This window comes from Trachypithecus francoisi, unplaced genomic scaffold, assembly GCF_009764315.1.
Source record: "Trachypithecus francoisi isolate TF-2019V2 unplaced genomic scaffold, Tfra_2.0 Contig01461, whole genome shotgun sequence".
In the NCBI taxonomy this organism is placed as follows: Eukaryota; Metazoa; Chordata; class Mammalia; order Primates; family Cercopithecidae; genus Trachypithecus; species Trachypithecus francoisi.
Window position 1 is genome coordinate 1,556,102 of NW_022681433.1, and position 576,716 is coordinate 2,132,817.

Sequence of the window (576,716 nt, forward strand, 5' to 3'; positions counted from 1 at the left end):
CATAATGTGGCTGATGGCAGAGCTCTTACTAGAAAGTCATTTCTTACCATTTCATATTCCCTTGGCTTGCATTATTGGTATCATCTTCAATCAGGAGCTTCTTTGCAGAGATATTTAAAAATCACTTGTTTTTTGTTTGAGGATTAGTTTATTTAAAACTAGAAATTTTAAGTCATAAACCCATGGAAACTGCAGTATGTGGCATTACGCTACAAGCAAGTGAATGAATGAGATCATAGAGGTCAACAAGATCATTATGCAATGCTCAGTCTTCCCCCAGGACATCTTGTGTACCTGATGTGGCACAGACGGGATGGGAGCAACAATGTCATTCTATATATAAATATTAGTCAAGCCTTCCAAGTGGATTTCCAAATGTTAGGAAAATGTAATTTCTTTCTCATGTTAAGATTTTAAAAAATATAAATAGGATTTCAGTTATATTCTTCCTGTACCCCAGCAGCTTGTCTTCCAGAACCCTGGAGAAGTGAGTCCTCACTTTGGAGACCATGACTTAAAAGCAGTAGTTCTTAAGCTTTAGAGTTTCTAAGAATCTCTCTGAGGTTATTTATTTATGTGTTTATTTATAGTTAGGTTTACTGAGAAATAACTTCTATATAGTAAAATTTACCTTTTGGGGTATATAGTTTCATGAGATTGGCCATTGTATGTGTAACCACCATCACAATCAATATTTAAAATATTTTCCTCACTCCCCTCAAATCACCTTGTGATCTTTTGCATTCCATTCCCTCCTCCTAACTGCAGCCTCTGGCGATGTAATTTCTGTCCCTCCAGTTTTAATTTTTTAATTGAGATAAATTCAAAAAACATAAAATTGACCATTTTAACCAAATCATTTCAGTGGTTTTTAATATATTCACAATGTTGTGAAGCTATCACCTCTATCTAATTCCAGAAGATTTTCATCATCTGCAAAATAAACCCTTTACCCACTAAAGCAGTTGAAAACTTTTACTTTAAAAGCTGGCTAAACATGTAAGCTTTGAAAAACTTATTAAACAAACATGCAGATACCCAGAGATTCTGGTTCAGTAAGCACGAGATGAGGCTCTAGAATCTGCAACTTTAACAAATTCTCAGGTGTTCCTGATGCAGGTAGTCCCCAAATCACATTTTGAGAAACCCTCTTCTAAAGAAAAAGCTGTTTTAATAGAGCACAGTAAAGTCTAATTTTAGAAGAGACACACGTGGTCATTGGAGTGATTCCTTATAAATATAACCTAGATCTCCTTGAGACCTCACCATCATCTTCTAGCAAAGGATGTCTCATTGACATTAATAACTACACATTTTTCTCTTAACCCTGCTGCCCATTCAGGACCCTGTCTCTTTGGCAAAAACTGTTTAGATGTTTCTGACCATCTGTGAGGGATGTATCACACCTCTTTGTCCCTGTCTTCTCATTACAAAGTCACTTGGAGACTCCTTTTAGTGTCACAACTCATGATGCCAATACCAAGAATGAATATCAAGAACATCAAAGTCCACAGAACGGTTGTGTCTTCCAACTATCCCTGTCTTGAACTGGATTCCTTGAAAACAGACTTTGAGTTGGAGAGCCGTGTGTAGAAGGTTCTTTGGGGAATGCTCCTAGGAGATACACCTGTCAGAAAGGAAGGAAAGAAGACAGACTGAGCACAGAGAGACAGAGGCCAAGGGCCCAAGTAGTCCTGTGGCCAAATGAAGATGAATGGCCTTCCAGTGTTGTCCCCTATGGAGGCAAGCTGGCTGGGCCTTTGTATCCTTGCAGGAGCCAGTCATTGCCACAGGGTGTTCTCCAGAAGAGGGAACAGTTCCCTGTGGTGGAGGGCATTTTCCCATGAGGGACACAGCTCTGAGCCATCAGCAGTTGATATTCCCAGCATCTGAGGTATGGTGTTTAGGTCCTGAAGAGACTACCTGAGCAGAATACTACAGTATCTACCACAGTCAACTCTGCACCGGTCATATCCATGTACCTTTTCATAGTAAGTTTACTTCATCCCCAGGATTCTGGTTGGTCTTGTTTCCTATGGAACTTGGTTTTTTCTGTTTTTTTTTTTTTTTTTTTTTTTTTTGAGGTGAAGTCTTGCTCTGGCGCCCAGGCTGGATTGCAATGGCATGATCTCGGCTCACTGCAACCTCCACCTACCGGGTTCAAGCGATTCTCCTGCTTCAGCCTCTCGAGTAGCTGGGATTACAGGCCCCCATCCCATGCCTGGCTAATTTTTGTATTTTTAGTAGAGAGAGAGCTTCACCTTGTTGCCTAGGCTGGTGTTGAACTCCTGACCTCAGGTGATTCACCCACCTTGGCCTCCCACAGTGCTGGGATTACAGGTGTGAGCCACCGTGCCCAGCCTCCTGTGGAACTTATAAGAGAAGGTAACTGGGAAGAGCTAAATTTAGCCCCTACTGCTGCAGTTGATTAGAGGCTGTAACTGATACTCAATATCCACCTCTTCCTTTACCCATTTTTGTAGATTCCCTTTAACCTCAGCTAGGACCTATGCTAGTCTAGGTGGCTTGTCTAGTACGGTGACCCAGAAGCTCATTCCTGTGGGGTTGGAGCCCTTGGCTACCATGATCCTGCAGCTTCTGTAGTTGTTGATTTACCATTAAAACCGAGCAACTGAGAAAACAAGAGATGCTCCCATGGATTACCCATGCACCAAACATTCTATGCCACCCCCAATGTGCAGCAGAAACTCTGACTCCTCCTGATGATTGGGGTCAATTACTCCTCCACTTGAGGGGAGGATTTTGACAGAAGCTCTCATAGCATTCCTCAAGCTAGTGGAACTTTAAGAGACTGTGCAGTGCCTTTAAGATGTTATAATGTGTAATTTGTTTACTACAAAAAAAGTTCATGTAAAAAAGAAATAATTTGGTGAAATATTTCTGAGCTGCCCTGTCGTGAAACCCCAAGCCTTTTCCATCAGAAACCAAAATACTTCACTGACCTGAATCCTTGTCTCGCCACTCCCTGCCTCTTTTCTTTCACAGCCGAATCCTCAAAAAGTAGTCTCTACCTGCATTTTCCAAATCATCTGAGGAATAATAGTGCCATGATATAAAAAAGCAATTTTATGGTAATTGCATTTGTGAATTTTTGTTATAAATAATAGTTAAGATTTGCTAATAGCTTATTGCAAATCATTATTATCTTATTTATTTTATTCAGGCATTCACTCATTCAACTAAGATTTACTGAGTTCCTACTAGGCACCAGTCACTGTGGTTGGTTCTGGGAATGTAGTGTAATACAACTTCAAGAATGTAGTCCCTACGCTCATGGAGTTCATACTTCAGACTTTCGTGGAGAGACAGATATTAATCAAATAACCACACAAACAAATGTGAAATTGATGTGGTGCTTAATGCTGTAAAGGAGAAATAGATGCTCCTGTAAGATAACTGGGAAATTGACTTAGTCAGAAAAGTCATGAACAACTTCCCTAAAGAAATGAATATTGGGCTGGAATTAGAATAATGAATAAGAGACATATATATGCTTGTATATATTTATATTCACGTACCAAAAATTTTCCACATTTGATTTTTTAATAAAACAATCCACAGACCCGGAATTTCAGCAAACTCTAAGCAGAACAAATACAAAGAAAAACATACCTAGTAACATTATGGCCAAAATTCTGAAAACCAAAGATAAAGAGAACAATCTTAAAAGCAACTAAAAGAAAAAAGACATTATCTCTCTCTCTCTCTCTCATACACACACACACACACACACACACAATTATATGAATAAATGTATTCCAGAATATAGTAGGATGACACCCTTTAAAGGGCTAAAAGAAAAAAAATTCAACTAGAATTCTCCATTCACTGAAAATGTTCTTCAGAAAGGAAGAAGGCATGAAAACATTTCAGCTATATAAGAATTGAGAGTCATTGCCAGCAGACTTGCTGTTTCATAAATGCTAAATGAAGTTCTTCATGCTGAAGGAAAATATTGCCAGATGGAAATTCAGATCTATAGGATGGAATGGTACATATTGAGAATGGTAAACATGTGGGTAAACATAAACAAGTATTTTCATTTCTTAAAATTTTTAAGGGGATGTATGCTGAATTGTGTGTGGCCAGTATGGGACCCCCACTCCTTTTGGAGGCTGTATTTTCTGGAATTCTTTTCAATATGGTTCTAGGTTAGAATTAACCAAAATAAAAACTTGCCTGAGATCTGGAAAGCAGAAATAAAGCAGAAGCCATTACTCTTGAAAGGCTGTGATCAGACATGCTGTGTTAACTAGCAAGTTTCACTTTGTTCTCATTCTCCTGTTCTGTGTCCAGCTAATCTTCCCAACTGCTGGTCCTACTGACCAGTAATGACCCCAAATCCAGCACCAAGTTCTTGACTTGCCCACAGAGCATTAAAATTACTCTATTCAAGGCTGCAACCAGCTACCGTGTTTTCTGATATGTTGTACTATTTTTAGTTTTCATCTTAGCTGACTTCTGTTTGAGGTGTTTGATGATCCTGTTTTCCTGAAGATGATCTGCTCAACTCTTGGCTTTGTTGACACTATGATCTCCTGAGTTTTGCATCGCTCACTGCTTTCTAGTCTCCTGAGTTCGTCTGCCTATCCTAACGTGTGCTGTCCAGGATTCTGTCCTAGGTTCTCTGCTCTCACTCCTGCACATTGCAGAGTGATCACACACTGAGGAAGTCAGAGTGTCTCCTTCATTAGTTCGACAAAACGAATTTGGAATTTTGCTAGCTACTGGGGTTGAGGGGGAGGAGGTGCGGTCCAGAGATAAAGACACTGATCCTGCCCTCAGGGTGCCCATAGTCTACTGAGGGAGACACAACCTTAAGATTGTTGAAAGTATAGCAGTGACTGGTGGGAGAAGGTTGGATCATAAAGGGGCTTAGCAGATTGGTGAGGAGTTTTGAATTAATCTTGAGAGCAAAGGAAAATCAGTCAAAAATTTTATGTAATGAAGTGACACAGTTAGATTTGCATTTTAGAAAGATCATCCTGGAAATGATGGGGAGGAGATTAGAGAGTGATAAGATTGGAGAGAGAAAATTAGTGGGAAGTTCCTGCAGCAAACCAACAAGTTATGATTTAGGTCTGAAAAAGGGCAATGGCAGAAAGAGCTCGAGATGAGGCAAAGGATTAGATGGATAAGCAGTGGCTCACTCCTGTAATTCCAGTGATGCAGGAGAATCTCTTAAACCTAAGAGTATGAGGGAGCAGTGAGACTGGGTGGTGGAGTGAGACCTTGTCTCTCTTTCTTTAAAAAAAAAAAAAAAAAAAGAGTGAGACAGAGGTCAATTTATTGGGATTTGGTTCTCATTTGAATATGAGAAGTAAAGCTATGAGAAAGAGGAGAAACAAGTTTTAAGGGAAAAAGGATGAGTTCAGTTTTGAGTTTAAGGTATCTGTGAATCCTTTAGAGTAGGATTATTCAATTTAGGCACTATTGACATTTTGCGCCAGATCATTCTTTGTTGCAAGGGGTTGTCTTGTTCATTGCAGAATGTTTAGCGGCAGCCCTGGCCTCGACCCAGTACGTGCCAGTAGTACCCTACCCCCAGTTATAAAAATACAAAATGTCTCCCTCCAGACATTGCCAACTGTTCCCTGGGGGACAAAATCACTTCCAGTTGAGAATCAGTGATTTAGATAGAGGTTGCTCCCATGGCTTCAGCTACCACGCATATGCTAATGATACTCGTATTTGCATCTCAGCCCACACCTTCTCCTGAGCTCTAGACTCGTGTAATAAACAGCTTACCAGACATTTCCAGATTGGCTGGACAGGATGAGGGCCAATTCAGTTCAGGGTGATATTTACATTCCATCTGTACGAATTCTATTCAGAATCCCATTCAAGGTGCCAGTTCTTTAAATCCATAAGCAGTACAAACTGTTGTCAAATTCCTATATGTATAGAGAAGTTTCTCTTTAAGAACAACAACAAAAAAAAAAGATGAGAAAAAAATATTTTATTTTTATTTTGGGGATTTCTTTTTTTCCTGGGAGTAATGGCTCCTTTGTAGTTAAATGGGTACGTATTTCAGGACCATAGGGAAATCTATGAATTCAGAAATGGACCATTCAATTACATGACATTAGTCAGATAATAGGTTGTCCTAAATTTATGGATTTAAATGTGTCAAGGAGAATTCATTCTCTCTGTGGAGGACAAAGCTAATGTTTTTTCCCTTTGTTTTACTTCTCCCAATGATAAGATGAACATATGTTTATAATAGAAATTTCTGAAACATAAAAAGGATAAATAAAAATTTATAATTATTTTTGAATTAATCATTCAAATGTAATCTATAGTTTTGTATATTTATTATCTATTTGTTATAAATTAGAATCATGTTGGATATATAGTTTTGTTTCCTAGCTTTTAAAATATTATGTTACAAAGATTTTACAACTGCATAAATTATAATTATAGTTAGCCATTCTTATTGAATAGTTTTCAGTATCTCAGTAGTATTAATAATACTGCACAAAACATCCTCATACCAAATCTTTGATAACATCTCTGTTTATTTCCTCAAGCTGGAGTCCTAGAGGGGTAGAAAATGTTTCTAGCTCCCTGACATGTTGTCATATTGCATCCCAGAATAACTGTACCACTTTACACACCCACAGGAATATATAAGAGGATTTTCCTACCCCATTCTTATTTATGATTTCTTACTCTGTTACTCCATTCTTTTCTTTATCATGAAGGGCTTTTTTTGTTGTTGTTTTTTAAAAAAAATCATTGCCTATCTGACATGCATAATTTTTTTTTTCACCTTAAGTTGAGCAATAAGGTTTGTACTATTAGGTATTTTTTTTTCTTTTTTCCTTTTTTTTTTTTTTTTTCTTGTTTTTGAGACAGAGCCTCACTCTGTCATCAGGCTGGAGTGCAGTGGCCTGATCTTGGCTCACTGCAACCTCCGCCTCCTGGGTTCAAGTGATTCTCCTGCCTCAGCCTCCCAAGTAGCTGGGATTGCAGGCACACACCACCTCACTTAGCTAATTTTTGTATTTTAGTAGCGACAGGGTTTCACCATGTTGGCCAGGATGGTCTCGATCTCCTGACCTTGTGATCTGCCCGCCTCGGCCTCCCAAAGTGCTGGGATTACAGGCATGAGCCACCACGCCCAGCAGCTATTAGGCATTTTTAAGGGGTGCACTGTGCATCATTACAGAGGGAAGGAAAGCACTCAGGCTGAATTGCTACTCAGGGAAGCCCAGACCTGGTCACCTTGGGGAAGGCTGTGAAGGGGGTTCCCAGCACCCCCTCCCTTATACCTGGTTGCCTCCCATAACCATCCTGCCTTGGGGGCCCCAGCTCTTTTATGCTTTTTACTCTCGATCCTATTTTGCTCTCATGAAAGGATTGAATAGATATGGGTAAGGCTAAATTCCTTAACCATTGATGCACATTTAAATTTTGGTTTTGTTTGTTTTACTTACAAATACAATGATATGTTTCTTCTACCATACAGGGTCCTGCAGATCTTTGAGCATTAAGACAAAACCTCTGTCCTGAAAGACTTCGTGAGCCAGTCCTGAGAGACTGTGGCCAATGCCGGTGTGTTATCAATTTCTGAAATCCGAACTTCAGAATGAAGGGAAGGGGGTCAAAAGCCTGCCTCAGGGTGTCAGGCAAACCTGTACATGAGAGTTGCGAGTTTGTTTTGTTGATTAGTTGATTGGGGCTGTGGTTGTGGGCATGGTGGTGTAACACATTCTTTCTTCTGGTCAACCTTTGCTCCCTTCCCTTCCTAAGTTACAGAAATAATACATGCTTGTTTGAACGTGCATTTGCTACAACAAGCATGTGGTTTTTTTGTATCTTAAAATAATACCAAAGGAAATAAAAGTTTTTCCCTTACCCCATCATTATCCCTCCAAGGTAACCATGTTAACAGACTGGTATGTGACCCTCCACACCTTTTCTCACACTTAACACAACACATACCAACAAAAGTACATAGCTGGGGCTGGGCGTGGTGGGTCACGCCTGTAATCCCACCACTTTGGGAGGCCAAGATGGGCAGATTAGGAGGTCAGGACACTGAGACCATCCTGGCCAACATGGTGAAACCCCATCTCTATTAAAAATACAAAAAACTTGTATTTTTTGTATTTTGTATTTGTGGTGGTGCACACTTGTATTCCCAGCTACTTGGGAGGCTAAGGAAGGAGAATCTGTTTAACCTGGGAGGCAGAGGTTGCAGTGAGCCAAGATCACTCTGCACTCTAACCTGGGTGACCTGGCAAGACTCCGTCTCAAAAGAAAAAAAAAAAGTATGTAGCTGGAACTCTGCATTCACTTTCCTTTTACTATTATGCTTATTGTGATTGCTGTGATTACTATTATGCTTATTACTCTCCAGCTTGTTTTGCTAACTTAACAATACATCATGTACATCATTTTAAGTCAATGCACACAGACTTATTCCTCCTCCCTCCTAAAAATAACAACTCTTAATTGAATAAAGTAATAAATGCACATGATACAAAGTCAAACACTACAAGAGAATACAGTGAAATATTTGTTTGCCTCCCAACCCAGACTCTCAGTACCCTCCCCAAAGGGAACTCGACTAAGACGTGAAGAAGGATTTTTTCCTTTCTCCCTGGAAGTGGAAAATAGGGCCCAGTGCTAAGGACGGAGAGGCACAATGACTTTGCATTCTAAAGAGTCCTGCCAACATTTGGGACTGGACACCTTCCCCAGAGTTTAGTAAATCAGGCAGAATTGCCTTCCTACCACTAGTAAGCACCCCATCTAAAACTCCGTAGTATATAAGGACCCTTCTCCTTAAATACTCCTTATATGCTACGTAGTATATAAGGAGCCTGGGGAGGTGAGAGAGGAAACGAGCCCATTACTTTGATTGTAGGTCTCAAGAGGAGAGAAAAGACATTTTTCTCATGCATGCTACCCCTCTCATCCCCAAAGCCAAGTGAAGGGGGACGGTCCCAAGGGAAGCACAGGACTTGGATCTAGCAGTGGCACAGTCATTTCCCCAAGCTCGGCAAGGTGCTCCAGTTCCCTGTTGGTCAGGCATATTCTGTTGCATGCAGGCAAACTAGAGTCCTGTAGCTGTTCCCTCTGGAGGGCAACCCCAGCAGCAAAGGCTGTGGGATGTGCCACAGGAGGCAGGAGCAGGGCAGCGAAAAGAGGGCCAGCAAGAGCCGGGTGGTCCACTCAGGAAACTGCGCAGAGAAGGGCCTCTGACAAACTTGGGCCTACAGCCCTTGTGGAGCTCACATTTGCACAATGGCCACACAGAGAGTAGTGAGGACTATAATTTAGCTGTTAGGTTGGTGCCAAAGTAATTGTGGTTTTGTCATTGCTTTCAATAAATAGCAAAAACCTCAATTACATTTGCACCAACCTAATAGAAATTGTGACAAGTAACCGGAAAGGGAAAGAATTGTAATTGTGCCTGGGTAAATAAGGAGACTTTTGTTCTTTGCCCCAAACATTCTCTCTGTACCCAGCAAGGAGGCTCTGGGGCAAAAGCTCTCAGGTGGAATAGTACCAGGGGCTACCGTGAAGTTGGGAAATCTGGTGGTGGGGGTGTCACAGTGACAGGGTACCATTCCTAGCGTTTAATGGTCAGGCACCAGGGATAATAGACAACCTTCAGTGCCTAAGTGAACCCTCATTATAAAACTTGTCCTACACAGTTATTCGGTGTTCTTGTGCACAGTCATGTGAGGGAGAAACCTGCACATTATCATCTGAGCGTAGGACCTATGTTTTAAGTAGAAATGTGTTTTTATTTTATTTTATATATTTTATAATTGCATTTTAATATTTATGTGTGTATAAATATTAAATATACCTACAAAAATTGTTTGCAATGTTCTAATATGCACTGAATTTTATTCTGCAGTGGTTATGGGTTGTGATTTAACATGACCCTTTTCGGGCAACCCTCGACTTTTAGCTAGGGGGTATGAAACACGTCATGGCATGTCTGTCATATTTTTGGGATTTCACTGGATTTGTGAAAGGGTCTCAATAAGTCGTGTAGATTTTGAACAGGCAGGTATGGTTGAGTCTCTGTTTTGGGTCACAGATCGTATTTCTTCCTGCTCTAATGGTGCATTCTAAGGAGAAGGAAAGGGAGTCATTGCTTGTGAGGAACCTGAAATATGTCAAAGATGATGCTGGGCAGCTAGCTTGGAGTCCTTATGATTGCTAGTTGTCTGAGCTAGATGTCGTTATCCATATTTGATTGGCATTAAAACAATAAAACTAAGGAAACGAAGGCTTTCACTAACATTAAACTAACCTTGCTGGCTTATACTTCTTTTCTTACTCCTGCTTTTCCACTCACATTTTAAACTTCAAATGTTTTTGTTTTCTTTTTACGTAAAGTCACCACTTTTTCTCAGAATGGCATCCCTTGTCTTTTGTGGTTACCTGTATCTCTAAAATCTGGTTTCCTTTGTCACAATCTTACTTTAGCTTTGGACGTCTTTCTCTTTTGATTTTCACATGTAATTAGCCACTTGATAATTATTCCACAATGGCTCTTGAATTTAACCTTCTCTTCACAACAATCAAGTCCCTAGTTACTTTACATGTATATATGGGTAGGTTATTTATGCCCTGTAAGCCTAGGTGTTCCCATTTGTAAAACAGAAATAACAGTTCTTATACTTAGTAATCACCCAACAAAGGCTACCCAGGAGGCCATTATGGAGAACAGAATTTACAACTAGTATGAAACTTTTTTCCCAATCCCCTCCTTTGCAGCCACTGAAGAAAGGGCTCTATTCTGACATCAGCTGGTATACTGCATATTCCAATTCTGGCACTAACCTCCTGGAGTTGGCGCAGACCCCACCAGTGAAAGGGCATTGGTTCAAAGCAAAACAGCCCTCACTTCAGACTGTCTACAAATCCAGAGGGTGGCAGGTCTCACAATAATCCACTAAAATGACTCATGTAACTCAGGAAAGTGCAGGAACAGCCCAATGAGGAGACACATAGGGTGACGTCTTGGAGGGTTGCAAATGTAGAGATTCTACACTCACTGCCACTCTGCATTCTGGTGTGTTCAGGTGTTCATCAACCAGGAAGTTCCACCGAGCTTTGGCATCCAGAGTATTTTGGGGTTTTGGCCACATGAGTGAGATCCATTTCCAGTCCCCCTCCCCTTCCTGAAGGTCAGGAGGCTGCGCTGATATCATATGGTTCAAAGCCTCAACTCTTTAATCACATGGTTGATCTTTCTAGAATTATCAGCATCCATCCTGAAGCTATCTAGGGTTCCACCATGAATCACCTCATTAGCACAAACTGAAGAGTGTCCTCAAAGGCTCATGAATAATAAAGAGATTCCTATTTGTGCCAGGAACCCAGGACAAAGACCAGACAAATTATTGATTATATGACAGGCTTCAAAGCAGAGTTTGAAAACCACTGACCAGTAGGGCAAACTCAAATTTCTAAATATAAAACAGACTAAATGGATTCTAAGTTCCACAGGAAACTGTCTTATTTACTATGATTGTCCCAGTGAATAGTGCAGTACAGGGCACATAGCAGGCACTCAATAATATTGTATGGAACAATTTCCTTAAATTCAATCATATGTTGTCTAGGACCCTTTCCTAGTTACTGTGAGCACCAATACCTGTTTTCTCTTCCCTATATCTAATCTAGGCTCCTGGAGGCCTCTGTATATTCTGACTAAAGATTTGGTAAATGCCCATAAACAAAGTAATCCTTCTTTATGAATAATCACAATGCATGATGCCCAAAGAATGATTTACTTAACATGTTGCAGTAGTTTGAAAGAAAACAGATATCACACACAATTTGGTCATAACACAAATAGTTCACAATGACGAATTTAGAAAATCATTTATCATTAAATTTTAGGGTCCCTTGTGTCATAGAAAAAAGGCTATAAAGGTTGAGTGTGTATAGAATCAGTAGTTTAGAAAAACAGTTAAGAGTCATCTGTGTTCTCAGAGGTAGATTTACGTTTTAATACTAGATACATTTGCTAACATTTCTATTTCTCCAGTGATGGTCACTATGTTTGGCATGAAGTCATATTAGATAATAAGGAACCACACTCTTTCTTTTCTTCCCTCTTGCCTCCCACTCTCAACTAAAAATATAAATGACTGTTTATTACAACCATTTGGTTCTAAGAAAAAGATCTCTTCGTAGCATACTGCCCACATCCATGACTATTTCCTCTTTGCCACCTATTTTGGTTCTGTTTTTGCCCGGGTCTACCACTTCCTATTTCTTCTCTAATCTCTATTTACCATATTGTGTTTTGAAAATTACCACTAATTAGTACTAATAGTTACCTACTGTATCAAGCATCATCTCTAACACCTGGTTCTATAGTCCTAAAGTAAGTGACAAGCCTAGTACGTGATAAAAAATGGACAGAAAGTGACAGAAAATGACTAAAATTTAAGTACAAAAGAAACTAATAACCACCTCATACGCATTAGGAAAGGCTGCTATTAAAAAAAAAAAAACAGAAAATAACAAATGTTGGTGAGGATGTGGAGAAATTAGAACCCGTGTACACTGATGGTAGGAATGTAAAATGGTGCAGCTGCTATGAAAAACAGTATGGTGCGTTCCTAAAAAAGTTAAAAATAGTATTACCATATGATACAGCAATTCTACTTCTGGGTATATACCCAAAAGAATTAAAAGCAGAAGCTAAAAGAGATATTTGTACACCCATGTTCATAGCAGCATTAACACAATAGCCAAAACGTTTGTAACCCAAGTGTCCATCAACATATGAATGGATAAACAAATTGCGGTGTGCACATAAATGAAATATTATTCAGCCTCAAAAAGGAAGGAAATTCTGACATGTGCTACAACATGGAATAATCTTGAGGACACTATGTTAAGTGAAATAAGCCAGTCACAAAAGGACAAATGCTGTATGATTTAATTTATATGATGGGATGGTCAATTTTATGTGTCAAGGTGACTGGGCTATGGGGCACCCACATATTTGGTCAAACGTTATTCTAGGTGTGCCTGTGTGGATGTTTTTGGATGAGATTAACATGTGAATCCGCAGAATGAGTAAAGCAGATGGCTGTTCCTAATGTGGGTGGGCCTCATCCACTCAGCTGAAGGCCTGAATAGAACAGAAAGGCTCACTCTCCCTCCAGTAAGAGGAAGCTTCTCCTGCCTGGCTGCTTCAGCTGGGACAGCACATTTTTCCTGCCTTCAGATTTGAAGGAGTCTCGAGCCTACTGACTTTCAGAGTGGAACTTACAACACTGGCTTTCTTGGGTCTCCAGTTTGTTAAGTGCAGATCTCAGAACTTGTCAGCCTCCATAACTGTGTGAGCCAATACTTTCTAAGTCTCTCTCTCTCTCTCTCTGAAATCACATTCTGTTGATTCTGTTTCTCTGGAGAACCCTGACTCTGGAGAAACCCTGTTTCTCTGGAGAGCCCAAAAATATTTGAGTAATCAGAGTAATCAAATTTGTAAAGACAAATTGTAGAATGGTGGAGGGCAGGGGCTGGGAGTGGGATGAATGGGGAATTATTATTTAATAGGCACAGAGCTTCTGTTTTGCAAGATGAAAAGAGTTCTCTGGTTGGAGGGTAGTACGGTAGCACAACAATGTGTAAACACTTAATGCCACTAAACTGTACATTTGAAAATGGTTAAGGTAGTAATTTTTATATTGTATGTACTGTACCATAATTTTTTAAAAATATAAAAACAACTATCTTACATATTAAACATACCAAAGTTAGCTGTGATGACAATAACCAAATGTAACAGCATAACTGTCTTTGTATTATCCATCAACCTCATTATCTATGATTTGTGTTAAGAAAGATGGTACTGGTGGGAGTAATGGTGGTCATCATCACCCCCCTTTGCTAATTTCTCAAGGTTTTTTTAAGAATGTAGAAAAAAAGAAATTCGTTTAAGAAATAATGAGTACTTACTCTGCCAGGCAGTGTGTGAGGCACTCTGGATACAGTGCTCAGCGAGACCATCCTTCTAAAGCTTAGGCTCCACTGAATAGGACAGACAATAAAAGGTAAACCCAAAGTACTTATAGATTGTGACAAGGGAAATACTGAGGTATGACACTGAGAAAGAATCAGTTATGGAAGTATTAGGAAAAGACCATTTCAAGCAGAGGGAACAGCAAGGATAATAGTACCATAATCCCTGAACTACTTAAGAAAGTGATACTTACATGAGGTTGCAGACTTTGAAGTGTGCCGAGTGAAGGGAATTTCCTCAAGCTTACAGAGTAATGAAATAGGAGATGCCATGTTTCCATCTATAAAATAAGAGGCTAATATTTGACAATAACCAGATCCTTTTTAACAATTATTTTGAGGATAAATACATGGATCAAGGAAAATAATTCCTAAAATAAATAGATTACTTATTGAAGACTTGAACATGAGTTTTTATCAATATATATTTTTACCAAATATACTATGGCTTGACAGTTTTAATGGAATCTTACAGATCATTCTTTTTTAAAAAAGGAATTTCCAGGCCAGGCGCAGTGGCTCACTCCTGTAATCCCAGCACTTTGGGAGGCCGAGGCAGGCAGATCACCTGAGGTCAGGAGTTCGAGACCAGCCTGGCCAACATAGTGAAGCCCTGTCTCTACTAAAAATACAAAAACTAGCCGGGTGTGGTGGCAGGCACCTTTAGCCCCAGCTACTTGGGAGGCTGAGGCAGGAGAATTGCTTGAACCTGGCAGGCAGAGGTTGCAGTGAGCCAAGATCATGCCACTGCATTCCAGCCTGGGTGACAGAGTAAGACTCCATCTCAAAAATAAATAAATAAAATAAATAAATAAATAAATAAATAAATAAATATAAAAAAGGAATTTCTAAAAAGCCTCTAAATTATCTTCTTGAAAACTCATATGTGGTGAGATGGATTTGTTGTTGTGGTCCTCAGACCAAACTCAGTATTAGAACAATTAACATAACAGGTATTATATCAGAATTAAAAGGTGGCCCTGGGAAAATGGGTCCCAGAATGCTGGAGAGCATGAACCAGAGACACCCAGGCCAACTCTGTTCTCCTTTGCTGGCCTTTGCTGATGCAGGAGTGAAGCCAAAGATCCAAAGAGTCTGATATTATAAATATTTCTTCCTAAATAATAACACAGGCCTTGAAAATTATATAATGCAAATTATAATGCTACAAGAATTGAGCTTTCCTTGCTAGGTAAGACCATACCTTGAGTGGACGGTAGTGCTGGAAGCACGTGTTCCCATTAAGGACTTAGCAAAGAGGGTAAGGGAAATACACGTGTGACCACCTTGCTTCCACCAAGATTTTTTCTTCTTTGTGAATAAGTTGGGAACTTGCTGTAACTTACAGCTATAATCTACAGCCCACCCTATTTTTACATATATAAAGAGGCATTATGAAGTGATCAATACCAAGGACAGCCATATCTCTGAGTCAAGCAACTCCTACCAAGGCTTCATGGGTAAGGGATGGCATCAGTCAGAATTCCTGGAATTATGAGCAACAGAAAGTTATGATAAACTTACTTGTATACATTAAGTCAGGATTTATTTACTCACGATGTCCACAGCAATGTTTCAGATTGGGATGATTCACAGTTCAAAGTATAGCACCAGGACATTTTGTTTCCCTTGATCTCAATCATTTGTTTCGCCTTTCTCTTGTCTCAGTCAAGCTTTTCTCAAATTAAAGCCAAGATGGCCCTGGCAGTTCTGGACTTATGTAGGGGCTATAAGCACCCATAACCTTAGTAAGAAAGAGTCCCTCCACCAGGAATTTCCATGCCAGGTGCAGTGGCTCACTCCTGTAATCCCAGCACTTTGGGAGGCCGAGGCAGGCAGATCATCTGAGGTCAGGAGTTCGAGCCTGGCCAACATAGTGAAGCCCTGTCTCTACTAAAAATACAAAAACCATGTCCATCTCTGACAAAGCTTTCTGATTGGCGCTGGGTCAAGCACTGTGAGGCCAATCACATGCTGAACCTGTGTGCCTGGTGAGGTGGAGTTAGGTGATGGACAGCCTCACTTGGTATGCAATATACAGGTGTTACTTGCATCAGAGAAGGAGAAGGAGTGGTCTGGCAGACAGATATGACAGAATATCTAGCAAAGAGAGAAACATAGACATTGCTCCTTTGGAGGTAAAGGGACGGAATACCAATGTGCACTTTTATACACTTCTTCATATGTAATGAAAAATGCTTATCAAGGCTTCTAAACATCTCTCAAACACTGAATTTACATTTAATGCCCATTCAAAATATTTTAAATTATGGAGTTGCCTAACTTCTAAAGATTGGTTACTCGAATTGTGAACATTTCCTGAATACCTACTGTGGGCCAGGTGTTTTGCTAGACACTTTACATCTGTTATTGAAGGCTCGCAACACTCTATTGAGTACTATCATATCTGTTTTTTTTTTTTTTTTGAGACAGAGTCTCACTCTGTTGCCAGGCAGGAGTGTGGTGGAGCGATCTTGGCTCACTGCAACCTCGACTCCCTGGTTCAAGTGATTCTCCTGCCTCAGCCTCCCGTGTAGCTGGGATTACAGGTATGCGCCACCATGCCCAGCTAATTTTTGTATTTTTAGTAGAGACAGGGTTTCACCATGTTGGCCAGGATGGTCTCAATCTCCTGACTTCGTGATCCACCCGCCTCGGCCTCCCAAAGTGCTGGGATTACGGGAGTGAGCCACCGAGCCTGTCCATATCTGTTTTACAGATAAAAATATTGAGGTGCAGAAAAGGTAGCAATTTGGCTAATGTCATACAACTAGAAGTGATGAAGTATGATTGAAGCCCGGATTTGCCTGGTTTAAAAGCCCATAGTCTTCTTCGTATTTCTTCCTTACTTAAATCCATTTGCTTGCATGGATTTGAGCTGCCTATGCATGGTGGAGGGGAAAAGTAATGTAAGTTGGCAACCTACTAGAAAGTGTCAATATTCTTAGTATGCAGAAAGCTCTTAAAATTAGTTAGAAAGATATTTTAGGCCGGGCGCGGTGGCTCAAGCCTGTAATCCCAGCACTTTGGGAGGCTGAGACGGGCGGATCACGAGGTCAGGAGTTTGAGACCATCCTGGCTAACACGGTGAAACCCCGTCTCTACTAAAAAATACAAAAAGCTAGCTGGGCGAGGTGGTGGGTGCCTGTAGTCCCAGCTACTCGGGAGGCTGAGGCAGGAGAATGGCGTAAACCCGGGAGGCGGAGCTTGCAGTCAGCCGAGATCCGGCCACTGCACTCCAGCCTGGGCGACAGAGCGAGACTCCGTCTCAAAAAAAAAAAAAAGAAAGATATTTTAAAAATACACAAAGGAGAATTAGATAAATAATAACTAAAAATACAAATTACTTTTAAACTTATGAAAAAATGTTTATCCTTACTGGTAATCAAAGGGATAAAAATAAAAACACCCATCTATCTGGTCAGCCCTTTCTCTCTCTCCAAACCAGTCCCCCTAGCCCCTGTCTCCCACCTGTCTTCTCCAGCTCTGCAGCAGGCATACATCAAATGAAAGAGACTGGGAATGGTGGCTCATGCCTGTAATCCCAGCACTTTGGGAGGCAGAGGCAGGGAGATCACTTGAGCCCAGGAGTTTAAGACCAGCCTGGGAAACATAGTGAAACCTTGTCACTACAAAAAACACAAAAATTAGCTAGGCATGGTGGTACATGCCTGTAGTCCCAGCTACTAGGGAGGCTGAGGTAGGAGGATCGCTTGAGCCTAGGAGGTAGTGGCTGCAATGAGCTGTAATCATGCTACTGCACTCCAGCCTGGGCGACAGAGCTGGATCCTGTCTCAAAAAAAAAATGGAAAAAAGAGCAATAAGAGGTCAATCTTGGAGTACCAAAGAAACAATGATTTTCATTTTTTTTGTTTTTTGAGACAGAGTTTTACTCTTGTTGCCCAAGTTGGAGTGCAATGGGGCAATGTCAGATCACTGCAATCTCAGGCTCCTGGGTTCAAGCAATTCTCCTCCCTCAGCCTCCCAAGTAGCTGGGATTACAGGTGCACACCACCACACCAGGCTAATTTTTTGTATTTTTAGTAGAAATGGGGTTTCTCCATGTTAGTCAGGCTGGTCTTGAACTCCTGACCTCAGGTGATCTGCCTGCCTCGGCCTCCCAAAGTGCTGGGATTACAGGCGTGAGTCACTGTGCCTGGCCGTGATTTTCCTTTTTCCCTCCCTCCCTATAAAGAACAGTTGTCCAGCTTCGTGACTGAAATGTGTGGCACATGGGTGATTTCATATAGGTATTACTAAAGATGAATATTCTTGGGCCCTTTCAGACCTATTGGCTCAGAATCTCTGGGTGGAGGGAGGAACGAAACCCTATAATCTGCATTTTAATAAGTTCTGCAGGTAATTGGGATGCACACAAAAGTCTGGGAACTCCTGGTATGAACCTTTGATTTCTTAGCTGGTGTAGACAGTGGAGGAGTGGAGCACCCACCTTTTTTTCAGTCAGACATAGCATGGAAGGATTATTAGTTGCATTTTTCATCAAGTTACATTAATGTGGTATGTAAAAAATACTCTTTCCAAACTCTGGAAAGAGCTTGACAGTCGATACTAGCTTTTGGTAGTGTGATTTTCTTTTTTTTTTTGAGACAGAGTCTCACTCTGTTGCCCAGGCTGGAATGCAGTGGCGTGATCTCAGCTCACTGCAACCTCTGCCTCCCGGGTTCAAGCGATTCTCCTGCCCCTGCCTCCTGAGTAGCTGGGATTACAGGCACCCACCATCATGCCTGGCTAATTTTTGTATTTTTAGTAGAGACAGGGCTTCACCATGTTGGTCAGGCTGGTCTCAAACTCCTGACCTCAGGTGATCCACCCGTCTCGGCCTCCCAAAGTGCTGGGATTATAGGTGTGAGCCACTGTGCCCTCCTGGTAGCTTATTTTTTTAATAAGCATGTGATCAGATATTTTAGTAAGAGTTTGAGAGATTTTACACAGATTATGATGAACATCTTTTAAAACAAAACACCTTTGGTTCATCTTTAAAAACATTGTGAAGGTCCATTCTTTCCCATTCAGTCTCATTGCCATCAGCACTGTTCATCATTTCAAGTAGAGACTATTTTTACTGCCACATAGCTAGCACTTGATGCTTCCTGTCTTCCTGATTCAATTCACAGTATGTCACCACCTAAAACACAATCAAAAGTCCTGTAGCTGCCCAGTTTGCTCATCGGATGAAGTCCAACTTCATCCAGCTACTCAAGATTCTTCACTCTGTAACCTTTTCCTCCTGCTCTGCCAACACCTTCTACTACTTTCTAAAGATTAACCTCCTCATCCGGCTGGTCTCATGGCCCCTGTAACTTAACTCTGTCAGGACTCCAAGTCTCTCCTTAGGCTCTATTCCCCTCTTCTGTGTTTATCCAGTCCTAAATAGCATTCTCACAATTAAGCTCAGGTGCTGCCTTTCCTTGGGCTCAAAGTTTTCCTCCCTATTGTAGCTTTGTCACTAAAAAACCTTCATATTTCCTGGAGGTTAATGTGCAAACTTCTTGTCTTGGCATACAACATGGCCCCAGATTCTCTTTCTGGTCTTATTCTTTCCTCCCCATTGTAGCTTTGTCGCTCTAAAAAGCCTTCCATTTCCTGGAGGTTAATGCGCAAACTCCTTCTCTTGGCATACAACATGGCCCCAGATTCTCTTTCTGGTCTTATTCTTACAAACTGTTATATATACTTGACCTCTAGACACACTGAATCACTCTCTGGTTCTCAGTCATGCCCTGTACTTTCAGCTGTTTCTTTCTCTCTCTCTCTACATGATCTGTCTGCCAGATTTGACTTGTCTCAGCCTGACAAACTCTTGTATAATATATCCTACAAAAACCATTTCAAATACTACCTTCTCTGTGAAGACTCGCTGATCTCCATTCCAGGTGCAGCAATCCACTCCACAGTATGTTGAACCTAAATCTCTGACACATGCCTCACTGTATTGCAATTCTTTATTTGTATATTTATCATCAATACCTAATGTAAGCCCATTGATTCACAGTATCTAGCAGGGTACTGTTTATACAGCAGTTACTCAATAAATGTTGTTTTTGGGAGGCTGAGGCAGGAGGATCCCTTGAGGCCAGGAGCTTGAGACCAGTCTGGGCAACATAACAAGACTCCACTGCTACAAAAACAAAAACACAAAAATTAGCCAGGCACAGTGGTGCGTAACTAGTCTTAGCTACTAGGGAGGCTGAAGCAGGAGGATCACTTGAGCCCAGGAGTTTTCGAGGTTGCAGTGTGCTATAATATTGCCACTGCACGCCAGCCTGGGCAACAGAGTGATACTTTGTCTCTAAAAAAATAAAACTAAGCAAAAAATGTTGTTGAATGCTCTAACTTGTGTGGATCTCTCCATTGTCTTAACTCCAAGAGCTCTTAGTGCTTATATCAATCATTTTGCAAAATCGCCTTAGGTTGTTCTCCCATTCTTTCAGGTGTCTACTGAGTTCCAGCGAGATTAAATGGAGATATCTTGACCAAGGTATTTAATTCTTCCAGCCTCAGTTTCTTCATCTGTAAAATGGAGAATAATAGTACCTCAATCAAAGCATTTTTATGTGAAATGAGGTAATTCATTAAAATCTTGATGCATAGGATGTGCTCAAAGTAGGAAAAGCATTTGATAAACTTACATCCTAAATTTATGTCTTAGGGTTGCTATGAGGATTAAATGAGAAGATACACATGAAACGATGTCATAATATATTGTGTAACTATTTATTACTTTTATTTTCACTGTCTCCTCATCTAGGTTCGAAGCCTGGTTCAGCCTTCATTCCTCAAGTCCAAGATCTTCCACTGGATGCCCAAAGCCTTCCTTACCTAGCCTTGTTTGACTTTTACAGCCTCCACTCTATTCCCCTCTTCTCAGCACTCATCACAGGGTTAGGCGCAGGGTAGGTGCTATGTATTTAGACAGTGGCAGCTCTAGAATTAGCAAGGTCTTTAGCTGAAAGTGAGGTCTTCTGACTTCTTTTTGATGTTTGTTTGTATAACTTGTCTCACATTTTGCCTTTGTCAATTCACTGTGACATTTTGGGGATGCAGTCTAATTACATTAGGCTTAGTTTGCTTTGTGGTAGGGCCGTTTCCGATGTTGGAATGTACGAGAGGGAGGCAGCCTTAGCCAGTGTCCTACTTTTTCCTTTACTAAAGACATAAATTATCTTTATATAACTCTTGTATTACAGCATGACTGGAAAAGTGCTTGATCTGGATCCTTTCTGATATTTGAGTAATTTCTACCTATCATTAAGATGTGAATTTTTTTCCTTAGAATTTAGGAAGCGGTAATAAAACACAGAAACCACCACCACGAAAGGGACAAAAGGTAACGCTTTCACGTAAGGTTTGGAAACACTAGTGTGGTTACAATGAATCAAGACAGTTATGAAAGTTCCCATCATGTGCATGTTTTCTCAGTTTCCGAAATCTGAAGCCGAGTACATGGAAAGCTCCCTATACTTAACTAAGAAATGAAGACTTGGTGCAAGCATCTGAAGAGCCTCACCGACAAATGCTCCTAAAACCCTTGGCCTTCCCTGAACTCCTGAGATTCTGTGGGATCGCAGGGAAAAGGCGGGGTGAAGGCCTGGTGCATCCAGGTGAACAGACAGTCTCAGGGACTGCGAGGCGCGCGCCAGACCCTAGCGCCGGAGCTCGGAGTACCCCGCGGCTCGGGCCGTCTCGGGACGGTGCCGGCTCTTTGACTGACGCTCCGCAGGCTCTTTCAGCCCGCGTGAGCCATGCAGGGCCGAGCTGGGCCGGGCCGAGTCTACTGAGCCGGCCGCGCCGAGGGGGAAGGAGTTTCCGGCGGACTCGGATAGGTGCCGCTTCCTGTCTGCTTTTCTGCGCCGCCTCACGCTGCTTGCTCGGGACGCACCTCGACCCCCGGGCCCCCTCGCCGTCCCCGGCAGCGCCCCCGGCCCCATGCAGTCCCGGCTCCTACTCCTCGGGGCACCCGGAGGCCACAGCGGCCCGGCCTCGCGGCGCCTGCGGCTGCTCCTGCAGCAGGTGGTGCAGCGCAGACCGGGTGGCGACAGGCAGTGGCCAGAGGTCAGACTGCTGCACGCCGGCTCGGGGGCCGACACAGGTAACTCGGGGTGCGCTCCTGTCCTCCCTGATGCCCCTGCGCTCTGTGAGGGGCCCCCGCGCGCCGTCGCCTCTCCTCTCTGTTGCTTCGCTGCACTTGGAAGGACCGTTTGCTGATCGGGGAGCTCAAAGATCGAGGTTCTTGTCCCGACCTCGGCGCTAACTGCTGTGTATCGTGGCAAGGCGGTCGCACTCTCTGTGCCTATGCAACCGGAGGGGTCTGAACTAAGGTTTCTGATGACCTATAGTAGTGATTTCTCCTTCCCCTGCCGCTGCCTTTACCCCCAGAATTCTTAGATTATAATACTCGTAGAGGTTAATGCCTCAGCCCTATGGAATTATTGAAAGCTGGATTTGACCTTGCTCTCTAAGCCTCAAGGACCTGGAAACCAGTCTGTGTCATGGTCTAGCCAGGGCTTCGGGCGGCTTAGAAGGGAACATTCTCGCCAAAGAACCCATAGTTCACGGTGTTTTAAATGCATCCTGGAGCATTTCCAAGTTTTACAGGAGTTTTCTTTATAAAGTTTCACATAATTCTTAGAGCTGACAGTTACACCTTAATTTAGTTAAAACACTTGCCTCTACAATTGAGGTAATTGAAACCCAGAAGGGAAAAGTGATTCGCTGGAGAACACACAACTAATGACTATGCTAGAATCACATGCTTTGATTTCTAGGCTCAGTATTTTTTGGCTCTACTTGAGCTGGTTTTAGGAATTCTTTTTCTTGTGCGTTCGTGGAGTTAGAGTTACTGTGATGGTTAAGGAAAGGATGCCTGTTGTTGCTACCCTTTAATGGTGAAGTGATTCTAGACAAGATTTTGTCAATGTCAGTGCTGCCTGGAATAACAGGTTTTCACTGTGAAATTGTAGGTTTCGTTGTCCTCTTGCATTCTTCCCCAACCCTCAGTTTTCCTTGCTAAGAAATGAACATACGGGCCGGGCGCGGTGGCTCACGCCTGTAATCCCAGCACTTTGGGAGGCCGAGGCGGGCGGATCACGGGGTCAGGAGATCGAGACCATCTTGGCTAACACGGTAAAACCCCGTCCCTAGTAAAAACAAATATAAAAAAATTAGCTGGGCGTGGTGGCGGGCGCCTGAAATCCCAGCTACTGGGGAGGCTGAGGCAGAAGAATGGCGCCGCTACACTCCAGCCTGGGCGACAGAACAAGACTCCGTCTCAAAAAAAAAAAAAAGAAAAGAAAAAAGCATATTTAGGTCCCATGCATTTTATTTTATTCATTCAAGACATACACCCCCCCATCCCCCACCATAGTGTTGCAATTTCAAATTTTGCTTTTTTTTTTTTTGCTTTTTCTCAATTACTCTCACTTCTAGGCTGTTTATTCATTTGTTTTTTAACTTTTTTGTGTGTTCTTTGTTTTTTGCTCCTTTGCCCTAGAAGGCAGAGGTCAAAGGTGGAAGTGTAGCATAAACTGTAGGTTGGGTTTTGGAGTTAAGCAGTCTGGGTTGGAATCCACTTATGCGCTATCTAACCATGGGTCGTTGAGGGTAGATTACTTTGTGTCCCAGTTTTCTTAACTGCAAAAGGATAAGAAGAATATATCTATTATGGTTGTTGTGAGGATTTATTAATATAATCTGTGGCACATATTAATGCTCAATAAAAGTTAGCTTTTTTATTCTCAGTATGTACAGTTTTAGCTATTTGAGAATTATTCTGTTTCCTTGCCTTTCTCTAGAAGACATGAAACCAAGTTTTTTTTAGATTCAGGACTGTCCAGACTATCTGGGTAGGCAGATTTAGCAGACTGAATTGACCTGAACTTTTTAAAAACAATTGTTCTTTGTACATGGATAATACATGTTGATTGTAAAAACATTAGAAACACATATGAGTGTGAGTTTTTAAAGTCTGTATTATATACGTATTGGTAGATTAGTTGTAAATGTTCTCAAATTTTGTTATAGCCAGTAAATCAAAGTATAGGCTTTGCTTCAAATGTGAGAGTCATGGACATATTACAGAGAACATATTATCTTCTTTAAATCAGTCATTCACTCTGGCAGGATCAGACCACAAGAAGTATATTTTGAAGGTGTGAGTACTGTGGCTGAATGAAGCTGGGAACCCACCAGTGATCTGGACTCGAGTAAGAGCAATTGTGAGCCAGGTAAATGGACAGCACACTTTTGACTACTCTGAGGCCTGAGAGTAAGGCCATCAAGATGGGAGTGTCCCATTTTGAATCAGAGATCATACACGGACAAGTGTAAAACTACAAATAGCAATAGGCCATAATGGATTACATCTTATGTTGGGAAGATACTCTCAGCTGCATTCATACATGTGACCAGTAACTGATTATCTCCTCTCTGTGTAATTGACATTGTTTCCTAATAGTTTGAAAAGAAAAATAAAGTTCATAAATAATAGATTTAAGTTATATACTGGTGTTATTTCTCCTGGAGTATTTGTTTTATTTTTCTATATATTCCTTTTTTTTTTTTTTTTTTTTTTTTTGAGATGGAGTCTCCCTCTGTTGCCCAGGCTGAAGTGCAGTGGCCAGATCTCAGCTCACTGCCAGCTCCGCCTCCCGGGTTTACGCCATTCCCCTGCCTCAGCCTCCCGAGTAGCTGGGACTACAGGCTCCCGCCACCTCCCCCGGCTAGTTTTTTGTATTTTTTTTTAGTAGAGATGGGGTTTCACGGTGTTAGCCAGGATGGTCTCGATCTCCTGACCTCGTGATCCGCCTGTCTCGGCCTCCCAAAGTGCTGGGATTACAGGCTTGAGCCACCGCGCCCGGCCCTATTTTTCTATATATTCCTTTGGTGCCTGCCCACACTTTGTACCTAATAAGCATTCAGTGGCTTATTATGTGAAAGTTCATACAGAGAAGGAGCAGGAGAGGCTGGAATTGCCTTGTTTGCTCTCAAGAGAGGACCTTTGTTAAGCCTGATAAGCAGACGGAAAATAGGTCACTTATATTAAAAACAAAATAAACAAACAAACTCAACCCAAACCCACTGCTTTTTATCCGTTGCTGTCAGATAGTTTAAGTATCTATAATTGTAAATTCTTTATATCTCTTTATACTTCCATTAAAATTACTATCTCTTGGTTTTTAAGAGCAAAGAGGTTAACAAGGTCAACAAGGATATCTACTGCAGAGAGTTTTCAATAAAGATTATTGTAGTGTTTTTACAGATGGAGCCAAGCAAGTTGTTTCAGTGGGACTCTGATGTTAAATGCATTCAAATATACTATAGATCAAATGATAAACCTAGAAACATAACTGTATAAATATATCATGACATTTTGGTGCTCTCCTTTAACACCATTATTATTAAAGGGATTGACAGTTTTTTCTTTATGACCCTTGTATCTGAAGTAAATTTGTTTATAGAAATACTCTAAATACTTTTACACAGCCATCTATGTTTATTGTATAAGAGTGATAAATACAAATTCCCTAAAACATAATCCTCCCACCCAAATTTATAATTATCAACTTTTTAGCATTAATCCTATCAGATTACATATATATGTATAATTATTTATTTATTTATTTTTGAGATGGAGTCTTGCTCTGTCACCCAGGCTGGAGTGCAGTGGCGCGGTCTTGGTTCACTGCAACCTCCATCTCCTGGGTTTGAGTGACTCTCCTGCCTCAGCCTCCCAAGTAGCTGGGACTACAGGTGTGCACCTGTATTAGTCTGTTCTCATACTGCTATAAGGACATGCCAGAGACTGGGTAATTTATGAAGAAAAAAAGATTTCATGGGCTCACATGGTTTCACATGGCTGGGGAGGCCTCACAATTATGGTGGAAGGTGAAGGAGGAGAAAAGTCATGTCTTACATAGCGGCAAGCAAGGGAGCTTGTGTACGGAAACTCCTCTTTATAAAACCATCAGACCTCGTGAGACTTATTCACTACCACGAGAACAGCACAGGAAAAGCCTGCCCCCATGATTCAGTTACCTCCCACTGGGTCCCTCCCATGACATGGGAATTATGGGAGCTACAATTCAAGATAAGATTTGGGTGGAGACACAGGCAAACCATATGAACCACCCCAGCTAATTTTTGTATATTTGGTAGAGATGGGGTTTCACCATGTTGGCCAGGCTGGTCTCGAACTCCTGACCTCAAGTGATCTGCCTACCTTTGCCTCCCAAAGTGCTGGGATTACAGATGTGAGCCACTGTGCCTGGATGATATGTATATTTATACAGATACATGTTTTTTTAAATAAATGGGATCATGTATGTTTTATAATTATTATATCCATTATTGTGAACATATTAACATGGTAATAAATATTGTACATGATTGTTTAAAATAGTTACTAAGTTTATATTTCCATATAATTTATTTTATTAATGTCTCATTCTTGGACATTCACATTGTCTAAAATATATAAACACTGCAATAAACATCCATCTACATGAATTTTTGTTATTTTAACATTATATCCTTGGGCTACAATAGGAGTAGATAGTAACACCTTTGAGGAGGGAAAATATAGAACTGTAGCTTCAACTGAGAGATACAGTGTAAAGAGGAAAGAACTATACTATGGTTTTGGTCTAAGCTTTGTATTTATCAGGTATTGAACCTTGGGGAAATTATTAACTACTTTGAACCTGCAGTAGGTTATTTTGACCCTGAGGATATTCTGACCCCCTTGTATATTCAAGAATTTAACAGAAAGGCTCAGAACAATGGTAAGCTTATAAATCATTAGGCAGATCCGCATTAGGGGCCCATAGACTAGTGTGGGAATTGCTGATATATTTAGTTTTCTCTTGGGTCTAAGTTTAGTATATATAAAAATGATGACACTAACCCAGTTGTTCTCAACCCAAGATGATTTCCCCCCATCGGGGACATTTGGCAATGTCTGGAGATGTTTCTTTTTGGTTGTCAGAACCAGGAGGGAGGGGTGCTACTGGCATCTAGTGGATAGAGGCCAGTGATGCTGCTAAACAGTCCATGACACACAGGACAGCCCCTCACAACAAAAAATTATCCGGCCTAAAATGTTCATAGTGCCACTGTTGAAAAACCCTCATGAAACCAACTTTGTCAAAGCTACGGTTAGAAACTTTAGACTCACTAAACTTAACAAAATTTAAGCGCAGAACAATTTGTGATTTGGGCAGTCCTCAGAACCAGAATAAGCTCAGAGAGCTCCATTCTGCAACGTGAACAGGCAGCATTTATGGACAGAAAGTGGAAGTAAGGTACAGAAACAGCCTACTTGGCTATAACTCAGTGTTTGCCTTACTTGAACACGGTCTCATCAGTTGGCAGCCTGTGGTTGACCAAAGCTCAGCCGCTCAGATTGGCTAAGACTCATCTGTTTGTTACCAAAGTATACTCCTAAGTTCTGGTTTCAGTTAATTTACATACAAAGTTATGTTGCAATTCATTACATAAGGACTCCAAGTACAGAGGCATCCTTAGACCAAATTTGGTTTAATTTAACAATTTGCCCCTTTTGGTTAGCTTCTTAATTTTGAGAGATTCACCAAAACTTTGGGCGTTGTTGCTACTCTTTGTCACCAACTTAATGGACTTACTTGGTCTCAGTATGGAATTTACAAGCCATGATATTACATCAGTTGAATAATTCTTTCTGTTCTTGCTGTTCTGGTCAAAGTGAGACCATTGAATGCTCAATGAATGGCTGCATACAAACATTTAAGACTTGAGAGGATATGGTGCACCAGAAGGGCCATTATGAAGATTCTCAGGAGAATAATAAAGACTGAAGTGTACTTCTTAACAGCCCCTATGAACTGAACCAACCAGAAATCCAACAAGGTTCAGGCACTGTAGGCACTTCAATAGTATTTGAGTCTAGTTCAAGTAAACCCACAGTTTACTTGAAGAAAGGCATACATTAGCTTCTTTTGCCTAAATTATGTTACCTGCTGTCTTGTGAATATTCTTATTCCCCTTTAGAGAGTATTTAAACTATCTCACTTAAATAAATCATTACAAATGGCTTGACTTATAAGCACATTAGTAGATGGGATGTTCTCAAATAGAAAATCATTAGAGCTTAAAAGCAATACTTAAGAAAATATTTAATTTAAAATTATAATTATTCATTTGTCAAACATTCATTGAATATCTGTTAGGTTTCAGGTATTACGGATAAAATTATGATTAAAACTTAGGCCTTGTACCAAGAAAAAAATAGTCTTGTAGACTAAACAGTAGTCTTCAAAACTTTTTCTTATTTATCTGTTAGGAGGATTTTAAAAATATGTATCCCTTTAAACATTTTTAGGTTGATAGCTAAAGTTTTCCTGGTAAGTTTAAATAGTTGCAAAGGATGACATTTCCAGTGTGTTGTAAATATTGGCATTTAAAAGAAAAAATATTATAAATTCCGAGTGTATCTTTTAAGCGGAAACAGAATATTCTAGCAATTTAGTGCAAATTCTGAGTGTACTAAATACTCAGTATTTAGTGGAAATAGAATATCCTATCTCTATTTTGGAAGTAGATAAAAAGCTCTTCTTTAATTGTTAGAAAATGTCTCTTATCTCCTTGAATTTGTATTTCCATTATAAAAGCATAAGTCAGAGCCTGTGCTAGCAGAAAGACCAATGGCGTGATCAATTTGTGCTAGAGGAAAAGTTCGGGAAGGTTCAATGGGGAGATGAAGATATTTCAGGAGTAGTTGTGTAGAGGGCAAGTGGTGTGAGAGAGATGTGGAAGGCCTTCTAGGCTGAGGAGATAAAGTGTTAGTCACCGAGATAGGAATACAAGAGGTGGATCTGGTTAGAGGTGGTTGGGCGCACACAATGGATAATATAGAATTCTGTTTCTGTATGTTTGTTGAGTTGTCTCTGGAATATCTAGGTAAAGTGTCCAGTAGGCTACTGGCAGGTATGAAACTCAGGAGAGAGATCTGAGCCAAAATAGACATTAAAGAGTTAGTTGTATATGGTGTTTGAAGAGTACCCTTAACTGGAAAAAAAAAAGGTTGTATAGAGGTCAGAGTTGGGACATTGGTGTGGATTAAATGACTGATGAAAGAATAGGGTGGTAACAGAAAATGGCCACGAACATCAATGTTTAAGGCAGGGATGGCAGATGCCTGGTCCATATGAATGTCATAACTTTTCCCTTTTGTCTATAGCAGATGTGCCTCATTGATCACCACCCTGTTTCCCAATGAGTCCAATTCCCATTGTGATCCACTACCTGGCCAGTTCTTGGCATTTATGCCACTGGGGCTTTATTCCTTTTATGCACTTAGAAATATTGAAGTTTGAGGATATGGTGCTGGATAATTTGAAATTGTATGTAGTGAAAATAAGGGTGTACAAATATATATAAAAAGGTTCAGGATGTGTGTTAAAGATAACACCCTATGGGATGGGCGTGGAAGCTCATGCCTGTAATCCTGGCACTTTGGGAGGCCAAGGTGGGCGGATCACTTGAGGTCAGGAGTTTGAGACCAGCCTGGCCAACATGGGGAAACCTCATCTCTACTAAAAATACAAAAATTAGCCGGTGTGGTGGCACACGCCTGTAATCCCAGCTACTTGGGAGGCTGAGGCAGGAGAATCACTTGAACCCAGTAGGCAGAAGTTGCAGTGAGCCAAGATCACATCACTGCACTCCAGCCTGGGGGGCAGAATGAGAGTCCCTCTTAAAAAAAAAAAAAAAAAAAAGGCCAGGTGCAGTGGCTCACGCCTGTAATCCCAGCACTTTGGGAGGCCGTGGCGGGCAGATCAGGAGATCAGGAGATCGAGACCATCCTGGCTAACATGATGAAACCCTGTCTCTACTAAAAATACAAAAAATTAGCCGGGTGTGGTGGCAGGTGCCTATAATCCCAGCTACTTGGGAGGCTGAGGTGGGAGAATGGTGTGAACCCAGGAGGCGGAGCTTGTAGTGAGCTGAGATTGCTGCTACTGCACCCCAGCCTGGGCGACAGAGTGAGACTCCGTCTCAATAAAAAAAAAACAAAACGGATTTTACTCTGTGGATGCTTTGAATGATCTTAAAAAAAAAATACATTCTTCTGTATTGTTTTTGCTTATATTAATTAATGTTGCTATTCATGAAATAAAGCTTGTTGATGTATTTTATCATGATTTTTGTTTGTTTGCTAACATAGCATTTAAAATGTGAATTTCACTGATGCCTCACTTCTCCTTTATACATATATACTTTGAATAGAAGTTTTAGAGCATAGCGCTTGAAATATAGACAGCTGTGTAGTACATTTCTGTAACATCCCTCCCTGTAGGTCAGGACAAGCATTCTAGCATAGTCTATGGTTTTCTCGTTTGTCTCTTATAATTATTCTGTTTTTAAATTCTCTTTTTAGGTGATACAGTTAATATTGGAGATGTATCCTACAAATTGAAAATTCCTAAGAATCCAGAACTTGTGCCACAGAACTACAGTAAGAAATATTTATTAATATGTGAATGAATAACTTTTACCTTTTCATTATGGGAATTATCAGAGTTGCATAAAGCTAGAGAGAATAGTATAAACCTAATGTTTTTATCATCCAGCTTCAACATTTATCAATATTATGCCAGTCTGCTTTTAACTGATTTTTGTTCTGGAGTATTTAAAACAGTAGAAACATTTATTTTTCTCATATCCTACTGTTTCTTTTTTACCTGGAATAAGATTTACTTATAATGCACAGAACTTTTTTTTTTTTTTAATTATACTTCAAGCTCTGGGATACATGTGCAGTACGTGCAGGTTTGTTACATAGGTATACACGTGCCATGGTGGTTTGCAGCACGCATCAATCTGTCATCTACATTAGGTATTTCTCCTAATGCTATTCCTCCCCTAGACTGCCACTCCCTGACAGGCTCCAGTGTGTGATGTTCCCCTCCCTATGTCCATGCATTCTCATTGTTCAACTCCCAATTATGAGTGAGAACATGCGGTGTTTGGTTTCCTGTTCCTGGGTTAGTTTTCTGAGAATGGTGGTTTCTAGTTTCATCCATGTCCCTGCAAAGGACATGAACTCATCATTTTTTATGGCTGCATAGTATTCCATGATGTATATGTGCCACATTTTCTTTATCCAGTCTATCATTGATGGGCATTTGGGTTGGTTCCAAGTCTTTGCTATTGTGAACAGATGCACAGATCTTAAGTATTTATTTTAGTTGGTTTTGACAATTTTATAAACCTGTATAACCACCAATATTACATTAATCATCCCAAATGTTCTCTTGTGTTCCTACCCCTTTACCCTGCCCTGGAAATCACTGTTCTTTTTTTAATTTTTTTATTTTTTTTAATGATGGTAGATTAGTTTTGCTTATTCTTTAGCTATATATAAATAGAATCACATAGTATGGTTATATGTGTGTATGTATTTTTTTTCTCATGAAGCGCCTTAATTTGAGATTCATCTATGTTGCTATACCTATCAGTTTGTTTTCAATTCCTGAATAATGTTCCATTGTGTAAAGATACCACAGTTTGTTTATCCATTATCCTATTGATAGACATTTGGATGGCTTTCATTTTAAGCCTGCTGTGAACATTCCTATACAATTCTCGTAGTTATCAGCTTTTTTTTTTATTATACTTTAAGTTCTAGGGTACATGTGCACAATGTGCAGGTTTGTTGCATATGTATACTTGTGCCATGTTGGTGTGCTGTACCCATCAACTCGTCATTTACATCAGGTATAACTCTTGAGTAAGAAAACTAGGAGTTGAATTGATATGTCATACTATAGATGCCTGTTTAACTTTTTAACACACTGCCGAAGAATTCTCCAAAGCAGTTGTACCATTTTACCTTTGACCGACAGTGACGTTCTACATCCTTGTCAACAGTCTTTTTAATCTTAGTCTACTAGGTGTGAAAAAGTGACTCATCATGGTTTTTGGTTTAAAGCAGCTTTGTTGAGATAAAATTCATATACCGTAAAATTCACCTTTCTATATTGTACAATTCATTAATTTTAGTTTATTCAGAGTTGTGCAACCATACTGTTATCTAACATTTTCATCGCTCCATGAAGACACTTTATACTCATTAATAGTCATTTCCCATTTTCTTTCTTCTCTCTCCCCCGCCACCTTCCCAGCCTTTAGCAATCACTAATATACTTTCTGTTTCTATAGATTTGTCTATTTTGGACATTTTATATAAATAGGATCATATAATATGTGGCCATTGTATCTTGCTTATCTTAGCATAATGTTTTCAAGGTTTATTGATGCTGTAGTTCATTGCTTTTTATGGCTAAATTATATTCCATTGTGTGGATATTCCACATTTTGCTCATCGCTTCATCAGTCAATGGACATTTAGATTGTTTCCACTTTGGGACTATTGTGAATAATGCCACTCCAAGCATCCATATACACGTTTTTATATGGACACATTTTCAACGTTCTTGGGTTTTACCTAGAAGAGAAATTGCTAGGTCACGTGGTAACTCTATGTTTAACATTTCAAGGAATTGCCAAAGTTATTTATTTTTTTTTTTTGAGACAGGGTCTCACTCTGTGGCCCAGGCTGGGGTGCAGTGGCGCAATGTCGGCTCACTGCAACCTCCCCCTCCCAGGTTCAACCTCCAGGTCCTTAACCTCTCCAGCAGCTGGGACCATAGGTGCAGGCTACCACACCCAGCAATTTTTGTATTTTTTGGTAGAGATGGGGTTTCACCACGTTGATCAGGCTGGTCTCAAACTCCTGTTCTCAGGTGATCCGCCCACCTCAGCCTCCCAAAGTGCTGGGTTTACTGTCGTGAGCCACCACGCCTGACCACCAATATGGTTTTCAAATCACCTACACCATGTTACATTCTAACTGGCAATGTGTGAGGATTCCAGTTTTTCCACATCCTCACTAAAGCTTGTTATTGTTTGTCTTTTTTATCACAGCCATCATCAGACATGTGAAGTGACATCTCATTGTGGTTCTGATTTGCATTTCCCTAATGACTTACAATGATTATTTGCCCCAAATCATGTCCCTTCTTTTCTCAAAATTCTTTAAATGAGTTTTTAGTATTTTGGGAATAAAGGTCCATCCTTAGCTATTAATTTCTTGATCTAGTCTTAGCCTCATCTCATGCCACTCGCCTCTCCTATTCTTTGTTCCAGTCATTGGTCATGATATAGAATAGCTTTTTGTTCACTCTTCAGATTCTTCCACTAGACTATGTGCTCTGTTAAAGAAAAAATAAATCAATGATATGTGTTAAAGCTGGGTAAGGAAGACTTTATTCAGGACTGTCACTATGAGTCTTGGATGGAGGGAGAGAGATCAGGCTCAACTCCCAATGCAGCATGGGCAAGTGGTAATTTATAGCCAAGGAACGGTGTGGGAGTTGGTGGATAGAAAATTATTAAGAGGAAATATCAGGGTTAAGGGAGATTCTGGCTAAGTCAACCTAACAGAATTCTTGCTGATGACAGGCTGGGGTGATCAGACATCACCTGGGGGATGGTGGAAGATGAGGACTCTGATCAGATATCAAGGGTGATTAGATTATGAGGATGGGCGGGTTCTGGATAAATTGTTTCAATGGCGTTCTTTTGCTAAAACTGGATTTTACAAGGAAGTACACAGGTGTGTCTAGGGAGAATATCTCACTTTAATCTAACCCAAGGTTCCATTGACTCTACCCTCTAAATGCCTCTGCAATCTGTCCTTTACACTCTGGCCCACTGGGTTTTTTGTTTGTTTGTTTTTTCTTTGAATTATTTTATTAGTGGTCATCCTGGGGATTGTAATTAACACTTTAACCTAAAACAATCTTGTTTAGATTAATGGTAACTTAGTTTCAATAGTATATAAACTACTCCAATGTAGCTCTGTTCCCTTCCATCTCCTTTGTGTTATTATTGTCATACAAATTATATCTTTATACATTAAAAGTTTATCAGCACAGTTTTATAATTATTGCTTTATGAAGTTTTTAAAATCAGGCAGAAGAAGAGTTAGAAACAAAAATATGCTTACATTGTCATTATTTTTTCTATGTAGTTCTCTTTACTGATAATCTTTATTTCTTCATGTGGATTTGAGTTACTGTCTAGTGTGCTTTCATTTCAGCTTAAAGGAAGGATTCCCTTTAGTAAGTATCTTCTATATGACAGGTCTGCTAGTGGTGAATTATCACTTTTTTTTTTTCAATTTGGAAATGTCTTCATTTCTCCTGTGTATTTTGAAGGATAATTTTATTGGAAATAGAATTCTCAGTCAACAGTTTTTTTTCAGCACTTTGAATATGTCTTCTTACTGTTTGTGGACTTCCTAGTTTTTGAAAAGCAGTCAGTTATCAGTCTTAGCAAGGATCCTTTTTATATGATGAATCAGTTTTTCTCTGCTATCAAGATTCTCTCTTCAGCTTTTTGATAGTTTGACTGTGGGTGTATCTAAGCATAGATTTCTTTGAATTTACCCTGTTTTGAGTTTGTTGAGCTTCTTGGATGGGATGTGCAAATTAATGTTTTTCATGAAAGTTGGCAAGATTTTGGCTATTATTTTTCATTATTTTTTATTTATTCCCTTTTCTCTCTCTCTCCTTGTAGGACTTCCATTATATTTGATAGATTTGATGGTGCCTTACAAGTCTGTGAGAATCAGTTCATTTTTCTTTCTAATTTCTTCTTTCTGTTCCTTAGATTGGATTATCTCAATTGACTAATCTTCAAGTTTGGTGATTCTTTCCTCTGCCTCCTCACATCTATTGTTGAGCCCCTCTGGTTAATTTTATCAGAGTTTTCAAGTTCAGCATTTTTATATGGATCTTGTTTTATAATTTCTCTTTATTGGTACTCTCTTTCATGAGACATTGTTGTCGTACTTTACTTCTTTAGACATGATTTCTTTTAATTCTTTGAATGTATTTATGATAGTTTATTTAAAGTGTTTTTCTACTTAGTCAAATGTCTGGCATACTCAGAGATAGTTTTTATTGACTCCTTTTTTTTCTGTATGTATGAGCCATACTCTCCTATTTCTTTATTTCTTATAATTTTGTTCTTATTGAAAGTGGACATTTTAAATAGTATAATCTCTCCTTCCCAGGCTTTGTGGTTGCTCCTTGTGTTGCTGCTTTTTGTTTAGTGATGTTCCTACTCTATTTCCTTAAAGTCTGTATTCTTTGACCTGTCTTCTTAGCTTAGTGGTCAGCTAATGTTTGGACAGAGATTTCTTTAATGCCTTGAATCAATAAGTCTCTTGGCTTTTGCTGAGAGTCTGTGTGTGCAAGTTGGGCATGGTTTTAGTGCTCCATCGGTAGCTTACAATTGTGTCTCAACCTTTTCTTTCTGCTTGTGTGGACCCTCAAGGTTAGCTGAAGGTGAGAGATTAGGTCCTTCTCAGGATTTTCCTGAATATATGCATGGCCTTTCAGATTCCTAGGCATACACTGAAGCTTTTCAGAGCCTTCTATGAACATCTCATTTTCAGTTTTTGTTTTTGTTTTTGAAGTTTTTTGGTTGTCCTCTTGTTAGCTCCAAATGTTTTTGCTACCTCAGGCAGCTGTGATGTTAAACAATTGTTGATTTTTTTTGACAAATGCCCGGGGTTAGTGCTGTTTGCATACAGTAGCTCTGAGTACATCAAATAAAGACAAATTCTAAAAATGGATCATTTCAGGGAGCTGCCAGACAGGTCAAGTAGGGATAATTTTCTGGGGATGAGAATTTTGAGGAGCTTCTGAATAGTTCTGTTCACTTCAGTGACTTTCAGGCTGCTGGTTTCACCATGATTGTGGGCAGTTGGTTGTAAAACAATTGGGCTCACGTCTGTAATCCTAGCACTTTGGGAGGCTAAGGTGGGATGATCGCTTGAGGCCAGGAGTTCGAGACCACCTTGGGCAACATAGTGAGACACTAAGACCCTGTTTCTACAAAAAATAAAAATAAAATATTGTTTTTTATTGTGGTTGAGGCTGCAGTGAGCCATGATTGTGCCACTGCAAGCCTCCTGCCTGAGCAACAGAGTGAGACCCTGTCTCAAAAAAAGAAAAAAGAAAAGAAAAACGAAGATAATCACAGAGCTGGGGACATGGGGATGGGGTCAGGGCAAATTAACCCCTTTTCTTAGATAAATGCATATGAGATTGTTGAAAACTTTTTGATTTCTGGAGTTCAGAAGAAGTTGAGTTTGACAATTTATGCCATTATTATTGGTTTTTTAAGAAGGAATAAACTTTCAGAGGTCCTTACTCTATTCCAATAATGCCTGTCTTTTCACTGTGGTTTATTTATTATTATTATTACTACTACTACTACTACTACTACTACTACTACTACTACTATTGAGACAGAGTCTTGCTCTGTCACCCAGGCTGGAGTGCAGTGGCGCAATCTCGACTCACTGCAGCCTCTGCCTCCCAGGTTCAAGTTATTCTCCTACCTCAGCCTCCCGAGTAGCTGGGATTACAGGCTCATGCCACATTGCTTAGTTAATTTTTGTATTTTTTAAAATAGAGTCAGGGTTTTACCCTGTTGGCCCAGGGTGGTCTTGAACTCCTTCAGGTGATCCACCTGCCTTGGCCTCCCCAAGTGCTGGGATTACGGGCATGAGCCACTGCACCCAGCCTCACTGTGGTTTAACTTTGCATTTTTCTGATGAACAATGATGTTCAAGATATTTTTCTGAGCTTATTGGCCATTTGTATATCTACTTTTAAGTATCTGTTAAAGTCATTTGCCCACTAAAAAAAACCCTCAATTTTTAAAAAATTTATTATTGAGTTGCAAAAGTTTTTTATATATTATGGATCCAAGTACTTTGTCGTGTATAAGTATTATGAATACTTTTTCTCAATCTATTTGCTTAGTCATTTTCTCATTGATATCTTTTGGTTGGCAGAAAGTTTGATTACACACAATTTATTGATAGTTGTTTTTTAAAGTTAGTGCTCATTGTGTCAGAAATCTTGGCCTACACCAAGATTGTAAAGACATTCTGTGTTTTTTCCTAAGAATTTTATAGTTCTGCTTTATTTTAAAAGGTTAGGTCTATTACATCTCTGCTTCTAAATTCATTGGCACCATTTTTTCATAATACAGCCTTTATTTGTTAAATATCTGAGAATCTGTAGTGATTAGTGATATCTGTAGAATCTATAGTGATAATTCTCTATTTTGTTCCTGATACTGGAAATTTGTATTTGTGTTTTTTCCTTTTCTTTTTAATTAGTCTTACTACGGGTTTATGAATGCTAATAATTTTTCAAGGAAACAGCTTTTGACTATTGATTTTTTTTTTTCTGTTGCTTGTCCATTTGTTATTTCATTGCTTTCCAAGCTTTAATATTTCTTTATTTTTATTTTAGTTCCTCTTCTAATGCCAGCTTCACAAACTATGGCAAGCCTGGGGCCAAAGAGGTTTGTGAAAATCTCTGCTGTGTAGCTGCCAGATTTTTGGAATGCTGGGGAATTCTCTTTGCTATTCAGTCTTGTAGTCTGCTTGTTGCAACTCAGCTGTCTCTTGTCTTGTTGTACTGCCCTCAGCCTCCAGAGGCCACTTCTTGAAGGCCAAGAGTGCCTCTGAGGGATTTATCTCAGCTATCTGGCCCCAGTACCATGCTTAAGGAACTGCTCTCTTGCACTGGATAAAGACCTGGAGTGCCTAGGAGGAATCTCTGTCTCCTCTTCTCTCCTACCGCTGGCCTTTTAGTGGGCTGTTGCCTTGCACTAGGGAAAGGTCCAGCATGCTTCAGGAAGAATATGTCTCAGCTCTTTCCCTTTATTTGGTCTGTAGTGTACATCCCTGTGTACTTGTAAGGACTGTTGGGAAAGAGTAGGTGGGTGGATGCAGGTTTTCTCTGTGGCTCGGACTTCTCAGTACATTATGTCTGCCTGTGTGTGGCCATTATAAGTTTGCTGAAAGTTCAGTTTGTTTCTTCTGACATATCTATGGCAGATTGTTTTTCCTCCTGCCATTCTACCAGGGGTGAAAGTTAGCTGAGGGTCTATTCTTTCCTTGAAAAGGCTCAGTCTTTTCTAGAATTTGGTTCATGTAGGCTTTGTTTTCTTAGCTGTGTGATGAGTTTTAGGAAACTGTGATTTTTATAGATTAGCTGGTTTATTCTGTTGGTTAGTTTGGAAATAAAATTCTCTTGCAACTCATTTCATCCTAACTAGAAGTGAGAGTTGGGAATATTTATTGTTAATATTCATTATTTAATGGTTATGCCTAAGTGTATTATTTTTAGTAGGTTTTCTTTTCCAGAGGTGAGACTAATGACATAAATCCTTCAATAAGTTGTTACACTTGTCTGGAGAAAAATGAACACAATAGATGTATAATACCTTATGTGGCATGGGCACATGATAATTGGGGAAAAAGGGCACTTTTCCTGCTTTCTGGGTCTTCTCTTATTATGAGTGTAGCTAATGTTTTATAGTAAACTTGAGAGGCAAGGGATAATATCCAGTCTTGACAATGGGAAAACTTTTATGTAATTTGAGTTCTGTAGGAAAATGATTCCTGGGGTGGAAATTATGTTTAAAATGTTGGCTGTACTGCTTTCTAGCAATGCCAATTTCTGCAGGTTATTTCACAGCTCTGAGCCTCCTTGACTATATACGGGTGATTGTTTCAACTTCACGGATGTATTATAATGATGAAATCAAATAGCATATGTGAAATGTGTAGGATAGTACCTGGTGCTTAGTGCTCAATAAATGTGGTTGTCCACACAGTCACTCTTCCAGTCTCCTGATTCTTGTTCCTTTTCGTTTTCCATTATTCCATGCCTGTGACACTGTTGAATATGAGGATTACTAAGGGCTGCTATGATTGTGCTTAAGAGATATGCTAAAAATATTTTAGTGTTCATTTAGTCTTGTTCTTAATAAATTAATTCTGTATACATTTCATCTAAATTTGATTTTTAATTTGCCCTCAGTTAGGTTGTTTGCATGATTACAAATGGCTGTAAGATTTCAAATAAGCTTCAGTTTCCTTCAGAGATCAAATGTACTGTGTTTGCAGCGTAGCAAGAATGTTGGCATTTTCAGTCGCACCTAGACGTGAGGCATTGTCATTGTCTGATAGCATTCAACAGAGGATAGCATTAGCTATTCCTTCTTTTCACTTCTGAGGTGCTGTATTATATCTGGGGTCAGCTGAAGTGCTTGTCATAGTCACAAATGCTTAATTATATTGGGAATCTTCTTAAGTGAGAGAATTCACAAGATTATCTATATTAGTTTTAAGGATTTAATAGATCCTAGCAATAATACACACTTTAAAAGCATAGACTTTAAATATATTTTAGTATTTTGCAAATGACTGAGGGGCAATACAGTGGCTGACTGAGAGCAAGTCACCAAAAAACCTCCAAAAATCACCACATTTTCTTGTTTACATACTTTTATTATAGTTTTCATTCATCCTTTATGTAATCAAAACTTTTTGTGTTTTGTTATTAGTAGCTTGCTCTTTGAAATTTACTTGAAGAGTTAATATTGAAAGTGGTTGGATAGCCTGTAGACCCAATTTGTATTTTCTATTCTTGCTATTCATTCATCATTATTCCTACCATAATCACAATATAAGTATTCCTCCTCTATTATCCTTTGTACATCAGGATGATGGTGGTACCATATGTTTTATCCAGTAGTAAATTGTTGCATTGTTTCTACTAATCTTATTATGAGCAACTCTGTCCATTTGTAAGAAAAAAAGTCAGCTAGGGGTTTGATGAACTTGAAATAAGAGAAGTGACTGAGCTACATCAACCAAAATCTTAAGTAGCTACATATGCATTATGTGGTTGCTACATATTGATTAGACAGATAAATTGTCCTGCATAATACAACATGTTTTTGTGCATTCATTTACTGCATTGTGTTCCAATATTGTATTTGTTGAACTTTTTCTTCCTCTCTTGGGGACTGTTTCCAAAAGGAGTGAATTATAGTTCTTTGGCTTCACTGTGGCTGTTACTTGATTGATTAGAGATTATGGCTTTGGATTATGAGAGAATTTTGATGGACTTTTTTTTTTTTTTTTCTGTTTTGGAGTTTAAAAAGTATTTTAAAATACTTTGGCAATGGTGTTTTGTTGAAGTTTGATACCCTCTTACTTTTCTTCCTGTATTTATGCTTTGATTTACCTAATTCTAAAAAGATTTTTGCTTTTTAGATATTTAACATTTTTAAGTGAAACATAAAATGATAGACTTTTGTTGAAGAAACGGACTCGAGCAATTATTATCCTCTCTGAAACTTTGATTTCATAGCCAGGAAAGTAGGACCAGAGAAGGAGGTCAGAAGACTGATTAATTAGTAGCAAAACCCAGATTTCCTGACTTCAGTTTGGTTTTCCTTTTACAGTCTGCCACAGTGTCTCTAGTTATTTACTAGCTACTCTTGATTTTCCTGAGAATAAGTCCTGGAATGAGAAGAACAGTATGTTAGAAAATTGTTTTGGAATTTAAAAATGTGAAAGCTTATTAAAAATACTGAATTACTTGAGGCGTGACAGTGCTATTTTATTTCTATCTTTATCAAATTTATTGTTTAGAGCACTGAGAGTCACTATTATCTTACAGTAATGAAGGAATAATAAAAATCACAATGTCGAAATATGAACCTTGATATTCATATTTAAAATTTAATAGAATGGTAGAAATCCTGCTAAGTGGCTGATGCTTAAGACTAGAAATATTCTCAGCTGGAAATCTAAACTTCAGTGCAAAACTACACAAAAACAGTATTATCTCATCAAAGTAAAATTTCTTAATTCATTGACCACCTGAAATAATAAATATGTATAGTCTACAGTCAGCTATCAACTTCTCTTTTGAATTGCTTCTGTCTTCACAGCATTGGGCACAGCAGGACATCTTCCCCACTGCAGCATCTAACCTGGCACATCATAGACATGAGAGTTGGATTACTCTTCAGTTTTTTTTTTTTTTTTTTATGATCTAGGTCTTGTTACCTCCCGCCTTGATCATTATAACTTCCATTTATCATCTTAGTCCCGAGTCTCTCACCTGTAAGTGTTGAAGTGGATAAATGCTTTTTTACTTTTCTCTGTGGAAACGGAATCTTAAGGCTTAGATGAATTTGGCAGTTTTCAAAAAGGAATTCTTTCATGCTTTTGTGCTTGAAGTTAAACTATATTGTATCAAAAATGGTATTTCTTCCAGGGTTTGCCTTATGAGGTTGTGCTCCAGCATAGCAGGTTTTCAATAGATAACTTTCAACCTGACCTCAGAGTTATATTTCTGCTTGCTTACATAATCTTGTTGCAGTTGGTAGACCAATTATATATGAGGTCATTTAAGGTTTACTGGACACACTGAACTCTTATCCAAGCAATTAGGGCCCACAAAGATTTCTGTAAGAATTACAGCATTGTGCTTTATTTAAAATGGTGAGTTTTGACATAAAATCCACAGGAAGAGAGAATTTTTTCCTTTAGTTTGTAAATAATTTTGAGGTTTGAGAAATTCATCAGTATCATAAATGATAGCATGGTTTTTGTGTAAATATAGATAATAAAGAACAATCATTGCAGCTATATGTCAAGCTTAATGAATTAGTGACAAAAATTACACAAAACTTCACTGGGAAAGTGTTACCTAAGAGTCCCTTACTTAATAGAGTTAGAGCTTGGGAAAAAAATCAAAGATGCAGGGCTGCCACTACTTAAGATCTGCCTTATTTTCAATAGTTGGACTAATTGCCTCTCATTATATAAGAATTTTCTTTGAGAAAAGGATTACCTTTGAGATTTCTTTAGTTTTTTTTTTGAGACAGAGTCTCACTCTGTCACTCAGGCTGGAGTGCAGTGGCACAATCTCGGCTCACTGCAACCTCTGCCTCCCAGGTTCACACCTTTCTCCTGCCTCAGCCTCCTGAGTAGCTGGGCCTACAGGTGCCTGCCACTACGCCTGGCTAATTTTTGTATTTGTAGTAGAGATGGGGTTTTATCATGTTGGCCAGGCTGGTCTCAAACTCCTGACCTTGTGATCCGCCCGCCTCGGCCTCCCAAAGTGATAGGATTACAGGCGTGAGCCACCGCACCTGGCCTAGATGTGTTTTTAAGAATAGAGTCCTTAAAAGGAAGAGTCTCATCAACTTTTAAAGTCCTTGAACGTGTTCTTAAGTATCCTGTAGAGTCTCTATAGCAATCTTTATCCAATGTGCTTACTTTTTCTTTTGCCTTCTTTCCCCAGGCACCATGTTCAAGAAGGATTCAATATTTTTGATGCATTTTATTACCTTTTTTTTTTAAAGAGACCGAGTCTCACCCTATCACCCAGGCTGGAGTGCAGTGGCGATCTCAGCTCACTGCAACCTCTGCCTCTCAGGTTCAAGTGCCTCAGCCTCCCCAGTAGCTGGGATTACAGGCGGGTGCCACCATGTCCAGCTCGTTTTTGTATTTTTAGTGGAGTCAGGGTTTCACTGTATTGGCCAGGCTGGTCTCAAACTCGTGACCTCAGGTGATCTGCCCCCCTCATTGTCCCAAAGTGCTGGGATTACAGGCATGAGCCACCATGCCTGGCTGCATTTTATTACTCTTTATTTTCTGCTTAATTCCTCTTGTTGCTTTCTGCAACTTTCATTGCAGATGTATACTTTTAAAAATTAATTTATTTTTTAATTGACAAAAATTGTATATACAGTTATGTGTTATTTAACGACAGGGTTGTCTTCTGAGAAATGCATCATTAAGTGATTTCGTTGATCATTGTTAACATCACAGTGTGTACTTACACAAACCTACATGGTATAGCTCAGGGGTCCAGTACTGGTCTATGGCCTGTTAGAAACAAGGCTGCACAACAGGACATGAGCAGCAGGCAAGCGAGCAAAGCTTCATCTATGTTTACAGCTGCCTCTTCTTGCTTGCATTACCACCTGAGATCTGCCTCCTGTCAGATCAGTGGTGACATTAGATTCTTATAGGAGGACAAACCCTACTGGGAACTGTGCATGCAGTGGATCTAGGTTGTGCGCTCCTTATGAGAACATAAAGCCTGATGATCTCTCAGTGTCTCCCATCACCCCTAGGTGGGATTGTCTAGTTGCAACAAAACAAGCTCAGAGCTCCCACTGATTCTATGTTATGATGAGTTGCGTAATTATGTAATTATATATTACAATGTAATAATAAGAGAAATAAAGTGCACAATAAATGTAATGCATTTGAATCATCCTAAAACCATTCCCCTCCCCCCAGTCTGTGGAAAAATTATCTTCCCTGGTATCAAAAAGGTTGGTGACTGCTGGTATAGCCTACTAAACACTTAGGCTCTATGGTACAGCCTATTGTTCCAAGGGTACAAACCTATATAGCATGTTACTGTACTGAGTACTGTAGACTATTGTAACACAATTGTTACACAATGGTAGGTATTTGTGTATTGAAACATTGAAAAGGTAATGCATTAACTACAGTGTTATGACACTGTGACATCACTAGGTGATAGGAATTTTTCTTTTTTTTTTTTTGCCCAATCTTTTTTTTAATTTTTTTTAATTTTATTTATTTATTTTTTTATTATACTTTAAGTTCTAGGGTACATGTGCATAACGTGCAGGTTTGTTACATATGTATACTTGTGCCATGTTGGTGTGCTGCACCCATCAACCTCAGCACACCATCAATTCGTCATTTATATCAGGTATAACTCCCAATGCAGTCCGTCCCCCCTCCCCCCTCCCCATGATAGGCCCCGATGTGTGATGTTCCCCTTCCCGAGTCCAAGTGATCTCATTGTTCAGTTCCCACCTATGAGTGAGAACATGCGGTGTTTGGTTTTCTGTTCTTGTGATAGTTTGCTAAGAATGATGGTTTCCAGCTGCATCCATGTCCCTACAAAGGACGCAAACTCATCCTTTTTTATGGCTGCATAATATTCCATGGTGTATATGTGCCACATTTTCTTAATCCAGTCTGTCACAGATGGACATTTGGGTTGATTCCAAGTCTTTGCTATCGTGAATAGTGCCGCAATAAACATACGTGTGCATGTGTCTTTATAGCAGCATGATTCATAATCCTTTGGGTATATACCCAGTAGTGGGATGGCTGGGTCATATGGTACATCTAGTTCTTGATCCTTGAGGAATTGCCATACTGTTTTCCATAATGGTTGAACTAGTTTACAATCTCACCAACAGTGTAAAAGTGTTCCTATTTCTCCACATCCTCTCCAGCACCTGTTGTTTCCTGACTTTTTAATGATTGCCATTCTAACTGGTGTGAGATGGTATCTCATTGTGGTTTTGATTTGCATTTCTCTGATGGCGAGTGATGATGAGCATTTTTTCATGTGTCTGTTGGCTGTATGAATGTCTTCTTTTGAGAAATGTCTGTTCATATCCTTTGCCCACTTTTTGATGGAGTTGTTTGTTTTTTTCTTGTAAACTTGTTTAAGTTCTTTGTAGATTCTGGATATTAGCCCTTTGTCAGATGAGTAGATTGCAAAAATTTTCTCCCATTCTGTAGGTTGCTTGTTCACTCTGATGGTAGTTTCTTTTGCTGTGCAGAAACTCTTTAGTTTAATGAGATCCCATTTGTCAATTTTTGCTTTTGCTGCCATTGCTTTTGGTGTTTTAGACATGAAGTCCTTGCCCATGCCTATGTCCTGAATGGTACTACCTAGGTTTTCTTCTAGGGTTTTTATGGTATTAGGTCTAACATTTAAGTCTCTAATCCATCTTGAATTAATTTTCGTATAAGGAGTAAGGAAAGGATCCAGTTTCAGCTTTCTACTTATGGCTAGCCAATTTTCCCAGCACCATTTATTAAATAGGGAATCCTTTCCCCATTTCTTGTTTCTCTCAGGTTTGTCAAAGATCAGATGGCTGTAGATGTGTGGTATTATTTCTGAGGACTCTTCTGTTCCATTGGTCTATATCTCTGTTTTGGTACCAGTACCATGCTGTTTTGGTTACTGTAGCCTTGTAGTATAGTTTGAAGTCAGGTAGCGTGATGCCTCCAGCTTTGTTCTTATGACTTAGGATTGTCTTGGCAATGCGGGCTCTTTTTTGGTTCCATATGAACTTTAAAGCCGTTTTTTCCAATTCTGTGAAGAAAGTCATTGGTAGCTTAATGGGGATGGCATTGAATCTATATATAACCTTGGGCAGTATGGCCATTTTCACGATATTGATTATTCCTATCCATGAGCATGGTATGTTCTTCCATTTGTTTGTGTCCTCTTTGATTTCACTGAGCAGTGGTTTGTAGTTCTCCTTGAAGAGGTCCTTCACATCCCTTGTAAGCTGGATTCCTAGGTATTTTATTCTCTTTGAAGCAATTGTGAATGGAAGTTCATTCCTGATTTGGCTCTCTGTTTGTCTGTTACTGGTGTATAAGAATGCCTGTGATTTTTGCACATTAATTTTGTATCCTGAGACTTTGCTGAAGTTGCTTATCAGCTTAAGGAGATTTTGGGCTGAGACGATGGGGTTCTCTAAATATACAATCATGTCATCTGCAAACAGGGACAATTTGACTTCTTCTTTTCCTAACTGGATACCCTTGATTTCTTTCTCTTGCCTGATTGCCCTAGCCAGAACTTCCAACACTATGTTGAATAGGAGTGGTGAGAGAGGGCATCCCTGTCTTGTGCCAGTTTTCAAAGGGAATTTTTCCAGTTTTTGCCCATTCAGTATGATATTGGCTGTGGGTTTGTCATAAATAGCTCTTATTATTTTGAGGTACTTCCATCAATACCGAATTTATTGAGCGTTTTTAGCATGAAGGGCTGTTGAATTTTGTCAAAAGCCTTTTCTGCATCTATTGAGATAATCATGTGGTTCTTGTCTTTGGTTCTGTTTATATGCTGGATTACGTTTATTGATTTGCGAATGTTGAACCAGCCTTGCATCCCAGGGATGAAGCCCAATAGATCATGGTGGATAAGCTTCTTGATGTGCTGCTGAATCCGTTTTGCCAGTATTTTATTGAGGATTTTTGCATCGATGTTCATCAGGGATATTGGTCTAAAATTTTCTTTATTTGTTGTGTCTCTGCCAGGCTTTGGTATCAGGATGATGTTGGCCTCATAAAATGAGTTAGGGAGGATTCCCTCTTTTTCAATTGATTGGAATAGTTTCAGAAGGACTGGTACCAACTCCTCCTTGTACCTCTGGTAGAATTTAGCTGTGAATCCATCTGATCCTGGACTTTTTTTGGTTGGTAGACTATTAATTATTGCCTCAATTTCAGAGCCTGCTATTGGTCTATTCAGGGATTCAACTTCTTCCTGGTTTAGTCTTGGAAGAGTGTAAGTGTCCAGGAAATTATCCATTTCTTCTAGATTTTCTAGTTGATTTGCGTAGAGGTGTTTTAGTATTCTCTGATGGTAGTTTGTATTTCTGTGGGGTCAGTGGTGATATCCCCTTTATCATTTTTTATTGCATCTATTTGATTCTTCTCTCTTTTCTTCTTTATTAGTCTTGCTAGCAGTCTGTCAATTTTGTTGATCTTTTCAAAAAACCACCTCCTGGATTCATTGATTTTTTGGAGGGTTTTTTGTGTCTCTATCTCCTTCAGTTCTGCTCTGATCTTAGTTATTTCTTGCCTTCTGCTAGCTTTTGAATGTGTTTGCTCTTGCTTCTCCAGTTCTTTTAATTGTGATGTTAGAGTGTCAATTTTAGATCTTTCCTGCTTTCTCTTGTGGGCATTTAGTGCTATAAATTTCCCTCTACACACTGCTTTCAATGTGTCCCAGAGATTCTGGTATGTTTTATCTTTATTCTCATTGGTTTCAAAGAACATCTTTATTTCTGCCTTCATTTCGTTATGTACCCAGTAGTCATTCAGGAGCAGTTGTTCAGTTTCCATGTAGTTGAGCAGTTTTGATTGAGTTTCTTAGTCCTGAGTTCTAGTTTGATTGCACTGTGGTCTGAGAGACAGTTTGTTATAATTTCTGTTCTTTGACATTTGCTGAGGAGTGCTTTACTTCCAATTATGTGGACAATTTTGGAGTAAGTGCGATGTGGTGCTGAGAAGACTGTATATTCTGTTGATTTGGGGTGGAGAGTTCTATAGATGTCTATTAGGTCCGCTTGGTGCAGAGCTGAGTTCAATTCCTGGATATCCTTGTTAACTTTCTGTCTCGTTGATCTGTCTAATGTTGACAGTGGAGTGTTGAAGTCTCCCATTATTATTGTATGGGAGTCTAAGTCTCTTTGTAAGTCTCTAAGGACTTGCTTTACGAATTTGGGTGCTCCTGTATTGGGTGCATATATATTTAGGATAGTTAGCTCTTCCTGCTGAATTGATCCCTTTACCATTATGTAATGGCCTTCTTTGATGGTTTAAAGTCTATTTTATCAGAGACTAGGATTGCAACCCCTGCTTTTTTTTGTTCTCCATTTGCTTGGTAGATCTTCCTCCATCCCTTTATTTTGAGCCTATGTATGTCTCTGCATGTGAGATGGGTCTCCTGAATACAGCAGACTGATGGGTCTTGACTCTTTATCCAAGTTGCCAGTCTGTGTCTTTTAATTGGAGCATTTAGTCCATTAACATTTAAGGTTAATATGGTTATGTGTGAACTTGATCCTGTCATTATGATATTAACTGGTTATTTTGCTCGTTAGTTGATGCAGTTTCTTCCTAGCCTCGATGGTCTTTACATTTTGGCATGTTTTTGCAATGGCTGGTACCGGTTGTTCCTTTCCATGTTTAGGGCTTCTTTCAGGGTCTCTTGTAAGGCAGGCCTGGTGGTGACAAAATCTCTAAGCATTTGCTTATCTGTAAAGGATTTTATTTCTCCTTCACTGATGAAACTTAGTTTGGCTGGATATGAAATTCTGGGTTGAAAATTCTTTTCTTTAAGAACGTTGAATATTGGCCCCCACTCTCTTCTGGCTTGTAGAGTTTCTGCCGAGAGATCTGCTGTTAGCCTGATGGGCTTCCCTTTGTGGGTAACCCTACCTTTCTCTCTGCCCCTTAAGATTTTTTCCTTCATTTCAACTTTGGTGAATCTGGCAATTACGTGTCTTGGAGTTGCTCTTCTGGAGGAGTATCTTTGTGGCGTTCTCTGTATTTCCTGAATTTGAATGTTGGCCTGCCCTACTAGGTTGGGGAAGTTCTCCTGGATGATATCCTGAAGAGTGTTTTTCAACTTGGTTCCATTTTTCCCCTCACTTTCAGGCACCCCAATCAGACGTAGATTTGGTCTTTTTACATAATCCCATACTTCTTGCAGGCTTTGTTCATTTCTTTTTCTTCTTTTTTCTTTTGGTTTCTCTTCTCGCTTCGCTTCATTCATTATCTGATCCTCAATCGCTGATACTATTTCTTCCAGTTGATCGAGTTGGTTACTGAAGCTTGTGGATTTGTCACGTATTTCTCGTGTCATGGTTTTCTTCTCTGTCATTTCATTTATGACCTTCTCTGCATTAATTATTCTAGCTATCAATTCTTCCACTCTTTTTTCAAGATTTTTAGTTTCTTTGCGCTGGGTACGTAATTCCTCCTTTAGCTCTGAGAAGTTTGATGGACTGAAGCCTTCTCTCATTTCGTCAAAGTCATTCTCTGACCAGCTTTGATCCGTTGCTGGCGATGAGCTGCTCTCCTTTGCAGGGGGAGATGCGCTCTTATTTCTTGAATTTCCAGCTTTTCTGCCCTGCTTCTTCCCCATGTTCGTGGTTTTATCTGCCTCTGGTCTTTGATGATGGTGACGTACTGATGGGGTTTTGGTATAGGTGTTCTTCCTGTTTGATAGTTTTCCTTCTAATAGTCAGGATCCTCAGCTGTAGGTCAGTTGGAGATTGCTTGATGTCCACTCCAGACCCTGTTTGCCTGGGTATCAGCAGCAGAGGTTGTAGAAGATAGAATATTGCTGAACAGCGAGTGTACCTGTCTGATTCTTCCTTTGGAAGCTTCCTCTCAGGGGTGTACTCCACCCTGTGAGGTGTGGGGTGTCAGACTGCCCCTAGTGGAGGATGTCTCCCAGTTAGGCTACTCAGGGGTCAGGGACCCACTTGAGCAGGCAGTCTGTCCGTTCTCAGATCTCAACCTCCGTGTTGGGAGATCCACTGCTCTCTTCAAAGCTGTCAGACAGAGTCGTTCGCGTCTGCACAGGCCTCTGCTGCTTCCCCTGTTGTTGTTTAGCTGGGCCCTGTCCCCGCAGTGAGTCTACAGAGACAGGCAGGTTTCCTTGAGCTGCTGTGAGCTCCACCCAGTTCGAGCTTCCCAGCAGCTTGTTTACCTACTTAAGCCTCAGCAATGGCGGGCGCCCCTCCCCCAGCCTTGCTGCTGCCTTTTCGGTTAGTTGGCAGACTGCTGTGCTAGCAATGAGGGAGGCTCCATGGCCGTGGGACCCTCCCGGCCAGGTGTGGGTATAATCTCCTGGTGTGCCCGTTTGCTTAAAGCACAGTATTGGGGTGGGAATTACCCGATTTTCCAGGTGTTGTGTGACTCAGTTCGCCTGGCTAGGAAAAGGGATTCCCTTCCCCCTTGCGCTTCCCAGGTGAGGCAATGCCTCGCCCTGCTTCAGCTCTCGCTGGTCAGGCTGCAGCAGCTGACCAGCACCAATGTCCCGCACTCCCCAGTGAGATGACCCCAGTACCTCAGTTGAAAATGCAGAAATCACAGGTCTTCTGTGTCACTCGCGCTGGGAGTTGGAGACTGGAGCTGTTCCTATTCGGCCATCTTGCTCCACCCCAGGAATTTTTCAATTCCAGTATTATCTTATGGGACCATCATCTAATACGCAATCCATCATTGCCTGGAATGTCATTATGTGGTGCATGACTGTATTTTATGGCGTACAACATGTTTTGATATATGTATATATTTTGGAAGGGCTAAATCAAGCTAATTAACATATCTATTACCTCACATAGTTATCTTTTTTGTGGTGAGAACATTTAAAATCTATTCTCTTAGCCATTTTCAAGTATGCAATACATTGTTAATAACTATAGTCACCATATTGTACAGTAGATCTTCTGAAGTTTTTTCTCCTAACTGAAATTTTCAACCAACATCTCCCCAATGCCCTCTACTCCCAGATGTACAATTTTCAAGCTATGTAATGTGCTAAACAAATAGGCTTCTGTGGATCCATGTGGCAATTTAGTCACCATTAAAGACATTGTTTAAATGAGAAAATGAATTCAAATAGTAAACCCATAACTTAAAAATCACATTTTTAATGCTTATATAACACAAATGATAGAGAAATAACACACGTAACATACAAATATCTCTTGTAAATTGATGAGAAAAACCATGTGATCCAATAGAAAATAAATGAAGGATTTAAACAGGCACAACTTAAAAGAGGAAATTCAGATGACCAATAAACATGTGAATGTGTGTTCTAACCCTCTTTAATAGCTAGAGAGATGGAAATTATATAGCAAGATAGCAAACTTTCATACATCACTTGGGCCAAAATGGAAAAATACTGTAATGTCCAGTATCTACATAGTTTCAGGGAAATGGCATTTTCATACCTTGCTGGGAGAAATATGAGCTCATATGACTTCTTTAGAAAGTAATATTGGAGTAGCAATTAAAATAAAAAGTACATCTTCTGACATTTCTTTTTTATGCTCTATCCATTAAGAAAAAGCAGCACCTAAAAAGGGATAAATATACACATTATATATTACAGCATTTTGGTGTTTGTGGTAGAGACAAAAACTAGAAGCAACCTGAGTCTATCAATAGAGGAACCGTTGAATAAATTATTGTATACCCACATTATGGAATCTTCTGTGGCTGTTAAAAAAGAATAAATTAGACTTACATCTTTGTACCTAGAGAGTGTTATAGTTAAGCAAAATAGTACAGATTTCGGAGTGGCATGTAAGATACGATGCCACTATTGTTTACAAAAGAAAAACCTTAAACAATTTGAAACACCTTTTACAGGTTTATTATATGTCTGTCTGTGTTTAGAGAAAAGTGTGGGAGGAGCACTGCAGGCTCTTAACTTTGACTTCCTTGTGGGGCATTGGGTTAGGAGTGGGGCTTGAAAAAGACCATTTATATATTTTTCTTTTTACATTTTTGAATTTTTAAAATTATAGTAAGCATGTATTACATTTGTAATTTTTAAAATAGCTAATAAAAAAGTTCAAGTTTAAATGCAACTTTTATTCAGATGAAGAATACATCTATTCTGAGTTCTAACTGCTTTTTCTATGACCTGACCCACAAAATAAGTTCATGCTTTCTGTTTAAGAAATTTGGACTAAAAATAATTTCATGCTTCATGTTTAAGAAATTTGGACTCATTATACAGGACCTGAAAATTGTTGGTTCTTTCGAGATGTGCTCATAACAAAAGGTCATTCCTTGGTTTTATTTTATGTTTGTGGTTGTCATTGTCATAAATATGACTAGCTATACTAAGACTAATAAAGATGCCTTCGGCAAATTATAATTTAGCAATGCCTAATACATCAGCTTTAGGAGGCTGAGCTGCAAGTTGAACTTTGGATATTAAATTGTGATCTATTGGCCAGCCACACTATCCTGCGGTATGTCACACATCATATTGCTCCTTTCTATGCGTGTCAGTTCTTTACTTCCAGTATGGCTGTTATTACTTTGCAGTATGGTTTTTCAAAATGTAAGAAATATAACTTTTTGTTCCTATTACAAATATAAAACATAGTCAACATAAAAAACTTGGAAAACATTGAAAAACACAAAAGATAAAACCAAAATTGTCCATAAGCCTAAATAGACACTATTAATATTTTAATATATATAATTCTAATTTTTAAAAACATTATTAGGTATAACTGACATGCAGTACACTGCACATATTTAGAATGTATAATTTGGTAAGTTTTTACATACGTATATAACCAGGAAACATTACTGTAATCAAAATACTGATCAAATAAATTTATGTCCCCCAAAAGCTTACTTGTGCCTCTTTATAACATTTCCTGGTTCATCCATTGCCTAGGAATCATTAATCTGCTTTGTAGATTTATTTGGATTTTCTAGAATTTTATATAAATGGAGTCATGCAACATATATACTTTTCTGTCTAGCTTTTATCACTCAACTTAATTATTTTGAGTTTTTTCTGTCTGAGGGGTATTTCATGGTATGGATATATTACAATTTGTTTCTATACACACATGTTGGTAGACATTTGGGTTGTTATAGGCTCTCAGAAATAAAGCTGCACTCGGCCGGGCACGTGGTGGCTCACGTCTGTAATCCCAGCACTTTGGGAGGCCGAGTCGGGCAGATCACGAGGTCAGGAGATCGAGACCATTCCTGTGTAACGCGGTGAAACCCCATCTCTACTAAAAATACAAAAAAATTAGCCGGGCGTAGTTGTGGGCGCCTGTAGTCCCAGCTACTCGGGAGGCTGAGGCAGGAGAATGGCGTAAACCCCGGAGGCGGAGCTTGCAGTGAGCTGAGATCACGCCATTGCACTCCAGCCTGGGCTACAGAGCGAGACTCCATCTCAAAAAAAAAAAAAAAAAAAGAAAAGAAAAGAAAGCTGTTCTCAACATTGATGTACAAGTCTTTGTATGGACATAGGCTTTCTTTTTTCTTGTGTAAATACCTGCATCACATGGTAGATGTTTAACTTTTTAAGAATTCTGTTTTCCACAGTGGTTGTATCATTTTACATTTCCACTAGCAGTGTATCAGAGTTCCAGTTCCTCCATATTCTTGCCAGCTCTTGGTGTGGTCAGACTTTTGAATTTTAACCATTAAAATAGTTATGTAGTAGTATCTGACAGTGATTTTAAATTGCATTTCCTAGTGACTAAAGATGTTAATCTTCTTGTGCAAGATGCATCTGTGTGTTTATTATCTTTATATATTTGGTAAAGTGTCTGGTCAAATCTTTGCCTACATTTTGGATGGGCTGTTTTTTTTTTTTTTTTTTTTTGAGTTGCTTTTTCTTTATATATTCTGGATACAAGAACTTTATCAAATATAAGATTTGCCAATATTTTATTGTAGTCTATGGCTTATCTTTTTATTCTCTTAATAGTGTTCTCTGAAGGAGTTTTAAATTTTAATGAAGTCCAGCTTATTAAATTTTTACTTTTACGGATTGCACTTTTGGTGTCAACTAAGAAATCCTAAAAATCTTTGTCTAACTGAGGGTCACAAAGATTTCTTTTCTCATTTTTTTCGAGATGTTTTTGTACTTGTGGATTTTACATTTGTATCCGTCATCCTTTTTTGAGTTAATTCTTGTATATGACATAAGGTATGGGTCAAAGTTTGTTTTTTGCATGTGGATATCTAGTTGTTTCAGCTCCATTTGCTGATAAGACTGTCCTTTCTTCACTGAATTGCCTTTGTAGTTCTGTCAGAAGTCTGATGTCTGTGTATATTGTGAGTCTGTTTCTAGACTGTTCTGTTCCATCGATGTATTTTTCTCTCTTGACATCAGTGCCTCACTGTTTTGACTACTGTAGCTTTACAATTAGTCTGGAAATCAGATAATGTTAATTCTCCATCTTTGTTCTTTTAAAAAGTTGTTTTGGTTATTCTAAGTTCTTTGCATCTATATGTGATTTATAATCAACTTGTCAATTTATAAAACAAAAAAGCCTGCTGGGATTTTTAATGGGGATTGCATTAAATCTGTAGATCATTTTGGAGATAATTGCTATCTTAATATTATTGAAACTTCCAACTCACGAACAAGATATATTTCTCTATTTAGATCTTTACTTTCTCTCAGCAATGTTGTATTGTTTTCAGTGTACAGGTCTTGCATATGTTTTGTCAGCTTTATCCTTTGAGTATTTCATACTTTTTGATGTTATTGTAAATGGTATTGTCTTTTTGACTTACACATAGAAGTACAGTTGATTTTTATATACTGATCTTGAATCTTGAGGCTGTGCAAAACTCACTTATTAGTTCTAGAGCTTGTTTTTGTAGATTGCATCACTTTTTCTGTATAAACAATCATGTCTATAAATAAAGACAGCTCTACTTTTTCCTTTCCAATCTGGATGCCTCTGATTTCTTATATGTGTTTACCTTATTGCACTTGCTAAAATCTCTTTAATATGTAATTTATTATGTAAAACATTAAAATATGTTAAATAGAAGTTACGAGAGAGAATATCTTATTCCGGAAGTTGGGGAAAAGGATCTTTAGTCTTTGATTTTTAAGTAGATTAGGTAAAGGTTTTTCATAGATGTTCTTTATCAAGTTAAGGAAGTTTTCTTCTGTTCATAGTTTGCTTAGAGTTTTTAATCTGGAAGAGATGTTGAATGTCATCAAGTGCTTTTTCCGTGTCTTTTGATATGATCTTGTGTGTTTTTTTTTTCTTTTTCTTTCTTGTTTATTAATGTGAATTACATTGATTGATTTTCAGATGTTAAGCTAACTTTTCAACTTCTCATTCCTGGGATAAGACCCTCTTGGTAACAATGTGTGAGTCTTTTAATATATTATTGTGTGTGAACATTTTGTGTGTGAACATTTTGTTTAGGATTTGTGTGAACATTTTGTTTAGGATTTGTACATCTATATGAGGGATATTGATCTGCAGCTTTCCTTACTTGTCATGTCTTTGTCAGATTTTGATATGAGGGTAATACTGACCTCATAGAATGAATTGGGAAGAATTTCTTACCCTTCAATTTTCTGAATGAATTTGTATACAATTGATATTTTTTCTTAAATGTTTGGTGGAATTCATCAGTGAAGCCATCTTGGCACAGAGTTTTCTTTTCGGGAGGTTATTAACTGTAAATTCAATTTCTTTCACAGATATAGTTATTCAAGTTATCTCTAATTGTGTCAACTAAAAAAGGAGCTGACTCTTTTAAGGACTTTGTTTCTTCTAAGTTGTGGAATACGTTAGCATAAGTTTTTTTTTTTTTTTTTTAACAATATCCACTTATTATCCTTTTAATATCTGAAGTATCTGTATTTTCTGTCTGTCTGTCTCTCTCTGTCTCTCATTCCTGATGTTGGCAAATTGTGTCTTCTCTCTCTTAATAGTCTGACCAGAGGTTTGTCAATTTTATTGTTAGTCTCAAAGAACAAGATTTTGGTTTCATTCATTTTTCTTTGTGTTTTTGTTTTCTATTGCATTGATTTTTAAGCTATGATGAATATTTTTTCTTTCTTTGGATCTCATTTTCTCTTCTTTTTCTAGTCTCTTAAGGCAGAAGCTGAAGCCATTAATTGGAAACACTTCAGTTTTCTCAGGATAGGCAATTAGGGCTGTAAAATTTTCCCTAAGTACAGCTTTAGTGGAATGCTAAAATTTTTGATACATTGTTTTTTCTTTCATTCAGTTCAAAAAGCTTTGTAATTTTCCTTTTAATTTCTTCTTTGCCCGTGTGTTAGTTTTTTTTTTTTTTAATTTTGTATATGTAACATATAACATGATGTTATGGGATATATATAGATAGTAACATGGTTACTATAGTGAAGCAAATTAACATATCCATCATCTCACATAGTTACCCATTTTTTTTTGGTATGGCAAAAGCAGCTAAAAACTACTCAGTTAGCAGGAATTTCAGTACAATTTCACAGTAGAATTTTATTACTTATAGTCCTCATATTGTACATTAGATCTCTAGACTTGGTCATCTTACATATCTGCTACTTAAATACTCTGACCTGTATCTCCCTATTTCCTACCAACCCCTACCCCTGGTAACGAATGTTTTTCTTCTATATCTCTGTATTTTTGACTACCCCCGCTCCCCACTGCCCTAACCAGATTCCACATGTAAGTGAGCTCATGTAGGGTTTCTTTTTTTTTTTTTTCACCCTGGGTCTGATTTATTTCTCTTAGCATGACGTCCTCCAACTTCATCCATGTTGTGGCAGGTGGTAAGATTTCCTCCTTTTTAAAGGCTCAATAATGTATATTCTTCTTTCTTTCCCCCTGAGACGGAGTCTTGCTCTGTCGCCCAGGCTGGAGTGCAGTGGCGCAATCTCGGCTCACTGCAACCTTCGCCTCCCGGATTGAAGCGATTCTCCTGCCTCAGCCTCCGGAGTAGCTGGAACTACAGGCGTGCACCACCTCACCCATCTAATTTTTGTATTTTTAGTAGAGACGAGGTTTCACTATGTTGGCCAGGATGGTCTCAATCTCTTGACCTCGTGATCCGCCCACCTCAGCCTCTCAAAGTGCTGGGATTACAGGCGTGAGCCACCACGCCTGGCCTAATATTCTATTGTATAGATATACAAACTGGCCATCCTTTGTCTGAAATGCTTGGGACCATAGTTATTTTGGATTTCAGATTTTAAAAAGTTTTTGAATATTTGCTTATACATAATGAGACATTGCAGGGATGGGAACCCAACTCAAACACGAAGTCCAGTTGTGTTTAATGTATATCTTATACGCGTAGCCTGAAGGTAGTTCTATTTTTCCCTTGGGGATGCTGAGTAAATTGGGTGTTGAATGCCTGCTTTTTGACTGCGACCTCTCACATGCAGTCAAATGTGTGGAATTTTTCACTTGTGGTGTCATGTTCATATTCTTCACCCACTTTTTGATGAGGTTGTTTGATTATTTTCCTGTAAATTTGTTTAAGTTCTTTGTAGATTCTGGATATTAGCTGTTTGTCAAATGGGTAGATTGTAAAAATTTTCTCCCATTCTGTAGGTTGCCTTTTGACTCTGATGATAGTTTCTTTTGCTGCACAGAAGCTCTTTAGTTTAATTAGATCCCATTTGTCAATTTTGGCTTTTGTTGCCATTGCTTTTGGTGTTTTAGTCATGAAGTCCTTGTCCATGCCTATGACCTGAATGATATTGCCTACTTTTTCTTCTCGGGTTTTCATGGTTTTATGTCTAACATTTTAAGTCTCTCATCCATCTTGAATTAATTTTTGTATTAATTAATTTTTGTATAAGGTGAATTAATTTTTGTATAAGGAGTTCAGTTTCAGCTTTCTACATATGACTAGCCAGTTTTCTCAGCACCATTTATTAAATAGAGAATCCTTTCCCCATTTCTTGTTCTTGTCAGGTTTGTCAAAGATCAGATAGTTATAGATGTGTGGTATTCTGAGGACTCTGTTCTGTTCCAATGGTCTATATCTCTGTTTTGGTACAAGTACCATGCTGTTTTGGTTACCGTAGCCTTGTAGTATAGTTTGAAGTCAGGTAGCGTGATGCCTCCAGCTTTGTTCTTTTGGCTTAGGATTGTCTGGGCAATGTGGGCTCTTTTTTGGTTCCATATGAACTTTAAAGTAGTTTTTTCCAATTCTGTGAAGAAAGTCATTGGTAGCTTGATGGGGATGGCATTGAATCTATAAATTACCTTGGGCAGTATGGCCATTTTCACGATATTGATTCTTCCTATCCATGAGCATGGAATGTTCTTCCATTTGTTTGGTTCCTCTTTTATTTTGTTGAGCAGTGGTTTGTAATTCTCCTTGAAGAATTCCTTCACATCCCTTGTAAGTTGGATTCCTAGGTGTTTTATTCTCTTTGAAGCAATTGTGAATGGGAGTTCACTCATGATTTGGCTCTCTGTTTGTCTGTTACTGGTGTATAAGAATGCCTGTGATTTTTGCACATTGATTTTGTATCCTGAGACTTTGCTGAAGTTGCTTATCAGCTTAAGGAGATTTTGGGCTGAGACAAGTGGGATTTTCTAAATATACAGTCATGTCATCTGCAAACAGGGACAAGTTGACATCCTCTTTTCTTAATTGAATACCCTTTGTTTCTTTCTCCTGCCTGATTGCCCTGGCCAGAACTTGCAACACTATGTTGAATAGGAGTGATGAGAGAGGGCATCTCTGTCTTGTGCCAGTTTTCAAAGGGAATGTTTCCAGTTTTTGCCCATTCAGTATGATATTGGCAATGGGCTTGTCATAAATAGCTCTTATTATTTTGAGATACGTCCCATCAATACCTAGTTTATGGAGAGTTTTTAGCGTGAAGGGTTATTGACCCTTGTTGAAGGACTTTTCTGTATCTATCGAGATAATCATATGGTTTTTGTCTTTGGTTCTGTTTATGTGATGGATTACATTTATTCATTTGCATATGGTGAACCAGCCTTGCATCCCAAGGATGAAGCCAACTGGATCGTGGTGGATAAGCTTTTTGATGTGCTGCTGGATTCGGTTTGCCAGTGTTTTATTGAGGATTTTTGCATCGATGTTCATCAGGGATGTTGGTCTAAAATGATCTTTTTTTGTTGTGTCTCTGCCAGGCTTGCTGGCCTCATAAAGTGAGTTAGGGAGGATTCCCTCTTTTTCTATTGTTTGGAATAATTTCAGAAGGAATGTACCAGCTCCTCTTTTTACCTCTGGTAGAAATCGGCTGTGAATCTGTCTGGTCCTGGACTTTTTTTTGGTTGGTAGGCTATTAATTATTGCCTCAATTTCAGAGCCTGTTATTGGTCTATTCAGAGATTCAGCTTCTTCCTTGTTTAGTTTTGGGAGGGGGTATGTGTCCAGGAATTTATCCATTTCTTCTAGGTTTTCTAGTTTATTTGTGCAGAGTTGTTTATAGTATTCTCTGATGGTAGTTTGTATTTCTGTGGGATTGGTGGTAATATCTCCTTTGTCATTTTTTATTGTGTTTACTTGATTCTTCTCTCTTTTCTTCTTTATTAGTCTTGCTAGTGGTCTATCAATTTTGTTGATCTTTTCAAAAAACCAGCTCCTGGATTCATTGATTTTTTGAAGGGTTTTTTGTGTCTCTATCTCCTTCAGTTCTGCTCTGATCTTAGTTATTTCTTGCCTTCTGCTAGGTTTTGAATGTGTTTGCTCTTGACCCTGAACCGCTTTCTAACAGCTTGCACCCAGGGGACAGGGATATAGCTGTGGCTCTGACCCTGGAGGGCAGGGTGCAGAACTGGCATGGCTCCATGGAAGAAGGGGAACCCCAAAGGTTCAGGCCCCAGGGAATAGGGCACAGCTGCAATTTGGGACCTAGAATCAACAGGACACAGTGGTAACGTCAGCCCTGGGAGATGAGATGTCACACACTAGGTACTCTTGATGCTGGGACTGTGACACTCAGCAATAGCCCAGGTTCTGTGCAGCCAGGTGCAGCACTGTCAAGAACCCAGAAATGGCAAGGCACAGATATGGCCCAGGGGACAGGGAGCAGTACAGCGTCACTCTACTGCCTGGGGAGGTGAGGCTTCTCAGCAGCTCAGATTCTGAGTTCCTAGCCTGTTCTAGGGAGGAAAGGCCCTGTGGCCATTTGACCTGTAGGAGAGAGGCACAGCTCATCCAAGGCTTGGATTACCTGGAAGTAAGATACTGTATCAGCTTGACCCTAAAATATACAGCTACATGGGTTGGATGAGGTGCTAGTTCCCTGAGAGGCAGGGTACAGTGTCGGCTATGGCACTGGGTAGGACATCTGCTCTAGTGTGCCAGAGGGTTGGGCTATCCAGGAGGACAGGATGTTGCATTAATGTGGTGTCTGGGAGTAGTTTGATGCTGTGGGTCCCCAGTGAGAGAATCACTTCAGCCCAGGCTTTGAAGGGCAGGATACACCAAAGTCTGGGATGCAGGGGATGGAGCAGCTTCAGGGTAACTTGGAGCATAGCACTAGCTAAATTCAGGGATTGGGGGCTACCAGGTAGCTGTGCTGCAGTGATGGCAAAGCCTCCAGGATGGAGGGGTGCAATGACTACCCATCCCTGGAACAGGATGCACAGTAGCTCTGGTTGCAACACAGTAGCAGCTCAGGCAGGGGACTGGGGTAAGGCACAGTGTCAGTTTCTTCTCTGGGAGTAGCACAGAATGTGTACTCTGGGGAGCTCCCTCAGCTGGGCTCAGAGCCTGTGAGGACTGCAGGAATCTCTAGTAGCAAAGACTACAGGTATCCATAGTAGTGATGGGAGCTGTTAGTGTCCTTCTGCTTACCTTTTTCCTGCAGAGAGAAATACCTCCTGGGTCCAGGCTGATCCCCAAATAGGGGCTGAGATCATCCTTGGCAGAGGCAAAGTTTCCTTTTCTTCTCTTTGTGGCCACCCTGGGTTTCTGTGCTCTACAGGATTTCTCCTACTCCTTTGCAGTTCTCCAGGGCTCTCTTTTATTTATTTTGGTTGAAATGTGTTTTTTTCATTTGTTTGGCTTGGTTTTTTTTATGGAGGAGAAGACTGCTAGGAACTTCTAATCAGCCATTTTAGCAATGATCCCATGTGCTATGTAGAATTATGTTATTTAGTCTCTAAATATTTGAAGATTTTCCAAAGATCTTTCTGTTACTAATTTCTAATTTAATTTAATTTTGGTCAGAGAATACACTTTGCATGGCTTGAATCGTTGTAAAATGTATCTAATATTTTAAAAAATGACTATGTATATGTGTATCATTTAAGAAAACAATAGTATGTACTGTATATACTATTTTGTATATACAGAATATTTTCTTACCTTTTTTAATTTACAGACCATACTTTTATATGTACAGACCATTTTCATAAAGCAATATATTGTGGACATTTTCTTATGTAAAATATTTTCTAAAGCATGACTTTGAAAAAATAACTTTTTTGCAGAACTAATATATTTTTGTGGTTCAGAAATCAAAACAATATAAAAAGATATACATTGAGAAATTTTGTATTCACCCCTATTCTCATTCATGTTAATTCTCACAGTATTAGTTTCAGGGGTATCTGTCTTGCATTTTTCTATATAAACACAAGCAAATTTACTCTTATTTTTGTACCCTTACACAAAAAGTGAACAACATGACACTTAGTCATTGAATATGGATATGTATAATTATTTAATACATATTGATGAATTTTTCCAATTTTAAGAAAAGCTGAATATCTTCTCTGTGCTGAGCACTGTGCTGGCCAATGCTGTAGGTATTATTTAGTTTTGATAACAGCTATATTGTATCATAGAAACATCAACTCACTTTATAAATGATTGACTTTATATAAGCTGTATAAGCTGATGTTTTATATATGTGTTATTTCTTTTGATGTCTCAAAGAACCTTATTTTATTCATCTTTGTATTCTTGGTACTGAGCGTATAGTAGATCCTTAATAAATATAGCTGTGTGAATAAATTAATTTTTTAGTTCAGTTAGTTTGTGTTGTAAATAATGAGGACTTTGAGGCTAAATGTTTTTACCCTTCCTGTCCATTATATCTAACTACAGAATGTTACAAGGTAAATAGGGGAAAGTTCAGCAGGTGAGCACGTAGTTGCAGTGAGGAAGTTAGTCACGCTTCTTTTGAAATCTCGCGTTGTGATGTGGTAGAAAAATCAAATTCAGGGAAGTGTTATGGGCCTAGGTGTAGATTCTCTCTGAGCTGTTTTGTGGGGTGATGAAATGGTAATGAAATGTCAAGTGAAAGTACTCTAACATAGGCTTTACCAGTGAGGATGTGATAAGCACTGGGTTCCTTTCTCCCTTATTTCTTCAGATTTGGCTCTAGGCCCAGCACGTAATTTGAATGTAAACTCAGGAGCCTATTCATATCCACCAAGTCAGCACTATACAGCCTGGTGTCCAGGGTACACAACAGAGATAGGAGTTTGCAGGTGAGGATGAGACTTGAATAATTCTCCCATAACTGGTTCTCATTGGCTGAGGAACTGGGCACGGTGCTTTACCTGTAATCCTCACAAACCATTACTCAATACGTATTATTATCTTTGTTTTGAAAATAAGGAAACTACAAATCTGCATGTTCGGCACATGTATCTCAGAACTTAAAGTATAATAAAAAAATTTAGAAAAGAAAATAAGGAAACAGATCCGAAAGAGTCAAAATGCTTGTCTGAGGACGTGGATGAAAGACAGGATGAAAAAATCGCAATAGGTCTGTCTGGCTTCAAAGGCTTTTTTTTTTTTCCCCCTCCATTATATTATGTTGCTTTTTGGGATACTAAGAAAATATCAACAGTTTTGAAGGATTTATTATAATAGAATCTGACCTATGCTTAATTTTCTAGAATTTTAATTTTAACTTAAATGAAAATTTGAGTTCATGAAGGGAGAAAATTATAATTTAGGTAACTGTGATAAAATTACTTTAAAGCCTTTGAATATGGCCGGGCAAAAAATAGTACATATTTTTTGAAAACAAATATTGGTTAGGAATTGAGTCCGGGATTTAGGCCAACATGAACTACATGTTTTTATCTTTACATAGAAAAGGAATCTTAGAATATAGGATCAAGCTCTTTGGGATTGTTTTGACATCAGTGTATTATTACGTGGACTCCTGGAAGGTAGCATCTTGTGCCTGAAAACATTGAAGCTGGGGATGTCTCGCGTGTACTCTGCTATGTTTATATTAGGTTATGTATGGCAGTTTGGCACTTTGTTTTGCAGATGTTCGTAATGTACAGTCTTAAATCTTGTTTCTATTTCTGGCATGCTTTTAAGTATGACTCATGTTTTCTTGAGGCCATTCTAAAAATACAGCTAGTTTTAAGCATTAATGTAAAGTATACCACAGATACTACATAGCACTGCATGATGCTTGCTTTCAGTAGTTTAATGCAATTTCCTGACACATTAAATACAGACATGCCTTTTGACAAAATACACTATACTAAAACATGAATAAGTGAAAGTTGGATTTTCTTTGAGAAGTAGATCCTCTGATAACAATATTCATTACAAAATAAATTTGAAATTTTAATAAAAGGAATAAAACATATCATTGATACCACCAAAAAGAGGTAGAGCTATTGGCCGGAACAGCAAGTCCACTAAATTTGATGTAGCCCTGAGAGGTCCACACTTATAGGGAAAGTCTTGCACCTGAAGCTGGACACCTGTTGAAAAGCTTTTGATGGGTCTGTAGAATATAATGACTGAAATACAAGTTTTGGACTTAAACAACTTAGGTGTAAATCTTGGTTTATGGACTTACCAACTATAGACAAATGATACTACATTTCCAATTTTGATTTTCTTATTGTAAAATGGGATTAATGAGTATTTAACAAACACACCATTTACTATTATTAGACAGTGTTCTAAGTGCTTAATATAATCCTCATAACAACTTCATAAGTAAGTACAATTATATCTATTATACAGATGAGGAAACTGAGCAGAGAGGTTAAGTAACTTGATTAAGGTTACATAGCTAGTAAATAGTAGAGTTGGAATTTGAACCCAGCCAGTCTGTCTTGAATCTGTGTCCTTATACAGTAGGTCTGCTGCTTTCTAGAATTGTTATGAGATCCTATATGAAAAATCATTTGTATGTTTACCTGTTAATTGATAGGAATGCAATAAATTATGACCATTATTAGTATTGTTATTGGGGGAGAATAAAAGCAGGGAAAATATATGTTCTTTGTGAAGGTATGCCATAGACTACAAGGCCAGCCATGGGATTCAGAAGTAGCTTATATGTATTAAGAAACTTATGTAAAATTGGAATGTGATGATGAGAGCCTTAGATATCCTGACAACTCCTACAGGCTTAATCTAAAGGTATAACTTATTCTCTACTGATTTCCTCCCTAAAAGTTTTATCTTTCAAAAGGTAAAGGAAACAGAGAGAAACTCTTTCTCTGGGCTTAATTGTGACAAACTCATTAGTGGTGTGCAGGCAACAGAGGCCTTGAGAAAAAATAATGACTACACAGTATTTATCAGCTATGCTGCCATTGACATACTGGGCAGGATGAGACTGTCTTGGTCATTGCATTTACCATCACAAAATAGCAGTGAGGTATCAAATTATTTCTCATTCCCCAAAGCTTTGCAACAACTCAGAGTACTCCCAGACATTTTCCAAATGCCTCCTGACAGGTCTAGAATGGTAGCAGTATGGTCGCCAGTTGAGAACCACTGTTGAGTGGTAAGAATAAAGGAAGGACTGAGACTAGGCCGATATGCCTTAGGGCCGTGTTTCTCAGTACATGTGCATCATGCTGAAGTGGAAGACACTCCCATGAGCATAAACAAGATTATGCATAATTCCCACGGCTCTAGCTTTAAATAATTCCATGCTTTTCTCTTCTATTTAAGAAAGTACTCTGGCGTATAAATGGCTCTATTATTATGGCTATAACTTCACTTCCGCTCCAGTTTGCTTCAAAAAATGAAAAGATAAGTTATTCCTAAACATCGGCACTTTATTATACAGAAAATTTATGAGGGGCGGGCCTCACATTTGATTAGGAACTGCTACCTTAAATTTTAAAAAATCTTGAAAATGAATATGGTTCCAAGGTCAAAACATTCAAAACGAACTGGAAGTATAGAACTAAATTGAGACTCCATAATTATAAATAGTTACCAATAGTTATAAATAATAAAAGGTGGGAGGAAGTTAAAGAAACCAACTTGGCTTTACCTTCTAGAACTTTACAAATTTTGGATTTTAAATTATCAAGTCCAGGTAATGGAAGGTCAGGCACATTGCCAAAGTTGAATACAAAGTGACACAAAACTGTGAGAGTACTATAGAGAATGCCTGTGGCCAAATTATGCTGAGATTTATGAAAATGTAAAGAAAAAACCCGAAGTATTTAAGTTTTTTATTGTATGTTTGATATCAGAGTAGGAAGAGGTAATAGGTTTGCAGCATGGGGAACATTGTGTAGTTTTACTAATAAAGAAGTTAAGGCGTCTTAACTCTTATTTTGTTTCATCCTTAAGCAGCAAGGAGGCTGACTTGTCTTGAAGCAAGAAATAATAGACTGTATATTATAAAGATTGATTTAAGCTTCAAGCAGAAAAGAAAATAGATAAAAGGGCATGTGATAGTTATAAATAAGATTAACTCTCTAGACTCAGGCCAGTTGCATGCTAGCATCATGAAACTACCTAATAGATTGCTCAAAAGTATAGGTCTTAGAGCAGTATTTTTCAATCTGTTTTTCTTTATTACTCTCCTGTGGGTGTTTTCTTCCTATCATTATTCCTTCTTAACCCCATGAAATTTGAATACTATAGATATGTTATATATCTGTTTATGTACTGTGCCCTTTTAGAGATGGAGTCTCACTCTGTCGCCCAGGCTGGAGTACAGTGGCGTGATCTTGGCTCACTGCAACCTCCGCCTCTTGGGGTCAAGTGATTCTTCAGCCTCAGCCTCCCGAGTAGCTGGGACTACAGGCTTCCTCATGTTGGCCAGGCTGGTCTTGAACTCCTGACCTCAGGTGATCCACCTGCCTCGGCATCCCAAAGTGCTGGGATTACAGGTGTGAGCCACCATGCCTGGCCGAGGACCACAAACTATTGTAACATCTAAACGTTTTTTTCAAGTCCCCCTTCCAGGAACCAACTTTTATCCCACGAGGGATGCATGTCTTAGGGATTTTATCCCGCTAGGGATGCATGTCTTAGAGGATTTGTAAAAACAAGAGAGAAACCAAACAGTTCTACTGAGTAATTAGTCTCAGACATATGGGCATTTGTTCTGGGGAGATTATAATATGCTTTAGTATGACCCCAGTGACATGATAAACCAAATAATTTGCCCAAAACCTTGTCCTTGATCTTCCTACCAGGATAATGAAAATCAGAAAATTATCTTTTCCAATGATTAAATGTTTGCTTTCTTTGGGGTAGGGGAGTACGGGAGAGACTACCCTAACAATATTGTGCTGTCAGGGGAGGAGAAGCACTAGATATTTAGTCCTAGGCTTTCTTAGTTGGATCTTGGAACTAATCTGTGACCTCAGTGGGTAATAAAACAAAGTTTAAGACATATGGAGTATTTACTACATACAAAAGACGTTATGTAATATAGATGTCTGTGTCTGTCTGTATAAAATGCAACATAATAAAACAAACACTGTAACCCACATCTAATGTAAGAACTACAATATTACCAATATCCTTGAAGCTATACATGAGAATTTCTTTGATTCCATGGCCACTCCTTACACCCAGGTATCCAGTTACCGTCAACTTACCATTCCCTTGCCATTTTGCTTTTTCAAGTACTGTTTTATCACATATGTATCTATTTCTAAAGAATTCATTTGCTAGTTTACTGAGATTTATCAAAATGGTATTGTATTATACATGATTTATTCTTTTTTTTCATTCAATATTACACCTTTAAGCATTAAACATATCATTGGAAGTGGGGGTCTTTTATTCTCTTTTTGTTGCGTATAATATTCCATTCTGTGTATTTATTCATTGTCCTCTCTCCAGTTTTATTTTGGACCATTCTGCTCTGAGCATTCTACATGTCTCCTGATGTACAAGGTTATGAGTTTTTCTTTTATACCCAGGAATGGACTCACTGAGTGATTTACATATGAGCAAAAACAAACTAATTATATTAATTTAAACATTTTAGAAAATGCTTAGTTAGAAGATGAGCACACTGATGGGGTGATTTAATAGTAGACTTGGAAGGGCATTGCATGGGGTGGTCTTCTATTCACAAAAGAGTTTGGTATAAAATAGACTTAAATAGTTAATTCTAAGGAAGTAGTTTTAAGTCTACATCAAATTTTCTAACCATGATCTTACAACCCATTACCAACTTAAGTTGTAGTATGCTTTCCTCAGATTTTCTAAGACTATAATAATCATTAACTATCTGGGATGATTTGGTCTTATCTCTCTTTTAGAACAAAAAGATTGGACTATAAAATTGTGATTGAAGTAATCAAACCAGTTCCTCAAATCATCCTTGACAATAACTTTTATTTCTTTAGGAACAGTTATAGGTTATTATTCAAATATTATGGAAAGCTTTCAAGTAAGAAATATGTAAATCTTTGTGATATCATAAACTTAATCTTGTTTTAGCATCTACAATAATGGTTTTATTGTAAACTATGTGAAAATTCACCAGGTGTCTATATGTTTGTCCAGATAAACATATGTATATGTTTATATATATTATATACATATGTTTATAAACACATACACAGATAAACATATATTTTATATACGTTTATATATATATGTCCACATTACTTGGAGATTTATATTATAAGTAATACTTAAATTTGCACTTCATTTTCTCTTTTTTCTTTATAGTTTCAGACTCCCTGGCTCAATCTGTAGTTCAGCATCTAAGATGGATAATGCAGAAGGATCTTTTGGGGCAAGATGTCTTTCTAATAGGACCTCCTGGGCCTCTTCGACGCTCTATTGCTATGCAGTACTTGGTGAGCAGTTAATTCTGGTCAATTTCTAAGGGTCTTAACTTTGTAAGCTATGAAATAAAATAAGATTAAGAATTTATAAAAAATATCAGAATTAGTCATTATTTGAAACAAATGCTGACATCAAAGAGTTATTTGTTTATAAAGTGTTTGGCATAAGTTATTTGGGAGTCAAATGTATATTTACCTTTCATAGCTTTAGCAAATTTTTACTGTGACTAGAAAGTCCCCCACTTCCAGTAGAAAAGAGATATAAATTCAGGCAATGAGTAGCAGATAGAATCAGCAAGTCTGAAGTTAACAAAACAAAAGTTGGTATTATACTGTTTAGTGAATATTCCCTTATCTCAGGCTCACATTTTAAAACGCCAGACAATTCCCTTGACTTTTGGAAGTTATGCAGTCTTTAAAGGAAGCCTAAGGTCTGTAGAGTATCTCTTCTGTGTTACGTATCTCTTTGTGTTTTCTTTAAATAGATGAGAAAACAAGTTCACAGAGGTTAAATAACTCACTCAAGCTTTATCCAGCTGGTAAATAATAGAGCTAAAGTTGAAATCCCATGTTTCCCCTTTGTGACATATTATCCTCTTAAACATTTACAGTTCTTTGAGAACTGTTGTTAAGTGAATTGAAGCTGAAATCTCAACCCAAATAAGAAAATTTGCAAATCGTGGCCAGGCAAAGTGGTTCATACCTGTAATCCCAGCACTTTGGGAGCCCGAGGTGGGTGGATCACCTGAGGTCAGGAGTTTGAGACTAGCCTGGCCAACATCGTGAAACCTCAGCTCTACTAAAAATATAAAAATTAGCAGGTCATGGTGCTGGGTGCCTGTAATTCCAGCTACTCAGGAGGCTGAGACAGGAGAATTACTTGAAGTTAGGAGGTGGACGTTGCACTGAGCCAAGATCGTGCCACTGCACTTCAACCTGGGCGACAGAGTGAGACTCCATCTCAAAAAACAAATAAACAAACAAACAACAAAAAAAGAAAATTTACAAGTGTTTTCCACTATTTTGTCAGAATTAGTAGGCATTACCCTAATGATTAATGGAAGAATGACACCAGATGAAGCTGTGTTCTGAAGACGTTTTTTAGGATGAAGAGAAAAACCTTATTTAAACTTAAGTTCCTTGTATTATTTGCTATGAAATGATTGATTTCTATGCTACTGAAATCTACCTTGTACACTCTTTTATTTCAGTGGTGTATCTTCTTTGGTACTTCAAAAATCATGTGGGGCAGAAATAATAAATACATGAGTAGATCAGAACCTAACTTGCACTAGCTCATTGCTTTCTTATCTTTTATTTATCCCTAGAACTAGTTTGTGAGGTAAAACGTGCTACTGTAGAGCCATCCTCACTTTATTAATATATAAGATAAAAGTGTCTTATCTAAGAATGCTGAGTCAGGTACTGAGAATTACAGATCTAGAGCCTTTTTTTTTTTTTTTTGAGCTGGGGTCTCGCTCTGTCACCTAGGCTGCAGTGCAGTGGCTTGATCTTGGCTCACTGCAACCTTTCCCTCCTGGGTTCAAGTGATTCTCCTGCCTCAGCTTCCCAAGTAGCTGGGACTACTGGCGTGTGCCACCATACGTGGTTAATTTTTCATGTTTTTAGTAGAAATGGGTTTCACCATTTTGGGCAGGCTGGTCTCCAACTCCTGACCTCATGATCTGCCTGCCTCCGCCTCCCAGAGCGCTGGGATTAGAGCCACTGTGCCCAGCCAAGCCTTTTTAATTTTAAGATGTGCACTTGCTACCTTGCTTATTTCAAAGACCACAATATCTCACTGAGATTTTGTTTTTGGCAAGGCTTTGAGCTTATTGAGAATGTGAAATGAGAGGGACTAAGAGATTATGAGAAGCCTGGTTGGTTAAAAAATGCAACATAAGTTTGTAAGTGTGAAACATGTGTCTTTAAAAAAGAAACCAACAACACTCTCACTTTAAATTGTGGAATGGAGCTGAGGCAACCTTAAGCTGTGGATACACATAAGAAAACTTAATACTAGCCTACGCCACCTTGCACACTGCAGTGAGTACTTTTGCCCCTAAGAATAACAGCCTATGTATAGTGATAGCCAGAGTGGATGAGATCTTTAAAGGCAGAAAATTTGGCGCAAGCATGTTAAACCATGAGAAAATAAATAGGAATAATTTCATGGTTGTGTTTATTTTATACTTAACTCATATAAAAGGACTTTGGTAGTTTGTTCAAAAAAATCATACCACTCCTCCCTCCTCCATCTGCTGCTCCTGGGGCTGTTTGTGAATGTACTCGTGCCTCTTTTGTGAATCAGCACCTGGGGAGACTTTGGTGCTTGTCATGGCTGATGAAGAGCAAAGGAAGCTGAGGATAATGATCATGTAACAGTTCAGGGTGTAACTCTGTGCAATTTAACAGTAAGAGACATATGTAACTTTGTCAACCAGTGGAAGCCTATTGTAAATGAGAGGGGTTTTCTTTGAGGTAGATCACATCCAGTCAGTCATGAAGCAGACGTGAAGATACTAGTGATGTGTTCCAGGAGCAAGAAGTAAATAACTGCCAACAAGAGACATTGCTACTCTACTCCAAAATTGTGCTCTCTCAGCCAATTCATTTGTTTTTAGGGAAACATCCTTTGATATCACCACGTCTTTGCCACTGCTCTGCATTTTCTCCATTTAAAAATGTTTCCTCCTTTTAGGCTGGGTGCAGTGGCTCATGCCTGTGATCCCAACACTTTCGGAGGCCGAGGTGGGCAGATCACTTGAGGTCAGGAGTTCGAGATCAGTCTGGCCAACATGGTGAAATCCCGTCTGTACTAAAAAATACAAAAATTAGCCAGGCATGGTGGCACATGCCTGTAGTCCCAGCCCCTCTGGAGGCTGAGGCACGAGAATTGCTTGAACCTGGGAAGCGGAGGTTGCAGTGAGCTGAGATCACACCACTGCACAACAGTCTGGGTGACAGAGTAAGACTGTCTCAAAAAAAAAAAAAAAAGAAAGAATTTTTTTTTCCTCCTTTACATACGTAAAGTTATGTAACATGGGGACAAGCACATTAAAGAAGACGTAAATTACAACAATATGTTTTTATTAGTAGCATATGGAGATAGGATGGAGAAAAAAATCCCCTTGTATGGCAATATCCCTTTTTGCCATTAATGGCATGTTCATTCCCATTTTCCGTTACGCTTCAGTAAATCAGTTTGTTTCCCATGTTTAGTAAAAACTTATTGTGTGCCTTATTTGATTAGAGAATGTCATTGTTTTTACTTCAACATTGTAAAACCAAAGATAACATTAAAAGCTTTTTGTACATGATTATAGGGCAAAAGACTTTTAAGGATGGATAAATTATCTTGAAACAGAAGAATTCTGCATAGTTTCCCCTTCAAATCTCATGATTTTTTTGATTTTTTTTCTCCTCCTCGTGCTCCTTCTCCTCCTTCCTTTTCCTCCTGCTTTTTCTTCACCTCCTTCCTCTCCTTTTTTTAAATCCTCGTTTTACTTCTCTTACAACTATGCATGTGTGTTTACCTTCTGTTTACCTGATTATTGTTTTTTGTTTTTGTTTTTGTTTCTTTCTTGACATTGAGTCTGCTTTGTTGCCCAGACTGGAATACAGTGGTGTGATCTCAGCTTACTGCAACCTCAACCTCCACCTCCTGGGTTCAAGCAATTCTCCTGCTTCAGCCTCTCGAGTAGCGGGGACTACAGGCATGCACCACCATACCTGGCTAATTTTTGAATTTTTAGTAGAGACAGGGTTTCACCATGTTGGCCAGGCTGGTCTCGAACTTCTGACCTCAAGTGATCCGCCCATTTCAGCCTCCCAAAGTGCTGGAATTACAGGTGTGAGCCACCACGCCCAGCTGATTATTGGTATTTTTGCCTTGTTATCACATTTGGTAAAGTACCTGACATACTGTATACACTTGGCAAACATTGATCCATGGAATAAATTAATCTATATCACCCCTTTAAAAAAGATGAACATTACTTATAGAAATGGCTATAGTTTGTGGGCAAACAAAATAGTAATACTGTCAAATTATTGCTCATTATATTTGGAAATAATTCTACAGGAAAAATTAAGGTTTGTAAAATTGAATTTTGATTATTATTGCTTAAGTAGTAGGATTGAGTGCCATAGAAGAAGAGCTCTGAGGAGAATATATAGATATTTTGATTAATGTTCAATTTATTTATTTTTTCTCAAAGCTTAGACTCAACAAGTTTCAATCCAGAATTAGGTTTAAAAATGCACTTCTCAAGGGCAGTGGCATTGTCAGATAACTTGTTCCAAATCATATGCTGGACATTTCATTTTATTTTTGGAATAATTTCGTTCTCTTCTCTACAGGAGCTGACCAAACGGGAGGTCGAATACATTGCCCTGTCAAGGGACACCACTGAAACTGATCTCAAACAGCGACGAGAGATCCGTGCAGGCACAGCTTTTTACATTGATCAGGCAAGTTTTATCACACTCTAGCCCGTGACTGTGTACTCCAGGTATATACAGATTGACTTTTTAAGTAGAAAGAGAGTAGCTCGTATAACAGTAAAAGATGTACTGTGCTCTCTCTAGACAGATTTAATTTAGATTTTTAGTTTCACTGTTCTTGGAAATGTCTTCTTGGTTTCGTACTAAATGAGAAATCCTAGATGAATTAATGGTTCTAAAATGTTAAAGATCAATATGCTGATTTCATAATTTTAAATTGTTTCCTACTACTTGCCTATAGAAATTTGATTTCTTAAAAAATGAATTAAGGAGATTTGATATAGGAAATTCTCTAGCACATTTATGAAAGTATATTCAATCTACAGGTCACTTGAGTAAAGGGGTATTAAAGGTAGTGAAAGTGTACACTCACAGAAACTATACATTTTTCTCTGATGGGAGAGTGTCTTAGGTAGAAATTACCAACTAACAATGTTTTATGAATATTATAATGAAACTTGTTTTACACTTCTTCAAATACATGGTTTAAAATATTGTTCTTAGGAATAGTTAATAGAAAAAGGATAGAGCCTATAAATAAACAATTCATAAAGTATTTCAAATATTCAATAATTTCATGAAAAGATGGTTGACTTTCTTATTTACAAAAATAAAAATTAAAAGACTGTGAGCTGCTATTTTTCTTTTACCTCTCAGATTGGCAAAGATTAAAGAATTTGCTAATGTCCAGTGTTGATGAGGAAGAAGAGATGAGGAAACAGCATTGCTGTTGATGGCAGCAGAAATTAATGCAATTTAAAAAGAAAGTTTGGCAGTATTTATCAAAAGAAAAGAAATTACACATGCATTTGGACCCAGCAGTTATGTTTCTAGAACTTTTACTCAAGTGTATTCACATAAAACATGAACAGTTATATGTACAAGGATGTTTAATGTAACATTGTTGGAAATTGTATAAAACTGTGAACGAACAGAGTGATGTATACTTGAAGAGATTAATGAAATAATGGTAAGTAGGATACTCTTTAGTTACTAAAAAGAATGAGATGAATGTGTACCTACTGATAGGAAAGACGTGCAGGATATATTAAGTGAAAAAAAAGTTATAAGACAATATATGTACTGTGATCCCATTTGTGGTAAAAAGAAGACAAGAAATGCATATATGTTTGTTTATACATTGAAAACTTCCAGAAGGATGCACAAGGAGTGGTTAACACAGTGTACGTAAAGTATGTTACAAAAGTGTGAGTTGGAGTCTGGAGTAGGATAAGGAAGAGACTTTCGTAGTTCTTTAAATTTGAGGCTCTAGCGTGGGCACACAATTACGTTATAATTAAAAGACTGTAATTGTAAAAAAACACTGAGTGGAAAGTTTTTGAGGAACAGGATATTCACATGGCCTCATGTGTTGCTTATTGATTACAAAAGAAAAAAATGCACTTAAAATGGAGAGATTTGGCAGACACTACCTTAAATGATGGCCTTCAAAAAAATTTAGCATCGTCTAGTGGGAATGTCTCAGAAGTTCAGATTTCCCATGATTAAAAAGTAATCCTTCTCAGACAAAGCACATAAACAAATTTTAAAGGAACCCATTTTGTTTACCTAATGCCAAAGGTTCACTTCATAGATTAATTCTGGTTACAAATGGGAAAAAATAATGTACCTTTACAATGATGAGATCTGGCATTTGCTCCATTAACCAACTCATACAACATAATTATCAATAGTGGGAGGAGCTTACATGATGTGAATGCTGATGTGATTCAATGAGGGTTTACCTCTGCAGGGTAAGAGTACTACAACAGGTTTGCTAAGAGTACTACAGCATTACCAATGTAGTACCCTTACTAAAAACGTTTAACATTAGCAATCAGACTCATCTAGAATGTGTGATATTCTGTAAGACAACTACTTGGACTCCTAAAAAATGTTCAATGTCCTAAAAGTCAAAACAGGCAAGGAATGGTTCCAGATTAAAAGGTTGGGGAGGGAAGATGATTTAGTTTCTTTATTGCACAGTAGTATAGATAGTATAGATAGCCATTTTTGTGTTTGTCTTTTAGATTCAAAGTTCTTATATTAAAATGTAAAGTAAAAATTTTAAATTATAGTCAAATTTTAAAACAAAGATAATTTTACCAGGGAATTTTTAAAGAACTGTTTGTGCAAATAGAGCCCTCGGAAATAATACCAGACATCTACAACCATCTGATCTTTGACAAATCTGACAAAAACAAGAAATGGAGAAAGGATTCCCTATTTAATAAATGTTGCTGGGAAAACTGGCTAGCCATATGTAGAAAGCTGAAACTGGATCCCTTCCTTACACTTTATACAAAAATTAATTCAAGATGGATTAATGACTTAAATGTTAGACCTAAAACCATGAAAACCCTAGAAGAAAACCTAGGCAATACCATTCAGGACATAAGCATGGGCAAGGATTTCATGACTAAAACACCAAAAGCAATGGCAACAGAAGCCAAAATTAATAAATTGGATCTAATTAAACTAAAGAGTGTCTGCACAGCAAAAGAAACTACCATCAGAGTGAACAGGCAACCTACAGAATGGGGGAAACTTTTTACAATCTACCCATCTGACAAAGGGCTAATATCCAGAATCTACAAAGAACTTAAACAAGTTTACAAGAAAAAATCAAACAACCCCATCAAAAAGTGGGTGAAGGATATGAACAGACACTTCTCAAAAGAAGACATTTATGCAGCCAACAGACACACAAAAAAATGCTCATCATCACTGGCCATCAGAGAAATGTAAATTAAAACCACAATGAGATACCATCTCACAGGAATTAGAATGGTAATCATTAAAAAGACAGGAAACAACAGGTGCTGGAGAGGATGTGGAGAAATAGGAACACTTTTACACTGTTGGTGGGACTGTAAACTAGTTCAACCATTGTGGAAGGCAGTGTGGTGATTCTTCAAGGATCTAGAACTAGAAATACTTTTTGACCCAGCCATCCCATTACTGGGCATATACCCAAAGGATTATAAATCATGCTGCTATAAAGACACATGCACACGTATGTTTATTGCAGCATTATTCACAATAGCAAAGACTTGGAACCAACCCAAATGTCCATCGGTGATAGACTGGATTGAGAAAGGTGGCACATATACACCATGGAATACTATGCCTTCATAAAAAAGGAAGAGTTTGTGTCCTTTGTAGGGACATGGATGAAGCTAGAAACCATCATTCTGAGCAAACTGTTGCAAGGATAGAAAACCAAACACCGCATGTTCTCACTCATAGGTGGGAATTGAACAATGAGAACACTTGGGCACAGGGTGGGGAACATCACACACTGGGGCCTGTCGCGGGGTGGGGGTAGTGGGGAGGGATAGCATTAGGAGATATACCTAATGTAAATGAAGAGTTAATGTGTGCAGCACACCAACGTGGCACATGTATACATATGTAACCTGTACACTGTGCACATGTACCCTAGAACTTAAAAGTATAATAATAATAATAAAATATGTATTAAAAGAAAAGGTGGAAAGAGTGAGGAATGGGAATTTTAAATTCTAATTTAAAAACAGCTGTTTGTGCTCATGTACATTACCTATAAATGGTAATAGGTTAACAACCATTACTAATAATTTTGTATCTAACGTTCCAGTTTTGTAATGGAAAATTCTCTCTTGTAGCCAAGAGGTTCTTGTATTCATCATTTTAAACATTTTTAAGACCCCTCCTGTGTTTTCTTTGTGAAGAAGTCCCTTAAAAAAATGGAATGCTTTATGAATTTGCATGTCATCCTTGAGCAGGGGTCATGCTAATCTTTGTATCATTCCAGTTTTAGTATATGTGCTGCTGAAGCAAGCACTAAGTGCCTTTTGAAATATGAATTTGGATTTATATTTCTATCGTGTTGACTTTGACTCTCCATTTAATGGTATTTATTCCAAACCTGGTGATTCACATAATATCCATATTATAAAAATATATTCAAAAGCTTATATTTATTTTTAGAATGAACAATCTGCATTTTTCACGTGGTAAGAAAGGTAACAGGAAAGTCCTAATTTCTTTTTCCAGTTGGTTATCTTTTAGAAAGGGTAAATATTAATTCACAGGATCATTTCCACTGAATTTCTTTGTAAGCAGTTTGGAATAGTGGATAGAATTATTTGATTAAGGGTGTTTAATTTTTTAAATTTCATATTGGGTTCATTTTCTAAAATATATGGTCTTATAATCCCTAAATTTTTAATACATTTAAAACTTATATGAAAATTTAGGCTACTAAACAGTAAATCTGGAATACTGCAGTTAATACAAATAATAAAATTTAAAATTCAGGGTTTTTTTAAAGCATACAACTTTTGATTGCTTACATTTCTGCTCCCATGGTAGTTACACATAAGAGTGCTGTAAACCCCACACCACCCCCAACTGACAAGGTTTTAAAAAATTTGCCTGATTTTCCATACTCAGAGAAGATAAGAGTGAGGTATGGGATTTGAGTTGGAATAGTGAGGAGCTGGATAAAGGGATTAGAAGTTGAAACAATGGCCTAAGTAGAGGTGAGGAGGTAGGAATATATTTAAGTGATGGTGAAGGAACTGGCTTTGTTTCGTAGAGTATGGATTTAAAAATATATTTTTAAAATGAATTTTATAACTGGCAAATAGTAAGGAAGAGAACATGGATTTTTAAATGTGTTTCTTATTTTAAGGAGAGCTTAACACTTCCGCTTTTTAGAAATTGAATTGTTTTAGGAAACTAAATTTGATTATCTAAAAATTTATTTGTTGGACCATTATAGTAAATTATTTAGATGAAACTTTTGGAAATTATACAGTCCTTTGGCCATTCTAAAAAGAATATTTTTAGATGATATATATTTTACAGTTTATAAAGTTTATAAAATATTTTAAGTGTCTTATCATGGCAGCATTTTGTACTCTTAGGTTTTGTTGGTGAATCCTACTCATTCTGATGAGCATCAGTTATTTACTGTGCTCTAATCCCACTGATAGCTTTGGGGCCTGTGATTGAGATGCAGGAATGTTAGTCCTTTCTTTAAATTGCTTCAGATGACTTTTTGAGGTTTTATCTGATTTTCATATTTTTATTTTATCTTATTTTCTTGCAGTTAGTGTTCCTTACTGTGCTGTTCATAATCAGAGCCTATCAGTTCCTTGCTGCTTAAAGCCATGCAGTAATGTCCTATTACACCCAGCATAAGATCCAAACCCTGTAATATGACCTACGTCATTCTGTAGGATCGAATATTTGTCTACCACCTTTCCTTTTACTCCTTGCCTTACAGGCTGCAGCTGCAGTTGCCTTCTTTTGTACTTGGTGTTTCCTCTGCTTGGTGTGAGTTTCTCTTTGTACTTTATATTCTTGCCTCCTTGTAATTCAGGTGATAAATTTCTTAGCTAAAGTAGCCACTGGCCGTGCCTACCCCTTTTCCAAATACACCATGCTGCAGCAGGCTGTCATCGTACATGATATAATCTCCAGAGCACTTAGCACTCTCTGAACTTAACTGTTTCCCTGCTTCCATGTTTGTTGCCTCTCCTCCCCTGCTAGAATATAGCTATCTTGCTCATCTCAGACACCTAAAAACTGTCTGGAACATAAGTGACATATGTATTGATGGTAGATTTCATCTTTGGGTAATCAACTTTATTACAATTTTAACTAAATTAAGAATAAATAGGCTCTGGCCTTAATTTATTCATAAAAACCCCAGGTGGCTTTTCTATGGATATTTGCCTTTTTGACATCTATTTTGAGTCATCACAATGGATAATTTCCATTTGAATTCTAGATAGATGAACTTGCCAGTTGACTACCAGCTAGACATATATTTGTTATACGGAAAGACCTTTACATTTATTTTGTTTAAAAATTCCTTTTTACTTATTTAATATTCTTAACCATTGAATTTGATGTTTGGGCTGAAAGGACGGACAGTATTTTTATTCACTGTTAGGTGATCCCTCTAACCTAGGTGACCCAATATAGGTGGAAAAATACCTGTGGCTCTCTGGTGGGTATTGGGAGAAAGTTTGGGATTTTCAGTATCGTTCACATTGTATGCACCTATGACTGATATCCAAGTTATTACGAATTGACGTATCAGCTGGAAACTCCCAAATCCTGAGTTGTTGGTCATGGCCATTGAGCTCTTCACTAATTCTCACACAGGATAAGGATAATTGATGATAAAGCAAGAGGTTAAACTGAACTGCTACCTTTGAAGGCTAGAATTAGGTTAATAATAATATGTAATAGGGAATTTGTATTGTTTTCAAAGTAAAATTTATTTTTTCTGATTATGCAAGTCATAAATGCTCATTTGATAGATATAAATGCATATATGTGTTTGTATTTATTAACAAATATGTCTTGAATGATTGATATGTACAAGGCACTGTCCAGATGCAGTGAACAAAAAAATAACCCCAAAATCTCTGTTGTTATAGAGCTTATGTTTTAGTTGGGGAAACCAAACAGTAAAGAAGGATAGCATAATAGAGTAAATGCTGAAAAGCATAGGAAAGAATTGAAAAATTACTTGCTGTATTCCTCTTCAAGACCGGCAGTATGAATATTTTCTGTATTTCTTTCTGTCTATGTGCATATCTGTTTATAATGTATAATGTATAATTTTTACAAAAATGGTATACCATGTATATAAGGTTTATGGTGTTTTTTTAAAACCTGGCATTTTATCAGATGCGTCTCCTTGTGACATTAGATATTCCTCAGAGATATGATTTTTAGTATCCGTACAATATTTCATCAGATAGGTGTGCTGTTATTTATTTAACATTCCTATTTTTTCTACCTTTTTATATTATTGGCCATTCAGGTTCTTTCTCACTTTTCACTAGTACAAATAACCACATCATTATTTAGAAATACATCCTAATTTGCACTTGGACAGTCGGGGAAGATCTCTCTGTTTACTGTGGCCTCTGTGTTAGAACTCAAGTCTTTGCTCCTTATTATGTTGCTGTCGTACTCGGAACAACTCTTTTCTACTTTTTTTTTTTTTTTTTTTGAGATGGAGTCTTGTTCTGCCACCCAGGCTGGAGTGCAGTGGCATGATCTCGGCTCACTGCAACCTCTGCCTCCTGGGTACAAGCAATTCTCGTATCTCAGCCTCCCGAGTAGCTGGGACTACAGGTGCACACCACCACGTTTGGGTAATTTTTGTATTTTTTCATGGAGATATGGTTTTGCCATGTTGGCCAGGCTGGTTTCGAACTGACCTCAGGTGATCCGCCTACCTCGGCCTCCCGATGTGCTGGGATTACAGGCGTCAGCCACTGCAGCCAGCCTGCTTGTATAATGTTAACTGTTTGACAGATGCATGTAATTTGCTTTGAAAAAAAAAAAAGAGAGATGAAAAAGAAACTTTTATTGGGAGACCTATGTTGTGCTAGGTGCTTCGTATTATTGCATTTAATTCTCAGAACATCCTTAGGAGGAAGGTGACTCTTCCATCTTACAGATTAAGTAACAGGGGCTTAGAAGGTGATGGTTGTACAACTGATAAATAGCAGAGGTAAAATTTGAACCAGACTCTGTCCAATTACAAAGCTCAGGTTCTTTTACCATATCATGCTCTTCCCTACAAAAATGATAACGAGTTGAGTGCAGTGGCTCATGCCTGTAATTCTAACACTTGAGGAGGTCAGGTGGGTGGATCACTTGAGGCCAGGAGTCCAAAGTTACAGTGAGCTATGATTAAGTCGTTGCAATCCAGCCTGGGTAACAAAGTGAGACTCTGCTTATAAAAAAAAAAAAAAAGTGATGATGATCATGATGACAGTGATAATAATGATCATATTCATAACAGTAACAGCAACTAATTGTTTTTTAAGGTTTATTGTGTGCCCGAAGTTATCTGATTTAATCTGCAACACAGTCTGCGAGATAAGCACCAAAATGAGCCTAGTTTTAGACAGAAATAGAGGCTCAGTGAGTCATCTAAGTCACCCATAATAAGTAAATGGTAGAGCAACCAAAAATCAATCCGATTCTATTCTGATATGTTAAAATGAAGAACTTGAAATGTAATTAAAAAAATGTTTCTTTAGCTTCCTTAGTACTTTTACACTGTAGCTATTTTGAGTAAATTTGAAGCTTTATGGACTCTATTTTTATTTAATGTCTACATTAATAGTTTATGTTTTATTAGATTCAGTTACTTTAAATTTTTTTTCCAGCACTGCTTTGACTCTTAAACTGGTACACTGTCTAATACCCCTTGAGGATATTCTTATTTAGTAAATGAGGACACAGATATCCAGATTAATTGTTTGCCTAAGGTCTTATATCAAATCAGAAGCAAATCGAGAACAGGGACTTCGATACTTTTTGATTTTAGGTCACACACCTACTTTTATCTTGAAATCTTTCATGTCCATGTGTTGAGTGGTTAAAGCTGTGATGTGAGATGGCTGGGCCAGAAGGATCTTGCTGCATTTTTTTTCTGAATTCTATTTGAGAAAATTAGGTCTCTGGAAGTTCTGTAGCTTGAGGACAAGAAGAGCTCCTTATAGTTGGTCTAATTTCTACTTTGAGGAATGATTACAACTAGTCATTCCACATTAAAAAAAAATACGTGTATTGCTTCTTTTTAAAAAAGACTTCAAAAAAAGATACTACAATTTTTTTATGTTACAACCTGTATAGAAAAATCTTCCAACTATCTAGCCTAAATCTCGCATGCTGATAGTTAAACTTGTTCTATTCTGTTTTCATAACAAGTGTAGGCATAGATAACTATCATCCTTCCTACAAAAATTCTTCCTAACCTTACATAACAGCATCTTTTAACTGAGTGGTTGCATGTTTATTCCATAAATGCTAATAGCCTGCTGTGAGCCAGTTTTGTACCAGTATGCCATAAAATACAGGGTTCTCATCCTTTGTAGAGCTAAGAATCCACTGGGGAGATGAAACATAGGTATGAGAGAACAAGAGTACTTTGAGGTTGTACCCCTACACTTACATGCTATGCAAATGAGGCAAAGTGGGTATTGATGTAAGGAGGTTAAGATGCTTGAGCCCCTATTGGGCAGAAAACTTGTAACATTTACTTTTTTCTTTCCAGTTGAGTCTGAGATATATGGAATGGCACAGTATATTGTTGCTGTATTACTTAATGGACTTGCCATTTGTTCTATTCAGTTGCTTATTTTTAAACTTTATTCTTTACAAATGTAGTCATATTTTTAAAGTTTGATAGTACATTTTGATAGTACTGATTAAGTATTTTAATGATTTTATAGGCTGTTTTAAGGAAGAATCAGGAAGCAAAGTGATACTGAAATAGTAACTAACTAGTATTAGTTTGAAAATTGAGCGTTTCAAATTTTGTTACCAAAGAGCATCTTCTCAAGATTTTCTCCTTTTGGCTAGTATTCTTATTTCTATTTTTAAAGTTTAATTTTCATATGTTCTGGGTCTACAACTATGTAACCAAAGGGCATATAGGGAGAAGATTTTAAAATCTTGGGCAATTCATTTTTGTCTATTAATTTGTTTTCTAAAAATTATACTATCCTTACCCATTTGCAATCCTCTTATAATATTCTTGCCTTTGGATTCATTTGCACTGTAAAACATCCATTCTTGTTGCCATTTAGATAGTGTGTAAAATTAATAAATAATTTATATTGAATTAATAAGAAAGGTTGGGAAGATTTTTCATTTTTTCATTTATTAATTTTTCTTTTTAGTTGACAATAGTCCATTTTCACGGGATATAGAGTGATACTTTAATACATGTATTCAGTCCATATATTGTGGGATCATATGATAGCTCCACTTTTAAACTTTTGAAGAACCTCCATATTGTTTTTTATAATGGCTGTACTAATTTACATTCCATCAACAGTGTGTAAAACTTCTCTTTTCTCTACATCCTCATCGACATCTGTTACTTTTTGTCTTTTTCACAATAGCCATTCTAACTGGGGTGAGAGAGGTCTCATTGTGGTTTTCATTGCATTTCTCTGGTGATTAGTTGAGCATTTACTTACTGGCCATTTGTATGTCTTCTTTTGAGAAATATCTGTTCAGATCCTTTGCCCATTTTTAAATCTTATCTTTTTTTTTTTTTTGCCATTGAGTTGTTTGAGCTCCTTGTATATTCTCAGTATTTGTCTCTTTATCCATTTGTTGTTGAATGATGCATTTGAAAATATTTTCTTCCATTCTACAGGTTTTCTCTTCACTCTGTTGATTTGTTTCCTTTTCTGTGCAGAAGCCTTTTCGTTTGTTATAGCCGCATTTATCTATTTTTGCCTTTCTTATTTGTGCTTTATCAAATGCTTTTTCTGCATCTATTGAGATGGCCATGTGGTTTTTGTCCTTTATTCTGTTGATGTAATGTATCAGATTTATTGATTTGTGATTTTGAATCGTCCTTGCCTGTCTGGGATAAATCCCACCTGATCGTGGTGTGTTATATTTTTGATATACTGTTGGATTTGGTTTGCTAGTATTTTGTTCAGGATTTTTGCACCTTCGTTTATCCGGGATATTGGGCTGTCGTTTTCTTTATTTGTGTGCTCTTGTCCAGTTTTGGTATCAAATGCTGGCTTCATAGAATGAGTTTGGAAGAATTTGTTCCCAGTGCTGGAGCTAGTGGAGTTACTGGTGGTGGCAGCAGGTCTGAGGTGGGTGGCTCTCAGACTCTGGGAAGCACATGCATTGGCTCCGTTTGTCCTGGGGCAGCCTCCTTGCTGTGCTAGATTGCCTGTTTCCCAGGGTGCAAGGCTCTGTGTGGGCTCAGGTGCTGAGGTCATGGCTCCACTGGTGGGTACATCTGGTGTTATGATGCTACAGACCTCTTGAGTGGATGTGGTTGGATGTTGGCAAAGCCCTAGGGATGTGGAGATGCAGGGGCTGTTGGGCTCTAGAGGAGGATATATTCTGGTGGTGACTTTGCTCTCAAAATCACATTTTTCATTTTGATTTAAAAAATATTCTTAATAAAGTTTAGGTAAGTCAAACAATCATGAAATTATTGCTCAAAGAGACTCTACAAATGGCTTGATTCAGTCTCCGTTTTCCTGCCAGTAAAATATCATTATCTTGAGGACAACTGAAGACTAAAAATATTGAGTAATGGTGCCTGGCTCAATTAGCTCTTTAGGTAGAAAAGCAGGGAGTTAATGAAGGCTCTCAGTGGTGGTGGTAGCAGTGGAAATGGAAGGTTGGTGACGGATGCGTAACATATTTAGAGGTCACACATACTGTGTGAGGAATCAGAAAAAATAAACTCTTTGGGAGGCTGAGGTGGGTCGATCACATGAGGTCAGGAGTTCAAAACCAGCCTGGCCAACATGGTGCAACCCTATCTCTACTAAAAATACAAAAACTAGCCAGGTATGATGGCTCATGCCTATAATCCCAGCTACTTGGGAGGCTGAGGCAGGAGAATTGCTTGAACCTCGGAGGTGGAGGATACAGTGAGCCGAGATCATGCCACTGCGCTCCCATCTGGGGGACACAGACAGACTCTGTCTCAAAAAAACACACACACACACACACACACTCCGTAATAAACCCTAGGTTGAAGGGAGAATGAATGAAACTTCAATTGAAATAGACATCAGAAAGAGGATTTGGTTTAGAGAAGAAGTTGCTGAGCTTGATTTCATTAAGCATGTTGAGTTTGAACATCTATATGAAGAGATTAAAGAGGCATTAGAGATGCCTATGGAGCTCAGAGACATGTTAGTCCATACAGTGTGTTCCTCAACAATAATGAAATAAAGAAAATAAAAAAGCTTTGCTGTTGTTGTAATTAATATAGCATATAACAGCCGCTGCCATATAATGGGTACTCAATGAAAGAATGAGGATTTGTGAGAATAGGTTAGATCTTTGCCAATGAAATAACAAGTGAGAAGAGAGGATGGGAAAAGGTTAAGGACAGCACCTTGAGAAGTGCTTACATTTTAGAGAACAGGAGGCAGAGGAAGGGCTAAGGAAGGATGGGGGAGAATCAGCATGATAATGTTAATTGAAGATAAAGTACATGAGAAGATCAAGGGAAGAGACTCGAAGAAAAGAAGAACATGAAGATCAAGAAAAAGCCATAATTTTGGGCAGTTCAGTTATTGCTGCTTTCAAGTGAGTAGTTTCGGTAAAATAAGAACAGTGGAAGTTTATTAGAGGCAGTGAGTATGTGCATTTTTAAAAAAAGAGGCTTGAAGATAAGGAAAGGATAAAGAGAGAATATTAAGAGGTATCGGCACTGTAGCTTTTCTGAAAGTATGGAGATGTTTGTGGAAGAGAAGTGACTTGGAAATACAAGTAGGAAGTGATATATTTGATGGAAGAAAGTTTTGGAGGATGTGGGAGGGGATGCTGCTAAGCTCAAAGTAGAAAGGGCTAGTCCTGGAGGTGTGGGAGGAGTGATACTTTCTCAAAGATAGAAGTCATAGTACAGTGGAAAGATGCAGACACAGAGGGACTGACTATGAAATGAAGTGGAGGAGAGTCATAGAATCTCAATTCATGTGACTTTAGTCATAGTAAAGTACTGAGCAGGGTCATTTGAAAGAGGTGAAGAAAGACATTGGAGGCTTGGCTTGGCAATAACTTACAAGAAATAAAGGAAATAATGTTTGAATAGTAATGAGGGTTGAGCTGAAGTTGAACAATGTGAATTTGTGGTAGCCTATCCTTATGTCTCATCACAGATTAATCTAGATTGTAGTAGAGCTAATGGGAGGAGAAAATGTCCCATCTCTAGGGTATTTTCATTGTCTTCCTCAACTCATCCCATAGGCTTATAAATTAAGTACTTTTTACAACAGTGCTCTTAATAGCAGACTCATATTTTATTTGGGTTTCAGAAATCAGGCAAGAAATGGGATGGTCCTCTTACTCTCTTTCCTTATTCCCTTAGTCCTGGAAAGGGAGTTACAGCTTTTTGAGTAAGAAACATATTGTGGACCTTTTCACAGTTAAAGATGGAGCTATATCATTCTTTTTAATATCTGTGTAGAAGTCCATCATATTAAATTACCACAGTTTTTTTGCTATTCCTCCACAGATTGGCATTTGAGGTTTTTTGGTTCATTTGTAATTATAAAACAGTGTTTTGATGACTGGATAATACACATCATTGTACACTAATCTTATCATTTCCTTTAGATAAATTTATTGAAGTAGAATTTCTGGATTAATAACATAGCCATTTCCATTTTTATATATGTTTCTAAATTACTGTCCATAAGCTTATCATTTTGTACTTTGACCAACCATGAATGAGAGTTCTGGTTTCATCTTAACCTTACTGACACTGGATATTATCATTCTTTTTTAATCCTTGCCAATTTGAAAGTCTAAAAATATCACGTTGTACCTTTAGCTCTCTAATAACCAGTGAAGTTGAAGATATATTTTTGTGGTGCTAATTTGTGTTTTATAAGAGTAGTGTTAATTTTTAAAATAATCTATAAAAATTCAATTTATACTAAAGATATTTATGTGGTCTTTATTGTATACATTACAAACATATCTTCCAACTTTTCAGTCTTTTAGTTTGAGATATTTTTTGCTGTATGGACAAATTTGAATGTAGTCATATCTATTAATTTTTTTCTTAATGGTATCTGCCTTTGAGTTACTGGTAAGATATTCCTCAATTCAAGATTATTTTCAAAAAGTAACTTATATGATTATTCAGTAATTACATGATTTTACTTTTATCATTAAATGTTTAAATTCATTTGGATTTCTTTTCCAAATTCCTAATTTCTACTAATTTGAAGTGTACTTTTCTTATATTTTAAAATGTTTAATCATTTTTATTAGCTAGTTTCCTTATATGGAAAAGGTAATACATGTAGTAATGGCAAAAAAAAATTTTTTTTCCAACAGTGCAAGAGGGTTATTTCAAATCTCTCTGACCCCTTTTAGTTACAAGAGTTTCTTGTTCATACAGTACATTTCTAGAGAGACTAGCATACCTTCTTAAATTCTGTTTTATTGATTTGCCTATCTAGTCATGGTTCTTTCTATTCCTAAATTAAACTCGCTCCTAATTGCTTTTCTTTTACAGAATTTTCCTGGCAGTTTGTCTAATGGATTATTAAGGGAAAGTTAGAGACATTTAGAAGCCACTGTCAGAAACTGAATCTTTGCGTAATTGGTTTTTCTTACATTAAGATTTTTTAGGAGAAAGAAAGAAAGAGCTTTGGTAAATGTTTTTGTAAGAAAAACTAAAAAAAAACAATAATAAATTTGCAGGTAAAGCAAATGAAAAGAGAGGCTTAAACTGAGGTTTGTTATATCTTGAAAACAATTTAGCAAACAGGAAGTTTCACAGTTCTTAATTAAGTCGCATGAGGATAACAGCACAATTAGTGGGTTAGGTTGATTTAAAAGACTAATGAAGCTTTTCTGTTAACTACCTCTCTTTTCAGATATTTTTAGGCAGGTGGTTAGTTTCATTTCTGCTTGGTTCTAGAGATTTCACTGAGTTGATGATGATTTGAAAAACAATGTTGGGGAAATGTGATTGTAGTTATCTCTAGAAGACTTTGAGGTCGATTGCACTGCTGTATGACCATGTATGCTCTATGTTGAACTGAGTATTTTGTGTGTGTAGAAATGTTTTGTGTGTGTTTGGTTTTGTTTCTCTACATAGATAACACAGCAAATTCCTATGCCTAGTAAAACCAGACTCTCTGAGATTACTAATAACCTCTAGTTGTGATTATTTACTGACTTTTTTTAGTTCTTCATCTACTCGTCTTCTCTCAGTTTAAGGACAGGCTAAAATTTTAGCCATGCAATTTTCAGATTATATAACCTCTCTTCCAATAAATTGGGTAAAATATTGTGTACCTCAGAGGACTGTCATAGGGTTAAATTAAATAGTATACTTGGAAGCGCCTGATACGTATCAGTTATAAACTTGTAGGCCCTACCATGTTCCCACTCACTAAATAGACCAGACTATCTTCAACATCTAGTAGCAACTCTTTTAGTTTTACGTCAATAATTATACTTTCTCTTTTCTGTACTCCTCTACTAGCTCCTCTTCATCATCATTTAAACATGCTTGAGTTTTTTAATCATTTAAAAAAAAAAAAAAAGACTGCTATCTCCCACACTGTTCCCAACCAAGTCCCTGCAACAGGCATCTCCTTTTTCCTCCTCATGGCCAATTATTTTGCAAAATGTTACTCAGTTTAGGTTTGTCTGATGTTTCCTTATGATTTGATTGAAATGATGCATTTTTAGCAAGATTAATATAAAAGTGATGTTGTGCCCATCTCAGGGTATCATATTAGAAGTCTGGTATGTGAGATTGATATAGCTCATTACTGGTCACATCGACTTTGATCACTTGGTTAATTAAGGTGGTATCTGCTAGGTTTCTGCAGTGTTGTATTATTTTTCACTTTGTCATTTTAAAATACTTTGTAAGGAGATACTTTGAGTATATACAAATGTCCTGTTTCTCATCATACACTTACCCACTAATTTACCATCCGTTTTGGATTCTTGACTATGACAGTTATTACTATGGTGTTTGTGAAATTGATGATTTTCTATTTCTATCATTCTTTAGTAGTAGAGATTCTTAAATTGAGGTCTCTGCTCTATACATACATCTGTATGCATCTGATTGTGGAGAAAAGTTGCAGCATTGACCAGATTTTCAAGAGATCATCAAATGGTGTTATCTTTTTTCCATCTATCCCTACTTTTTCAACTTTGTGGTCACAGTATTGCCATTGGAGTAGATGGAAAGAAAACCTTGTGTATTTGGCTTCTGTTTTTGATCTGTCTACATAGCTGATTTTGAATTCCTTTGAAGAGATTCGGTTGACAGCAGACCACAGTATACCTGAGGTGAATGAAAGTGGAACTGCAGTGTTTGTTGTTGTCCTGTGTTGTCAAGACTTTGCTTTTTGTGGCCCATAGGTGGTGAACCATTACATTTTGATCTATATATTTCTAGTTTTACCTCAAAGAATGTGTGTTTTCATCCCTATGGAGTTTTTAAAAAGTCAAATACAGTATTTAGTCTGTCTGATAAGTAAGATTGCTAAAAGTTTTAGATTTTTTAAAATAATATTACCTTAGGTTATGATAACAATTTCTTTTTTGTTCTGAGCTATGCTTTCTTGAAGTAAATATATTCTTGTGAACAAAAGCTTAATGGAAACCTTAACTGAAACATGAATTTTTATAAGAAGTAGTTTATATTCTTGCTTTGTCGCCCAGGCTGGAGTGAAGGGGGTTGATCTTGGCTCATTGAAACCTCTGTCTCCCGGGTTCCAGTGATTCTCCTGCCTCAGCCTCCCACGTAGCTAGGATTACAGGCGCCTGCCACCACAGCCGGCTAATTTTTGTAATTTTAGTAGAGACGGAGTTTCACCATGTTGACCAGGCTGGTCTTGAACTCCTGACCTTGTGATCCACCCTCCTTGGCCTTCCAAAATGCTGAGATTACAGGCGTGAGCCACCAAGCCCAGCCAATATTTTGACTTTTAATATCCTAGAAACTATATCTATGGCTTTGTCCTTTATACAGCTAGCAAAAATGAGATTCTTTTTTGTTGTTGTTGTTCTTTAGGAACTACTAAGTCACTTCTACCTATGCTTTTTTTTAAAAAATCTTCTAGAACAAGATGGCTGCTCTGGTAAAAGAGAATTAAAATATTGCAGTAGTGATATATTTGAAGGATTATTCATGAATTGATCTTATTCTTGAAATGGATGATTCTCTTGAGTCTAATATAGCTTCCATGAAGTTTATCATTTTACAACATTATGTAGACACTTGAAATCAACTAAGCTCTACTATACAGTGCAAAATTCAACAGTTTATTAAAATAGGATAGTATGCAAGCTTGATTAAGCATTGCCTCTTTTCTACACTTGGAAAATCAGTACATTGCTACTCCAGAAATTTATTTGGATATTAGGTCTTAAAAAAATAGAGATACGTTTCCCCCTCATCAAACATTTAGATCTTTTTTTGGATAATTACTATAGGGAAAATTAAATTTTAAGTGAGGAGTCAGTATAAGTAAAGACACAGAGATTGTCTGGTAAAGCAGTATGGTGTGTACATGTGTAGAAGGAGATAGCCAGTTTATTGTCACAGAAATACCGCATGTGAGGCAACTAATGTCAGGAGATGGTGTTGGAGAGATAGGTAGATGCCGCATTGTGATAGGCTAATATGCCAAATTAAGGAGCTTGGACTATTTGGAGGCGATCTGAGAGGTAAGGAGAGCCTGAACTAGGGAAGGGGTAGAAAGGGATAAGTTCAAGAAACATCGAAGGCTCTGGCATGGGTCAATGGTGCTCACACCCCAGATAGAAAATAAAGAAGAGAAGCAGGTTTGGAGAAAATAACTTTCAGTGTTGTACGAGGGACCTGAGGTACTTATGGGGTCTGAGGGACCCCATATGAGGTACTAATGAGACTACATGATTCTGAAACTTAGGGGAGTGTCAGAACCCCAAGATTCTGGGGGGTCATTAGCATAAAGGTGGTAGTTGGAACTATGTGATTGAGTAAGATTTTTAGGGAGGTCCTAATAGGGTAAGAAGAGCTGTGTGTTAAGGGTGTAATTCTGGGCATCACCCACATTTAATGGACAGGCAGAGAAGACAAAACAGTTTTCCTAGGACAATGCAGTGCCATGGAGACTAATGAAGGCGATTTTTAAGGGGGGGAATAACAATATACATTTAGCACCATTAATCCTCTGTCTGTGGTTGAATGTGCAGAAGAAACATGACTGAGGTTTTCCTTTTTTAGCAGAACATGAAGGATTTTGACGAAAAGTAGTTTTCTATGTTACTAAGGACCTACAGTTTAAGGAAAATATTTTTTTCATATCTATAGTAATTTTTTTATTACAGTTTACTTTATTTCCTACTTTTCTCCGTTACTAATTTTCTTAAAATTTATTGGAAGACCTAAGTCAGTTTGCTATTGGCCAATGTAAAATCTGACTCTTTTTCTGTTTCTAAGTGTGTAATGTTGTCAGCATCGAGCATCACACTAAACCTCTATTTTGATGATGACTTATGTTTACAAATGTTACAGTCTCCAAGCCTTCTCACCTAGCTTTTTGATCCTCACAAGAAGCTTGTGGGATAGGTACGACAGATATCTTCATTTTTCTTTTCCAGTTGTGGAATCTGTGCCCTTGTTTAATTATGTTCTTTGTTCATAGATAGCTGTTAGTTTTTTATTTCATTGGGTATATAATCTAAAATGTTAAGGCTGAAAGGAACTTCAGAGATCCTCTTTTTCAATATCTTTATTTTAAAAATGAATAAACAGGCCCAAAGAGGTAAAATCACTTTCCTAAGATCATCTAGGCAGAAAAAGCAAAACAAGATCTGGAACTCAGCTTTATTGATTTCTGGTCCCTATAACAAGAACTGCAATTTAAATTTGCTTTACAAGTAATGTTAGGCCAAGCTCTGCAACTTCAGTATTCTCATTTTGCTTTTATGTTTCTTGGAAATAGTGTGCAGTTCGTGCAGCCACAGAAGGCAGAACTCTCATTTTGGAAGGTTTGGAAAAGGCAGAGAGGAATGTTTTGCCTGTTTTGAACAACTTGCTGGAAAACAGAGAGATGCAGCTTGAAGATGGACGCTTCCTGATGTCTGCTGAGCGTTACGACAAGCTTCTCCAAGTAAGAGAAGAAAATCCCACTGCTTTGACTTTGCTGTCAAGCTGTGGGCAGTGCCATTTTATTGTATAGGACATGGCCCTATTGGAATCAGGACAGATGTTCAGATGACCCTTATCTTGGGTAAATTGCTGAAGTCATGAGTTTACAGTTTTACAATGCTCTTCTGTTTGTAGACTTTGTCAAAAGACCCCCCAGATTTTTACTGTTTTTTTTTTTTCTGGTTAGTCTAATAACTATTCTCTTTTCCTTTTTTTTTTTCCTATTTTTTCTTCTTCTCTTTCTTCCTCTTTTCCCATCTCCTTTTTTCCCCCTTCTTTCTTTCTCTTAACAACTATTTAATAAAAGGCTAATGACTTCTAGATAGTGCTAGTCACCAGATACAAAGCTGAAGAAAGTCCAGTTCTTAGCTTCAGGAAGCTCAAGGTCCAGTAGGTATTGATAGAAATGAATAAAATAGTTAAAGGATATCCTGTTCTGATGACCCAAGCCACCAGCATCACATGCTGGGGTTGCTGTAGAACCTCCTAACTGTACTCCCTGCTTCCATCCTTCCTTCCTGACACTGTTCTCAACACAGCAGTCAGTGATTGCCTTAACAATGCATCCATTTGGGGACATTCCTATACTCTAACCCTGATGGCTTCTTGTTCCACTCAGAGTAAAATTCAAAGTTTTTACAATGCAGTACAGTACCCTTTGTTGTCTGCTTCCCTCTGCTAGAATATAAGTTTCACAAGGGCAGGGATTTTTGTAACTGGTATTATCTCAAGTTCCTAGATCAATGCCTGGCACATGGTAGTTGCTCAATAACTATTTGTTGAATGAATGGATAAGTACCATGGAATGATTACATGCTGTGATAAACATGCATATAAAGAGTACAACAACTGGGGAATGTGGGGGCTCTTCAAAGGCTTGGGAGATGGATTCATGTAATGTCACAAATGACAAGAAGGCATTTAGCCCTTGTTCATCCAACTCAAGCTGTTACGCTGGATCTCTGTGTGGTTAACCCAGCCTTCTATGACTGACTGCTCTGCCTGTACATTCTAGGACCTAGAGTCTCTCTCATACCTGTTCTGTACATATGTGCTACCTTACTACCCCAGGTTGATTGCAGATTGATCAGGAGCAGGATCTGTGTCTCATACTTCTTGATCTTGCTCCCAGGGTGCTAATATGAGCCCAGAACACACTAGGCCCTAAATAATGAATGTCAATGCCAGAGGGTTTGATTGCACTGATGCTGCATGGCTGGCAGGGCCAGAAGCAGTCTGTTTCTTTACTATTTGTGGGAGTTTCTAGATGATGCTTTCTTGTGAAGTACAGTCATTTTCCTCTGGATCTATTCATGGAGCATCTCGTTCTGATATAATCAGAAGGAGATAATCAAGGATTTAATCAAGTAGAAAAAGTTAAATTCATTTATTCATACTGTTAATTTACCAAAATGAAAGCTTTTTAATTTATTTTTTAAAAGGCTGTTATGCAGAACGTTTTCTCTTTAGATGCTTTCTAATTACAAAATAACTACTTGCTACTAGAGATTATATTAGTGTTCACCATTTTTAGTAAATAATTTGGAAAAAAAATACTCAGAATATGGAATTTTTTTAAAGTATAGGAGTTACTTCACAACAAAAAGTTTGATATGTTCTTTATTCTTATAGTAGATTCTGTGCAAAGTTATTGAACATATTACTTTGGATAGAAATTCTCGATATGTGAGTCAAAAGAGGTTTAGTGACTGGGTGCGGTAGCTCACGCCTCTGACCCTAGCACTTTGGGAGGCTAAGGCGGGCAGATCACCTGAGGTCAGGAGTTCAAGATCAGCCTGGTCAACATGGTAAAACCTTGTCTCTACTAAAAATAGAAAAATTAGCTGGGTGTGGTGGCATGCACCTGTAATCCCAGCTACTTAGGAGGCTGAGGCAGGAGAATCACTTGAACCCGGGAGGCTGAGGTTGTGGTAAGCCAAGATTGCACCACTGCACCTCAGCCTGGGTGAGGGAGCGAGACTCTGTCAAAAAAAAAAAAAAAAAAGAGGTTTAGTATGCAAAGAATGCTTATTATTAAGTGAGAAGGGTCTACTACATTTTTCTCCCAAAGTAAATATCAGTATAAACACATAATTTTTTATCGGTAAATGTTATTTCTGTGTTAATAGAATCTGTCTCATAAGAACCTCACAGCAGATAGGGAAGATCCCTTCAAAAAGCACTATCATCTTATGACAACTTTTATGCTAAAAAGATTCTAACACCATAACGTAAGCCCCATTTATTTCTAGGTAGCTTTGATATTCTAAATTTAATATCTCAAAAATGTTATTGGTTTCATAAAGGTGTTTATAGTAGAATTCTGTTATTATGGAAAGAGATACAAAGTTCAGTTTGTATGAACTTTATATTTTATTTAACATTTTTGGGTAAATGAAAAAGAAATATTTAGTCAGCTCTCTGAAGTTTCTACTTTTGGTTTCTCAGACAGGGCTAGATCTAGACTCTCACTTTCTAGTGTCTATGACATAGTGTCAGTGTATTAATTAGATGTATGATTGCTGATTTTGATTCATACCAAATGATTGAAATAATTATTTATTATTTTTAAAATTAATTCATGCAGTCAGTCAACAGACATTTGTCCTGTTATACACTAGAGGTAATAAGTCCTCTCAAGAGTGTGGAGCTAGCATGAGACAGTCATATATAGAAGCAAATGCACAAATAAATAATGATAGAAGCTTGCATAAGATAAAGTAAAAGGGTACACAAATGGTTCTGATGAGGGAAGGGGATCTGAGTTTTATGAAGATGTTTTTTGTGTTGAGCTTTGACTGACCCTTGTGTTTATGCTGTGCAAAGTGAAAAGGGTGTTGTTCCAAGAAGATGGAGTCGTGTTGGTGAAGCAGCCTCATGTGTTTGGAGAGCTGCAGTTGGGAGACAGATTGGAGCACAGGATCGTGGAAGGAAGGTCAAGGGGATGGGCGTGCACTGGTTGCTGAGACTGAGAGAATCAGAGCTTCTGCCAGGAAAGGCCTTGAGCGCCTTCTTAAGAGTTTCTATATTGTCATTTGGGCTGTGAAGAGTTGCTGAAAGATGTGGACGCTTCTCTCAGAATGTACAAATGTGCATTTGTACAAACTTAGTCAATACCGTAGATCCTGCTGCTGAAGAATGTGAAGAGCCATTGATAGAGTTAGGCAGAGAAGGAAGGAAATGAGATTTAACAGGTGCCTGCTATGGGCCACTTGTTTGCACACACATTTTCACATTTAGTTTTCCTAGCAGTCACAATAATGTAGATGGTATTTTTCCTACTGAGAAGGCTAAGGTTCCAAAGGTATAATGACATGCATGTGCTAACATTTAGTAAAAGTATACATCAAGCAGTTGAGCCAGGATTTGTGACTCCAAAACCCGTACTGTTTCTGTTCTCTAAGCTCCACTGTATACTAGTTACAGGACCATGGGACAAGTTATATAACTCCTTTGAACTTTAGTTCATTCATTCATGTAAAAAGGAGATTGTCTATATTGGATTCTGGTGAAAGTTAAATGAGAAAAATCCATGGAACGTGCTTACCACATAGTAAGTTTCCAAAACATGTTATTACGAGTAATATGCCTTGCTAGGAATACCCATAAACATAATTATGTATTTAAGGTCCACTGGTAATCAATCACAGCTCTGCTGGTGACCTGCCTATTGGGGACTACCTTTGTTACAACCTCTAGTCATGTCTTTTCCTTACCCCCGACTCTTTCCCTCTGTGTTACTGACTAAAGCTTGGAGATCTGACCCAAGTCTCCGTTATTCCTTGGTGTGTTAACTGTTTTCCCTTTCAAACACCCCAGTCTTCATGTTGTGAGACTGCCCTGGCATCCTGAACCTGATTTCACTTCGCTGCCTTCCTTGACAGTTTGGTTTCGAGAGTGTTCTCCAATACAGTTTTCTCAACAGTCAAGTCCTAAGTCCCTGGACTTGGCAGCTCTTATAGTTATGATCTGTATCATTTATGCTATAGCTTCTGGATCTCTTACTTTTATAGGATCATACCAAAAAAGAATTGGATTCTTGGAACATTGTCCGAGTTAGTGAAAATTTCCGAGTGATCGCCTTGGGCTTGCCAGTGCCAAGGTATTCTGGGAATCCATTAGATCCCCCTCTTCGTTCTCGATTTCAAGCCAGGGATATTTATTATTTACCCTTCAAGGTAAGTATGACCAAGGATAATTTATTTTTTAAACAGTTTTTCTATGTATAACAAGAAATTCAATGCTATAAAAATGTTACTGCATTTTTAAATGTCTTCCTCAGTAGGTCATGGAAAGATATGAGAATAAAGAGTAAAGAAAATCTCTGGAAACTAGGAAGAAAAATTATTATGGCATTATTTGAAGGATTTTTTAAAAGGCTGGCTTTTCTTTTAGAAAATGAAATGTATCAATAAATGATTTTTTGTTATTAAATATTTAGTGTCTGCTTAATTAAAAGGTTGATTGTGTCTATAAAACATTTGCACTTAATCCGTTACATTTCTTTTTAATTAATTTAATATGTTTCTATATTACTTTAGGACCAACTTAAGTTGTTATATTCAATTGGAGCCAATGTTTCTGCTGAGAAGTAAGTATATTTTTATAAATATCTGGACACTGAATATTGAATTTGTTTTGTCTGTTCATTGATTGATTGATTCATTCATTCAACAACTGGAATTCTTATAAGAATTTTTCAGTATTAGAATGTTTGGTGATAAAATTAATAAGATATCTTTGGCGAGAAACTCAAGATCTAATAGAGTTGAAAGATATGTGAATAGCTTTGGTTAACATGGTATAGTAAGTGCCATAATTTCAAAATATTGAGGGTATTAGTTGAGATTTTATAAGGGCTTCACAAAAGCATTGGAGTTTGAAATGGGTCCTAAATAATGAGCAAGTTTTTGCCAGATAGAGAATGGAATCAAGGAATTTGAACAGAATAAGTTTGTTTTTTTTTTTAAGCATGAAATGTGAGAGTTTATGCCTTATTCTTAGGGCCATAAAAAAACTCTTGAAAAGCTAGAGTTTAGGTTTGGGATTATGAAATGTGAGAGATGAGGCTGTCAGGGTAGATTTGGACCAGGTGGTGAGAAACCTCAAATATTGTGATAAATTTAGGAATATATTTGCATCTAATCAACTTCTGAGTTTTAAGTAGGATATTATGATGCGGAGCCATTGCCCCTTAAGAATTAATATTAGGGATCATCTTTTTAGATTAATTAAATTGGCTACTGTATTTTATATTTAACAGACTTACGCATTTTATATTTTAAAACTATTAAAATTTAATATCATTTTTCCTCTAGAGTTTCTCAGCTCTTGTCCTTTGCCACAACTCTGTGTTCCCAAGAATCTTCTACTCTTGGACTTCCAGATTTTCCTTTAGACAGTTTAGCAGCTGCAGTACAAATCTTGGTAAGTAAAATAAATTAACGACTGGCATACCCAAATATGTTAAAAATTTTGAAAGTTAATCATCAGGGATTAATGACTTCAGTTTGCTTTTGTCATACTCTTCTATAAATATTGTAAAACCTGAGATTAATTTGTTGTGCAGTGCAGTAAACTGTACAGAGACCAAGGACATGTTCTGAGCCCCTGAAGAGCTTTCAGCTTTGGAGTGGGAGCTAGACATGCAATCTCAGTGAAGTCCTACAGAGGAAAGGAAGGCTTTAGCCTGGTCAAGTAAAAGGTGTGCTGCAGTGTAAGTTAGGCCTCAGAGCTGTCCTTACCTGAGTTAGGGGAGCTAGGGCTTTCACACTGCTCTAGCATGGTTGTCTCAGGGACACAAATTTCTGGATGCTAACTGCTCTCCCAGCATGTGTGCAAGTGTGGCTTCAAGAGCCCAAGGATGTCTTCTTAGAAAGACCTACAGCAGTTGCTGTTGGAAGAGGAAGCTAGGAGGCACAAGAGAGAATACAAACAGATCTGAGGGGATCTGATAGAGTACCGACATTGTCCACTACAGTTTCACAAAGGGCATGGCGGTCATGTCTGGAGTGATAGAAATGCCTTCCAGGCAAGAAGTCAAAGCACAGGCAAATGTGTTTAATCACAAAAGGGCCTAGTATCTTTGGAGAATGAGAATAAGTTGTATCCCTAAAGCAAGTATGTGTGGTAGAGGGAGAAGTTAGAACACTATTGTGAAATGTTTTGTATGATGAATGAAGTTTCCTGGATTTTATGATGTGGAAAAAGTGGCTTATCAGAGAATATTAAGTAGGTGGGCTATGAAGGTGACCAGACTTATGTTGGAGGAAGACACCTTTGTTGGCAGTGAGGGAATGACTAGGAAGCTTTTTTAACACTCAGTGAGACCCTGTGGAAGAGGGCACCATCCAAGATAGTGGGGATACTATCTTAGGCAAGAGACTTATATTTACACTTTAATTGTATGTATGTATGTATGTATGTATATATGTATGTTTCCTGTGAGTCAGGGAGCCTAGGTATTGTTGACATTGTTCTTTACATCCAGAACAGAATTTCTCCTCCTGTTTATTAAATCTTACACTTTTATCGAATCTTTTTGTTTTTGCTTAGAACATTTTATTTTGAAAATTCTCAAATGTAAAAAAAGTTGAAAAATAGTAATTTCATAATCCCCTCACCTACAATCACCAATTATTAATATATTGGTACATTTGTTTGCATGTGCTTTTTTCTTTTTTTTTTTTTTCCTGAACCATTGGAAGTAAATTGCAGTCAGTACTCTTAAATACTTTAGTATATGTATTAGTTTGTTCTCCCGCTGCTATGAAGAAATACCTGAGACTGGGTGATTTATAAAGGAAAGAGGTTTTACTGACTCACAGTTCCACAAGGCTGTGGAGGCCTCAGGAAACTTACAATCACGGTGGAAGGGGAAGCAAACACGTCCTTCTTCACATGGTGGCAGGAGAGAAAAGTGCCGAGTGAAGGAGAGGAAAAGCCCTTTATAAAGCCATCAGATCTCATGAGAACTCACTATCATGAGAACAGCATGGAGGTTAACTGCCCCCATGATTCATTCATCTCCCACCGGTCCTATGGGAGCTACAATTCAGGATGAGATTTGGGTGGACACAACCAAACCATATCAGTATGCAGCTTCTAAGAATTAGGACATTCTTCTCCATAACCAGAACAACATTATCACACTTCATATCATGTTAACAGTAATCCATAATATCATCTAATAGATAGTTCATATTGAAATTTCACTAATCGTTCTTATCAATAGACTCTTTTAAAGTGAGGTGAACAGAATTGACAGTGCAAATAATGTGAGGAAAGACTTGAGGATAATGAATAGTTTCTAATTTTGTAGTTGTAACTGTGAAGCTAAGTGAATGTGGGTGAGATTAATCTAGGAATAAAAGGGGATCAGGTACTTTGGGATGAATAAGGTACAGACATGTATTCTGTTTCAAATGGGGGTCTATGGGATATTCATATAGTCATATGTAATAAACAATTGAGGGCTCAGGTTTAGAGCTCAAGAAAGAAGTCAGGACCAGACATAGAAGTGTGGGAGCCATCAATACATAGAAGATAGATGAAAGATGGAAATGGGTAAGCTTACCCAGGGAAAGGGCAAGGAATGAGAAGAGAAAATAATGAATATTTGCTTTTGTAGACTTATAGAAAATACCAGACACCTATTGATTACTTTTACAAGTCAATTTTAATGTATGTACATTTCAGATGTTTTCTGTGATTATTTTGAATTTTGCTCATTCCTACATATTTTTACTCCTACATAGGATTCCTTTCCTATGATGCCAATCAAACATGCAATCCAGTGGCTTTATCCGTATAGTATTTTACTAGGTCACGAAGGGAAGATGGCTGTAGAAGGTGTTTTAAAGGTGAGTATCTGCTTCCATTTCTTTCCTTTCTTTTCCCATTTTCCCTTCTCTTGCCTTTTCCCATCTTGCCCTCACTCCTTTCCCCACGTTTCCTATTTTTCTCTCCCCATCCTTATTTCTTCCCTTTCTCTTCCCCTCCATTCTTTACTAGGCATGGAGGCATCGGCATTCCAACAAGAAGACAGCTGTGATAAATAGGGCAGCAAACACAGAGTGGGTGATGTGGTTGGGAGATTTGTTGTGTTGAGCAAAGAAGTAAATAGATTGAACAAATGAGTGAATATATTGAGGATAATAAGAGCTATGCTTCTCACTGTTGAATAAGGGATTTATAACTATGGAAAAGGGGAAGGCAAGAAAAAACTCTTAAGGTGTTGGATTGGAATTGGTGTTATTATGAATCATGGGTTTTTTTAAAACCATATATATGAGCAGATAGTTACAGATAGAGATAGTATGTGTATATGTATAAATACACATATTGTCTAGCTGTCTCCTGAGAGAGCCTAAAAACTATGATGTTCTAGTAGCAGTGATCACACCAAGTACCTGGACATTGGTTTCTAAATACCATGTTCTCTCAAAGGATCAGGTTAGGGAATGTAGAAGATGAGCCTGGACCATCTTTTTGTGCCAGAGAGTAAGGAGATATTCAACAAGTGATGTTGATATGTCAAAATGATGGAGTTCCCAGGTTGAAGTGGCTGAAATCTGGGACAATTTGAGCATAAAAATAAATGATGATGGTAATTGGTTTTAACCTGTTGCATAAAATAGGAATCCATGAATCCATACTGATATAAATGAACAAAAAATATGGAGATGGGCATTCTCTTTTACAGTGTAAAATGCCTACTTGTGAATCTAGAAGGGATTACATAAATAGAAAAAACACCATTTGGCAACCATCAGAGTGGCAGTTAATTTAGACAGGAGTCATCAAAGGGTGTTAAAGCTGGCAGGTGGAGCTTCTGTGAGGCACAGGGTGTTGGTATAATCTCTGAATATCTCCCTCCAAAAGACTCAGTTGACTACCAAACCAAGAAAGTGGTATTTTTACAGTAAACTTCAACTTGACCAGGTGGGACAAATTGTCCTTGTATGCCTCCCAAATTCCCCATTTCTGGGGAATTTTTGCTGAGAGTTCATGATGTATGTTTGGCTATGAGGAAATATTGTAGAGTTCTAGATTGAGGGCCATTATATAGAACATAGGCCTCTATTCTTTAAAACTGTTCAGACATGAAAGACAGGGAAAAACATAGAAATGTTTCAGGCTAAAGGAGACTGAAGAGATTGGATAGCTAAATGCATCATTTGTTCCTGAATTAAATCCCGGACCATTAGAAACAAGTGACAATATTGGCACTGTTCGTAAAACTTGAATAGGGTCTGTGGATTGGATAATAGTGTTATATTAAGTGGATTTCCTCATTTGGAGGCTTATGTGGCAATTACACTGGCCACAGTTGTTGTTTTCAGGAAATATCAACTGAAGTGTTTAGGGGTATGGGGACATCATATCGGCAGCTTGTTCTCAAATTGTTCACATAAAGATCACTGATAAAGTAGGCAGGGGGAGTAGGAGGGAGAGGGAGATGTGCTTTAAAAATGTTAACCATTGAGGAAACTGGTTGAAGGTTATTAACTTGAAAAGCGAGCATTTTATATAAAACTATGGAACTTGCTATCGAGCTTTCATTTAAACTAATGAAGGCCTCATTTTTTGTCATAAGTGGTTTATAGTACGTGGGGCATGGGGGCATGGTTTTCTTTCAAAATACGTGTGGCGTAATTTCCTCTTTGTATCATTAACAGTGGTGTTTTCCAAAAGACCAATCACACTCTAAAATGTCTTATAACTGTATTTTTAAAGTATTGACCCTTGGTAGAGACTTACTGACTCACCAAAATTAACTCCTCCTTATGAAAGATGGTTTTTGCTTTTCTTACATGGTTTGGCTCGAGGTGCAGATTTCTAAGAAATAGAATGTGAACACTAAGCTGTGTGGCTTTCTATATAGAAGGTTCAGTTTCTGGAGGCCAGGATTTGACAACTTGAAGCATATGGAATGGTATTTCTCTCTCCCTTATCCTCAAATCTACCCAGAATCTTTGGGATACAGAACATCCTCTGTGTATGTATTAATAATGAGAGGACCTTAGAAGAGTGGAACATTGGATTCTAATTACATAAGTGGGATCTTTTTCAGAGCAGTTAGCCAAAGAACCCAAAGAAACAGTATTTTCATTGACTGGTTATGTCAGTAATAATAATAAAATTATTATACAGCTGTTCCTAATAGATAATGAGAAGAGGGGTATAGTTAGAGACAGAATCTAAAAGAGAAGCAAAAAGAAGCAAGGGGAAAATGATGGTTAATAAAGAGACAAAGGAGGGAAGAGACAGCAGAGAATGGAAGCAGTGAAATAACCAATGATGAAAGAGAAGAAAGGTAGGGGTGTGTGTGTGTGTGTGTGTGTGTGTGTGTGTGTGTATGAGAGAGAGAGAGAGAGAGAGAGAGAAAGGGGAAGTAGGAGGAGAAGGAGGAGGAGGAACAGCAGCAGAAATAGGAGGGTGGATATTAAGAACCATTTGGAAATGGGGAGATTAATTCACAGGCTCAAGGAGTCAGGAAATTCCCATCTTCTGACAATATAGTTCACTGCAAGGCTTATTCCAGGTGCTGGGGGAAAAGAGAACTCAAACTTATCTTTGATCTAATCAGCCTCTAAGCTAAATTGGCCATTGGTCATTGAAGTAGAGTACCTAGTGTTTAAGATCAAAGGCCGTGACTCCAGATGAACTTTAATGCCCCTCAGCCCAATGCGCAGTGCCTTGGAAACAAGGGCACATCCTCAGGGAGGAAGAAACTCATAAGAAGTTCTGATAAAATGAAGTTTTTTTGTGAAAAAACTGAGAGAAGATATTCAGTGTCTAAAAAAGTCAGTTACGAACAAAGGTCTTTACCTTTACCAGGAAACCACTTTGATGTGTTTTTTGGTCTGTAATTTCAAAACTAGTCATACAAATTTATTATAAAGTTATAGCATATCTTTAAAGAGTTGAATTTTCTTAAGAAAGTAGCTAGTGTTGCTTCATTTTTTGGTCTTTTAACCATAATTAAGGGGAATGTAGAAAAATGATTGAGTTTATATTGGAACAGAAATGATTTCAAATTTGAATGTGAGTGTTTTGAAAAGGAAAAAGGGATTGGTATTAATTAGATAAGAGGAGAAAGAGTATGGCTGCCTTCTCACCTTAATTATGTGAAGAGCTAGTTAATGGACATTTGTAACTCAGTAAACTGTCAAGTGGGAGGGCTTAAGTTCATTTGTCTGATCTTAATGAAGTACTTTCTTTTTGTAAGATCATTACACAGTGATATATACAACCAGATTAGCATCTTAAATAGCTTTTCCTAAGAGTGGAAGAGTCAAAAAAAAAAAAAAAAAAAGGAGTGGAAGAGTCTATTTATTGATACAATTCTTTGTGATCTGTTCTGGGAAGTCTGTGTGGCCTGTTATTGTAAGTTTCTGCATTTACCTCAAAGCATTATTTTAAGCAAATATTTATAGATGGGTGAAATATTACATGTGCTCAAATAGTTTTGAATTAGAAGAGGTAAAAATTAATAAAATATTGTTAAATTTGGAAAAAATGTTTGCATAAGAAATAGAAGTATGTATTATAATGGTAAATTAAGAAGGTATGTATATATACACATTCTATACGCAAATTATGTGCGTATAGAAATCTAGTGATACAGAAATGGATACAATCTGATTTCAGCTCCTGAGGAAGTGACAATATTAATGTCTGAGGAGCATCAGATATTTCAATAAATAACTATTTTAATATGGTGGATTTTTTTGTTTGTTTTTTTAAGCAGTGTAGCATAATGATGACATAGGCCAGTGAAATAGGAATTAAGCGAATATGAGAAACGTTTCAGAGGAAGGATGATACATATTACTAACTGATGAAATATGAGGTAGGTTAATGGAGCTATGAGAGAAAGTGAGAAACCAAAAATGTCCATAAATCCTACCTCGGACATGTGAGTAGAGTTGCTGTTAATTAATATGATAAAGTGTGAGAAGGAACATGTTTGTGGTGGGGGCTAAATAATTCCATATACTAGAACCCTTTTCAATTTGGGGTTTTTCTGGTGGTTTTATCTAGCAGACTTGAAAATATGGACCTGGGCTGGGCGCGGTGGCTCAAGCCTGTAATCCCAGCACTTTGGGAGGCCGAGACGGGCGGATCACAAGGTCAGGAGATCGAGACCGTCCTGGCTAACATGGTGAAACCCCGTCTCTACTAAAAAATACAAAAAACTAGCCGGGCGAGGTGGCGGGCGCCTGTAGTCCCAGCTACTGGGGAGGCTGAGGCAGGAGAATGGCGTGAATCCGGGAGGCGGAGCTTGCAGTGAGCTGAGATCCGGCCACTGCACTCCAGCCAGGGCGACAGAGCGAGACTCCGTCTCAAAAAAAAAAAAGAAAATATGGACCTGGTTCTAGAGGTGTTTTGATATTAAAGATAAATACTTGGAACCCATTGATGTGTGGGTGTTAGTTGAATTCATGGGTATGGATGTAACAACTTAAGGAATGCAAGTATACTGAGAGGAAAAATCTGTCTGCAGATTGAACATTTCAGGATTGGATCAGTAGGGAAGGAACCTTCAAATTGGGCAGAGGAAGAGTGGTTAGAGATAGAAGCAGAATGGTGGAGAGCATTCTTAGGGAGCACTGGGAGCAACTGTTTCAAGAAGAAAGTAATAGCAACAGTTTCAAATGCTGCAAAGATCCCTTGTTGAATGAAGACTTAACATTCACTCAAAGATTATTCATTCCGTCCATCCTTCCATCCAATCAATTAGCCAGGCACTATTGTGCTGGAGATGTACGCAACACGGAAGTTTCTGCCTTCATGGAGCTTATTTTTCTGTGAAGAGCGACTATCAGTCAAGTAAGTAAGTATATAATATGTCAGTTGAGGAATGGATGCTATCACTGAGAAGATGACATTTGAATAAAGATCTGAAGGAGAGAAGTCCTGTGGGTAAAAAGTATTTCAGACAGAAGGGATAACCAGTATAAAAATGCTGAGGCAGGAGCACACCTGGAAACTGTAGGAACAGTAAAGGACAGTGTATTGGGGCAGAGTGAGTGAAGGAGAGGTGATTAGGAGAGAAATCAGAAGGTAAATAAAGTCAGATCGTGTAGGGCTCTGTAATCCATGGAAAAGACTTCTGCTTTCAGTCTGAGTGAAGTGGAACACCATTTGAGGGTTTTGAGGAATGTGTTATATGAGTAATCATTTTAACAGGTTGGTTGCTGAGTAGTGAATAGACTGTGGAGGGTATGAATGAAAACAGGGAAAAAACAGTTGGTAGACTCTTGTAATAATCCAGTTGAGACAGTATTGTACCTTTGACCAGCTGTGATGTTGGTAAGAAGTAGTTGGATTTGGGTTATGTTTTGAAGGTAGAATCATTATGATTTGCTGAAGGGTTGGATGTAGGGTTGATACAGAGTTAAGGATGATTTCAAGCTTTTGGACTGAGAAACGTGAATGAAGTTGGAGATAGAGAATATGGAGGTGGAGGGAATATCAGACCAGAGTATTGGACATATTTGATTTAACATGCCTATTAGCCAAAGGGAAATGTCAGAGGCAGTTGCATATATAAGTCAAGATTTCAGGAGAGAGATCTGGATCAGAGAGAGAAAATTGGGATCGTGATGGTTTGTAAAGTCATGCAAGTGATGAGCTTATTTAAAAAGTGAATGTAGATAGAAAACAAAAAGTTCCACTCCTGAAGTACCTTACTGTGTACTGGTCAAGAAGGTGAAGAAGAACCTGCAAAAGAGACTGAGAAGGAAACAGCAAAATAGGAAGAAAACTAATTTATTTAATTTGGTAAAGTGGATATCATTGATGAACTCACCAAGATCAGTGTTAGTAGAGTGATGGGAATGTAAGCCAAAAATCAAGGGGCTTACATTTTAAATTGGAGATGAAACTGAACCAGTGATTATGTATTCATATGTATCAACCAAGTTTGATGGTGAACAAAAGCCAAAAGATGATAGATCACTTAAGGATGAGGTATAATTAAGAAATGACTGTTTCTTGAAATGGGGGAGGCAAACATTTTTATAGGCAGAAGGGACAAAAAATGTGGAGTACATGAAAAATGTGGCCTAGCTAAGGTTGGAAAAGGACATTTTCAGAGCACCCTTGTGTGTTGGTTTGAAATGATGGAAGAACATGCTTTCCACTCAGGAACTGGAATGATGGAGCTGCCATAATCTGACGTAGAAAGATTTCTAGGAGTTTCTGTCTACTCATAGTTAAAGCAGAAGTCCTTTCTACTGAAACAGTGGGTACAATAACAAGAATTGATTAAAACATCAATGATTTTGAGGATGAAGGAAACATAATTTTGTTTGTTCATTTAACAAGCCGTTATTGACCATTGACTATGTCCCATGTGTGATTCTAGGTTCTGGAAATTTGGAGTGAGCCAAATAGATACATTTAATACTGCCCTAATGGGGCTTATGTTCTAGTAAAGTATGGAGGAGTATGCGTCTGAAAGCTCTGTTCTGAGTGGAGGAGGCAGCTAGATTGCCTCGTGACAGGGTGATAAATGGGCTCAGATTGACTTCTGAGGAGAGTAGTAATGGTTTGTATTTGTTGATGAGGGGCTATGAGAAAAGAACCCAGGAGAGACTGTGGCCACATATTTGTTCAGGCAATATGGTTTGCAGAATTTCACTTTCAGTGCTTAACAATCTAGAAAAAGGTATGAAAAAAGTAGATGGCCTGATGGGACAGGATTGGGAATTGTAAGGATGAATATGGAAGCCCGACAGACCAGTATCCAATGTGATTTATATTTCATTTTATTTAATTATAATTCACAGTTTAAATAACCTAATTCTAAAGAAAGTGTATTAGAAATGTTAGTACTGTTTAATTGAAATTCAAGAATTCATAGGAAATACTCATAAAGTGGTAAGTTAACAAACTCTTATTTTCTACCTCTTGCTAGGAAGTAACCTGAAATAATTAGGTTACTTGTCTATTGTCCTTCTGACCAGCTGTGATGTTGATAAGAAGTAGTTGGATTTGAAGGTAGAATCATTATGATTCGCTGAAAGGTTGGATGCAGGGTTGAGGCAGAGTTAAGGGTGATGATTTCAGGCTTTTGGACTGAGAAACTTAAATGATGAAGTTGGAGATAGAGAATATGGGGGTACCTTTCTGATTAATACCTTTCTGATTAACAATCCTCTAAATTTTCTATGCCAGAAAATGATAATTCACCTTGCAATTTGAAGTTTTTACTATCTTAGTGTATTCTGGCCTACTATTTTTATTTTACTGAAATATTTTAGCTTGAATTATTTATGAGGACATAACCAGTATAGCAAGTGGCTCAGGACATTAGTGTTTATTTCTGGAATATGAGTCCTCTGACATCAATCCTACTCTATTAGATTGACACTACTCTAGCTGTGGTAAAAACATACATTTAAGCTCATTTATTTGTTTTCCTAGAATTTAATGATTCTTTGTTCTACATTTTTTTTTCCTTTTTTTTTTTTTGAGACAGAGTCTCGCTCTGTCACCAAGCAGAGTACAGTGGCACGTCTTGGCTCACTGCAACCTCCTCTTCCCGTGTTCAAGCAATTCTCCTGACCCAGTCTCCTGAGTAGCTGGGACTACAGGTGTGCACCACCACGCCTGGCTAATTTTTGTATTTTTAGTAGAGACGGGGTTTCACCATGTTGGCCAGGCTGGTCTTGAACTCCTGACCTCAAGTGATCCACCCATCTCTGCCTCCCAAAGTGCTGGGATTACAGGCATGAGCCTTTGCGCCCAGCCATTTGTTCTACATTCTAATGAATTTAATTACTTGAATAGGTCTTGCTCCTTTCCTATTGCGTCCTCCTTAAAATACAGTGAAACTTTTTTTTTTCCATGAAATTAAGGTGTCAATAATTGTTATTTGTTTACAACATGGAAGCAATTCTTGTCAAATTATGTGATACTGTGGGGATTTGCATATATAAATTGTATGAAATGTGGAGCTTTTTAATGGTAGTACAAATATACAGTTTTTTTTTTTAGGTTTGGGGAAAGGAGTTAGTGATTGTCTTGAATACTTACGACATCAAAATGAACACTTGAACTGGGCTGTTATGTTTAGAATGTTGAGGTTAAACATGATTTCCTTCCTCCCAAATCTATTTTCTGGAGTTCTTTCATTCTGCTGAATACATGAGGATCTGTTGTTTCACTGAGTTTCAACTCTTTCACTATAGTAATAACGTTCCAAAACTAGTGTAGAATTTTGGGGGTTAATTTCTGCCTATTTAATAGTAAAAATAAATTGAGTTTTTTATACTGAGCATGCTGTTATAAGTAGGGCATCGAACTTAATTTTCTACTTATTTTCATCTTTCACGTATTTATCTGTATTCTTTCTGTGCAGTTTTGATATAACTAGCTGGAATGAAGTGGTGTAGTCCGTGTTAGAACATTGGTAATTGGGCCGTATCAAGAATCAATGGTTCTAGCCTTTTTTGTTTGTTTGTTTGTTTGTTTGTTTGTGACGGAGTTTTTGCTCTGTTGCCCAGGCTGGAGTGCAGTGGCACAATCTCAGCTCACTGCAACCTCTGTCTCTGGGTTCAAGGGATTCTCGTGCCTCAGCCTCCCAAGTCGCTGGGACTACAGGTGTGCACCACCATGCCCGGCTAATTTTTGTATTTTTAGTAGACAGGGTTTCACCATGTTGGCCAGGCTCATCCTGACCTCAGGCGATCCGCTTGCCTTGGCGTCCCAGAGTGCTGGGATTACAGGCATGAGCCACTGTGCCTGGTGGTTCTAGCCTTTTAAATCCAGTTCAACAAATATTGAGACCCCACCGTGTAGAAAGCACCGTACCATATGCTGTGGAAAATTGTTATAATAATTTTAGTTAAGCTGTTCACATAGCTGACAGCAGAATGATGTCCAAGAAGTTCTGTTTTCTTGGATTTCAGGTAACACATTAACTTTGATTGATTTAAAGAACAAACCAATATGGGCCTTGTTTTATTTCAGCATGTTTTGAAGGGTCTTATCATCTTTTTCTAGGAAGTTGATTATCAAGAGATGTAAGCTATGAACTTTCACCAGGAATTCAGTGATTCCGTTTCTTGTCATATAGTAAATTTTAGGGACTATTTTTATATCATCTTTAATAATTGTTGTAAGTAGAATGGTATTAGTAGGAATAGAAAAGAGTTCTCATTAACTTTTTTTAGCCTCTACTTTTATATAAAAATATAAAATGGATTTCGGTTGTAATTAAGGTATAATCTTTCAGATAGCCAACGTTAATGCTACAGTGAAAAGTAAATTGCATGATTTTCTTGTAATTTTACAGCGCTTTGAACTTCAAGATTCAGGGAGCTCTCTGCTTCCTAAAGAGATTGTAAGAGTAGAGAAGATGACGGAAAACCATGTGTCCCAAGCTTCTGTGACCATCCGGATTGCAGATAAAGAGGTGACCATTAAGGTAATTAATCACAGGTTTATTCTTTCTAAGATATACCTTATTCTGCCTGTTTTTATGACCTAAATTAGGTTTATGATCTCCTTATAAGTCTTTCTTGATAGTACTGCTTCTGTCTGTATCTATATATCTATGTCTCCAGAGTCATGTGTGCTTACAAACTGGAAAAATTCAGGAGAAACAGGGAAAGACTTTCATCAAAAATTCAAAGTTGACCTCTGGGAAAATCAAGTCGTGGGTTGATTATTGACAGCATTTTGTACTGTGAGTCCTTGGTAAGAAACAGTGTTTTCAAACATTTGAGCTGCTCAGAGCCCTGTTGTCGAGTAAACTCTTTCTTAGCTATGTGAAACAGTTGAAAAAGGATCTGCTCAGTTGCATGGCTTTTAGAAGAGGGAAATAATATTTGGTCATAGAGCTCCATCTGCATGTATATATGTTATATATCTATCAACTCCTTCTATATATATCTCTATGTATATATATACACATATTTTATGGAGTCTTACTATATTGCCCAGGCTTGTTTTGAATTCCTGAGCTCAAACAATACTCCTGCCTTAGCCTCCTGAGTAGCTGGGACTACAGGCACATGCCACTGTGCCCAGCTCATGATAAACTTTTTTGTTTTAATATTTGATATTATTAATATTAATTCATGTTACTGTACTTATTCATTGAACTGAATATTGATTACATCTACCATGAGCTGGGTTCCATATTATGAGTTTACTGTATACTAGTTACTGTATTTGTCTCTTTGCATACATTATGCGATTTAAATCCCCCAAGATCCATTAAGGTACGTTTTATTATCTCCATTTTGTAGATTAGAAAACTGAGATGTAAAGAGATTAATTGATTCACCCAGAGACACCAGCTAGGAGATAGCACAGCTGGGATTTCTAGACAGGGAGAGTTGCCCACTATACTCTCTGTTTTCTTCAGATGAATGGCTCATCTAGCTGATAGTTTAGGTTAGAGGCAGATGAGTTAAGACTGCATTGGAATGACTGGGGATATGGAGAAGGAAGTAATACTGGGATTCAGGAGACGGAATAGGGAAAGCTTCAGAGCGAAGGTGAAGCTTGAGCTAAGTGTACAAGAATAACACAGGATTTTTCCAGTGGCTCAGGAGTGGATAGGACATTTTTGGCAGTTTAAACAATATGTTCAGAAGCATGAGATATGAAAAAGACTTCATTATTTGCTTCCCTTTGGTTGTGGCTTTTTAACCTCATTGCCTCTAGTCTCTTCCAGTTAGCTTTCCGTGTTGATACCAGGATAAATTCTTAAATGCAAATCTGATCCTGTCGCTTCCAAACTTACAATTCTTTGGTTCATGTAGTATATAATATGATCCAACCCAGAGTCCTCAGCAGAGCATGGCTCCTCGGGAACTAATAGGCAGGATAAAAAAAAAGGGGGGGAAAGACAAAAAATAAAAGGAGAAGTAGGTGTAAAAGATGGGAAGAGATACTCTGAACAGATGTCTCTCAGTAGTAAACTAAGATAAATCTGAAAAGGATTTGTGGACTTGACTTTTAGAAATCAGGAGGTCATTGGTGACTTTAGAGATTCCAGTGGACTAACGTTAATTCTGTGCTTACAACTAGAATTTAGGGAAAAATTTATTCTCCAGTAGTAACATCTTTACTGTAAGTTATAAACAGCATCAAGATGACATGATTTTTATGAATATGTCTGACAGTGTGGGACTTTAATTTTAGAGAAATAATTGATTTGGAAGTTTTGTAATAATCATCAGATCTGTTAAATGAAAAAATAGTTGCTGCTCTATTGAAATATCAAAAACAGTAAAGAACTAAATTGAGCAAGCTATTAGTTGGAGGCTTTTAAGCGGCAGTTATATACTTTAAGTTACTGATATTTTGAGAAAAACATATGCATGTTTTACACACAGATACACACACACACAAATATATATACATATATATATATACTCACACAAACACACACACATATATATATATATTTTTTTGTTTTTTGTTTTTTGAGACAGAGTCTCACTCTGTTGCCCACGCTGGAGTGCAGTGGTGCAATCTCGGCTCACTGCAACCTCTGCTTCCTGGGTTCAAGCGATTCTCCTACCTCAGCCCCATGAGTAGTTGGGATCACAGGTGCGTGCCACCATGCCCAGCTAATTTTTTTTATATTTTGGTAGAGATGGGGTTTCCCCATATTGGCCAAGCTGGTCTCGAACTACTGACCTCAAGTGATCCGCCTGCCTTGGCCTCCCAAAGTGTTGGGATTACAGGCATGAGACACCATGCCCGGCCATGTTACATTGACCTCTCTTTAATTATAGGTGCCAGCTGGGACCAGGCCATTAAGTCAACCTTGTGCATCAGACCGTTTCATACAGACTTTGAGCCATAAGCAGCTACAGGCTGAAATGATGCAGTCTCACATGGTTAAGGATATATGTTTAATTGGAGGAAAGGTAAGAATGACAGTCTCACTGCAGACTTTTAGTTTCCTGGCTTTTGGTTATTTTGAGTTACCCCTTGAATAATTGTGTTTCCATTTGTAGGGTTGTGGAAAAACAGTGATCGCCAAGAACTTTGCTGATACCTTAGGATACAACATAGAACCTATTATGCTCTATCAGGTACAGTGTTCATTTTTAGCTGCACTTGGACTATAAGCATATATCCTCAGCCCATCATCAGAATTTATGGATATCTTCTTGTTATGGCTCTTTTTTTTTATGTAGGTAAAGAACCAAAATAGTAATCAAATTATTCCAATTAAAGTGCAATTATAATTATTTGGAGCTTTTGAAAGTACATTCTAGGATATCTGATATGCACAACATATCAGGGGCTGTTTTTCAGAGAGATTTATTTTCCAGAGGCCTGGAAGGGTAGGGGGAAAGGAGGAGTGAAGAGAGGTTGATTAATAGTTATAAAAATACAGGTAGGTGGGAGAAAGAAGACCTAGTGTTTGATAAATAAGTAGAACGACTATAGTAGACAATAATCTATTGTATATTTTAAAATAGCTAGTAGTTAATAATTCAGATGTTCCAGCATAAAGAAAAGATAAATGTGTGAGGTAATCGACACCTTAATTACCCTAATTTTTTATTTCACATTATATGAATGTGTCAAAATATCGCATATACTCTGAAAATATGTACATATATTGTGTCAATTAAAAAGTGAGATTCATTTTATATGCATGTCCCCACACAGAATACATTTACTGGTAATTTGGAAATCGAAACAAAATAGGTTTCAGCTGCAGTGGGAGCTAAATATGTATTCACTGAATAGATTATTTTTTAAATAGTGACAAAATATGTATAACATAAAGTTTACTACATTAGCCTTTTTTTTTTTTTTGAGACGGAGTTTTGCCCTTTTGCCCAAGCTGGAGTGCAATGGCACAATCTCGGCCCTCTGCACTCTCCGCCCACCCCGGTTTCAAGCGATTCTCCTCCTGCCTCAGCCTCCTGAGTAGCTGGGATTACAGGCACCCGCCACCATGACTGGCTAATTTTTTTTGTATTTTAATAGAGACAGGGTTTCGCCATGTACAAATTCACTGGCAGTAAGTACCTTCACAATGTTGTGTAACCATTACCACTTCCTTTTTCCAGAACTTTTTCATTATCCTAAACAAAAACTCTGTACTCGTTAAACAGTAGCTCTCAGTTTTTCTTTCCCTCTCAGACCCTGGTAAACTCTACTTTCTGTCCCTGTAAATTTGCCTTTTCTAGGTACCTCATATAAATGGAATCATAATTTTTGTCCTTCTTGTTTAGTTTATTTTACTTACCATAATGTTTTCAAGGTTTATCGGTGTTGTTGCGTATATCAGAATTTCATCCCTTATTAGGGCAGAGCCATATTCTGTTTTATGTCTGTACCATTCTTTGTTTCTCCGTTGGTCTGTTGATGGACACTTGGGGTTGTTTCCTTTGCACTATTGTAACCTTTTGGCTATAGTAAGTAATTCTGCTGTGAACAGTGGTGTACAAGTAGGTATTTGAGTCCCTGCTTTCAGTTATTTAAGGTATATACCTAGGAATGGAATTATTGGATCATATGATAATTCTGTGTTTAATTTTTTCAGGAGCCAATAAACTATTTTCCATAGCAGTTGCACCATTTTCATTCCCACCAACAATGCACAATGGTTCCAGTTATTCTACATTCTCCCTGACAGTTTTCTTTCTTTTTTCCTTTTTTTTTTTCGTAGTCATTATCCTAATGGCTGTGAAGTGGTAATTCACTGTAGTTTTGATTTGCAGCTCTCTAATGACTACTGATGCTAAGCATCTTTTTCATGTACTTACTGGCTATTTGTATATCTTCTTTGGAGAAATACCTATTTGAAACTCTTACCCATGTCTAACTTATTTATTTTTTTTCTCTTGATTTTTATTTTAGATTTGGGGGTACATGTGCAGGTCACAATTTACATGGGTAAATTGTATGTCACTGACGTTTGGTGTATAAATGATCCCGTCACCCAGGCAGTGAGCATAGTATCTGATAGTTTTTCAATGCACAGCCCCCTCTCAAGTAGTCCCTGTTGGCTGTTGTTCCCATCTTTATGTCCGTGTGTACTCAATGTTTAGCTCCCACTTATGAGAACATGCAGCTTTGACTTTCTGTTCCTGTGTTAGTTCACATAGGATAATGTCTTCTAGCTACTTCCACGTTGCTGCAAAGGACAGGATTTTGTTCCTTTTTATGGCTGCGTGGTTTTCCATGGTGTATCTATGCCACATTTTCTTCATCTAGTCCACTGTTGGTGGGCACCTAGGCTGATTCCATGTCTTTGCTGTTGTGTATAGTGTTTGTATTAGTCAGAGTTCCCTAGAGGGACAGAATAGGATACACACACACACACACACACACACACAAATAGGAGATATATATATATATATATATATATATATATATATATATATATAATAAAAGTGGCGATATATATACACACTAATAGATACACACACACATATATATATATAATATATATACATATAATCATATAATCTGTGAATACATATATATATATGAAGAGGAGTTTATTAAGTACTAACCATTACAAGGTCCCACAATAGGCTGTCTGCAAGCTTGAGGAGCAAGGAGAGCCAGTCTGAGTCTCAAAACTGAAGAATTTGGACTCCGATGTTTGAGGGCAGGAAGCATCCAGCTCGCAAGAAAGATGTAGGCTGGGAGGCTAGACCCGTCTTGCCTTTTCATGTTTTCTGCCTGCTTTATATTCACTGGCAGCTGATTAGATGGTGCACATCAGATTAAGGGTGGGTCTGCCTTCCCCAGCCCACTGACTCAAATGTTAATCTCCTTTGGTAACACCCTCACAGACACACCCAGGATCGATACTTTGCATCCTTCAATCTAATCAAGTTGACACTCAGTATTAACCATCACAGTGCTGCAATTAACATATATGTAGAACAATTTATTTTCATTTGAGTGTGTACTCAGTAAGGGGATTGCTAGGTCAAATGGTCGTTCTGTTTTAAGTTCTTTGAGGAGTCTCCAAACTGCTTTCCACAGTGGCTGAACTAATTTACATAGCTGCCAGCATTGGGTGAGTGTTCCCTTTTCTCCACAACCTCGCCAATATCTGTTATTTTTTGACTTTTTAATAATAGCCGTTCTGACTGGTGTGAGATGGTATTCATTGTGATTTTGATTTGCATTTCTCTAATGATAGTGTTGATGAGTCTTTTTAAAATATATTTTGGCTACATGTATGTCTTCTTTTGAGAAATGTCTGTTCTTGCCCTTTGCCAATTTTTTAAATGGGGTTGTTTTTTCTTTGTTGAATTGCTCTTTTTGTTATTAGACCCTTGTCATATGCATGTTTGTGAATATTTTCTCCCATTCTGGAGGTTGTCTGCTTACTTTGCTGATAGTTTCTTTTGCTGTACAGAAGCTTTTTAGTTTAATTAGGTCTCACTTGTCAATTTTTGGTTTTGTTGCAAGTTCTTTTGTGGTCTTAGCCATAAATTCTTTGCCAAGGCCCATATTCAGAATAGTATGTCAGAATAGGTTTTCTTCTAGGTTTTTATAGTTTTAGGTCTTAGATTTAAGTCTTTAACCTGTTTTGAAGTAATTTTTGTATATGGTGAAAGGATCGGGTCCAGTTTCAATCCTGTGCCTGTGGCTAGCCAGTTATCCCAGCACCATTTATTGAATAAGGAGTCCTTGCCCTGTTGTGTGTTCTTGTTGACTCTGTCAAAGATCTGGTGGTTGTAGCTATGTGGCTTTATTTCTGGGTTCCCCTTCCCATTTCATTGGTCTAGGTATCTGTTTTCATACCAGTATCATGCTGTTTTGGTTACTGTGGCTTTGTAGTATAGTTTGAAGGCAGGTAGCATGATGCCTCAGGTTTTGTTGTTTTTGCTAAGGATTGCATTGGCGATTTAGGCTGTTTTTTGAATCTATGTGAATTTTAGAATAGTTTTTTCTAATTCTGTGAAAAATGATGTTGGTAGTTTGATAGGAATAGCATTTAATCCATAAATTGCTTTGGGCAGTATGGCCATTTTAACAATTGAAATTCTCAGGAGCACAGCATGTTTTTTTTTTTCACTTGTTTGTTTAATCTCTGATTTCTTTCAGCAGTGTTTTGTAATTCTTGTTGTAGAGAAAAGATCTTTTACTTTCTTGGGTAGCTGTATTCCTAGGTATTTTATTCTTTCTGTGGCTGTTGTAAATGGGATTGTGTTCTTGATTTGGCTTTCAGTTTGGATGTTATTGGTGTATACAAATGCTACTGATTTTTGTACCTTGACTTTGTATCCTGAAACTTTACTGTAGTCACTTAGCACTTTTAGGAGCCTTTTGGTGGAGTCTATAGGGCTTTTTAGGCATAGAATCATATAATCTGTGAAGAGAGATAGCTTGACTTCCCCTTTTCCTATTTTTATTTCTTGGTCTTGCCTGATTGCTCTGGCTAGGAGTTCTAGTACTATGTTGAATAGGAATGGTGAGAGTGGACATCCTTGTCTTATTCCAGTTGTTAAAGAGAATGCTTCTAGCGTTTTCCTGTTCAGTACAATGTTGGCTGTGGTCCTTACCCATGTTTTAATTAATTTTTTATTTTTTTTAATGGACTTTTTGTTGTTGAGTTGTAGGAGTGTTTTAATGTATTCTGGGTATAGAATTCATTCTCCACATATATGATTTTCTTTTTTTGAGATGGAGTCTCGCACTGTCACCTGGGCTGGAGTGCAATGGCACAGTCTCGGCTCACTGCAACCTCCGCCTCCCAAGTTCATGTGATTCTCCTGCCTCAGCCTCCTGAGTAGCTGGGATTACAATTGCACATCACCACACCTGGCTAATTTTTTGTATTTGTAGCAGAGACAGGGTTTCACTGTGGTAGCCAGGCTTGTCTCGAACTCCTGACCTTGTGATCCGCCCCCCTTGGCCTCCCAAAATGCTGGGATTACAGGCGTGAACCACCCCACCCAGCCATGATTTTCAAACATTTTAATTCATTCTGTGGGTTTTCTTTTTACTATTTTAATAATAGGATTTTATACATCTTTTGATGTACAAAATGTTTAAATTTTGTTGAAGTCCAATTTATCATTTTTCTTTTGTTACCTGTTGTTGGTGTTATAATTAAGGAATCATCGTAACATCCAATGTCATGAATTTCCCCCTATGTTTTCTTCTAAGAATTTTACAGTTTTAGGTCTTACTTTTAGGTGTCTAATTCTTTCTGAATTAATTTTTGTACATAATGTAAGGTAAGGGTCCAGCTTCAACTTTTGCATGTGAATATCCAGTTTTCCCAGCACCAATGTTGAAAAGATTGTACTTTCCCCATTGGATGGACTTAGTACTCTTATTAAGAATCGTTTGACCATATCTGCAAGGATTTACTTCTGGGCTCTCTGTTCTATTCTATTGGCCCATGTGTGTGTCCTTATGCAAGTATTATACTGTTTTGATCATGGTCGTTTTATAGTAAATTTTGGAATCAGTAAGTATATGGCTTCCAAATTTGTTTTTCCTTGCCAGGATTATTTTCAGTATTCAGAGTCCCTTGAGATTCCATATGAATTTTAGGATGGATTTTTCTATTTCTTCAGGAAAAAAAAATGCCATTGAGATTTTTATTGAAATTGTATTTAATCTGTAGATCACTTTGAGTAGTACTGTTATCTTAATAAGCATAAATCTTCCAATCCATGAACATGAATGTTTTTTCATTTATTTATGTCTTCTTTAATTTCTTTCTGTAATGTTTTATAGTTTTCGATGTACAAGTCTTTTGTCTCTCTACTTGTTTTTGAATAGATTATTTTGGTGGGTTTACGTATATAATATGGTAATAAGAGAAACTTACAGCTAGTGTTCTTACAGAATTAATTTTTCTGTCTTTTTTAAATAATCTCATCTGAGACATTTTTATCATGCTAATTTAAAAAATTCTGTATGTCAGTATTTGCCTGCTTATGATAGCTTATTATAGCAAAAGAGTCTCTTTATTGTTCGAATGACTTTGGAAGTAAATGTGATACTGTCTACTTACATTTTAGGATAACTTTTGTGTTTTTAGTTTGGTTTTTTGGTTCCACGTTTTTATTGTTTCTGACACTAAATATATTTATATTTAAAATGTTCTTTTATTCTGAAAAATGACATTTAAACCAGTTAGTTGTTGTGACCTTAGATCATAGAAAATTTTGCTAGGTGCTCATATTTCAAATGATTCTTTTTTTTTTTGAGACGGAGTATTGCTCTGCCGCCCAGGCTGGAGTGCAGTGGCCGGCTCTCAGCTCACTGCAAGCTCCGCCTCCCGCGTTCACGCCATTCTCCTGTCTCAGCCTCCCGAGTAGCTGGGACTACAGGCGCCCGCCTCGTCGCCCGGCTAGTTTTTTGTATTTTTTAGTAGAGACGGGGTTTCGCCGTATTAGCCAGGATGGTCTCGATCTCCTGACCTCGTGATCCGCCCGTCTCGGCCTCCCAAAGTGCTGGGATTACAGGCTTGAGCCACCGCGCGCGGCCATCAAATGATTCTATCAGGATTCCTTCCCTGCTGCTTTAAGGTATTTTGTGCCTATTGATTGAATTGGCCAGAGTTTGGAAGGAAGTGCAACTATATGTTACCAGTAACTTTTGGGCTACAAGTAGAAGAGTCTACTGTAAATGTATACATGAGAATTCTCCCCGAAATTGACTTTTTTTTTTCTTTTTTTGGGGTAATTTAATTCATTCAGAGCACCAAGGTACCATTTAGGATTTTGAGTTGCTTGAAAATAGTTTTGGAAGCAAAAGAGAAAATATCCCATCTTCGTATAAAACTATGGTGGATTTATATCTCTATTATTTTGTATAGTTTTCATTGTCATATTTCAAGAAAGACAGGTAAAGGTAGGTAAGAAAGGAGATAAAGGTAGTTAAAATAATTAACTGATTAAAGGACTTAAAAGGTTCAAATATTTACTAAGACTCTCTATTATCTTAAAAGATGAACTCTATGAAGGAGCGTATGATCCAAGTTTATGAAATTGTAAAGGATATGAGTTAAAGTGAAGAGATTTAGATTAGTAGAGATATCCTGATTCTTGAAAGAGAAACATGTAGGGAACAGAAAATAAATTTCTACATTTTATAGCAGGTGGCACATTTTAGAACCCACAGAAAATAAATTTTGAAATGAGTTCTTATAAATTGATTCTGGGCCTACTAGATTTTTTAAGGGAAATAATAGTATTTGTGAGGATATATCTATCTCTAACTAAATTTATGGAAGATACCATGGAGGACACCCTGCCTTCCACATAATCACTTCTCTTGGTGTCTTTGTCAGAGATCAAAAGATAGATGGTAGGCTCAGTATGCTCGTTCATGTGTCCATACGTTTCCATAGCTCACAGCAGAAATTATCTGAGTATGGCAGTTTATCGCCATCAACCTTCTGATTTCCAATGAAAATGCTTTGCTACCAACAATAGGGGATGCCTCCCTCCAGAATTATTAATGTATTTTGCAAAACAAGTTAATGTTTATTCTAAATATCTTACGTTTCCACTTGGAGATCATAAGCATAATTTACCTTTTCATGTGCCATTGTTTTGAAATCATATGGAGAAGATCTTGAAGAAAAAATATTAATTTCCTTTTTGATTCCATCTTCATTTGCTATTATGTATATAATTATGTATAACATGAATATTTTCTTCACATTGAAATAAAAAATCTCATTCTAATGAAAACTGGAAATAATTTATTTGTCATCAATTTTTCCAGACAGTACTGTTTCTGTATCAGGTTTTTGTAGTTTTATACTGTATGTCTGAGCTATGAAATTTATGTTCACTTTATGCTGCTGTTCTTTAAAAGATTAACCAAACGAAAGAGTATGTGTATATCTAATAATTCAGATCTCGTAGCTACACTGGAAGGCCTCCCAAAGTATCCTGCCATTGAGGATGCTATCTTGATATGTAAAAGAATTAGTTTAAGAGTCTGAGAACAGATTTTCTCCTGTATTTCTAGAGAGTGACAATAAACTCACCAAAACATTATTTTATTTTAATGTTTTTTGGTTTCCTGTTCAGTTTATTAATGTATGGATGAATAAGGGTAGGAAGATGCTACAGTTAAAGCTGATGGCAGGCCTTTCTATTTCCTGATACACTTTTGAGTTACAGACTCAATGTCTTCTAGTTTCTGTCACAGAATAAGGTCATTTAGTCATGTCTTATCAATCCTCTCTCTGAAAAATACAGATGATGATAATCGAAAGGCACATAAGTTTCCTGTAAAAACATTTACCCATCCTTTGTACATATCCTGTCAACCTTTTAGATGTCCTGCAAAGATTGGGAAATAGTAGAGATAAGCAAACCAGGCACATTTTCTGAAAACTCCTTTTCTTTTTTCCCATTTTGCTTTTCTGCTCATTAATTTCTAGAGAAAATGTTTAGAGAAAAGAGTTTCCTAGAAGTATAGACTTCGGAAAGGGATAGAGAAATATAATAACTGTAATATGTTTTGGAGGTGAATTTGTTTCTTTTGCTATATAGCTTCTTTCCATGTAAATAATCAGTTGCTTTTTGTTATAGAAACCAAGCCCCTGAGATCAAATATAAGACTCCTCTGTGGGACACAGGAATTAGTAAACTTAAAGAATGAATTTGGTTTGTATAATAATATAGTGCACATTGATGAAAAAGTTCCAGAGGTTTGATACAACATAGAGAATTTAGTGGGAAAAAGTAGATACATCATCTGTTTTCCTAGAAGATGTGGAGACTTCCCTGTTATTTGTACATGTATAAAGCTACACTTAATCTGTGGTTTTTGCCTTATTTTTAGACTTGATTATTTTTAGAACTGCATTTCATATGAAGTAAAAGGAAAACAGAGCTTTAACACAGATTTGAGGCAGTACATAAAGTAAGTTTTATAATAGACTATAAAAATCATAAATCATTTGGCTCAAGTGTTAGGTCAGATTCTTTTAACTGATTTTTTTTTTTTAAGGGTTGAACCAGTGATTTCATAGTGTTGAAGAAGTACAAGTTATTCTTTTCCTTCACAACCAGATAAGGGCATATTTCCAGATATCTTTCTACATCATCATAAATACACTAGATCTGAGATCTTTTCCTTCTGATCAAGTGCTAGTTAGATTAAACACCAAGTCAAATTTAATCGAAAATTTAAGTGCGCATAAGTTTATGGGACTTTTAGTGAAAATAATTATGGTTTAAAATATGTTGAAATCTTAGGATCATCATTGACTCCTTAGCTAAGTTTTTCTTTCTATAGCTAAACTCAGACCAAATCCTTTCCCTTCTCTTCCATCTAATCTACAATCCCCACTTCTTGTTTATCCAAATATGGTGGAAATATTTTTATTCTTTTATTCTCTCTCCTTTGTTTTTATTGCTCTATGTCTTGGATTCATTGCTGTGTCCCTTACCTTTGCCTTGACTTTGTGTTTTTCTCTTATGAAGATTTCAAGACATTTGTATTTATGTAAGTGTTCTTTATTCAACGTTGGACCTTGGAGGCTGACTTTTTTGAGGCATGTTTTTGCTCTGTCCACCAGACGGGTGCAGTGGCACAGTCACAGCTCACTGCAGCTTCAGACATATGTTCTTAAGTCATCCTCCCACCTCGGCCTCCTGAAGCTCTGGAATTACAAGTGTGAAGCACCCTGCCCAGCCGGGGCTGATTTTTCACGTGATTCTGTAGCTCATCTTGTTTTCTTGCTTTTTTATTTTACTACAATCTGTCATCCATCCTGTCTTCTTAGTTTTTTTTTTTTTCCACAAAGAATAGCTCTTACCATGCTAAGAATTTATTTACTTCAACTCCTTCGGATTTCTTTTATTATAAAGTTTATTTTTCAAGAACCATGTATACTGTTGATCACATCAGAACTTTAAAATGGTTAACTCTGGCAATCCTTTTCAAATCCCAGGCTTACCAAGGCTTCTGTTTTTGTTTTGTGTGTGTGTGTGTGTGTGTGTGTGTGTTTTATTTTATTTTTTTTTGGAGACGGAGTCTCACTCCATCGCCCAGACTGAAGTTCAGTGGCACAATCTTGGTTAACTGCAACCTCTGCCTCCCGAGTTCAAGTGATTCTCCTGCCTCAGCCTCCTGAGTAGCTGGATTATAGGCCCACACCACCACACCTGGCTAATTTTTGTATTTTTTTTTTTTTTTTTTTTGAGACGGAGCCTGGCTCTGTCGCCCAGGCTGGAGTGCAGTGGCCGGATCTCAGCTCACTGCAAGCTCCGCCTTCCAGGTTTACACCATTCTCCTGCCTCCACCTCCCAAGTAGCTGGGACTACAGGTGCCCGCCTCGTCGCCCGGCTAGTTTTTTGTATTCTTTAGTAGAGACGGGGTTTCACCGTATTAGCCAGGGTGGTCTTGATATCCTGACCTCGTGATCCGCCCGTCTCGGCCTCCCAAAGTGCTAGGATTACAGGCTTGAGCCACCGCGCCCGGCCTAATTTTTGTATTTTTAGTAGAGACAGGGTTTCGCCATGTTGGCCAGGCTGGTCTTGAACTCCTGACCTGAGGTGATCCCCTCCCTACCTCAGCCTCTCAAAGTGGTGGGATTACAGGCATGAGCCACTGCTCCTGGCCCAGTTTCTCTTTAATAATCATATTGCTTTGTCTCCTGCCTCTTTTATGTAGAATATTTTAAATTTAAAATACATTCTAACCTATCAGACTATAAACTTTAGTGCCTATATTAGTTAGGATTTCCTAGAGAAACAGAACCTATAGAGATTTATTGTAAGAAATTGGTGTGTGAGATTATGGAGGCTAAGAACTCCCATGATCTACCATCTGCAAGCTGGAGAGCCAGGAAAGTGGTGGTGTGGTGGTGTAGTTCTAAGAGGAGCCTGAAGGGCTGAGAACCAAGAGAGCCAATGGTGTATGTTCCAGTCTGAGTAAGGAAGACTAATATCCCAGCTCAATAACACATAGAGAAAGCAAATACTGCCTCCCAAAGTGCTGAGATTATAGGCATGAGCCATTATGCCTGGCCAACAAGTAAGATTTTTGAATGAGAACGAAACAAATTGATAATATTACCATATATCAGGGTTGACAAACTTTTTCTGTAAAGTGCCAGATAGAAAATATTTTTAGGCTTTGTGGATCATGAAGTCTTTGTTAAAACTTCTCAACTCTGCTATTATAGTAGAAAAGCAGACAAAAGCAGTACATCAGTGTATGAGTGTGGCTGTGTTCCATCTTGTCACATTTTTGGTGGGATTTTTAAAGTCACGTTTACTGAGGTATGATTCATACATAGTTAAATTCAGTCCATTTTGACAAACACATTTGGTAGTAGGGCCAGTACCACAATTGAGAGATAGGGCATTTCTATCACCTTGAACAATTCCCTTGTTCCCTTGTGTAGTCCACCCCAAACCCAGCCCGTGGCAACCACTGTTTTCTATCCATTAGTCTTGCTTTTCCAGAATGTCATATTAATGGGATTATACACTATGTGCTTTTCACATCTGGTTTCTTTCACTTACATAATACATTTGAGAGTCATCTATGTTGTTGCATGTATCAGTAGTTTGTTCCTTTTAATTGCTGAGTACCTTATCACATTTTAATTTGTGTTTATATCAGTATTTCTATTTCTTCTACAGTAACTTTCTTTTTTCTTTTACTTCCTCTTCTTTATACACACACACACACACACACACATACACACACACACATACATACACACACACACACACATATATATATATATTTCAACCTGTGGTGGGCCATTGGGTGGGTTGGTGGGTTCCTTGCTGCTGCCAACAGCCAAGCCATGGGCTATAGTAGCTTTATTTCTGGTGCTCAGCCCTTCTCACTGAGTTTGTCAACACTAGCTTTCTAAGCTTTCCACTCGTTTCCAGGTTGGGATCTGCCCATTCCATCCTTAAAATACTGATTTTTGTTCTAATTTTCCCCCTGCTTTACATTTTTAAATCACGACTCACAGTTTGCTAGATAATATTGAAGTTATGCTGTTTAGCACACAGTGCTCTTTTTTATCTGGCCCCTGTAAGACCTCAACTGTGCAACTAACATTTACCTTATAACTCCAGCCTTAAGGGATGACTTGCAGTTTCCCCAGCATGACTTGCTGCCTACCACTCCATGCTTTCTTGCACTGTTCATGCTGCCTGAACCACCCCTCGGAGCTTGTGGGCCAATTTGCTCTTTAAAACTTAGCTCCACTGCCTGCTCTGAATTTCTGTAAATCTTAAATTTTATATGTACTCCTTCTTTGTTTCAGCATCACTTAATGGCCTTTTTCATGGCACTTATCATTTCTGTACTATAATACCTACTGTATTCCATTAGCTGCAAGATGCACTCAATTGTAAGATGCACAACTAAGAGAAAAAGTACTTCAAATTAAATTACGATATAAGACTTTATCACTTAGAATTTTCATAGTTTTCTTAAAGACCTCTTCCAGAGTTAATTTAGATTATATATCTCCTGTGCATGCAGAAAAAGGAAAATATGAATATAATAGGAAAAAATATATAAAATAAAAAAATAATTTATAAATAAATATAAAAATATAAATATCTAAAGAAGAACTAAAACCAAAACTTTTCAAACTCTAAAAAATTGAAAAAGAGGGAATACTTTCAGACTTATTTTGTGAATCCGTTATTATTACCCTGATACCAAAGCCAGACAAGCACACTACAGGAAAAGAAAATTACAGACCAATATCCCTGATGACCACAGATGCAAAACATAATAAAGGCCATATATGACAAGGCCACAGCTAACATTATGCTCAATGGTAAAAAGCTGAAAGCTTTTCCTCTAAGATCAGGAACAAGTCAAGGATGCCCATCACTGTCACCACTCTATTCAATGTACTATTAAAAGTCCCAGCTAAAGCAATTAGGCAAGAAAAATAAATAAAATGTACCCATATCAGAAAAGATGGAGTAAAATTTTTTTCTATTTCCAAATGGCATGATCTTATATGCAGAAAACACTAAAGATACCACCCAAAGCAATATACAAATTCAATGCAATCAATCTCTACCAAATTCCAATGACATTTTTCACAAAAATGGAAAAAATACTAAAATTCATATGGAACCCCAAAATACCTCAAATAGCCAAAGCAATCTTGAGAAACAACATTGGAGTACCACAGCACCTGGTTTCAAAATATTCTACAAAGGAATAGTAATCAAAATAACATAGTAGTGGCATTAAAAACAAACATATAGATGAATGGAACCAGAATAGAGAGCCCAGAAATAATATACTATTAATGGTCAATTAATTTTCAACAAAAGAGCCAGAAAACACAATGGGAAAAGGATAGTCTTTTCAATAAATGGTAGTGGGAAAATTGTATATCCATATGCAGAACAATGATATTAGACCTTTATCTCATACCATATACAAAAATCAACTAAGAATGTATTAAATACATAAATGTAAGACTGAAACTATAAAACTACTAGAAGAAAAGATGAGGCAAAAGCTTGCAGATATTGGTCTGGGTAACAATATTTTGGGATGATACCAAAAGCAAAAATGGATAAATGAGATTGCATCAAACTTAAAAAGCTCTGTACAGCGAAGGAAACAGTCAACAGAGTAAAGAGTCAATCTACAAAATAGGAGAAAATATTTGCAAACCATAGCTGACAAGGAGTTAATTTCTAAACTGTAAAAGGAACTCAACTTAGTAGCACTAAAACAACCCAGTTTGAAATGGGCAAAGAACCTGAATAGACATTTCCCAGGCATTTTAAAATATACTTCTTGGACATACAAATGGCCAACAGGTATATATAAAAAATGGTCAACATCACTAATCATCAGATAAATGCAAATTAAAACCACAATTAAATATTGTTTTACACCTGTTAGAGTGGCTAATATCAAAAAGATAAAAGGTAATAAATGTTGGTGAACATGTGGAGAAGAAATGCTTGTACGTTGTTGGTGAGAATGTAAATTAGTACATACATTATAGAAAATAATATGGAGGGTCCTCAAAAATTAAAAACTACCACATGATCCAGCAGTCCCTCTTCTGGGTATATATACAAAGGAAATAAAGTTAGTATCTTGAACAGTATCTATGCTCCCATGTTTATTGTAGCATATTCATAATAGCCAAGATAGGTAATTAGTATGTGTTCATTAACAAATGAATAAAGAAAATATGCAGTATATATGGAATGAATTATTATTCAGCCTTTAAAAAGAAGGAAATCCTGTCTGTATTAATCTGTTTTCACACTGCTGATAAAGACACACCCGAGACTGGGAAGAAAAAGGTTTAATTGTGCAGTTCCACATGACTGGGGGAGCTTCAGAATCATGGCGGGAGGCGAAAGGCACTTCTTACATTACCGCAGCAAGAGAAAATGAGGAAGCAGCAAAAGTGGAAACCTCTGATAAACCCATCAGATCTCATGAGACTTGTTCACTACCACAAGAACAGCACGAGAAAGACCAAGCTCTATGATTCATTTACTTCCCCGTGGGTCCCTCCCACAACACATGGGAATTCTGGGAGATACAATTCAAGTTGAGATTTTAATGGGCACACAGCCAAACCATATCTCTGTCATTTGCAACAATGTGAATAAACCTGGAGGACATTATGCTAAGTGAAATAAGCCACTGAAAAGCAAACATTACATTATCTCACTTATATGTGAAATCTCAAAAATCAAACTCATAGAATCTAGTGGGGTCTTTCATTTGGCTTGCTGCTGGAGTCCTTAGGTGGACTGGCCTGGTGCCTGACTCTGCAGAGAGTAGAGTGGTGGTTGTCAGGGACTGGGGAATGGGAAAAAGGGGAAAGCGTTTATCAAAGGGTACAAAGTTTCAGTTAGGCAGAATGAATAAGTTCTCAAGATCTAATGTACATCATAATGATTATAGGTGATAATGCTGTATTGTATACTTAAAAATTCCTAAGACAGTAGACCTGAAATGTTCTTACCACAAAAAATATGTAACTATGGTTTCTCTTTGTTGAACTTTTCACTTTGTTTATATATTGTTTTCCTGATATCATTTAGTAGCCTGTGTTGTCTTTAGCTCACTGTTTCTTTAAGACCATCATTTTGAATACTTTGTCAGGTAGTTCATAGGTCTCTATTCATTTAGTGTCAGTTTCTGGTGCTTTATTTTGTTCTTCTGGTAGTTTTGGTGCCCTGATTGTTAATGGTCCTCATGGGCTTGCATTGGTGTCTGTGCATTTGAAGAAGTGGACATCCAGTCTTTATAGACTGGCCTTGATAGAGAAAGCTTTTTACCAGCCACTCCAGCCAGACATTCTGGGCAGACCATCTGGTGGGGTCTTTCGTTTGACTTGCTGCTGGAGTCCTTAGGTGGACTGCCCTGGTGCCTGACTCTGCAGGTGAGTGGGCCTACCAACTAAGTCTCTGAGGGTGGCTCTGAAGCCTGAGTTCATGGAGAACAGCCTGAACTTGGGTTGGTGGGACCTAACATGGTGCTATGGCAGAGCTTGAGGCTGAGTCTTCAGGGTCCAGCGTGGCACTGTGGTGGTCCCGGAACCAGGGTACATGGGTATGAGCTGGGTCTTGGTCCCTGAGTCTAGGGGACTGCCTGATACCAGTGCCTGTTGGGCTGGGCCTGGTGACTGGGTCCACAGGCAACTACATTATAGTATGTACTTGGCTCCTTATTTAATTAAAGTGTACTTTTTTAGTAATGGATAACATCTTTTGTGTTAACAAACTTAATTATCATGAGGTATTTATTAGATTTATAAAAACACAGTAGGAGGCCTTTGGGCATGTGTATAAAAATAAACATTACACTAGAGCCAAATCCATTAGTCCAAGAAAGAAAACAAAAGTAAAGTGACCCAGGGAATCCCACCAAATAAGGAACTCCAGTCTGAAAGGTATTTCTTTTACTATTCTTGATGATCATGAAGTTGAAGAGGATAGAAACTTCAAATTTGGGAACTCTGCGTGGAGTAACTCCAGACATAAGGACATTATGTAATGAAGTCATAGTCCTGTTGGTAGCAACACATTGTTGTGTTTGATCATCTCCTTTAGGCAGCACTTCTGTTTTCTTTTTTTCTTTCTTTCTTTCTTTTTTTTTTTTTTTTTTTTTTTTTTTTTTTTGAGACAGAGTCTCACTCTGTCACCCAGGCTGGAGTACAGTGGTACGATCTTGGCTCACTGCAACCTCTGCCCCCCAGGTTCAAGTGATTCTCCTGCCTCAGCCTCCCGAGTAGCTGGGATTACAGGCATCTGCCACCGCGCCTGGCTAATTTTTGTATTTTTAGTAGACCCTATTGGTCAGGCTGGTTTTGAACTCCTGACCTCATGATCCACCTGCCTTGGCCTCCCAAAGTGCTGGGATTACAGGCGTGAGCCACCGCGCCTGATCTATGCACTTCTGTTTGCAATGTACTTTACAGTAATTTTGATTAGGAGTCTTAGGGAAATCTTTTAAGGGTCCCCAGGATTTTATAGTCATTGAAGACCACTGCAAATGTCAGGAGTTTGCCAAAGGTTAGTGACGTTAGTGATGAAGTTACATATCTTATAGATGTATCTATATATCCTTATGATCCATCCTTGTGGGAAATATATTGAAAAAGAAAATAATGAAGGGTATAACTTTGATTTGATTTTAAAATTTATAAATATTTGCAAGTAGAATATATTTTGTGAACTTATTCTTTTTTCCTGGAAATGAAAAGTAAATATATGGTTTTCAGTTTTATGACCTAGTTGCCTTTTATGATTCTTAAATGCTTAGTTTTGTGTTCTTCCCCTGTTAAAGAAAACCCTAGTTATTCAGGATCCACATTACTTTCTGAATGCATAGAACTTTATTGCTGATTTTAAAGCCAGTCTCATAGTAGAAACAAGGCTGTTTGAAGTGGAAGCCATTAGGCAGAACCGTAGAGATAGAGCCAAAAATAACAGAGAAGGAAAAGGCAATGTTTAACAGAGCTCAACTCATGCCTCCAGGAATGTGGAGTTGAAGTATCTTGGGATTTGAGTTGGTAGAAGCTGCTAAAATCCTGATTTTATACTCTATTGACTGCTGTTAAAAGGTTAACAATTTAAAGAGGGGCCTTAGCCAGCCCAGCTCCTCTGATGCTTCATGTTTATTTCTAGTAACTCCCGTAAGCTCTCCCAGATTTAGGTAGCTGCAGGCAGGGAGCCTCTGCAGGAGAGGAATGATAGTCACTATGCTATCACATAGGTGGGAAGGTTGCCCTGTGTATTGCTTTCACACTACTATGAAGAAATACCCAAGACTAGTTAATTTTAAAGGAAAGATGTTTAATTGACTCACAGATCTGCATTGCTGGGGAAGCCTCAGGAAACTTACAATCATGGCGGAAGGAAAGGAGAAGCAGGCACCTTCTTCACTGGGTGGCAGGAGGGAGTTGAGTGCAAGCAGGGGAAATGCCAGATGCTTATGAAGCCATCAGATCTCATGAGAACTCACTCAGTATCACAAGAACAGCATAGGGGAAACCACCCCCATGATCCAGTCATCTCCATCTGGTTCCACCCGTGACACGTGGGGATTATGGGGATGATAATTCTCAGTGAGATGCGGATGGGGACACAGCCAAGCCATATCACCCTGAGAGTTCAACCAGCACATTTCTTTAATCTTAGCAAGCCTTTTTCTATGTTGCTTCAAGTGGGAGACTCTTGATTTCTTCTTAGTAACTCTCCCTGAATCCATTGGATTATTTTCTATTTCCCAGCTAGTGAACAAATGTTTGGCTTCCTGCTGCACAGTATCTCCCATGGAGTAGCAATTCAGAAAAGGCAGCTTTAGTTTAGTGAGGAAGGTGCCAAAAAGGATACATTGTCAATCAGGAGAGTAAGTACTGGAACATGGCACGTTTCTTAGCCTTCTCCCCGTCACTCTCACCCCTCATAGCCAGTTGTTAATATTCCATCATTTGCTTTTTGCAGGATCTACTGTAACCATGGACATTTCCAAAAATTCTAACCCACTATCCTTGGGCCCATTATTGAGCGTTTGGTGGAAAATGCATTTGGCGTATGGAGTTTTACTTTACAGAGTTTTTAAGAACACATCAGTTTTGTCATTTGAACATTTGTAGATATGTAGTTAGAGTATGTTGCATTCCATATTCTATTCACTGAAGTTGTAGAGTGATCTTTTAAGAATGTAAATCAGATCTTTTCATTTCCCTGCTTAGAATCTGTCAGTGGCCTCCCATCATACTTAGAATAAAATAAAAACACTTTACCTTGGCATATGAGTCTTCCATTAACAAGGTTACCCATTAGAACCACTCAAGGATCTTTGAAAAACTTCCGGTGTCCAGGCTCTACCACCAGAGAGTCTAAAATAATTGGTGGGAGTAGAACCAGTATTTTTCAATTATAATCAACATCCAGGGTTGAGAACCACTGCATTATGTGACCCAATCCATACCTGCCTCTTAAACCTTCTCCCTTCCTGCTTGACCCTCTACTGATTATGTTTCAGTCTCATTGGGTACTTTTAATCCCCTAAATCTGTCTGGCTTCTTTCTGCTATGGGGCATTTTCACAGGCTGTGTCGTCAGACTGGAATATTCTTCCCTGATCGTCATGTGGCCTCTTGACATTGAAATCTCAAATATCTGAAGAGAAAGCGTTTTTGATGCACTGAGTCATTTGCTATCATATTACCTGATATTTTCTGTGTAGTACCAACTACTATGTGGTATTTTCTTATTTGTGTCCTTCTCTTCCTTCCTTCTCCTCCTGTCTCCTTTCCTTTATCTATTTTTGTTCCTTCCCAGTGTCATGTAAGATCCATGTTTATTTTTTTCACTATTGAATCCTCAGCACCTGAAACAGTGATTTGGAAGCATAGGCTGGTTCTCTCTCTCTCTCTCTCTTCATGTATATATTCAATATATATTTGAATGAATAAGTAAATTGTGGAAATTTTAGATTATTAATTTTTTGAGACAGAATCTTGCTGTGTCAACTAGGCTGGAGTGCAGTGGCATGATCTCGGCTCACTGCAACCTCTGCCTGCAGAGTTCAGGCAATTCTCCTGCCTCAGCCTCCCGAGTAGCTGGGATTACAGGTGTGCACCACCATACCTGGTTCATTTTTGTATTTTTAGTAGAAACAGGGTTTCACCATGTTGGCCAGGCTGGTCTTGAACTCCTGGCCTCAGGTGATCCACCCGCCTTGGCCTCCCAAAGTGCTGGGATTACAGGCGTGAGCCACCATGCCTGGCCTGAAAATTTTAGATTATTTTTAAATGACCGCTGTTGTCAGCTTTTTTTAACTGTTTTTACCTGCTTCAATATTAACTTTACTTTAAATTCTAAGATAGGAATTTTCTGTCATTTAATTGTGTGCAGCATTGTCATATCACTTCCATTACTGTGCTGAATTGTGAACTGAGACTTACTGTTATATTTAAAATTTAACATATTTATAGTTTGTTTCTTCACATGATTCAGATTCAGCCATCATTTATTAAATACCCATTAGGTGCCAGGCATTATCTCATTTAATTCTAAAGATATTTTACTCATTTCACTCATTTATCACATAATAAGGAAGTCACAGAAGTAGAATTGAATAACCCAGCCTTCCTCGTTTTGTACCCATCCTTTCACAAGTGCTACCCCTCATGTGGCTGACTAACAGGGATTTGAGTGGTGTTAAGGGTGGTCAAATGCAGTATCTACTCCAGGTGTCTTTATTGAATACCAAACAGATAATTCATAATTATTCTAATCTTGATTTCATATCTTGTTACTTGTTTTTAGAAACTAATTTATTATAAGCTTGGCACAGTGGCACACACCTGTATTCCCACCTACTTGGGTGGATGGATCACTTGAGCTCAGGAATTCAACACTGTGATACACTATGATTGCACTTATGAATAGTCAGCCTGGACAATATAGGGAGACCTGTCTCTTAAAAAAAAAAAAAAAAAGAACTAAAAAGCTTATTATAAGCCAAATATTATTGCAGATATTTATTTTATTTTTAATTTCAACTTTTATTTTAGATTCAGGAGGTACATGTGCAAGTTTGTTACATGGGTATATTGTGTTATGCTGTGGTTTGGGGTGTGAATGGTCTTATCACCCAGGTAGCATAGTATCCAACAGTTATTTTTCAGCCCTCACCCTTCACTTCTTCCCTCCCACTCAGTAGTCCCCATTGTCTATTGTTCCCATCTCTATGTCTGTGTGTACTCGATGTTTAGATCCCACTTATGAGTGAGACCATGTGGTATTTGGTTTTCTGTTTCTACATTAGTTTGCTTATAATGTCCTCCAGCTCCATCCATGTTGTTGCAGAGGATGTGATTTCATTCTATTTTATGGCTGTATATTATTTAATGGTGTATATATATATATATATTACATTTTTTTAATCCAGTTCACCATTGATGTTTACCTAGTTTGCTTCCATGTCTTTGCTGTTGTGAATAGTACTGCAGTAAACATACACGTGCATGTGTCTTTTTGGTGGAACTATTTGTTTTCCTTTGGGCATATACCCAGTAATAGGATTGCTGGGTCAAATGATAATAGTTCTAAGTTCTTTGAGAAATCTCCAGACTGCTTTCCACAGTGGCTGAACTAACATTCCCACAAACAGTGTATAAGTGTTCCCTTTTTTCCACAATCTTGCCAGTGTTTGTTTTTTGACTTTTTCATAATAGCCATTCTAATTGATGTAAAGGGTATCTCATTGTTTTGATTTGCATTTCTCTAATGATTAGTGATGTTGAGCACTTTTCATATTTTTTTTGATTTGCATTCCTCTAATGATTAGTGATGTTGAGCATTTTTTCATATATTTTTTGGCCACTTGTATGTCTTTTCATGAAGTCATGTAATGTGATGCCTCTGGCTTTTGTTCTTTTTGCTTAGGATTGCTGTGGCTGTTTGGGCCTTTTTTGGTTCCATATGAATTTTAAAATAATTTTTTCTATTTGTGTGGTAAATGACATTGAGCGTTTGATAGGAATAGTGTTGAGTCTGTAAATTGCTTTGGGCAGTACGGCCATTTTAGCAATTTTTGTTTTCTAATCCAGGAGCATGGAATGCTTTTCCATTAGTTTGTGTCATCTATGATTTTTTTCAGCAGTGTTTTATAGTTCTCCTTGTAGAGATCTTTCACCCCCTTGGTTACATGTATTCCTAGGTATTTTATTTAACTTTTTTTTTTTTTTTTTTGCAGCTATTGTAAATGGAAATGTGCTTCTGACACATTCAGCTTGAATGTATTGGTATATACATTAAAGGTTGAATGTTATTGGTGTATCCATTTAATGTTAAATATTATTGGTAATGCTACTGATTTTTGTTCATTGGATTTGTATCCTGAAATTTTACTGATATCTGTTCTAGAAGCCTTTTGAGGGAGTCTGTGGGGTTTTCTAGGTATAGAATGTGGGAAGAGAATTAGTTTGACTTCCTTTCTTCCTATTTGAATTCCTTTTATTTCTTTGTCTTGCCTGATTGCTCTGGCTAGGACTTCTAGTACTATACTGAATAGGAGTTATGAGAGTGGGCATCCTTGTCTTGTTCAGTTGTTAAGGGGAATGCTTTCAGCTTTTGCCCATTCAGTGTGATGTCGCCTGTGGGTTTGTCATAGATGGCTCTTATTATATTATTTTGAGGTATATTCCTTCAGTGTCTAGGTTGTTGAGGGTTTTTATCATAAATGGATGTTAGATTTTATTGAAAGCTTTTTCTGTGTCTACTGAGATGATCAAATGGCTTTTGCTTTTAATTCTGTTTATGTGGTGATCATATTTATTGATTTGCATATGTTGAACCCACTCTGTGTCCCAGGAATAAAGCCTGCTTGACTGTGGTGAACTAACTTTTATTTGCTACCGGATATGTTTCCCTAGTATTTTCTTGAGGATTTTTGTGTCCATGTTCATCAAGGGTATTGGCCTATAGTTACCTTTCTTTCTTGTGTCTTTGCCAGATTTGGGTATCAGAATGATGCTAGCTTTGTAGAACGAGTTAGAGAGGAGTCCTTATTCCTCAGTTGTTTTGAATAGTTTCAGTAGAATTGGTACCAGCTCTTTTTTGATGCCTGGTAGAATTCAGCTATGAATCCATCTGGTCCAGGGTTGTGTTTGTTGGTAAGTTTTTTATTACTGATTCAATTTCAGAACTTGATATTGGTGTGTTTCGGGTTTCAGTTCCTTCCCAATTCAGTCTTGGGAGGTTGTGTGTTTCCAGGAATTTGTCCCATTTCCTCTAGATTTTCTAGTTGTGTGCAGAGACATGTTTATAATAGTCATTAATGATCTGTATTTCTGTAGGATTGGGTGTAATGTTACCCTTGTCATTTCTGATTGTGCTTATTTGGATCTTCTCTCTTTTTTTGTTAATTTAGCTAGTGGTCTATCTTGTTTATTCTTTCAGATAACCAAATTTTGGGTTAGTTGATCCTTTGTATGGATTTTTCAGTCTCAGTTTTATTCAGTTCTGCTCTGATTTTAGTTATTTCTTTTCTTCTGCTAGCTTTGAGGTTAGGTTATTCTTGTTTTTTCTGGTTCCTCTAGCTGTGATGTTAGATTGTTGATTTGAAGTTTTTCTAACTTCTTGATTTAGGTGTTTAGCTTATTGCAGATACTTAAACTAGAATTTGTTGGTACTTTCACACCTGTTTTTCTAAGGGAGTCTAACATTTGTGATAAAATGCAACAAACTTTGTAGTACTATTTGAATAAAATATGATTCTTTAGTTTGTACATGCTGGGGTTTTAATCTGTTACATCTCTGCTTCTTGCCTTGTGAAACTCTTCTTATCCTTCTTAATGTACTTAGTTGTCTGTCAGCATTTTCTTTACAATCTTTAACAAGTCGATTTACTTTTTAAATATCATCATCCTTAAGTTCTGGCTTTCTGGTGAACAATAGTACCCAGTCTCTAAAATGAAAAGATATTATTTACAGAGTGTTAGCTAATTTACAAAATTTCTGGGAGAAACAGAGAATGCAATTTACATTTTACCCAGTAAGGAGTGGTAGTACCAGGAGGAATTTAGCTATTGATGCCCTGGAAGAGCAGTTTTCTTTGTGCTGGCTGCTCCCTTACTCCCATTGTTCACTGCCATTTTCCCAGTCTCTTGTACATGAGAATGCTTGGTGGAACTTGGTTCATGCATAGAACTCGAGCTGCACAGACTTTAAAAAATGATGTTTCTAGTTTTCTAGCCTTTGTAGTATAGGAAGGATAATATGAGGGTATTTGGTTGTGTATCTTGATTGAGTACATAACTGTATTATCTGCACCTATACTGACCTTACGTTTATATTTAATTTTGCATCTTTATTAAGATGTCTTTTAGTTGAATCAGTTGTTAGTAACATAGTAGGTTTGACTTCTGATTATCTTCAATGAGAGAAATTTATTCTGTATTCATTGTATAAATCTTTAACTACAATAGATTATCTTGCAGTAGATTCCAGTGCTTACTATGCATACAACTGCAAAATCAACTTTTCCCCCATTGACAGCAGAGTAACTGAAGTCAATCATAGTAGGCTTGTAACGTCAACATCTCGTCCTGTACATAAAAGGGAGTTGATTTTATGTGCTACAGGTTAAAAATAGTTCTTCAAAAGAGGAACTTGAGGGAGAAGGATGAAAGAGTTTACAAATAATTTTACAATATATGTAAAATGAGAGGCCTTTTTGAGATCAAACATAAATGACACTGAGGAATGTTGGCAGCATGCCTGTGTTCTGTTCACTGAGCATGCTTCGATTCCGGAAATAATGGCTTCATTTCTATTTCAGGACCTAAAAATTATTAACATTATATGTTTATACAATATTTATGTAGTATTCCACTGCCACGAATAGGTGTGGGCATAGTTAATACTGTATTGCACAGTCGATGGCTTATTCTTGATATATTCTTTTATTCATGTAAGTCCCAGGTTTTCTTCTTGTTTATACTACTGGTATGGTATTTTCCTGGCATAATAAGTTTTGCTTAAGTAAAACTCATTTGAGGTTGACCTGAAAAGCCTACAGAAATTCAGCTGGTTTCCTTTGGAAAACAAAATCATTATTAGTGCTTATTTACCGTAACTGAAAAAATATTAAATGCCTATTGTTTCTATTTTTAATTCAGAAATGAGAATGAAAAGTCATATCTACTTAGAGATGTACTTACTTTTAACTAAAGCATTTTTATTTCAATTGTTTTTATATGTTTTGAAAGAAGTTTTAAAACAGCAATGAAGACTAGCTGTATTTGAGGTCTGTTAGGGGAGTGGTTAGCATAATAGTCACACTTTTTAACTCTTGTCAAAGAAGAAGATTGAGACTTATTAGAAGTTAATTTGTGAAGCTAGCCTTAGAGGTGTGTTATTGGTACACTCCTATATTAACTCTACAATCTACTCATGGGTTGATTAATCCAATCCAGCTCTTTCCTTATGGAATTTCTTTTAGTGAAATTTGTGCTCTGTTCATTGTAGTAATATACTTGAGGACAGTCTGGCTCCTCTGCCTGCTAGCTGTGTGTACTTGATTGGGTAAATTGTTTAACCTTTTCGTACCTCAGTTTTCTTCTCTGTAAAGTGAAGATTATAATTGTACATGGCTTTTCAGGTTATAAGGATTATATGAGTTAACATATGCAAAGTACCTGACACTTGTTAGGCTTTCCATAAAGATTAGCTGCAATAATTATTGTTACTTCTATTTTTAACTCTTTAACATGTTGTTCTCTATAGGATGACCTGACCCATGAGACAAATTTTTCTCAGTTTTATTATCAAGAATTGTGCTGCTGCTTCTGATTTGGTGTTGATGTTGTGAGCGTTATGACTTATATAACTTTTTTTTTTTTTTCAAGACAGGGTCTCACTTTGTCACCCAGGCTAGAGTGCAGTGGTGCAATCTTGGCTCACTGCAACCTCCACCTCCCGGCCTCAAGTGATCCTTGTGCCTCAGCCCTCCAAGTAGCTGGGACTACAGGTGTGCACCACCATGCCTGGCAATTTTTTTGTAGTTTTTGTAGAGATGGGGTTTCGCCATGTTGCCCAGGCTGGTCTTGAACTCCTGAGCTCAAGCAATCAGCCCACTTTAGCCTCCCAAAGTGCTAGAATTACAAGCATGAGCTACTACCTGTAACTTTTTTTTTTTTTTTTTAAATACTTTAAGTTCTGGGATACATGTGCAGAATGTGCAGGTTTGTTACATAGGTGTACACGTACCATGGTGGTTTGCTGCACCCATCAACCTGTTGCCTACATTAGATAACTTTCCTAATGCTATCCCTCCTCTAGCCCCTCCATCCCCAGACAGGCCCCAGTGTGTGATGTTCCCCTCCCTATGTCCATGTGGTCTCATTCAGCTCCCACTTATGAGTGAGAACATGCAGCATTTGGGATACCAAGTCAATGTGCAGAAATCACAAGCATTTCTATACACCAATAATAGACAAACAGAGAGCCAAAACATGAGTGAGCTCCCATTCACAATTACTACAAAGATAATAAAATACTTAGGAATACAACTTACAAAGGATGTGAAGTACCTGTTCAAGGAGAACTACAAACCACTGCTCAAGGAAATCAGAGAGGACACAAACAAATGGAAAAACATCCCATGCTCATGGATAGGAAAAATCAGTATAATGAAAATGGTCATATTGCCCAAAGTAATTTATAGATTCAATGCTATCCCCATCAAGCTACCACTGACTTTCTTCACAGAATTAGAAAAAACTACTTTAAATTTCATATGGAACCAAAAAAGAGCCCGTATAGCCAAGACAATCCTGAGCAAAATGAACAAAGCTGGAGGCATCATGCTACCTGACTTCAAACTGTACTACAAGGCTGCAGTAACCAAAACAGCATGGTACTGGTACCAGAACAGATATACAGACTAATGGAACAGAACAGATGCCTCAGATATAACATCACACATGTACAACCATCTGATCTTTGACAAACCTGACAAAAACAATAGGGAAAGGATTTCCTATTTAATAAATGGTGTTAGGAAAACTAGAAACTGAAACCCTAGAAGAAAACCTAGGCAATACCATTCAGGACATAGGTATGGGCAAAGACTTCATGTCCAAAACACCAAAAGGAATGGCAACAAAAGCCAAAATTGACAAATGGGATCTAATTAAACTAAAGAGCTTCTGCACAGCAAAAGAAACTATCATTAGAGTGAACAGACAACCTATGGAATGGGAGAAAATTTTTGCAATCTATCCATCTGACAAAGAGCTAATATCTAGAATCTACAAGGAACTTAAACAAATGTACAAGAAAAAAACAACCCCATCAAAAAGTGGGCAAAGGATATGAGCAGACACTTCTCAAAAGAAGACATTTATGCAGCCAAAAGACACATGAAAAAATGCTCATCATCACTCGCCATCAGAGAAATGCAAATCAAAACCGCAATGAGATACCATCTCACGCCAGTAAGAATGGCAATCATTAAAAAGTCAGGAAACAACAGATGCTAGAGAGGATGTGGGGAAATGGGAACGCTTTTAAACTGTTGGTGGGAGTGTAAATTAGTTCAACCATTGTGGAAGACAGTGTGGCAATTCCTCAAGGGTCTAGTACCAGAAATACCATTTGACCAAGCAATCGCATTACTGTGTCTATACCCAAAGGGTTGTAAATCATTCTATTTTTTTTTTTTTTTTGAGGCGGAGTCTCGCTCTGTCGCCCGGACTGGAGTGCAGTGGCCGGATCTCAGCTCACTGCAAGCTCCGCCTCCCGGGTTTTACACCATTCTCCTGCCTCAGCCTCCCGAGTAGCTGGGACTACAGGCGCCCGCCACCTCGCCCGGCTAGTTTTTTGTATTTTTAGTAGAGACGGGGTTTCACCGTGTTAGCCAGGATGGTCTCGATCTCCTGACCTCGTGATCCGCCCGTCTCGGCCTCCCAAAGTGCTGGGATTACAGGCTTGAGCCACCGCGCCCGGCCTGTAAATCATTCTATAAAGACACATGCACACGTGTGTTTATTGCGGCACTATTTGCAATAGCAAAGACTTGGAAGCAACCCAAATGCCCATCAATGAGAGACTGGATAAAGAAAATGTGGCACATATACATCATGGAATACTATGCAGCCATAAAAAGGATGAGTTCATGTCCTTTACAGGGAAATGGATGAAGCTGGAAACCATCATTCTCAGCAAACTAATACATGCGCACCTGTAACTTTTTTTTAATATGTCACTCTTTATGTTGGATATTAGATTAGATTCAAATTTGAGACTGTTCAGATATATTTTATATATTATTTTTTCCTCTTAGTTTCACCTTTCCTTGTTTAGTTTTCCTTGTCCACTTATGTTTAATTTTATAATACATTATATGAAGCATATTTTTGCAAGCCAACTTAAATACTTTCTGAAACTCTTGGGTTTATATATGTGGTAGAAATGTATGTTTTTAAAACCTGGTTGAAGTCATACTCTATATGTACTTGGATATTCTACTTTTGCTACAATCATTTTAATTTCCTGTAAGACAGTTATATGTGCATTATAATGTAAAATTTTACTTTAGTATTAGTAAGAAGACAGGTAGCTCAAATTTCTTTATACACTAAAAATGTACTATATTTTCAGATTTTTTTCTGAATGACATTATGCCTTGGAAAAATAATTCTAATGTTATTCTAGATACTATATACACAACCACTTTGTACAGTTATTTTATTGAGCTATTGACTATATCTGGATTTCTCAAAGGAATTCTAAAAAAAATTAGCTTAGATCATTTAAAGGTACTAAAAACATTTAAGGCAAATAATTGCTTTAAGGTTCAAATTTATATTCTCTGATGCATTTCTTGAGTTATGCTTCTCATATTAACAGGACATTTTTATTTTCAGTAGAGGTTCTCTGTTACAAATCAAAACAACATAATTCCAATTGACATGGAATAGTAAGAGATATATGGATGTTTTCCAGGGATCTGAATGAAAGTGAGGTGTTAAGGTTAGACAATGGTAGATCTAAAGGAATTGAATTTCATGTCCTGTTATTTTAAAAATGTTAAGGAAATGCAGAAAGAGGAAGTGGATCAGGCTCTATGATAGCATTAGTGCTATTTTTATTCTCTTAAGTTCAAGAGCTTCAGGATAAGAAAAAGATATGCAAAAACGAGGACCTTGATTTTTTCTTGATTTTTATTAGGGTGTTTACCAAATGCCCGTATGGAATAAGCACACTTGTAAAAAGAAATTTGCATTTCTACTTGCTGATAGTGATGTGCATGTAGATGGGAAGAATGAGGAAATGATATATATTTTTCACAACTCAATGATGCAGTGTCTGTTAAAGATATTAAAACAATAATTTCATGGTACTACAAACCAAATATTGTATAGACAGAAACCCTTGAAAATGATGTTACTTTGTTTTAAACATTAGCTTATTACCTGAAATTAGTTCATATCACTTCCCCATTCAGCCTATGCTGAAAAAGTTTTATTAATTAGATTTGATTAGATTCCGTTGTTCTGTGAAAGTTTAGTTTTACTTTGGTGTCCTCGCACACAATTGAAAATAGCTTCTGATAATAACTAATACTGGGGAAAGTAGGGCCAACTATCTCTTTAAGGAAAAGCTGAAATGTTTGTCTTTCAATAGAAGTTCTTAATTATGAAAACCAATAGCTTATATTAAAGGGAGTGCTTTTCTTTCTCTTAGGAAGGTTTTTATTTTGATGCAAAGGTTTATTAGAAATTGGCAGTGGCTCATGCCTGTAATCTTGCCACTTTGGGAGGCTGAAGTGTGAGGATTGCTGGAGGCCAGGAGTTCAAGATCAGCCTGGACAACAGAGTGAGAACTTGTCTCTACAAAATACTTTTTAAAAATCTCTCTCTGTCTGTCTGTCTGTCTATGTATTTATCTATCTATCTATCTATCTATCTATCTATCGATCATCCATTTGTCTATCTGCACGTGTGTGTTTATTAGAAATGAAGAATGGCTCTTTCTAATGTGATGGTATACAGAGTTTAGGTGATAAAATTTAACTGAGCTAGTCTTCTAAGAAATGGAGATTGAAAAGAGGAAGAACATTTCTGGTCTATAGCTTTGTTTGGCATTTACAGCACTGAGCTATATTGTTCTGCTGCTGCATATTGTATAGCAACAAATAATCATTCATTTTACTTTAGCAAATGTAAGCGAGTCTCCAACTACTAGACTAGAAAAGAAGAGCCCTATGTACTTAGTTGTCTTTCTCATCATCTCTATTAGTAAATGTTTACTTACTTGAATAAGGTAAACACTGTATACATCCTGTGAATTAATAAGGTATAAAAATACTTTGGAATCATGACCAAATGAAATAGTGCTTTTTAATATCATGCACAGAATGGTGATTCAGATATGTTGGTATGAGAATGAGGAATTCTTTCTATTGAAATTTTTTTAAAAATGGTACCAGTTTTTAGCCTCAGCTCTTTAGGAGTCTGAGCCTCTTATGTCTGCTAAAGTCACAACATTCCTCATCTTATGCTGGACCCAAGCGAAAGACTCCTGACCTTTATTGGCCCAGGATATCAGCTGTTTTCAGTCTGAAGCTGTGATTTTCAAAATTAACATCCATTAGTTTCTTTGAAAATATAATATTAATTGAATGCCTTCATCTCTCCTCTCTGAATTCCAATAGGAATGCTTAAAATAGACAAAGCTTACTCTTTCCCTTATTTTTAAACTTTACTTTTAATTTATGTTATTTTGTTGTGCATTTTGTATATCTTTTTGCAGTCTCACATCATATTAGAACAAGGAAGGGTATAAATAAGTGAATTTTAATTTAATGTCTTTTAAAGCAGCGTTTCCCACCTGGGAGGCATATCAGAATCATCTATGTAATGTTTAATAAAAAACAGATGGTAGGCCCCATGTTGGCCCTGATGAATCAGAATCGTCAGGGTGGTGGAGCTTAAGTTTATAGATGTTTCAAAAGTTCCCCAGCTGTTTCTGATAATGTATCTTTAATTTTGAACCACCGGGCTAAACTGTGTTTTCTGTTTCTTTGTTTACTTTTCCAAGGTAATGTGTGATGTGACTCTATGGCAAATATTTTTCTGGAATAATTCATACCAAGAGTTTTCTTTAAATTTATCTGTTTTAATGTTTACTTAAAAAAATTCTGTGTGTGTATATATTTGTATACATACATATATACACACACATATATATTTATATGCATATGTATATACATATATAATATTGGATTTTTGTTATAGTTTGACTGTAAAAATGACCCACAGACACTTATTTTGATTTTATCCTGTTCTCCTTGAGAGTGATCCCTTTGGTTTTCTGTAGCATGAACATGAGTGGGAATGAATCTTTTGCTTGGGCCCAGGAAAAGATGAGGAATGTCGTGACTGGCTCAGTAAACACGGATGATGGTGATCAATTTAGTCTTGGTTGTTGTAACTGTCATTGGCAGCAAGAGAGTGATATTGCGCATATAGTTTGCATAGAATTTATAATTCATAGTTGAAGAATTAAAGTTATTTAAAAAGGACAAATTTTGACAATGTGTCAAAACCAGCCTTTTAAGGTTACGGGAACTTGCTGAGTTTGAATGTTACTGTTTTTCGAAGGTCTTTATGATTCAAAATGAGCCTATTCATACTTCCTCAGTCAGTACTTTCTTTTTTTAAAATTTCCAACTTTTAAGTTCAGGGGTACATGTGCAGGATGTGCAGGTTTGTTACATAGGTGAACGTGTGCCGTGGTGGTTTGCTGCACAGATCATCCCATCACCTAGGTATTAAGCCCAGCATACATTAGCTATTCTTCCTGATGCTCTCCCTCCTCCCTCCACTCACCCTCTGACAGGCTCCAGTGTGTGTTGTTCCCCACCATGTGTGCATGTGTTCTCATCATTCAGCTTCCACTTAAAAGTGAGAACGTGTGGTATTTGGTTTTCTGTTCCTGCGTTAGTTTGCTAAGAATAATGGCCTCCAGCTCCATCCATGTCCCTGCAAAGGACATGATCTAGTTCCTTTTTATGGCTTCATAGTGTTCTGTGGTGTATATTTACCACATTTTCTTTATCCAGTCTGTCATTGATGGGCATTTAGGTTGATTCCATGTCTTTGCTCTTGTGAATAGTGCTGCAGTAAACATATGCATGCTTGTGTCTTTAAAATAGAATGATTTATATCCCTTTGGGTATATACTCAGTAATGGGATTGCTGGGTTGAATGGTATTTCTGCCTCTAGGTCTTTGAGGAATAGCCACACTGTCTTCCACAATGGTTGAACTAATTTACACTCCCACCAACAGTGTAAAAATGTTCGTTTTTCTACAGAACCTTGACAGCATCTGTTTTTTAAATTTTTAATAATAGCCATTTAGTCAGTACTTTCTTGATAGTGAGAAGGTTGAAATAATTAAGACTTAAATTTTAATCTTGGTTTCAATACAGATTCATTGCCATTATGAATATAAAGCAAATTCATTAGTTTTCTATCTGTTGAAAGTTGGGAGTATGTAGCCAAGAATTTACAGAAGACTTTAAATATTTGGATAAAAGTGACTGTAAATGTGTTTAACTTTTGTTTGCTATAAGTCGCACAAAATGTATCTGAAGGTGGTAGAAAAGAAACTATCCACATTAATGCATGTAAGAAAAAATTGCTCATATTATATAGCTCCAGTTTTTTTTACAGTAGATAAACTTTTATATGCCACAACTATTAATAGTTTGCTTAAGTCTGTTACACTATTTTATTGTTAGCACATTGTGTGTGTGCTCTTAAAAATTGCTTGTAAGTGCTATGCTATTGTTTCCCAATTCCTGTGCCTCATCTGATGACTGTCCTCAATTTCCTCCATTATGAAGTCTCTTTAAATAACATGAGTCCCCGTGATGGTCCTAGCATAGCTTCTCAGGGAAACTCATCAACTGCAAGAAAATGCACATTATTGATAAACGTCTCTGCATGTTGGGTTTGCATGATTTTTCATTTTATTTTATTTTATTTTTTATTATTATACTTTAAGTTCTAGGGTACATGTGCATAACGTGCAAGTTTGTTGCATATGTATACTTGTGCCATGTTGGTGTGCTGCACCCATCAACTCGTCAGCACCCATCAACTCGTCATTTACATCAGGTATAACTCCCAATGCAATCCCTTCCCCCTCCCCCTCCCCATAATAGGCCCCAGTGTGTGATGTTCCCCTTCCTGAGTCCAAGTGATCTCATTGTTCAGTTCCCACCTATGAGTGAGAACATGCGGTGTTTGGTTTTCTTTTCTTGCGATAGTTTGCTAAGAATGATGGTTTCCAGCTGCATCCATGTCCCTACAAAGGACACAAACTCATCCTTTTTTATGGCTGCGTAGTATTCCATGGTGTATATGTGCCACATTTTCTTAATCTAGTCTGTCACTGATGGACATTTGGGTTGATTCCAAGTCTTTGCTATTGTGAATAGTGCCGCCATGAACATACGTGTGCATGTGTCTTTGTAGCAGCATGATTTATAATCCTTTGGGTATATACCCGGTAATAGGATGGCTGGGTCATATGGTACTTCTAGTTCCCAGGATACAAAATTAATGTGCAAAAATCACAAGCATTCTTATACACCAGTAACAGAGAGAGAGCCAAATCATGAATGAACTTCCATTCACAATTGCCTCAAAGAGAATAAAATACCTAGGAATCCAACTTACAAGGGATGTGAAGGATCTCTTCAAGGAGAACTACAAACCACTGCTCAGTGAAATCAAAGAGGACACAAACAAATGGAAGAACATACCATGCTCATGGATAGGAAGAATCAATATCGTGAAAATGGCCATACTGCCCAAGGTAATTTATAGATTCAGTGCCATCCCCATCAAGCTACCAATGAGTTTCTTCACAGAATTGGAAAAAACTGCTTTAAAGTTCATATGGAACCAAAAAAGAGCCTGCATTGCGAAGACAATCCTAAGTCAAAAGAACAAAGCTGGAGGCATCACGCTACCCGACTTCAAACTATACTACAAGATTCTTCATTTTAAAATTGAGTCAACACATGGATGATTAGGTCACCATAAGAGTTGGCATACGAAAACACAGGAATAGAGCTGATTGAGTTAAATTCTGTTATTCAGGTAGAAATTACTGTCATTATATAAACTTACATTTTAAAAGCGGAAGAAAATGCTAAATATAAAGAAGGGAAAAAAACCTCTCACTCTCACTATATTATGTAATAAGTAATGGAAAAAATTCTTAAAATGACCAAAAAAAGACTTTCTGAAGAGCTTTCTTTTTGGGGATTGGAGAAGATGACTTCTCTGTTGTTATATGGAATGTTAAGTTCAGACAGTGGTGACTCTATAAAGCCATGTGAGCTGCCTTGCATGTCTTAAAAATTAATTTATCGTGTTCTTTGGTGGGTGGTGGGGATTTGTTTTAGGATATGACAGCACGTGATCTGCTACAGCAGAGATACACCCTTCCAAATGGAGACACTGCCTGGCGGTCCTCACCCCTTGTGAATGCTGCTCTGGAAGGCAAGCTGGTCCTGTTGGATGGCATTCACCGGGTGAATGCAGGCACACTCGCTGTATTGCAAAGGTGAGTAGGCGTCACAAAAATCCCCCAAACACACATACACACACACCCCAACTACTCTGACTTAAGCAGTAAAGATGGAACTATCTCATTCTTTCTCTTTTTTTTTAAACTGGGTTGTGTAGATCCTGAAAAATCATGATTCTATACCAAGTAGAGTGGCACTTTTTTATTGTTATAAACACAATGCAGTAAAACTCCAAATAATGAACATTTTTGGGAAAAACCACTGCCATAGCAAAATTCCGTGTGTAGGTGCTGCAAAAAGAAAGCGCTTCAGTACTAAGTTTGAAAGACTTTACATATACAGGTATATATATGCAGCATGTCACATTGCTGAAGTTTCTATAATTTGTCAGAGTCACAGCTTCAGTATTTACAAACTCCTTATGAATCATAGATCTTAATTATTGGTTGGTCTTGTTGAAATCTTTTTTGAGAGAGAGAGAAAATTAGTTTTGTATATAAAATATATAATACCTTTAAATTATGTTTTATATAGACTAAAAAAGCTCACTTTGTTGGTTGTAAACTTGAACATTTCTGTAACTGTTGTTTTCTTATTTTGGGTTTAGTTGGGAAAAATTTCCACACATTCTTAAAACTTCTCTAGAATTTAATGTTAAGAGAAGCCTCTTCATGTGTAACTTTTGTAGAAAATATTCCCATCCTGTATCATTTTAGGAAATTAATGATACTGATTTTTTAAAATTTATTTTGGTTCTCTAATTTGTAGACATTTGATTTTTAACTTTGACTCATTAGAAAAGATTAAATAAGTAGAATAAGCCGTTATCCCAACTAACTACTCAGAGTTTTTTTTTTTTCTTAACGTGATGCAGATACTGAATGTAATTAAAAATTCTAAAAACATTATGTTAATCCTGATTAGATTTTAGAACGTTTAAAAATAGTCACAAACTTTCAGTGATTTACCATAAACATTCCATAGATTTACAATATTTTTTTCTCCCAAACAGACAACTGCAGACACGATAATAGTCCCATTTTATTAGTTATCTTTTGCATGTTGGCAAGTAGTAATAATAGAAGCAGCTACTACCATTAATTGAGTACCTACTTAGCATTATGCTAAGCCAGTGCTTCTCAGGTTCTCAACCTTGGAGTCACCTTGCAGGATGGGAATTAAAAAATACTGATGCCAGCCAGGTGCAGTCGCTCACACCTATAATCCCAGTGCTTTGGGAGGCCAAGGTGGGCAGATCACAAGGTCAAGAGATTGAGACCATGCTGGCCAAGATGGTGAAACTTTTTCTCTACTAAAAATACAAAAATTAGCTGGGCGTAGTGGCACGTGCCTGTAGTCCCAGCTACTCAGGAGGCTTGAGGCAGAAGAATTGCTTGAACCTGGGAGGTGGAGGTTACAGTGAGCTGACATCCCACCACGGCACTCCAGACTGGGTGACAGAGCAAGACTCTGTCTCAAAAAAAACAAAACAAAACAAAACAAAAGTGCTGATGTGGGCCAGGCGCAGTAGCTCACACCTGTAATCCCAGAACTTTGGGAGGTCGAGGTGGGCGGATCACCTGAGGTCAGAAGTTTGAGACCAGCCTGGCCAACATGGCAAAACCCCATCTCTATTAAAATAAGGTACAAAAATTATCTGGGCATGGTGGTGTGTGCCTGTAATCCCAGCTACTCAGGAGGCTAAGACAGGAGAATAGCTTGAACCCGGGAGGTGGAGGTTGCAGTGGGCCTAGATCACACCACTGCACTCCAGCCTAGGTGACAAGAGCGAGACTCTGTCTCAAAAAAAAAAAAAAAACAAACAAACCTCATGCCTGGGCTTCGCCATCGGAATTTTCTGATGTAATTGGTCTAGGCCAAGGTCAGAACATTGGTATTTTTAAACACTTCCCAGAAGATTCTAATGTACAGTCAAGATTGAGAACAACTGTATTAAGCATCCATTTTACATTAGCTGTTTAGTTTTCACATTAATATTGTGAAGTTGTGACTGCCTTAACATTATTGAAGATGAATTTAGAGAGACAGAGTTGTTCTCCCTCTCCCCACTCATTCAGCTAGTAAGGTGCACAGCTGGAGTTGAACCCAGGTCTGATTGGTTCCACCGCCCACACTCCTACCCGCTGCATTTATATAGCCTCCCCTCCCTTCATTGCTTATAGAATGGAGGCTATGTAGGCTAATTCTATTGTGGACAATAGGAGACTTAGGGGTTGGTGTGAGATATAGAACAGTGCTTTTCAGCCATTGCAACATTTGGAAGACTATGCTGTGTGTGATGTGGATGTTTAGGTCACCATCAGAGTTGCCATATGTAAAGCAATGTAGTTATTTCATTATAAAGATTTTTGGTATTTTTAAATATTGTAATTCCAAAGATAGAAATATTTTTGTGCCAACCCTTACGGAGTTACTTTAGACTGAAGAGAGTAAGTGCCACCTGCCTTGTTTATTAATATGTACCTTGTGGTTATCTTGAGACACTCATTCAGCTGTTTCTTTTGCTCTCCCTCCTCCTCCTTTCTTTTTTTCCTCCTCCCCCTCTTTCATATCCCTATCAGGTGTTTATGACTGCTGCCCTCTGGTACAGAAACCAACGGTTTTGCCAAGTATAACAGCACTAGCCAATTTGAAATTTTGAAAGGTCCATCTAACAAAATTATTAGACTCAATTGCCAGCAATAATAGAATGTTGGCTGACTGATTCTGCCTCTAAAAACTTCAGTGTTCAAAACAGATTAATTTATTTTCAGACTTTTTTCTTATCTTGTTAGGTTAATCCATGATCGAGAGCTAAGCCTCTATGATGGTTCTAGGCTGCTGAGAGAAGACAGGTATATGCGTTTAAAAGAGGAGCTGCAACTGTCTGATGAACAGCTACAGAAGAGGTAATTTGGGGTCCATTATTCCTATTGTTAGTTTATTGTTAAGTGAAAAATAATACGTTTTATGATTTTTCCAAACCTAGAATAATGCCAAGATAACTTTGAACAGTTTAATAATTTGGTGTCCTGGATATGCCACTACTTTGGCATTTCTTAAAATTTGAGGTTGCTCTCCAAGGTGTACCCTGTACTCTCAGCCTTACTTTTTTTTTTTTTTTAACCTAGTGTCAGCTGTTTTATTTGCTTTTTTGTTGTTAATGTGACAGTAATTTATTTATTTATGTAGTTATTTATTTTTTGAGATGTAGTCTTGCTCTGTCGCCCAGGCTGGAGTGCAGTGGCACAATCTCGGCTTACTGCAAGCTCCGCTTCCCAGGTCCATGCCATTCTTCTGCCTCAGCCTCCCGAGTAGCCGGGACCACAGGTGCCTGCCACCATGCCCGGCTAATTTTTTGTATTTTTTAGTAGAGATGGGGTTTCACTGTGTTAACCAGGATGGTCTCTATCTCCTGACTTTGTGATCCACCTGCCTCGGCCTCCCAAAGTGCTGGGATTACAGGCGTGAGCCACCGTTCCCAGCCAACAGTGATTTAAAAAAAAAAATTTTTTTTTTTATTTCAATAGTTTCTGGGGCATAGATGGTTTGTGGTTACATGGGTAAGTTCTTTAGTGGTGATTTCTGAGATTTTGGTATACCCGTCACCTGAGCAGTGTACCCTATATGTAGTCTTTTATCCCTCACCGCCCCCCTCCAAGCTTCCCTGCCCCTGAGTTCCAAAAGTCCATTATATCTTTTTTATGCCTTTGTGTCCTCATAGCTTAGCTCTGACTTGTAAGTGATGACATGCGAAATTTGGTTTTCCATTCATGAGTTACTTCGCTTAGAATAATGACCTCCAGCTCCATCCAAGTTCCTGCAAAAGATATTATTTCATTCCTTTTTATGGCTGAGTAGTAGTATTCCATGGTGTGTGTGTGTGTGTGTGTGTATCACATTTCCTTTATCCACTCGTTGATTGCTAGGCACTTCATATCTTTGCAACTGCAAATTCTGTTGCTATAAACATGCATTTGCATGTATCTTTTTCATATAATGACATCGTTTTTGGGGGGTAGATACCCAGTAGTGGGATTGCTGGATCAAATAGTAGTCTACTTTCAGTTCTTTGAGGACGCTCCGTACTGTTTTCCATAGTGGTTGTACCAATTTACATTCCCACTAGCAGTGTAAAAGTGTTACTTCTTCACCGCATGCATGTCAACATCTATTATTTTTTGACTTTTTAATTGTGGCCATTCTTGCAGGAGTAAGGTGGTACCTCATTGTGGTTTTACTTTTCAGCCTTACTTTTAAATAATAAATGCTTTATAAGAACATTGGTTTTAAGAAGGTTATCTTTCCTCTGTTGCCCTGTCAGTTCAGTTTTGACCTCATATTTTGTATTCTCTCAACAAAACTAAAGCTGGGCCCACAATTAACTGGGCTTATCCTCCAAGGAGGTCATCAGTATTGTTGGAGTATGCCATCTGATATCAGATTACCCATTGTAGCTTATTTAAACATTTCTTATGGAGATGTAACAACCACATGCAATGGTGAGACTTGACTGGGTCCTGGAGGAGAAAACAAAATAAAAACGGCTATTAAATGATTAGAAAAGTTTAAATATGGACTATATTATATGATATTGAATTACTAATTTCCTTAAGTATGATAGTGATATTGTGGTTATGAAGGAGAATATTCCTATTCTTACGATATGCATGTTGAGATACTTAAGAGATAAAGTAAAAAAAAAAGTATACAACTTCCAAGTATTTCAGAAAAAAGACATGTATGTGTGTGTACAAACAGACATACCACAGAGAAAGAGAGATAAATATCGAGTCAGAGTGAGAACACAAATGTGGTAAAATCTTAACAGTTAGCAATATCTAGGTGAATGATATATGGGTATTTGTAGTCTATTTTTGACATTTTCTATGAGTTAAAAAAATTTTCAAAACAAAAAGTTTGAAGGAAAATATTTCTTTCAGCTGCATACTATATAGAATAAAGTTTGACAAATATGTTATTTTCTATCTTGCTACATTTCCACGGATATTTTAACAGAATTAGAGACTGGTATACAGAGGAACTCCTCATCACTTAATCTGTCTCTGTTTAATTGAAGCTGTCTTACCACTCAAAGGGTTTACTGCCATATTTAAAACATCTAAATCCCGTAAAAGATAATTAAGTGTATTTATTATTGTTTGTATTTTAAGAATAAATTGATTTAAAAATTTCTTGGAATTTTTTCCAATAGGAGAAATGTTAAATTCCTCCCTATCTCTGTGCAAGTCAGTAAAAATTCACTTGATTACATAGCTGCTTTTACTTCAGAGGTGTACATTATCAAATTCTTCTAGACTGGCAAAACCATTTGCCAGTCTAGAAGAATTTGATAATGGTTGAGTGTTTAGGGAGGCAAGTTAGAGATCCTTCGCATATCATAACTTTGGTTTACAGCAGTCAGCTTTGGCACATTATTTGCATGTGAATCACGGGTCATGGAACAGTTTATATTTTCAGAGGGATGAATCAAAGCAGTTTTGCAATAGCTCACAGCATGCCTGCCTGGCAGTTTCTCTTAGGACATCAGAAGCATTGTACTTGTCTCCAAATGTCCGGGAAATGACAACCCTTTTCTATGAAAAGTACCCAAGTTCTCTAATGGTCACGGGCAGTTTTACAAATGAAAATACTTTCAGGAACTGGGTGGCCCTGAGCATCATGTTCAGGGTTTGGCTCAGAGTGGTTAATAGTACTTTCTTCTCAAAGTTTTCCGCCTTCATCGCTATGGATTTATGTCTCCCTCGTGAATACAAACTAGGCTTAGCTCTATTTCCAGAGGTCACTGGGAGAAAGTGGAGAGAGATCATAGCAATGCCTTCTTTCATTTGCTTTTTAAAATTTTTCATTTGAATTTTTACCACTGTTAAACATGCATGGAACTTGAGCCAGATAGTTTTTCAAAGTATTTTATGAAAAATACCATCCCCTGTCATAGGTTGATTGGTTGACAGTCTCCCATTTCCCACATCCTACTCCCCAGGGGCTACTACTTTCAACCTTTAGGTCTTTCTTTTGATATTAACTTCTATGTCACTAAACAATATACTTTCATTGATATTTCTTGATTTATTTTTAGTGTTAGGAATAATCTGTTGATTTCTACATGGACAATTAATGTTTAGCTCTTTACTACCTCTTGCCTCATTACACATGCACACTTCTATCCCTCATTCTTCCTAGTTATGTAATAATTTTGTTTAGAACTTTATTCAATGCTTACATTATTATGACAACCTAAGAGCTGTACCCACTTAAGCAGTTTACTATACAACAATCATTTTCCTTTCTTGTGTAATCTTATTTTTTCCTGAAGTTAATTACTACATATGAAGAGAGACAGATGTAAATCAGTAATTACAATGTAATTTTAAGTGTTAGAATAAAGGTATGTATAATACTGTATGGGAGCATTGAGGAGAAAGTGACTGTTTCTATGTATATATTGCCATATTTTTCATCCCAAACACTTCTCTTATTGTCTAAATCTCCCCTCAGCACATTCAGGCACACTTGATATTTATCAATTCCATCTTCTATCAATTTCTTTTTTTCTTTTCTGTCTTTTTTTGAGACAGGGTCATGTTCTGACAACCAGACTTGAGTGCAGTGACACGATCTCAGCTCACTGCAGCCTTGAACTCCTGAGCTCAAACCATCCTCCCGCCTTAGCCTCCCAAGTAGCTGGGACTACTGTTGCACATCGCCACACCTGTTTTGTTTTGTTTTTGTTTTTGTTTTTCTCATTTTTTTTTTGGAGCGGTCTCACTGTGTTGCTGAGGCATGTCTTAAACTGCTGACCTCAAGGGATCTTCCTGCCTTGGCCTTCCAAAGTGCTGATAATATAGGTATGAGCCACCACTCTTGGCCTTTCTGTCAGTTTCATGTTTCTCCCGTGGTATATTCTGATGAACTCTAATCTGGGCTTGTGGCTTTTTATACTTGTAGCTCCTACATCATCTTAGATCTCTCTCCACTCCTACTTACTCAGTTTCCTGTGTTCTTTTTTCTTGTACCTTTTATTATTTAGATGTATGTTGAGCTTCCTGGGCAGAACTTCTAATTTTATTTTATTTTCTCTATTATGTTCTGTCAGTATCTTGGTCCGTCCTTAACTTTTCAGAGGTGAGATGTCCTAACAATGATTCTTCTTTGTTGTCTGAATATTTCTAACAGTTGAAAGCCGAATCCCTTTCCTTATCAGTAGTTTTTCTTTTACCTGAGAAACACACCATTTTCTTAATTTTGTTGTTAAACACAGTCATGTTACAGAATCTGCTTCTTTCTGATAGTATGGATTGTTGGTAAATTTTTTTACCTTTGCTTAGCCTTAATTTAATTTTGTGACTTATTTTTGTCTTCCGGAGAATAAATATGTTCTTTTTTAGGGTTATAATAGGTTAGATTCTTCGCTTAAGCTGCTTGACAGTACTTCTTTCAGGACTGTGTTTATTGAGTAGAAAACTGACAGCTTGACTAAAAGACACAGCACAGTGCAAAAGCAGCAAATTTGTACTCAGTGAGGAAATTACTTTATTTCATGAGTTGTTCTTATAAGTAATATGACCCATTATCTAGCATGTGTTGATCCCATATGCTGGTCATAGCTAATATATCACTTTTGGCAGTAGCATTTGAATTCCACATTAGAAACTTATGACCCACATTGTCTGTCCTTTCATTTCTGTACTTAATCACAGAACTGAATTTTAGCAAAGGGATTATTTCTAATAGTCTTTAAAGAAACTCAGCTTTTATTTTATTTACTTATATTAATGCTTTTTTGTGGGAGATTTTGAGAGAGAGAAAGGTCAAAGGTAGAATGACAGGGAAGGTTTTTGTTTTCCTTTTTAAGAGGAACCGTTGTGGAGGCTGGGGATGGTCAGTGCTCAGAGGTGGTGTGTCAGTTGCAGCTGCCTAACAGAAAGAACAGCTTCTACAGTCTTGTACAAATAAATAAATCTACCTCCAGGGGATCAGTACTCTTCAGACAACTTCTACTAATTTGTAGAATAATGCTTCCTGAGAGTTGGCTTTAAAGCTCTTGTTCCAACTGTAGCAACTGGATGATGTTTTTGAACATGAATGTTATCATGGTAATCCATGGAGTCATTCACTCTCTAGGCTCCCAGAATGGTACCCAGATGATCTTATCTATAGACTGATGATTGGAGATAACGGATTTGGCGAGTGTAACTATTTGTTATTGAGTGTTAGCATTGCTTCATTCTTTCCTTCAGATTAAATGTTTATTGAGGATCAGCTCTAAGATGACACACTTGCTGCCATCTGTGGTGTACCACACATGAGGACAGATATATAAATAAACACAAGGCAGTTTTTTAGTGTTAGACTGCAGGTCTGTATAAAATGCTGTGGGAACACAGAAGACAAATTGACTAGTAACTGTGCCTTGAGAGGTTGGAAAAAGTTTCAAATACTGTTTAAACTGGTAGCTCCCAGGGTTTTCTCCTTGACCTTTTCTTTTCCTTGGGCAATGTCAGTCACTCTTATATCCTTATCTGTCATTGATATACTGAGCATTCTTTTTTTTTCTTCTCTCTCTTTTCACTCCCCTCCCCCTCTCCTCCCCGCCCCTTCTCTCCTCTCCCTTTTCCCTCTTTTGTTTTGTTTTGTTTTCTTTTCTTTTTTCTTTTCGATAGGGTCTCACTCTTTCACCCAGGCTGAGGTGCAGTGGTGCTATCATAGTTGACTGCAACCTCAAACTCCTGGTTTCAAGCTTTCCTTGTGAATAGCTGGAACTACAGGTGCACACCACCACACTAGACTAATTAAAAATTTATTTTTGTAGAGATGGGGTCTCTCTATGTTGCCCAGGCTGCTCTTGAACTTCTAGCCCCAAGCAGTCCTCCCTCCTCACCCTCCCAAAGTGCTGGGATTACAGGCATGAGACACTGCACCCAGCCAATAGACTGAGCATTCTTTAAAAGCACTTTCCAATTTAGTTTTCTCTCCTAAGTGCTATCTGACTGCTAGATGTCTCTCCTTAATGTGTCTTAAGAGACACTTTGAACTCATTTCTACAAACCCGCTTTTCCTTTTAAGTACCTTAACTTAGTGAATGAAACCCCTTCCTCTCCACACACATAGGATACAAGTTTAAAGTGTCTGATCTGTAAATTTGATCACATCACTGTTTAAGTCCTTCAGTGGTTTCCGTCGCCTACAGTGTTTAGGGCCAGTATCTACACATGCCTGCCTTGTCAGCCTCGTCTTTCACCTCTCAGGACCAGCACAGCAAACTTGTGCTATTCCTTTAAGAGTGATGTCCTCTGTGAAACCTTCTCTGACATTCCTCTAGCCCTTTCCAAGGCCAAGACAGATTTAAGAGCTTCTTTGCTTGTAGACCCAGTTGGTAAATTTAGATACCTCTTCTACTTTCAGAGAGGAAACTCAGGTAAAGGTAACTCTATTAATCCAGTTTTAGTTGACCTTCTGAGCTAGCAATGTTTCCTTATGTGAACCTAGTAATTAGGAATATTTTAATGCCTTTTAATGCAAAGTCTATTAACTGAGGGTCTCAAAATTGACACCTTCTAGCAGTGGATTACTAACCCTTTCAGCTTTATAGTATGAAACCCAGTTTCTAAACAATTATATTTGACTCCTTTGCCAACCTTCATTGTGTAGTAATTCTCACCAAGACTATACATCTTGGTCATCTCTGGAGTTTTTATATTCTCTGCAGGTAATCACATGCCTAACATGCCCTTAGAAGGGTTAGGGTCTTCTTTTTTCATATTACAAGACACCAGGAATGCTGTGGACGTGGTGGTTAGATATAGTGTGATGGCCACAGACACCAGATACTATGCCTGTATTTCTCTCAGGAAATAGAGACCAAAATAGAACTCCTTCCTTTGATGAGAAAAACTTCTTTAGGGAAAGGGGGAGTATAAATACTATAGGATGCTAAATATGTCTTTTCCTGCTGTTGGCCAGACCATAAATGAGGGGGTTGAGAGTTTCTGTTATTAACAGTTCATATTGCCAAGAAAGGGCTTCTGGTTGTCTGGGGGAAACAATAAAGATCAGTGGCCTAGTCTTAGATGTACTTATATATGCTCCAGTGTTTTGCCTTTTTCTTAAATATTTCCTTTATATGTGTTGCTGTTGAACACTGGAAACAGTTTATAATCTCTCAGTCTTAGTGGTGAACATAACTGGACATTTGAGCACAATCCTTGATCGGTTATATTCTCTCAACCCTTTTACTGTTACCCATATTTGAAGACTGAATCCAAGCACTATCTCCTGGCTTCCTAGAAACCTTATTATTTCTTTGCAAGCAAATCAGACCATATAAATTAAAAAAAAATAATTCTAGATAGATGCAGGATTTTATGCCCAAGTCTTTGTGTTTGATTTTCAAAACAAAAAGCCTTAAGGAAATTCTGATTTTGAAAATAATTTTCTCTGAACATTTTTGTGGTCAAGGAACCATTTGAAACCCTTTGCCTGTAAATGATATAATCATTTGTTATTTTATGGTTTGAGTTTGCCCTGATTGAGAGAATGTACTTCTTACATATTTATTCAGGACCAAGTTTGACTAGCTTTTGGCTGGGACACCATAAGTTCAGTTCTTATTACTTATCTTTGTTTGTGCTTCCCACCAAAGATCTTCAAAAAGTTAATAGCACTGATGGTCATTAACAATAGCAATATACATTTCTTTATTTAGCATCTGCTCTCTTCCCCAAGTATTACACTATACCCTCGGTGGTATAAAGATGCATAAGGAATGTATTCATGCAATTTACTACACTGCACAGGAAAAAGGGGAAATAAGGTCTGTGTACAGAACTGTATAACTCTAAGTTCTAAATTGAAACAGTAGTATGGAAAACTAATGATGAAATCTGTTCTAGCTCATGATTGAGGTCTTTACAGAAACCTTCCGGATTATTCTTTCAGGTTCCCCAATATACAAATTCAGTGAAAATGTACCATAGGATTCACTTTAAAAACTGGAGATTTTTGAAGTCTTTTTTTATTTTATTAAAAGCTCCATTGAAGTATGATTGACATACAATAAACTATGCATATTTAAAGTGCACCATTTGATAATTTTTAATATTTATAAATACCCATGAAACCATCACCAATATCAAGATAATGAATGTATCTATAATCCTCAAAGTGTCCTCAGACCCCTTTGTTATCCCTGACTCCTGCCCCTTTTACCCTCCTGTCTCGTCCCCAGGGTTCTGCTTCTGGTCATTATGTAGAGCTCACATTTTCTAGAGTTTTATATAAATGGAGTCACACAGTGTGTGCTCTTTTTTGTCTGGCTTCTTTCATATAGCTGAAGTGTTTTGAGATCATCCATGTTGTTTGTACATTGATAGTTTGTTCCTTTTTACTGCTGAGAAGCATCAGAAAGCACTTTACAAAAACTCATACTTATGCCCACAAACATATTGACCTTAATATTTTTATTTTAAAAATCGTTTTAAACGATTTTTTTGCTCTCTAAATCTGTAATCTTTAGGAAATAATGTCTTTTTATCTGAAATTAAGCCATATCTGTAGTTTCGTTTATTTTTTTGTTGTTGCTAAAATTTTAGTAAAATGAAACCTAACCTTAATTTTAAATTGTAGTGGCACTTATCTCATAATTTTTTCATTATCTATCACTTCTTCGGTCTTTGTATTATCCACCAGTTTATCACATCCCCTTAAGTATACAGCAGATCCTCTGCTCTCTAACTTTCAGGCTTGCGGAACCTAGCTAGCATCACCAGGAAATGACTTCCCGTGTAACCTATTTGTACGTAAGGAAGCCTTTGGGGAGAACGTAGCAAACAAAAAGGCCCTCCTCATCCTGTTATTCAGTAGTTTGGTGACTGTTTTTATAATCATTCTACACACTTCTCTGCCTAACCTATCAGCTCTCTTAGAAACTGTCTTCTTCAAATTTGGCCAGCTTACTCAAGTGCCCTGCTGGAATCAATACTAAAAAGCAAGCTATTGACAATATATGTGCCAGCAAATGACCATCACCTTTAAATGTAAACCATTTAGCATGCTCTCATTTTAGTTGCTCTTTTAGTCCTAATTTTACAGCTCCACTGTGGTACCTGGCTTCCTGATCTGCTGGTTTAAAGATATAAATTAGACTTCCCCTTTTGGCTTGCCTGTTGTATTTTGACTTTGTTTATTCCCTGATTTGGTATCCTTCACTATCTTAAGTGAGAAACTACATCTGCAGCTTTAATTTTGGGTAGCCAAACCACGCTCTTTCTCTCCTACCTTTTTTTGGTCCTAACTAGGAGAGAGGAGGATCAAGGATACATCCAGCATCTGTTGCTGGGCTTTATGGCAGTTTTCTGGATTACAGCAAACCACTTAGCAGAAGTGAAAAATGGAAAAACCTCCCTCTCTGGCTTTCCCTCACAGGATTTTCTGTGTCCAGTTTCTGTCACGTGGCTGTCTAATTACTAGCAATCTTGAGCGATTGTGCTATCCTCTGGACTTTCAGGCACTGTCCATGTTGTTATCTTCCCCCTTTTTCCAGAACAACACTTTTGCACAGATCACTCCCCCAGACCCTGCTAAAACATCTGCAAATAAACCTTTTTCTTTCTACCTAGAGAATTGAAATGATATCTGGTAACTTTTGTGAATTCATTTCATCTAGGTCTTTCATGTGACCAATTTCTAAAAATTGGTTTTCTCTTGTTTTCAAATGATGATATGGCGTCTAAAATTACAAATCACGCCGTCAGGGACTTGGTAGACCTGCCTGTTGTATTGTTGGTACTTGGTCTTAACTCTTCAGAGTACTCATCTGATTCTTTCCGATTGTGTCCTACCTCCTGGTATTCTAGTTGCTTAGTCACTTAACTTTTGGGCTCTAATATAATGTTATAGTTAATGGTGAAATGCTAGTTATGTACCTATATTTTTGTTTCTCTGAAGCTCTTGGCAAGTGTTTATATTTTATCTCTCCTTTCTCTTAGCAAGAACTGTATTACCCTCAAAAAGCATATTTCTGCTGGGTTTTTGAGTAGAATTGATAAAAATGGACAATATTACCCACATGATTAAGATTCTGATACAGGGTTTCTAGTTTTTCCAAAAGTAACTCAAGTCATTTCACAAACCAAAGGAAATCTTATCTTACTCCTCTGTGTGTCCTAGAAAATTTACATGCTTCCTCAGTTTCCCTGCCACAGAATTTTAAAAGAGATCACTTTAAAATCGTAACTTTCCTATAAAAATCACAAAAGAGTGCATTCTATAAAGGTTTTATTTTCTCTGCCTTTTTAAGGCTTAAGTGTTCTTATTCCCAATCTAAATTTTAAATTCAATCTAACCCTTTATGTTTCTTACATTTTCTGTACTATAAAGTCTCCTTGTCCTGAATTGTGCTTCTTGGTCTTTCTGATGGACATAGAGTGGGTTCCTTGTGAGACAGGAGATTCTGAAGGGCTTTTAAATGAATAAAGATGGTCTATATAATGAATGTGAACCGGGTGGGATTTTATTTCAAGACACTATGGAGAAAATATGTTGTAGGCATAACAGTATATCAAAAGCAGTGGTTTGTGCCAGGGCTGGAGTTTCATGAGTGGTTATTGTACAACATTTACTAGCAGTAGGTGATTTTTGTTTGTTTTGATCTTAGGTTCGTAGAATGTCCTGACTTTTTTTTTTTCAAAGCTAACTCTTTGAATAATAACATTGACATTATTAACAGCATGGTAGCCCTAACATTGCCTGGACTTTAGTTACCATGATCTAATTTCTTACATGAAAGATATGTTATGTTTTTTTATTTTTTATTTTTCCTATTTTAGATCCATTTTCCCTATCCATCCCTCCTTCAGAATCATCGCCTTGGCAGAACCCCCTGTTATCGGAAGCACAACACACCAGTGGCTGGGACCAGAATTCTTAACCATGTTCTTTTTCCATCACGTGAAACCACTTGTGAAAAGTGAAGAAATCGAAGTGATTAAGGAAAAGGTAAGAAGAAAGCCAATCTCAGTCTATTTTCTACAGCTGATCTCTTTTTAAGGCACTCTGATACAGGCCGAAGTAGAGTTAGACATTTTTAGCTTTTTCTTCCCATGTACTCCCAAATTTCCTTATATAGTGGTGAAGGTCAGTGGTTCTTAAACTTCCACATTTTTCAGCATCATCTGGAGGACTTGGTAGAACACAGGTTTCTGGGCTCTATCTCCATAGTTTTTGAGCCAGTAGATCTGGGATGGTATATTAAACTTTTTATTTCTAACAAGTTCTCAGGTGATACTGATGCTGCTGGTCTGGGAACCACACTCTAAGAACCACAGATGTGGCCTGTCTCACCTCTTTCCTCAGGTGGAGGCCAGTTTAGAATCCCTTTTATTTTTCTATTTAGTCAAAGGTGACTATTTTAAGTCCCTATTATAAAGGGAGACAAGACACATAAGTAGTAAGTAGTCCTGGTCTCTCAAGACTGTAATGTATCCTGTACTTGCCTGATTAGTACTTTGATGACTTCTCATGTGTGTAATCCATTATTTCAATGTGTGCCTTAATCAAGCATTGTGGTTAGCACTTTTAGAGTTTTAGAACTGCGCTCTTCAATGCAGTAGCGCTAGACATGTTAAATTATTATTATTATTATTATTATTACTATTTGTTTGAGACTAAGTCTTGCTCTGTTGCCCAGGCTGGAGTGGTGTGATCTCGGCTCACTGCAACCTCTGCCTCCTGGGTTCAAGGCTCCCGCCTCAGCCTCTCAAGTAGCTGGGCCTACAGGTACACACCACCACACCTGGCTAATTTTTCTGTTTTTAGTAGAGACAGGGTTTCACCATGTTGGCCTGGCTGGTCTTGAACTCCTGGCCTCAGTTGATCTGCCCACCTCGGCCTCCCAAAGTGCTAGGATTATAGGCGTGAGCCACCACGCCTGACCATGTTAAATTAATTTTTAAAAAATTTGGCCAGGTGTGGTGGCTCACACCTGTAATCCCAGCACTTTGGGAGGCCAAAGCAGGAGGATCACCTGAGCTTAGGAGTTCGAGACCAGCCTGGCCAACATGGTGAAACCTTGTCTCTGCTAAAATACAAAAAATTAGCCAGGCGTGGTGGTGTGCACCTGTAATCCCAGCTACTCAGGAGGGTGACACAGGAGAATTGCTTGAACCTGGGAGGTGGAGGTTGCAGTGAGCCGAGATCACACCACTGCACTCCAGCCTGAGTGACAGAATGAGACCCTGTCTCAAAAAAAAAAAAAAAAAAAATCTGTTTCTCAGTCACTTTTCAAGTACTCAGTATCCACATGGGAGCTTTTGGCTACCATATTAAACAGCGTAAATATAATGCTCATCATCATAGAAGGTTCTATTGGACAGTACTTTTCTAGATCACTAATTATTAACTTTCTATTTAAATACATTTATTCCCTTTGAAACATCTGAATGATCTTATTAATTGTAGGTCTTGTAAGCATGGTTGTAAATAAAGGCATAGGTTTTAGAGTTTAACTACTTGGCTCTCAATGTGAAATCCACTACTTATTAGCTTCCAGATCTTGGGTAAATTACTTAGTCATAGTTTCCTCATCTAAAAATGGGGATAATACTATTTATTACATCATAGGATTGATTTAAAGAATAAATGAAAGAAAGTATATGTGGACTAGGACTTAGCATTTAAAAAAATTCTAATTACTTATATGACCAATGAAACCCTAAGCAGTATTCTTCTAAAATTGTCACACTGTCCTAGTCATTGTTTTAATATCTTTTTTTGATCTTTTAAAATTAAAACCTTAAATTTGTTATTCCTTAAACAAAAATTGCTTATAGCCTAATGAAGTACTTAATTGAAGTTTATTATAGTTAAAAGCAATTGATAAGTGTTATTTGGGCAGTTGCTCTTCCAAGTTCATTGATATGTTGATCATAGCCCTCAAGTATGTGTTTTACATGTTTTTGGAAAAATGGACACCTTGAGTATCCATTCTTTCAATAAATGTACCTTATGTCACTTAGATATGTAAGTAAGATTGCTGCTAAATAAAGGAACTTGGTTTCAGTAAGAAAACACCTAATTAGTACTTAAAATACCATGCTGAAGTTAACAAAATAGGAAATGATGATACATGAAAAGTTCTTTATGGGTACAGTATGGGCCAGTTTTAAATTGTGTTAAAGGCTCCCTTCAGTTTTATCTTGGTGATAGAATTGTATATGGAGAAGAGTGTCTTGGTTTAAATTACCTGATTTTTTTTTTTTTTTTTTTTTGAGGCGGAGTCTCGCTCTGTCGCCCGGACTGGAGTGCAGTGGCCAGATCTCAGCTCACTGCAAGCTCCGCCTCCCGGGTTTACGCCATTCTTCTGCCTCAGCCTCCTGAGTAGCTGGGACTACAGGCGCCCGCCACCTCGCCCGGCTCATTTTTGTATTTTTAGTAGAGATGGGGTTTCACCATGTTAGCCAGGATGGTCTCGATCTCCTGACCTCGTGATCCGCCCATCTCGGCCTCCCAAAGTGCTGGGATTACAGGCTTGAGCCACCGCGCCTGGCCTAAATTACCTGATTCTTAAAGAGAAAGCAGGGGTTTCAGTGTTTCCTAAGAGGTTGAATAAGCAACTTTATCTATAAGTTAAATATGTAACCAACAACGAATGGCTTTTCTAAACATGTAATTCTAATAGTATTTGCTAAGTAGTCATAATTTCTGATTGATTGATCACATATCCCAATTTATTTCTTCTGTTTGTCCTCAACTCTCTCAAAAAATAGGTCCCAAATGTACCTCCGGAAACTCTGGATAAATTATTATCATTTACACACAAACTCAGAGAAACACAAGATCCAACGGTAAGTCTAGGCTTTTTCCACAGGATTTCTGTTGTTGACATGCTGCTGGTTTTCTTAGAATTCAGTGCTTAAAATCTGTTTTTTAAGCTGATATTTTATTTTTCAGAATCCCTTATGCTATGCTTTTGTTTTATGCATGTGGTTTACTCCAGTTTCCGTGATTTTAACATTTCTTCCAGCTGCTCCTCGCTGATGTTGTAGAAAGAAACTTGTAGCTGCAGAGTACTTCATGTTCATGGGGGTTCTTCTCTGTCACCTCTGTCTCCTACGCTGAGCAGTGTTATCTATTCTAATAGCTTCAAGTACCTACCACAAGTTAATGCCTACATCTTTAACTTCAGCTTCTAACTTCTCATTTCTGATTGACTTGTATCTCCATTCCCAGATGGCATGTTAGAAACATAAAGGGCTGTCACTGTTGAACTCTGTGAGTCTCAGTGTTCTCATCTGTAAAATGGGAACAGTACCATCTACCTCATAAAATGGTCTCAATGATTAAACATAAAAACGTGTGTAAAGAATCTACTTCTTAGTAACTGCTTACTAAACGTTAATTTCTTTCACTTTTCCTCTGGATACACTGAGATCATTGTAAATTCACATATCTTATACAACTAAACTGTCTTTCCACTTTAAATCTATTCCTATTCTTAATTTAATTTCCTGACTTTGTTAATAATCTAACTGCCAAATTAACTACCTTGACATCATTGTTGATTCCTTGCTTTCCTGCTGTCTTCACTTAATCTGAAAACAGCTCTCACCAGTTTAGCATCTTGATGTCTCATCTGTTCTCTTATCTATTGTCAGTAACTGTCCTAGTAGTGGATTTCATAATCTTTCTCCTGGAATATTATATCCTCTTGACTGCCTTCTTTATCAATAATTCATTCATCATATGACTCTCTAGTAATTTCCTTTTGTTGTAACAAGTTACCATAAATTGATGGCTTAAGATAATAGATATTTTCTCTTTGTCTGGACAACAAAAGTCTGAAATCAGTTTGACTGAGCTGGAATCAAAGTGTCAGCAGGACTGCACTCCATCGGAGGCTCCAGGGGACAATCTGTTCCTTGCCTCTTCTGGGTTTTGGTGGCTGCCAGCATTCCTTGACTATTGGACTCACCATATCAATCCTGCCTTCATCTTGACTTTACCTTCTCTCCTGTGTTTGTGTCAAATCTCCCTCTTTCTCCCTCCTTCAAGCGTATATAAGACTGCATTTAGGGTCCACATACATAGTGCAACATAGTCTCCACATCTCAAAATCCTTATCTTAATTTTATTTGCAAAGTCAATTTTGCCATAGAAAGTAACATTGACAGTTTCCAGAGATCAGGATGTGGATTTTTGGGGGGATAAGGGTGGTCACTTTCTGGTTGTCACAGGTCCCCTGTTAATTCTCCCTCTGGGGCCTCATTCCAAATACTTTCTCCTTTACCCATTGTTTTTAGCTACACTGGTGTCTTTGTTGTTCCTTGAACTTACTAGTGCCTGCCCCAAGGCCTTTGCCACTTGGTGTTTCCTCTGCCTAGATTATTCTTCCCTGGATAGCTGCATGTTTATTCACTTTCCTTTTTGGGATTTGCTCAGGTGCTCACCTTTTCTGTGAGGCCTTCCTGAAGCACACTAAAATCAAATTTCTATTCCATTTTATTTCTATCCCTCTTTCTGCTTTAAGGTTCTTTATAGGGCTTCTGACTCTTTGACAGAATGTATGTTTTACTCACTAATTTTTTGTTGTCTATCTTCCTTCACTCAAATTTCAGTTCCAGGATTGCAGGGGGTTTTTCTTTGTTCCCTGTAGTCTCCCCAGCATCTGGAACTTTGCACAGTAACTATTCCTGATTTGCACAGTGTTGCTGCTGCGCAAAGTTCCAGAGGCTGGCAGTACTACAGAGAACACAGTTAGAGATTAGTAATGTATTCCACAAGTATCTGTTAAATAAATGGATGGATGAGTCTTCCATATTGTCCCTGGAATGATCTTTCCCAAGTCCATTTCCTAAGTTCTTCCCCTTGTTTAAAACCATTAAGAGATTGACTCTCTTTGCCTGTAGACTGAAGACAGCCTGCTAAACATGCCTGCTGAGTTCTCTCTAATCCTAAGCTGCTCATTAAGCCTCAGTTTCTACAAACTCTCTTGAAGCTTCCTCAGCTCTTCCCACACTTAGCTTCTTCCTATTTTCTAATCCCATCTATACCTCAAATGTCTCTGCCTTAGATAACGCCTAGAATGTGCTTTCCCTCCGTCCAGTTGTCCCTTTGTTTCTCTCTTAAGTCTCTCTCAGCCTCCTTAGGCAGCAGTAACTAATATCTCCAATCTGCTTTCATGACACTTGACATAAATTTCTGATGTTGACCTATCGCAGTTGTATTATAATTTACTTTTATTTCCCCAGTTGCTATTTGAACTCCTTGAGACTGTCTTATTTGTTCTTTTATTCCAATTTCCCATCCTGCTGCCTGGCACATAATAGACACTTAAATCTTTGGTGAATTAATGAATAAATTGATTAATTAAAATTTTATTAACAGATTGTCCCTAGAGTTTTCTCTTCTTTAGAACATGCTACATTTTCATTCTTTTATAAAAATGAAGAATAGAAAAATAATGTTTAATAATTTCTGATGAGAACCTTTATGTTTTTAAGCTGAAGTATTTCTAATCATGCTAATATGAACAAACCCTTTGAGGTGTACTCTTAAACTGTATAACCATGGTAACTAGGGAAATGTGCTTCATATCTTCACCCCCCCCCCACTGTTTTTTTGCAAGATAAAACTGCAGTTAGAAATTTGATATTATAACTGTTAAATACATTAGGAATTTTTAAAGTATACTCTCGATTTTTAATTGATAATAATGTGAAAGCAGAGATTACCAAACCCTTTATTCAACACTTAAATGGCTCAACACAAAGCTTATCTCTCATTTTCTCAACCCTGGTTATTATTGCAAAGCATTTTGGTGCTTTCAACTAGAAGAACTGGAGAATTGGTGTTCAAATATATGCGCATTCCTTATTGATCACTGGAATGAAATGTGAAACCTGAATTCGGTGTCATGCTTAGAATGAGATTAGAATGTTATACCCTAAAAAATTACCCTATGGTTTAACAGGACTCTTATAAGAATCCTCTGGTTGGAGTTACTTGTCAAATATTTTTTATGATTAATATAGGAATTTTTCATGGTCCTAGGTATTAAAAATGGGAATTTCTGAGTTATATTTGACTTTTGATATCAATCGTATTGCCTGAATTTTATCCTCAATACATCTTTCTTTCCCATAGCAAGTCAGTTGCCAAGTTTGTTGTATCCTACCTCTCCATTCTTGTTGCCATAACCTTACTGGCAGACTTTTTCCTTTTATAGGCTGATTATTGAAGTAGCTTTCTGTTTCCTGTCTCAATTCTGTCTGTCCTTCAACTACTTTCTATACTGCTGCTAATTTAAATTAGGAAGTAGGCTAGTAATAACCTGATTCTAAAATCATGTTTTGACTTTACACATAGCAGAATCCTAGTGCCTTTAAGAATAAAGCCCAGCCTGTAATCCCAGCACTTTGGGAGGCCGAGACTGGCGGATCACGAGGTCAGGAGATCGAGACCATCCTGGCTAACATGGTGAAACCCCGTCTCTACTAAAAATACAAAAACTAGCCGGGCGAGGTGGCGGGCGCCTGCAGTCCCAGCTACTGGGGAGGCTGAGGCAGGAGAATGGCGTAAACCCGGGAGGCGGAGCTTGCAGTGAGCTGAGATCTGGCCACTGCACTCCAGTCCGGGCGACAGAGCGAGACTCCGCCTCAAAAAAAAAAAAAGAATAAAGCCAAACCCCTCAGAGTGTCATTCATAGGTCTTTGTTGTTTGAGAGCAAGCCTTCCAGCAGGACCTTCTAGTAAAGCTGGCCTGATTCCTCATGTTCTACTTGTGGTTCCATTCCTTTTGCTTTCATGCCTTTGATCAGAGGATTTCTTGTGCCTATTTGAATATTTTAACTGCCTATAACAGCTGTCTACTGTTCCACTTATTTTAGCATTGAAGTATATACTATTTTGAATTTGTAATTTATGATTTATTATATTTGAATATTATCTCGATGTCTGGAATGCAAATTAATTGAAAACAAGAATGGACCTAATGTTTGCTTGTAAATGAGTTCTTTGAAACTTAGAATGTGTTTTTTAATAGAAGAAAGGATATGTGGTGGTCATTCTTCCAACCTAATTCCCAAAGGAAATATAATACTAATGTTGTAGCTGAAGTAGAATACTAACAGCAGACCAGTATCTCATGGAGATGTGAAATACACAAGGAAGGATAAATTAATTTTTTTCATCTTTGGGACATACCGAGATGACCTTAGGTGGAACATTAAAACAAGCAAATGTGCAGTGTGTCTTTGACATTCTCCCCTCATCCATTCTGAACCCTTTGTGAATTTCATAGAGTCCCCTTCTCCAGGCCCTTGAGTGCTCAGGGCCACTTTACTGCCCTTATCACCCTCTGTGACATTTCATACTGACCTGCCTTGCCCTCCCAAAGGTCCAGTTGCTTCAAAAGTGCTTCTGTCCTCTGGTTTTCAGTGAAAATCACTGTCTTCTAATACTGCTGATCTAAGTTAGGAATTAGGCCAGTAATAATCTTGTTTACTAAATATATGCTAATATGTAGGTCCCATCACCTTTCTCTGCTGGTTTTTTTTTGTTTTCATTTTGAAGAGGCTGACTTTTTAAATAACAGTTGTTGCCATTTGTTGAGCACCCATATGTGTGTGACATGTGCTAAGAACTTTAGAATCATTTTCTAATTTAACCTTCATAACAACCTTAACGGTGAGGGCATTACTATTGTCATTTTAAAGGTGAGGGAACTGAGGCTTGGAAAGGTTAAGTAATTTGCCAAGGTCACACAGCTAATAAATAGGATACCGACTTACCTGATTCCAGAGCCTATAAACTTTACCATTATATTATGCTGCCTGCCAAAAGGATTTCAACAAATATTTATTGAGTACTTACCATGTCCTGAGTTCTATACTAGCAACTCTATTCATGGGATTTTGGGAAATGTAAGATAACAAAGTGAAATTATTCTGACAGCATAGGGGAAGGATTCAAAACAGCAAGCTGCAACACAAGTGACAAATTGGTTGACACCTCTGTGGTCAACAGCCTAAATTGCTTACAACTCTTTTTGGCTATTTTTAGACACCACAGATTTGCTTAAAGCTTTAAGCATTTTCATGGTATCTTAACACCTTGGCTCTGTGTAAGCAGAAAAAGTGAATAGTCAGTCGTACTGCTTAAGTCCAGTGTGACCTTTGTTATGTAACATCCTTCCCCCATTGCCCCTCCGGCCTCCAACTTAGCACAATTAAAATACATTAATTAAATTTCATTAATAAATACTTTAAACAGATTTTTTAAAAACTATCTTCAAAGATGTTTTAAGTGTAAATTGGTTTCTGTTTATTTTTGTTTGTAATTAATTAACAGCACATGCTTTAACTTTGGCCTTACCCCTTCAGGAATAATGAATTCTGCTGTAATATCCATCTAAAGGGACTTTAGCAAGTTGAAACAAGACTCTTAAGACAATACATTTGTCTTTTGATAGGCACAATCATTAGCGGCCTCACTTTCTACCAGACAACTATTGCGAATTTCTCGTCGGCTGTCACAGTATCCTAATGAAAATCTTCACAGTGCTGTTACTAAAGCCTGCCTTTCTAGGTAAGTATATTCTTCTTTCTCACTGCATGTTAAGTTTCTGGATCTTCACTAAAACTGTAACGTAAGTTTAACTGATGGTGTATATTCCCAATTCTTCAAAATATATTGGTCTAAATATAGAGCTATTTCATCCTTGCCATCACTGATTAGAACTTATTTAGTACAACATATTATCTTTTAAAATTAATTTTTGGTGCCAGCATCACCAGAAGCAAATGCTGGTACTATGCTTCCTGTACAGCCTGCAGAACCATGAGCCAAAATAAAACCTCTTTTATTTATTAAAAAAAAGATACAATAAAATTAATTTTTATCCTTAACTTGTATGGGTACACAGTCAGTGTGTATGTGTATCAGGTACATGAGATACTTTGATACAGGCATACAATATATAATAATCACAAGGTGAATGTCATGTCCATCATCCCAAGCATTTATCATTTCTTTGCATTATGAACATTCCAATTATACTTTTAGTTACTTAAAAATGAACAGTAAATTATTGTTGACTATCGTCACCTTGTTGTGCTATCAAATACTGGATCTTCATTCTATCTAACTATGTTTTTGTACCCATTAACCATTCCCTTCCACACTTCCCACTACCCTTCCCAGCCTCTGGTAACCATCCTTCTACTCTCTCTTTATGGATTTTATTGTTTTAATTTTTAGCTTTTAGAAATGAGTGAAAACATGGGAAGTTTGTCTTTCTATGCATGGCTTATTTCACTTTAAATAATGTGGTGTAGTTCCATCCATGTTGTTGCAAATGACAGAACTTCATTCATTCTTTTTTACGGCTGAACAGTACTCTCTTGTGTGTGTACAGCATTATCTTTATCCAGTTGTCTATTGATGAACACTTAGGTTGCCTCCAAATCTTAGCTATTGTGAATAGTGCTGCAGTAAACATGGTAGTGCAGACATCTCTTCAGTATATGGATTTTCTTTCTTCTGGGCATATACCTAGCATATACCTAGGATTGGTGTGTCATGTGGTTGTTCTAGTTATTGTTTGTTTGTTTGTTTGTTTTTTGAGAGGAACTCCATACAGTTCTCTATAGTGGTTATACCAGTTTACATTTCCACCCACAGTGTACAAGGGTTCCCTTTTCTCCACTTACTTGTTGGTATTATTGCCTATCTTTTGGATAAAAGCCATTTTAACTGGGGTGAGGTGATACCTTGTTATAGTTTTGATTTGCATTTCTCTAATCATCAGTGATGTTGAATACCTTTTCGTATACCTGTGTGCCATTTGTATCTCTTCTTTTGAGAAATGTCTATTCAGATCTTTCATGCATTTTATAATCAGATTATTAGACTTTTTCCTACTGAGTTGTTTGAATTAATATATTTTATCAATTCCTTGTCAGATGGGTGATTTGCAAATATTTTTTCCCATTCTGTGAGTTGTCTCTTCACTTCATTGACAATTTCCTTTGCTGCAGAAGAAGCTTTTTAACTCTATGTGATCCTATTTGTCCCATTTTTGCTTTGGTTGCCTGTGCTTCTGGGGAATTACTTAAGAAATATTTGTCCTGACCAACGTCTTAGAGAGTTTTTCCAATGCTTTTTTTTTTTTAGTAGTTTCATAGTTTGAGGTCTTAGATTTAATTCTTAATCCATTTTGATTTGATTTTTGTATATGGCAAGAGATAGGGGCCTACTTTCATTCTCCTGCATATGGATATCCAGTTTTCCCAGCACCATTTATTGAAGAGATTGTCCTTTCCCCAGTGTATGGTCTTGACACGTTTGTCAAAAATGAGTTCACTGTAAATGTATGAATTTGTTTCTGGATTCTCTATTCAGTTCCATTGGTCTGTGTATCTGTTATGCTAGTAACATGCTGTTTTGGTTTCATAGCTCTGTAGTATAATTTGAAGTCAGGTAATGTGATTGCTTCAGTTTTGTTCTTTTTGCTCAGGATGGCTTTAGCTATTCTGGGTCTTTGTAGTTTCATACAAATTTTAGGATTATTTTTCTATTTCTGTAAAAATGTCATTGATATTTTGACAGGGATTACATTTAATCTTTAGATTGTTTGCAGTAGTATGGACATTTTAACAGCATTGATTGTTCTAATCCATAAACATGGAATATCTTTCCATTTTCTGATGTCCTCTTCAATTTCCTGCATCAGTGTTTTATAGTTTTCATTGTAGAGATCTTTCCCTTCTTTGGTTAAGATTATTCCTATATATATTATTTTATTTGTAACTGTTGTAAATTGGATTACTTTTTAAAATTTCTTTTTCAGATTGTTCACTGTTGACATACAGAAATGCTACTGATTTTTGTATGTTGATTTTGTGTCCTGGAACTTTACTGAATTTGTTGATCAGTTCTAATAGGTTTCCGTTAAAGTCTTTGGGGTTTTTTTTTCAGGTGTAAGCTCATATCATCTGCAAACAAGGATAATGTAATTTCTTCCTTTCCAATTTGAATACTGTTCATTTCTCTCTCTTATCCGATTGCTGTAGGGAGGCTTTCCACTACTGTGTTGGATAACAGAGGTGAAAGTGTGTATCCTTGCCTTGCTTCAGATCTTAGAGGAAAGGCTTTCAGTTTCCCCATTCAGTATTGATATGGGTTGGATCTGTGTCCCTGCCCAAATCTCGTGTCTAATTCTAATCCCCAGTGTTGGAGGTGGGACCTGGTGGGAGATGACTGGATCGTGGCGGTGGATTTCCCCCGTGGTGATGGCCTCATGACAGTGAGTGAGTTCTCATGAGATCTGGTTGTTTAAAAGTTTGTGGCACCTCCCTGCCTCTCTTTCTCCTGCTCTGACAATGTGAAGTGCTTGCTCCCCCGTTGCCTTCTGCCATGATTTTAAGTTTCCTGAAGCCTCCCCGTAAGGCAAGAAAATGCCAGCATCATGCATCCTGTAAATCACCATGAGCCAATTAAAATTCTTTTCTTTATAAATTACTCAGTCTCAGATATTTCTTTATAGTAGTACAAAAACGGACTAATACAAGTATGATACTAGCTGTAAGTCTGTAATATATGGCTTTTATTGTGTTGATTATTGTGTTGAGGTATGTTCCTTCTATACTCAGTGTTTTTTTAAAAAAGTTTGTTTATTTTTATTTTATTAGTTATTTTAAATATGTAGTCTCACGTTGTTGCCAGGCTGTATAGTTTTTGTCTTGAAGTCTATTTTGTCTGGTATAAGTATAGTGACTCCTGTTTTTTGTTTGTTTGTTTGTTTCATTTGACATGGAATATTTTTTTCTATCCCTTTATTTTCAGCCTGTGTATCATCATATGTGAAGTGTGCTTATTGTAGACAACAGATCATAGTGCAGTGGCTATTTACAGGTGCAATCTCCTTGCTGATCAACATGGGAGTTTTGACTGGCTCTTTTTCCAACCTGGGCCAGTTCACTCCTCCTTAGGCAACCTGGTGGTTCCCCGCTCCTGGGAGATTACCATATTGATGCTGAACTTAGTGTGAATACCGAGTCAGTATAGTGCGTTAACAACCGAGAACGCCTGGGCTCAGCTATTCTCTTGCCTCAATCTCCTGAGTAACTGGGACTACAGTGGTGCCCAGCTATCCTCATCATTTTGAGGGTTTTCATCATGAAGGGATGTTGAATTTTACAAAATTCTTTTTCAGCATCAATTGAAACAATCATTTGGTTTTTGCTTTTCATTTTATTGATATGATGTATCACACTGACTGATATGCATGTGTTTATCCATGCTTGCATCCCTGGCACAAATCCTGCTTGGTCATGATGAATGATCTTTGTAATGTGTTATTGAGTTTGGCTTGCTGCTATTTTGTTAAGGACTTTTTCATCAACATTTGTCAAGGATATTGGCCTGTAGTTTTCTTATTTTGATGTGTCTTTCTCTGGTTTTGGTATCAGGGTAATAGTGGCCTTGTAGAACCAGTTTGGAAATATTCCCTCCTCCTCTATTTTTCAGAATGGTTTCAGTAGGACTGGTATTAGTTCTTCTCTAAATTTTTGGTCAAATTCAGCAGGCAAGCGATCAGGGCCCAGACTTTGCTTTGCTGAAGACTTTTTATTATGGTGTCAATCTCGTTACTTGTTATTGGTTTGTTCACATTTTGTATTTCTTCATAGTTCAGTCTTGGGAGGTTGTGTGTGTTTAAGAATTTCTCCATTTCTTCTTGGTGTTCCAGTGTATTGGCGTATAGTTGTTCATGGTAGCGTCTAATGATCCTTTGTATTTCTGTGGTAACAGTTCTAATGTCTCTTTTTTCATCTCTGATTTTATTTATTTGAATCTTCCTTTTTTCTTAGTTGGGGTAAAGGTTTGTCAATTTTATTTTTGCAAAAAACTAACTTTTCATTTCATTCATCTCTTGCTTTTTTTTTTTTTTTTTTGAGATGGAGTCTCACTCTGTCGCCAGACTGGAGTGCAGTGCATGATCTCCGCTCACTGCAATCTCCGCTCCTGGGTTCAAGCAATTCTGCCTCTGCCTCCCGAGTAGCTGGGATTACAGGCACATGCCACCACACTCAGCTAATTTTTGTAATTTTTTTTTTTTTTTTTTTTTCCTGAGACAGAGTCTTGCTATGTTGCCCAGGCTGGAGTGCAGTGGTGCGATCTTGGCTCACTGTAACCTCTGCCTCCCGGGTTCAAACTATTCTTCTGCCTTAGCCTCCCGAGTAGCTGGGACTACAGGCACACACCACCATGCCTGGCTAATTTTTTCATTTTTAGTAGAGATGGAGTTTCACCATATTGGCCAGGATGATCTCGATCTCCTGACCTTGTGATCCACTGGCCTCGGCCTCCCAAAGTGCTGGGATTATATGCGTAAGCCACCATCCCCAGCCTATCTTTTGCATGTTTTAATTTAAATTTCATTTGTTTCTGCTCTGATATTTATTATCTCTTTTCTTGTACTAATTTTGGGTTTGGTTTGCTCCTGCATTTCTAGTTCTCCAAAATACATTGTTAGGTTGTTTGAAGTTTTTCTACTTTTTTGATGTAGGCTCTTATGCTATAGACTTTTCTTTTATACTGCTTTCGCTATATCCTATAGGTTTTGGTGTGTTTCCATTTTCATTTGATTCAAGAATTTTTTTAGTTTTCTTCTTAATTTTTTCATTGACTTACTGGTCATTCAAGAGCCTATTGCTTAATTTGCATGTATTTGTGTAGTTTCCAAAATTCCTCTAGTTATTGATTTCTAGTTTTATTCCATTGTGGTCAGGGAAGATACTTGACATCATTTCTTTCTTTCTTTCTCTTTTTTTTTTTTTTTTGAATTTTTAAGACATTTTTTGTGGCCTAATATATGGTTTCTCCTTGAGAATGATCCATGTGCTGAGAAGAATGTGTATTCTGCAGCCATTGGATCACATGTTCTGTAAATATCTGTGAGGTCCGTTTTGTCTGTAGTGCAGATTAAGTCCAACATTTCTTTTTTCCTTTTTTCTTTTCCTTTCTTCTTCTTTTTTTTTTTTTTTTTGAGACGGAGTCTCGCTCTGTCGCCCAGGCTGGAGTGCAGTGGCCGGATCTCAGCTCGCTGCAAGCTCCGCCTCCCGGGTTTACGCCATTCTCCCGCCTCAGCCTCCCGAGTAGCTGGGACTACAGGCGCCCGCCACCTCGCCCGGCTAGTTTTTTGTATTTTTTTTAGTAGAGACGGGGTTTCACCATGTTAGCCAGGATGGTCTCGATCTCCTGACCTCGTGATCCGCCCGTCTCGGCCTCCCAAAGTGCTGGGATTACAGGCTTGAGCCACCGCGCCCGGCCTCTTTTTTTTTTTGAGATGAAGTTTCACTCTTTGACCAGGCTGGAATGCAATGGCACAATCTTGGCTCACCATAACCTCCGCCTTCCAGGTTCAAATGATTCTCCTGCCTCTGCCTCCTGAGTAGCTGGGATTACAGGCATGCGCCACCATGCCTGGCTCATTTTTGTATTTTTAGTAGAGATGGGGTTTCTCCATGTTGGTCAGACTGGTCTCGAACTCGCAACCTTAGGTGATCCGCCCATCTCGGCCTCCCAAAGTGCTGGGTTTATAGGTGTGAGCCACCGCGCCCAGCCAAGTCCAGCATTTCTTTATTGATTTTCTGTCTGAGTGATCTGTCCAATGTTGAAGTCTCCAGCTATTATTGTATTGGGGTCTATGTCTCTCTTTTGCTCTAAAAATATTTGCTTTATGTATTTGGGTGCTCTAGTTTTGGGTGCATATATATTTAAAATCATTATATGCTGTTGCTGAATTGACCCCTTTATCAATGTATAGCAGCAATCTTTGTCTCTTCTTACAGTTTTTCTCTTGAAATCTATTTTGTGTGATATAAGTATAGTGACTCCTGGTTTTTCTTTTGTTTGTTTCATTTGGCATGGAATATTTTTTTCTGTCCCTTTCTTTTCAGTCTGTGTATCTTCCTATGTGAAGTGTGTTTCTTATAGACAACAGATCATTGAGTCTCATTCTTTAAAATCCATTTTGCTACTCTGTCTTTTGATTGGAAAGTTTAGTCCATTACATTCCATGTTACTGTTGAGTAAGGAATAACTCTTGCCATTTTGTTGTTTGTTTTTGGGTTGTTTTATGGTCTTTCTTCTTGCCTTACTTTCTGTCTTCCTTTAGTGAAGGTGATTTTCTCAGGTGGTGTGTTTTAATTTCTTGCTTTTCATTTGCTGTGTATTTGAATTTTTTGGTTTGAGGTTACCATGAGACTTGCATATAATGCCTTATAACTCATTATTTTAAACTGATGACAACTTAATACTGATTACATAAGCAAACAAAGAGAAAACTAATAAAAACTCTACACTCTTTGTCCACCCACTTTTTCACTTTTTGTTTTTACTGTTTATATCTTATTGTATTATCTATGTCTTGAAAAGTTGTTGTAGTTATTATTTTTGTTCAGTCATCTTTTAGTCTTTATACGCGTTATAAGTAGTTTACATACCACAAAAAAAATTATAATTTTCTGTCTTTTTCTGTGTACTTATTATTACAATGAATTTTGAGGCTTCAGATATTTCTTATTGCTCATTAATTTTTTTTTATTTTTTAAATTAATCTTTAAATTCCTTTTTTTTCCTTTGTAGGACAAGTGTGACATTTATTAAATTCCTCCACTTTTGTTTGTCTGGAAAAGTCTGTATTTCTCCTTCATGTTTCAAGGATATTTTTCCTGGTTATTCTATTTTAGGATAAAAGCTTTTTCCTTTAGCACTTTAAATGTATCATGCTACTCTCTACTGGCCTGTGAAGTTTCCACTCAGAAGTCAGCTGCCAGACCTAGTGAAGCTCCATTATATGTTATTGTTTCTTTTCTCTTTCTGTTTTTAGGTGCCTCAGATGTCTTGGGGTTGTCTTTTTTTAGTTAAATTTGCCTGGTGTTCTGGAACTTTGTTGTACTGGAATATTGATATCTTTCTCTAGGTTTGGGAAGTTCTCTGTTATTATGCCTTCGAATAAATCTTCTACCCTGATCTCTCTCTACCTCCTCTTTAAGGCCATTTACTGTTAGATTTGCCCTTTTTAGGCCATTTTCTAGATCTTGTAGGCATGTTTTATTCTTTTTGATTCTTTCATTCTTTTGTCTCCTCTGACTCTGTGTTTTCAAATAGCCTGTCTTCAAGCTTACTAGTTCTTTCTTTTGCTTGACCAGTTTTGCTGTTGACAGACTCTGATGTATTCTTCAGTATTTCAACTGAATTTTTCAGCTCCAGAATTTTGACTTGATTTTTAAAAATTATTTCAATTTCTTTGTTGCATTTATCTGATAGAATTCTGAATTCCTTCTCTGTGTTATCTTGAATTTCATTGAGCTTCTTCAAAACAGCTGTTTTCAATTCTCTTTCTTTAAGGTCACTGATATGGTTTGGCTGTGTCCCCACCCAAATCTCATCTTGAATTATAGCTTCCCTAATTCCCACATATTATGGGAGAGACCTGGTGAGAGATAATTAATTATGGGGGTGGATCTTTCCCATGCAATTCTTTTAATAGTGAATAAGTCTTACAGAACTAGTGGTTTTATAAAGGGGAGTTTCCCTGCACAAGTTCTCTTCTTTTGCCTGACACCATGTGAGATGTGCTTTCACCTTCTGCCATGATTGTGAGGCCTCCCCAGCCACATGGAACTGTGAGTCCATTAAACCTCTTTCTTTTGTAAATTGCCAGGTCTCAGGTATGTCTTTATCAGCAGTGTGAAAACGGACTAATACAGTCATATATCTCTGTCTCTCTGAGATTGGTCACTGATGCCTTATTTGATTGTTTGGTAAGGTCATGTTTTCCTGGATGGTCTTGATGCCTGTGAATGTTCGTTGGTGTCTGGGCATTGAAGAGTTAAGTATTTATTGTAGTCTTCCTTGCCTGGACTGGGTTGTACATGTCCTTCTTGGGAAACCTTTCCAAGTATTCAAAGAGAATTGAGTGTGTGATCTAATTCTGGTCACTGCAACCATACCTGCGTTAGGGAACACTCCATGCCCTGTAATGCTGTGGTTCTTACAGCCTCATATAGATACCACATTGGTGGTCTTGGGTAAGATCCAGGAGAATTCCTTGGACTCCTTGAGAGAGACTCTTGCTCTCTTCACTTACTTTCCCTCAAACAAATGGAATCTCTCTCACCATGCTCATTTGTCTGGAGTTGGGAGAGGGATGACCACCACCACTGGGACTGTGTTGGGTCAGACCTGAGACCAGCACAGTGCTGGGTCTCGCCCAAGGCTTGTGGTGACTATTGTCTGGCTACCACTTATGTTTATTCAAGGCCCAAATGTTCTTTAGTCAGGTTGTGATTCATCCTGCTAGGTCTAGGAATCTCCCTTCAGGGCAGTGGGTTCCCTTCTGGCCCAGGGTGGGTGTCAAAATGTCATCCAGGAGCTAAGCCCCAAAATTGAGGACTTTAGCAATCTGCTTAGTGCTTTATTTTACTTTGGCTGAGCTGGTACCCAAATTATAAGACGAAGTCCTCTTTACTCTCCCCTCTCCTTTCCTCCAGTGGAAGGAATCTCTGCCAAAGCTATAAGCTGTGCTGCCTGGAGTTGAGGAAGGGACTATGCAAGCACTGCCTTGGCTGTCCGTGCTGGTGTCTGACTGGGTCACATGCACCCCAACTGTACTGATTCTGAGCATAGCACCAGGACTTGCCCAGGAATTGTATTCCTGTGGCCTAGACAGCCTTTCAAGTTTATTTAGAACACCAGAGCACTTTAGCCTGTGGTGATGGGGCTAGTTAGAATTCAGGTTCTGACCACTGGGATGAATGATTCTTCCCCTCTAGCTAGGGCTGGTCAAAATGCTCCCTCCATGGGCATCGGCTGAATGCCGCACTGTTGCTCTCCACAGTGACAGGGTAGCACTGAATTCCAATGCAAAATACCACAATCAGTGTGCTCTTTCTCCCCCAAGGACACAGATTCTTTCTCCAAGCTATGTAGCACCACTAGGGGATGGGGAAGAGGTGGTACAGGCAATTCAAGACTGTCTTTCCTACCCTCTTCAGTACCTCCTTCCTTCATATGATGTTAAAACCAGGTACTGTGATTGCTCACCTGGTTTTTGGGTCTTAGGAAGGTGCTTTCTTATGTAGATAGTTGTTAATTTGGTGTTCCTGTGAAAGGGATGACAATTGCTGGAGGGTTCTATTCAGCCATCTTGGTCTACCTTCATTCCATTAATATATTATCTTATTTAGACATTCAATAATTTTCAGAGGTATTTTATAAATGAGAAAATTGTGTAAGTCACTCAAGTCATGTAATTATAAATAGTGGGTTTGGGATCTGAATGCTGGTTCATACGTCTTCTGAGCTGGGCTCTTTAGCATTATTACACTTACTGCCTCTAAAATTTGCATTGGAACTTTTCGTTTTTGACAGTTCTGCTCAGTATCTAAATTCAACAAAACTAACATTTTTTCAGTCTGTACTAATTGTTTTCATACTAGTTGGTTAGTGATTATAAAACATTGGCTTATAGCATTTTCTTACAGAATTAAATTTACATGAAGCTATTTTAAAAGGATAGTAAGAAAAGATTAAGAACAATTTCCAGTAAGCCCAAAGATTTAGTCTCTTTTCATATGATCTAGTAATTATTTTTATGGTGACTATGCTTTTTGTCCATTCATTTCTTGATAAAAGGAATTAAAGGAGAATCTATTTTCAGTTTAGCAAAATATTTATTGCCCTCTGGAATCCCTTAGTTTAGTGGACAGTTTTTCTTATAGTTAAATTAAGATCCTTGTGTTGCAACTTGAATTTGTTCTTCTTGTGTGTATCCAGCTAAAATGAAATTCGTCTTCACTGTCTTCAGAGTTATTATTTGAAGAATGAATAAGTATAGGAAATAACAATATTGACTCTCTTATTAAATATAAAAATTTTGGACTTTCAAAGCTTTCTGCAGACTATTAAATATGCCCTGGTAGTTGAATCAACTTTTAATTTCCTTTATTTAAAACAAAACGAATAAAAATAAATTGAAAAAGTAAATCAATAAGAGTTGAACTAAGAAATTAAAAATATCAAAGTCTGGAGAAATGTAAAACATATGAGAATATTGAAAGCTAGCAGTGTTTATTAGCAATTCAGTTACAATTTATTACTAATTCAGTCTACAAACATGAGAACATTTTTAATAAAGGTCAGAAAAATTAAGGTACGCATTTCTGTCACATATTTTATTATTGCCCTAAGATAGATTTTCAAAACAGTATTGACAAGAAATAATTGTTGTGTGATTTTTTATATTTCCTCTGCTGTTTGGAGTGGGAAATTTAATGGGTTTCTTGTAAAATAATATTTTTTTTTTTTTTGAGACAGAGTCTTGCTCTGCCGCCCAGCCTGGAGTGCAGTAGTGCAATCTCGACTCACTACAAGCTCTGCCTCCCGGGTTCACGCCATTCTCCTGCCTCAACCTCCCAAGTAGCTGAGACTACAACCACCTGCCACCACACCCAGCTAATTTTTTTTTTTTTTTTTTTTTTGCATTTTTAGTAGAGATGGTGTTTCATCACATTAGCCAAGATGGTCTTGATCTCCTGACCTCATGATCCTCCTTGGCCTCCCAAAGTGCTGGGATTACAGGCGTGAGCCACCATTCCCAGCCACAGATATTTTTTAAATGTGTGAAAGGCCATAGAAAATCTAGTGATATACATGAACAAAATAGAATAAGCTAGATGTCCTTCCCATACATTACTCAACCTGGAAATTCTGAATAAAATATAATAAGTAATTGTTAATTCTTATCCATACTCAAAAGAAAGAGAATATCAGAGGTATCAGAAATGAAATAGGACTAAGGTTACAGTTCTGCTCCTCGGAATCTATTCAAGGGAAACAAAAACATGTCCACACAAAAACTTCTACGTGGATGTTCTTAGCAATATTATTCATAAGAGTGAAAAAGTGGAAACAACTCAAATGACTATCAGCTACTCAACAGATAAATAAAATGTGTTTTATCCATACAGTGAAGTGTTATTTAGCAACAAAAAGAAATGAAGTACTGATACATGTTACAACGTGGATGAACCTGAAAATATGTTAAGTGAAAGAAGCCAGATACATAGGACCACATATTGTTTGGCTCTGTTTACATGAAATGTCCAAAATAGGGCAAATCCATGGAGATGGAAAGCAGATTGGTAGTAGCCTGAAGCCAGATAGACTTGGGGGTAGAAATGGAGGGTGACTGCTAGTGGGTACAGGGGATCTTTTTTAGGTGAGAAAAATGTTCTAAAATTGTTTGCAGTAATGGTTGCACAACTCCATGAATATACTAGAAACCATTGAATTGTATACTTTAAATAGGTGAATTATGTGATATTTGAATTATATCTCAATAGAGCTAATACTAAAAAAGAAGAAGAAATGAAGTTAAAAAGCAATTCCAGAATAAGGAGAATGATCATGATATCATGGCTACCAAAGAGGCTTTCGAATAGGAATAGGGCTTAGTGGTCTACTGCTGGATTTTAATATCTGTTTGGGGACAATGGATGTGGCTGCAGGCATATGTGAGGTGGAGAGGTTATAATTAAGATTCCTGCATGAATAATAGAGTCTGAAAGTGCTGCTTGTTCCCATAGACTAAAAAGTGTTTGCCCACAAGCCTAGAGAAATGATGAGAAAGCTTACCCTCTATCTCCCTGGAATTTGGGATGGGAAATAAACTGTCATCATGAGGAATCAAATGTCCCACATTGCTCAGGTGCAGGTGTGAGGGCCCATGTTGATGCTGTCTGTAAAGGTAGTAACCAAAAAGTACTAAGTTAACATAAAAAACTTATCCAGGATCATTTAATTACTTGGAGGCTTAGTAGAAAACACCAACCCTGAAAACCAATCTGTGGCAAACACTTTTACAAGGTCAGGAGACTAAATATCTCATCTGAATATTTGGTCATTGTACAAAGTAATAAACCATATTTAGGAAAAAAAAAAACATACGAGAGATTTGGCAGATACAACATTTTGAAGAAATAGAACTTCAATATCTCAAAATAATAGAACAATTTGAGACTATCAAATAACTATGTTTAAGATTATTAAAACTTAGGAGGAATTAAAAACTGGATGACTAGGATAGAGGAGAAAAGGAACTGATAGATCTGAAAGAAAAATCAAACAAATAGAACTTTTTGAATTGATGAATATAGTCAATGAAAGAAAACAAACAAATGGACAAACCATCAAACACAATTCAATAAGCACTTAATTAGTAAATTAGACTATTGAAGAGAGAATAAAGTGGAGGGGAAATAGCCTGGGATGCAGCATAGCAAAGTGAAGAGATAGAAAACCTGAAAGAGTTGTTAATAGACATGTAGAGTAAAATCAGAAAGTCCAACATATGTCTAATAGGAATTTCAGAAGAGAAAATAAAGAGACTGAGAGAGAATAATTGTTCAAAGAGGCAATGGTTAGGAGTGTTCCAGAACAGAAAGCAGAAAGACATGTGTCTACATATTGAAGAAGTATATCAGTTCCCAAGTAGGACAAATAAAAGTAAATCAGCACCTACATACATTGTGATGATACTGCACAGCATTAAAGACAAAGAGAAAAACTTATAATGGAAAAAGATACAAGAGAAAAAATATCAAGCTGACAACTTTACATCAGCAGTAGTAGATTCCAGGATTTGATAGTATCCTGAAATGGTTGTATTGGGGGAACCAGCCCCCAATATTTCAATGTAGGTTCTTTTTTGTTTTCCCTAAGTGTCAGCCAGTCTGAGAAATAAAGAGAAAGAGTACAAAGAGAGAAATTTTACAGCTGGGCCTCCAGAGGTGACATCACATATTGATAGGACCGTGATGATGACCCCAAGCCACAAAACCAGCAAGTTTTTATTAGGGATTTTAAAAGGGGAGGGGGTGTACAAACGGAGTAGGTCACAAAGATCACATGCTTCAAAAGGCGATAAGATCACAAGGCAAGGCAAAATTAGAATTACTGATGAGGGTCTATGCCCCACTGTGCACGCATTGTCTTGATAAACATCTTAACAGGAAACAGGGTTTTCTACTTAACAGGAAACAGGTTTTCCTGTTAAGAGCAGAGAACCAGCCTGACTAGAATTTACCAGCCTGGAATTTCCCAATCCTAGTAAGCCTGAGGGTACTGCAGGAGACCAGGGCGTACTTCAGTCCTTATCTCAACTGCATAAGACAGACACTCCCAGAGGGGCCATTCATAGACCTCCCCCCAGGAATGCATTCCTTCCCCAGGGTTATTCCTTGCTGGGAAAATAATTCAGCAATATTTCTCCTACTTGCACATCCATTTATAGGCTTTCTGCAAGAAGAAAAATATGGCTGTATTCTACCCCGACCCCACAGGCAGTCAGACCTTATAGTTATCTTCCCTTGTTCCCTGAAAATCGCCATTATTCTGTTCTTTTTCAGAGTGCACTAATTTCATATGGTTCAAACACACATGTTTTATAATCAGATTTCATATTGTTCAAACACACATGTTCTACAATCAATTTGTACAATAGTGGTCCTGAGGTGACGTACGTTCTCAGCTTACGAAAATAACAAGATTAAGAGATTAAAGACAGGCATAAGAAATTATTATTATTATTATTACTTTAAAGAAATTGTAAGAGTATTATTTGGGAAGTGATAAATGTCCATGAAGTCTTCACAATTTATGTTCAGAGATTGCAGTAAAGACAGTTGTAAGAAATTATAAAAGTATTAATTTTGGGAACTGAAAAATGTCCATGAATTTGTGTTCTTCTGCCTTGGCTCCAACCAGTCCCTCCGTTCGGGGTCCCTGACTTCCTACAACAGTGCTGAGAGAAAATAACTATCAATGCCAGAAGTCTTTGCCTAGCAGAATACATTTCAGCTAAAGACTGAGCTTACTACATTTAGCAGTTTTTTCAGCACTACTGAAAACTACTAAAGGATATATTTCAGCAAGCAGGATACTGAATACAGAGAAAAAGACTGGCCTGCAGGAAACTATGGTGAGGAAGTAGGCAAATATATTGTTAAATTTAAATGTATTTTGAAAAATAAAGTAATAAAAATGAATACCAATATAGGGAAATATTTAACAACAGGGTGAAACTAAAAACTTATAGAAACTGGAAAAAGAGATTAATGCATTCTTAGATTCTTCTGTTGGTTAAGAAGATAATAGAAATATTGAATAATTTTAGACTTCATTAGTTCAAATATGTGTGTGTAAATTTTGGTTAACCACAAATGAAAAAGGAAATAAATCCAGTGGTGGCAGAAATAAGCAAATAGGAATGTTATACCTGTCAACACAACATAGGTAGAAATGAAAGAAAAAGAGTAAACATGAAATAATGTTAGAAGTGAGCACAAATATTACACAAGATTAAACTTTCCAGATAAAAGTTAGAGATTCTGATTAAGATTTTAAAAGACAAAGACCAATTATATGGTGCTACAAGAGTCATAGTTAAAAGATAATAAGAAAGATCAGAGGTGAAGATGTAAGAACAGGCAAATACTAATTAAAAGGGAAGAAATATATTATTATTAATATACTTCAAGGCCAAAAGCATGATTGGGGATGAAGAAGGTGAACAAAAAATTCATTTAGTAGATTTAATATTCCTTAGCCATTTATACCTAAGAAGGAGCACTGTATGAGAGAAACAATCAGAATTGAAGACAGGATAAATTGACAAATCAGCAGTTAAAATGGGAGTTTTCACTTCTTTCAGAAACTGACAGATCATGTATTCTAAGAGTTAGTAAAGCTATTTACCAAAACAATTAGCAAACTTGATGTAATGGACTTTGTACCCAGTGGACAATGAATATACATGCTTTTCAAGCACACGTGAGACATTTGTACCATGTATCAAAAACTAACCATAAACTAGAAAAACTAACCATAACCATAAAAAATCAGTTTTGACTGGGCGTGGTGGCTTACACCTGTAATCCCAGCACTTTGGGAGATCTAGGTGGGTGGATCATGAGGTCAGGAGTTCAAGACCAGCCTGGCCAAGATGGTGAAACCCTGTGTCTACTAAAAATACAAAAAAAAGAAAAAAAAAAAAATTTGACTGGATGTGGTGGCATGTGCCTGTAATCCCAGCTACTTGGGAGGCTGATGCAGGAGAATCACTTGAACCTGGGAGGCAGAGATTGCAGTGAGCCAAGATCACGCCACTGTACTCCAGCCTGGGTGACAGAGCAAGACTGTCTCAATAAATAAATAAATAAATAAATAAATAAATAAAATTGGTTTTTCAGTAAATAGCAAAAAATATTTGTCATGGACCAAAAAACAACAGAATTCATAACAATAACAAAAAACACACTTAAAAGCCCATTTAATTGGAAAATTAAAATCAGACATCAAAAGAAGAAATTAGAATGAAAATTATGAAATATGTACAACTCTATGACCAAAACTGAATTTCAATACTTGAATGATACACGTAAGGTAACTTTGTTTTTTAAGTTTTAAACTCACATACTTGAAAATAATAGAGAAAGAAAATGTGTGAGCCAGGCATTCAACTTAAGTTAGTAAAAAGTTACGGACTAAACCCAAAGAAAGCAGATGGAATGGAATAATGAAGTTAAGGGCATAAATTAATGAACTAAAAAACAAAATAATCCTAGAAAAGATTAGTCCAACCAAAAGTTGGTTCTTTGAAAATATTAATAGATAAAGCCTTGGTAAATTTAATTAATGTAAAAGAGAGGAAGAACAAATAAGTAATTTAGTAATTTTGGAAAGGAGAAAGCATAACTGAAGATGAAGTCAATATTTATAAAAACCATACTAAAAAAAAAATTTTTCTGGAATCATGTGTATTACCTAAATTGGTCAAGAATGTATAGAAAATTCAAATCGACCCATAACCATTAAAGAAATAAAGTTGGTAGTTAAAAAATTTCCTTTAAAAAAGACTATTCCTGAGTGGTTTTATTGTCAAATTTTACCAAATTTTCAAGGAATTTAGAATCCCTGCCTTAAATAAACTTCCAGAAAATAGAGAAATGGTGAAAGCATAGAAATTCACTTTGAGTCTAGTATAACCTAGACTCCGAAAGCAGATAAGAATAACTTATGAAAGGAAAATTATAAATCATTGAATAGTAAATGCTCATGGAATGGATGCAAAAATTCTAAGTAAAATATTAACAAATCATGAGCAATTATGAGTAATTTCAAATTATGAACAATTTCATAGTAATCATACCTTTTACTATCAAGGTAACATTATTAAGATCCTAGAATGAATCATTTTTAGATGCATTTTATTTAGTTTTTTCTTTATTTTTCTTTCCATCAACTTTTAAGTTCTGGGGTACATGTGCAGCAGGTGCAGGTTTGTTACATAGGAGTGCCATTTGCTGCACAAATCAACCCAGTGCCTAGGTATTAAGCCCAGGATCTGTTAGCTCTTCTTCCTGATGCTCTCCCTCCCCTCATCCCCCTCAACAGGCTCCAGTGTGTGTTACTCCCCATTATGTGTCCATGTGTTCCCATCATTCAGCTCCCACTTATAAGTGAGAACATGTGGTGTTTGGATTTCTGTTCCTGTGTTATTTTGCAGAGGATAACGGCTTCCAGTTCCATCCATGTCCCTGCAAAGGACATTATCTCGTTCCTTTATAGCTACATAGTATTCTATGGTGTATATGTACCACATTTTCTTTGTCTAGTTTATCACTGATGGGCATTTGGGTTGATTCCATGTCTTTGCTATTGTGAATAGTGCTGTAACGAACATAAGCATGCCTGTATCTTTATAACAGAATGATTTATATTCCTTTGGGCATATAGCCAATAATGGGATTGCTGGGTAAAATAGTATTTCTGCCTCTAGATCTTTGAGGAATCGTCACATTGTCTTCCACAATGGTTAAACTAATTTACACTCCACCCAACAGGGTAAAAGCATTCCTGTTTCTCCACAGCCTAGCCAGCATGTGTTGTTTATTGACTTCTTGCTAATTGCTATTTTTCTGGCATGAGATGGTACCTCATTGTGGTTTTGATTTGCATTTCTCTAATGATCAGTGATGTTGAGCTTTTTTTTAATGTTCGTTGGCTGCATAGATGTCTTATTTTGAAAAGTGTCTGTTCATGTTCTTTGCTCATTTTTTAATGGGGTGGTTTTTTTCTTGTATATTTGTTTAAGTTGCTTGTGGATTCTGGATATTAGACTTTTGTCAGATGGATAGATTGCAAAAATTTTTTCCCATTCTGGATGTTATTTGTTCATTCTGATGATAGTTTCTTTTGCTGTGCAGAAGCTCTTTAGTTTAATTAGATCTGTTAATTTTTTTATTTTGATGCAATTGCTTTTGGGTTTCCTCATGAAGTCTTTGCCTGTACGTGTGTCCTGAGTGGTACTGCCTAGATTTTCTTCCAGGGTTTCTATGGTTTTGGGTTTTACATTTAAGTTCTTAATCCATCTTGAGTTAATTTTTGTATAAGGTATAAGGATGGGATCTACAGCCAATATCATACTGAATGGGCAAAATCTGGAAGCATTCCCCGTGAAAACCGGTACAAGACAAGGATGCCCTCTTTCACCACTTTTATTCAACATAGTATTGGAAATTCTGGCCAGGGCAATCAGGCAAGAGAAAGAAATAAAGCACATCCAAATAGGAAGAGAGAAAGTCAAATTAGCTTTGTTTACAGATGACATGATCCTATTTCTAGAAAATCCCATTGTCTCAGCCCAAAAGTTTCTTAAGCTGATAAGCAACTTCAGCAAAGTCTCAGGATACAAAATCAATGTGTAAAAATCACTAGCATTTCTATACACCAACAACAGGCATGCAGCGAGCCAAGTCATGAATGAACTCTCATTCACAATTGCTACAAAGAGAACAAAACACCCAGGAATACAGCTAACAAGGGAACTGAGGGACCTCTATAAGGACATCTACAAACCACTGCTCATGGAAATTAGAGGGGAAACAAGCAAATAGAAAAACATTCCATGCTCATAAATAGGAAGAATCAATATCATGAAAATGGCCGTACTTCCCAAAGTAATTTATAGATTCAATGCCATTCCTATTAAACTACCATTGACTTTCTTCACAGAATTAGGAAAAACTATCCAAAAGAGAGCCTGTATAGCCAAGACAATCTTAAGGAAAAAACAACAACAACAACAATAACCAAAAAAACCACAAAGCTGGAGACAACACACTACCTGACTTCAAACTATATGACAAGATGACAGTAACCAAAACATCATGGTGCTAGTACAAGAACAGACACGTAGACCAATGGAACAGAATAGATAACTCAGAAATTCTAAGACCACACATCTACAGCCACCTGATCTTTGACAAACCTGACAAAAACAATCAATGGGGAAAGGATTCCCCATTTAATAAATGGTACTGGGAGAACTGGCTAGCCACATACAGCAAATATTCTTTTCAATTTATTTTTTATTTTAATTTTAATTTTTATTTTTTGTTGAGACAGAGTCTCGCTCTATCTCCAGGCTGGAGTGCAATGGCATGATTGGCTCACTGCTACCTCCACCTCCCGGGTTCAAGCGAGTCTCCTGCCTCAGCCTCCTGAGTAGCTGGGACTATAGGCGTGCACCACCATGCCCAGCTAATTTTTGTATTTTCAGTAGAGATAGGGTTTCACCATGATGGCCAGGGTGGTCTCGATCTCTTGACCTTGTGATCCGTCCACCGCGACCTCCCAAAGTGCTGGGATTACAGGTGTGAGCCACTGTGTCTGACCTAAATTGGTATTTTTAATTGACAATTTTACTATAGGCAAAAGGATTTCAACCTGTGAATCTTAGGTAGGACACAATCAATCAGAAAAAGGTAATGTTATTTCTGATATTTCCTCTTTTCACTTCAGTCTATTAAAATTATCTTTCTTATTTATCTCAGATATAGGTGTATTATATTTAAAGATTCATGAGCAATTTGGAATTACCTCAAGAATGTCAAGGTTTGATATTCTATTTTTTAATTCACCATCTTATTAGTTGAGGAAAAAATATTCTAATAAATGGAGAAAAAGTATTTGATACAACTCAATAGACAGCCAAGGCAAAAACAAATATAACTTAGTAAATCAGGAATATTCTTAGTAAACTATGAGCAGAAAGGAAATTCTTGAGTCTGATAAAGAATATCTACCACAAATTTACAGTAAATATTCTTAAGGCAAAATGCTTGTCACATTTTCTTTAGAGTTAGGAACAAAACAAGAACAGTCTTTCAGCACTTTTAGCAAGTACATTTGCCCTAGGTTATATGATTAGCTACATTAAAAATACAAGAGAAAATACAAATAAATTATTTAGAACAAATAGAGTTTAGTGAGGTTACTTTATACTCCCAAATCAATGACATTCCTATACTCCAGTAACAATCAATGAGGAAATACAATTTTTTAAAAATTCCATTCAAAATAATAGTAGAAAGCTTTGCACACCTAAGAATAATCTAATAAATGACATGTAATGCTTTAATGGAGAAAAATATACATCTTTATTCAAAGTTATAAAAGAAGACAAATACATGGAAGATTTAGAATTGTAAAACTGTTTCGCCCCAAGTTGATATGTAGATATAATTAGTCAAAATCCCACAAGATTATAGTGAATTTGACAAGCTGATCTCAAAATTGTCATGGAAGTGTAATAGGCTACTAATAGTCAAGAAATTTTGAATAAGATTAATGAGGGTATACTTAACCTATCAGATATCAGTATTAATTCTAATCTGTGTTCATTATAATAGTATGGTGTTGGTACAGGGAAGAACAAATAGACTATTAGAATAGATACAGAGCACAGAAACAAACCCACAGGTTTGTGAGAACACAGTATATAAGATGTAGCATTGCAAATCAGTTTTGGAATGGATGGGCTTGTCAATACATGGTTATAAATAAAGATTTTCCACTTTATCCCACACAAAAAGGTAAAATCCATGACACTATAAAGTACTTTATAAGTTATGAGCCACAAACTAGGAAAGATGTTTTGCGTGACTTTTGATTAAGAAAGGAGTGGCATTCAGGGACTACAAATTAATAAGGAAAAAGACTTAACTCCAAATGAGCAAAGGATGAATAGATATTTATGCAAAGGTTAAATAATTCAAATGACCAATAAACATTTGAAAAGATGCTCAGCCTCAATAATCAGTGAAATGAAATTTAAAATAATAATCAGCTATCGTTTTATACTTTAAATTTTTTACTTATAGTAACATTTTTTGTGAATGGAGAGAAATGTAATTTCGTCACTGCTATTGGGATGGAAGTTTCATCACTTTTTTTTGCCTAAATATATTATTACTCTATAATTTGACAATTCCACTTACGATATCTGCTTTAAAGATAGACTTACATGTGTATATAAGGAAGTATATACAAGAATGTTCACTGTATCATTGTAGTAATGAAGCACTGGAAACAACCCATCTGTCCATCAGTAGGAGATGAATATATAAATGGATATATTTGTATGGTAAAATAATGTACAACAGTTAAAATGAAGTAAATTGCATATATTTACAGTTACATACCATAACACCTTAATATTGAGTAGAAAAAAGTTTCAAAAGAAGATTCAGTGTATGATGTGATTTGTGTTTGTAAAAAATGTTAAATGTGATAAACAGTACAACATATTTTTTAGTCATACATACTTACATAGCAAAATATAAAAATATGGACAACAAATACACACCAGTTTCAAGGTTAGAGTTCTGTCTAGAGATGGAGAGAGAGGAACAGAATGCTTAATAGTCTTTGTAATTTTCTATAATATTCTCTTTAATTTTCTGAAATGCTGAAATATTTCATAGTTTAAAAAACTGAAAAACAAAAATTGGTTACTTTTCATTCTCATGCATATTCACTGTATCGAATAGTTGACTAATTTTTCCAGTGTTATTAGCTGACCACAAAAAACTCTATTATGTAACCACTCCATGACCCTTTCAACTAGAAATGAATAGAAAACAGCTATTTTGTTTATGCACCATCTGTTGAGTTTAGCAAGGCTGCAGACTCAAAAGCCTTCTTACTAACTTTCTCTTTAGAATAGCACAGTGGCAGGAAGGAACCCAAAATTATTGATTCATAAAATATTTTATTGTTTTTTTTTTAAAAAAAAACTCATTTTATATTGAATCAGTGAAAAGGAATTGAATTTTGTGGAAAATTTTGAAACGAAGATTGATATAACTTATTTTCACAAAGTACTTTATGAAGCAGACAAAAATCAAAAGAAATTATCTAACCTAAATTTATTAAACATTGAATAAATAAATAAGCAAAGTGAATAACATCTGTATAAAATTTTCACTGTTTAAGCTGTTAGTAATTAATTTAAAAAATCACAAGTCTAATCGAACTAATCATACACTGTTAAATTTAGAATCATAAATGTTGATGTGAATTTTTTGTTGTCTGGAAGAATGGTTTTGCTTGCAGGAAAGACTATTTGGGGATTTATTTTTGGTTTTAGAAACTGGCATTCAGTTTTATAGTGCTATAATTTTAAAAATTGAGACCTTCTTTAGGCTTTTCTGTTCATTCAATTAACTCTATAAGTCTAGCAGATATTAACAATCACTTTGAAAAACCTTTGAAAAATGTCCAGTTCCATTTATAAAACTCAGCTAAATAAAATATCTTCAAACATTTGAAATGGTTAATAAATTTTATATATTCTGTTTCCTTTTAAATACTTTGGATGTCTCAATTAACAAAACCTTCCTGAGTAATTAATGCACAAATATAACCAACTAAATTTATAAATAGGCTGTACCATAAATTATCTTAAATATTTCAATACTATTTGGAAATTTAAGATTTAAAATCACAGGTACAAATTATTCAATTATATTCTGAATAGAAGTCAAAGCCTGCCTAGTATCCACAGAGCCCCTCAGTCTTTTTCTTTCACTCTTATAAGTAATACCCCTCCTTCCTAGCGCTGGTGATTTGAGTATACCCCGATCCTTAACAGACTTCTATGCTACCATCCTGAGAAGTCCTATCTTATTCCTTAATCTAAAGATCCTATCCCACTCCTGTGACAAAGACAGTTATACGAGTTAGCTTAGCGTAACTACTATACTTCTCTTTCTGACTTTCCCAGAGTGTAGCTGAATCTTTCTTCAGTTTTTCTTATAACCAAGACCTAATGAGACTAGAGCCTTTCCAATTATTTGTTGATAAAATGAATAAATATGATAAATGTAATAATTATTTTTAAAAGACACCAGGCTATTCATAAGAGTGATAAATACACTTGGAAAATTTGCAACAGGATATGCGCTTGCTTTGGTTTTGGGAAGCTAGGATAGTAAAGATTAATATTTCATTCATTCATTTATTTGCTTATTTTACCAAGGCCAAGGGAGGAGAGGATAAAAATAAGTAGAAAATATCAGTGAGCAATGGGAAAGGAAACAGTTAACAAATCCCTTAAAATCTCGGAAAAAAATTAGGATTGGCCTCACACCACCTGATATGTTCCATTCTCCTCATTTGTTGGATGGGCCAATATCTTAGAATGTTCTAGATGTAAATATATTTCAACTTCTTTGGTACCTTGATTGATAATGCTGTCTGGGTGCTAGATTGAGAATAATGGTGAAGTGTGTTCAATCTCAGCAGGAAAGAATGCCCTATTAGCAAGCAATGCCTGCCAATACTGATGAAGGGAAGGCACCCTTGTAATATTTGCTATCCTCTGCAGGCTTTGGAGTGTAATATAGAAATGTTTCCACACAGGGCCAACATTAAGATGTGTTGATAGGCAGACTATATACACGTTGGGGATGCCTGGGAGTAGCAAACAAGTCTAAGCCTGAAAATAGTCAATGCCAGTCAGGGTGTTCTGATAGGAAGTAAAGGGGATGCAGCTCAGGGCCTAATGTTACCAAGCCAGCCTCTAGTTTGTGGGATAATGGTAAGAGAATGTTAAGCAGGGTGCCAAGACAAGGGCTCAGGAAACAGGACAAAAGCCCAGCTATTGGACTGGGAGATAAGGTGAGGGCTTGGTTTTTGAACGAGGCAATGATCTAAGAACTATGATGAAAGTTCAGAGATGAGCAGCAAAATCTGACTTGATGCTGAACTGAGGAGTTACTAGCATAGAGCTATGTAATTTCCTCTATCATAGCCTGGCCCAAAATGAGGCAGGAGGTAAGAGATAATGTCAGATATGTAGACTGGGATTTTATAGGGACAGGAAACCTGACAGTTATTTACATGCTTCTCTATTTGCTGCCTCACGCTCTCCAGCCTTACCACTATTAGAGATTATACTCAAGACTGTAGGAACCACCACCAAAGATTTAGAGCTGTGAAAAACCCAAATTGTTTAAAAGTGGCATGTTCTTAGTATGTTTATTTGGAATATTGTATCACATAGAGGTTAATCTAAGTGGTGTAGTTAAACCATGGATTAAAAATCATATCCGTTAGCTCACTTGGGACCATAAATTCTAGCTATAACTTTATTTGTGTGGGTGGGAAACTGTGTTTCATGCTTCAAGCACATGATGATCATAATCTGTTTGAAGAGTAACTGTCACTCACTAGATTGTTGTTTTGACAACATATATGTAGAATAGATAAGCAGATACATTTTTTGATAGAAGGAAGAACCAAACTAGATAATCTTAAATTCATTCAGAAATTTATGTTAGAAAGTAAAGAAAATCTCATTAATCCGTCTCCACTGATTTGAATTTATGATTGCCAGCCTAGAACAGCCAAGTGTTGTTTAATCTACCTAAGAAAATTTGATAAGCCAGTGTACTAATTTTACTTAAGAAAGCATATTATTTTAAATTTTGTTTCATGCTTCAAGCACATGATGCTCATAATCTGTTTGAAGAGTAACTGTCACTCACTAGATTGTTGTTTTGACAACATATATGTAGAATAGATAAGCAGATACGTTTTTTTAATAGAAGAACCAAGCTAGATAATCTTAAATTCATTCAGAAATTTATGTTAGAAAGTAAAGAAAATCTCATTAATCCATCTCCACTGGTTTGGATTTATGATTGCCAACCTAGAACAGCCAAGTGTTGTTGTTTAATCTAAGAAAATTTGATAAGCCAGTATACTAATTCTACTTAAGAAAGCATATTATTTTAAATTTTATTTTGCAAAGTGTTGTACATAAATCAGTACTGCTAATTACAAATAAGTTTTACTTATTAAAGGAGATTCTACAAACATATAATTCACACATACTTAAAGTTTATATATATTCTAAAATTTTGTTTAAGATTTTACAGATCCAGACTGATCTTCCTTAATTGGTTGTAATTAGTACGGTGTGTGTGTGTGTGTGTATGTATTTAAGAATCGCAGAAAGCTTTGACTTTATGCATTTCCCCCTTCCTCCCTCTTCACCCTCCAGGTTTTTACCCAGTCTTGCTAGGTCAGCATTAGAAAAAAATCTGGCAGATGCTACAATAGAAATAAATACTGATGACAATTTGGAGCCAGAACTGAAGGATTACAAATGTAAGTATTTGATTTGGTTCTTTTTTTTTTAAGTGAAATAATAATTAGCAAACATTTGATGCTATTTATTTTAATTCCAGTTAAAAATGTTTTTGGTTTTCATCTACTTTGATTTATATATTAGTTTGAAGAAATGAATCTGATTTTTTTTAAGTTTGAAAAACACAAGTAAAATCTTAGAATATTTACTTCATTTCAGTACATACTAGATACAATTCCCCTGACCCTTAAGACTCACAAGTGATGCTAATTGATACTCTGAGAATTCCTGCTGTAAATTAACGTGTCTAATTTTGACAAATGTACTTTTTCCAAATGTATTTCACCAGTGAATCTAGAATGCTGTTTTCTTTGCACATTTACATTTTGAGAGTCAGCGATGTCCAATATGTTGGAGAAACTTTCCTAGGTTGATACAAACTAAAATAATAATCAAAATATGCATGTCATCTTATTCCTTCCATTTCCACCTGTATTGTCTTTTATGGTACTTTTTCTTCTGGATAGCCATAAATATAATTTTGAGTTCTGGGGAGATTTAGTTCTTCATTTAAAAGCTTTCTATTCTTCAATTAGAACACAATGAAAGATTTTCAATTTTTTAAAAATGTAAATACCTATTTTATTGAAGCAGCCAATGTGTGACCACTCTTTAAAAGGGACTATTGTGGTTTTCTTTGTAGCACATGCTTTTAATCATTGGGGCTGCACTGAGACAAGAATTTGGTATTGAGAAAATAAGATGACTTTTTTAGAGTCAAATTATAAACTCAGCATACTGAGGGATCTGAATACAGATATGCAGAGTCAACTCAAAGAAAAGGAATAATATTGTATTCTCAATATTATTTGAGTGAGTCTATTAAATATCCAAAGAACGACTGTCATTCAGACTGCCGATTGTTTGGTCTTGGTTACTGGCTAGTGTTAGCAGTGCCCATCTAAGCCTCGTGTAGGGGATAAGGAGCCTAAGTGAAGAGACTTCTTACTTGTCTGGTTCCATTCATCTTTAAGGCCATCTCTCTTGTGAAGAATTCATTTAATTAACTCTCCATGTTCATATAACAACCTTCTGATGAGGAATTGACTTTCCACGCAGGTTCCCTCCAATTAATATGCTGGTTATGGCAACCAACATATCATAGTCCATGTGAAAGTTACAATTGCCACATAATATTTTGCAATTCTGATTTTACATCAGAATATATATAGAGAGAAATCAGAATATATATCTTTAATATTCTCCTGAAAGTTAGATTTGCCCTCAGTTATGATGACAAAATCAGGTTTACAGTCTACTAGGCTGAAAAACCTTGACAAATTTACCAAAATAATCCCATTCTGTGGGTTTCTTAGAAGATAGCTAGCCAACTTTCTCCCACAGAAATGCTAACATCACCATTCTCTGAGTGCATTTCCCTTTTTGAGGTTGATGTTTTAACAATAAACATTGGTTGAGTGAATAAACTTGTCCTTAAGCCATAAATCTACTGAGTGGATGTATTCCATAAACTAAACCATAGATAGCATCAGATGCTGTTTGAATCTGAAATTATGTGCACCATCTCAACATACAACTAGATAGTAGATTCACTGCCATATCCCTGCTCTTTCTTTCCCTTTACAGTTTTATACTGGGTCTATTTCAGAGACCTAATGGTAGTAAATAAATAGTAAACTCTCAGTGTTACAGCTCATGGTTTTCGTTCCCTGTAGAACTTGTAAATAAAAGGAAAATGGCAAGGATCTATTGAAGGGCGAAGTTACTGTTAAGATCTACTCAAAAAAAAAAAAAAAAAGATCTACTGTGCTGTGTCAAATGTGTAGCACTCCGCAGTGATTAAACAGGGTGACGATTATTTTTAGCTCAGACTTGTTCACAGTACTCCATAGAAGCAAACATTGCTTTTCTCCATTGTTTTTCAAAACGCTTAGCACAAAAGTCACATTCTAGTGGAGAAACAAACTGTAATTTTTTTATTTGAAGTAGAAAAAAAAAAAGATGGGTGAATTGTTTAAGGCATTGTGTATTTGCTTGCTAAAGTATTTCCACAGGTTGGAATGTTATTTGGAGTAAAATATTAAATATATCCCATGTGGTAGAAAGAATGTCAGACTAGACTAAATTCTGTTTTAAGCTCTACTCATATTAGCTGGGTGATTTTGAGAAAATTACGTAGTGTCTGTTTTTAGTATTCTCATTATTCTTTCCTCTTTGAATTACATGAAATCATATGAGAAAAAAATGAGGTGAAGCTTTAGCTAGGGATCTGGCACATAGAAGGTCCTTAATAAATGATAGCTTCTATCATTGTAATGATTAGTATTACTAAAATACCTGCTACTATTAATGTTATTAATATTATTATTGAACTTGAAACATGTCAGTGAACATGTCATGCGTATCTGGTTACTGTAGGGAATACGTAGCAGATATGTTCCCTGAATTCAAGAGGTTTTTTACTTAGTTTTCTGGCTTCCAGGAACTCATAATCTATTCTAGGTCAACCTATTTAAAGCAAATAAGGAATAATATAATAATTATTACAAAATAATTGCATAAGACAGAGGTTCCCAATCTAGCTGGATATGAAAATCACCTGGGTGATTATTTGAAAATATAGGCCTCCTGCACCAACCTTGCAAATAGTAATTTAAAATATTCATTTTGTTATGTTTATTTGTAGTGTGTATATACATATATATATCTCTCACAATTTAAGTGATTTATCCAATAAATTTATCCAAAGTGATTTATAAATAGCTGAGACTAGAGGCATGCGCCACCATGCCCTGCTAATTTTTGTATACACACACACACACACACACACACACACACACACACATATATATGTATAAAGAAAGAGAGAGACAGACAAGGTTGCACTGTTATCCAGGCTGGAGTACAGTGGTGCAATCATGGCTCACTGTAGCCTCAACCTCCCGGGCTCAAGCAATCTTCTTGACTCAGCCTCCTGAGTAGCTGGGACTACAGGCATGTGCCATCAGGCCTGGCTAATTTTTAAAATTTTTTGTAGAGACAGAGTCTGTCTGTGTTGCCCAGGCTGGTTTTGAACCCCTAGAGTCAAGTGATCCTTCTGCCTTGGCCTCCTAAAGTGCTGATGACAGGCATGTGCCACTGCACTTGGCTGAAAATAGTAATTTAAGAGTTCTGTGGTAGGTTAGTTCATCTGTACTTTTTACTAGAGCTATAGGAGATTATCTTAAGGGGTTTCTGAATTGGTGCACACTAAAAAATAATATTCAAGGTACTTTGGAGCTTTTGAATTTAGGTGATTTAACTTATGTATGTGTTATAGTCTCTGACCAAACAAGCTTATGAAGGTGGCTTGACTGTATTCTGGTTTTGTTTTGTTTTGTTTTAGTTTCTCACAATTATATATATACTGTTTTCTATCTACATTGTTTTAAAGAAAATTTGTTACCTTTTGGAGCATTTTGTATCTAGAGCTGTAGTGTTTTATTACTACTCTCAAGCTTATTTCTTTAGATGTTAAATTAAAATCCACAGATATTACTGAAGCTGTATTGCGTTCTATGTTGGGTGGCTTGGCATCTCTGAGGACAGTGCTATGAATAATTATCTGTCCTGTGTGAAATGTTTAGGTGAAGTAACATCTGGAGCTCTGAGGATTGGTGCTGTTAGTGCTCCGATCTATAATGCGCACGAGAAAATGAAAGTGCCTGATGTTCTTTTCTATGACAACATTCAGGTAAGAGTATTGCTTTGTATTCTTGGGTAAATCACTTAGATTATGGTAGTAAACTCCAATTCAAGTGAAATTGACATGTAATTATTTTTGTGATTTCCTAAATTTAATTTAGATGATGCAGAATGAAGTGTTGAACATTTTGTGTGTGTGTGTGTGTGTGAGAGAGAGATGGAGTCTCACTCTGTCACCTAGGCTGGAGTGCAGTAGCACGATCTCGGCTCCACCTCCCAGGTTCAAGCGATTCTTCTGCCTCAGCCTCCTGAGTAGCTAAGACTAGAGGCATGCGCCACCATGCCCTGCTAATTTTTGTATATTTAGTAGAGACAGGGTTTCACCATATTGGCCAGGCTGGCCTCGAACTCCTGATCTCATGATCCGCCTGCCTCGGCCTCCCAAACTGCTAGTATTACAGGCATGAGCCACCACGCCTGGCCGAACATCTTTTATTAAGACATAAGACAGAAAACAGAAAATTTTTTCCAAAGATACTTAAAAATTGGAGGAATTGTTGCTATGATTAGGGTAATAAAGTGTATATATATATATTTACACACACACACAATTATATATGTAATTTTATATACAATTTTTAAATTAAAATAAACATTTTAAAATTAAACACAAAACAGAGCTATCATCCTCTCTTTTACTTGCTTGTTAAAAGATTTCAGTAGTTCAGAGGGATATGTCCTATGCATCCTTTTTCTCATACTCTTCTTTTTCCTGCAAGTTCCTGGTATTTTTCTTTTATTTCCTTTTCTTTGTTAAAGGAGGACAGTAGAGGCTCTCCTTGTAAACCAGCCAATAGTTATGGACCTTCCACTAAAACGTAGAAGTTTGTATCTAGAAAACTTTATTGTAGATGTTTACTTTAATAAGAATTTTTTTTAGAGAAAATTACCTATAATATAAAAACTTTTTCTTTTCCAACTTTTCTGTCAAGTGGCTATGTATTTTATAGTAAAACACCTACTTAAAATTTTCTATAATACATTTTAGGTTATATTAACTTTATAGGTATCTAGACATATTATTCTTTTTTTTTTTTTTTTGAGACGGAGTCTCGCTCTGTCGCCCGGGCTGGAGTGCAGTAGCCGGATCTCAGCTCACTGCAAGCTCCGCCTCCCGGGTTCACGCCATTCTCCTGCCTCAGCCTCCCGAGTAGCTGGGACTACAGGCGCCCGCCACCTCGCCCGGCTAGTTTTTTGTATTTTTTTAGTAGAGACGGGGTTTCACAGTGTTAGCCAGGATGGTCTCGATCTCCTGACCTCGTGATCCGCCCGTCTCGGCCTCCCAAAGTGCTGGGATTACAGGCTTGAGCCACCGCGCCCGGCCGACATATTATTCTTTATAAAAATCTTGGTTAAAAATTCTGAAATCTGTCAAAACTATAATAATTTTGTATGGCATAGAAAAGAGTATAACCTTGATTTGATTTTTATCCATTCTATAGCCAATTAACTAATGTTTTATTTTTCTTCTGGGGCATTAATGCTCTTGCACAATCAGTAGACAAATGAACAGAAAATAAAGTTACTTATAAGATACAGAAGTAGAAAAAAATCTTGCCTGTCAGAGACAAAAACATGATTATGAGGAAAACTGATTTCCTCATAATAAGCACTGATAGTATTACACTGTATTCACATAGTGGAAAGGAACAAAGAGACAAAGAACCAGGAAACTTATAAATGACAATTTGAAAAACTCCTTGGTGGCAAAGATTGAAAAGACTTCACAGGATGTAAGAATGTAGGAAATTCAGTAGCAGCAAAGACCATTGTGCCCTTGAACACAATGTCTGTTGCCATGGTGTTTGTGACATGGACATTTAGGATGCAGGGCTGCCATGAACTTTACAGAGTGGCCCTGAAGGACTTTTCGTAAGCTATCTCCAAACATACCTTCTCTTCTTAAAGCATTATGAATTAGCCATTAATGAAAACTTTTTAGCTGCACCAATTCAATGGACAGTAGCTTGATTAAATTTGCTTCCATTGTGTATATTATTACTTCCTTTTATGCTGTACTTCATCTTTGAAGCAGTAGTCAGTGTCTCTTGCAGACTGAGGTGCTTCTGTATCATCCTGTTGTTCTCTGCCCTGTTGTCTCCTTACCACATTGTGTTGAAATGGACTTTTGAAATGTGTTTTTCCATATCACTAAGGCACAGTCCTATTTTCTTTATTTAATATTTCCAGCAAATAGTAAAGTGCCTGGCACGTAGTAACTGCCAAGTAAATATGTGTTGAGTGGATTAATAAAATAATGAGTAAGATTTTGAATGTTCTTGATAAAGGGTATTACTTCATTAAACCTTCCATTAAGGAATATTACACTGGCAGCAGTAAGGAGAAGTTGGAGGAAAGAGAAATTAATAGCCTCTTAATAAGCCTAAGGAGTTTTAGATGGGTAAGAATTTAAAAATGCCCTTTATGAGTCTGGCCTTGTCCTAAGGTATTGGGATACAGAGATCAAAATGCACACACAAGTGTATGTAGCTCTAGGGCTCAAGTTGTTCTTAATGTGCAGGAAGGTACACACAGTTACTACACAGTGTGGTGGAAGTATGTGCAGTTTACTTATGGTAGCCTTGGTGGGATTGATTGACCCAGATTGGAATGATCATAGAAAATTGGTCAACCAGACCCAGTTAGGAGAGTCTCTCAGGCAACGAGACCAGCATTAGCAGAGACTTAGTTATATGAGAGAGTAGCTTATTTAGGGAGCTATATATAAATTGCTGTCACTGGTATGAAGCTGAGGTTGCAGGTGGAAGAGTGTCAGGAGAAGAGGCTGGTGAATGAGGAAAGAGTGAGATCTTTTCAGTCCTGGTAGTTAAGGAATTTGGATTCTATTTAGAAGAGTGAGGAAGTTATTGAAAGATTTTAAGCACATTTGTACTTTGGCTAACTTTGCTTTTACTCTTTATTGTTGTCTAGGAGTTAGAACCAAGGCAAAGAGAAACTAGTTAAGTGGTGATTGCAGTAGTCCAGATGAAATTTATGAAGGATCTGAACTAAAGAGGTGACAGTGGGGACAGAGCAGAGAGGACACATTGCAGGGCTGTTTAGGAGATCAAGTCAGTGGAACTTTGTGTTAGATGAAAGGCAGAGATTGTTTCTTAGGGAGCACAATGTCTGGTGAAAAAGTATACAGAAGAGTAAGCAGAACATTATTCTAAATCATGCCCGTGGTTGGAAACACAGTATAGAAGGAGAGTGGAGATGAGGAGACTAGACCACGAATGTAAGGAATGACCTTTGTTCCTGAAGTATTAGGAGTCATTTAAGGAATTTTGAGAAATGAGTTGACAAGATTTTGAACAAAGAAGTGCCAGGACTGTAAGAACACATTGGCTTAAGGAGAGACTGAAGTTAGAGAAGCTAATTAGCTGATAGGAATCTAGGCCAGAGATGATAAAAACCTTAAAACTGTGGGGATGGAAAAGAAAGGGTAGATGCAGTCGATTTTTGGTGGCTTAACAACTCAGGTGCTGTTTAGTTGGATCTTGGTGAGAGAGGAATCAGGAGGGCAGGGTGCTGATGATAGAAGTTTGGTCAGCTGGTAGAAAATGATGCCATTAACTGGAGAAAAAGATGCAGGATAAAGAACGAAGTTCAGGAGAAAGTAATAAGTTGAGTTTTGGATGTGTTGAATTTAGGTGCCAGGGCAATAACAAAGTGGTTTGATCATTCAGAAATAGAGGGCTGTAGTTAAGGAGGAAAGTTTTGCTGTTGAAGATTGGTGTAGAGTTGGTAACTGAAGCCATGAGCTAGATGAGCGGATTTAAGGAGAGCAGGGTCAGAGGTAGGTCTTTGAATGCTGACATGTGGGTATCCAACTCTGCACACAGCCCTCCCTCAACCCTCAGGTGGGTGCCTGGGTACAAGTAGTCACAACCTGCCCCATACCATGAATACAAAGGGAAGCATGTAAGAAGGTAGAAAGACGGAATTGCTACAAGAAAATCCAGCTCAGAAAACTATGGGAGAAATTGTTAGGGAGGTAGGAAGGAATCAGGGGAAATGGATAACTGGGAGAGGTGACTTTTAAGAAATTGTCTGCAGTACTAAGTGGGTCAAGAGGCTAAGAGGAGAATTGTGTTGGCGGTGACTTTAGCCTTAGCTAAGGTTTGTTGATTTGAATAATCGAGTTATTTGAATAATGAGGACATGAAGTGGGAGGACATGAGAATTGTAAAGAAGAACACAAATATAGTTTGGATTATTTTTCAATATTTACATTGCTTTCTTCTTTGGCTATTCAGGTTCTTACTCCAACTTTTCAACATAGATTAGCCCATTTATTACTGGAAGAACTTAGTGTTTTCTGGAATTGGCACAGACTTTTCATCTTAGTGAAAAGGAAGAGGTCTCCATACTATATTCCCACCAGAACTCAGCTTAAAATGATGTATATCTTGGTTTGCTTAACATAGTTTCTGCTTATACTTGTTGTCCCAGCATAATTATTAATAGTGTCTCTTTTTATTCTTAAAAGCATAATAGTTATATACTCACCTCACTTCAAGCCTTATTAAAACTCTAGCTCCATGGCGTATCTGAAAGCATTTTTGAAATTAAAAATGACCAAGATAAATATCAGGGAATACTCATTTGTTCCTGAAGGAGATAAAGCACTTTCTCAGTGGTTCTTCTAAGAAACTCTGAAAGAAAATACTATTAAATTTGACAAATAAAAAGAAAAATTTCTGTGTATATGTGTCTATGTATTATATATTATCTATATTTTATATCTATATATTATATATAATTTGTATATTATACTATATATAATTTATATGTATATTATATAATATATATAAAGCACCATAAATGAAATTGAAAAAACAAAGCAAGTGACGTACTAGAAAAATATCTGCAGCATGTATTAGATGCAAAAGGTTAATTTGACTGTTTACAAATAGGGAACTTCAATAACTTTAGTACTTACAAAGCTGCTATTGATTTGATACAGAAAACCAAGAGAAAGTAATAGGAATATTAATTGTACTGGAGTGTAGATCTCTTCCCAGCCCCAAAGAACCCGCATGACCTACTTACAGTTACCTTATTTTTCAAGATACAAAAGAGCAATGTAATTTCCTCTGTGGCTATTGTGAACAACCTTAATCTTGTTCTTTTATTATATTGTGTCATAATTCAGATTAAAAAATGTGAAAGGTAAATAGTATATTTTTAATTCTGAAGCTATCCATAGCTTTAAAGGTAATGGTTAAGAAGAAGTCAATGGAAAATGTTCCCTAGAAGTGTATAGGTATTTTAGGAAGCCTTTGTATATTTACATTAGCAAGTGTCGATTTAAATATTATATTAAATTATAAGCCAACTCTACATAGTATAATAGATAAAAAGTATTTGAGTTGAATTATTAAAAACTCTGAAATATTAGTCAGTTGCTTAGTTTTGCTCAGGTGAACTATTTCAAGTTTTCAATATCAGTGACCTAAATGGTTATATAATTTACTTATAACCACAGATTTAATTTTGGGTTACATCAAATCGCTTGATTATTATTTATTATAATAGATATTTATATTCTATAAAGATATCTTTATAGTTAACTTTCTTGTTTCACCTTGATTGTACAAAACACAGTTAACCCCAGTTCCTTTTTCTCTAGCACATGATAGTGATGGAAGACATGCTGAAAGACTTTCTCCTTGGAGAACACTTATTATTGGTTGGCAACCAGGTGAGTTATGGCTAAAATCTAGGTACCAATGAAAAAATGATAGTAACAATTTAAAAGCAGTAAGTTTCTTCTTGTTGGAATCAGTTGTTTTCCCCACCCCCCCCTATTAAATGACTGATTTAATTAAAGGATGAGACTCTGCTATCTTCCAAACTTCAAAATTACCTCAAGGTTTAAATCATCCTCCATTCTATCTCTCATCAAGTTCTGTCCATTCTGTCTTATAAGTATGTACTCTTCTTGTCCACATCTGTCACTCTAGCCCCAGTGATCTTCACCTGCCACTTGGATTACAGCAATAGTTTCCTATGATAGCTCCATCCCCACCTTATGCCCATTCTTATCTGCTGTCCATTCTGTAGTATCTGTAGTCAGATTGATACTTGTAAAACTGAAATCTGATTGAGTCTCTCTCTTTTTGCTGAAATTGGCTCCCCATTGCTGTTAGGTATAGTCTGAGTCTTCAGTATGGTATACAGTCCTACAGGATTCAGTCTCTGCCCACCCCTCTAGTCCTAAGCCATGGCCCCTTCCTTCTGTCTCTGTGTTGGTTTGAGGCACTCTGCAGTTTCTCATCTATTCAGTTACTTATCTCTGCTCTGGTCCTTTGTACATGCTCTTCCTTCTGCACAGAGAACTTCCTGTCGCCTTCCCGTATACCCTCCCTTTAACCCGTGGAAGAGAGACCTTCCCTTGTCCCTGGCTGAATAGGTTTTTCCTGCTTCTACTCCCTTTTTTCTCCTTTTTATCATACAAGTCATACCATATGACTATCTTTGCAACTTGTCTATGTGTCCCTTGAGAGCAGGGACCGTGTTTTTCTTATTTATCTCTGTCCTCAGCTCCTAGCATGGTACCTTTTGCCTTTTACATAGTAGGCACTCAATGTATGTTTATGGAGGAACTTATGAAAATTTTAGGTTTACGGGGTGCTGATAATTTTCCTCTATTGAATTTTCAGGCTCACAGTGAACAGCACTTTTGGTTTTTTAAATTGGTCTTAAATTAAGGGTAACCAGGTTTCTGAAGTTTGGTTTCTATTTTTTCTTCTTCTTTTGTACTTACAAAAATGATACATATTCTTTATATATTTAGCCTCTCAAACTTATCATTTTAAAGTACTGATTAAAAAAATAATAAAAATGGGCCAGTTGGGTGGTTTATTGATTTGAGTGCATAGGCTTGGAAGTTAGATGACTAGATGCTCAACAGCAACTAGATGCTCTTCCACATGTGGTTGTGTGACTTTGGGCAAATTGCGTATCTTACTGAGGCTCAGTTTCCTGATGTCTGCTCTGGGAATAAAAATAGTGTGGTCTCTTTGGGCTAATGTAAGGATGTCATGAGATAATGCGTGGGAAGTACTTCGCACAGTGCTCAGTTCTGTCAGCTCAATACCTGTGTATCACTGTATAGTTTTAAAAGTAATATTCTGTTGTTTCATTTTTTAAAATAAGAATTAAAAGCAGAACAATAAATTATTTATGACCCTTTAATTCCCACTATTTGAAAAGTCCCACCTATTTTTCTTCCCTGAACAGTAAAAGATGAGCCTATATACCAGAGTGCGAAGGTGAAGATCAGTTAACAGTCAGAATTTGGCTCTTGATATTGAAACCTAGGAAGTCACATTCTCATCGCACTTTGAAAAACAATGGCTCTGTGGACATTCAGGTTGTATATAGCCCAAAGTACTTTGTAAATTTTTTATAAGAGTTTCACAAACTCTTTATAAGTTAAACCTTGGTGCACTCAGTGTGTCCTTTTCAGAACTTCTGCCATCCCCTGAATGGCCTGCCAAGACTATACAGAACTGGGGCTTGAGGAATGATTTTTCTAAGGTGCAGGTTTTCAAAAGGAAGATTCCTAGAGGTCAAGGTATGGTGTCCAAGTGGTTTTGAAATCTCTCTTATGGTATTGCTATCCTAAGGGTTTGGAGGGTTGGATGCAGTTGGTCTCTTGGCAAAGGTAGCACTTGCAATTGGGCAGGTAATAGATTATAGTTTCAGGAGGGTCTTCTAGGTTAAAAGGTTGAAGTTAATGCCTCGCCAGTAACTAGAGAGACAGGAAGCATGTTCTAACCTCTGGAGGATTGGGGAGAGCTATTCAGAGTGAAGGGTGAAGTAGAACAGAGATTTACTTCTGCTTTATGATGAATGAAGCAGAGACTGTGAAAGTGTTTTGGAATTGTCCTAGGGTGCTGTACACACCTTGGCATAAAATCTGATATTCTATCTCTCATTTGTTTCCAGTCCTAAAGAAAGGAGCAAGGTATTAGAGCAAAGAACTAGGCAGTGGGGTGGAGGGTAGGGCAGCTACAGCTCCATAGGTAAATGGTTGGACTTCAGTATCTGGTAAGGATGGACAAGTACACCGATTTTCAAGCCTGTCTAGGACTGGTTCAGGATTCAGCTAGATAGAGCCTTCACGCTGAAGATCCCCAGGAAGAACAAGGCAGGAGCCATGGGTTGGCACAAACTTTTACTTACCAGTTCTTTTGCAAAAGCCATCTGTGGTCAGCAGATCACATTGTCTTGCCATCTTGTACCCCTATCCTGCCACTCTCCACTTTGGAGAAAGAAGAAATTACAAAGGGAGATTGTATTCAGTATAATTTTCTATGTTTAACTGCCCCTTTTCATATCAAAAGAGTTTTCTGTTCTTTCATTATAAACCTCTAAGACCATCAGTGTTATATTATAATACCAATGTTGAAGGAACATTTTTTTTGATAAGTAAATTCTGCTACACCTGTGTTCATTATATTATATAGTGGAAAAGTCTAGCTCTCTTAGACTGTCATTTGATGTCCTCCATGATCTAATCCTACTCTGCTTTCAGCCTGGTGTCTGGTTTCTCCCCGTAAATGCTTGTCCTGAGACAAATTAAATACTCTGTTTCCCAAACATACTTTCTTTTCAGTGTTATATTTCAACCTCTAATCTTTGCCTATTCACATTCTCTTAGCTTCAGAGTGGCAATGCGGCATCATGGAAAAGGAATAAGCTGGGTACCCAAAGACCTACCTTCTTTTTCAGATTTTTTAACTCTCTGTGATAGTTGAGTAAATTGTTATTGAGTAAATTGATGTGTGTGATATCAACTGATATGTGATACTGAGTAAATAGTTATTCCTTCTAATTAGGGGCTTTCTTTTTTCTTATCTATAAAATTATAGACTTGGCACAGATATTTTCTAGGGTCTCTCTGGCTGTAATATTCTACAATATACTTCTTTAATGAAGTCCTCGTGAACACTATGGCTTGAAGGCTTGACTCCACTCTCTGAACTGTGATAGGTCACTTACAGATTTCTTTTGGGATTTAGTTAGATTTATGCACTTACCCACCATCTCTGTGAAAGAGAGATAAAGAGTCTTCATTATTTTTGTGTCTCCCAGATGCTTTGCATACTGTAGACATTCAACAAATACTTGCTAAGTTAATTAGTAGATTTTAGAGGACTATCTGAAATAAATTCCTGGCTGGGCGCAGTGGCTCATGCCTATAATCCTAGCACTTTGGGAGGCTGAGGTGGGTGGATCACTTGAAGCCTGGAGTTTGAGACCAGCCTGTCCAACATGGCAAAGCCCTGTCTCTGCTTTAAAAAATACAAAAATTAGCCAGGTGCAGTGGCATGTGCTTGTAGTCCCATCTACTTGGGAGGCTGAGACAGGAGAATCACTCGAACCTGGGAGGCAGAGGCTGCAGTGAGCTGAGATCACATCACCACACTCCAGCCTGGGAGACAGAGAAAGACTCTGTCTCAAAAAAAAAAAATTAATTAATTAATTAATTAATTAAATTCCTAATGAGTAGCCAAAATGACTTAGAAGTAATATGAATTTAAAATTTAGGCTCAGTTGGATTGTTTTCAGGGGGTTATAAGACAAATTGAAATTTCTTCTTCGCTGAGCTTGCAGCTGTTTTAAGTGAAGGAGACAAATTAATTAGATAAAATCTAGGGACTACCTACTCAAGAGAGTAAATAGTTAAGTAGTCCATTCAATTGGATATAGTTCTATAATGACAGGATCAGAGACTGGCAGCCTTATCACTAAGACAGAATAATGAAATGCTAATTATTTTTAAATTTCTAATAATAAAGTGCTGATTGGTATTTAGCTAATTAAATTATACATAACTTTGCCTGTGCTTGCATTTACCAGGTCAAGGGGTGGAAATTGGACCAAGGTGGCTGGTTAAAATCTAAATAGAACTTCTTGAATCCTTTAGCGAACTTCAATTCCTTTCTAATGTGTTTTCATAAGGTAACATCTTTTCTAAGATTTGAGTAATATTCTATGGTTAGACTCTTAGCTGCTTCTGTTTGGTGGGTACAAGGGAGTAGAGAGCCACCTGTAGCATTCCTTGGCTAATGCAGTACCCCACAGAGCTGTGCTTTGCTGGGAACTGGCATAGAGTTCATGTGTTCTCTTTCTCTGTGCTGTTCTGAGTGCTGATCATCTAGGAGAGTTATTTATTTTGGGAATGTGTATTTTTGCAGTGATAGTAACTCAGGTCCTTCTTCAGTAGCTGTAAAAATGCCTTGCTTCATTGGTCAATGGTATTTCATGCTTTTCTTCATATTCCATGCACCTGCTCACCTTCACCCTTATTTCTGTCTTCTGAAACAAGACAATCAAATAAGATAAAGACAGGCAAGTGAAGGTGCAGATAAAAGGTGGAGGAGAATTGACTCTGAGCTCTCCTGGGGTAGTATCAATGGTGTTTTCAGTCAAATGCAAAGTGACAGCCCCCTGTGAAAATGTCTATTTTTAATCACATAATCTATTTTTAAAGTAAATGAATCATGTGTAGCAATTGATCAGGCTCCTTTCTTTCTCCTTCTAATGCATTGTCTATAGATATATGCAGTCTACACAGCCTTCTGTTTGCAAACTAGAAACTGGCTGAACTCTATGAAAGAAATGTTTCAACACTTGAAATTATATCTAGAGATGTTTTACAAGAGTGCTCTGTTACCAGTGGCAACTTTTACAATGAGGAAATTAAAGAGAATGGGTGCTGATTTTGAGGTATCTGAAAGTTTATCATCTTTATTAAACCCAGTCTCACCTTTTTCTTGCAGATACTATCTTTTCTAAGAATCTATGATACTAGAAAGATTTTCCATCTGTTGAAAAGCTAAAAACAGCTCCACAAGCACCACTTGTCATAGTAAAATAAAGTAGCCTGCCCATTATTTATAACAAAATTGATTTTTAAAAATCCTTTCTATTTTCTGTGTGAGATTTTATGCCACAGCACATAGTCTTTCCAGTAAGTACAGCAGAATTGCTGCCTTTCTGCCTAGTGGGATAGGGTACCATGAAAATATACATGTTTGAGGGTCACTTAGGGTATAATGCTGTATATTACAGAACCACTTTAGCATGCTGTAACATGCATTACTTTCTACCTACTGTAGTTATAACATTATATGTACCTTTTGTACTATTAGGAGCTTCATGCTAGTCCTTTTGGGAGGGGGAGGTGGGGTCATAGTATGACTTTCTAATTAACAAAAAGAGAGATGGCTTTTTATTTTCTAGCCAATGATGTTTTTTCTATGCCAGCTGTAGCCCAAGAATAAGTTTCCTGACTTCCCCACCTTCGCATACCTGGTTTTCTTTTGATGTATAGTGTCATATTCAATTTGATATACAAAATATTTATTGTGAAAATTTGGGGCTATAGAATCAGCCATAAGTGCCATATTTCTTTTTGTTTAAAAAAGTCCCTGCCGGGTGCAGTGGCTCATGCCTGTAATCCCAGCATTTTGGGAGGCCAAGGTGGGTGGATTGCTTGAGTCCAGGAGTTTGAGACCAGCGCAGGCAATATGGCAAAACCCCATCTCTACAAAAATTACAAAAGCTAGCCAGGTATGGTGGCAGGCACCTGTAGTCCCAGCTACTCAGGATACTTAGGCAGAAGGATTGCTTGAGTCTGGGAGACAGAGGTTACAATGAACTGAGATTGTGCCATTTCACTCCAGCCTAGGTGACAGAGCAAGACCCTGTCTCAAAAATAAAAATAACGATAATAAGAAGTCCCTAAGACTAAGTCACTGTTTTTGTATAAGAATACATGTGTTTTGAGAGACAGTTGCTCTTTATCAGATATTTGAAGGCAAAACATATTTTAGGAATGTTGTGTTCTGAAATGTTCAAGTACCCTTACATAAGAATTATTTTTTAGGCTGGTCGCGGTGGCTCAGGCCTGTAATCCCAGCCCTTTGGGAGGCCAAAGGCAGGCGGATCACCTGAGGTCAGGAGTTTGGGACCAGCCTGGCCAATATGGTGAAACCCTGTCTCTACTAAAAATACAAAAATTAGCCAGATGTGGTGGTACACGCCTGTAATCCCAGCTACTTGGGAAGCTGAGGTGGGAGAAATGTTTGAACCTGGGAGGGGGAGGTTGCAGTGAGCTGAGATCGCAGCACTGTACTCCAGCCTGGGCAATAGAGTGAGACTCCATCTCAAAAAAAAAAAAAAGGAATTATTTTTAAGTATTCAGTGTTTTGTTTTTAGAAATAAAAATTTGATCTACATATCATAACATCACTTGGTTTCTGATATTAGACAAAATTTCAAAGTAAGTCATCAAAGGTTAATTTATATTTAATGAGACATAATTAATAATTCACAATCATTTCTACATAAATATTGTCTAATAAAATAACTTCCCAGGGTTTGTCAACTTATTTTTTTATTATTTTAAGTCAGCTTTTTTTTTTTTTTTTTTTTTTTTTTTGAGACGGAGTCTCGCTCTGTCACCCAAGCTGGAGTGCACTGGCCAGATCTCAGCTCACTGCAAGCTCCGCCTCCTGGGTTCACACCATTCTCCTGCCTCAGCCTCCCGAGTAGCTGGGACTACAGGCGCCCGCCACCTCGCCCGGCTAGTTTTTTGTATTTTTTAGTAGAGACGGGGTTTCACCGTGTTAGCCAGGATGGTCTCGATCTCCTGACCTTGTGATCCGCCCGCCTCGGCCTCCCAAAGTGCTGGGATTACAGGCTTGAGCCACCGCGCCCGGCCTTAAGTCAGCTTTTTATATCACTTTACCAAATAACAGTCTGGTAAAATTTTTATACTTAAGCTTTTCTTGTGTTCCCATCCATATTTTTTGCCCTTACTAAAACTCCAATACATTATATATTTCTTATAAACTAAAAGTCAATTTTGGCTGATTTTCATATAGGATGCCTTCTCTATCCCTTATTTTCATTTTCTTCATGTTTTTACATTACTGAGTCTGTAGGTACTCATTTCAATTCTGTGACACCTTCTGATCTGTCAGCAGTGAGGGATATCCTAGAAAGAATCTCTTAATGTTATTTCTGCTAAAAGTTGAAAGTGGCTCTATCTTGTCTACCAGATAAAATCCCCTTCATAGAGAGACACTCAAAACCACCCACAATCTGGCTCCAAACTCCTTTTATAGTTCTAGTTCTTTCAAACTACAGTTTCTTACTCTTCCTGAGTGCAATATCCCCTTCCCCTCCCCAGCCATTTTTCATGTTGTTTGCCTCATATGGTGCCTCTTACTCTCATCTTGGCCTGTGAAAATCTGCCCACTTTCAAGAGCTCAGATGTTTTTCCACTATGAGACTTTCTTTGTCTCTCCCAAATAGAAGTCATCTTATTTTCTTCTGAGCTTTATAGCATTTTCTCACTATGTTGATTCAGTTGTCTTTTAAAGGTGTTGCGATCCGTGTTTGATTTCATCCATAATTGATCCGTGTTTGATTTCATCCATAATTGGTTAAAAGTTTCTTATGAACTAAGATTGAGAATAGTAGTTCTTTGTATGTCTTGCAGTTTTCAATGTGCTTTTATACTATTTCATTTAGTTCTACATCAACCTTTGAGGTAAAAATTTTTATTTTCCACCTTTCACAAATAAGCAGACCAGTTCAAAAAGATAAAAATATTTGCTCAAAATCACATAGCTAGTTAATGTCAGAGTTAGGTATTAGATTTACAAAGCTCATGCTTTTTTCCATCATACCACACTAATTCCTGTACTAGGCAGAACAACAACAACAACAATAATATAATAACTAACTTTTGTTAAGTGCTTATAATGGGCCAGAGACTACACTTTATATACAAAGTAAAGGACATTTAAAAATTTTCTGTTGTGAGAAATTTTTTATATATTCCACAAAAAGTAGAGTATGTAATGAACCCCCTTGTATTCATCACTCAACCTCAATGATTAATAAGCATTTTGTCCATCCCTTTACCAATTCTCCCAACACTTTTTTGTATATCATCTTTTAATATGTTGTTCTTTTGCATATATTTCTTATAGCTATTTCACCATTTATCTCTAATATGACCACAATTTTATTATTACACCTAACAAATTAACAATAATCCTTTCATATAATCTGATGCTCTGTTTTCACTTTTCCCTAGTTATCTCGAAAGTGTTATTTTGACTGAGTACAATGGCTCTCACCTGTAACCCCAGCACTTCGGGAGGCTAAGGTAGGCAGATGCCTTGATCCCGGAAGTTCCAGACCAGCCTGAGCAATATAGTAAAATCCTGTCTCTACAGAAAATACCAAAATTAATTATCTGGGCATGGTGGCATGCACCTGTAGTCCCAGCTACTCAGGAGGCTGAGGTGGGAGGATCACCTGAACCCAGGAGGTGCAGGTTGCAGTGAGCCAAGGTTAGGCCACTACACTCCAGCTTGGGTAGTAGAGCAAGATTCTGCCTAAAAAACAACAACAACAACAACAACAACAAAAAAAACAGTTTTGTTTTATAGTTGATTTATTCTAATCAGCATCAAAACAAAGCCTGATCATTGAATTTAGTTGATGTGCCTACTAAGTCTCTTTGAAAGAGGAAAGAGGTACTCTCCTATCATGTTTATCCTAAGAAGTATAGACCCATTTTTATGAATATAAACATTTTATTCAGAATTATACCAATATTGATGAATTTCCACTGAGGAAATATTATAAAAGTAACTTTCACTGGGCCAATTTAATTTTTTGATTAATTTATACAATGAAATTATGCCATATCAATTTTTTCCAGGATAGAAATGATTCATTCTTTTCTAAGTTTTCATAGCATTTGATTTTTTAACTTTTATACACTCTGAAAATCAATAAACCTATATTTAATGCCAACTAAGCGAGACTCTATGAATATTTTAAGTGTATAATTCTTTGTATCTCATTCTGTCTATTAATTACAAACTTAATGTGATTAGAAATTCTGTTTTTCTCCCGATAGAGGTTTAGTAAATGTTGAGTTATTTAACATTGAGATACTGTGAATATTTTATTGCTAAAATTAAAGAATGTGTAAATTTTGCTAATTAATAATTTGAACTAAGCCCTGGCAGATGGCTACTGTGCACCATCAGAAATATACCATGTTGCTATGACAGCATAATTGTTTAATATCTGTAGAGGCACTGAACAGTTTGTCCAGAAATTTCTTGCCTGTGTCTCCCAGCTGGTAGTGGCAGCAAGGATTTGATAACTTAGTGTCTAATAGCTCCAGCAGCCTGGGGACCCCAAGGCTATGAAACACTTGTTTCCTCAAATACAGTGGCACTCATTTTCATTTTAAATTATTTTTTGTTCCTTCTCAAACCCCTTAGTTAATGAAGTTGCCTGAATTACAACGTGGAAATTCATTGGCATTCCGCCACATTCTTTCTGCCAATTTAGTTGGTCTATCCATTGTTTCTTAGTGAATATTTTTTCTTGTATTTATTTTGAATCTGTATTTTGTTCCTGCAGACACACTGATTTTCGCACCCTGCAATATCTGTCATGACTGCTTTGGTTATACCTAATGGCTGACCACACTACCCAAAAGTGTATCTTTGCCATTTATAGCAACACAGTATTTCAAAAGGAAAATGCAGGGATGTAGATTTTATTATTTTCATGTGAAAAGGAGGTTATGACGTTGATAGGGAGGTTTATAAGGACTGTGTTTTAGAGTCATACAAACTAGTAATGTAATTGAAATGTATGTTTTCTAATCTGACTTCTGACTACTATTTGTTGACTGGTACAAGGAACCCATTTGTATGACTGTTTAGGATTATTTACTATTCAGTTTTAATAATTTTTTTATTACACTTTTAAGTTTTAGGGTACATGTGCACAACCTGCAAGTTTGTTACATATGTATACATGTGCCATGTTGGTGTGCTGCACCCATTAACTCATCATTTACATTAAGTATATCTCCTAATGCTATCTCCCCCCCTCCCCCCACCCCACGACGGGCCCTGGTGTGTGATGTTCCCCACCCTGTGTCCAAGTGTTCTTATTGTTCAGTTCCCACCTATGAGTGAGAACATGCGGTGTTTGGTTTTCTGTCCTTGCCATAGTTTGCTCAGAATGATAGTTTCCAGTTTCATCCATGTCCCTTCAAAGGACATGAACTCATCCTTTTTTATGACTGTATAGTATTCCATGGTGTATATGTGCCACATTTTCTTAATCCGGTGTATCAGTGATGGACATTGGGTTGGTTCCAAGTCTTTGCTATTGTGAATAGTGCTGCAATAAACATACGTGTGCGTGTGTCTTTATAGCAGCATGATTTGTAATCCTTTCAGTATGTACCCAGTAATGGGATCACTAGGTCAAATGGTATTTCTAGTTCTAGATCCATGAGGAATTGCTACACTGTCTTCCACAATGGTTGAACTAGTTTACAGTCCCACCAACAGTGTAGAAGTGTTCCTATTTCTCCACATCCTCTCCAGCACCTGTTGTTTCCTGACTTTTTAATGATCACCATTCTAACTGCTGTGAGATGGTATCTCATTATGGTTTTGATTTGCATTTCTCCGATGACCAGTGATAATGACCATTTTTTCATGTGTCTGTTGGCTACAAAAACGTCTTCTTTTGAGAAGTGTCTGTTCATATCCTTCACCCACTTTTTGATGGGGTTTGATTTTTTCTTGTAAATTTTTTTAAGTTCTTTGTAGATTCTGGGTATTAGCCCTTTGTCAGATGGGTAGATTGTAAAACTTTTCTCCCATTCTGTAGGTTGCCTGTTCACTCTGATGGTAGTTTCTTTTGCATTGCAGAAGCTCTTTAGTTTATTTAGATCCCATTTGTCTCTTTTGGCTTTTGTTGCCATTGCTTTTGGTATTTTCGTCATGAAGTCCTTGCTCATGCCTGTGTCCTGAATGGTATTGCCTAGCTTTTATTCTAGGATTTTTGTGGTTTTAGGTCTAACGTTTAAGTTTTTTTTTTTTTTTTTTGAGACGGAGTCTTGCTCTATGGCCCAGGCTGGACTGCAGTGGCCGGATCTCAGCTCACTGCAAGCTCCACCTCCCGGGTTCACGCCATTCTCCTGCCTCAGCCTCCCGAGTAGCTGGGACTACAGGTGCCCGCCACTTCGCTCGGCTAGTTTTTTTGTATTTTTTGGTAGAGACAGGGTTTCACCGTGTTAGCCAGGGTGGTCTCGATCTCCTGCCTGTCTCGGCCTCTCAAAGTGCTGGGATTACAGGCTTGAGCCACCGCGCCCGGCCACGTTTAAGTTTTTAATCCATCTTGAATTAATTTTTGTATGTGGTGTAAGGAAGGGATCCAGTTTCAGCTCTCTACATATGGCTAGCCAGTTTTCCCAGCACCATTGCTTAAATAGGGAATCCTTTCCCCATTTCTTGTTTTGTCAGGTTTGTCAAAGATCAGATGGTTGTAGATGTGTGGTATTATTTCTGAGGGCTCTGTTGTGTTCCATTGGTCTATATCTCTGTTTTGGTACCAGTACCGTGCTGTTTTGGTTACTGTAGCCTTGTAGTATAGTTTGAAGTCAGGTAGTGTGATGCCTCCAGCTTTGTTCTTTTGGCTTAGGATTGTCTTGGCAATGCGGGGTCTTTTTTGGTTCCATATGAACTTTAAAGTAGTTTTTTCCAATTCTGTGGAGAAAGTCATTGGTAGCTTGCTGGGGATGGCATTGAATCGATAAATTACTGTGGGCAGTATGGCCATTTTCACAATATTGATTCTTTCTGTCCATGAGCATGGGATGCTCTTCCATTTGTTTGTGTCCTCTTTTATTTCGTTGAGCAGTGGTTTGTAATTCTCCTTGCAGAGATCCTTCACATCCCTTGTAAGTTGGATTCCTAGGTATTTAATTCTCTTTGAAGCACTTGTGAATGGGAGTTCACTCATGATTTGGCTCTCTGTTTGTCTATTATTGGTGTATAGGAATGCTTGTGATTTTTGCACATTGATTTTATATACTGAGACTTTGCTGAAGTTGTTTATCAGCTTAAGGAGATTTTGGGCTGAGACGAGTGGGGTTTTCTAAATACCCAATCATGTCATCTGCAAACAGGGACAATTTGACTTCCTCTTTTCCTAATTGAATACCCTTGATTTCTTTCTCCTGCCTGATTGCCCTGGCCAGAACTTCCAACACTATGTTGAATAGGAGTGGCGAGAAAGGGCATCCCTGTTTTGTGTCAGTTTTCAGAGGGAATGCTTCCAGTTTTTGCCCATTCAGTGTGATATTGGCTGTGGGTTTGTCATAAATAGCTCTTATTATTTTGAGATATGTTCCATCAGTACCTAATTTTTTTGAGAATTTTTATCATGAAGGGCTATTGAATTTTGTCAAAGGTCTTTTCTGCATCTATTGAGATAATCATGTGGTTTTTGTCTTTGGTTCTGTTTATGTGTTATGTTTATTGATTTGTGTATGTTGAACCCACTTTGCATCCCAGGGATGAAGCCCACTTGAGCATGGTGGATAAGCTTTTTGATGTGCTGTTGGATTCGGTTTGCCAGTATTTTATTGAGGATTTTCACATCGATGTTCATCAGAGATATTGATCTGAAATTCTCTTTTTTTGTTGTGTCTCTGCCAGGCTTTGGTATCAGGATGATGCTGGCCTCGTAAAATGAGTTAGGGAGGATTCCCTCTTTTTCTATTGATTGAAATAGTTTCAGAAGGAATGGTACCAGCTCCTCTTTTTACCTGTGGTAGAATTTGTCTGTGAATCTGTCTGGTCGTGGACTTTTTTTGGTTGGTAGGCTGTTAATTATTGCCTCAACTTCAGAGCCTGTTATTGGTCTATTCAGGGGTTCACCTTCTTCTTGGTTTAGTCTTGGGAGGGTGTATGTGTCCAGGTTTATCCATTTCTTCTAGATTTTCTAGTTTCTTTGCACAGAGGTGTTTATAGTATCTCTGATGGTAGTTTCTATTTCTGTGGTGTCGGTGGTGATATCTCCTTTATCATTTTTTATTGCATTGATTTGATTCTTCTCTCTTTTCTTCTTTATTAGTCTTGCTAGCAGTCTATCAATTTTGTTGATCTTTTCAAAAAACCAGCTCCTGGATTTATTGATTTTTTTTGAAGGATTTTCTATCTCCTTCAGTTCTGCTCTGATCTTAGTTATGTCTTGCCTTCTGCTAGCTTTTGAATGTATTTGCTCTTGCTTCTCTAGTTCTTTTAATTGTGATGTTAGGGAGTCAATTTTAGATCTTTCCTGCTTTCTCTTATGGGCATTTAGTGCTATAAATTTCCCTCTACACACTGCTTTAAACGTGTCCCAGAGATTCTGGTATGTTGTATCTTTGTTCTCATTGGTTTCAAAGAACATCTTTTTTTCTGCCTTCATTTCGTTATGTACCCAGTAGTCATTCAGGAGCAGGTTGTTCAGTTTCCATGTAGTTGAGCAGTTTTGAGTGAGTTTCTTAATCCTGAGTTCTAGTTTGATTGCACTGTGGTCTGAGAGACAGTTTGTTGTAATTTCTGTTCTTGTACATTTGCTGAGGAGTGCTTTAATTCCAACTCTGTGGTCAGTTTTGGAATAAGTGTGATGTGGTGCTAAGAAGAATGTATATTCTGTTGATTTGGGGTGGAGAGTTCTGTAGATGTCTATTAGGTCCGCAGGGTGCAGAGCTGAGTTCAATTCCTGGATATCCTTGTTAACTTTCTGTCTCGTTGATCTGTCTAATGTTGACAGTGGGGTGTTAAAGTCTCCCATTATTATTTTGTGGGAGTCTAAGTCTCTTTGTAGGTCTCTAAGCACTTGCTTTATGAATCTGGGTTCTCCTGTATTGGGTTCATATATATTTAGGATAGTTAGCTGTTCTTGTTGAATTGATCCCTTTACCATTATGTAATGGCCTTCTTTGTCTCTTCTGATCTGTTAGTTTAAAGTCTGTTTTGTCAGAGACTAGGATTGCAACCCCTGCTTTTTTTTGTTTTCCATTTGCTTGGTAGATTTTCCTCCATCCCTTTATTTTGAGCCTATGTGGGTCTCCTGAATACAGCAAACTGATGGGTCTTGACCTTTATCCATTTTGCCAGTCTGTGTCTTTTAATTGGATCATTTAGCCCATTTACATTTAAGGTTAATATTGTTATGTGTGAATTTGATCCTGTCATTATGATGTTAGCTGGTTATTTTGCTCATTAGTTGATGTAGTTTCTTCCTAGCATCAACGGTCTTTACGATTTGGCATGTTTTTGCAATGGCTGGTACCTGTTGTTCCTTTCCAGGTTTAGTGCTTCTTTCAGGATCTCTTGTAGGGCCGGCCTGGTGGTGACAGAATCTCTAAGCATTTGCTTGTCTGTAAAGGATTTTATTTCTCCTTCACTTATGAAACTTAGTTTGGCTGGATATGAAATTCTGGGTTGAAAATTCTTTTCTTTAAGAATGTTGAATATTGGCCCCCATTTTCTTCTGGCTTGTAGAGTTTCTGCCGAGATATCTGCTGTTAGTCTGATGGGCTTCCCTTTGTGGGTAACCTGGCCTTTCTCTCTGGCTGCCCTTAACACTTTTTCCTTCATTTCAACTTTGTTGAATCTGACAATTGTGTGTCTTGGAGTTGCTCTTCTCAAGGAGTATCTTTTTGGCATTCTTTGTATTTTCTGAATTTGAATGTTGGCCTGCCTTGCTAGGTTGGGGAAGTTCTCCTGGATAACATCCTGAAGAGTGTTTTCTGACTTGGTTCCATTCTCCTCTTCACTTTCAGGTACACCAATCAGATGTATATTTAGTCTTTTCACATAGTCCCATATTTCTTGGAGGTTTTGTTCATTTCTTTTTCCTTTTCTTTTTCCTCTACACTTCTCTTCTCACTTCATTTCATTAATTTGATCTTCAATCACTGATACCCTTTCTTCCAGTTGATCAAATCAGCTACTGAAGCTTATGCATGCATCACGTAGTTCTTGTGCCATGGTTTTCAGCTCCATCCGGTCATTTAAGGTCTTCTCTACACTGTTTATTCTAGTTAGCCATTTGTGTAATCTTTTTTCAAGGTTTTTAACTTCTTTGTGATAGGTTCAAACATCCTCCTTTATCTTGGAGAAGTTTGTTATTACCAGTCTTCTGAAGCCTTCTTCTCTCAACTCGTCAAAGTCATTCTACGTCCTGCTTTGTTCTGTTGCTGGCAAGGAGCTGCGTTCCTTTGGAGGAGAAGAGGCGCTCTGATTTTTAGAATTTTCAGTTTTTCTGCTCTGGTTTTTCCCCATCTTTGTGGTTTTATCTACCTTTGGTCTTTGTTGATGGTGACATACAGATGGGGTTTTGGTGTGGATGTCCTTTCTGTTAGTTTTCCTTCTAACAGTCAGGACCTTCAGCTGCAGATCTGTTGGAGTTTGCTGGAGGTCCACTCCAGACCTTGTATTCCTGGGTATCACCAGTGGAGGCTGCAGAACCGCAAATATTGCAGAATGGCAAATGTTGCTGCCTGATCCTTCCTCTGGAAGCTTCGTGTCAGAGGGGCACCCAGCCATATGAGGTGTCACTTGGCCCCTTCTGGGAGTTGCCTCCCGGTTAGGCTACTCAGGGTTCAGGGACCCACTTGAGGAGGCAGTCTGTCCGTTCTCAGATCTCAAACTCTGTGCTGAGAGAACCACTACTTTCTTCAAAGCTGTCAGACTGGGACTTTAAGTCTGCAGAAGTTCCTGTTGCCTTTTGTTCAGCTATGCCCTGCCCTCAGAGGTGGAATCTACAGAGGCAGGCGGGCCCCCTTAAGCTGTGGTGGGCTCCACCCAGTTCGAGCTTCCTGGCCTCTTTGTTTACCTACTCAAGGCTCAGCAATGGCGGGCGCCCCTCCCCCAGCCTCATTGCTGCCTAGTGGTTTGATCTCAGACTGCTGTGCTAGAAGTGAGCAAGTCTCTATGGGCGTGGGACCCTCCGAGCCAGGCACGGGATAGAATCTCCTGGTGTGCCATTTGCTAAGACCATTGGAAAAGCGCAATATTATTAGGGTGGGAGTGACCCAATTTTCCAGGTGCCGTCTGTCATGGCTTCCCTTGGCTAGTAAAGGGAACTCCTCGACCGCTTGTGCTTCCGGGGTGAGGCAGTGCCTCGCCCTGCTTCGGCTCACAGTCCGCGAGCTGCACCCACTGTCCTATACCCACTGTCCGACAAGCCCCAGTGAGATGAACCTGGTACCTCAGTTGAAAATGCAGAAATCACCCATCTTCTGCATCGCTCACGCTGTGAGCTGTAGACTGGAGCTGTTCCAGTTTGGCCATCTTGGACCCTCCCTCATAATTTTTTTCTGATTACCAAAGTAATGTATATGTATTGAGAGAATTTGGAAAATAAGAAATTTCTGGTGATCATTAGCAGTGATATCTTATTTTGTTATAAGACCAAAGAATATCTTTGTAAAATAGTATTTAGAGATTAGCTTGTCTAAACCCTCTCTACTCAAATAAGCAAATCTAAGCTCAGATGGTGGTAAAAATTCCCACATGAGAGGGATAGCACAGTGTATTTTTAGGCATTTAAGCAAAGAATTAGAAGGTTCAACATTAGATGGGATTTTTTTAAAGCAATTAAAATTTATTTCTTGGTTTACTATAATGTTAGTTTATTTTATTTTTTATTGTAATTGGTATTTGTTAATGACATTAATGTGGTGACTTTTCTAGCAAAGAAATTAGTGCCTTATGCAAAGAACATCTCTATTATACAAACTGAACTAACTTTATGAAAATTATTAAAGAATTGGAGGGAACTAAAAGAAGGCCCACAGTTAACAAGTTTCAGAGAACATGCAAAAACGCTGAACATTGGCAGTGGCAAATACTCACCTGGAGTCCATTTTTTAAAATTGCTGAAGAAAAGATCTGGATTTGCTTCCTCACTGTTCTCCCTTCTGAACCTTAGATAACATGCAGGGAGCTCCCAGACATGTGTTGTAGGTGATTTTACAACCTTAAACTGACTGATCTTTGACTCCATCACATTTAGAGACCTGAATAGGGGGATGATCCTGGCCTCAAGAAGCAAGGCTATCTACCGGCCAAGGACCTGGCACATTGCTAGAGTATCCTGGTGAGAGAGAGTGGTTTAGGAACCCAAAGGAGGAAATCATTCTCGTGCTGAGAGTTAAAGGAGAGAAAACAATGGGACAGATAGGCAAAGCTTTGGAGAAGTTGGGACATTTCATCAGAACGCTAGGTGGGGGTAATGGAAGATGACAGACAGATAGGCAAGGATGAGCTATTATAGTCAAAAGAAACCACATACGCAAAGACATGGATGTGGAAGGGTATTTTTTAGGAGACAGTGGCTGAAAGGAACTTGTTTGAGTGAGTCACAAAGGGTTGATGAGCATGCTTGTGAGTTTATCTGCTGTTGCAGGGATCCCTCAAGGCCTATCACAAACCCTTCAGCCTTCAAGTCCCAACATTTGGTCCAAACCCCATTCCTAGACTAATTTTCTCTTGGCCTGTTTTTCATTCCTTTTTAGCTTTTTTCTCCTACTCCATTTCTTTCTTTCTGTCCTCCTTTGATGGAACATGGATAGAGTTTTGTATATTCTTTTTTTTTTTTTTTTTTGAGACTGAGTCTCGCCCTGTCACCCAGGCTGGAGTGCAGTGGCCAGATCTCAGCTCACTGCAAGCTCCGCCTCCCGGGTTCACGCCATTCTCCTGCCTCAGCCTCCCGAGTAGCTGGGACTACAGGCGCCGCCACCTCGCCCGGCTAGTTTTTTTATATTTTTAGTAGAGACGGGGTTTCACCATGTTAGCCAGGATGGTCTCGATCTCCTGACCTTGTGATCCGCCCGTCTCGGCCTCCCAAAGTGCTGGGATTACAGGCTTGAGCCACTGCGCCCAGCCGAGTTTTGTATATTCTTTATTTTTTTCTTGTCCAGGAAGAAAAGCCCCAAAGTCCCTTTGCTGTAAAGAATTTTATTGCTAATCTCTCTGAGGAAACGGGGTAACTAAAATAATAAACCTGAGGAAGTTATAAGAGTCCCAGAATCCCTCAGAGTTCTTAAAGTCAAGGTCCTTGAGCTTTTCTCTCAGAAACTGGACGCATGCTTACTTCCTCTCCTTGGTTTGACTCCTGTCTGTGGGGCTTCACGTAATTCCTGCTTCTCCTAACCTGGTAGTGAAAGGGCCGCCCGACTCTTGCTTCTGCGAAAAGCCTTCTGGCCAGTACGTTGTCATGAAAAGCACAGTCCGGCAGAACAGAATGATAAATGTTAGCGTCATTCTCATGAGATTATTTTTATTTTTTAGGATCTCTTATTCCACAAGTTTCTTCTCCCATTTCAAATTTTCACTTACTAAATATTATTCTCAATAAGAGTTAATGATATAAAAATTTATCTATTTCATGTTGATTTTTACTGAAGGATACAAATTACACATATATTAAGGGAATTTTTACTAGTAAGTAAACATAAATATGTATAGGAACAAAATGAAAATGTTAGCAGATTTTTTAAGGAGTTGGACATTGGCTGATTATTGTTTTCTGAGTCTCCCAGTGAGAAAAATGAGCATGTGTAACTTTATAATGGAAAAATAAGGCACTATTTATGTATTTATTCAATTAAAATAATCCAGAGAATTTTCTATTCTAGGCAAAAACTGTGATTAGAAGGAACAAGTCATTATAACTGTTTCATTTTGCTCAGGATATTTACAGAAATTCTTTCCTAGATGATGCTTTCAGCATTTCCTCAAAGGAATTATCAGAGCTTCTTAAATGAAGTAGTAAGCAACTTGATGAGATCTCTGTTTTAGAAAAATAACTAAACAAATTGGGGATTGTCTTGTTGTAAATCTGGAGGTGGGAAACCAAACCAAATTAGGCCCTTTCCGGTAGTCTGGGGAGGGGATGAGCTACCCTTGAACTGAGACAGTGAATTGGAGAGGAAGGAGCAGATATGGGAAGCAGACACTTCAAAGTAAACATATCCAAAATTAAACTGCCTTTTATAGCTAGACTTCCTTTCACCACCCAGCTAATTCAGTTCTTCTCCCCTATTTCTTCTGTGACCTGCCATTCTATTGCCCAAGACAGAAATTTTGACTTCGTCATCTCCTCATCCTTAACTGCAGGCCCTCACTAAGTCCTGTTGGTTCCTTTTCCTAAATATCTCTTAAATCTATTCATTTCTGTCTATCCCGTAGTTTAGACCACCATCATCTCCTGCTTGAATTTTAAAGGAATTTCAGACTGCTTTCTTGCTTTCTCTTCTGCTCTCTACCAGACTCCACCGTACCATTCCGTCAGAGCAATTTTCTAAAACTGAAAATCTGATCCTATTATTCCTTTACTTCAGTGGCTTCTTGGTGCTTTGAGGAAACAGTTCTAACTCTTTTAAGTGGCTTCCAGGGCTTTGCCAGACTTAAACCCCACCTACCTTTCTAGCCTGGTTTCTTACCACTCCCTTTCTCACTTTTCTCTAGCTTCTGACTTCTTGCAGACCTGTCCAGCTCTCCAGCTGACTGTTACCCACGAGTCTTGACACATACTGTTCTACCTGTAACACTCCCCTTTTTCATCTTTCCCTGTACCTCTTTAATTCCTTGATATCTCAATCTAAACATAACTGTGCAGTCGGCCTTCCTGAGCCCTTAGGTTAAATCTTCAAGCATCTTGGATTGTCGTATGAGGACACTATCTATTATATGTGTTGTCTGTGTTCCCTACTAGACTGTAAGCTGTGAATATTGTGAGAGGCTGTAGCTGTTTTCTTTACTATTATAGCCAGCTCAGCTAGTACAGTGCTGTAATATTAGGTGCTCAAATAATTGATGAGTTAGGCAAGGAAGTGAGAGAGGGAGAAAAAAAGGGGGGGAGGGAGAAAATGTTAGAAGGGAAAGAGGAATGAAGGAAACAGAAGGAATGGAGGGAAAGAATAAAACTAAAAGTTTTGCAGGTAGGGACTGCAGAGATCCTAATGACATTTTGCATGAGGTCAGAGGGGGAAAAATGAAGCCATCAAAAATATTCTAGCATTCTTTTGAGCAGCTGAGTATGTGGCAATACTGTTATATGGGGGTTGAAAAGAGACAAAAGTAGGTTTGGGTGGAAGGATAATAAGCATCTGTTTCAGAAGTTCAGTTGATGGTTAAGAATAGGGGATATTGAATGAAGCTTCGAAAAGAAGTGTGAGCTGTATGTGATGACTGAGGTCATGGTAGTGGGTAGTATTTCCCAGAGAGAGAGCATATGGAGCAAGACAGCTGAGGTTGGGGTTCTGGAGACTCCAACATTTAAAGAGACACAGCAAAAGAGCTCCTTAGTGGCAGCTGGGACTCAAACTACATTTATGGGACTTGTGACTCCTAAATCATGCCTTGCTCCGAAGGAATTGGAATAAGCATGGCTATTTAATAACTTCAGTGGGGAGGGAGGAGGAACTCCTTGATAGCACATTTTCATGACATTTTCTTCCAGGAAATCCTTTGTATTTCTGACATTGTAATGCATTTAGGATGTCTGCTTTTTCTAGGATTGCTGAATTTAACAGAACGAATATATTAACACAGACATTTTACTCATCTGAATTTATCCATTTAGAAATTTATATTTATGGTCACATGCCATTTAAAGTTTCACATACCGGTTGTAATTTACATACAAATATGCAAATGTGATTTTCCTCCTTTGTGCTTCTATGCTAGGCTTGAAACTATTTTGGGTGAAATCCAATTAGATACTGAAAAGATTCCTAGAAGACGAAATTATCCATTGTTCTAACTTTAGTGAATTTGTCAATTTGACATTCAGCTCCGATAACCTTGAATCTTTTGTAGGTGAAATAATTCACTTTTAAAATTTGTCCCACTTTATTTATTTATTTATTTATTTATTTATTTATTTTTACAGGTGGAGTCTTGCTCCATCACCAGGCTGTAATGTAGTGGTGTGATCATGGCTCACTGTAGCCTCAAATTCCTAGGTTCAAGAGATCTTTCCACCTCAGCCTCCCAAGTAGCTAGGACTACAGGCATGTGCCACCATGCCTGGCTAATTTTTGTTTGTTTGTTTGTTTGTTTGTTTTTGTTTTTATAGAGATGGGGCCTCACTGTGTTGCCCAGGCTGATCTGGGACTTCTGGGCTCAAGTGATCCTCCCACTTAAGCCACCCAAATCTCTGGGATTGCTGATGTGAGTCATGCCCCTGGCCCGTTCTTCTTTTATAAGTCCATAATTTCAGCATCCTTATTAATATGGTCACCACTTATATTTTACCAGAATCTTCACTCCTTTTCCAGTACTTTGAAACTCCCTATATTTGTTTATTCACTTGACAAATATTTATTGAACGCACTCTCAGGCACTGTGCTGAGCTCTGGGGATATAGTGATAAGTAAAACAGACATGGTTTCTACCCCCTGTGGCACTCAGTCATACCATTTCAATTGATTTGAATGTCTATCCTTGATGCTTGTAGAATGCTTTTCTTCATAAGATGTTTGAGTATATAGTAAAAATACCAATAAAAATGCCTGCTTCCCTATTGGGCTTCTGCTATTGGTGCTGCCTACCATACATTGCCCCAGTCTGCCTAATAATTTCTTTAGGATGGACCTAGAATTGAGGAAGGAGATAACTTAAGGCCCAGATTAGCAAAATCAGTTTCAAACTGAAAGAAAGATATTCCATAATGCAGGGACTATAATTATGAGCATCAGAATCATATAGACCTGGATGTGAGTCCTGGTTTCACTAGAATTACCTGTGTGTGACTGTGTGCACAGTGCTTACCTCTGAGCCTTGGTTTCTTGATTTGTGAGGTTGAAATAATTTTAACCCCTACCTCATGGGACTGTTGTGATGATGAAATGAAATAACCCATGAAAATATTTACCCTACAGCCTGGCATAGTATAGGTTAAGGGCTTGGGACCAGAAGCATTTCACATTTTAGAATATTTGCATATACATACCAGTTGAGCATCCCTAATCTAAAAATCCAAAATCTGAAGTGCTCCAATGAGCATTTCTATTGAGCATGACCTTTGAGCATCTTGTTGGTGCTCAAAAAGTTTCAGAATTTGGAGCATTTTGGGTTTCAGATTTTTGGATTAGTGATGCTCAACCCATATAAGAATCAGTAAGAGTTATTTTTGCTAGCATGTATGATATGAAGTCAGCTTTTAAACTATAACTCTTTCCACACAACCTACTTGTTAAAAGATTTACACCCCATTAATTGTATTTCACCTCTAAGTGAAAACTTTGAAATAGGGAAATAGCATGGGGGTGGATTCCATTTTTAACAGTCTGTCTTCTACAAAGGGATAGCAACTCTCAGCACCAGTAAGTGGTAAGGAAATGAGGGCATTTCTAGGAAGAGTACATATAGTTGAGTTTTATTAATACACTAGGTTTCCAAGGTTTTAAAGGACTTTAAAATAGGATAAAAGGAAAAGAAATGAGTGTTTGATTCTAATAGAAAAAGTACAGTATTATATTTACCTTTCTGTAGCTGAAAATCGTAATTCTGAAGAACTGATTAGAGAAACCATTGTTTTATACTTACTTGATCACCTTTGATGACATCCTTCAAATCTGAAATGGTTAATACTGTAGGCATCTGCTGTGATGCCTAGACTTCAGTGTAAATTTACAGAACAGAAAAATCAATATGTAGGAGGCTAATTTATGGATTTCCTTTCAAATAAGAATGGCTTAGGACTAGTATGTTTAGAAATAAATTTTTTAAACCCTCATGTCGTAGGAGATATTCTGTATATGTTTGCCAGTTTGATTTTCATGAATGATAAACTAAAACAGTAAAAAGGTGAGAAAGCAGGTTTTGGTAAAAGACTTTTCTGGTTTGACATAAGCTTATCTCCAGAAAATAGCCTCTTTTTGTTTAATGTTTTCTGTGTAATTACAGGGTGTAGGAAAAAACAAGATTGTTGACAGATTCCTTCACCTGCTCAACAGACCCCGAGAATATATTCAGCTACACAGGTAAGACTATTAGACCCACAGCCTCTTAAAAATCTCATTTAATCATTTGTTTCCCTCCTGGTACAATTTAAAAATACTTTCTTAAAGACCCATTTTATAAACCAGTTTTATTTCTGTTCTTCTTGCTCTTTTCTCTCCTTTAAAGGTAGTAAAACCATGCAAAATTTATTTTTAAAGTGACTAATGCTTTATAAACATGAATTAATAGATATTCTGTGGACGGAAAGTGATGAACATTACATTCTAGGAACAGATCTCATCAACATAAAGGCTCTTAAGTTAGAAGAAAAACATGTAGGATCTAAGCCTGTTCTCTCACAAGCAGCTAAAATAGCTCACAAGGAGAAATAATAAACTATGTGAATCTCAGGTATGAGATAAGGAACCCAGAAATCTGGAAGAAGTATGTTATTAGTTGTCTCTTTGCCTTCCTTAAAGTTACTTTTTGGGTAATTTTATATGATTAGAATGCTGGTTCAGCTTTTAATCAAACAGTTTTTCTCAATATGGGTCATTTTTAGCTTTATGAATGAACCTGTTCTAATTTTTAAAAAATAAAGTATAAATGACAGATCCACTAAAAACAAAACAGAAAGGTAAGTCGAGAAATATATCAAGTAACGAACAACTTAAAGCTAACTTAGATTGTTAGTGTTTTAATCCCAAGAAGTAAAAAATACATAGTATAATAGAGCATTGAATTGAGTTATAAGAGTTAGTTTCTGGTTTGGGTCTTTTCACTAAGTGATTATCAGTTCTTGAGAGAGAATTGTAGGAGAATAAAGGGCAGAGTTAATGGGTCAAAGGAGAAAGAAGAAAGGACCCAGGAAAAGCTGAGATATGGTGAAAAACTGCCTTTTGGGATTTATACCTCTGACCATGACGGTAGTGGTACCAGATTGGCCCTACCACAATAAAAACTGTAAAACTGAACAAAATTCACAAACACTAGGAAAAGAAGAACTACTAGGGATCTTTGATGTGAACAACTACCAGAGCTCCTACATGACCAGGAGCCTTCATTAAATACCCCTGGTATTCAGAAGGGTATTTATCTTTTAAAGTCTATGTTTAGAAGTAGGACTGATCGGCCGGGCGCGGTGGCTCAAGCCTGTAATCCCAGCACTTTGGGAGGCCGAGACGGGCGGATCACGAGGTCAGGAGATCGAGACCATCCTGGCTAACATGGTGAAACCCCGTCTCTACTAAAAATACAAAAAAAAATTAGCCGGGCGAGGTGGCGGGCGCCTGTAGTCCCAGCTACTCGGGAGGCTGAGGCAGGAGAATGGCGTAAACCCGGGAGGCGGAGCTTGCAGTGAGCTGAGATCCGGCCACTGCACTCCAGTCCGGGCGACAGAGCGAGACTCCGCCTCAAAAAAAAAAAAAAAAAAAAAAAAAAAAAAAGAAGTAGGACTGATCTATCCTTAAAGTAAGAGTTACTCCATACCTATCCTTACAAATTTTAAAACTAAGCCCTGATAAAGAAGGATACTTGCTATTTAATATTATTTTGAAAGTTTTGTCTCATACAAAGTGGCTTTAAAAATAAAAATAATGGGTATTTGGGGAGGTAGGTAGGAATACATTGAAAAAATCAAGGTGATTCAACAGTAAATTGACTTCATACCTGAACAAAACTTAACACTCAACCAAGAAGACCACAAAATCCAAACACTCAGCAACATAGCATTCATTGAGTCAAGCATTCAACAGGAAATTACTAGACATACGAAAAAGCAGAAATATTGGTCAATAGAAATAGGCTAAAAATGACAGGATGATGGAATTAGCAGACAAGGACTATAAAACAGTTGTCATAAATAGATTCAAACATTTAAAGGGAGAAAAATGTGAACATAATGACAATAATTGGAAATTCTTAGTGTAAAAATGACAACCCTAAAAAAGCAGCTTCACATACACACAATTGTAGTCTCAAAAGAGAGGAGAAAAAAATGGGACAGAAAAATATTTGAAGAGATAATGGTAGGAAAATTCTCAAATTTGATAAAAAAGATAATGTCACCAATCCAGGAAGCTCAATGAACTTCAAGCAGAATAAACAAAAAAACACTACATGGCATGTAATCAAATTGCTAAAAACTAAGAGAAAAATCTTTAAAATTACCAGAGGAAAAAAGACATATTACCTATAGGGGAACAATGATAAAAATGCTGACTTCTCCTGAGAAATAAATATGAACCACAATTCAATTGAAGTGCTGAAAGAAAAAAAGATCAGTATAGATTAGTATATTTGACAAAAATATTCTTCAGAAGGAAAAATAATGACATTTTCAGACAAAAACTGAGAGTGTTTTTTATCAGCAGACCTGTATAATACAAAAAAATAAAATTACAATTCAGAAGTTCCTTTGAACATAGATGCAAAAATTTTTAACAAGTGTTAACAAATCAAATTCAACAATATATAAAAAGGATGATATGTCATAACTAAGGAGATTTTATCTCAGGAATGTAAGGCTGGCTGAACATTTAAAAATCAAATAATATAACACATTTACAGAATAAATAAAAAACCATATGATCCTCTAATTGCCGCCAGAAAAATCATTTGAGAAAATTCAATATCCATCCATGATGAAACATCACATAAACTAAAAATATCAGGAAACTTCCGCAATCAAATAAGAGGCATCTATAAAAAGCCTATAGCTAACTTCATATTTAAAAATGAAAAACTAATGTTTTTCTCATGATTAGGAGAAAAGACAAGAATATTAACTACTCATATTATGCTGGAGGTGCCAGCTAGCACAATAAAGCCAGAAACCTTAATAAATTGGCATGCATGTTATTTATAGATGACACAATTGCATGAATGTGTATATAAAAAATCTTAAGAAACGTATAAAAAAGGTGTTACAACTAACAACCAAGTTAAGCAAGGTCATAAGATACAAGGAAAATGTACAAAAATCAATTGTATTCCATATATATATATATATGCTAGTATATACAGCAATGGGAAAAAATTTAAAAATACTGTTTACAATAGTGTAACAAATATATTTAGGAATAAATTAATTTAACATAATATATGCAAAATTTAAATTTGCTATTGTTACTAGTGTATAACAAGGTCAACAGACACCATTATTTCTTCAGATGCTTCTAACTTGCTGATGGCTGTTTGAAATGGAACTGAAGGTTATCTGTTTCATACTCATGAGATGATGAGCTTCTGTCATAGTAAATTATTCCCCTTATCTTCATCTACCTCAACATCCCCCTCAATATCCTCAGTATCTCTGCCATATAGTGTTCATTCTACATTATTTGGAAATAGAAGGTATTCTTCTTTGTTGTTTACAATACATTTTTAATCCTGATTTTCTGCTACCATCATTTCTGCCAGTATTAGAGAATTCTAGTTACAAAGCTAGATCCATGAATTTGCCAAGCTAAATATAATTCTTCTCAATATGTTAGGCATTAAATGTTAAGAATTTGTTCCCTAGAAAGTCCTCTTCTCATTGTCATATTACTTGTCCCCCACATTCCCACTCATAACTTTCCATGTTTCTTTCTCCTATCACCCATCATTTCATTTCCCAAATTTTATATAGGTCAACTACATATTTCAGAAAATTTCTAGCCTTTTCAAGTGCTTTAAGAATATAGGTTTTTACATGTTCTCTTTTATAAGTGGGAGCTAAACACTGAGTATTCACGGACATAAAGATGGCAACAATAGATAGTGGGGACTGCTAAATGGCAGAGAGGAGGAGGGGAGCAAGGACTGAAAACTAACATTGGTTACTATGTTTACTATGTAGGTGGCAGGATCAGTCATACCCTAAACCTCAGGATCACACGATATAGCCATGTAACAAACCTGCACATGTACCCCCTAAATCTAAAATAAAGGTTGTAATTATTTTTTAAAAGAAGACTAATACTGGTTTTTTAATTCAGCTTCATCCAAATTTTTACCACACTATTTTTATATCTTCTCATGGCTCTTTGTATGAAGGATGAATTATATAAACTTAGAACTTTCAACTCAAAAAATTTTTAAATATTTGTCATATTAAAACTACAGGGCTGTGTATTATAGGAGATATAGGAAGAAATAAGAAACATAATCCTACAGGAGCTGTAATTACTTGTAATTATTTCGATCTCCTATGTTCCCCTGAAACATTCTCTTTTTTTCCCTTGTCCTTTAAGCTATTCAATTAGTTTTTCCTCTCACATGGATAAAGTTGGAAATATAATGAAAGAATCAGAATTTTCAACTAGTTTGCTAGTTCTTGCTTGAATAATTTCTATTCGTAACATATCATAGTTCCAATTTTTGAGTTACAGGGCACCTAACAAGACCAGTATTTTGTATTTAAGGATGATAAGTGAGCATTGCAGTTCATTCTTAGCAGAATTTGTGCTGTTTTGGTTGCATAGTGTTTACCTCCTACTGTAGACTGAGGGTTCCTTTAAAAAATGTTATTACTTGACAGTTTTAATGTATATACAGATGCTACTTAAGTGTATAGTATCAATTTAGAGCAAAACAAATGAATTTAAATTTAATATTTTAAAATAATCAAGGAAAAAATCTTTTATTCTTAAAGATGGCTTCAAAAGTTGAAATTGTCATTGAAATTTATACTCAGAAAAGAGGAAGTCACTTTTTATGAGAATCACTTCACCATGGAGATGTATATACAGATGCCATATAAGTATATACTATCAATTTAAAGTGAAAACAAGTGAATTTAAATTTAATATTTTACAATAATCAAGCAGAAAACCGATTATTTTCTTAAGGATGGCTTTAGAAATTAAACTCAGCTCCCAATATAATACCCTAGGAGAAAGAAAGTCATTTTACATGAGACTTTCTTCATATCGTGAGGGCAGTTTCTCCATTCCTTTATTTTGAACAACAAAATATATGTTTAGAAAGATATATTAGGCTGAACTGCCTCAGTCAATTCTAATTTTAGATTATGGTCGTTTCTTAACACAACCAGCAAAAAAGGAGACAATGAAATATAACAAGTATTAGTGATTATTTCTAGGTGTATGTTACCACCATTATCTTTATAAGCAGGCCTTTTAGTTGCGGATTCATTATGTTTATTAGCCATACGAAGTTCTGATAAATGTTGTTTTAGGATCTGTTCCCTCTAATTATTGGCATAAAGTTATTTAAAATATCATCTTATGATATTTTAATGTCCTTAGGCTCAGTATTGATATTCCCATTTTTATGCCTGGTATTGGCTATTTGCCTTCGCAATCAGTTTTGCCAGGAGTTTATCAATATTATTGGTCAAAGAACTAACTTTTGGCATTGTTGAAACTCTCTTTTGTATGTTTTGTTTCTATTTCAGTAATTTCTGATTTTATCTTTATTATACCCTTCGTTTTGTTTTTGTTGGATTTCACATGTTCTTTTTTAAAACTTTTTGATGTGAATGCCTAAATTATTGATTTTCAATCTTTAATTTATAATATGCTCATTTGAAGCTATATATTTTTGAGCCTTTCTTTGGGTCTCAGTTCTTTCATCTCTGACTAAGAGGAGCAGTTGGGGTCATTTATATAAGAATATCTTTCTTAGCTTTGTATTTGAATATCTTTCATTGGGCAAAAAGAAGACAGTATTCACCATGCTTTTAAAAGTTAAAAGGATTAGAGATACCATGCCTTACTTTCTGCCTAGAATGTCTATAATACTAACCATTTGTTACAAAATAAGAAATGATCCATAAATTGTAAAGAGTTGCATGCTGCTAATTTATATTCTATAGTAATTCTGACATTGGCTAGATAAAAGTGTAGATATGTTATCTATGAAAATAAATCATAAATTGAAAATATAATAAAAAATTCAAAGCTAAATATTTATATTTTATAGTACCCATTACTATATTATTGATTAATAATAGTATTACAAGTAAAATATCTATTCATTTTAATAAGGGCCCTAAGTATCTCCAACAATATTGGTTATTTACTATATAAAGTTGGAAGTGAAATGTCTCGATTTCTGTTTAAAATACGTACATTACCCAGTTAAAATGGCTTTTATCCAAAAGTCAGTTAATAGCAAATGCTGGTGAAGATGTGGAGAAAAGGGAACCCTTGTATGCTGTTAGTGGAAATGTCTCACATGGTGGCAGACAAGAGGAGAGAGCTTGTGCAGGGAAACTCCCCTTTGTAAAACCATCAGATCTTGTGAGACTTACTGTCACGAGAACAGCACAGGAAAGACCTGCCCCTATGATTCCATTAGTTCCCACTGGGTCCCTCCCACAACATGTGAGAATTCAAGATGGGATTTGCGTGGGTTCACAGCCAAACCATATCAGCACCTGCAAAAATTTAAAATTAAAAAAAAAAAACATACATTAAAGATTTTTTACTAACTAGACTGACAATCCTACTAATTTCAGTGTGGGAAATTTATTATTTATTATATACAGCTTTAGGGCTACATTTGCTATAACATTTCAGCTCATAAAATTGCTTTAAGAGAAACATATGTTTAAAAGACCTAAAAAAGGCAGTCTATAAAGAATGTTTAAGACTTCTCTAATCTATGAGATAATCCACTTAAGGTCTTTACTTTGTTTATTTTATATTCCTTTCAATGGAGTTGTGATGTTACCATCTAAATAATTAGTCACACTTAGTTTATGAATGTCATTTGAACAAATTAGTTATAAAAGCCATTCAAAACATAATCTTGATAAGTAAAACTGTCAGCAAACATACACAAATAAAACACAACCAGTATACTTTTAAATATGGCCATGTTATGTTTTGATAATCAGATTTCATAAAGCCAGCAAGCTGGGCAATTCATGTATTTAGTTAAAATCAAGATGTCTGAAGAGTATGATATAGGTAATTTAAAAGATTAATGAAAGTAATTACTTTTGTAAGTATACATTTACGGAAAGGAATATATGACTCCCATTTGTGAAGTGAATCTATTTACTTGATTTTCTATGATGTTATGTTAATTTGACATTAAGAGGACACTTGAATATGTTAACTTCTGTAGCTGTATTTCCTCCCTGGTTAAAAATACATGTCTATATTAAAATCAGACTTATTTTAGGGCTCTGAAATACTTATACTGCCAGAGTTTTTTTCATTTGCTATCCTCCATAATTGAAGAGGACAGCACAGGTCCAATCATTAACATGACCTATGCTCTTGGTTATTTTTCTAATAGCGGTGCTTAGACTGGGAGATCCCAGGTCTCCCAGGATAGCCCCAACTTTCTCTTTCAGTGAGACTTTCTGCAGATATTCTCAATTTACTCCAGACTATTTAGCGTCCTACTCACAAGTTTTGAATTTGTAGCATGCCTGCTTTATTCCTCCATCTAAAATGTAGCTCCTTTCTCCCCCAGCCCTTCAAGGTTTGGTCCACTGTAACTTCTACATAAAACCTTTTGTGATTTTTTTTCATTCTGGGTGTAACTGTTTGTTCCCTCCTCTGACACTCCACAGAATTGAATTTGTATCATTGTGATAGAAAGGGCATGGGTTTTAGAGATCAAATCCAGTCTTTACTAACTTTTCTGAGCCCTCAACTCCTTGAGTCTTAATTTCCCTGCCTATCAAATTGAAATAATAATACCTTGCAGGGTTGTTGTGAGGAATAAATGAGAGAATGTGTGCGATAGGCCAACCACAGTATCTGGCACCTTTAGGTGCCTAAACATTTAGGCAACATAGTAACTGTTAGCTTCTTGCCATATACCCTGCTTTCTTATCAAACATTGGTTTGCACTGTAGTAGTTTCTGTATCTTATTTCCATCCCCTCCCCTTTGCCCAATCATGCCTTTCCAACTAAATAGGGAACTTTTTGAGGGCAAGAACCTGGTTTATTCACTATATGTTAATTCATTCACCTAATATCTATTCATTTTGTTTGGCAGTGTCTGTTTTAGGCACTGGATGACGTATAGATGATGATATCCATCTTGACCTGGTACAGCTTGCTTGTCAGTGGTGAAAATGCATCAACATTTATGGTACAGTTATTGTATATAAGCTATGATAGAGCATGTGCAGGTGCCATGGGATCCTTGAGGAGGCTCAACTCTCAGAATACATGTCTGTGGTATGGTAGAAGGTGATAGGGAGAAGGTAGCACTCAAACTGAGTCTTAAGGGATAAGTAGGAGTTTTCTAAGTGGAGCACAGAGAAAGCAGCATTATGGTTATTAAAAACAGGCAGGACTTGAATCACAGAAAACACTAGGAAGTGATCCAGATCATATTGTTGGTGCTGAGCAAACATATTAACAATGAGAGTGGAAAGAAGGGACATATTGAAATAGGTTTACAGGGCTAATTTTAGCCTTTATAACCATGCAGAGGGTGAGGGGAAAGAGAAGTTAACGATAACTCCTGTGTGTGATCTACCAATCATGAGGCAGGTACTTGGTGTGGTTCTTAATTCACAGCAGATATCCAGTAAGTCTTTGTTTAAATGGCTTGGTATGTGCTAATTTCATCTGAAACTTCCAGGTCAAGCTCCCCTGTGGTCAGCCGTGCCTACTGAGGAGCACTAATGCTTGTTTTAGAATTCAGTAAGGTTAATTCTACATACATAATAGATCTTTAACTGTCATATAAGTGCTCTAACCAACTCAGGTCATTAAAATATTGTATCATGGATGGTTATTGTTAAAACACTTACTTTTCTTCTGTCATAGTTTTATACTTTTTTTTGTGAAACCAAATGAAGTAAACCATTTAGCAAATTCCGCCCTCTTAAAATCAAATATCCTGGAGTAAATGATGACATGCTTTACAAAGCACAGCATAATTCAACATATGAGGCTCCCTTCAAGCTGAAGAAAACTGAATGTGACAGTATAAATTTTGAAATTCACAAAGTTCTGGAGGGCACATAGAAATACTGGCAGAAAATAGAAAAAGTAAAAGCTTTCTGAAGTCTCCTGGAAAAAATGATTATTGAGTCATCACAACATTCTTAGCACTGATAAGAACGCTGGAGAACTCGAGCCCTGTCCAATGTCAGCTACTGCACAGAACAGCCAGGGTGCTCCCTCTTTCTCATCTTCCCCATTAAAAATTTGAAAAGGCTGTTTTGGAAACGTTTTTATTAGCAATTGAGCAGTAGTTTCCATTTTAAGAATGGCTTCTATTGCCTCCCCCTTTTTAATTTTTTACAAATTATGCCAGTGCCTCTACTTTTCCATGTAGATCTTTAGGTTTGTAACAGTTTTTGATTCCTCTAGATGATCTCCAAATTGATGTATTTTTTTAAAATTATACTTTAAGTTCTAGGGTACATGTGCACAGTGTGCAAGTTTGTTACATATGTATACATGTTGGTGTGCTGCACCCATTAACTCGTCATTTACATTAAGTATATCTCCTATTGCTATCCCTCCCCGCTCCCCCCTCCCCACAATAGGCCCCAGTGTGTGATGTTCCCCTTCCTGTGTCCAAGTGATGTCATTGTTCAATTCCCACCTATGAGTGAGAACATGCAGTGTTTGGTTTTCTGTTCTTGCAATAATTTGCTGAGAATGATGGTTTCCAGCTGCATCCATGTCCCTACAAAGGGGACGAACTCATCCTTTTTTATGGCTGCATAGTATTCCATGGTGTATATGTGCCACATTTTCTTAATCCAGTCTGTCACTGATGGACATTTGGGTTGATTCCAAGTCTTTGCTATTGTGAATAGTGCCGTAATAAACATACGTGTGCATGTGTGGTTTATAGCAGCATGATTTAGAATCCTTTGGGTATATCCCCAGTAATGGGATGGCTGGGTCAAATGATATTTCTAGTTCTAGATCCTTGAGGAATCACCACACTGTTTTCCACAATGGTTGAACTAGTTTACAGTCCCACCAACAGTGTAGAAGTGTTCCTATTTCTCCACATCCTCTCCAGCACCTGTTGTTTCCTGATCTTTTAATGATTGCCATTCTAACTGGTGTGAGATGGTATCTCATTGTGGTTTTGATTTGCATTTCTCTGATGGCAAGTGATGATGAGCATTTTTTCATGTGTCTGTTGGCTGTATGAATGTCTTCTTTTCCATGGGGTTGTTTTTTTCTTGTAAATTTGTTTGAGTTCTTTATAGGTTCTGGATATTAGCCCTTTGTCAGCTGAGTAGATTGCAAAACTTTTCTCCCATTCTGTAGGTTGCCTGTTCACTCTGATGGTAGTTTCTTTTGCTGTGCAGAAGCTCTTTAGTTTAATTAGATCCCATTTGTCAATTTTGGCTTTTGTTACCGTTGCTTTTGGTGTTTTAGACATGAAGTCCTTGCCCATACCTATGTCCTGAATGGTACTACCTAGGTTTTCTTTATTTTTTTTTTTAATTTAACATTTGCATAGCAGCTACTTTGTGCCAGGTACTGTTCTAGGCTGTTTTCAAACTGTAACTTGTTACTGCTCACTACAGCTCTATAATATCAATAATATTATTATCCCTGTCTTGCAAATGAGGCTACTGAGGCACAGAGAGGTTAAACAATTTGGCCAAGGTCACATAGCTGGCTTCATACATTCTGGCTGCAGCCCTGTGTTCTAACCACTGTACTGTACTGCTGCTTAAGTTTATTGTGCTGAACCCATTGTATTTTAGTGAGGATAGTACTGCAGTAAGTATGTCACTAAAGTATTATCCATGTGATAGGACTGTGGGTCAACCAATTGTTACAGTCTACACTTTAGCCTATGTATAATATAGTACTTGATTTTTAAAATTCTAGCATCATATTCCTAATCCTTGCTCAGCTTGATCCCAAGTATTTTCCACATTTTTTTTGGCCAGTTATTCCATATTATTCCATTTTTATCAATAATGATAACCTTATTAAATTTCACTTCACCAGATTATTACACTTACATTGATGCTCAATCACATCTCATTTGAGGATTGTCATCAGTAAATTTAATAGCCCTGTTTTCTGTTCCGTCACCTGGACGATTCATGAAAACGTTTACCAAATTAATTCCTGTGGTCTTTTAGACGATGTTCCTCCCCGGCTGGGTACTTCAGTAATATCGTTTGTTTCAATGTACCCATCAAGTGGTTACATTATCCTGGCATCTAATTTGTGGGTTATGGAGTTGATGAGTCAGAGCTACAGACTCCTGAAGCTGGAGATACCAGCAAGTGGTGTGCTCAGGGCTGTTTTGGAAAAGAAGACTGGAGACAGGATTCTATGGGTTTCTTCATCTTTATTTTCTAAATCACAAGCTTAAGGAGCTTGAGAACCACTGAGATGCAATGTGTATTTTCTACTTAGTTTTGTTATGTCCCTTGCCACTACAGAACATCTACATTCCTTTCAAGTGTTATTTACTTTTTTAGTTTGAGAAAAACGTTAAAAATCCAAAAAATGTAAATACAAATATATAACACATATCCAAATTTATCACCCAGATTTAACAACTGTTCATATTTTTCCAAATTTGACTACTCTTCCTTGTGCAGAAATAAAACACTGTAATTATGACTGAGGTCTCCTTTGGCCACCACTTCCAGTCTGGTCTCCCCTTCCTCAAGTCAATCACTATTATAAATTTAGTTTATAATTTTTTAATCCTTTTTTAATTGTAAAGCATAATTTTATTATGAAAATCATTATTTCCATGATAAAATCAGAGATATTCTGATGGAAGAGGAATTTTTAAAAATTTAGTCCTTATTTGTAATAAAAATAAAAACAACTCTGGGTCAAATGGTATTTCTAGTTCTAGATCCTTGAGGAATCGCCACACTGTCTTCCACAATGATTGAACTAGTTTACACTCCCACCAACAGTGTAAAAGTGTTCCTATTTCTCCACATCCTCGCCATCACCTGCTGTTTCCTGACTTTTTAATGATTGCCATTCTAACTGGTGTGAGATGGTATCTCATTGTGGTTTTGATTTACATTTCTCTGATGACCAGGGATGATGAGCATTTTTTCATGTGTCTGTTGGCTGCATAAATGTCTTCTTTTGAGAAGTGTCTGTTCATATCCTTTGCCCACTTTTTGATGGGGTTGTTTGATTTTTTTCTTGTAAATTTGTTTAAGTTCTTTGTAGATTCTGCATATTAGCCCTATGTCAGATTGGGTAGATTGCAAAAATTTTCTCCCATTCTGTAGGTGAGCAAAGTATCACAAGGACAGAAAACCAAACACCGCAAGTTCTCACTCATAGGTGGAAATTGAACAATGAGAACGCTTGGACACAGGGCCGGGAACATCACACACCGGGGCCTGTCGTGGGGTGGGGGCATGGGGGAGGGATAGCATTAGGAGAAATACCTAACGTAAATGACGAGTTAATGGGTGCAGCACAGCAACATGGCACATGTATACATATGTAACAAACCTGCATGTTGTGCACAAGTACCCTAGAACTGAAAGTATAATAATAATGATAAGAATAATAAACAGGCCAGGCGCAGTGGTTCATGCCTGTAATCCCAGCGCTTTGGAAGGCCAAGGCAGGTGAATCACGAGGTCAGGAGATAAGACCATCCTGGCTCACACAGTGAAACCCCGTCTCTACTAAAAAATACAAAAAAAAATTAGCCGGGCCTGGTGGCGGTCACCTGTAGTCCCAGCTACTCGGGAAGCTGAGGCAGGAGAATGGCATGAACCCGGGAAGTGGAGCTTGCAGTGAGCTAAGATCACACCACTGCACTCCAGCCTGGGCGACAGAGCGAGACTCCGTCTCAAAATAAATAAATAAATAAATAAAACAACTCAATATTAAAACTGTTTCAATCGTATATTATCTTAACATGTTTAACATCATGTCCTAACCACTGAAACCTGCTCACCTCTCTCTGGACCTTTCTAGTCAGCACCCGCTGCAGGTTTCTTACAGGGTTGTTATAAGCAGACAAAGTGAAGAAGATACCTCCCAACTTTCTTCTTATTCAATTAGATTTAAAATGGTGTTTTGTTTTGTTTTAGTTTTATAAAATACCATTCCTTATTGTTTTAGCCAGAATCTTCAGATGAGGGCAACAGTGACAAATGAGCAGAAGAGGATGGGATGAGGGACTTAAACTAGTAGTAAATTTATGTATTTATGGGTGGCTCAGTTCACAACTTTGTTAGCTAATTTTTGTTAACTGAGGTGTATCTATGATGTTTTATGCAGGAAGAATTAAAAGTATTGCTAGAAGATCTAAGAATTATTTCTACATTTTTCTTTTTTTTTTTTTTTGAGGCGGAGTCTCGCTCTGTCGCCCGGACTGGAGTGCAGTGGCCAGATCTCAGCTCACTGCAAGCTCCGCCTCCCGGGTTTACGCCATTCTCCTGCCTCAGCCTCCCGAGTAGCTGGGACTACAGGCGCCCGCCACCTCGCCCGGCTAATTTTTGTATTTTTAGTAGAGACGGGGTTTCACCGTGTTAGCCAGGATGGTCTCGATCTCCTGACCTCGTGATCCGCCCGTCTCGGCCTCCCAAAGTGCTGGGATTACAGGCTTGATTCTACATTTTTCTTCATTCATTCAAACAGTCAACAGATACCTTAGGTTGGGTTCCCTAGCAGCAGAACCAGAGATGTAAATGTTTGTGGAAATGATTTGGAGGGACAGCTTCTAGGTGAAATCTGTAAGCAAGTGAAGGACTCAGGATAAGGCCAATGAAAAGAGGTGGTTTAGCTAAAGGCTGGCCTCAGCCTCTTCATAAGGAGTTCTGGAGCATGAATGTTACTACTCAGTTACCCCACCTGAAGGCAAGAGCACCAGCCTTTGTCACCCTCATATCTCTAAGTCATTGATTTAGGGCTGCCCTGAGGGAGAAAGGGAGGCAGGCATGTGTGACCTCCCAAGCATTTCTGGGTGAGGTAACCTCCATTAGTAGAAGAAAATTCTCTAGAGAAAAGTTTAGCTTTGAGCTTTCAGAAGTCAGTGCTGCAGTAGCTGAGGTATAGTTGCATTTGGTAGTAAAGGAGATCTACTGCAACAAACCTTTACTGAGTTCCTCTTACGTCCATAGTACTGTTCTTGAGAATACAACAGTGAACAGAATGACAGACAAGGTCACTGCTATCATGAAGCTTTCTTTCTAGTGGTGAGAAGATAGGCAATGAACAAATAATTTAATAAACAGGAAAATACCAATTCTATTAATAAAGTGAAAATGACATAAACATTTTTAAAGGGTAATGTGGTAAGGAACAAATGGGAGACTACTTGAGGAGAGCTCAAACATTGATATGTTTGGCAGCAATTATAATTTTCATAATTGTAGTTTATTTGTGGTGAGACATTCTGGCATTTCAGCAACTTTGTCTGTTCTGGAGAGTCGGTAGATGAATTGACCCAATGCAGATTTGATCTGTAAGCAAAGTAATAGCCAGCCTTTCACATTTACAGCAATTAGAGGATTGTAAGAATTTTATCAAGTGACAGTTAGGAATAGGACTGCAGCCAACAGCTAACGGCACCAAGCCAAGTTAAGGTCTCTCACTAGGGAAGTAGAATCATTCGTGTCAGCATGCTTGTAGCAGTGAGAACCAGTCCATTGCTCATCTTTTCTTGCCTGAACTATTGCAGTAGCCTCCTGGTTAAGAACTCAACCTCTAATCTCTCCTTTCCGTGCCTCACATGTTTCTACCACTAAAACTGATTACTTACTCTTCTGCTCAGAACCCTGCAATGACTCCCGTTGCCACTATCTGTTTCACTTGTCTTACTTCCACCTACCTTTCTCTCCCACGTATGCATAAGCCATATGAGCTGCCTGTGGTTCCCAGGTGTCACATACTGTATCTGTTACTCCCCAACTTGTTCCGTGCAGCTCTTATTGCCTGGAATTCCCTGTCAAGTCTACCCAGAAAACTCATACTTTATCTTCAAAATGAAAATCAAAGTGTTTTCCTGTAGAAAATATCGTAGATCCTTCCCTCTTCTTCTCCACAAGCAGATGTTGGTTCCTTTCTTTGTGCCACCATAAGCATAGGGGTGCAAAAGAGCCTATGTTTGATAAATGAGATTGAAAAATGCGTGTTGAACTACACGGAATGCAATCAGTATTGCACTTCTTCCATTTGGATCCCCTGTCTTTGTGAGTTCTTTTTCAGAGATGATAGGCATTGAAACAAAGTAGCAAAGTAAACTGAAGTTAGGAGGAGACCCTTAAATCACACAATAATAAAGTGTATCGATAACATTGCTCTTCCCAAAATATCCTTCTTTAATTTTTAATCAGAACAAAAAGGGTTTTTCTTTATTAACCAATAAAATCCAAGAGTGTTTTTAAGGTGTTGTTTTTCACCTTTAGCTCATTGTTTTTTGTTTCTATTTTTGTATGTTTTGGAATGTGTCTTCTTAAAAACTTTCGTTGATGGTTAAGTTTCGAGCCACTGACCTAGAACAGGCTCTGGTATTGTACCTGTCATTTTTTATAACAATTACATATTCCCATCTCTGTCTCCTCTGCTAAACAGAGAGATCTTCTTAAGAGCAGGTATATATCTTTGAACTTCCTACTTCCAGCATAATGCCTGGAGTATAGTGGATGTTTGATAAACATTTGTTAAACAAATGAATGAATGTAATGTCTCTTCCCTTCCATCCATCTTTGAAACATCCATTTAGAGAATCTCTCCAATCCTGTCTCTGAAATGGATAAATGATTGGTTCTCTGATGGCTTCATATTTTCCATGAAATGAAGGTCAGACTCTTCAGAATGGCAATGAAGACTGTACACTCTGGACCTAGCCTGCCTGTCTAGCTCTGTGTCCTTCCATGCGACTATATCCTAGACGTGCTGGATAACTAAGTGTAGCCTTAAACTTCTCTTGCATCCCCCAACTTCTACATGCTTATTCCTCTGCCTAGACATACTTTCTACTCATTCCTGCCAGTTAAAATCAAATTTCATAGTCAGGACTCTGTTCTTTTCCATCAGGATTAATTGCCTTCTCTTCTGTATCCCCACTGCACTTTGTTTTGTTTTCTGTTACAGACCTTGTCATCTTTTGACATGAATTTAATTTAATTGCCTTATATCTATCACTCTGTCATGTGAGCTCCCCGAGATTGGGGTCTGTGAACTATTCATTCTATAAACCTTCATGCCTAATTACCTGCTTTGCACACTGGAAATGTATAAATATAATTCATTTTATAATTAGTATTTAATACACTCATGTGTTTATTCTTTGGCTAACCATTTTTTGCATGCCTACAATGTTGAAGGCATAATGATAGACACTAGGTATGTGTAAAAAAATGTTATACCCTTGTCTATAGGCAGTATATGTCCTGTGAGGGAGATACTCAGGTGAACAACCGAAAAGTTTCTTTTTTTTTTTTTTTTTTTGTTGAGACGGAGTCTCGCTCTGTCGTCCGGGCTGGAGTGCAGTGGCCGGATCTCAGCTCGCTGCAAGCTCCGCCTCCCGGGTTCACGCCATTCTCCTGCCTCAGCCTCCTGAGTAGCTGGGACTACAGGCGCCCGCCACCTCGCCCAGCTAGTTTTTTGTATTTTTTTTTTTTAGTAGAGACGGGGTTTCACAGTGTTAGCCAGGATAGTCTCGATCTCCTGACCTCGTGATCCACCCGTCTCGGCCTCCCAAAGTGCTGGGATTACAGGCTTGAGCCACCGCGCCTGGCAAGTTTCTTAAGTATAAAGTGCTTCCTATAGAACAGTAGTTCAGCGGGGAGGATAACAGTGAGAAATAAGGAATGCTTCTAAGAGGAGGTGACATTTGAGCTGAGTGTTTAAGGAATGGGGCTTAACCTTTTGTCACAAAAAGCAGGGGAAAGGGAAGAGAAAACTTTCCAGAAAGGAGAAAAGGTGCACACAAATAAACCCGGTGTGTAAGGAACTTCTAATAGCTCAGTATGGCCTCACGGTACATGATTGAAGTATCTGAAATGCATCCATCTCAGCAAGCATTGAGAACACCTACTACATGCTGGTTACTTTTCTAAATGTGAGTGATAACATCAGTGAACAAGTACTAAAAAGGCCAGTCTTCATGTTTATCTATAGTTGCTGGTGAGAGGGAGAATGAGATCATTAAAATATGTAGTACATCAGATAGTGATAAGTGTTATGGGGGAAAATAAAGCAGGGAAGGGGGCCAGAGCAGAGATTACAGTTTTAATAGGTTGATCAGGCAAGGCCTCGCTGGGAAGGTTGACATTTGAGTAGCACTGGACAGTAGCCTATTTCCAGTGTTTTGCCTCTGTAAACATGCCTATTTTTTTAATAATTTGACCCACGTATTAAGTATTTTGTTTTGGTGTGGTTTTGAAGATGTTTTGGCTAATCTTAAATAAATTGCAGTGATACCTAAACTCGGATCAGAAAACGGGACAAATGAACCACATCCTCGTGTTCATCCTGAAAGAGTAGAAGAGATTTCCTAGGAGATGAGGAACTTTTTGGTCCCACATGATGTAAGCTGTGTGATATCTTTAAAAGGTGCCATTGTTGAAATGCTTACCAGCAGGAGTCAGAAAATGCTGCACATAGCTCCTTCTTGGCATCATTCTGGAGGCTCTAGATGGTGATCACTCTGATACAGGGCATACATTGAAAAAACTGATTGCATTTATACCCAGATATGATGAGGTCCAAGATATAATGTGGTTGATACTAGAACAGAAAAATGTGTGCGGATGCTGAACTTGCTCTGCAGCGTCAGCCATCTTCAGTTCAACCCAGTTTCCTGAAAGTGTTGGCTCAGGACAACAGCTCCTTGCTGCTATTTTCCTAATGATGGCTTAAATATTTTTGTATTGAAAGAAACTAGGTTTATTATGGAATAGCTTCAAAATCTATATCACTGTGACATAGGGCTAGAGAGTAAAAGAAGTTTTAAATCTTGAAAACATCTACATCAAATTTTAAGGTAAAACATAAGATGACAAGAAAATATGTTTAGAGAGTTGCTTCAGTCTTCTGCCCTCTGATTCTTCAGAGGTTCTGAGGTTCCTTTTCCTCTGCCTTTAAAATGACACTGGGGGCCGGGTGCAGTGGCTCACGCCTGTAATCCCAGCACTTTGGGAGGCCGAGGCGGGCGGATCACGAGGTCAGGAGATAGAGACCATCCTGGCTAACACAGTGAAACCTCATCTCTACTAAAAAAAAAAAAAAAACCAAAAAATTAGCTTGGCGTGGTGGCAGGTGCCTGTAGTCCCAGCTACTCGGGAGGCTGAGTCAGGAGAATGGCGTGAACCTGGGAGGCAGAGCTTGCAGTGAGCCCAGATCGTGCCACTGCACTCCAGCCTGGGCGACAGAGCGAGACTCCGTCTCAAAAAAAAAAAAAAAATTACACTAGATGATAGGCAGGGGTTGAAATGAATTGTTTAACTTCTGTTGCTAAAAATGCAAAATATATTGTTTTTCCTATGATGCAATTGTGTCTTCCTTTATGAATATCTATCATAAAAACTCAATAAAACAGGTAAATGATTGAAAACGTAAACACAGATTTTCTTTAAGGTAAGAGTTTTCCAAACATAGTGCTTATTTATATACTATTTTTTGTTTGACCTGGGTGGTTAAAGTCTGATAAACATAAAACTAGAGAATTGGGAATTTTTTCTAGTTGATGAACAACCAAAATGAGAATAAAATAATTCATGGATTAGAGTGTGTCAAATAATATTATGCTATATACAAAATGCAACTTATATAGTAAGTTTTAGATAACATGTATTATGTGAAGATGTATTTTGGGTTATTAACCAAAAGAGACATACCTAACCAACTTCATAGAGAACCTGATTCCTCTGGTAGGTTTAAACTGTACCAGACTAGTTTGTTATTTGTCTTGATGATCAAAAATACTCATTTTAACTTTATTTCTTTGAATTGCCTCTGACAAAATATCTTTTGATATTTAATCTCATGCAAAATTGAGTACTGTACTAAAGATGGTACATTATTAGTATGGTAAGATAAGTTCCCTTAAGTGTAGTATGAATTTGAAGTCTTCAAGAAAAGGAATTTTTACCTGTTTTGTTCACAGATACTCCTCCAATCTCTAAAGAAGTACTCACTGGTATTCAATAAATATTTGTTGAATAAAAGATCATAGAAAGTCCTAACATGAAAAAGTGGTCAGTCACTAATTTGGTGTTTTTATCACACTTTTATGTTGTTACTTAATTGATAAAGTATTTTTAAAAAGGTAATATATACTGTATTTACTGCTAAAGATTTATGTGATGGGTACAGTGTTCATCAGCCACACCTGCTGGTCGCATCTGTGTGTGCTGCTTTGTACACTCATTCAACTTTGTATTTTTATCCTTATTTCATTCCTCTATTTTTTTTTCAAAAAACAATTAGAAAATATGTTTTTCTGTTCAAATAAGGGACCTGCACACTGTCTTTCTTTTTTGTCAGGAAAAAAGGAAAATGATGTTCCTGCAAAGAAATTAGGTCATGTTGAATGCCTAAAATTTACCAAGCTGGAAAGCTAGTTTTCAGAGTGCAGAAAAAATATCCATTTTTCTATATACTATTTTAGTAGATTTGTTTTTATTTCTAAACAGTGGACAACTTAGAAATTTTTCAGTTAGTTAAAATACTTGATTATCAGCATGGCTTTGACTTTGAAAGAATTTCTTTTTAAATAGTGTTAATGTAGTAGTAGGAGACGTGGTAGAGGTAAGTAGATTTTGTAAACACATTTTGAAATGTTTAGTTTCCATCAGGTGACTGTTTTGCTGTGGCTTTTTGCTACCAGCTGTTCCCAGCAGACCCTACCTCTGAAGAGCAAAGTGTTGCATCACAGATAATATTCTATGAATATTATCCCCCTAATGTCTTCCTTCCTTTTATAGTTAGGATTTTTTGCATCTGAGCATATTAGTGATGAGTGATTGACTACTAAATAAAGTGCGCTACAAAATAACCATTTTAAAATATAGAGTCTTCAGCAGCTTTGGCAGAAATATTTTACTTATACTAAAAGGACTTTTCCCTCAAAGCGTTCAAAATATTCAAAAGACTGTATAATAATATTTTGTCTCTGTCTCCTGCTCTTTTGTCTTCCTTACTTTTTACACTATCACATGAATTCCTTCTGTAGAGATGAATAATCTTGGGCTTCAGGAGGTTAGGAGATTGACCAAACTAGGAAAAGACCTCAGATTTAGTCTGGTGCTGGTTTTCAACACTGCAATAGTCATAGCTCATTTTGTCTTCTTCTTTTTCTTTTTCTTTTTTAATTGTACATTGACAGTTTATAATTGTATAAACTTATGGGTTCTGTGAAGAGGGAGTTGTGTGGGGAAAAAAATTTAGAGTCCAAAATGATATTATACCTTACGAATACAATGCGAAATAATTAAATCAAGCTAATTAACATATCCATCACCTCAAATAGTTAACGTTATTTATGATGAGAACATTTGAAATTTACTTAGCAATTTTGAAATAGGCAACACTGTTATTAACTAGAAATATTCACCATGTTGTACAATAGAAATCAAAAAGAAGAAGAAAACATGTTCTTCCTGTTCAAAATTCTATACTCTCCTATTGTTGTATTGGATAGCAACACTGCTTTTAACGGTGACTGTTTTTGTTTGAGGGGCTAAGGAAGTTTCTTGCCTAATATGGCAAAGTGAATTTGTCTTTTATAGATAGGGGTAGGGTATGGGATGCCACTACTCTGCGGAGAGCTCAGACTGTAAACATCAAGGGATTCTTAAACTTGTTTACATCACCTTTTTCTAAGTAGCACTCTATTTTATTAGTGATAATTCTGTTTAGTCTTCTTTATCTTTATTTCTTTACTCATTTTAAAGTAAGTCTTGTGAAAGTTATATTCTTGATACCAAGAACTCATCTTCACTTGAAAAATATCTTTTGATAGTGTTTACTTCTCTCAATCAATGATGTTAGGCTTATGTCTTACTGGTGAAAATTGCCATTTAATTCTCTTTTCATAATTAAACTTCTGTTTGAAATGATGAGCAGATGGGCATCGTGGCTCACTCCTTTAATTCCAGCATTTTGGGAGGCCGAGGTGGGCAGATCACCTGAGGTTGGGAGTTCAAGACCACTCTGGCCAACATGATGAACCACCATCTCTACCAAAAATACAAAAATCAGCCAAGTGTGGTGGTGCATGCCTGTAATCCCACCTCTTCTGGAGGCTGAGGCAGGAGAATCACTTGAACCTGGGAAGCGGAGGTTGCAGCGAGCCAAGATCATGCAATTGCACTCCAGCCTAGGCGACAAAGTGAGACTCTGTCAAAAAAAAAAAAAAGGAGAAATATTGAGCAAACATTTTTTCAGTGCTGCCTTTGTTCCATATTCTGTCTTTCCTTTCTCATGTTTGAGTCATATTATTGCGTGGACCATTCCTATAGGCATTTCTATTTTAATGAACTATAAAGACAGAGAAGATTTTCATCAGCTCTTTGAAACTCTTGTGTGTCTTCTTTCTTCCTTCACTCTTATGTTTAACTATTATTAATTTTCTAAAATCAATCTAACTATAAATCAGTTAAGATACAAGTTATTAAAATATCATCCTTAAAGTAAACATCACTATTTTTAGATATTGTGCTCCTCAATAAATTAGAAGATACTAACTTAATGTACTTTTATAAACAATCTTTCAGAACAGATTGTGCTTGCTCTCTCTTTCCTTATTTTGACAAAAACTTGGTCTTTACACAATTTAATTGCTTTTATTACATGTGGAATAATTTTAAATTACTATTGAAATATTAATAACTAATTTTTTTAAAAGACTTTAAAGTGCCAAAGTTAAGAATAGAGTTTAGTACAGTATTTCTTTGAGCAGCCCCTTTATTGACACAGGCTTTAGTTGATAGATGCTGTAGTTTGTAAGATAGTCAAAAGTGAGAACAGTGATAACAAATGTCAACACTTAGCTGAACATTCTAATTAATTCATCAAGTATTACTGATAAATGTTTTGTACTGGAAAGACATCTCTTTTTTAAGCTTTAGGCTAAGAACATGTAACTAAAATGTATTTTAAGTTTTCTTCTCCCTAGTATTGTTATGACACTAAATTTTCATTAGCTTTTATTTCAAAGCTGTTTTTGAGAGGAACAATTCACAAGAGGATTGAAGTTGCAGGAAATAAAATATTCTCTTAGGGTCATTGTTTGTGTGGAGAATTAATCTTTTTATCCAAGTTGCTCATAAATGCAGAGTAATGATTTTAATCAAGCACCCTCTGAAAAAGAAATACTATATTGTCTTTAAGAGTCAGTTTATGCTGCCTGTAACAACAGTAGTCACCTTATTACTTACTAAGTTAAAGTTTGTAATTTTATAGTATATCTTGGAAATCAAGCCTTTTTTCTTATTGTATTAAGTCTTATGCAGACAATAGTGGATTGTTTCCCACTTACATAATGAGGGTAACTTACTGAAACATAAACCTACTAATTTCTTAAGTTCATTATTATTTTACATATTTTACTAACCTTTGCTTTTTTTTATGTACTAGATGAAGGGACTTATTATAAGAGCAGAACAAAACCACCTTTATCCTATAAATTTCTCTTTCTCGCGTACTACTCCACTAAAAGTCACATTTCCCATTTGCATTTATTCTCATTTTAGTCTCCTTTGGAAATCATCTGATTTGTGCTTGTTTTCTCAAACCTGTGATTTTTATTTCTAGCACAAAAGTCTTTTGAGAAATCTAATTTGACACATTGTATGCTATCAGAATTCGAGTGTTACAGAGCAACTTCATTTTCTTTTTAAAATTAGAATTCAGGTTGAATTTACTTTTCTTAATCTGCTATGAAGCTCAATAATTATTAAGGTAACAACTGAATTTCCTTTCTAATAATGATGCAAGAGTTCCTTTTTCTATTTGGTGCTGGAAGATGACATGTTGTTGCCCATTAAATATGTGAAAGCTGAGGTGAGAAATTCGTTATATTACTATAAAAATCTGTGTGAACACATCTATTTCCCTTCCTCATCCACTCCCTTCTCTATTGCTAGAATATTAACAATAAGTAAGTATAACTAAACTTTGTTCTTGATTTGTTTAAAACTTTAACGATTAATTTGCTAGCAAAAAAAAATATATATATGTCCTGCAGTAAGTTTATAAAACCCATAAATGCAGAAAATTGATATATGACAATCCATTTGTTATATAGGGAACATTTTATTCATACTGAAGGTTTATAATCACCAATAACTTGCCACAATGTATTTTTCATTTTCCCTATCATCTCACAGGGCTTTATTTTTAGACATAATTTAATTTGTTTTTTAGAGAAGATAAACAAAATTAGATTCTTTGTAAAGTGTAGTGCTAGGGCCATAAGAAGCAGTAGATTATGGGGGAGGTGCCAGGCCCAGGAGGGCCAGGATTATGGTGATGGGAATTAGATAGGAATCAGGAACAGCAATATGCCAGAATCCCAGAGAATTAACCGAAGAAAGTTAGAAGGAGAAGGAGAACCCTTCCAAGTTAGATACAAATAAGGCAAGCAGTCTAAAAATTGTAATTGTCAATAATTGTATTGCCAGCGTACCTGTTCAAGCTCCATAAATGAGGAATCTGATGAGGAAGGTTCCCACTGCAACCATAAGTTCCATTTCAACTCCATCTTGGACATAAACCATCAACTCCTCGGTCCCTTGACTAGTCAATCCCATACATACCTTTTCAACATGACTATACTTTCTAATACAGACCTACAGATGCTTTCCTTAGAATGCACCATTTCTCTTTTTTTTTTTTTTTTTTTTTTGAGGTGGAGTCTTGCTGTGTCACCCAGGCTGGAGTGCTGTGGTGCTATCTCAGCTCACTGCAACCTCTGCCTCCTGGGTTCAGGCTTTTCTCCTGCCTCAGCCTCCTGAGTAGCTGGGATTACAGGCATGTGCCACCATTCTGGGCTAATTTTTATATTTTTAGTAGAGATGGGGTATCACCATGCTGGTCAAGCTGGTCGCAAACTTCTGACCTTGTGATCCGCCCGCCTCAACCTCCCAAAGTGCCAGGATTACAGGCTTCAGCCACCGCACCTGGCCAGAATGTACCATTTCTTACCCCTAAGAGAATTAGCCTTACTCTAACCCAACATTTACTAGAGTAGGTTCCAGATTCTCTGTTTAAAAACAAAATCCAATGATCTAATAAATTTGGAAGTCTGTATATTTTATCCTGCACTATAAACTACATCATTGACTTTTACTTTTTCATATTTTTTGTTTATTTCATTCATTCAACTTATATTTATTGAATTCCTCTAGTGAGCCAGACATCTAGATGGGGGACAGAATGAGGGACAGTGTGGACATGTTCTATACTCTTAGATCTTACAGTCTGTGTGGGAAGGTAGTAAAACAAGTACTTACAGTATAGTGTGTGAAGGGCTGAATTAGGGGATATATGGGTCACAAGGGGATCACATAGCAGGGGCACCTAAGCTTGTCTACAAAAGGTCAGGGAAGGGATTTTTCAAGAAGTACCATCTATGCTAAAAAACTGAAGATCAAGTGAAAGGTAGGCAGGCAAGGAACTTTCAGGCACAACAACAACAATAATGATAACAAATATCTAAAGCTGATATGTAATTACACCCCTGCTATCTGCCAGATATGGTGTTAGACACTTTCCAAGTGTTCTATCAGCAATCCTTTTGAGTGGGCTTTATTAGTTACCCAAAATCACATGGCTAATAAGGGGCAAAACAAGAATTTGAATCCTGATTGATCTGACTCCAAGGTCTTCTTTGCACTACTCCACAGCTGCCTCTCAAAGCAATAATAAAAACTGATTTTTATTATATTTGTTCTGCTAAAAGAAAAACAGTTATTTGAGGACATGTTAAGTTTATCTTGTTTTTTATTGTCAAGTGCTATTTATTACTTTTTAAAAAACAGATACACATTTTACAATTTTAATAGATTATAGTAAAGTTTGGCATTTGGGTGTATGTTTCACAAGTATAACATCAAGGTCTGAAGTTCACTGTCCAGTAGTGTCTTATACATAGTGGATAGTCAAAACAACACAATTGCAACTTCATGCTTTACTTTGAATAAGAAGTAGGGTAGTTTGAAAAAATAACTTTGAACTCTTCAAAGACGCTACTCATATTTTTAAAGTAGTTCTAATTCTCTGTGGGAAATAATCTTAGCTAGAAGGCAGAGATACAAAACTGATCCCCTTAAAAATACCTGACCCTACCTATCATCTGCAACTTCCTTACACACATTTTGGCAAGAATATCCATACTTGATGTGAATGTTATATCTCATCATGTGAGGAGGCTCTTAACATCAGGACAGTCAACTGTTAATATTTTTGAAGATCCTGATCTAAAGGAGGGTCAAGTAAATAGTAAAAGTAGATTTAAGAAATATAATGGATTGCCTTAATCCTAACAGAAATGTTCAAAATCCTATGACGTAGTTCTTTTTTTTTTTTTTTTTTTTCCGGAGACAGAGTCTTACATTGTCACCCAGGCTGGAGTGCAGTGGCGTGGTCTCTGCTCACTGCAAGCTCCGCCTCCTGGGTTCACGCCATTCCCCTGCCTCAGCCTCCTGAGTAACTGGGACTGCAGGCATCTGCCACCACACCCAGCCAATTTTTTTGTATCTCTAGTAAAGATGGGGTTTCACCATGTTGGCCAGGATGGTCTCGATCTCCTGACCTCGTGATCTGCCCCACTCGGCCTCCCAAAGCACTGGGATTACAGGCGTGAGCCACCACACCCGGCCCCATAAAGTAATTCTTGAGTATTCTTGGCATGTGGTATGGTAGTCTGGCTTTGGCACCTAGTGATGGCAGTTTGGGCCTGAATGTGTAATTCCTAGATTTGCTTTGTCTGTCAGCATACCAATCATTACCAAACTTGCCATCAAAATTATATTTAAACAACATAAATGTTATATTTTATATATAAATATATAAAATTTATTTTAGTTTCTCCTCTTCACCCTCAGGAGGTAATTTTGAGGTGTGAGGTGGTTACAAGAGATATTACCAGAAAGAAAAAGAGAAGTGAACAGCCTGGATAATCTATAAGTCTGGATTAATTCTCAAATTCTTTGTAATTTATACTGTATTAAATTACAAATTACTGTATTAAACTACAGAGTATTGTTACTGAAATAAACTTCACTTGCTGTTTTTTTTTTGGTGGGGGGGAGGGGAAGCAGGATGATGAACAAAAATCTTTTAAAAAATGCACCTGTGCTATATTTTTATTCATAATCAATCATCAGCTTATTTCCTTACTAACTATAGAATGTGTTGGTTTTACTTTAGGGATACAACAGTACAAACTCTTACGCTTCAGCCTTCGGTTAAAGACGGACTTATTGTATATGAAGACTCACCTTTGGTTAGTAATCTAATCATAGAAATGTTTTCAAGTGTATTTTTGTTTCGCAGTTGTGTTTCAGTTTTTGGAGGATGGATCTCTCATGGATTATGTATTAGTCTGTTTTCATGCTGCTTATAAAGACATATCTGAGACTGGGTAATTTATAAAGGAAAAAAGGTTTAATGGACTCACAGTTCCACGTGACTCTGAAGGCCTCACAATCATGGTGGAAGGTGAAAAGCATGTCTCACATGGCAGCAGTCAAGAGAGAATGAGAACCAAGAAAAGAGATTTGCCCTTGTAAAACCATCCGATCTTGTGAGAGTTCCTCACTACCACAAGAACAGTGTGGGGGAAACTGCCCCCATGATTCAGTTATCTCCCACCAGGTCCCTCCCACTGGGTCCCTCTTTTGAATTATGGGAGCTACAATTCAAGATGAGATTTGGGTGGGGACACAGCCAAACCGTATCAGATTCTAGTACATTTCAGCCTAACTGGAAAGCGTTCATTCATGTTCATTTTAGGAGAGGATATTTATACGCAAATTATTGGGGAGATAACATGTTTTCCTATTTTGTTCTTCTGTCTTTAGAGTGAGAGATTTAGAGAATGACAGAAATCCTCTATTGATTTCTTTTCTATTCCAGATTTTTTTTTAAAGTTTACTGTCATTTTCAAATGTATACAGTTTGAAAATAGGTAAGGTTTCTAGAAAAAGTTCTGTTTAATAAAATATTAGCCCAGTGTTTTAGACAGCTGGGAAGATCCAGTCTTCAACTTCCTACACAAGACCTAAAGAAATCTCAGCCTGCCAGGCATGTCCCTCTGTGCACGTGACACCTTCGCAGTAATGGCACAAATAAGTCATCATGGGAACCACTGTGGTCCAGACCCCAGGGAGTGGAGTCTTTAGGATCTCCTGCCTGAGTTCTCCCAGATTGGGCCTGACTTTCCCTGAACAAAGACCGGGTTGAGCATAGAAGCTACATGTTTTCTTTTTTTAAATTCAGTTATTTTTTTATCCTAAAATTTAAAAAAGAAATTTCTTGTAAGTTTTTTAAAAATATGCTTTAAAATAATTGTGGTAGAAGGAATGCTCATTTCTTAATCTGTATTTTCTTAAAATATACCATCCTACGAGAAAAATTAGGATATGGTCCACTTTACGTTATATTTCTTACTTTTTTTTTTTAATCTTGAGATTTTTCACTTAAATTCATTGGATATCTTCTTTTATCCACCCCTCAAAAATGTTTTTAAGACTTTTCTCTAGCTTTCATCTTTCTTTTCATGATGTCACCATCAACCCAGTCACCTCAAATCTAAGACTTTTATTTTTCCTTTCTCCTCTTCCCACCCAAGCAACTGCCAAGACTATAGATTCTGCCTCTACAAAACCTTCAAATCAGTCTAATGCCTTTTATTTCCATTTTTTTAATACCTCCCTCAAATCAGGTTCCCAAACCACTTTTTAGCCAAACTATTCTGCATATTGTCGCCAGATTAAATATCCTAAAGTGTAGCTCCAAGCTCCACTTCTATCATGTGTCAACTCATAACCATTAAATTGCATCCCATTACTTAACGAGGAAGTACCTATTTCTTGGTCTGGCAGTTAAACCCTTAGCAGTAGACACCCAGTCTACCCTTCTAGTCCCTTTTCTCACATTTAACTTCTACTTCAGCCAGCATAGATGGTTCGTAGTCACTCATTTCTAGATTTGCCCCAGGATTTCTTGAGTTTGACCATTGATTCTCTTTGTCTTGAGTAGCCACCTCTTCTGCCCTATCCATTTTGGGTCTATTACAATTGTATACTCTTTTAAGAGCTTTAACAAATTCAGTGTTCTAATGTCCACAATGATTGTAATGTCTCACCCTTCATGACTCCCATGGCACTTTCTCTATTTGTTATACTTGTTTTAAATCTCTCCTACTCTTGGGTGTGAGATGTTGTTGGGTATCACTACCATGGGAATAATTTTAATACTAAAATGAAATAAAAAGATTACTGTAGAGTTGGCAGTTTAATAACTACATGAAGCTTTTGGTAGAAATCACAAAATTTTGTTTCCAGCTCTGCTATAGATGTGTGTGTATGTGTGTGTGTGTGTATTCTCATAACTTAAATAAAGCCAGCTGTTATAAATTCAAAGCAGTAAGTAATGAAGTTTTAATAATGGCTGTCTTCATTTAATTGTTTATGATAAATTTTCTGTCTTCAAAGGTTAAAGCAGTAAAGTTGGGTCACATTCTGGTAGTAGATGAAGCAGACAAAGCTCCAACAAATGTCACGTGTATTTTAAAAACTCTAGTAGAAAATGGAGAAATGATTCTAGCAGATGGAAGACGCATTGTTGCAAGTGAGTATTCTAAAAAGCAATGTTTCCTTTAATACATACAATGTTTATATCTCGGTATCAAACCACAAACTTGGCTGGGTACTTATTTACAAATAATAAGCATAAGTTCAATATAACTTAAGTTGCCTGTATTGACAATCATTTATAAAAATTAATACATCTGAATCTAGCTTTGTCAGTTTTACTTTTACAGCCAGCAAGCATCTTTGAAATTTTTAGTAGTAGTATTAGTACAAATCAACTTTGTATTTTTCTACCCTGACAATACCAACATGTAACCCTTGTACTCATCTCTCAATTATTTGTGTGTGATTTTTTTTCAATTTGCTCATTATAATAAAAAATACTGGACTTTTTATTTTATAGGTACAGATATATGTGATGAACACATGTATATATAAAGACATATATATTACACACACACTCCTACCTTAGGAAGAAGTTATCCTCTGTTTTTTATTATCTCCTGCCTCCCTCCCACACACACCCTTTTGTTGTTATTGTTAGGAAAAAAAATGAAGATAGATTAATCTTGTCAGTGTATTTAAACTACAAGGAGCAATTAAGTTTGTCTGATGCGATGTGAGACCATTTTCTAAATTTAAAATTTAAAATGTTTGTGTCCTGAAAGAACTTGAAAATCTGTTAACTAGCCATTGAAAATATATAGCCAACCAGAGTAACCAAACAAGTTGAGACTAATAACTAAAATCTTCAGTACTGAAAGAGAGTATGTAAGGAAAACTCCATTAAAAAGGTACAAGTGCATCACCACAGAGATATTCTGGGACAGCATCATTGCAAGATTGCCATTTTTGAGCCTGAACTTAGCACTAACAAAAGCATTCTAATATTTCAGTTTCACAATGATTTTATGTGAAAAATTAGAATTTGAGTTACCCTGAATACTTTCTGTTAAAAAAAAGATCATTCAGACTGTCAGAATTCTGCCTGCCCTTATGAAGCATTATGAGGACAGTGAAATGGAACAGAAGAAGGAATTGCTGAAACACAATTGTAGTTTAAGAAATAATTATCTGCTGGCAACCCTCAACATTCTCTGATATATTTTTGAGGAATAGTCATTATAATTTTAAACTCAAGTATGATTGTAGCTGACGTTTTGAACAAGAGCACTTGAAGCTCTTTTGAATGTAGTTTCATGAACCATCACTTGTAGGGTTACGTTTTTCATTTTCTTTACTTTTTAAAATTTTCATTTTTATTGTCATTTTTGTTTTGATTAACTGATTACATTTTGCCTGTAGCCACATACCCTTGTTATTTTCCACTACTAAGATTAATAGGGATCAGAGTTAAAACTATTGGTTGTATTGGTGTACATGAATATGTACATGCTGAAAGATTACTTTTTGGTATCATAAAAAAATGAGAGTAGGTTCTTCCAGACTCATCTCAAATAAAGCTGTAGGTACTTCACAACTATCATTTTTTAAAGATGGGCAACCTAAGGGTAGGGTTTAATAAATTAAGATAGCAAGTGGTTCTTCCTGAAATAACCATAATGAAACTTTTACTATCTTAAATTATTTTCTGGACTTCCAATTCTATCTGAAATGTACACTAGCCAGTAGAAATACCTTTCACATTTACACAAAGAAAGCCCCAGTCAACTTAATATCACTTATTTTAAGAACTATAGTACAATCCCATGATTGGAAATAAATCAACATTGTACTAATGAGTTTGACGAGGTTTTTAAGACCTTTATTCTATTAACATGTATTTAGGTTGCAGAGTGCATGATCTAAACAGGAATAACTCCTTCGCTGCATAATGGCAGGCTCTATGCAAAAGGATGTAGTTACTGATTTGATAAAAACTAAAGAAAGTTTGGATTATCCTTTAGCTATTCCTATTCCTTGAATTCTCTCTTATTATGGATTACTTTTTTTTTTTTTTTTGAAACGGAGTCTCGCTCTGTCACCCAGGCTGGAATGCAGTGCTGTGATCTCGACTGACTGCAAGCTCCACCTCCTGGGTTCACGCATTCTGCTGCCTCAGCCTCGCGAGTAGCTGGGACTACAGGCACCCGCCACCACACCCGGCTAATTTTTTGTATTTTTAGTAGAGACACGATTTCAACGTGTTGGCCAGGGTGGTCTTGATCTCCTGACCTCGTGATCTGCCCACCTCTGCCTCCCAAAGTGCTGAGATTACAGGCGTGAGCCACCACACCTGGCCTCCCTTATTATGGATTTCTATCTTTAATTTTTTTAAGGACTAACAACATCTCAAGCCAGGCTTAAGTACCGTAAGTCTACATTTGGACAAGGTTGCTTTTTTTTAGATGTACACTGAATGTAGATAAGAGTGCAAGTTCCTGTATAATTTAGTATATGCTTTATCAGTGTTTGGTTCTTGAGCAAATTTTTTTCAAGAAAGTTTTTGTTTCTGCAACCAAGTTATCACAGCCAAATATCTTAGAGCTTTTTATAATTGAACAGTATAACTATTTATGTTATCTTCAAGAGTGTTGCTTGATATTTTTAAGAATTATTAAATATTGATAAAGAATAAATAGAAATTTTGTTTTTCAGATTCTGCTAATGTGAATGGAAGAGAAAATGTTGTTGTGATTCATCCTGATTTTAGGATGATTGTTCTGGCAAACAGACCTGGATTTCCTTTCCTAGGCAATGATTTCTTCGGTACCTTAGGTAAAAACTGTAATGATAATAGCAATACCAATAAAAACACTGCTGTGATGGCTGTCATTTAATGCTTATCATGTGCTATGCCACCATCATTATTACCTTGTGAAAATACTTATTATCCTCTTTTAGTGAAGAAAAATATCTGATATTCAGAGAGGTTTTTGTTTTGTTTTGTTTTTTTCCAGGATGGAGTCTTGCTCTGTCACCCAGGCTAGAGTGCAGTGGCATGATCTTGGCCCACTACGACCTCCGCCCCCTGGGTTCAAGCAATTCTTCTGCCTCAGCCTCCCCAGTAGCAGGGATTACAGGCATGTGCCACTGGGCCTGGTTAATTTTTGTATTTTCAATAGAGATGAGGTTTCACCATGTTGGCCAGGCTGGTCTCAAACTCCTGACTTCATGTGATCCGCCTGCGTCGGCCTCCCAAAGTGATGAGATTGCAGATGTGAGCCACCCTGCCCGGCCCAGAGAGATTATTTTTTGATAGTGTCTGGGATAATGAGTGGTGGACTTGGGCTTCATATCTAAGTCTATCTGATCCCAGAGTCTTTTTTCTTAAACCATTACACTATACTTTGTTGTTTAGGAACTCTTGGAATAAAACACAAAATGAGAAATGGTTTTACTTTTGTCACATCCCCCTAACCATGAAAAAGACTGAGGTCAGCTCTGAGAAGACTGATTCACATTGATCGGAGAGGCCCTGGGATAAACTTACTCATCAAAAGTCTTTAAGAAGGACTTCTCTTCTCTGTAGCAAGTATATAATTCTGGACTCTCACACTCAGTGTGAAGCAGGCCCAGTCTCTGAGTGAGATCTTTGATCTAGCAATTACCCATAAAGGAGTTTATCCAAGGAATTTACCTATTCAATGTTTAAGTACAAGGATAGGCACTATAGCATTGTTTATAGTAGAAAGTATGCAAACAACCCTAATGTCCATCTAAATGGGACTGGATAAAGAAATTCTTTTGTATCCACACAGTAGAATGCTATGCAGCTGTTTAAAAACAGAGAATAAGTTTACTGACACTGCTATAAAAAAATCAGTACTCAAAATAGTAATTGAAACAATAAGTCAGTAAAGTGGATATAGTAGTTTACCCGTTCCTGTGTTTTGGAAAAGGCAGGAGGGATGGATACATGCATATGCTTGTATATGCATAGAATTTCTCCAGAAAGGTCCACAAGAATCTGATAAGGCGTTGTTTGCAATGGAAGTTAGGGATGGGAATATAAAATACTCAGTTATACTGTTTTGTAGTTTTTATTATATACAGATATTACCTTAAAAGTTACTAACAATTCGTAGATTACTGATACACTTAGAAATGTAATAATGTAAACACACCAAAGAAAAGTTGTTTCTAATTGTAAAGAGGTTTGAGTTCTTTTATTGTTTATAGGTCACCCCTTATACCCCAAGTCACTCCTAATGCCTGTAAGAGTACTCTCTGTTCTGTCTCCATCTTCCATCCACCTCCAAATCCTCATACTGTGCCATCTGCTCTTGTTTCTATTATCTACCCCTATTCATCCTAGTCACTTCTTATTGATCTTTAGCCCTTTGCTCACTTTCATTCTCTGTAACCCTACTCTTCTTTTGGAGTGATTGCAATATATACATATGTGACCCATCCAACTCTCTGGCCTCTTGGCTCCTTGGATGTTTTTATTCCAGCGGTCTTATACCATATCTTAGCCATTCATGACTAGTTTCTATAACTGACACTTCTATAACTTCTGTTTCCTATTCCTATTCTGTCTTCATTTGTCCTTGGGATTTTTATCTCATCCATGCATTCACCACCTCCAGTCTTTCCAGCTACTCCCTCTACTACACCAAATCCAACAACTCTTCAAATGTATGAGAAGCTTAAATCCATTAATCCTACCACCTTTTCACTTACCCATCTTAATATATTTTCTTCTCCTTTACCTAGGCTTTTTTTTTTCTTACCTAGCTTCAATTCCATGATCTTTCACATTTATGGCTCCCTTACATATATTCTTCAGCTTCCCTGTTCCTCTCTTAGCTTGTCCTGTGCACTTGCAAGAACCCCTCTGCCCTGGTTACTGCCAACTCTCTGACAACATTGAACCTACACATGTACAGCTGAATGTGGTTAGAAAAAGCCCAAAACTGACCAATCTCATTTCACATTCTTTTTTTTTTTTTTTTTTTTATACTTTAAGTTCTAGGGTACATGTGCATAACGTTTATATCATGTATAACTCCCCAATGCAATCTCTCCCTCCTCCCCCCTCCCCATGATAGGCCCCGGTGTGTGATGTTCCCCTTCCCGAGTCCAAGTGATCTCATTGTTCAGTTCCCACCTATGAGTGAGAACATGCGGTGTTTGGTTTTCTGTTCTTGTGATAGTTTGCTAAGAATGATGGTTTCCAGCTGCATCCATGTCCCTACAAAGGACGCAAACTCATCCTTTTTTATGGCTGCATAGTATTCCATGGTGTATATGTGCCACATTTTCTTAATCCAGTCTGTCACAGATGGACATTTGGGTTGATTCCAAGTCTTTGCTATTGTGAATAGTGCCGCATCTGACAAAGGGCTAATATCCAGAATCTACAAAGAACTCAAACAAATATACAAGAAAAAAACAAACAACCCCATCAAAAAGTGGGGAAAGGATATGAACAGACATTTCTCAAATGAAGACATCCATACAGCCAACAGACACATGAAAAAATGCTCGTCATCACTCGCCATCAGAGAAATGCAAATCAAAACCACAATGAGATACCATCTCACACCAGTTAGAATGGCAATCATTAAGAAGTCAGGAAACAATAGATGTTGGAGAGGATGTGGAGAAATAGGAACACTTTTACACTGTTGGTGGGATTGTAAACTAGTTCAACCATTATGGAAAACAGTATGGCGATTCCTCAAGGATCTAGAACTAGATGTACCATATGACCCAGCCATCCCACTACTGGGTATATACCCAAAGGATTATAAATTACTCTACTACAAAGACACATGCACACGTATGTTTATTGCGGCACTATTCATTTCACATTCTTAACAGTGGGCCTCAAGTGTCCCTAAATGCAATCACACTGTGCTTCGCTAGACCTTTCACTTTCCTCTTCTCATATGATAATTCTTATCTTCTCTCTCCTCGCAGCTCCAACACTGCTGCATGAATTGTTTTAAAATTATACAATACTTGAACATTCAATTACTGCAAGAGATTGAAATATAGAAGGGCTTATGGAGGGGAAAGGGAAATTCTCCTTCATTTTCCCACCAGTCTCATTCCTTTCCCATTGCTAACCAGGATTCAGTTTACTGACTTTCTTTTAGATTTCTGTTACTTTCTCCTGTCTTCCTACTGCACTGAGAAAAATGAAAGCAATTAAAAACGAATGTCCACAGACTCCTACAACCAAGTCTTCCACCTATGATGTTCTGCTTTCCCACTTGTTGCAGGTCAACTGTTCACATTCCCATCTAGAGGGAGTGCCTCCAGATGAGCACCAGATCCCACCTTCTGAAGGTTGCTGCTCTAGCAGTTCTGCCCTCCCTCTTCTGTATCGGCAACTTCCCTACATTATTCCCATCTGCAAACAATCAAGCTATTTCCTTCATCTTCAAAACACACACACACACACACACACACCTCTTAATCTTACTCTTTTTGCCACCTATTGCTACTTTTTTTCCTTCTCCTTTGTAACAAAATTCCTCGCAGTCGTTTGTACTCAAAAGAGTTGTCTACACTTGCAATTTCCATTTCTTCTGCACCATCCTCACTTAAATTCATTCTAATCAGATTTTTGCTCCCATTACTCCACAGAAACCGTTCTTATCTAGGTTATTAGTGACTTTCCTTAGCTAAATCCAGTGGTTGATTCTTAGTCCTCGTTATACTGAATCTACCAGCAGTATTTAATATATTATATCGTTGATACAGTTAGTCACTTTCTTCTCCTTGATGCATTTTCCTTCACTTGACTTCCAATACTTCTTCAAGTATGTTCTTGGTTTCTTACCTTAATAACTATTCCTGCTCAGCCTTATTTGTTGGAGCTTGTTAGAATGTCCCAAGGCTCAGGCCCTGGTCCTCTTACCTATCTATATTCATTCCTTTAATAAAATCAGAATGCCTCATGTTTTAGACTACCAATTATATGCCAGTTATTGCCAAATATTCATCTCCAGCCCAGACCTTCCTCCTGAACTTCACATTCATATCCAGTTTCCAGTTCAATAGCTCCTATCTTGAATTTAACATGTCCATGATGAACTTACTTTTTTTTTCTTAAACCTAATTTATAGTCTTTTGTAAATCTCTCTTAATGACAACTCCAAATTCATTTTTTGTTTCTCTCTTTCTCTTATGCTCTTTTCCATATATCCTGCAATCTTATTGTCTATACCCTCGAAATATATTCAGAATTATCCTGCTTTCCCCATCACCTCCATTTGCTGCCATTCTGATCTGAGCCACCATCATCTCTTACCTGGATTACTTCAAGTAGTCCCCTAATGGGTCACCCTGCTTCCAGCCTTATTCTTGAACTGTGAAATATCTAAGGGTTTACTCTACTTTTAAGCTAAGAAGTTAGCTTGCCACAGAAGGCTTTCATGGAAGAAGACACTAGACTCCTGAGTCAGAGACAAAAGAGGAATGAGTCTTCAGCAAAAGCAGTAGTCAAAGTATCAGCATTTGTGCTGCTTCCTCAAGCCCCAGTTCCCACAGGACAACAGAAAGAGGGCCAAATGATAGCTGCACTTATAGTGAGATGCCTTATAGAAGAAGAATCCTGAGCTTAGGTAACCCAAATTACCTTGAGAGAGAGAGAGAGAGAGAGAGAATGAGAATGAGAGAATATATATCTTCCAAGGCTGCACTGTGTGCTCTACAAATATTTTTGGAAATATAGTCAATGTGGTCAGTGCCTCTGCTCACAAGGTATTTATCTTCCTATGCCCTTTTATGGCACAGTAGTCCACGCCTCAGCTAAAATTCTCCATGGCTTCCCATTGTATTCTGAGTAGAGGTACAAGTATTTACAACAGTATTCAGTGTCCTACACAGTATGTCTCCCACATCCTTCTATGTCTGTAACCACATGTCCTGTACTGCTTGGTGCTGCTCTATCCACTTCCTCTATTCCATCTACTTTGCTCTCCTGCCTCGTCCTTCCACATGCCAGGTATGCCTGCCTTAAGGTCTTTGGATTAGCTGTACCAGCTGCCTGTATTGCTCTTCCCCCAGGTATCAACATTTGCTCAGATGTTACCTTCTCATGAGGTTTACCTGACTGACCTCCCCCGGCATCACCATTTCTACTGTCCTCATTAATCATGATTTGATGAGTGAATGAATGAGGGGTCAATTATCTTTTTATATAAGTTAGTGATAAGTTTTATTTTCAGCAAAAAAGGCAAAAGCCATTCTTCACCTTTGTATTTGAAAAACTTTAGTATATGAGAAAATTTTGAAGGTATCATGGCTTTCATTTTATTCAATTGCTTTTAAATACACACATACAAAATAATTGTTCAAATGGTTCCTAAATCAAAGTAAGATCTTATTGCTACCTTACTAGATATTGTCATTTTCTGAAATGAACATATTAAATAATGTAAGTCTATTGACTTTTACTTCCTTTGATCCCTGGTCTCTTAGATTATGAATCATAGAATTATTTTTCCAGTACATTCTCTTTTCCCTAAATTACAGATGAAATATTATGTTTCTATATTCTTTTTCTTGATTTTAATTTAGACAATATCTCTACAGGTTTACTTTACCAAAACTAACCTCTAAAGTATATTCTATAAATCTGCACAAGATACAGATTGTTTAGAGAGTGATGCTACTAATTCTCCCTTTTTTAGTGCATAAAGAAGCATTTTTATGAGATAGATGTATATAATTTTTGAAGATACTCAACATCTGTTGAAGTTGAAAAGGCTGTCTCAGAACCATTTGAAGACTATATTCCTACTAATAGAAAAGGAATAAATTATCTAAACTCTGTGCATGTGCATTTTTTTTAAGAAGTACTAATACAGGTCTGGAAAAATACACTGAACATTAAGACTCAGTGCTTTTGGGGGAGGGAGTGGCATTGGCAGAGGCTTAAAGGAGAATTTTTTTCTCCTCTTTGTATTGGAATATCTTCCCATGAACATGTATTCAAGTATTACGTAAATTTTTTAACAAAAATAAATTCATGGAGATAAACCATTCATCACCCAGTTTTCTTTTGCTTCAGTCATTTGCTTTCTTCTGTGTACCATCCTATTGTTGGATGGGCATTATATGCTTTGATGAGCAACCAATGGCTCTTTAAACAACATTCAGTTTTTTCCTGTGACATCGTAATGGATTCATTGCATGCTGAATGTGAGTCTTTTCTCTCCTTTAGGTGATATTTTTAGCTGCCATGCAGTTGATAACCCCAAACCCCACTCGGAGCTCGAGATGCTCAGACAGTATGGACCAAATGTGCCTGAGCCCATCCTTCAGAAGCTTGTGGCTGCCTTTGGAGAGCTGAGGAGTTTGGCTGACCAAGGGGTTATTAACTATCCTTATTCTACCAGAGAAGTTGTCAACATAGTGAAACATTTACAGGTAGGTATGGCACACACCTGTACATAAGAGCCATCACTCTCTTCTTTATTCTTTATTTTTTCAGACTGTATAGTTTGTACCAGAGTTTTTAATTTCCATAAATATAATAATGAGTCAGATTACATAATTTGGAATGTTTATAATCTAAGTTATAAATATAGTAGGCCAATGAACGTTATTATCTGTTCAGCTTTTAAATTAACTTTGGCAAAGTCTTCAGTCATTACCGAAGAGTTAGGATATTTGGTGGAAGGCCGTTGTTAGAGGGCAGGTGAGGCAAGAGAGTGAGTCAGTGGGGAAACCTTCCTGTTCTGTTGTTAGGCTTTTTACAACAAGCATGTGGTATGTGAGTAAAAAATGTTTTTATTTTGAAACAAATCACATGGAGACAACAGCAAACAGAGTAGGAACTAACAGTACTGATTAAATACCTGTAAATACTGCAAGAAAATTTTATGAGATAGAGTAGGCAGGAGAATGAAATTTCCTGCAACAATGTACAATGTGTTCTCCACCTTAGTAAATAAAACAAACAAATACAAAATGGTATAAATCTTACTTACAAAACAAATAAGGGTCTCCAAGCTAACAGTCACAACCCAACAACTCTTGACTTCCGCCCTATCCCCAACCCTCCCAGAAAACCCTAGAAAGAAAAGTAGAAAGGTGGGGTGGGGAGAGTACACACAGGGGAAGATGTTGATCCAAGGATACAAAGTTCCAGTTAGATAGGAGAAATAAATTTTTGAGATCTATTGCACGGCATGGTAACTGTAGTTAATAACAATGTAATGTATATTTTGAAATTGCTGAGAAAGTAGATTTTAAGTAATGGTTATACCATAAAGTGTGTTAAATGATGGCTATATTAGTGTGATTTAACCATTCTGTAAGGCATACATACATTGGAATATCACATTGTACCCCATAAATATATACAGTTATTATTTGTCAGTTAAAAACATGGAAAAAACAAGATTAAAAATAAAAGCTTTGTTCTGCCTATAAAACCATAAGTCCAATTCAGCTAGCTCAGAACCTATCACCTAAAGAAAAGCAAAGCAGACCCAGGAAAGGACTCAGAGGACATGAGCAGTGTAAATTCAGTTGTAGTCATACTTGTTTTCTTGCCCTCTACTGCTCCCTGTTCCTCTGTTGTTTGTACTTTTTAATGTTCTTTCCTTCTTTTCTTGTTGCTTTATCTTCTTCATTTATTCACAGACCGACTTTTCTGAAAACTTCTGTATAGATATTTAACACGCTCCTTTACTTAACTAGCATTTTTTAACTGTTCGATCTGGTACTCATATTAAAGGCAGGAGATTTCAGAAAGCAGTGACAATCACTGACACCAGGATCTAGGCACTGCTCTAACATTTGAGAGTAGGAACTGTTTCCCCTCAAATTCTGGCATTTATTTAAAAAGGAAAATATTGTTAAGTCATCTGAGCAAACATTAAAAGAGAAAAATGTCTACATTCCTACTACCTGCTTATCTGACGAGGCCAGTAAATTTCTGCTATAGTTCATTTGATCATTATTGTCCTATCCATTTCATAAATCTTTATAATGTTGTATATTTTATCACATGCATAATAAGGGAATTTTTTTTTAATACAGAAATTTCCCACTGAAGGTCTCTCCAGTGTAGTTCGAAATGTGTTTGACTTTGATTCCTACAACAACGACATGAGGGAGATATTGATTAACACATTACACAAATACGGGATACCTATTGGAGCAAAGCCTACCAGTGTGCAACTGGCAAAGGAGTAAGGCAAATTCACTATTGATCAATATTCTTCTGATTCTTAAATGCTGATAGTTCTTGATTTACCATTGCATTCTACAAAACTGATTTGCTATAGAAATTACTTTTATGAGTAAGCTTTCAAATATATGTATATGTTGCTATTTGCTGGCTGCTTTTCAGTTAAATAGCATTATTATAGGCCTGTAAATTGAAAATTTTGATTATTATGTATGTCCCATGAGTAGAGGTAGTACAGTCAAATAAAGGGAAATATTTGTTTCTTTAACAGTCTCAGTCCTTTTGTTGAATTATTATGAATATTACTATTTCATAATCCAGTGCACACCATTGTACAAACATGAAAACCACATAAAGAGGTAATGTACATTTAGTTGATATGTTCTTATTTCTGTTACTATATAGTTTTCTTTATGATAATTTTCCAAATTTATGATCATGTTAACTAGAGAGATTTTTGGTTACTTATGTCAGCTTCATAGATGAAAGAGGTAGTAAGAACTGGTGGGTTTATTTCATGCGAACTAGTTGCCTACCCTTTATTTTACAATCATAGGCTGCTACTTAATGTTAGTTAAGAATCTTGCACATATGGTGTTGACCAGAAAAGTAATTGACAGAGTTTTTCAGTAGAGTAATTAAGTCAGCAAAAATTCACTAGAAAATAGTTTTCAATATGCCTAACTTACGGATAATGCATCTAATACCATCTTTGTCTATAAAAATAGTTAATTATAAATTCATAGGGGATAATAATCACTTTTAAATTACTGTTCAATTTTAGCCCCAAATAGGAGACACTATCTTTCTGTAGACAAAATGTGTTAAATGTAAATATAAATCACTGATTATATATAAATATAAATCAGTGATTAGCAAAAAAAAAGGTGTGTGTGTGTATATATATATATATATTTTTTTTTTTAATAAAATCTCCAAGGTGTATACTCATCCACATTTATTGATTCTTTGAAGTCATTATAAAAACTTGTCAGGATATATGCCAATAGACATAAATTATTAAAGTATCAGGAACTTCTAAAAGAGAAACAAATATTTCCCTTCTGTGTTAAAAGAACAAGATGGACTTATCTTAGAAATTATATTATCCGTGCATTGGTTTATATTATTAATGAATAAGTAAATTATTTTCCAGAAAAATGACCGGGTGGCAATTGCAAATGCACACATCTTTTTGGCACAATGCTATTTTACTGATTGATTAGCAGTCCTAATGGGCATTTGAAACTAGGTCAGTAATTTAATGGGTATAACATATTGTCTGTATAAGAGAGTTCAAGAAATTCTCTTTCATATGCAAGATTTCTATTAGAAATTTTCTTTAATATGCAAACTTAAGTTATTTACTTTTTGTAAACTCTCTTTATTTTTAGCTGGAAATAAGATGGCTTTTATTACCATTAACAAATTTATATAATTAGAGTACTGACTTTATGGGAACTAAGCTCATGATTTTAAAACGATTTCTTTTTCTACTCTTGTACAACTATAAATAAAAATTAAAATACATATTAATTGGTAAGGTTAATCATGAGAAAATTTTTACTTCGAAAGCAATTTTAGTTTCTAAGGAAGAAACTAAAAATGGTTTAACTTATTCATTGTCATCCTCAGTTCTAAACAGAAAAATTCTTGCTATGGCAAGTTAATTCTAACTCTAGTACTTATGAGTAGAAGCAAAAGTACTTTGAGCCTGGAAACAAGTTGGTGACACTCTTGCATTACAAGGGGATGGAAACAACTAGTTGTCCCCCAGCCGCATATAGCTGGAAATAGACTTAAGCAGATGTGAAGGAAGAGTGAATTTTCCTTTTAGAAGGAGCTCATAGTAGGTTATAATTTCCACAGTCATTCAGAGCAATTTTTTCCTCGTATGTTAATTGCAATAAGTTAGGCAACTCAAAAGTAGTGTTCTTTTATCGCCCTTCATGGAATTCACAGGTTCCATAGCAATTTCTATCAAATTATCAGCCTTGTACTTAGAGAGAGTAGGATGACGAAGTGAACAAAGTAATGGCCTGGGAATTTAGCAGTTAGTCATATGTTCACCTGTCTAGCCAGATCAGACATGGAAAAACAGGTGAAAAGAGCCCTCAAAGAGCTCACCATTCTGTTTTGGTCATTTGAATTTAGAGAAGTTACTTAACTAATTCTCTATTGGTATAGAGGGCCTTTTCTTATAAATAGCATATCTATTTGATTTTTTTAAATATTTTAAAAATATTTTTAAATATTTTAATATTTTTAAAAATTTTTAAATATTTTAATATTTTAAAAATATTTTTAAATATTTTAATATTTTAAAATATTAAGTACACTGGGAGAAATTATTTTTAAAAATATTTGATTTACCATCTAAATCAGGACATTTTTGAAAAAGGCAGGGGAAGCTGTTGACAATAATTCTATAAAAAGAGTTAAAATAAGACTGCCCTGGCCAAGCCAGAATATGTGATTATCTTCATTGTAGATCATCAGTAAAGTTCCTTTCTATTCTAACATCTTTTGAATTTTAATGTGTTCTTAATGTTTATCTCATCTGTAAAAACAAACTTAAAAATATGTGATACTAATACTTTTCATTCCCCCTCTCCGCCCCTGCCCCCCAAGTAGTGTACTGTTGATGGTAATCACACAGACCACTGAGAAGTTAGTCTTCCCCATGCAGTCTTTGATTTCACTTTGACTTTTCTAGACCTTTTGCTAAACCAGTTCTTCTAGGCTGCTTCTACCCAGATCTGCAGGTGCTGTTAGTGGGGAAGATACACATTGGATTTCAGTTCCTAAGGAAGAAGGATAAAATGGTTTAGAACTATTAGTATCTTTTTGCCCTGAATGAACAGTTCTCACTACAACTTAATTTTCATGTTCTCTAATCCAACTGCAATGCTTATTGATGGGAGTAAAGTTACACTGAAACTAGAACAAGATGATCATACCCACACTTAGGGTGGGGATGGAAAGATAATTGGCCACCCACTACATATAGCTAAAAACAGATATAAGGCAGATGTTTTAGAAGGGGGAATTTTTTTACATGGGCCGAGATAATACTAAACCACTGTTTGTGTAGTTGTCTATAGCACCTTCTTCCTCAACTGAAATCAGAATATACTTGTCTGTTCAGTAGTGGTGATGTTATTTTTGTGTTCTTTTGCAAAATTCCCAAAAAGAGAGACGCTGTCACTTTCCCTTTTGTTCTCCTAAAGAGTGCAGTGATGTTATCTATGTCACAGGTCTCTGCACATTTTTTAAAAGCCCAATGTGATAAGGTGAATTTAACTGGTCTTCTTTAATAAACTTTTGCTAAACCTGGTATTTTTAGACTGAGTCTTATTGGGTGGTTATTTTATTTTACTCAATCCTGCAATAATGGAGCTCTTCTTCCTTATCTACAAATATATTCCCAGACCTTAGTACCAGGATCAGAATTGGCTACCTAGACCCCACCTACCAAGTGCATTTGCCCCTTTTCACTAGTACTTCCTGAGGTTTGTTATTGCTCCTCTTTTAAGTTTCTAATATATGGGAAAGGACATGCCAAGAGAAGGCAAACATAACTAAATAAGGAAGTACACTGGGAGAAATTATTTTTAAAAATACGAATAGTATGCTTTATATGGGGGTTGAATTTAATTCTGTGACATTTGTCCCGTAGAGAAACAACTGTATGCCATCTATGAATCAAGAAGAGATGATCATCCTCACACTCAAAATGGGATTTGTCCTATAGAGAAACAAGACAATTGATGTTGTATGTGTGTGTTGCGTGTATTAATGTCATTTTGTCAGTATTGTAGGGAGAGATAGGAGGATTTACGTTAAAATTGAAACTCTTGAATTTTAAACGTTATTATTGGAAATATCTTTGTAACATATATATTTTAAGAGAATTAGGTCCAAACATCCAACCAAAGCCATAGATAATCTGCTATACTTAAATATAGACAACTATAAATATAAACTTTAAAGCAAAGTTTGCCTGTTTTTTCCTCAAGTGGACTTTTATGTCTGAACTTTCTTTTATTAGGGAATAAACATACTGCTAGCACATTAGCACTTCCAAATTAAAAAGTGTGTTTCAGAATAATTTATGAAATCTGCTATACCGGGAAAACATTTGTTTTAAAGAAAGAAAAAAAAATGCTGTCTTTTTCACCAAATTTCCATTTTAAGAAACTTATACACTATTTTATCTTAAATTTGTATGTCACTCTTACTTTACAGTTCTTAAGATGGGAAAATTGTCATTTCATAGATCAACAATGAAATGTAAATACTCTACTTCTAAATATAATTATAACAACAACAATGTTATGATTATATTTCATAATAATGGTAATAATGATGGTAGTACAATAATATTGATGATGGTAGTAGGAACATTTATAGATAACTAAGTACTAGACATATTTCCAAGCACTTTCTTTACATAAATTTATATAATCCTCACAGTGGACCGATGGCATATATATAATATTATTGCATCTTGTAGATGAGGAATTTGAGGCACAGAGAATTTACATAGCTTGCTGGAGGTTAGAAAGCAGGGGTAGAGCTGGGCTATATGTAATATTAATTCCAATTCTAAGGATGATATAAACAGATTGATATGTAGATGGTCGGGAATTTCTAAATCAGTTTAGTTATTTACATATTGAAAATTATCAATAGTTTTGGCTTAAAAGGACTTTGGGATTTTAAGTAACCAACTTGGAACTCATCATTGACCATGATGTCATGTACATATAATTTACAAATTCTTATTCTTCAAGGAGTTATAACAGATTCAGATGCTTCGATTTTAGCCATAGTTCAAAATGAAGAGTAACCACAAAGCAGATAAATAGAGACTTTTGGCACAACAGAGATCATTTTGGAGACCTCTTCATTCTCATTTAATTTTTCTTTTCTTGTGACATATGGTGGATCAAGAAATAAAACACAAGGTGCTTCACTTAGAAAAATAAAAACCTTAGAAACTTTTGTATGACCACCATATATAAGAAGTATACTAGCCATCATTTCTTCTTGATTTGGAACACAAATTTATAGACTCTTCTCAAAGATTGTTGTAATTTTAAGAATAAGCATACAGAGAAATTGTCTCTATCCTCTGAAGTTACCTTCATGTGTTTTTCTCTCCCTGTCTTCTCCAGGAGACACACATTCTATAAAATATTTAAATATTCATTCTCTGTGCCCCCAAGTTCTTTGCCCTCAATTCCATTGATATTTTAGTATTACCCCTGATTAAAGTAGCTGAGATTGTGTTTTCATTTGTGTGTACTGCAGTGTGTGTTACAGGATTGTACTTAGTATTTATCTTTTCAGAGCAGTGCCAGATGTGCATATTTGCAGACAGAAAGCTTCATCTCTTTTGAATTTGTCCTTGAAAGGATATCTGCCTAGAATTGGTTTTCTGATTTAAAGGTTTACATAGTTGTGCCATCAATAGCAGCTGCTACTTCTCTAACAGAGAACAACTATGGAGTCTTCAAAGTATCAGAGGCATCAAAAAGAACACCCCCTGCCAGGGCCTCTCTTTGGAATAATTTTATTAGATTTCTCTTTGAAAGTCAGAATGATTATCAATTTACTGTTTATCATACTAACATGAAATATTCTTTGTTTAAAGTTGTGTGCCTTTCTTTCATTTTCCCAAACTATTATATGCCGTAATTTTCCTTTTGTAATCATAGTTTTTTTCAAATAAGTTCATGATGTTGATCGTGGAGTTCTAAGGTGTACAATTCCACTCTGAATGACTATTGAATTTCATTTCGGAAAAGAGCTGTTAGTTTCAAAAATGATAAGGTCTACTTAATGGCACCTCAAAAGTGTCATAAGCAGAAGAGTGATGATGGGTTTTATATTGTCATAGTCTTTGCCTTCTATTCTCTTGGCATATCATGAAGTAGCTTCACAGCTCTTCCATTTGCTTTTAGCTCATTTATGGGGATACAAAAAGTAAGAAAATATCAAATCTACGTAGAAACTTTCAAGATCTGTGAATTTTCTCTCATGCATGCAGTAGCACAGAATGATTCTTGATCCCTTAAGCATTTAAAAGTGATGTTTTATGAAAGCCTGTCTCCTAGCTGAATAGAAATCACCAATCCCCACCTGTAGCTATCATTTCTAAATAAACCTGCAAAGTAGAGTGCATCATTCGTTGAGGCTTGTAAGTGAAGGAGATGGTCGACATGTAATCAGAATGCAAAGCGAAAATTTACCATAGTAGTTTGCAAATTGCCATTGAGATGAAAAACAAGTAGGTCAAAATGTTGGCAGTTATAATATAACCAAACATTCTTTCATTTAGCAGATACTTACTTAGTGGTAAACAGCATATAGGGAGTATGAATTACAAAGGTGACGAAGACTTATCATCTGCCTTCGAAGCCATCACAATTAACTGGGAAAGCTGTCAAGTGAAAGACTGACTTGTAGCCAGGAGTGGTGGTGCATGCCTGTAGTCCCAGCTACTCAGGAGGCTGAGGCAGGAGGATTCCTTGAGCCCATAAGTTCAAGGCTGTGGAGCAAGATGATTGCACCTGTGAATAGCCAATGCACTCCAGCTGGGCAACATAGCTAGACCCTGTTTCCTTAAAAAAAAAAGAGAGAGAGAGAGAGAGACAGAGTGACTCATGTGAAGTTGGAGCCCCACAAGAGGGAACCAAGACTCAGGATTGCAGCCATCTGCCCTAGGGAAGAGTCAGGGAAGAGAGAGAGGCTGAATCATTAAAGTATTCTCCAGGCAAATAAAGAAGGGAAGAACACTGAAGACATTTTAAGAAAACATGGTGCATTTTGGAAACTAAAGACTGTTTGGCAACTAACTTGGGGTTAAGTGAGAGCATGCTGAGTGGTGAGGCTGAAAGAAAGAGATCAGTGTTTCAATCAGAGAACAACATGGTTACCTTTCTAATTTAAAAAGACTCCTCCTTTTTGGTTTTCTAAAGGTAATAAACTGAAAGGTGGTGAACCTAAAGGCAGGAAGACCTGTTGCAAAGCAGTTGCAGTAACCCAGGTGATGAAGAATGAGGCCCACATTGTGGCGGTGGCAATGAAATAGAAGTACAACAGCAAGAGAGGATTAGGTGGCAGAACTGATGGATTCTGAGTACTAGAGATCCAAATGAGTAAGATGTAAGGCTTACTCTCGATGCATTAACACACTAGTAAGGAAAACATGTAAAACTACGAACCTTATTATGCAATGTTATATTCAAAGTGCTATATTCACAGTAGAGTTTTCATCCTGTGAGTCCTTCTTGTGAGAAATACAGGAAATTTTTCTCTGGGAAAGTTTTCAACAACTGGGAGAGTTTCAGTCCCAGTTATCTTGTTGTGGATGATTAGAAAAGGAAAGAACGTAAGATTAGAAAATACTAAGATGCAGCTGATAAAGCAGATGGCAGAAAGAGAGAAGACATTTTTTCAGTGAAACGTGAAGAAAGATTAAGGAAAGGAAACCCTGGCCCCAAAACTGTAGTCTGGCAACTTCTGTGAGGAGGAAGAGAGCCAGAGATGTGTGGAGCAAGCTGACAACATCTGCATTGGCACTGAGTGACGCTGGGCAACAGCACTAAACTACAGTGTCATTCTGGGTATCGGGGAGTATATTTGAGAAGTGCCTGCCAAGAATAGCAAATTTCCCAAAATCTTCCATCTCATAAATCTAGATTACTCTGCATTTCTGTGATCTCTTCTGGACCTCGGTGGCAGAGGTATACAAGTCTAAGTTATGAAGTGGAAGCCCTGATTTCTAAATGCAGAACCAAGCACAGAAAGGGAAAATATGTACAAATACTCACATATTCATCATTTGTAGCAAAGCAAAATTGACTTACCAACATCCTGTGAGACGGTAGAGAAGTGACATTCTGAAGTTTCTAGCAAATAAAGGAACATATTACTGGGAATTGATAATGGTATCCATTGTTACCAAAGTATGTAAAGGGGCATTTGTATTATCTCTCGGCAATGTGCTGGCTTTTTCTTTTAGTACATATGAAAATAGTTTAAGGGATTTCTTAGTTCTGACCTGCTCTTTAAATTTTTTTCTCTCTCAGGTCTTTAATGTGAAAATTACAGATTCCATAGAACTTTATTCTAAGAGTTTCTAGGAGTTTTGTATGTATAAATTTATGTGGAAACCCAGAAGTGTAAGGAATTCATTTTTCCCAGAAAGGAATATAGAGGAGTGGGGAGTAATGCAAGTGGGAGTAACATTTGAATGGGCACTTGGGAATAAGAAGGATTTCACCAAGGAGGCTGGAGCAGAAAGGAATTCTAAGTGGAGGTAATGGCCTCCTGGAAGCATGAAAATGCATAGCATGTTCAGGAATAGCAAGTAAGAGTTTGAGGTAGCTGAGACTGAGAGGAAGGGATAAGCACAAAGCCAGAATTATTAGTCAGGGCTATTCCATGAAAGGCTCCAGTGAACTTTGTTGGACAACCCAACTTAATTTTTGCCGGAAGTTAGATTTAAAACATCAGGAATGAGTGAGGCCTGCTAAAATTGGAGTTGTTATTTTTCTTCTCAAAGATGGTAGTAATTGTTGAATTTTTGAAATTTGGTGGAACAGCCCTGAAGGGTTCCATTATTCCCATGAAAATTAGTAGTTCTTGTGGTAAGGAAATGTTTTAGGAATTGTTGATAATAGGTATGTCAACAACTTCCAATTGCATAATGCCCCTAGAAAGATCCAAATCTTTTTCATGTGTTTTCTTTCATATTCCAAAAATAGTGTTGGCAAATGTTCAGAGAAGGCAGAAATTTGCCAGAACATACTCTTTAAAACCCAGCTCACCAATTTATGGAAGCAATCTTAGACAAATCTCTTGCATGTCATTCAGACTATAGTACTTGACTTTGGTATCCATATGCATCATGTTATGAATTGTATGTGTGTTTTAAAACAAAAGAAAACCTTTTTTGTTCTTTCTGTAACTTGCTCAAGTACTATAATTTGACCTGAGTCATAATTGCGATACTCACCTTTCTTTTAGTCCAAACTTTTACTTCCAGATCCTTATTATCATTTCCACAAGGGATTAAGGAACACCAAACATAGGAACTAAAATACTTCACTGTTTTAAAAAAACATAAATTCATGAATGACATTGAAGATAAAAAACAGTGCTATTTATGGGCCTTAAGTTCCTCCTCCTTCCCCATGAAATCAAATTCACACATCATTCTAGCTGGGACTTTAACAAAGTTAAACAATACAAGTGACAAAGTCTTAAAGCCATGGAAAATGCCATTATTGTTTTAATCAAATCAGATATTAAAACTTAAGTCTGGTCAGAGTTGGATGACATAGTTCACTAAGAGAATAGAGGGGCTTTTGCTAACTGGTTATTTAGAGTTTCCCCTAAATTAATGTTGATTATGTTTCAAATTTCAAAGCTTGCTCATGCACCGAAATATAATATAATGCTTCCGCTTTCCCCTAACTACTAACTTACCAAGGGAGAGAAAGTTAGTAATGGTCAAATTTTCCCACAGCTTATTCGGAGGTCTTAGTAGTAGAAAATAAATGAAGGGCTTGGGTTTACCTCAGTTTGGCCAGCCTAGAGCCTACAGGAATAGTCCAGAAACAGTAATACCCCATGTTACCAAAGGACAGAATGGTGTCGGTTTGATTGTGTAACTCCAGGACACCCTGTGTTATGTGTCTTTCAGTTTAGTTATTACTGCCAAGAGCATCATGTTATGTGGTTCTGGAATAGATTCTATATAGGGTACCTGAAGGTCCTTCCCATACCCTGCCAACCAAACAGCCAGTGCTATTTTTATATAGAGCCAGGCAACGTATAATTTCCATGACTGTTACTTAGAATGAGTTGGCAAGTTCAAACCAGATTTTATGAACATGCCTGGCATTGTCAGTAAAACCTGAAAGTGGAGCAAAGTTACTTTTTCTCAAATGGATGAAGGTTTTTTTTTTTTAAGCATTTGTATGATAGTTTTGTAAGATTTATGAAAGAATATATTAGATCAATTTTTTAGGCTACGTATCAACCAAAGATCATTTAATTAATGATCTCCCCTGAATTAAATTAAATTTCAAGATGTGAAACTGTTTCTGTTGTCTTCAAAGAACCAATTTGGGATGTATCCAGAGTTTGTTTTTATATGCTTTATTAAAGCATGTATATCTATCAGGGGATCTGTCCTGTTGGTAAGTATAGATATTTTCATTCTGATTATTTTCACTTCAGAGTATCAAGACAATGCAAGACTATAAAACTTACCAGTGACACTTCTCTCTACTCTCTTCCTTGATCATCACAGACTCCCCAAGCTGGAAGGAACTTTACAGATCATTCCCTTCATTTCACAAATGAAATTAATATCAAGCAAAGTCAAAAAGGCAAAAAAAGAAAGAAATTAATACTTAGAGAAAACGATGGACTTTCCCCTTCCCAAGTTTATATAGTAGGTTAATAAAAGAACTAGAACTAAAACCCAAATCCCTTGCAGTCTGTTACATTATGTCTTCTATGCTGGCAGATTATTAAGTGTATCTCTTTCTTTTATTTTCCTGTTTCTACATTTGGAGCCCCAATTCTCCTTCGGTGAACTGCTGAAAGCAAGTGTAAAAGAGAGTTTATTCCCTAAACTAAAAGAGAGATCCCAGTCTATGTTTTCAAGATCTGGCCTGTTAACACAGAAATGTATTTTTATTACATTCAAAAGAAAGAAAACAGTAATCGTAAGACCCCGTTATTCCCCTAATTCAGTACCCTCCTCCTGAGCCTCTGCACACACACATTCTTTCCTGGTGAAAAGTTGGAAGTAAGTGGGTCACCAATTGAGATAATTGTCCAGATACTTAAAATATATTTTAGACGATAGATTCAAAAGTGTGTGTGTGTGCTTTTGAGAGATTTATGTCATATGATTTAGAAGAATTTCAATGTTAGTTTCTTTTTCTTTCCTCTTGTGATAAACATTAGCATTCAAAAGGGACGAAAAGCATATTCTACTAGAATGTTTGCTTCCATTATTTTATGCAAAAAAAATCTTAGCCTTACATGATCTTATTAAGCATTTGGAAATATTATGTCAGACTACTTTTTTACTGTAAATAAAATAATTTCTAAATATAAGCATGTGTTCTTTTAATGATCATCAAACTCATTCCAAGGATACATTTCAATTTGTAACCATGTGCATTTTATTTTTAGAGAGCTTTTAACTCTGAATCACTAAATTTCTAATGCATTAAGTGACAAATCAATGGTTCCTATTTTAAAGACTCAAATAAAAGATAGTATGATTAAAAAGTGAAGACTTGGCTCACACTTGTAATCCCAGCACTTTTGGAGGCTGAAGCAGGAGGATCACCTGAGTCCAGGAGTTTGAGACCAGCCTGGGCAACACAGCAAGACCCTGCTTCTACTACTGAAAATTAAAAATACAAAAATTAGCCACGCATAGTTTTGCATGCCTATAGTTCCTGCTACTCAGGAGGATGAGGTAGGAGGATCATGAGTCCAGAAATTCAAGGATGCAGTGAGCTGTGATTGCACTACTGCCTGGGTGACAGAGTGAGACCCTGTCTCAAAGAAAAAAAAATGAAGACTTAAAAAAAATTATCTGCTGTTTTATACTTTAGTATTGCCATGTTGGTTTTGGCAAGTCACCTTATTTGAAAGTCATTTTAAATAAAAGGGAATCTAAATACAGAATGATGGCATTAGAAATCAGCATATAGCTCCTTTGGTGGGTTAGTGCTGAAAGTGGCCCCACAGGTGCCTCTGGATTCCAGTAATGCTCTACCTCTTTGGGTACTGGTTACACATGCGTGCAGAGCTGACATATTTATCTGAACATTTTCGTATGTACTTTATGTTTTAATTCAAAGTAAAAAAATTAAGATGCCCAAAGAAAGTCTATGAAGCTTGCCGTATACAACATACAAAGTGGGACTAGTAGTATCGTGTACTCTTGGTTATTTGATTCCAAATTTAGAAGAATAGGCTGGGCATGGTGGCTCATGCCTGTAATCCCAGCACTTTGGGAGGCCAAGGCAGGCAGATCACCTGAGGTCGAGACCAGCCTGACCAACATGGAGAAACCCCACCTCTATAAAAATAAAAAATTAGCCAGGTGTGGTGGCGCATGCCTGTAATCCCAGCTACTCAGGAAGGCTAAAACAAAAGAATTGCTTGAACCCAAGAGGCGGAGGTTGCAGTGAGCCGATACCGCACAATTGCACTCCAGCCTGGGCAACAAGAGTGAAACTCCGTCTCAAAAAAAAGAATAGACTGAGAAAATTGATAGATTGCTCCAATCTTTTAAAAAAAGTTTTCCTATACTCTACCAGAAATGTAGATGTTAAATTACTGCAATTCAAAGGAGTATGTATGTAAATCAATTATATTTGTCATTAAGGTAGAAACAGGACCTTGCCTTACCTTCTGAGTTTCTGAAATGTGGGATCCTTTTTGTCTTAAAGTATATTTTAAACATGATTTTATACACTGTCTTTTAATGAAATGAAGTATAACTCACTTCTAAGTAAAGCGTTCTTCAAATTTATTTGTGTGGTTGGTAATAGATGGCTTGTTATTTTTTTCTATGACTTGGATACAATAAGAAATATTTACTTTGCAAATCATCCGTAACAGGTTGCCTCTGCCAGAACAGACGTTCATGGGCTACTGGACAATTGGTCAGGCAAGAAGTGGGATGCAAAAACTCTTGTGTCCAGTGGAAACTCATCATATAGACATAAAGGTTAATATCATCATTATTTTCTCTTAAAATATTGAACCTTATAAATTTTGCTGTATCTTCCCTGGAGATAATCCAAACAATCTCAGAAATGGTTTGTTCTGATGTTATTTTAGCTTCTGCTCTAACTTTCTAATCAGGCTGGCCTCTCAGTAGACAATTCCTAAAGGCTAGCTAGAATATCTAAAGAGCTAATTGGATGATGAGAGTCTGGTATGTTACATATTTTCCTAGGAAAGTTGCTCTGTGATATTTGTCTTATGCTAATAGGATTAAAACTTTGTGCTTTTTGATTTTGGGTCTCTTTTTAGCCACACATTGTTGCCAGGTTCAGTCTTCATGTGAAAGTAAAGGAAAGAACTATCAGTCACTAGTTGCAATAGAAGTCCCTCTAGGCATTTCAAGCAGAAAGGAATTTACTGTGAGAAATTAGATGCTTGTAAAATCATTAGAAAGGGCAGCAGGAACAGAAGTTGAGGGGCAACACTGGACTTGTAATTTCAAGATCAGTATTTCTGCTTCTGCTGTCATCGCTGCTGCTGAGGGCAGCACAGTAGAGCAACGTCAGCAAACATTTTCTCTAAAGGACCACAGAGTCAATATTTTAGGCTTTGTAACCGTACAGATTCTGTTGCAACCACTCAACTCTGCCATATAGTACAAAAGCAGCCTTGGCAGTACATAAACAAGTGGAAGTGGCTGTGTTTCACTAAAATTTTATTTACAAAAAAAACAAGCTGTGGGTCAGACCTGGCCTGCAGGCCATAGTTTGTCAACCCTTACAGTAAGACAAAGGGAAACACACCCAGACATGTGCTAATCTGACTGTTCATTTTTGTCAGAGCCTCCTTGTCTGCTATCACTGCAGGAAGATGGCCACTACCTCTTTTCTGCCTTCCAGATCTCATTCAAGTGCATTTAATTGGCAAAACCTAAATCATTTCAAGAACGCTTTGTATTTATTATTATTGTTTTTTTTTTTTTTGAGACGGAGTCTTGTTCTGTCACCCAGGCTGGAGTGCAGTGGCGTGATCCCGGCTCACTGCAAGCTCCACCTCCCGGATTCACGCCATTCTCCTGCCTCAGCCTCCCGAGTAGCCGGGACTACAGGTGCCCTCCACCACGCCCAGCTAATGTTGTGTGTTTTTAGTAGAGACGGGGTTTCACCGTGTTAGCCGGAGTGGTCTCGATCTCCTGACCTTGTGATCCACCCGCCTCAGCCTCCCAAAGTGCTGGGATTACAGGCGTGAGCCATTGTGCGTGGCCACCAGGACCCTTTCTAAAGGGAGTATGAGAAATGCAGTTTCTTACTCCCCTAGCCCCTGAGATATAGACTACATAGAAGAGGGGTGGTGGGCAGGGGACATGCATGCCAATATCTAGTCCAAATATTTTTGATTAAGGACTGTAGGGCATACAAATCACTGGAATTTTGCTTACATCTCTAGTGTTCTTTCAAGAAGTCATATCTAAGTACCCAACTAATATTCTTAACATTATTAAATTAGGCACTCTGCTTATATTTATATTGAATAATTATCACCATGTGTGAAATACTCTTTCATAAGTAACACTAGTGATTATCAGTAAGTTTGGTTTTGTAAAAAATTTCAAATGCCACATGTTTTGCATTTAATTTAAAATACCCAGTGTGTAAAGACATAAAAATCCTTCTTCACAATGGAAATGTATCAGGCTCTGGCTCATTCATTTGCAAATTATTCTCCTGGTTTGGACAGCTCTGGGTCCTGATACTTGGAGTTCAAAACTGGCTGTCACCTTAGGAAGGAATGAAGAAATGGAAATGCTATAGGATTTTACATCTGGTATATTTTGTGAGTAAAAAGAATAAGTGAGAAATAAGACAGCACATATGAAAGCATTTATAAATGCAAGTGTATGATTATTATTATTATGAGTACTAAGCCTATCAATAAATTGAAAAAAGAGATAGCAGGATATTAAATACTTGAATTTAAAGTTTATATTTTGGAAGAACTTTAGCTTTTCTACATTTTGGTGACAACCAAAATGTCTTAACTGAGAAAACTGCTTTATTATAGGGTCCAGCACTTATAAATATACAGGAGTATCCAATAGAAAGACATGAAGAAAGATCCCTAAACTTTACTGAAGAATGTGCCTCCTGGAGAATACCGCTGAATGAAGTTAATATAATCTGTGACATTGCTACATCACATGGTATGTCCGCTTATTCTTTTGATCTTTCCTTACTGCATATGTTTTTTTAAAAAAGGAATTAAAATAATCTCTAGACATCAAAAAAGTTTATGATAGACTTGGTGTCTGTCATTCTTGGATTGGATAGCAATTATATGTAATTTAGAACTAATTTCCTCTAACAACCTAACAAAATGCTATTGTGGAGTCCACATAAGCACTGCTGAGTTTGTATGCATATGTCTGTTTCTCATTACAATTGTAGCACAAAGTTAAACACACCCAGGCATGTGCTAAAAATAGAAGGGAAAAATAAAAAGGAGAAACATTGGGATTTTTGGCTGGGATTCCAGTTTGGTGATTACATGAACCATGAAAGTAGGGCTGGAGTGATTTGCAGTCATTAAACTTCTAATTGTAAAGGATGGCAAATAAAGAATGTGAATTTTTGGCATCCACACTTCTGGACTGTTGCCATTACCTACTGATTCATGCAGTGGGCCCTGGGTACATTTTGGCAGAAGTTCCTCAACTGCTGTCAGTTACTAAGGTGATATAAACAGAAGTGGTGGCTAGGGGAAGGGAGAGAGTCTCTAACTTGATAAGATGAGAATTGTTGAGGCAAAAATTGGTATCTTGTTTTTTTGCCTATAAGTTCTATTGATATAGTTTATTCTACAAATCTGCCATTTTAAATAAAAATATGTGCTTTTAAAAATATACAGTTTTTTAAAATTGGTAAAAGATAAATATCAATCTTGTATCTGTATGTTTAAGACAAAGACTGAACTGCATTTAATGCCTGCAAAAAGAGAAAATAGTTAATGAGTTTATTAAGTACATTTCTGTTAACACTTTTACTATATTCCCAGTGCCCTATATTATGCAGGAAGGTGCTCAATAACTGTTGACTAGAACTTATTTGTGTTGATAATGGAAGCATTATAAAAGATCCATAAATTATAAATTCTTTGGTTCTGATAATTGACACTGTAACATCTACAGTTTGCATCGTCTACTAAAGAAGTGTGTCTTTTTCAGAGCTTCTGTTGACTTGTGTTTCTTATCAGTTAGCTTATTTATTTAAATTTACTGTATCTTTATATATAATGTGTGTGATATGTATAATATATCATTATATATAATATATAGATATGGTACACATGCATACATACAGACACACACATGTGTTCCAGATTTTTCAGGGTAGTCCCAATTTTTTTTTTTTTTTTGAGATAGAGTCTGCCTCTGTAGCCCAGGATGGAGTGCAGTGGCGCAATCTCGGCTCACTGCAAGCGCCACCTCCCAGGTTCACGCCATTCTCCTGCCTCAACCTCCTGAGTAGCTGGGATTACAAGCGCCCGCCACCACGCCCGGCTAATTTTTTTGTATTTTTAGTAGAGATGGGGTTTCACTGTGTTAGCCAGGATGGTCTCTATCTCCTGACCTCGTGATCCACCCACCTCGGCCTCCCAAAGTGCTGGGATTGCAGGTGTGAGGTAGTCCCAAATTTAAATGACGTATCTTATTGTCGTATCTCATGTCTTAATTTGGGGTTTGGAAAATATGACCGCTGTAAAATAGATACCTGGGTGATAGGTGATGCTGATACCGTTTATTATGCAAAAGTAGCTTAATCCCTTGCTTCAACGGTGCCCATATTAGAGATTATGAGAAACTTAGTCCAGAGCGTGGCTCCTCAAAAGGGAGGACCTCAAACCAGCAGCATTAGCCTCTCCTGGGAGTTTGTTGGAAAGGCAGAATGTGAAACCCCACCCCAAACCTCCTGAAGTCTGCAGTTTTATTAGATCCCCAGGTGATTCATAGGCACTTGAAATTTGAAGAAGCACTGACTTCTTCAAATGGAAGGAAGTGGACTTAGGTACCCAGATTGAAAAGACAGAGATCTTACAGTAAGAAATACTCAAATATGAACAAAACTTTGAAAAATAAGATCCATAGAGCTAAGATTTTTTAAATGGAATTACTTATTTACAGCAAGAAAATCTTAAAGAGCTAGTAACTGTCCGGAAAATGCAAGATTAGCAGATAGAAGATGTTGACCAACTGGTGTCCATCTGAACCAACAAGAGAACAGACCTTCACTGTAGCACTAAGCATGTTACTGTCATACAAGGAAGAATTTCCTGACATTTAGGATTGTTTAATATTTAATGGTTTTATCACAAGATATTATGACATTCTTTGGGGAACAAATAATCCATTTTTTTCAGATAGATAGTTGTGACCCTATCTACATTTAGGGTCGAAACTAAGTTGCTTGTCATGGTCTTTTCAGCCTAATCAACCCATGATACAAATCATCTGCTGAGTTCCAACTCCGTGTTCCAGCTGTGTATTCGTGATTCAGTTTTCGTTAGACCTCTTGGCCAATTAGAAAATTGGTTGCCAGCCACAAAATTAACACCTTTTTGTCATTTCAGAAAATGAGCAAAATACTCTCTATGTAGTTACATGCAATCCTGCTTCCCTGTACTTTATGAATATGACTGGGGAAAGTGGCTTCTTTGTGGACCTTTTTGATATCTTCCCAAGAACAGCCAGTGGCGTTTGGCACCCTTTTATGACAGTGGCACCGCTGGGAAGTCCTCTGAAAGGTCAAGTGGTTCTCCATGAGCAGCAGGTAATGCACACCAGGCTACAATGATGTGAAGAATGACTTACATGTTTGGCAAGGGTGATTAGAAACCTATAACTGAAAAGATGTGCTTTCATGATGATCAAGGAGAGGAGCTGGAGGGGATGGGTCAGGAGTTGCATTTTATCAGTACCACAAAGGCAGGCTAATATCTTGCTTTCTCTAGAGACTTCAACATGACCTATAAATCTGGAAACAGGTAAGTCAGGGTTTTTCAACCTCGACACTATTGACATCTGAGGTCAGATGATTCTTTGTTATGAAGCTTCCACTCACTTTGGGGAGATAGACAAGTAAACCAACAAATGAACATGCCAGTTTCAGGTAATGATAATTGTTACATATAGAAACAGAGTAATGTCCAAGGGAGTGATGGGAATGGGGTAGGAGGAATTGAGAAGGTGAATGGTATTAAAAAGAGTGCTGAGATATCACCTTTTAGGAGATGACATTTTATCTAAGACCTGAATGGTGTTTTTTGGTAGAGACAGCCGTGTAAATACACCAAATGGAATACAGTAAGATCCATCAGTATCTAATGATGCTGAAGTTCTATCCATCATTACTATGGATTAGTGCACTAAGATTGTATTAGTGACAAGCACAGATGCCCGGAGTCAGGCTAAAAATAACTCCAAACAAAACATATAGATCAGAAGACAGATTGCATTTCAATTAGTGAGAATTCTAAAGGTCTAAGTTAATCTATACAATACCAATAGAAAGGAGCGTAATGTTTTTGTATACCTATTATCTATCTAGTATATACCAAGTGCTACGCTAAGCGTATTATTCATTCAACAAATATATATCATGTGCCTCCTATTGGGGATACTGCAGTGACCAAAATTACCCAAAAACTCTTGTCCTCAAAAGCTTGCATTCTGATGTAGGAAGATAGACAGTAAGCAAAATAAGTAATTATATCTTAAATTCGAAGATGAGAAACAACAGAGAATAAGATTGCAATTTAAAATAAGGCAGGCAGGGATTGCCTAATTGAAAGGGGGATATTTAAACAAAGATTTTAGAGAAGTGAAGAGGAGAATGGGTATCTGGAAGAAGAGAGTTCTAGACAAAAGGAATAGTAGGTTTAAAGGCCCAGAGGCTAGAAATATGCCTCTTCAACTTTAAAGAAGTGTAATGTGGAAGATTGAATAAAAGGGAAGCAGGAGGAGGTGAGATAAAGAAGTTACACTGTGGGTTGGAGTAGGGGCAAAGTGAAGGGGGTGGTGAGAAGCAGGCTGTGTAGAGCAGGGGTCCCTAACCCCCAGGCCACAGACCAGTATTGCCTCCTGGCCTGTTAGGAACTGGGTCACACAGCAGGAGGTAAGTGGTGGGCAAGGAAGCGTTGCTGCCTGAGCTCCACCTCCTGTCAGATCAGCCACAGCATTGCATTTTCATAGATGCGTGAGCCCAACTGCACATGCAAGATATCTAGGTTGCACTCCTTGAAGAATCTAATGCCTGGCCGGGCGCGGTGGCTCAAGCCTGTAATCCCAGCACTTTGGGAGGCTGAGACAGGCGGATCGGGTGGATCACGAGGTCAAGAGATCGAGACCATCCTGGCTAACATGGTGAAACCCCGTCTCTACTAAAAAAAAAATACAAAAAACTAGCCAGGCGAGGTGGCGGGCACCTGTAGTCGCAGCTATTCAGGAGGCTGAGGCAGGAGAATGGCATAAACCCGGGAGGCAGAGCTTGCAGTGAGCTGAGATCTGGCCACCGCACTCCAGCCTGGGCGACAGAGCGAGACTCCGTCTCAAAAAAAAAAAAAAAAAGAATCTAATGCCTGATGATCTTAGATAGAACAATTTCATCCTGAAACCACCCCACACCCCCACACAGCCCCCACCCCACCTCTCCAGTCAGTGGGACAATTGTCTACGAAACTGGTCCCTGGTGCCAAAAAGGCTGGGCACCACTGGTGTAGAGTCTTGTAGGCCGTTGAAGTTTCTGGGTCCTGACTATGAGTAAAAGGGGAAGACAGGAGGAGGTTTTGAGCAGGGAGCTAGCATGATTAAAGGATTTCTCTGGGTGCTCTGTGTGAATAGTCTATAGGTGCTCAGGCACAATGAGGGAGACTAAGAGATATGGTGGTTTGGAGGAGGATGGGGCTCATAAGCAATGACAGATTCTAGAAATATTTTGAAGGTAGAACCAACAGGATTTCCTAACAATTCCAATATATGGGGTCAGAGAGAGAGTAAAGGACAACCGTAAGATTTAGGGACTGAGCAACTTGAAGTTGCCATTGACTAAGATGGGGAAGGAATCAGTTTGGGAGGGAAGCTCAGATGATATTAGATTCAGTTTGAGATGTCCATTAAATATCCACATAGATGATAAGACTGGAGTTCAATGGAGAACTCCTACCAGGATAGACAAGCTTAGGATTCATTAACAAATAAATGTTCTTTAAAGCCATGAGACTGAAAGAACTCACCAAGGGAATGAATATAAATAGAGAACAGAAGTTCAAACACTAAGCCTTGGGGCAGTAAAATATTAAGAAATCAAGGAAATGAGGAAGAATCAATGATGGAGTTTGAAAATGAATGAGCAGTAGAGTAGATGGATAAACTGAGGAGCGTGTTATCCAGGAATGCAAGTGATGAATGTCTCAAAGATAAGGATCAATTGTTAAATGCTGACAACATAACATGTAAGAGATTGCTTACTTACTCATGTTATTCTTCCGACTGCCCATTGAGGGTAGCTCTTAGCCACATTTACATATGAGAGGACTGAGGCTCAGACTTCAAATAACTTGTCTAGCAAGCACATAGTAGAACTGAGATTCACAGCATATTGGATTGACCCTACCAGAGTTAAACATCACCTACTCTGTCACTCACTACAGATTTGGGGAAAAAGATTAGTTTGAAAACTTAACAAGTACTTATAATAGGAAAATATTTTTTAAATGCAGTGTTGTTACTTATGAATATTTAAAGAGCAGAGTGCTACCAAGAAATAATACTTTCTCTAATCAAGAGAAAAGTATTGCATAATATGTCAGTAGTTCATGGAGGAAATAAGTCAACTTTAACTTTAGTCTGTGCCTCCAGAAATTATCATAAATTCTGAGTTATAAGTATTTTTCTGATTTTGTTTTTACTTTTTTATTTTTACTTTTACTTTCTCCTAGGAGCAGAATTTATAAATATCCAGATATTGTTTATAAAAGTTTATGTCCTGAAAATTGGAATGAGGGTTTTACTTTATAGATTTTCAACAAAGTATCGATGCCATTGAATTTAACCCTGTAGCCAAAACAATCTGTCATAAAAGGTACATGATATCTTGGTGGTTTGCAATTTAGTAAGTCAGTCAAATTTGGGTGAGACTATATATGGAATATTTATTTAAACAGTCCTGCCACATTTTCAACTGTCAAGTTAACTGTCAAATTTACATACACAAATTTTTTAATAAAAGTGCCAGATTTGTAGGTTCTCAGCAAGAGTTTTATTTTCTCAAAAGATCCAATTATTTGGTAACAGTGCTGATTAATACTCTGTTTAATTTCAATTACTTTCATGAAAGAAAGTCTGATTTTCATTGTGAAGCTGTGCTTGACTCCCATAGCCAGCACCTTGCCTCTTTATATGCTGCCTTACTTACCCCTTGGCCACAGTTTCAAGTTTTCCAGAAAACTACTTCGGAACCCTGAGCAGACCTGCACACCTTGTCTGTGTACTTCCTCTCTACCTGTCCTCTAAACTGCCTTCTCTTTTCCCAGAGAGGGTATCTTAACTATTTTATGATCTACCCCTGTCAAGATGTCAGACCTATACAATTCCATGTGAACAGTACAGAGCTGTGAAATTTAACAACTGATAAATAATTCTAGTGGAATGAAAAATAAGTAGACTGCCATCAATTCCTTCTTCTTCATTCTACCCTAACTGAAAATGAAGCAAAAATATTTTAGAGAAGTACTTCATGAATTCGGCTATTCCTTGTCTTTTTAACATAAAGCTTTGCTACAGATGCATGTTCCTGGTTAGTTTAAGAAGTTGTTCAAAAATTCCTTACTAAAATAAAATCTTAAGTAAGGAAAGGGAAACTTTGCCTTGCCTAAAAATAAAGACCGTCCCCTTCCCCCACTCCCCATGAGATTATTTATTACATCTGTAGAAAGTTTAGAATTTCAGATTTAGGGACATTGAGGTCATCCAGAGGTTACTTTTCTCCCAGTCAAATACAAACATAATAAAATTGCTCACTTGCGTCTCCTCCCTGCCCCCGTTAAAGGAGTGCCAAAGCCACAGTTACATGTACTCATGTGTGACGCAAAATTCTATTTTTAAACCCAGACAGAATCTATCATTAGTCATTTACAGAAGGAAACCATTAACATCTAAAAGGATGGAGCAACAGAACTCCTTCATGTTGCCAATTGCTTATAAACTAATTCTAAATACAGCAGTGGCTGGAAATATATGTTTTCTGTCACTTAGAAAGATACAGTTTTTCAGTTCACTTATGCCATGTTATGAATACATGTATTAGACCCTAAAAAGGTAGAAAAATGGAAGACGATACTAACTTATTTTTATGCTTGATCATATTTGTTTAATCAACTGCTTATTCTTATGCTTACTCATTTTTAGGCATGAAACATTTTTAGGACTTCCTTTTGCTTACAAAGGCTAATATTATTCCGAATTGCTTAAGTGCTAAGAATTCATTTTAATGTTGTACATATTTATTATACAAGAAAGATTTTTTCCATCAAAAAATACTTATTCAAAAAATATTTAATCTAGAATGGAGATTGTAAATTTTTCACTTAATTTTATTTTTTTCTTAAGGAAAACTCTAAGGTATCATTACCATTTTCAAAACTGTCAAGTAGTGGTGAATGATACTTGTTATACGTTAATTTTTAAAAGAATATTTCTAACACATTCTTAATGGAGAATTATATCTTATACAGAATGATGCATTCTAAGGGTGATGTTTATGAAAGAAATTAAAGCTTTGTTAACATGCTCAGTAAAATTTTTTAATACATCTAAAAATCAGAGTATATGATGTGAAGTGAGTTATATGGTGCAAATACTATTTTAATTCTTGAGCACTTCCATAAAATTAGCTTGTAAAATAAAATTAAAACCACACTGAGATGCTAGATTTGCAGATGAATCATTCATTTTTTAACATTTCTTCTTATTTCTTTAACTAAATTATATGACAGAAGGCAAGGGTCATGATTAATTCATTGTTGTATTCTTTATATATTAAATATAAGTTCCTCAATAAATATTATGGAATAAATGAACAAACACTTCACACTTTATTGTTTTCTATATTTTTCAGGGTTTTTATTAATTATTCATGTGCTTTGTGACTTTATCTTCTCCAAAAGAAATTCTTCTTGAAATTAAAAGTTCACAAGAGTTAGGATAACTGGAGGAGCCCCAAATATAAAATAAAATAAAACAAAGAAAGAAAAGACACCTGCATAACAATGAGGTCTGACAAATAACTTGCAGGTACCTTTTTGCAAACCTGTTAGTCTAATCTTCAAACCTCTTTATATTTTAACTAAAAAGCCAACTTCTTTGCATCCCTTTAAAATATTTAATTTTTTCTGACTTTCTCAATGTTAAGTTTTTATTTCATGCATTTCAGTTCATATATTTCAACACATAAGGTTTATTTATTTTCTTAAAAAACATATCCTAATTACTGAAAGATTACATCATTGCATAGCTATGATTAATAATGCTGCAGAAATCTGTTGTTTGTACTTTATTATAGCACCAGTTACAAAGGTCCTTCAAGCTTGGTGAATTTCTAAATGAAGGAACACTGATTACTAGCTAGTTTCTTGGAGTCCTGCATATTTCTTGCCAACTCATCTTTATATCTATTTTATACCTATTTTCTAAATTGAACCTGGATTTGTGAAAAAGATAAATAAGATTTAATTATGCACAATATAAGAGAGCTTTCAACAGAGCATTCTCTAAGTATAATTTTGGTACAGGTAGATGAACTTCTTAAAATCATCAGTCTTTGTAATTTCCTTATTACTAGATAATAAAACAGAATCATGGTTCAACTAGCTTATATTTCAAAGGGAATGGTTTTTACATAAAAATATTTAAAGAGAATACCTTCTGCATCACATATTTAGAAATGTCTTCATAAAACCACCAAAAATTTTAAATTCTTCGTTAAGAAAAATCATTTAATGTCTTTGTGATATTTCTGAAGTATTACAATATTGTCTTTGTTTTGATTTATCACTGTAACCGTCACTGTCAGGTTGCCAAGAGGTTGCCGCTTTAAAAAAAAAAAAAAAAACAAATCTTGAGCTTTTCACTGTTTGTATCATTTGCAGAGTGATGTTATCCTGTTGTTAGATACCACTGGCCGGGCCCTTCGTCGCCTCATCCTCCCGTCAGAGAAACTTACATCTAAGAAACCTTTCTGGTGGAACAAAGAAGAATCTGTAAGAAACACCACATTTGTCCAGCAAATTGCCAAGGATTTCTATAGCTTTCTAACCAGAAAGATTCATGCATGCCCATCCCTTTAAGTACCTTTGGTTTGTTGTAATGCACAAGAGAATTTCCTGTTACACACATATAGATTTTAACATGATGTATATCACCATAGATATGTGTGTAATTAAATATCAATAACTTCTTTTTATGATATTATACTTGCATGATTTGCCAGGACTGGACTAACAAGAGAAAATTAACAAGTATTTGAATATGATATTTTAAACAAATTTCTGATCATGAAGTCAGTTTAACCTGTTTTCGAGTTATGTAGTTATGTTTTGGATTTATATGATAAAACTGTGAGTATGCTACCTAATTTCCTCTACTAGACAAATATGTGTTTTAGTTTATTAACTAAATTAAACTAGTAAGTAAATAGTTTAGGCCAACACAAGAGAATTTATTCTGCCATTCAGAAAAAAATAATGGTTTTTAAAATAAGGTTTACCCTCTGCCCTACAAGTCAACATCCTTAGGTCTTAAAAGACTATGAAAAAAGTTATTTTTTAAAATGTCATAAATGTTTCCTAATATAAGAAACAAAGTGTTTCCCATGTGTTTATTTTATGGTGTAAATTCCATGGTTAATCATCAGATAGCCTGTTATTTCTTAACAATGTTTGGTGTTGTTTTTTAAAATTTATTCTGAAGAGGTTTTAGTACATAGTTCACAGCAAATTTTGATATATAGTTTAATCCATTTTACCGTAAAAGTCTTAGAGTAGATAAATAGATAGCTTGTTTGAGACTTACATGTTTTACAAGTTGAAGAACTTTATTTTATTTAAGGGGAAGTAGCTAAAGAGAGACATGACTGTATCTGACACATTTAATGTGAATATCTTGTTTTGTTTTGTCTTTAGGAAACTTATAAAATGTGTAAAGAATTTTCACACAAAAACTGGCTGGTATTCTACAAAGAAACAGGGTGAGCTCTTTGTTATAGAAGATTTAAACTGAAGTTCTTATTTGGCCCATTCCATTTCCTGTTTTGATTATACTTGTTTATTATAAAGTGAATGTAACCAAATTATGAATGTTGTAATATAAAAGTAACTTTGCCCACATTGCAGAATACTGAGAAACAGACATAAGACATAGCCACTACTAACATGGCAATGGTCACTACTTTCCATTATTTTTACTTATACACACCCTGACATAGTTTAGAATTTCGCATATCTGTTTTTTCTCAATTAACATTTTTCTACATTATTACTCAGTCTTAAAAACATGCTATTTATGGGTTGCATAATGTATCATGAAATGATTATGCCAGATTACTCAACCATTATCCTCACCATTTCCTTTCAGATACAGTTTTCTTTTCCTTTTCCAGGAACAGCCTGACTGTGCTGGATGTTCTAGAAGGGCGAACTCACACCATCTCACTTCCCATCAACCTCAAGACAGTTTTCCTTGTAGCAGAGGACAAATGGCTTCTGGTGGAGAGCAAAACAAATCAGTGAGTGGCTTTATATAGTGTATCATGGAGTATGTTGTAGCTCAATCTTATTTATCAATTATCTATCATCTTTACTGTTCTGTCTTTCCTGTGTCTGTCTTTTAGCAATTTCTGTGTTTGGCAGAATCTCTATATATGGGACTTATAAGAAGTGAGGAAGGGAGAAAAAATAAATGTCACTCCTCAGAAAATGGCATTGAAATTAACAGTTAAAAAATCATGACTCTTTCATATGATCCATATTTATTTGGGCTTTTTCCTATTTGTACATTGAGAATTCACTGTATTCTTGCCAAACTGGAGATACTTCAAAGTAGATTTTCCCTTCAAAGAGCCACAGTCTCCATTCTTAGAGCTGTTGCCTTTTGGAATTCACAGAGTTCACACCTTAGAAGTTTCTTTCTCTTTTTATCTTGTGTATTCTGGTTTGGATGTGGTTATGTTTATGTTTTTGTTATCTGACCCATCGGACTGTGCAGTTCTTGATGAAAGGCAGTGTCAACTTTGAGCACCTTCCCTCATGCACAACTCCACTAGCTAAGTGCAGACTCTTTCTGCCCCTCTGCTGACAAGCAGAAGTAGCTCATTGCAGAGGATTTCTGCCTATATATACATCCATATTTTAGAAATGTTAAAAATAAGTAGATCAAGGAGATTACAGTTGTGAGGGCATCTGTCTCTTAGCTGATCACAAATCAGAAGTCATGCCCCCCTTCCTGGCTGATCAAAGAGTTTTATCAAGAGAGGGCTACATGATAATAAGAGTGTACCCCATTTGAGTTGCTTTCCTTGCCCCCACCATAACCCTTTCTCTTATAGGAAGCACTGGATTTTTGCTTCACATTCATTACTGTATTGCTGTTGTGCACTGCTCTTTAACACAGTGTTGAGAAGTTATTTGTTAATTCATGATGAAACTCTAAAACTTCAAATTATACTGGAACTATAAAGAAGAGGCTGAAGAGAATCTAATTTTTCTTAGTCTGGCCTTATGACTATTAGAAAAAGAAAAATTTCACTTAAGCTAGATGTTTTGTTTGTTTGCAGGAAATATCTTTTAACTAAGCCTGCACACATCGAGTCTGAGGGTAGTGGGGTTTGCCAGTTATATGTGCTGAAAGAGGAGCCGCCCAGCACGGGGTTTGGAGTTACACAAGGTAAATACTATGCTATGTCATCTGTGTTTATGACTGTGGAAGTGCATGCTTGTACACATACTGTCCTCTAGAATCATTAAAGAACAAAACACCAGCCTATGTTAAGTTTACACCAAAAGAAAAAACTTAGTCACTACACCAGAAATAGCAAATAAGAATCTACTATCTCAAATTGTCATAAGGAAGTTTCACTGTTGTAAGCTCTGTCCTTGAATTTTTTTAACTGACAGATCAGTATTTTTATATACATTTAGATTGCAAGTCTAATTTAGGATAACATCTTTTTTTCTACAGACCATTGGGATTTCTGCTTAATTTATCACAGTTTTGGGGGATGAATAGTACTTATGAAAAAAATCTAAAACATACCATTGCCAACACTTGGTTGGGTCAGTTTTCACATCTTTTCTACAGGGAACTATTAATTATAGTATTTATTCCTAATAAAATTTTGAATTCTATAAATACTTGAAATCACTTTGGGAAGATGTCTTGGTTATAAAAACAGCATTTTTTCAAACAAAAGCCCATGAATGTAATTTAAAGTGTTTCCTCTTTTTTAACTTGTTCTTTTCCATTTGACTTGTTGAGAATAAAATCTTGCAAAAAATTAATTCCTGGAGCATTTCCGGAGCATATGGTGTCTAATGTTTGTCTGATGCTTTTCAGAAACAGAGTTCAGCATACCTCATAAAATTTCCAGTGATCAACTATCATCTGAACATCTAAGTTCAGCTGTGGAACAAAAGATTGCCTCTCCCAACAGAATTCTCTCAGATGAGAACAATTATGCTACAATAGTTGTTGGTTTTCCAGATCTCATGGTAAGCACCCATTTTTTTTTTTATTTTTTATTTTTATTATACTTCAAGTTCTAGGGTACATGTGCATAACGTGCAGGTTTGTTACATATGTATACTTGTGCAGTGTTGGTGTGCTGCACCCGTCAACTCGTCAGCACCCATCAATTCATCATTTATATCATGTATAACTCCCAATGCAATCCCTCCCCCCTCCCCCCTCCCCATGATAGGCCCCAGTGGGTAAGCACCCATTTTTTAAATTATTGGATAAATATTTCTTTCCCTCAATTTGACCTATTTGTAAGCCTGTTTGAAGGGTAATTAAAAACATGATTTCCTGGTAAACATGTTGGATCAAGTCTGCCTTCCAAATCAGTCAGTAGAAAATATGTTATAGCTAAATAGTTTCATTACACTTTAAAAATTAACATTGAAAGTGTAATGCAATGATAGAATTTGGTAGGGGGAAACGAATATTCTCCATATGTGGGAGTTCATGTAATACAGTTAAAATGCTTAACCTTCCGATGGTAATTTTCTATCATGTCTTCTAGAATTTTTTAAAGTTAATTATTTTTCTATCTACACATTTTATTTATTTATTTATATATTAACTTTTATTTTAGGTTCAAGTGTACGTGTGCAGGTTTGTTATATAAGTAAATTGCATGTCACGGGGGTTTGTCATACAGATGGTTTGGTCATCCAGGTAATAAGCATAGTACCTGATAGGTCGTTTTTTGATCCTCACCCTCCTCCCACCCTCCACCCTCAAGTAGGTGTCAGTGTCTGTTGTTCCCTTTGTGTCCATATGTCCTCGGTGTTTCGCTCCCACTTGTAAGTGAGAACATGTGATATTTGGTTTTTTTGTTCCTGTGTAAAGTTAAATTTGTTGAGTTGTCATTATTGTAGATTAAAATTTTCAACAGTCATGAAGATAGATTTATTTTTCCATTGAGTTTTGCTCCGATTTATCATATCTTTGCAGCATCCAGGTTATAGAGTAATGGCTAATTGTCTCAACTGATTTTTCTCTTAGATGGGCCCTTCTGTTATCTACTGTTACCTATAAAGAAGAAGCTATTTGAATTGACTTTAGGTGAAACTGGGCAACATCTTCCTCTGATGGAAATGTGGGGAAATAATATAAAAGTTATTTCAGTCCAAGTTGCCATGTAATAACCTTAGATGTAGCTCCATGTGTTTTGACTAACCATTTAATTTTTATAATTTCCTTTGTAGCTTTTAGATGGGATGATAGAATTATTTAAAGGTAAAAACATGGGCTGTACTTGACAGTACTCTAATTTTGTATGCCTCAAAATTTTAATATAGTTAATGAATGCTGGGTACTTCAGGATATAAGATTTGAAATCTAAAACTCAATGGATAATATGTGGCTTAGGACTCTGATGTATGTTTTCGTAATTATCAAGTAAAAAGCGTCTGCTATCATATAATTCAAAATGAAATGTTATTGAAATACAGTGTTTACAGCAGCCTTGATATAAAAGAGATGTGTTTTATATGCTTTCTACAATGTTTGCTGCTATAAAAAACTTGGAACTTTTTCTGGAGGTAAAACTATTTTAAAAATTGGTCTTCTAATTACCTTTTATGATTGAAGAAATCAATATAGAAGTATAATGTTATTATAAAAAGTTAGAAAATAAAAGCTAAGTTAAGGCACTGTTTGTATTAACCTTGTAGAAATTCTTACAGCCTGTAAGACTAGTGACCTTGTTAAATTAAAAGCTATATCCCTGCTTCTTTGTGTGGTACCTACCACATAGGAGGTATTTAATGAGTATTTGTTAAATAGAAGGTTAGAGTCAGCTAGACAGCCTTTAAGATGACAATAATATTTTTAGGCCACAACACAATAGGCAGTGTGCTACTCTAAGCCCTTTCATACATGATAGTTAATTTTTACAACAATTCTATGAGGTTTTACAAATGAAAAAACAGAAACAGAGAGAGCTTATATCCCCTAGGCCACAAAGACTCTAAGCAATGGGATTTGAGCTCAAGTGTGACTAGCCAGCCCTCTAACACACATCCTTTTTACCACATCACTCTGCCTTCTTGCTTTATGTGAACTTCTTTGGATTCTCTATTAAACTATTGACAAATGAGTATGCTACCTCTTATTAACTTTTTCATGGAGTTATCAGTGGCATCTAAATTATTACTTATATAACTTTTAAAATCTAATACCAAATAGCTATAAGAATCTATAGCAAATATCATCCTTAATGGTGAAACATTAAAAGTATTTCTTTTCTATTCTCATTAGGAATAAAACAAGGATGCCCACTGTTACCACTTCTATTAAACATGGTAATAGTGTCTTAGACATGATATATAAAAAGAAAATTGATAAACTGTGCTGCATCAAACTTTAAAATTTGAGCTCTATTAAAAGACACTGTTAAGAGAATGAAAAGACCATCTACAGGCTGGGAGAAAATATTTGCAAACCACATTTCCAACAAAAACTGGTATCTAGAGTCTATAAAGGGTCTTAAAACTTAACAGTCAGAAGGCAAATAGCCTAATTTTACACATGAGCAAACAGTAGGCCAGTGTGAGTTATCAAAGATCAGAGCCCAAGTAAGGTAAGGGCATCTGTGATGGGGAGAGGTAACCACTAGTGATGGGCATTAAGCCCAAGCAGGATGAAGGTGGCATTCCTGTGAAGGGGCAGCCTGGAGTGGGATGTAGGAGCCCAAGTAAGGTGAAGTATGTGTCCCTGTGTGAGTGTGGCCCCCTATGGGCTGTCAGGACCCAAGCAGGGAGAGTGGAGCATCTGCCCAGGGAGTAAGGTTAGTGGTGGAGATGGGAGATGGGTCACATACAGCAAGAAAGTAAACATATGAAGGGTGACAAAATACATTAAGGATAATGAAAACAAATTTTTAACTGTTGGAGAGGGGAATTACAGATACCGAAAGGAAGAAAACTAGAATGAACCATGTCATTATTAGATTAAAATTGGATATATTTTTGTGAACTCATAGATTTCAATGTATTTAGGTAGATATAGAAATAAAATTAAAGATAAATGTGAAAAAAAAAATGAGCAAAAGACTTGAACAAACACTTAACCAAAGAGGATAGAGGGATGGCAAATAAGTACATGAAAAGTTATTGGACATCATTAGTCATTAGAGAAATGCAAATTAAAACCATAATGAGATACTAGTACCTACCCATTAGAATGGCTAAAATAAAAAAAACACTGACAATACCAAGTACTGACAAGGATGCAGAGAGCTAATGCAACTCATTATTGCAAGGGCAAACAATAACCAGAACATCTCTGAAGAAGGACCAGACAGAAGTACTCTTCCTAATAAACTTCAAGGTTAATTATAAAACTTCAGTAACTAAGACCATGTGTTGGCCTGGGAATAGAAAAATGCACAGTAGAACAAAATACAGTGCCCAGAAACAGATACATGCATATAAACTGTGTTTTATGATATTGTTGCTATGGGCAAAAATTAGTGGTATTTGGACAATAAGCTATACATGTGAGGAAAGGATGACTGCAGATCCCCACTTCGTACCATTCACAAAAATTAATTCCTGATAGGCTAAGGACTTAAATGTGAAAGATAAAGTCTTAAAACTTTAGAAAAAACATAAGAAAATATCTTTATGATCTTAAGAAGGATAAATACATATGTAGTAAAAATTTAAAGTAAAGCAAGGGAAAAATAACACAAAATTCCAAAAGAGTTCAATCTAGGGGAGAGACAGAGAGAGAATGACCGGGAAGGGGCCCAATCACTTTTGAAGCCATCCCAGGGCTTTAAAAATGCTAGTTATGTTCTATTCATTATGTATAGGTGTTTATTTTTTAACTAATTCCTATATTTCTTCTGTTTAGTTGTAATTGATTTCAAGATAAGAAATTTAACATGTATATTTTACACTTGTCTGAAAATTACGATTATTGACAAAGCAGCCAGCACTTGTACCATATCCAAATGACTTTATTTATTTTTGTTTGTTTGTTTAACACACGATCTCCTCAGCCTCCTGAGTAGCTGGGAATACAAGCATGTGCCACGACATCTGGCTGATTTTTGTATTTTTTGTAGAGATGGGGTTTCACCATATTGCCCAGGCCAGTCTCAAACTCCTGAACTCAAGTGATCCACCAACCTCAGCCTCCCAAAGTGCTGGGATTACAGGCGTGAGCCACTGCACCCGGCCAGGAATTTGGTTTTCTTATACCTGTGAAACATTAGTTTCCCCCCTAGTATCTGCTTAAAGGTCTGCATTGTTAAGGTCGTGGTGAATGTAGTATATGGCACTTCCGTACTTTAATCTCTTTCTTTTTTTCAGTCACCCAGTGAAGTTTATTCTTGGAAGAGACCATCATCTTTGCATAAACGAAGTGGCACTGATACTTTGTTCTATGGCGAAAAGAAGAAAAGTGGGACTCCGAAACAAAGCAATTGTGTGACTCTTTTAGATTTGAATCAGGTTGTGAGGATTTTACCCCCAGGAGAAGTCCCTCTAAAAGATATCTACCCAAAAGGTAAGAAGGAACTCACCAATTCCTAGTTTACAAAGGTGGTTTAAAGTAGCTCCCTTTTGGTAGAGGATATTTAATTTATCTGTATCATTTCATACTTATAAAAAATTGATCATTCTGACCAGTTTAGAAGTAACTGAAAAGACCTCTCTGTATTCAGAAAGTTCTTACTCATTTTCAGTGTGTTGTTGTGGCCACTGCTGTTAGAACTCATCTTCATTTATTTTACAATATATGCAATAACTTAACCAAAAGACATTTTCACAGAGGCTTTTAAAAAGTCTTAGTATATTAGGCATAGAAACTGAGGCCTGCCTTTTGTCTTAAACTCGTAAGACTGAAAGTCAGGGACTTATTATGCAGACTGATTCACTTAACAGCATTCTCAAAGTCAACGTATATTTATTACTGTATAAAATATCCAATTCCTGGGCTGATCTCCTCTCCTCGTATAAATTCACTTACTCCTTAAAACCCCATCCTATTGTTAGTATGCTCTCTAATTTGTACATGAAGATATTCTGACACAGAACTAAAATAAGTGGCCCAGGATCACCCCACCAGTGGACAACAGTGCCCAGATTTGCACCACAATCTTCTAATCCCAAGTTTAGAGCTATTCTTACTGAACCACACTGGCGTTCATCATAACAGATAACTATGAAAAAGTTTGATCACTGATTCATTGACTTTTTTTTTTTTTACATCACAGTGGTAGTGATATATTATCTTGTGTCTATATTCATTGTATTAGTGTGGACTTCACAAATATAACACTAAATGTATTATATAATCTGTAACAGGGTTTGAAAAGTTCTGATTATATGATAATATTTGGAATTAGTTTCTTCCAAACTGAAACTCATGGAAAATAAATCACCATTTCCTTAAAATGTTTTTTGTGGTAGAAGAGGCAGATGAATACACTGACAATTATAGTACAGTATAATAAGATAGGAATATTCACAAGGTGATATATAAACACAGCGGAGAAGTTTACAATCCATACTGGAGACTATGACTTGACTCTTGAAAGATGAGAGTTAATCAGTTGAAGGATTTGGTCCAGGAAAGGGGTGCTCCTTGTGAAAGATGCAAGGACTTGGCAGAGCATTCCAGGAATTACAAGAAGTTATGTACCAGAGTTTAGTGCACCTTCATTCACCCAGAAATCTGGGGCTCACCTTGATACCTCTTCTCCCTCATCCTCCACATCTCATCCATCAGCAATCGCCATGTCCTGATACACAGCCTTGCAAATATATCTTGTATCCACCCACTTGTCTCTAGTTCTGTTACCAATATCCCATCCAAAGCACCACCATCGTACACTGGAATGTTGCCATAACCTTCTGATATTGTTACCTCTTCCACTGTTTTCCCCTCCTACCCTTCTCCACACATCAGACAGGGTGATGTTTTTAAAGTACAGTGTACATTGGTTCTTAAGCTCAGTTTGTATATAGTAAAATTCACCATTTCTAGTGTATAGTTCTGTGAGTTTGGCAGACACAAACAGTTGGATAACCACTACCACACTTGATATAGAAGAGTTTAATCACCCCAAAAACTTCCCCCATTCCATTTTGTGGTCAGTGCCTCCACTTACCTACAACTTATCACTGTCCTGATTTCTGTTTTTATAGATTTGCCTTTACCATAATATTATATCAATGGAATCATATAGTATGTGGTCTTGAGTCTGACATCTTTCAATTAATACAGTGCATTTGAGAATCATTTATTTATTATTTATTTTTAATGTTATGTGTGTACCATTAGTTTTTGTTTGTTTGTTTGTTTATTGCCAAATGGTTGCCTATTATATGGATGTACCACAGTTTGTTGATCCATTCACAAGGTGATATATTTATTGGTTGTTTCCAGGTTTGGGCAATAAAGAGTAAGGCCACTATGAACATTTGTGGGCAGGTTTTTAAGTGAACATAAGGTTTTACTTCTTTTGAGTAAATGCCTAGGAATGGCATTTTTGCATCATATGATGAAACTGCCAAACTATTTCCCAAAGTGGACATGCCATTTTGCATTTCTATCAGCAGTGAATGGAGATTTGAGTTGCACTGCATCCCTGTCAGCACTTGGTATTGTCAGTTTCTCACCATTCTAGTGAGTGTAGTGATTTCTCATTATGATTGTAATTTGCATTTTCCCTAGCACCTAATGATGTTGAGCATTTTGTTTTATGTGTATCTTCTTTAATAAAATATCTTTCAGATCTTTTGCCCATTTTTAAATTGGGTTATTTATTTTCTTATTAATGAGTTTTGAGCATTCCTTTTGTTTGTTTGTTTTGAGACAAGCTCTTGCGCTGTTGCCCAAGCTGGAGTGTGGTGATGCGATTTCAGCTTACTGTAGCCTCTGCCTCCCAGGCTCAAGCAGCACCCAACTCAGACTACTGAGTAGCTGAGACCACAGGCACATGCCACCACATCTGGCTAATTTTTGTATTTTTTTGTAGAGATAGGGTTTCGCCATGTTGCCCAGGATGGTCTCAAACTCCTGAACTCTGAGTGTTCTTTAGTGTAGATACAAGTTCAGTGTCAGAGATACACTTTCCAAACAGTTTATCTTATTTTGATAAAGGGCAAATCTTCTATGTTTTCTTCTAGAAGTTTTGTAGTTCTATATTTTACATTTAGATTTATGATCCATTTTGAGTTAATTTTTTGTATGATGTAAGGTATGGACTGAGGCTCTTTATTTTAATTGCATAGGGGTATTCAATTGTTCCAGCACCAGCACCATTTGCTGAAAAGACTCCTGTCCTTCCTCTTTTGCACTGCCTTTAGACCTCTGTTGAAAATCAGCTGCCCACATGAGTGGGTCTATTTCTGGATTCTCTATTGTGTTCCATTGGTCTATGTGTCTATCCCTTTACTAATACGGTACTCTCTTGATTGCTTTATAGCTTTATATTTTATAGTGAGTCTTGGTTGACTCAGGTAGTATCGATTCTTCCACTTTGTTCTTCATTTTCAAAATTGTTTTAGTTAGAAAGTAATATTTTAAAACACAACTCAGGTCACATTGTCCTTAGGATAAAGTTTAGAAATTTTATCTTGGCTTAAAAGTTCCAGCATGATTTGTCCATTACATATCTTTCTGACTTCTTTCAGGTAACTTGAATGCACAGAATTATTCCCAACTTTCTGCTGCACCCCTTCCCCCCAACCCCCAAATTCATTCTCATCTGTCAGGTCTTAGTTTAAATGTCACTTCCTCAGAAGGTCTTGCTCAAATCTAAATTAGGTGCCCTTGTCATACACTCTCATAACACTTCCTATTTAGGGACGGGAAGAGCGTGTTTATGTTTCCATGTGTATTTTAATTTTTCACAAAATATCTCAGGCCTACAAAAGTTTAAAGAAAAATACATTGAACATCTTTGCACCAACCACCCATACTGGTAAGTCATTACCAATCGTTACTGGTCATTACCAGTATGATCAGAGACTCCTGGGTTCTCCTCCCCTTCACTTTTGACAAACCAGAGGTAATCTCTGTTCTGAATGTGAGTTCAGTACTTATCATTCACAAAATAATACATAGCTTTTTTTATGTTTTTTGTTTGGTTGGTTTTTTTTGAGACAGAGTCTCGCTCTGTCACCCAGGCTGGAATGCAGTGGCTGGATCTCAGCTCGCTGCAAGCTCCGCCTCCCGGGTTCCAGGTTCACGCCATTCTCCTGCTTCAGCCTCCTGAGTAGCTGGGACTACAGGCGCCCGCCACCATGCCCGGTTAATTTTTTTGTATTTTTAGTAGAGACGGGGTTTCACCGTGTTAGCCAGGATGGTTTCGATCTCCTGACCTCGTGATCCGCCCGCCTCGGCCTCCCAAAGTGCTGAGATTACAGACATGAGCCTCCACGCCCGGCCTGCTTTTTTTATGTTTTTAATCTTTGATTGAATGGTATCGTGTTGTATTTATTCTTATGTAACTTGTTCTATTTTTTTCACCATCATGTTTGTGAGATTTGATGCTAAAGAAAAAAAGCATTCATGACATTTGTTACAAAGTGGGAAGGTAGGCTTTATGCAGGGCCATCTTGATAGGTATAGGGATGACTGCAAAGAAGTTTTGTAGTAAGGGAGAGAGATGGGGCTCAACTCTGAATATAACAAGGAAAAGTGGAAATAAGTGAAGGAGCAGGGTGGGGGTCAGTGGATGGAAAATTACTGAGAGAAAACATCTGGGGTAAGAGGGCATTCTGGCTGAAGAAACTTAACAGGATTCTTGCTGAGAGCAGCCCAGAGTGATCTGATATCTCCTGGGGGATGGTGGAGAATGGGAAACCCAATCAGATATCAAGGGTTAGGGATTCTGGTTAAACTGACTTAGCAGGATTCGTGTTAACATTGAACAATGCAGAGATGAACACAGAGTCCCCAGAGTTGGGAACTAGTTGGGAAGAAGATTCAGAAGAGCCTGACTATAATTCAGTCAAGGAGAGACTCTTTGTCATCATCCATACTGATAATTCTACTTTTATTTTCACTGTTTCACATACAACAATTTATTCATCTATTATTTGTCGGTGCAAATTTAGGTTCTTTCCAGGTTTTTGCTATGACAAATAATGGTGCTATGAATAGCCTTGCACCTGTCTGCTTGTGTCTATGTTTAGTCTGTAGGGAGCATATTTAGGAGCAGAATTACCAAAGGTGTTCCAGTAGCATCAAGGGGGTCCTGGTGCATCCCATCCTAATCTACTCTTGTAAGGGTCAAACTTTTTATTGTGGTTTCACATTACCTTTTTCTGACTTCTGGTACATTTGAGTATCCTTTCATATGTTGTCATTTACTCTTCCAAGAATTGCCTATTTATTTAGCTATTTTTCTCCTAGTTGCTAGGAGTTTTATTTCCCTTCTTTTGTTTAAGTAGTGTTACTAAAATATTCCAAACATATATAAAGTGCTTAGGACAGTGTCTGGCATGGGGGAAGAATTTTATAAATGTGGACTGTAAAAAAAGAGAGAAAGAGTGAAAATCCCTAGGAGCATGATGAAGGAAGATCCCAGGGTGACAGCCATGCACAGGTCTAACGTTAGAACAGATGACATTTCAGGAGAGATGTCTCTTAGAAAGTGAAATTAATAAGCCCAGTATATTTGAACATATTTAGAGATTTTAACAATGAGGGAACCTTGGGAATAAATTTGTACTAAATAAAACTAAACAAACAAAACGTGATGCTTATTAGCTCCAATAAAAGCAAAAAATTATACAGGAAAAAGTAATGATAATATAAGACATAGCAAAGCTGTGGTTAGCATTTAGATAATTATAATAATATAAGCACTGGATGTTAATCCAAGCAAAATTATATGAATGTTTGGGGGGATGGGAAAATGCGGAGTGGGTGATTGGGAAATGAAAAAGAGTTAAGCTCCCTTCTTGCTTGGGAGGAAGGCAAGAGATCATGCCTGAAGCTAAAATATCAAGAGGGCACCATATGATGAAGGTGAATACCACAGAAATAGCTTAAAAAGTTGAAAGTGTCTCTGGGGGCAGGAAATGGTGGGGCGGGTGGCGGGGTTGGGGGAGTAGAGGGTAAAGCAGGGACTGTTTTTTCTTTAAGCCTTTTTGATACTTAATTCTATATGCATGTAGATCTCTGATGAAAATTCAAGCTAGAATAATTTTGTAAAGTAAATCAAATCCAACCATCTAATTAGTCTGGAACTAATGTATATCAGCCTTTTATAAAGAAATCGACTGTAAAGACTACTCTCCTGGTGGCTTTCACAATAATGAGGTAGCTTTTATTTAATGCAGATGGGGAGAAATTTATTGCTTTCTTCCAACTGTTTTTCTTCTAGCTAAATGTTAGCTTTTTTAAAACCACAGGTCCGAGCTCTTTAAACACAAAATAATGATTCTTGATTAAAAGCAGTACAATGTTTTTTTGAACTTTGGGTAAAATCAAAAATTTGGTATCAGCACAGTTTGGGGGCACACATCACTCTTTTTATCGGTGAACACAGAAGTGTGTTAAACCCAGTGATTAATAGGTATACATCAAATTACATTTCAAGGAGTGAGTTTTTAAATAGCATTTCACCTTCCCTCTGAAAATTGTCTTGGTTGTTTTGCCTGACAGTTTTTAATACCTCCTTCTAACCTTGGCACTGTGCATGTAAACTGTCCCCACTGTTCATGGGAGCTATGTGATAAACACTGCTGCAATGACTTCCCTTTAATGGTTAGTGAACTAATCCCTAAATACAATTTATACCTATCTTTGAAATCCACCTGGATTATAAATGTAATGGAAATTTACTGAGCCTCCATCCTCTCACTCCAGTGTTAAAATGTTTAAAATGGATGGATGAGGACTTGGCCAAGTTTGGAGGGAAACCTGGCCACAGTTTTCACTTCCTTAATTCAGTCAAGTATTCTGTTCAAGAATCTTTTTGTAAATATTCTTTTCTTCTGAGCTGACTTATTTTCAAATCAGTAAACATCAATTTTTATTATTTTTAAAGTGCTTACTACTACTACCACCACTACCACCACCTTTACTATTTCCCTAAAGTGCTTTGTAGCCACAATTACCCCTCTCTGATATATGAAAATAGTTTTTAATACCAGGAGTAAAATCCTTGCTTTCTACTTCTTGAAATAGTAGACACAGTCATTATTGCATTTTCTCACCATGGAATTAATTAATTAGCAAAGTAAAAGAAAAGAAAGATGTGGGAAAAAAGATATATTAAAATAAGTTGGCTTACTTTGCTTTCACAGGCAATCTAAAAGTGCTGATGGCAGTAGATCAACTTAATACTATTCCTTATTTGTAAAAGTGCCTCTAAGTGGCAAGCCAAATGTGAGTGAGTAAGTTAGTGAGGCAGCTCCACTCATCTCTATAGCTTCAATAACTGGTCACTCTTGGCAAAGAACCCTGAGCTATAAATAATCCAACCTACTTTAGCTAGGTTCAAGCAGCAGGAATTGTCAAAAATGATATATGATATAAAACTTTATCCAAGATTGACCTTCTATCACAGGCAGAATTTCCATTGCAGACTGTGTGTGGCTTACGATAAGCATATTCATTTTGCACAGATGACCACTTGGAGACAGCTAATCCAGCTGGGTGGTCAAATTATTACAATAACCCTATTTTCTTACCCATTCCTCCCCTTGGACATTACTTTTTCTTCCTGCTGAGCTGTTTGTCTCTTGGGGCAACCCATTGCCTAGCTCTGCAGCTCATACCTGGCCTCAGGGCTGTGATTCCCACTCTGGAATCCTTTCCAAGTCCCCAGAGGCCCACAATGGTTTCATAAAAAGGAACTTTCCTCATTTTACTATGAACGCCTCAAAGTCAGAGACCACATCTCTTTTCTGTATCCCCACTGCTTCATAGGATGTCTGGCGCAAAATATGCTCAAACACATTTGTTAAATAAATAAGAGATATGTTGAGTTTTTCACCTGGCCTATTTAAAAGCCTTCAACTGCATGCATGAAATAAAAATATCAAGTTTCTTGTTTTTTGTAAACTACATTTGATAAATTTGAATTTGAATTTATCCAGGACATCCTGGATACTTCATTCCAACCAGAAATTGTAATAAAAGATGGATGGATGGATGGATGGATGGATAGATAAATATATCATTCTAATCAGAAATTGTTGTCCAAGATCATATAGATAGAGAAACAGATAGACAAAAATCTTTAAAAGCATGGGTTTTGTGTAGGGGAGTTTTTTTAAGAGAACTTGGTGGCCAAGATTTTATAAAATGGAATATTTTACAAATAGCTATTTCCCTAGGGCCAACTCACATAGAAGTTGTGTGGAGTGGTGGCCAGAGCATAGATTTTAGTGCTAAAAAGGCCTGGGTTTGAAAGCCATTGCCATCACTCATGTGCAGTGGTGGCCAGAGCATAGATTTTAGTGCTAAAAAGGCCTGGGTTTGAAAACCGTCTCCATCACTCTCCAGCTATATCACCCCAAATAAATCATATTATTACATTACCTCTATAAGCCTCAGTTTCCTCATCTCTCAGACAGGATTCTTAGTCTTTGTTATTGTCAGTATCAAAAGCACTCTCTGTAAAGACTAAGCAGTGTTTCTGACACACCATGGTGGCAGCTAATGATTTTGAGGATGATGGTTACTCGGGGTTGTGAAATAGAAATCAATGAAGCCCAGGAGTTTGCTGGAAAACCAACACTAAGGTATACAAATGACATCACACGAGTATAACAATTATAGAATTAGTTGAGGGCTCTGGACCCCTTAGCTCTTTATCCTCCCCCAGCTTTCCATATTCTTTACTATCCGGAATCGTGACAGCTGATCATAATCCCAAAAGACACAATCTCCACGCCATAACCCCAAATGTTGAAATTTCCAAAGAAAGATAAATATTCCTAAAGTCTAAAATTCTGACACAATCCCAAAGGATGAAAATCTCAAATATAATTCTGGAAAAAAAATTTTAAAATTACTTAAAAGATATTTATTTACATGTTTAAAAGGAGGTTTATTTGAGAAACATAAAAACAGCAGAACAGGCCAGGGATGGTGGCACACACCTATAATTCCTGCACTTTGGGAGGCCAAGGCAGGCAGATCACTTGGGGTCAGGAGTTTGAGACTAGCCTTGCCAACATGGTGAAACCCTGTCTCTACTAAAAATACAAAAATTAGTTGGGCTTGGTGGCGGATGCCTGTAATCCCAGCTACCTGGGAGGCTGAGGCAGGAGAATCGCTTGAACCTGGGAAGAGGAGGTTGCAGTGAGCTGAGATTGCACCACTGCACTCCAGCCTGGGCAACAAGAGCGAGACTCTGTCTCCAAAAAACGAACAGATGAACAAAAACAGCAGAACACTTCACAAACCACTTTGCACGATAAACTAGGCAATAATAACATATACTTTTTGCAAACATAAACACTCAGGTATACTAATGACATCACATGAGTATAACAGTTATAAGCATGTGAGCCATATTCATAAAGCAATTGGGCAAAAGGGAAATGTCATACATGCATATCAGTATGTTTGGCAGTTGAAGAAAAGACTGTCCCAGTTCTCAGAGAGAGACCAGTTCACCTTCTGTATTTGTCCCCTCTAGGCTCTTGGCTGATGGGATGATGTCCACCAATATTGAGGGCAGATCTTCACCACCTGGTTCCCTCAGACTCACATACTAATCTCTTTTCCAGATTACAGATATAACCAAAATAATGCTTTATGACGTGTCTAGCTATTCCATAATCAGTGCAACTGACACCTAAAATTAAGTCCACAAATACACCCTTTGTCAACTTGCACCTACAGGCATCTCCATAAACCATACTTAATTTCCAAACAAGGACAGTAACAAAATAATAGCTCTGTCTAACATGGTGCAATTATACTGTGATTGTGATTTGCAGGATTTTAGACTTTAGAGACTTTTATCTATCTTTTGGGATTCCAACAATCAGAATAATGGCATTCAGGATTGTGTCTTTTGAGGATTATGATCCAAATTCCAGAGTCCTCACCCCACTGCCCCATCCTCACCTCACCTTCCCCTGTCTTGCAGGGCCCTAATAATGACAGATGCTGTGTGATGGGCAACCCCTGTCGGTGCTTTGCATTTACTAATTTCATCTAATCCTCAAGATAATGCTTATGATGCTCAGATGCTGTGGTCATCTGAGGTTGTTACCCCCATTTCACAGTGGGGTTGTTATCCCCATTTTATAAATGAAGAAAGCAGGTCTCAGAGAGGTCAATAACTTGACCAGCATAACAGCTCGGACAGGAGCAGAACTTCCTACCAGGTCAGTCTAATTAGAGAGTGTGTGGATTCCACCACATTTTACTGCATCGTTGTTGCTTCCTAAGAAGGAGAAACAGTTCAGATGATGAAATATTTTCAAAAAAACTGTAAGTGCGAAAACATTGACTCATCCTGGGAAGCTATCAAAGACAATGAAAATAACTTAGGTTATTTTCTGACAGTAAAGAATCACAGCCCAATATGCTTCCCTGGGGGAAGCATATTTCTCAGAGTCTAGCCATGAGGGTTGACCCAGTACCTTGTTGAGTAGATCCCAGAGTTCTATCCTTGGCTATGGATAACTTGATTCCACTTTTAGCAGCATTTTGGTATCTTGCAGTAATTTAATCCTTGGCTCATGTCATGACTTGTTTGTAGATGTGACTCCTCCACAAACATCTGGTTATATAGAAGTCACTGATCTTCAATCAAAGAAACTCCGATATATCCCTATTCCCAGGTAATCCAATTCACCTTTGTTCTTAGCTTAGTATGTCACTAAAAAATAAGTAATTTCTTGCTAAGTACTATGAATAAATATGTACTTTTTGCTTCTTTAAATAGCAAGCTCTTTTTTTTCCCAGTTACAGTTGGTTTCTGTCTTGCTGTTCTTCTGCATGTTTTCCTGGCAGTTTTATTTTCATTTTGTAAAAATATTCCAGTGTTACATAGGTATAAGTCAAACAACCTGCAAGTCTTTGTTCTCTTTTGTTTGATCTGTTCTAATAAGTTTTTCTGTATCTGAAATAGCATTTTTAGTATTACAAAAATTATACTTATTAACTTCATATATTTGTTTTCTGAAGTAAATGTGTTCAAGATATCAAAAGAATTTAAATAGATTTCTTTAATATTGTTTTGATATATGTTATTATGCATCTGCAGTCAGGAAGGTTATACAATAGCCAAAGGATCCAAAGCTTTAGAATAGGACTCATTACTGTTCGCCTCCTTCATTATTGTCCCACAATAGAAGCAAAGCATTTAAACTAGGTAAACTGAGGATATAAAAACCAAAACAATAAAGCTTGATCTCTCCCTTGAAGAACACAGGTGTCGTCACCTGGAGCCCGTCCCTTTCTGGGTGCATCCATGCCTTATTTCCCTTTTCCAACCTAAGCTTGCACCTGCTTTGGTCTACTTAGCCTAGGTTCCTCTTTTTTCCTTTCTTTGCCCTCCACACCAAAGCCTTCTTCCTCTAATCTTTCTACTCTATTTTGACCTAGATTGCAATCACATCCCACTGTATGATGTACTCCCTCACACTGCCACCAAGCCCTCACAACACAGTGGTTGAAGCCTTGGCTAGAAGCTCTAGCAGAGTAGCCTGGAGGGCCTGCAGAGGAAGACCAGGGACCTCGAATCTGTCAGTTACCCAATATGTCACCAGACTTCCTTTCTTCCCCCTTCTCCAACCCCTGAAAGAAAATAGCTCGGCATTGCCGGGCGCGGTGGCTCAAGCCTGTAATCCCAGCACTTTGGGAGGCCTAGACGGGCGGATCACGAGGTCAGGAAATCGAGACCATCCTGGCTAACATGGTGAAACCCCGTCTCTACTAAAAATACAAAAAACTAGCCGGGCGAGGTGGCGGGCGCCTGTAGTCCCAGCTACTTGGGAGGCTGAGGCAGGAGAATGGCGTGAACCCGGGAGGCGGAGCTTGCAGTGAGCCGAGATTGCGCCACTGCACTCCAGTCTGGGCGACAGAGCGAGACTCCCCCTCAAAAAAAAAAAAAAAAAAAAAGAAAATAGCTCGGCATTATAGCACAAATAACTCAGAAACACAGCATCATTTCTTAGGACCCTTTAATAAGATTCAAAAATACGAAAACAAAATCATTATTCAAAGAAATGGATTTACTTCTTCCAACATATATGACTTCTTGGAACATTCTAATGTGTTGGTTTAATGGAAAATGACTTTTAATCATTTGAGGAAATCGCATATTCCATCTTAATTATATGCTCATTAAAATATACTACTAATTAAAGTAACAAAAGCAAATAACATATTTTTAACATATCTAAAGCATTGATAATTTTTTCCAGTATCTATAGTCATTTTTCTCTCAGTAGTTTTTTATTTCAGTGTTTTTCTCTTTTAACTTTCTGTGTGAATCACGTGTTATACCTGCCATGGAAAGAACATCTGGAAGAGCAGCAGTGTGCACAGCCCAGAGCCAGCTGCCCACAATAATTCATTCAGTTAGAGCTGCACTGTCCAGTGGAAATATAATGAAAGCCATACATGTAATTGTATCTTTCTTAGTAGACACATTAAAATATTGTTTTAAGGTGAGATTAATTTTAATAATATCTTTTATTTAACCCAATATGTGCAAAATATTATTTTGACATGTAGTCAATAAAAATTTTTAATGAAATAGTTTACACTCCTTTTTTTTCCCTAAGTCTCTGAAATTCAGTATGTATTTTACACTTAAAGCACATCTCCATTTGGACTTGCCACATTTCAAGTGTCATATGATTTAGAGTCTGTTTCATTGTCAGTATGTCCTGAGTTTCTCTTGAGATTAACTACTGCTTTTTTTGGCATATGTATAAAATCCAAGGGAACAACCCATCTGGACTTCAGTTTTTTTGCTAGTTGCTTAGATTTAGCATTCTGCTAGATATCAGGAATTTTTCATTTGATAGCTAATTTCAAATAATAGAAAATACAATAAAGCTGTATGTAACTTCGGGGCCAAAATGAATACATCACTTTTGCTCTCACATATTTTTCTTCAAAGTTTCATATTATTTGCATTTGTGAAACAGTACTGCCAAGCTTTCATATGTGGCTGTTACAAATTTAGGCTGCACTCTACTGTAATTCTGTGTGTTCATTTAAAACTTTGTTATTATTTATAAGGAAAACATTCTTTAAGTGAAGAAAAGAGTTTAGACCTAGTGTGCAAATTGTAGTAAATGTGTGATTTCTTCAGTAATTTTTTTTAATAAATTAAAGAAATTGCCTGTAAATGTAAAGTTTTGCTGTGAAGAGTTAAATAGTGACAGCTAGTAGGTACAGTGCTCAATAGAATCATACAGCTTGGGTGTTCTTGGCAGAATTTCAAACATCATAGTTACAAATGGATAAATTTCATTAGTCTTGAATTGCTCCTTACTCCATTACCTGTAACTACTAAGTTTTTTCCTGCAGCAAGTATTTATTGATAGAGTGTCATGTATTATATCAAATGCTACCTTCTTTGAGCCCTTCTGGGAGTCCTGTAAAGTAGCTCGGAGACATATGGTTCCATCCCACTGTTGTTCTCCTCATATGAACATTTTCTGAGTCTTCCGTGTCCAAGAGTGGCCGCCCTTGTCACTCTGTGTTTAGTATCAACTAAGGCAGATTGAAAAAGGTCAAATTAGTCTTGATTTATCTTTCAGAATATTATAAGAATTTACCTAATATATAATGGTTTTGTGTTTTTCCAAAATCTGCAATGATAGCTTATTATGTTTTTCTTATCAGGCCATCTCTTTAGACTATTTATTTCATATAGAAAATATCAGATGCATTTTGCGAGCCAACACTAATAATTGGAATTTATAATCTGTTATCACTTTTGTATAAGAGCTATACTCATATAAAGGAGATATGCAGTTGACTCTTATAGACAAATTTGCATTCCTAGAAATTACTGTACATACATATATACACACACATATACAAATGTCAGAAATATATAATAAAGGAAACATGTGTGAAATATATAATAAATCTATACATTCCTTGTTATAGATTCATGTAACTTTCTAAGTCAGAAAAGGCAAAATATCACATACAAATGCAGTCGAAATGCATAAACAAGACATTGGTTTCAGCACTGACATTAGGCCTCTAAGGAGTGAGTCCAGTACTGCGGACATGTGAGGTGTGAACTGGTATAGAGTTCCTTTCTTCCTGACTGTGGAAGTTAGTATCATCCACAAATACCGGAAAATGCAGAGAACTAGTAAATTACTGTGTATTTTTCTCCTTACAGATGGTTCTGTTGATATCTTGTCTTTTAATATGCTCATTATTAGAGTTCTTAGATCAGGCTGTTACAGCAGAATACTATAGAGTGGGTAGCTTAAGTGACAAATATTTATTTTCAGTCTGGAGGCTGGGAAAGCCAAAATAAAGGGGCCAGCCAATTCAGTTCCTAATGAAGGCTGTATTACAGAGGGCTAACTTCTTTCTGTATCCTAACATGAGTTGGGGGAAAGGAAACAGAGACCACACGCAAGTGCGAGCTTTCTGGTCTCTTCTCATAAGGGCCCTAATCTCATTCTATAATAGGGCCTCTACCCTCATGACGTCATCTAAGCCTAATTACCTCCCGAAGTACCCACCTCCTAATACTATCATATTGGGGGTTAGGGCTTCAACATACGAATTTGGGGGATACAAGCATTTAGTCCATAGCAAATTCTTTATAGCAAGTTTAGAGATCCTAATCAGTTTAAACCAGCTTTGTTTCCTGGCCTACCAATTGGTTATATGCTGTGATCACTTATAAAAAATCTTTCTTAAAATAGTCTTTCTGGTTTTTTTTTATATTCATGATTGTCCTGCCTCATGTTTGTTTACAAACCCTGGGCATATTTGTTTAAGAACTTTTTCTCATAGCATATCCTTATAACCTTCCTATGCAGTGACATAGGTAAGAGCAGGTATAAAAGAATGAGTAGTGTGAGCATACTTTTTCAACAGTAAAGAACATTACAATGTGCAGTGTTATCCCTTCTGCTTTATTTTTATGGTCTCTTAGCTTCACTTGGATTCCTTTTTCCAGATCAGAATCTCTCTCGCCATATACCACATGGCTGTCTACCATTTCTGACACAGATGCACTGCTAGCGGAGTGGGACAAAAGCGGTGTTGTTACTGTTGATATGGGAGGTCACATCAGGCTTTGGGAAACTGGACTTGAACGTCTGCAGCGATCTCTCATGGAATGGAGAAACATGATTGGACAAGATGACAGAAATGTGCAGGTACCATTTGAATTCACCTTATCTCTTAGAGGTGCACATTCAAGTATAAATTTAGTGCCAGATGCCGCAGTCATGAAAATTTCTGGGCCAGTGACTCAAAAATAGTTGCTTAAAGAACTGAAAGAATTTTTAGTTTCAAAATAAAAAGACAAAGAAATTTCTCCATCTAAATGATGAAAAAGTAAAAATGTGCCTCTTTTTCCTGTCACTGCTTAAACATGCAGGTTACTGACATCACAACATATGAATACAATCAGCAGCTTTTATTTTCTTAGCCTTAAGCAGTAACCAGTTTCCAGCAGCACCTTTGCATCTGTTCTCACTTTTACCATCTTCAGTGTCAGCATCTCTACATGCTACCTAGGAAACAGCAACATTTAGGAACTAGAATGCAGCAGGTTATTACAAGACCAGAACCTCTAAACTGGAGAAGGTGAGCAAAAATATGCATCCAATAGAACGTTTTTTACCAACTTCCTTATTTCCAGGTAATGCAAATTTACTAGTCAACAATAAGTAGACCCAACCCTGCACTGGAGAAAAATATGGGAACAGGCCACCAAAGTGAAAAGAAACCTGACAACTCCAGAAATGACTCAGCCATCATCTAATCAATCTAGTTCCTGTCTGGAACTAATTTGAAGAATGATGAAGGCTATATACCCATATGTACTAAAGCATATAATAAAAGGATTTATTTACTATTCATTTATATTAATCTTCAGAACAGAACCTCTCCTGTTTACATTACTTGCTTACCCAACAAAAAGAAAAATAGGTTCCTACCAGTCAGGTTGTTCTGCAAAGAGCCGATTAGCAAAATAAGAAATTTCTACAGACTATTTCATTAATACCTGATTAACAATTCCTATTTTATGTGATTATTTTTGTGATTTTCTTTAAATAGAAATAGATATGTTTGTGAATGAATAATAATTCTCTTAGATTCTCAAAAGCTTATAGGAACATTTTGAAAACCTCAAACCAAAGTAGAACTCAAATCTTTTTGAAGGGGTATAAATGTATTAATTTAATTAAGCTAAAACAAATGTGTGACTCTAAAATAAACATGTGATTAAGTAAGTGCCATGGACTGATTACAGCAATAGACTGAATGTTGGTTACTACTCATAACAATATTTAGAAAACCAATTAATTATGGCCTGTTTCATTTATTATTCTAAACATTAGTTTCTTCTCTTTTCGAATTAAGCTCCTGTTCTCATTACAGTCATTGGTGCCTAATAGTAAATACTATTGTGTTTGAATTTCTATATTTTATACATGGTAGAGATCAAAGGTCATGTTTTCCATCTGGTCAAGATTAAGTTTATTTTTCACAGTAGAACTTTAAAAAGGACTTTTACTGATCATTTAATAATTGTTCTTGACTGCTACAAAAATGAATTTGTATTTGTTTTTTAATCATGTAGGCCTTCTCTTCCATTTACTTCTCTGGCTATATATACATCTTTGTACTCCTAGCTTGTAGCACAATGATTGGTGCAATAAGCAATTAATATGTTTGTTTATGCTCACACTCCTGTATACTAAAATGTGCTGGTAATTGAAACTGTTTGATAACAAATGGATTTTTTTTCTTTTAAACTGTCACATATTGTTTTTATGTAACTGAATAAAATTTATTGAATGAGTTTATATAGTTATTAAGTTAGAAATGAACAGAATTATGTTATCTAACATCTCAAGAATAATCAAAATATTCAGCTACATCACACAGTGCAATATCTGAACTTTCCCTAAACCGAGCATTTTCCAGGACATGTTAACTTTATGTCTCCAGTTTAAAGTTCAGCTATAAGCTGGGCATGGTGGCACATGCCTGTAATCCCAGCTACTTGGGAGGCTGACACACAAGAATTGCTTGAACCCAGGAGGCGGAGGTTGCAGGAGCTGAGATCGAGCCACTGCACCCCAACCTGGGCAACAAAACAAGACTCTGTCTCTAAAAAAAATAAAATAAAGCTCAGCTATTACAGAAATAAGACATATTTAGTAATAAAGTTATATAATTCAGAATTGAATGATAGTTTCATTTGGAAAATTTGAATAGATGTTATCTAACATTCTCCTTTGATCCCTAAGTTCCGTTGATCCATTTTGGTTGATATTAAAAATGCGCACTTATATACATACTCAAACTTGAGTCTGTATTCTTATGTTTAAACAGACAAGACTAATTGTCTTAATAATCCATCATTGTTTTAATTTTTTGTCATATCTCTCCTCTTCCCTGCTTGGTAAATAATGAGACAGCTTATTTAATTACTCTTATTTGGACCAGCTCATCTTATTACTTACAAGTAGTTTACACAATCAAACCTAAATAGAAGTCATTCCAGGGGCAACAGTAATAACAAGCAAATATTTGTCTTTTACAGTTCCCTTTCTGTTTGATCTTTCGAGCTATTCTTCATTTATATACTCTTTATTCAGCACAGATCTGCTCCTAACTTCAGAGCTTGGAAAATGCCTTTCATAGAAGTATTGAAAAAAGAGAATAGGTTCTCCATACCCTGCTTACTTAAGACTTGCTGGCTGCAAGCAGCTTCCCCATCACTGACAGAGTAACCTGATCTCCATCTAGTGGCCAAATGGGCTTACTTTTTACATCATGGAAGTTAACAGGCCTGCTGGCATGAAAGGCTTATACACTCTTGTCTCATGTGGTTCCTGTTGAGCAAGATAGGCGCCTTTAGGTCAGCAGTGAGGACAGGGCAAATAACCTGCCATGCCATCCACCACGTAAGATCCCCATGCCTCCTGATTCCTCTGCATCGTATCAAAGGAACTGTCCATATTGAGATAAACAGTGTATTAATAGTTACATGCTTTATCACTACTCTGTCTGGGCTACATTTCAGCCTTCCGGAGTTATTAGCTTTGCCATTGTTGATTTGAGTTTTCGTTTTTGTTTAATGAATTCATTGGTATTTTGATTTGAGTACAGCTTACAAGAGTATTTTTTGAGCTCTGCGTATAAAAAATGTGTTCATTAATTTTACATGTTTTGATAGGAACATGTGTTTTTCCTATAATAAATAACCATAACAACAAACTGAAAGGATTATTATAAATGTAGTTTTAAGAGCCCATTATTAAGAATCTATATTTATTACTTTTAGATTTCATATTTTCAGAAACATGGGTTAATTATAAGTCAAAATTCTTCTGGCTATATTTAAAGTATATTATTCATACTTTTACTTAGTTACATTTGTATTTCTTCCAAGAAAGCTGTTAAAGCTATACCACGGTTTTCCTCAGAAATCAAATCATCTTCTCTTGATGATTATTTCTGTGGGAGCAAAAAGGCTTAAAAGGTTATAGCTTTCAAATGTTATTTTCTAATTAGAAGAAATCACGAAGTAAATCTTCTGTATATTGCTGGTAGGATCTCTGCCTTTGACTAGTACTTAAGGAAGTACTATTCAAACTATATTCTTTAATAATGGATGCAATCTTCTGAAATACAGTGTGAGACTGGAACTTTTTCATCATTATAGTGGAGACATTGCCTGCTACACAGTAAGCACACACTCAACATTTGAAAATAAAAAGGAGTGAGGCATAGAAAGAAATACATGGAAAAGATAATTAATTTATGTTAAGCACCATTAGTCTATTCCCCCTTTTAGAGAGAATGTTCTAGGACTATGAATAAATGCAGTTTGATGTACTTAGGTAACTAAGATTGGCCTTTTCTGTAACCTCTAGTCCAGTGGTTTTGATTTTTGAAGATCTCAGTAGAATATTAAGTTCTACTTTCAGCTTTAGAAACCACTGGATTATTTAACTGGCTGTCTGTTAGTAAATTTACAGGCTAGGTTATCTTCAGATCCTTTATGGGATTATGAAGTCCTTTATTCTTTTTAAGGAGCCTAATTTACTCTTATACGTCATTCTTTACTTTGATCAATAACTCTGAAAAAATAGTCTGATTCAGTGGATCATTCTTACAGAACAATCCATATTTTGTAGGATTGTTATATGTACGTATGTCTTTGGGAATCTTTCATGGCCCAGAAAGGCAATGCTTTTCTGAACTTTTATAATTTCCCACCATCCATGTCTCCTCGCCACGTGTCAGTAGAGCTGGCTTTCAGCAAGATGATCCAGCTGTTTCCCTATATGGTAACACTTGGGCATTGCCTGTAATGATTTTTGTTATTGTTTATGCCTATTAGAGACGTACCAGCCATGGAAATTCATTTGGAATCTTTAAGATTTTTCAGGAGTACCTAGTGAAAATGCCAGATCCCCCTGAGAAGTGTAATACCCGGTGGCGTGCTAGTAAACCAGTTCTCATGGAGACTGGGGGGTTGTTAAGTTTGCCAGTTTCCATGGTGCAAACACCCCCACCATGATTTCAAGCTACCAAGGGTTAACAGTCAGCTTGAAAAATTCCTAAATACTTAGCAATTATCTCTCATAGGCTGGTATAGTTTAGTTGTATCATGCCACTTGCTTATTTAGGGCTTTATCATCTAACTCCCCAAGGAGAATTATAGCAGTCACCTAACAGCAAGGCTTTCAGAAATGAGGCAATGAGATGGTGATAGGGACAGAGAGCAATGAGAAAAAAGGGAGAAAGGTACAGAGAACACAGATAAGATAGTATCATGTTAGCTCAGGAAATGTGGAAGCCTGCAGTTATCCCAGTCACAAATTGGCCATACTCTTCTTGAACCAGAAATTTGGTTTGAGTAAAGAATTGAAGAAAAATCTGCCCTGAAGTAGGATAACACTTCTGAGTTCATGCATATGGGCCTCCTTTCTTATACAGATGGTATTTCAGAGAGAAATTGCAAGTTGATTTTTACATTCCTCTAAAAGAAAAGCTTCCATTGGATCACAACATTATCAGTAGTTGCTAAATACAATTAAAATTAAATCAGCAGTCACCTCCCTAAAGCAAGCAAATCAACAAGTTTATGATTTTAGGGAGGCCGTGAGGTTTCATTAAGTTTTTATGCATCTCCAATAAGAATGATACTCCTATAAATTATGAAACTTACATTATAGAATGTTAAACTAATATTTAAAATAGAAATATTATCCTACTTTCCCTCTTTAGAAAAGGTCTAACCTTAAAAAATTCCTTTTCAAATCATCAGCAGGACTATTTCAACCTGCTTCTCTCAAGACAGGCCGTAGGATAATTATGTTACCATATCGCTAGTGCGTATTGTTCAGCAATATGATCAGCCAGTCAAGAGGTAATTTTAGCAATATTTATTTAAAGTATAAAGAAAAATTAATTCTGCAGTATGCTGGCTATAAACTTGAATGTCAAATCCAATTAATAGGTTGACAGTCGATGACTCTGGAACTGTTACAGTTCTGAGCTCATTAGGTATACACTTAAATGTAAGCGTATATACAATCACAATGGCTGTAGAAATAAAAGCTTCTTGCTATTATATTTATGATTTTATTCATAAGCAGTATGACTTACCATTTAAGAGCATGAAATTTGTAGTGTTCAAACCTAGATTAAAATCCTGGTTCAACTTTGTAGGTGATCTCTGGCAAATTACTTATTCTTTCAAAGCCTTACTTTCTAATCATAATATAAAAATAATTGAACCTTAACAAAGTTGTTGTAAGAATGAAATACAGTAGTGCCTGGTACAGAGTAAATACTCAGTAAACAATAAAAAATAGAAACTTAGAATTTAAGTTAATATTGGGCTACAGAATTCCTCAATGCTTTATGGAGACAAAGCCAAATTTAAATGAAACAGTATTACTCAAATACCTAATATTAACTTATGATCCAACGAGTTACATAATTCATCATCTATACTAGTGTTAAAATGTAAGCTTTGTTTATAATCCTGTTTGGAAAAAATTTTGTCAGATCCAAAAAAGGAATTGTAAAAATGGTCTTTGCCTAAACCTGTCAGCTTGAAGAAAAGCAGGAAATCAATGATAGGACGATTGTCAGCAGAGGATTATGGCGTTTAGCCTTATTTAAAAGACAAATTAGAACAAGACCAAAAAACATGCAGCAAAGTATACATCGTTTACTCTGAGTCCTGAGAACAGTAGAAAACAGGAAACAAAACAAAACAACAACAGGAACAACAAACAGGGCAAATTTTAATCCTGTCTTTCTAAGCTTTTCTTAGCTTTTTCCTCCTCCTATTTTAAGCTTTTGTTAGCAACAGGACTTGAAGATACTGTGTAGTTCTGAAGGTTGTAGTGTAGGGTGGCACTGAAATTTGGAAGATTAGTTGAAAGTCTGTCTAGGACATTGAGACATCCAGATTTTCTCCTCTATCCTATGCTTCTAGGCAGCTGGCTCTCCTCCACCCTTACAAAGGCACCAGTTAGGATGGGAGGGAAACCATACAGCTAACAAGAAGATAAAGTGAAAGTCTGCTTTTTTTTACTTAGACTCAAGGAAGGTAGTAGCATCTATATTTAAGAATTTCACTGAACTAAAGAACCAGATGTACAGTATAACAAATGGAACACACACACACACACACCAAAGCATGTCCACTTGAAATTGTAGAACCCCATGGATAAAGAAATAAGGCTGACAATTATAATTTTGAAAGAAGTAGGGAACAGATCATATAAAAGTGACAGAAATCCTAATGGCACTGGATTTCTCCAAAGCAGCATTGGAAACTAAAGAGAAAATCAAAGAGGGAAAATGATTTCCAGCTAGAATTTATATCCAGCCAAGCTATTAATCAAGTAGACTAAAACCATTATTAAATGTGCACATCTCAAAAACAGTACATTCTTTCTCAAAAAGCTGTTGCATGATGTGCTGTCACTAAAAAAAGGGAGTAAACCAAGAAAGAGGAAGACATGGGTGGAAAGAGTGGCAAAGGTACTCCCCAGTTGGGCAAAATCATCTAACACAAAAGGCTATTTGGTAATAAAGTGCTGAATAGCTCATGTAACTTACTGAATACATTATGTCTAGATTCTGACATGATATATTCAGTAAGGTACATGAGCTATTCAGCACTTCATTGTCATTACTATACAGGCAGTCCCCGATGTAATGATGGTTCAATTTAACAATTTTCCTACTTTACGATGTAGGAAAATTGTTAAATTGAACCATCGTAAGTCGGGGACTGTATAGTCACGATAAAGTAAACAATATTGATTTGCTTCTGATAGCACTTTATTAGGGGGAATGAGGGGAGAAAAAAATGAGTGATGTGTGTTTGAGGTGGGAGAGGTAAAATAATCCTTACCTTTCATAATAGGAAGTCAATAGGCAATGTCTGAAATTGAACAAATAAAGAGACATAAGAATATTACTTAGAAATATGGAGGTAAATGGTAGAAGATGTAGTAAGCAGAGTTGAAGTAGTTACCTTTGACCTCTTAATTGCTTGAGGGGGAGACTGTGTCACAAGGGTGCTATTTTTTGTTACACATCTTGTAGTTCTATTTGACTTATTAAACCATGTATGCTTATTACTTTGATAAGAATTAAAAATTACTTCAAAATAATAACAAGTAGGAATTTACCAGGTGGAAAAGAGGAATGAGGGTGGGCATGAAATAATTCCTCAGAAGTAGAGATTAAATTTAACTCATCTTTGGATCCTTGAAACTTAAAACAGTACTTTTTTTTTTAATGGAACTGAATAAGCTGGTTAATTTTCTTTCTTTGACTTTAAAATGACTCAAGGATTCCAGTTCTGAATACAATGGAGCAGACACTCACTTTGTCTCTCCCACTGAATGCAGCTGTAAAACCTGGACAGAGGCCGGGCGCGGTGGCTCAAGCCTGTAATCCCAGCACTTTGGGAGGCCGAGACGGGCGGATCACGAGGTCAGGAGATCGAGACCATCCTGGCGAACACTGTGAAACCCCGTCTCTACTAAAAAAAATACAAAAAATTAGCCGGGCGAGATGGCGGGCGCCTGTAGTCCCAGCTACTCGGGAGGCTGAGGCGAGAGAATGGCGTAAACCCGGGAGGCGGAGCTTGCAGTGAGCTGAGATCCGGCCACTGCACTCCAGCCTGGGCGACAGAGCGAGACTCCGTCTCAAAAAAAAAAAAAAAAAAAAAAAACCTGGACAGAATGCATAAGCAACTATTCAAAGTCCCTGAAAAATAAATGATAGCATATGAATTGAGGAAGAAGACTAGAATTTGAACTACTAAATGGTAATCAGCTATGAGTTTCTCACTTTTCCTCCAGAGTCTTCTGGTTTTGATTCAAGGCAGCTTGGAAATTGAAGTGGTACTCTCAGAAAACTAGGAATAGAAGGAAATTTTCTCAACCCAGTAAAGGGCATCTGTAAAATCCCCACAGCTGGCACCACATTTTAATGATAAGAGACTGAACGCTTTCCCTGTAACATTGGGAATAAGGCAAAGATGACCATGCTCACCATTCCTATTCAACATCAATAAGAAAAGGAGCAATAAGAAAAGAAAAATAAATAAAAGACATCCAGATTGGGAAGGAATAAAACTGTCCCTATTTGCAAACAACATAATTGCCTACCTAGAAAATCCCACAGAATCTATTTTTTAAAAAAGGACAAAACAAACAAGCAAAAGAAACTACTCTTAGAACTAATAAATGAGTTTATCAAAGCCAAAAATCAATCACATTTCTATATACTAACAATTGATAACAACTACAATTTTAAAATGCATGTACCATTTACAAACAATTTTCTCTAAAAATGAAATATTTAGGTATAAATCAGTAAGACTTGTGCAGGATATGTATGCTGAATACTGTAAAACATTAATGAAAGAAATCAAAGACCTAAATAAATGGAGAGATATACAGAGTTAATGGATTAGAAAACTCAACATAGGGGCCCAATTTCTACGCGCACTGGAAGACAGAGGTCCTCTTTCCTTGCCTAACGCAGCCATGGCTCATGGTCCCAAGAAGCATCTGAAGTGGGTAGCAGCTCCAAAGCATTGGATGCTGGATAAATTGACCGGTGTGTTTGCTCCTCATCCATCCACCGGTCCCCACAAGTTGAGAGAGTGTCTCCCCCTCATCATTTTCCTAAGGAACAGACTTAAGTATGCCCTGACAGGAGATGAAGTAAAGAAGATTTGCATGCAGCGGTTCATTAAGATCGATGGCAAGGTCCGAACTGATATAACCTACCCTGCTGGATTCATGGATGTCATCAGCATTGACAAGACGGGAGAGAATTTCCGTCTGATCTATGACACCAAGGGTCGCTTTGCTGTACATCGTATTACATCTGAGGAGGCCAAGTACAAGTTATATAAAGTGAGAAAGATCTTTGTGGGCACAAAAGGAATCCCTCATCTGGTGACTCATGATGCCGGCACCATCCGCTACCCCGATCCCCTCATCAAGGTGAATGATACCATTCAGATTGATTTGGAGACTGGCAAGATTACTGATTTCATTAAGTTCGACACTGGTAACCTGTGTATGGTGACTGGAGGTGCTAACCTGGGAAGAATTGGTGTGATCACCAACAGAGAGAGGCATCCTGGATCTTTTGACGTGGTTCACGTGAAAGATGCCAATGGCAACAGCTTTGCCACTCGACTTTCCAACATTTTTGTTATTGGCAAGGGCAACAAACCATGGATTTCTCTTCCCCGAGGAAAGGGTATCCGCCTCACCATTGCTGAAGAGAGAGACAAAAGACTGGCGGCCAAACAGAGCAGTGGGTGAAATGGGTCCCTGGGTGCCATGTCAGACCTTTGTACGTAATTAAAAATATTGTGGCAGGAAAAAAAAAAAAAAAAACAACGTAATAATGATGTCAGTTCTCTGCAAATTGGCCTACAGATTTAACACAATTCCAATCCAATCTCTGCAAGATTTTGTTTATAGCTATAAATAAGCCAACTCTAAAATGTATATGGGAAAATAAATGAACTAAATGAACCAAAATAATTTTTTAAAAGAGGAATAAGTTTGGAGAACTCATACTACCTAATTTTAAGATTTGCTCTAAAACTACAATAATCAAGACAGTGCAATGTTCGCAAAAAAATTAAATCAATAAAACAGAATAGACTGTCCAAAATTAGACCCACAGACATATTGCCAATAGTTTTCAACAAAGATGTCAAAACAGTTTAATGGAGAAAGGATAGTCAACAAATGGTGCTTTGACAATTGGACATCCATATGCAAAACAAGCACATGTTTAAAACCTTGCTGATTTTTCAGTATGCAAATAAAATTACACAATAGTTGCAAACCCAGGGATAATAATAGTATACAATAGTAATAATAGTATACAATGCCATGTATACAATAATAATAGTATCCAATGCCATGCCATCATTCGTTGTTGTAATTACATACAGACTGTGAAGCTAATTCTTAAAATAATTTTAAATGAATACTTTAAAACTTCTAAGGTCAAGAAAGCTAATTTGATCAGAGTGTTAAAAAAAAAAAAAAGTCTCAATCTATGGTATCATTTTTGGAGTAAGAAAATGTTCCAGGTATGTTATTCGCAGATGGATAAAGTAAGGCCCAGAGAGGTTACATAACTTGCCCAAGATCACACAGCTGGTAAGTGGCAGAGTTAGTAGTTCTACAATTTGTGCTCTTTATCCACCATGCCCTACAGCCCAGGCAGCGTTACCAGCTTTCACTACCTAGTCAGATATCCAGAGTGTCCAGAATATCTCCCCCTGCCAAAATCTGAAAATGCCAGTGGAGTTAAAAACTTGCCATTTGTCTCTGCATAACTCCATCAGATTATGTTGGTTCCCATAGAAGTCCATGTTTCTGAGCAACCAAATAATTTTCAGCTCTGTGGCAAGTAGTAAAAAGGATCCTTTTAGATGCTCTTTAATTGATAATAGAAAACTGAATTCTCGGCCAGGCGTGGTGGCTTATGCCTGTAATCCCAGCACTTTGGGAGGCCAAAGCGGGCAGATCACAAGGTCAAGAGATCAAGACCATCCTGGCCAATATGGTAAAACCCTGTCTCTACTAAAAATTCACAAATTAGTTGGACGTGGTGGTGTGTGCCTGTGGTCCCAGCTACTTGGGAGGCTGAGGCAGGAGAATCGCTTGAACCCGGGAGGCAGAGGTTGCAGTGAGCCAGGATCGCTCCACTGCACTCCAGCCTGGCAATAGAGCAAGACTCTGTCTCAAAAAAGAAAAAAAAAAAAAAAGAAAACCGAATTCTCAGTGATTCTCACGCCATTTATTTAATCCCTGACACTCTTTCCTTTGATGAATAGATAAAATAAGTTAAAGTGTTGAAAAATTTCTATGTTATTCAAGTGAGCAAGGCAGCAGGATCTGAACTTGGTTTCCAGAAGAGTGAGCCTGCTGTCAGGAAAGGGGTAACAGCAAGCACAGTTGCAGCAGGGTGATTCAGTGTGCAGAAGTGAGTTGGTTAGGTATCCCATCACCACCCCTAAACAACGTTAAGGCTGTGTAGTGATGAGCTCATCAATCTTTCCTTCCTCAGGACGAATGGGACTCTTGGGAGTCCTCAATCTCTCTTTGAGAAATGAGACATTGAAAGACAGGACCCACACAGGGATACTGCTTCTCCTCAAGAATGTAGTGAAATCACTGTGGAGTGTTTAAAGGAAAGCTGATGCCTCTGGGATTTAAGGAGGGTGATCATCTGGCCGGGCACAGTGGCTCATGCCTGTAATCCCAGCACTTTGGGAGGCTGAGGCAGGTGGATCACTTGAGGTCAACAGTTCAAGACCATCCTGGGCAACCTGGTGAAAACCCATCTCTACTAAAAATACAAAAACTAGCCAGGCATGGTGGCATGCACCTGTAATGCCAGCTACTCAGGAGGCTGAGGCACAAGATTCACTTGAACCTGGGTGGCAGGGTTGCAGTGAGCTGAGATCATGCCACTGAACTCCAGCCTGGGTGACAGTGAGACTCTGTCTCAGAAAAAAATAAAAGAAAGAAAGAAAAAAAAGAGCGATCATCAGTTCCATTCACCAGTGAAAATGTAGTAGTGTGATTATGGGAAGGCTAGAGCCCACACTTTTTCCTATATCAGTGTCATTTTTTAAAGTATTTATGATAAAGCAAAAGAACATGAAAACAGACATCAAGGTGGCATGGAGAAAAGTAGAGAAACCTCATTGTTCCTTTTGGACAAATAGCATATGTTGAATCTGTGGTCATTTCATATGCTTGCTTAACCAAAACTAGTTGTCAGTTTTCTGAACTGCCTTGGTTCAGTAGGTTGTCCCTTATCTCTGTAGGACACTTAGCAGTTTCTGATGTATTCTCTTATGAAAGTGTTTCCAGAAGTCACCAACTTGAACATATTTTTGAATTCTAATAAAAAGCTTTGTTGTTGTTGTCTACTTATTTCTATATTTATATTGAGATCAGAATTCTGTAACAGCTGGATAGAGATATCAGTAAGATACTCTATTTGAATAGACCTAGGAGCACAGGCCCTGGGAGTAGATAAACAAGAAAGACTAACACCCTGGGAGTCACTCCATTTGTGAACACTGTTTTCACTAATACTATTCTAATGGGAGTTTTTTTTTTTTTTTTTTTTTTTTGAGACGGAGTCTTGCTCTGTCGCCGGGGCTGGAGTGCAGTGGCCGGATCTCAGCTCACTGCAAGCTCCGCCTCCCGGGTTTACGCCATTCTCCTGCCTCAGCCTCCCGAGTAGCTGGGACTACAGACGCCCGCCACCTCGCCCGGCTAGTTTTTTGTATTTTTTAGTAGAGACGGGGTTTCACAGTGTTCGCCAGGATGGTCTCGATCTCCTGACCTCGTGATCCGCCCGTCTCGGCCTCCCAAAGTGCTGGGATTACAGGCTTGAGCCACCGCGCCCGGCCTCTAATGGGAGTTTTAAAAGAAGGAAGAATAATCCCTAAAATGGTAGTAATAGTAATAATAATAGCCAGTACTTATATGTGCTGATCATATACCAATGCTGTTCTCAGCATACAGAGACAAATGGCAGGCCTTTAACTCATTTAATTATTATAAAAACACTATACAATAGGTACTGTTATTACCTCAATTTACAGATGAGGAAACCAAAGCACAGAGCTGTTAAGACACCAATGCACCGGGAGGTTAAATAACTTTCTTTGTACTGAAGCAATCTGCTTTTAAATGTATCATAACTTGCCCATAGCCACATTCTAACCTACTTCTGACTGGAGAGGTAGGGAAAGAACTACATTTCTGAGTCCCGTTGATTCAAGGTCCTGATGGATGATGTTGTTACTGATGAGCTTTCTCAGAAATTGTTTCAAACCTTGCTCCTGTCCAGTGATCTCTACCCTCAGTTTAAGGAATATGGATGTTAAAAATAATATAAAAGTTTTCCCTCTTGTTCATACATTGACATAATTAAATTTTAATTGAACTTTCATACAGATACGTAAGGAGACACAGACCTAACAAGGGTCAAAATGATTTTCTGGAACAAGTTTCATTTGAAGCTCTGCAGGATTTGCTGGTAGGAAGATATAGGTATGAGACTAGGCCTTCTCCCGTGTACTATTGCTGCTTACTTTCCAGGCAGAGCATAGCCCATATATTTCCTCCACAATCTATAGCCCAAGAACTGAGCCACCAATGCCCTCTGCTTCCATTCAAAAACTGCTAAAAGCATTGACTCCCAGAGAGAAAAGTGCACCACTTCTAGAGTGGATGTGTGAAACCCTCAAGCCGTAGGGCAGAGCGGAAGCCTGGCTGGGACATAAAAGCAGCGAATTAGACTGGCTGGTCTGTCCCAAAGGAAGCTAGCATCTCATTCACTTAGAAGTCGCTTTTCTTTTCCAAACTGCTCTGTTTCATGATTTCACTCTCACTAGTCAAGTGTCAGTCTCATTTCAGCCATGTTTGTGTTCCCTTGAAATAACTGTGACTTTTATATGTGACATTTTTTTAAAAATTGACTTCTCAGTAATTATCTGCCTATGAATAAAGTGAAAACTTTTAAGCACAATCTCAGTGAGAAACCCACCCTAATGAATAGCCTTCTAGCAGCCCCAAGCAACAATCAACATTTATAGGTCCAAACATAATTATACATTTGCCATCATAGATACTTTTTTTGGTGCGTAAGTTTTCCTGTGATGTCATATCTAAATCTAATGGCTATATCATTAGAATTCCAATTTCTTAAAAATTCTTTTGGTCCTCTCCTCCAATATTCTAGTTTGTTTTCATATAATAACAGTTTTCATTTTTAGTTATTTATTCATTTTTAGAGATAGGATCTCACTCTGCCACTCAGGCTGGAGTTCAGTGGCATGATCATAGCTCACTAAAATCTGTAACTTTCCTGGGCTCAAGTGATCCTCTCCCCTCAGCCTTCTGAGTAGCTGGGACTACATGGGCATGCCACCACACCCGGCCAATTTTTTTTTTCTTTGATAGAGATCAGGTCTCACTATGTTGTCCAGGCTGGTCTCAATGTCCTGGCCCCAAGTGATCTTCCTGCCTTGGCCTCCAAAAGCTCCAGGATTACAGGTGTGAGCCACCACCCCTGGTCAATAACCATGTTTATTCTAGGCCTGGTTACAGCAAGGTCAATGAACCGCAATTTCCTAGGGAGATGGTGGTGATCTAAGCTGTAGAATTTCTCTGTGGCATGGGCAGATTGTCATCTATTAAATTACAGAAGTTATGGACAAACTTATGACATTATGGATATTTCTAGTTTGGATGTCTGGCAAAAAGGCAGATCACTGAAGATAGTTGAGTCCCTTGAGAATCATTTAGCCAGCCAGTTCTAGTGGAGCACTTACTCTTTACCCACCAATGTAGGCCTGATGAGGGGGATACTGAAAGATGAAACATGGTTGTTACCCGCAGGGAGCTTACACTGTATAACTGGGAGATGAGACTGATAGTCATGAAACAATAGCAAGGGGCACAAAACAATATATAGCCCAATGTTAAATTGGGAAACTTGGGCCCTGTGCTGTAGTAGTTCAAAGGAGACATGTCTATGCAGATAAAATTCATAAGGAAAGGAGGTGGAGCTTGGTCTGGCTCCAGAAAAAAATTGATTTTTTTTTAATAGTTCAAAAGGCGAGGGAAGGGCATTCCAGACATTTTAGAAATCATGACTGCAGGCATAAATGTAAGAATGAGTGTGCTGTGTTTCCTTCATTAGAGGAGGAGTTATACCACAGACTTAGCCCACCACAGATTCAAGGATGACCTAGGTACAGACCCCAGAGAAGCAGTGAACAAATATCACAGCCAATTTAATGCAAGCACAAAGCCCACAGGGCAAATCCAATTTCAACACCAACTATCCCAAGGAGCTAGTGGAGTGGACACCAGAGCAGAGATGAGAGTAAAAGCTGAGTCTGGAGCCACAGGAAACACACAGCCTAGCAGATTTGAGAAGACAGAGTGTGGTTTAATTTCCGCATACTCATATCTTGATGACACTGGAGGTTTTTTAAAGCAGTTGAAAGGAAGCTCACCTTCCAGGCAACCCTTTGTCTGTCTTAAGCATACCCATCCTTTAGCATATCATAGGAAAAGCCTGACTATAGCAAACAGTCTTTTGAGCAGTAGTACAGTAAGGAGTCACATGAATAGGAGAGGCTAGACTGTGTGGAGGCCCAGAGAGGTTTTCAGATTCCCTATGACTGGGAGCTGCTGATGCTCATTGAATAAGAAAAATATAATACTGAAAGCTGTGTTTAGAAGGGTGGACTTGGGAGTGATGTAGTCTGGGAAGGAAGCCTGAGTGAAGCTGGGCAACTGTGAGGCTGAGGTAATGACCAGGTGTGAGTTGATGGAGACTGGCTAACTATGGGACATGGAGGCAGACATTATGGATATTTCTAGTTTGGATGTCTGGCAAAAAAGCAGATCACTGAAGGAACCAGGGAAGCCGGAGAGAAGATAAGGTTCAGGCATTGTGAATATGCTGTTTGAGGTAATCGTGATGTGTTAAGAAATTAAAACAAGGGACTAGAGCTTCAAGCTAGTGAGAGAGAGATTTATATAATGATCCTGAGCCTGAAGGTTTTAGATGAAACCATAAAAATGGCAGATGCCAAGGAAAATGGAGCAATCAAGGAAAATGCTCAGGACAAATAGAAACATACATAGTCCAGTGTTTCTTTTTTTTCAGACTGGAGTCTCACCATTTTGCCTAGGCTGGCCTCAAACTCCTAAGCTCAAGCAATCCTCTCACCTCAGCCTTCCAAGTAGATGGAACTACAGGTACGAGTGACTGTGCCCAGCTAAATGTTTCTGAAAGTTTGCTCTCTGAACCCATTTTTCATGCAATTCCATGTTCAATCTGTTAGGAAACACAGCATAACTTAATAGCCTCTTAGAGATGAAATTACAATTGGTAAATATCTGGCTTTGAGAAGTCTCTCTGAAAAGAAACCTCTTTAACTTTGTTTAACCCAATAGACCCCAAATCTATTTTGACCTTTAAAAGATACGTTAGCAAGTTGCCAGTGTCTGCGTTCCTGGTTTTCTTTACTCCAGTAGACCTCTTAGGACAAGACCTTTATGCTCATTCTAATCCTGACTCATGACATTGCCAGGTTGCATGTCATTTATGACCTCAGAAAATAAATCTGGAATGCTAGGGTTAAGCTGCCACTTAAAAGAGTAACTTTTTCCTGTACCTTTGAAGAGAGGACTTATTATTTCGTGTGATTCCAGATTTATTATGGAATCGAAAAGTATGTAAAATGATGTTTATTAGGAACATAGAATATGACAAAAATTCAGCTCACACTAACTTAAACTACAAAAGGAAATTTATTGGCTCACAAAACCTTGAAGTCTCAGGGCCTGACGCTCAACACATGTCACAGGACCCAACCTCTCTCCTCTAGGCTCTGCTTTTCTCTGGGGTGGCTTCATTCTCACACAGTCGTTCTCCATCAGGTGGCAAAGGTGATCCTGGTGGCACTGGGTAATACACATGGTTCTCCCAGCTGGCAATCTCAGCCAAAGGGGCATGTGTCTCCCTGTAATTTCAGCAGAAGTCCTCAGGAGTGCTTAAATAGGCTGGTAAGGTCACATGCCCTGAACCCATCACTGTGGCCAAAGGTAGGGGATACTCTGATTGGTCAGACCTGGGCCATGTCTCCACCCCTAGAGTTTGGAATGAGGAGGGACTGAATTAGTCCCACCTGAAACATGAAGTTAGGAAATAAGGATGGGAGGGGGAGCACCCCAGAAGAAATGCTGGATGAACAACAAACATGACCATGTAGTTTATTTTTTTATTTTTATTTTTTCATGGTTTTGACAGCAAGAGCCAGCTCCTTCCAAGTGACAGCTAATGATCTTTCCTCTAGGTTGGGACTCTTTGGAGTCCAGGACTTCAGATTTACTTGAATTGTCAGATTGAATACAAAGCTGTTGAAGGGCCTACATTTCATGTTGCTGCTCAGGGCTGAATAATCCTTTCCATAAAGAACATCTGTAGAGCCCTCGTAGGAAAATCTGAAACTTAAATAGGTTTTGCACAAGCCAAAGAGGAAAGTGTTGCATTTGACTGTGAGTCATCATTCCCTCAATGGCTCTGCCTTCATGTTTACGTATACATCATTACTCAGAAAGAGAAAAATCTGACACAATACCAGAAACAAGTTCATGTGTTCCAGTCTGCTTCGGGTTACTCTCAACAATCTGTAAGGACTATTTCACAGCAGTAAACAGTCGCCATTATTGTAATTATGACTCCCTTAGTCTTAAAATAACAATATTCCTTCTTTTATAGCCTATAATTATTTTGAAGTTTAAAAATCAGATGTACATCTCTTCTGTGTCTCTGGTTTGATGGTAGGGAAGGCCTCTGACTGCTCTCAAGATAAAACAGGAACATAGTTTAAGATTCTGAATATAGCTTTCCTTCTCACCCAAGCCCAGCTCGAGAAATATTTAGATAGATAGATAGACTATACAAATGTATTTTCAATACTTGTTTATATAAGTATGGCTTTTCTAAAATTGCAGTAGCGTTTCCTTTACAGGATAGGTCTTGATTCTTCAACCTCTGAAGAAGATATCACTATATCTTCTAACCGTTGGTGAGTTTAAAAGGAGCATATGTTCACCAAGGGCACTTGCTGATAAAAATAATAGGAAAAAAAACTCTTACCATCACCAGAGTCTTAAATCCGAACTCTATAATTTCTGTCCCCGGATATAGATAATGTAACCATTTTTTCATAAAATGTAATTACATTTTTAAAACCTTTTACTTTCTCCCTCTCTCTGTCTGTCTCTCTGTATGTGTGGATATATATTATATAGCTGCATTATTTTTCATGAACCACTTAAATGTGAGTTGTAGACATGATGCCCCATTACCTGTAAATACTGGCCGGGCGCAGTGGCTCACGCCTGTAATTCCAGCACTTTGGGAGGCCAAGGTGGGCAGATCAACTGAGGTCAGGAGTTTGAGACCAGCCTGACCAACATGACAAAACCGTCTCTCCTAAAAATACAAACATTAGCTGAGCATGGTAGCACACGCCTGTAACCCCAGCTACTAGGGAGGCTGAGGCAGGAGAATTGCTTGAACCCAGGGGGCAGAGGTTGCAGTGAGCCAAGATCATGCCACTGCACTCCAGCTTGGGCCACAGAGCAAGACTATGTCTCAAGAAAAAAAAAAAAAATTCAGTTTTTTCCTCACAAGAGCATTCTCCTAACATAACCACAAGACAGACCCCAAAATCAGGAAGTTAACACTGATAATAGCATTAATGTGTAATCCACAGACCTTATTCAAATTTCAGATATCTCAGTAACATCCTTTATAGAAAAAGGAAGCAATTGCAGATCATGTGTTACATTTACTTTGCATGTCTCTTTGGTGTCTTTCAATCTGAACAGTTCCTCATCTTTCCTTGACTTTCATGACCTTGACATTTTTGAAGACGATAGGCCAGTGATTTTGTAGAACTTCCCTCAGTTTGGGTTCATCTGATGTTTTCTATTTTTAGATCCAGTTTATGCATCATTGGCAAGAACATCACAATAGTGCTGTGTTCTCAATGTGTCCTGTTAGATCAGGAGTCCTCAGTGTAGGTTGTGCGCTCCTTGTGAGAATCTAATTTAGCCTGATGATCTGACGTGAAACAGTTTCATCCTGAAACCATTCCCCCTACCCTGTCCCTGGAAAAATTGTTCCATGAAACCAGTTCCTGGTGCCAAAAAGGTTGGGGACTGCTCTACTAGGTGACACATGATGTTCATTTGTCCCATTGCTGGTGATGTTAACTTTGAACATTTGGTTAGGGTGATGTCTCCACTGTGACATTACTATTTTTTTCCTTCATAGCATGTTTTGTGGGCATATATTTGAAGACGATGTAAATCTTGTTTCATCAAACTTCATTAGTTTTATCATCTGTTCATGATTCTTGCTTAAATCAGTTATTATCACTATAGTTGCAAAGTGGTGATTTTTCTGATTCCAGTATTCCTTCTACATTTATTGGTTGGCATTCTAAGATAACGGAGTGCATTCTCTTCTCCCTTTGTGTGTGTGTTTGTTTTTATGAGTCAATTTTTGTTTTTGTTGCAGTTGCTTTTGGGGACCTACATAAATTATTTGCCAAGGCTGATGTCCAGAATGGTATTTCCTAGTTTTCTTCTTGGTTTTTATAGTTTTAGGTCTTAGATTTAAGTCATTAGTCCATTTTGAGTTTATTTCTGTGTCTAGTGAAAGGAAGAGGTCCAGTTTCAATCTTCTTCTGCATATGGCTAGCTACTTATCCCAGCACCACTTATTGAATAGAGAGTTCTTTCTCCATTGCTTGTTTTTGTTGACTTTGTCAAGAATCATATGGCTACAAGTGGGCAACTTTGTTTCTGGGTTCTCTATTCTGTTCCATTGGTCTATGTGTCTGTTTTTGTACCAGTACGGTGCTGTTTTGGTTACTGTAGCCTTGTAGTATAGTTTGAAGTTGGATAATTTGATTCCTCCAGCTTTGTTCTTTTTACTTCTTTTTACTTGGCTATTCAGGCTCTTTTTTGATTCCATATGAATTGTAAAATAGTTTTTTCTAATTCTGTGAAGAATGCCAATGGTAGTTTGATAGGAATAGTATTGAATCTATTCATTGCTTTGGGCAGTGTGGCCATTTTAACAATACTGATTCTTCCTATCCATGAGCATGGAATGTTTTTCTATTTGTCTGTGTTATCTCTGATTTCTTTCAGCAGTATTTTATAATTCTGTAATTTGTAGAAATCTTTTATCTCGCTGGTTGGCTGTATTCTTAGGTATTTTATTCTGTTTGTGGCTATTGTGAATGGGATTGTGTTCTCGATTTGGCCTTCAACTTGGATGTTATTGGTATATAGAAATGCCACTGATTTTTTTACATTAATTTATAACAGGCAGTTTTATTGTGAACAAGCCCTAAGGAAACATCTATTATAATCTATCAATCTCGTTAAAGATTTTTTCAGAGATAGACAAGTAATCTTTGCTCTGTGCAATGGCCAGGGCCTAAAATAATGTAATTATAGTAAATTTGTATTATGTTATTTGGTATCTATCTATCTTGTTACATTTAACCATTAACCATTAACTTTAATAGCTCCAGACTATTTGACCGGAATTATTATTTCCACTGACCACAGGAGGGTGTCGGTGAGCTTAGAACAGGAGGATTTCAACTAAATACTAGAACTTCAACAACTAATGACAAATTCTTGTCATTTCACTATATTTGGAAGTTGTCATTTAAAAACGTAATCACTAGCCAGAAATCTTAAGTCAGTGTCCTTTCTATTAGAAGACCTTTTGGCTATCAAATGAAAGGCTCTTATGAAAGAATTCAGAAATTTTAGTGAGGTATTGTAGCACAGAGAAATTTCCTCTGACTAAAAATTAAGAAATCCAAATCCTCTTCCTGGTTCCATGACTAGTTGGCTTTAAGTAGTCACTTCACCTCTCTGGGTCTTAATTTCTTTTTTTATAAAATAAGGTAGATTGTAAGCTCATCCTTCAGGTCCTTCCACAAAAGGCAACAATGAATACGGGGTCTGAAAGAAAAAGATACACGTCAAAGAACTTCCCCATCCTAGTGGTTCTTCTTTTAATTAACTGCTGAGTGTGTGCTAGCTGCTTCTGATACATTCTCTGGCATGATCATTACAATCACCATTTCAGATGTATCTATTATTGCTCCCATTCTGAGGTTGGGAGTAAGTCATTTGCCCAGGCTCACTCTGCTAACAAAGAACAAAGCTGAGATTTCAGCCTAGGTTTATCTAACTCAGAAGCCCATGTTTGTATTCCTTTTCCCCATGTGGCTTCCCTAGGACCAAAGGATTAGTTTTAATGGAAGTTGTACCCTTAGAGAAGAAAACAGATGTCTCTGCTTAGTAGAATTTAGACTAAATGCTTATAGGTGCCAGATAGGCAATGTGGATGGGGACACAGGCCTGGAGGGTCTCAGGTGAACAGGAAGTTGTGTCCTACATAGGAAGGCAGTCACTACCTAGCTGTTGCCATGTGAGAATATGGCCCCAATTTGACCTTATGCTCCCATTTTCAAGAGAAGACCATAATCTAGAGTTTTAAGTGAAATCTCATTAGTTTGAAATTTTAGCAGCAAATTCAGAATGTTTTACACTGGGAGTAATGACAGTACATACATTTGTGGGATGGCAGGACCCACTGATATCTCTTTTCTCTCACCAGGGTGGGAGCAGGGTTGAGAAATGAAGCCCCATTCTCTTCCAGGCTTTCCTGTGTTGCTAAATTTGCTTACGTGCTCTAGAAGAGTCCCTTAGGTTCCCTAAGCAATTAAAACAGGGACTGGCAAATTGCACCACCTTTTTTTGTAAGGCCCACAAACTAAGATTTAAAAAAAAAAAAAAAAAAAAAAAACTTTAACAATTGGAAAAAAAATCAGTTGTTGATAAAAGAATTATATTTCATGGCATATGAAAATTTTATGAAATTCAAATTTTGGTGTCCATAAAGTTTTATTGAAACACAGCTACATTCATTCATTTATGTATTATCTGTGTCTGCTTTTGCACTACAAGGGCACAGTTGAGTAGTTGCAACAAAGACCATGTGGCCTGTAAAGCCTAAAATATTTACTATGTGGCTTTTTGTAGAAAAAGTTTGCCACCTCCTGGTTTGGAATACAAAAGCCAAAAAGATGGGCAGTCTACCTCTGCTTTCTACACTGTTATATACTCACTCTAAGATAATTTTTTAAAATGGAATCTCCTGAAATGAGAGGGAAGGAAAGGGAGAAAATAAAGGAGATACTGCCCAAAGCCATTTACAGATACAATGCTATTCCTATCAAACTACCAATGTCGTTTTTCACAGAATCAGAAAAAGCTATTTTACAATTTGTATGGAACCAAAAGAGAGCCTGAATAGTCAAAGCAATCCTCAGTCCTTTCGCCATTGCTTTTTTTTTGTTGGCTTTGTCAAAGATCAGATGGCTGTAGGTGTGTGGTTTTGTTTCTGGCTTCTCTCACCTGTTCCATTGGTCTATGTATCTGTTTTTTGTTTTTTTTTTTTTTTGTTTTTTTTTTATTATACTTTAAGTTCTAGGGTACATGTGCATGACGTTTATATCATGTATAACTCCCCATGCAATCCCTCCCTCCTCCCCCCTCCCCATGATAGGCCCCAGTGTGTGATGTTCCCCTTCCCGAGTCCAAGTGATCTCATTGTTCAGTTCCCACCTGTGAGTGAGAACATGCGGTGTTTGGTTTTCTCTTCTTGTGATAGTTTGCTAAGAATGATGGTTTCCAGCTGCATCCATGTCCCTACAAAGGACGCAAACTCATCCTTTTTGATGGCTGCATAGTATTCCATGGTGTATATGTGCCACATTTTCTTAATCCAGTCTGTCACAGATGGACATTTGGGTTGATTCCAAGTCTTTGCTATTGTGAATAGTGCCGCAATAAACAGACGTGTGCATGTGTCTTTGTAGTAGAGTAATTTATAATCCTTTGGGTATATACCCAGTAGTGGGATGGCTGGGTCATATGGTACATCTAGTTCTAGATCCTTGAGGAATCGCCATACTGTTTTCCATAATGGTTGAACTAGTTTACAATCCCACCAACAGTGTAAAAGTGTTCCTATTTCTCCACATCCTCTCCAACACCTGTTGTTTCCTGACTTCTTAATGATTGCCATTCTAACTGGTGTGAGATGGTATCTCATTGTGGTTTTGATTTGCATTTCTCTGATGGCGAGTGATGATGAGCATTTTTTCATGTGTCTGTTGGCTGTATGGATGTCTTCTTTTGAGAAATGTCTGTTCATATCCTTTCCCCACTTTTTGATGGGGTTGTTTGCTTTTTTCTTGTATATTTGTTTGAGTTCTTGGTAGATTCTGGATATTAGCCCTTTGTCAGATGAGTAGGTTGCAAAAATTTTTTCCCATTCTGTAGGTTGCCTGTTCACTCTGATGGTAGTTTCTTTGGCTGTGCAAAAGCTCTTTAGTTTAATTAGATCCCATGTGTCAATTTTTGCTTTTGCTGCCGTTGCTTTTGGTGTTTTAGACATGAAGTCCTTGCCCATGCCTATGTCCTGAATGGTACTACCTAGATTTTCTTCTAGGGTTTTTATGGTATTAGGTCTAACATTTAAGTCTCTAATCCATCTTGAATTATTTTCGTATAAGGGGTAAGGAAAGGATCCAGTTTCAGCTTTCTACTTATGGCTAGCCAATTTTCCCAGCACCATTTATTAAATAGGGAATCCTTTCCCCATTTCTTGTTTTTTTCTCTCAGGTTTGTCAAAGATCAGATGGCTGTAGATGTGTGGTATTATTTCTGAGGACTCTGTTCTGTTCCATTGGTCTATATCTCTGTTTTGGTACCAGTACCATGCTGTTTTGGTTACTGTAGCCTTGTAGTAGAGTTTGAAGTCAGGTAGCGTGACGCCTCCAGCTTTGTCCTTTTGACTTAGGATTGTCTTGGCAATGCGGGCTCTTTTTTGGTTCCATATGAACTTTAAAGCCGTTTTTTCCAATTCTGTGAAGAAACTCATTGGTAGCTTGATGGGGATGGCATTGAATCTATAAATCACCTTGGGCAGTATGGCCATTTTCACGATATTGATTCTTCCTATCCATGAGCATGGTATGTTCTTCCACTTGTTTGTGTCCTCTTTGATTTCACTGAGCAGTGGTTTGTAGTTCTCCTTGAAGAGGTCCTTTACATCCCTTGTAAGCTGGATTCCTAGGTATTTGATTCTCTTTGAAGCAATTGTGAATGGAAGTTCATTCCTGATTTGGCTCTCTGCTTGTCTGTTACTGGTGTATAAGAATGCTTGTGATTTTTGCACATTAATTTTGTATCCTGAGACTTTGCTGAAGTTGCTTATCAGCTTAAGCAGATTTTGGGCTGAGACAATGGGGTTTTCTAAATATACAATCATGTCATCTGCAAACAGGGACAATTGACTTCTTCTTTTCCTAACTGGATACCCTTGATTTCTTTCTCTTGCCTGATTGCCCTAGCCAGAACTTCCAACACTATGTTGAATAGGAGTGGTGAGAGAGGGCATCCCTGTCTTGTGCCAGTTTTCAAAGGGAATTTTTCCAGTTTTTGCCCATTCAGTATGATATTAGCTGTGGGTTTGTCATAAATAGCTCTTATATTTTGAGGTACGTTCCATCAATACCGAATTTATTGAGCGTTTTTAGCATAAAGGGCTGTTGAATTTTGTCAAAAGCCTTTTCTGCATCTATTGAGATAATCATGTGGTTCTTGTCTTTGGTTCTGTTTATATGCTGGATTACGTTTATTGATTTGCGAATGTTGAACCAGCCTTGCATCCCAGGGATGAAGCCCATTGATCATGGTGGATAAGCTTTTTGATGTGCTGCTGAATCCGGTTTGCCAGTATTTTATTGAGGATTTTTGCATCGATGTTCATCAGGGATATTGGTCTAAAATTCTCTCTTTTTGTTGTGTCTCTGCCAGGCTTTGGTATCAGGATGATGTTGGCCTCATAAAAAGAGTTAGGGAGGATTCCCTCTTTTTCTATTGATTGAAATAGTTTCAGAAGGAATGGTACCAGCTCCACCTTGTACCTCTGGTAGAATTCAGCTGTGAATCCATCTGGTCCTGGACTTTTTTTGGTGGGTAGGCTATTAATTGTTGCCTCAATTTCAGAGCCTGCTATTGGTCTATTCAGGGATTCAACTTCTTCCTGGTTTAGTCTTGGGAGAGTGTAAGTGTCCAGGAAATTATCCATTTCTTCTAGATTTTCTAGTTGATTTGCGTAGAGGTGTTTATAGTATTCTCTGATGGTAGTTTGTATTTCTGTGGGGTCGGTGGTGATATCCCCTTTATCATTTTTTATTGCGTCTATTTGATTCCTCTCTCTTTTCTTCTTTATTAGTCTAGCTAGCGGTCTGTCAATTTTGTTGATCTTTTCCAAAAACCAACTCCTGGATTCATTGATTTTTTGGAGGGTTTTTTGTGTCTCTATCTCCTTCAGTTCTGCTCTGATCTTAGTTATTTCTTGCCTTCTGCTAGCTTTTGAATGTGTTTGCTCTTGCCTCTCTAGTTCTTTTAATTGTGATGTTAGAGTGTCAATTTTAGATCTCTCCTGCTTTCTCTTGTGGGCATTTAGTGCTATAAATTTCCCTCTACACACTGCTTTAAATGTGTCCCAGAGATTCTGGTATGTTGTATCTTGTTCTCATTGGTTTCAAAGAACATCTTTATTTCTGCTTTCATTTCGTTATGTACCCAGTAGTCATTCAGGAGCAGGTTGTTCAGTTTCCATGTAGTTGAGCGGTTTTGATTGAGTTTCTTAGTCCTGAGTTCTAGTTTGATTGCACTGTGGTCTGAGAGACAGTTTGTTATAATTTCTGTTCTTGTACATTTGCTGAGGAGTGCTTTACTTCCAATTATGTGGTCAATTTTGGAATACGTGCGATGTGGTGCTGAGAAGAATGTATATTCTGTTGATTTGGGGTGGAGAGTTCTATAGATGTCTATTAGGTCCACTTGGTGCAGAGATGAGTTCAATTCCTGGATATCCTTGTTAACTTTCTGTCTCGTTGATCTGTCTAATGTTGACAGTGGAGTGTTGAAGTCTCCCATTATTATTGTATGGGAGTCTAAGTCTCTTTGTAGGTCTCTAAGGACTTGCTTTATGAATCTGGGTGCTCCTGTATTGGGTGCATATATATTTAGGAGAGTTAGCTCTTCCTGTTGAATTGATCCCTTTACCATGATGTAATGGCCTTCTTTGTCTCTTTTGATCTTTGATGGTTTAAAGTCTGTTTTATCAGAGACTAGGATTGCAACCCCTGCTTTTTTTTGTTCTCCATTTGCTTGGTAGATCTTCCTCCATCCCTTTATTTTGAGCCTATGTATGTCTCTGCATGTGAGATGGGTCTCCTGAATACAGCAGACTGATGGGTCTTGACTCTTGATCCAGTTTGCCAGTCTGTGTCTTTTAATTGGAGCATTTAGTCCATTGACATTTAAGGTTAATATTGTTATGTGTGAACTTGATCCTGTCATTATGATGTTAACTGGTTATTTTGCTCGTTAGTTGATGCAGTTTCTTCCTAGCCTCGATGGTCTTTACATTTTGGCATGTTTTTGCAATGGCTGGTACCGCTTGTTCCTTTCCATGTTTAGGGCTTCCTTCAGGGTCTCTTGTAAGGCAGGCCTGGTGGTGACAAAATCTCTAAGCATTTGCTTATCTGTAAGGATTTTATTTCTCCTTCACTGATGAAGCTTAGTTTGGCTGGATATGAAATCTGGGTTGAAAATTCTTTTCTTTAAGAACGTTGAATATTGGCCCCCACTCTCTTCTGGCTTGTAGAGTTTCTGCCGAGAGGTCTGCTGTTATTCTGATGGGCTTCCCTTTGTGGGTAACCCGACCTTTCTCTCTGGCTGCCCTTAAGATTTTTTCCTTCATTTCAACTTTGGTGAATCTGGCAATTATGTGTCTTGGAGTTGCTCTTCTGGAGGAGTATCTTGTGGCGTTCTCTGTATTTCCTGAATTTGAATGTTGGCCTGCCCTACTAGGTTGGGGAAGTTCTCCTGGATGATATCCTGAAGAGTGTTTTCCAACTTGGTTCCATTTTCCCCCTCACTTTCAGGCACCCCAATCAGACGTAGATTTGGTCTTTTTACATAATCCCATACTTCTTGCAGGCTTTGTTCATTTCTTTTTCTTCTTTTTTCTTTTGGTTTCTCTTCTCGCTTCATTTCATTCATTTGATCCTCAATCGCTGATACTCTTTCTTCCAGTTGATCGAGTCGGTTACTGAAGCTTGTGCATTTGTCACGTATTTCTCGTGTCATGGTTTTCATCTCTGTCATTTCGTTTATGATCTTCTCTGCATTATTAATCTAGCTGTCAATTCTTCCACTTTTTTTTCAAGATTTTTAGTTTCTTTGCGCTGGGTACGTAATTCCTCCTTTAGCTCTGAGAGGTTTGATGGAGTGAAGCCTTCTTCTCTCATCTCGTCAAAGTCATTCTCTGACCAGCTTTGATCCGTTGCTGGCGATGGGCTGCGCTCCTTTGCAGGGGGAGATGCGCTCTTATTTTTTGAATTCCAGCTTTTCTGCCCTGCTTCTTCCCCATCTTTGTGGTTTTATCTGTCTCTGGACTTTGATGATGGTGATGTACGGATGGGTTTTGGTATAGGTGTCCTTCCTGTTTGATAGTTTTCCGTCTGACAGTCAGAAGGACTGTCTGTTGGTCTGTTGGAGATTGCTTGAGGTCCACTCCAGACCCTGTTTGCCTGGGTATCAGCAGCAGAGGTTGCCGAAGATAGAATATTGCTGAACAGCGAGTGTACCTGTCTGATTCTTTCTTTGGAAGTTTCCTCTCAGGGGTGACGCCACCCTGTGAGGTGTGGGGTGTCAGACTGCCCCTAGTGGGGGATGTCTCCCAGCTAGGCTACTCAGGGGTCAGGGACCCACCTGAGCAGGCAGTCTGTCCGTTCTCGGATCTCAACCTCCGCGTTAGGAGATCCACGGCTCTCCCCAACGCTGTCAGACAGAGTCGTTCGCGTCTGCACCGCCCCCGCTCTTTCCCCTAATGGCTGCAGCTGTGTGCTGTCCGCAGAGGTAGAGTCTACAGAAACAGGCAGGCTTCCTGAGCTGCTGTGAGCTCCACCCAGTTCGAGCTTCCCAGCGGCTTTGTTTACCTACTTAAGCCTCAGCAATGGCGGCGCCCCTCCCCCAGCCTCGCTGCTGCCTTGCGGATAGATCGCCGCAGAGGGCTGTGTTAGCAGTGAGGGAGGCTCCGTGGGCGTGGGACCCTCCCGGCCAGGTGTGGGATATATTCTCCTGGTGTGCCTGTTTCCTTAAAGCGCAGTATTGGGGTGGGAGTTACCCGATTTTCCAGGTGTTGTGTGTCTCAGTTCCCCTGGCTAGGAAAAGGGATTTCCTTCCCCCTTGCGCTTCCAGGTGAGGCGATGCCTCGCCCTGCTTCAGCTCACGCTGGTCAGGCTGCAGCAGCTGACCAGCACCGATTGTCCGGCACTCCCTAGCGCGATGACCCCAGTACCTCAGTTGAAAACGCAGAAATCACCGGTCTTCTGTGTCGCTTGCGCTGGGAGTTGGAGACTGGAGCTGCTCCTATTCGGCCATCTTGGGTCTCTGTCCTATGTATCTGTTTTTGTACCAGTACCTTGTTGTTTTGGTTTCTGGTTATATTTATTACGCATTTTATGAGTGACAAAGCAAAATCCTCTGGTTGTAAGAATGAGAAGAATGAAGCTAAAGCAGTGTCCACACACCCCTTACATATGCATTATCAGACCCCACGCCTTCACTCACGTTGGCCCCTGCCTGGAATGCCCATACCCACTTCTGTGTCTCTTCCTTTAAGGCTGCATGCCAATGTCTCCCTAAGCCCTCCTTGGCTGCAGCCTGTCTACCCTCTGCAAAACACATCCCTCCCTCCTCGGCATCCCTATGCCTAGATCATGCTGTGATCTCTGACTTTGACATGTGTCAAAGGGCAAGTTCTCCCAGAGCAGAATGTATGTCCCACTTAGGCTGGCACCCCCAGTACCCGCCTAGGAGCCTGACATCTGTTCAGAGTTCAATAAATTCTTGATGAATCAGTAAATCCGTAAATGGATGTATAATTAATTTGGCTATTTAAAGCTTCTACAAGGTCCCTCAGAGGGATGATAAAGCTGGAAAATCCTTTGGTGTTTTCCAGGCTGAGTCTTTTGTATCTGTAAATGAGCTCACTGTTCACTAGCTGACTATTGCCTAGGTTGGCAAAGAATCAAATAGGGATCAATCCCACCCTGGTTCATGTTTCTACACTTGTTAGTTTGTGGCTATAGAATAAACACCCGTGAACCAGGTAGCCAAAACCAAGTCTGATTCCAAGTTCTATCCAGTGATCTTAGGCTATCATTTAACCTCTCCGAAGCTCCATTTCCCCATCTGTAAAACGGAGCTAACTATAGCAGCTACCTCACAAGATTGTTGTAAAACCCGAATGAGATAACATGTTTGAGCACTTTGTGAACTGTAAAGTAGTGTATAAGTATACAATATTATTATTTATTATAATAAATCAGTACAATAATAGGAGAAAGATTATAGATTTCTCCTATTATCTATTATAGATTATGGATTAAAGATTATATGGTGAACTAATTTTAAAATATATAAAGAACTACCGAATTAACTTTAAAATTTTAGAAAACTTGTTGAGTATGTATAATGACCCTTCTTTGAAGGGGGGGGGGGCTAATACTATGTTCATAACTCACATAAATGAGAACAAACAGTCCAAGGAATTAGGTTATTTCCCATCCCAACCAGTTTTGTAAAGACATAACACATGTTGCAGTGATCACTTAAATTTGTACCTAACTTGTGCAAGCTACCCCTGGTGGTGGAACGCTGCCCCTCTCAGAGTGAGGCTGAATGTGGGCCTAGAGTATCCAGCATATTTTCTTCCAACTCTGAAATTCTGTGGCTTAGGTCTTGTTACTAGAAGTGAATTCTGTTTCACCATTACCAGATATTATAAAGTTATAGAGGTGCATTTCAGGAGAAAAAAATAACATTCTCCCCTCACCACCCCCAACAACAAACATTTGGAAATGAAAAAAACAATAAACTTGTGATGAATACGAACAGTACTAAACAAAACTGCGCAATACCCAAAATACTAATGGAAAAAATCTGCTCTAATCAAAATGGTTCACAAAGAAACACAAAGTAAAACTACCTCACCAGAAATACAGATAATATTATTATCTGCCTGACTATAATTCATATATTATTCATCTAATACAACAAATAAACCTATTTATTCCTTTGCATTTTACTATAGGACATATTCTTGTAATTAAATACTTACTAGTGTTCATTTTACAATTATTAAAGCTAGGAGGTTTGTAAAGAGTAAAACTTTAAAGTAGGAAAAGTTAAATATTTATTTTAGCTAACTGATATCTTATAATTCCTTTTGGTTTAAAATATTAATATTCCTTTTTTGTAATCATAACGAAATCTGTTTAAAGAAATCTACTGCCCTATGTTTTTGTTGTTGTTGAGGCAGAATCTCACTCGTCACCCAGGCTGGAGGGCAGTGGCGCAATCTCAGCTCACTGCAACTCCACCTCCCGGGTTCAAATGATTCTCGTGCCTCAGCCTCCCAAGTAGCTGGGATTACGGGCACTCCCCCACCAGGCCCGGCTAATTTTTGGATTTTTGGTAGAGACGAAGTTTCACCATGTTGGCCAAGCTGGTATCGAACTCCTGGCCTCATGTGATCTGCCCGCCTTGGCCTCCCACAGTGCTGGGATTTATAGGTGTGAGCCACCGCGCTCAATACCTATAAATTTTAAATTCTTAGGCAAAATGGAAACCATCAGCCTAATATTTTAAACTATCTCTTAAAGCATTTCTTTATTCCTAAAGACTCTAAGCGTAAATGATGCTGCTTATAATTTATGACATTAATTGCCTTTAGCAGTACTGTGTTCTATGTGTTATTGTTGCTATTATGAAGGTAATTATAATTGTATATCTCCTGAGAAGATGAAAAAGTTTTTGTAGGTCTGTATGTAAAGTATTTGAAGAAAAGATTATTTTACTGCCCATCAAAAGTAGCTTCAAGCAAGAGCTATTGTGCAGGACCTTTTATAGACATAGATGAAATTCCTTTTGCCATTTGAACAGTGTTTACATTCGGGAAAGTTCACAGTTAAGTCTTTGACATACTGTGAAAGGATCTTTTGTTCTCTACAAAAACATACTTCCTCATCCTTTGAGTCACCTTGTTTTTATTCCCTTGTTTACTTTTCTGGGGAAATAATGCCCACCTCCCAAGTAATGTCAAGGGAAGAACTATTTCAGAAATCTGGGTTGTTCTGTGTGAGGAAAGAGGGCTTGGATTTTGGCAGGAAAAAATCAGAAATATTTTTAAAACCTGAACCAGATAAATAATGTAATCTCAAGCTTCCAAAAATTATTTGGGTAGGATTTTTTCCAATGCTAAAAAAAAAAGGAAATCTTTTTTTTATCATCATTATTAACAGCGATCAGACTCAGGAAACGTGAGACGCTTCACTGAGGGGACTACCGGCACAGTCCAAAGGCATTTTTCTATTGTGTTAGGAAAGCTCTCCTCTGCTAACTATGTAGATTCTCCAAGACATGCATAGTTTAATATTTTCTCCTAGTTGGTGGGATCTGGATTTTATGATGAACTTAGACTTTAGTCAGCAGACTCGAATTCTTTTTTTTTTTTTTTTTCCTGAGACGATGTCTTGCTCTGTCGCCCAGGCTAGAGTGCAGTGGTGTGATCTTGGCTCACTGCAACCTCTGCCTCCCGGGTTTAGGTGATTCTCCTGCCTCAGCCTCCTGAGTAGCTGGTATGACAGGCATGCGTCACAACACCCAGCTAATTTTTGTATTTTTAGTGGAGAAAGGGTTTCGCCATATTGGCCAATCTGGTATCAGACTCTGGACCTCAAGTGATCCACCCACCTCGGTCTCCCAAAGTGGTAGGATTACAGGCATGAGCCACCGCGCCCGGCCCAGACTTGAATTCTTTTAGCGATGTATATTTATTGTAAATAATGTGACTGATTCTACTCATGGCTTCAAAACTGATTTTGAAGGGAAAAAACTATTGCTGTTTTGTGTATCAGCATATGCCCAATGCTAGCACAGTGCCCTGAACTTACTGGACACTCAGTAAGCATTTGTCAAATGAATGAAATAAATATATACGCATTCAGAGTGACAATGTCAACAGCCTTTTAAAATTCTTTTTATTTTTTTCAAATAAGTATTTTAAATGAACACGTTCTAATGTATTTTTTTAAGAAAATCTTATTTGTTTGTAGATATGCTCTGTGTGTCAATGTGAATGTTCATTTATCCTTACCTAATATGCATAAGTGGAAGATTACTTGTAGTTTAGGGATTATCTATTCAAACCCTTCTTCAGTCACCCTAAACCTGACACATCCAGAAAATGTCTCCCAAAAGCTTCTGATCCTCATTTATATCCTGAGTTTTACCACAGGCAGGCCATCAAAGTCAGTGATCTTCATGTTCTGGGGCATTTCCATTGGAGCTCTTTTTTTCTGTGTAAATGATAAACAGAGATGTGCTTTACTGCCATTGTTAGGAAAGCTGTGTGTGTAATATGTGAGGAAAGGGTAAGGTACTGAAGCCTGCCCATCACTGTGAAGTATTCTACGTATATCTCTCCTTTTTCTCTTTGTAGCTTCCCATGTGATAGAATGATGACAGTCCCATTTTAGAGATGAAGAAACAGAATTTCAAACAGATGACATAGTATACCCAATGCCCTGTGGCCAGTAAGTGGCATTTTCAGACATGAGCCACCAGGGCAAGCATTGAGTCTGCAGATCATGTTCAGGATTGTCTGGTATGGTGCAGTTCAGACCATACATAAATACAGTGTTTTACTAACCTTCTTAAAGATATGCTAGCCCTTTAATCTAGTGTCTTATTTACTGATGTACAGTGCTTTCTATAAACCTGATATATATTAAAAGGGAAAAATGCTTACCTTTCAGGCATATTTCTTGCTTTCCTAAACTATGATATGCTTTATAAAACATTGAATTCTGTACTATCAAGAATACATTCATTCATTGTTTATAGCCAGTGTAGTGTAGTAAAAAAAAATCTAATAAACCTGGGTTTTAGAAGGAGATGGACTGAGATTTCAATCCTAGCTCCTCCAATTAATAACTATGTGATAATGAGTATATTGCTATACATCTCTAAGCCTTAGTTTTCTGTCCTGCAAAGTAGAAATAATACCTAATATGGAGAATTATGAATATCAGCAGTGGTATATGTAAAATGCCTAGACTGTAAACATCAGGGCACAGGCACATGGTAGTCACTCATCATCATTACTCACTGAATGAATCCATGAATGAATGAATGATTTAGATTAGGTTCCATTGTTCAACCCTACACATAAAAATCAAGAAAATTTGGTCAGGAGTGGTGGCTCACACCTGTAATCCAGCACTTTGGGAGGCAGAAGCGGGCAGTCCACCTGAGGTCTGGAGTTCGAGACCAGCCTGACCAACATGGGGAAACCCTGTCTCTACTAAAAATACAAAATTAGCTGGGCGTGGTTGCACAGGCCTGCGATACCAGCTACTCGGGAGGCTGAGGCAGGAGAATCGCTTGAACCCAGGAGGTGGAGGTTGTGGTTAGCTTAGATTGAGCCATTGCACTCGAGCCTGGGCAACAAGATCGAAACTCCATCTCAAAAAAAAAAAAAAAAAAAAAAATCAGGAAAATTTGATAAGAATTTTAAGTGAGAGGAAAACTTGTATACATTCTCTTCTTTGCCCTCCAGGAAATACCTTTCTTCTTTCAGATGCACTTAGAAAAATAAAAGTAAGGGGAAAAGTCACATCTGATACTATGTGATTAAAAAAAAAGATTTTTAATTTCACAAGTGAGCAAGTATAGTAGATGGAAGTGCAAACCCTAAATTGGAGCTGGTAGACAGAGAACTGCCTTTTCCTTGGCACTTCAGCACATTTATTCTCATTTTCTTAAGGTATCCATTTCTCTCAAGTCTTTCCTGGAACAGTCATGATACTGGAAATATTTTGAGTCACTCTCATGCCACCTCTTTTGCAACTGAGAGCAAACATGTTTTCAGGAGTTCAGAAGTAATCAAGTCCTAATTTCAGCTGCCAGAGCATAAGGCCTGCCGCCATCTGGGCAGAACAGTGAGTGAGTTAGGAAACATCAGTTTGGTATTCGTAATATTTGTAGCAAAACTGAACTTCCTGAGTGAGGTCATGAATCAACAGCAGATCATGAGTGTTATTATAAGAATTGGACAGAGTGTATAATTCTCATGCAACCCAAACTTCAGAAAATATCCTTGATGAAAATCCGGAGTTATTTTTTCCCAAAGCTAATATTAACATGATACATACCTGGCATATCTCTATTGAAAAATGAATGTTTTGTACTAAGCAGTACCTTTTTCACTCTTCTAAAATAATAGTAATAATAGCTAATGCATATTGCACTTAGTATGGCCAGGCACTATCTTAAGTAATAATGTGAATTTAACCTTTTTAACCCCCACAATGACCCTATGAGGTAGGTGCCATTACTATCCTTTTTTTTACAGATGAAGTGCCTTACACAGTTAATAAGTGTCAAGGACGGAGTTTGAATTCAAGGAAACTGGTTCCAATGTCTGTGCTTTTAACCATGTTAGAGGAAATTTTTGAGTAGCAGTAATACAGTGAGTCCTCACTTAACATAGTCAGCAGGTTCTTAGAAACTGTACTATTCTTGGAAACTTTAAATGAAACAATAAATAATGAAACCAGGTTTACCATAGGCTAATTGAGATAAACAAGAGTTAAGTTCCAAACAGCCTATTTCTGGTCACAAAAAAAAATCACCTAACTTCTAAATAGAAACCCAAAACACTCCTTATAGTAAACACTGAAATCAATGTAAGCTATGCATACATTTAATGAAAACAAGTAAGGTAACTATTTACCCAATTACTCCAGTTCAGGGCTGCAGTTAGCCAGAGCCTATTGTGGTGGCTCCTGGGAACCCATCTTGCACAGGAGGCCATCCCCCGCCTCGTGGGGCGCACTCACACACCCGCACTCACTCACACTGGAACCATGTAGACACACCAGTTAACCTAAAGTGCACAGCTTTGGGATGTGGGAGGAAACCAGAGTAGCTAGAGAAAACACACACAGGCATAGGGAGAATGTGCAGACCCCACACAGACAGTGGCCCTGGCCGGGAATCTGTGTTCATTGACTTTATAATGAAATGCCTTTGAACAAAATGTTATTCAAGGACCTGCTGTACATGTTTGCTAAGACTAGACAAAATATATATTTAATTATCCTAGAGAAGTGCATATGGGCAAGGCAAACTGCCTCTCTACACTCTGGTTTTTTATTTTGTTGTTTTTGTTTTTGTTTTTGTTGGGTACAAGATGCCTAGGTCTTACAGGTAGATTAGAGGCTCGTATGAAGAAAGCCTCTGAAAGAGCCAAAGGTTCTTCCAAGCTAAGAGGGTTCACCTTGCTTCCCTGGGAAAAATTGCTTTAATATAATGGCACAATTAAAAAAAATATATATGGGTAGTCAGCTACCATGCTAAAATTGTCACCCTTAAATTCTGATGAAGTCTGTCTGTGTGAACTTAACAGGAGAAAGATATTGGGTTTTACCTATAATAAGAGGAAAGGAGATAGTGGATTCAGTCCTTCACAGATGCTTGCTCCTTAAGAGCTGCACTTGCCAAAAACTCACTTACCATGTTTCCTTGTGGGAGTGTTAGCCCTACTAGGGCCTCTTCCAACACAAATGAGCTACTGTATGAAATTAGAAAAAGGCTGTCCCACCGAGAGGATGGATTGCAAAGTGGGACCTCTCTGGGCAAACCGGTTAGAAAATAGAAAGAGCTGCTTTCTTTTGGCTACTCTCTTTAGAGCCTGGTGTTGGCGATGTGAGCATTGTGTGACTTTCAGCCCCACTCACACTGCCTCAGCCAAGACCCACCCTGTACAGCCCTAGGCAGCTGCCCCATTAGGGACACACCAACCAACTACACTGGCATTCATTAAGCTCTGTGGCTGTGTTAACTCATCCAAGACTAACATATGCAAACAACGTTATCTCCCTAAGCCCTGTTAATAGTGGAAAGAGCCAGGGTGGAAGTGGCACTTGGAAGGAAAGCCAGCTCTAGTCAATGAGAAGGAAGCTTCAGTCCTCATTCATTATTGATTCCTTCGACAACTATTTATTGAGGATCTACTATGCACCAGGCATTGTACTAAGTGACAGCTATTCAGGGATGAAAAGTCCTTGATAGCAAAATGGAGAGTGAGGAGTGTGATGACTGGCAATGGCTGGGAGTCCAGATCAGAAAAGTTCAGGATCACACAAACAGGCCCCTAAATAGAGAATGGAAAAGGCAAGGAAACAAAATACAGGTTCATGCAGTAGGGAACCAAATTGGGACCCAGTTACCAGAAGGGAAATGTAAGGTGGAGGGCTGATTCCCAAGAGAAAGGGCAGTTTAGACAATAAGTGGACGAGAAGGGAGTGGACCAATAGCAGAATTAACTTGAGGCTGAGCAGCATTTGGGGCTAAGTGATCCTAGCTGTCAGGACCACCTTTGCCTAGAGTCTATAGAAGGACCTTAAAAAGCTGAAAATTGTGTATAATGCTCTAACTTTTAATAAAGAATCACTGTGAAAGCAGATCCCAGAAAATTTATCTGTTACTTTATAAGACAAAATTCGAAAGTTTGGGCTTTTTTTTTGTTTTCTTGTTTTTTTTTTTTTTTTTTGAGACGAAGTCTAGCTCTGTTGCCCAGGCTGGAGTGCAGTAGCGCGATCTCAGCTCACTACAACCTCTGCCTCCCGGGTTCAAGCAATTCTGTCTCAGCCCCCCGAGTAGCTGGGACCACAGGTGCCTGCCACTATGCCTGGCTAATCTTTGTATTTTTAGCGGAGATGGGGTTTCACCTTATTGGTCAGGTTGGTCTCAAACTCCTGACTGACCTCAGGTGATCCACCCACCTCAGCCTCCCAAAGTGCTGGGATTATGGATGTGAGCCACCACGCCTGGCCAAACTGTGGACTTTTTTATTTCAAAATTCAAAAGATTCTGCATTTTCCTTTTTCTTTCTTTTTCTTTTCTTTTTTATTTTTTTTATTTTTTGTTTTTTGGGGATGGAATCCCTCACTGTCACCCAGGCTGTAGTGCAATGGCACAATCTCGGCTCACTGCAGCCTTCACCTCCCAGGTTCAAGTGATTCTCCTGCCTCAGTCTCCTGAGTAGCTGGGATTACAGGGGCCTGCCACCATGCCTGGCTATTTTTTGTGTTTTTAGTAGAGACAAGGTTTCACTGTGTTGGCCAGGCTGGTCTCGAACTCCTGACCTCGTGATCCGCCTGCCTCAGCATCCCAAAGTGCTGGGATTACAGGCATGAGCCACTGTGCCTGGCCTACATTTTCAAAATTGCTGTTACCATGGTCTTAAACACTTTATAGGCAAGCATGTATGCTTGTTTCTGTCAAATGGTGAGATGTGCGTAACTCACTGTTGCCCTTGGTGATTGCTGCCAAGAAACAGAGTTTAATTCAATACCTAAATGGAGTAATTAACTCCTCCAAGAGGCTGGGTTATGTCTACATGTTCAGTTATTATAGGGTGATCATATAATTCTACTGATGAGACTAAAAGGAGTTATTTTAATAATTATGCTGAGACAACAGGCATTAACCAGAACTATTGTAGGCACAGCAAGACATATGACCAACTGGCTATTAGTCATTTGATTGCCATTTGTCTTATTTTATTTAGAAGATAGATTTGTAGAATCTCTCAGGTGTTTTAGAAATGTAAATTCAGAATATTTGGTCATATAAAACATGTGCATACCAAGGAAAGGTTTTCCACTTCTCCCACATACTGGGTTTTTTTTTTCCCATAAATATCTTCTTTGCATTATAAACTTATAATGCATTCAAAAACACCATGCAGTATGAATACAAATGAGCACAGCTGCCTCCCTACCTAAGATCCTCTGGTTGTCAGGGAAGACATCATTCCCTTGGTGTCTCTTAATAAATAAGAGCAGAGCAGCTGTCTTAAAACTAATAATGAGCACCTCAGCAGTACTGGCCCCTCACCATTAGTAGACATTATAATAACTGTTTGCCAAAATGCTGAGCCAGTATACATATGGAGAGTCAGAATTCCAAAGAACTCCAGACATGCTATGTATGACCCTAGGCAAGTTACCCAGGCATTAAATTTCTGAAGAGATTTCAAAGTGAAATAATCTACCTGACTGGGACTAGCATTGTAATTTTCTGAAAAACCATCAACTCTCTAAATGCTTTGGAAAGTAATTAGTTGTCATAAAATTAATATATTAGTTTTAATGGGTTTTGTTTTATTTTTAAGATTGCCTTTTTTCTCTAAGCACTGCAATTCTTCCTCTAGTTGCTTACCCTAGGACATCCTTTCTCCCAGAAAACACTCCCAGCCATGCTTCCCATATCTAACACTCCAGCCCTCCTAGCCGTATCTTGCCCACAGATAACATAACTCTCCTGCCAGTCCTCCTCATCCTTTGTCTTCATTCAGGGTGTGTGCTTGAAGATTTTAAAAGGAGGAGCAAAACAAGGGTCATTTAGAATAGAAAGTGTGCTTTGCAGTCTTAGCAAGTTCTCCTAAGCCCAGTGGTTATCAGAAATCAGGACAGGATAGGAGGACTTCTCAGACTTGATTCCACAATCTTCTGCCAGTTTGTGTTTATCTTGTCCTGTTTGTTTTTGTCTTACTCTTTTAAAATCAAACAAAACAGTGGTTTGGGTACTTGGCTTTAATAAATTGGAAATATCACTTTCCAAAAAAGCCTCTAAGATTTTATTACGATCAGGATGAACAACTGGATTGACTTATTGTCTGATAAAGTAAAGTGCTTTTTTTATTGTTAATTGCCATCAAACAACAGATGAATCTGTAAAGAGCGTCAGACTTTGAAATGTATTGTGTTCTATTTTGAACATAAACAAGTCAGAGATTGGATAGAAGCCCCAGTGTTAGCATTAAGCAACTAAATCACTAGGTAAAACTTTAGTGTGTTTTAAAATGGGTAAAAAGCTAGAAGTGGGCATTTTAACTAGCAAGCACATGATTTTTAAATCACTGAATTTGATCTCCTGTATGTTTCAGCTGATCTACCAACACTCTGAATGATTGCTTTTTCTTGCTAGATTGATTTATTTCCCCTCTTAGTCTAGCCATCTTTCAGGCTTAAAACATTCAGGTTTATTAAGCAAGGAGAATATCCTTAAAAATTTCATTGCATCTTGGTTTATGTAAGTCTACCAGCAGGAGTATTTTATCACTCCCAGGAGGTGCCTGTGAACTATTTGGGTCTGGCTGCCTGTTAAACTATTTCTCTTTATTTATGGTCTATGTAACGTGAGGGAGAGCAGAAGTTGGCTCCTGTGGGCATTCCCTAAGCCTGGACATTGCTTTGCTCCTGCTAAAAACACTGACGTGAATAGACTGTCACAGACTCAAAGGTCACTTTTCCATTTTGTTCATATTGAGAAACACTCTAGATAATTATCTGTCTTTTGTACCTAAGAAGAATAGGAGCCGGGGGAGGGAGTTGTTTCATTTCCTTGAATATTCTTTGTTAGGCTACATAGGGCTCTCTTGAAATTGTAAACTAGAGCAGTGATGTGACCCACATAAAGAGCACGCTTCCAAGCGTGGCCCACCCATTTGTTATGCTGACGTTTCTGGAAACACTTTGTTCTTTTTTTTCCCCCCTCCAACTTTTATTTTAGGTTCCAGGAGTACACATGCAGGTGAGTGACATGGGTAAATTGCATGTCACTGGGGTTTGGTGTACAGATTATTTTCTCACCCGGGTAGTGAGTGTAGTACCCAATAGGTAGTTTTTTTATCTTCACCCTCCTCCCATCCCGCACTCTCACGTAGGCTCCATCATCTGTCATTCCCTTCTTTGTGTCCATGGGCACTCAATGAAACCCTTTGTTCTTACAAAGATGCCTCACTTCATGCAGTGAGAGTCTTCCTCAGTGTGTATAAAGCCAATTTGTATAAATCAGATAACATTTCTTCTTTGACATATTATTTATATAACCATTTCAGAGGTAGCATTTCTTGAAAGACACACTGTGTAATTCAGCTATGGACTGTGGGCTTTGGCCTTTAAGGTGCCTACAGGTTAGCAGGTGGAGAAAGCGTACGTGGATTAAGACTGATGCAGCACAAAGGACAGTATGGAAAGGACAGAGAGCTCTAAGCACGCAGATGAATGAACGCATCTTTTGTTCAGGAACAACTTCTGAGGGGTATCATTTGCAGGATGGCTTTCCCTGTGTTCAAATGCTTGCAATTTGTCCAAAATGTGGCTTTAGGTTTCACTGATTTAGCCTCCTTACTTTTTTTTCACATGTATCTAGCACTTAATAATTTCCAAATAGATGGTTAGGCTCCACAAAACTTTCATTTAAAGGAATGTGTTTAGAAATTTAAAAAGTCTTCTGAGCTAAAAAAAAAAAAAAAAAAAAAAAGTATTTTAAGCCCAATTTCCATAATGACTTTTGTGCAGTCTTCATTTTTTCAAACCTCAAACTACTGTCACCTACATTCTCAGGCAATATTCCAGTCTTCTGCTTCTCAAAGAAAATAGAAGATACCAGAAGGGAGCTCCTTTGACTTCCCAAGCTCAGTTCTGCAAGCCCATCTGCAGCTGTACCAGCCTCTCCTGTCTCTTTTCAAAGGCCTGTCTTTCCTCCCTCCTGTTCAGGCACTGACTCCGTCCTTTGACACCTTTTTCTCTGGGATCACATTTTCTCTCCGTTATGGATTCCTCCCATCAGCATTTAACCATACTCTAATATTTTTCTGAACTCCACAGATCTCACCTCCTATCACTCTAATTCATGTAATTCTGATCCCTTTTATAATAAAGCCTCATAAAGGGATTATCTACTTGCACTGACTACTTTCGGACCTCTATTCACTCACCTCTTATTCCAATAGGGCCCTGCCTCCTCCATCTGCAAAATTGCTCCTGCTGAAGTCACAAGTAACTTCCATGTTCTAAATTCGGAGGGCCCTTTCACTCATCATCTTATTTAGCCCTGAGCTGCATTAACTCAGCACACTCCCTCTTCATTGAAACCCAGTCTTCTCATGGCTTCCATGATAATCCCAGTCTCCTCTCAGCTTCCCTCTTGTCTGCTTCTTCTCAATCTCCTTCACTGATTCATTTCTCCCCTGAGCCCTTTTCACTCTAAATTCTCATTTCAGGGAACCTCATTCACTTCCATGGTTTCAGGTGGTTGGTAGTTATAAAGTACGTTAACAAATAAAATAGTCATAGATATGGTAGGAGTTTACAAAAATTTATACTAAAAAAACAGAATGAGTTCTCCCTTTCTTCTGCTTTATATAAAATAATTATTTAATGCATCATATATTTGAATGGCAGTTTACATTTTTTCAAACTGTCTTTACATAGATATAAACAGGTTTCAAGCTGGAAATGTCATAAGGGGTCGTGTCTGCATGCAACTCCCTTCATTCTGTAGATGCAGACACTGAAATCCAAAGCGATTAAGAATTTTTTAGAGTTGCACACTGGTTTGTTTCTTATTTGAACCTCACCACTCCATGGGGGCAAATGTACTTATTACCATTGAAGAGAATAGAACACCAAGATTCTGAGTGTTTGAATCTTGTATGAGGTTTCATAGCTCATAAGTGGTAGAACTAGAACTAAAACTCAAGTCACCTGGTTTCCAGCCTGCTGCCATGCATGATACTGCTTCTTTGCAATTTTAGGATTGTTGCAGTTAAATTATTTTTACAACTGAGATTGTCTTTAAAAAGACAGAGACAAACACAGCAATAACAACAACTGCATCATGTACTATTACAACATGGCATGATTGTGGGGGACGAAGACAGGGAGGAAGAGTTTTACATAATAAAAATTCTAAGTATGTATACTTAGAGATTGAGTTGGATTGTTAATTTGTTTGTTTTTTATACATGTGCATACCAATTACTGGTGAATCGGTACCACAATGGTAAACACATTTCTCCCTGATGTTTTTAATAAGGAAGAATACATTTAGCAGTGATAAGTTCTAACTTCTCTGGTTGTTGGGATTTTCACACAAATGTTGGTGTGCTCTGGTTGGTTTATTCTACTTTGATTTGGCAATGGGTGGGTTTTAAGATGAGCTATTTTGTTATCATAAACCTCAATGAATATGTATCAGGCACGAAGGTTATTCTGGGTGCTGTAACAAGAGCTGTAGGATCACAGACAAGGGGCTCTTTATGCATTAATAAGCTATCACTTCATCACTTCTAACGCAGCACGCCCTTCTGCTGTTCCTTCTGCCGGAAATCTCCAGCCTCCTGCACTAATTCTTACTTGTTCTTCAAGATTCCTCTTGAACATTACTTCTTCCAGGAAATTTTCTCTGACTCTTCTCCTGACCCCTAGCCTCTGGGGTAGGAGCTCTTCTGGTTTGCTCCACTACCCTATTGTGCTGACCCCTGGCTGGGGATCCCACCTGCTCTCTGCACTAATTATTGAGTGCAGATGCCCTCCCAGTTCTGACTGAAAACTCCATGACGTGGAGAACCAGGTCTCACTGGGCTTTGTATCCTCAGCATCTAGCAGAGTGCCTGATTCATAGTCAGGGCTTGTTAAATAAACTACAGGCAGGTATGCAGACTAACCGGTAAGGACGAAAGGGAAGCACTTAAAGCTTTATCTTCATTACATTAATTACATATGGACATAGTTTTTAAAATTAAATGTATAAGACTTGTTATGAAAAACAGCTCAGATGCAAACACTTTCAACTCTTTTTGCTGGTTTATTTTTTGCCCCCATGTCTCTAAATAGCACACTTATGTTTCTTCTATCCATTTTAGCATTGTCTTTTTACTTCAACCATAGACATTCAGGATTGAGCACTCTTTCACTTCCCATCCCTACATATGACACACACTTAATATCTCCCTATTCCTATTCCCTATCCCAATGTCAGATATGCATTTACCCCAGTAAATTCATAGTAGAATTTTCATTAGACTAGTGTTCAGATTTCACATTATAATAACTAAATAAAATATTGTCAATCAGCAGAACCACATAGTGTACTTGAATTACATTTCTGCCAACTATTCCCCTCATTTTTTTAGGTGAAGAAAACTAAGAGAAGATAAGTCATTTTGGCCAAAACCACTTCACCAGTTAGTGCCAGAACGAGGATCAAAAGTCAGCTTCTAATTCCTGATCAAATGTTTTTTCCATGACATCAAGCTGCCTTTCAAAAAAATGTTTTTAACTTTAAAATCTTAGTGAACCAATCTGAAGAAAAGCTAAACTTTAATAAAATCATATAAAAATATTATTTAAACCTAACTTTCCATTTTCTTCAAATTGCTCCCTGGCGACTTGTAAACCAAAACTGATTTATGTAAGAGTCAAAGGAAAAAACCTAGAACTAGAAATAATTTAGTCTGGTTTTTTTTTTTTTTTTTTTTTCCATTTTGAAGATGAAGAAACTAATGTGCAGAAAGACGAAATGACTTGTCTGGCATCACACAGAGAGTTATGGGCCACATTAGGCTGAAATGCAGGCTTCAACTTTCATCCCAGTGCTGTCTCTGCTGTAAACTCCCATGCTCTCAAACACTGCTGATTCCTCTCAGGCTGTTTCCTTCATTTAAAATGTGTCTCTTACAGATTAAGGTTAATATAGATAACCTCAAATTCTATCTATATTAAACTTCTTCATCCCAAAAAATAATGCTGAGACATGACAGAATAAGTCAAAACTTGGGTATAAAGTATGTTTCTGGAAACCAGGGTTCTGTTAAGCTACCTCACATGACTACAGAACTAGAACATTACACTGCATTAGGTCTTGGGGTGCAATCATGTAGTAGAGGGAGACAGCCATAAAAAAATTCCTAAGTGTCATACAGAATTATAATTATGCAATAGAGGATAGTGCAGGCTGTGGAGGACACCAAGGAAGGTCTGGTGCCACCTTACTCACCCTACAAGACCCTGGGTTAATCCAGAGTCTCTTCACATAGTGTTCTTCCCTCTCCCCTCTGTATGATTCTCCGTGACCAAGCCACGGCACCCATGGCCAAACATATGCAACTTCATGTCTCAAAGTTTGTGCTGCCTAAAGCCCTCGACCTCCCAGGCCTCCCAAGACTGGCACTGCTAAGGGAATTCTCAGATGGGGCACAGAGGGAGATAAGTGGGAGGGGTGTAGAGAGGAGGGAGCCACAGGAAGCAGAGGCAGGGGAACTTGTTAGAATGGCATCAGGACTCTAGTCTTTTTAGGAGTAAGAATTTCAGGGTGTAAGTGGGAAACAGAGTTACATGGTTAAAGAAAATGGAGAACTAATACAAAGGAGGAAATGACCAACCCACCTATGTTCGATTATAGAAACCCCTGATTAATGACGGTGATTACATTAATTGTTTGTGTGTTTCTGATTACCATGCAGCTCAATATCAGTGATACATAATGTAAATATATATCAGATCAGCTGTGCCCTGAATTTAATTAGAAAGCTTTAGTGATATTGAGTATTCTTAATTTGTTGCTCACATCATAAGAGCCTTCACAACCTAAAATTAAAAGAATGTTTCAAAAAGTAAAATCCAATGGTATTCTTTTCTCTTACCCCAAAGTTCCTGCTTTCTTTCTAACTTGCCCCCATAAGTTCCAGGAGAGCAGTTATCAGGCTTCCATATATTATTGGTGGCTTATATACCACTGCAGTCATTCTGTGGCTTTGGCACAGCCACAGTGGCAATGGCCATGCAGTCATTCATTTAGTCACTAGACATTTCCTCAGCTTCTGTGATGTACCAAGACTGTCCAGGTGCTGAAGATGTTAGGAAGAATAAGATGCAGTCCCTTCCCTCCAGATGTTTACACCTAGAATCCATACCAGCTTATGTATCTAGCCACATCTTCCTACATACCCTGTAGCACTGATTCATTGCAAGGCTATTTATCACCGAAATATTTCTTCAAAAAATGTATATATGTGGATGTATATATACATATGCACCTACATAAATGTACTATCACAAAAGAGTATATTACAGCTACTTCATGTGTCAAGTTTTCCCATGCTCCAAGTGCTGTTTCGTACTCTGAGCTGATTGGAGCCAGCACAGCAACCTGGAAGGTTCCCTCACACAGTAAGCCTCAAAACCCAAAACCACAAATGCCCACAGCTACTGAGTGATGTGTCACCTGATCCCGAGTTGTGTGTGTGCAGTGCAGATTGCTTATTTCTCTATGGCCTTTCCTTATGTCATTATTTTGTATTCTTAGGAATAGTTTTGAACCATAGCGACTGTCAAAAAGTATGTAAGTGACAGTGCCCGGCCTGCTGGAAGCAAAGGGAGATTGTTATCACTGGGTGTTCCAACGTATGTTTCACAGGAACTCCAGGCGCCTTGAGGACATGGTTGGAAAAACTCAGGGTAAACATCAGTAAGAAATGAATTCATAAGCATTATTGCAGCCTAAGATGGTAAACCAACAGTTGTAGGAAGCATCCTGGAAGAAATGATGGGTGACAGTATAATGTGACTTGTAGTAACAAAGAAAATGGAAAAAGCAGCAGCCAAGATTTGATGCTGGAAATACCTCTCCAGACAGACTATACCATCATAACCTGTCCCTCACTAATTCAGCTAGCATCCCTTTCTCCAGAAAAGAATTCCTCGTGCTACATTCTTTTGCATGTAGGTTCTTCCAAGAATCTTTAGGATCTGGGTCATGTTAAATCCCCCTTTTGCTTCTACCTACGGTCATGGTAAGAATGGCTTTTCTACCTACCCTCCCTTTTCCTGGTACCCATACCACCTCAGAGAATCCTGTTGAGATGGAAAACAGAATAGCTTTTAAAAATGCCAAACCGGTTTTATATTTTGAGAAAAGCACAATGCTTCAGTATGAGATTGAAGTCACCAGGCCAAGAAATGCCATGAGAGATCATTGAGCTTTAATAATGAAGTACATGGCATTAAATGTCTCTTGCCGGGACCACTTTGCATATACCAAAACCAAAACATTTGCATAGTATTTGCTGTAGTCAAGGTTGTTATGCTTTGCTAACTTCTTCCTTGGCTATGGAGGTCTGATGGCTGGGCTTTAATTTACCATAGTGTTGAATGTTAACCTTTTGAAGGCTCTTAAAAGAGGCAAAAATAGAAAGGGTAGACAATGTGAAGACCTGACAGTTTGCCCTGCCCCTGCTGTCTCTCAATCTAATTAACAGTTGTTCTCATGTGAGTTTTAATACTGAGTATGAGTCTGTGAGGAGGCAGCAGAAAGGGTGCATTTCCATGCAGTAAGCCAGTGCTATGCCAATTGTTTGCAATTTTTCAGCGTTTGTTTTTGACACTCACCTACACACAATGATAACATTTGGTTTCCCTTAAAGATTTGTTTGTAAGTATAGCATCTTAATCTGTGAATCATCCTCTTGACTTTATCATTCTGCATTCCATATTCCCAGATTTTCCAAAAATCTTCTCCATCTTTGATTCCTACTTGAATTTAAATAGAAGAGAATGAATAAATAAGGTACTCTAAGTAAAATGAGCAGTTGCTTTGGATGAGTTCCTTAAGCTTATGATTTTATTTTGGACAGCCATTCAAACAGCTCTGTTTGGACCAGGAAGTAAGAAGAGAGATCATCACCTATAGACTCAGAGGCCATGACAGGGAGTCCATGTAGGGCCCAGTGGGGAGCTCGGCCTGAAACTAAGTGAGCTGAGACCTTGGTAGGGGTCAAAGTCAAACTGCGGGTGAGGCACGATCAGGATTTAAGAACAACCCAGAGCCAACAGGGTTTCCTGCCCCTGTTGGAAGATGGCTCTCCAGGCGGGGCATAGTGACTCATGCCTGTAAGCTCAGCACTTTGGGAGGCTCAGGTGGGAGGATCGCTTGAGCCCAAAAGTTCAAGACCAGCCTGGCCAACATAGTAAAACCCCATCTCTACAAAAATATGCAAAAATTAGCTAGGTGTGGTAGCATGTGCCTGTAATCCCAGCTACTCGGGAGACTGAGGTGGGAGGATCACCTGAGCATGGGAAGTTGAGGCTGCAGTGAGCCATGATCGCACCACTGCACTCCAGCCTGTGTGACAGAGTGAGACTCTCTCAAAAAATAAATTTAAAGAAGAAGATGGCTCTCTGCTGACCAGTGGCCCTACTGTGTGCCAATTATAGGCTAGCAGGCAGAGCTGGAAAGAGTACCATCAGGCACCCAGATGACACTTTACTGTGGAAAAGATTGTATGCAGATTAAATTCTTAGTTTCCTGTCACTGAGCAGACTCCCATGCTTGCATTCAATACATATTTATTTAGCATCTCTTGTGTACAAGGCTACATGTATATACCACTGTTGACAACTACTACATCAGATAATAAAAGGCAAAGTAAAATATTAATAAACTTACTTTTTTCTCCTTTTATCCCAAGTCCGTAAAATATATGAAGTTTTGCTCATTGTCACTAGACTGGGTGTTTTTACTGCATCATAATAGCGCTCACTGAAGAAGGGCATTCCAGTGAGAACGCTCTTTGTCAGAGATTTTATAAACTCAGAAAAATCATAAGGATGTCTATAGGGATGTGCTTCAGAACATCTAGATAGAAGGGGAGGGGGAGTGGCTTTGGTTATAGTTTCAAATGTTTTTAAATGTTTATCAGGCGTATCACTTGTGCTAGAAGTCAAAATATTCTTAAGCCTCTATGAGTGTTCAAGCAGAAAGAAGGAGGAGGGTGAGACTGATTTGGGTTGGTATAGAGAGAAGGAGGGTGAGACTGGGTTGGGTTGGTGTGGAGAGGTGGAGGGTGAGACTGAGTTGGGCTGGTATGGAAAGGTAGAGGGTGAGGCTGAGTTGGGTTGATGTGAAGAGGTGGAGGGTGAGACTGAGTTGGGTTGGTGTGGAGAGGTGGAGGGTGAGACTGAGTTGGTTGATGTGGAGAGGTGGAGGGTGAGACTGGGTTGGGTTGATATGGAGAGGTGGAGGGTTAGACTGGATTGGGTTGGTGTGGAGAGGTGGAGGGTGAGACTGAGTTGGGCTGGTGTGGAGAGGTGGAGGGTGAGACTGAGTTGGGCTGGTGTGGAGAGGTGGAGGGTGAGACTGAGTTGGGCTGGTGTGGAGAGGTGGAGGGTTAGACTGAGTTGGGTTGGTATGGAGAGGTGGAGGGTGAGACAGAGTTGGGCTGGTATGGAGAGGTGGAGGGTGAGACTGAGTTGGGCTGGTGTGGAGAGGTGGAGGGTGAGACCGAGTGGAGTTGGTGTGGAGAGGTGGAGGGTGAGACTGGGTTGGGTTGATATGGAGAGGTGGAGGGTTAGACTGGATTGGGTTGGTGTGGAGACTTGGAGGGTGAGGCTGAGTTGGGTTGGTATGGAGAGGTGGAGGGTGAGACTGAGTTGGGTTGGTGTAGAGAGGTGGAGGGTGAAACTGGGTTGGGTTGGTGTAGAGAGGTGGAGGGTGAAACTGGGTTGGGTTGATATGGAGAGGTGGAGGGTTAGACTGGATTGGGTTGGTGTGGAGAGGTGGAGGGTGAAGCTGAGTTGGGTTGGTATGGAGAGGTGGAGGGTGAGACAGAGTTGGGTTGATGTGGAGAGGTGGAGGGTGAGACTGAGTTGGGCTGGTATGGAGAGGTGGAGGGTGAGACTGAGTTGGGTTGGTATAGAGAGGTTGGCAAAAGGGTCCAGCTCACAGTCAACAGGGAGGGGCTGATGGTTGATTCGAAGAAGCCCATGAGAAAGGAAAGAAACCCTTGCTATGCCAGAAGATAGGACTTTTGCAGGACAGACCATGGACCATTCATTCTCCTTCTCACCTGTAATATCACAAGTCGTCTTAATGACATTTGTCTTTAGGACTAGGGAATAGGCCTCATGTGCCCCCGCCCCATCCCACTACCTCTGCCTCCTTACTGATTCTCAAACTTTCTAACAAAGAAAACAAAGCTTTATTTTTCAGTTAGTTGTAAAAGCACTTAAAATAGAAATGCCCACTGAGGTTAATTATTTAGTGTGAATGAATATCAGCTACAGTATAATTTGTACATATGAGTGACCAAAAGTCAGATGCTTTTCTGCTTTTTGAGAGTGTTGTGGGATTAAAGAGAGCAGAGGGTCATTGAGTATTTGAAGGCAAATATTACCACCCAGCCAGGGAAGAACTGAAGATAAACTGCATACTTAATGGCTTTGCCAGAGGTTGAAGTTGAAACACATAGAAGCTACCTGTGCAACAAAGGTATTTTTGTCATGTGTTATCATTGTGGGACGTGCTGGTTATTAATGAAAACTGGGTGGTGGTCAGCCTTTTTTGTTGTTGTTATTTAGCCAGCTGACTTCATATGAAAAAATGTCATTCCTAGGGAAATATTATGTGACTTTCATTGTATATATCTATGAAAGAAATTTCTTTTTTCAGTCTACTGTACACTTTTATTACGGTATTGAGAACATAATTACAATTTATTGATGTTAGCATACCAGGTTAGGGCAGTTGTTTTCTTGGCACATTTAGAACTAGAAAATCAGGAAATAATTTTTATTGATCTCATAACAAGCATAAGAATATAGAGCTGAAAAACTGGCCACTTGTAATTAAGGTGCTCTGCTCCCTCTAATTTTTAGAGTACAGTACAGTGTTACAGTGTTATAGCTCTTTTTTTTCCTTCTGTATTTTATTTTAGGTTCAGGGGGTACATGTGCAGGTTCGTTACATGGGTAAGTTGTGTGTCACTGGGATTTGGTGTACAAATGATTTTGTCACCCAGGTAGTGAGCATGGTAGGTAGTTTTTCAGTCTTCATCTCCTAACCTGCACCCTCAGCTAGGCCCTGGTGTTTGTTGTCCCCCCGTTTTTTTGTTTTTGTTTTTGTTTTTGTTTTTTTTGAGATGGAGTCTTGCTCTGTCGCCAGACTGGAGTGCAGTGGTGAGATCATGGCTCACTGCAACCTCCACCTCCCGGGTTCAAGTGATTCTCCTCCCTCAGCCTCCCGAGTAGCTGGGACTATAGGCACGCACCATGACACACAGCTAATTTTTGTATTTTTAGTAGAAATGGGGTTTCACCATGTTGGCCAGGATGGTCTTGATCTCTTGACCTTGTGATCTGCCCGCCTTGGCCTCCCAAAGTGCTGGGATTACAGGCGTGAGCCACTGTGCCCAGTCTGTTATCCCCTTTTTTGTGTCCATGTGTACTCAGTGTTTAGTTCCCACTTATAAGTAAGAACATGCACTATTTGACTTTCTGTTCCTGCATTAATTTGCTTAGGATAATGGCCTCTAGCTGCATTCATGTTGCTGCAAAAAACATGATTTTATTCTTTTTTGTGACTGCATAGTATTCCAGGGTGTACATGTACCACATTTTCTTTATCCAGTCCACTGCTGATGGGTGCCTAGGTTGATTGAATGTCTTTGCTATTGTGGAAAGTGCTACAATGAACATACATGCACATTATAAATATGTATAAATTTATGTGCATAATTTATATATATGTACTTTATAAATGTGAATATATATAAATTGTTCACATAAATGAACAATTTATGTTCCTTTGGGTATACACCCAATAATGGGATTGCTGGATTGAATGGTAGGTAATTCTGTCTTAAGATCTTTGAGAAATCTCCAAACTGCTTTCCATGGTGACTGAACTAATTTACATTCCCACCAGCAGTGTATTAGTGTTCCCTTTTCTCTGCTACCTCTCTGGCATCTGTTATTTTTTTACTTTCTTGTTTTGTTTTGTTTTGTTTTTTGGAAGGAATGAAGGGTTTTATTGAAAATGAAAGTACACTCCACAGCATGGGCCTGAGCATAGGAGCTCAAAGGCCCTGTTACAGAGTTTTTGCGAGTTTAAATACCCTCTACTTGGGGTACACCCTATGTAAATGAAGAGGATGAAGTAAAGTTACAAAGTCATTTACTTGGTGTATGCCCTATGGAGAGGGTATTTCCTGTTATAACTGAAGTGTGAATCGGCCTATATTCCCTGCTTCCAGACTCTATTTCCCTACTTAGACTCTATCTCCCCACTTAGAGATGTGATCCTCATAAATCTTTATGGGAGGGAGAGGGACCAATGGTCTTTTTTTCTGTAACTGCTTCATGCTGACTTGGGGCGTAGCCTCTACCTATTGGGGATCACGGAACTCTCACCCTGCTCCATCTAGTGGAGGCAAGGTAGTTTCTTGATGGCCAGTGGTGGTGTCTTCACCTGGAACTGGCTGGAGCCTTTGTTGCATGATCATCTGAAGCTTGATGGTCTCTCATTGTTCCAATGGGTGCACTGTTCCAAAAATGTGGAAGGGTTCAGTTGCAACACCATGAACCCAAAGTTCAAGGTCCTGAAGTTTTGTTGTAGTGTGGATGGCAAGGACAGTCTTTCTCTGATGTTTCCAGAAGATTCAAACCATAAAAAGCTGTTTTTACCCTTTTGCCAGCATGCCAGGCTTCTAGGTTCTCTCTCACTGAGCAGCCCTAGTGAACCTGCTTGACTCTTCCTCCTGGCTGGTTCACCAAAATGTGTTAACAGTGGAGGGTGTCCAAGTTATTGGCATCTTGAACAAAGAATTGGACAAAACGCACACACAAAGCGAGGAAAGAATGAGGGGTTTTATTGAAAATGAAAGTACACACTACAGTCTGGGAGCGCGCCTGAGCATAGGGGCTCAAAGGCCACTTTTTGACTTTTTGATAATGGCCATTCTGACTGGTGTGAGATGTTATCTCATTGTGGTTTTGATTTGCATTTCTCTAATAATTAGTGACATAGAACATTTTTTCATATGCTTTGTGGCCACGTGTATGTCTTCTTTTGAGACGTGTCTCTTTCCTCATTTTTTAACGGGTTGTTTGGTTTTTTGCTTGTTGATTCATTTAAGTTTCTTGTAGATTCTGGATATTAGATCTTTGTTGGATGCATAGTTTGCAAATATTTTCTCCCATTCCATAGGTTGTCTCTTTACCCTGTTGATAGTTTCTTTTGCTGTGAAGAAACTCTTTAATTAGTTTTCACTTACCAATTTTTGTTTTTGCTGCAATTGCTTTTGGAGTCCTTGTCATGAAATATTTGCCAAGGCCTATGTCCAGAGTGGTATTTCCTAGATTTTTGTCTAGGGTTTTTATAGTTTTAGGTTTTATGTTTAAGTCTTTAATCTATCTTGAATTGATTTTTGTATGTGGTGAAAGGTAGGGATCCAGTTTCAATCTTCTGCATATGGCTAGCCAGTTATCCCAGCACCATTTATTGAATAGAGAATCCTTTCCCCATTTCGTGTTATGGTTGGCTTTGTCGAAGATCAGATGGTTGTAGGTGTGCAGCTTTACTTTGGGGTTCGTTAACATGCTCCATTGATATATGCGTCTGTTTTTATACCAATACCGTGCTGTTTTGGTTACTGTAGCCTTGTACTATAGTTTGGAGTCGGGTAGTGTGATCCCTATGGGTTTGTTCTTTTTGCTTAGGATTGTTTTGGCTATTTGGCTCTTTTTTGGTTCCTTATGAATTTTAAAAGAGCCTTTTCTAATTCTGTGAAAAAATGACATTGGTAGTTTGATAGGAATAGCATTGAATCTGTAAATTACTTTGGGCAGCAGAGCCATTTTAACAATATTGATTCTTCCTATCCATTAGCATGGAATGTTTTTCCATTTGTTTGTGTCATCTCTGATTTATGAGTATTTGATTTGTGTGTGTTTGTGTCATCTTTCAGCAGTGTTTGTAATTCTCGTTGTAGATATCTTTCACCTCCCTGGTTAATTATATTCCTAGGTATTGTACTCTTTTTGTGGCTATTGTGAATGGGATTGCATTCTCGATTTGGCTGTCAGCTTGGACATTATTGATGTATAGAAATGTTGCTGATGTTTGTACATTGATTTTGTATCCTGAAACTTTACTGAAGTTGTTTATCAGTTCTGGGAGCCTTTGGGCATAGATTACAGGGTTTTCTAGGTATAGAATCGTATCATTGGAGAAGAGAGATGTTTGCTTTCTGTCTTCCTATTTGGATGCCTTTTACTTCTTCATCTTGCCTGATTGCTCTGACTAGGACTTCCAGTGCTATGTGGAGTGGGAGTAATGAGAGAGCATCCTTGTCTTGTTTTGATTCTCAAAGAGAATGCTTTCAGCCTTTGCCCATTCAGTATGATGTTGGCTGTGGGTTTGTCATACATGGCTCTTATTATTTTGAGGTGTGTTTCTTTAATGCCTAGTTTGTTGAGGGTTTTAACATGAAGGGATGTTGAATTTTATTGAAAGCCTTTCCTGCATCTATTGAGATGATCATGTGGTTTTTGGTTTTAGTTCTGTTTATGTGCTTAATCATATTTATTGATTTGTATATGTTGAACCAGCCTTGCATCCCAGGATTAAAGCCTACTTGATTGTGATAGATTTGCTTTTCGATGTGCTGCTGGATTCGATTTGCTAGTATTTTGTTGAGGATTTTTGCATCTATGTTCACCAGGGATATTGGCCTGAGGTTTTCTTTTTTCATTGTGTCTCTACCAGGTTTTGATATCACAATGATGCTAACTACATGGATTGAGTTAGGGAGAAGTTCCTCATTTGGCCTGAGGTTTTCTTTTTTCATTGTGTCTCTACCAGGTTTTGATATAACAATGATGCTAACTGCATAGATTGAGTTAGGGAGAAGTTCCTCCTCCTAGAGTTTTTGAGAATCATTTCAGTAGGATTGGTTCCAGCTCTTCTTTACACATTTGGCATAATTCAGCTGTGAATCCTTCTGGTCCAAGGCTTTTTCTAGTTGATAGGTTTTTTATTACTGATTCAATCTCTGAACATGTTATTGGTCTGTTTAGGTATTCAGTTTCTTCCTGGTTCAATCTTGTGAGATTGTATGTTTCTAAGAATTTATCTGTTTCTTCTAGGTTTTCTAGTTTGTATGCAGAGAGGTGTTCATAATAGTCTCTGAGGGGTTTTTTGTATTTCTCTGGGGTTGGTGGTAATGTCACCTTTGTCATTTCTGATTGTGTTTATTTGGATCTTCTCTCTTATTTCTTTAATAATCTAGCTAGCCATCTATCAATCTTATTTTATTCCTATGAAAGAAATTTCTAACCTGTGGGTATAATAACCTCAGATAATATTTTGTTTTAGGCAGATATATTCAGAACCTTATCATAGCCTGTATCATCTTGTGCATTCCCCTTTATGCAATATCCTTCTAGAAGCAAAGATCCTGTGTCAGAAATCTCTGTATCCCACCTGAGTACTAGATGCACCACACACATACACAGGTATGTTTGCACAAGAGTATAAGTGAATGAATATATTCATTTGCCTGCTAATCAATCAAGAAGAGAGTAGGCAACTGTAATAATTAGGATTTCTGTGCTGATGTTGTTATGGTATTTTTAATGTCAAAATTCAAAGCATGTCTTGTTAGAAGTAGGACATCCTTAGGAAGATCAAGACAGTAGCTTCTGCCCTGCTCCCTCTCGTTCATCCCTTAATACATGAATCAGTTAGTTTGCATGCAATGGACTCCAAGTAGTAGAAAACCCAAATAACAATGGCTTAACTATAAGGACATGTATTATTTACTTATGTAGGAGATGAGAGGCAAGTGACTTCATGGCTGGTTCAGCAGCTCAACAATGTCATTGGGGCATAGACTCTTCCAGCCTTCCAATCTGCCATCCTCTTGTTAACACATGGTCACCATGTGGATGCTACAGCTCTATGCATCATATTCTCACTCAACTGTGTCCCAAGGCAGGAAGTGGGTGTATGTGTATGTGTGTGTGTTGGAGGTGACGAGAGAGCAGTGCATCCAGGACAGTGAGAAGCTCTTCTCACAACCATCTTTTCTTCTGCCTGGGAAGGCTTGCTAGAAGCCTCCTGGCAGACTTTCTCTCACATCTCAGGCCACGTGGCTTCCCCTGCACCAGTCACTGGCTAAGGGGAATGGGATTATTGTGCTTCATTCCAGCCAAGTATGATATATCTGACTTCTGTTTAAAAGGAAAAAAGAGGGAATGAACATGAGGTAGGCAACTAGAAATGTCTGCTTTGCCACACCTAGTCTCCAGCTGTGTTGTCTAGTCATACCTCCAAAAGCTCACTTTTCTTCCAGGATTATATTCTGGCTATTTTTATCATTTTATTGATGGTTTTTAAAAGTCATGAACTCAAGGAGGAGCCTAAAATATATGGGCTTGCCCAGAATTACAGGGCTTCAGTGAGTCATGTCCCTTCCCTGTGCTGGCTTTACTCCAGGACGTTTTATGAGATGTAATTTACAAGATCCATGTTTTTTCCATTTTAATTGACATATAAGAGGATAATGATTCTTACAATTATAGCACACTTACCTTTAAAAAAGCAGATTGTGTCAGCTGTGAGAAACACATCAAGGGGCTCAGCATTGGGTTGCATCAAAAGTTATAAGGGGCCATAATATTTTCTTTTTGGGGGAAATTTTTGATCCCGTTAAGTGAATTCAGTAGTGTTTATTTCAGTAATTGGAATTATTTACTTGAGCATTTTCTAAATGAAACCAGCTCTCAGAGGAAGTACATTTCAAATGCTTTTCAACACGTACATGAAAGCAAACAGCAGCTTATCAATTTTCTGAATGACTAGTGGCTGTCTAGCACATGGCTGTCCCCAGAAACAAAATTCCTTAAATGATAAGCCTCCCCGAGTGTATGTTCCAGTTTCTTTCTGTCCTGGATTGGACTGTCCTAGAATTCCTGACTTGCATCTTTTATGAATCATTGTCAGTTGATGTAAGAGATGTCCTAAAATGGCTTTGAAAACTTCTTGACATATGTACTCCTCCCATCCACCTAAAGAAATAGATTCCTGTGAGTGAGCGGCATTCATAAAATGACACAAAACTAGATAAGCTCTCTAAATGCCTTGCTTCTAATTAAACATCCCTGGAATTGTATGGTGTACATTTCCCTGGAGCATATCAGGTTTTGGCTGATGTTTGTTTTTGTCAAGAATTTGTCGATTTTGAAACATCTCTGGGCTCCCATTTGGGGTTGGTGTGGAACTGCCTTGTGTTAGCAATGTGTACAGCCCCATTTCCCAGCAGATGGCCTGGCAAGACACACATGTGGCAAAGAACATGCCAGTTCCTTTCTGCCCAGAAGTTTTATCGCCTGTCTTTTGCCTCCCTGATGGCCATTACAGGTTTCTTTGCAACTTCAAAAGCATAATTTTGAAGGTAACTGAGGGAGGCTATTTGAGGGGCCTTTTCTTTTACCTCGTGCCTTCATTTGTAGTACTGATTCTTAAAAGACTGTTCTCTTACAGCAGAATAACTGGATTGTGTGAAATGTCTTAGGGTGATAATATTTGATGAAAGTAAAGTTAGAAGACATGTAGGAATTTGCCTTTCATACCTCTTCTGGTTTTTTAAAATTTATTTTTAAACAGTGTACCAGAATACACACACGCGCCCCACAAAGTGAGGAATGGTGTTCAGAATGGTTCTTCCAATTTTTAGACTATTTTTGGAACTTCTCTTTTAGAATTAGCCTATAGAAGAGTCTTAACACTTATAAGCAAACTACAGATGCTCCTTGACTTCCGGTAGGCTTACATCCCAATAAACCCATCATAAATTAGAAATATGATAAGCTGAAAATGTATTTAATACACCAAACCTACCAAACTTCATTGCTTAGCCTAGCCTATCTTAAACAGGCTCAGAGCACTTACAATAGCCTACAGTTGAACAAAGTCATCTAACATAAAGCCTATTTTACAATAAAGTATTGAATATCTCATATAACTTATTAAATATTATACTAAAAGTGAAAAGCAAAACGGTTGTATGCGTGATTGAAGTATGATTTCCATTGAATGTGTGTATTGCTTTCATCCCATTGTAAAGCTGAAAAGTTATAAGTCAAACCATTGTAAATGAGAAGCTGTCAGTTGTCTCATTATTGTATAATTGTACCTGGTTTTGATGAAAACTCTACTTTGATCACCTTATTTACCAGATTTGAAATCACTGAATCAGTCACAGCACATCAATGCTGAGTGTAATGGTGTAAATAATTTAGTTTAACCCCTTAGTTTCTGATGCGAAAGTGATGGTCTGGAGAACTTACTTGACTTGCCGAAGTTTACCAGCAAGTTAGCAAATAGCTTCCAACAGAAATCAGCTCTAAGTATCATTTGACTATTTATTAAAAATCAAATGTTTTTAAAGAATACATAAATGTCACTATGAAAGATACTAAAAACCAGCCATAGATTCGGAAGATCCTTCTGAAAGCAGCCCAGAAGTCCCTGGGGCTGTGGCAGGACTATTGTAAAACTTGTGTCTTTCATTTAAAGCAGTGTGTAGAGGGAAATTTATAGCACTAAATGCTCACAAGAGAAAGCAGGAAAGATCTAAAATCGATACCCTAACATCACAATTAAAAGAACTAGAGAAGCAAGAGCAAAAACATTCAAAAGCTAGCAGAAGGCAACAAATAACTAAGATTAGAGCAGAACTGAAGGATATAGAGACACAAAAGAATCCTTCAAAAAATTAATGAATCCAGGAGCTGGTTTTTTGAAAAGATCAACAAAATTGATAGACCGCTAGCAAGACTAATAAAGAAGAAAAGAAAGAAGAATCAAATATAAGCAATAAAAATGATAAAGGGGATATCACCACCGATCCCACAGAAATACAAACTACCATCAGAGAATACTGTAAACACCTCTATGCAAATAAACTAGAAAATCTAGAAGAAATCGATAAATTCCTGGACACATACACCCTCCCAAGACTAAACCAGGAAGACGTTGAATCCCTGAATAGACCAATAACAGGCTCTGAAATTGAGGCAATAATTAATAGCCTACCAACCAAAAAAAGTCCAGAACCAGACAGATTCACAGCTAATTCTACCAGAGGTACAAAGAGGAGCTGGTATCATTCCTTCTGAAACTATTCCATTAATAGAAAAAGAGAGAATCCTCCCTAACTCATTTTGAGGCCAGCATCATCCTGATACCAAAGTCTGGCAGAGACATAATAAAAAAAAGAGAATTTTAGAGCGATATCCCTGACAAACATCAATGCGAAAATCCTCAATAAAATACTGGCAAACTGAATCCAGCAGCACATCAAAAAGCTTATCCACCACGATCAAGTTGGCTTCATTCCTGGGATGCAAGGCTGGTTCAACATACGCAAATCAATAAACATAATCCATCACATAAACAGAACCAAAGACAAAAATCACATGATTATCTCAATAGATGCAGAAAAGTCCTTCAACAAAATTCAACAGCCCTTCATATTCCATAAACTAGGTATTGATGGAACGTATCTCAAAATAATAAAAGCTATTTATGACAAACCCACAGTCAATATCATACTGAATAGGCAAAAACTGGAAGCATTCCCTTTGAAAACTGGCACAAGACAGGGATGCCCTCTCTCACCACTCCTATTCAACATAGTGTTGGAAATTCTGGCCAGGGCAATCAGACAAGAGAAAGAAATAAAGGGTATTCAATTAGGAAAAGAAGAAGTCAAATTGTCCCTGCTTGCAGATGACATGATTGTATACTTAGAAAACCCCATCGTCTCAGCCCAAAATCTCCTTAAGCTGATAAGCAACTTCAGCAAAGTCTCAGGATACAAAATCAATGTGCAAAAATCACAAGCATTCCTATACACCAATAACAAACAGAGAGCCAAATCATGAGTGAACTCCCATTCACAATTGCCTCAAAGAGAATAAAACACCTAGGAATCCAACTTACAAAGGATGTGAAGGACCTCTTCAAGGAGAACTACAAACCACTGCTCAACGAAATAAAAGAGTACACAAACAAATGAAAGAACTTTCCATGCTCATGGACAGGAAGAATCAATATCATGAAAATGGCCATACTGCCCAAGGTTATTTATAGATTCAATGCCATCCCCATCAAGCTACCAATGACTTTCTTCACAGAATTGAAAAAAACACTACTTTAAAGTTCATGTGGAACCAAAAAAGAGCCCACATTGCCAAGACAATGCTAAGCCAAAAGAACAAAGCTGGAATCATCATGCTACCTGACTTCCAACTATACTACAAGGCTACAGTAACCAAAACAGCACAGTACTGGTACCAAAACAGATATAGACCAATGGAACAGAACAGAGCCCTCAGCAATAACACCACACATCTACAACCATCTGATCTTTGACAAACCTGACAAAAACAAGAAATGGGGAAAGGATTCCCTATTTAATAAATGGTGCTGGGAAAACTGGCTAGCCATGTGTAGAAAGCTGAAACTGGATCCCTTCCTTACACCTTAGACACAAATTAATTTAAGATGGATTAAAGACTTAAATGTTAGACCTAAAATCATAAAAGCCCTAGAAGAAAAGCTAGGCAATACCATTCAGGACATAGGCATGAGCAAGGACTTCATGATGAAAACACCAAAAGCAATGGCAACAAAACCCAAAATAGACAGATCTAAATAAACTAAAGAGCTTCTGTACAGCAAAAGAAACTACCATCAGAGTGAACAGGCAACCTAAGGAATGGGAGAAAATTTTTACAATCTACCCATCTGACAAAGGGCTAATATCCAGAATCCACAAATAAATTTACAAGAAAAAATCAAACAACCCCATCAAAAAGTGGGCAAAGGATATGAACAGACACTTTTCAAAAGAAGACATTTATGCAGCCAACAGACACTTGAAATAATGCTCATCATCACTGGTCATCAGAGAAATGCAAATCAAAAGCACAATGAGATACCATCTCACACCAGTTAGAATGGCAATCATTAAAAATTCAGGAAACAACATGCTGGAGAGAACTGGAGAAATAGGAACGCTTTTACACTGTTGGTGGGAGTGTAAACTAGTTCAACCATTGTGGAAGACAGTGTGGCAATTCCTCAAGGATCTAGAACTAGAAATACCATTTGACCCAGCGATCCCATTGCTGGATATATACCCAAAGGATTCTAAATCATGCTACTGTAAAGACACATGCACACCTATGCTTATTGCAGCACTATTCACAATAGCAAAGACTTGGAACCAACCCAAATGTCCATCAATAATGGACTGGATAAAGAAAATGTGGCACATATACACCATGTAATACTATGCAGCCTTAAAAAAGGATGAGTTCATGTCCTTTGCAGGGACATGGATGAAGCTAGAAACCATCATTCTGAGCAAACTATCGCAAGGATAGAAAACCAAACACCGCATGTTCTCGCTCACAGGTGGGAATTGAACAGTGAGAACACTAGGACACAGGGTGGGGAACATCACACACTGGGGCCTGTCATGGGGTGGGGGCTTGGGGAGGGATAGCATTAGGATAAATACCTAACATAAATGACAAATTAATGGGTGCAGCAAAGCAATATGGCACATGTATACTATATGTAACAAGCCTGCACATTGTGCACATGTACCTTAGAACTTAAAGTATAATAAAAAATAAAAATGAAATAAAAAATAATTTGTGTCTTTATATTTAAAAATAAAGTATCTTCTTATTATATTTTTTAAAAAATGTATCTTGGCACAGTGGCTCATGCCTGTAATCCCAGCACTTTGGGAGGCCAAGGCGGGTGGATCACTTGAGGTCAGGAGTTCAAGACCAGCCTGGCCAACATGGTGAAACCCCGTTTCTACTAAAAATAAAAAAATTAGCTGGGTGTGGTGGCAGGTGCATGTAATCCCAGCTACTTGGGAGGCAGAGGCCGGAGAATTGCTTGAACCTGGGAAGCGGAGGTTGCAGTGAGCCAAGATCCCACCACTGCAGTCTAGGCTGGGAGTTTTTCTCTTAAATGTTTCTAGCTATCTTGCTTATTTAAGAAAACAGGAGGAAAAATTATTTTCAACCATTTTTAGAGCATGATTATGTGTGTGGAATTTATATCAGTTGTCCTGTCTGCCTGCTAAATTTTCTTGGAGTATGCTGAAGTTTTGGCAAAAATTTTGTTGGTGCTGCCAAAGCTATTTGCAGAAAAGCCCAGCTAATTAAAATCCCTACGATGTCATAACACTTGAAATGAACCAACTTGGACATAAGACAGTAGAAGTTATGTTGATTTTATTCTTAATGGCCATTTTGTTTGCAAAGACCTCAAATTACCTACCTAACTGCATTAATCCCAACATCAAGAATGAAAAACCCAGGTACCAACATGGAACGGTTAACTCTAAAGACCGACTTCAGGCCCATTTATTTGTAAGCTCTCTTGTTCCCCTGTAAGCAGTTTGAGGGCAGGAACCAATCCTCCATGGCTTTGTAGGCCCCATGGTACCTCACAGAATGTCCCACCAGTACATTTTCTGTAAGTCTTATTTGAACAAATGAATGAGAATTTGATCTTGTCTTCTAGGAAATCATTACATCTGAGAGCAGGCTCATAGTGTGTACAAAATGTGAATGCTTTGATTTCTTTTTATTGTGGAGTAGTATCTACTGAACTGACTACTAGAATTGAAATTTCTGTGTGATTATCACTCCTTTTGGTGACACTGTACTGAATGAAATAGGAAGCAATGAACTTCAGGCTCTCACAGAAGAAGGCTAAAGTACTACTTATTCTATTTGAATTGCAGGAATCGTAAATCTAGTTTTACAATAAAGATGAATTAGGAAAGCTACAAAATACATAATAAAAATTGAAGTGGGTCCAAAAAATAAATAAGCAGTTTTTAGTGTATAACATAAATCTATCACTAAGGCATGCATACATAACTTTTTTTCTTTTCCATATATTTTATGTAAAATGGCATTTCTCAGCGTAATGGGATTTCTTTGAAAATAGAATGGGTAAATGTGTATATAATGACTCAGCTGGATCAGCTAGGTGGTGATCCTTTTAAACCAACGGCAAAATATCCCTCTCCAGTGAGATCCGTTTTCCCTGCATCTGGTAAGTCTCATGCCCTGGTAAATGCTCACAGCTTGGTTTGCACCACACACATGCTGTAGCTATAATGCAGTCCAGCTCCTTTACTTTTCTTTGAGTTTTTTAAAAAATTATTTCTCCTTCCCAACTAGATGGATGTTAGAATCCATCTGATGGAATTTTTGCCAAATACTCACAGCATTTATCAAGTCCATTGGCCTGAGGTTATGTGATAACTTAAGGACTTAGGAGAAAAAACATTTTTTTTTCTGTCATGCAGTTCCTGATGTTTGTCACAGGATAGTAAAAATGTCTCCATTCTTCATTTTTAGATAACAATCAACAGAGACAGTGGTGAAGATGTAAGCTCCCCCAAACACGGGAAGGAGGACCCAGACAACATGCCTCATGTGGGTGGCAACACTTGGGCTGGCGGAACAGGTTGGTGGCACAAGCATTTTCCTGAGTCAGCCTTCCCGAGGTTTCCCAAGCCCATTAGGCCAGCACAGCGCCCCTGAGAAGACTCAGAGACCGACTTTCCTTCTCAGCCTCCCTCATTACTCAGTTGGATTGTTGTCTTGCCCTCTACCCCAGCATGACATCAAGGTATGCGAAGAGCCTGGCATTTGGAGTCCCACAGGCTCTGCCACCCTGTGACCTAAGAACATGCTGACCCTCCTGGAGTTGCTTCATCAGTCAAAGGGGGATAGTGTGAACCACCTTAAGTTGTGGTGAAGATTAAATGAGATTACAATTGTTAAGCACTGAGCACAATGCCTGGCATAAAGAATATTTTCACTAAAGTGTTAATCCCTTCTTTCAAATTCCATGACCTTGGGATCATGCCAGAAATCCACAGTAAATTCTTTCTTGAGCAACTGACTTTGAAAAGAAATGGTCCTTGTCTTCCACGTCTTAGAAGTATGTTGAGGGTGCAAGATTTCGAGATAAGGCTGGTTGCAGTCTAAACCGATGGCTGACTCCTTCCTCTTGGCTGCCCAGCTAGGGCATTGTTCCCAGGACTGCCGTCTTCCTTTTTCCTCTGCGGCAGCTGGAGCAGACACATCTGCGAGGCCACAGGAATAGGGCCAGACTGTGTGCGCACTGTCTGAGCTTATCTCACCGTGAGGAGTGCTGGCAGGAGCTCTGTACTTCACCTTCCTTGGGATGGTCTGTGCCTCTTGGCCTTGACAGCCTCGGGAGGAAATGGGTTTCTCTGCTGAGACAATGTGCTATCAAATAGGCCTGTGGACTTCTTGCCTACTCTGTTTATTCATCAAGCATCAGCTTTAAAGTAAGGCTATTTTTAGAAATGTCCTTTGATCTGGAAGTTAGTGTCAAGCCAACAAGATTTAATCTATATGGAATGCATTGTGGAATGAGCCAGCCAGATGTGGTTTCCCAGCAGTGGACTACTCTGGGGGAGAAGTTCCTATTTGTTACCAAACTTGAATTTACTAGCTCACGTATCTGTCCAGATGGAGGCTACATCTGTTTCACCTGGCTTTTAGTTTTCAACTGATCAAGGCTCCTTGGCTTCAATTTCTCTTTTTCTCTCTGCCATTCTTTTCCCTCAGAATTCTTTTCTTTGAAGTGAGCTCTGGCCCAACAAGTCATCTGATTCCCCTTTCTTCATCAATGCTCCTCCCTTGCCCACCCTCCCCATTATCTTCTGAACGGGTTTGGAATGTCCAGCTTAGCTTTAAGACTATGCCCTGCAGTCTTAGAACCTCTGGTAAGCATTTTCATTTAAATAGTACAAATTAAAGGCTCTGGGAAGTGGAGATCATGAAGAGCACCACCTGCTCCACCCCAGTGCAACTTTCCCCAGGGCCCTGTGACTCATGTGGCCAGTCACTCACACCAGCTTCTGATGTTTCCACCACTTTCTCCCTTTCACCAGAATGATAACATCTTAGCACCTAGGAAACTTTCAGCTCAAATTCATAATCCACCCATACTCAGGATACCCTGCTGTAGGAAAGGAGTTAGATCCCAGAAACACCTTTTCCTCCTATAGCTCATTGTCACTGTCCAGTTACTGCACCCCTCCGCCTATTGGCTGGCCATGAGTAAGAAATGGGAGTCACACACATCCCAGAAGGAATTTTCCACCACCCATTTCTAAATAAAAGTGAAATATGTTCCAATCAAAAGATGAAAGTAGTGTAATTAATAGGCAGTTCTCATGGTATTTCCCAAAAGGAAATGACCTACCTGGACTTTCAGAAGGGGAGCAGTTCATATTGAGCTCTTGGTTTTAGTTTTATTAGACCAGTTAAAGCTCAGTGGTGAGGTGGGGGTGGGGGTGGGGGTGGTGATGGTGAAAGAAAAATGTAATATAATTTACCCAAAGTCTAAAAGCCTTCAAACTTTCCACTTTATGAAACTAGAAATTGCCTAATTCTGCGTAACTAGGCTTTGTTTTATAATAGTAAAAGCAGTCCGTTATATACCTTTTATGATGTGCCAGATACTGCTGTAAGCATTTTAGCTTCATGACAATCCCATGAAGTAAATAATATTAGTATCCCTACTTTATAGAGAGGAGCCTGAGACACAGAGAAGTTAAGTAATTCCCCAAAGATAAATGGCTGGTGGGTTGGAACCAGAATTCAAACCCAAGCAGTCTGGTTTAACTATATCATAATATACTCTACAATAGCAGCGTATTATAATATACTGTACTGTACTATACTGCCCCTCCAATATTGGATTCTTTTCTAAGTTCTCAAGTTACATGTGAATAAACAGAAGAAACGGGTTACTAGTATTCTAATCTACCCCTAAATAGGGTTAACAAGCTTATAGCCCAAAGGCCAAATCTAGCCAACAGATGTATTTTTTTCCTCTGGTCCAAGTAGTGTTTTAAAATAATTTCAATTTGGATATATTTAGACAAGATAAATCCTCTCTAAGTTAGTCAGTGTCCCTACCACTTTTTATCATATGACCTACCTGGCCTTACAGGCATTTACCATATGAACAGTTCATACAATGTTATGTTATAAAGTGTAATAGGTATATGTACTATGTATTATGTGAACTTGAGTTTCTATTGAAAGACTGTTCTAAAGCTGGTGGTGGTTATGTTATATACTGTTCAAACCAAAAGTCAAAGTTGGTGTAATAATTGGCTTCTAATCTTGGCTAAGCCAGTGATATCAGGTCATGAATATTTAGCCTCTCTGTGCATTATTTTTATAACTTGCAAAGCAGAAAAACACAGTATTTATAGCCTGACTGTCCAGGTATTTTAAGGAAAACTAAGGTAATACCTGAGGGAAGGGAACAGTTGTTCATTTAATTAGGAAATATATACTAAGTATCTGTTGATATTCAAACCACTCTTATAGGTGCGGTAGTACAAAAATAAATAAAATATCTCATCTATCATATAGTTGGTGAGAAAAATAAATATGAAAGGATAACAAATAGTACACAAGAGTATGAATCCCTGTGAGGTAGCAGCATTAGCTAAGGTGCCGTAGAAGTCGGAGTAAGCCTTGATATACAGGTAGTATTTGAATGGATGGGGAAAAGGAAAAACATCCTAAACAGGAGAATACATCTTTTTCCAGAAGAAGGTAATTTGACTGTTTAATTATTAGTTACGTACAGTTAATATCCTCCACAAGCCTGTCCTAAAACCATGACCCAACTTTTGTTCTGTGGTCAAGTTCAGCTTTATCATCCGAATTTCCATATTTTCCTTCCAGGGGGAAGAGACACGGCAGGCCTAGGTGGCAAAGGAGGCCCTTACCGGCTGGATGCAGGCCATACGGTGTACCAGGTCTCCCAGGCTGAGAAAGATGCAGTTCCTGAGGAGGTCAAGAGAGCTGCTAGAGAGATGGGCCAGAGAGCATTCCAGCAGAGGTCAGTGTTCCCATCGTATTTAGAGCAGCACTACTGTTATGGTGAAATGGCACCGTGGACTGTGGGGAAACCTAGATTTGTGTGCGTTTCCACCTCATGCAGCAACTCGGACCTCAAACTGAAATCCACAGCCATCCCCATCCCTAACTGAAACAGCCAAATAAACAAAATCCCCTGTTCTTTCTACTCGGGCTCCTTAAAATCTAAAGCTCAAATCACCCCGTCCATGTCTATCTGTTCCTAGGCAACATAGGGAATTCAGGTAAGTCTACACGATGGTCCCTTCGTGCCCTCAGAAATCTTGCAGATTAGTGTGGAGACAGGACAAGGGAACACACACACACACACACACACACAGAGAGTTAAGTGCTAAAGTCATAGGGTTCAGAGATTGTCCCCTCCAGCAGTGCAGAGAAAGGCAAGTTTAGTGGGCTGCTTGAGGTGCGGCCAGAACTCAGCTAGGATTTAGAGATAGGAAGAGAAGAGCTAGAATATTCCAGAAAGGGAAAACAAAATGAGCAGAGGCACCAGCGCAGGATGAGCATAGTGTCTATGGCAGAGAGAGGCAGCTTGCCCATGTAGGATAATGGGTACCAGCTCGGGAGGAGGGACAGTGAGTTTAAATGGGGAGGCCTCATCAGTGAGTAGAGGCCTTAATGTAGGCCAATGAGCCTGTGGCCCTCAGACATTCCCCAGCTGTTCTGGGCCACTACAATTGGAGCCATTTAAAAAATAAGAAGAATCCACATGATGTTACCCTAGACATCCACATGTGTACTTCAGCTAAAAGTGAAAAATACCAAAGAACCACCAATATTTCCTTTCAGATTCCAGGACCTGGTAATAGTTTGGGAAGCAGATTTACATTTTTGTGCTGCGTGAGAGGAGCTGGGCGCAGTTAGAAAAAAGCATGCTAAAGTGTATGAGTTATGAAATTCCTCCCACGTAGAACATCTGGTATTACATTACATGCTGTGCTTCCACATCCTGCAAGTAAACAGTACAGGACAATAGAGACAAGAATGCAGGCCCTGCCGCCACACCCTCAGGAAAGCCTGCCAGTTCAGACCCTCCGGGTTCAGGGTTCAGCAGGTAAATAACACACTTGATGCTAGAGGCAAGAGTGTTGCTCTCAGCCCTTCTGCTGGCTTCCCTGGTGACTGTTGACAGTTTATCTGTCCTCTTGGTGCCTGAATTTGCTCTTCTGGAAATAAAATTCACTCTCCCTTTCTCCCAGGGAGGTTATGAGAACAAGTAACTATGTTAGGAATGAAAGTGTTTAAACCTTTCAAAAAAAGGTAGAGAATAGTGTAGTAAACGATCTTGTTAGAATGAAAGTTCTCTACATTTCTTATGCATTATAAAGTACGCATTTAGGAAAAGAACTAAACAGTTGGGCATGTGTCATTCTCCCCTCCCCAACTAATGAGTTCCTATTGTTGCCACCCTTAAAACCTGCCAAGTAATTATTCAGTCTAAATTTTTGCCCAAGTGGACAGGTAGATAGAGTGTTCTGGCACACACATAGTTCACAGGGAGGCAGAAAGGTAACAGTGCTTGTACCTCCTTCTCCTGTTGCCATAATAGGAGTAAGGAGTGTGGTTCTGTTAAAGACAGTTGCCCTACAGGGGAAGAAGGGGCATCTGTGCCATAACGCAAATGAATTTAAAGAGGACATGGGGAAGGGATGAGGAAAATATACACATCTAGTAAATGCTGCAGAGAAGAGTCGCAGTTGAAGTAAAAGAGAATACCATAAGGTGGTTGAAAGACAGAGGAGTTGGGCAAGGGTGTGAGGAACGAGAGAAAGAAATAGAAACACATGGAGAGCCTGAGAAAGATAGGGCACAGCAGAACACCAAGAGAAAGATGTTGCTTTCTATTTTCATGTAGAAATGGAACTTTCATCCCATTTGGTGAGTATTTCATTTAATGCTGCTGAAAATTTTTCAACTTTTTATTAGGAACTTTTCAAACATAAAAGTTGAGAAGAACGTATAATGAATGCTATGGACCCGACCCCCCAACTCCAAGAAGAAAAATCTGGCTCCACTCCTAGTCTTCTCTGCTGGCTTGTTTTGAAGCTAATCCAAGACTTCTATCATTTCATTGTAAATATTTCCAAGTGTATCTCCATAATGTAAAAACAAAAAAATACAAACTCACAATACTATTATTAAATCTTTAAAAAGTAATAATTCTTCACTATCATCAAATAATAAGTTTTAAAACAATTTTGCCACTTACGCATATGCAGAATGAGGTCAGTTCCCACCATTGATCCTTTTATGGCATCCTGTACCTTTTCTCCATAACTCTTATCACTGTTTCCCATTATGTGATTTGTGAATAGTTGATTATCTCTCCACTGACTATAAGTTTCTGGGGGGCAGGCATCCGTCTGTTTTGTGCTCTAGTGTAACCCCAGGACCTACACCCAGAACCTGGTATGTAGCAAACCTTCATATGTATTTGTGGAATGAATGATACACACATGCATACAAGTAATGGAATCATCCTTTAGTACTTAATTCAGAGACTGACTGAAACTAGGCAGTCCTAGCTATGAGCCAGAAAGTTTGTGCTAGTGCCTTGGAGAGCCTAATGCTGCTAAGTGGGTTCCTGACATTTTCAACACAGCATTTTGATAGCATCTGTGTGTATCTGGTTTTAAGCTAGATACCAGCCCCTACACATCAAGAATATATTAACTCAGGCAGACTAACAAAGACAGACAAGCATAAAATGTGAATAAAATAGAACAGAAACATTATACCAGTGAAAAGCAAATGAAATAGACAGTGATGCACATGTACACACTTAGAAAAAGCATTTAGGGTGGGCACCAGCTGTAGAGATTGCATCCACTACCATTTGCAAAATTAATCAGCCTCACACAGTGGATCTAAGCTTATGTTTGTTTTCCTTATAATTGATTCAAAATTATAGTATTTAAGTCTGACCTATAAGAAAAAGTAAAATGAGAACTAAAATTCCCAGACTCTTACGTAACAATAAATACACCCTTTAAAAATATACTGTGCCAACAAAATGCAGTTTGTCCACATAGATTACTAGGATGTGAAGCAGCTGTGCCCTGCAGTTTTGATCAGGGTTAAAGAAGCAGAAAGATATATTTCCAGCTAGTTTTGTGGGCTTGAGAGTATTAGCAATGGGTACCTCATTTGATCCAGAGGCTAAAATTTCTCTTTTCTTTCTACGTCCCCTGCTTCAGTCATCATCTTTCAAATTTTATCAGCTTTGATTGCCTTGTAGGTGATCTTTCTGAAAACTGACACAATCTGGAATATGGTTTCCAGATTTCTTCATAATTAAAACATCATGTGGTGTGTTTTGGGTGCAACATGATCGCACCGGTGGTAGCCCTATAACTGGAGCTAATTCTGATCACTCTGCAAAGACCAGTCTGCTCGAGGTGGCTTACCAAATGGCTAGCTCCTTCCTTGATATGTATGTGTGTATGTACATATGTGTTTTTATGTGTGTATATATGTTTGTATTTACGTATACACCTACAACCCATACCTCCAACATTGCATGTGCGCGCACCCACACACACACACAGTAGTTTAGAAAATTGTGTTGTGGTTAGGCTTTTGAGATATATGTTCATTATTCCCTGTCCTAATATCAGTACCTTTTATATTTATAGAAATATGTGACTAAATTAGCGCATTATGGATACGGCACTGTAAAACCCAAGAGAGGTCACCCAGCAAATGAACTTTCTACTTACAGTTAGGTTAAGTTGCTGCATTTTAACTATTCCTGAGTTGTATTTTTATTTCAGCCATTCAGTTCATTTTGAGCATCCATTGTATGTTAGGTACTATGCTATATATATATATATTTTTTTTTTTTTTCCTCTCTCCTCCATCCCCTCCCCACCCCAAGGACAAATGTGTCTACATTTATTTCTAATCAGTGCTAATCTCCCTTCTTTGAGAAGAAGCATATTGACATACACACACACACACCAGTTTAGGTATGAAGGGGTAGGTGGCATGTCCTGCATTGTTCATTGTGCCCAGCTTCTGTCAGCTTTGATACTTGAGACATAACTTAATCTAATAAAAAGTCATAGAGAGATTTCAGAGACTTCCAGAAACTAAATACAAGAGGTATTGTCAGGAGGTCAAGTCCTATACACATATTTCTTTTTATTCTTCAGGACTGAGAGTTAATTAGATTTAGAAAGGCACCTTGGCATGTCACCTCAAGATACAACCATTCAGATATTATAGTGGCCTCATCTGTATTTACCTTTTAATAGTCAGTATTTTCAAAGAGCCATCCAGCAGCACTTATTGAGTGCCACTGTGTGCCAGGTATTGTGGTAGGTACTGGAAGTTCAATGAAAAAATAAAACATGATCCTTCTCCCTGAGGAATAGAATAGAAAACATCAGAGTACATCCCATGTAATAAAATTATTTGTCATTAAATTTTTGTTTCAGTTATCTATATACATACATGCATTTGTGTTTACAAGATCTCAATGTAAAACATTTCCTACTATGGAAAGAAAAATTTGAAAACACCATAAGAGAGGGCAACAGGCCTATCTATTAAAGCAATAAAGGACGCAAGTTTCATGGTAGATGTCTGTATAGGGCACATGAAAAGGGAATGGCCAGCTTTATGCAAGGGCTCTTAAGACTTCAAAAAGGATGTAGCCTTTGAGCTAGATCTTGAAACCTAAGTTGGTATTATCCAGTGGGGTGATAGGGCAGGAATGCCAGTCTACCCCGTGGTAGTCTAGGCCTAGCATTACATAATTGTAATAAGCTTCTAGAGCTCTCCCCCATGGTGAATGGATTGTTCCCAACCCAACAGGGAAGAATAGAGAACATTTATTCTCATTCAGTATTTGAGGTTTCTGTTTTAGCTCAAGGTGATAAAAAATATACATTAGATAAGAGTTTCTGCTATACACCTAGGATTCATATCTCCAACATTGCATGCACATACACACACACCAGTGTAGAAGATTATGTTATGCTTGGGCTTTTGAGATTTGCACTTATTATTCTTTGTCCTAGTATCAGTACCTTTTATGTTAATAGAAATTTATAGAAATGTGTATTGTGGATTGTGGATTGTGGACACAACACTGTAAAACCCGAGAGGTCACTCTTTGAATGAACTTTGTGCTGACTATTTAAGATGCTGCATTTTAAGTAATGTTGAGCTGTATTTTTATTTCAGTCATTCATTTCTATTTATTCTGAGCACCCATTATGTTAGTTCCATGCTAGGCACTGTAAAGATAAAGATGAGAAAGACTCAGCCCTTATAGAGGCTAGTTGGGGAGACAGAAGGCAGATAGTTGCATGGAGAGCAGATTCTCTGAGGGAAGAATGAAGTGAGATAAGAGCACAGAAGAGAGACCTGGGGGTCAGAGCAGGCTTCCTGGAGGAGGCAATCATTGACTGGAGTCTTGAAGAGTAAGTGGGAGTTAGTAGGCAAAGTCAGGGGAAGGGCACTCCAAGTGGGAGAGAAGCACTTGCAGGGCATGTAATGTGTATAGGGAGCTTCCAGTGTGCTGGTGGGGCTTCAGTGAAGCAAATGATAAAAACTGATAAAAAGGAGCAGCATACTGGGAAGACAGAATTTCAAAGCTACAGTAATATTAAAATACAATTGTCCTGTCTAGATTACACTGTCAGCGATTTTAGAAAACTCTCACATAGGAATACAGAGCAGCACATTCACTTACGTTCTTTAGGCTTGAACTGTTATCTTGGTCAACCAAATACATGATCTCAATCTTAAAAAGCAACCCATGGGAACCCTCTTAGGAATCTGCCACATGAACTGATTGGCTGCAAACATCACAGTATGGCTTTGGGATATAGCAATGGTGTACCACAAAGCCAGTTCATACTGGCTCATGAGAGCCAATGGGGCACATTTTTTTGTAACTCACTGTTCATAGCTTGTAACTGATCATGGTGGCAATATTTACATCATGGAAATCAGCAAACACTACAAATCTAGGACTTTTTTCTTGTCCTAGTTTGTTAACCATTTACTAGCACACTACTGGAGGTTACCTTCTTTGAATATGGAAGCATAGCTGGAGACATCACTTCTTGCCTTTTCTCATTAACATGAATCTGAGTTTCCAAGAAGTTTGCTAAAGTTCTAGCAGGAGGTGAATGAAAGTAAAAACCCACATGTATGTGATTTAAGCTGTTAACTTTTTATACTCCTCTGGTTTCAGGCTAAAGGAGATCCAAATGAGTGAATACGATGCTGCAACCTACGAAAGGTTTTCAGGTGCTGTTCGGCGACAGGTGCACTCCCTCCGAATCATCCTGGATAATTTACAGGTAATCTTCTACTTATGGACCAAGAAAATAACCTGGGTCCAAACCTGGACACATGCCTAAAGTCTTGGAGAAAATTATCTGAACCCTAATTAGCCAGTCCAAAAAAATATATCGGTGTGAAAATGTCTGCATAAAACTGGACTATCCCATGGCTTTCTTTTTTGAAAGAAAGCCATGGTATGTATTCTCTATGTCCTCGGCTCCTCCTCCTGCTCTCCCCTTGCTCTCGCATTGCCTGCCCTTTTGTAGTCACAAAACTCTCAGTGCTAAGGAACCAGTTAGTACTGCTACTGCTCCTGAAAATATTAAGACACTTCAGTATTTCCTAAGCATGACTATTGTTTGGAGATTTCACATTAGAAATTGTGCTCTGGTCAATTTACACAAATAATTTAGGAGGGGCTGAGTGTTCCTTAAAATCACAAACAAAATCAGATTATTTTGTCTGAAGAGAAAGCAAAGCCTCATTTCAGGGCAAAGGGAGAAGGGTTGGGAGCCAAGCTGTACCCTGCTTCTCCATTCTACTGTGGAATCTTGTGTTTCTTTTCCATGAAGTATTTCAAGCTGATCGCCTTTCCCTTTTTGGTTCTTATGTGTAATTATTCTTTTGGGGGAAGTTTCATTATTTTTGCTAAGTATTGGGGATTAGAACTTCTGTGATGCAGTTTTTAATCCACCATTTTAACCCAAAACTCTGGAAAAGCCTCATTTTTCAAAAGATCTAAACTGTATCCAGAGATTAATAAAAGTTTTGTCATTTCCAAGAGGAAAGATCTTTATAATAATTAACCAGATATCTAATTTCAAAATCTAAGAAATGTAGAAATTAAACCATTTGCTTTTTAAAAAATCCATATGCAGTTATTTAGGATAAAACAGCATAAGATTTTATATAAACTATGTGAACAACATGATGTTGAATGATTGGATCGTCTTACATAGTTGCTCATTTGACAAGTGTTCATTGCCCTGGACATGGAGAGCACCAGGACAGTGCCAGATTGGCTCTGAGCTTCAGGGTAAGGCAATAGTTGGCTAAGGGCCAAAATGGGTGATTCAGAGGATGTGAGGGTAATGGGAGATGGTTGCTATCCTAAGACTGGAGAATGAGTATGGTTCAGTGATTCACTCACGACTTAAGTTCTCAATGCACACCAGGCATTAGAGATAGAAAACTAAGATACAGCTTCTGCCCTCAAAGAACAAACTCACAGTCAACTAAATTTTCTAAGTTCTGTAGAGAATTTTGCACACAATGCTATGAGACGAAATGAGGAAAGGCTTCATGGAGAATGTAATGTTTGAATTTACTCTTGAAAGATGCTGAGGAATTTCCCATGTGCTTAAGAAGTCAAGGCATGTCTGACACAGACACAGGAAGCAGTATGCACAAGTGCACAGAGGTATAGGATTGTGCAGTGAGTTCAGAGAAGGACAGAGTATTTGGTATGGCTGAGAAAAGCACACCTTGGTGGGAGACAGTGTCAAGAGAGGAGGCTGCCAGAGTTGTAGGCACCAGATCCTGAATAGCCCTGGATGCCACAAGAACATGCAGACAACATTGAGTCCTACCCTGCGGGCAGAAACAGAGGCCCTTAGAGGATTCACAGTGCTACAAAGGGATATAAGAATACATTTTTAATTGAAGGTATCAGATTCCTCATCTGGTATTAGTTGATGTCTTGATTGGTATTTGTTGGGGACCATGCTATAGTTGCTTTTACAAGCACTATCACATTTAATCCTCAAATCAGCCCTTTACATAAATGGTATCATGTTTATACAATCAGCCAAAAGATGAAAAGTCAGGGCCACTGCTCTGACTTTTCACAGTCACACACGAACAAAGCCTGGGTTAGAATTAGAGTTAGCATCAAGGAATGGCTCTTCCACTAATCACCACAACAGTGACACCAGTATTAGAAAACAGAGTCGACTTTTGCTTTCAGCTTTCAAAGAGGAATGAAAGAAAACTCTGAAGGTCTTAGGTAAAAGCAACAAGTAAGATTAAATGCATGGAAAGCAAAGTAGCACCCATTTTTAAAAAATCCTTAAGGGGGTTGGAGTCAATAACTTACTAAATATCCTCAACAAGAGTAATTATTTCAGGGGAATTTTTATTCTCTTCCACTCTGGAGATCTAAAATGAGAAAATAGGCTTCACTGATACCAAGAAAGAGTTTTAAGATATAGGAAAGAAGATAAAAGCAATTTAATCCTTGAATAAGTAGCTAAAATAGATGTAGAACTTCCGTCTTTAGAAATCTTTACAAACAATACCAGCATTATAATAATAGCAAGCATTTACTGAGAATTTACCATGCACCAGGCATTCTACTAGGTGCTTTATATTGTTGTTGTCACCAAGATCACCTCCATCATTATTGTCATCCTCTGCAGCCAGACAGCCTGGGTTCTATAAAATGGGAATGACAGATAATAGTGTGTTAGTGAAGAACTCTGATGATATACATAAACAGTGCCTAGTATGCAGCATTCTCTACAGAAGGATTCGCTTCATTGTTACCTTCATTGTACTTGCTGAGATTTATCAGCCTGGATTACAGGCCAGGTACCCAGTCAGGTACTTTACATTCATTGGGTTATTTAATCTCTACAGAAACCAGTATGTATAATTTTCTACATTTGATAGATGAGGAAACATACATTGTGTCAATTCTCATAATCCTGTGAATATTGGTCCCATTTTTGCCATCTTTTGCCCCATTTTGTAAATGAGAGACCTGAAGATTAGAAAGATGGTGTAGCCTGTCCTGGGCTGTATGGCTAGCACGGCAGGCATCTGGGCCCAAAGCTCAGTTCATTGTTTTTTGTTAGGGTCTCTGTTCTCTTCTTCCAATTCAACAATTCCATAAAAAGTGTATTCTTACGTATACTCATAAAACATTTTGCATCATTATCCAAATGCCAACACAGCATTTTTCAAGTGTTTTCCTTGTTGAATCTTTATTTTTATTCCATAGGGGAGTTATTCTCCGGTGGGCCTTCTACTCCTCAATTTAGGAAGATAGGGCTGGTTTAAAACATAGCTACTGGCCAAGCATGGACATGGCCTTGTGTAGAATATGGAACTTTAGATTGAAAACAAAGCCAGGAACCTTTGATTTGGTTCCATTTTGCCATCTTCTGCCAGTCCTGTGTGGCTCCGATTGACTAATATCTTCCAGCTGTTTTGAGGTTGCTATGTAATCCAAGTAACCATGGGTGTTTCCTTGGTGAACAGCACAAAGTTTGGCCAGGAACTAGCAAATCATCACTTGAGATGACTTTCCAAAGCACAGCCTCAGGCCCACTCATTGATTCCAGGTGGGATTTGAGGAGCAGGAAATGCCGTTGCCACCCATGTTAATGTCTGCTCTAATATGTGCCTGTGTTGCAGTACGTGTCTTTCTTCTCGATTAAGATGGCTATCACTAGTGACTCTTCTTGGCTTCTTTGAGTTATTGTACCTTTTCCCTTTTGTGAATCCATCACATGAGTCTTCTCATCAGTCCATAAATACTTCAATTATACTTGGTTCAGAATCTCAGTCTCCTATTGCAGCATGCATGCTCTAACAAAAGAAAACATCCCATTCTTACAAAAAACCACTTGATTTTAATCATATCTTCTCTCCAATGTTTTTCTGATCTATAATCATAATTTCATTCTCAGGCTAAACTAAATTAAGCGTTCTCTGATTGCTTTGGCTAGCATGCTATCTCCATGAACCAATGATTATGTTCCTATTTTCCCCTGCGGTGTTTCACACTAAGCTTTTGTTCAGATAAACAGTGCTCTGAACACCGATTGTGTGGCACGCACTGTGCTTGGCACTGAGGGCACAGAGATTGATAAGATAGTGTCCCTGGACTAAGAAAATTCTGGGCTTGAGGGGCAGAGAAGACAGACACCTAAAGAGAACATTCCATTTAATATGGTAAGTACCTAGGTAGAGGGAGGCTTAGAATGTGGTGGAGCTCAGAAGAAATGGATTCAAGGATAGATTTAGAGGTAGGGGTACATGAACTGAGCCTTGAGGGACACACAAGTATTAACCAGACAGAGAAGGGTGGAAACAACGCCCCAGCAGAGGGCACAGCACAGACAGATGCATGACACTGTGTGGTCCCAGGCATGAGCTGAGAGCTGGTTCTGTCTTCTCTAGGAAGTTTTATAGCCATGGAGGAGGAAGTTTCAGAGACAAGAGAGGTGGAAGTCAGGAGATTAAATCACAAAACAGTATCAGTTATTTGGGTGAGAAGTGATAGGAACCTGAACCAGGGTAATTGAAATGAAAATGGAAAGAATGAGACAAATTCAAGAAGCAGTTTGGAGGTAGGAGAAAAAGACAAGTGACACTGAATGTGGGGGAAGGGAAATGGGAGGTTTTCAAGCCCTGGAGGACAGAAATAGCGGACACAGGAAGAAGACAGACTTGTGAAGAAAGCAAATGTTTGCTTTGAATGTTATATAATATGTTTTCTCACTATTGGGACACCTATGTAAAAATATCAAACATGATGTTTAAAGTTTTCAAAACCTGAATTTGGAGTTCAGGGGCAAGGTGAGGACTAGATAGGGTTTCATGTTTATATGGATATTTATATATGTATTTTTGTGGTCATCTGAATAGAGGGACAGCCCAAGCCAAGGGAAGATATGTCAACTAAGGCAAGAGTGTAGAACAAAGAGAGGGGAAGGGTGAGAACAGCCGTGTCAAGGAATGTCTGCATGTCACAGGAGAGCAGCAAAGTGCCAGTTACTCTTTCTTAGCACATCATGAATGGCTCATCACTCAAGACATGGTGTCAGTGGCCATGAGAGGACAACTTCATCCAGGTGCAGCCTAGAAATATAGTCCTGACTTCTGGGCTGCATGGCTATCGGCATCTCTAACCTAGTCTTTGCTAGGTGACCATTACAGTTATTTAAATAGTCAAAAGCTTTACACATTGAAAACCCAACATGTCAGGAGAAATTAATGAAGAGGGCTAGTGACATGCAAACAGCTTTGAAGAATTTTTGCTAAATATAGTTTGATGGAACCCCTCTCAAAGACAACTTGAAAACCTTCCTGAGAAATAGCATTATTCATGAGTAACCGCATGAGAGCTAACAGAATGTCACTAACATCCCTTGACTGGAAAGGCAGGGAAAAGGAGAAAGAGCCCTAGAGCTGGTGAGAAGCAGATCACTTGACCTCCATTTTGTCACTGCCATGCAACAGCGTTTGAAAGCAGCAGCGCTAGGGAGACATGGTTGGGGGGAGGTCTAGGTTTCATGCAATGGCTACAAACAGGAAGCTGAAAGGGGAATAGCCCTGGGAAAAAGGCCAGACCAGCCCCAACTTATACTTGGCTTGAAGACTAAATCACAGAGGAGCCAAATGCCCAAAGTTGGCCCCATTGCAATAGCTTTTCCAAATAAAATAAGAAATGATGTGGTGATGAAGTTCTCATGCTGGGACTGTCCGCAGTTTCAGTTCCTTCCCTGCTGAATTCTTGAGCTGGCATTGTAGATTTAGTTCAACCAGTTTAAAATCTCTCAAGGAGAGTTCTAGTAGAAACTAAGTGGAAAGTGAATGCAGCCAAGGAGCATCTGTCCAATCTGTTCCTGAACAGTTTTGTATCTCATCATTTGAGAATAAGGACACAGAAAACATAAAATAACATGGAATGTATGAAAAGCTTGCGTATTGTGGTGGAATAGCAAGCATTTAAGATATAGAAGATGCTGCTGGGATAGAATATTCTTCAGAAAACATAAAATTTTTAGAAAACATCTGCTTTGTGTTCTCACAATTCAAAGAAATTTGAAGTATGTGAAATAAGATATAAATTGAAAAGTATCTGGCTAAGAAGCAAGCAGAAATAATAAGGGAATTGAGTGCAATAAGGCAAGATAAGAAAACTAAAAGTGCACTGCCAAAACTCAAATCTACATGAAAAGTAGAAAGAACAGACTCCATCCAGTCCTAAATCTAAGTACTAATATGAACAAAAAACTTGAAAAGTTATCCAGAGGAAATAAAGAGGTAAAAACCATAAGAAAGCTCCTTAGTAAAAACAAAGTAGAGAGCTGACATATAGAGCCCTGAGTCATCCCAACAAATAGAACAGTACATGAAACATGGGAAGTGCTTAGTAAACATATGCTGAATGAACAAATGATATCCCCATAGAAGAGGCCACTGAAAAATATTCATAAACAGTAACCAAAGTAGTAACAAAACCGCACTGACCTGAAGAAAGGCCTAAGTCTGTGAATCAAAAGGACTTTGCAAAGTACCATGCGGAATTAACCAAAGAGAGAAGCACCTCAACACAGCCTCATGGAATTTTAACATTTCAAAAATAAAGAAAATATCCTAAAAGCAGAGAAGCAGACAAAAAACAAGCTATTGTTAGAGAAAGAAAAATTAATCTTACATTAGTTGTCCCTAAAACCTTGAATGCCACGGGATAGAGGAACAAAGTCTGCAGGATTTTGAAGAGACAGTTCCTGTGACCCACGAGTGCTGTGCACAGCCGAAGTACAAAGTGACAGATAGTTGCAGATATTCAGAGGCTTAAAATGTCTCTTAAGTAACCTTTTACAAAATAACTTTGAAATAAATATATATATTTGCATAAATAGTCAATTAAGAGAGGAATAAAAATTCCTTAAGAATGGGAACCTTGTGATGTAAAAGGACCAGTAATGAGCATTAGAAGCAGTTCAGCACAAAATCAGGTCTAAATAATTGTGGTAAATCTGTTTTTTAAAAACTCAGATACCAAGAATCATTCTTTTTAAAGGTATACCGTATTAAAAATTGTGAATTTAATAATAAACAAGGCCTAAATTCTCACATTATTTTTAAAATTAAACAAAAATCTAATTCTGTCGGTTTTGGTCAGTTAAATTGGCATAGAGGAGGAATAGAAGAGAGTAAAAGTATAACAATTGATGTTGCATATGGGGGAGGCAAATGCCCTCATTCCTGAAAATCATTAGAGAAATATAAAGTTCCATCATGCTTTTTAAAGACTTAAAGTTAACCATGCTGGTTCTTTCTAATATAGTTCTTACAAATGACAACATATTTTATAAAAATTCCTCTGATTGCTGTGTGAAGAGGGAACTGCGCAGGAAAAATCACTTTGGAAAACTTTTTCAAACTGAAGGAAGGAGACTAGTTAGGAGGCTGCTGCAGTGGTCTAGAGGAGAGAAAATGAGGACAGGACTAAGGCTTGGCATGGAGATGGTAAGAGATGGTCAGATACTGCCAGGAGTTGAGAGGATTTGCCCGTGGATTGGGTGTGGGTGAAAGGGAGTCAAAGGTGACTCCTCAGTGTGGGGCCTGAACAACTGGAAGAGTGGGGTTGCCTCTTGCCCTTCACTGAGATGGGGGAGGACTTAGAGAGAACAGGTTTTCTAGGGTGGAATCCAGGGTTGAGTTTTAAACTTGTTAAGTGTAAGTTTCCTGTTATGTTTGCACACCGAGATGTGCACTTCCCAGCTCCTTTGAATTACAAAATAATTCTTGAAGGAAAGACCTGAAATAATTTTAGTTCATAAAAAGTGACTATAGACAGTATAGTGTCACTCAACATAATGATTTAGTTCCACATCAGCATCCAAGAATATAAACTCTTCTAATGAGAATCACCACAGATGATTCACCATTTTCCCTTGCAATGAGATATTATTTCAAGAAACGGGAATCTGTTGGAATAAGGTACATATCTTCTCTTTTCTTTCACTATTTAGAGCACCTAGGAACCTATGCAGATATTTAGTAAAATATTTTTAATAGCTATGCCAATATGTTGAGAACCACAAAATAAAATTTTGTGGTGTTTCCACTGATTAATAGTTTATTATCTTATAAATTCAATATAAAAGTTTTCCTTAATCCAGTAATTATTTGTTTGAGTCATACACATTTGTAGCATAAAAATATGTGTTCGTTGAGCATGAAGAGATGTTAAAATAATGAGAGCTAATGTTTAATAAGAGAATCGCTCTTCACAGATATCCTCTAACATCATTTACAGTTATTCATTCACCCAACAAATATTTCTTGATGATCTTTTGTAGGCTTTATTCTGTAGAATGTATACACTCTCTATAAGAATTGCTACTTAAGTCTTTCTGTTCTCTTCATTAAACAAATTTGGAAGGACTAATATAAAATTGGCTTGATTATAGAGTTTGTAGGTTAAAAAAAAAGTCTTGATTAATCATAACCCAAATAAATAAAGACATAAGATTAATCAGAATGATTTCAGTGCTGAAATCATTAGACAAAGTGTCACAAACCACAAGATGATTGGTTTTTGTCAAGTTTATTTATTCTGTCTTTAGTGCTACAGGTGTGTGTGTGTGTGTGTGTGTGTGTGTGTATGTGTGTGTACGTACTTTCTGGTTAACCAAGTATTTCCTGGAAAATGAATTAACCAGAATACATCATTCTCTGAGTATTTCAGTGAGTGTAAGTATTCTTTATGTGAAAGTAATAAAATTCTGTTTCTTTTTCAGAATATCTGTAACATAGAAGTTTTACTAATGCACTCTCACTTTATATATAATGAACTCTCATTAGTGTGAATTTATGTATAACACAAAACAGACGGACATATTTACAGGGATACTTTACTTCATGCAATAGGAATATATAACAAAGAACATGTTTGGCCTTGTATTATAAACAAAAGTATATATTTAAATGCAGTAGGAACTTACTATTTCAAGAAGTATTTCACTAAATCTCATAAAATACAGAAGCCTTTATATACACAGTCCAAAACAGTAAATATTTTTATTCAGCCTTCAGTAACTTTCTAAAGAGCTCCCCCTCCAGCCCATTGCCCCCAAGGGCATTCATTCTGACAGGCCTCTTCCTGTTTTAAGTTTCCAAGTATTGGACTGGCTATAGGATAGAAAATAAAATTCTACCCATATTTATGTGCAAGTTACATACTTGAAAACTAATGAACAGTGCTGCTATTATAAAAATGCCTTTGTGCCTAATAGTTTTGACTCAAAAGGCTGATACATATGTTTACTTCTCAAAAACAAAAACTACTGGTTCATGTTCCTAAAAATATCAATGACAAGCAGTACCAAAAGTAATTCATTTATCTGCAAATAAAAATAAAAATGAAGGAATATACTATACACCCAAAGAATGACTAAAAAAATTTTTTTAAGCTGTCAATATAAAGTGTTGGTGAGGACGGAAGCAAATGAAACCCTTATACTCTGCTCACAAGAATGCAAATTGGGAAAAACACTTTGGAAAACTGTTTATCAGTATACACTAAAGCTGAACATATCCATACTCTGTGAACCAGCCTTTCCACACAGTGAAATATGCACATACCTGCTCCAAAAGACATGTTCAGTTATGGTGGCATTATTCATAATAGCCCCAAACTGAAATCAACAGAATTGTAGAATGGGTAAATTGTGACAAAGTCATGCAATGGAATACCATTGCAGCACAAGAGAGAATCGAGTCCTGCTACACACAACATGGGTAACTCACAGAGATAATGTTGAGCCACACAAACCAAAACCAAAAGAGTATATATTGTATGATTTCATATTTATAAAGTCCAGAAACAGGCAAACTTAATTTATAGTAATAGAGGTCAGTATAGGGGTTACCTTTGGCAGGGAGAAGGTAGCATCCAGAACCGGGCACTGCGAGGCTTAGGCGGTGTGGATGATTAAGATTGTGTGTTTACTTTGTAAAGGTACATTCTTAAGATTTGTACACTTTGGCCGGGCGCGGTGGCTCAAGCCTGTAATCCCAGCACTTTGGGAGGCCAAGACGGGCGGATCACGAGGTCAGGAGATCGAGACCATCCTGGCTAACACGGTGAAACCCCGTCTCTACTAAAAAATACAAAAAACTAGCCGGGCGAGGTGGTGGCGACTGTAGTCCCAGCTACTCGGGAGGCTGAGGCAGGAGAATGGCGTAAACTCGGGAGGCGGAGCTTGCAGTGAGCTGAGATCCGGCCACTGCACTCCAGCCCGGGGGACAGAGTGAGACTCCGTCTCAAAAAAAAAAAAAAAAAAAAGATTTGTACACTTTATTACAAGTACTTAGACTTGAAAAGTTAACCCCCAGAAAGGAAGAAAAAAGTAGCAGATTTATTGGAAAAGGTGTATTCCTCTCCCTCACTCTCACTGCAAATTTTACCAAGTCCTTTTCTTTTATTGGCATATGTAATGGAAACAGTCTTCAAGCTATAATCATTATGGGAAAAGAAGCAATATCAGCACAAGAAAATTAAGGCCTAAAAGCTCTGGATTCTTGCATGATGGTGAATGTAAACTGAGAGTTACATATTTTGCTTAATTGCATTACATATCACAGAAAATTTAACAGCTTTCCTTGAATTTTTTGACAGGGCCTAATAGTCCTTCGTGGTACTTGAATCAGTCTTCCCAGTTCTTCTAGTTTTAAGCATTCTGTGATCTATTTCGTGAAATTTAGCAGTTTCTCCCTCTTTAATTGCATGGCCTGGTACATGCATTCCTCTAGGAATTTGTCTTCCCAACAAATTTAAACCCAAATTCCTCCCCCTGGGGGAATCTTGCTTTTGTAAATCTTATTGAAAGTGTAGTCGTTTCTGCAGCAAATAATCTTGCTTCACTTATAGTGTATTTGCATCCAATGCTCCATTTCTTTGTTCATTATTCTAATGTTCTATGTAGTGTAATGTTTTTTAATTGTTTAAAATAATAATTAGGAATTTTAACTGAAGTTAAAAACAAACCTGAGCTATCAATGGAAATAATTCCATGAGCTGATGCCTGCTGTGCTCCGCCAACATCACTTGTGTGTCCTCCAGCTACAGCAACCAGGTTACAATTAGTCCCTCTACCAGTCATCTTGACAAGTTTTTTTTGCCATCAACTATAAGGTATATTCTGGTTTTAGAAGCACCAAAATAAAGAGGACAGTGGAGTTATTAGTTAGAATTTTAGCATTTTTTATTTTCTCTATGGTAAGATGGTGGGGTTTAAATTTATTTTTGCTACCGTTGTGACCTGCATTAGAAATCACAAAAATAGCTCACACGCATAGTCCCTGCACTTTGGGAAGCTGAGGTGGGAGGATCGCCTGAAGCCAGGAGTTTGAGACCAACCTGGGCAATATAGCAAGATCCCCAACTCCACAAAAATTTAAAAACAAAAAATTAACCAGCTGTGGTTGTACATGCCTGTAGTCTCAACTACTTAGGAGGAAAGATTACTAGAGCCCAGGAGTTCAAGGGTGCAGTGAGCTATGATCATACCACTGTACTCCAGCCTGGTTGTCAGAGACAGACCTTGTCTCAAAAAAACAAAAATTACAAAAATTACAATCTGTAGCCATTGCAGTGGCTCTTTACATGGTAAAAGCATCACTGGTTAATAAGACCATGTAGCAGCTAATGGGATTGGGTAGGGAGTCCTTGGGTCGTTGCCTTGTCAATGTATTTAGGAAAACTTGGAAAATCAATGCTTCATGATGACAGTGGCCCAGCCAAAAAGTAACATGTTATACAATGTCATTCCAGTTCTAATCCTGCATTTCTTTTAAACCCGGCTCAAGAATCCAAGTTCCATGCCACTTTAACGGCTGCTAACCACTGCCACCATGTTCTCTTTTACTTTCTGCAGTGCTGGTTTTCCCACTCTAGACTAGTCTGTGAGAGTCTGTCCTCATCTATGAAAGCCATTAGAACCCAGTGCTCTGCAGCTTGGTACCTCCAGGAGTTGTAGAATGTAAAGACTGAAGGTACACAGATGGTCATCCACAATAGCATTTCCCAGGATGAATTATCTGGGAAGCCTGAGGATTATCCACACCAGAGAACAGAAGTGTTAGGAAAGAAGAGGTAAGAGCTAAGTTCCAATCACTGGTGAAGTGAGGGAGTCTGAAAAGGACTGTGCTGTGTGGTTAAGCTTGTCTGCCTGATTCATGGACAGACCAGTAGGAAGGGGGATTCTAGAAGACTGCGCACATTCCTTCCTGTTGCCACCCATAACTGGGTATCTGATCAAGTTTTACATGATAGCAGTGCTCCAGAGTGACCCACTTTCCTGAGAGATCATGGGATTCTTGCCAAGAACATAATCTGGAAAGAACATTCTCCCAAGGGTTGCGTGCCTGGTAGTTCTTAGAATTAACCACCCACCAGAATTAATCATCTGTATGCTGGTGATATTTGCATTAATATATGGGTCTTCTAAAATGGTAATTTTGCCCCTGTGTCCAGCAAGGGTATCAGGAACAAGAAAACAATACATACTCTAATACCCAGAGTTATATTGTGTGGCGCTTCTATGTGTAATGTGGCTTTCTTAGTGGCTTTGTATTTCCAATGACAGTGCTATCACATAGCCACCTGCCATGAAACACTGATGGAAGCATGCTTAACTTAAAGTGGACTTCGTTGTCCACTTTAGCGTTTCATCCACTAGCAGTAAATAATAGTACCAGCTAACATAGCTCACCAGGCCCCTTCTTAGCTGATTCCAAGTAAGATTTTATTAATCTTTACAATAGCTTACTAAAGTAGAGACTAGTGTTATATTCATTTTAGAGATGAAGAAACAGAGATGCAGACAGGTCAAGTAATTTGCCTCAGATCAGATATTGATCAGTGGTGAAAGAACAGTTAGAACCAGGCAGACACTGGAACACATAATCTTAACTACTACTTTAGTTTGCATACATAAAAACATCTTAGCTATTCTTCCCACTCATTAACGTAAATATAGTCATTGGCTGTACTAAGCATATGCCTTGATTGGAATACTATAATTCTTTATCAGTTTACTACCGTAAAATTAGCCAACTGGCATAATTGTAAGTTATTGTAGCAAAGTATTATGTGGAAAAACATGTAGAAAAGTAATGCAGAAGATTTCTGAAGATAGATACCAGAAAGACTTGTGGGGTACAAATGTTCACATACTATTGTTTTCAGCTATTTCCATTTGCACACTAAATCACAGAGAACTTGAGTAACAAACTCTTTTCTACAAGGTAGAATTCTAAAGGTCATGTTTTCTCTGGACTTGCAGACAGTGTTAACAAGTTCAAGCTGATTATTTTAACTAATAAACTTTTGAGAAGCACTGTGACAGAAAATCCATAAGAAATGCATCCCTATTATTTTATTTTCAGATATTGAACATCTCTCCAGGGACTCATTTGCATACCACCTTTCATTCGTTTTATTGTTCCATATGTTGAAATAATTAAAATAGACAAAGGGCATTTCTTTGTCAGGAGAGCAGAAACCAGTTCAGTTATACGACTGTGTTTATGCAGAACCGTCACTTACTGAAAAGATCCCAGGTGTGTTTCCTGTTATTCATGCACAAAGTGTGTCAGAGACCCTGCAGAACTCATTAAAATAAGGCTGTGTGTGTGTGTGTCTTTTGTAGGCTAAAGGTAAAGAAAGACAGTGGCTAAGGCATCAAGCCACTGGGGAACTAGATGACGCCAAGATCATCGACGGGCTGACTGGAGAAAAAGCCATCTACAGACGCCGGGGTGACCTGGAGCCACAAGTAAGCCATGGCGAACTGCTAGCCTCAGCTCTGCATAGTCTAGCCCTCTTTACAGAAACTTGCTTTCTTGGGTCATGTCAAAATATCACAAACCCTGAATATGGCAACCAAGGAAAGCATTATGTGAAAAAAAAAAAAAAAGAAGAAGAAGAAAAACTCCATAAATTTTATACCATGTATCATTCAACTCAAGGTCCCAGCAAGAAACATAAGGCATGCTCAAATTAGGTAATTTAAGAAACAGTCAATACAAAGACTATTTACAAAAATAAGAGTGGGGTTTAGGAAAATCAAAAATAAACAGTGCAGTAACCCAGGGATAGCAATAGCGGGGATCTAACTCACCCTGAGGTCTAAAAGGGCAGAATGAGAGAGCAGTTCCTGGGACCTGGAGAAGGTGGTTGACGGAGTGGTGGCCTGCAGCAGAAGGGGAGCCAGTCCATGGGCGACAGCAGAGAGGGGGCCAAGGGAACAAATACCCCACCCTCACCCCCTGACCTCCACCAGTGCCTCCCAAGAACAGAACCCACTGGAAGTCAGCAGCCAGGAAGCCGGCTGATGTGGTTGTAGGGGCCAAGGGAAAATTTCCCCTTCACCCTCTGAAGGTTCTCTGAAAATCACCTCACAAAAGGCACATTAATAGGAGAGGAGGCATACAAATGTATTAATGTGCACTGGGGTGAAACCCAGGGTGAGTCCCCCTCCACACAGTGAGGTACAGATGCTTATGTACCCTTCTTCTTAAGGGAAAAGGAGATGGAGAAGTGTAGAGAAGTGTAGATGATTTACGGGGATAGTAAATGGTTTTAGGGCAATTCAGTGAGCTTGAAGGACACACAGTGACCTGGGACGGAGTCTTTTGGGCCCACAGAGCAATGGTGTGTGACAGAACTCTGTCCAGGTGTGTTGACAGACTTCAGCCTTTCTTCCTGTGATACGAGTTCAGTTGATGAAAACTCAGGGAAGGGCCCAGAGTAATCGTTTTCTTCTTGGGAGCTCTGAACTTTAGACAGTTGAAGAAACTTCAGAGAACAACTTATCCGGTGCTTTGTGGGGCGAGAGAGGAAGGTCAGAGAGACCTTGATGATGCCTCTTCAGTTCAGCATGTCCAAGCACCATATTTAGAGGGTATTGATTTCTGAGCCCCAACACGGATTGTCCATACAGATCAACTCCCGGGACACAGAGCAGGTGCCCTGGAGGGGAAACTGAAGACACCCGGTGTGTCTGTTCAGCCTAGAGAAACCTTCGAGTGAAAACAATAAAACAACCTTGGTGATTTTCTACTGTTCTCTTACTTTAAATATCAGTGTCCATCATATAACTGAAAAAAAAATACAGAAAATAAGAAAGTCTCCCTTAAGTAACTATAATTGTAGTATGTAAAGTTTTAGACAGCCATAAATTTAAAATATTTGCAATGTAATCGCAAAACAAAATGGTGACAGGATGAAATATTGAGTGTCTTGGTGAGTTCTGTGATCCCCTGTATTCCTGAGTAACCAGAATTGCTGAGTAGCCACTGAGAGCTGGGGGTGCAGGGACTGGTAGGGGGAAGGGAGAGTCACTCCTTTTAAATATTTATTTAGAGAGGATCTGGTGGTGATTTGGGGAGTTCTTATTTCTGTATCATTGGTATGAGTCAACAGCTGCTTTCTTTACTGAATCATTGTGGTCAACAATTGTGTTTGGATACATCTGAAATTGTGAGTAGTCATGGAAGCATATGTGTAAGTGTCCTTAATTTGGGCAGACTCAACAAGTTTTTAAGAAATAAATATGTTGAATTTGCCTCAAACCATTACACTCTCAATACCCACCGTGTTTTCTTGAAATTACTAACTCTGCTCATTATTTTTTATACATGTCAGCAAATATTTAATAACAGAATAATCTGGAATTTTTCTTCTTCCTTTTTTTTTTTTTTTCCTAGAGACGGGGTCTTGCTCTGTTGCCCAGGCTTTAAAGTGCAGTGGCACAATCATAGCTCACTACGGCCTCAAACTATTGGGCTCAAGTGATCCTCTCAGCTTACCCAGCTGAGTAGCTGGGAATACAGGCACATAGCACCACCCTAGCTGATTTGTGTGTTTTTTGTAGAGATGAGTTCTTGCTGTGTTGCCCAGGCTGCTATTGAACCTCTGGCCAAGCAGTTCTCCCACCTTGGCCTCCCAGAGCACTGGAATTACAGGCATGAGCCCCTGCATGCAGCCTTCTTCTTTTTTCTTGTCAGCAAAACTAACAAACTTTTTTTTTAATCTGCAAATTGGCAGTTGTGGGTCTAAAATCAAACTTAATCTTGTAATCTTAATGGACAGTTGTTTCTAGATAGCAATTTGATGCCACTTTTATGCTTTCAAACTGCCAAGAAAAGAAAAGCACTAATTCAGTAATGTGGAAGGAAGAGAAGATGTGTGGCTTACTAAACACAGAAGTCATTTTTAAAATCTTTTCATTAATTTCCTTGCCAGACCCCCATCACATAACTTTGTTTTAGGAATCTGACATTATCTGTGGCCTATGTGGAGAGTAGTTTTCAGGTCACTACTCGACACGTACAAGTAAAATTGATATGGGCTTCCCTCCAAAATAACACAAACTCTTGCTAGAGTTACTGACTCTGAGGCATGAAGTGAAAATGACATGTCATTCCAGATTATTAAGTCACCATATTATTTTTAAGGCATCAACCTAAATAAGTCAACTTTACTAGAGTGAGCTTTGAAAGGACTGTATTCCAAAGGAAAATATTTTCCATGTGGCCCCAACCATTAGCACAAGTCTGAAATTCTGTTTACTGCAATACAACCCATAGATACCTTGCTACCTGCTAGGACAGCCTTGTGCAGGGCTGAGCCTATGGCTGGTCTGCCCATCTTGGGGCTGGCATACCGGGGCTTCTATGAGATCCCCAAGACAGCCACCAGGGGAAGTTTGCCAGTTCACAAATGGCTTTTCTGTTATTCCTTCCCTCAGCTTGGCAGCCCACAACAGAAACCCAAGCGTCTGCGCCTGGTGGTAGATGTGTCTGGTAGCATGTACCGTTTCAACAGAATGGATGGCCGGCTCGAGCGCACAATGGAGGCTGTGTGTATGGTCATGGAAGCCTTCGAGAACTATGAGGAGAAGTTCAAGGTAATGACATGAACTAAGAATAATGAGAGGCATCATTGACCACGATGATGGGTAGGTAGATTCAAACTCCATCCAGAGTGAATGAAAATCTTCATCCTCTCACCAGCTCTTTCATCAGTGCAGAGAAAGGGAAGCTTTTGTTTTATCTGAAGGAGTAATTGTAAAATAATGGCATAATTTAAAAGACTGATTACTACAGAAGAAATGCTGCAGCCATGATGTTAGAAAAAAATGAGCTGCTTAGAAGCAAAAGTCTGTTCCCAGACTCCTCAGAGTCTCCTGTCCTTATCCCAATTCCCCATACCCACCCACTCTTGCCCCATCACTAGCCAAGCAGCCTTCCAAAGTTGGAGTCTACCCTGAAAGCTTCACTATCACGTTCCATTTCTGTGTGGGCAAGGGTTATACAGTCACTGGTGTCTCCCCAGCTAACAATGACGATGATTATCCCAGGAGAAAAGCAGCCTTCCATTTCAACTATCTCCGTTTTGGTATTCTTAGTTTGCGCTACACCCTCCATTTCAGAAGTTTGAGCATGGAGAAGGGATCCCCAGTGCTGCCGTGTTACTGCTTGATATGAGCCTATTAATCCTCTCTTAATCAGCCGCAGAGAGCACCTGCACTTCTGGCCCTTACCAGAGCAAACAACCTTGAATTCAGTCACCTGCCATGTAATTATTATCAAAAGTTCAATCAGGAGAAATGCTGTATGTGCAGACATGCGTGAAGGACACACAGTCCATAGACAGACTAGATTTCATTACAGATCAAACATGTCCTTCAGAAATGGGGGGTCTTAGATTGCTATTAGGCTTGACATCACACATGCACCTCAGGATTGCTTCCCTGAGTTGTGTCTCTGTGTTATGAGGTACGCAACAAGAAACAGGTTGATGAAACCCATCACTTCATTTACTTTAGGCCTATTATTCAGGATACCGCCCCCCCTAATTTCCCAGGGCCCCTTGTGTGAAGCTCTACATGAGGAATGCCTTTTAAAATTAAGTGTAAGAAGGGCAGCTTCAGCTAATGAATGCTGTGGGTTGCCGGACTCTGTCCAAGTACAGGACATGAATACAAATAAGACATGGACCTTCACCGTGGGGAGCAGCTTTGTTTCCCTTGAAGAACTGAAATGTGTCTCCCCTTGTGATTAGTGAAAGTCATGGAGCCGCTTAAGATTCCCTCTTGGTTTTGGTTGCCAGGAAGCTCAGAGGCAAAATCAAAGACCAGCTATGACAACTTTGTTATGTCTCATGGCTTGCAGACCAGTGTTCAGCTTTTTCCTTTTCTTCACCCTTGCTCCCTTCAGATATAAGTTTTCCTTGATTTTTTTTATGCTTTATGTGTTTACAGAAAATGTTTATTTTAAAATATTTTAGGTCCTTTCTAGTATGAGATAGATTCTAGCTCTTAAATCACTTGGACCACTGATGACTAAAGGATAGTTAGACATCTATTGTATCAGCATAAATACCCATATCATACCTAATGTTTTAAAACCTTTGAGTGTTGCCAATATTTGGATCAGTCCATTTTCCTGTTTTATGGATCTTGAATTTCAGTGTTCCTCAGCTCTCTTTGAGCTATAGGGAGGTTTTGTTTTGTTTTGTTTTGTTTTGTTTTGTTTCTAGATAGCATCTCGCTCTGTCACCCAGGCTGGAATGCAGTGGCGTGATCTCGGCTCACTGCAACCCCTGCCTCCCAGATTCAAGCGATTCTTCTGCTTCAGCCTCCTGAGTAGTTGGGATTACAGGTGCCCGCCACCACGCCCGGCTATTTTTGTATTTTTAGTAGAGACAGGACTTCACCATGTTGGTCAGGCTGATCTCAAACTCCTGACCTCATGATCTGCCCATCTCAGCCTCCCAAAGTGCTGGGATTACAGGTGTGAGCCACCGCGCCTGGCCCTACAGGGAGATTTTAAACCAATGTAGACCGTAGCAAATATACCATTAAAATTGGCAGATTCGTAGTTAGCTTGAATAAAATCTCCTGTTAGAAATAGGATGTCTACATTTTTGAGAGCAGAACTGCTCTGACATGTGAAACTACCTCTCCCAAGTTTTTAGAAAGAAAATTCATTAGGAATTAACCAACAAATTGGTTGACACAGCTCCCTCCCCAGGACTGGGTAAAGGATGAGACAGGGAAGAAGGTGGCAAAGCTACTGGTGTTCAGGGAGCCGTTCCGATGCCTCCAGGGAGGTGGTATGATTGTCACACAGCAGACTGAGTATTTCATTGCATCTAACGCAGCCGAGTGTGTAGAAAGATCTCCATTTATTCAGTTCTCACTTATAAAAGTGTATAATATGGAAGAACTATTAATGAAACGAGACTTGTCACACACACAAAAGGAACAATATCAAGGAAATGAGCATTTCACAAGATGTTGTTTCATTTGTTTCATTGACAGTTACAAACCAAACTGTTGCCATATGACCAGCTGGATGTCAGTTAAATTCAGTGAAATTACAGACATTACCTGAGCACCTCCTAAGAGTAGAGCACTCTGCTGGGTAGCCCAGTGAGGGAGATGATGAAACTACTCACTCTGATAGAAGGTTCAGTGAGCAGTGTGCGAGCAGAGCGTGCTTCTTCACACATGCCTCTGTGGGTGTCATCCCTAAAACAGTGTTTTGCTAATACGCTCTTCAGTTGACACAATAGTGTAAAGAATTTCCTGTCTTTATCAGCACAACCACAGATATATTGAGAAGACAACCATAGTAACATCTGACTGAAAAATCCAAGTGAAATTGTAGCAAGACACCGAGATAAAATCAATTTTTCAGGACTTGAAGTCATTGTTTATGGCATTAAATTCTTCACAAGAAGCACATTAATGGTTTTAGTCCCATCGCATTCACTACAGTTACATTAGAGCCTTATTTAAAACCATAGAAAGTCTTAAGAAACCAGTGTATTAAAATCTTTCCAACCAAAGGAAGAGACCTTAAAACATCACAAAACAGGCTCTTTGAGCCTCTGTCAGAAAAATTGATACCTGGGTGAGTGTCTGGAGGGACAAGGTGGACCCAGCAAGGCATACGAGTCCTGTTCCTGCAAACTCCTGATCGTGTCCACAGACTTTAGAACTGGGATCACCTCGGAGGCCATTTGCTCCACCGTCCTCATTCCAGAGACGCAGGTGGATTTTCCCTGCAGTCAGAAGGCTAGCAGGAGATGGTAGCATAGAGCCCAGGACTCTTATTTGTTTTCCCTTTTTATGTTTGGTTTCATTTTTAAACTTTCTCCTTTAGTTCCCAACTTTTTAATTTGAAAAATTTTAAACCTACAAAAAGGTTGAAAGAAAAGTAAAACCCCTGTGCCCTCAGTTAGGTTCACTAATTGTTACCGTTTTGCCTCACTTGCGGTGTTTCTCTCCAAATCTTTACAATACTCTCTCTACCCCCTCCCCCAAATCATCTGAAAAGTAAATTATAAGCCACATAGTGCTTTTCCTCTAAATGCTTCATTATGTCTCCTAAGAGTAAGGACATTCTCTAATACAACTTCAATACCATTATCATGCCTAAGAAAATTATCAGTAATCCCATACTGTCTTATAATATCCAACTCAAATTCAATTTTATCATTTGTCCCAAAAGTATCTTTTATAATTGTCCCCTCTCCCTGCTGTCCACCTAGGAGCCAAAGTTCACACCATACTTTGCCTCTTTTAGTCTGGAACAGCCACTTCCCCTACCACAGCATTTTTTTGCTTTTCAGGACAGTCACTCTCATGACCCTCTCATGAGGGTCCAGGCCAGTTGTCTTATAGATTCTTTTTTTTTTTTTTTTTTTTTGAGACAGAGGCTTGCTCTGTCGCCCAGGCTGGAGTGTAGTGGCGTGATCTTGGCTCACTGCAACCTCCACCTCCCAGGTTCAAGCGATTTTTCTGCCTCAGCCTCCTGAGTAGCTGGGACTATAGGCACATGCCACCACACCCAGCTAATTTTTGTATTTTTGGTAAAGACAGTGGTTTCACCATATTGGCCAGGCTGGTCTCAAACTCCTGACCTCATGTTCCTCCCACCTTGGCCTCCAAAGTGCTGGGATTATAGGCGTGAGCCACCGCGCCCAGCCCTAGACAGTTTCTTTTTGTTTGTTTTGTTTTGTTTTGTTTTGTTTTGTTTCTTATCTGCATTTTTTTCATTTATTTGTTTATTTTTTTTTTTAATTATACTTTAAGTTCTAGGGTACATGTGCATAATGTGCAGGTTTGTTACATATGTATACTTATGCCATGTTGCACCCATCAACTCGTCAGCACCCATCAATTCATCATTTATATCATGTATAACTCCCCAATGCAATCCGTCCCTCCTCCCCCCTCCCCATGATAGGCCCCAGTGTGTGATGTTCCCCTTCCCGAGTCCAAGTGATCTCATTGTTCAGTTCCCACCTATGAGTGAGAACATGCGGTGTTTGGTTTTCTGTTCTTGTGATAGTTGCTAAGAATGATGGTTTCCAGCTGCATCCATGTCCCTACAAAGGACGCAAACTCATCCTTTTTGATGGCTGCATAGTATTCCATGGTGTATATGTGCCACATTTTCTTAATCCAGTCTGTCACAGATGAACATTTGGGTTGATTCCAAGTCTTTGCTATTGTGAATAGTGCTGCAATAAACATACATGTGCATGTGTCTTTGTAGTAGAATAATTTATAATCCTTTGGGTATATACCCAGTAGTGGGATGGCTGGGTCATATGGTATTTCTAGTTCTAGATCCTTAAGGAATTGCCATACTGTTTTCCATAATGGTTGAACTAGTTTACAATCCCACCAACAGTGTAAAAGTGTTCCTATTTCTCCACATCCTCTCCAACACCTGTTGTTTCCTGACTTCTTAATGATTGCCATTCTAACTGGTGTGAGATGGTATCTCATGGTGGTTTTGATTTGCATTTCTCTGATGGCGAGTGATGATGAGCATTTTTTCATGTGTCTGTTGGCTGTATGAATGTCTTCTTTTGAGAAATGTCTGTTCATATCCTTTGCCCACTTTTTGATGGAGTTGTTTTTTTTTCTTGTATATTTGTTTGAGTTCTTTGTAGATTCTGGATATTAGCCCTTTGTCAGATGAGTAGGTTGCAAAAATTTTCCCCATTCTGTAGGTTGCCTGTTCACTCTGATGGTAGTTTCTTTTGCTGTGTAAAAGCTCTTTAGTTTAATGAGATCCCATTTGTCAATTTGGCTTTTGCTGCCGTTGCTTTTGGTGTTTTAGACATGAAGTCCTTGCCCATGCCTATGTCCTGAATGGTACTACCTAGATTTTCTTCTAGGGTTTTTATGGTATTAGGTCTAACATTTAAGTCTCTAATCCATCTTGAATTAATCTTCGTATAAGGGGTAAGGAAAGGATCCAGTTTCAGCTTTCTACTTATGGCTAGCCAATTTTCCCAGCACCATTTATTGAATAGGGAATCCTTTCCCCATTTCTTGTTTCTCTCAGGTTTGTCAAAGATCAGATGGCTGTAGATGTGTGGTATTATTTCTGAGGACTCTGTTCTGTTTCATTGGTCTATCTCTGTTGTGGTACCAGTACCATGCTGTTTTGGTTACTGTAGCCTTGTAGTATAGTTTGAAGTCAGGTAGCGTGACGCCTCCAGCTTTGTCTTTTGACTTAGGATTGTCTTGGCAATGCGGGCTCTTTTTTGGTTCCATATGAACTTTAAAGCAGTTTTTCCAATTCTGTGAAGAAAGTCATTGGTAGCTTGATGGGGATGGCATTGAATCTATAAATCACCTTGGGCAGTATGGCCATTTTCACGATATTGATTCTTCCTATCCATGAGCATGCTATGTTCTTCCATTTGTTGTGTCCTCTTTGATTTCACTGAGCAGTGGTTTAGTTCTCCTTGAAGAGGTCCTTTACATCCCTTGTAAGCTGGATTCCTAGGTATTTTATTCTCTTTGAAGCAATTGTGAATGGAAGTTCATTCCTGATTTGGCTCTCTGCTTGTCTGTTACTGGTGTATAGAATGCTTGTGATTTTTGCACATTAATTTTGTATCCTGAGACTTTGCTGAAGTTGCTTATCAGCTTAAGGAGATTTTGGGCTGAGATGATGGGGTTTTCTAAATATACCATCATGTCATCTGCAAACAGGGACAATTTGACTTCTTCTTTTCCTAACTGGATACCCTTGATTTCTTTCTCTTGCCTGATTGCCCTAGCCAGAACTTCCAACACTATGTGAATAGGAGTGGTGAGAGAGGGCATCCCTGTCTTGTGCCAGTTTTCAAAGGGAATTTTTCCAGTTTTTGCCCATTCAGTATGATATTAGCTGTGGGTTGTCATAAATAGCTCTTATTATTTTGAGGTACGTTCCATCAATACCGAATTTATTGAGCGTTTTTAGCATAAAGGGCTGTTGAATTTTGTCAAAAGCCTTTTCTGCATCTATTGAGATAATCATGTGGTTCTTGTCTTTGGTTCTGTTTATATGCTGGATTACGTTTATTGATTTGCGAATGTTGAACCAGCCTTGCATCCCAGGGATGAAGCCCACTTGATCATGGTGGATAAGCTTTTTGATGTGCTGCTGAATCCGGTTTGCCAGTATTTTATTGAGAATTTTTGCATCGATGTTCATCAGGGATATTGGTCTAAAATTCTCTTTTTTTGTTGTGTCTCTGCCAGGCTTGGTATCAGGATGATGTTGGCCTCATAAAATGAGTTAGGGAGGATTCCCTCTTTTTCTATTGATTGGAATAGTTTCAGAAGCAATGCTACCAGCTCCTCTTGTACCTCTGGTAGAATTCAGCTGTGAATCCATCTGGTCCTGGACTTTTTTTGGTGGGTACGCTATTAATTGTTGCCTCGATTTCAGAGCCTGCTATTGGTCTATTCAGGGATTCAACTTCTTCCTGGTTTAGTCTTGGGAGAGTGTAAGTGTCCAGGAAATTATCCATTTCTTCTAGATTTTCTAGTTGATTTGCGTAGAGGCATTTATAGTATTCTCTGATGGTTGTTTGTATTTCTGTGGGGTCAATGGTGATATCCCCTTTATCATTTTTTATTGCGTCTATTTGATTCCTCTCTCTTTTCTTCTTTATTAGTCTTGCTAGCGGTCTGTCAATTTTGTTGATCTTTTCAAAAAACCAACTCCTGGATTCATTGATTTTTTGGAGGGTTTTTTGTGTCTCTATCTCCTTCAGTTCTGCTCTGATCTTAGTTATTTCTTGCCTTCTGCTAGCTTTTGAATGTGTTTGCTCTTGCCTCTCTAGTTCTTTTAATTGTGATGTTAGAGTGTCAATTTTAGATCTTCCTGCTTTCTCTTGTGGGCATTTAGTGCTATAAATTTCCCTCTATGTCACACTGCTTTAAATGTGTCCCAGAGATTCTGGTATGTTGTATCTTTGTTCTCATTGGTTTCAAAGAACATCTTTATTTCTGCTTTCATTTCGTTATGTACCCAGTAGTCATTCAGGAGCAGGTTGTTCAGTTTCCATGTAGTTGAGCGGTTTTGACTGAGTTTCTTAGTCCTGAGTTCTAGTTTGATTGCACTGTGGTCTGAGACACAATTTGTTATAATTTCTGTTCTTTGACATTTGCTGAGGAGTGCTTTACTTCCAATTATGTGGTCAATTTTGGAATAAGTGCGATGTGGTGCTGAGAAGACTGTATATTCTGTTGATTTGGGGTGGAGAGTTCTATAGATGTCTATTAGGTCCGCTTGGTGCAGTGATCAGTTCAATTCCTGGATCTCCTTGTTAACTTTCTGTGTCGTTGATCTGTCTAATGTTGACAGTGGAGTGTTGAAGTCTCCCATTATTATTGTTTGGGAGTCTAAGTCTCTTTGTAGGTCTCTAAGGACTTGCTTTATGAACCTGGGTGCTCCTGTATTGGGTGCATAGATATTTAGGATAGTTAGCTCTTCCTGTTGAATCGATCCCTTTACCATTATGTAATGGCCTTCTTTGTCTTTTGATCTTTGATGGTTTAAAGTCTGTTTTATCAGAGACTAGGATTGCAACCCCTGCTTTTTTTTGTTCTCCATTTGCTTGGTAGATCTTCCTCCATCCCTTATTTTGAGCCTATGTATGTCTCTGCATGTGAGATGGGTCTCCTGAATACAGCAGACTGATGGGTCTTGACTCTTTATCCAGTTTGCCAGTCTGTGTCTTTTAATTGGAGCATTTAGTCCATTGACATTTAAGGTTAATATTGTTATGTGTGAGCTTGATCCTGTCATTATGATATTAACTGGTTATTTTGCTCGTTAGTTGATGCAGTTTCTTCCTAGCCTCGATGGTCTTTACATTTTGGCATGTTTTTGCAATGGCTGGTACCGGTTGTTCCTTTCCATGTTTAGGGCTTCCTTCAGGGTCTCTTATAAGGCAGGCCTGGTGGTGACAAAATCTCTAAGCATTTGCTTATCTGTAAAGGATTTTATTTCTCCTTCACTGATGAAACTTAGTTTGGCTGGATATGAAATTCTGGGTTGAAAATTCTTTTCTTTAAGAACGTTGAATATTGGCCCCCACTCTCTTCTGGCTTGTAGAGTTTCTGCCGAGAGATCTGCTGTTAGTCTGATGGGCTTCCCTTTGTGGGTAACCCGACCTTCTCTCTGGCTGCCCTTAAGATTTTTTCCTTCATTTCAACTTTGGTGAATCTGGCAATTATGTGTCTTGGAGTTGCTCTTCTGGAGGAGTATCTTTGTGGCGTTCTCTGTATTTCCTGAATTTGAATGTTGGCCTGCCCTACTAGGTTGGGGAAGTTCTCCTGGATGATATCCTGAAGAGTGTTTTCCAACTTGGTTCCATTTTCCCCCTCACTTTCAGGCACCCCAATCAGACATAGATTTGGTCTTTTGACATAATCCCATACTTCTTGCAGGCTTTGTTCATTTCTTTTTCTTCTTTTTTCTTTTGGTTTCTCTTCTCGCTTCATTTCATTCATTTGATCCTCAATCGCTGATACTCTTTCTTCCAGTTGATTGAGTCGGTTACTGAAGCTTGTGCATTTGTCACGTATTTCTCGTGTCATGGTTTTCATCTCTGTCATTTCGTTTATGATATTCTCTGCATTAATTAGTCTAGCTGTCAATTCTTCCACTCTTTTTTCAAGATTTTTAGTTTCTTTGCGCTGGGTACGTAATTCCTCCTTTAGCTCTGAGAAGTTTGATGGACTGAAGCCTTCTTCTCTCATCTCGTCAAAGTCATTCTCTGACCAGCTTTGATCCGTTGCTGGCGATGGGCTGCGCTCCTTTGCAGGGGGAGATGCGCTCTTATTTTTTGAATTTCCAGCTTTTCTGCCCTGCTTCTTCCCCATCTTTGTGGTTTTATCTGTCTCTGGTCTTTGATGATGGTGACGTACTGATGGGGTTTTGGTATAGGTGTCCTTCCTGTTTGATAGTTTTCCTTCTGACAGTCAGGACCCTCAGCTATAGGTCTGTTGGAGATTGCTTGAGGTCCACTCCAGACCCTGTTTTCCTGGGTATCAGCAGCAGAGGTTGCCGAAGATAGAATATTGCTGAACAGCGAGTGTACCTGTCTGATTCTTCCTTTGGAAGCTTCCTCTCAGGGGTGACTCCACCCTGTGAGGTGTGGGGTGTCAGACTGCCCCTAGTGGGGGATGTCTCCCAGCTAGGCTACTCAGGGGTCAGGGACCCACCTGAGCAGGCAGTCTGTCCGTTCTCAGATCTCAACCTCCGCGTTGGGAAATCCACAGCTCTCCCCAAAGCTGTCAGACAGAGTCGTTCGCGTCTGCACCGGCCCCCGCTGCTTCCCCTATTGGACTTCAGCTGTGCACTGTCCCCAGAGGTGGAGTCTACAGAGACAGGCAGGCTTCCTTGAGCTGCTGTGAGCTCCACCCAGTTCGAGCTTCCCAGCGGCTTTGTTTACCTACTTAAGCCTCAGCAATGGCGGGCACCCCTCCCCCAGCCTCGCTGCTGCCTTGCGGATAGATCTCCGCAGACTGCTGTGTTAGCAGTGAGGGAGGCTCCGTGGGCGTGGGACCCTCCCGGCCAGGTGTGGGATATATTCTCCTGGTGTGCCTGATTGCTTAAAGCGCAGTATTGGGGTGGGAGTTACCCGATTTTCCAGGTGTGTGTGTCTCAGTTCCCCTGGCTAGGAAAACGGATTTCCTTCCCCCTTGCGCTTCCAGGTGAGGCGATGCCTTGCCCTGCTTCAGCTCACGCTGGTCAGGCTGCAGCAGCTGACCAGCACCGATTGTCCGGCACTCCCTAGTGAGATGACCCCAGTACCTCAGTTGAAAATGCAGAAATCACCGGTCTTCTGTGTCGCTCGTGCTGGGAGTTGGAGACTGGAGCTGTTCCTATTCGGCCATCTTGCTCCACCTAGACAGTTTCTTATACTGGATTTTCTGGTTGCTTTTTCATGGTGCCATTTAACTTGTCCCAATATCCCCTGTATTTTCAAAACTCCTAATAGGCCTTCTCTCCATATGGGACTTTGTACCATCTTCCTACCAGCCCTGCCAACGTGTCTGAGATCTAAGTACCCACAAGCCACCCAATCTCTGCTAGGGCTCCCCAGGCCAATGTGCAGGGCAGGAAGGAGGTAGGATGGAGCTCCTTACATTCTATAAGAGTTATTTCTATTTATAATTACAGTTGTCCCTGGGTATCTATGAGGAATTGGATCCACGATCCCTCTCAGATACTAAAACCTGTGGATGCTGAAATCTTCCAGTTGGCCTTCCTCTCCATGGGCTCCACATCTACATATACAAAGGGCTGACTATAAATGTTTGGGGATATATGGGTGATTGGTGCACACAGCACAAAGTTTAAGAGGTATAAAAGGAGGAAGAGTGAAGAGTGAGCCACTGCCTGCGCCCTCTCAGCTCCCAGCTCCTCTCTCCAGTACAACCACTATTAGTGGAATTATCAGTCTCTTCTCAGAGATATTTGATGTACATACATTCAGTGCCTGTGTACCATGCATTCTGTTCTGTATCCTTATGTTATATGATCATATTCAACTGAATACTTTCATTTTCTCATTTGTAAAAGGCATAAAGGGAATAGGAATAACTAACAAAAGAATTTAATGTACTCAGAAAATAGAAAATTATGCATGAACAAAAGACACTTTGAGGAGCTCCTAGAGAAAAATGTATATTCCATAGCCCAGAATGGCATCACACATGGGGTCATTAGGAATTCGGCAGTGTGATCTGAGACTCCCCAGCCCCAGCTCCAGACAGTTCTTAATGTTGTCTTCCTGCAGTTTTCCCTCCGTTGTAAAGGTGTCTAGTCTGTATTTGCTTTGAAACCTTCGGAAGCCGCTGGCTTGGTCTGTGATCCAGGCTCTCCTCATCTCTCTTGGCGTCTGCTTTGTGTTTTGCTTGGCTTGAGTGCAGCTCCTGAGCCGTGGGTCATTACAGTCTAGGTCCCGGAGGCTCATCTGGAGTCCGCCTCCATTTTTTATTCCACATTATCATGACCTGTGCCAAACCACAGGGACCCTAGAGCAAGAATTACTGAGGAGGAAAGGTAATTCAGTGGCAAGACACATCTCTAAGCCATTTGGAGTGTTTAAAGTTTCTCATAATTGCTCTACCAACTGAATTCAGCTGTTCCCAGGTATAGCCTTCACAGTAGGTCACTGAAAACTAGCACTTCATTTGCTTATAATCAGCATAAGCTCCTCCACTCTTGTAGTCAGCCTCATCTTGGTGTTCACGCAGTGCTTCAAATTAAAGTGAAAAGTAGAATCGTACTGTTTGTGTGAGCTGTTGTCTTTTCATCAAGAAGCATTTTTTTTCCTTAACCTTCATTCCAATTTGTTCCTCGTGCTTTCTCCAAGCCCCTGGGAATGTTTTCACTGTAATCTTGAAATAGACCCTCCTTTTCAAAGGCTCTTAATGGCTTCATTTTTTTTTTCAAAGTACTCAATAATACCAAAGTTAGGTAACTATTTCTCCACTAAGCACTCAAATAGTGGGTCCGGAAAAGAGATGTAGTTCATTATTCAGAAGTTGTACTTTGGGAAAAAAAACAAAACTCAAACTTATTGTTTCTGTGAAGGCATATACACCATATTCTAGGGCAGTGGTTTTCTAACAGTGTAACAAGAACCTTTGAAGGACTGGGGGTGGATGGGGGCAGTGAGTAGGCAGCACTTTTTGCCCCATCCCCCTCCATCCCAGTTCAACGACAACAATTTCACATGTATAGGTAGTGCATGATGTTTCATCAGCTGGGCTTTTGTGCAGTATTTCATTTGAAGGAAGGGTTCCACTGCTAGCAAACTTTTAAAGGAAAGGAAGAATTAGAAAGCCATTAGAAAGCCAAGAATTAGAAAGGGATTATGTACTGGATTATTTCTCACAGGCTCTGAGGGCTTTCTTTCTGGAAAAGGTGCCACTGACCCTCGGATTTAAATGACTCACTCCTCCCTTGACAGAAGAAAACAAGGCATTAGTTCCTAAAACTAAGAGAAGCAAGCTTTTTCATCACAATTCTTAAACATACCATTAAGTTTATATAGAATTTGGGAGGGTAGGAATGGCCTTGGAAATTATTTTCAGCAACCCTTTTTTTTTTTTTTTTTTTTTACAGAAGAGGAAACAAAGATTGAAAGAAGTTCAATGCTTTGCCCTAGGTCACACAGTTACAGTGCAAAGCCAGCACTTCTGACTTCCACTTCAGGCCTCTTAGTTGATGTTTCATCCCTGTTTCTTATAGCCATTTTATTTCTGTTCAATTTGGTTTTTTTAAACTATAATTCAGGAGCAAGTGTATCATTTATGTAAGGTACTCTGTCTTCTCCTACCCTTGGCACCCGTCCAAGGGAGGTATAATAGACAAACTTTTCTCAAAGATACCTTGGTCAGAAAGGTTGAGTTAACTCCCAGGAGGAAATGGAAACATATGACTCACAAATCAGCAGCTGCCAGGGAAATTTATTCTATCAAGAACTTAATTCAGTATCTGTAATTAACCTCTTTCCAGTACCTCAGGAGTGTTTCACAGGTTTGGAAATGGAGACCAGTCATCCTATCAGTTTAGGCTGCGAATAAATTCTTATTGCTACATGGAGATTAGACCAAAGGAGGTTGTACATACTTTTCTGAGTCCATTCAAGCAAGAATTCAGAATTGATTCAATTGTGCATGTAGAAATTGGCCAACCCAACCATTCAAAAACTTAAGTAGAGATGGGAGAGGAGAGTAGCTGAGGAAGTAGTTATTTCTCTGTAGTAAAAACACTGGGCCAGGCACAGTGGCTCATGCCTATAATCCCAGCACTTTGGGAAGCCAAGGCGGGTTTATTGCTTGAGCCCAGGAGTTCAAAACCAGCGTGTGCAATGTAGCAAGACCCTGTCTCTACAAAAAAAAAAAAAATACAAAAATTAGCCAGGTGTGGCAGCGTATGCCTGTGGTCCCAGCTGCTTGGGAGGCTGAAATTAGAGGATTGATTGAGCCCGGGAGGTTGAGGCTGCAGTGAGCTGTGATCACAACAGTGCATTCCAGCCTGGGCAATGAGCAAGACCCTGTCTCCAAAGAAAACCAAAAAATGAAAACAAATAACCAAAATGGATTTAGTGTCAGAAAACCTGGGGTTTAACCAACACTAGATCTATGACCTTAAGAAAGTCTGTTAGTCTCTCTAAGAATCAATTTCTGCATTTGTGACATAAGGATAACACTTACCCCAAAGCTTGTAGAGAAAATAAAAATGAGATGAGATATATGGAAGCCCTTTGTAAACTGTAGCAAACAGTAAAGTCAGTAAGTGTATTGTCCTATCCTTTCAGTGACCCTGGGAGGTGGTTAGACAGATATTACCCCATGTTGTCAGAGAGGTTAAGTGATTTACAAGCATACAGTGTTAGAGACTTTCTAAGCCATCATTGTTTACAAGGTAGAACAAGGTTTAGAGAGGTTAAGTGATTTTCTCTAAGTCAAAAAGCTTGTTAACGTCAGAGCCAAGTCTAGAATCCTTGACCTTTCAGGACATTATTCTTTTCACGTTGACTTACATGATATGAAGAAAGGTTAGCCAGCTAATGCTATAGGTTACTAGCTAACTAACACTATGGTTCCACTGGCATTTCTCTTGACTTTAGTGGCACCATCTGAGAATGGTGTATTTATATTTCTAGAAGGACATGAGAATTTTACACCTAGTAGTTTTAATAAATAGCCTTAGATGATTGTCTCGTACCTACTTACAATGTGGCTGCATAATAAAGCATAGCCTCTCCTAAAGCCAGCAAATGGCCGTTTGTCCTATAGAAATTTACACATAAATCTTATTCATAAAATTGCTAATAGCACTTTGTCCTAAGCATTCTAAACATTATAAATCATCATCCTTATTTGATGATAAACCACATCTTTGACCAAAATGTCAGCATTTGTTTTTATTTGTTGCACTTTTCTCTAAATGAACAACACTTCCAAAAGAAAATATAGCAAAGGGGCATTTAAACAGATTTCTAAAGCAAAAAAGTATTTAAATTTGTCCTCTGCAGTTGAGGCTTTTCTTTACTACTGTGGCTTAATATTTATGTTAAATGCTAGACATGAGACTGCACAGGTTTTTCAGGGATGCTCTGAAAAGTGGAGAAATCATGATCATAAAAATTTTGAGCTCAGAAAAAATTCTGATGTAAATGTTAGGCGGTTTGATAATGACAGTGAGGATCTTGTCTATTGACTCCTGTGGCTCCTCCATGGCAGCAGGCTCAAGGCCCCATCAAGTTGGATTTCACGATCATCACCGAAACCAGATCGGGTGAGTGGCAGATTTAGGAGTTAGAGAATGGAAATGAATGAGAGTAGGCATCTTTTCCATTAACTCACACAATTTTCAGGATTAGGAAATCACTGTTTGTAAACCATGTTGGAATCCTTGGATAGCAGATAATAGATAATTTTGATGGAGAAGTATTGCTGGTAATGGAAGCTTAATATAATCTGCAGTAACGCCAGGGAATGGTCCACATTTGGATGTACTTTAGATTCTTCACAAGCATTTTATTGACTTTGGGCACAGAATAATCCTCAAATCCATCTGGAAGATGAGAAACCAGGGCCTGCAAACTATTTTATAAGCTCCATCCTGTCGCTTAGGTGTCTTCTCATACCTTTGCGGTACTCACCAGGCACAGAAAAAGGCTGGTCTTTCTGCGAGTAGCACTTTCCTTACCACAAATAAAGAAGAGATGAGAAAGAAAAAGGAAGGGAAAAAAAGAAGAAAGAAAGGGAAGAAGGAAGAAAAAGAAGCATACAACCCACCTTTCTTTGTCTCATTTGCCTAGAATAGTATATTTTTTTCTCCTGGGCATATATTTCAATGGTAGATAGATATATCAGTCACTCAATCAAATGATAGATGGATGGTTGCTAAAGTATTTCTGAAGGTTTTAATCAGCTCGCATCTTGTTTTAATAAAGCCCAGCTAAAAACTGTATTTGTTGACTGCTCTTTGACCAGTTACATTGACCATGTGACAGACCATATGATCAAAGATTTCTATAGTCTCATTCACTGTCATCTAATTTGAAAGAACTCTAGCCACCAGTTAAAAGGGAGGGAAGAGTCAAACACATTCATAGCCCTCTTACCTCAGCCCAATATAAGAAACCTAGTTCCTATGTCAGGAAACCGATCTTATTCCCTCATGTGTAAGATCCTGTTTAACAGATTACTTCACCAGCCCATAATGAAAGCAACCTGCCTGGCACCTTCTCAGAACTTTCCACTCTTGACTGCAAACAGTTCCTGCCATGACCATTGTCAAATCAGTCAGGGCCTCCCTGGAGTGTGCTTGCATGGAAGGATTATGCAAGCTCTCTCCGTATCTGTGCCAATCCTACCACTGAACCCATGGATGACCTTAGTCAAGCCTATGCTGAAGCCAGAAATTTCCTATCCTGAGCAATTTCTAACAGCTGAGCTGCTTTTAGTTTCAGTTTTTATTTGGTACCTTTTCACTCTATTGATAGCAAACTATACTCAATGATTTTTTTTTCTTATATGGAATGTGTTACATCATTAGAAATCATTTATTGTCAACCTTTTTAATGCATTGATCAATTTCCTTCACTATTCTTTTATATTTAAACCAGGCACAGAATAATCTCCCACCATCTCACCCCCACCCATGGCCCCACTCTGGCCCTCTTCTGACCATGGCCCTCACATGAGGCAAGGTGTCTATGGGGCCAAAGGGCCTTTAAAACCTATTTCTAGATCATGCTCCTGGTACCTGGGATCCGCAGCTATCCTCATCAAATGACCCCAAGCCGACTTTCAGGTCCTGCGTGGGCCTCTTTCCTAAGTCCATCTTCCTAGGACAGACTGGCCAATTGTGTGAGCACCCCAAGGTCTGAGAGGTGGGCAAGGGGTAACTGTTGGTTATGATGGAGTGATGGAATGTGGATGTGTGTCCACACACATGCATTTGAGGTACCTTATGGGGTGGGACAGAGCCAGCTATGAAAAGAGAAGGGCATGGGCTATGGGCCAGGGGCCAGTACAGCCCATGTGACCGTGTTCTAGCACAGAACGTCCAGGAACCCAAGTATTTGAAATCTGGCCCTGGCTTTCCAGGTTATTATAACGTATATTTTATCAAAGTAGGAGGACAGAACGTATTTTATTTAACAGTTGGTAGCTTGATGTGTAGCTTTTACATATTTAGACATACATGGGCCTCCATTTATTCCCTCCTGGGGATAACTGTTAGGTCTTCACCCCTAGGCACATCTTTCTCCTAGGGCACAAGTTCAGCTATCTATAATGGGACTCATCTTCCCCAGGAAACCCTTCTTCTCACTTCCTATTTTTGCATAATAACAATTTCAACCAAATTTTTTCTGTTTCTTTCCATGTAGAACACAGCAGTTTCAGTGATGTTATGGATTATTGTTGTCAGCTAGCATGGCCTAACCACCATTTATCCCATGATTGCTAAGGGGGGAAAATGCATTCCAGCTTCAAACAGCTTATTTGTAGAAAAATGTAGCCCACATGCAAGGGGAAAGCTTCTTATTGCCCCAACTTGATTACAAACTCTCTTACAGCATTTGTGCAGTAAACATGCTAGGCACCTCTTAGATTCTAGAAATTCAAAGAGAAATAAGCTGTGGCCTCACCTTCAAATAACTCACCATTTTAAAAGGAGCACACATGAAAAGAAAGAACCGCATTGCTCTACAACACCTAGAGTATGTGCAACTCAAAGTTGGAGGGAACTACCTCAGCCCAATTATAGTTTATCTCAGACCCCAGAATTTTTTTACAGACTCTGTGAAAGGCTTGCACCTGACTCCCCGCTCTAGCCTTTCTCAGTAGACAGGAGTTTCTCATGTATATAGTGAGACTAGGGAATTAAACACACATCTGTCTCACTGCATTTCTTTATGGCCATATGTTGAGCAACTTTGGGCAGTAACAGTTCAAAAAGTTGAACATTAAAGAGCTAATGACTATTCTTTTGTGGAGAAAAGTTTATAACTTTCTGGTTCTCTTGCATGTAGTATGACATCGTTGGACACTCTGGAGATGGCTACAACATTGGCCTGGTTCCAATTCATAAAATCCCCAAGGACAATAAGCAAAGACTAGAAATTCTGAAGGTAAATGTATTTTATTGCCTCTGTATTATGAAAGCTTCTGTCAAATTAGGTAAAGACTAAAAAGATTCATTGAAGAAACAGTAGATACACAGCAAAGAAAAAAACTATTTCACAAACATTCAAGCGTTGAACTGAGAAAACACCCATCATGCCTAAAATCCTTTTCTCCACCATATAAAATTTAAAATTTGTTCCCTACATATTTTTAGGGCACTTGGTATTAGATTGGGATTCTACAGCCTGGGCTCCCTTGTATGTCTTATATGGCTCTTCTCAGGCCCTACATGTGCAGTAGAAGGAAAAGAATGACCCCTTTTTAAATTTGTTTATTTCAATAGTTTTTGGGGTACAAGTGGTTTTTCGTTATACGGACGAGTTCTTTAGTGGTGAATTTTGAGATAGTGTACCTGTCACCTGAGCAGTGTACTCTGTACCCCGGATGTAGTCTTTTATCCCTCACCCCCCTGAGAACCTCCCTAACCTTAGTCCTCAGAGTCCATTATATCACTCTTATGTCTTTGTGTCCTCATAACTTAGCTCCCACCTGTAAGTGAGAACATACAGTATTTGGTTTTCCATTCCTGAGTTACTTCACTTAGAATAATGGCCTCCAGCTCCATCCAAATTGCTGCAAATGCCATTATTTTATTCAGTTTTATGGCTGAGTAGTATTCCATGGTGTATATATACCACATTTTCTTTATCACGCATTGGTTGACAGACACTTAGGTTGGTTCCATATCATTGCAATTGCTAATTGTGCTGCTATAAATATGTGTGTGCCTGTGTCTTTTTCATATTAATATAATGACTTCTTTTCCTTGGGTAGATACTCATTAATGGGATTGCCAGATTGAATGGTAGACCTGCTTTGGTTCTTTTAAGGCCTCTCCATACTGTTTTCCACAGTGGTTGTACTAATTTACATTCCCACCAGCAGTGTAAATGTTCGCTTTTCACCACATCCACGCCAACATCTATTAATTTTTGACCTTTTAATTTTGGCCATTCTTGCAGGTGTAAGATACCACCGTATCTCATTATGGTTTTAATTTGCATTTCCCTGATTATGAGTGATACTGAACACTTTTTCATGTTTGTTATCTCTTTGTATACCTTCTTTTGAGAAATAACTATTCACATCCTCTGCCGATTTTTTGATGGGATTATTTGTTTTTTTCTGGCTGATTAGTTTGAGTTCCTCATAGATTCTGGATACTAGTATTTTGTCAGATACATAGTTTGTGAAGATTTTCTCCCACTCTGTGGGTTGTCTGTTTACTCTGCTGATTATTTCTTTTGCTGTGCGAAGGTTTTTAGTTTAATTAGGTCCCATTTATTAATTTTTGGTTTTGTTGCATTTGCTTTTTTTTTTTTTTTTTTTTTTTTTATTATACTTAAGTTCTAGGGTACATGTGCATAACGTGCAGGTTTGTTACATATGTATACTTATGCCATGTTGGTGTGCTGCACCCATCAACTCGTCAGCACCCATCAATTCATCATTTATATCATGTAAACTCCCCAATGCAATCCGTCCCTCCTCCCCCTCCCCATGATAGGCCCCAGTGTGTGATGTTCCCCTTCCCAAGTCCAAGTGATCTCATTGTTCAGTTCCACCTATGAGTGAGAACATGCGGTGTTTGGTTTTCTCTTCTTGTGATAGTTTGCTAAGAATGATGGTTTCCAGCTGCATCCATGTCCCTACAAAGGACGCAAACTCATCCTTTTTATGGCTGCATAGTATTCCATGGTGTATATGTGCCACATTTTCTTACTCCAGTCTGTCACGGATGGACATTTGGGTTGATTCCAAGTCTTTGCTATTGTGAATAGTGCCGCAATAAACATACGTCTGCATGTGTCTTTGTAGTAGAATAATTTATAATCCTTTGGGTATATACCCAGTAGTGGGATGGCTGGGTCATATGGTACATCTAGTTCTAGATCCTTAAGGAATTGCCATACTGTTTTCCATAATGATTGAACTAGTTTACAATCCCACCAACAGTGTAAAAGTGTTCCTATTTCTCCACATCCTCTCCAACACCTGTTGTTTCCTGACTTCTTAATGATTGCCATTCTAACTGGTGTGAGATGGTATCTCATTGTGGTTTTGATTTGCATTTCTCTGATGGCGAGATGATGAGCATGTTTTCATGTGTCTGTTGGCTGTATGAATGTCTTCTTTTGAGAAATGTCTGTTCATATCCTTTGCCCACTTTTTGATGGGGTTGTTTTTTTCTTGTATATTTGTTTGAGTTCTTTGTAGATTCTGGATATTAGCCTTTGTCAGATGAGTAGGTTGCAAAAATTTTCTCCCATTCTGTAGGTTGCTGTTCACTCTGATGGTAGTTTCTTTTGCTGTGCAAAAGCTCTTTAGTTTAATGAGATCCCATTTGTCAATTTTGGCTTTTGCTGCCGTTGCTTTTGGTGTTTTAGACATGAAGTCCTTGCCCATGCCTATGTCCTGAATGGTACTACCTAGATTTTCTTCTAGGGTTTTTATGGTATTAGGTCTAACATTTAAGTCTCTAATCCATCTTGAATTAATCTTCGTATAAGGGGTAAGGAAAGGATCCAGTTTCAGCTTTCTACTTATGGCTAGCCAATTTTCCCAGCACCATTTATTGAATAGGGAATCCTTTCCCCATTTCTTGTTTCTCTCAGGTTTGTCAAAGATCAGATGGCTGTAGATGTGTGGTATTATTTCTGAGGACTCTGTTCTGTTTCATTGGTCTATATCTCTGTTGTGGTACCAGTACCATGCTGTTTTGGTTACTGTAGCCTTGTAGTATAGTTTGAAGTCAGGTAGCGTGACGCCTCCAGCTTTGTCCTTTTGACTTAGGATTGTCTTGGCAATGCGGGCTCTTTTTTGGTTCCATATGAACTTTAAAGCAGGTTTTTCCAATTCTGTGAAGAAAGTCATTGGTAGCTTGATGGGGATGGCATTGAATCTATAAATCACCTTGGGCAGTATGGCCATTTTCACGATATTGATTCTTCCTATCCATGAGCATGCTATGTTCTTCCATTTGTTTGTGTCCTCTTTGATTTCACTGAGCAGTGGTTTGTAGTTCTCCTGAAGAGTCCTTTACATCCCTTGTAAGCTGGATTCCTAGGTATTATTCTCTTTGAAGCAATTGTGAATGGAAGTTCATTCCTGATTTGGCTCTCTGCTTGTCTGTTACTGGTGTATAAGAATGCTTGTGATTTTTGCACATTAATTTTGTATCCTGAGACTTTGCTGAAGTTGCTTATCAGCTTAAGGAGATTTGGGCTGAGACGATGGGGTTTTCTAAATATACCATCATGTCATCTGCAAAAGGGGACAATTTGACTTCTTCTTTTCCTAACTGGATACCCTTGATTTCTTTCTCTTGCCTGATTGCCCTAGCCAGAACTTCCAACACTATGTTGAATAGGAGTGGTGAGAGAGGGCATCCCTGTCTTGTGCCAGTTTTCAAAGGGAATTTTTCCAGTTTTGCCCATTCAATATGATATTAGCTGTGGGTTTGTCATAAATAGCTCTTATTATTTTGAGGTACGTTCCATCAATACCGAATTTATTGAGCGTTTTTAGCATAAAGGGCTGTTGAATTTTGTCAAAAGCCTTTTCTGCATCTATTGAGATAATCATGTGGTTCTTGTCTTGGTTCTGTTTATATGCTGGATTACGTTTATTGATTTGCGAATGTTGAACCAGCCTTGCATCCCAGGGATGAAGCCCACTTGATCATGGTGGATGAGTTTTTTGATGTGCTGCTGAATCCGGTTTGCCAGTATTTTATTGAGGATTTTTGCATCGATGTTCATCAGGGATATTGGTCTAAAATTCTCTTTTTTTGTTGTGTCTCTGCCAGGCTTTGGTATCAGGATGATGTTGGCCTCATAAAATGAGTTAGGGGGGATTCCCTTTTTCTATTGATTGGAATAGTTTCAGAAGGAATGCTACCAGCTCTTCCTTGTACCTCTGGTAGAATTCAGCTGTGAATCCATCCGGTCCTGGACTTTTTTTGGTGGGTAGGCTATTAATTGTTGCCTCAATTTCAGAGCCTGCTATTGGTCTATTCAGGAATCAACTTCTTCCTGATTTAGTCTTGGGAGAGTGTAAGTGTCCAGGAAATTATCCATTTCTTCTAGATTTTCTAGTTGATTTGCGTAGAGGCGTTTATACTATTCTCTGATGGTTGATTGTATTTCTGTGGGGTCGGTGGTGATATCCCCTTTATCATTTTTTATTGCGTCTATTTGATTCCTCTCTCTTTCTTCTTTATTAGTCTTGCTAGCGGTCTGTCAATTTTGTTGATCTTTTCAAAAAACCAACTCTGGATTCATTGATTTTTGGAGGGTTTTTTGTGTCTCTATCTCCTTCAGTTCTGCTCTGATCTTAGTTATTTCTTGTCTTCTGCTAGCTTTTGAATGTGTTTGCTCTTGCCTCTCTAGTTCTTTTAATTGTGATGTTAGAGTGTCAATTTTAGATCTTTCCTGCTTTCTCTTGTGGGCATTTAGTGCTATAAATTTCCCTCTACACACTGCTTTCAATGTGTCCCAGAGATTCTGGTGTTGTATCTTTGTTCTCATTGGTTTCAAAGAACATCTTTATTTCTGCTTTCATTCGTTATGTACCCAGTAGTCATTCAGGAGCAGGTTGTTCAGTTTCCATGTAGTTGAGCGGGTTTGATTGAGTTTCTTAGTCCTGAGTTCTAGTTTGATTGCACTGTGGTCTGAGACACAATTTGTTATAATTTCTGTTCTTTGACATTTGCTGAGGAGTGCTTTACTTCCAATTATGTGGTCAATTTGGAATAAGTGCGATGTGTGCTGAGAAGAATGTATATTCTGTTGATTGGGGTGGAGAGTTCTATAGATGTCTATTAGGTCCGCTTGGTGCAGAGATGAGTTCAATTCCTGGATCTCCTTGTTAACTTTCTGTGTCGTTGATCTGTCTAATGTTGACAGTGGAGTGTTGAAGTCTCCCATTATTATTGTATGGGAGTCTAAGTCTCTTTGTAGGTCTCTAAGGACTTGCTTTATGAATCTGGGTGCACCTGTATTGGGTGCATAGATATTAGGAGAGTTAGCTCTTCCTGTTGAATTGATCCCTTTACCATTATGTAATGGCCTTCTTTGTCTCTTTGATCTTTGATGGTTTAAAGTCTGTTTTATCAGAGACTAGGATTGCAACCCCTGCTTTTTTTGTTCTCCATTTGCTTGGTAGATCTTCCTCCATCCCTTTATTTGAGCCTATGTATGTCTCTGCATGTGAGATGGGTCTCCTGAATACAGCAGACTGATGGGTCTGACTCTTTATCCAGTTTGCCAGTCTGTGTCTTTTAATTGGAGCATTTAGTCCATTAACATTAAGGTTAATATGGTTATGTGTGAACTTGATCCTGTCATTATGATATTAACTGGTTATTTTGCTCGTTAGTTGATGCAGTTCTTCCTAGCCTCGATGGTCTTTACATTTTGGCATGTGTTGCAATGGCTCGTCCGGTTGCTCTTTCCATGTTTAGGGCTCCCTTCAGGGTCTTGTAAGGCAGGCCTGGTGGTGACAAAATCTCTAAGCATTTGCTTATCTAAAGGATTTATTTCTCCTTCACTGATGAAACTTAGTTTGGCTGGATATGAAATTCTGGGTTGAAAATTCTTTTCTTTAAGAACGTTGAATATTGGCCCCCACTCTTTCTGGCTTGTAGAGTTTCTGCCGAGAGATCTGCTGTTAGTCTGATGGGCTTCCCTTTGTGGGTAACCGACCTTTCTCTCTGGCTGCCTTAGGATTTTTTCCTTCATTTCAACTTTGGTGAATCTGGCAATTATGTGTCTTGGAGTTGCTCTCTGGAGGAGTATCTTTGTGGCGTTCTCTGTATTTCCTGAATTGAATGTTGGCCTGCCCTACTAGGTTGGGGAAGTTCTCCTGGATGATATCCTGAAGAGTGTTTTCCAACTTGGTTCCATTTTCCCCCTCACTTTCAGGCACCCCAATCAGACGTAGATTTGGTCTTTTTACATAATCCCATACTTCTTGCAGGCTTTGTTCATTTCTTTTCCTCTTTTTTCTTGGTTTCTCTTCTCGCTTCATTTCATTCATTTGATCCTCAATCGCTGATACTCTTTCTTCCAGTTGATCGAGTCAGTTACTGAGCTTGTGCATTTGTCACGTATTTCTCGTGTCATGGTTTTCATCTCTGTCATTTCGTTTATGATCTTCTCTGCATTAATTAGTCTAGCTGTCAATTCTTCCACTCTTTTTTCAAGATTTTTAGTTTCTTTGCGCTGGGTACGTAATTCCTCCTTTAGCTCTGAGAAGTTTGATGGACTGAAGCCTTCTTCTCTCATCTCGTCAAAGTCATTCTCTGACCAGCTTTGATCCGTTGCTGGCGATGGGCTGCGCTCCTTTGCAGGGGGAGATGCGCTCTTATTTTTTGAATTTCCAGCTTTTCTGCCCTGCTTCTTCCCCATCTTTGTGGTTTTATCTGTCTCTGGTCTTTGATGATGGTGACGTACTGATGGGGTTTTGGTATAGGTGTCCTTCCTGTTTGATAGTTTTCCGTCTGACAGTCAGAAGTACTGTCTGTTGGTCTATTGGAGATTGCTGATGTCCACTCCAGACCCTGTTTGCCTGGGTATCAGCAGCAGAGGTTGCCGAAGAGAATATTGCTGAACAGCGAGTGTACCTGTCTGATTCTTCCTTTGGAAGCTTCCTCTTAGGGGTGACTCCACCCTGTGAGGTGTGGGGGTCAGACTGCCCCTAGTGGGGGATGTCTCCCAGCTAGGCTACTCAGGGGTCAGGGACCCACCTGAGCAGGCAGTCTGTCTGTTCTCAGATCTCAACCTCCGCGTTGGGAGATCCACGGCTCTCCCCAAAGCTGTCAGACAGAGTCGTTCGCGTCTGCACCGGCCCCCACTGCTTCCCCTATTGGACTTCAGCTGTGTGCTGTCCCCAGAGGTGGAGTCTACAGACAGGCAGGCTTCCTTGAGCTGCTGTGAGCTCCACCCAGTTCGAGCTTCCCAGCGGCTTTGTTTACCTACTTAAGCCTCAGCAATGGCGGGCGCCCCTCCCCCAGCCTCGCTGCTGCCTTGAGGATAGATCTCCGCAGACTGCTGTGTTAGCAGTGAGGGAGGCTCCGTGGGCGTGGGACCCTCCCGGCCAGGTGTGGGATATATTCTCCTTTTGTGCCTGTTTCCTTAAAGCGCAGTATTGGGGTGGGAGTTACGCGATTTTCCAGGTGTTGTGTGTCTCAGTTCCCTTGGCTAGGAAAACGGATTTCCTTCCCCCTTGCGCTTCCAGGTGAGGCGATGCCTCGCCCTGCTTCAGCTCTCGCTGGTCAGGCTGCAGCAGCTGACCAGCACCGATTGTCCGGCACTCCCTAGTGAGATGACCCCAGTACCTCAGTTGAAAATGCAGAAATCACCGGTCTTCTGTGTCGCTCGCGCTGGGAGTTGGAGACTGGAGCGGTTCCTATTCGGCCATCTTGCTCCAGCAGGTCTGCATTTGCTTTTGGGGTCTTAGTCATGAATTGTTTGCCTAAGCCAATGTCGAGAAGAGTTTTCCCAATGTTATCTTCTAACATTTTTATGGTTTCAGGTCTAAGATTTAAGTCTTTGCTTCATCTTGAGTTGATTTTGTATAAGTTGATTTGTATGAGAGGTGGTTGTACTAATTTACATTCCCACCAGCAGTGTTTCATTCTTCTGCATGTGGCTTGCCAGCTTTCCCAGCAACATTTATTGAATAGGGTGTCCTTTCCTCAGTTTATGTTTTTGTATGCTTTGTCAAAGATCAATTGACTGTAAGTATTTGGCTTTATTTCTGGGTTCTCTATTCTGTCTCATTGGTCTACGTGCCTATTTTTATACAAGTACCGTGCTGTTTTGGTGACTGTAGCCTTACTATAATTTAAAGCCCTGTAATGTGATGCCTCCAGATTTGTTGCTTTTGCTTAGTATTGCTTGGGCTATCTGGGCTCTTTTTTGGTTCCACATGAATTTTAGGATTGTTTTTTCTAGTTCTTTGAAAAACAATGATGGTATTTTGATGGGAATTACATTGAACCTGTTGATTGCTTTGGGCAGTGTGGTTATTTTCACAATATTGATTCTCCTCATCTATGAACATTGGATGTGTTTCCATTTGTTTGTGTCATCTGTGATTTCTTTCATCAGTGTTTTGTAGTTTTTCTTGTAGAGCTCTTTTACTTCCTTAGTTAAGTATATTCCTAGGGTTTTGTGTGTGTGCAACTATTGTAAAAGAGATTGAGTTCTTGACTTGATTCTCAGCTTGGTCATTGTTGGCATATAGCAGTGTTACTGATTTGTGTATATTGATTTTGTAGCCTGAGACTTTACTGAATTCATTTATCAGATTTTAGGGTTTTCTAGATATACAGTCATATCATTGGTGAGCAGAATGACTGCTTTTAGAGTGCTCTCTGTCCCCAGTTTTATGTATAATTGATTTCACACAATTAAGCCTGCAATAGAAAAATACATATCACGATTATAAGTAAATTTCCTCCATCATTATTGATATGAGTACAATGTTTTTAGTATTATAACTTTGTTTATTGGAAACTCAACTCATTCCTTATTTTCCTCCTGTGTCATCTGCATCCTCCCTCACATATATCCCTTCTTACTGCTGGAGAGACAAGGCAGGTGAAACACTTGGCAACAACGTAAGATAATATACATATAGTTAGATACTACACTGAATATACTGAATATTCAATAGAGAATCTTATGATCAGACAATAAATACCAGTGGGTATGATCTGAAAGGAGAGATCTGGAAACACTTTCATAACTCGATACCAAGTTTAATATTTTCTTATGTTTTCTCACTTTAAGTGGAGGCTTGCATTTTAAAACTAAGTGCCCACTGTGATAGTTTTGGAATGATTCCTATATCTAATGAAATTCTAAGCCAGATACAAATATCACTGTATACTGTTGTCACTCAAATATGCAAATTAAATAGAACTATCTTAGAACGTGGGTAATAATTGGTATGTATGCATGCTCATGGTCAATAGAAAAATAATCATCTTTGTTTAAAAAGAAGTTTCTCACCATGGCTTTTGTGCAACTTCTCTTACCTCCAGACAATGCATGCCCACTCTCAGTTCTGCATGAGTGGGGACCACACGTTAGAAGGGACAGAACATGCCATCAAGGAAATTGTCAAAGAAGAAGCTGATGAGTACTTTGTCATAGTCTTGAGTGATGCAAATCTGTCACGATATGGAATACATCCTGCTAAGTTTGCTCAAATCCTCACAAGTGACCCTCAAGTAAATGCTTTTGCCATTTTTATTGGCTCTTTAGGTGATCAAGCAACGAGGTAAGTGTCATCTGAGCATACAGAAAAGGGCAGGTACAGAGATACTGAATAGCTAATACATGCTGTTTTATAGGCTTAGCACCATGAGGTACAGTGAGGCAGATGGAGGAAAAACAGAAACTAGAGTTGCTAGCCTCAAGGGGTTTATAATCTAGTGGAGGGGATATGTTCTAGCTTTTGTTTGAATGAACAATAATAATTTTAAATTAATTATTTTTTAGTTTATATTTAAACCAATAATAAATCATTGACACATTGATTTGTCACTAATAAATTGGGTAGTATTTTATACATTTGCCACTTTATATCAAGGTCCTAAGCTCAGGCTAATCATTTTGTGTTCAAATCATATTAAAACTCATGAACATCTATTTTCCTAGCATAGGAGATAATGTGTGTGCATGTGTGTGTATGTCTATACATATGTAGACATATATATACACACATGTATTATATCCCCATAGAGACATCACCTACATATATGCATGCATGTGTATATATAGACATACTCACATATATCCCTTCTTACTGCTGGAGAGACAAGGCAGGTGAAACACTTGGCAACAACGTAAGATAATATACATATAGTTAGATACTACACTGAATATACTGAATATTCAATAGAGAATCTTATGATCAGACAATAAATACCAGTGGGTATGATCTGAAAGGAGAGATCTGGAAACACTTTCATAACTCGACACACTAACATTTATCTTTTTGAATTACAAACAGAAAGAAAGAGCTCATGGTTTTTCTGTGTTTAAAATACCTGTAAGAAACACAAAACACCAGTGAAAGTAAATCTTAAAAAAAAAAAAAAAATCCCTGCCTAAAGCACAAAGGGCCTACCTTTTTGTTATTCCACCCCTTTTACTTGTCATACTCTATGATTGGAAATGTTTTAGTATCCAAAGTGCTAGCATCTTTTTCTCTTTCTATTCCCTTTGCCTTGCTGCAAGGCTGCAGAGTGAGGTTGAGAACAGACTTAATATCATGTAGTTTAGTCATTTGATGACATGACTTTGCATTCTTCGTAGTTTTTACAAATTAGTGCTTTGCATCTTTTAGAACCTCCACATCCTCAAACACAAACTGTGCCTTTTCCACCCAGATTTTCCTCAGCATCAGCCCACTATTAGGCAGACAACAAGCTCAACAAATGCTAGTTGAGATGAAATGGCTATTTTGTCTTTCTAGTGAACAGATCCTGTTCGAATACTTAAGAAAGCACAATAATACCCTTGTGGTTTCCTAGGGAAATGGTCCAACATCCACTGGCAAAAGATATGTTGCAGAATTAGCTGGCTTACCAGGCATGCCAAATATACGATACTACACAGGATGGTTGAATTTTATTAAATGTCATTCCAAAGCCAGACTTCCTGGCACAGTGAAAGGAGGCGTTCTTTTGAAGAGAACTGTGTCTTACAGTTTTGTTGCCTTCAAAATGGCCTTTTGTTCCAAATGATAAATTAGTATTTAAAAAATTATCGTAACTTCAATGACAAGTTATTTTTAAGGATAATTCAAATCAAAACCCATTATGTTTTTAAAAATTTACTTAAAAATGAGTTGGAAAAAATTTCATAAGCCTGTATAACCTCAGTGTCATTGAAGCAATAATTGGACAATCCAGATCGCATTTCACATTGTGTGATGTGGACCAAAAAAAAGAGAGAGAGAGGCAAAGAGAGAAAGAACCACTCAGGGTTTGCCTCGGCAGCGTTTTTAGAGGCCTGTTTTCTAAGGAAGGAAAAGCATTAGAAATACAGCGTGAGGTCAACATATTGACTAGACCCAGGAGGTGAGATGATCCCAGATGAATCCGTAGGGCTCTTTTCTACCAAGAGAATATGAAATACCAAGAAACGGCAGTAAAGAAAGGAAGAAAAGTTTTTCTTTTCAAATTCGCCAACTTTCTCACTGAAAAGACCTTCCTTTCAGTTCCCTGCTTTCGCTGTGTCTTTCCTTGTTGCTCTTCCAAGCCTTTCATTGCTTAATGACAACTAATTCAGTGGTAGGCAGAGAGCAAGGTATGAGAAAGTAAAAACTTCCTGTCCTAAGAAACCATTAGGAGGCTGTGGTTTGCCAGGGCAGGGGGTGGAAGGGAGAGCCATTTACAGGGGTAACTTCCTTTCCCTTTCCATCCTGGCAGGTTGCAGAGAACTTTACCAGCTGGTCGGTCTTTCGTTGCCATGGATACCAAGGACATCCCTCAGATTTTACAACAGATCTTCACCTCCACCATGTTGTCGAATGTCTAAGAAGTGCCCTTCATCGCCCTGATGACAGCAGGATTTGAAATAAGACAGGAATAAAGAGTATTCTGAAAAAGAGATACAGATGAAGTGAACCCATACAGTGACTGGATGATTCCGGCATTCCTGGGTCTTCCTACACTTGCTCAGTAATGAGAATTCAGAAAAGCAGCCAGAAGGAGGCTTGAACATGGAAAGATACTCCACTGATGAGTTCAGAAGCTCAAGCTAGTTGGCCCGTACTTTATCAAAGGTTGGGGTTAGAGGAAGGTGGTTTTGAGAACTATGTGTTTAGTCTATTTCCAAAAACCTGAGAGGGAAAAAATACTTTGCTTTTGCCTTAACACATCATCTGGTCACCTAAGATAAGAAAAGCGACCCCATCAAGCCGAGCCTTTGGTGTCACATTCTGACATAAGATGCAAAACCCACCAAAATGCTCCTATCCAATAATTATTTTTATTTTCTCCCTGCTCTGTATTGACCAGAAAACAATGATTTTATAATATTTAACCCACCAAAAAAGTCCCTCCAACAGCAATATTTTATGAAAGGTTGGCTGTTCTCAATAATTTCATTTTCTTGGCCAAAGTCAAAAGGAATCAAAAACTCCTTGGAGTGCTTGCCTTTCCATGTGACTTTTAAAAGGCTCTTAAATAATAAAGAGCAAATGTTCTCTTCTTCTTGCTGCTAGAGTGGGAGGAGAAAGATGTCTTGCCTTAAAAGTTTACTGTTTCTTCTGTTCTTCTAGCATCCTCAAAAAATTCACAGTACTCCATTTTGAGGTGCAAACTGTAATGCTCAAAATAATAAATGTTTATAAGAAAATTCTTTATTGAGAACATTCATACAAAAATTACCTAAAGCAAAGTAAAAAAAGTAAAATCAAGGTGGTATATTTGAAGTGAATGGTGACTGGAGATTTCTTTAGCTGTAACAAGCAAACAAAAAGAAAGAAAACTTTTTTTAAAGCGTCATTCTTTTTTCTGTCAAAATGTACCTTATTCCCACACACTCTTGGACTGACCTTTGTTTTGTCAATAGGCTCAATATCACTTTGTTTAAAATCAAATGCTTCAGCAGAAGTCATTCTCTCTTCAACCGTATAATGTAAAAACTCCTCTTCACTATTGATAGCAAAATCAGAAACTTTAGGTCACCAGTGAATTGAAAAACCTGGTCTTAAGTTGGAAAACTAATCTTATTAATAATATTATCCTGTCCATCCATATATTTTGAAATTGTACAGGTCCATAATTTCATTTTAATTAATTATAGGAGAGAAGAGAAGATAATACCCATTTGTTCCATCACCCCCTCTCCCTGTCATTAACTATTAAATAAATAAAAGCAATGTGCTTTCCAGTGCAGTACTACCTGGTGAGTTTGCATGGTTTTCTTGTTGCTCTAGTCAGACGCCTGCCCATGTATTGAACCATTCAATGATGCGAACAATTTCAATCTGGTATGTCTCTTTAAAAATGTAATTGCATTCCAACACATTCAAAAGCTACCAGAAGGCAAGAAATAACTAAGATCAGAGCAGAACTGAAGGAGATAGAGACACAAAAAACCCTCCAAAAAAATCAATGAATCCAGGAGTTGGTTTTTTGAAAAGATCAACAAAATTGACAGACCGCTAGCAAGACTAATAAAGAAGAAAAGAGAGAGGAATCAAATAGACGCAATAAAAAATGATAAAGGGGATATCACCACTGACCCCACAGAAATACAAACAACCATCAGAGAATACTATAAATGCCTCTACGGAAATCAACTAGAAAATCTAGAAGAAATGGATAATTTCCTGGACACTTACACTCTCCCAAGACTAAACCAGGAAGAAGTTGAATCCCTGAATAGACCAATAGCAGGCTCTGAAATCGAGGCAACAATTAATAGCCTACCCACCAAAAAAAGTCCAGGACCAGATGGATTCACAGCTGAATTCTACCAGAGGTACAAGGAGGAGCTGGTAGCATTCCTTCTGAAACTATTCCAATCAATAGAAAAAGAGGGAATCCTCCCTAACTCATTTTATGAGGCCAACATCATCCTGATACCAAAGCCTGGCAGAGACACAACAAAAAAAGAGAATTTTAGACCAATATCCCTGATGAACATCGATGCAAAAATTCTCAATAAAATACTGGCAAACCGGACTCAGCAGCACATCAAAAAGCTCATCCACCATGATCAAGTGGGCTTCATCCCTGGGATGCAAGGCTGGTTCAACATTCGCAAATCAATAAACGTAATCCAGCATATAAACAGAACCAAAGACAAGAACCACATGATTATCTCAATAGATGCAGAAAAGGCTTTTGACAAAATTCAACAGCCCTTTATGCTAAAAACGCTCAATAAATTCGGTATTGATGGAACGTACCTCAACATAATAAGAGCTATTTATGACAAACCCACAGCTAATATCATACTGAATGGGCAAAAACTGGAAAAATTCCCTTTGAAAACTGGCACAAGACAGGGATGCCCTCTCTCACCACTCCTATTCAACATAGTGTTGGAAGTTCTGGCTAGGGCAATCAGGCAAGAGAAAGAAATCAAGGGTATCCAGTTAGGAAAAGAAGAAGTCAAATTGTCCCTGTTTGCAGATGACATGATGGTATATTTAGAAAACCCCATCGTCTCAGCCCAAAATCTCCTTAAGCTGATAAGCAACTTCAGCAAAGTCTCAGGATACAAAATTAATGTGCAAAAATCCCAAGCATTCTTATACACCAGTAACAGACAAGCAGAGAGCCAAATCAGGAATGAACTTCCATTCACAATTGCTTCAAAGAGAATAAAATACCTAGGAATCCAGCTTACAAGGGATGTAAAGGAGCTCTTCAAGGAGAACTACAAACCACTGCTCAGTGAAATCAAAGAGGACACAAACAAATGGAAGAACATATCATGCTCATGGATAGGAAGAATCAATATCGTGAAAATGGCCATACTGCCCAAGGTGATTTATAGATTCAATGCCATCCCCATCAAGCTACCAATGACTTTCTTCACAGAATTGGAAAAACCTGCTTTAAAGTTCATATGGAACCAAAAAAGAGCCCGCATTGCCAAGACAATCCTAAGTCAAAAGGACAAAGCTGGAGGCGTCACGCTACCTGACTTCAAACTATACTACAAGGCTACAGTAACCAAAACAGCATGGTACTGGTACCACAACAGAGATATAGACCAATGGAACAGAACAGAGTCCTCAGAAATAATACCACACATCTACAGCCATCTGATCTTTGACAAACCTGAGAGAAACAAGAATTGGGGAAAGGATTCCCTATTTAATAAATGGTGCTGGGAAAATTGGCTAGCCATAAGTAGAAAGCTGAAACTGGATCCTTTCCTTACCCCTTATACGAAGATTAATTCAAGATGGATTAGAGACTTAAATGTTAGACCTAATACCATAAAAACCCTAGAAGAAAATCTAGGTAGTACCATTCAGGACATAGGCATGGGCAAGGACTTCATGTCTAAAACACCAAAAGCAACGGCAGCAAAAGCCAAAATTGACAAATGGGATCTCATTAAACTAAAGAGCTTTTGCACAGCTAAAGAAACTACCATCAGAGTGAACAGGCAACCTACAGAATGGGAGAAAATTTTTGCAACCTACTCATCTGACAAAGGGCTAATATCCAGAATCTACAAAGAACTCAAACAAATATACAAGAAAAAAACAAACAGCCCCATCAAAAAGTGGGCAAAGGATATGAACAGACATTTCTCAAAAGAAGACATTCATACGGCCAACAGACACATGAAAAAATGCTCATCATCACTCGCCATCAGAGAAATGCAAATCAAAACCACCATGAGATACCATCTCACACCAGTTAGAATGGCAATCATTAAGAAGTCAGGAAACAACAGGTGTTGGAGAAGATGTGGAGAAATAGGAACACTTTTACACTGTTGGTGGGATTGTAAACTAGTTCAACCATTATGGAAAACAGTATGGCGATTCCTCAAGGATCTAGAACTAGATGTACCATATGACCCAGCCATCCCACTACTGGGTATATACCCAAAGGATTATAAATTATTCTACTACAAAGACACATGCACACGTATGTTTATTGCAGCACTATTCACAATAGCAAAGACTTGGAATCAACCCAAATGTCCATCTGTGACAGACTGGATTAAGAAAATGTGGCACATATACACCATGGAATACTATGCAGCCATAAAAAAGGATGAGTTTGCGTCCTTTGTAGGGATATGGATGCAGCTGGAAACCATCATTCTTAGCAAACTATCACAAGAAGAGAAAACCAAACACCGCATGTTCTCACTCATAGGTGGGAACTGAACAATGAGATCACTTGGACTCGGAAAGGGGAACATCACACACTGGGGCCTATCATGGGGAGGGGGGAGGAGGGAGGGATTGCATTGGGGAGTTATACATGATATAAATGATGAATTGATGGGTGCTGACGAGTTGATGGGTGCAGCACACCAACATGGCATAAGTATACATATGTAACAAACCTGCACGTTATGCACATGTACCCTAGAACTTAAAGTATAATAAAAAAAAAAAATGTAATTGCATTCCAATAGTCATCACAACAGCAGCTGGCATTTACTGATTATTTACTGTGAACTAGGTATATGCTAAGTGATTTCATACATTATTTCATTCATCTTCACAACAATGCATGTAACAGAGGTATTTTTGACCTTATTTTACAGATAAAGAAAGTGAGGCTTAAAGAACTTAGGTCACTTTCCCAAGATTCCTGTTACTAGACCTTTCACTAACTATTCATGGTACCATTAACATCCTCATTTTACAAGTAAAGAAACTGAGGCTTAGAGAAGTTCAAGAAAATAGGCCACGCTCACAGCCAGGCAGGGGCAAAGCTGGGCCTCCAGCCTCCAGGCCCCTTAATGCCTGTGCGTCTCTCAGTCCCACGCCTCTTGCTGCGTCTCACAAATGTACATGTCACACTCCTGCTGCCTTTTTCTCTTCCTTCCAGTGTGGCTTCTCTTCTTGTACCCTGTCCACATTCACAGGGCTCTCTTCCTCTCCCTTTCCTCAGAAAGTATATCTGCCCATATTCGAGCACTCAGAGGTGTGGGGACGGAGGAGATGGGACACTGTCAGGGGAACACTTCTAACTGCTCCTTTCTTGCTAGGCACAGCAGCGATCTGAGGAAGTGCCCTTCCAAGTGGCAGCTTAACCCCAAGGAATGCCTCTTAGCTAGCGGGTCACTGCCCCTGAAAGCCTTTGGAAGTGGAATCCAAGGGAGATTAAAGGAACAGCCAACCTTTTAACAAATCCTCCCCATGCATAACTACCTGAGGAAGCAGAAGCCATTTTTTTTTTGACATGGAAAGAATGTTCTCAAGTAATTTAATTTACCTTTCTCAACCAGCCAGACATCTTCTGCAATTATTATTTTTTTAAAAAGCACAGAACTCCTGGCTTTTCTGATTTCTGAAGGGGAAGGATGATGGGGAAGGGGAATTGAGACTGAGAAGATGAAGAGCTTATTTTCACTTCTTGCAGTACCTAAGAAGTGTGTGCATTTATTATTAAATGTACTTAATTATAGACCACTCCAAGCTGTTCCCAGGCCCTTCTTAGGGCCAGGACATTATAATAAATGCATTGTGTGCCTCAGGGGGTTCCATTGAAAGGCATCTAACCCCTGTCTCCTTAGTAAGCACATGTAATGCTGAGAAGGTTCATTGTTCCCGTGAGCAGCCAGGAGGAATGAATGCCGTGAATAGCTGCAGTATATGATGCATATTCCCCCTAGAATCCTTTGTGTGCCCGACAAAATGACCTCATCACAGATGGGGAGGCTCAGCACAGCCATAAGAAGTGGATCAGAGGGGGAGTACTTGAAGGGAACCCATCAGATGTTTGGAATGAACCACTTAATTCTTTATACTACACTCTTTCCTGTGAACTGTCAGAGGAGGAGAAATCCATCAATGCGGGCAAGATTTTCTCTAAACAAACTCTTGGGCTTTGAAAGCCGTTTGGAAGTGGTTTTCAGTAGACAGCATTGTCATTGTTTCTGAAAGCCCAACCCTGGAGGCTTCCACCCTCCCTCCACCTGGCTCCTTCCTGTGCCTGTCAGATCAGGCACAATTAAATTTCTAAGTGAATAACGCTGGGAGAAACAGACAAGGGGAACAACAGGAATAGTGGCTTATTTGTTGCATTTCGATTTGCTTCCAGTGGTGACAATTATAAGGGATATTCCACAAATTCTAAGCCAGCCTTTCCTGCCTGGACAACTTGTTTCTGGAATTACATCTTAGGAATAATCAAATGTTGACTTATATTTAATACATTGTACATAGCTTTTTAATCTTATAAAGAAATAAAATGTCCGTTTTTATCATTTTTTTTACAACCAGTGACATAAATAGCTTTTAAAAATACTTAAGTCCAATTCTGGTCAGGATTATATCATAAGATTCTTTTTCCTTTTTTTCTTCTTTTTTTTTTTTTTTTTTTTTTGAGATAGGACCTTGCTCTGTCACTCAGGCTGGAATGCAGTGGCACAATCATAGCTCACTGAAGCCTCCACCTCCTGGGGTCAGGAGATCTTACTGCCTTAACCACCTGAGTAGGTGAAACTACTGGTGCATGCCACCATGCCCAGCTAATTTTTTTTTTTTTTTTTTGTAGGGACAGGGTTTCACCATGTTGCCGAGGCTGGTCTCAAACTCCTAGCCTCAAGCAGTCCTCCCACCTTGGCCTCCCAAAGTGCTGGGATTACAAGTATGAGCCCCTGCAGCCAGCCATGAAAACCTATTGCCTTTTCTTTACTTTTGTTCTAAGACTTGCTATGGCAAAAGTACTACAGGTAATGGAAAGGAATTCCAACGTTCCAGCTTATCATAGGAGTAATTGCAAACCTAGGTAGAATTTGTCTGTGGAAAGGAAGTTCTAGACCCTGCTCAGCTATTAAGTACGTGTGTAAACTTGGGCTAATCACTTCTGGGTCTCAATTGAATTAAACCTGTGATTTAAAGGGGTTGGACATGAAAATCCACTGCTCCATTATCTCAAACAGGAAATTGACTTGGTCCCTCATATAATTTACAAGAGCCACACACTTCAGTGCAACTTTTGTCTCCAAAACCCCACACAAAAGATAATCTATCTCCCAGCATACTGAGGATTTTGGCACCTGTATCAACTGCCTTAAAATAATGTTACTGACTGAATATGCATACTGAAAGTGATATAAACATCATTAAAACTGAACAAAGGAGGCTTTCCCTCATCGGTTGAACAGATTCTGTTTGATAGTTATTTACAAGATTTCTCCCTATTGTCTCATGCTTTGCACTTGGCTGCCTTAAGATAAAATTACATGTCTGCTGATGGGCACATTGAGAATCAAAAAGGATCAGGAATTGGAAAACTACTGTGTGCCAAGAGCTGACCTTTGTTCTGCAGCTGAACAATGAGTGTGTGTGTATGTGAGTGTGTGTTTGTGTGTGTGTGTTAAATCCTGTAAACAAAATTTCCTCCAGAGGGTAAAAAATGCTTGCCAAGCAAACATCTCAAGTTGAGAATGACATGACAGCTCTTTTTTGAGAGCTAAGCACTGCCTGAGGCTTTTGCCTTCAGAGACCACGTCTGTTCTTGCATGGTGGTGCACGTTGGCTTTGGGATACCAAGGCTACATAATTTTAAAATCAAGTGGTACTTGTGATATTTGGCCACTCAGAGCAAAGTATAACACTCTTTTAAAGTGGTTTGGATCCCAGGGGTGGGAAGAACGTCATGTTCTGCTGTAAGAAATCTCACCAAGGAGACATGTAAACTCGAAGGAATGTCAACTACTTCTCAAGATTCCCCTCTTCCACAGGTGCCAGAGACTTGGAGTCTTCCCTCTTTTTCAAAGGCTTCAGTGGAAGTACTTTGGGGCTGCTGGCTGCTTCCCTGAAGGAACAATCAGAGTGTGTGAATAAATTCACACTCCAAAGATAGTGGGTGTGATCACAGAGGCGTTTCAGAATATAAGAATGTATTAACTGAAGCATTAGGTCATGGTTGCTGGGGTTTGACCTGGAAATGGAAGCGAACAATCTCTCTGAACATCCTAAAGCAAGTTTGCTCCTTATGCAGGCCAGAATATGGCAAGAAAATAATGAGCCTGTCAAGATTACTTTGTGTAATTGGTCTCATGACAACATGGCTGTACATGAAGTTTCCCTGATTAAAACTTGAAGAAAAATAAGTATATTTATTTTTCTGAGTAGAGAGGACATTAAAGTTGGATTTTTCAAGTGCAATGTGTTTATATTAATAAATACTGCTGCTAATTTCATGCGACTGACCGTTCCTTTATTCCAGCGCTAATTAAGTCTTTCATCATCGGGACTCCAGAAACAGAGTGAGTCTTGACAAAGCTAGTTGATCCGTTTCCTTTTACAAAAGATGTTATGGCCCATATGAAATGCAGCCCTAAAAATGGCCTAGAAAGGAACACTTGCAGCCCCAACAGAAATCAAATAGCAAAACTGGGGAAGCAGCCTGATTGACTTGGCCTTGGCCTTACCTCCTAGGGGTGCCTCCTAGAGAGCCTGGGGCTGCTGGGGAGTCCAAGGGCCTCTGCAACAAGGCAGATGCTCAGATCCAGGGTGTCACACACAAAAAAAGAACAGATGACAGGGGCTACTGGGGAATGCCACGGTTTAGTTAATGGATCCATGGGTTGAATAATAAAATTGTCTGTTTGGCAGTTGGCAAAGAGAGAATATTTAACTGAAAAGTTTCCTTCAGGGCTTCAGTGCTTGAGCAGCCACTTTCAAGTCTGACAGAATATGCATGTCCATACATTGCAGGCTCAAGTACAAAGATTTGATATTAAATATGGAGCGCCAGAACTGAAGAATCCCTTTTTGCATGACCTTTCGTGGCGACTGGAAGAAACGGGTATACTCTGCAGAGGTGGAATATTGTAGCAGCTCCACAAAACCGCATGAAAGCAGATATTCAGTCACTTGGCTGGAATGCAGCTCCACACAGCTGGCCTGGCGCCTTGCCCCACAGCATCTGAAGTCTATCTGTACACTGGTGTTTCCCTACAAAAGGGGCTTCTCTTTTCAACTACAAGGATCCCTGAGAGGCTACCGTCATGCACCCCTTGGTCTGAATTCTTTCATTCCCATGCTTTCCTCCTAACCCCCACGGGTAGGAAGGTCCTTAGACAGAGGGTCTGTGATGGGTTGAGGAGGCAGAATTCGCTGGGGGCATTTGCAGCTTGGAGCATTACCCAAGCAGAGGACCCAGACCTGGGACACAACACGAGGGCAGGAGACATGGGCACCTCGGGTGACATTCTTGCCTTGGGCATATATTCGGCTGTTTCACTGAAGGCTGTGTTGGGTTTGAATGGCAGTGCCTTGGTTCTCCTTGGTCTTGTTTCTGCAGAGACACCCAGTTTTCCATTTGTGGTTTTGCCTCCATCTTCTGGAAGTGCTCTGCCTTTCTGACCTCTGGATTATGGAGGCAGGCGCAGCATGCATGTTAGGGAGGTAATTTCCTAGCTGTGATGAAAGGCCTCTGGCTCAGAGAAAAAGCAAGGCCTTTGAAATTGGACATCTACTCCATAGCCTCTGGGTCATTATTTGATAATGTGAACAAATCAGATTTTTTTTTTTAATTTCTAATTCAGTTTGCCAAGAGAACTCTTGCCCTGTACTGTGGGCCTTTAGAAAAATAACTTATACCACCAAGAGGCCACTACACTTCTCAGGAGCCACTTCTCTTTCCTTGCAGAAACAGGGCCTGGGTCATGCCCCACTGTTCGGCACAAGACATGAGGAAGTTCTTGTGGAAAGAGCGCTGGAATTCCTGAGCTCCAGCCGGGTAAGGACTTAAATGAGATCAGTGTGAGCCTGTCAAACTCAAAATCGAAATATATCCCTCCTGTTGAGTGTAAGTATCGAGTACATTTCAGTGCAGCCTCCCCTACTAAGAAGTTTTCTAAAGTGCCTGTGATTCAGCCTTGAGGAAGAAGCTGTTGTGTAACAGTTTTTAAAAATCCTAAAAGCACTAAAAAGATCAAGTGCCTCTGAAAAAATGAATGTGGCCTTCTAAAAACAAAAAACAAAAACAGCTCCTTTTTCTCTTTAAGATGGTTCTCTTCGGGTACAGTGGCTCATGCCTGTAATCCCAACAATTTGGGAGGCTGAGGCATGAGGAACACTTGAGCCCAGGAGTTCAAGACCAGCCTAAGCAACACTGGGAGATCCCATCTCTACAAAAAAATTTTAAAAACTAGCTGGGCATGCTGGCACATGCCTGTGGTCCCAGCTCCTCAGGAGGCTGAGGCAGGAAGATCACTTGAGCCTGGGAGGTTGAGGCTGCAGTAAGCCGTGATCACACCACTGCACTCCAGCCTGGGTGACAGAATGACGCCCAGTCTCAAAAAAAAAAAAAAAAAAAAGATATTTCTCTTTTTTCCTCTTCTAAGGAGAACCAGTTTTGTGTTTTCTGATCCTTGCTTGACAAATTACCTCCCTCCCGATTTCATTACTCCCACCCACAAAGTGCTTATAAAAAAAGATTCATGACACAATTTCCCCCTTAAAACCATGTCAGCCCTTCCCCTTGATAATCTAATTTGTCCTGTCATTTGTACATCATTCAACTAGATTGTCCCATCTGGGTCTTCTGTAAATAGAGGTCACATGGCTGGCACCCTGAAAATATTCTATATGTCAGACAAACCAAAGGATGAGCACAGAAGGAAGAGAGAAGTTGACGTTTGCGATAAGAAGACGCACCCTAGTTTGCGTAGTCAATGCCATCCCGCCAGGTCATGAATACCTGAGAAACCCGAACTCAAGTCTACTTGGTGCAGGCTGCAGAGACCGCAGGATCAGTGCGGAATCCTGGGTCTGCCTGCCCTTGAGCCCCATGACTTGGGGCAGGTTTTCTGGTCTCTCTGAGCATCAGGTTCCTCACCTCTAAAATGAGGATAAGAATCCCATCTCTTAGGGTTCATGTGAGGATTGAAATAAAATAATGAAAATGCCTCATAAACCGGAAGTGCTATCCAGCTCGAGAGGCATTTAGAGTTTGATTTGGGATTTTCGTTTGGAGTTGCATTTCATCTGAAAGGTGTTTATTGGGATGGTCTCCCACGCATCTTGATTCAGGGAGCTTGTGGTGCTGCTCTGTCTGAGGAGCATCTTTCTGTAAGCCTCACTTGTCCTCCTGTCGAGTAGCAGACGACAAGCTGGGCAGTCAACAACGCGAAACTCCCAGACCATGCGGCCCTGGGGCATCCTGAGCATTTCACATCCATGACGTAGCAATCCTGGCTCTGCACCAGGCATTTCTCATTTCCACTTCTCCTCTGGAGAGGATGAGGGAGGTCCTTTGTGAGAGGCATGTTCTCATGAAGAGGTGATCACTTGCTCCAAAAGCAGGAGCATTTGGTTTTAAGCCCTCAGAGGGAAGTGGGCCCCTAAGAGATGAGGGTCTCTCTGACCAATTTTGTTTGGAAACCAGGTCATCCTGGTCAAACACCTCAGAGCAGATGCAGAGCCCAGAGCAGCCTCTTTGGATGAATGAAGCAGGAACCAAATGAAAGAAAAGCCCCAGGGAAAGCAGTGGGGCGCAGCGGCAGATCATGGAGGCCACGCCTATCCCAGGACTCTGTTCCGCCAGGACCATGCACAGCCTGTACTTGCTGCCTGATTTGCACACATGGTTGTGATCTTGATTTGTTTCCTAGTGAAAACTGTGTTTCTCAAACTCTGCCATGGCCTGTCTCTGGATGAGGCGAAATGGCCTTTCTTAAGAGTGGATCCGAGTAGTTTGCTCTGCAACAGGTTTCTCTTGAGGAGGCTGTTAGCACTGGAACTGCCTTAAAGATAAAGACTATCACAGAGTCCCTCTGGGATGTTTTCCTGGCCTGTTCCCTCTCCCCAAACCCAGGGAGAACCCTGACTCAGCTAGGCACTCAGCTCCCAAAAGAACTGGCCCTTTTAGTCAGTTCCTTCTGGGGGGAGTCTTAGAGGCTAAGCCTAGGGAGCCAGGTTATGGCACATACAAGGAGAATAATAAAAAATATTACTATTATTATTATTACATAAAATAATAGCAATAGCTAACTCTTATCTAGCACTTCCCATGCACCAGGCACTTCCTAAACACTTTACATGGATAAACTCATTATATCCTCACAACTCCTTCAGACAGGGACTGTTCTTATTCCCATTGTATTTGAAAAGCGAAGAAAACCAGTCTACCCAAAAAGGAAAAAGAAAAAGTCAACTTGCTGACCGAAGGAGAGAGAAGTAAATACGGCACCCTGGAACTCTAAGAATGTGGCTGTGGGTCCTAACTTTCCAACATCTGGTCGCGGTTCCTTTGGGAGCTTGGATGGATCCCCTTCCTAGATAGAGACCTATAAGATGCCTTGGTGTCCTCCCAGCACCCCCTTTTCACTTAAGCTAGCTTGGGAACCATGGCAGAATCATTTACTGCTCAAACATCTCCCACATTTCTCTGGGGCCTTGCAATTAGGTCAGGGTGGTGAGACTGGTTCTGGCCACTGGGCTGTGAGCAGAAGTGATGTGTCAATAGTGGGCTAAAGCCTTTAAGAGCCAGTAGGCAACCCTCCAACTCTCTTTCACAGAATTGGAGTGACCGAGAAAACCATGTGTTTTAGATGGTGTAGCTCTATCTAAGACAGCAAAGCTTCAGTGAACCTGGGATCCTGGGTGTTATGAACTGAATATTTATGTTCCCCCAAAATTCCTGTATTAAATCCTAAAGGCTGCTGTGACAGTATTAGGAGGTGGGGACTTTGGTAGGTGATTAAATCATGAGGTGAAGGCTTCGTTAACGGGACTGGTGCATTTATAAAAAGAGACACAAGAGCTCCATCCCACTTTCCACCATGTGAGGATATAATGGGAAGATCGCTGTCTGTAAACCAAGAAGCCAGCTCCTACTAGACACTGGACCTGCTGGTACCTTGATCTCAGACTTCCCAGTCTCCAGAACTGTGAGAAATAAATGCTTGTGGTTTAATCCACCCAGTCACCCACAGTAATTTGTTACAGCAGCCGAAGCTGACTAAGATACCGGGTGATGGTATGGAGCAGAGACCCCAACAATGTGCACAACAGCCTAACAAATATAGCAGGTTAGTTAGGTTTGCTGTTTTTCTCATAACCTAATGCTCCTAGATTGAAACAAAGACCAAGAAATCCAAGTAAAATTTGGATTGGAGGAAACAGTTCCTCGCTGCTGGACAGCTATTTAATTAATTGGGTCACCACCATGCAAGGCACTCAGAAAATGAGAGAAGACATTTAAGACCCTTCCCTCTAGGTGCTTTCAATCAGCTGGGGAAACAGAACGCATCACCCTAAGAGTGTGGTGAAATAACAGCGTTTGATACCAGCTTCTGTGGTCCTGAGGCAGTAAGAATGGCCCTAGGTGCTCAGAACACTGTCTCATCATTCTTTCCGTATCTGCCTTCCCTGTTGTGGGAGGAGCAAGAGCAGGGATCAAGCCTTGTTTGTCTTTGGCCTGACCCTGAAAAAGTGGTTAATAAATTTTTGCTGAACAAATAGCTGTGGGATGGGGAGGCACCACGGGCCTTGAGGCAGAATGATTTCTGGCTCTGAAAAGCTGGCAAGACCCACATGAGCCAAGAGGAGCCAAGGAGCCCCAAGAGAAAGGGAGAGTAAGTGTAGTTCGAGCAAAAGCCTGGATTTGGAATGTCCCAGGGGTAGCTGAGCTGGCAGGCCTCAGAGGACTCTTCTCCTCCTCCTTAGCTGTGTTCAGCCAAGTAGCTCTAGGCAAGGCCAGGCCCTGAAAAGCAACCTTCTCCTCACAGCCACTATGGTGGCCTCTGGACTGCCCAGCTGCTGACCTCAACCTTGACTGGCCAGGGGTAAGGTGGGAGGCTGGCAGGGCAACCCAGGCCTGCCTGGAGCCCAGGGTAATGATAGGTCAACAGAGCAGGCCTCATTATGTGGAGCAACTTCATGATGTGGCTGTTTTGTTTTACTTGCATTTTTTTTTTTTTGTTCTTGAAAATGAGCTGAGAACCTTCCCAAGATTACAAGTTGGGTTGATGATGAAAGGTCTGTCCTGTGCAGAAGGAGCCCTAAGGCAGGAATTTGCAAGTCCTTTTGTTGAAAATGGCTTGCTCTATGGCCTAAACAAAAACAAGGAAAAAGGGAAATCAACAGGGAGCATCAGAATCATCTCAGCCTTTGTGAGGCTGCCTGGGATTCTCTGGCAGATCGTCACGGCTGCCAAACATTCCTACCTGCACACAACCCAATAAGACACCTAGATTAATAAATCCCTAGAAGACTTTAGAGAAAATCACTTGGCCCATGTTCCCCAACCCAGGCAAAACTGTGCTTCCGTCAGTCACTTTGCAAAGAGCCCTGAACAACATGGATTAGTCAAATGGAATGGAGGCACAATGGACAGACAGATGGACAGACGGACGGACGATGAATGGATGGATGGATGGATGGATGGACACACAAATGAGTGGGTGGGTGGTGGGTGTATGGATAGGTCAAAGATGAGAAAGTCTACCCTATTTAAAATATCTCAACGAAAAGAAATACCCAGGGCTCATGTTAGTACCCATGATAATAGGGCAGCAGGGGAGGCATCTCAGCTTTAGCCCGAGCAGGAATTTTGCCATATCTGCAAGAGTGCCTATCTAGCATAGGCCACCCCTAATCCATCCCCATGAAAGATGAGGAACCAACTGGAAACAATTCCAACTCAAGGGAAGAGCAAATCAGACACACAAGCTTGACCCTATAACAAAATCTTAGTAGTGGCAGGGACAAGGATGGCCGTGTGACATTGAACATGAATTTGTGTCTAGATCAGGCCCTGGTGACAAGCAGATACTCAGGAAGCTGTGCCCAGATGGTGGCACATAGTGACACCCAACAGAAACCATTTTTCTCTAGGTACCTGAGACAGTTCCAAGTGACCACATGCTAACTATCAAGCCCAGAGGTCTTGGCGCATATGACCTTAAGTGCATGGGCATTGGATTCCAATCATAACCCCATACTAACTAGTTTTCTGTCCTAAAAAAGCAAATATTTTTTGATATTTTGTATTGAAAAATACATACAATAAAATTCACCCTTTTAAAGTGTACAATTCAGCATTTTGGAGTATATTCACAAAGTTGTGCAAACATCAGCAATCCCTAATTCTACACCCCATACTTGCTAATAGTTACTTTGCATCACTCCTCCTGTCTCCTGGCACCACTAGTCTACTTTCTGTCTCTATCCTTTTGCCTGTTCTGGACATTTTACACAAATACATTCATACAATGTGGGACTTTTTTTTGCTTCCTTCACTTATCATAATGTTTTCAAGGTTCATCCACGTTATATCATGAATCACTATTTCATTTTTTTACAACCAAATAATATTCAATTACATGAATATACCATATTTTGTTTATCCATTCATTAGCCGATGGGTCTTTTGGCGAATATGAATAATACTGCTATGAATATTCATGTTCAAGTTTTCGTGCAGACGTATGTTTTCAGTTCTCTTAGTGGAATTCCTGGGTCGTAAGATAACTCTGTTTAATTTTTTGAGGAATTGTCTAATTGTTACCCAAAGTAGCTATACCATTTTACATTCCCACCAGCAACATAAGGGTTCCAATTTCTCCACATCCTTGCCAATACTTATTCTCTGTCTTTTTGACCACCGCTGTCCTAGTGGATGGGAAGTAGTACCTTGTGATTTGAATTTGCATTTTCCTAATGACTAATGATATTGAGCAACTTTTTTTTTTTTTTTTGGATGGAGTCTCACTCTGTCACCCAGGCTGCAGTTCAGTGATGTGATCTCAGCTCACTGCAACCTCCCCCTCCCAGGCTCAAGCAATTCTCCTGCCTCATACCCCTGAGTAGCTGGGATTACAGGCGTGCACCACCACACCCAGCTAATTTTTGTACTTTTTGTAGAGATGGGGTTTCGCCATGTTGCTCAGGCTGGTCTCAAACTCCTGGACTCAAGCAATCTGCCCACCTCAGCCTCCCAAAGTGTTGGGATTATAGGTGTGAGCCACCATGCCCAGCCCAACATTGGACACTTTTGTATGTGCTTATTGGTCATTTGTATATCTTCTTTGGAGAAATGTCTCTTCAAATCCTTTGCCCATTTTTAATTGGTTATTGGTCTATTTGTTATTCAGTTGTAAGAATCCTTTATGTATTCCAGATATGAGACCATTATAAGATATATGATTTGCAAATATTTCCCCCATTTTGTGTGTTGTCTTTTCACTTTCTTGATAGTGTCCTTTGAAGCATAAAAGTTTTTAACGAAGTTCATTAAAAACTTTTAAATGATTTTTTTAAAACTTTTTTTAAAAAAAGTTTTAAATGAAGTTCATAAAAAAAAGTTTTGATGAAGTTCAATTTAAGTATTTGTTTTTGTTTGTTTGCATTTTTGGTGTCATATCTAAGAAACCATGGCCTAATCCAAAGTCATGAAGATTTACATGTATGTTTTTTCTTTTAAGAATGTTACAGTTTAGCCATTTAGGTCTTTGATCCATTTTGAGTTAATTTTAATTTATAGTGTGAAGTAGGAATCTAACTTCATTCTTTTACATGTGAATATCCAATTTTCCCAGCACCACTTGTTGAAAAGACAATTATTTCCCAATTGAATTGTTTTAGTATCCTTGTCCAAACATAATTGACCCATGAATCAATGTATGTGTTTATTTCTGGACTCTCAATTCTATTCTAGTGATCTATGTGTCTATCCTTATGCTACTACTACACAGTCCTGATTATTGTAGCTTCGTAGTAAGTTTTGAAATTGGAAAGTGAAAGTCCTCAAACTTCATTCTTCTTCTTCAAGGTTATTTTGGCTGTCTTGGGTCCCTAGAACTTCCATATAAACTTTAGAATTTGTTTGTCATTTCTGCAAAAAAGCCAGCTGGGATTTTGGTAAAGATTCCATTGATCTGTAGATCGCTTTGGGGAGTCTTGCCATCTAACAATATTAAGTAATTCAATTCATGAACACAGGAGGATGTCTTTCCATTTATTTACCTCTTCTTTAATTTCTTTCACCAGTGTTTTGGAGTTTTCAGTGTATAAGACTTACATTTCTTTTTAAAATTTATTCCTAAGTGTTTTATGCTTTTTAATGCTATTGTATATGAAATTATTTTAATTTCATTTTCAGGTTAGTCATTGCTCATGTACAAAAATACAGTCGACTTTTATGTATTGATCTTGTGCCCTGATACTTTACTGAACTCGTTTATTATTTCTAATGGAGCAAGTCAGAACATCACAATGCTTACTGTTCTTACTGAGATTCAGCCATTTTTCTTAAGTAAATGCTACCCAGATTGCTGTAAGTCTTTGCTCAATTTCCAGAGTTTCGGAAAAGTTGAATTCTGACCATTTCTGCCAGGATTCACATTGCTTTTATGGAGAAGAGAGTCTTTTGAGGTCCTTATTCCACCATTTTCACTGACATCACCCAGCTTAAGGAAGTTTTCTATGCCTCCATTTCTCCAACTGCACAATGAATTTCTTATCTTTCCATAATTTTTTGGAGATGATTAACCAGGTAATGTGGTAAAGTGCATGACATTACCTGGCACTAATAGGTATGCAGGCAACTTGTTGTCACCAGAGACACAGGAAGGAACTGACGATGGATGTTCAGTGGCTGCTTGGCCGTGTTTGTGAGCACACAGCAGTGCAATCCTCGGAAGACTGAGTTTGTACCAAAAGGCTGTTGGCTGACTGGGCCCCAACCTGGGTTATAGTCAGTTCCTCAGACTCCAAACATGCCTTTGCCTCCCTGTCTCCCACAGTGCACCACCTCAGTGTCCACTCCCTACCAGGAACGTGTTACTCTCCAGGTAAAGGAGGGGCTGAGCGCAATTATGCTCACAAGGCCAAGTGAGGTCCACAAAGCCTAAAGGCAGCCAAAGCCATCTCAGGCCTCAGCCAGGTTGGAGGAGGCAGAAATATCTATCCTTGTAAACCACACCAGCTCCACTCACCTCCACTTCAGGCCAGCCCTGGTTAGTAGGACCTTCATGAGTGGTTCTGAGAAGACTAAACCCAGAGATTATGTGGTCTGTGGTATCATCCTGAGAGAGCAACTGAGTCATGCATTTAACCTGGATGCCCATGCAGTGCCTTCTCCTGGCTGCACAGGACTCCCAAGCACATTAGCTTAGCCTCAGTAGCTCTGAGGCAGGCGGTTCATGAGCTGGGCGCACACAGCTCCATCCAGATGCTCCACTTACACCCATACCCCCGCCACCGGCCTCAGCTGCTGACCAACTTGACAGCTGTTATCCCCTTTTCTGGAAAAGCCTCTCCCTCCACCCCTACATGCTCACCCTCAGTCTTTTAAGGTCTGGTTCACGTGACCTCCCAAAAGACCCTCCCTGGAATCTTCTTTGCAACTGCTTTCCCTCATACATGTACTCACCCATTCAGCAAATACTTGCCGAGCGCTGCTGTGTTTCAGACACCATCCTGGGCGCTGGAGGCACCACAGTGAACTTGCTCTCAGGGAACACACATTCTAGTGGCAAGAGCCTGCAAGTAAACAGATAAATGTATAATATGTGGGTGGTGACAGACTCTGTGAATAAAAGAGAAAAGGTGGCTCACACCTATAATCTCAGCACTTTGGGAGGCTGAGTTGAGAGGACCACTTGAGCCCAGGAGATTGAGACCTGCCCAGGTAAGACAGTGAGACCCCATCTGTACAAAAAAAAAAAACGCAAACATTAGGCAAGTGTGATGGTGCATGCCTGTAGTCCCAGCTACGTGGGAGGCTGAAGTGGAAGGATTGCTTCAGGACAGGAGGTCGAGGCTGCAGTGAGCTGTGATCAGGCTACTGCACTCCAGCCTGGGCAACAGAGTGAGATCCTGTCTCCAAAAAAAATTCAAAAAAAAAAAAAGGTTAGAATTCGGTTAGGGGACACTATTTTAGGTAAGGTACACAGGGAGGCCTCTCTGATAAGGTAATAACTGAACAGAAACCTGAAGGAAGGCAGTGAGCTGTGCAAATACCAAGAAGGGTGTTCTACTCAGAGGGAACAGCAAGTACAAAGGCCCTGCAGTGGGACTATGGGAATCTTAGAGAACAGCAAGGAGGCTGGGTGGCCAGGTTGGCATAAATGAGGAGGAGAGCAGCAGACAATGAGCCCAGGAGATAACAGGCACCAGACCTGGCCAGCGTAAGAGATTACGGTAAGAACTTGGGATATCCCACGATGTGGGTTTAGAATCCAGTGAAGGTTCCGAACAGAAAGGTGACATACTCTGAATTGCATTTTGAAAGGACTGCTCTGGGTGCCACGTTGAGAACAGACCGTGACAGGCCAGGGATGGACTCAGAGGAACCAGTTAGGAGGTGGTTGTGGTAATTCATACCCAATAAGATGCTAGCAGAGGTGGTGAGCAGCCGTCAGAATCCAGATATATTTGGAATGTGTAGCCAGTAAGATAGATGTGAAATGTGAGAGAAAGAGGAATCAAAGATGACCCCAAGGCCATTGACTTGCGATACTGAAAACATGAAGTTGCCATTTATGGAGATGGGGAAACCAAGCACATGGAGTAGAATGGGTGAGTCTTGACCTTGACCTTCTGCCTCTAAGGTCATGCTCCTCTCTCACAGATGCAGCCCCAGTTATGGCATGACATGACTTCAGCGGTGTCTTCCCGAGCCATTGGCAGACATCTGCAAGTTTTATCTTTTGACTGAGGGCACCTTGGACATCTCCAACTGAGATCCTCTTTCCTCCGGTCCCGGTGTCTGAATGTACTGGGAAGCAGCAGGGCTTGTCCAGGTCATGATGGTGACAAGAGACAGCAGGCTGGACACCCCCGTGAGCAGACCCAAGCTGAGGCAAAGTCAGGCTCAATCCAGCAGGGCTGGTAGGAGCAGAGGAGCAGGTGTCAGGGCAGGAGGCCTCACCTCGCCTGCACAGTAGAATCACGGGGGAGTTTCTGCCCGGGTCCTACTCCAGGACAATTGCCAGAATGTGGGGGTAGGAGCCAGGTGTCCGTGGTTTTTAAAGTTCCCTAGTATTCGGCCAAGGTCGAGAGCAATTTCCTTCAGCCAGCAAGTGTGTCTTCAGTGCTTCTTGATGTTTGCTGATTCCAACTGTGCTTAGCAAGAACTTAGGCACTGTGGGGGGAAGAAACACCCCTGTCCTTACAAATTAAGGTGAAGCAGACAGGGACTGAAGGGCATTCTCCTCCTACTCAGCACTGAAATCAAATCAGACTCCCCAAGATAACATTGAGTCCTCCTAGTCTCACTTTATGCCTCTCCATCTCTAGCCCTGCTTTGAAGATGAAGCATATTTCAGAGATTATTTTTAAATGCACTCTGGCAATGCCCTGCCCAGAAAGTCTCCCAAAAGGGCCCATGGTGTGTGGAATGTGGCAGAGAGGTGAGAGAGTGCGGGCTGAGCCAGCGATGTCCCAGGTGTTCCTTTCCCGGCCATGGGCACTGGGACAGGCTGGAGTGGTAGCCAGGACTGAGAGGAAAGTGAGAGAATGGCAGTTCCCTCAGCGCAGACTGACCCACAGACAGGTCCAATTTCAATTCCAGATGCAGGAGGCTGAGATGCAGGCTCCTGCTCCCCACATTCATGCCCATCAGCAAGCCATGCCATATCCAGCAGACAGACAGCCATTCTGAGCACAGACAGTTCATTGCACAGAATACCCCTCCAGGCCAGCAGCAGCTGTCACCCCTCTTCAGTCATCTGCTCTTCAGACACTTTTGTGGACAAAGCCCAGATAACTTGATTAAGGTAAGATGAAATGAGAAACATTTGCTCCTTTAAAATTGCTAACATCTGTCCTGGCTAGCAGAGCCACAGCTCTTTGTAACTGAGGAAAGAGAATCCCTGAGTAGTCTGGGTGTGAGAACGATGGCGCTCCCTGTGCACCCACCTCCCACCTGCCTGCCCCTGGGAGCCTGCAGGGAAGACAAGGCATTGCTGTACAAGGACCTGGACTTGAGTCTTGACTCCACCAAGACTCTATGTGCCCTTGAGGCAGGTGGTGACCTCTCTGGGCTTCAGTTTCCTCGCAGGTTTGCCAGGAGGAGGAGCTAGAGGATGTGAGCAGGTGCAGAAGACATGAGGTGGTGCTTCATTTGCCCCTGCAAAGACCTCCTTCCTTCCTGTGAGCCCAGAAGGAAGAGAGTGAAACCACCGGCACATGGCCACAGCCTGACCTTATGGAGGTGGCCTCAGTGGGTGGGGATGGATCTGGCTTTAGTGTCTGGTCAAGGGAATAAATGACTTTCAAGAACTGTGCACAGGGAGGTGTTTGGCAGGTGGACCCAGGGCTGGCCCTAGAGAGAGACCACTGTGATGCCACTTACATAGCTGATGACATGAGGCCAAGAGGCATCTGAAGATATTACAATTACTCATTGCCTGTCCAAGTCAGCGAGGACACAGGGAAGGAGCCAGGGATGGCAGTTCTGGCATCTCCCACGTCTACAAGACGGCATCACCTAACACAGGCGCAGCTTCCCCACTTCTGTGCAGGCTCTAGACTGGGTCCCTATGGTGGATTAATGATGGCCACAATTCCTTGTCATTCTCCCATCAAGAGGTGGAATTTCCTTCCCTCCCATGGACCTGAGCTGGCCACAACAGCTTAACCAAAAGAAGGAGAAAGAAGTGATGCTGGGCCAGCTTCTGGCTAAGTGTTAAGAAGGCTTCTGCTTCCGCACTTTAAGGAGCCCTGAGCCTCCACGTGAGAGGTCCCCAGCTCCCTTCACCAGAAAGGCTGCATGGAGACACCACATAGAGAGGCCACATAGGGAGCCAAGGCCTTGAGATGACGTGGAGAGGGAGCTGTTCCGGGCCCCTGGGAGAGCGTCCAGGGGACTCCAGCCCAGGCACCTTCTGCCTGCAACCTCCCAAGAGACCCAAAGTGAGACCAGCCAAGAATCGCCCAACTGAGCCTAGTCAACCTGAGGAACCATGGCAGGGAATAAGCACTTGCTGTTCCAAGCCGTTAAGTTCGGGGTGGTTTATTACACAGCAGTGGATCAGTACAGACATCTTTAGGTAACTTTCTGCTGCCTTCATCTAAGAGCCGGGCCCCAGAAATCGGAAATGCCCCCGCATCAGGGTCCCTGTAGGGCATCTCCACAGCATCCTTTGTAGTGCACGTGTCTTCAGGTCACCTCCGACTTCTATGTGTCACACAATATTCAAGTGTAGAGGATGCAGGAGGCACCAGACGGACCTCGAATTGTGAAAGCCCAGGAGCCCATCTCCTGGTTCTTGTGGGCAGGCTTAAAACACAAGCAAGCCCTCCTGATTTGTCTTCATCTTCTTCCCTCTCCTGGGACCAATTCTGATTCAGCCCCTTGGAAGTGCCATCTGTTCTGGCCACTCAGTGCCCTTCAGGCCTGGCTTGTGCTCACGCTGTCGGCCTGGGGCCCGCTCCCAGCATCAGGGCAGCTTGGTTCTTGCAGCCTCTTGAGTGCAGACTCAGCCTCCTCAAATCCCTGCAAGGCCTCCTGCTTCAGGGCAGCTCTGATGCGGTGGCCTGAGCCGCGTCCTCACCAGCACATCCTGACGAACCCAGTCGGCCTCCAGACTCCCCTAACCACTGGCATTCCCTGACAGGAGCCCCAGTCTTCCAGATCAACAGGGAGATACTAAAAACTCTCATTCTGAACTAAGTAACTCTCTCTAAAAGAGAACCAAGGCCCCTTCACTCACTTTGGTCCCTACTCTAAGCTTTGGCCTTGGAGGGACAAGTATGGTTTATAGATATTTTTAGGAACAATTTCAAATGTATACAAAAGCAGAGAGAGATGCAGATTAGACTCCCATAGGCCGTCCCCAGGGCTCATGGCCATTCTCGTTTCCCATCACCTAACCTCTGTCTCTGCACTCCAGGTTACTCTGAGGCAAATCCTGGCTATTTATTTATTTATGTATTTATTTCGCTGTAAATATTGAGGCATGCAGCTCTAGAAGCGAGGACTTCTCTCTTCAACTACAGTACCATCGTCCATACTTTCTGAGACTCTCATCTGGGCCGGGCCCTGCCCTAAATGCCTCCCAGGTAAGGCCTACTGTGGAATGTGTCAGAAATGAGAGCGTAGGGCTGGCCCTGAGGCGTCAGCTCCCCAGTCTAGGGGGCGCCACAGAACATGGTAGGGCCAGAGCCAGAGGAGAGGGAGAGAATCACAGACACGCACACAGGATGAGATTCCGAAAGCCGACTAGACTTGGATGCAGCCATGGTGCTGCTCTGTGCACCAACGCACCCTCTCGTCACCTTCCCCACCAGAGCTGCCTGGCCTGGTTTTAGTGTCCTTGGGTGGCCTCAGAGCTGCAGACCTCCTGAAGGTAAAAATGGCTTAGTTGTTCACTGTCACCCTGAGAAGAGTGCAGATTCCAGTGAACAGCCAGGCCCAGCAAGGGCCATCTGCCCGTGGACCCCGCACCAGTGTCCCTGTGCTGCCCTCCTCGGCGCTACCCAGAATGCCTCACTCAGAAGCATGGTGGGACTCCTGGCTTTCCCACACATGTGAAACAGAGTCCAGAGCAGGGGAAATAAATATGAAAATACGAGAAATTAAAGGCTGCTTTCATTAAGTAACATTTTGAAAACAAGTTAGCTTGCAAATTCCTAAAACGCAGTAATTGTGCCTTTATGCTGTTTTGTGTCTCTCATAGTTTCTATACCAACATTTCTAACCTTGACACTATGGAATTTCAAGCCAGACACTTCTTTGTTGTGGGGGGCCATTCTGAGCATTGTAGACTGCCTAGTCTGTACTCCCGGATGCTAGCAGCAGCCTTTCTTCTCCAAGCTGCGACAACCAAAAATGTCTGCAGACGTTGCCAAATGTCCCCTGGGAGGCAAAGCTACCCTTTGGTTGACAGCCGCTGATCTATACAACAGTGAGTATTGAATTCATTTGTATCTTCATTTATTTCTATCTGTCTTCAATTCCCTCTGAAAGAGATGTTTACTGACTGTGCTAGATAAACTAGAAATGAGGGGGCGACTGAGGATTTTCTCTTTAACAGCCTCATGTTTGCCTGTCTTAAGGGTTTTGATAAAACTTGCCAGCAGTTTTGTGATCACAATGGCTATTAAGACTCAAATATATATATTATACTGAAGCAGCTCAACAAAATAAAAACTAAGCAAGTAATTGTGGTATATTGAGTAATAAGACTAACTTTTTTTGTTTTTCAAAAAATTTTTTTTTTTTTTTTACAGAAGATGGTCGCTACGGTTGGAGACAGAAATAAGTCGACCTACTGTGATGTGTCTCCCATAGACTCTTTCTGAGAACTCAGGTCATAGTTTTACAGGACTCGACCAAAGATTTTTATCCATTTTTTCTCATTCCATTATTTTTCCATTTTTATTGCACCCCTAAAAGAGGCAAAACACCCTTCACAATGTCCACATTGCAGCAAAAGCTATAATATCTGTGAGATGATTTACATCCAGCTAAAAATTTAGAAGTTTCTGGAGCAATCAGTCCTCACTTTTGCTGATGATTTCAGTAGAGGGTTTGGCCCTGCCCTGCTCTCAGGAAGTCCAGGTGTCTTCCTTGAGCTCACAGATACTGGTGCTGGGGGAAAGGTCCCAGGTTAATGATCACCAGGCCAAGGCAGGCTGGCTGAGTAGTTACAGAGATGCTCACCATGGGCCTCAGGGTCCAGGCTCCAGGAGCTCAGGTCTCAGGCCAATGCCATGTGGCCATAGTGCCTGCTGAGGGAGCAGCTCTCTGAATCCCCAGCTACAGTGCAAGGGCTTCCTTATAGATGAATTGTCACTTTAGTAAGCAGAGAGCAGGGACTGAGAACAGGCGGGGCTGGTGAAGAAACAGAGCAAGGAATGGGTATCTGCGGCCCCTTGGAAGAGGCAGCAGAGAGCTCCATGGGAGTGGCAGGCCAGAACGGAGAGACTGATCTGCCTCCCAAAACTGTGCCTTAGACCGAACCTCTCGCCAGTCCGAAAATAGGCCAGGAGGGCTGGGCTGCCTGTCCCCGCAGCCTCTTTAGGGTAGGGGTGGCAAGAATGTTCCTCTCTGGCAACACAGCCAAGCCTCTCCCACGTTGTCAGCCACTCTGCTTTGAGGCTTAGCTCCAACCCCTCCCAGGAAGGAGGAAGAAAAGACTCATGCCCGAGACCAAGTCCCAGCAGGCATCTCCTTAGGACAGAAGATGGAAATGTTCACCTTTTCTGCCTGCTGAGCAGGCAGTGAAAGGAAGGCTGTTGTGAAGAATGGGACCCTGGGCACACTCCGTGCTTGGGGACATGACGTGCCCTTGACCACAGTGCACAGGGCAGAGGGTTGGAAAGCACTGACGCTTCTGCACAGGGGAGGCATTCAGGGCCTGGGTTCCCACAGGGCTGGCCAGTCAACGCCTTGCGGGTGCTCAGCGGGGCTGGGAGTGTCCCCTCTCCCATGGTGGTAAACAAGGCCGGCCTCGGGAGGGGCTGCACAGACGGCCTGGTACACCCAGCAGGCCAGGCGCAGCTCATTCCACTGAGCCGGGCGGGCCCTGGGGACTTAAACAGAATCCCGTGTCTGCTAACAGAAGGAACTTTGTTTCCTGGAGTGGGCTGCACTTTTTTCTCCTCTCCCTTCATAGAGGACAGGGCCATGGAGGCATGTTTAAGTTACTGTTATTTCCAGCTTGGCAAAAATGTAAATGTGAGAGTTCACACTGACGGGAAATAGACAGCATTTTCCCTGTGGACGGGTGCGGCTGTCACCCACTGCACGGGTCCAGGAGGGCAGCTCCCCGAGGGAGGCCAAGGGGCTGGGAGGGTGAGTGCATATAGAAGTCAGAAGTAAAGAGCCACAAGCAAAGGTGACCCACGTGGACACCTTCACCACAGCTGCACTGGGCTCTCCCACTGTGCTGTGATGATGCAACCCGGGCCTCATGCGTATCCCTGGGCCTGCCCCGGTGCGGGCTGCCTGTGGCCTGTCCGCTTGCCTTCTCCAGATAAAGAGTCATTCTGTTCCTGGAGCTTTCATGGTGTCTCATTTCATCTCCATTACAATAAATTCATTCATTCATTCATTCAACCATCTATCCAGCCATATGTATTGACGCTGGGCTCTGGGGTCAGAGAAGCAGATGGCACAGATATGGAGAGAGAGCTTCTGGTGAAGACAGAAAGTAAACTAACAATTACAAGAAGGATGGATGAATGGCAGCAACAACAGTACTAACCACTAATTACCAAGACCTTGTGATGCGCTGGGCATACAGAAACTCACTGGATCTTCCCCATGCTGATTCAAAGGACTCATTCCATCCCTGCTTTACAGAGAGAGGTGAGTTACTCAGCCACGGCCACACGGTTGGTAAGCGACAGAGCAGAGAGGACAGCCCCAGGAATGCCCAAAGGCTGCTCCCCGAGAGGCAACCCTCGGTTTTCTGAGGCCTGTGGGAGTTCGGGGGCAGATACACACTGAACATCCCTCTAGGGGTCGGGGCTGTTTGCAGAGCCCGGGACTGCTGTGCAGGGTCAAATGCTGGTCCTCTCCAAGTGTAAGCCAGGTCTTAGAGACAGGCAAGCACCGCTAACTGGTTCCTGCCCTCCCAATGCCTCGGTCACGCTGGGCCCTCTAACCTCATCCTGCTGGGGCAGAGTCCTAAGGTCCAGGTAGCCAGGAAGGACCAGTCTAACCCAGTGCTTCAAGAAGTGACTTAGGCAGCATCACCCATGTGTGGCCAGCTAGTGCCCCAGGCCTTGGCATAAGAGGAAAGGAGGAAAGAGCTTGGCCTGGGAGTTAAACAGCCTTCCCTTGGATTCTCCACCAATAAAGTTGATGAAATTACTTGCTGCCACTGGCTCAATGGTGCAGGGAGCCGAGGGCAAAGCCAAGGCCTCCAGCCTGGAGTGTGGAGCCTGGTGAACAGAGGCAGGGAACACAGGCAGTCAGCAAGCGTGTGGTCAGAGGAAGCGGGGACAGTGATTCGGGCTAGAGCTCCCCATGTGGGAGGGTAATTGCGTGTCGGAGGGGCAGAGTGTGTGTTGAACAGACGTCCCATTTGAACCCAGAAGGAGAAGGTCGTTTTTTGGATCTTCTTGTTAGACAAGTGAGATTAAGAGACTGATCCCATATCTCAAAAAACCAACCATCCAGGGGCACAACCAAAAAAATGTAGTCCAATCCATCAATCATGGTCAACAGCTGAAAAAAGATGGAAGTGTGAAGGGACAGAAAGGGGGCACGGGGGTTGCTGCTGCAGCCGCTGATCCCCAGCCCTCCTGACACTCACCTGGGGAGAGCACGAGGCACTGCTTGGTCCCCATGGCTTGCGTGGCCACCCACTCCTCCATGCAAAGATGAGATGCAGAGAGGAGCCTTGGCCCAGTGTCCTTTGGAGACTTTGGTGAGAACTTTTTCCTGTGTGTCACTATCTCCACCTTTACTTGACAGACAAAACCAAACCGTAAACCACGGCTTTCTCCATTATTAGGCCCCATGTGAATCATCCCCACAAACCACATTGGAATCCAAGTGCTGGGAGGAAGGTCCCCTGGGCAGGAAAGTGCTCAATAATGAGAGAGTCTAGTGGGAAAATATCCTCAGAATCAGGGCTCCTATTGAACAACTGCTCTAAGAAAGTCATGTGGCGAGGCAGGCAGGGGCACACTGCCCTGTATCCCTGGCATACCCGTTCGTGTGGCCTGGGGGAGGTTGAAGACATAGGTATGAGCCTTCAGCCCTCCTCACCTTGCCAGCCCGCTTCTTCTCTTACATGTTCCTCTCCCATGCTGCTCTGCCCCAGCAGCTGCCCTTGGCTCCACTGGATCTAGGGTGCACACACCAACAATGAGGAGTCCCCTTCAGGACTGCCCTGGGAAACCAGAGCTGGGAGAGAGGCCCATGCAAGCTCTGGAAGCTGGCTCAGGGCCCCCCGGACACAGTGTTTCAGGACCCCGGTGCCCAGAATGTGGCCTAGCCGGGCAAGCATGGTTTTCCATGAGCGCACCTCCTTGGCCCTTCAGCTTCCTCATCCTGTGGTTTAGGGCACAAAGAAGAGACAGAGCAGCTTTCTCAAAAAGGGGACCCAAGAAACGGTCCTATTGCCTGACTCTAATGGTGATGCCATCTGTATGGACAGGTGTGTGTGTGTGTGTGTGTTTAGTTCTCTCTCTCTGTCTCTCATGCATACATGCATAGTCTGAGACCTGGTTAAGAGCCAAGAGGCAAACAAGTCTTCATTTAACAGACCTTTGCTTAAGCAAAAACTATACCATGGCAGGATGGGTTCTTCCATCCTCACTCAAGTTTTGCTTTTTATAACTCACCTCTGGTGGGAAAGGGGACTTTTAATTATTGTTATTATTATTGTTATTATTATTATTATTATTATTATTTGACATCAAAGTTATGCCAAGACTAATTCACATTTGTGAGAATCTGTTTGGGGCCACATCTCCACTATGGTGACATAACCATCATCACCTTCCCAGGAAGGGGGAACAAGTGGCCCAGAACAGGACACGAATCGTGAATGGGTCACTCATCAACCTGGGGCTGGAGAAAGAGAAAGGGACACCCAAGGGGAACAGGTATGAGCCCGAGGCAACAGCAAAGATGTTTTCAGCCTCCCTGCTCTGTGTCCTTTCAGGCAATGGTCAGGTCAGGTAGGGCCATAAGAGGAGATGCAAGAGAGGTGCAGGAGAATGAAGTCCATTATACTCACAGGCTCCAGAAAGGGGGTCATCATGTACCAAGCAGGACCACACAGGAAGCACCAGTGTTGGTCAGGAGGCAGGAGGCAGGGGCGCAGGGAGAGCTTGGGTCATGGCCTTTGTTGGAGTCTCCTTGGGAAACCCAGGGCGGGGTGAGCAGCTTAAGATGGGCTAGTGTAGATAATTTTGAAGGGCTTCGGGCTGTCGGGGTGGTCTCCAGCTGCCTGGCACCTGGCCCTGGGATGATTAGGCAGAGGAACGTACCCTCCTGGGGTGTGCGGGCCAGATGGATGAGGTATGCCCTGGGTTGGGTAGTTTGCATATCAAAGGTATGCCCCCTTTGCTGTCTCTAAGGATTTGCTAGCTCCAGAGAGCCAGTGGTCTCCCTCAGCCAGAAAGGGTTTTCAAAGATGTCAAAATATAATAAGCTGTGTGCGAAGGTGTATGCCTGGAATCCCAGCTACTCAAGAGGATAAGGCAGGAGGATTGTTTGAGCCCAGGAGTTCCAGGCTATAGTGTACTATGTTTGTGCCTGTGAATAACCACTGCACTCCAGTCTGGGCAATACAGCAAGACACCATCTCTAAAAAACAAAATCAGTCCCTTTGACTCCAAGCATCTTTGTGATCAGTTCCAAAAAAAGCGGTCTCTTTCTGGAACTGGATAGCTCCTGAAGCTCCTCCAGGTGGCATGGAGCTGTGACAGCAATAACAACCTCATGCCGACCCTCCTGAAATTGTGTCCGGAGTTGGTTCCTTCTGGTGGGTTCTTGGTCTCACTGACTTCAAGAATGAAGCCGTGGACCCTCGCGGTGAGTCTTACAGCTCATAAAGGTAGTGCACACCCAAAGAGTGAGCAGCAGCAAGCTTTATTATGAAGAGTCAAAGAACTAAGCTTCCACACCGGGAAAGAGGACCAGACCAGGTTGCTGCTGCTGGCTCAGGTGACCAGCTTTTATTCCCTTATTTGGCCCCACCCATGTCCTGCTGATTGGTCCATTTTACAGAGTGCTGATTGGTCTATTTTTACAGAATGCTGACTGGTGCATTTACAATCCTCTAGCTAGACACAGAGCACTGATTGGTGCCTTTTTACAGAGTGCTGATTGGTGTATTTACAATCCTTTAGCTAGACACAAAGCGCTGATTGGTGCATTTTTACAGAGTGCTGACTGGCGCATTTACAATTCTAGCTAGACAGAAAAGTTCTCCAAGTCCCCACTGGACCCAGGAAGTCCAACTGGCTTCACCTCTCAAAATCACTGGCAGAACTCAGAACTGAACCAACACTAAACACAGGCACGTGACCTGATGCCTTCCTTCCCACTTGCCCTTCAAGTTGAGGTGCTTAGGTGGAGTGAGCCTGACGTTATGACTCCAGACAGTGTCAAAACCATGTCAGCAATTTCGTGGGGCAGAAAAAGACGATTGCTCTCACTTTGCCTGTGGCCCAGCGTGTCCTCAGAGACTGTAGCGAAGATACCAACACCACGAGGCTCAAGGGGCTCCACATCTCCTGCATCTGCCAGGCCGAGAGCAGCTGGAGGAAGCGCTTTCCCAGCCAGTCACCAGCCACCGTGGAGACAGACCACAGTGACACATCTCGCCTGTGGACCGGGGTAAGGGAGCCAGCCCCACCTGCCTACCAGCAGCAGGAAAGAACACATCCTACAAGGAGGGACAGCAGGGCTGCTTGCAGAAGACACTCTTGTGTATTCAGTGGGTTGTCCCCCAAGGCCAGGTAGGTACCATCCACATGTGTCTGGAGGAGGCACCATCCACATGTGTCTGGAGGCATTGCTCAGGACAACCCCGGGAGAGTTGACCTGCATTGAATGGAATTTGAATGATGAGAAACAAGCCAGTCCTGCTGGCCACCCCTTCTTCACAACCATACCTGCCACCTACTCTTCCAGCTTGCAGGTGACAAGGCCCTGTGGTGAAGACTGGGAAACACACCTACTGTGGCACAACTGTTGTATTCGTTTCCAGCAGATCACCCTCAACATCCCCACATACAATGAAATCATCTTCGGTCATAATGAAATGAAATGAAATGAATACTAATGGCCAGAGAAAATAGTGGCAGGATTGAACTTTGTATATACAGTTTTGCCAGTAAAAACTTTTTAATAAAAGCAAAATAAATATTACAGTACAAAAATTAAAAAGTCATGGATTAATCATTACCTTAATGTGTGTGTGTGTGTTTTTTAAGTGGGGGCATACACGGAGAAACAATTCCAAAAGAGTGAACTCCAAAGCTTTAGAGACTGGCTCGCACCCAGACAGACAGAACTGAAGCGAATCCAGTTCACCGTGCTAGCCGCGTTCACTTCCACCCTACTCATTCAACACGGGAATACGGCATAGATCCAGAGTAGGAGAAACTAACTGCCCCAGAAGTGAGCGCCAACAATTCTGAATTGTCACCCTTGCAAACGGACTCTTGGAACCAGCCTGCAACTGACTCAGCTTATGTCCTGTGTAATTAGAGGTGTTCCAAATTCACTTCCATGTAGAAGGCAGTGTTTATTAAAACATAAGTAATAAAATGTGCACTCTTTAAGCCTGGACATATATCACTAAAAGACAACAGTAATAGCAGCAACTGTTTAGGACTTAGACTAATAAATGGTTTGAGGGTAAAGAGTAAGTACTTCATCACAGACACTGCTTAGAATAACCAGCATATAGTGATAATAAAAAGCTGAGCACCGTGTAGTGAGTTTGATTACTGTTTTTAATGACACTACACACAAGGCACTCCTTTACTGCCTGCGCGCAGGGTAGGCTGTTCCCACCACCTACCCTTGGTATGCCACTGTGTCCTTGCCCCTAAATTTCGTCAAATCAGATGAAGTGCATTGACACTGTTAGGAACTATGTCATTATTGTTGCCTGACTTGCAGAGAAGTCAGTCATTTTCAGAAAGAGTCTACTACAAGCTCTTTCCTCTGGAATGGCCCTACAAAAGGAATAGGGGAAATATGTTTAAAAGGAAATATCAACAGGTTTGATGATCACTTAAAAACTGGAGGTTTCTGCAAGACAAAATACAGCAATAACCAAATTTTAACTCAAGCAAGTTAGGAAAATTATTTTCCATATATACGACAGGCCAAGTGTACTTGTACTGAATGCACTCATGCCAAGTGACCAACAACAGCAAAATCCATTGATTTCTCAATATGTGTATGACAAAGGACATGGACAGAAAATTCATAGATGACAGAATTTTCATGATTCATAAAGGAACAATCATTTCCTCATAGCCAGACTGTGAAACAAACAAACAAAAAACAAAACAAAATGGAACAATCACAAGAAAAAATGTTTTCTCCTCAGGCACTCAACCAATGCTACTTAAAAGTGGGATATCGGTCGGGTACAGTGGCTCACACCTATAATCCTAACACTTGGGGAGGGCGAGGCAGGCGGATCACGAGGTCAGGAGTTCGAAACCAGCCTGGCCTATGGTGAAACCTGTCTCTACTAAAAATACAAAAATTATCCTGGTGTGGTGGTAATCCCAGCTACTCGGGAGGCTGAGGCAGGAGAATTGCTTGAACCCAGGAGGCGGAGGTTGCAGTGAGCCAAGATCACGCCACTGCGCTCCAGCCTGGGCGACAAAGCAGGACTCCATCTCAAAAAAAAAAAAAAAAAAAAGCAGGATGTCACTTTTTTTTAATCTCTCATAGTTCCAGTAATACAAGGATATAGTGAGATGAGCCCCTCTCACACTCCGTTGCCAGAATAATAAATATTAGAATAATACTCATCCTCCATCAGTTATATGGCAAGTGTTTTTCCAGTTTGCTCTTTCACATTTGATGTTGTTTATAGCACTGGGTCACTGCATTCTAAGGATCTAGACATCCTCTCCGAAGGAAATTGAGTCTCCCCCTGAAGCTACAACAAGAGTACCCCACGCTCCAGGCTGAGCAGGGTTGAGTGTGTCTGTATGGGTTTGAGATAGCAGGGTCTTCCAGAACAAATCTTTCCTGTGTTCCGCCAACCATTGGCAGGAGGTCTCTGTCCCATGGGGTGTGGATAACATGCACATGAGAAGCATCCCTGCCTGATTCTGAGTCTTCTGGTAGCTCCGTTCTGCCAGATAGGCAGGGCGTTTTTTTGGAAACTTATAAATGTCACATTTTATGTAAACAGGGAGTTCTACTAGAGCCTTTCATCATCACAACACATAAAAGACACATTATCTAAGAAATTCCTGAGATTGCAGCCTTAAGACAAAGGACCCAGCTTAATGCCACAGGCTCACACATTCTTTGGGTGGTTGATTGCATCTTACATTTTAAAATCTCTCAGCAGTGATGATAGAGTAGGTAAAGAAAGTACCTTGGAAAATCCTACAAAACCATCAGGTGCTTTGGTCTACAAGAAGGAGTAGGGAAGTAAGAAACACTATTGTGGGGGTTCAGAGCCCCACGATGGGCAGCACAGCTCACTTCTCTTCAAAGGAGTTTCATTTTACCTGCTCTCAGATACACAGAAACCTCAGTACAAGATTTCAAAGGAGCAGACTGGGGAGGATTATCACCTTCCATACCCAAAGCTGACCTCCCTCTCACTGCAGCGTCAGCAATTCTTTCTGCAGGTGGGACATTGGCTAAAGGGCCTCTATTCCCACAGAACCCAGCCAGGTGTAGGTGGGCAAGAGGAACACACTAGGACCAGAGGCTCCAGAAAATTGGCGGTGGCTGCATCTTTTGGGAGAAATCATTTGCAATGTGAATTGAAAGTCTCTGCTGTCTCAGAGCTTTTAAGATTTTTCTATGTATCATTGTCATTATAAAATTGTAAGAGGATATATTTAGATTTGAATCTTTTTTCATTGTTCATGTTCAACACTCAACAGGCTCTTTTTATTCTAAAGATGTATTGGCTTTCTTCAGGAATATTTTTTCTGTTATTTGTTAGGTAAGAGACTGGGAGTGGTGGCTCATACCTGTCATCCCAGCACTTTGGGAGGCTGAGGTGGAAGCATCAGTTGAGGGCAACTGTTCAAGAACAGCTTGTTCAACATAGTGAGACCCCATCTTTATAAAAAATATTTTTAAAGATTAGCTTCAAATTATAACAATAATTAACAGTAAAAATAAATTCCTTAAATAATAACTTTTAAAACTCTTTACATGTAAAGTTAAAGCCCAGCATTCCCACCCCATCTCTATGCCCAACCTTACCTAAAGGAACCACTACTATGAGTTTGAAATATAAATGCACAATGTACATAAATGCACACATGCACATACACATTTAATAGATATATATATTACTTTGAAGAGTTTTCATCCTTCTTTCTTTTCTTTCATCCTTCTTTCCTCTTCTTTTTATTTTTTTAGGAATGGGGTCTTTTCATGTCATCCAGGATGGACTCAAACTCCTGGGTTCAAGAGATCCTCCTGCCTCAGCCTCTGAAGAGCTAGGACTACAGGTGCCACCTCACCCAAGTTTTTGGGGGGTGGGAAGGGAGGGCTTTTTGTGTCTTTAAAGGACTTCCCTACCCCAAAGTCAAACCCACATATCTCTTCTGTTTCTTTAAAATATTTTGTGGCTTTGTTTTGGACATTTAGGCCTTTAAACAAGTGGAAATTTACATTCGTGAATAATGCAAGGTGGAGATTCAAACTTTTTCTTCTCTATGAATAACCAATTAGCCCAACTGTGCTTAATGACCCATCTATCCCCACATACTGGAGTGCCATTCTGTCACAACAAAATGCCCATGTGTATATTGGTCTGTTCCATGGTCTGAATGTTTATGTCCCCCAGAATTCATACACTGAAATGTAATCCCCAGTATCATGGTATTAGAAGGCACGATGCTTGGGAAGTGACTAGGCCACGAGGGTGGAGCCCTTAAGAATGGAATTAGTGCCCTTATAAAAGGGACTCCAGAGTGTTCCCTTTTCTCTTCTGACATGTGAGGACACAGTGAGAAGGCACCATCTATGAAGCAGAGAGTGTGAGTCCTCAGCCAGCACTGAACCTGCTGACACCTCAATCTTGGACTTCCCAGCCTCTAGAACTGTGAGAAACAATCCTTATAAACAGTTCTTCTAAACTGTTATTTATACGCTACCCAGGCTATGATATTTTGTTACAGCAGCCCAAACAGACTAAGACAGTCTAGTTCTTGAGTTTATTCTGTCCCACTGATCTACTTGCCTGTTCTATAGCAATGTCACAATTTCTGTATCTGTAACTTTAAAATATATCCTATTAGGTTGAGAAAAAAGCCCCTCCTCTGATTCTTTTGGCTATTTCTTTTTTAAAAGACGGGTAATACATGCCTAGAGTACAAAATTCACAAAGCATGGTACAAAGTCACCCTCTTTCTTTCACTGCTGTTCCTCAGTGATCCAGTTTTCCTCCCCAGGGGAAATCTCTTCCATTTTTTTCCAGGAATATCCTAGGCATATATCAGCATACAGTTATGGAAATATTCAGCGTGTATTTTGTAAATCCTTCCTATCAGTATGTATAAAGCCTCATTCTTCTACATTCTACTGTATGAAAACTGTGTAATTTATTTATCCAATCTCCCATTGCAGACAGTAAGCTTGTTTCTGAGATTTTACTTTTCAAAATAAATATTTCAGGAAGTATGCATGCACATACATTCTACACATGTGAATGTACCTTTCCAATAAATCCTTAGACGTGTGACTAGAGTCAAAGAGTAGACATGTGTTTTTAATTCTGATAACAATGCTAGAGGTTCCACCAGTTTATATTCTTATCTTAGATATGTAAACATACTTCCCTGCACATCCCCACCAACACAACATGCTATCAAACTTTTTGATTTCATACCAGATAAATGAAAAATGGTATCTCATTGTCTGTATTTGCATTTACTTTATTACGAGTGGGTCAGGCATCTTCTCATATGTTTATGGACCATTCGTACTTCCTTTACTTGTCCTTTGCTCTTTTTCTTTGATGGTTGGTCTTTTTCTTATTGACTTGAGAGAGCACATTGTTATATTCAATAATTTAATTTCTGTGGCAAATATTGTCCCCATCATTTCCCCATCAAAACATCATTTCTCTTTTGACTTTGTATATAGTGTGATTTTTGTCTAATTGCCATGCAGAATTATTTTATTTGTATTATTAAATTTATTAATCTTTTCTATGGTTTTTGGGTTTTGTACAACACTTAGAAAGGCCTCTCTTAGTTATTTTTAAATTGTCTTAAACTTTATGCTTTCCTAATTTCATTTTATAATGTTAAATCTTGGATCCAACTGCCATTTCTTCATATAAGAAGTGAAACAGGGGTCCAGTTTTCTGTCTTGTTCAGCTTGGGCTGCCGTAACAGAATACCATAGAGTGAGTGGCTTAAACAACAACAAAAACCATTTATTTCTCACAGGGTTGGAGTCTGGGAAGCCCCAGACCAAGGTGCCAGCAGATTCTATGTCTGGAAAAGTTCCTCTTTCTGGCTTGCATATTACCATCTCCTTATTGTATTCTCACAGGGAGAAAAGAGCAGAGGGAGAGAGGAGGAAGAAGCCGACTCTCTCCTATCTCTTCTTATAAGGACACTAACTCCATTTGTGAGGGCCCCACCCTCATAACCTAATCCCCTCCCAAGGGCCTCACCTCTAATGGCACATTGGGAGATTAAGATTTCAACATGTGAATTTGGGGAGGGCAGACACAAACATTCAGTCCATAGCACTTTCCCAGATAGCTCTCTGGAGTATAAACATTATTTTTAACAGCCTACCGTCCTTCATTAATATGCAATGCTGTCTTATCATATATTTGTATATGAGTTTGTGTCTATTTCTGGAGTCTCCATTCTGATTCATTGATTTGTAGGTTTCTTCATACCCAGTACAATATTGCTTCAATTGCTGTGGCTTTAAAGATGGGTTTCAGTTCTGGTAGAGCTATTCCCTGATTCCCCACCCCACTCCCCAGCCCCATCAGGTGTCTCCATCTTTTTCAGAAAAGTCCTGGCTGTCCTTGCATGTCTACTTTTCTGTAGACTTTTAGTCACAAACATTTCTTATTGATATTTTTTAATTAGGGTTGTATTAAATTTATGGATTCACTTATGGAGAATTGCCAAATTTATGGATTCACTTATGGAGAATAATCATCTGTAAACAGAAATAGACTATGTATTTACATCTTTTCCAAGCCTATTTTTGGTTTATCTCAACAGCATCTTAAAGTCCTCTTCATTTAGATCTTGTGTGTCTTGTCATTTACTCTTGAGTATTTTGTCACTGTGTTGTCGTAAACAGGATCTTTTCTTCCACTATAACTGGTTACTGTTTGTATATAGAAAAGCAAGTTATTTTGCATATTGATTTTGTATTCACCAACTTTATGAATTTCCCTTGTTATTAGATTACTCAACTTATTTTGTTGAATTTTCCAGATATAAAATCACATAACAATAATTATAAATGTCTCTCTCTCCCTTTACAATTTATTCTTTTGTCTACATGCATGTTTTGATACTTCCAAAATAACATCAAACAATAGAAACTTCCTCCTGCTATTTCTGAGTGTAAGAATATTTCTCATTTTCTCCTACTTTGAGCATAATGACAACTTTGAAATACATATATTTCTTTTATTTACCATGTTTAAAATTATTTACCTATTCCTAGTTTATAAAACATTTTTGGTCAAATATGTATATTAAATTTTGCCAAATGCCTTATCAGCAACTATGAAGATAATCATATGAAAATCTATGCTCATCATTTTCTAATATTGAAATATCCTTCCCTGTTGACCTAAAGTCCTCCTGACCATAGTGATTTATTTTTCCAACATACTGTTGGACCCCATTAGCTGATTTAATTGAAACTTTGCTCCAATATTAATAAGTAAAATTGCAATTTCATCTCTTTTTTTGCTCCGTTTATGATATTTTAGCATCAGTGTTTTGTTGAATTGGATGTGTTTTCTTCTTTTTCTATGGACATTGCATATATTTTCCTTAAAAGTTTTGATAGAATTCTGCTGTGAAGCCCTCTTTGGTCAGGTGTCTTATTGGGGTGGAGGGGGCATGGTGGGAGGGTGAAAGGTCGGGAGTAGAGAGGACAGAAACAAGAAATACGTGTTTTCTCCCCACTCAAAAGAGGTTGGCAACTACAGGGGTTCTTATCATTCAGTCTCTCTCTTCCATCTGCCTCACCCTCAGAATGTCTCCTGCAAAGATAATTTACCTAAGATTCTGTCTTTTAGCACAGCCTCTCCTAGAGGAAACAGGTCTAGGGAAGCTATCACCCTTGGTCTTGGTACACTGTTCTCATGGTTTTGATGCAGGGTAGGTTCTTGGATTTACCCAGGGAGGAATTCAAGAGCTAGCCCGTGCTAGAGGGCAGTTTTATTGAGGCAAGAAGGGTTATAGCTCCATGACTGCTCCTTCAGAGCAGGGCTACCCAGGAGGCAATGTGCTGAGAGTAACAGCCGGGGCAGCAGTTAGACCCACTTTCATAATATGCTAATTAAGGGGCAGGCTATTCAGAATTAGCTAGAAAATGGGTAGTAAGTTCCAGGTGTTGTCAGTGGCAAGAGGTGGTCATTTCTGGGTGTTGCCATGGCGATGGTAAACTGGCATGGCGCTGGTGGCTGTGTCTTAAAGACCCATGCTTTCGGCACTTCTTCCCAGCTTTGTCCAGTCTTCAACCTGGGTCGGAGTCCCGCCTCCCTCCTACCTCAGTTTCAGGTAAGTTCTTGCTGGTTTGGGACCCAGCAAGTGGGAACCTCTCACTTTGCAGAAGCACTCTCTGCTGAATGGAGCCAATTGCTGCAGCCACAGCATCTTTAGCATACCCGCTCCACACTGTTGACCTTCTCTTCACTGGGCAGCCCTTCCTCAAATGTGGTGCTGGGCGGGCCTCAGATGTTTCCTAGTTTAATCAAAGATTGAGTTTACACTTCTCTTTATTATTCTCCTTGTTGTCTGGGGGCTTATATTGAGAAGAAAGTTTCAACAGAACCTCTACTCTGACATCTGAGAACTGGAAACCAGCCTCCCTTTGACTTCAAACATTCTTATACACTCTCTTTTCCTTAGGAAGTCAAGGGTCTGTTTTACAAAGAGCATGAAAAAATTCTGTTGGTGTTAGGATATATATTGGATCTCCTATGGGTATAGAAAGTCCTAAATCTGTCGAACAGATCCTTCAACTATGTGTTTTATTTTTCCTTTTGCCTCCCCTTCTGGGAAACCTCTTTTGCTCAAACTTGAGAAAGCTTTAAAAACTGATGTTGTCTGGACCCACCCCCAGAAAGTCTGATTAATTTATATAGTATGCAACCTAGACACTGGGAGCTTTAAACTCTCCCCAGGTGATTCCAATATGCAATAAAATATGAAAACCACTCCTCCAGCCCACTAATTTCATCTTCAGCTCTGTCTATTTAGCTCATTAACTTTTTTAACAAAATTGAATTCCAGAAGAGAACTTGCTTACAAATTAGGTGAGGGTCTGAGGGAAAGGGAGGACTCAGAGATGACACCCAGGTCTCTGGCTTGAGCCACTAGGTGGATGATGATGACTTCCCCAGGATGGGAAAGACTAAGGTCAGGTGGGAGATTAGTTTGGGGTGGGAAATCAAGAGGTCTGCTTTGGACAGGTTAGGTTTGAATTGTACGTGAGACAGCAGAGGAAGACAAAAATGCAATCTCAGCACCTAAAGAAGTACAGTATGGAGTTACTAACCATTAAAGGAGAAAGTCATGAGTCCATACTGATAATCAATAGGCGAGAAAGTAGATGGGTGGGGAGAAGGAAGGTCTTACTTCCAGCACAATCCAGAGGGTTGGCAGGTCAGTGTGGGGGGAGTGTTGGTTGGAGTCAGAAAAGCATCATGTTCCAACCATCCTAGTAAAGGTTGGGTCAGGGACAACTCATCAGTAGATATTAAATCTAGAGGTAAATTTTGATGAGGAACAGGATATTTGTCTGGTAGTAAAGTGTCTCCCCACAGACCGTATGTTATTTACAAAGAAGAGACAGGGAAGAACCAGTGATTATACAGGGGAGAAATCAAACAGCACTTTGGCAAGGTGATCAAAATTACCATCGCCAATGAGGCATGGGCGGATGCTGTGTGCCTCCAGATGTGAGCCCTGAGAAGCACACACCTAACCAAGTCGTATTCCGGCAAAGCACAAGCAACCTGAACCTAATCTTGAGAAAATATCAGGCAAAGCCAAAATGAGGAAGTCCTATTTAAAATTTTTTTTAAATGAGAGGGAACTGTATTTTTCAAAAAATGTGAATGTACAGTGTAATATCAAATAAAAACATTAGTAAGGATATTTTTGTGAGTGTTATGAAAATATTGAAAGTAAGCAGCTCTAAGATGGTCAAGTCGATGGGTATAGATTCCAACAGCACAGGTTTGAATCCTAGCTCTGACCTTTACTAATTGCGACATCAGGCAAGTTTTTTACCCTCTGTATGTTTCAGTTTCCCTGCATGTAAAATGAGAATAATAATAGTTCTGACCTCATGTGGTGGGGGCAGGGACTATAAGGATTCAATTAAATTGTGCTCAGTTTTTAAAAAAAAAGTCAGTGTCATAAAAGAAAAAGAAAAGCTGTGGAAGTGCTCCAGATTAGAGGCCAAAGAGACATCAAAATTAAATGCAATATCTGACTCTAGTCTAGATCCTGTACTACAGTTTTTTAAATAAGTCATAAAGGATATTTTAGGGTTAACTGACAAAAATTGCAATGTGAATGGTAGACAAGATAAAGCATGGCTCAGAAATCATGCTGAAGAATGCATCCATGCAACCAAATACCACCTGTTCCCCCAAACACCTATGGAAATAAAAAAATGAAATTATAGGGGGGCGGAGCAAGATGGCCGAATAGGAACAGCTCCAGTCTCCAACTCCCAGCGCGAGCGACACAGAAGACCGGTGATTTCTGTATTTTCAACTGAGGTACTGGGATCATCTCACTGGGGAGTGCCGGACAATCGGTGCTGGTCAGCTGCGGCAGCCTGACCAGCGAGAGCTGAAGCAGGGCGAGGCATCGCCTCACCTGGAAGCGCAAGGGGGAAGGGAATCCGTTTTCCTAGCCAAGGGAACTGAGACACACAACACCTGGAAAATCGGGTAACTCCCACCCCAATACTGCGCTTTAAGCAATCAGGCACACCAGGAGAATATATCCCACACCTGGCCGGGAGGGTCCCACGCCCACGGAGCCTCCCTCATTGCTAACACAGCAGTCTGCGGAGATCTATCCGCAAGGCAGCAGCGAGGCTGGGGGAGGGGCGCCCGCCATTGCCGAGGCTTAAGTAGGTAAAAAAAGCCGCTGGGAAGCTCGAACTGGGTGGAGATCACAGCAGCTCAAGGAAGCCTGCCTGTCTCTGTAGACTCCACCTCTGGGGACAGTGCACAGCTGAAGTCCAATAGGGGAAGCAGCGGGGGCCGGTGCAGATGCGAACGACTCTGTCTGACAGCTTTGGGGAGAGCTGTGGATCTCCCAACGCAGAGGTTGAGATCTGAGAACAGACACACTGCCTGCTCAGGTGGGTCCCTCACCCCTGAGTAGCCTAGCTGGGAGACATCCCCCACTAGGGGCAGTCTGACACCCCACACCTCACAGGGTGGAGTCACCCCTGAGAGGAAGCTTCCAAAGGAAGAATCAGACAGGTACACTCGCTGTTCAGCAATATTCTATCTTCGGCAACCTCTGCTGCTGATACCCAGGAAAACAGGGTCTGGAGTGGACCTCAAGCAATCTCCAACAGACCTATAGCTGAGGGTCTGACTGTCAGAAGGAAAACTATCAAACAGGAAGGACACCTATACCAAAACCCCATCAGTACGTCACCATCATCAAAGAACAGAGACAGATAAAACCACAAAGATGGGGAAGAAGCAGGGCAGAAAAGCTGGAAATTCAAAAAATAAGAGCGCATCTCCCCCTGCAAAGGAGCGCAGCCCATCGCCAGCAACGGATCAAAGCTGGTCAGAGAATGACTTTGACGAGATGAGAGAAGAAGGCTTCAGTCCATCAAACTTCTCAGAGCTAAAGGAGGAATTATGTACCCAGCGCAAAGAAACTAAAAATCTTGAAAAAAGAGTGGAAGAATTGACAGCTAGACTAATTAATGCAGAGAAGATCATAAACGAAATGACAGAGATGAAAACCATGACACGAGAAATACGTGACAAATGCACAAGCTTCAGTAACCGACTCGATCAACTGGAAGAAAGAGTATCAGCGATTGAGGATCAAATGAATGAAATGAAGCGAGAAGAGAAACCAAAAGAAAAAAGAAGAAAAAGAAATGAACAAAGCCTGCAAGAAGTATGGATTATGTAAAAAGACCAAATCTATGTCTGATTGGGGTGCCTGAAAGTGAGGGGGAAAATGGAACCAAGTGGAAAACACTCTTCAGGATATCATCCAGGAGAACTTCCCCAACCTAGTAGGGCAGGCCAACATTCAAATTCAGGAAATACAGAGAACGCCACAAAGATACTCCTCCAGAAGAGCAACTCCAAGACACATAATTGCCAGATTCACCAAAGTTGAAATGAAGGAAAAAATCTTAAGGGCAGCCAGAGAGAAAGGTCGGGTTACCCACAAAGGGAAGCCCATCAGACTACAGCAGATCTCTCGGCAGAAACTCTACAAGCCAGAAGAGAGTGGGGGCCAATATTCAACGTTCTTAAAGAAAAGAATTTTCAACCCAGAATTTCATATCCAGCCAAACTAAGTTTCATCAGTGAAGGAGAAATAAAATCCTTTACAGATAAGCAAATGCTTAGAGATTTTGTCACCACCAGGCCTGCCTTACAAGAGACCCTGAAGGAAGCCCTAAACATGGAAAGGAACAACGGTACCAGCCATTGCAAAACATACCAAAATGTAAAGACCATCGAGGCTAGGAAGAAACTGCATCAACTAACGAGCAAAATAACCAGTTAATATCATAATGGCAGGATCAAATTCACACATAACAATATTAACCTTAAATGTTAATGGACTAAATGCTCCAATTAAAAGACACAGACTGGCAAACTGGATAAAGAGTCAAGACCCACCAGTCTGCTGTATTCAGGAGACCCATCTCACATGCAGAGACATACATAGGCTCAAAATAAAGGGATGGAGGAAGATCTACCAAGCAAATGGAGAACAAAAAAAAGCAGGGGTTGCAATCCTAGTCTCTGATAAAACAGACTTTAAACCATCAAAGATCAAAAGAGACAAAGAAGGCCATTACATAATGGTAAAGGGATCAATTCAACAGGAAGAGCTAACTCTCCTAAATATATATGCACCCAATACAGGAGCACCCAGATTCATAAAGCAAGTCCTTAGAGACTTACAAAGAGACTTAGACTCCCATACAATAATAATGGGAGACTTCAACACTCCACTGTCAACATTAGACAGATCAACGAGCCAGAAAGTTCACAAGGATATCCAGGAATTGAACTCATCTCTGCACCAAGTGGACCTAATAGACATCTATAGAACTCTCCACCCCAAATCAACAGAATATACATTCTTCTCAGCACCACATTGCACTTATTCCAAAATTGACCACATAATTGGAAGTAAAGCACTCCTCAGCAAATGTCAAAGAACAGAAATTATAACAAACTGTCTCTCAGACCACAGTGCAATCAAACTAGAACTCAGGACTAAGAAACTCAGTCAAAACCGCTCAACTACAGGGAAACTGAACAACCTGCTCCTGAATGACTACTGGGTACATAACAAAATGAAAGCAGAAATAAAGATGTTCTTTGAAACCAATGAGAACAAAGATACAACATACCAGAATCTCTGGGACACATTTAAAGCAGTGTGTAGAGGGAAATTTATAGCACTAAATGCCCACAAGAGAAAGCAGGAAAGATCTAAAATTGACACTCTAACATCACAATTAAAAGAACTAGAGAGGCAAGAGCAAACACATTCAAAAGCTAGCAGAAGACAAGAAATAACTAAGATCAGAGCAGAACTGAAGGAGATAGAGACACAAAAAACCCTCCAAAAAATCAATGAATCCAGGAGTTGGTTTTTTGAAAAGATCAACAAAATTGACAGACCGCTAGCAAGACTAATAAAGAAGAAAAGAGAGAGGAATCAAATAGACGCAATAAAAAATGATAAAGGGGATATCACCACCGACCCCACAGAAATACAATCAACCATCAGAGAATACTATAAACGCCTCTACGCAAATCAACTAGAAAATCTAGAAGAAATGGATAATTTCCTGGACACTTACACTCTCCCAAGACTAAACCAGGAAGAAGTTGAATCCCTGAATAGACCAATAGCAGGCTCTGAAATTGAGGCAACAATTAAGCCTACCCACCAAAAAAAGTCCAGGACCAGATGGATTCACAGCTGAATTCTACCAGAGGTACAAGGAGGCGCTGGTAGCATTCCTTCTGAAACTATTCCAATCAATAGAAAAAGAGGGAATCCTCCCTAACTCATTTTATGAGGCCAACATCATCCTGATACCAAAGCCTGGCAGAGACACAACAAAAAAAGAGAATTTTAGACCAATATCCCTGATGAACATCGATGCAAAAATTCTCAATAAAATACTGGCAAACCGGATTCAGCAGCACATCAAAAAGCTTATCCACCATGATCAAGTGGGCTTCATCCCTGGGATGCAAGGCTGGTTCAACATTTGCAAATCAATAAACGTAATCCAGCATATAAACAGAACCAAAGACAAGAACCACATGATTATCTCAAGAGATGCAGAAAAGGCTTTTGACAAAATTCAACAGCCCTTTATGCTAAAAACGCTCAATAAATTCGGTATTGATGGAACGTACCTCAAAATAATAAGAGCTATTTATGACAAACCCAGCTAATACCATACTGAATGGGCAAAAACTGGAAAAATTCCCTTTGAAAACTGGCACAAGACAGGGATGCCCTCTCTCACCACTCCTATTCAACATAGTGTTGGAGTTCTGGCTAGGGCAATCAGGCAAGAGAAAGAAATCAAGGGTATCCAGTTAGGAAAAGAAGAAGTCAAATTGTCCCTGTTTGCAGATGACATGATGGTATATTTGGAGAGCCCCATTGTCTCAGCCCAAAATCTCCTTAAGCTGATAAGCAACTTAGCAAAGTCTCAGGATACAAAATTAATGTGCAAAAATCACAAGCATTCTTATACACCAGTAACAGACAAGCAGAGAGCCAAATCAGGAATGAACTTCCATTCACAATTGCTTCAAAGAGAATAAAATACCTAGGAATCCAACTTACAAGGGATGTAAAGGACCTCTTCAAGGAGAACTATAAACCACTGCTCAGTGAAATCAAAGAGGACACAAACAAATGGAAGAACATATCATGCTCATGGATAGGAAGAATCAATATCGTGAAAATGGCCATACTGCCCAAGGTGATTTATAGATTCAATGCCATCCCCATCAAGCTACCAATGACTTTCTTCACAGAATTGGAAAAACCTGCTTTAAAGTTCATATGGAACCAAAAAAGAGCCCGCATTGCCAAGACAATCCTAAGTCAAAAGGACAAAGCTGGAGGCATCACGCTACCTGACTTCAAACTATACTACAAGGCTACAGTAACCAAAACAGCATGGTACTGGTACCACAACAGAGATATAGACCAATGAAACAGAACAGAGTCCTCAGAAATAATACCACACATCTACAGCCATCTGATCTTTGACAAACCTGAGAGAAACAAGAATGGGGAAAGCATTCCCTATTTAATAAATGGTGCTGGGAAAATTGGCTAGCCATAAGTAGAAAGCTGAAACTGGATCCTTTCCTTACCCCTTATATGAAAATTAATTCAAGATGGATTAGAGATTTAAATGTTAGACCTAATACCATAAAAACCCTAGAAGAAAATCTAGGTAATACCATTCAGGACATAGGCATGGGCAAGGACTTCATGTCTAAAACACCAAAAGCAACGGCAGCAAAAGCCAAAATTGACAAATGGGATCTCATTAAACTAAAGAGCTTTTGCACAGCAAAAGAAACTACCATCAGAGTGAACAGGCAACCTACAGAATGGGAGAAAATTTTTGCAACCTACTCATCTGACAAAGGCTAATATCCAGAATCTACAAAGAACTCAAACAAATATACAAGAAAAAAACAAACAACCCCATCAAAAAGTGGGCAAAGGATATGAACAGACATTTCTCAAAAGAAGACATTCATACAGCCAACAGACACATGAAAAAATGCTCCTCATCACTCGCCATCAGAGAAATGCAAATCAAAACCACCATGAGATACCATCTCACACCAGTTAGAATGGCAATCATTAAGAAGTCAGGAAACAACAGGTGTTGGAGAGGATGTGGAGAAATAGGGACACTTTTACACTGTTGGTGGGATTGTAAACTAGTTCAACCATTGTGGAAGACAGTGTGGCAATTCCTCAAGGATCTAGAACTAGATGTACCATATGACCCAGCCATCCCACTACTGGGTATATACCCAAAGGATTATAAATTATTCTACTACAAAGACACATGCACACGTATGTTATTGCGGCACTATTCACAATAGCAAAGACTTGGAATCAACCCAAATGTCCATCTGTGACAGACTGGATTAAGAAAATGTGGCACATATACACCATGGAATACTATGCAGCCATAAAAAAGGATGAGTTTGCGTCCTTTGTAGGGACATGGATGCAGCTGGAAACCATCATTCTTAGCAAACTATCACAAGAACAGAAAACCAAACATTGCATGTTCTCACTCATAGGTGGGAACTGAACAATGAGATCACTTGGACTTGGGAAGGGGAACATCACACACTGGGGCCTATCATGGGGAGGGGGGAGGAGGGAGGGATTGCATTGGGGAGTTATACATGATATAAATGATGAATTGATGGGTGCTGACGAGTTGATGGGTGCAGCACACCAACATGGCATAAGTATACATATGTAACAAACCTGCACGTTATGCACATGTACCCTAGAACTTAAAGTATAATAAAAAAAAGAAATTATAAAAATTTAAAATTAAAAAATTAAAAGTTCAACAAAAAAAAGATAAAGCATGGTAGCAATGTTAAATTTTCTGAAGTTGATGACTGCACTATGGTTAGGTAAGAGAAAACCTTTTATCCCTAAGAAAACTGAAGTGTTTAGGAGTAAAGGGCCATGCCTTCAAATGGTTCCAGGAAAAAAATATACACACTCACACACACACACGCATAACATTACATATTATGTATGTGTGTGTTATAGATATACATACACACCGAGGAACACACAGAGAGGGAGAAAAAAATAAAGCAAATGGAGAGAATGTTAATTTTAGGTAAATCTGGGTAAACCATTTGCAGGTGTTTTCTGTGCTATTTTTATTTTTGTAGGCTTTGTATAAGTTTGAAAAAAATTATTTTAAAAAAGGTTTTTTTTGTTTTTGTTTTTTTGAGACAGTGTTTTACTATGTTGCCCAGGCTGGTCTTGAACTCCTGGGCTTAATCAGTCCTCCTGCCTTGGCCTCCTGAGTAGCTGCAACCACAGACGTGGGCCACTACATCCAGCTAAAAAGGTTTGTTTTTGTTTTGTTTTTAATGCAATTGAGTATACAAGTCTGGAGCTCCAAGGAGAGAACTAGACTAGAGACAGAAATTCAGGAGCCCTTGAGACACAGTGTTGAAAGCTGTGAGAATGGAGGAGCTCATCAAGAATATTGAAGATGACGAAAAAGGGGCCAGGACCAGGGAGCAGGGATGTTCAGAGATCAGCCAGAGAGAGCAAAGCTAGCCAAGAAGAAAGAGCAGGAGCCACCACTGAGGTAGAAGGAAACCAGAGGGCTGAGGTGTCATGGAAATGAAGAAAAGACAAGGTTTCAAGAAGTGGAAAACTATCACAAATATTGCTAACAGGTGGCCTAAGATACTGACAGTGATATGACCACCAGATGCTGGACTTAGCAAGGGGGAGGTCATGAGACACTTTCGTAAGAACAGTTTCAATGGAATCCTGGTAGAAGAAGCCAGATTGTAGTGGTTCCCGGAGTCAACACAGGGCAATGAAGTATCAATCTGAATACTCACAAGAAATATGGCGATGAAAGGAAATGAGAAACTGAGTCCACTTTCTCCACCACTCCACTACCATACTCAATCCATCCTCCAATAACTTCCTCAATTTTTGGGTCTGATGTTCTTCCAGCAGTTATGACTTTCTTTTTTTTTTTTTTTTTTTTTTTTAAATAAAACAAGGTCTGGCTCTGTTGCCCAGGTTTGTCTCAAATTTCTAGGCTCAAGCAGTCCTCCCACCCTAGCTCCCTGAGTAGCTGGGACCACAGACATGTGCCACCATGCCTGGTAAGTTACAGATTTACTGTTACTATGATTTAATTTCTAAAGAAAAGAGGTTTAATTGACTCACAGTTCCGCATGGCTGGGCAGACCTCAGGAAATTTACGATCATGGCAGAAGGCATAGCTTCACAGGGCAGCACAGGAAAGAGAACAAGCGCCTCGTTATTTTTCACCAGCTTTTCTGTAATTTCTGTGGCATCCTGGGTGGAAGGAGAAGTAAACAAGTGTCCTCAGTCTACCATCTTGAACCACTACATGACTTTATGTCCACAACTGTCCTTTAATCCTCACCACAATCTTTTGTTTTCAGTTAAATAAAAAAGTGACCTCAAGCCTTCTTAAGCATTGAAATGCATTCCTTGTTATGCTCATGTTCTTTGGCAATATTATTTCTTCCCTTTTGCCCCTCATTTCCTAAATTGTTTTAATGGGTTCATCTCTAAAATGAAGATTGTTTTATTTTCTTAATGCTAGTTACTTTTTCTCATCCCAATATCAAGGCCAATCTAGATTTTTTTGTTTTTTACCTGTGAAATGGATATCAAAAATGGAGAATTCACCAGCACATTTTAAGACAACATGAAAAAAGCCCTAAGCAAGCATTTCAAAGCAATAACATGCCATTACATTTTTGAAAAATAAGTATCATTGGTACTTAAAAGCAGTACTGAATTCCAGAAGCATATTCTTATATTAGACATTATTCATAATGGCAAATAAACTTCATTTCCACAGTAATGATTTCCGATATGCACTTTTCTGTTTTTTTTTTTTTTTTTTTGAGGGTTCAGTTTGACTGTTTCAGGCTTAAATCTTGAATATCTGTCAGTGACTCAATCTTTAACATAACAATCAACAGTGGACTTGAAAATTGAATTGTTTCAAAAGGAACAATGATAGCAAGAGAAAGCTCTTGGCATTTGAAAAGAAGTACATATACATAGAAAGAAATAAAAATAAATCAAAATACATAACTTTGTACATGTTAGAAATATCCAATATGCCACCAACACAATTGCCCTGAAAGAAAAAAGAAAAAAAGCCCTCACCACAATCTTCTGATGAAAATGTTATCCCTGTCTGAAAGCTGAGAAGCCTGAGGTCGGGAAGGGTAAAGTGGCCAACACACAACTAATCACTGATAGCTTTAGGTTTCACACGCACATGTGTTTGCTTTCAATGCTCACATCCTTTCATCCCACCATCCTAGACAGATTACGGAACACAGTGTGCTATGTGGGATGGGTAAGCAATAGAAATTTGAGGTTAAAAAAAAAACCTATGTTTCATATTCTTGAATAATTTTATTATCTTCTATTTTTTCAATTTCTCTTACTTTGGTAAAGTTTCTCTTGAATACTTCAGCTTTGTTCAGCTATGCTCAGAAAACAAGAAACAGGATTTATCTTGGGCAGATAAATTATGCAGCCAAACAAACCTGGGTGTGAGTCCCAACTCCAGTGGGGCCCTGAGAAAGCCCTGGTATTTCCACCTGTAAAGTGGGGGTTAAGGTTACTCTGGGCGTTTGTGCTAATATGTGGAAAGTGCCTGGCATTTGGGAGACACTCTTCAGATTAAGACCTTCCCCACAAAATGTCTTCCTGATTAACATCCCCATTGCAGGATGCCACTTGGTTTTCGATATCCATACTTCAGGAAACATACTTATCTCTCTCAATACCATTTTCTGGCCGAAATTTATCTAAGGTAAATGTAAATTTATATCCCTAAAACACAACACACTACATTTTAAACAAAACAATGTATCTGTAAAGTCTTGAGAAACGCTGCAATTACACTTAACAGAACACCAGCATTGCACATAGAGAGTTGTGTAAAACATGGTGAACCTCACCAAAGGGGATGAGGGTTTCCCAAGTTGCTGGCACTTACAGTCATCACAGTATCACTTCTTACAGAGTAGCCATTAACAACTATAGTGTTTTAAGCTATGTTTTAAGTATTTTACTTTTTTTTTTTTTTTTGGCAGAGTCTCACTCTATCGCCCAGGCTGGAGTGCAGTAGTTCGATCTTGGCTCACGGCAACCTCTGTCTCCTGGGTTCAAGCGATCCTCCTGCCTCAGCCTCCCAAGTACCTGGGATTACAGACATGCACCAACATGCCTGGCTAATTTTTGTATTTTTGGTAGTGACGGGGTTTCACCATGTTGGCCAGGCTGGTCTTGAACTCCTGACCTCAAGTGACCTGGCTGCCTCAACCTTCCAAAGTGCTGGAATTATAGGCATGGGCCACCCTGCCCAGCCTAGTATTTTACATCCTAATGTGGTAGTTTATTACATATATAGATGTTTCACCATGTCTAATCACATTTGGGAAGTTGATTGGTGGATGTGTGCCTTATAACCTTTTCCATTTATAATAACAGGAAACTGACACTAATAGGAACATTAGATCCCAATACACAGCAAGTATTATTAACTATAGAGTTAATAATACTGTAATTCTTTTTTTTTTTTTTTTTGGAGACGGAGTCTCGCTCTGTCACCCAGGCTGGAGTGCAGTGGCCGGATCTCAGCTCACTGCAAGCTCCGCCTCCCGGGTTTACGCCATTCTCCTGCCTCAGCCTCCCGAGTAGCTGGGACTACAGGCGCCCGCCACCTCGCCCGGCTAGTTTTTGTGTGTGTGTGTGTGTGTGTGTTTTTTTTAGTAGAGACGGGGTTTCACCATGTTGGCCAGGCTGGTCTTGAACTCCTGACCTCAAGTGACCTGGCTGCCTCAACCTTCCAAAGTGCTGGAATTATAGGCATGGGCCACCCTGCCCAGCCTAGTATTTTACATCCTAATGTGGTAGTTTATTACATATATAGATGTTTCACCATGTCTAATCACATTTGGGAAGTTGATTGGTGGATGTGTGCCTTATAACCTTTTCCATTTATAATAACAGGAAACTGACACTAATAGGAACATTAGATCCCAATACACAGCAAGTATTATTAACTATAGAGTTAATAATACTGTAATTCTTTTTTTTTTTTTTTTTTGGAGACGGAGTCTCGCTCTGTCACCCAGGCTGGAGTGCAGTGGCCGGATCTCAGCTCACTGCAAGCTCCGCCTCCCGGGTTTACGCCATTCTCCTGCCTCAGCCTCCCGAGTAGCTGGGACTACAGGCGCCCGCCACCTCGCCCGGCTAGTTTTTGTGTGTGTGTGTGTGTGTGTGTGTGTGTATTTTTTTTAGTAGAGACGGGGTTTCACCATGTTAGCCAGGATGGTCTCGATCTCCTGACCTTGTGATCCGCCCGCCTCGGCCTCCCAAAGTGCTGGGATTACAGGCTTGAGCCACCGCGCCCGGCCAATACTGTAATTCTTTACTTGAAATTGGCTAAGAGTAGACCTTAAATGTTTTCACCACACACACACACACAGTAACTAAGGTGATGAATGAGTGAACTAATTTGATTGTGCCCATCATTTCACAATGCATATGTACATCAGATCATCACATTGTAAACCCTGAATTTTATTGTATGGATTCATTTTTATATATTGAATCGATAATCTATATAATTATACTTCAATAAAGCTGAAAAAATAAAACTAACAGGAATTGTTTACTGGTTGGTGTTTTTACACAGAACATCTGATATTCAGGAACAGATGACTGAGCTTAAGTGTCCGCCACCCTCAGCAGAGGTGAGGCTGGTACATTAGCATTAAAAAGAAGGCCATTTCCAAGGAGGAGCAGAGTCAGATGCCCTGTAGTCAGTTCCTGTCACCTAATGCCTTGTAGGGGACAACTGTCATCGGTGTAGTCACCAAAAACTTGTATTGCCTTCTATGTTTGTGCCCCCACAGTGAGACCCACCTGTCACTATAGAAATCAAAAGTGCCAGACACTGGCTTCTCCAGCCCCTGTGGCAGGTGGACAAGGTAAGTGGCCTGGGTCTGTCCCTTACAAGAAGCAGCAGGTCTCCCTGCACAGCTTGTGTTCTGGTGATGGGCAGTGATGATGCTGGTGGCAGGACATCCAGTTTCTAGGGGCAAGGGCTCTGTTCCAGCCAGCGCCCAGGGTTGGGGTGTTGACAGTGGGCCCTGTAGCAAAGCAAATATGTCTTTCCCAGACGGGTTGAGTGGCAGAAGTTAGGGTGCTCTACCCGGCTGTGCATCTTCCACACCACGTGCCCCAGGGTTCAAGGGACACTGTGAACCACCCACTGTCTTGTTATAAAAGGTCTCTGCTTCACCAGCCAGGGACAGTTGCTTTTGCTTGCAGCTCTGAACCCTGACTGATAAAAGGATCCTGCATTTTCTTAGCTAATGAGGAGATTCCTTTATGCCATCTTACCCTCAAAGGCTGCTTCTCTTGACTATATCAAGTACCCAGTGGCCCTGGCCAATGGCCAGTGTGGGCAGAATGGCCTCCCAGTTGTCACACTCTGAGCCCTGATACCTTTCAGATCTCAAGAAATTGGCCACCTTTCTTGCTATAGTGACGGGAACATCCCCATGTGGAGGTACATGCCTGCTCCCCACTGTATCCTGGCTCCATAGAAAACCATCTCTGCCTCACCACCATCCCCCATCCCCAGGGACTGCTTGGAGCCTGTGGCCTGCCTTGCTGCTGAGTATGGGAAAGGAGACAAAGAGCTAGGAGGAGCACATGCTGAGAAGTTCCCCAAAGCATCTAGGAAAGGTTTGTCTCTCGTTAACACTGGTTGCAATTCTCTGCCCAAAATCAGACCAATCTGTCATCGCCCTGGGCTGACACAGGATGAATCAGACCCCACAGATCTGGAGACTCCTCGGTGGGCCCCCCAGCTACCCTTGGCACAGACACCCAAAGCCGCTGAGCAGACAAGCCCAGGAGGGATTTCTAACCACGACCCTGACAAATGCCCAAACCCAACGTCAAGAGCCTCCTCCTCCATCCCCTGGGCCTCCAGATTGTGGGTCTTTTCCTTCACGTATGGCTGTGTCTGAGAAGCCTTGTGCCTTCCCAGAATTCTCCCTGTGCTAATTACACATGTGGTCTGCTAAGGAGACTCATGCTGACTTTAGAGGTCAGAGGCAGCGAGAGCTACACAGCAATAGACTATACTTCACCCACTGCTGTAAGCGTTGGGTTCTCAGATCCACCATCTTTTCCAAGGAGCCCTCTACTTCCACGTCTTATTCCATGGATGTACCACAAGTTCCTTCAAGTAGGTACAGATTTTGTAATCTCCCTAGGAAAAGTGAGGCCAAGCGAGGGCAAGAGGGACTCCCAGTGTGACAGAAGAATTCACATGAAGCTAGATTGTGCCAACTCAGGGCTGCTGGTGCCAGTGCTGGTGACATGTCCACATTGGCTGTTGATATCATCATCCACACTGCTTACTCTTTAGAGGACAAAGGCCCCCATTTCCTCTTTTCAGTTCTTCCTCTTTCCACTATTAAACAAAGCATTCTTTGGAAGTTTATAGTTCTCTAAGGACTCATCAAGGGGAAGAGTGAGAAGTTATCATCACTAGAATCTAGGCAACAAAAGGATGTCTTAGCACTGCTCCTAAGGAGTGGCTTACTCTCCAAACAAGATTTGTATTGCTCTGTTTGTCATCTCTTGCATCATGGATTGGCTTCTCCTGATGGGGCTGGCCTGCTCCAAAGCTAGGACATCTTCCCACCCATGGGGACAGATGGCAGGGGTGATGGGGTGGGAACAAGTTGGAGCCACCATGAGGTGCTCTGATGCCTCAGAGGCCAGAACAACACATCCTAGGCCAGACTGTGGGAGATGGTCACCCAAAGCCAACTCAGTCCACTAACCCCACCACATCCCTTTCTGGAGTTGGGGGTGATGATGAGAGCCCCTAGAATGCTCTGTTCTCATTGTTTTTGACTCCAAAAATTTCTCTTCAATGTCCCATCCACAAGCTGTAATGTTGGAGAGCTGCAGGGTTTTAGAGCGTGCCCCCAACCCCTCCTTCTACAGTCAAGGTGACCCTACTTCACACCCAATGCAAAGTCAGAAGGTGGAAGGTCACACAGAGATGCAGTCTGGGATGTGGTGTGCAGAAGGCACCCAGGATCCGTATGTGGGCCTCTTTGGCCCAGCCTGAAGCCCAGCGTGTGATATAAAGGAGAAAAGTGGCTGGAAAGCTCCCAAAAGCTGACCCTGCAACTCTGAATTCTCCCCGCACAAATCTTGCCAATGTCTAGAATGGAGGAGAAACAGATCAGTGGCCTATTGGTTTTCAAGTCCAACTCTGATCCTCACATGCCCTGATAGATGCACCGAGATCTAGTCAGAATTGCTGGGACTCTGATGTTGAGGAGGATCCCAAAGCAGTGAGTACATAAGGACACGCTGAACTTCATTGAAACCATCTGGTAGACCTCTGACAACTTCTTTTTCAGCTTCCCTGCTACTGAGAAAACACAAGGCCACTATTTCTCTCCATAAGTAGCTACAGTTCATTCTGTATCCACAATCTCTCTCTATCTCTATCTCTCCCTCTCTCTCTCTTTCCCTCTCTCTCTCACCCCAGGCTCTCCTCTCCCAGGAGGAGTAGTCACTAGGCCCAAGCAGAGCCTCCATAGTTGATTGGTGGGAAACTCCAGGTGGGCTGTCAGGCTGGGATCCATGCAAGTGCTGCCATGGAGAGGAAGCCACAGGAACCACCAGCCTCTGAGGAACCAGCAGGGGGATACATGGATCACTTTGGGTGAGGGAGGCTGTTAGGCTGAATAATTCCCTCCCATAGATGTCCAGGCCCTAATCCCTAGAACCTGTGAATATGCTGCCTTACACGGTAGAGGGGACTTTGCAGATGGGATTGTGCTACAGATCTTGAGATAAGGAGATGTTCCTAGATGATACAGGTGAGCCCAATGCAATCACAAGGGTCCTTACAAGAGGGCAAAGGAATGGTGGAGGACTCTAGAAGCTGGAATAGACAAGAAACAGGATTCTCCAGAAGACTTCAGAAGGAACGTGGCCTTGCCAACACCTTGATTTTAAACTTCTGACCTCCAGAATAGTAAAAGAATACATTTGCATTGGTTTAAACCATTAAATTATTGGCAAATTAACAGGGAACTAATCCAGAGATCTCAGGCACAAATTCACAGGACCAAGAGGGAGAACCGGGACGGCCTCATGGGGTGCAGTCCCTCAGGTCACAGATCTGGTACTGGGTGATTCCGTGATCTCAAGTTACAAGAAAAGCCCACGTCAACTGGCTTACACACACAAGAAGCCCAAAGGCAGGAGGCTCCAAGCTTGGTGTTTTTGGGTGACTCAGTGACATGGAGAGGACCTTGGTTCTCCCATCATTCCCTTCTGGTCATCTCACTGCTCTCTCAGTCACAAGATGGTTGCCAACATTCCAGGTGTCACATCTGGGCATACCATTGCCAAGACTCAGGAAAAGGAGCCATTTCATCTTTGTGTCGCTTGTTGAGAGTGAAGAAACCTTTCTCAGAACACCTATCCCTCTCTCCCGCCCCTACACACTAGGAGACTTCCCCTCACATCTGGCTTGTTGGCCAGAATTATACCACATGTCCATGCTTAAAGCAACCACTGGCAGGCAGTATCAGAGCTCTTTGATGAGTTTGGACACCAACTGGGACTTGCCCCCCAAAGCCAGCCTTCCTGAAGCATTTGGCTATTGGGCAAAGGGTAGAGACCAGAACTAAATCAGGGTTGTGCTGGCAAAGAAGAAGAGGATAAATCCATGGTGGGTAGGTGCAAAATTGTCTGCTCCACTGGTGTATGGAGTGGGCTTCACAGAGGCCCAGGAGTGTCTCTTCCTGGTACTGCAGACAGTCCCAGAGCTTACACAGCCTGTCCTTCACTTAGGGAGGGCTAGGATTGACTGGCTTGTTTCCATCACCATGGGGCACCTCTGAGCAGCAGTCTTGCCAAGCCACGCTGCTGCCTGAGCGCCCCCTCACCTGGCTCATTGCCTTGACCCACATTGTGATGCTTGATGCAACCATCTGGGTCTCAGGTAGCAGGGTTGGGTTCTGCTAACATGCTATCATACTGACACTAACAAACCCCACCTGTGCTTGTGACTGAGCTGGGAACAATTCAGGCTACTTTCCTCAGAAAACAACTGGAGACAAGGCAGACCCCTCAAGCTTCGTGGATTTCTCCACCAGCCCATCCTATTACCCACTAGATGCAGAGTCTGCTCTCTCAGCTGGTTGGCCTGTAGCCTCCTCAGCCCGCTCATGACTGGTGATAGTGTCCCAAACTCCCTCTCCATCTGGCCACACTGTGGGCTTCTCCCTGCAGGCGCCACTCATCTCACGGAAGGCATCACAGTGTCTGTCCTGGTGCAGAGAACTCTTGTGCTCACCTCACCATCCCTCTCACCTTGCTCTCTGGGCCTCAGACATGAAGTGCAAGAGGAGGGAGCTAAAACAACAACAACCAAACAGACTGAGGATGAAAGGAATGCGGAAGGGAAAAGAAAAGCAAGCTAACTGCAATGTGATAGCCTGGATTTGTTGCTGGAACAGAAAAAGGACAGAGTGGAAAAACTGAATAAAGCACACTCTGAATAAAGTGTGTGGAGAGTTAACTGTACTGGGCCAATGTGAATTTCTTAGCTTTGACAAATGTGCCCTGGTTGCATAAGACATTAACATTAGGGGGAGCTGGATGAAGGTACAGAGAACTCTCTGGGCTATCTCCACAACTTTCCCATAAATTTATGATTATTCCAAAATCAAAAGTTTATTCTCTTAAAAAAGAAAAATAAAATAGCATGAGACCCGGCCAGGTTCCTATGCTTTGTTCACTCATCACTCCCCAAGACTAGGGAGAATCCTCTGCCACAGCCTCCACCCTAAGACCAATCCCAAAGAGAGAAAGAAGGACTTCAGAGAGATTTGAAACCCAAACATCCGTAGTGTATATAGTTCCTAGGTATCTGGAAAAGGGGGAAAGGTTGGTATGAGGATCAGTGGGATTAAAGAGGTGTCTTAACAGCAGGAGTTCTCAAAACTACTAATAGGGTCGATGCTTTCTAACTCTCCAAGTAGGGGCTATGTCATGAGGCATTTCTCAACATTCATTTAACAAGGCCCACTTCTCACTTAAGTCACCTTGCAGAACCAGCCTCACCCACCCCTGGGGGGCCCCTGCCCCAGTCCGACTCTTGGGTCCTCTGTGATAGCTTCTGCTGCCTTTTCAGCCCCACCTTGAGGCCCAGTTCTGACCTTAGAACTTTCCAGATGCAAGCCACGCCCAGCATCTCAGTCTGAGAACAGAGTCTTCATTGTATTGTATTGTGTTGGCAACCTGCCTGGAGCCCAGGCCCTTGAGATTCTCATTGCCTCATCTACATCATAAGCCCAAGCACGTGGGAAAGGACAGGGCCATCCTTTTTGACAGACAAGGAAACTGAGGCCCAGGGAGATTAAGTCCTTTGCCCAAGGTCACCCAGCGGACTGCTGCCAAGGCTGTGCCTTAGCCACCTAGTCCACTTTCCCCACTACTGGTCAGCCCCTCACCTGCTCCCAGAGGAAGTCCCCATGGGCGTCTCTGCCTGGGCATTTGTACACATTACCTGACCCACCGTGGCATTCCTGCCAGCACCCTCCTGTCCACCTGGCCAGGACTTGCTGTCACTTCGTGGTTTGGCCGACTACTGCTGCTCCCTGCCTTTGTCCTTTCTGTTTCCACACCAGACCTGTTCTACCCTAGTGTCCCCAGCTCCTCCTGGCTGGGTACCCTGGCTACAGTTATCCTGCCCTTCCCGCACTGTTGGCCATGGCTAGAGTTAGGGCAAAAGGAAGGAGGGGAGGCTCAGAAAGAAAACACCCGTGATAGGCCCGGGAGAGTGAAAGCATGACTAGGAACCCGTGTCGACCTGGCATCCCAGGGTGCAGCACTGACCCCTCTACCCCGTCACTGGGGCCTGGCACAGGCAGGCGGTCACTTCATTTGGCCACTGAGCCTTCCTTATTTCCTGCTCCCCTTCAAGTGACCCAGCTGCTAACCATGAGTTATGTCAGAACCAACCTTGTCCCGTAGACTTTTAAGCTCTTAGAGCTTGTGAGTGGGGTCTAGGGATGACACCCCACAAATAGGTCAGTCTAGGAGCCAGTGGCACTGGTCTCATAAATCTCCTGAAGTGCTGGCTGGGCACGGGGGCTCACGCCTGTAATCCCAACACTTTGGGAGGCCTAGGCGGGCGGATCACCTGAGGTCAGCAGTTTAAGGCCAGCCTGGCCAACCTGGTAAAACCCAGTCTTTACTAAAAATACAAGAATCAGCTGGGCGTGGTGGCGGGCACCTGTAGTCCCAATTACTGAGGAAGCTGAGGCAGGAGAATCGCTTGAACCTGTGAGGTGGAGGTTGTAGTGAGCTGAGATCAGACCACTGCATTGTAGCCTGGGTAACAGAGCCAGACTGAGAAGAAAGAAAAGAAAAGAAAAGAGAGAGAGAGAGAGAGAGAGAGAGAGGGAAGGAAGGAAGGAAGGAGAGAGAGAGAGAAAGAGAGAAAGAAAGAGAGAGAGAGAAAGACAAAGAAAGGAAGGAAGGAAGGAAGGAAGGAAAGAAGGAAGAAAGAAAGAGAGAAAGAAAGAGAGAAAAAGAAACCTCCGGAAGTGCTTTTATGCTCCACTTGTTTACTTTGAAAAGAGAGGTCTCATGCGAAGGCACTGACCTTTCTCCGATGTTACTTTGAATTGCATTCAAATTGTGTCATTTTCCCTTTCCATTCACAGTCCATTCCAGAAAGATGTTTATCCTCAGTCAAAATCAGCACAGGGAAGTTAGTAATGCAAACGCTGTGAGTCTTTGTTTCTAAGGGATCTCTTTTCAGGTGTAAGTAGTAACACATTTAATATTAAATGCAAAATGAAGAGCCAAACTAAAAACCTGTTATCACAGGACAAATAGGGAAACTGTTTTTTTAAATAACGCTCCTTTACTTATTAAACATTAAACTCTAGGACTGCCTCAATTTTTGGGTGGCTGCTCCATCTCTAAGAAATAAAAACTGAGTGGATAATGACTTCTGACATACTTACCTCACAGCATCTACCAAGACAAGGAAAGAGTCCTTGAGATGCAATCTTTCTGCATGGCGCATGCTTGGGGCCTGTCCATTCATTCTCTTCCTGTGACCTCCAAGCCACTTACATTCATTCCAATTCTCCTTGTCACTCTCTGTCACATTCCCGTTTTAATTTTTCCATAGCACTTGCTGCTCTCTGAAATTATTTTTTAACTATCATTTATTGTTATTATTACCTGTCTCTCCACTAGAACATAAGCCCATGAAAGCAGGGCCTTTGCTGGTCTTGTTCACTGGTGAATCTCCGGAACCTAGAACAACACTGGGCCTGAATAGGACCCGGAGCACAATCAATGCTGCACAGGTTAATGCCGTCATCAGTTTTCACCCTCATGGAGAGGTACGATAGTATCGGACAACTTAAATTCAAATTCCAGCTCTACTGCTACATAGCTTGGTGTTAGGTAAGTTACTTGATCTTTCTGGGCCTCAGTTTTTCCCATGAGTTAATATATATGAAGCCCTTAGGATCAACTGTAGTGTAATCAATAAGCATTTGTTATTATTATTTAGTCAGGGCCAGCCCCAGGCAAACCCTTGCTCAGCTCCATGGTTGCTGGCCTGGTGTCTTTCCAGGGCCATGCACTTAGAGCTTCCGGTTCCAAGGCCCCCTCATTGTCCCTCCATGTAATCGTCTCCATCCCATTGCCTGGAGGCTAATAAATCTGATCAGACAAATTGCACCAAAGTATGTGAACAAACCTGCTGTTTCCCTGGACTAAACAGTCACTGGATCCTCCAGGGTCAGCTGTGGAGGGAAAAGCTCACCATGCGTGGCTGGCTGAAGGCCCAGCCCCATGTGCTTAAGAACTTTTCCCTCTGGAGATCTCCCCATAACGACCGCCACCTCACTCATGTCCTCAAACGGGTTGGCTGAAGCGCAGGCGCAGGAGTGCCCCTCACTGCCCCCACAGGACAACTGAGAACAGGTTGGAATAGTTACCGACTTTCCTGAGGCTCAGCGATAACAAGCGTCTTGGTTACTAGGCGCCTTCCTTATGCTGTGTCCTCAGCTGGAATACTCTTCTCTCCGCCTTTTCCTGGCTACATGTGCTCACCCATTAAATCTCTGTGGACATGCCACTTCCTCCAGGAAGCCCTTCCTGACCCTACCAGTCTGGGTGAGTTCCCTCCCTGTGCCTCCTGAGCAGGCCCCTATTCACATAGCATCACTTGAGTCCCAGAGAGCAGGGCCACTTCAGTCTTACCTAAGTCACTATCCCCAACAGCTAGCACAGGACCTGGCATGGAGTGGGCCTCCAGTCACTGTTTATGTCCCCCTAGAGTTTATATGTTGAAGCCCTTACTGTCAATAGGATAGTAGTAGAAAATGAGGGCTCTGAGGGGTGATTAGGTCATGAGGGTGGAGCCCTTATGAACGGGATTAGTACCTTATAAAAGGGACCTCAGACAGGATTCCAGTCTGCAACCTGCAAAAGGGCCTTCCCCAGGAGCCGATACTGCAGGCACCTTGATCTCAGACTTTCGGAGCCCAGAACGGTGAGAAGTGCATTTCTATTGTTGTAAGTCACCCAGCACTGTGTTATGTCTAGGATACTGGGTTATAGCAGCTCAAAAGGACTAGGAGAGTTACTATTTGTTGAAATGCTAACCTAAAACTTATTTTAATGTCAACTCTCAGATGATGGGTTTCCTTGCTTCTGGTTGGAAATTCGGCTACTGTTATATTGTTGGAAAACAGATTTCTGTAAAAGATGATAAAGTGAAGTGCTTAAGGGAAAAACAAGATTTCCTTCTGTCATGCCCCCAGGGGCTCCTAGGCAGCACCCCGGCCTCTCCCCCACAGCCAGTAGCTGCCCTGAGAAACTTCTAGGAGGTGAAACTAACACGCAGCGGGAGGGGCTGACCTGTTCCAGATGGGGCAGGCTGGAACCACCTCGTGTTGTGGAAGGCTGAGGTTTGGTGGCCATTTCCTAGCCTTAGGTTAAATCCTGTCTTAGATGAGGGTACGGTGAAGACTCCCCTCAGAGGAATTCCTCTCACTGTCACCCCACACACCCAGCATCTGGTAATACCAACCGTGAGCAGTGTGGGGTTCCATGCGCTGCGCTCCGTGCTCAGCAGATTCTTGGCTCCTGCCCAATCCTCTCCCTGCTTTCCTACTGGAAAAGCCATCCAAGTTCACCCAAGGGAGCCCAAGAAAGAGCTAAAGAGCCTCTTAAACTGTAGCCATGAGGACACTGAGGAATCAGAACATGTCTGGGTTAAGGGTGCTCTTTCTGAGAACAGACAGGAGAAAGGTTACATATCTTTTAAATGGAAATGAATTTATTTTTATGCACACTGTAAAAAAATTAAATGGTACAACAGGAATCTAGGGAGAACAAGTCCTTTCCCAGCTGGGATCCTGTAAGACTCCAGTCCTCTCCTGTTCCAGGCTCTTTCAAATATGGGATCTTAGCTAATTTTATTTTTTTTATTTTTAATGGACTGTGTTTAATTACATTTCAATTTTAATTAAATGTTAAACAAATAATAAAACTCATTCTTATTTAGTATTAAAATATTCTTAATATTCTTGAAAAATATTAAAACCTGATAAAGATGTTTAAAATAAAACTGACAAAGACTGAAATAAAATGGAAAAGCAACAAAATGCTAACAGTCAATGATGGGGCTATCTATGATTGTTTATCTCTTTATATCTTTCTATTTAAAAACATTTATATCATAAATATGTACTACTGTTATTAAGAAATCACTCTTTAAAACTGATATACTGAGATATAATTGACATACAATAAACTGCACTTAGGTGTATAATTTGCTAAGTTTTAGCATGTATATACACCAGTGTATCACCATAATCAAGATAAAGAACATATCTCCACTACTTCACACCATATACAAAAATTAACTTAAAATAGATCAAGAACCTAAAGAGCTGGAACTATAAAACTCACAGAGAAAATACAGATGCAAATCTTCATGACTTTAGATTAGGTAATGATTTCTTAGCTATGACATCAAAAGCACACACAAAAAAAGAGAAAAGGTAAATTGCACTTCATCAAAATTTAAAACTTTTGCACTTCAAAGGACACCACCAAGAAAATGAAAAGACAACAGACAGAATGGGAGAAAATATTTGCAAATCATATATCTTATAAGGAGCTTGTATCCAGAATATATAAAGAACATTTACATCTCAACAATAGGACAAGCCAATTGAAAAATGGGCAAAGGATTTGAGAAGACATTTCTCCAAAGAAGATTTACAATGGCCAATAAGCACATGAAAAATATGTTCCACACAATTAGTGATCAGGGAAATAAGATACCACTTTATACACACTAGGATGGCTAAAATAAAAAGATAGACAATAACACTTGTTGACAAGAATGAGAGAAAAAAGACATTCACTTGCAGCCAGATTTTTACCATTGCAAATAAAGCTATGAACATTTTTGTGTACAAATCTCTCCTAGCTGTCTCTTTCAAATGCAGAAGTTCTTAATTTTGATGAAGGCCAAATTATCTATTTTTTCTTTTAAAGATCTTGCTTTCAGTGTTTTATCTGAAAAATCTTTGCCTGACTGAAGATCATAAAGATTCTATGTTTTCTTCTAGATGTTTTGTAGTTTTACATTCAGGTGTATATTTGTACCCATGGATATCCAATTGTTCCAGCATCATTTGTTGGAAAGATTCTCCCTCTAGTCCTTCAGGTGGGTCTTTCCCATCCTTGGCTTAGTTTCCTCACATACATGCTTCAGTGCTCACCGTAATACTCACGAGACCCCTCTGCAGACTCCCAGAGTTCTTTCTTTGGGCAACTTTCTCTCCTTTTGGGCTTCCCTGGATAGCTCCAGGTTGCAGGTTGGTCACCAGAAAGACCAAGCAGGATTAGAGGATTGGAGCTTTCATCTCCACCCCCTTCCCCAACCTCCAGGAAGAGGAGAGGGGCTGAAGGTCAAGTTGATCACCAAGGGCCAATGATATCATCAATCACATATATGTAATAAGGCCTCCATAAAAACACAAAAGGCCAAGGGTTCAGATGACCTTCCAGATGGTGGAACACCTGGAGGTTCCCAGAGGTTGGTGCATCCAGAGAGGGCATGGAAGCTCCATGCCCCTTCCCATACCTTGCCCTATGCATCTCTTCCCTCTGACTGTTCATCTGTATCCTTGGTGATGTCCTTTATAATAAATGGGTAAACAGAAGTAAAGTGTTTTCCTGAATTCTGAGGGCCACTCTAGCAAACTAATCAAACCCAAGGAGGCGGTCATGGGAACTCCAATTTATAGCCCATTGGTCAAAAGTACAGGTCACCACCTGGGACTTGTAATTGGCATCTGAAGTGAGGGCGGTCCGGTGGGAATGAGTCTTTAACCTGCAGGATCTGACACCATCTCCAGAATTGAATTATAGGGCACCCCCCAGGTGTGTCCACTGGAGAATCTGGTGTCAGGGGTGTCATGTTGAGTGTGTGTCAGAGCAGGCAAAACCATTTGGTTTTTCTTATCCTGTAAGACAGGCCCACAGAAGGATAATTCCTGCCCCTCTTATTCCACCTTGGGAAGAAATGGAAGTTCAAATGAGTTTTTTAATTGACTAGTGGATTTTGAGAACAAATATAAGGTGGCCAAATTCTTCTGAAAGCTCAATTTCCTAATTAAGTTCCGAGTCTTCAATGTTGGAGGGGATTAGTCACCCCAGCCATTGAAGACCATGTCATCTCTACTGTCCAGAAACACGAAGCAGAGAAGATGTTTCACACCGTATATCTACTGAATGTTGTAAAATTGCCTTCTTGGAGGTCCTAAAACTTTCCAGTGGTCTCTTCCCTTCCCTTTTCAAAATCCTCTCAAAGTCCAAGGGAAGGGGCCTTTCTTAGACTTGTAGGTGTCAAGGGGACTAACCATCACCTACCCAAACCTTAGCCTAATGCCTGCCATGTTTCCCACAGAAATAATGCGTGCACATAGAATATATCTCAATCTCAATGAAATATTCTTTTTTCTTTTCTTTTCTTTTTTTTTTTTTTGAGATGGAGTCTTGCTCTGTCACCCAGGCTGGAGTGCGATGTCATGGTCTCAGCTCACTGCAACCTCTGCCTTCCAGGTTCAAGCAATTCTCTGCCTCAGCCTCCCGAGTAGCTGGGATTATAGACGCCCACCACCACAGCCCGCTAATGTTTGTATTTTTAGTAGAGGCGGGGTTTCACTATCTTGGCCAGACTGGTCTTGAACTCCTGACCTCGTGATCCACCCGCCTCAGCCTCCCAAAGTGCTGGGATTACAGGCGTGAGCCACAGTGCCCAGCCAGTAAGATATTCATTTTAAGTGGTGTGCCCTAAGCCAATATTCATGGCGTTTTGTCTAATTTCACATCAGAGACAACTTTTTGTGTCTGGTTTCTCAGCTCTTGTTCTGTTTCCTCATTTGCTTCTCCCTTGCTTTCTTCTTGGTTCTTGCTTCTTTCCTGCCTGGTCTTCAGAGGACCCTGAATTCATTCATGGGAATTATTTTGCCCCAGCTAGGAGTTGATAGACAGCTTTTGACTCCACCTTAGAAGCCAAAATAAAAAGCAAAGAAAATTAAAACTCACATTTATCTGGATTGCTGATATTTTTACTTTTGATACAGTAGTGCATTGGTTGCTTATTTTGGATCAGATGGAAAATCAACCCTTAGCAGAGACAAAGGTAAACAGCCTTTGTGGATGGATTATTATGTGCTGATCTTTTACAAATAATAGATACATAGAATGAGCAATCCTCATGGAGTAAAATCATAAACAAACCTCCCCTTAAACCATTCTGTTGGGCTAGTTTTTCTCCCACCCTGGATGGAAATTCAGGTTGACCTCAGGATTTTCCTGTTCACTGGCTTGGCCTCAAATCATGGTCCAGAATACCAAGGAGTCTCGATATATGGTCCAGGCTGGTCTCAAACTCCTTGGCTGGTCTCGAACTCCTGCCTCAGCCTCCCACAGTGTTGGGATTACAGGGGTTAGCCACCGCGCTCAGCCAAAATGAATCTTCTTAAGACTCAGGATATAATTTCTGAAGCAAATTGTGCCAATTTACACTCTTACCAGCTCTGTGTGAGGGTTTCTGTTTTAGTTCTCCTTGGTATTCTTTGAGGATACTTTAAAAATCTTTGCTGTAAGTCCAATTAAACCTCTTTCTTTTGTAAATTGTCCAATCTCAGGTATGTCTTTATCAGCAGTGTGAAAATGAACTAATACAGTAAATTGGTACCAGTAAAGTGGGGCATTGCTGAAAAGATACCTGAAAATGTGGAAGCAACTTTGAAACTGGGTAACAGGCAAAAGTTGGAACAGTTTGGAGAGCTCAGAAGAAGACAGAAAAATGTGAAAAAGTTTGCAACTTTCTGGAGACTTGAATGGCTTTGACAAAAATGCTGATAGTGATATGAACAATAAGGTCCAGGCTGAGGTGGTCTCAGATGGAGATGAGGAACTTGCTGGGAACTGGTGAAAAGATGACTCTTGTTATGTTTTAGCAAAGAGAGTGGTGACATTTTGCCTCTGCCCTAGAGATCTGTGGAACTTTAAACTTGAGAGAGACGGTTTAGGGTATCTGGTAGAGGACGTTTCTAAGCATCAAAGCATTCAAGAGGTGACTTGGGTGCTATTAAAGGCATTCGGTTTCCTGGGCAAGGCTCAGGGCCCCTGTGCTGTGTGCAGCCTAGAAACTTGGTTCCCTGGGTCCTAGCCACTCCAGCTGTGGCTGAAAGTGGCCAATGTAGAGCTCAGGCCGTGTCTTCAGAGGGTGCAAGGGCCAAGCCTTGGCAGCTTCCATGTGGTGTTGAGCCTGCAAGTGCACAGAAGTCAAGAATTGGGACTTGGGAACCTCCTCCTAGATTTCAGAAGATGTATGGAAACACCTGGGTATCCAGGCAGAGGTTTGCTTCAGGGGTGGGTGCTCATGGAGAACCTCCGCTAGGGCAGTGCAGAAGGGAAATGTGGTGTCAGAGCCCCCACACGGAGTCCCTGTGGGGTGCTGCCTAGTGGAGTTGTGAGAAGAGGGCCACTGTCTTCTGGACCCCAGAGTGGTAGATCCACCGACAGCTTGCACCATGCACCTGGAAAAGCCACAGACACTCAATTCTAGCCTGTGAAGGCAGCTGGGATGGGGGCTATACCCTGCAAAGCCACAGGGGTGGAGCTGCCCAAGACCATGGGAATCCACCTCTTGCATCAGCATGACCTGGATGTGAGACATGGAGTCAAAAGAGATCATTTTGGAGTTTTATTTGACTTCCCTGCTGGATTTCAGACTTGCATGGGGCCTGTAGCCTTTTTGTTTTAGCCAATTTCTTTCATTTGGAATGACTGTATTTACCCAATGCCTGTACCCCTATTGTATCCATGGTGGAAACTAACTTGCTTTTGATTTGACAGGCTTATAGGTAGAAGGGACTTGCTTTGTCTCAGATGAGACTTTGGACTGTGGACTTTTGAGTTAAAGCTGAAATGAGTTGAGACTTTGGGGGACTGTTGGGAAGGCATGATTGGTTTTCAAATGTGAAGATATGAGACTTGCGAGGAGCCAGGGACAGAATGATATGGTTTGGCTCTGTGTCCCCACCCAAACTTCATCTTGTAGCTTCAATAATTCCCATGTGTTGTGAGAGGGACCCAGCGGGATATGACTGAACCATGGGGGTGGGTCTTTCCCATGCTATTCTCGTGATGGTGAATGTGTCTGATGAGATCTGATGGTTTTAAAAATGGGAGTTTCTCTGCACAAGCTCTCTCTTTACCTGCTGCTATCCATGTAAGATGTGACTTGCTTCTCCTTGCCTTCTGCCCTGATTGTGAGGCCTCCCCATCCATGTGAAACTGTAATAAACCTCTTTCTTTTGTAAATTGCCCAGTCTCACAGTCTCAGGTATGTTTTTATCAGAAGCATGAGAACAGACACACACACACACATATATGTGTGTGTGTGTGTGTGTGTGTGTATGTTCCTTTTATACATTTAGGAATCTATTCTGAGACAACAATAAAAACTAACAGGCCAGGGCCAGGTGCAGCGGTTCAAACCTCCAATCCCAGCACATTGGGAGGCCAAGATGGGAGGAGCTTGAGCTCAGGAGTTTGAGACCAGCTTGGGCAACATAGTGAGACCTCATCTTTACTAAAAATAAAAATAAAAAATTAGCCAAGCTTCGTGGTGCAGACTTGTAGTCCCAGCTACTAGGAAGGCTGAGGTGGGAAGATCACTTGAGCCTGGGAGGTCAAGGATACAGTGAGCTGTGATTGCATCACTGCACTCCAGCCTGTGTGACAGAATAAGAACTTGTCTTAAAAATAAGTAAGTAGCAAAAATGTGTGTAAAAATACTTATTTAAGTATTATTTACCCTTGTGAAAAATTGGAAATAACTAAATTACTAACATTAGGCAATTGGTAACACAAATAATAGGAAAACCATCTCTGAAATAGTATCATTCATTGAAACTGATGTTTACAAACAGTCTTCAACAACATGAAAGAATTCTTCAGATATAATGCTATGCATTTTTTAAAAAGCAAGATAAAATGCATTTTTTGAAACTGAGAAAATTTCAAATGCCAATCATAATCATCTTTGGGTAGTAGAATTGTAGATTATTTTTATTTTCTTTATTATTTTCTGTACTTTCCAAAACACATATGTATTTTTGTCATAGTCAGAACAAAAATACTATGTGTAAAAATACAGGTCCTTCCTGGAAGCAGGAGAATAGGCATCATTCTTTCTAGTCTTGTGGTTCACCTAGAGCCTCCATGGTCTTCATTTCAGATTGCACAAATTCCAGGCAGATCCAAAAATTCTCTCCCAAGCAGCCTCAGTTTACTTCATCAGAGTTGAGCATTCTACAGTTTTAACCTGAAGATAAAATGGAAGCATTCATTTTACAACAAACTATTCAAAGTGTAAGAACAGATTCTTATTCCAGGTTGATTAGCATTTCCTAAATCTTCTTTCTTTTCTTCTCTTTTCTTTTCTTCTCTTTTCTTTTTCTTTCTTTCTTTCTTTTTATTTCTTTCCTTCTCTCTCTCTCTTCTCTCTCTCTCTCTCTTTCTTTCTTTCTTTCCTTCCTTCTTTCTTTTCTTTCTTTCTTTTCTTTCTTTTTTGACTTGCTGCAGCCCTCCCCAGGATTTAGAGATGGTCTCCTGGACTTAGGAGGATCTAGATTCCAGCAGATATCCTAACCAAGGTTTGGGAAATACTTTTACTTATAAATTCAGCAAAAAGGACATTGGAATGCATCAGAATGAACTTTTACTGATTTATCAGTCAGCCATAGCAACATAACAAACAACCACAAAATCTCAGTGGCACATCTTAACAAGCATGCATTTTGCTCATGCATCGGTTTATTGGCTGGAGGCCATCTGATACAGGCTGAGCTTGGCTGAATAGCTCTAAGCTGCAAATTGAGATCAGATCTTATCCACATATCCCTTATTCTCCTTGGACCAGTGGGCAAGCTTGGCATGTTTTTCTCATGATGATGGCAAAGGTCTGAAAAAATAAGCCTAACCATGAAAACACATATTAAGTCCTGCTTGCATATCTGTTAACAGCCCATTGACCAAACAAGTCACAGGGTGAGCCCAAAGCTGAGGAACAAGTAAGATCTGCCTCTAGTGGGAGGAACTGCAAAGTAACATGAGTAGAGGTGTGAACACAGTAAAGAATGAAGAATCAGGGCCAATAAATCAATCTATCACAACCAGTAAAGAAGGAAAAACAAATAAAAATACAAACATGAAAGGTGAAAGTTAATTTACCAAGAGCAGATTCCTCAACCAACATCTTTTTTTTTTTTTTAATTTCCATAGGTTATTGGGGAACAGGTAGTTTTTGGTTACACAAGTAAGTTATTTAGTGGTGATTTGTCAGATTTTGGTGCATCCATCACCCAATGCAGTATACATTGCACCTTATTTGTAGTCTTTTATCCCTCAACCCCCTTCCCATCCTTTTCCCCTGAGTCCCCGAAGTCCATTGTGTCATTCTTATGCCTTTGCATCCTCATAGTGTGAGGATGAGATCCTTATCTCACACTTATGCATGAGAACATATGATGTTTGATTTTCCATTCCTGAGTGTCTTCACTTAGAATAATAATCTCCAATCCCACCCAGGTCACTGCAAATGCTGTTAACTCATTCCTTTTTATGGCTGAGTAGTATTCCATTGTATATATATGCCACCATTTCTTTATCCACTTGTTGATTGATGGGCATTTGGGTTGGTTCCATGTTTTTGCAATTACAAATTTGCTGCTATAAACATGTGTGCAAGCATCTTTTTCATATGATGGCTTCTTTTCCTCTGGGTAGATACCCAGTAGTAAGATTGTTGGATCAAAGTGTAATTCTACTATTAGTTCTTTAAGGAATCTCCACACTGTTTTCCATAGTGGTTCAACCAAAATCTAATGGACAGCTCCTGTTCCTAGTTACCTTCTCAACAGCTCTGTTGAAACCCAGCCCCCAGATCCCCAGCACTTCAAGTATTTCTTCTACCCATCTCCTCCAGAGGAGGGACTGCAGCCAGAGATCACCATGATAGGTTATCAGGTAATGGACATCATCCTAGGGAGAAGATGGAATCCTTGGCTTTCCTCTACAGAGGAACACCAGAGGCTGACACCTCTCCCAGCCTTCTAACCCAGTCCAGAAAGGGCCTTGATATGATTTGGATATGTCCCCACCCAAATCTCATCTTGACTTGTAGCTCCCATAATCCCCACGTGTCATGAGGGACCTGGTGGGAAGTAATTGAATCATGGGGGAGGTTTTTTCCCATGCTGTTCTCATGATAGTGAATAAGGCTCACGAGATCTGATGGTTTTATAAAAGGCAGTTTCCCTACACATGCTCTCTTGCCTGCCACAATGTAAGGTGTGCCTTTGCTCCTCCTTTGCCTTCCACCATGATTGTGAGGCCTCCCTAGCCACGTGAAACTGTGATCCACTAAACCTCTTTTTCTTTATAAATTACCTAGTCTCAGGTCATTCTTCCTAGCAGTATGAAAATGGGCTAATACAGGCCTCAGGGCCGTCAGTCTGCCTGCACCCCTAAGCCCCTTCATAGTGATGAGGAAACAGGTCTGGAGGATCATCTCTCCAATCTTTCCTGGAGACAGAAGCCTGAACTACATGTTGTTAGGTTTCTTCTAAATGGGAGACTTGTGGATTCTATCGTCACTGAAGGGGCCACCATTCATCTGAAACACAAAAAAGAGCATTCACTAATTGCCTTAGAATATGCTAAATGCAGCCTAAAAGCAACTTACTTCTCCTCCTCTTCCTCCCCTTTCTCTTCATCCTCCTTTTCAAGCCACCTGCAAAGCAGACCTGAACCTTCAGCAAAGCCCTGAACCAACCCCCCACACTGCTGGGGGCCCAAGGATGCACGAGGGTGATTATTTGCATTCCAACTTTATACTCGTGTCACTCATAAAAGTCAGGTGTTCCATCTTCTGCTGAGAAACACGGGGGTTCAGTGCAGATCTTTGGAGTCTGACAGACCTGGAAGCCTGCCTCCCACTTTTTACTTACCAAGTGACTTTAGACAGATGGGTTAACTCCTCAGGTTCCTCCTTGGTAAAATAGGGACAACAGTAGCTACCTCCTAGGACAGTTGTGTGGATATTGTGAGATAAAATCTCAAAGTGCTTAGGACAGTGCCTGCCACATCGTAACGCTCAATAAAGTTTGGCTATAATGATGAGGGGCCATGGCAGGAGGACTGCTTGAGCCCAAGAGTTCAAGGCTTCAGTGAGCTGTGATTGCACCACTGCACTCCAGCCTGGGTGACAGAGCGACTAAAAAATAAAATAAAATAATAATTACAACAATTTAATGGGAAAACTATTATCTCCAAGCTGGAAGATACCCAATCCTTGTGAACTCTAAGGAGCAGGCACCCTGCATCACACATCCCATGTCTACGGAATTTAAAATGCTTAAAAGACTGGACTCACCTTGAAGACAGAAGGACAGTGTTTGGGTCAGTTTAGAGTTATCCACTCCAGGGTACTCAAACGTTATAATAAAGATTTTTGTGGTCTGAGCAGGAATACGCAAAATTGCAGGTGTCGGTGACCAGTGAAATTAAATGCGAAACCACAATCACCTAGCGATAACCCAGGAACACCTGTTGGTATCTGTTAGCTGCCACCACGTGGTGCAAAGCAGCTCTTTCCTTCTGCATCGTTGGTTGAATCAACTTAAACTCTTTCATGCAACTGAATAAGATGCTAGTTGCCGTCACAACTCCACCTTAAATTGTGCCTTCTTTTGGTATATTCAATGTGTTTCCAATATATTTCCAAGGCCCCTTGGTTCCTTTTGATAACGATGTGTGGAATGTTTATACTGTGGCAGATGTTTTGGGCATGTAAAAGGCAGAAAGAAAGAACGAAAATAGGCATTTTTTGAGTTCCTGCTAGGATAAACAACCTTATGGTTATTTATAACACCCCTGCTCTACTTTGTTTAAGGGTGGATCCAGAGAAAGTTAATTTGTGTAACTAGGATTAAGGGGGTAAAATGGAAATACTGATGCTTTGTATAAGAAAAAAGGAGTGAGAGACCCAGAAGAGGGGGTCCCACACTGGGCAGAGGCAACTTCCTGAAGAGGCGTGAGGCTGAGATGAACAGGTGGGACCAGGGAAGGGGAGGGGAGGAGGGAGTAAAGGGGAGGCAAAGAGGCTGTGAGGAGAGAACTTGAGCAGAGCAGAGCTAGTTAAGGTGAGAGTGGGGATGCTGTGCTCTCGAGTGAGATGTAACCCCCTCCCGTGTCTCCACCTGGGATCTTTACTGTTTTTCCTGCTCAGCAAGTTGAACATGTGCAATGTGCAGAGACGGGCTTCGAGGAGAGAACAGGAGGCCTAGCACACAGGCCAAGTTTTCATTTACCTAGAGCTCTGCTATCACACGGTTTGAGAGCTCATTTCCAAAACCCAGGTGTAGAAAATATGCCTCTGCCTGCAAACAGTTACCTGAGTGAATTGTATGTGTTTAGGTGAGGAGACTTGGGAACTGGTGGGAGGGGATCATTACTATAAAAGGCAGAAACCCCATTTCTCTCCCCTTCCCAACAATCCATGCTTCCTCTCAACTCTCAGTTGGCTGGATCTGCTGAAGGTACCTTGAGAATTTTTTTTTTTTTTTTTAGACAGGGTGTCATTCCGTTGCCCAGGCTGGAGTGCAGTGATGCCATCACGTCTCACTGCAGCCTGGACCTCCTGGGCTCAAGCGATCCTCTCATCTCAGCCTTCCCAGTAGCTGGACTACAGATGTACACTACCACACCTGGCTGATGTTTGTATGTTTGTATTTTTTTGTAGAGACAGGGTTTTGCCATGTTGCTCAGGCCAGTTTTGAACTCCTGAGCTCAAGCAATCCACCAGCCTCAACCTCCCAAAGTACTGGGATTAGAGACGTGAGCCACCGCACCCAGCTGGGGAATATTTTTGGTGGGTGGAAATTTTTTCAGGGTTGACTTAGCAGACCCTCACACAAAAGGCACCAAAACAGGAAGCAAGTAAAAGTTCACATCCACTTTTCTGTTCCAGAAAAGATGAATTATGTCTGACTGTACCTGATGGAAAAATCCTTTCATTTTCAATTGTATGAGGGAAACACTAACTGCCTTCAGAAAGGAACTCAACACTTCGGTGGCCTAAGACAATAGAAGTTGGATCCTCATCCTCCATCAGCCTGATGTGGTGCTCCTGGTGAGCATATGACTTGCTTCCATGTGGTGATTCAGGCACTCAGGCTCCTGCCATCCTGCAGACCTCCCATCCCTACTGCCTCAAAGTCCCCTGCACCCAAACTGCAGAGAGGAAGAGAGTACGGCAAAGAACCACCCACTTCTTAAAAGCCCAATCCCAGAAGTGACACACACATCTCTCTACTTCCATCCCACTAACAAGAATTCATGACTTGGTCACATCCGGATAGAAAAAAGGCTGGAAAACATAAACCTTATTCCTGCTGGGACAGCAACAATTCCACACTGTGAAAAGGGAAGCTTAAATTTTTGGTAAATAGTTGGGTACATAACCTGTATGCCTGTTAATATATAGTTGTATTTCTTTGTATCTGTTTCGCCTCTCTCTAGCAAGAGTTCCACAAGAGCAGGAATTTTGTTTTGTTCACTGGAGAATCCCCAGTTAGTGGTGACGCCTGAACTAAGCTTTGAAGGAGTTATCCAGGTGCAGAGGCTGGAGAGAGGCAGGCCACGCGGAGCGGGTGGATGGCAGGAAGTGTGGGGTGTGGTATGTTCTGAGTGTTGCAGTCGTCTGCTCTGGCAAGAGAGGAGTGGAGTCTGGGCCAGGGTGTGGCAGGCTCTGAATGGGCAGGGCCCTGGCCTCACAGTAAGGCATTGAAATGAATCCTTAAACACCACAGGACCCAGAAACTCTACTCCTAGCTAGTTACACAAAACAAACGAAAACATAGGCCCCCACAAAAACCTGTACACGAGTGTTCATAGCAGCATTATTCATAATCGCCAAAAAGCAGAAACAATCAAAATGGTCATCAACTGATGAATGGATAAGTAAAATGTGGCATAGCAACACCATGAAATGCCAATCAGCCATGAAAAGGAATAAAATACGGATACATGTTGTAGCGCAGACCAGTCTTGAAAACATTGTGGTAAATGAAAGAAACCAGACACAGAAGACTGCATATTGTGTGATTCCGCTAACATAAAATACGCAGAATAGGCAAATCTGTAGAGGAATAAGTAGATTAGTGGTTGCCTGGGGTTGGGGGAAGGTGGATTGGGGAGTGAATGCTAATGGATGAAGGGTTTCTTTTTTGAAGTGATGAAAACTTGGAATTAACTAGTGGTGAAGATTGTACAACCGAGTGATTACACTAAAGACAAGAGAATTGCATACTTTTCTCTTTGAGATGGGGTCTCTCTCTGTCACCCAGGCTGGAGTACAGTGGTGTGATCTCAGCTCGCACTAGCCTAGACTCCCGAGTTCATGCCATCCTCCCACCTCAGCCACCTGAGTAGCTGGGACTACATGCATGCACGACCATGCCTGGCTAACTTTTGTATTTTTTGTAGAGACGGGGTTTCCCCATGTTGCCAAGGCTGGTCTCGAATTCCTGGACTCAAGCAATCCACCCACCTAGGCTTCCCAAAGTGCTGGGATTACAGGCGTGAGCCACCGCACCTGGCCTGAACTGTACACTTTTCAAGGGTGGACTCTGTGATATGTGAATTTTATCTTAATGAAGATATTCAATGAAGCTGTTGTTTTAAAATCTATCTTTTAGCCAATGGGAAAGCATCGAAGGGTTTTAAGCAGGTGATGGTGATGCTGTTCAGTGTCACCCTGGTGGTGATGCCATCAGTGGATTCAGCAGTGAGAAGAACAGAGACTGGTGACCCGGGTGAGACTTAACCCGGAGCTGAGCTAAGGCAGGGGTAGGCGGGATGGAGAGAATGCGTGGACTTGAGACATGGTGCGAAGGTGGAGGAAAGGGGAGACGGTGATGGACTTGGTGACAGCTGCACATTTTTACCAGTGGGGCTGAGCTGGGCTGGTGAGCGGCTTGGGGAGGGGGAATCTCCTGTTAAGTGAACGCTGGGTCAAATGTGGAAAAAATAGAGGCGGCGCAGAACCAGCTTAGCGGCTCTCCCTGTAAAACCCCATCTACCAAGCTGGCCAAGAAAAACTTGCATAGGACATAAGTGCCAGGCCTGCTTCTTGTCCGATTGTGTGCAGTTGAGGAGTCGCTGGGTCAGTCATGCTGCTGGCTCAGGGTCCAATTGTGTGCAGTTGAGGAGTCGCTGGGTCGGTCGTGCTGCCGGCTCAGGGTCCGACCGTGTGCAGTCGAGGAGTCGCTGGGTCGGTCGTGCTGCCGGCTCAGGGTCCGACCGTGTGCAGTCGAGGAGTCGCTGGGTCGGTCGTGCTGCCGGCTCAGGGTCCGACCGTGTGCAGTCGAGGAGTCGCTGGGTCGGTCGTGCTGCTGGCTCAGGGTCGTGCTGCTGGCTCGGGGTCCGATTGTGTGCAGTTGAGGAGTCGCTGGGTCAGTCGTGCTGCTGGCTCAGGGTCCGACTGTGTGCAGTTGAGGAGTCGCTGGGTCAGTCGTGCTGCTGGCTCAGGGGTCCACCCCTTAGGAGTTTGTCTTTTCAGCAACAGAGCATGAAGCAAGTCTTCAACGTTCTTGCCTGGGCTGTCCCAGCAGCAGCGTCACTCCTGGCAATCGGGTTGTGCAACGTTGGCCTCTGGCTTTGGGGCTCCTTGACATTTTGTCATTTAAAAAAATTAAGAAATAATTGCACACATTGAAAAGCTATTTTTGTATCCTTGGGATGTCTCCTACCGAAGGAAAGGGTGATATTTTGCAAGTTAATTTCCCCGGTGGCAAGAACCTTAGAAACTTTCTTCATGTTTTGGTGCTGAAAAGGCAAATGCCCTAGAGGTTAATTCTTTTTTATTTCATTTCTTTATAGAAATGGAGTCTTGTTATGTTGCCCGGGCTGGTCTTGAGCTCCTGGCTTCAAGCGATCCTCCCACCTCAGTCTCCCAAAGTGTTAGGATTACAGGCATGAGCCACTGAGCTCAGCCAAGAAGGTGAATTCATTACCTGATCAGTGATTCAGGTAATGAATTTGGTACCTACCAAATTTGATATCCTGTCCTATACCAAACTCTACAACTCAGGTGGGTTACGCAAACACCTGCTCTGCAGCAGGGATCAAGGAATGTAGAATGCATAGAACATGATCCGTGTCCTCAGGAAGCTCACAGGCTGGTGTGAGAGGATGACTCTGAGGCAGATGGGTGTGAAGTTATGGATATGTGGTAACAGAGGCCTATGAGGTGCATCCAATCTGGGAGGTAGGGAGTGGCTTCCAGCCTTGGGCTCCTCCATGGTCTGTGGGCCCTGAGGCTGGCCTTATGGCCATCATCACACGGTGTAACTTCTCTTGGGTGGGAGAACCCAGTGGGCATTGCAGACCTGGAAGGCAGGGGAGGAGGAGGTGGGATGTTGGGGAGACCCCAAACAAAGAAGACTTTTCAGGTAAAATCCCAAGATGCAAGAACGGGAAAGTCCAATCTAAGGTTACTTTTGGGGGATATTGACTATGAAGGGCCCCAAAGTGAGCCTCTGATGGTACTAATATTCTATATTTTGATTTAGGTAGTAGTTACAGGTATGTGTGTGTGTCTTGAGGGCTATGTCAAAAAACGAGACAAAACAAAACTCCAGAACTGCTAAGACAACTGGATTATTCATTATATTTTCTCCACAACACAAAAAAATTATTCACCTTGTATTCCCATTTACAAGTGTTTTCATCTTTGTGATCTCATTTGTTTCTCTTAAAACTCAGATTAACTAGGCCACATATTTTATGCCAGAAAGTCAAGTTGAAGTAGGTTAGATAACTTGCTCCAAATCTTAGAAAGTAGCAAAGCCAGGATTTGAGGGAGTTGTCCTAGCTCCTAGTCCAGCTTTATTCTCATTATTTCAAGCTGGTTCAAAAACTAGTCATTCATTTCATATTCTAACTGCAGGACTTTAAGATCACAGTTTGTGCAAAGAGGGAAGAAGCACCTCTTACCTGCTTCTAACACAAACTCCTTTCAACTCAGTTCATCCAAGCCTCTATCTACCACGTGTTGCTGGCAACATGCTGTGGGCACACCAGCCACACCTTTCAATACCTCGTGGGCTAGTGGAGGAGACAGGGTGTGTGCCAGCCTGGGCGTAGTGGAAGCGGGGTATGACACAGGTGCTATGCAGGAGATAGGAGGGGCGATGTGAAGGCAAATGAGGCAGCCATGGCTTCAGCTGGCATTAATCTTGTTCCCAGGATACTCAACTATCTAGAGGACCAAGTTGGATGGCTGCCACACGAGCTATCCCTGCAGCTTAGCTCCTGAGGAAGCTGGTTCTATGCATTTCTGGAGGCCCAGCCTGGGAAACGAAGGGAGCCCTGGTGCTTCACCCAGCTCCTTTTTTGGAAGGTATGTGTTAACTGTGGTGACATCGACCCTGGTTCCTTCTGAGGTTGTCGGGCATTGGCTAGAAGATGAAGGAAAACACTGGATTTCATTGACAAGGGGCAAGGCACTGAGATTTTGGCCTGATCATAGTCCCAAAGAGGCCAACTTTTGAGCCTGAATGGCAGGAGATCAACTGACCCAGAACTTTCCATGGGGGCTGCTAGTATGAAAGAAAGAGCATGTGCATAACCGCAGTGAGATCAGGTGCAGGCTGGCCCTGCCATTCACCACCACTGTGACCCAAGTCTTCCTCTCCTCATCTGTGGCTTGGGGACAATACTTGCCTTGCAGGGCTGCTCTGAGAATGAAATGAGAGCTCCCGTGTGAAATGCCTCGCGCATGGTGCTGTTACCCATGGGTATTGCATTCCCGCCATGAGGAGATGGTCAGAGCTTCTCTAAAAGCTGGAGTGGATTCCTTTGGCTGGAGTGGATTCCTTTGGCATTAGTCACATAAACATCCTTCTTTAGTCCGCCCTCTTTGAAAATGACTTCATGCTCCTTAAATGCTAGACTTATCTATTTAAATCCCAGGACAGGATGTCTTTGCCCTCAGAAACCCATGTGAGCTCTGAGGTGATCTTGCTGCCCAGAAAAGAGTGCATTTCATGGGACAGTCACCTCATTCCACTGCATGGATGAGATGGAGCTGAAACGGCGACGTTAGGTGATCCCAGGCCACGTTCTGTTTTAGCCTGCCCTGCAACCTCCGGGCACAGAGGCGCCAGCTCACGCAGTTCCACCATGGAAGTGGCATTTTGTTCCCTAAAGTAGAAGAGCTCAAGAGGGGAGCAGTGAAGAACAGAGACCGGGGGGAGCAGCCACGGGACAGGAAAAGCTTACAGCCTCCGGTCCCACCCTCTGCCTTCAGAAAGGGACTTCCCTATACCCTTTAGAGCAAATGATAATCTATCCTTTCGAAATGAAAAGGCCACAGGAGAAAGCAAACCCCAATCCTCCCACACACTCCCCACCAGATAAGTGTGTCCAACTCAAATGTCTTGTGCTGTGCCTTAACCCTGGGGTCCCTTGCCTGGTATGAAAAGCAGGTGACCTTATTTTTGTTGTTGTTGAGATGGGGAGCCTGTTGCCCAGGCTGGAGTGCAGTGACACCATCACAGCTCACTGTAGCCTCGAACTCCTAGGCTCAAGCAATCCTCCTGCTTCAGCTTCCTGAGTAGCTGGGGCTACAGGTGCATGCCACCACACATAGCTAATTTTTTAATTTTTTTTGTAGGGACGGGGTCTCACTTTGTTGCCCAGACTGGTCTCAAGCAATCTGCTCACCCTGGCCCCCTCAAAATGCCAGGATTACAGACATGAGCCACCACACCTCACCAGGTGACGTTTTTGAGTAGCATTAAATTGCCATTCGGTGTTTTGTTCTCCAACCTGCAAAACCCCAGTCCTCTTTGAAATAAGAGGTCTTATTACCCAACCCCTCCGTCTCCACATTTTCCAAGTCTCTCTTGGATTGTGCAGCCAGTAAGAGACTCAGAAAACAAGTGTCTAATCTCCCAGGGAAGAAACATAAGCCAGGTGTCTATCATCTTAGGTGAAATAAAGCAGTGATTGTCTAGTGTGGAATCTTAATTATCAGGAGAAAATGCTAATCTGACCTTTCGGATCATGTTAGTGCATCTGTCTCTGTTTTCTTCCCAGGAGAAAAAAACAGTTTTGTCTTTAAAAACAAAGCAAAATTCACATGCAGGAAAATTAACTAATTTGGTATCTCAGGATCACAGATTACTAACAATTGCGTGCAGTCTGGCTCAGCTTGAAAAACCTCCAGTGAGCAGCCTGCCAGAGAGGAGTAACCTCTTCACTTTCTCAGTCCAGATTTTAAAGTGTTTAAAGGATCCAGATTTTGTTTTCCCATGTGCCTTAGGACCCACGGGGCTGAGGCCCCGATCTGTTTTGTAACCTCTGTGAGGGTCAGCTCTAATCTTAGCACAATGGGCTTCCTCGGATCGAGGTGACCTCCCTGCACAAATGTTTTTCTTGTCTGCATGCTCCTGGCTCCCTGGACTCCCATCTTATATAACCTCTCTTATCTGTGCACACGTGCTTGGTAAGGGAACAGCCTTCTGGACACAACTAATCTCTCAATCGGTCCTAGGTCCCTTGAGATTATGGTGGCGGATTATATTTTGGGTTTCTGGAGCTATTTTCCCCATGACACATTCATATCTCTGATTTCACCTTCCTGAAACGTTTTCGTTTGAGAGATGCAATGTTTCATCACTTAATCCTTTGACCCCAGCCTCAGTTTTCTTGTTTCTGAAATGAGGCAGCCTAACTAGAGTGAGGTTTTTTGGATCAGCCCAGTAGAGGCAGCGCTGGGATCAGGCACCGGCAGCTCTCATCTTTGGAAGATGTGCTGCCAGCTCAACTTCCAGGATCCTGAACTCCATTATGCTTTAAGTTTGCTTTCCTTCCAGTCTGCTTACCTCCCAGGAACTTCCCAAAAAGCTCATCCTGTTTCCCAGATTTCTCTCTATTGCCCAAGTTATCCCAGGAACTTACTCTACACTCCTGCTTTCCTAAGAAGCGGGAGGCCTTCCCTCAGAATCCCCTCCATGACGGCGGGCGACTCTGCTGCTGCGCCCTTTCCCACCCAGGGCTCTCAGGGCTTCTTTCCTGCAGCTCCAGGCCTCACCCTCAAGACACCCTCAAGGGAAGGGTCACATTCCGGTCCTGCCCCTCCCAGACCTGATCTTGGCTGGGTGGGGGCTTCCTTTGGCTCCGAAGTCACAGCCAAGCCCTGACTCTTCTGGTTCCAGAACAGGCTTTGGCTCTGGGCCTGAGACAGCAGGTCACACACCTCCCAGGAGCCCAAGGGAATGAGCCCTTCCCATGTGCTGCATGAAACCCCAGTTAGGAATGTAATCGTGTTCTGTAAGGTTGACAAGCAAGGGCGAGCTTCCAGAGGCCGTTGTGCTGTTGCCAGCAGGACAGTCCGGTGAGTTGTTCAGCACCAGATTATCTGGGGGACCTGCCTTCTCCTATAGGTCTGCCAGTCAAGACCTATGTCTTTGTCTTCTGTTCCCTCTAATTCATCACACACACAAACACACGTGTGCACACAGACACACACACACATGCACGTGCCCACAGTGTGCTAACACAGTGCCCTCAGTGCAGCTTGGAAGACTGTGCGACTTAGTCTTTGAGTTCCAGGGAAAGATATTGATACAGTTTTAGGATCAGGGTTAGCCTTTTCCTCTACTGCCATTTGGGGTACCTGAAGTTCCACCATTAGATACTCATTCCTTTTGACCTCAGAGGTCTCGCAGTCTTCAGAGGCCTCTGCTCCCCAAGTAAGTTACCAGTAGCTGGGGAAGGGGCTGTCGTGGGCCTCCAGCACCAGTGTTGGCTCTGGATTAATTTTTCAGCTGCTTTGGTAGAGTGGAAAAAAAGTCCTGGAGAAGGGAAAGCAAAAACGGCCTGCATGAGGAAGGTGACCAGGAGAGGGTGCAAGGCCAAGGTGTATCCCACAGACACTATGTCGTGGCCAGCCTACCTGGGCTGTGGAAGGGGTGGGAGTTTTCTCATTCATTCGATGGACATGGACTGAGTGCTTACTATGTACCAGGCACCATGCTCGCTGCTAGAGATGCGGTGGGAAGCCACGAGGTTCCCATCTTTGTGGGGCTTATAGTCCAGTTACAGGAGGGTAGGGAGACATTAACCAAAACATCACACTAATGAACATGCCACTGCAAACCAAGATGAGTGCACCGAAGGAAGGTTCTACAAGAACACAGCACCAACAAACCAATCTAGATGGATCTGGAAGACTCTGAGAAAGTGATGCTTGAGCTGATCCTAAAGAAGTAGAATTAACTAGAAAAACAGAGCAGAGTGGACATTCCAGGCAGAGGGAACTGAGTGTGCAAAGGCCCTGCAACAGAGCCAGCTAATGCTGCCATTGTGGACAGTCATAATCCTTAACCTTCAGGAAACCCCAAACTTGAAGGAAAATGTTCCTTTCTAAAAATGTGCTTCCCTTTCCCTTTCCCTTCCACTCACCCCAGCACTTGATACCAAGCCATGCAGAGAAGGTGAGTTCTACAGGAGAAAGCCTTAAAAAAAACAAAACTTGCAGCCGTTTCCTGTTTGGTGTCTGTAACTGCAAACCTTCGTAGTCAAATAAATTAACACAGAAAGGCATTTTGGAGAAGGGTGTGGAAGAAGCACATACTGAAAAACCAAGAAAAATTCCATCTATTTTTCAGAGAAGAGCTGCCAGTCTGAAGACAGGGCCAGAGCCCACCCACTGCATGAATTGAACAGACCCCAGGCCATTTAGTCCAATTAATTTGGAGGAATCTGAGGCCCAGAGAGGGGAAGGGACTCAGTTCACAGTAGGACTGGGGCTTGCACCCTCTCTCCTGGCCCTTTGTCCAGTGTTTTTTCTCTGCCTCACTCCTTGTGATTGCATTAGGCTAGATCTGCCACTTTCTTCTATCAGACAAGGAACAATGGGGCTAGAACTGCCCTCTGCAACCACTGTAGGCAAAGTTTAGTTTTACCGTGGGTACAGGAGCCCAATGTCCTTGTGGTATGAAAAGGAGGAGGAGGAGTGCCAGACACTTTTTCTGTTCTATATTTGATCATTGCAATGACCCTAGGAGACAGTGACTCACACCCGCACTTTACAAATGAGGAAACAGAGCCTCTGAGAGGTTAAAGAGCTTGCTCAAGGCCACCCAGCTACTATATGGCAGAGCTGGGATTTGAACACTGTCTAACCTGAAAGCTCATACCTTCTCCTCCTTTCCTCAGCCCATACCCAGGAGGATGTTTCCATGGAGAAGCCGCCTCAGGATTCCCAACCTTGACAATTGACAATGGCCACCCATCAACTGCCCCTCATTTCAGACATGCCTCTCACATGTGGAACATGTAATGTAGCCTGCCTCTGTCATGATCCGCCAGGGAAAAGGTATTCATTGGTTCTTCTGCCCCATTCTGGAGGCTGGTTGGTGTATAACTATTTAGGCACTAGAGCCTATTACTCTTAGGTGTGTGCAGTATTTGTCATTTGGTTTTGCTCTAGCTGTTCCTCCCAGAAGTTAGAACAGAGAATTTCCAAACTCAAATACGTACCAGCTTTGCATGCACAATATTCCACCAGCTTTGCATATACAATATCCAGTCTCGTTCTGTTCCAGAAAAGCTCACTAACTGACAGTCTCCAGATAATAATCAGGCAATTTGCAAGGCCATGGTCTCAGCACTCAGATCTTGGAGGAAGGGGAGTGCAATAGACCCCACTGGAGTGAGGTTACCTATAAAAGCATTTCCAAGGCAGGTTCCAAGGAACACTAATGATGCTGTGGATTATTGGCAGCTTTTTCGTCAACAAACGAAAACCAAAACCAGACCAAATCTCTTAGCTGCAGGATTTCTCAAAGCCTTCGATATGCTGTGGCAGAGATAACTAGTTGTTCTCCAATAGTCATTCTCTTCCCCTTTCTTTAATAATAAAACTCTTAAATTTTAGCTGAACATATATATGCCAGCTAGAGACTTTTTCCTGGCCTCCCTTTCAGCTGGGAATAAGCATGTAAGATTTGAATAAGGAGATGTGAGCAGAAGTGATATGTCTCCTCTAGTCATGTTGTTTAAAGAAATAAGCCTGTGCCTGACTTGCCATTTCTCTTTTCTGCTGGCTGGGATGTGTATGTGATGACAAGAGCAGGAGCAGCCACTTTGGACCAGAAAGTCACCTACTCAGCCTTGTACTAATCATCTCTGGATTGTTAGAAAGAAACTCCCATCTTGTTTGAGCCACTATATCTTGGGTCTTTGATCCAGCATTTAGACTGGCCCCTAAGTAATGTATGCACTAACATGCATAAAGAATCTCTAAGTGGAGCCTATAGCATGCAGCATTTCTCAAGCACATATGACCTTAACAGCAATTTTTGCAAAACGAGTTAGGACTGTGCTCCTTGAAACATGTCTTGGGAAGCTCTGAAAATACTTTTTTCAACATTCCCAGAACTCCAAAACTGTGACTGAGTCTACAACCCACTTGTCCTTGAGTCATTATCCAAAAGAAGCATATGGGGTACAAACTACCAGCGCCCCCTCCCCGCCCCATGCACACACTTACATAAAGAGATCTATTTCTTTTCCCAAAACCACTGACTTTCTCTTCACAACAAGCCACAAAGCTTCACACCCTTAGACTTCTGACTTGGGTAGTCCAGATCCAAGGAGCTCATAAAGAAACGGCAACAAAACACAGTTAGATCTTCCATTCCAGAAGAGACTAATAATAAAAGTTACAGTGAAAATGAATAGCTGCTGGTGCCATGATGAAAAAAAATGGCCCAAAGCAGATACAGGTTCCCAAGCATGAATAAGAACCAGATCCAGGTCATGGAAAAATTAAGTTTCAAAAACAAATCAAGAGCTTGTTTGGTTAACAAAGAAAATATTCCCACAACTAACATATTTTATGGTGAAAGTCTGAAAGCTTTTCCTCTAAGATCAGGAACAGAATGAGGATGTAACATCTCACCACTTCTTTTTAATACTGTACTGGAAGTATTCCCTTCTAACCAGGTTAAGCAGGGAAGAGAAAGAAATAAAAGGCATTCAGGTTGTAAAAGAAGAAGTAAAATTATTTCTATTCACAAATAATGTGATGTGTATAGAATCCACATACCCACCCTTGCAAAAAAAAAAAAAACTTATTAGAATTAATAAATATGTACAGCAAGGGTACAGAATACAACATCAGTATACAAAAATCAATGGTATTTCTATGCTAGCAATGAAAAATCTGAAAATAAAATTAAGAAAACAGTTCCATTTAAAATAGCATCAAAAAAGGATTGAATTTAACAAAAAGTATGCAGAAATTATACTGTGAAAACTACAAAACATAGTTGAAAAAAATTAAAGAAGACCTAAATTAATTTAAAGACCTAAATAAATTTCATGCTCATGAATAGCAAGGAAGACTTAATATTGTTAAGATGGCAATACTCACAAAACTGATCTATAAATTCAATGCAATCTCTGTGAAAAATCCTATCTACCTCTTTTGCAGAAATTAATAAACTGATACTGAAATTAATATGGAGGCCAGGTGTGGTGGCACATGCCTTTGATCCCAACACTTTGGGAGGCCAAGGTGGGAGGGTCGCTCAAGGCCAGGAGTCTGAGACCAACCTAGGCAACAAAGCAAGACCACTATCTCTACAAAAATCAAATAAAATAAATAAGTTAAGTAAAATGTATATGGAAATGCAGGGACCCAGAACAGCCAAAATAATCTTGCAAAAGAAGAATAAAGTTGAAAGACTCACACTTCCAATTTCAACCTTGCTACAAAGCTATGGAAATCAAGACTGTGGTATTGGAATAAGGATAGACATATAGATCCACAGAATAGAATTAAGAATCCCTAAATAAACCTATGAATAGTCTATTGATTTTCAACAAAGGTACCAATACAGTTCAGTGGGGAAAATTATCTTTTTAACAAATAGTTCTACAAAAATCTAGCCGGGCGAGGTGGCGGGCGCCTGTAGTCCCAGCTACTCGGGAGGCTGAGGCAGGAGAATGGCGTAAACCCGGGAGGCGGAGCTTGCAGTGAGCTGAGATCCGGCCACTGCACTCCAGCCCGGGAGACAGAGCGGGACTCCGTCTCAAAAAAAAAAAAAAAAAAAAAAAAAATAGTTCTATGATAACTGGATATTCACATGCAAAAGAACCAAGTTAGACCTCATCTCACACCATATATAAAAATTAACACAAAGTGCATCAATGACCTAATATAAAAGCTAAAACTATAAAACTCATAAAACATAGGAGTAACCCTTTGTGACCTTGGATCAGGTAATGGTTTGTTAGATATGATACCAAAAGCACAAGAAACAACAACAAAAAAAATTAGTCTTCACCAAAATTTAAAACTTTCATGTTTCAAAGAACAAAAAAGTGATGAAAACCAATAAAATATGAGAAAATATTTGCAAATTATATATCTGGTAAGGAACTTGTATCCAGAATATATTGTAAACTCCTACAACTTAGCCAGGAACAGTGGCTCATGCCTGTAATACTAGTACTTTGGGAGGCTGAGGCAAGTGGATTGCTTGAGTCCAGGAGTTAGAAACCAGCTTGGGCAACAAGGCAAAATTTTGTCTCTACAAAAAATACAAAAATTAGGCAGGCATGGTGGCATGCACCTGTAGTTCCAGCTACTTGGGAGGATCACTTGAGCCTAGGAGGTCTGAGGCTGCAGTGAGCCGTGATGGCACCACTGCACCCCAACCTGGGTGACAGAGTGAGACCGTCTCACAAGAAAAAAAGAAAAGAAAAGAAAGCTCCTACAACTAAACAGTAAAAAGACAGCCTAGGGAGAGGTGGAGCAACATGGAAGAGAAAGCTCCACAGACCATCACTTCCCACAAGGACACCAATTTAACAACTATCTACACAAAGAAAAGCACCTTTGAAAGACCCAAAAATCAAGTGAACTCTCACGTACCTGGTTTTAACTTCATATCTCTGAGAGAGGCACTGAAACCAGCAATTGTGAGGCATTGAATTCAGTGCTACCCTCGTTATAAGAGAAAGCAAAACCAGACCAAACTAAGCTGATATCTGCCCACAGAGGGAATACTTAAACCCTAGACAGAGGGGAATCCCAGCAGTACAAACTTGAGTTCCCACAAGCCTCATCACCTTGGACTAAAGTAGTCTGGAGCCCCGTATACACTTGAAAGGCAGTCTAGGCCACAAGGATTGCAATACCTGGGCAACTCCTGGGATGAACTGGGCCCAGAAACAGTGGACCAGGGGAAGCATGTGACCTTCTGAGACATCAGTTGGGGTGTCTAAGGGAGTGCTGGCATCACACCCCACCCACCCCAGGTTGCATAGCTCATGGCTCCAAAAGTGACCCCTTCCTTTTGCTTGAGGAGAGGAGATGGAAGAGTGGGGAAGACTTTGTCTTTCATCTTGGATACCAGCTCAGCCACAGCAGGATAGGGCACTGGTCAGAGTCATGAGGCCCCCGTTCCAGGCCCGAGCCCCTGGACATTTCTAGCCACACCTTGACCCAAAAGAAAATCTGCAGCCTTGAAGGAAAAGACTCAGTCCTAGCAAGATTCATCACCTGCTAACTAAAGAGCCCTTAGGTCCTGAATAACCCCAGCAGTGATACCCAGGTACCAGGTTGAGGGCCTTGGGTGAGACACTGAGTCTTGCTGGATTCAGGTGAGACTCAGACTTTCCCAGCTCTAGTGGCTATGGGGCAAGACTCCTGCTTGAGAAAAGTGGAGGAAAAAGCAAAGGGAACTTTGTCTTGCAACTTAGATATCAGCTCAGTCACGGTGGGGTAGAGAACCAAGCAGGCTCTTCGGGCTGCCTATTCTAGGACTTGGCTGTTGGATGGCATTTCTGGACCTGTCTAGAGGGTCCACTCCTCTGAAAGGTGAGTCCTAGGCCAGGCAGCATTCACCACGAGCTGACTCAGGCGGCTTTGAACCTTAAGGGAACATCAGCAGTAGTCTGGCAGTACTCCATGTGGGCCTGAGATGGCAGTGGTCATGGAGTGAGGCTCCTCTACCTTTGGAATGGAGAGGGAAGAGCGGGAAGGACTGTCTTGTGGTGTGAGTGCTTGCTCAGTGACAGCACAATAGAACACCAGGTAGACTTCTAAGGTTTTTGCCTCTAGTCCCTGGCTCCCAGAAGGTACCTCTGGACCCACCCAGTGCCTGGGGGAATTTGCTGCCCTGAAGGGAAGGACACAGGCCTGGCTGGCTTTGCCACCTGCTGATGGTAAAACCCCCAGGCTTTGAACTAACATAGGCAGTAGAGAGGGAGTGGTTACAGCAGGCCTGAGACAAGACCCAGTGCCATGCTAGCTTCAGGTCTGACCCAGAGCAGTCGTAGGGGTGGTGGCCACAGGGGTGCTTGTGTCACTCCACTCCTAGCTCCAGGTGGCTCAGAACAGAGAGAAAGAGAGAGACTCCATTTTTTTGGGAGAGTAAGGGAAAAGAACAAGAGTCTCTGCCTGGTAATCCAGATAATTCTTCCAGATCTTGTCCAAGACTATCAAGGTGGTACCTCTATGAGTCTGGAAGAATCACCACATTACTGGGCTTGGCGTCTTCCCTAAAGCAGATACAGCTTAGATTATAACACTCAAGTCTTTTTGAATATCTGGAAAACCTTGCCAAAAAGGATAGGTACAAACAGGCACAGACCATAAAGACTACAATACATACCTACCTCTTCAATGCCCAGAAACAGACAAACTTCTACAACTATTAACACAACCTAGGAAAACATGACCTCACCAAATGAACTAAACAAGGCACTAGGGACCAATCCTGGAGAAACAGAGATATGCAACGTTTCAGACAGAGAATTCATAATAGCTGTTTTGAGCAAACTCAAAGAAATTCAAGATGACACAGAGAAGGAATTCAGAATTCTATCAGATAAATTTAATAAGAGATTGAAATAATTTAAAAGAATCAAGCAGAAATTCTGGAGTTAAAAAATGCAGTTGGCATACTGAATAATATCATCAGAGTCTTTTAGTAGCAGAATTGATCAAGCAGAAAAAAGAATTAGTGAACTTGAAGACAGCCTATTTGAAAATATACAGTCAGAGGAGACAGAATAAAAAAGAAAACAATGAAACAAGCTATTTGAAAACGCAGTCAGAGGAGACAAAATGAAAAAGAATGAAAAAGAATGAAGCAGGCCTACAGGATCTAGAAAATAGCCTCTAAAGAGCAAATCTAAGAGGTATTGTCCTTAGAGAGGAGATAGAAAGAGGGGAAGAAAATCTATTCAAAGTGATAATAACAGAGAATTTCCAAAACCTAGAGAAAGATATCAATATCCACGTATAAGAAGGTTATAGAACACCAAACAGATATAACCCAAAGAAGACTACCTCAAGGCATTTGATAATCAAACTCCCAAAGGTCAAGGATAAAGAAAGGATGCTAAAAGCAGCAAGAGAAAAGAAACAAATCACATACAATGGAATTCCAACATGTCTGGCAGCAGATTTTTCAGTGGAAATTTTATGGGCCAGGAGAGAATGGCATGACATATTTAAAGCACTGAAGGAAAAAACTTTTACCCTAGAATAGTATTTCCAGCAAAATTATCCTTCAAACCTGAAAGAGAAATAAAAGACTTTCCCAAACAAACAAAAGCTGAGCAATTTTATCAACAACAGAACTGTCCTACAAGAAATGCTAAAGGGAGGACTTCAATCAGAAATAAAAGGACATTAATGAGCAATAAGAAATAATCCAAAGGTACAAAACTCACTGGTAAGAACACAGAAAAACACAGTATATTATAACACTGTAATTATGATGTGTAAGCTACTCTTAAGTAGAAAGACTAAAGAATGAACCAATCAAAAATAATAATTACAACAACTCTTCAAGACATGGACAATACAAAAAGATAAACAGCAACAACAAAAGTTTAAAAGTGGAGGGACAAAGTTAAGGCATAGCATCTTTATTAGTTTTCTTTTTGCTTGCTTGTTTGCTTATGCAAACAGTTTTAAGTTGTTATCTACTTAAAATAATGGGTTATAAGATAGTGTTTGCAAGCCTCAAGGTAACCTCACACAAAATCCATACAACATAAGCACAAAATATAAAAAGCAAGAAACTAAATCACATCACCAGAGAAAATTACCTTCACTAAAATGAAGACAGGTAGGAAAGAAAGGACAGAAGAGAAGGCCAGAAAACAACCAGAAAACAAGGGACAAAATGGCAGAAGTCCTCACTTATCAATAGTAACATTGATTGTTGGCCAGGTGCAGTGACTGATGCCTATAATCCCAGCACTTTGGGAGGCCAAGGCCAGTGGATCACCTGAGATCAGGAGTTTGAGACCAGCCTGGCCAACATCGTGAAAACTCATCTCTACTAAAAATACAAAAAAAATTAACCAGCTGTAGTAGTGGGTGCCTGTAATCCCAGCTACTTAGGAGGCTGAGGCTAGAGAACCACTTGAACACAGGAGGCAGAGATTGTAGTGAGCTGAGATCACACCATTGTACTCCAGCCTGGTGACAAGAGCAAAACTCTGTCTCAAAAACAAACAAACAAACAAACAAAAAACAGTAACATTGACTGTAAATGAACTAAACTCTCCAATCAAAAGACATAGACTGGTTGAATGGATGAGAAACCAAGAGCCATTTATCTGTTGCCTACAGGAAACACATTTCACATGTAAAGACACACAAAGACTGAAAATAAAGGGATGGAAAAAGATATTCCATGCCAATGGAAACCCCCCCCCCAAAAAAAACCAAACCAGAAGGAGTAGCTATATTAATATCAGACAAATAGATTTCAAGACAAAAACTATAAGAAGAGACAAAGAATGACACAATATAATGATAAAGGGGTCAATTCAGCAAGAAGATATACCAATTTTAAATATATATGCACCCAACACTGGAGCACCCAGATATATAAAGCAAAAATTATTAAAGCTGAAGAGAGAGATAGACTCCAATACGATCATAGCTGGAGACTTCAACACTCCCACTTTCAGCATTAGACAGATCTTGCAGATAGAAAATTAATAAAGAAACATTGGACTTAATCTGCACTATACAAGAAATGGATCTAATAGATAGTTACAGAACATTTCATCCAATGGCTACAGAATACACATTCTTTTCCTCAGCACATGGATCATTCTCAAGGATAGGCCATATGTTAGGTCACAAAACAAGTCTTAAAACATTTAAAAAATTGAAATGACATCAACCATCTTCTCTGACCACAATGGAATAAAACTAGAAATCAATAAGAGAATTTTGAAAACTATACAAATAAATGGAGATTAAACAATATGTGCTGAATGACCAGTGGGTTAATAAAGAAATTAAGAAGGAAATTGAAAATTTTCTTGAAACAAATGATAATGGAAACATAACATACCAAAACCTATGGGATACAGCAAAAGCAGTACTAAGAAGGAATTTTATAGTTGTAAGTGCCTACATCAAAAAAGAGGAAAAACCAAATAAATAATCTAACAATGCATCTTTTTTTTTTTTTTTTTTTTTTTTTTGAGACGGAGTTTTCTTGTTGCCCAGGCTGGAGTGAATGGCACGATCTCAGCTCACTGCAACCTCTGCCTCCCAGGTTCAAGCAATTCTCCTGCCTCAGCCTCCTGAGTAGCTGGGATTACAGGCACCCTCCACCACACTCGGCTAATTTTTTGTGTTTTCAGTAGAGATGGAGTTTCGCCATGTTGGGCAGACTGGTCTCCAACTCCTGATCTCAGGTGATCCACCCACCTTGGCCTCTGAAAGTACTGAGATTACAGATGTGAGCCACCATGCCTGGCCACAATGCATCTTAAAGAACAAAAAAAGCAAGAACAATCCAAACCCAAAATTAGTAGAAGAAAAGAAATAATAAAGACCAGAGCAGAAATAAATAAAATTGAAATGAAGAAAACAATACAAAATATCAATGAAATGAAAAGTTGTTTTTTTGAAAAGTTAAACAAAATAGACAAGCCTTTAGCTAAAGTAACTAATTAGAAAAGAGAGAAGATCCAAATAAATAAAATCAGAGAATGAAAAAGGAGACATTACGACTGATATTGCAGAAATTCAAAGGATCTTTAGTGGCTACTATGAGCAACTACATATCAATAAATTGGAAAATCTAGAAGAAATAGACAAATTCCTAGACATACACAACCTACAAAGATTGAACCATGAAGAAATCCAAAATGCAAACAGACCAATAACAAGTAACAATATCAAAGCTATAATAAAAAGTCTCTCAGTTAAGCCCAGGACCCAATGGCTTCACTGCTGAACTCTATTAGTTTTAAGAAGAACTAATACCAATCCTACTCAAACTATTCTGAAAAATAGAGGAGGAGGGAATACTTCCAAACTCATTCTATGAGGCCAGTGTGACCCTGATACCAAAACTAGACGACACATCAACAAAAAAGAAAACTACCAATGTCTCTGATGAAAATTGATGCAAAAACCCTCAACAAAATACTAGCAAACTGAATTCAGCAACACATTAGAAAGATCATTCATCACATCCCTTGTAAGTTGTATTCCCAGATACGTTATTCTCTTTGTGGCAATTGCGAATGGGAGTTCACTCATGATTTGGCTCTCTATTATTGGTGGATAGAAATGTTTGTGATTTTTGCACATTGATTTTGTATCCTGAGACTTTGCTGAAGTTGCTTATCAGCTTAAGGAGATTTTGGGCTGAGACGACGGGGTTTTCTAAATATATAATCATGTCATCTGCAAACAGAAACAATTTGACTTCCTCTCTTCCTATTTGAATACCCTTTATTTCTTTCTCTTGCCTGATTGCCCTGGCCAGAACTTCCAATACTATGTTGTATAGGAGTGGTGAGAGAGGGCATCCTTGTCTTGTACTGGTTTTCAAAGGGAATGTTTCCAGCTTTTGCCCATTCAGTATGATATTGACTGTGGGTTTGTCGTAAATAGCTCTTATTATTTTGAGATACGTTCCATCAATATCTAGTTTATTGAGAGTTTTTAGCATGAAGGGGTGTTGAATTTTGTCGAAGGCCTTTTCTGCAGCTATTGAGATAATCATGTGGTTTTTGTCATTCGTTTTGTTTATGTAATGGATTACGTTTATTGATTTGCATATGTTGAACCAGCCTTGCATCCCAGGTATGAAACCAACTTGATCATGGTAGATAAGCTTATTGATGTGCTGCTGGATTCAGTTAGATTATAAATCATTCTACTATAAAGACACAAGCACATGTATGTTTATCGCAGCACTGTTCACAATAGCAAAGACTTGGAACCAACCCAAATGTCCATCAGTAATAGACTGGATAAAGAAAATGTGGCACATATACACTGTAGAATACTATGCAGTCATAAAAAAGGATGAGTTCATGTCCTTTGCAGGGACATGGATGAAGCTGGAAACCATCATTCTCAGCAAACTATCACAAGAACAGAAAACCAAGCACCACATGTTCTCACTCATAAATGGGAATTGAACAATGAGAACACATGGACATAGGGAGGGGAACATCACACACCAGGGCCTGTTGAGGGGTGGGGGTTTAGGGGAAGGATAACATTAGGAGAAATACCTAATGTAGGTGACGAGTTGATGGGTGCAGCAAACCACCATGGCACACATATACCTATGTAACAAAACTTCACGTTCTGAACATGTACCGCAGAACTTAAAGTATAATAAAAAAATTTAAAAAAGAACAAAACTGGAGGAGTCACATTACCTGACTTCAAATTATACTACAGGGCTATAATAACCAAAACAGCGGGCCGGGCGCGGTGGCTCAAGCCTGTAATCCCAGCACTTTGGGAGGCCGAGACGGGCGGATCACGAGGTCAGGAGATCGAGACCATCCTGGCTAACACAGTGAAACCCCGTCTCTACTAAAACATACAAAAAACTAGCCTGGCGAGGGGGCGGGCGCCTGTAGTCCCAGCTACTCGGGAGGCTGAGGCAGGAGAATGGTGTAAACCCGGGAGGCGGAGCTTGCAGTGAGCCGAGATCGCACCACCGCACTCCAGCCTGGGTGACAGAGCGTGACTCCGTCTCAAAAAAAATAAAAATAAAAATAAAATAACCAAAACAGCGTGGTCCTGGCATAAAAACAGACACAGAGCAATGGAACAGAACAGAGAACCTAGAACCAAATCCACACGCCTGCAGTAAACTCATTCTCAACAAAAGTGGCAAGAACATACACTGGGCAAAGGACAGTCTCTTCAATAAATGACGCTGGGAAAACTGGATATCCATATGCAAAGAATCAAACTAGACCCCCATCTCTCACTATATACAAAAATCAAATCAAAATGGATTTAACACTTAAATCTAAGACCTCAAACTATGAAACTACAAAAAGAAAACATTGGAGAAACTCTCAAAGACATCAGTCTGGGCAAAGATTTCTTGAGTAATACCCCACAAGCACAGGCAACTAAAGCAAAAATGGACTAGATGGGGTCACATCAAGTGAAAAAGCTTCTGCATAGCAAATGAAACAATAAAGTGAAGAGACAGCCCACAGAATGGGAGAAAATATTTGCAAATTACCCATCTGACAACAGATTAATAGTCAGGACATATAAGGAGCTCAAACAACTCTATAGGAAAAAAATTTAATAATCTGATTTAAAAATGGGCAAAAGATTGAAATAGACATTTCTCAAAAGAACACAAACAGATGGCAAACAGACATATGAAAAGATGCTCTACATACATCATTGATTAGAGAAATGCAAATCAAAACTACGATGAGATATCATCCTACCCCAGTTGAAATGGCTTATATCCAAAAGACAGGTAATGACAGATGCTGGCAAGGATGTAGAGAAAAGGAAATCCTCGTACACTGTTAGTGGGAATGTAAATTACTACAGCCACTATGAAGAGCAGTTTGGAGATTCCACAGAAAACTAAAAATGGAGCCTACCATATGTTCCAGCAATCCCACTGCTGGGTATATACCCCCTAAAAAAGGAAATCAGTATATCAAAGAGGTATCTGGACTCCCATATTTGTTGCAGCTCTATTCACAATAGCCAAGATTTGGAAGCAACCTAAATGTCCCTCAACAGATGCATGGATGAAGGAAATGTGGTACTTATACACGCTGGAGTACTATTCAGTCATAAGAATGAGATTCAGTCATTTGCAACAACATGGATTGAACTGGAGGTCATTATGTTAAGTGAAATAAGCCAGGCACAGAAAGACAAACATTGCATGTTCTCACTTATTTGTGGGATGTAAAAGTCAACAGTTAAACCCATGGAATTATAGAGTAGAAGCTTGGTTACCAGAGGCTGGGAAGGGTAGTAGGAGGTCGGGGGGAGATAGGCATGGTAACGAGCACAAAAAATAGTTGGAATGAATGAATAAGGCCTAGTATTTGATAGCACGACAGGGTGACTGTAGTCAATAACAATTTAACTGTACATTCGAAAATAACTAAAATTGTGTAATTGGATTGTGACACAAAGGATAAATGCTTGAGGGGGTGGACACCCCATTTTCCATGACGTGATTATTACACATCACATGCCCATATCAAAACATCTTATGTGCCCCATAAATACATACACCTACTATGTACCCACAAAAATTTAAAAAGTGAAAAAGACATCCTAATTTTAAAATGGGCAAAGGATTTGAATAGACATTTCTCCAAAGAAGATATATAAATGGTCAGTAAGCACATGAAAAGACACCATTAGTCACAGAAATGCAACATAGGCCGGGCGCAGTGGCTCACACCTGTAATCTCAGCATTCTGGGAGGCCGAGGAGGGCGGATCACAAAGTCAGGAAATCGAGACCATCCTGGCTAACACGGTGAAACCCCGTCTCTACTAAAAATACAAAAAAATTAGCCAGGCGTGGTGGTGGGCGCCTGTAGTCCCAGCTACTCAGAAGGCTGAGGGGTGCCTGTAGTCCCAGCTACTTGGGAGGCTGAGGGGTGCCTATAGTCCCAGCTACTCGGGAGGCTGAGGCAGGAGAATCGCTTGAACCCGGGAGGCAGAGCTTGCAGTGAGCCGAGATCGCGCCACTGCACTCCAGCCTATGCAACAGAGTGAGACTCTGTCTCAAAAAAAAAAGAAATGCAAAACAAAACCACAACACGATACCACTTCCCACCTGCTAGAATGACAAGGGAGACAAGAACAAGTTGGCAAGGATAAAGAGAAACTGGAATCCTCATACATTGCTAGTGGGAACGTAAAATGGTTTTCCAAACTGCTTTGGAAAAGTTTGACAGTTTCTCAAAGAGTTAAAACAGAGTTAACATAAGACCCAGGAATTCCACTCCTAGTTATATACCCAAGAGAAATGAAAATATATGTCCACACAAAAACTAATACATGGGTATTCATAACAATATTATTAGTTAACTAAAAAGTGGAAACAACCCAAATCTTCACCAACCAATGAATGGATAAACAAATTGTGGCATATCCACACAGTGGAATATGATTTGACCGTGAAAAGAAATGAAGTACTGATTCATGCTACTCATGGATGAACTTTGAAAATACTATGCTAAGTGAAAGAAGCCAGACACAAAAGATTACATATTCCATTTATATGAAAGGTCCAGAATAGACAAGCTCATGGAGACAGAGAAGTAGACAGTGGTGACGGCTGCAGTACCTGTGAATATGCTAAAAACCACTGAACTGGGTGATACAGTATGTTAATTAGGTCTCATTTTTTTGAAAAAGAAATATTTAAGTTCAACCCAAAAGCTTTCCCAGAAGCTTGAGGAAAAGAAAAAAGTTAAAAAAATGCAATTTAGTTTCCCGATTCCCTAAAAAACCGATCAAATATAGTAGTTAGCTTTTGAAGATACAGGTAAGATTATGAGTAGTTATGTTTTGGATTTATGTACTTTAGGAATCTAGGGATTTGAGTTTTAAAATAACTTTATTCTGATTATGAAAGTAATGCCCGGATATTTTAGAGGAGGTTTTAAAGACAGAAAAGCATAGATAAGGAAATTATGAGCTTTCTTATTTTTATGCCTCTCTCCAGCCCCTACAAAGGCAAGTGGGAGAAGGGGTCAGTGGCTTCTATGTGCAAAGCCTACCCGTCAAACACTTCACACCTGAGGTTGGCTGGACATTCCATCAAGACCAGCACCATCAATCTTCCTCCACACACAGATCTTAGAAAAGCACCATCATTTTCAAGTCTTCCAGCTATCTCAACTTTCCCTCGTATTTAAGTCCTGGATTGTAAGAACAACTGGTATTTCCCTTAACTCAGAGAAAGAGTCCATGCCACCTGCAATGGTGCCAAGATACGAGAAGGAGGGCAGAGACAGAATAGAAATCTAACTTCCAACGAAATCACAATCCTCAAATTAAAATTTCCCAGCAGCCGTCTGCCAGCATTTCCTTCCCAAGCACTAAATGAGCTAAAGGAACACTTTAAATTTACTGTCATCTTGTCTAGTGCAATCAGAGAGCACCCAGGGGCCTTGCGAAGGAATCAAGAAGCATGTTACTCCCACTAGAATATTATTTGAATGGAAATATATTTTAAAAAATAAAGAAGAAGAATAGGAAGCAGACTCTAGTTCAAATTTTATTTGTATACAAAAATATATTATAATGGGAAAGCTTACTGCTATTTCCAACTATATATAATTAATTACAAATATTTTCATAAAAGCGCTTTAAATTACAGGAAAGCTATGTTTTAAGAGAAAATACAATATTAGCATGGATCGTCTGTTCTAATACGCTGCAGGCAGGTGAACAAAGTCAGTTTCACTGTCTAAATTGCCCAGAGATGTGATCAAGGGCTGCTTTTAAGGTGAGCCTGAGAGTGGCCTGGTGGAAGGCTGAGTGCACGTCTTCGTCCCCTCTGGCAGCAGATTCTAGTAGCTGATTTTAGCAGGTCCTCCGAGCTTTCTGAAGCTTCTCCCTTATGATGAAAGGACTCAGAACTTCTTCTTGTTTCACATACCTGTAAATGAGAGATAAGTAAGGTTATCCACTCAGAGGCTTACAGTTCCTATGCTTAACCACATCACACTGTCTCAGACAAGCATCAAAGAACCAAACTCAATGCCAGGCTTCCCACATGATGAGTGTTTGATTAACTGGAATGACTGGGCAACCCACTGCAATTTCCATGAAGTACACAGGCTTGTTACATGGGTCTAACACAAATTATGCTACAATTATCATAATCCCTGTCAAAACAGGCCCTGGTCTTCTGATGTAAGATGGTGCTGTACCTAAGAAAAGAGGCAGTAAAATCTTCAAGCAAATAGAGATGATACAAGGACTTTCTATCTGATATTTAGGTTTGTCTGCAAGAGCGTTAAGAACACAGTTATTTTTAAATAACCAGCTTTGGATTTAACTTTTCAGAGTTTACCCAGCTCTTTAGCAAAGAATAGCATTAAATACTTCTCACAGAAAATCAACCCTTCCACTGGAAAATTAAGAGGCTGGGACAAAATTCTCCCAGCCCATTCTGTGACTAAACAGGACCCCCCAGTAGAGTTGCTGAACCTTCCATCCCAGAAGCTGGAGTTGGTCCTCCTGGCTCTTGCAATCTTATCCTCTGCAAAGGGAGTGTGTAGATAGATTGTGAGGGTCCCTTCTTCTGGGCCCCTCTAGTGCACTTATAATTTGATGTCTTCAGTTCTCAACATTTGTGGTCACACAAAACGGGTAACCATTAGTGTAATTCCCAAATAGGATGCTTGCAAGTATGCATACCTAATCCAGGTCTTTCAGTCACTGGCGTGGGTCTCTGGTGAAAGGCCCCTCAAGCCAATTCTCTCTTTTGGCACCCACCTCTTAAAGTTAGATTTCACCCAAACCCTAGATCTAACCTGGAAAATGACCCTGGCCCATGGGATGGAACCCTTTTGGCTTGTTGGAGTAATGCACTTGTGGTTAATCAGTTCATTTCTTCTCTGAAAAGCCTGACAGGCCATCATGATGGTAATGCTCCAGTCTTGCTCACTCTCCATTTCTCAAACAAAATGCCACTGTTTGCTGGTGACCTGTTCTCACTGTTTGGAAACGCACGTGGTCTACTTTAACACAAGTTTATCCCAGAATTTCATTCCTAGCCACTAGAGTCCTGTGTATTATTATTATTATTTTATTTTTATTTATTATTATTATTTTTTTCTGAGAGTCTCACTCTGTCGCCAGGCTGGAGTGCAGGGGTGCAATCTCGGCTCACTGCAACCTCTGCCTCCCGGGTTCAAGCGATTCTCCTGCCTCAGCCTCCCGAGTAGCTGGGACTACAGGCACACGCCACCATGCCCAGCTAACTTTTGTATTTTTTAGTAGAGACGGGGTTTCACCATGTTGGCCAGGCTGGCCTTGAACTCCTGACCTCAGGTGATCCACCCGCCACGGCCTCCCAAAGTGCTGGGATTACAGGCGTGAGTCACTGCGCCCGGCCTAAAGTCCTGTTTCTAAACCTAAAGAAGGCTTCGGATGCAACTTTCTGCCCCAGGGCAAGCTGGTTAACATTACAACACTTTATCAGAAGTGTCTGTTAGTTTTTTGTTTGTTTTTTTGTTTTTAATATCAGACATGTACTTACTTGCTAAAGTTCTGTCAAGATCAGCAATGAAGTCTTCTAGCTCTTTTGTGTCTCCTAATTTGGCTGTGAAACAGGGGAGAGAGAGAGAGAGAGAGTTCAGTTTCCATAACAAAGACAGTTGATGACTTCATATTGAGTTTTCCAGGATGTGGGAACGTCCAGGGTTATAGAATGGATTATTTCTATTTTACATCTACCTCCTTATCTTTAGAGACTTTATTGAAGAGTGTCCTGGGCCAATCCTAAGTGTGTGCTCCAGTGTTTTGATACAGTAAACTCAGAAACTGATCCTGAAGACTAACTAGCCTCAGTGTTTCTTTGTTTTTTAGTTCATCACCACCCTCTCCAACCATCCCACCCCCTTCTCCATCACCTGGAAGAGGAATCTTCCTTCACTGTCTTAAATGTTTGCAGGAGAGTGAGGAGCAGGAAGGGAAGATAAAAAGAGTTTGGTTTTTGTATTGTGTAGAATATGAGTTATTAGTCAAAAAATTCAGTAAGCATAGCACCGTGCAGAGCGGACACCTGGATTGTGTCACTCCAGCGGCACTAGCCTTCTGATGCATTCATGCTTGTGCCGTCCCCCCAAGGCAACGCTGCAGCCCTCAGAGTCCCTCCAGTATGAAATGAATGAAGAGTTCACTGTTTCTTATCCAAATGGTACCGGGAAGGCACCGTGAGGCTTCTGGTTCCAGAACAGCCTCATCCCCTCCAGGTGCCCACACAAGGTAACGAGTCCTCATTCTGATTTGGTTCTCTCTAGAGCCTGAGATGTACAGATTTTTTTCATATAGCTGACTTTATTTCTGTAGAGTTCATCACATTATTCACGCCTTCCCTGAAATGCAGTACTGGATAGTTTTATTCATTAACACTGCTGGCTACAAATGGCTAATTGTTCTTAGCTTTTTAAGTCAATTTGCCACTAGGGGCTTTTTTTTTTTTTTTTTTTTTTGAGACGGAGTCTTGCTCTGCCACCCAGGCTGGAGTGCAGTGGCCGGATCTCAGCTCACTGCAAGCTCCGCCTCCCAGGTTCACGCCATTCTCCTGCCTCGGCCTCCCGAGTAGCTGGGACTACAGGCACCCGCCTCGTCGCCCGGCTAGTTTTTTGTATTTTTAAGTAGAGACAGGGTTTCACGGTATTAGCCAGGATGGTCTTGATCTCCTGACCTCGTGATCCACCCGTCTCGGCCTCCCAAAGTGCTGGGATTACAGGCTTGAGCCACCGCGCCCAGCCCACTAGGGGCTTTTTTCCGCCTCTTTAATTCCTACCTCTTGAGGATCAGGTAACAAATCTGAGCATGTTTTACGCCACTTTCTAGACTGCTCTGTCTCTGAATTCAACAGATCCATTACAGACTGAGAGCTGGATAGTGGCAGAATTCCCAGTGGATGCTAACGTTGCTATGTTGAGAAGGGAATTTTAAAATGCCTCTTTTGAAAAAAGAGCGAAGTCCTGTCTTACTGCCAAAGTGAAAAGAGTGATGGAATTGTCATTTCTTTTTAACTATGTTCCATTTTTATTGCATTCTGCAACTATTTTCAGCAAGTATAACTTTTCTTAAGGAAAAAAACTCCTTTTGTTTTCAAAAAGGCACTTGTCCAATGTAATAGAACATTCAGCTCTCTAGCTGGAGACATTTTACCAGTTCCAAAAAATAAGAAACTGCTCATGCATCTTTAAAGACATTTTTGGTCTATTAATACCACAGTAGAGACAGGCTGGAGCTGTTATTTTAAATCATGTTAGATCATAGCTTATCTCATAATGACAACTCCATTTAATTGTTAAATTGGTCATCTGAAACGATTGGTTAAATAATTAATGCAATAAAAAGAATCCTACTATCTGCAAAGGCAAACTGCTGAGTTTTAAATTCTAGAACCAGAAGGCTAGCAAGATGGCCGAATAGGAACAGCTCCAGTCTCCAACTCCCAGCGCGAGCGACACAGAAGACCACTGATTTCTGCATTTTCAACTGAGGTACTGGGGTCATCTCACTAGGGAGTGCCGGACAATCGGTGCTGGTCAGCTGCTGCAGCCTGACCAGCGTGAGCTGAAGCAGGGCGAGGCATCGCCTCACCTGGAAGCGCAAGGGGGAAGGAAATCCGTTTTCCTAGCCAGGGGAACTGAGACACACAACACCTGGAAAATCGGGTAACTCCCACCCCAATACTGCGCTTTAAGGAAACAGGCACACCAGGAGAATATATCCCACACCTGGCCGGGAGGGTCCCACGCCCACGGAGCCTCCCTCACTGCTAACACAGCAGTCTGCGGAGATCTATCCGCAAGGCAGCAGCGAGGCTGGGGGAGGGGCGCCCGCCATTGCCGAGGCTTAAGTAGGTAAACAAAGCCGCTGGGAAGCTCCAACTGGGTGGAGATCACAGCAGCTCAAGGAAGCCTGCCTGTCTCTGTAGACTCCACCTCTGGGGAGAGCGCACAGCTGAAGTCCAATAGGGGAAGCAGCGGGGGCCAGTGCAGATGCGAACGACTCTGTCTGACAGCTTTGGGGAGAGCTGTGGATCTCCCAACGCGGAGGTTGAGATCTGAGAACAGACACACTGCCTGCTCAGGTGGGTCCCTGACCCCTGAGTAGCCTAGCTCAGAGTAGCCCCTGAGACATCCCCCACTAGGGGCAGTCTGACACCCCACACCTCACAGGGTGGAGTCACCCCTGAGAGGAAACTTCCAAAGGAAGAATCAGACAGGTACACTCGCTGTTCAGCAATATTCTATCTTCGGCAACCTCTGCTGCTGATACCCAGGCAAACAGGGTCTGGAGTGGACCTCAAGCAATCTCCAATAGACCAACAGACAGTCCTTCTGACTGTCAGACGGAAAACTATCAAACAGGAAAGACACCTATACCAAAACCCCATCAGTACGTCACCATCATCAAAGACCAGAGACAGATAAAACCACAAAGATGGGGAAGAAGCAGGGCAGAAAAGCTGGAAATTCAAAAAATAAGAGCGCATCTCCCCCTGCAAAGGAGCGCAGCCCATCGCCCGCAACGGATCAAAGCTGATCAGAGAATGACTTTGACGAGATGAGAGAAGGCTTCAGTCCATCAAACTTCTCAGAGCTAAAGGAGGAATTACGTACCCAGCGCAAAGAAACTAAAAATCTTGAAAAAAGAGTGGAAGAACTGACAGCTTGACTAATTAATGCAGAGAAGATCATAAACGAAATGACAGAGATGAAAACCATGACACGAGAAATACGTGACAAATGCACAAGCTTCAGTAACCGACTCGATCAACTGGAAGAAAGAGTATCAGCGATTGAGGATCAAATGAATGAAATGAAGCGAGAAGAGAAACCAAAAGAAAAAAGAAGAAAAAGAAATGAATAAAGCCTGCAAGAAGTATGGGATTATGTAAAAAGACCAAATCTACATCTGATTGGGGTGCCTGAAAGTGAGGGGGAAAATGGAACCAAGTTGGAAAACACTCTTCAGGATATCATCCAGGAGAACTTCCCCAACCTAGTAGGGCAGGCCAACATTCAAATTCAGGAAATACAGAGAACGCCACAAAGATACTCCTCCAGAAGAGCAACTCCAAGACACATAATTGCCAGATTCACCAAAGTTGAAATGAAGGAAAAAATCCTAAGGGCAGCCAGAGAGAAAGGTCGGGTTACCCACAAAGGGAAGCCCATCAGACTAACAGCAGATCTCTCGGCAGAAACTCTACAAGCCAGAAGAGAGTGGGGGCCAATATTCAACGTTCTTTTTTTTTTTTTTCTTTTTTTTTGAGGCGGAGTCTCGCTCTGTCGCCCGGACTGGAGTGCAGTGGCCGGATCTCAGCTCACTGCAAGCTCCACCTCCTGGGTTTACGCCATTCTCCTGCCTCAGCCTCCCGAGTAGCTGGGACTACAGGCGCCCGCCACCTCGCCCGGCTAGTTTTTGTATTTTTAGTAGAGACGGGGTTTCACCGTGTTAGCCAGGATGGTCTCGATCTCCTGACCTCGTGATCCCCGTCTCGGCCTCCCAAAGTGCTGGGATTACAGGCTTGAGCCACCGCGCCCGGCCTCACGTTCTTAAAGAAAAGAATTTTCAACCCAGAATTTCATATCCAGCCAAACTAAGTTTCATCAGTGAAGGAGAAATAAAATCCTTTACAGATAAGCAAATGCTTAGAGATTTTGTCACCACCAGGCCTGCCTTACAAGAGACCCTGAAGGAAGCCCTAAACATGGAAAGGAACAAGCGGTACCAGCCATTGCAAAAACATGCCAAAATGTAAAGACCATCGAGGCTAGGAAGAAACTGCATCAACTAACGAGCAAAATAACCAGTTAATATCATAATGACAGGATCAAGTTCACACATAACATATTACCTTAAATGTAAATGGACTAAATGCTCCAATTAAAAGACACAGACTGGCAAACTGGATAAAGAGTCAAGACCCATCAGTCTGCTGTATTCAGGAGACCCATCTCACATGCAGAGATATACATAGGCTCAAAATAAAGGGGTGGAGGAAGATCTACCAAGCAAATGGAGAACAAAAAAAGCAGGGGTTGCAATCCTAGTCTCTGATAAAATAGACTTTAAACCATCAAAGATCAAAAGAGACAAAGAAGGCCATTACATAATGGTAAAGGGATCAATTCAACAGGAAGAGCTAACTCTCCTAAATATATATGCACCCAATACAGGAGCACCCAGATTCATAAAGCAAGTCCTTAGAGACCTACAAAGAGACTTAGACTCCCATACAATAATAATGGGAGACTTCAACACTCCACTGTCAACATTAGACAGATCAACGAGCCAGAAAGTTCACAAGGATATCCAGGAATTGAACTCAGCTCTGCACCAAGCGGACCTAATAGACATCTATAGAACTCTCCACCCCAAATCAACAGAATATACAGTCTTCTCAGCACCACATCGCACTTATTCCAAAATTGTCCACATAATTGGAAGTAAAGCACTCCTCAGCAAATGTCAAAGAACAGAAATTATAACAAACTGTCTCTCAGACCACAGTGCAAACAAACTAGAACTCAGGACTAAGAAACTCAATCAAAACCGCTCAACTACATGGAAACTGAACAACCTGCTCCTGAATGACTACTGGGTACATAACGAAATGAAAGCAGAAATAAAGATGTTTTTTGAAACCAATGAGAACAAAGATACAACATACCAGAATCTCTGGGACACATTTAAAGCAGTGTGTAGAGGGAAATTTATAGCACTAAATGCCCACAAGAGAAAGCAGGAAAGATCTAAATTGACACTCTAACATCACAATTAAAAGAACTAGAGAGGCAAGAGCAAACACATTCAAAAGCTAGCAGAAGGCAAGAAATAACTTAAGATCAGAGCAGAACTGAAGGAGACAGAGACACAAAAAACCCTCCAAAAAATCAATGAATCCAGGAGTTGGTTTTTTGAAAAGATCAACAAAATTGACAGACCGCTAGCAAGACTAATAAAGAAGAAAAGAGACAGGAATCAAATAGACACAATAAAAAATGATAAAGGGGATATCACCACTGACCCCACAGAAATACAAACAACCATCAGAGAATACTATAAACGCCTCTACGCAAATCAAGTAGAAAATCTAGAAGAAATGGATAATTTCCTGGACACTTACACTCTCCCAAGACTAAACCAGGAAGAAGTTGAATCCCTGAATAGACCAATAGCAGGTTCTGAAATTGAGGCAACAATTAATAGCCTACCCACCAAAAAAGTCCAGGACCAGATGGATTCACAGCTGAATTCTACCAGAGGTACAAGGAGAAGCTGGTACCAGTCCTTCTGAAACTATTCCAATCAATAGAAAAAGAGGGAATCCTCCCTAACTCTTTTTATGGCCAACATCATCCTGATACCAAAGCCTGGCAGAGACACAACAAAAAAAGAGAATTTTAGACCATATCCCTGATGAACATCGATGCAAAATTCTCAATAAAATACTGGCAAACCGGATTCAGCAGCACATCAAAAAGCTTATCCACCATGATCAAGTGGGCTTCATCCCTGGGATGCAAGGCTGGTTCAACATTCGCAAATCAATAAACGTAATCCAGCATATAAACAGAACCAAAGACAAGAACCACATGATTATCTCAATAGATGCAGAAAGGCTTTTGACAAAATTCAACAGCCCTTTATGCTAAAAACGCTCAATAAATTCGGTATTGATGGAACGTACCTCAAAATAGTAAGAGCTATTTATGACAACCCACAGCTAATATCATACTGAATGGGCAAAAACTGGAAAAATTCCCTTTGAAAACTGGCACAAGACAGGGATGCCCTCTCTCACCACTCCTATTCAACATAGTGTTGGAAGTTCTGGCTAGGGCAATCAGGCAAGAGAAAGAAATCAAGGGTATCCAGTTAGGAAAAGAAGAAGTCAAATTGTCCCTGTTTGCAGATGACATGATGGTATATTTAGAAAACCCCATTGTCTCAGCCCAAAATCTCCTTAAGCTGATAAGCAACTTCAGCAAAGTCTCAGGATACAAAATTAATGTGCAAAAATCCCAAGCATTCTTATACACCAGTAACAGACAAGCAGAGAGCCAAATCAGGAATGAACTTCCATTCACAATTGCTTCAAAGAGAATAAAATACCTAGGAATCCAGCTTACAAGGGATGTAAAGGACCTCTTCAAGGAGAACTACAAACCACTGCTCAGTGAAATCAAAGAGGACACAAACAAATGGAAGAATATACCATGCTCATGGATAGAAGAATCAATATCGTGAAAATGGCCATACTGCCCAAGGTGATTTATAGATTCAATGCCATCCCCATCAAGCTACCAATGACTTTCTTCACAGAATTGGAAAAAACGGCTTTAAAGTTCATATGGAACCAAAAAAGACCCCGCATTGCCAAGACAATCCTAAGTCAAAAGGACAAAGCTGGAGGCATCACGCTACCTGACTTCAAACTATACTACAAGGCTACAGTAACCAAAACAGCATGGTACTGGTACCACAACAGAGATAGACCAATGGAACAGAACAGAGTCCTCAGAAATAATACCACACATCTACAGCCATCTGATCTTTGACAAACCTGAGAGAAACAAGAAATGGGGAAAGGATTCCCTATTTAATAAATGGTGCTGGGAAAATTGGCTAGCCATAAGTAGAAAGCTGAAACTGGATCCTTTCCTTACCCCTTATACGAAGATTAATTCAAGATGGATTAGAGACTTAAATGTTAGACCTAATACCATAAAAACCCTAGAAGAAATCTAGGTAGTACCATTCAGGACATAGGCATGGGCAAGGACTTCATGTCTAAAACACCAAAAGCAACGGCAGCAAAAGCCAAAATTGACACATGGGATCTCATTAAACTAAAGAGCTTTTGCACAGCAAAAGAAACTACCATCACAGTGAACAGGCAACCTACAGAATGGGAGAAAATTTTTGCAACCTACTCATCTGACAAAGGGCTAATATCCAGAATCTACAAAGAACTCAAACAAATATACAAGAAAAAACAAACAACCCCATCAAAAAGTGGGGAAAGGATATGAACAGACATTTCTCAAAAGAAGACATCCATACAGCCAACAGACACATGAAAAAATGCTCATCATCACTCGCCATCAGAGAAATGCAAATCAAAACCACAATGAGATACCATCTCACACCAGTTAGAATGGCAATCATTAAGAAGTCAGGAAACAGGTGTTGGAGAGGATGTGGAGAAATAGGAACACTTTTACGCTGTTGGTGGGATTGTAACTAGTTCAACCATTATGGAAAACAGTATGGCGATTCCTCAAGGATCTAGAACTAGATGTACCATATGACCCAGCCATCCCACTACTGGGTATATACCCAAAGGATTATAAATTACTCTACTACAAAGACACATGCACACGTATGTTTATTGCGGCACTATTCACATAGCAAAGACTTGGAATCAACCCAAATGTCCATCTGTGACAGACTGGATTAAGAAAATGTGGAACATATACACCATGGAATACTATGCAGCCATCAAAAGGATGAGTTTGCGTCCTTTGTAGGGACATGGATGCAGCTGGAAACCATCATTCTTAGCAAACTATCACAAGAACAGAAAACCAAACACCGCATGTTCTCACTCATAGGTGGGAACTGAACAATGAGATCACTTGGACTTGGGAAGGGGAACATCACACACTGGGCCTATCATGGGGAGGGGGAGGAGGGAGGGATTGCATTGGGGAGTTATACATGATATAAATGATGAATTGATGGGTGCTGACGAGTTGATGGGTGCAGCACACCAACATGGCATAAGTATACATATGTAACAAACCTGCACGTTATGCACATGTACCCTAGAACTTAACGTATAATAATAAAAAAATAAATTAAATAAATAAATAAATAAATAAATAAATTTAAAAAATAAATAAATAAATAAATTCTAGAACCAGCAAGTCTGGGAGGAGACTCCTAAGAAACACTGTCATTTGCACAGTCTTGATTACATCAGATGAGAGAGAACAGTCTGGTCTCCAAGTTTTCTTTCTCCCTGTGACTTCAGGTTTTCTGCCCCAAATTATCTGATTTCACGTTCACACTGATTAAAATCCTGAGAATAAAAAAATTCCACTTTATACTCTACAGTATTAAGATATTAGTCTTACCTACATGTTTTGTACATTTGAGAAAGATTGTTTAGGCATAAAAGGGACAGAGAAGGGATTGAGAAGGGGAGAGGAATTAAAAAGCAGAAAACTCCAATTCCAACTAATGACCTTACCTTTCTGAGGAGTGACAGCAGGAGAGAGAAGAGCTGGGGTAGAGTCTGTTGGAGAATTCAGTTTTTCATCACTGAAGCTGAAGCTGTTCCTATAAAGTGAATCTGCACCTTTCAGGAAGGAAAATGTACTCATTAGAAATAGTACTCATGAGACTATAGACTTATCACTTTATGGTCTATTGATAACCAACAATTTGTCTTCAAAATAAGCCAAAGCTGCAAATCTATAGTAAAGAAAACAGCCAGGCGTGGTGGCTCATGACTGTAATCTCAGCACTTTGGGAGACTGAAGCAGGTGGATCACCAGAGATCAGGAGTTCAAGACCAGCCTGGCCAACATGGCGAAACCCCTCTCTACTAAAAATACAAAAACTAGCCAGGCATGAAGGTGTGCGCCTGCAGCCCCAGCTACTCAGGAGGTTCAGGCAGCAGACTCGCTTGAACCCGGAAGGTGGAGGTTGCAGTGAGCCAAGATCACCACTGCACTCCAGCCTGGGCGACAGAGTGAGACTCTGTCTCAAAACAAAAAAACAAAGAAAGAAAAGAAAACAGGTTGATTTCCAGGTTTTATGTTTATGCCCCCAAAATGATTCAAGACAGGGGAGTGTGTTTGTGTGTGTGTGTTTGAGAGTGTTTGTGTGTGAGAGAAAGTATGCGTGAGTGTGCATGAAAGTGTGTGTGAGTGAGGGGGTGTGTGTGAGAGAGTCTGTGTGAGACAGTGTGTGAGAGTGAGAGTGTGTGTGAGTGTATGAGTGTGTGTATGCGTGAGTGCGAGTGTGTGTGTGTGCATGAGTGTGTGTGCGTGAGAGCGTGTGAGAGTGTGCGTGAGAGTGTGTAAGTGTGCGTGTGAGTATGTGAGCGTGAGAGTGTGAGTGTGAGTGTGTCCAATTAAGTACACCAAAGGCCCTTGCTCCCTAATACAGGAAGGGGGTGATAGGATCATCATGACCAGTGCTTGGTTGATGGTGGGGGTGAGGGGGTAAGGATTTTAGGCAAAAGGAATCATCTCATGTGAAATATGTCCCTTCTGCCCTCTGAGCCTCCTAATATACAAACATCTGGTATCCCATGACTTAATCCTCTTTCCCTGCTCAAGAGAGATCTTTGCTGTCTTGCTATCCTATAATTTAATAATCCACTCTTTTACTTAAAAGAGGTTTTCCTAAGAGTCTGTACTCTTCAGATAAGCCAGAAGGTCAAAGATAAAGACATCTTCTCCTGGAAGTTCATCTATTAGACACTTGGAGTGATGTCATGGCTCCCTCTATTCTCCTACCTTCAAAGACTTGAACGACACCAAGATGAGGCCCCAGAAGTTCAAGGCTGAGCTGGGAGTCAAGGGGACCATCTAGTCAACTACTAAGTACTAGGGTGCCTTTGAACAAGATGGTATCTCTGGGCCTAGCTTACTTATCAACAGAAAGGGAAGGTGGACTAAATAATCCTTAAAGGCACTTCTAGCTCTAAAGTTCTGAGATTCTCTAAGTCCTGCTACGGGGAAGGAAATCAACCCACAGTTGGCCCAGTTGTGTGGCTGTGACTCAGAAAGGGGCTGCTGGCTGAGCAGCACTGACTCAAAGGGTGCAAAGGCAAGGCAGGCAGCAGAAGCAGGATGTGGCCCCTGAGGTCACGGGGAACAGCCTTCCTGGTTAAAACAAAACACAAAGCCAGCCGCAGTTGGAGCAGAGAAGTGGCTCTTCAGGTGTGAGAGGGCAGGGGAATGATGCGGGCCTGACCAGGTCCCCGCTTCCTCGGGATTCTTCCACTTTAAGCCAATTACCTCCAGCTCAGGAGGAGGCAAAAACATCTCTTTTTGGTCCCGTTAACTGAAAAGGAATTTGCTTAAGTGACAAGAGATAGGCCCAGTATAAAAAGGATGAGGGTTTTTGGAAGAAGAGGTTTCTGGTCTCAGGGAAATTCAGCTTTGTCCCTAAGAGGCTGCCACAACTTCTCAGGTGCCTCTCCTGGCTCCCTTTCCCCCCACCCTCTCCTGCCCAGGGGCCTACCTGCCCCCTGTTCTTTTTGCCCTGACACTGCCATCTTGTCCACTTTTCCAAACATGCCCAGAAGACCCTTGAGAGCAACCCTCACAATCTTTGCTTCCTTCAGAGATCCAGCCCAGCTCACCTGAAACCAGCACCATCACTGGGCTTTGAGGAATGAACATGGACTGAGATCCAAAACCCTGGACCCTGAAACCTACATTTCCCCAAAAACACATTCCTCAGAATGCTGATCCTCCAAGGGCTGTGTGATCAAGTACCCCTGAGAAACACCAAAAATTCTTAAGAGAACTTTCTCTTCGGTGGCATCCTAGAACAAACCTCCCAAGAACAAACCCTCAACATAGAGGTACCCCAAGCTCTAGACTTCTCTTTACCCTTAACCAATTCCCGTGTTCATTCCTGTGGGCACGCCCACTTCCAACATCCTGAAAAGACTTGTGGTTAAACAAAACCAGCCCCATTTCCCCGGTGTACCTGACCACGGGACACTTTTTTGTGGTGTTCCTGCTACTATTTCTTAGGACCCTTAGACTCTGTGGAACCTTTCTTGGGAAGCCCTCCTGCTGGCTCCCTCAACCAAACCCACCTCCAAAGGAGCTCTCCAGTTCTCCCAAGGGAAGGCCTTTCCCCTACACACAGGAAGCTGGCCACACCCACTGCAGACCTGCAAGGCAGCCTTACTGTTTTCACCATGCAGTCACAGGAGAATTGCCGCAAATGAAGCCTGAGAAACTCATGAGGAGAAGATGAGAAAAGATTTAGGGGCGAGAAAACCACAGAGGGTCCTGAGGAGGCAGACCTCGTGCTTAGACTCCGAGCCAGAAAATACGAGGCCCTTGGCACGTTATCTGTGGCTCTGAAGGATACCGGAGAGCTTCACCCCCATCCCTGGCCCAGAGACTGGCTGGCCCAGATGGCAGGGACCACACCTCCACTCTCTATCTCCCACAAGCAGCTGGCCTAGGAGAGCAACTTTCCACACGCCACCGCTCACTCCACCCACCCGGCGTGCACCACAGGCCCTTCCCTGACTTTGAACTTCAGCTCTTTTCTGCCCCAACTCTCCAGCAAGCTTCCATCCACGTACACTCCTCTGCAGGGGGAGAAAGACACCACAGTTTGTGCACCTCACAGGCAAGGAGGTCAAACACTGTTGAATGGTGGGAGAAGGAACAATCTAGATATGGAAAGGCCATTACAAAAGAGGATGGTAGCAGGGGAAAAAAGGAATCCAGCAAAGATTCAGGGAAAAACTCAGCATAACTCATGGGGCCTGGAGAGAATCTGTAGAGAATGAGCCGTAGATCCAGAATATTGCCAGGGCTGTCCTCTAATCCTTTAGGTTCACAGACTAAACGCCTTCTTGACATGAGTGTTTTTCCCAAACTGAGAAAATATACAGACAAAACTGACAGCCACTCCCATGGTGAGGGAGGAAGAGGGGGAAAAGTACTAGTTACAATATCTATTTATATAGAAACACATGCACACGGAGGCATGGATGGCAGCATAGCTACGCTCACTTCCTCCTGCCCGCCCCCACCCTGCCCACACACCCCACCCCCACCCCGCTGACACACACACACACACATTAGCTCACGCCCCGGCTCATTGCCACACCATGACTTCACTCCCTTTCCATGAGGTGTACAATCTGGAACAGACCCAACTCCAAGTTCTGAAATGTTCAACCTCCGACCACCAAGAGGAAGCCGACCGCCAGCATCCTTGAGCCAAACCTGCTGCAGCTGAGGTGCACCCTGTGATGATTATCTACACGTCATGTATGGCACAGAAAATAAGAGAGCCCTCAAGGCCCCAAAGCTATACCACTGGCGAGTGGGCATCTAGCGTCTATGCCACTGGCAAGTGGGTGTCTAGAGGCCACATGAAAACTGCATGACCCTGTACGAGTCACTCCGTTTCTTCCTTGTTAGAAGAAGAATAACTTAATAATCTGTGTATAATGCCTGCAGATTTAATGATTTAATCCTAAAGTTCCTAGCAAAGTGAAGAATAGCACTCCTGAGACAGAAAAGGTAATCGCAGAGAATAAACAGAATCAAGATTCTCCCTCTTCTCGAGAGAGAGCAGTAAAATTCTTAAGAGAACTTTCTCTTCGGTGGCATCCTAGAACAAACCTCCCAAGAACAAACCCTCAACACACAGAGGTACCCCAAGCTCTAGACTTCTCTTTACCCTCAACCAATAAAATTTCTTTCCACAGAGTTTTATTAGGAACATACAATGGGCAAAATCTCACGCAAGGCGCCTAGACAGATTTCAAGGTAGGCAAGGCCTGACATCCCATTCTTTTCTCTCCCCTGGAACTCTATTCCTTGCAAAAATAATAGCCAGTGAGTCTGATTAAATGACAGCAATGTGTTGCTGGCTGATCACATATTCATGTATTACTGCCCCGTGTGGGTATCAGGTGTTGCTATTAATAGAGGCTCGAGAGACCTAGAACAGTGATGATTTGGGGAACCCTGGCAGGTGTAAGGCTATTTGAGGGCCTTACAACATTGGTTTCAATCAGCTCTGAAGTACCACCTCACATGTATCTCAAATTCCCATGAGAAACATCCCTGGCAAATCCACTTAGTGTACTGAAGCCAGGAACCTCAAATTCTGGGACCATGTTTTCTAAGGCACCATCAAAAGAAAGGAAGGCATATGAAATATACAACTAACAGAGTTGGAGAAACTCTGCTGCAAAATAGAGGCTTGTTTAAAAGGTAGGTGTGTTTTTTTAGCTCGGGGGTTGGGAGAAAGGTAATTTAGGGTTAGCGCATGTCCACGTGCTGCTCCAGAGGGAAGTAAAACCACAGACAGTAAACCTTGCCCAAGGCTCCTGTAAATATAGAAGGATCCCACACTCCCACACGTTTAAAGCAAGCAAACTATAGTAATTAACTGAGAAAAAGAAAGCTTTGGACCTGTCTCCCTTTTGCCACAGGGAATGGCTGGGAGTGTGGGTTGAATTCTCCTCCTGAAAATCGAAATTTTGATAGCCTCGCCAAAGTGGGGCAAAATAAGGAAGAGCCTCTTTCCTCAGCTACTCCACCGTTGTCCCAGCTCCCTTTCTGGGACCGCGCCGTCCCTCTATATGCCTTGCCAAGCATCACAAGACCTGTCACCCATGCGGAATTGCTAACACAGTACCAGGGAACCCTGAAAGCTCCTCACTGGCCTTATTCTCTCATGGCTTGAACAAGTTCAGGTTCCAGCCTCAGTGACTTCTAAGCCACATAAGCCAACTGTCATGCTGGTTCTCCAGGGCCCACAAGGTCCCCTCTCCCAGGGCCAGGCCAGAATAATCTAGGCAAAGATATGCAGGTGTTCTTAGTCTTGCTGATGCTAAGGAAGCCGGTTCCTCATTCCCTAAATGGTCCTACAATATCATAATAACCCTAGCATACTCAGTAGACTTCAGACCTTTTTTACTGAGCAGCAAAACACTTCCCCCTTCAAAGGAAAAATTATGTGAAACCCCAATATATTAAAGATATAAGTGCATACCACCTTTTAAAGTTTAAGTTAATATCATAAATGTCTTATAAAGTCAACACACTGGTTAAAACTTGAAACATAATGAGTTAAAATTTCATTTAACACATTTGAGAAATCATGGTGTACCTTTTACAGTTTTAAAAATACTGAAAAGAAGATATATTTCTAAAAATAAATTCAAACCAAAGGTAGTCAATTTCTAAAGGACCTCTGAGGATGAGGTTTGAGAAACACTACCCTAACTCTTAATTGCATTACCCTTTTACTGCTGAAGTTAAAATTACTCCCACTAAAGTGCCTGATTTTTTTTACATGTTGGAATCAAGTCTAAAGGAAAGTAACAACTCTATTTTGATCAACTACATTTGAATTCCACACACCCTCCACCCATGTGAAGTTATACTGTAATTGTTATTTTGGTCCTCTTCACGTCTTAAGAGGCCTCCCTCAAAGTGGGAACGGGAAGGAGTATTTCCTTATTAAATATCTGTTCTTCTTTCCTATCTGAGTAGCTTGTTTCTTTCAGTAGAGGGAATGGCTATTTTTTGCCTTTGAGTGTAAGCAACCTAAATTTTTTTTTAATGAGAAGGAAGAAGTATTCTTCAAAGAACACAATTACTGTTTGATCTTCCTTGTAAGGTTGGTGCACCTTCAGACAGAGCTGTAAAAACTAGAGCAAAAAAACAGAGGTAACATTGGTTTACAGCTTCATCCAAAATATTTTCATGCGAGACACTGGCTCCAATGTATCTATGTGGTATAGCACAGCGTGTACATTGTAATGATATTTTGAAAGCGTTCAACAGAGCAAATATTTTCTACCTAATAGCACTATTAAATAGCATCCTTTCAATTTCACAGCTAGAGAAACTAAATCCCACTCATCATCCAGGGTTTTGACAAGGCTCAAACTAGGCTCCACTCACCCTGCCAGCTGACCACCGCCTCAGAGAGACACCTTCACAAACGGCCATCATTGACAAACAGGCATGTGATCTGGGCTCAAAAGGACTTCAGTCTGTTCGTGAAGACATGGTTCCCATTCTAGCTAATAAATCATCATCATCCTCATAGCAAGGATTTGCTAAAAGTGAGCTGCTGTTATTATCATTATCCTGGTTTGTCTCCCTCTTGATGAGCTAAATTTCAGTAGTATCTACCTCTCTTAAGCATTCTCTCTTCCACAGAAAGAGCATTAAACAGACAAACGAGTATAACAAATGTCTGTGCTCAATTCTTGGCAGCAATTAAGATACACATATTATGCTTCCTTAAGAAATTACCATTTAGATACACACAGCTTCTGCCAACAATATTTCTAACCAGCCTTGTGAGAGAAAAACTACACATTTAAAGCAAAGACAAATGTCATCTGAGCTTTCTTTATATTCTTCCCATCACTTCTCTAACCACCAAACTACAGGTTAGTCAGTTAACAACAAAAGCAGAAAACAAAATAAACACATATAACCTAAGCAAAACTACAAACTATCCCAACTATCTCCCCTGCAACTGCTAAGAATGTGTTTCTATGCCTTCTCTTTAAGGCATCTGAAAACAGATCCTAGATCTGAAATCTCACTCAGTGGAAGTTGCAATCAGCCATGGATGGGCACTCTCAGACCTATTCTAGCAGAGTGAAGCTGTTGCTTAGAAAGGAGCTGTTCTTTGCCACAGAGCTGCAGTGACACACTGTCCCAGCTTTCTTTTCCATGGGAGAATCTGTATTTGATGAATAACTTGCTCCATGCCCCAGTAAAAGGAGACATATTTAAGTTTGGCCTTAGGAATTGAGACAAATTTCCAAAATGTAAACACTTCGCTTTGAAATTGAAAATGAACCTGTTCATTAGGAACAAAGTCCAAAAATTCTAAGTGGAAAAGTAACAGTACTTTCTTCCATCCCCTTTCACCTCAAAAGCTGCAGCTTGGTCTAACGCTCTGGCAATGCTGCCAAGGAAACTCAAGCTGGAACTCAGCTTTCTGAGTCAAACCCTGACCAGGGTGGTGAGTGCAATTATCCCTTTGCAGAAGGGTAGCTCACGTTCAAGTCTAGCCCCGAGTCTTAGCCCGGGAACAAGGAAGAGTTCCAGGTTTCAAAACAAGAGAATCACAAGGAAAGGCCATCACTTTCACGTCCTGAGTCAAGGGCAGCAAAAGGAGTGACATTCATGCCTGTAACCCATCTAGGGATTAAAGGTTGAAGAATAACACGGAAGAGTTTAAAATTGACTTTGCACTTTGAAAAACAGTAAGTAATTCTGGATTTGAAACCAACAATCATGTAATACTAAAAAGGCACCTAATTTGCTGTTTGAATCCTCCCAGGACATGTGAGCTCCTGGGAAAAGCTGTCTCGTGGTTGTTGTTGTTTTGTTGTTGACAAAGTTGTTCAGGACAAAGAGACCCTGGGGTAGTCTCCGTTGTGAGAAAGGTCACCAGGAAGCACCTTCATGCCCATGTGCTCTCTGGCTCCCCCTCCAGCCTGGTGGAGGACCTGGCTGAAAAATACTTGAACTCAGCAGTGCCAAAGATTTTCATAAATGCATGCAATGGAGCAACAAGTCTGAGAGCTCAGGGCCAGATGAAAATGCAAACAGTTATTTCATAAATCCCAGGAACAGCAGTTTGGGCTTATGAAACCTTTCCTGGTTTCATGAATGTTTCCGTTCTGCGCCCTCCCATGTCCCCACTGTGCCCCCTCATTCCACTGGCACCTATTCTACATCTGCAAAGTTACAGCTGAGAGGGGAGAGGCACGGGAAAGGAGAAGAGGAGGGAAACTGTGGAAAGGCCTGGTGCAGGTCCAGGGAGTCCTGTCTGGCTCAGTCGGGGCAAGCTGCTTAAACTCGCCTGCCTGGTGACACAACACACCTGTGGACGGCAGGTGGACCAACCTTTCCCGTGATTATCGTCAGGGGCCCCGCCACTGCTCGGCCTACTGCTTTGAGCTTCAGGACTAGGTTCCTGGACACCATTCCTCAGTTTACAGGTAAGAAAACTGAGGCCGCAACCTTCGCGGGCCAGGTGCTGGGAACTGGGAGATCCCGGCGCCATCCTAGCGGGGGCTGCACTTACTCTCTGAGTCGCTGAAGCCGCTGCTGTCGCTGACGCTGGCGCTGCTGCGCCGCTTCATGCGCTCCAGGTGCTCCTCGTAGTGGAAGTGGCGCTCGTGGAAGGGCGACGCGAAGTCGGCCAGCACCGCGTCAAACTCGCACAGCGCGTCCGACAGGTCCTCCGCGGCCGCCGAGTCCAGGGCCGGGGCTGCGGGCAGGGCCGGGGACTCAGTGCACGGAAGTCAGGGGGGCAGCGAGACCACCTCCCAGGGCCAGGAGGGGCCTCCACGGTTCCCGAAGATAACTGACACTTGGCGCCTCTGCCAAGTGACAGCTACGCAGTCGCTGTTACCTTGTAGTCTTCTCCGCCATCCCCGAAGTGCGTTCTATTAACAAGTCCGTTTCAGACAAGAAAACGGAGCCTCCGCCAGGCCCAGGGTCGCGGCCAGACTCCTCCCCACGCTTGCCCCAACCCCCGGCGCGCGCGGAGCTGGTGGTGGCGGGAAGGTGGGACATGGGGGCCAGCCCGGGCCGGGAAGGAGGCTGCAGCCGCCCGCGCTGGACGACCGGGGACAGGGTCCCGCCGGGGAGGATGGAAGGGTGGCGGGTGTAAAGGGACGACATGGGGCGCCTCCTTTCTCACCAGCCATCTGCACAGCCGGGACTTTAAGGGGACCCCGGACCCCGCACTCACCTGCGGCCGCGGCGGCCGCGGGACTGCCCTGCGCCGCGGGCGGCTTCATGAGGCGGCTCAGCGGGGCCCGGCGTGCGTGGCCTTGGGTCCTGCGAGGTGGCAGCCTGGGCTACTCCGGGGCTCGCTGTCCCGCACACTCCCGCCTTGCTAGTCCCTTCGGCGCTGCGCTCCAGCCGCGCCGCTCCCAGCACGATCCGCGCCAAACCTCCGGCCGGCTCCGGCTCCGGCTCCTAGATCTTATAGCCTCTGGCGGCCCGGGCGGAGGCGGGGCCGGGGCGGGGCTGCGGGGCCGAGGCGATGGGTCTGTCTCCGCCGCCCTCCAAGGAGGCCCCTGCCCCCAGGCACCGCCCTCGCCACGCGCCCTCCCTGGAACCGCAGTGACGAGGAGTCGCCGGAGCCCGGGTTACAGCCCCAAATATTTACCCGCCTGTCGCCCGCGCGCCCTGACAACCCGGCCCACGCGGTGTCCTCGGCGACACCAGAGCTGACTGCTGGGCGCGAGCTCCGCTGCTTCCCGCTGCGTGCCCGGCACCTCCGCGAGTCGCAGTTTCCTCGGCTGTGCAGTGGACGTGGGCATGCAGAGCCTCCCTCGCTGGCGGCGAGGGACGAAGGAGCCCGCGGCCGTGGCCCAGTTGGGTGTCGGGGACGCGGAGGTCCCCTCCGCATTGTCTCAAGGGGACTTCCGAGATGGTGGGCGGGCGGAGTGAAAGGGTCGGGGGCGAAAGGAGCAGAAGTTGGGGGAGTCCTGAACCGTTCCCACCGCGGAGCGCGGGGGCTTGAACTACGGTCCAGGACGCTCCCGCCAGCCTGATTTTATCCAGAAGGGGGTTATTATGGGAAGAAACTACTGGGTCCACGCAGCGCGAACCGGGCGCCTTGCAGTGTCCACGGAGTAAGGAGCCACCCTGTCCCGCGGCCTGCGGGGGCAGTCCCTGCCCTGGACTGTGCGCTGAGCTAAGCGCTAGCCTCTCGCCGCAGACAGCTAATTAAATGTAGAGCAATTAACTTGCAACGGAATGAAACACTCAACCTCTCCTTAGCACTAGAGACGTTTCAAGCGCTCAGCAGCCTTCACGGCAGGAAGTTCTGTCGGGCAGCGCTGCGAGGGTCTCTGACCCACAGACTCAGAGGGAAGGAGGCATCTTAACGCCGCTGGTCGAGGACCTCCGAGGCGTCAGGACTTGGTGTGCACAGTTTTCAGCTCCCGGCAGCAGCCCTGAGAGGTGGAATTATTGCCCCTGTTTTGCCAGCGGGAAAACTGAGACGCAGAGAGGGTAAGTAGCGGGTCAGTCACTTAGTGGTAGAAAGGCAGGTCTGTGTCGTTTGAGAGACACTTTTGGCCTCACTACCCGCTCCTCCTTCCACAGGGGGAAGCTCTGAGTTCCTGCAAGGTGGACAGCTGGGCAGCCGAGAGGAGGAAGAAATAAAGAGAGAACCCAGGTCCTGGAAGCAACACGACAAGGCATCTGCAGCTTTCATTTTGTCTTTTCCTTCCCTTTTTCTTTATCCCCTTTTACATTCTTTTTTTCTCTCTCTCCATCCCTCATTCTCTTCGACCTGCCCCTGGCACCCACTGGTGATGCCCTGAGCTAACAGACCAGCAGCCAATCTGGGAGCTGAGGCCATGGGGCTACTTTCAAATGCAGCCTCTCCCTTTGGCCAGAGCTGGGGTGCAGGGAAGTAGATATCTAACCCAGCTCTTGCATGATGGCTCAGGGCCCCTGTCAGCTAAAGAATCAGTCGAGCTGATCTTCAGAGGAGCCTACACAACAGTCCCATCTTTAACAGCCACTATAATTTACCAAACAAATGAAGAAGCTCTCTGCCCAGGAGAGATTGGTTGGCTACTGTCAGCTGCACCCCACTGTAAGGGAACCTGCCCACACACTGGGGACATGGCTGGGCAAGGGGCCCGGACTCAAATGGAGTGTCACCACCTCTGGGATGAGTGTCACTTGACTCCAAAGGACTAGTGCCCTCTCTTTTTCCTAATTATAAATATATTTTAATATATAGGAAAACGTAGAAATTGAGTAATACTGTGTGTACCCACCACCAAGAATTAACGTATGTTAACATTTAGTCATGCTTGCTTCCGATATTTTCGAGACGTAACTTAAACATACAACAAAGTACACAAATCTTGAGTGTACAGTTTAATAAATGTTTACTTGTGTAAATACCTGTGTAATTACCATTCAGATGAAGATGTAATATATCATCACCTCCGAAGGGTCCCTATGCTATTTTCTAATCAGTAGCACCCCATAAGGAATCCTGATTCCGAATCCTGTCAGTAGGAATTAGTTTTGCCTATTGTAGAACTCCTTAAAACAAAACTACATTGCATGTATTCATTTACACCTGGCTTCTTCTGCTTAACATAATGTCTGTGAGATTCATCTATGTTATTGCAGTATTAATGCATCCTCCTGAGGGTGGACATTTGAGTTGTTATTTTGTTGTTGTTGTTGTTGTTGTTGCTGTTGTAAATAGTGTTGCAATGAATATTCTTGCACCTGTCTTCTTGGGTACATGATTAAGACTCTCTAACATCTATATCTAGAAGTAGAATAACGAAATTGGTTTGATTAGTCATTGGCTAATATAAATAAAGCTGCTATGAACATCCTTGTACATTTATTTTGGTGCACATGTATACTCATTTCTCTTGGGTATCTAGGGGAAGAATTTCAGAATCACGGGATAGGCATATGTTTCACTTTCATAGATAGTGCCAAACCGTTTTCCAAAGTGCTTGAATGAATATACACTCCCGCCAATGTCTAAGAGTTCCAGCTGCTCCATATTTGTGCCAACATATGATGTGTTAGACTCATTAGCCATTCTGGTGAGTGTGCACTGCTATCTTACTAGGATTTTTCTTCTCCTCCTCCTCCTTCTCCTCCTTCCCCTCCTCCTTTTATTTACATTTTTGTAATTAAATTTATTTACATTTATTTATTTACATTGTAAATTAAATGGCTTTAATTTACATTTCCCTAATAAGTAATAAATTAGCCACCTTTTCACATGCTTCAAATATTTTTGAATAAAAGAAAAGAGCAGTACAGATAAAGTTGAAACTCCCTTGATCACCCTTCCAAGTCACCTTCCTCCCAAAAGACAGCCACTACCGGGAATTTGGTAAATATTCTCCTATCCATATTTTTATACCTAAACTATATTTATGTTTCTGTAAAAAACCTACATAATTTCTTTCTGTGGTTTCTCTAGTTTACGTAACTGCTTTCATGCTGCAACATGCTTTGTTTTCATTCAATATTGCTTTTGCACATATTGAGATACACACAGATCTAGTTTATTCATTATCTGCCAAATAGAAGTCCATTGAATGCCTACAGCATGATTTATTCATCTACTCTCCAGTTGATAGGCACTTGGGTTATTTCCAGTGTTTCCCTCTCACAGATAATGCTACAGTTACCATCTTTGTATATATCTCCTAGTGCATGCATATGAGTCCGCTTTTGTATGCATCTTAATTCCTTCCCTAGAAGCAGATAAAAGGCAAAGATTAAACTCAGCCCCTTTTCTGTCCCAGGGCCTCCTCTGGTCCTCAGCCACCTGACCATAGTGACAGAGATGATCAGTGACCATCTTGTCCCTCACTGAGAAGGGACAGGGAGCTGTGTCTTTCATCAGCCCTGAGCCTAAATCTTTTATTTTTATTTATAATTGACACATAATAATTGTATATATGTATGGGTTACAGTGTGATGTTTCAATACATGTTTACGTTGTGTAATGATCAAATCAGGGTAGTTATCATAGCCGTCACTTTAAACATTTATCATTTCTCTGTTGTGACATTCAAAACCTTCTCTTCTAGGTTCTTGAAATATATACTGCATTGTTATTTACTATAGTCACCAGCTGTGTGATAAAACACCAGAACTTATTCTTCCTGTCTAACTGTAATTTTGTAACCATTGACCAACCTCTCTCTGTTCTCCCCTCCTCCCTACCCTCCCAGCCTCTGGTAACCACTATTCCACTCTCTACTTCTATGAAATCAACTTTTTTAGATTCCACATATGAGTGAGATCATGTGGTGTTTGTCTTTCTGTGTCTGGCCCTAGGCCCAAATTAACCATCACATCCTTACAGTGGGATTTACACACATTCCAAGTTCCAGAAGGTCATTCGGTCACACAGATCTCCTTCCAGAAAAAGACGAGTTAGTCTTTGATTTGAAACAGGACGACCACAGCTTCTTGTGTTTTTTAAAGACCAGTTCTTTTTCTTAATTGGCATCTGTCTTAGTCCATTCGTGCTGCTATAACAAAATACTGCAAACTGGGTAATTTATAATGAATACAAATGTCCCTGGGTGTGGTGGCTGATGCCTGTAATCCCAACACTTTGAGAGGGTGAGGCAGGAGGATCATTTGAGGTCAGGAATTTGAGATTAGCCCAAGTGACATAGCAAGATGCCATCTCTACCAAAAATACATTTTTAAGAAAATAAATTTTAAAAAAGAAATGTATTTCTCACGGTTCTGGAGGCTGGGAAATCCAAGAGCAAGGCACCAGCATCCAGTGTCTGGTGAGGGCCTTCTTGCTATGTTCTCACATGGTAGAAGGGACAGAAGGGAATGAACCCACCCACTAAGGCCTCACTTCCTGGTGCTATTACACTGGCAGTTAAGTTTCAACATAAGAATTCTGGAGGATAGTGGAGACAATAGCAGCATCTCTTCCCCCGCACTCCTGACCACTCTCTCCTTGAAACCTGTCCTGAGTATCCAGCTCCTGGCCTCATCATTCTTCTTAGGCCCCTGCTGAGTCCTCCTTCTTTGTGTGATCATTAACGTCAGTGGTTCCCTACAGGTCCCTTCTTGACCTTTTCTTCCCACTGTACACTCTCTTCACGCCATCTCTTCCCCTCTCAGAATCTTACCTAACATGCAAGAGCTTTCAAATCTTTATTTCCAGAACTGACTTTTTTTAACTCTCAAGTCTCTTATACCCAATCACCTGATGTTCCTCCACAGACACCCTGTGGAAGAAACTTCTAGATGTTTCCTAATATCAAATCTCCCCGTCCTGTTTAGTAATGAATAGGTGGCCCCATAAATCCCAAAATAAAGACTATATTTCCAGCCTGTTTTCCAGTTAGGTGTGGTAATGTGACTAAATTTTGGACAACAGGCTGTAAGCAGAAGTATCCCGTGAAACCTCTGGAATGCCTCCTTATGGGAAGGGGACAGGCACCCTCATCCTTGCTTCTTCCTGTTCCATGAAAGACAGACCTGAAGCTAGATTTCATATCATGGGGTGGAAGCCACTTATTGAGGATGGCAACAAAAGGAGAGAGAATCTTGGATCCCTGATGCCATGAAGCCACTATACCCACTGTCCCTGGATTACCAAGAAGAGAAAGGTAAAATAAAATGTCCATCTTGTGGGCCAGGCGTGGTGGCTCACGCCTGCAATCCCAGCACTTTGGGAGGCTGAGGCAGGCTGATCACCTGAGGTCAGGAGTTCGAGACCAGCCTGGCTAACATGGTGAAACCATGTTGCTACTAAAAATACAAAAAATTAGCCAGGCATGGTGGGGTGTGCCTATAATCCCAGCTATTTGGGAGGCTGAGGCAGAAGAATCGCTTGAATCCTGGAGGCAGAGATTGCAGTGAGCTGAGATCACACCGTTGCACTACAGCTTGGGCAACAAGAGCGAAACTCCATCTCTAAAAAGAAAAAAAAAATGTCCATCTTGCATAAGCCACTATTTAGGGGATTTCTGATCTTTACAACTGAACCTAACCCTGATACTGAATGCCTCAAACCAATCCCATCTGGAACCTCTTAACCCTGGAATTGTGAGTTTAATAGACAGTTGTTTCCTTATGGCTTAAGCAAGGATAAGTCCTGTTTCAGTGACTGCATTCTTTTGCTAGGGCTGCCATAGCAGAGAGTCACAAACTGGGTAGCTTAAAACAATAGAAATGTTTTCTCTTACCAACTTCTGAAGGTTAGAAGTTCAAAGTCTAGGTGTTGGCAGGGTTGGTTCCCACTGAAGCCTCTAAGGGAGAATCTGTTACAGGCCTCTCTGATATGGTTTGGCTGTGTCCCCACCCAAATCTCATCTTGAATTGTAGCTCCCATAATTCCCAAGTGTTGTGGGAGGGACCCAGTGGGAGATAATTGAATCATGGGGGCAGTTTTCCCCATACTATTCTCGTGGTAGTGAACAAGTCTCACAAGATCTGATGGTTTTATAAGAGGAAACTCCTTTCACTTGGCTCTCATTCTCTCTCTTTTCTGCCGCCATGTAAGACATGCCTTTTGCCTTCCACCATGATTTGAGGCCTCTGCAGCAATGTGGAACTGTGAGTCCATTAAATCTCTTTTTCTTTATAAATTACCCAGTCTCAGGTATGTCTTTATCAGCAGCATGAGAACAGACTAATACACTTTCCTAGCTCTTGGTCGTCTGCTAGCAGTCTTTGGCATTCCTTGACTTGTAGATTCATCACTGCCATCTCTGCCTCCATCTTCACATGGTGTACCTCATGTGTCTTTAGCTGTCTTTTCTCCTCATTTTAGGAGGACACCAATCATATTGTATTAGGCCCACCCTAATTCAGTATGACCTCATCCTAACTTGATTACATCTGCAGAGACACTATTTCTAAGTAAGGTCACATTCACAGGTACAGGGGTTAGGATTTGAACATATCTTGTGGAGTGGGACACAATTTATCCACAACAGTGATATAAACCCCAAATTGACCTATAGTAACTAAAATCATATTAAAGAAGGATAAAGTTACACTACCTGGTTTCAAGACATACTATAAAGTTACAATAATTAAAACAGTGTGGTATTTGCCAAGGATTGGCAAAAGGACCATTGGAACAGAATAAAGTCCAAAAGTAGTTATATACATATTTGATTAATTGATAAATAAAAGTGTCCAGGAAATTCAATGAGGAAAGAAAAGTATTTTTAAAGAGTAGTGCTGGAATAACTGGCCATCTGCACAGAAAACATTTTACTGTAATATCTACCATATACCCCCCACAAAAATTAATTTAAAATAGATTATAGACCTAAATATGAAAGCTAAAACTATAAAACTTTCAAAATAAAACAGAAGAATATCTTCATGACCTTAATGTAGTAAAATATTTTTTTAGACAGGTTACAAAGAGCACTAATTATTTTTTAAAATTTGAGAAACAACCTTATCAATATTAAAAAGTTTCATTGATCCAATACACCATTAGAAAAAGGCAAGCCACAGACTGGAAGAAAATATCGCAATACATATATCTGACAAATTATTTATTTATTTATTTATTTATTTTGAGACAGAGTCTCACTCTGTTGCCCAGGCTAGAATGTAGTGACACAATCTTGGCTCACTGCAACCTCCACCTCCCAGGTTCAAGCGATTCTTATGCCTCAGTCATCCAAGTAGCTGGGATTACAGGCATGAGCCACCACTCCCAGCTAGTTTTTGTATTTTTAGCAGAAACAGGGTTTCTCCATGTTGGCCAGGTTGGTCTCGAATTCCTGACCTCAGGTGATCCGCCCACCTTGGCCTCCCAAAGTGCTGGGAATACAGGCATGAGCCACCGCACCCAGCCAGGATTTGTTTTTAGAATATAGAAAGACCATCTACAAAGTAATCACAAATAGCCAACCTGATAAAAATTAAAAATGGGCAAAACATTGAAACATACACCTCCCAAAAGAGTATATATTAATGACCGATAATGATGTGAATAGTCAAATATACAATTACCCTACAAGCTAGCAATTCTCCTACATATTTATCCTCAAAGAAATGAAAAACAAAATAAAAAGGAATATTTATTCATAATAGCCAAAAGCCGGTAATAATGCAAATGTTCATCAAAGGAAGAATGAACTCACTACTGTGTATATTCATGCAATGGAATGCTGCTCGGCAATAGAACAAACTACTGACAGACACCACATGGATACCTCTTAGAAACAGTGTGTTTGCAAGAGTGCTGCAGTAGATGGAATAACGGCCCCTCAAAGATGACCATCCTAATCCCTGCAATCAGTATGTGACCTTACCTGGCAAAAGGCACTTCATATGATGAAGGTTAAGGATCTTGAAATAGGGTAATATGCCTGGGTTATCCACGTGGGCACAGTCTAATCACATGAGTTCTTAAAACTGGAAAACCTTTCCTGGCTGTGGTCAGAGAGAGAGATGGCTACAGAGGAATGGTGGAGACGCAACATTGCTGGCTTTGAAGACAGAGGAAGGGGCCATGGGCCAAGAAATACAGGTGGCCCCTAAAAGCTGGAAAAGACAAGAAAACAAATTCTCCCCTAGAGCCTCCAGAAAAGGACACAGATCTGCAGATATCTTGACTTTGGTCCAGCAAAATCCAACTCTGTTGGACTTCTAATATAAAAAACTTTATTGTTTATTAAATAATATGTATTTAAATTTGTGTTATTTTAAGCCCCTAAATTTGTGCTAATTTGTTACAGCAACAACTAGAAAACTAACAGAAGTACATACTATATAGTTCCATTTATATGGATCCAAAGCCCAGATCAGTGACATTGATCTGTGGAGCTGTGTGTCAGATCAACGCTGCCTCCAAGGGAAGGTGCTCCCCAGTGGAAAGGGGCACAAGGGAAATTTCGGAAGAAGTTCCACTTTGATTTGGATGATTGTTACATGGCACTGTACCTTTGTCAGAACCCATTCAACTGTACAGTTAAGACTTATTATGCACATAAATGTATACAAATATACCTCAGTAATTTTATTTTAAAGAGGAGCAGCTATGCAGTTTGCCTTCCCTGATTATCAGGATTTTCTACCCACAAGCTCTATTCTGTTTCCCTTTTCAAAAGCAAGCACACACGCTTCTTTGCACCCAGACCCACAAATTCACCATCTTCAAGTCAAAACGCCACTGCTCTAACCATCCTAAAAAGTCCCAGGAAAGCCTACGATTTATCTGGCAAATGGGTGTTCCCGGCTCAGTCTGTAGGAAGGAGGAGAAGCCACCCTGGCACCTGACATGTATCAGACCCTTCACATTCACCCTCTGTCCTCCTGACGAACCCATGATGTCAGTATTAGGATCTCCACTTCACAGGGAAGAAAATTGAGTTATATTTCAAAAATAGCTAGAAGAGAGGACTTAAAATGTTCCCAACACATAGAAACGAACACACAAGGTGACAGATACCCTAAATCCCCTGACTTGATCATTACACATCCTATGCATGTAACAAAATATCACATGTCCCCATAAGTCTGTATAACTATTATATATCAGTTAAAGCTTTTTAAATTACAAATCAAAATGAAGGAAAGAAAACTGAGATTCAAACAGCAAAGAAGCCACCTGACATGACCCAGCTAATGGGATACTGTGCTTTGCACCCCATCTGTCTGACTCCTTAGTTGACCTCTTTCCATGACCTCAAGTGACCTTCCTCCCACACTGCCTCCCTAACTCCTGGCACTGTGCCTGCTTCCTAGCAGGGACCACTAGTGATTTATAATAAATGAGGGACAAATGTAAGCACAATATTCCAGAGGTAAGAGCCCTCCTTAAAGCCTGGCGTGGTTGAGAAGACAGGGGACTTTTTAGAGAACGAAAAATATTTGTAATTTTTTTTTTTACAGATTTCTGTCAATATAACTGACTACAACAAATATAACTGGGTACGTTCACAAGGTAGTGAACATAATCAACTCCACACCCCATGGGGAGTCTTTTTTCCTTTTAGTGAAATTAGAGAACAAAATCCTCATGGAGAGGATTACAGAGACACTGCAGCGCCAGGCACATAATAGCCAGATGTGTTGAACCCTAGATCTAACACACAGTTTTCAGATGTTCTTCACTCTCACTAAACATGCTCTTAAGGGCAGTCAAGCCTTTCCATTTGAGTGTGATATTAACAGAGCTTCTGCTTAGGTTGTTTTTTATATTCTAGATGTAATCTGCTTTTCTTTGAGAGTTCATTCAAGCTTACATTTTTCGTTCCTCAAATCAGTTATTTTCCCCACTTTTTTGTTTTTGTTTTTGTTACTTCACTCCTATGCTTGCCATCTCTGCTACTCCTTCCTGTGGACCTTCTAATCATTTGTGCTGTCTTTTCTATTGGGTATATATATTTTCAATGTTTTCTTTAGGCACAGATTGGTGTATGTATTTTAAACAGAGTTGTATTTTATATACTGTTTATAACCTGTAACCATATGATCAGTTTCTATGCCTTTAAGTATCATTTCTCATCATTTTAACAGGTATGTGGATAAACTGCAATTTAATCAGTTTCCCATTTTTCAACATTTAGATTTTTACTTTTTCAGTATTGTAGCTATACTCTGATAAATATTCTAAGAGCTATATTTTTAGAATTATCTATGATTGTTTCCTTAGAATAAATTCATAGATATTAAGTTGCTGGGTCAGAGAAAAATATAAAATTCTAAGTCTTTGAGTATGTATTTTCACATTACCTACAGAAAAATTATACCGAATTATGTTATAGCTTTCTGTAGAAAACATAAGGCAATCTTACCATGTTGATGAATTTTGTGTGGATACTCTTGTACTGATCAATCTTTAGAAATATTAATATTTTCAGTAAAATGTTAACATTATTTACTGAATATAAATAAAATGCTGAGCTCACATTTTACCAATCTGATACAAAAGCAGTGAATACTCTCTGAAATGTCATCTTTATTAAACCAGTGCTTGTAAGGGCACCTTACAATGTGGTACCTGGTGTTTGTTTTTTAACGTTTTTAAATTGATACATAATATTTGCACATATTTATGGGGAGGCATGTTTCATGAAAGCGCATTCAGTTGACTTGGAGGTCAGCGCGTGCAGTGGCCTGTGAGCATTCCTATCCCCTTGTTGCTCTGATTTGCCTGAGCAATGCCGACTCAGCACTTTGTTTCAGCCACAAGGGTCTGGGCTCTGCATAGCTATACCATGCCTTTTACATTAAATCTGATCTCCTCGTTCAAGTGAGTGCTTTATTCTTACAGCCAACAGGGCACAGAGTTCAGAGAAAGAAGATCATGTTCTATAGTGTTTATTAATACCTTAAAAGCATGTTTCCAGTTGGAAAGAAATCAAAGTTAGGCTTATAGAAAATCAGGCACTGTGAATCAATCAATTAATTATTGTTGAGTGTTGACAATGTGCAATAACAAAATTCTTGTTATTACATAAACAAAATCAGAGAGTAAACTTAAGATACATTGGTAAATATTCTACTTTCTTTTAGGTTTAGTTACTTTTTCTGGAATATTGGATGAATACTGGTTGAATTTTTTCCCTAGCTGCTTATTTTCCCTTAACCTGGAATAATAAGACCATAAAATATCCTGTTTTTCCTCAAAAAAATGTTTTTTTCCTTTTAAAATTGAGGAAATTAAGTGTCTCATCATATAAGTATTGGCCTTATGTGTTTCTTCTGTGAAATACCAATTTATGTATTTTGTGTATTTTCCTGTTGAGTTGTGTTCTTTTCTTATGGATTTATAGGAGTTCTTAAAATTATTTTGATATAGAATTTTTGTTAAATGTGCTACATTCTCTCTGTTTGTAGCTTGTCTTTTTACCTTATTTAACACGTTGCTGATGAACACAAGTTTTTAATTGTAATATAATGAAATTCATCACACTTCCATTCTATAGTGGGCTTTTTTGTGTCCGATGTTTAAGAAACCTTCCCTACCCTCAAGATCTAAAGATATTCACCACTTTTTCCTTCTGAAAGTTTTAAAGTTTTGCTTTTGATATTTGAATGCTTAATCCATCCAGAGTTGATTTGCATGTCTGATGTAAGATAGAAATCTAATTTACTCTTCATATGGATAGTAACTTTTTCCAGTGCCATTTATTGAACTCCTCATAAATAACTCTGGAAATGCAAATAGAGACCATAAAAAGACACCAGTTTATATCCATTTGATTGGCAAAAATTAAGTCTGGCAACACCAGATACTAAAGTGGATAGATGAATAAGATAGCTTAAACATTGCTGGCAAGAGTATAAATTGCTACAACTGCTTTGGAAAACAGTCTGGCATTATCTTCTAAAGTTGACATTCACACATCCTACCACTAACCCAGCATCCCATTCCTAGGTAGAAACCAAGGAAGACTCCGGCATGTGTGCACCATGAGAGAGAGCCCCTTATGAGAAAGTTCACCACGGTGATGTTGATTACAGCAACAAATGGTAAAGCCTACACTCTGGAGTCAAGAAGGCCAGATGAATAAATTATGGTATATTCACACTGTGGAATACAATACAGCAGTGAAGATGAATGAATCACAGCTAACCACAACAATATGAATGACTCTTAGTAATAAAAAAAAATAAGTGGGGAAAAAGTCCCAGAAAATTATATACAGCATAATATCTGCAATGCACTAAATTTGTGTGCTTCCCCCGCTGCACCAAGAATTCATATGTTGAAACCCTAATCCCACTGTGGGCCTGTAGGAGATAATCAGGTCATGAAGGTAGAGCCCTTTTGGATGGGATTAGTATCCTTACAAGAAGAGGCCCAAGAGCCACATAGTGCTCCTTTCACCTTTTGAGGATACAACAGGAAGATGGCAGTCTGCAACTCAGAAGAGAGTCCTCCCCAGGGCCCCACCAGGCTGGCACTCTGATCTTGGGCTTCCAGCCTCCAGAACCGTAAGAAATAAATTTATATTGTTTATAAGCCACTCAGTCTACAGTACTTTGTTATATCAGCCCACACTGACTTCAAAAAATCTTTTTTATAAAAGTCAAAAGCAATGAAAATTAATCATTATATTATTGACATGCCTATATGTGTGCTAGAAATATATTTTAAATCACCAAGGAATAAAACCACAAAACTAAGAATACACTATGTCAGGTGGGCAGAGGAGGAGGGAAATGGGCTAGAGTAGGAGCACATGGAGGTGTAAGTTATTCATGTGGTAGTTCTCTCATTGGATAGTGGGTTCATGGGTGTTCCTTGTGTTATTTACAAATAAACTCATAAGTGCATAAAATGAGGTCCAAGCATGGACCAATATGAGAGTGGGAGGTGAACTGAGGAGGACGGAGATTTTGACTAAGTGTACCTGAGGTCCTTGGAAAATAAAGTTGGTGGAAAAAAAATCAGCACAAGGCCTGTGAGAAATGAGCTGGTCTAAGATGTGGAGTGATGATATTAAAACCAAAGATCAAATAGCTATTAATCCAACTATTAATAAATCAAAACTTCTATTAGTTTAATTTTTTATTTAATTGAGTAAATTTTTATTAATACCTACCTATTAGTAAATCAAAACTAATAGACTTTTTGATTTACAGATAGTTAGGTATTAATAAAAATTACTCCCTGCCACTACAGTTGCAGTGGTACAGCCCTAACAGCCCTCGGACTGGGAAGAAACAAAGAGCCTAGTCATGACACTGGCACTTCCAGCACACTGCCACCACCATACGGAGAAGAGCCAGCCCAGCCCCTCTTCCTAAGAATCCACACCCCTAGTCTTTATCAGGCAAGGCTCCTGGCTCATGAACGCAGAATAGTCACCACAGCCACTGCTAATGACCTGGCGTTTCCCCCGGAGAGGCTCCCAGAGGCATACAACGGCCCCTCTGCCACTGTCACAGTAACAGTTCTATCCTTGCTGCTCTTGGTCTGGGAAAGAAACGAAGAGCCTGAGAGTTATACCCAAGCTTATAGCACACCACAGCCACCATACAGAGAAGATATCAATCTCTCCTCCCAGTGAGTCTTCGGTCTCCTGCTCCCCAACAAGTGGAACTCCAAGCTCACGCCAGCAGTGCAGCTGCCCCACCTCACCAGCTGAACACCCCAGCAACAGTGGCTCTGCGTTTCTTGGAGGTGGAACCTTCAGGAGCAACTGAAAGCCTCTCTGCCACCGCCTCTGCAATTGAACTGCCCTTGCTACCCTCGGCCTAAAACAAGAGTAAAGATCCTCTTTATCCACACCTCCAACAAACTGTAGTCAACCCAAGGAGAGGAGGCCAGTGTGTCTCCCACAGGTCCCACCTATCCCTGTTGCTCATCATCAGACAGGGAACCCTCACCTTGGGCCCACAGCACAGACCCTCCATCCTGGGCTGATTGCGCTAATGATTGCTGACCTGCATCTCCGGGGTGGAGCCCCCAGGAGACAAGCAAAACTGGCACAAAGGCTCCCTTGCCAGGGCCCCTTCTCCAGCCCCTGGTCTAAAATGTGAAGTGACTGTCTTTAAAACAAAGATCAAACAGCCGTTAATGTAATACAGATAACCGGGGAGGTGAAAGAGCCAATGAGGCAAAATACTGCTCAAAGAAATCAGAGAAGTAACAAACAGGCCGGGCACTGTGGCTCACGCCTGTAATCCCAGTACTTTGGGAGGCCAAGGTGGGCAGATCACTTGAGGTCAGGGTTTGAGACCTGCCTGGCCAACATGGTTAAATCCCATCTCTACTAAAAATACAAGAATTAGACAGGTGTGGTGGCGGGCAACTGTAATCCCAGCTACAGGTTGAGGCTGAGGCAGGAGAATCACTTGAACCCATGAAGCAGAGGCTGCAGTTAGCCAAGATCGCATCACTGCACTCTAGCACTCCAGCCTGGGTGACAGAGAAACACTGTCTCAAAAAACAAACAAAAACAAACAAACAAACAAAAAAAAACAAGACACAAACAAATGGAAAAACATCCCATGCTCATGGATAGAAAGAATTAATATTGTTGAAATGGCCACACTGCCCAAAGCAATTTACAGATTCAATGCTATTCATATCAAACTGCCAATGACATTCTTCAGAGAACTAGAAAAAACTATTTTAAAATTCATTTGGAACCAAAACAAGAGCTCAAATAGCCAAGGCAATATTAAGCAAAAGGAACAAACCTGGAGGCATCATGTTACCTGACTTCAGGCTATACTTCAGGGCTACAGTAACAGCATGGTACTGGTACAAAACAGCATGGTACTGGTACAAAAACAGGCACATAGATCGATGGAACAGAACAGAGAGCCCAGAAATAAAACCACATACCTATGACCGCCTGATCTTCAGCAAAGCTGACAAAAACAAGAAATGGGAAAAAGACTCCCTATTCAATAAATGGTGCTGGGATAATTGACTAGCCATATTCAGAAGATTGAAACTGGACCCCTTCCTTACACCATGTACAAAATCAACTCGAGATGGACTAAAGACTTAAATGTGAAACCCAAAACTATAAAAACCCTAGAAAACAACCTAGGCAATATCATCTTGGACATAAGAACAGGTAAAGATTTTATGGCAAAGACACCAAAAGCAACACAACAAAAGCAAAAATTGACAAATTGGATCTAATTAAACATAAGAACTTCTGCACAGCAAAAGAAACTATCAACAGAGTAAACAGACAACCTACAGAATGGGAGAAAATATTTGCAAACTATGCATCTGATAAAGGTCTAATATTCAACATCTATACGAAGCTTGAACAAATTTACAAGAAAAAAATAACCCCATTAAAAATGGGCAAAGGACGTGAATAGACACTTTTCAAAAGAAGACCTACATATAGCCAACACACATGAAAAAAAGCTCAACATCACTGATCATTAGAGAAATGTAAATCAAAACCACAATGAGATGCCATCTCACACCAGTCAGAATAGCTGTTATTAAAAAGTCAAAAAATAACAGATGTTGATGAAGTTGCAGAGAAAAGAGAATACTTATATACTGTTGATAGGAGTGTACATTAGTTCAACCATTGTGGAAAGCAGGTTGGCAATTCCTTGAAGAGCTAAAAGCAGAACAATCATTCAACCCAGCAACCCCATTACTGGGTACATACCCAAAGGAATATAAATTATTCTATTATAAAGACACATGCACGCATATGTTCATTGCAACACTATTCACAATAGCAAGGACATGGATTCAACGTAATGCCCATCAATGACAGATTGGATAAAGAAAATGTGGTAAATATATGTCATGGAATACTATGCAGCCATAAAAAGAATGAGATAATGTTCCTTGCGGGAACATGGATGGAGCTGGAGGCCATTATCCTTAGTAAACTAATGCAGGAACAGAAAACCAAATACTGCATGTTCTCACTTATAAGTGGGAGCTAAATGATTAGAACTCATGAACACAAAGAAAAGAACAACAGACACTGGGTCTTACTTGAGGGTGGAGGGTGGGAGGAGGGAGAGGAACAAAAAAATAACTATTGGATACTAGGCTTAGCACCTGGATGATGAAATAGTGTGTACAACAAACCCCTGTGAAACAAGTTTGCCTATATAACAAACCTGCATATGTATCCCCAAGCCTAAAATAAAAGTTAAAAAAATTACTAAGGAGAGAAGTTTTGACGTATTAACTATTAATAAATCAAAACAGTAAGTTTATTAACTATTAACAGATCAAAATCTTTCTCATTAACAATTTTTTCACCAGATCCTGATTAGGTGTTAGTTAGTAAGTCTTAGTATTTGTATTTGTCCATCCTCCCACTCCATACAGAAATACCTGAGCCTGGGTGATTTATTAAAAAAAGAGGTATAATTGGCTCACAGTTCCGTGGGCTGTACAGGAAGCATGGCAGCATCTACTTGGCTTCTGGAGAGGCCTTGGGAAACTTACAATCATGATGGAAGGTGAGGGGGAAGCAGGCATGTCTTACGTGGCCAGAGCAGGAGGAAGAGAAGGAAGGGGAGGGAGTGCGACACACTTTTAAACAACCAGATTTCATGAGAACTCTGTCAGAAGAACAGCACCAAAGGGATGATGCTAAACCATTTATGAAGGATTCACCCCCATGAACCAATCACCTCCCACCAGGCCCCACCTCCAACAATGGGGATTACAATTGAACATGAGATTTGGGTGGGGACACAGATCCAACCATATCACTCCCTAAACTCCAAGTTCTTTCACGTTTGTTGAACTACAGTGAAAAATAAGGAAAGAAATTCTCTTTGGGGCATGGGAAAGAATTGGTAGAAAGAGAAACAAGCTGACTAAGAACACCCTAGATTCTTTTAAGGATTTCTGTTATATCACAAGAATAAGTTGAAGACTATGACATTTCTAAGCTTCTAATATCAGCTTACATTTTTCTAGAATTTTACAGTTTACATCCAGTTCTCCTGTACACCTTTCATGTAATATGGGAAAAACAGCCTGAGAACTTACAAAATCAAAACTGTCAGATGTTTGTCCAGGAAAGGAATAGCATTAAAGTAAAACCGTTCTGGTGTTATTTCAAAGCCGAGTCTCAATAAAAAGTTAACTGAAGGCCAACAAAAAATGGGACTTAAATCAGTCAGCATCATCTTTTTGTGCTCCAATTTCTTTAAATCTTAATCTAAACTGGAGGTTATCCTACTGTTGTTCTAAAACTCCAGCTTAACGAGTATTTTGAGTTCCTAAAATATGCAGACACTGTGCTGAGACCTAAAAACCGAACAATGAATTAGAAAGATTATAGCTATGGAGCTGTTGATAGATAGTGTTTAATAAAATTAATATATTTCTATTTTGATTTTTAAAACTGCACCATCAAGTATCATATCTTTTATGAAACTTTACTTGGCTTTACTTGGGACATGGCCAGCAGAGTGGATGACCTCCTTTCTGTCTCTGCAGTCCCTTGCTGTCCTTCCCTTATAGTATTCATCATGCTGAATTGCAGTTATTCGTCTACCCGTGTGCAGCAGACATCTGTTATTTTGTTCTGTCCAGAATCTCTTCTTTCCAGGGACTGCCCTTTCCCACCTTCCAAGGCTGTAATTCCATAGCCTCACCTCCCCTGCCCACAACATGCAGGCTGGCCACACAGGGGAGGTGGTTCTGTGACCCAAGCAGAGTCCTTTTTGGAGTCTTAATGCAGATGCTGGAAGAGAAAGAATTTCTCTTCCCTCCTGAAATTCCTAGTGCTAATAATGATGGAAGTCTAGAGCTTTGCTTCCATGGGAAAATCTAAGAGCCTAGAGAAGAGCAGAGTTGTGAAATAAAGAGAGAAACTAATCTAATTATATTCTTTAAAGCCTGAATCCAGCCGTGTCTGAAACCCATAACCCTGGAATTCCCAGTTAAAAGGACCAATACAATGACTTTTTACTTCATCTTGTTAGGTTTTTTGATTCTTAAAACGGGAAGTCCTAACTAATACACTGTGTGTCTACTAGATTGTGAGCTTCTAGGAGTACCTGTGTGTAAGGACCTAAATGGCACCACTGTTTACCTGGTGGCAGCTCCTCAGGCAGGAGGCACAATGTCTGGATGAAAATTCTCAGCTTCCAAAGCAAATGTGTGTAACCCTAGATCCACAAACTCCTAGGAGCCATCAGGCACTCGAAGGAATCTGAAACCAAGAAAGTCTACAAGCTCTCGCTGGTGTAAAGGCCGTGGCCTGCTCTCAGCCTGATTTTGGTGATAACAGCCATCACATCTGAAGACATGGAGCCAGGGGATAAAGGGCTTTGCTAGAACTTTCCTTCAAACCTAGAGTAAAAAAGCTTCCTGTGTTCCAGGTAAAAGCACGCCAGGTTGGTTTGGTTTTGTGAAGCGTGCGAGGATGTTTTCTGGTTTGTTCTTCTAAGCCCACTGAGGAATACAGATGGGGAATGTATAGTAGGAGGAGAAATCCAGTCCCCCTCTGGCCACAGCCTTGCTGTGTCTCACATAACTGGCCTCTCTCCTAACCCATGGTCTCCCTTAAGCACTAACTTAACCTATTTCCATTAGTAAGCTCTGGTTTGCATTCTTTTCTTTTCTCTTTATTGTGTTAAAGTACACATAACCTAAAATTTACCATCTTAACCATCTTTAAGTGTAAAATTTGATGGCATTAAGTGCATTCACAATGTTGGACATCCGTCACCACCATCTATCTCTACAACACTTTTCACTGTGCAAAACTCGAACTCTGTACCTGTTAACCAGCAACTCAACCATTCCCCCCACCTCTAGCTCCTGGCAACCACTGTTCTACTTTCTGTCTCTATGAATTTGACTGCTCTAGGTTTCTCATATAAGTGGAATCATATAGTATTGTCCCTTTGTGTCTGACTTATTTCACTTAGCATCATGTCCACTAGGTTCATACCTCTTGTAGCCTCTAGTTTCCATTTTGAGCCGCCTGTAGGTACGATGAGTTGGCTTCCCAGACCTGCCCTTTCACGGCTAGCATGTGGGCTGGCTCGCAAAGAGGGAGGACCAAATGCTGAGCCAGACACTGCAAATCCTGCCCACGCCACCCTGGTACAATAAGCCTCTCTCAGAGGGTTCCTGGGGAGAAGAGATGGGAAAGTTCATTCCTCCAGGAGTGTGTGGTCTCCAGGCACTGCCTTCACCATCAGTTCTGCTTTTCCCAAATGTCTGACCTGCTGTAGAAGACTGCCAAATAATCTTTGGATATTCTTATATATATCTGCTAATTCTCCCCATCCATATTAATCAAATATTTATTGGATGTCTACCATGTGCCAGGCTGCTCTGCTGCTGGCCTAGGACATGACATGAAAGCTGGAGCCCCAGCTGGAGACACTGAAGAGAAAAGCCACATTCTGAGGTTGATGGAGCATGAAGACAGGCACTTGTTCCCTTGTTGACACCATGAAGCCACCGCATCAACCAAGACTATCGTAAGGCTTCTGTTGAGTGAGAGAGAAATAATCTATTTTAAAAAGAGTGCTGACCGGGCGCAGTGGCTCACGCCTATAATCCCAGCACGTTGAGAGGCTGGGGTGGGTGGATCCCAAGATCAGGAGTTCGAGACCAACATGGCCAGTATGGTGAAACTGCATCTCTACTAAAAATACAAAAATTAGCCAGGCGTGGTGGCACACGCTTGTAGTCCCAGCTACTTGGGAGGCCGATGCAGGAGAATCGCTTGAACCTAGGAGGCAGAGGTTGCAGTGAGCCGAGATCACACCACTACACTTCAGCCTGGGCAACAGAGCAAAACTCTGTCTTAAAAAAAAAAAAAAAAGGCTATTTTGGGTTCTCTGCTACATGTAGCTGAACCTTATCCCAACAAATGCAGTAACTAGCCTTCAATTATTAAGATGACTTATATCTTGCTACTCAGTATACTGCTTTTGGGCCAGCCCAATCAGCTTCCTCTCTGAGCTTGTTAGAAATGCAAAGTCTCAGGCCCAACCCCAAGCCTACCAAATCAGATTTTGCTTTTTCCCCAGAAGATGTGCATGCACAATAAAACTTGAGAAACACTACTTTAAGCCATTTAAGGAGACTGACTCTCCTTCCGTAACCTTTTGGTTATGTTTTACTATCTTGCAGAAACATTGGTAATTATCCATATTAATTCATATGGAATTTCTTGGTGTTTTTCTTTTTCTTTTTTCTTTCTTTCTTTTTTTTTTTTTTTTTGGAGGCAGAGTCTTGCTCTGTCACCCAGGCTGAAGTGCAGTGGTGTGATCTCGGCTCACTGCAACCTCCGCCTCCCGGGTTCAGGTGATTCTCATGCCTCAGTCTCCCAATTAGCTGGGATTACAGGCACCTGCCACCATTCCCAGTGAACTTTTTGTATTTTTAGTAGAGATGGGGTTCACCATGTTGGCCAGGCTGGTCTCGAACCCCTGGCCTCAAGTGATCCTCCCGCCTCAGCCTCCCAAGGTGCTGGTATTACAGGCGTGAGCCACTGTGCCCAGCAGTGTTTTTCAAAGATGAAAGACTGACCGTTTCTGCACATCCACATGAATCAAAAAGGCTATGAGGTCTTTCATTAGATGAGGTCAGAGCAGGTTCTGGTAAAGCTCTAGTGAGCTCAAGAGAGAAAGCTAATGAAGAATCAACCAGGATGTGGTACAGTCTGGAAATGTCAGCTTCCTTCACGGGAAAAGCTGGACTGGAGAACACGGTGAGACCTCTACTCCAACCCCACCTGATTGAAAGCAATCAGACCCATGGCAGGGCTAAGACGTTGGAAAGAATGGATCTCTCCTTAGAGGGCCTAAGACTGGAAGCATAAGAGCCATTCTACCTGAACACAGGCAGGTCCAAGAGGGGACAGTCAAAGGATCATGCCACACAGGGGGGCATGTGGCTCTTGATGCATCATCCCACCCAGCTGAGAATCCTGATCAAACTTAGCAATCTATAAGTCACTCCTCTCCTAATAAAAAGGAGCAAGAAAAAGGCTAAAGAGAAGGCAGAAAGTCAAAGTGTTGGGGCTAGCCACTTCTCTACGGGCTGAGGCAGGAATGAAGAGAAAGGAGGAAAATAAATCCACCAGGCAAATTCTGGAAAAGCCAGCCTAGCAGTGCCCTGCAGCAGGGTCTTCAAACAGGAGGTAGCAAAGATTTCCCAGTACACGGGCTCATGGGAAGTTTTAAGGAATTAATTCCCATATCCTCGGCTCTAGTTTGTTTTTTTTTTTTCTTAAAATTGTTCTGCCACGGAGGAAGTGTGACCAAAATATTATGCTGGTGCTATATTTCTATCTCCTCATTCTCAATAGTGCTTCTCCCACTTAACAAAAAGAATCAACCTCTGACTCATCTTACTTAGAATGGTGCATCAGCAGAGTATAAAAATCTCCAGGCACCAAACAAAGGGCAGTTCAGAATGTTGGTGTTGATGAGAAAATTAATAACATTAAAGGAGTGTCTTAGTTTCCTGTGGCTGCATTACTACAAACTGGGTCATTTACAACAACAGAAATTATTCACTCGCCATTCTGGAGACCAAAAATCCAACATCAATGTGTTAGCAGGATGTGTTCCCTCCAGAGGCTCTAGGGGAAAAAAATTTTTTTTTTTTTGCATCTTCCAGTTTCTGGTAGCTCCAGGAGTTCCTTGGCGTGTGGCTGTATAACTCCAATCTCTGCCTCTGATTTCATGTGGTCTCCTCTTTGTGTCCTCTCCTCTTCTTTCTCTTATAAGGACACTTGTCTTTGGATTTAGTGACCCCCAGGGGAATCCAGGATGATCGCATCTTGAGATTCTTAATTATATCTGTAAATGCTCCTTTTTTCAAATAAGATTGGCTGGGCGCGGTGGCTCAAGCCTGTAATCCCAGCACTTTGGGAGGCCGAGACGGGCGGATCACGAGGTCAGGAGATCGAGACCATCCTGGCTAACACAGTGAAACCCCGTCTCTACTAAAAATACAAAAACTAGCCGGGCGAGGTGGCGGGCGCCTGTAGTCCCAGCTACTAGGGAGGCTGAGGCAGAAGAATGGCGTAAACCCAGGAGGCGGAGCTTGCAGTGAGCTGAGATCCGGCCACTGCACTCCAGTCCGGGCGACAGAGTGAGACTCCGCCTCAAAAAAAAAAAAAAAAAAGTAACCCCAAAAATATTTTAAGGAATTAACTACCTTTAAATCCCAATCCCAAATTCCTGGAAAGAGGGTCTGATTGGCCCAATGTGGACCAGAGAGCTCCCGCTGGTGGAATCAGTTGTGGCCAGGGAGGTGGGGTCACCAGGCTTGCTGCTCATCAAAATGAGTCACAGAGTGCATGGTCCAAACAGTTCCCAAAGATGAGGCAGGGAGTCCCAGCCAGGCACCCCAAGAAAGCTTGACTATTTAAGAAAGCTTCCTACTTAATATGCTAGCGTTTCTTATACATACAACGCCAGTATACTGATTTTTGTGCTGAAACCATTCTTTTAAATATACATAATATATAAAATAAAATATACCTAATATAAAATATTATATATTATATATATTTTATATTACGTATATTTTATATATATATTTATATATATATTTTATATATATATTTATATATATATATATATGGAAGGGACTGTGACCACTCAGTGATACATTGGCACCAACTCTTCAAAAACTCTCTCAGCCCAGCGTGATGACTCACACCTGTAATCCCAGCACTTTGGGAGGCCAAGGCTGGTGGATCACCTGAGGTCAGGAGTTCAAGACCAGCCTGACCAACATGGTGAAACCCCGTCTCTACTGAAAATACAAAACTTAGCCAGGCATGGTGGAGCGCACCTGTAATCCCAGCTACTCAGGAGGCTGAGACAGAAGAATTGCTTGAACCTGGGAGGCGGAGGTTGCAGTGAGCCGAGTTCATGCCACTGCACTCCAGCCTGGACAAGCAAGACTTCATCTTAAGAGAAAGAAAAAAAGTCTCTCTTAGGCACATGGATTTTCAGAGATACTTGAGGGTACCAGGCATGTGGCCAGCCCCCACTGCTTCTGTTTGTCTCTGCGCATGGTGAGAAGCAGATCGGGCTCTGTATAGATGGAGACACTCGGAGCGTGAAGTGGTACATGAACCTCTCTCATGACGTAAATTCCCTCCTTCCATTCGGGCAGTGGCCCAGCGTGTATTTTAGATTCCTTCTTTTGCATCCATCAGCACCTCTACCACTCATTTCATAAGCCAACCTATATTTTGCTCTTATATTTTTAATCTGATTGAGTAATACAGCTAGCAGTCTAGGCCAAAATTGGATTGATTTACTTGTGACTGTGAGTAACACAACAGAGAATAGAAAGGAAACACATACAGACAGTTTGTCTCTAGAGAGGTACTCGAGATGCCCTGAGGAATGTTATGCTCCAATTCAGAGTTTCCCAGCATTTTGGGCACTTCTGTACTCAATTCATGAGCTTCATTATATCTGCTTAGTACTTTTATTTTAACAGCTGTATTAAGATAGAACTCACCTATTTAAAGTGCACGATTCAATGTTTTTTAGCATATTCAGAGTTCTGCAACCTTCACCATAATCTAGTTTTATCTTATTTTATTTATTTTTGAGACAGGGTATCAGTCTGTCACCCAGCCTGGAGTACAGTGGCACCTTCACAACTTAATGCAGCCTGGACCTCCCGGGCTCAAGCGATTCTTCCACCTCAGCCTCCTGAATAGCTGGGACTACAGGCTTGCACCATCATGCCAGGCTGATAGTTATATTTTTTGTAGAAACAGGGTTTTGCCACATTGCCCAGGCTGATCTTGAACTCCTGGGATCAAGCGATCCACCCGCCTCGGCCTCCCAAAGTGCTGGGATTACAGGCGTGAGCCACCTTGCCCAGCCCATAACCTAATTTTAGAGCATGTGTATTCCCCAGAGAAGAAAGTTCGGATCATTAGCAGCCGCTTCCCATTCTTCACAGCCCCTTCTATACACACACCCCTCAACTCTGAGGAATGATTAATCTACTTTTGTCTCCATAGATTTGCCTATTGCGGATATTTCTTACAAATGATTCATATAATTTGTAACTGGCTTCTTTCACTTAAATAATGTACTCAAGGTTCATCCATATTTTAGCATGTATCAGTACTTCGTTCCTTTTTATTGCCAAATAATATTCTATTATGTGGATATACCACATTTTATTTATCCATTCATCAGGTGTTGGAAACTTGTGTTGTTTCCACTGTGTGGTTATTATGAATAATGTTGCTATAAACATTTGTGTTCAACTTTTTGTGTGAACGTATGTTTCATTTCACTAGGAGTGCATTTACTAGGTTAAATGATCACTCTTTGACTACCATTTTATGGAACTGCCAAACTATTTGTCAAAGTGGCTGCACCGTTTTACATTCCCACCAGCAACGTGTAAGGTTCCAGTGCCTCCACAGCTTTGCCAATACTTATTATTATTTGTCTTTTTTATTATAGCCATCCCAGTTGTTGTGAAGTGGCATCTCATTGTGGTTTTCATTTATTTCCCTGATGACTGATGACATCAAGCATCTTTTAATATGATTATTGATTAGTCTTTTGTATATCTATCTTCTTTGGAGAAATATCTGTTCAGATCCTTTGTCTATTTGTTTTTTGTTGTTGATTGTTTGTTTGTTTTTTGAGATGGAGTCTTGCTCTGTCACCCAGGCTGGAGTGCAATGGTGCTTTCTTGGCTCACTGCAACCTCCGCCTCCCAGGTTCAAGTGATTCTCCTGCCTCAGCCTCCTGAGTAGCTGGGATTACAGGTGCACACCACCATGGCCAGCTAATTTTTTGTATTTTTAGTAGAGATGGAATTTCATCATGCTGGCCAGGCTGGTTTCGAACTCCTGACCTTGTGATCCACCCATCTCAGCCTCCCAAAGTGCTGGGACTACAGGCGTGAGCTACCATGCCCAGCCTTTGTCCATTTGTTAATTGAGTTATTTTTCTTTTTATTATTGAGTTGTAAGAATTATTTATATATTTGGAGTACAGGTCCCGTATTAGATACATAGCTTGCAAATATTTTATCCCATCTTATGGGTTGTCTTTTCATTTTCTTGATGGCATCTGATAAGGTTTGGCTCTGTGTCTCCACCCAAATCTCATCTCAAATTGTAATCCCCATGTGTCAGGAGACCCAGTGGGAAGTGATTGGATCATGGTAGTGGTTTCCCCCATGCTGTTCTCATGATAATGAATGGGTTCTCACAAGATCTGATGGTTTAAAAGTGTATGGCAGTCCCACCCTCGCTCGCTCGCGCTCTCTCTCTCTCTCTCTCTCTCTCTCTCTCCTGCTGCCATGTAAGATGTGCCTTGCTTCTCCTTTGCCTTCTATCATGATTGTAAGTTTCCTGAGGCCTCCCCAGCTCTGTGGAACTGTGAGTCAATTAAAACTTTTTTCTATATAAATTACCCAGTCTCAGGTAGTTCTTTATAGCAGTATGAGAATGGACTAAAACAGGATCATTTGCACCACAAAAGTCTTACTTTTGATGAAATCCAATGTATACATTTTGTTGTTTGTGTTTCACATATGAGAAACTGTTGCCTAACCCAAGGTCTTGAAATTTACTCTTATGTTTTCTTCTATGAGTCCTAATAGTTTTAGCTCATATATTTGGATATAATTTTGAGTTAATTTTTATGTGTGATATGAGGAAAGAATCTAATTTCATTCCTTTACATGTGGTTACCTAGTTAACCCAGCACTATTGGTTGAACTTATACTTTCATTTACCTAATTTTTCCTCGATTCAACTAATCTTTTTCATGTAAAAAATATTTTGAAGAAAACTTTCTAGTGCTACTATAAATGTAAAATGAATATAATATGCCATAAAAAGGAGAATATAAATACTAAAAAACAACAACAACACTGTGACGGGGGTGGTGGCTCATGCCTGTAATCCCAGCATTTTGGGAGACCAAGGTGGGCAGATCACTTGAGCCCAGGAGTTCAAGACCAGCCTGGGCAACATGGCAAAACCCTGTCTCTACCCAAAAAATACAAAAATTAGCCAGGCACGATGGCATGTGCCTGTGGTCCCAGCTACTTGGGAGGCCAAAATGGGAGGATTACTTGAGCCTGGGAGGTGCAGGTTGCAGTGAGAAGAGCAAAAAAAACACTGTAAGATTTTAGTTACAGTTACAAATGACTGTGGAAGGCCTACTTCCTTTGTTAAAAAGGGGGATCAACAATAGTTAGGAGGCGTTAGGGATATACTATCACCAAACTAAGATATTTCCAGTGAAAAGGATTGAAAGAGGGAATTAGAAAGGATGCTTGTCTCACTAAGCGATTTCATGTGACTTAGGGCCAGGTCCCCATGCCACTAAGCATGGGTCCCTCCTTTTGGGAAACAATTCTCTGTAACACTGGCATGTGCACTAAAGGAAAGAGCCTGGCCTGGAGAGGTGGCCCAGCACGGGTTTGACTCTCAGGCTCGCCACTTATTGTCTGAAACTAGGCAAGTTTCTCAGCCTCATTGAACCTTGTTTGCTCAGCATAGACAATCTTTTTCCTAATGGGTGGTGTAAGGATTCTGTGCTACAGTAGACAGAAGGCAGGTCAACATGGGGTAAGCATATGGAAAAGTCAGTGCCCTCTGGGTGTTCTTGCTACTTCAAGAGAATCTGATGCCTGAGCAGTGCTCCTCAAAATACGGGTGGAGGCCTGAGCTACATAAGAATACCCTGGGGGAGATATCCCCCATCCAATTTGGTGACTATGCTGCACACAGTTTGGTAACCACTCCCATACACCTGCTGTGGGTCTCAATAGCTGTCCCTCAATGTCCACCCTGACAGACTGGCCTTGGCAAATTTTCCCAGCAGAGTCCAAATCCATTTCACTCCTGAAGACACAACCTCTGACAAACACTTCCAAGTTTCTCTCAAAGCCTGGAGAATTTGGTTTTATCCATGATAGGAGAAAAAAGGCTAAAAGCATGGAGAATCCAAACAAAAAGGTTGAAAGCATGGAAATCCAAACACATCACCAAATGATCAGCCTTCCCAGAGGCAGTATGGTGGCTGCAGCCAGTCCCACTCTCTTCCCCTCCCCAGCCTCTGCTTGTAGATACTTTCTGCAACCAAGGCCATCCTGGGCTGCAGAAAGGAGGGAATGGAAAATCCCCACCAAGAGTAATCCGTCCCTGAAAAACCACAAGTCCACTCATGCCATGAAGAACTAGTGAGCCCCTCCCATGGCCACAGCGAGGATGTGGAGGGGTATAGATACATGAGGGGATCTAGATCATGCATCTAGAACCTCACTGCCTGGCAACGGAGAGGAAGCACACTTCAAGCTAAGCATTTCACAGGAGAGGCTTTCTGAGGCATGACATCTGATATGGTTTGACTCTGTGTCCCCACCCAAATCTCATCTTAAATTGTACTCCCATAATTTCCATGTGTTGTAGGAGGGACCCCATGGGAGATCATTTGAATCACGTGGGTGGTTACCTCCATACTGTTCTCATGGTAGTGAGCAAATCTCACAAGATCTTATGGAATTATAAGGGGTTTCTGCTTTTGTATCTTCCTCATTTTTCTCTTGCTGCTACCATGTAAGAAGTGCCTTTCACCTTCTGTCTTGATTCAATTAAACCTCTTTTTCTTCCCAGTTTTTATATATAAAGTTTCGGTGCTGCAAAAGAAGTAGCACTTGAATATAAAATTTTCTTTTAATTCTCAGCAAGGCAAGGTACTTCCATAGAAGGGTGCGCCCTTACAGATGGAGCAGTGGTGAGCGCACACTTGGACAAGGGAGGGAAAGGAGTTCTTATCCCTGATGCACGTGGCACCTGCTGTTGTGTGTTCCCCTATTAGCTAGGGTTAGACTGCACAGGCTAAGCTAATTCCAACTGGCTAATTTAAAGAAAATGACAGGGTGAGTGCTTTGGCAGGAGTCAGGGCAGAGCAGGTAGCAATCGGAATGAGTCAGGGTGGAGCAGGTAATCAGAATGAGGAGCAGGTAATCAGAATGAGTCAGGGTGGAGCAGGTAATGGAAAAAGGTTGTTTTACAAGGAAGTTAAGTTTAAAAGTAGAAGACAAAGAATTGAACATACTGACATACTGATTCTTTGAAAAGAAATTTAGAACCCATATCTAACACAGTCTTGGGCATGTCTTTATCAGCAGTGTGAAAATGAACTAATACAGTAAATTGGTACCAGGAGTGGGTGAAAAGATAACTGAAAATATGGAAGTGACTTTGGAACTGGGTAACAGGCAGAAGTTGGAACAGTTTGGAGGGCTCAGAAGAAGACAGGAAAATGTGGGAAAGTTTAGAACTTCCTAGAGACTTGAATGGCTTTGACAAAAATACTGATAATGATTGCACAATGAAATCCAGGCTGAGGTGGTCTCAGATGGAGATGAGGAATTTGTTGGGAACTAGAGCAAAGGTGACTCTTGTTATGTTTTAGCAAAGAGACTGGCTGCATTTTGCCCCTGCCCTAGAGATTTGTGGAACTTTGAACTTGAGAGAGATGATTTAGGGTATCTGACACAAGAGATTTCTAAGCAGCAAAGCATTCAAGAGTTGACTTGGCTGCTGTTAAAGGCATTCAGTTTTATAAGGGAAGCAGAAGACGAAAGTTTGGAAAATTTGCAACCTTACAATGTGATAGGAAAGAAAATCGCATTTTCTAAGGAGAAATTAGGGCCAGCTGCAGATATTTGCATAAGTAAGGAGGAGCCGAATGTTAATCCCCAAGACAATGGGGAAAAACATCTCCAGGGCATGTCAGAAACGTTTACAGCAGCCTCTTCCATCACAGACCTAGAGGTCTAGAAGAAAAAAATGGTTTCATGGGCAGGGCCCAAGGTCCCCGTGCTGTGCATATGTAGAAATACCATATAATCCAGCAATCCCACTTCTGGATATTTATCCAAAGGAAATAAAATCAATATGTTGGAGACATATTAACTTTTTCATGTGCCTAGCAGCAGTATTCACAATAGCCCTAAATGTCCATTGGCAGAAGAAGATATGGTGTATACATACAATGGAATATCATTCAGCCTTAAAAAAGAAGGAAATTCTGCAATATGCAGCAGCATGGATGAAAGTTGAGGACATTATGCTAAGAGAAACAGGCCAGTCTCTTTGCTCTGATAAATTATTTCTTTATGATAAATTCCCAGGAATGGGATTCACAGGTCCTTATGTTACAAGATCATTTTAGAAATATAAACACCAGAGTTAAAATAGACAGTGGAAGGGCACCCCTCTACTACAAGAGAGGAAATCAAGTCTGTCCATCTTGGAAATGGCAAGCTGAAAAGATACCCCAACACCTGTTACACAGACACACACAGACACACAGACACACACAGACACACAAGTTGGGTTAGTGGCTCCCCTGAAGGGTGTGAGGTGGTAGCCTCAAGAGGGATGGCTCCAGGACGGGCATGGTGGCTCACGCCTGTAATCCTAGCACTTTGGGAGGCCAAGGTGGGTAGATCACTTGAAGCCAGGAGTTTGAGACCAGCCTGGCCAACATGGTAAAACCCCATCTCTACTAAAAATACAAAGATTAGCTGGTAGTCCCAGCTACTCAGGACGCTGTGGTACAAGAACTGCTTGAACCTGGGAGGCGGAGGTTGCAGTGAGCTGAGATCGCACCACTGTACTCTAGCCTGGGCAACAGAGTGAGAATCTGTCTCAATAAAAAAAAAAAAGAGAGAGAGAGAGAGAAAGAGGGATGGCTCCATAGCCCATCACCAAAGTCCCCAACCCTCTAGCTTCAAATATCTCAAATGTGGGTGTTCACCATTATAAGTATTCTGTACTGTTCCTTCCCACTCTGACCCCTTTTCCTTTGGGAAATTAATGGAGATCTCTCATCCGTTCAGCCAAGAGTCAACATACCCATTTGTTGAACTCCTGCTATGTGCTATTTTAAATCATCAGCATGGAATTTGCTATGGATTTTTCATTGTTGTTATTAATAATTCCTTATATGAAAATAGTGGAACTGTAATATTTCTTCTGGGTACACTTCGTAGTAGCACGCTGTGGCCAGCTCATGCAGGCTCTGGAGAGCCCACTGTGGCTTCTCTTCACAACTCCCCGGTTCTGTGCTCAGTGACAGTAAGCTGGCAGCTGGAAATCAGCCAGATGTGCAGTATTTATACCACAAACCCAGCAAATTCTCCCTAGCAGGGCTTTCTCCCCTCCCACCCCCTACAAACCCTAGAGTCAGTTATTAAACATTTACCAAGCTGGGTGTGGTGGCTCATGCCTGTAATCTCAACACTTTAGGAGGCTGGGGCAGGAGGATTGCTTGACCTCAGGAGTTTAAGATAAGCCTGGACAATGCAGCAAGACCCCATCTCTACAAAAAAAATTTTTTAATTAGCTGAGAGTGGTGGTGCATACCTGTAGTCTCAGCTACTCTGTAGGCTGAGGCAGGAGGAACGCTTGAGTCCAGGAGGTCGAGGCTGCAGTGAGCTAGGATCACGCCACTGTGCCTGGGTGACAAAGCAAGACTCTGTCTCAAAAAAATATAAAAAATTACCAGCATATAGTTCTTCTGGTATATACTTCTCTACAGTTTTTCTCTATATTGCCCTTTACCATGAACATTTTACTCATGAGAAACGCCAAGCAAAGCCACTAAGTGATTATACAAAACTGAGTGTAAGTCACAGCTTTGCTCTTGTGACTTCTTTCCTCTACACCGCATGCCCTGACTTAAGCCACCTTCTCCCACCCACACCCCCAGGTGTGATTAGCACTCCCTCACTACTTCTCACCTTTTCCCTTCACCTCTTCCAACTAGATTTTTTTTAATCTGTTAAAAAATAATTTAATTTTTAAGTATTATGAGTACATAATAGTTGTACATATTTATGGGGTGCATGTGATGTTTTGATACACGCATACAATGTGTAGCTAGATTTTAGGGACAGGAAAGCATGCCACCAAAGGTGAGGTAGCTGGCTATAGCTGTAGGTAGCTGTAGCTACCGCATCTCTTGTGGCATGCTTTCTTGCCCTTAAAATCTAGTTACACATTGTATGCATGTATCAGTGCAGCAGTGGAAGTGGAGCTAGCTACAACATTTTTTTTGTTTGTTTTTGTGATAGTGTCTTGCTCTGTCGCCAGGCTGGAGTGTGGTAGTGCGATCTTGGCTCACTGCAACCTCCACCTCCCAGG

The 576,716-nt window shown here is 39.4% G+C and overlaps 3 protein-coding genes, 3 long non-coding RNA genes and 1 other non-coding gene across 10 annotated transcripts; 3 read left to right on the plus strand and 4 right to left on the minus strand.

The window, feature by feature from the left end:
• Positions 1-856: 856 nt before the first annotated feature.
• Positions 857-21,831, minus strand: LOC117096803. Its single transcript, XR_004442645.1, has 4 exons — positions 20,780-21,831; positions 13,975-14,046; positions 5,770-5,937; positions 857-1,627 (listed from the first exon to the last, which is right to left on the minus strand). It is a non-coding gene; the product is annotated as an uncharacterized LOC117096803 (long non-coding RNA).
• Positions 21,832-21,867: 36 nt separating this feature from the next.
• Positions 21,868-430,298, plus strand: VWA8 (von Willebrand factor A domain containing 8). Of its 4 annotated transcripts, XM_033234153.1 has the most exons (46): positions 22,040-22,147; positions 24,178-24,281; positions 30,470-30,547; positions 66,998-67,128; positions 71,479-71,589; positions 90,123-90,290; positions 94,342-94,506; positions 94,870-94,919; positions 95,647-95,755; positions 98,086-98,190; positions 107,640-107,771; positions 110,098-110,232; positions 110,323-110,400; positions 143,759-143,919; positions 146,680-146,793; positions 157,732-157,900; positions 160,669-160,746; positions 166,370-166,485; positions 191,378-191,484; positions 195,112-195,218; positions 200,865-200,936; positions 224,068-224,144; positions 250,393-250,468; positions 252,681-252,816; positions 255,378-255,497; positions 261,904-262,109; positions 263,730-263,881; positions 276,553-276,661; positions 278,722-278,860; positions 281,284-281,483; positions 287,857-287,967; positions 288,889-288,953; positions 289,365-289,490; positions 290,538-290,647; positions 291,317-291,471; positions 295,807-296,002; positions 306,183-306,264; positions 310,596-310,797; positions 373,143-373,251; positions 376,530-376,686; positions 382,933-383,041; positions 396,482-396,607; positions 399,584-399,742; positions 417,217-417,315; positions 426,423-426,661; positions 428,820-430,298. In XM_033234153.1, the coding sequence occupies exons 4-46, from the start codon at positions 67,045-67,047 to the stop codon at positions 428,926-428,928; spliced, it is 5,430 nt and encodes a 1,809-aa protein (XP_033090044.1). In that variant the 5' UTR covers positions 22,040-22,147; positions 24,178-24,281; positions 30,470-30,547; positions 66,998-67,044; the 3' UTR covers positions 428,929-430,298. The 4 variants fall into 4 exon arrangements, with proteins under 4 accessions (XP_033090051.1, XP_033090043.1, XP_033090042.1 ...); XM_033234152.1 differs by lacking the exon at positions 24,178-24,281 and having other exon boundaries at positions 21,869-22,147; positions 261,904-262,104; positions 263,725-263,881; XM_033234151.1 differs by lacking the exon at positions 24,178-24,281 and having other exon boundaries at positions 21,869-22,147; positions 428,820-430,280.
• On the minus strand, positions 75,345-75,448 carry LOC117098623. The gene has a single exon (XR_004443496.1). It is a non-coding gene; the product is annotated as a U6 spliceosomal RNA (small nuclear RNA).
• LOC117096848 (40S ribosomal protein S4-like) lies at positions 319,645-320,559 on the plus strand. The gene has a single exon (XM_033234173.1). The coding sequence runs from the start codon at positions 319,693-319,695 to the stop codon at positions 320,482-320,484; it is 792 nt and encodes a 263-aa protein (XP_033090064.1). The 5' UTR covers positions 319,645-319,692; the 3' UTR covers positions 320,485-320,559.
• Positions 430,299-525,304: 95,006 nt separating the features above from the next.
• On the minus strand, positions 525,305-545,684 carry RGCC (regulator of cell cycle). Its single transcript, XM_033234184.1, has 5 exons — positions 545,333-545,684; positions 544,661-544,846; positions 536,064-536,171; positions 527,310-527,372; positions 525,305-525,701 (listed from the first exon to the last, which is right to left on the minus strand). The coding sequence occupies exons 1-5, from the start codon at positions 545,379-545,381 to the stop codon at positions 525,694-525,696; spliced, it is 414 nt and encodes a 137-aa protein (XP_033090075.1). The 5' UTR covers positions 545,382-545,684; the 3' UTR covers positions 525,305-525,693.
• On the minus strand, positions 539,228-544,652 carry LOC117096861. The gene is made up of 2 exons (XR_004442683.1): positions 539,735-544,652; positions 539,228-539,455 (listed from the first exon to the last, which is right to left on the minus strand). It is a non-coding gene; the product is annotated as an uncharacterized LOC117096861 (long non-coding RNA).
• Positions 545,657-547,969, plus strand: LOC117096866. The gene is made up of 2 exons (XR_004442686.1): positions 545,657-546,606; positions 546,700-547,969. It is a non-coding gene; the product is annotated as an uncharacterized LOC117096866 (long non-coding RNA).
• Positions 547,970-576,716: the final 28,747 nt, after the last annotated feature.

What these genes read in the sequence shown, in the direction of transcription:
- VWA8 (XM_033234152.1), top strand. Translation starts at nt 21,985, where the DNA reads ATGCAGTCCCGGCTCCTACTCCTCGGGGCACCCGGAGGCCACAGCGGC. An exon ending in CTATTGCTATGCAGTACTTG is followed by an intron (nt 67,129 to 71,478) that starts GTGAGCAGTTAA and finishes TCTTCTCTACAG; the next exon opens with GAGCTGACCAAACGGGAGGT. An exon ending in TTTTCTATGACAACATTCAG is followed by an intron (nt 195,219 to 200,864) that starts GTAAGAGTATTG and finishes CTTTTTCTCTAG; the next exon opens with CACATGATAGTGATGGAAGA.
- LOC117096848 (XM_033234173.1), top strand. Translation starts at nt 319,693, where the DNA reads ATGGCTCATGGTCCCAAGAAGCATCTGAAGTGGGTAGCAGCTCCAAAG.
- RGCC (XM_033234184.1), bottom strand. Translation starts at nt 545,381, where the DNA reads ATGAAGCCGCCCGCGGCGCAGGGCAGTCCCGCGGCCGCCGCGGCCGCA. An exon ending in CGCGGCCGCCGCGGCCGCAG is followed by an intron (nt 544,847 to 545,332) that starts GTGAGTGCGGGG and finishes CCCTGCCCGCAG; the next exon opens with CCCCGGCCCTGGACTCGGCG. An exon ending in CGGCTTCAGCGACTCAGAGA is followed by an intron (nt 536,172 to 544,660) that starts GTAAGTGCAGCC and finishes CCTTCCTGAAAG; the next exon opens with GTGCAGATTCACTTTATAGG.